Raw genomic sequence first — 576,716 nt, 5'->3', positions numbered from 1 at the left:
AGCACAAGAGGGGGTTAATTGTCCTGAAGTACCAATGGTGGCCTTCTCTTCTGTGATTTCAGACCAGATGCACTGTAGACTCTCCCTCTGTCAGCTTTCATAATAACAGTGCCAGACACACAGTTTTCAGGCCTTCAGGTAGCCTATCTGAGGCCACATGGCAGCAATTGTCAGGGGAGGCAGCACCTCTCCCCACTCTGGTGCAAACCTCTCCTTGGAAAGATCCAGAGCCCATGTGCTCCTCCAACATAAATAGAGGTACCCAGCATGCCTTGGGGCAACTCCCCTTCGTAATTGGCCTGGGCTGTATGAAGATTCATGCTCCTATCTGCATGGTTTCTATCTACTGTCCATCACTTTCCATAGTTGCTAGGACACAGTGCAACTCAAGACAGCATGAGCAGCACCAGAGCACACTAAGCAGTAGAGATTGACCGATATATCAGGGGCCGATATGCACTTTCCCTGATATATCGGAATCGGCCTTTTGATTTGCTGATATTGCCGATATTTAGGGAAAGTGCTTGTACCGGGGTGATGCCTGCAGCTAGAGGCATCAACCCAGTACCCAAAACAAGAAGAGAAAAGACCGGGCGCCGATCTAAGTGTAGCAATAAAACATTTAATAGCAATAGCAAGAGTACTACTCACAGGAGTACGTTAAAAACAGGCATCTCAATAGTGGGTGTGCAGAGTTCGTCCGGGGGGTCCTCCAGAAGTCCTGTTGGAACTGGTGCTGCGAGGGATAAGCTGCGGTCTCCTGGTGCGGGACGCGCTGATCTCTCTGTGTTGATCCGGCAGCGTGAGTCCGTAGGATGGAGGGCCGTGGTGTCACTTCCTGGTCGACTCTGCGTGCTTGAACGGCGACGCGTTGCGGAGCATGCGCTCCTTCTTCAGGCCGTGCAGGGGCCATATTGGATGTGGGCTTTTATGCCAGTAGTGTGGGGAGCTCGGGTACGGTGGCTCAATATGGCAAAAAGATACTAGCACTGCAGCAAAGCGCCTCGGGAACCAACCCCACCCAACCAATTTACATTATTCAAAGACCTCAATAGATTTATTCGGAACCTCACCCTCAAACGATACTACAACATCCAATCATCTAAAGAATTATCCCACCCCGCCTCCCTCCCTTCTCCCTCACCAACGACGGAGCATGACTCCTCGGCAGATGCACGAGCCCTAGAAATATTAGAAACATTATACATAGACCATGAGGATGGGGACCCCACACCATCCACCCCATACCTCCCCTCTTCCCCACCGGTACAACACTCATCCCTCAGGCCCAAATCAGTGTTTAATCCCACCCAGTCTAAAGGTCCTTACCTGCAGACTTTTTACCAAGTGGTGTATGCGGACATCCTCGAGATGTGCAAACACTCCAAAAATCCTACCCATGCCCAAGCTTCAAACCTTAACCCAGAAGAAAAACAAGCGCTCAAACACCTCATTGACAGCAAAGATCTCATTATCAAAACTGCCGACAAGGGTGGCGGTATAGTCATACAAAATAGGGACGACTACATCCAGGAGGCCCTTCGTCTCCTTTCTGACACCTCCACCTACCACCCCCTCCCACAAGATCCCCTTCCCAAATTCCAAGCTGAAGCACAGGCCCTCGCCAAAGATGCCAAAGCAAATGGCTGTATAAATAAACACGAATTTTCATTCTTCAACAAAGATTTCTTCTCCACCCCATACTTTTACCACATACCCAAAATCCACAAAAACAGCAGTAACCCCCCAGGTCGCCCCATCGTAGCCGCCATGGACAGCATCACAAGCACATTCTCTCAATACATTGATCAATTCCTTCAACCTTTAGCGCAAAGTCTCCCCTCCTACATCAGAGATGGGGTCTACCTGTTGGACCTCCTCAGCCATTACACGTGGGAACCCACTTACATGTGGGCATCCCTCGACGTCAACTCACTCTACACCTCCATTCCCCATCAGGTCGGACTCAGGGCCGTCTCACATTTTCTGTCTGCTGATCTTAACATCAACCCCACACAAGCACAATTCATCCTAGATGCCACCGAATTCTGCCTCACCCGAAATTATTTCGAATTCAATGAGGAATTCTATCTCCAAACCACTGGCACAGCTATGGGGGCAAAGTTTGCCCCTAGCTATGCCAACCTCACCATGGGGTACTGGGAAGCCAACCACATCTGGCAGAACAACCCCTTCTCCCCTAATATCATATTCTATGCCCGGTACATAGATGATATTATCGTGATTTGGGACGGACCCCAATCCACATTCACGCAGTTTGTTGAACATTGTAACCAAAATCCCTACAATCTGTCATTTACCTCAATATGCGATTCGGCTGAATTAACATTCTTAGATCTCACACTATTCCATCATGAAGGCAATATCTTAGCCAAAAACTACACAAAACCCACTGCAGGAAATTCCTTTCTACACTATGAGAGCTGCCACCACCCGAGGTGGGTATCCAACATCCCGAAAAGCCAGTTCTGTCGCCTCAAGCGAAACTGCACCACACAATTAGATTACCTCGAGCAGAGCGCTCTACTATCCCAAAAATTCCTGGACAAAGGCTACCCCCCACCCCTGGTCCAGCAAGCACATACACATTACCTCCAACAGTATTACACTACCACCCCCCAAAACTTGTCCAGCCCACGCAGCCCACCGCCCCAACCTCTACGGTTTACCACTCAATTCCACACAAAATACAGGAAAATGGAAAAAATCTTCCAAAAACATTGGTCCATCCTAATGGAGGACCCACACCTCAAAACCACCATCACCCCCACGCCAAAAGTTTCCTACCGCAAAACCACCAACATAAAGAACTTGATAGCCCCCAGTAAACTCAAATCCGTTTCCACCCGCCCAACCAACACCCTATGCCTCATCCCTCTGGTAGGGATGTTCCAATGCCGGAAAACTCTGTGCCTCACCTGTTCACACATCCAGCATGGCCAAAAAGAATTCACCAACAAAGGCAAAACATACCCACTAAAACAGTTCCACAACTGCTCATCAGAATATGTCGTCTATTGCCTTTCCTGCCCCTGTGGGCTACTGTACGTGGGACGCACAATCAGACCACTAAGGAAAAGGTTTGGCGAACATCGTCGCCTGGTTGAAAAAGGGAAGGACAAACACAGTGTCCCCAGACACTTCGCAGAAACCCATGACAAGTCCCCCACAGGTCTTAAGGTATGGGTGATCGAGTCCATCCCCAGCACACTACCCAGGATCGAGCGTTTCAAGCGTCTCTGCCAGAGAGAGACATACTGGATTTATTCCCTTGAGACGCTCTCTCCTGGGGGCCTCAATGAGGAGATAGAGATCAATGTGCTGCTGTAGCCCATCTCCCTTCCCCTACAGTGCATTTACCCCCAATTGGTCTTCTCATATTAACGTGAATATTTTCTGCCCAGGTTCATCATCTCTTCTTCCAGCGGTTTCTCTCATCCCATCATCCAACCATCTCCACCGACTACAACTCCCTTCCCAGTGCAACTTCCAAAGTAAGTACCCATATATAGGTCTTTAGAACTAAGAATACACACATATATATATATATATATACCACCTGAGACGTCCAAAGTGTTTATCCCTTGAACATGACCACATCCCATACCTTAACATCCAACTCCTTGCTGTTCATGCTTCCCCATGGCAATTCGCCAATCTCCTCAATTACTGTCATGGTTCCCGACAATAATTGCCACCACACCTGACAACAATGGTCACTACTTTTCGTCCCACATACAATGCATTACAATCTCATAACACTTTCCCACACTTCCCGCAAGAACCCCCCCCCCCTCTCATTACACCATGCATATTTATTTATAGTATAATAGAATATATAATATGTATGTGTATATGTTCCATTTTTTATATATATATATATATATACACATATTGTATTTTTTATATGTATATTTAACATGTGTGTATATATATTTCTTATACATACTCTTTATTTATACATACTCTTTATTTACACTATTTTCTAAATCCTTATATACATTCCACATAGGAATTTTTTTTTTTTTATATATACAGAATTTTTTATATATACATTTTTTATACATACATTTTTTACGCGTGGACATGTAAGCATGCGCATATATATGCGCATATATATGCAGATAGTGCATGTGTATGTGGCTGTACAGGTCCGTATTTCCTTACACCTGTGACATTCCTTTATATTTTTTATTTTTAATTTTTCATTTTATCTCCATTTTTTAAGTTCCAAACTTTAATTATGAATTATTATTTTTAATCCAAATTTCCAACTTCCACAAGTGATCCTGACCATCACCATCACCCCCAGTCCCATCGGCAATTGGCATCCCCTTTCCCAAATCTAATACAGACCGACACTGATGCCATATACTTTTGGGACCCTCCACAACATATGTTGCCAATCAAGGTTTAGCTACATACACTCTTCTTCATCCCGACTTTCCACACTGTTCCCTGCCTGTCACACATTCCCGAGGCGCTTTGCTGCAGTGCTAGTATCTTTTTGCCATATTGAGCCACCGTACCCGAGCTCCCCACACTACTGGCATAAAAGCCCACATCCAATATGGCCCCTGCACGGCCTGAAGAAGGAGCGCATGCTCCGCAACGCGTCGCCGTTCAAGCACGCAGAGTCGACCAGGAAGTGACACCACGGCCCTCCATCCTACGGACTCACGCTGCCGGATCAACACAGAGAGATCAGCTCGTCCCGCACCAGGAGACCGCAGCTTATCCCTCGCAGCACCAGTTCCAACAGGACTTCTGGAGGACCCCCCGGACGAACTCTGCACACCCACTATTGAGATGCCTGTTTTTAACGTACTCCTGTGAGTAGTACTCTTGCTATTGCTATTAAATGTTTTATTGCTACACTTAGATCGGCGCCCGGTCTTTTCTCTTCTTGTTTTGGGTCATACAGGGTTACTTCACCCTTCACTGGAGGCAGCCATCGAAGTGTTTAGCAAGCCACACCGGACTTTGTGTACCGAAGCCCACCTCGCCATACCTTGCTATATGCATAGAAACTGTATACAGTTCTGACCATCTGATTGCGCCAATCTCTCCTCTCCTCCATCACCCCAGTACCGATGTCCATAGCTGATGGTCGGCTGACTTATAATGACAACCGATACGGCTGAGAAGCCGCTCGGCTGTCATTACAAGGAGCGGGAGGGAACGTCCCCCCCCTCCCGCCGCTTTCCGCGGCTCGCCACGGCTCTCAAGTTCAACCGGGAGACCTGGGTATCCTACCTCCACTGTCGTCGCCCAAGAGAGGACCCGGGTCTCCAGAAGTGATGTCATGACATCACTTCCGGGTACTCGACGCAAAATTAAAAAAAACTGACAGCATTCAAAACAGCCAAACTTGGCGTTTTGAATGCTTTTCGGTGCTGAGGAGGGGGTTGGGGTCTTTTAGACCCCCAGATCCCTCCACAAGCAGTACCTGTAGAAAAAAAAAGAATAATGAAAGATTTTTTTACATGTGTGAAAATATCGGCGGATATCGGCCAATACCGATATCCGATGACCAAAATATCGGTATCGCCATTAAAAAATTGATATCGGTCGATCACTACTAAGCAGTAGGGATGATCGAACTTTTGAAAAGTTCGGTTCGACCAGAACACCCGAATTTCTTGAAAGTTCGGTTTGGATTCCAGAACCCCATTGAAATCAATGGGACCCGAATTTCTGGAATCAAAAAATACAATTTTGAAGCCCTAAAACCCAATAAATGCCCCTAAAAAGTGCCTAGGGTTCTGGGTCATGCCCCAGGGACTATTAATCACACAATAAAAGTTCTTAAAAATTGTCGTTTTTGATAGAGAGACAATTATTGAAAAAATTATTGATAAAAAAAAAAAAAAAAGAGATTTCTTTGGATTTAGTGTCTGGGGGGGGGGGGGGTCTAAAACGTGTACCTGTGAAGTTTCAGCTCTGTAGCATGTCCAGAACCAGAAAAAAAAAGATACATTTTCTTAGAATTTGGGCGTTTTTGTTTCAGGCGTTTATTGGGCGTTTTTTGGGCGTCCTGGGAGGCAGGCATGACATCTGAACTTCTGTATAGGGGTATATATATATATGTGTGTATATATATATATATATATATATATATATATATATATATGTATGTGTATATATATATATATATGTATATATACACACACTCACATATATATACACATACACACATATATTTATATACACACACATATATATATATATATATATATATACAGTATACACACACATATATATATATATATATATATATATACCCCTATACAGAAGTTCAGATGTCATGCCTGCCTCAAAAGACACCCAAAAAACGCCCAATAAACGCCTGAAACAAAAACGCCCAGGTGTGAAAGGAGGGTAACACCATCCCTGCGCTACTGAAATTCTAAGAAAAATGATATTTTTTTTCTGGTTCTGGACATGCTACAGAGCTGAAACTTCACAGGTACACTTTTTAGACCCCCCAGACACTAAATCCAAAGAAATCTCATTTTTTTTTTAATAATTTTTTCAATAATTGGTTCTCTATCAAAAACTACCATTTTTTAGAATTTTTTTGTGTGATTAATAGTCCCTGGGGCATGACCCAGAACCCTAGGCACTTTTTAGGGACATTTATTAGGTTTTAGGGCTTCAAAATGGTGTTTTTTGATTCCATAGTGGGGTCACCCTGGCATAGCAGAGTCAGTTCACCCTAAACTACATTACGGTCACCCTGACATGGAAGAGTTCGGTCACCCTGGCATAGCAGAGTCAGTTCACCCTAAACTACATTACGGTCACCCTGACATGGAAGGGTTCGGTCACCCTGGCATAGCAGAGTCAGTTCACCCTAAACTACACTACAGTCACCCTGACACTTAAAACTTTCACTACAAAAACTAGATTATTGAATCTAACTATAGTGGTATATAGTACCCTAACTACACTGCATATCCCTTTCCTCACACTAATAATTGCAAAATGACACTGGAGCAACACAAATGCTTCCACTCTCTTCCACAGCCCCTCTATTACAGTGCTACAGTTTTGGCGGGGCTATGTTATATACTCGGGGGCGTATGGGGGCGTATTCACACCTCATTGGGCTCTGGACCCCGTAGTCACTCCAATCACATTTTACTGATGTTTCTGGGCCAATCATGGGCTTTTAAAGCCCAGTTCCTGTCCCATTGCATTTTGGGCGGTTCTGCTGGCCGAATTCCGAACTTTTACCGCAATAAGTTCGGAATTCGGCCGAATTTTGAACAGACAATGTTCGGGTCGAACCGATGGTCGACCCAAACCGTTCGATCATCCCTACTAAGCAGGCTACAGCTCTCTGTTAAGCAGACAGCAATTCGATTTACCTAGCTGTTCTTCGGTTAAGCAGAGCAACCAAAACTATAATACACTAATAGTAGCATCTACCCTGGAGGGTGCTACACAACATCAAATACAAACTGAATAAAAAATAGTTGTGCTGTCCCTTTAAAAATATATCAAGTGACTCAAATAAACAAATTTATTAAAAAACACAGCAAATGTTTATCTAAGTTAGAAAAGTGCAACTCAAAAATAATTGTGCAAAACCATACACAAACTTGATAAATACAGTAAAAACCCCCGCTCCATCGCGGTTCAGTTTTTGCGGTCCCGGTATATTGTTGTTTTTTTTTGTAATGTTATTTTACTATATAAATCATTAGAAATGAAATATTTTTGTGTTTTCCATAGCTCTTGCTATGTCTCTTAGTATCTTTTATGTGTTTAAATGAGTTTCTATTGTTTTAAAAGTGTGTTTAAAGACCTTAAAATGCTTTTACACGTACAGTGACAGTAAAAAAAACATGCCTACAATGCATTTTAATAGGGTTTTTCTATTTCACGGATTTTCACTTTTCGCGGAAGGGTCAGGAACGTAACCCCCGCAATGGAGGGGGGTTTACTGTACACTATATTGTCAAAAGTATTGGGACGCCTGCCTTTACACACGCATGAACCTTAATGGCATCCCAGTGTTAGTCTGTATGGTTCAATATTGAGTTGGCCCACCCTTTGAAGCTATATCAGCTTCAACTCTTCTGCAGTGCCATCTTAAAGCGGAGTTCCACCCTCGTTATACATTTTTTTATAAAAATACCCCCGGGACAGTCAGGGCTAGCACATTCCACAATGGCTAGCCTCTGATCTGTCCCGGGTTGCACTTACCTTTCAGGAGAAATACTTACCTTGAAATTGTCTTGTCCAGCGCTGCCATCTCAGGTGTGGGCAGCTTGAAGCCAGCGCGATCCTCTTCCGCGTCCTCTTCGGTCCTCTTCCTTCTTCTTTGGTCCCACGATGCACTGCACCGGCCCCGACGTCACTTCCGGGTCTCGCGCGTCATCCCTCCACAGCTTCTGGGCATGCCCAGAAGCTGTTTAGAAGGGAATGACGCGCGCGCCCCGGAACTGACGTCGGGGCCGGTGCAGGCGCAATGATTCCTGGGAGCGATGACGTTCAGCTCCCAGGAATCATTGCAAAAGCCAGGAAGTGACGAATCGCCGTGGCCGCCGAGGGGAGGAAGAAGGAAGTAAGGTGAGTATATATTCTCTAAAAGGTAAGTGAAAAAAAAAAAAAATTGCGATTATCCATTTGTTTTTCAGGTGACCGGGAGCGAGAAGATGGAGGTAAGTATAAATTTCGGGTGGAACTCCGCTTTAAGAGCATTAAAGGGCCCCTGGCAATAAAGTGCACTGGGGTCCTGCCTACACAATCACCCACAAGAATAAAAATGCAAATTATCGAGAAGGCGATATTTATTGCTACAGCAGTGCCAGGCAAATGACAGCTTCCAAGTTCGGCAGCTGGGTCCGGTGAACACACACTAGGATGGGAGTCGGACTCGACTGTCCTGTGTGTGCCTGTTCCAGTGGAGGCGGACAAGCATTCGTGCAGTTGTGGACTCCCCCTCTATGGCCCAAGTGGCCTGACAGCAGCGCAGGGCCGACAGGTGCTTGCCACCTGCTAAGTTTGGTGGTGGGATGCACACAGGAATCGGGACTAATGCTTGGCTGGGTCTGGGTCGCTGGGCAGGTAAGACCCCCCGGGCAAGTGGGGTGCCCATTCGTAAAGATGGCCCTGCTCTTCTGGAAAGGCTGTTCACAAGGTTTAGGGGTGTGTCCTTGGGAATGTTTGACCATTCTTCCGGAAGCACATTTATGAGATCAGACACTGATGTTGGAGAAAAGGCCTGGCTCACAGTCTCATTCATCCCAAAGGTGTTCTGTCAGGTTGAGGTCAGGACTCTGTGCAGGCCAAACTCGCTCATCAAAGTCTTTATGGACCTTGCTTTGTGCACTGGTCCAAATCATTTGGTGGAGGGGGGATTATGATCTGGGGTTGTTTTTCAGGGGTTGGGCTTAGGTGTCAGCATACCAAGATGTCAGCATACCAAGACATTTTGGACGATTTCATGCTCTCTACTTTGTGGGAACAGTTTGGGGATGGCTCCTTTCTGTTCTGACATGACTGCGCACCGGTGCACTAACAAAGTCCATAAAGACATGGATGAGCGAGTTTGGGGTGAAGGAACTTGACTGGCCTGCACAGAGTTCTGACCTCAACATGATAGAACACCTTTGGGATAAATTAGAGTGCACTCTGTGAGCCAGGCCTTCTCGTCCAACATCAGTGCTTGACCTCACAAATGCGCTTCTGGAAGAATGGTCAAACATTCCCATAGACACATTACGAAACATTCCCAGAAGAGTTGAAGCTGTTATAGCTGCAAAGGGAGGGCCAACTCAATATTGAACCCTAGAGACTAATACTGGGATGCCATTAAAATGCATGTGCATGTAAAGGAAGGCCTACCAATACTTTTGACAATACAGTGTATATTAGATGCACAATCTTTTTGACTATATCAAATAATTCATATAAACAAATACTTTTGTGGTGAACAATACAACTGTGCATCAATTTATATAAAGTGCAACCATTATAGATACTGTAGTACAATAAAAAAAAAGTCCACGTCATGTGAATAAACTGTGATAACATTTAGTGAAAGTGATGTGTCCAATTTGTGTTCCACCACTTGATTGCACACAACTCCTTACCGGATTCAAAAGACTTCCCAAATATGAGGTCCTGAGTAGAGTTGAGCGGACACCTGGATGTCTGTGTTCGGCGGGTTCGGCCGAACTTGAAAAAAAAGTCCGGGTCCGTGACCCGGACTTTTTCCGAACTTTACCCAGACACCGAACCCCATTGAAGTCAATGGGGACCTGAACTTTCAGGCACTAAAATGGCTCTAAAAAAACAATGGAAAGGGCTAGAGTGCTGCAAATGGCAGCAAAATGTAGTTAAGAGCATGGCAAGTGCTCTTAAAAAAAATTCCCCTTTAACTTTGTAATTTTTAAATAGCAGATTAGAACAGCAATCTGTAGTAAAATATAGCTGAACGCTGCACACAACAGACTGATAAAAATATATTTTTTTCTCCCTCCTCCTCCTCAGTGGGCTCAAGTGAGGGCAAAAAGATCGTTCACTGCACCACCCCCCACACAGCAAAATCAATGTAGATCGCTAACGGACGATTGTTCTGTCCTGTGTCTCCTATCTGTCCCTGCCTAATCTCCCCAGCCTGTCCCTAAAATGCTCAAATATCTTTCCCTGCCTACACTCCGACCTGTCCCTGCATTCTTTTCGGGCACAATGTTTTTTTCCCTGTCTGTCCCTAATCAGCAGCAGCCAGCACCGTTGTGTGTGCTCTCTCCCTACACTAGAGCAGACTGACGCACAGCACGCTGTGTTTCTAGCTTATAAAGACCTGGGTCACATGCTTCAGCTGGCCAATCACAGCCATGCCATTAGTAGGCATGGCTGTGATGGCTTCTATGGCACACCAGTTAAACGCTTGTTGATTGGCTGTTGAAAGCCCGCCATTAAAACCGCGCCATTACATACAGGAAATAAAATTACCGAATACGGATTTTAAACCCGAACATACAGTAAAGTTTTCGGGTCCGTGTCCGGGTAACAAAAATCCAATTATCCGGTATGGACCCGAATAATACAGTCCGTGTTCGCTCAACACTAGTCCTTAGCGCTTGATAGAAAAATAAGCTTTGCCTCAAGGATGTCTCCTGGACCTTTATAACTTTTTTCTCCTCCTGTTAGAATTAAGCCACACGTATTTTTGATAACATTTTAGATACATTTTGTAATAAAAATTATATTTTAGGCCCAAGTGGGTAAGGTGCACGTGATTGGAGTGCATCACCTCCATCTATACTGTTAAAGTGGAGTTCCACCCTAAATTTACACTTACCTCCATCTTCTCGCTCCGGGTCACCTGAAAAACAAATGGATAATCGCAATTTTTTTTTTTTTTTTTTTTTTTACTTACCTTGTAGAGAAAATATACTTACCTTACTTCCTTCTTCCTCCCCTCGGCGGCCACGGCGATTCGTCACTTCCTGGCTTTTGCAATGATTCCTGGGAGCTGAACGTCATCGCTCCCAGGAATCAATGCGCATGCACCGGCCCCGACGTCAGTCCTGGCGCGCGCGCGTCATTCCCTTCTAAACAGCTTCTGGGCATGCCCAGAAGCTGTGGAGGGATGACGCGCGTGCACCGGAAGTGACGGTGGGGCCGGTGCAGTGCATCGTGGGACCGAAGAAGAAGGAAGAGGACGCCAAAGAGGATCGCGCTGGCTTCAAGCTGCCCACACCTGAGATGGCAGCACTGGAGAATACTTTTTCAAGATAAGTATTTCTCCAAAAAGGTAAGTGCAACCCGGGACAGATCAAAGGCTAGCCATTGTGGAATGTACTAACCCTGACTGTCCCGGGGGTGTTTTTATTAAAAAAAGTATCCCCTGGGTGGAACTCCGCTTTAAGTTCCTACACAGTGGCCACTTTAAAACTGATGGTAGATAATCAGGCTATTGTATTAGGATAAATATAGGTATTGAATAATTATTAACCTGAACATAATTGCAAAGTACATACAAGGGAACCATCAGGATGTATTCCAATGAATGTGTTTTATAATGACCTACTGTAGGTTTTATGATAGCACAATATTTGCAAATTTAGTAATCATCACATCATATAAATTATTTGAGTATGTCAACATCATAATGTTGAACTCCACTGCCTTTAAATAGAAGTATTGTTGTAATGGACTTCCTAAGAAACCAGAAGCTTTTGTTCCAGAGAAATGTTTTGTACACCAGACATTTACTGTACTTGAAATTATCATCTGCATAAACCAGTCATAACATGTAAATGCCATCTGTTCCCTTAAAATGCTGCTTGTTTACAACTTTGTATGTGACATATGTGACACAATATATATATATATATATATATATATACTGTATATACACTCACCGGCCACTTTATTAGGTATACCTTGCAAGTACCAGTTTGGACCCCCTTTTGCCTTCAGACATGCCTTAATTCAACAAGGTGTTGGAAACGTTCCTCAGAGATTTAGGTCCATATTGACATGATAGTATCCTGCACTTGCTGCAGATTTGTCGGCTGCACATCCATGATGGGAATCTTCAGTTCCACCACATCCCAAAGGTACTCTATTGGATTGAGATCTGATGACTGTGGAGGCCATTGGAGTACAGTGAACTCATTGTCATGTTCAAGAAACCAGTTTGAGATGATTTGAGCTGTGTGACATGGTGCATTATCCTGCTGGAAGTAGCCATTAGAAGATGGGTACACTGTAGTCATAAAGGGATGGACATGGTCAGCAACAATACTCAGGTAGGCTGTGGCATTTTATTGATGCTCAATTGGTACTAAGGGGCCCAAAGTGTGCCAAGAAAATATCCCCCACAACATTACACTACCAACCGTTGATACAAGGCAGGATGGATCCATGCTTTAATGTTGTTCATGCCAAATTATGACCCTACTGTCTGAATGTCACAGCTGAAATTGAGACTCATCAGACCAGTCAGCGTTTTTCCAATCTTCTATTGTCCAATTTTGGTGAGCCTGTGCGAATTGCAGCCTCAGTTTGCGTTGTGCATTCAAAGATGGTATTCTGCATACCTTGGTTGTAACGAGTGGTCATTTGAGTTACTGTTGCCTTTCCATAACCTCGAACCAGGCTACCCAGTCTCCTCTGATATCAACAAGGCATTTTCATCCACACAACTGCCGCTCACTGGATATTTTCTCTTTTTTGGACCATTCTCTGTAAACTCTAGAGATGGCTGTGCATGAAAATCCCAGTAAATCAGCAGTTTTTGAAATACTTAGACCAGCCCGTCTGGAACCAACAACCATGCCACGTTCAAAGTCACTTAAAGCAGAGTTCCACCCAAAAGTGGAGCTTCCGCTTTAAGCACTCCTCACCCCCCACATTTGGCATGTAATTTTTTTGTGGGGGGGAATGGGTACCTAGTTTTGACAGGTACCCACTCCCACTTCTGCTCCGATCACCTAGGTGGCTCGAGCAGAAGTTCGCCTCTCCCCCTCCCTCCCTGCAATCTGAAGAAGATTGCCGAGCCACTGAGGAAGCACAGCCTTGCTTGTGAGACCGGCCCCGGGGAGAGGCAAGAGGGAGGAGCGAGGCTTCAGGCAGCCGCATCGCTGGATCGTGGGACAGGTAAGTGTGTGTTTAATAAAAGTCAGCAGCTGCACTTTTTGTGTAATAAAAGCTAAAAACCTAAAAAGGACTTGAACTCTGCTTTAAATCCCCTGTCTTCCCCATTCTAATGCTCAGTTTGAACTTCAGCAAGTTGTCTTCACCAGATCTAGATGCCTAAATGCATTGAGTTGCTGTCATGTGATTGGCTGATTAGCAATTTGTGTTACCAAGCAATTGAACAGGTGAACCTAATAAAGTGGCCAGTGAGTGTATATTTATGCTACATTTTACGTGTAAGCTACATGTTTTTGAGTAAAGCCCCGTACACACGTACCGATTGTCGGCCGTAAATATTCGGCCGCCGACCGATTGTAGGCTTGTTAGTATGATGCTTCCAACAGCCGACATCGCATTTTCGGCTGAACAGAATCTGTCGTGCAGACTTTAAAATATTTGTTGGCCGTCACCAGAACGGCCGATTGTTCGCCAGTCAGTACAGATTTTCTGCCGACAGACAGCAGATTAGCAAGACTGGGCATGCTCAGAAAAGAAAAAAGACAAGGAAAGTTAACCATCACATGAGATCACTTCTGCAGTCGGCTGTTGTTGGCCGACAAAATTCGTGTGCAGTCTTTTGCAGTTTTCAACAGACGCGACAGCCCTGGACAAAAGACGGCCGATCGTTCGGCCGACGATCAGTACGTGTGTACGGGGCATTAGACTGTGAATACAGGAAGCATATGTACATTGCACTGAATCATATTTATTTACGCATGCAAGAATCAATGTGCAAAGTTAATAAACATAAAGCAACCAATGAAAAGTCACTTTTCTCATAAAATTAGAATATCATCAAAAAGTCTACTTAATTCAGTAATTCAATTCAAAAAGTGAGACTCAGAGTGGTAAATTTCAAGCAATTGTTTTCTTTTTATGGTGATGATTATGGCTTACAGCTAGGGAAAATCCACTTTTGGCAGTGTGGGCTGGTGCCAAGTCCTCCTGGAAAATAAAATCAGCATCTCCATAAAGTTGGTTAGCAGAGGGAAGCATAAAGTGCTCTAGAGTTTCCTGCGCTAACTTTGGACTTGATTAAAGACAGTGGACCAACACCAGTAGATGATATGGCTCCTCAAATCATCATGAACTGTAGAAAATGTTGCATTTCATTTGGAAATGATGGTCCCAGAGTCTGGAGGAAGAGTGGAGAGGCACAGAATCCAAGTTTGTGTGAGGTCCAGTGTGAAGTTTCCACAGGCAGTGATTGATTGCACCTGTAAGTGTTCAGGTCCTAAATGGCTCCCATATACTGTATACAACACATACAGATACTACTACTAAACTATTACTAAAATCTTGCTTATAAAAAAAAGGGGGTTCTTCGTTTGCAAATGTTGCAATACCTGTTCCAGCAAGCCCACTGCGTCAAAGTAATCCCTCTCTGGCCAGGTACTACTCTATTTTTCATATTTGACAATTATATTGGCACTATACTGCATGTTTAACCTTCAAGAGTACACTCTTTTAGCTAATAAGAGTTGGAAAATCTGTAAGGGGGTAGAAGGATAAAGATTAAATCCAGAATACAGGGCAAAGATATAGAAAAAAGTGAGATAGTATTATCTGACTTGTTACCAATAGGTCCACTTTACTGCTTTCTTTGTATCCAGTCTCTATTACCAACTGCAAAGTTTTTTGTCACTGCTATATCACTCACCTAAAAAATGACAGCATGGGAAACAAAAAAGTTCAAAGTATTACATAATCATTATATTCTATATATCACTGATAAAATCAACAAATTATAAAGTACCTAACTTTAAACAACTCTTTCTAGGATTAAAATATTCTTTAAGGCTCCGTTCACATCTAGGCGTTTTGGGGCGTTTTTGGGGCGTTTTTCTGCTCTAGGATCAGCTCTCAAAACGCCCAACAAGACAAATCCTATTCATTTCAATGGCCCCTGTTCACATCTGAGCGTTTTGACGCTGTATACAAAACGCCCAACGCTCAAAAAAGTACATGAGCTTCTTTTTGGGCAGATTACAGGCGTTTTCCATTGATCTCTATTCAATCTAAAAACGCCTGCACAAAAATCGCGGTAAAAATCGCGGTAAAATCGCGGTAAAAAACGCCGCAAAAATCGCTGTAAAATCGCGGTAAAAAACGCGCGAAAAACGCTACGCTCAGGTGTGAATGTAGCCTAAAGACTCTGTGCCTACAAACAAGCAAAGGAATACTTGCCTGTCTTTCTGCCTGTGCTACCAAACGCTGTTCTAATGATGCATGCTGCTGATGCTAAGCAGTCACCATCTAATGTTCCTTCCCAGACTGACAGAGAAGAGTCATGGTACCGTAGCCAGAACAGCTATCTTAAATAAAAGAGATCTGACAAAAAAAGACCCATGGGTATGATAGGCCGCGGCCATTTTATTAAATAATAATTAATACATATAGATTAAACCATTTAAATATATATAGATACACAGCGTTGTATAAAGTACTCGAAACCCATACTTGAGTAAAAGTACAAGTGCTCGATCAAAAAGTGACTTGAGTAGAAGTGGAAGTGCTCGATCAAAAAATGACTTGAGTAGAAGTACTAAAGTATTAAACATTTTTTGTACTTAAGTATTGAAAGTAGTTTTTTTTTTAAATTTTGCTACTCAAGTACTGAAAGTAAAAGTACCAGTAGTTTTGAAAAAAAAAAATTGCTACTCAAGTACTGAAAGTAAAAGTACAAGTACTGTGTTATGCAGTTATTAAAGAAAGAAGTCAAAAGTTTGAACATCATATTGTTTTTTATTATTTCAAATGCAGCTTTTATTTATACATACAGTAGCATTTATTTTCGTATGCGCTGATAATACACATGTTTTGAGCTTCATGAAACCTGCCATCTACTGTTCTAGCAGTGGTAATTTTTATAATTGTAACGAGTAACTATGCAGCACAAAAAAAAAATATTGGCGTAGAAGTATTGAAATCATGGAAAAAATGTAGTGAAGTAAAAGTGGAAGTAGGAGAAAAAAATTCTACTCTAGGAAAGTACAGATACCGCCTTTCGGTACTTAAGTACAGTAGTGAAGTAGTTCTACTTAGTTACTATACATGTCTGTAGATACACGTAGTTTAGCCATGCAGCTCAAACTACTACCAATTAAAACACACCCCTTTCTAATACGGGAAAGGAAAAAACAAAGAAAACAAAAGACCGCAACAAAATATAATAGGGCGGGAGGGTGGTATCGTGAACTCTTCCTCTGTTCTCCGCTGACCGACTGAATTTAACGGTTCTGTCTCCCCCTTTTTATATGCAGTGACTCGTGCCAACTGACCAGTTTCCAAGGAATTGTCCAATTACAGATAAGTAATTAATTAATTAATTTTATAGGTTTTAACCGCTGTCTTGCCACGGTCCCATATATGGAGGGCGGGTACATTTCATGACCCGCCCTCCATTTTCAATCCAACACAACACTCACTGGTTCTTCTTGTGGAGCTCCAAACAGTAAAGGATACAGTAGTGACCAGAAGGTGAGCAAGTGGAACCACTGAGCGCCATGGGTGTCGTAGATTGAAAATTGCAGGAAGGGTATGTCAAGGATGACATTTTAGCTGGGGATTGCTCAGGAGTAATGTTTGGTGGCACGAGAAGCAGGAGAGATACGTATTCCTTTGCTTCTTTGCAGGAAAAGACCTTTTGAAGAACCTTTCTGTAATAAGCAAAGTTACTTTAACAGTAACCATAATTGTAGCATTAGCCTCCAACCTCGCCAGTCCTATTAAATAGGACAAGGGGCAATATGAAAAGTGAAGTAATAAAAAAATTGTATAATCTTAAGCCTCGGTTCACATTACTGCGGCTGCGGCGTTCGCATGTAATGTCGGAGCGCACTGCTCCTTCATTACATGCGATCGGCTGTGCGGTGCGAATTTAGCCATACACTTTGTATGGCTATATTCGCACCGCACCCGCAGCAAACACGCACAGGACCCTTTTTGGCAGCCGCATCAGGATCGGATCGCACAGCGGTTCACACTTGTGCAATCCGATCCTGTGCGAACTGCAAGATCGCACTGCGATATGCGATGAAACTGGGGGTGTAGTTAAGATTACATTGACACCCCCAGCGTATCGCATATGGCAGTGTGAACTGTCGGGGGTGTGTTTGCGATGCGGGAACAGGCTGCGGATTCGCAGCCTTCCCGCATCGCATAAGTGTGAACCGGGGCTCAAAGTTAAATTTCACCTGAAGTCACAGAAATAATTATGCAGTAAGATAGACACTGTATTAACAACCTCCATTTTCTTAGTCTTAACTCCACTGCAGTAAGTCGAATTATGGCTGTGCGATCCACTAGGCACAAGAATTTGACTATGCTGCCCAGTGCATTCTGTAATCTAACACACCTTTACAAAGAAATACCTTCTCTTCACCCCAAAAAATCCTTTTCACTTTCTGAGTGCTCTTAAAAAAATACCTTCTCTTTCCCCAAAAAAAAAATACTTTTCACTTTCTGAGTGCTCTTAAAAAAATACCTTCTCTTTCCCCCAAATTTTTTTTTTTTTCACTTTCTAAGTGCTCGTAAAAAAATACCTTCTCTTTCCTCAAAAAAATCCTTTTCACTTTCTGAGTGCTCGCAATAAGAGGTAATACGAGGTGCAGCCATTACTCTTCAGAGAGCATTAAATGGGGAGGGCATAAAACACATTCTAACCATAAAAAAAAAAAAAAATATTTGGGGCATTTACAAGGGAAAATATGTTAAAAATCAAGACACAACACTGTCAAGAGAAAAAAAAGGTTTTGAGAAATCAATTGGGCTTTAACTAATCTATCTAATTTACTGCACAAGCAAGTGTATGATTGCTTGATTAATTATCTGCAACTCCTGTAATTTGTAAATTCTTCCAAATTTGCCTTTCACTAATTTATTTCTGTCTCTGTTTTGTCATTTTATCAAATCCATCTTCCTCATGTTAAGATTTGGTAAATACATTTATAGTATTGTGACAGTTTGTGCTGTCTTTTTATCTTTGGTATTGAGCTAATTGCTTAAAATAAATTCTGGCATTTATTTAATGTTGTTACTTGCAGTTTAGAGAAAAGGAAAAAAAAATGGAAAGCTCTGCAATCACTGACGGATCCTTAAATGTAAGTGAACATGCTCAGCCACTGAAGTGACATTTTTCATTCAAATTAACAGAATCAGCCAGTGAAGTGGCATTTTTCATTCAATCATACTTGGTAAATGTCTGGAATTTCAAAATAATCACAGTACTAAGGTTAAGCCTATTCATGTATAAATAATCCTTGTGACAGACAAAGAGCATAGAAACACAATTCCTTGTGACAACATACAGTAGTACTCCCTGCAGCACAAGCAACCACAGCTGGCCCATGTGACTGCAGCTCAATTTGGTTTCCTTAGAAACCATTAAATGTTTCATTTCATACAGTGTCTACAGCACATTTTTCATTAAGGTTTGGGGTCAGTTGTCCAAATGCCAACTCGCATTGATTTTGATGTTCACTCACAAATAAGCCAAGAGCAGTATTAGTTTGTATTGCACATCTCATTACCCAATCAATCTGATTTTCATCCTGCTCATCTCCCATCAGTGTTGAATAATATTCATGTTGATAGCTGTGCAATTCGTATATCTGAATGAAAGATAATCAGGTTTCAATGCTGCTTAATTCTTGAGCGCGAGAGCGGCCAATCGTGTGAATGCTTTTGTGGGCCAATTATTATTTGGACATTGAAAAAATAGTTGCTTTGTTTTTAAGCTCTTTAGAAGCAGTAATGCAAAATAGGCAGATTGTAATTTAGATTCATTTTTTAGGTAAATCTCAGCAATTTATGGTTTTGGAAATATATACATTATTACTTGAGGTTTGTAATGAATAGGTTGTTATTAAAAAAGAGATTGTAATCTATTAGTAAATCAAATGAGACATTTAGGGTAAACGTGTCCAACACTATCCAGATGCCAGTGGAGCTTGCAGAAGACGAAAGTACTGAGGTACATCTTGGACAGGCAGGGGTAGAAGCACACCATCTAAAGCAGAAGTGTGACACTTTTACTCCAGGAAAACCAGAGGCTGAAAAAAATATCAGACGCCCCCAGTTGAAGTCAGAAGTGACGAAATGCGTCGGGGCGTGGCCAGACGACGTACCCGGCAATACGAGTAAGGTGGAGGAGACTTCCGGAGCCATCTGTCCTGGCGTGGAGCCAGTCTTCAGTAGCAAAGGTCGTTTACCTCATCGCCGGTTTTTGTGATGTGCCTGTTTGTTTTCTACCAAAAGCGAGTGCAACTTGTATTGTGTTTTATGAACGAATAAAGTCCGTTTAAGACATATTGCACTAGTGGAGGCAATTTTTGTCCCTACATGTTTTGGTGATCCGGTGGAGGATTTATGGTGAAGTGGACAGCGAGTCAAATCAATTGGTCCATACATGATTTATGTTTTCCTGATGGTCCAGTGTAATGAATGCGATTCCTGCTCATTTATGAGAATAGATGAGCACTGGGGTCTGGTGAGTTGCCATAGTTACATAGTTACATAGTAGGTGAGGTTGAATAAAGACAATAGTCCATCCACTTCAACCTGTGTAGGTGTGTGTGGCTGTAATCAGCTAACATAGCCCTTAATGTCCTGATCCTTGAGATGTAAGTCTAAGAGTCTTTTGAAAGCCACCATACTACCCGCAGAAACCACCTCTTGTGGTAGACAATTCCACAATCTTGTAGCCCTAACAGTAAAGAACCCTCCTCATTGCCTGAGGTTAAAACACTTCTCCTCTAATCGTATTGTATGTCCTCGAGTCCTCATGCAATTCCTTCGAATGAACAGCTTTTTTTCTAAGCTGAGATCCCCATTAAGATATTTATAAATTGCTATCAAGTCCCCCCTCAGACGTCTCTTCTCCAGGGAGAATAAATCGAGCGATTGCAGACGCTCTTCATAGTTAAGGTCCTCCAATCCCCTAATCAGTTTAGTTGCTCCTCTCTGGACTCTCTCCAGCTCCAACACATCCCTCCTGAGGACTGGCGACCAGAACTGAACAGAATACTCCAGATGCGGTCGGACCAGAGTTTTATAAAGTGGAAGGATTATAGTCTTATCTCTGGAATACATCCCTTTCTTTATGCATGCTAATATTCTGAGCTGCTTTGGCCATTCCTTCTATTATCCCCGGCACTTGGTGGTGGAAACAGAGGTAATCCCTATAGATTGCACGATCAATTGGCTATCTATTGGACTATTTATTTATATGCTATATGCACTTTTGCCTGGAAGGACTGTGGGACATTTTTAGTGTTTTTAGTTAATTTTAGGTACTGTATTTATTATGTGTACATTATTCACTGGTGATCTCTACCTCTAGGCTTGTTTGAGACAATTTGACATTGTACTTGCGCTACTATTATTTATTTACATGAAAAAAATATCAGCTTCCCAGAGCCCCCCACGGCGCTTTAATCACATTGTAAGAAGAAGAGGTACTGGAAGAAGGGGTAGAAGAGGTGAAGGAGGGGAAGGAGGAGGAAGGGGTTACTTTAGCAAAGCTTGCCACCTACAGTCTCTATGTGACAGCACCTCTACCTCTTATTTTAGGCTTGCCTGTCTTTTTTTTTTATTGGCAATCCTTATTTGTATAAGGCCAGGCAGTGGCGTAGCATGGGTTGTCAGCACCCGGGGCAAGGCAAGTAATTTGCGCCCCCTAACCCGCGGGATTTTAGCACTCGAGTCTCTTCCACTAGATTAGTTAATCTTAGTTGCCTCGGACCCGCTTCCTGATTGGCCAGGAGGAGGATCCTTGTGACAATAGCGAATTTTCATTCGCTATTGTCACACAATGGGTGGGCTTGGGGCGCACTGCTCTGCGCCCCGGGTCCACCCTTTTTTAAAGCCTATTAGAGCCTCTGGCTCTAATCAGGTGATAAAAAAAAACACTCTGTGACAGCGCCAGGCTGCTGACACACTCGCTGCTAAACTGACTGAGCAATGAGGAGAGGCGGCATAGGCGGGGCTTGGCTTGCAACGCCACCCCACCCTACACCAATGAACAGGTGAGGCATATTCCAGCCCCGCCCTGACCCACCATTTTCAGTCATAGGGCGGCCGCGCTGGACATCTCCCAGCCTAAAGATGGAGGCAGCCGCAGACAGTGTGTGAACTGTGTATGTCAGAGTCAGACAGACAGAGTGACACTGCGGATGCGCCCCCCCACATGTTTTGCGCCTGGTGCGGCCGCCCCCCCTGCATCCCCCACGCTATGCCACTGAGGCCAGGCAGCATATGGTCGTAGGATTCTACATTTAATTTCTGCTGCGGCCTGCCCTTCTTCCTAGCTATATAATTTTCCCACTCTATTTGCTGCTTCCTGTCCTGCTCTTTATTGTGGAATAGTGTACAAGCCTATGGCCAAAGATTTCCATATGCAGCTATGCCTTCAGTACCATGACTACAGCGTAATATTTAAAATAAAAACATAAAATTGGATGGCTAGTAGGAGAAAGATGATGATGGCAAAACTAAAATGTAGATGAGTCTGGCTTATGCTATGTGCAGCCTAACCATTGCATCAATACCAAACAAATACAGAAAAAAATATATTTAAAAAAAATTACATAATAAAATATGTGGATGGGAACCTGCCACTCTGAGGCAACCTAGGCAAGGAAATTTCCACTAGGTTATGTAGGGAAGGAGTTGTAGTGTAAAGAGTTTGCACAAAGTGGGGCTCAGACTGCTGAAATTGGGGGTGAATATAGTGTAGCTTTTGTTTGCAGCTCCAGGTTGCAGTGAGTATCAATTGCACTGTCCAACCAACAAACAATATTTGTGGCTTTTTCTCTAATAATACATTTTAATTTCTATTTCAAGATAATACCTGTCTCATTGCTACCTCTTATATTACAGCACGACCAAACCTTTTTACATACTGTCCAATGTTTGTGGCCATTGCCTTTTAGATAATACCCTTTTTTCATTACAAAACCTGCCTTGGTGCTTTCTTTTTGTCCCGCCTATTCAATGCTTGCGTACTGTTATCACACTAGATATCTTCTAGCAAACACATACCTGAAGTTTATATTTAGAATATTTTGGAAATAATTGTGGTTATATAAATAGGAGGGATTTGTAGAATACGCAGAAACCCTTTTACTGCCATTGACATAAGGCACATGCCGGTGAAAGTGTCAAGTTTGACACACACTCCCTGCTGAAAAAATACAAATTACAACATAATATATTATTATAATTATTATTAATTCAGGTTCTTATATAGCGCTGTCAATTTACGCAGCGCTTTACATATACATTGCACATTCACATCAGTCCCTGCCCTCAAGGAGCTTACAACCTAAGGTCCCTAACTCACATTCATACATACATACATAGTAGGGCCAATTTTTATACAGGATCCAATTAACCTACCAGCATGTCTTTGGAGTGTGGGAGGAAACTGGAGTACCCAGAGGAAACCCACGCAGGCACAGGGAGAACATGCAAACTCCAGGCAGGTAGTGTCGTGGTTGAGATTCGAACCAGCGACCCTCTTGCTGCTAGGGGATAATATATCAAAGACAACAACCAGAAACATTACAGGCACATATTTAGGTGGTTTTACTAGGCTACAATGTAGGAGTAAGAAACAAGGCAGTTTTTTAATGAAATAAAAATTATGTATTATATCAGAGACAACAGCTAGAAATATTGCACAGACACACTGCCTATTATGCAAGTATTTTTAATAGGATGCAATGTAAAAGGAAGAGACAAGTTCAGCTATTGTAAATGTAGCAGATTTTCTAGGCATTGAGCCTGAGGTGGGTCTGCCATTGTTACCGGTTACCTCTCCAGCCCATGTGAGCTGTGGCCCTAGGTGTGAGAACTGAGTCAATGACAGTCCTGGCATCTTTGGTTTGTTGTTTTTATTGTATTTAGGGTATGGGAGAAGTTAATGAGTGGGATACTCCTTTGGCTCAACTAGGTACAACTTTGGGACTCTTTTAGCAAAAATGCCGGTTAGCGCTATCTTAACGCCAGCCGACGTCAGCCAACACTTCTTGACGTTTGAATATACTTTAATGCTGAAAACTGTGCTGGAACCTCGACTTTAGTCCAGAAGATCCAGGACTGAAGAATACTTGACTTCTGACACTGCTTTGCTTAAAACTCACTAAACAGCTCCCTACAGTCTTGCGCTAGTTTGGTGTAGCTCTCTGTAAATTCCTGTACTGCTGCAACTCTCAACTGATGCACTCTCACTGTGCACTGACTCTTCAGGGCCCAAACTGCAGGTGCCCCCTTTAACTCTTCAGGGTCCCCTGACTAGGTACCCCCTCTGTCACTTCAGGGTCCTCAACCTAGGTACCCCCTTTACAGCTAGCTGACACCTGGATCCTAAAACCTTCTCTGAAGTGGTCCCCACTGACACTAGGCAGACCCCTAGGGGCAATCCTCAGTATTCACAACCTGTGTAGGTTTTTCTGGGACTGGACCCCTCTCTCTCTCCGCTGGTTCTCGGCACACCGGATCCCCGCAGCTCAACTCAGCATCCTCTGGATTCTCAGGCAGCACCCGGAGACATTTCACTTCCTCAGACAGGAGGAGTGACAGCTGCCCTCTCCCTTCTGGGACTCTGCTTCCCATCAAAGATGCTGAGTCATGCACTCCCCTCAAACTTATACCCACTCCAAGAATCCTCTGTGGCAGATCTGTGGCAGATCTGCCGTCTGGGGTAGTTATAAGCCTGAATGTGTCCCTGATCGGATTTCCTCCACTGCCCTATGAGAAGCTTCTCACAGGGTCAATGGGGAGACTCTCCTCTCAGCAGACACACCTGGAAGCCATGACACCCTGGCAAAAAGAAATAATGGCCCTGCTGTTTGGCAGACAAGGCCTACCATGTATTTACCTAGCACCTACCTGTAGGGTGCTACATAAAATTAAAGCTGAAGTGTATTGTCTCAGAGACATTAGCCATAAGTATTGCACAGATACACTGCAAATAATGTATGCATTTGTATTAGGCCACACTGTAGGAGGGAAATACAGTACATAGCTTTTCTTGTTTTTTTTTTTCGTAAACTAAAAATTACAGTGCATTATGTCAGGGATGAGCTGACGGTTAGGTTCAAACTCAGGTTTGGGCTGAACTTTGGCTGTGCATCTTCCTTGTAATGGTGATAATGGTGTGCTCAAATTATATAGCCAACTCCCCAAAGACAATTGCTGGGGCAGGATTAGCAGTAGAAGAGGAGTGAAGAGTGGGCACATTTGCAGCTGCTAATGACACTATGTTACTCTGCACCTGGGAGAACAAGCTTGAAGAAGATGAAGACATGGTTATCCATGCCTTTTAAGTTTGCGGTCTGACCACTGCTTTGGCCTGCAGATATGTAGCAATCTATGTTTTTTTGTGACATCATAGGTCTGTTGAAAACTTGATATGTTGAAAACTCATGTGCCCTCCATTGATCCAGATCATCCTCCATTAGCTTTTTCCCCAGCGACAGCAGCCTGGGAAAGTGACAGCTGGACTTGAAATAGTGACATTTTACACATTGATTCTGGGTTCTTAGTAGACAAACATTTGCGGATCTCCCCCGTCTCTACCCTGTGGCACCTGCCAGTTCCTGGGTATGCCAAGATATGGCAAGGGGAGGGGTGGTGAATGTACTAAGAGTGCTTGGAAGACATTTATCTGATCAGCTAACATCTGACAGCTGACAGATTTACGCACATTCCTGGCTGCTGTATCAGCCAGGAGTGTGTGTAAAACTCTCCGCTCTTGCTGACGTATGACATAAGCTAGCAGCAATGAAAAGTGGTAATTAATTGTTGATTAAAAGGCAAACAAAGTCACTAGTTTGCCATTTACCCAAACTGTAAAAATGTAAAGTTTAGATCAAACTCTATGTCAACCTGAGCTAAAATATCATCCCTAACTGTTACACTAATGTAGTCAATTATTGTCGGGACCCAGATCTGAATCTGTAACCTCTGCTCCTCTGCTATGACTGGCAGTATCTCTTTCTGCTGAGCCACCTGAGACATTAGTCAACTCCCTGCCTGATTCCTTAGACAACCTTGCCTTGTGTCTTTTTTCTCTTCAACCTTAAACCCTTTGCTTCTCCCATGAACTTCCTATTTAAGTCCTGCATTTTCACTTCCTGTTTCCCAGAATATTGTGCTCTTTTCAGACGATATTTTGCTCTTGTCACTCCTGTCAACATCAGTCGTTTCTGACCTTTGTCTTGTTCCTCGACTACGCTTCCACTTGATCCCAGTCTGCAACCACTTGTTACTGACTTTTGGCTTGTTCTTCGACTGTGCTTCTGCTTGATCCCAACCTGTAACCACTTGTTACTGACCTTTGACTTGTTTTACTGAGTACACTTTTACTTGATCCCTACCTTCCCCAGCTTGCTCACCTCCTGGCGGGGAAATCATGGGGACCATGACCTGCTACTAACATGCAGCAAAACCCATCTCCACCATCAGGAGCTCTGGTGAATACCAGGAGGTGCTTAGACCCTGCACCTCAGATGAGCCCACATCAGCCAGGGTGACCTGCTTGTATACTTATCTTGCTGGTCAATGGGAACTGCTATAGCTATTGGTCCCTGAACCTGACCCCTGACCATGACAATTATGTTCTATATACTGTAGGTTAGATTATTGCTTTAGTCTGAATTGGCATTGATAGTATGTAAAAATACTTAAATACTGGTCTCCATCTAGCATTGATCTTGATATGTTAAAAAGTGTATACAATATTCTTGCATAAAAATGTTTAAAGAGTATGTATAGCTAAACATTTTTCTTTTAGTTATAAATAGGGTTAAAACCCTAACATTTTTTTTCTATCGGTGTCCTGGGGAGAGTTCCTTTTCCTTCCTGTCCAGGAGACAAAATAGGAAATTAAATCCCTTTAAAGTGAGGGAAATGCCTATCTTAGACTGTTGTCAGTGAAACATTTGTGCCTATTAGATAATTCACTCTTATCTCCTGTCCCGGTGACAATTAAAAGAAAAAGGCCTAATCTCTCAGCAAGGGTTCAGACAGCAACAAAAGCTTGACAGAGGGTCTAACCTTTATCACTCTGATCAAAACTAAAAAAATGTTTGCCTTTCCATATACTTTAAACCATTATTGTTCTTGCTGTTCTAGTTTCTGAAATCATTTGATATATCTTTTTTTCCTATGCTTTTATATACTGTATTTCTAACCTTCTTTTATATCTTGAACTGGTGTACCATGATACATACTCATGTATTATCTTTGTAAAGTTTTTATTTTTATCAGAAGCAAGTAATACTGTCTAGTGTGTTTTGATTAAATATAAAATATGTATCACCTATAGCCTGTCTAGTCATGTATTTCTTTCGCTGTGGGCAATGCATTTAGTAAACAAAACATACTCTTGAGGAAGCAAAGCTTTTCTAGTATATGCGTCTTGATAACTCTGCTAAGACACTAAACTAAATGTCAAAAAACCTGAGGCAGTGATACATTCTGGCTCACCACTTACTCAATTTACAGCAATAAAAGATTTTATGTAAAGTCCGCTGGCATTGTGACAGATCCCTTTTCAGCTTGGATAGGTCAGTATACTGAAAATACTTTCATAAATTCTGCCAGGACTGTAAGTGTCATGCCAATCTGTATACAACCAGATTTCTTGAGTTCCAACTGAGTATAAAATGTATATGTAAACTTCCAAATCAGGAAAAAATGCTATTTGTTACACTTTCTACATTATCTACAGTAAACATGCTCTCTATGTTTTAAAACTAAAATGAGATACATGTTAATAAACAAAGTTATTAAACATTTTTTGTGAAATTACAGGTTTGTCCAAAGTAGCAATTTTTAAAAGAACCAGAGATTTAAAAATATATATATATATTTTGAGAAAAGCATTTCCAAGCATTTTTGAAAGTCCTTTATTATTAAAGAGGTTGTAAACTCAGTTAATTTTTTTTTTTACGAGCTGAAAGAGAAACACATAATGAGCTAGTATGCATCGCATACTAGCTCATTATGAAATACGTACCTTAGAACGAGCCCCTGCCGTGCCGTCCGCTCACCTCTATGATGGGCGACATGTCCAGTCGCCCGTCTTCTGGGATCTCGGCATCCGGCCATCTGATTGGCCGGAGCCGCGGTGACGTCACTCCCGCGCACGCGCGCGGGAGCCGAAGGTCACGGCACGGGGATTTGAAGGAACGGCACCAGCGGCCGTTCCTTCAGAGCGCATGCGCCGGTGACGTCACTGGCTGCATGTAAGGTAAATATCTCCTGAATGGTACATGTTTAGGAGATATTTACAGTACCTATAGGTAAGCCTTATCATAGGCTTACCTATAGGTAAAAGTGTCAGAGGAGGGTTTACTTCCTCTTTAAGGCAATAGAAAATGTTGATAAAATGGGGGAAAGTTGACGTTCTGTTCCTTCCTAGATCTGTGTTACTCCCATAATTTGTATGTGTCTATGGAAATAGCTTTCCTCAATGGCAAGATACTCAATGAGTTTGAATTACCGTTGTTATTGCTTTTAACAGCAGCAGCTGATTTTGTTTTGCAGTATGGACACAGTAGGACCTACAGTATGTCAGCTGCTGGTCATGGAGATTTCCATAGTTTTTCAATGACAAGTGATGTTTGGATGTTATATTTGAATAAATCCATAAGTACATTATTGAACAGAGAGGGCTTCCAGAGGTTAAGAGAACCACCACAAAGAAGAACTGAAACCTCACTCAAAGTGCCGTATCAAGCGTAGTCAGTGTGTTAAGGCCCGTACACACGATAAGAAAATCTGTAGGGAATATTCGTCCGACGACCGATCTGCCGATTTTCGGATTGTTAGTATGGTGCTTTCGACAGCCAACTCCAACTTTTCGGCTGACAAAATCCTGATGTGCAGGCTATAACATTTTTGTTGTCCATAATACAACATCCGATTTTCATCTCATTAGTACAGCTTTCGACAGAAAAAAATCTTAAGAGCAAGACTAGGCATGCTCAGAGAGAAAGAACACATACAAAGCAATCCAACACATGACATCACTTCTGAAGTAGAATTCTGTCGTACGGGAAAATTGGTATGAAAATAACCTCTTCACTTTCCACATCAGACTAGTATGCCACAAAAAACGGACGACAGATCGTTCGATAATCTGATCGTGTGTACGGGGCTTTACTCCAGCCAGTTACTTGACATTAGTAGACCCAGGAAAAGTAAGGTTTTAGTAGTTTGCCAAGGTCTTCCTGTGCATTTCTGATAGCTACATCTAGAGGAGGGTAGCAAGCAAATAGGTAAAGGTTGGGTTCTTTTAACTTGATGGGGTACCTAAGTGTTTACAAGTAATATGTTTTACCTGGATTTGAATAACAGCTCCATGAAGCTGTTAAGTGTAATTCTTCAGCAAGAACAACTTCCATTCTATCAACAAGCAGTTTGTGTGTCACAACTACCGGCACGTCATATGTATATGACGTGTCATCCCAAGTATCTGTCACCATTTCTTCAGGTAATGTGGGCAATATGAAAGCATTTTAGGAGAACTTTGAAAGCAAAAAGAAATTAGATAGATGGCTGGTGGGTATATTGTAATTGTGTATTTGTTTTTCTTTATTATTGCTTCCTTTTAAAACAGTTACCTTTTCCTTTACATTAATAGTTTTTATTTAAAGTTTTGATTTAACTTTTTTTAATTTTCTTACATGTCATGTGAAATGAACAAGTAAATGTGTATCTTGCCATAAGGAGATACTGGGTATGAGTTTTTGTCTTGGCTGAAAGCTCTGATGAACCTGAACTGAGAAACAGATCTGCTATAATACATTAGGGATGTAAAAGCTTTGCAGTAACAAACAAGGTCTTGCAGGACTTACTAGATACTTCTCCTTTTCAGGATCTATCTATCTATCTATCTATCTATCTATCTATCTATCTATCTATCTATCTATCTATCTATCTATCTATCTATCTATCTATCTATCTATCTATCTATCTATCTATCTATCTATCTATCTATCTATCTATCTATCTATCTATCTATCTATCTATCTATCTATCTATCTATCTATCTATCTATCTATCTATCTATCTATCTATCTATCTATCTATCTATCTATCTATCTATCTATCTATCTATCTATCTATCTATCTATCTATCTATCTATCTATCTATCTATCTATCTATCTATCTATCTATCTATCTATCTATCATGCAGCCAACTACTAATCACACAATACACACCCATAGGTTCTTCCCCCATTATTCCAGGATATTGAGTTTTTACAGTTTGTTTACTGTAGGTTCCTATACCTGGAACCAAACTGTTAGCAGAGTAGCTTGTTATACTTTCCTGGTTCTTTCTAGGTACATAGTAAGGGACAGTTGATATGTCTCATTCAGTTTCTCTTCCCAACCTCAGAGAGCTATGTGTGGCTGTAACTGCTCTGTCTAAAATATCACTTTATGCAAATAATAAAGCACTTCCATTACAATAGTCCAAAACTGCTTAGCAACAGGCAACTGTTAAGACTATGAAAACTTTGGTCAGAAGTATGTTATTTACAATTTAGTGTACGAGGTGGTATCAAAAAGTTTTGAGACTATCTCTGTTAACAAGAAAGTACTTTAATTATCTACGTTTACACACTATCACCTTCAAAATAGTCCTCTTGCACAGTAATACAGTGCTCCCAGCTTAACTGCCACTTTTGGAATGTGTCCTGGATGTCTTCTTCTTGAAGCTTGTCAAGCACCTGTTACGATTTGCGCTGGATCTCTGCAATGGTGTCAAAACGTCGACCTGGATCCTTATCTTAAGAAGAGGGCAAGACAGCTGGAGTCAAATCTGGCAAGTAGGGTGGGTGTGAAAGTGAGATCATGATTTTTCCGATGAGAAACTCAGGTTTGTTCTAACTTGCTGTCCATGATAAAATAGCAGATGTGGTAATGCACATGGTCAGAATAGCACCAGTTGCACAGTTCCCGATGTACACAAGACAATGTCTTTTGGCACACTGATTTATGAAGGTGGGTGCTCCGTGCAGCCCTGTGTTGCCATCTGTTGGTGTGTTACAAAACTAGACTCAAAACATTTTGATACCACCTCGTATATAGTGCAAGTCTGTAAGGCACGGAGTGCAGGAGCCAGGTATGTGTAAAGCACAAAGCGCAGGGGGCAGGAAGACCTAATGCACAGTTTGCAGGGACCAGGAGTATGTAATACACTAAGTGCAGGGATCAAGAGTATATAGCACACAGAGTGCAGCAGTCAGTGTCGAGTTTAGGAGTACATACTGTACACAAAGTACAGTGTTCAGGATTACATGAAAGTACAGAGTGCACAGGTCAGGAGTATGTAATGCACAAAATACAGGTGTCAGGTGTGTGTTACAGGGCAGGATTGTTTAAAGTACAGAGACTAGGAGTGTGAAATGCACATGAATGTAGGTGTAAGGCATTGAAAACAGGGAGCAGAGAGTGTAAAATTACCAAAATGTATCCCACTACCCCCTCTAAGGATAAATCCCAGGTCCCAAAAAATCCAGTACCAGTTAAAGCCTAAGCCACCACCAAGCATAAATTCCCCCTGTAAATCAAAACTCTTCCCAAAAAATTCTTCCCTCTCCCCAGTGCAAATCTCCTCCTCTACTGACTCCCCCCTTCCCAACACAATATTATGTCCCCCCAGAACCCCCCAGTACAAATCTTTGTCCCACCTCCCAACATAAATCCCCCTTCCAGCACAACTCCTCTTCCCTTCCCCACAAAATCTCCCCTACTAGCACAAATTCTATTGTCCCTCAAAAATCCCACTCCCAACACAAATCCTCCACTCCCAAATCCCCCCTCTGAGCAAGCACAGAACATTCCCTTCTCCAAAATCTGCCCTCCCAGCACAAACCATATTCATTCTCACACCCAGAACAAATTCACCTCCCCGAAATCACAGCTCTCAGCACAAATCCTCTTCCCCCCTCCCCAAAATCCCCCCCCCCCCTACCTGTACAAATCCTATCCCCACAAAGAACATTGTTACCCCTTTAGGTTATTGTGTCCTCCGTACAATTCTCCCACCTTCGCTACAGCATGGCAGAATGCCAGGGGATGATATTTCTCTTAAGCTCTCACTTGGCTTGTGTCATGCGGCATATCAAAACTGAAGAGGAGACTAGGACAGCCTCTGCTGTCTATTGCTGTAACAGGTGGCCAGCGGAAGGAGATGCCAGATGTTGCGAAGGTGAATGATCTTGTTTTCTGGGCTCCAAGGCACCCCACAGGAGAGGCAGGGCATGTGCTCTGGGGGTCCAGTGCTAGCAACATCCCTACTGAGAAGTAGAATACAATGCAGTTTATTCCACTTTATTTCCCAGAGGTTGTATTGCTTGTGTAGTGAAAAGCCATTTCTCTATAAAGCTTCTTTACTCAGTGAGGGTGAAACAGAACCTCCTACTTGTAATTTGCTAAAGAAGTGCTGGCGTGGTGACTGAAGCACTTGGTCGTTACACACCCACAGCCACTGATTGGTAGCAATCATAATAGTTACTACAGTTTGCATAGCACTGCACTGGTGGCCCCAAGTTTAGCCCACATATACAGTATATTCAGAGTCATGTATTTCCCATTGAACCATGAGAAATGTAGTTCTTGGTCCCCTCATCGGATGTCTCCAGCACTGTTCTCCCCCGGTTATCGGGAACCGCACAGTTTCCACACAGAGATGATATACTAAAACGAAGGCATTAATTATAAAAATTTAATAAGAATTTTATTAAGCACGGAGAGCGATATAGGGTTAAAAAGTGGGCAGGATCCTGGAGTCCAGCTTTAAATACATAAATATACAAGCAATAAACAAATTTAACTGAAACTGTGGAACACGGTTTGTGCTTTTTGTTGCCATAATTAGCAGAAAGTGTATCTTTCCTTCTTGGTCCCGTAGACGTATTCAGGTTGTAATCAAGAAATAACTGGAAAAAGAAAAAACAAATACGTAACCCTCTAGCCATTGGAGTGTATTTCATTTGCTTTCATTATATTGTGATAGCAGGCTTTCCTGGAAGCCTGTTTGTGTAGGCGTTGTGGCTGACGCAAGCAGGACCTGCAAGGTATTCCTTGCATTTCCCACACAGATGCTGAACGTCACTGGGGATCTCCCTCATTTAGCTCAGTGTAGTTATTCATCTTTTGCAGGGGATAGATGAAAGATTGAATTATTTAAAGCTGGGGAAATTGAGCATGTATTGTGCTACGGATAAAAAATGATGTTTACGACAGAATCTAAGCATACAACGTAAATGATGAGCAATAACTAGTGGCCTCCTGTGTAGGTATACTGCAAAGCTTTCAGCTACAGAATTAAATAACAATAGAGACAGATATTTTCTGCATGACAGGGACATTAAGGTGTCCTTCAGAAAGAATTCAAAGCCTTTCACAAAGGTTCACAGTGAGTACATTTTAATAGACTGCACTGGAGATGTTATTATTAAGGACTCTGTGTTCTGATAACAATACCAACCTGGAGGGAAATAGAAAGTGGAAGAATAAGCTCTTATGCACCTCAATTTGTCACATTGTTTTTAATAGATTCATGTTACTAGAGAACTGCTTCACAGTACATTAGATCAAAGGGTTTTTATTTTATTTTATGAATTCACGCTGCCACAGAATAAATCCAACAGACTCTGTTTATCTTGATTAAACCTGCCTCCATGAAATTTTACAACATTTCACCTTACATTTTTCTCACATTTATTTAATTGGTGCAGGTATTTTTGATTAACTGGCTCTGCCAAATTATAATTAAAGAGATTTCTGATATATGTTTTATATTTATTGATTCAAATAATGTACAGGAAGGGAGGCGCGGTTGAGCACGGGAGAGGACACACATCTTAGTGCTCCTGCTGCCGATCGTGTTTGTGATCCTCTCCTAGGCCTCTACACAGCCCAAGTTGGCTTTAGTAGCTGCCTATGTGCCCCGTCGAGCCTGCTGTACCAGCCAATGTGCATTCTGCCTGCCTGCACACACAGGATGACCCACAAAAACAAGGAGGATGGTTAAGCTCTAGATCTCCAACATGGCACTGCTGCAGTACTGACACAGTGAGCTCCGTGTGGAACAGGGTAACAAAAGGACACTGTAAGCAGTAAAAACAAAACTTCTAAGTCAGAAGTGCATAATAAAACATGTCCCCTCTACCAGGGACATGTTTTATTATGCACAGAAGGTCCCGAACTCCCACTGTCAGTCCTCCTGCTCAGATATGGGAGCCTTACAGGAGATGCTGAATTCCCCCAGAAGGAGGAGAGGTATCGGACCCCAAGGCTATGTTAGTAGATCAGGATGATTTGTCACATGACAAGAAGGATGATTCTTCCACTGACCAGGAGCAAGTGAAATATTGTGGACAGTTGCACATGGCATCCGTGAACACCTTAAAAGACCACCTTGGGGGTTAAAAGAGGAGGATTCCCTGCTGAGGCAGGACCTCCAGAAAATCAGGGAGTGCACTGCAGCATTGGAGGGCTGTATCAGTGACCTACAGGACAAACTTCTGCCTCTTGCCCACCTCATGTTTCCTGGCCCCTTCATTATTCATACTTTACCACATGACCGCAGGGCCTGTAATTTCCTGAAACGTGTGAGTACACAATCTTTTGAAGAGGTCTATGATCACTTCCTGTATCCACACGTGCCACCCAGCCATCGATGGGCTACAAGAAACTCACCTCACCAAAGATACTGTGAACCGTTGGCACTATGCATGGGTGGGAAAGTTATTTCATTCCACACACCTTTTATTCCATAGATGTGAGTGTATTGATCCATTGCCTTTCAGGAGTTAAATTCTCTAATAGACGCTTAAGGCATATATGTCTTTCTATAGTGTAAGATTTATGCATTACAGTGTGTTTTAATTGTGGTTTATATCCCCCCGTCTTCTCTAGTGATGTTTTGCAGTCCTTGTTGGCCTACCTGGAGGGTAAACCTGACATTTGTCTACCCCCAGAGGTTGGTTGGATTAATTTTTGGCGTATTCACCACCCCACCACAAAGCAATATTCCTGCTTTTCAAAATCAAATATGTCATTATCACAAATACTGTATTTTTGCCTTGGAACTCCAACGTTGGCATTACTTATATCAGAAATTCAGTACACTCCTAGAGGGGTTTCTGTCTATTCTCCTTAATGCTATATTTGGATGCTAAGGCACCCTCTACCCTAGTGAAAGTTTCCTGGAAACTCAATGCTTTCTTGCTTCATCTTTTTCCCTCCTTCCATGACCCTATTGGCTCCTTAGGCTATTACCGAATTCATAACTATGTATTTCTACACCATAACACACCTCAAAGCTGGGAGGCATTTAAAGCATACCACCATGGTATTCTCATTTCTGAAATCCAGAAAGTTAAAAAAAACACAAGTGAGCTTGCCAGTTGGGTTGAACAACAGGTACGACAACTGGAACACACATACATTGCTAATCCCCCAGACACCACTAGGGGGCCTGGCTGTCTGTCTGGCAGAGTCCTCAGCAGACCGCAAAGGCTCTTTTCTAAGTTGGCATTTTACAAAGAGGGGGACAAGGCAGGTTTTTTGCTTGCAAGAATTGTTAGAGCATAACGGTTTCCAGCACTATTGGTGCCTTGTGCACTGGGGATGGTAAGCAAGTCAACTTCCCAGAACTTGTGATTACAGAATTAGTTGCCTATTATTCCTCTTTATATGTATCAAAACGTTCCAGTTTGTTGGACTCCTTGTTGACATATCTGGACAATATCCACCTGCAAACTTTGCCGTGCAGGATAAGAACATGTTAGACTCACCAATTACTGTGGAGGAGTTACAGACAGCAGCTGCTTTGTTCCCTCATTGCAAGGCACTGCGTGATGAGGGTCTGCCTAAAGAAGTCTACAAACATTATGGTAATTGTACTCCTCATTTTCTTCTGCACATCTTCAACGTTGTTTGTGAGCATTAATGCCTTCCCTATTCAATGATAAAGGCTAATGTTACATTTCTTTTGAAACCTGGTAAATATCCCACTGACCCAAGCTCGTACAGACCAATGTTGCTCCTCCAAAACAATATTAAGATTTTGGCTAAAGTCTTGGCCTTTCAACTTAACAAGGTGATCTCCTCCATCACACATCTGGATTAATCTAGTTTTATGCCTCAACAATCCACAGCCATGAATCTTTATAGGCTGTTAATATTCAGGCTTAGGCAGATAATAGGGGTGAAAGACCACTATTATTGTTGGATGCAGCCAAAGCATTCAACAGTCTAGAGTGGCAATACCTGTGGGCTGTCCTCTCTAAATTTGGTTTTGGGGCAATCTTTATATCATGGATCAAACTATTGTCCATAAGAGAGGCTGGAAGGTTGTCTCCCATTTTTTGTCAGGGCAGGGGCACCCATCAAGGCTGTCTGTTATCCCTACTACTGTTTGCCATGGCAACTGAGGCCTTAGCAGCATTGGTCAAACAGAATGCTGATATTACTGGCTTTCAATATGGCAAGCTTCTTGAAAAAAATCACACTTTTTCAGATTACACCATGCTATTTATTTGTGATACTTCCAGTTCCCTTTGGGAAACCATGCATACCATCACTCTGGGCTCACAATAATCTGGTCCAAATTTATATTGATGCTCTTAGATGGAGGAATATCCCAGCCTCTAACACCCAAATACCCAGTACCCATGTCAGGGAAATGGCCGTGGTGAGACTGGCACTTCCACCAGTACTTGTGATGGGCGCATCAGGCGCAAGGTGTACGCGCATGCACAATGGCACACGCATGACGTCTTGTTGCAATCACTTGCTGGCCTATATAAGACCTCTGCTCAGCCCATCAAATCACTGTATAGTCGTCAGCCTTCCTGTGTCTTTTGCATGTGCTAAACCTACCTTGGATTTCCTGTTGTGACCCGGCTTGTTCCTGACCAGTCTGCTCTCCTCTCCCGGCTCTGACCCTCTGGTAATTCTCACCTACATGGCTCCTGTTTGGCTCTACTGTGTTTGAGATGAAGCTACACACCAGCACAGCGAAATGCGTTGACGTCATTGGCGGACAGACGCCTCTTCCGCGATCCTCGTACAGGCAACGAGTGGGCGGCAAACAGCCGTACATACAGGAGAAGATGCTCTCACATCTCAAGCCACCCTGGATCTCTTTCCAGCACTGGGAATCCCTCTCTCCCTTCTTATTTCCCCATTATTTGAAGAGTGCACTGTTGGAGCAGTTTGTGGCAATATAAAAAGGATGGAATGACAGGATGTGTCCACTGTCCACAGAAGGATACTTTGAGCCTACATAGCTAAGTACTGTTCATCATTTAAGCATTGTGCATAGATATGCAACAGATTCCATAAATGAACATTGGATGAACTAACAGCTTGATTGACTCATATGTTTTTTGACACTTCCTCCTGCACTATATTGAGTTGCAAACTTTCAGTCACTATATACGTGCTTTGGGGTCTATATTGAATACCACAACCTTCTCATCCACCTCATAGCTAGTAGTGTCTTGGAAGGAACCGGATAATGAGACATTTATTCATACTATTTTACACGTCTTCACTTTGTATTATCTGAGAATCACAGGGATTGGCTTTGAGGGGGTTATCTGCACTCGAGGATTATGACTGTGGAGCTTTGCCCTTACTTTACGCAAGTTAACTCTGCACCTCTTTTTTGGATCCACATATTATGTGACATCATCAAGCAAAATTATTCACGCAGAATATTCAATTTTGAGCATGCATTTTTGCATGGACATTGCCCTCTCATCTTCCCTTATCCTGAGCCTTCCTCCCCTTCCTTCCACCCTCCCCCTTTCTATACCTACCACCAGTGCTTCTTCTCTCTCCCATTCCTTCCATTACCTTTTTTGCATGCCAGCTCGAGCCCCCAGGGGCTTGGCATATGAGGCATTCCCAATTTATCTTCCTGTTACAATTTATCATACAGCTGGTCGCTGTGGGAATTCTGCCGTTTATGCCAACAAGTACCTGGCGTCCAGATGCATAATTTCTGCATGTTTTTTATTTTATGTGTTGTTCTGTTATTTGTTGTCTATGTGAATTTTCCTTTTTCACCTTATGTCACTTACCAGCCAATTGGTTGTACCCAGACACCATTTTTATCATTGATTGCACATGTTGCACAATTAAAATTGATATTTTGGTAATCCCCCTATTGTATTTTTTTTTCATCCCCAAATGGCTTTCTTTTCCTGTGTTCTCTAGAGGATATTTTTTATGCATATGGTCTAGCCAAGGAGATGATCACCACACTGGTGTAGACAATAGGGGTAATATTTCATACCTTGACTAGCAGGCCTTGCATATATTTAGTTGTTTCTACTGTGTTTGACCTTGGCTTGGCCTACAGACTGCGACCTATCTGCCTGCTCTCCAGTGTATGACCTCGGCTTGTTCCACGGATCCTGCCATTGTCTTATCCCTGCCTTCCTGTTGTGACCTTGGTTATAGTTCCTGTTTTCCTTACCTGCCAGTGCCCTTGGACTGATTAACTGTGTTTGACCCTCAGCCTGCCTCTATACCTGTTTCCCGGCTGCACCTGTTGTCTAGTTCCACTGACTCTGTTGGCAAACCAGTGCTTCTTTGGGCTTACACCTCCTGTCCCAACCTCAGGGGTGTACCACACTCAGCCGCAAGGGGAGCCCTCTCTGCATTTCGGCCTTGGATCAGGTACTTGACAACCCATAACTACTACACACAAATTATCCTCGTGTCTGTGGACTTTTGCCATCGGAATATCTCACTGCTATTGATTAGCTTTTGAAATAAGATTAAGATCTGGAACAGTCTCTGGTTGGCTAACTTTAATAAAATGCTTTTTATGCCCCACTTGTTATAGTTTTCACTAAACATATTCTATGAGGTAAACTCCAATTTTTGATCATTACTATGACAACAAAAAGTTCCATAAGAGACTGCAGAGACCGAAGGATAATGAGGGCTTGGCAATGCCTAAGGCCGGCCATAAATAGATGTGACTGTACATATTCTACAGTATACTAGTAGAATAACAGATATCCCGCATGGATTGGAGGCCTAGGCCTTTACTAAATCTAACAGTCTATGGTCTTATCCAAAAAATCCAGAAGAAAACCAAACAAATTCAGCAGGTAACTGGTTTTACTCAGTATAGCCCATTTTTGCATAATGGCATGTATCCAGAGTTAACAAAGGTCCACCATTCCCCTAGATGGCAGACATTTGGTATTACCCACCTATATCTCATACACTATATTACCAAAAATATTGGGACACCTACCTTTACACGCACATGAACTTCAATGGCATCCAGGTCTTAGTCCATAAGGCTCAATATTGAGTTGGCCCACCCTATACAGCTATAACAGCTTCAACTCTTCTGGGAAGGCCATCCACAAGGTTCAGGAGTGTGTCTATGGGAATGTTTGACCATTCTTCCAGAAGCGCATTTGTGAGCTCAGGTACTGATGGGGAGGAAAAGGCCTGGCTCGCAGTTTCCACTCCAATTCACCCCAAAGGTGTTTTATCAGGTTGAGGTCAGGACTCTGTGCAGGCCAGTCAAGTTCCTCCACCCCAAACTCACTCATCTATGTCTTTAGGGACCTTGCTTTGTGCACTGGTGGGCAGTCATGTTGGAACAGGAAGTGGCCATCCCCAAATTGTTCCCACACAGTTGGGAGCAGGAAATTGTCCATAATGTCTCAGTATGTTGACGCCCTAAGATTTGTTCCTTCACCAAATCATTTGGACCAGTGAATTTGAAATGCATAAATATTGGGAAGGAATTGTACTTACTCTGAACACTGCATTAAAGGTCCATTCTATGTATTCACAAACATTGTTGGGAATTTTCGATCCTTTACAATTGTCTACTAATGCAAGGGAAGCGGTGGCTTAGGCACAATTCCAGGCACGTAGAAACTCTCTTAAGACAATAAAAGTCATCAGACCCCCCCCCTACCCCCAACCCAAGAGGAATGGCTGCAGTGAATGGGGGACACTATTCAAATGTAGAAATATATCTATCAACATAGGGGCTGCTCTCATAAGTTTGAGAACCTCTGGGTAAAATGGTTGAATACCCTGAGTATAAGTTCACCTGATCTGGAAATGGGAAGACTTCTCACTGAATAATGTACACCTCTGATACACATATGTTTACATCTATATTTGATCACTTAGCTGTGATTGAGGACAATCGATGGTTCACCCTCTGGCAGGCTAATTGTACAGTTCACTGCTGGTCCTGAATTTCTGTTGTACTATGGTATAACCAAATTTGTTGGAGAGATCAAATTAAAGTTCACTGATTTTAAAAAAATAGTATAGGGGGGCTACATATGTATTTTGGTATCCAAACACAAATGTAGGTTATATTTACTGTAAAGACAAGTTTGAGGTTGAAGAGACATGATAATGACTTTAGATGTACAGATATGAAAAAGACGATCAGTTTTCTGCACTATTGGTAGGAAAGGGGGACATCTTTAGCAAAAAAATACCTTTGTCACACCCCTGGTCTTTATATACGGTATGTTCTTTATATCTAGAAAATACATGCAAATCTCTATGCAAATTAAACAAACTTTTACAGAGACTTCGATTAGTATAAGAGAATGCTGATTAAAAGGCAAATGCAAACATAGTGAGTATGCATCACATATTGCTCCCTCTTGCCAGACCATAGGTGACTTGAATAGTCAAAAATATAAAAGCCCCAGTTGCTTCAAAATATTGTAGGATTGGCTTGCAAAGATATGTAACTGCCCTTACTAAAGCAGTCTATGGGGCAATTTATGAAACAAAATCTTATAGTAAATAATGTTGTTTCAAATTGCTAAAGAAATACCTGATCCCACAGGAGTTCTCTAGCTCTGTGATACTAGAATGTCTTTATTTCCCACCTAAAAGTGCTGGCATTAATTTTTCAACAGTATCGGCAGCATTGTAGAATAGTGTCCCATTTTGCCTCTTATATAAGTAACCCCTACTAACACTGATGATTATTTTAGCTGTCTGCAAGAGCGTTCATCACTTACACCCCCATTGTATGGGGGTGTCTTTTCGTCGGCCTAAAGGGGCCTTGAATTGCCAAAAATAAAAAAGCTCAGGTTGCTGGAACACAAATACCGTGCATCAGGAAAGTATTCACATCGCTTCACTTTTTACACATTTTGTTATGTTACACCCTTATTCTAAAATGGATTAAACTCATTATTTTCCTCAAAATTTTACAAACAATACCCCATAATAACAATGAGAAAGAAGTTTGTTTGAAATCTTTTTAATATTTTTTAAAAATAAATCCCAAAAAATTCATATGTACATAAGCATTCACAGCCTTTGCTCAATACTTTGTTGAAGCACCTTTTGGCACCAATTACATCCTCAAGTCTTTTTGAGTATGATGCTTCAAGTTATTAGTCGGGTTCAAGTCTGGGCTCTCGCTGGGCCACTCAAGGACATTCACAGATTTGCCCCATTGCCACTCCTTTGTTATCTTGGCTGTGTGTTTAGGGTCGTTGCCCTGTTAAAAGATGAACCTTCGCCCCAGTCTGAGGTCCAGAGTGCACTGGAGCAGGTTGTCATCAAGGATGTCTCTGTACATTGCTGCATTCATCTTTCCCTCAATCATGACTAGTCTCCGAGTTCCTGCCACTGAAAAGCATCGAAAACAGCAGGATGCTGCTTCCACCACCATGCTTCACTGTAAGGATGGTTTTGGCCAGGTGATGAGCGGTGCCTGGTTTTCACAGACATGACCCTTGCCATTCAGGCCAAAGAGTTCAATCTTTGTTTCATCAGACCACAGAATTTTGTTTCTCATGGCCTGAGAGTCCTTCAAGTGTCTTTTGGCAAACTCCAGGCAGGCTGTCATGTGCCTTTTACTGAGGAGTGGCTTCTGTCTGGCCACCCTATCATACAGGCCTTGATTGGTGGAGTGCTGCAGAGATGGTTGTTTTTCTGGAAGGATTCTTACAGAGCTGGAGCTCTGTAAGAATGACCACCTCCCTGACTAAGGCCCTTCTCTCCTGATCGCTCAGTTTGGCCAGGTGACCCGCTCTAGGAAGAGTCCTGGTGGTTCCAAACTTCTTCCATTTACGGGAGATGGAGGTCACTGTGCTCATTGTGCCCTTTCCAAGCTGCAGAAGTTTTTCTGTACTCCTCCCCAGATCTGTGCCTCCATGCAATCCTGTCACAGAGGTCTACAGACAATTTATTACACTTCATGGCTTGGTTTATGCTCTGACATGCATTGTTAATCATGGGACCTTATATAGACAGGTGTGTGCCTTTCCAATTCATGTCCAACCTACTGAATTTTTAACAGGTGGACTCTAATTAAGTTGTTGAAACATCTCAAGGATGATCAGTGGATGAGTGTCATGGCAAAGGCTGTGAATACTTATGTACATGTAATTTTTTTATTTTTTTATTTTTAAAAAAATATTTAAAAAATTTCAAACAAACTTTTTTCATGCTGTCATTATGAGGCATTGCTTGTAGAATTTTGAGGAAAACAATGAATTTAATCCATTTTGGAATAGGGCACATTACAAAATGTGGAAAAAGTGAAGTGCTGTGAATACTTCCGGAAGCACTGTATACTCCAGCACTGGCGTTCCTGACACAAAATTAAAATAGCCTTTTAGAAGGGAGTACAGATGCTATATCCGAGCTTAGGGTTTGTGCTCCGATCTAACCAGCAGACAACCTGTAAATGCCTTCTCCCTCTCTGCTTTATTGGACTGAAAAAAGCTATACTTATAAGTAAGGAAGGAACAGTGTAGTGCTCTCAAGTTATACCAATAGAGGCCCATCATAAATCTTTATTCTTAGATAGCTTGCGGGATCTCCTTGATCCTGAATCACAGATGGGAGTGGATTTGCCGGCTGTGTCAGTTATTGGTATTAGCTTCCCCAAGTGCCAAAGCTAAGGAGTTCCCTGTCTTCATGAAGTACCATAACAAGTAGATTTTAGATACGCTGAGCGGCGCTAAAAATTAGACATGTGCATGACGGAAATTTTTTTTTTAGTTTTGTTTCGTTTAGATTAGTTATCGTATATACTCGAATATAAGCCGAGTTTTTCAGCATGTTTTTTCATGCTGAAAATGCCCCCTCGGCTTATACTCGAGTCACTGGCTTCACTGTGTTTTTAAAAATGGCACCGCTCGGCGCCGACGTGTCACTGCGCATGTGCGGCATGCCCGGGAATAGCCGAACGTGTTCGGGTTTTCCCGAGCATCAGCGGCGCATTTGCCTGTACTTACTGTGCCATGCCTATACCTACTGTGCAATGCCTGTACATACTGTGCCATGCCTGTACATACTGTGCCATGCCTGTACATACTGTGCAATGCCTGTACATACTGTGACATGCCTGTACTTACTGTGCCATGCCTATACCATCACCTGTGCTATGCCTATACCATCACCTGTGCCATGCCTATACCATTATCTGTGCCATGCCTATACCATCTCCTGTACCATGACCTGTGCCATGCCTGTACCATGACCTGTGCCATGCCTGTACCATGACCTGTGACATGCCTGTACCATGATCTGTGACATGCCTGTACCATCACCTGTGCCCTGACCTGTGCCATACCCTTACCATGACCTGTGCAATGCCTATACTATGACCTGCGCCATCTCCTTTACCATGTCCGCAGCCCCTGTTTTGTGTCTTGTAGTGGTCCAGTTGGGTCCAGTAGCTGCTGCATTTCCCACCCTAGGCCTGTACTCGAGTCAATAAGTTTTCCCACTTTTTTTGTGGTAAAATTAGGGGTCTCGGCTTATATTTGGGTCGGCTTATACTCGAGTATATACGGTAATCTAATTAATTCGCTTAGGTAAATTCAGTTGATTCGTTCAATTCATATTTGGGATTCGTAATTGGTTTTATGTCTTTTTTGATTTTTTTTTTAGATTAGAATGTGGCAAAGTGAACAAACAAAAGAAAAATCGTTGAAAAAGGCAACTGATCGGAACTCTGCCTCCCGCCTCCCCAGCACATACAAATTCAGAACAGTGGCTACTGAAACTATTGTCAGTACAACTGCCCTCACACCGCACCATTATCGGGGGTGACCCCCAACACCCGGGACCCGGCCTCCGACACCGAGGAGCTCCCCCATCCTCCCCAGCACATATCAGGAACAGGTAAGTGAGACTCCTCCACTGCCGCACTGCCTGCCATTATGCGGGGCTGCAGGCATACTACAAGAGATGCAGTGCTGCAGGCATGGTACTCCTGTACCATGCCCGCAGCACTGCATCTCCTGTAGTATGCCCACAGCCCCGCATTCCCCTGTACCATGCCCGCAGCCCTGCATTCCCCTGTACCATGTCTGCAGCCCCGCATTCCCCTGTACCATGCCCACAGCCCCGCATTCCCCTGTACCATGCCCGCAGCCCCGCATTCCCCTGTACCATGCGCGCAGCCCCGCATTCCCCTGTACCATGCCCACAGCCCTGCATTCCCCTGTACCATGCGCGCAGCCCCGCATTCCCCTGTACCATGCCCGCAGCCCCGCATTCCCCTGTACCATGCCCGCAGCCCCGCATTCCCCTGTACCATGCCCACAGTCCCGCATTCCCCTGTACCTTGCCCGCAGCCCCGCATTCCCCTGTACCATGTCCGCAGCCCCGCATTCCCCTGTACCATGCCCGCAGCCCCGCATTCCCCTGTACCATGCGCACCCCCGCATTCCCCTGTACCATGCGTGCAGCCCTGCATTCCCCTGTACCATGCGCGCAGCCCCGCATTCTCCTGTACCATGCGCGCAGCCCCGCATTCTCCTGTACCATGCCCGCAGCCATTGCAAACTTATATTCTGAGGTTTTAATTACATTATTTTAATATAGTCAGTCGTGAACTAAAGTGGGCCGGTCTAAGGCATGAAACTCCAGGGCTGAAGTCGCACTACGGCCCTGCAGGAGAGTCTACACTCACCCGCATGCTGGAGCCGGGCAGGAGCACCCCGTCATGGGTCAGGAGAAGAGGCAGGCGCGGGGGGATCTGGATAGAGCCGCTAGAGGCCATTACTGGCCACACACACAATCCGCACACCGACCGACCGAACTCACTGACAGCTCCGAGTCCGGGCAAAGAGCAGCAAGACTACAACTACGGAGAGCGGCTGAAGACAAATCATCTCCGCCTGAGGAAACCACCGCCATCTACTGGCCAACTGTGAGTATTACAACTGGGAATTCACCTCACAGGGCTGAGGACAGAAATCACCTCATCATATATTGTAATATCCTACATACTATACACCCCAATATAATCACCTCATCATATACTATACACCCCAGTATCATCAGGATATCTGATGAGGTGATGATACTGGGGTGTATAGTATATGATGAGGTGATTATATTGGGGTGTATGTAGGATATCACAAGATGGTGGTGGTTTCCTCAGGCGGAGATGATTTGTCTCCGGTCGCTCTCCGTAGTTGTAGTCTTGCTGCTCTTTGCCCGGACTCGGAGCTGTCAGTGAGTTTGGTCGGTCGGTGTGCGGATTGTGTGTGTGGCCAGTCATGGCCTCTAGAGGCTCTATCCAGATCCCCCGGCGCCTGCCTCTTCTCCTGACCCATGACGGGGTGCTCCTGCCCGGCTCCAGCATGCGGGTGAGTGCAGACTCTCCGGGGGAATATGGATCTGGTCCGGAGCCGTCTGCTCAGAGGAACTTCCCTGAAGAGCACCATTATCGGGGTAACCCCCAACACCCGGGACCCAGCCTCCGACACCAAGGAGCTCCCCATCCTACACAGGTCAGTGTGACTTACTTCTGGGGCCCCTGACATGGTGCCCGCCCCCACTCCCAACGGCTGTCCGTGGGGCACATGCGCAGTAGCACAATCCCACAGACACAGGGACGGACGCAGAGACACTTGCATATTATTAATATAGAATAGATATCCTACATACACCCCAGTCGGACGGCCGGCCAAAACTCTTGAAGCTGCGGGTGTGCGCGGGCACGCGGTGGGTACGCGCTCGCATGCGAGAGCCGCTCGGTCAGCTCTGCGTGTGTCTCTGTTGCTAGGGCAAAAGGGACGCTATGTGCAGAGCTGGCTATGTCATGCGGCTCTCGTGTTGTTAGAAAAAAAAGAGATAAGCGAGAGCCGCTCAGTCAGCCATATGTTCTAGCGCCCGTTAATTTAACGGGCTTAATGTCTAGTGTGTATATATATATATATATATATATATATATATATATATACATATATAGTGTCAGTCTGTGAGGAAGGAGTGGTGGGGGGCATGGCCAGGTCTTTGGATGCACTCAGCCCAGCCCAGCCCAGAACTAAAGGCAAAACTTTTTTATTTTCATTTGAGATAGATTAAAGGAGGGTTATAACCCCTGTCAGTTTTTTTTTTTTGCCATCAGTGTATCATTAGGGAGATTCCCTTTCACTTCCTGTCCCATAACCAAAACAGAAAGGGTGTAAGCAGGGTCACCATAACCAGTACCCCCCGTGGACAGTAAACAGGACAAATGGAGAGGGCGCATCTTCCTAATGGGGCACAGAAAGTTATATGTAAAACTAAATGTAAAACTTTAATTTATATAGAAATACGAACATCAAGTAAAAAAAAAATACAAAAAAACCTTAAAATTCTACTTTATTGAAATAGGTTAAAAAAACACAACCAATGTAAAAAAAAAAAAAAAAAAGGCAACAAATTTTTTACCGATAATTCTACCTACAGGAAAACTTTTAAGCCTAAGTTTTGTTAAACAAAAATGTAAAGAACAAGCAATGTTATTTGTCCCTTGTGCTGTTGTGTTCTTCTTTCTCAGAAATCTTCCTGCCCCTAGGAGATATGGCGGTGAAGGTTAATAGAAATAAGAGACCTGTCACAGACACTCATCAAGAGCATCAAACTATACCTGCTTTCTCTGCCCAGGTCCTCTAATCATAGAAGTCATACTACAATATTTATAAATTAAAAACCATCTATGAATGGAGGGGGTGGACCTATCACTCCTCTGCTCATCCTCCATTCGCAGATCACATTGAAGTTATAGTACGACCTCTGTGGATGGAGGGGGTGGGCAGAAATGATGGGCATATTCGGGTTCACTTAATAAGTACCTGTGACAGCCCCCTTTATTCTATTAACACCCCACCCCACCCAAAGATTGCAGCAGCAGGCGTAGGGGGAATCAGAAGAGGAACATTTCATACAAAGAAGCACAAGAGACACATCTTACTAAAGGTAAATAACATGCCATGTGCTTATTTTTATATTTTTTTTTTAAGCAAATTTGGGCTTTAACTTTTACTGTATATGTTTGCGTTAAATATAAAAATGTAATTTTGTGTATTGTTTACCATAAATATATGATAAAAAAAACCAGATCTTCTAAGTGATTTTTAAACCTTGTTATGATATTTTCTGCATCCATTATCCATATACAAGTGAGAGACATTCAAGCGAATCTGGTAGATATTTCCTGTGTTATGGATTAAAGTCCTTGGACTTGTCTAGAGCAAGGCTGCCACCAATAAAATCCTATGGAGAAAATAAGGAAAACAATAACAAATGTTACATAATTTATTTAAAGAAGTTTTTTTTTTTATGTGTTTGATGTCATAGTGATGCAAGTGACAACCATGGCAACTTCTAATCATTGCTAGGAATGTTGTCTTCAAAAATGACAAACTGTTATTTTCACCTTGATCTGTACAATACTGTACAAGGTTAATGGCTTTCTTTCTGCTGTTAGTACGTAGATGAACAGTTATTAGCCTTACTTTAAATTTATATAATGCCAGTATTAATTTTCATAAACTAAAGTTCACTAGGCAACAATACATTTGAGATTTTTTCCTAATCTCAGACTACAGCAATAGTCAATATTCATACTGCAGGATTACTGTATAAAGTATTAATGTTCTTCTTATGTTTACTTCTTCTAAATGTATAGTGCATGTAGTATTGTAGATTGCCTGATCTTAAATTCTCTGCTAAACCAAATATTGAATTGTGATTTCACATGTGAGGGTCTGGAAATGCACTATGCATATTTAACAGCATCTGATGAAATTACCCTGTAATTGGATTTGGTTTGCAGTTGCATAAATTACAATTATTATAATCTCAGACAATCTGATAAAAATCCATCAAATACTACTGTCTGTCCACCTAAGCGCTTGCAGATCAGCCACTGTAGTTTTACTGTGGCTCTGTCCGTCGCTTCACGGGACCGCTAGTGGGGGGGCACGTGCCCATTCGCCACAGGGGAAGCTAATCAGTGGGTCCGGCGGAATGCGATTGCCACTGGGCACCCGCTATCGCTCCCCGTGGAGACAGAACAGCAGTCTGCCATTGTAAACACGGCAGACCGCTGTTCTGTCAGTAATAAACACAGGGATCCTGGGTTCCTCTTATTTAAGAACACAGGTCTCTGTGTTCATGCAGTAAGCCCACCCCCCCACAGTTATAAAGCACCCCTTAGGGACACATTTAACATTTTGATCGCCCCCCTGGTGTTAACCCCTTCCCTGCCAGTGTCAGTACAGTAACAGTGCATATTTTTTTTAGCACTGATTACTGTAATAATGTCACTGGTCCCCCCAAAAGTGTCAAAAATGTCAGTTAGATGTCCGATCTATCCCCGGCAATGTTGCAGTCCCGCTAAAAATTGCTGATCCCCGCCATTACAAGTAAAAAAAATAAATAAATAAATAAAAATGACAAATCTTTCCCCTAGGTTGTAGACGCGATAGCTTTTGCGTAAACCAATCAATATACACTTATTGGGATTTTTCTTACCAAAAATATGTAGCAGAACACATATTGGCCTAAAAGGAGGTAAAATTTTGATTTTTCATTTTTTTTTTATTGGGAATGTTACATAGCAGAAAGGAAAAAATATTGTTTTTTTTTTTTTTTTCAGAATTGTCTCTCTTTTTTTGTTTATAGTGCAAAAAATAAAAATCGCACAGGTGATCAAATACCACCAAAAGAAAGCTCCATTTGTGGGCGAAAAAAACCCATCAATTTTATTAGGGTACAGCGTTGCATGACCGCGCAATTGTTAGTTAAAATAACGCAGTGCTGTATCGCAAAAAATGGCCTGGTCATTAAGGGGTTAAATCCTTCCAGTCCAGAAGTGGTTAATCAGAATTATTCATTCTTTACTGCCATTTACATCTGGAGATTAGCATGCTAGTATTGCGCCACCAAGTTAAAAAACCAAGTTAAAAAACCTTAAAAAGACTTTACGACGTCATCATGCATCCACGCATGCAAGTTTATACTGTATATCTCCAGTAGGAGTGGCTCTTGCGAGGTAATGTATTTTCAGAATATGATGTGCCTTGATGAAAAATGAAATCATCATTCCCCTTTCTTTGTTCTAGAAAATGGCAAAGAGCTATAAAGTGGACATTTGAGATACATCCTCACAATATTTTGAGATTTTAAAATTTTGGAAACCTAGGGAGGTGCTAAGACTAATTTGAAAGACACCGACGATCCAATAAAATATACAGTACATTTATTTCTGCGGTTTTAGAATTTTCTCCCTGTCCTTACTTGCTACATTCTTGTTCAAGATAATTGCTAGTTGGTTGGCCACAATCCTGATCCACTAGTATTACTTTCTAAGTCATTGACTTGGAACGAGCTTGCAGAAATTGAAGTCAGACAGGTCAGGTGGTGGCGGGACATGCATGTGTCTGAAAAATGTATATCTTCTTAAAACAATAAGCACAAAAAATGCATATAGAAAATGATAAAGTATCTACTGTATGTGCACTTTTATCATGAAACGGGACAGACATACATATTCTAATCTAAAACATTGCCCTGAGCATTGGCCCGGTATGGGATAGCTCTTACTCAATGAATAAATTATATTTTTTAATTAACCACTTTAGGACTGGAAGATTTTCCCCTTTAATGACCGGGCCATTTTTTGCATTTTGGCCTTGCGTTACTGTAATGGACAATTGCACGGTTGCGCAACCCTGTACCCAAATAAAATTGATGTCCCTTTTTTTTCCCGAAAAAAAAGAGCTTTCCTTTGGTGGTATTTGATTACCTCTGATTTTTATTTTTTGCACTATAAACAAAAAAATGAGCGAAAATTCTGAAAAATAAAACAATATTTTTTACTTTCTGCTATAATAATAATATAATTTTAGGCCAATTTGTATTCTGCTACATATTTTTGTAAAAAAAAAAGGGTAGGAACATCTCCTCTAGTTTTGGGATTTTAAGGGCAATAAAAAAACATATAAAATATATAAAAATTAGTTATTATTTTTCATAGAGAAGAACACCACAGACAAACCAAGGACCTCAATTGTGTCCACATTACATAAAATGACATAACAGTCATCATAAATACAAAAATACAGTTATAGATCACCTAATTGGGCTGAAATCACCCTAAGATAACTGCAGATTGATAGCACCAGAAGGGTCCTCACAAAGGGGGAATGCCCAACGCGTTTCAAACACTTTGGAAAACGTTTAGTTATGTTCTTCTTCAGGGACCAAATCCCCACTTCTGCAATACAGTAGGCAATGGATAATTTGTAAATAACCAAGATGTATATCAATTGAACACATTCAAATCAATACACATAAGCAGCCCTACAAACCATGATCTAATAACAAGATCTTAATAAAATTCTATAAAGTTCATGTGAAAAAAAACTAAAATAGAGTGCATCACCAGTGCGGGAACAAATGCTGACACCTTTTCCCTTCACCTCACCACGTGCGCTTCTCCCAAAGGAAACACACTTACCAGATCCCACTGTAAATCGAGCCTGTAAAACAGAGTTTTCAGCCGAAGCTGCCGTACAGCGTCCCGTTGTCTAGGTGACCGGGCGGTGATTTGCGCGATCACCTAGACAATGGGACGCTGTACAAGGCAGACCGCTGTTCTGTCTGTAATGAACACAGGTATCCTGTGTTCCTCTTATTTAGGAACACAGGTCCATGTGTTCATGCAGAAAGCCCATCCTCCACACAGTTAGAAAACACCCTTTAGGGTCACATTTAACCTTTTGATCGCCCCTGGTGTTAACCCCTTCCCTGCCAGTGTCATTAGTACAGTAACAGTGCACATTTTTAGCACTGATTACTGTAGTAATGTTACTGGTCCCCCAAAAGTGTCAAAAATGTCAGTTAGATGTCCGATCTGTCCGCCGCAATGTCGCAGTCCCGCTAAAAATTGCTGATCGCCGCCATTACTAGTAAAAAATAAATAAAAATGACATAATCCTTTCCCCTACTTTGTAGATACAATAACGTTTGCGCAAACCAATCAATATACACTTATTGGAATTTTTTTTGTTACCAAAAAATATGTAGCAGAATACATATTGGTCTAAAATGATGAAAAAATTACATTTTAAATTTATTTTTTTGGGAATTTTATTTAGCAGAAAGTAAAAAATATTGTTTTTTTTTTCTCCAGGATTGTCACTCTTTTTTGTTTAAAAATCAAACACCACCAAAATAAAATCTAATTGTGGGGAAAGAAAGGACATCAATTTTGTACAGTGTCGCATAACTGCGCAATTGTCAGTTAAAGTAACGCAGTGCCGTATCGCAAAAAATGGCCTGGTTATTAAGGGGGTAAAACCTTCCGGTGCAGAAGTGGTTAAGTAACATGTTGTAGGAACTGCAATAGTGAGATTTTCCTAGAATTCCCTGTTCTCTCCAAACAACATGGCGATTGTACAGCAAAGATATGGATACACCTCTACTCTGACACGGGTAATGGGTACGGAGACACACATTATAGCAGAAAGAGTAAAGTGCGGCGGACTCAAGCAAATGAGTGATTCACTGAACACTCACAAAATGTCAGTTTTGAATGGAGTTATGCTTTAAGCTTGCAAAACTATACAGATTTCATTTAACAGACTCAGGTTAACACCTCCCTTAGAGGGAACCTGCTGAGAGTGCATCATACCCAGGATGGTTTATATATTGTATTATAGGTTAGTGTACTGTAATTATATGCTCACACTAAAACCAACAGTGACCAATTATAGACAGAATAAAAAAAAAAGAGAGAGCATGAGCTTATTAAGTAAAAATGCATGTCTGCTTTATGTCTGGAGTGTAATATCTCAGCTGTCTGAGTAGCATTTTCCTTCTAGGGAGTTGGAGGATTCCTGCCACAGCTATTCAAATATCATTTGTTGCAGGCAGCAGGTCTGAGAGTTTGAATGTATTATTCCACAGCGTCAGCCTGTCTTATTACCTTATGAAGAATTTATGCAATTCCAGCTTTTCCATAATGGTGCATTTCCAGAAACACTATATAATAAACTTGTCATAAAGGAAAAATGTGAAATATATACATCATCAAGGAATTTAAGAATTAATGCGATGCCAAAGACCAAGACTCATAGTCGTGTTTTCCTTTTGCATTTTTAAATGATATATTTTGTCCTTCACATATACAGTATTTTCAGGATTTGTATTAATACATTTGTAGATAAAACATGATTTGGTAACCTGTGGTAGCGAAACAGAAATCCGAGAGCTCAGATTTCCTCTTAACAAACCCATACATGGTAACAAATGTACAAATTTAGACCCATCGAAGATGGGTTTAGTAGAGGATCTGGTCACGGGGCTGGTTAGCACCAGTCCCTTTGAACTGTATTTGGCATGTTACCCAATACACTGCCAATGCAAAGACAAGGCAAAAAGCCTTTTCTTGGCATAGGGCCTGTGGCAGACATCACAAATAATTAGAATGCTCTGCAACATGTGGCATCATGGTACAGTGCATAGAATTAACACAATTGAAAAAATGAAACCCAAGTAAAAAAAGAATAGAAAGAAAACAAGCACTACAATGCATTCATAATAATAATAATTCAGTGCAGTTCTTGGCAGTACACTTTCAGACTCCAAATCATGGGACCACAATGATCACCGATATTAGTGATCACATAATTGAGAAGTCTTCCCCACCTCCCCCCATGCTATACAGCTTAGATGGACAAATCTGCAGTGCTGGCTATTGGGTATTCTGACAGCCAGCACCCATGGCTGGCGGAATACCCAAACAGTGTCTGTGCAGGCTCCTTTGACAAATATAGATTATAATATTGACTTTTGTCAAGCTGGGTAGTACTGACAGTGCCACACATGGAACGAATTTCATCCAATTCAGCAGAAGTCAGCCTGTGTTTGGGCAGCTTCATTCCCTATATCAGGCGTAGATAACCTCAGTGCTCCAGCTGTTTCAGAACTAGAAAACCCCATGAGGCAATGCAAGACTCTGACAACCACAGGCAGGGCTCCCAAAGGTTGAGGCATCGTGGCACTTGTAGTTTCAGCATGCTGCTCTATATTAACCAGATATTAAGTAACATGGGTGGGATTTTTTTGGGCACTCTTGTTTCCTCCCATGCTCCAAAGACACGTTGGTAGGTTAATTGGCTCCTGTCTAAATTGGCCCCCGATATGTATATGTATGAATGTGAGTTAGGGACCTTAGACTGTAAGCTCCTTTGGGGCAGGGACTGATGTGAATGTACAATACACACTGCTCAAAAAAATTAAAGGAATTATATCATGCTGGATATCTATACTGATATGGACTGGGTAATGTGTTAGGAATGAAAGGATGCCATATCATTTAATGGAAATGAAAATGATCAACCTGCAGAGGGCTGAATTCAAAGACAACCTGAGAATAAAAGTGAAAAAATGATGCAGCAGGCTAGTCCATTTTGCTAAAATGTAATTGCTGCAACTCAAAATGGTACTCAGGTCCCCTCGTGCTTGTATGCATGCATGACAATGACGCGGAATGCTCCTAATGAGATGACGGATGGTGTCCTGGGGTATTTTCTCCCAGATCTGGGCCAGGGCATCACTGAGATCCTGAACAGACTGTGGTGCAACTTGGTGGTGTTGGATGGACCGAAAACATAATGTCCCAGAGGTGTTCTATTGGATTTAGGTCAGGCAAGCGAGGGGGCCATTCAATGGTATCAATTCATTCATCCTCCAGGAACTGGGTGCATACTCTCTCCACATGAAGGCAGGCATTGTTGTACACCTGGAGGAACCCACTGCACCCGTGTATGATCTGACAATGGGTCCAACTATTTCATACGGATACATAATGGCAGTCAGGCTGCCATTGTCTAGTCTGTAAAAGTCTGTGTGTCCCTCCGTAAATATGCCTCCCCAGACCATCACTGACCCACCACCAAACTGGTCATGCTGAACGATGTTACAAGCAGCATAATGTTCTCTACGGCTTCTCCAGACACTTTCACGTCTGTCACATGTGCTTAGGGTGAATCTGCTCTTATCTGTGAAAAGCACAGGGTGCCAGTGGCGGACCTGCTAATTCTGGTGTTCAATGGCAAATGCCAGTTGAGCTCTACGGTACCGGGCAGTGAGCATAGGGTACACTAGAGGACATCGGGCCCTCAGGCCACCCTCATGAAGTCTGTTTCTGATTGTTTGGTCAGAGACATTCACACCAGTGGCCTGCTGGAGGTCATTTTGTAGCGCCCTGGCAGTGCTCATCCTGTTCCTAAAGTAACTTCCTGTCTTCTGGAATCTCCTCCATGCTCTTGAGACTGTGCTAGGAGACACAGAAAACCTTCTGGCAACGGCACGTATTGATGTTCCGGAGGAGTTGAAATGCCTGCGCAGCCTCTATAGGGCCCAGGTATCGCCTCCTGCTACCTCCTGCTACCTCCTGTCAGAAAAGATGAGTAGGAAAAAAAAATTCAGTGGTCTCTACCTGTAAAACCATTCCTATTTTGGAGGTTGTCTCATTGTTGCCCATAGTGCACCTGTTATTAATTTCATAAACACCAAAGCAGCTGAAACTGATTAACAACCCCCTCTACTACTTAACTGACCAGATCAATATCCCAGGAGTTTACTTGACTTGATGCTATACTCTGATTAAAAAGTGTTCCTTTAAGTTTTTTTGAGCAGTTTGTATTCAAAGCTGTGTGTAAACTGATGGCAATATATAAGTACCTGTAATTATTAAAATACGTAATAAATAACTAGATCTGTCAGATTTGGCTAAAAACATCAAGATCTGAAGGACTGACAGGGTCAAAGCTTTGTCCCTGACTTATATACTGGGATAATGCAGTAATCACCTTTCTAGGTAGTTTTAATGATCAAAATCAAAGGCATGAAAAGCCATTCTATGAGTTACTGAAGTCCCCTTTTTTTAATAAAATAATAGGAATCATTAGCTTGTTACAACATAATCAAACTTTGAATAAAAAAGAAAGTCCTCCTAATCTCAGGGACCGCCTAGCCCCCAACATCATTAACCTTCTTCAAAAATTCACCTTTTTCTTTTATAATAAAGGATTCAATCCCTGTATTAAATGTATTATTTGCACTGTAGACAGGAAAAAGAAATCTAAAATTTCCCCATTTCCCTCAATAACTATGGGCAGGAGTTATTAAATAAACATGTTTATGTCTTGTGAGACTGCACATATTGTCTATCTCCTGGAATGTCCTTGCGATAAACAGTATGTGGGCAGGACTACCAGGAGATTCAGAGACAGACTGGGGGAGCATGTTCATAATATTAAAAAGGGTTTCAAACACCACAGCCTTTCAGCCCATTTTAAGAACATGTCCTAATAGAAATCCAACGGGTTTGAAATGTACAGGTATTGACAAACTAATACCCTATTGTAGAGGTTGCCGTAAGACAAGGGAGGTGTCTAGGCTGGAAATGAAATGGGTCTATGACCTACAACCTTTCTCTCCCTTGGCCTAAATGTGGAGTGTGATGTTAATTGTTTTCTGGATACCAGTTAGGACATCCCTTATCTATAAATATTTATTGGACTTTAGTTTCACTCCAATAGGTTATATTTGTACCTATTTTTACTATATTATTGTGACTTTTCTTCATTGCTCAGCCTTCTTTGTTTTATACCCATCCATATGTGTATAGCTTAATATCTTATAGAGAGGACATCAACATCATTTACTATGTTGTAAAATCATGTGTGCTATATAGCCCAGCTATTTCACCTGTTAATTTGAATTCCTTTTTCTTGCCTGAGATTACGTTTTTTTTTTTTTAGGTTTTTTTTTCTCATTTATGTACACAATTGTATGCTGTGGGATCGCATTGTTCCTTTACAGATCATGTCCTCTTTGGGAGAATATTTTAGGTTGCTTCCCCTTTAAGAAGATGTTTCAGTTTGCTACACACCATTATTATGTTGCTACTTCTGTTCATGGTATTGCCCAACAATTAGCAGCACACCATATAAATGTCAGCCTTTATTGTGTGAGTCTCCTTTAAGACAATATATGTCTTAGCTGTATATGCTAATTTGTTTTTAATTTTTAACTTTATCATTTAGAATCACTATAGGATTCCTATAGTGATTTAATATCTTAATATTTAGGTTTTTCCTTTTATCTATTCACATTTTTCTTATTATTCCTATACTTATTATTAGGATGTTTGCCCTTCCTTTTTACCAAAAATATGTAGCAGAAAACAAATTGGCCTAAAATGTTAAAAAATTTTGATTTTTACATTTTTTTTTTTTTGGGAATGTTATATAGCAGAATGTGAAAAATATTGTTTTTTTTTCAAAATTGTCACTCATTTTTTGTTTATAGCGCAAAAATTAAAAATCGCACAGGTGATCAAATACCACCAAAAGAAAGCTCTATTTGTGGGAAAAAAGGACGTCAATTTTATTTGGGTACAGCGTCGCACGACCGCGCAATTGTCCGTTAAAGTAACGCAGTGCCGAATCGCAAAATAGGGCCTGGTCATTAAATTCTTCCAGTCTTAAAGTGGTTAAACCTGGTGTGTAGCTGAATGATATGTCATTTCTGGATTGTAATTTTATTTGTGGTATTTACTTATTTACCATAGGTGAGTCTCTATTTTAAGATGGCTGCCATCAATACACCAGGTCTCGTACATGTTTTTGCCGTCTTCCAAGATGGAGCTGGACCAAAAGTGACATTTTCCCGGACCGAAAGTGAGGTTCTGGCCCTCACATTGCTTTGTTTTTTGCCCTTTTGATCTTCATTAAGGGTTTCCCTTTTTGAAGATGGCGCCAAACCAGATATGACGTCATTCCTGGACCGGAGATGATGTTCCAGACCTGTCTTGGCCCCCGGAAATTGAATTTTTTTATGTACCTTGGCTATATAAATCAGTGCTTCCTTATACATGCAAAACTTTTGATACTCCTGATGATGCGTCTGTGCGCGAAACAGCTGTAGAGGTTTATTATTCTACAATGCCTAAGATCCTGCTTCAGATTGGCGCTGCTCTATGTAAGTGCAAGCTTGCTATTTATGCATGATGTTTTCCTTGGTTGGATTGGTAGCTTTTTATGTAATTGTTTTTATATGTTTGTGTGTTTATTTATACTGGTTCAACAATAAATATTATACCATGATATATCCTTTTTTTTTTTTTAGTTATTGGTGTCTCATTGCTTCGGATGGGATGCGCTGAGTTGTTTTTTCTATGAGAAAGAACATTTTCTGGTCACAATCCATATACCCTGATCCACTCTAAAAAAGGTCCCTTTGTTTGGATAGAGGCGGAAAGTGCGAGCTAAGGATGACCACATACCTCTGACGAACTGGATCCTGTTATATGTGATTTTTGCTGTTCCAATTCTTAGACAGCAACTACAGTTGGTGAGTGCGTTTTTCTAGCATTGGTGGAGGTTGCACTCAGTGACTGGAGTACTAGAGGAGGGAGATTATCTGCAGTTTAATTACTTTTATACTTTTTTTTTTACAAGACTTACTTTGAACTTGCTTTATGTTTGTTTTTTGAACATTTTTCAATTTTGACTCACTATCACAACACTTCAGTTGTTTTGAGTTCTCAAAAATTGTGATAAGCGCTGAAATTTTTCTTTGTTATGGAAACTTTTAATAATAAACCTTACATAAGCACTTACATTACAAGTATACACCCTTCTACTTCTGTGTTCTAAACAGAGCTTCCCAGAACTTCCTGTTGGAGAGAGCGCACAAATGTTGTCACCACTAGAATTCAGTAAGACTACAAATCCCATTATGCCTTGTGCCAGTGCGCATACCTGTCTTTTCTTTTTTAAAGTGCCATTATCTCTGGCTGCTGCTGGCTGTCTGGTAGCATCAGAGAGCCACCCTAGAACCAGAGAGCAGGCCAACATTTAAGGGAACAAGCTGTAGCAGAGGAATAGAAAACTTTACAAAATGAAGCAGCAGAGAACATGGTCCTCCTTTAGGCTGGGTTCACACTGGTGCAAATTAAATTCAGGTTTCCCCGCATCCAATTCACATATCAGGAGACTGTGACTGGCTCTCAATGGAGCTGTTTCACACAGCTCCGGGACATCTGCAGAGCGGTTTGCAGGAAATTTCTCTGTGTCTTCTGCTCCATTTCAGGTCCGAATTCAGCCAAAAATTCAGACTGAATTTGGACCTGAAATGATGGACGCACTGGACCACCTGCTGCAAGCCGCTCCGCAATTCAGTGTGAACCCAGCCTTAAGGCCCGTACACACGCGTCGAAATTCGGCCGGGAATTTTCGTCCGACAAACGATCTGCCGATTTTCGGCTTGTTAGTATGGTGCTCTCAACAACCGACTCCGACTTATCAGTCGAAAAAATTCTGGTGTGCAGGCTATAAAATTTTTGTCCACCGTCAAAACACGTCCGATTTTCGTGCAGTCAGTACAGATTTCGACAGGGAAAAATCTTATGAGCAAGACTGGGCATGCTCAGAGATGAAAGAACACAAAGAAAGCAATCCAACACATGACATCACTTCTGAAGTATAATTCTGTCGGACGACAAAATTTGTGTGCAGTCTAGAGCACATTCCAACCAACAGACACCACTCTGCACAAAAGACGAACGACCGGTCGGCGGAAATTCGTTGCGTGTGTACAAGGCTTTATAGTTGCCTTTAATATGACTTAAAGTAACTAATTAATGCTGATTTCTATTTTGGCACTTTGGGTTACCCCCGAGCACAATTGTAAATGTTTTATTTTAAAGTATAACTAAAGGCAAAACTTTTTTTTTTTTAGCTTTGGATAGAGTGAAGAGGAATTAGAACACCTGTCAGGTTTTTTTTCCTGTTGTCTGTGCCCGGATATCTCCCTCTCTATTTGTCCTGTTAACCATTATCATTGAAAGTGAAAGTAAAAGAAAATCCCACAATTTGGGTTGTCCCCAGAAAAGTAATAAAGAGGAAATCTTCCAAAGGGGGCACTAATTCTGGTGGCCTGGGGGGTCCGCAAGAAATTCCTTAATTTGCCAGGATTTTCTCTCACTTCCTGTTTGGCTAGGGGACAGGAGGTGAAGGAAAATCTCCAAAATGGGACACAGATGGAAACAAAAATCTGACAGGGGATATAACCCTCCGTTATTATCCAAAATTAAAAAAAAAAAAAATATATATATATATATATATATATATATATATATATATATATATATATATATATATATATATATATATATATATATATATTACAGTTCTACTTTAATAAAGAATCCCACCATACATGCTACACAGGTAAATTTGATTTCATTGGCTCATCAAGCAATTGTATGTCAGATAAAATAATCAATATGGCTGATAGATTTTCACAAGCTAATACGCTAGTCTGTCAAAGACAATAAATGTAATATAATTCAATAAACCACGATAACCTGCAGAGGGCTCTCCTAGCTCATTCAAATATGAGCATCATATAACTGTATTCCTTAACCTAGTTTCTCAGGGCACAGCTGGAGGTTGTATGAGGTCACAGAATTCCCTTCTTACTAAAATATAGATAGATAGATAGATAGATAGATAGATAGATAGATAGATAGATAGATAGATAGATAGATAGATAGATAGATAGATAGATAGATAGATAGATAGATAGATAGATAGATAGATAGATAGATAGATAGATAGATAGATAGATAGATAGATAGATAGATAGATAGATAAATAGATAGATAGATAGATAGATGATAAATATAGAAAGATTTACAATGGTTTGCATTTATTTGGCTTAGTTCTCCTGAGCGTGGTCTTTTTTCATATGGATTATAATAATACATGCAATTTCAAGGGCTCAGTAAGCAATTAGAACATTGTTATCCCATGATGTCATAGTGAAAGTGTTTCTGCGCTTTTGTTTAAACATTTCTCCTTAAATATCAGCATGTCTGGGCTTTTCAGAAAGTACGTCTTTATAATTTAAATCTTAAACATTTATATATATTAAAAAAAAACAACAAAAAAAAAAAAAACAGAAGACGTATCTAAGAACACACGGGAGGTGAAAACAAGCCTATTTCCTGTTTATTCAAATGGCCCTCCTCATCTATACATATTTTATAGCATCCAGCCCATCTGACATAAGTGAATGGATGGTTTCCATGGTTTCCACTATTCCAATTATAAGTGAGATCAGAAAGAACAGAGGGGGGAAGGGGAATCTCAGGGAAAAAAAAACACAATGTATAAGCTTTGGTCAGCTGTGCTTTTCAACACACAGAACTGTATACCGTCTGAGATTAATGACGTCAAAAAATATAGGAAATCACAGCTACGTAAACAAGAATAATAAATATATACTTGTCTTTTTAGTATATGTGATTCTTTTAATTATTATTATTAAAATAACAATCCTAATCGCTCAATATCATTATGAGTATTCCATAATAATGCCATTTCCAAAGCACATCTACCAAACATCATGCTAAGATCTTATACAGCGTGGTAAAATACTGAAATTCCCTTTACATTTTAAAGTCATGCTGCTATTGCTACTGTAGGCAATCAGCAGTGAAAAAAATAGCAGTTTGACAAAATGGAAATCTGTGACACTGCTGTGGAAAACTGAAAAGAAGCTGCATGGAGTCAGATCCTGTCTGCATCTATTCACACCTCTCTCCATCATAAACCTTTTCTGCTGTATTGAGAATAGCACACTCTTTGATTTCCTTTGTTTTTTTGTTTTTTTCTGGTTTTTACGTTACTGATTCTTATAGTCCTTAGGCTGCTGCCTTATTACCACTTTTATGTTTCAGTATTGCTGACATTCTGTGACACTCCCCCATCTCCAAAATGTTATCTTTTCTAAGGTATGTTGTCTTTGAACACTGTCTGCTCTGGATGAGCTCCCAATCACATAAATGTCATCTTAAATTTAATTAATATGCATGAGCCACCATTGTACTAATTTCTTTCCCTTTCCACTAAGCACCTCCCCTACAGCTCTTATTCTGCTATCTATATCCCTGGTGTATAATTAGCTTGTCCTCCTCTCTCCCCTCCTACTAATCTATGGCCAGCACCTTTTTTTCTTACTCTCTGGTCAGTAACTAGCTTAATCTTTACATCTTATGCCAGTAAAATTTGAACACTTGCCACCACCCAGAAAACTTCCAGTTGCCCCCTTTCCTCCTATTTCCTTAATGGTCCACGTTTTAGTTTATTCTTTGTACCCTGTCATCCTACTTTTTCTCCTCCCTCTGAGTCTTGATTGGCTCATACTGTGGCTTATTTGAGCCCCGGGCCTTCACCTAGCTTCTGTTCTGCCTTTCCTCCTTTCCATTCCATGGTCAGCTGCCACATCTCCCTATCTCCTTCAACTCCGACTATGACCATATTTTACTATGCTCTCTTTATGCAAAACAAGCAGTCCCTACTTGCCTCAGTGGGGATGTGACTGAAAACCAACCTCCTATGCATTGACTCTAAACCTCTAAATCCAGTGTCGCCCATGTTTGCCGGCGAGAGGATTTGATGGTTGCGCGTCCTGATTTGTGGCCCCTGTGAGCATAGCCGATAAGGTAAAGGCAATCCTCCCACATTGTTTTGTATAGTGTTGTTCATTTGTAAACTGACTACAGACTGTATAAGAATTCAAGATAGACTTATTGACCAAATGTCTTTTGTCATTTAGAATGAGCATTATCTACATACAGTAAATCCTCCTGATGAAGTGGTTTGCCACGAAACATGTTGAGGTTGAGGTAGATATACCTCGAGTTTTTGGAAATCCTTCCTGCTTGGATCGCCACTAACTTTACGCCCACATATCGCATATTGGCCCTAACAGAGTTTTTTGTAATTTGCAATTATTGTACTCTATGTCCTTTGTATGTTTGAATTGATTTGAATTTTGATATGTAATAAAGACATTTTATATTTTATATATTCTTTTGTTTACTGACTATATACTGTACCAGTAAAGTCCCACAAACTCCTTGCTTCCACTTCCCCTTCCCCCCATCTTCCCCTGAAAACCTACTGGGAGGTTGGTTTTCAGTCACATCCCCACTGAGACTAATTTTTAGGGATGTAGGTACCTCCAACCTTTGTATTAATTTATCCAGGCATTCAGTCATTTTAGTCCCTACTTGCCCCTTCTACCAACCCTAATCCCAAGTCCACAATAGGCTGCTTTCTACCACCTCTTTTATCCTCTCAGGGTTCCGCAGTCAGCTGATGATTTGCCTATGTCTCCAAATGGTCAATAAGCAGCTGCTGCTCCCTACCTTCCACAGGCCAGATTAGCTCCTTCTCTGCTTCCACCCACCCCCATCCCTCCCTGCCACAACTACCTTTTACTCTGCCTCTCCCTACAATCAGCCAAATGATTTATGTACAATGATTTACACGATGTAATAAAATATGCTTCCAGCTAAAATATTGTTTGATTATTCAGTAATGTTTATTAGTTGTAATGCGAATGCAGTAATGTGTGTTATGTTTTAAATCCCTTAGAGAGCAAAAACCATTTTGTCTAAATTAGATCTCTATACATTTGTAAGAATTAGAAAAAAACACATGAATGTAATTTAAAACCAATTGGATCACCATATCTCTACGACCCCCAGCTCAGTAGTGTTCCTACAAAAGAACTGCTCTTCATCTTGAACTCAACAACACAGTGTTCCTAGAAATTACCTTGTGATACCACATATTGCTCAACAGCATGTATTAATTTGAAATATGACTGTATCTATTTTAGACTCAGCCATGTAATGCTCCTGGAAATAACACAACTAAATATACTACTGTCTCTGCTTCCCCACTTTAGTAACCTGATGTTGCTGGAAATATTGCTCTTCCCATGCTTGGATTTTGGAATAGGGTAGTAGTAGGGATTGCTTAGAAAGGGAGGTACCTACCTACCACACAACCGGTAGCATTTTAAGCTTTAATGGGCACCAGAGAGAGTATTTAGTGTTGACAAAATTATAGAATCTGTTTTATTTTGGGAGAGTTTTCTGGTAACCAGGTTTTCCCAGATGTCTTACAGGATGAATCACATTAGGGCTGAGTCGATGCACTGATGTCACACTGCTACATACTCCCATCTGTAGCAGTTGGAGATGCAAGTGAGCAGCTTTACATTTGTAAGTGCTCCACAGGGGATTTTTTTTATCATTTTAGTAAATAATACATTTTACTGTACTATGATCAGTTTTAGTTTGCTCCTTGTGATTGCTTTAATCAGTACAGTTTGGAGTGGCATCCATTATTGGGTATTCAAGTTACCCAGGAAGAGGCACTAAACTGGAGCTTGCAGAGGGTGTCAATATCTTGGTTTCTGGTAAAGGCTTCCATCTTTCTCTTTTGACTGGGCCATCAGAGTAACTGTAAAGCCTCTATTATGGGGGCAACCATTGGATTCTCTTTCTATGTCTCTACCCAGTAATACTCTTCCAGTATATGGATGAGGTTAACCTGAGACCTATTCTTAGGACATCCTCCAGCCAAGTCAGGGACCTCCATCACTTCAGCTTCATCATCTACATATTGGTGAGGCCTGGCTAGTGGGAACTGTCACAGGTCATCTGCTGCCTGTTTGCTCTTTCCAGGGTGATAATGCAAGGATTTTGACTTTGCTCAACAATGCTCCAGAGTATCAAGGTTTGCTGTATGGTAGATGCACCAATGGATTATTATTCATGCAGACTTTGAACTTGGCTTCTGTCAGGTACTCAGCAAAGTGTTCAATAGCTGTCTGAACCAAAGCCAACAGCTTCAATCTGAAGGAGCTATAGTTCACAGGGTTCCTCTTAGTCACATGTAGGCTCTGATTGGCATATATGATGACCCTCTCCTGGCCACCCTTTACCTGTGAAAACATGGCCCCCAAGGCCTGAGTACTGGTGTTATTTCTATACCAGAATAAAAGGGGAAGTCACCAAATGTCAGCACAGGAGCCAACATCATCTGCCCAATTAAGAAGTCAAATGCAACCTGTTGTTCTGGTCACCATTCCTCTTTCTTGTGGACACCCCCTGGCCTGCCCTGAATCAGGGATGAGTGGTGTGCATAATGGTTGATAAATTCTGATAATATCCTGCCAGCCCCAGAAAAGCCATGACTTCAACTACAGTCGTTGCTGACTTCTATTCCTGTATGACCTTCACATTCCCCATATTTAGGAGTTTATCTTGACTGAAGATGACATGTCCTAGGAACTTGATCTCACACTTGAATAGATCCTACTTCTCGGATTTGAGCTTTAGCCCATACTGGTGCAACTGGACCAACACAGCACCTAAAAGTACAAAATTGCCTCAAAATGTTGCAGAAAACACCAGATAGATCAGGATACTATCCAGATTTATATATATTATGCATGATACTATAATTCTCTGGAATATGGAGTAAAGAAAGCTATTTTTAGCCAGTCTTCCTTTATGATAGGGTCTGCCAATACCCACTGGGGGGATCGTGTTTGAAGGAAAATTTAGCCTGTCTTAGGGTGGCAAAGAATTCCTTCATTCGTGAAAGGGGATAAGCTACCTCCATGGTGACAGCATTTAGATGCCTATAAGCCACATACAATCAGAGGCTGCAATCTTTACCAAGACAATTAGAGCGGCTCCTGGGCTCTTACTCTCCTCAATCACCCTTTTTTGCATCATCTGTTAGAGAAGCTGCTTGACTTCTTAGTAGAGGGGTGGAGGTATTCTTCCATATCTTTTCTAGAACAGAATGATTACTCCTGCTCTCATGTTCAATCCCATTGCTACAGCTTAGGTCATGGTCCCACCTTCGAACACTTATCCAATAGTTATGTTCTTCTAAATGGGTGGGTATCTGGTTCTCAGTGGTCAATTGGGGGAGTAGTAGTATTTGCCCTCCTGCCACGCTTGGTCATTTCTGCTGACCACCTAGTCATCTTAACGCTTGCTACACAACAATGATCATAAAACTCTTCAGAGCATTATGTGCTCTACCGTGGGAGCAATCCCATTCACAATTAGGGCCAGTTCTGCTACTGTTGTCTCAGGGAACAGGCATAGTGCCCACTCCCTAGAGCAAGGGCTCCACAGGGACAGTGAAGCCTTGCAATACATAGCACGATCCAGAATTTAAGGAGAGTATGAGCTTTTGATTGGGTGGTACCAAATAATTTATTGGTGTGAACATTAAGTTGTAGGTAAAGGAATAAATAAAATAATAAGTGTTCATGTTTTTGACATTCAAGGTTTCTCTATATGAGAAAACTATTTACACTAATAATATTTAAATCAAATGATCAGACAAAACAATGAGAGAAAAGTAACCCAGACAATTAAAATTATACTGTTCCCTCACATTGGAATGTAATGAAATGTGTCCCCTTACACTGCAGGTCAGTGACAAAGGCCCCCCTTAGATTGGTGGCTGGTGGGAGCAAGGCTCCCTTAAACCAGTAATCAGTGGGAGAAGGGTATTACTGCACTGGTGGCCAGTTGGAAGAATGTTTTGTCCCCTGCTGTATTAGTAAGGGGGTATAACTGCCTCCCTTACAGATAGCTAAAAAGATAATTAGTGTCAGTTGTTATCTATTCGAGAGGCAAAAATTGGTCATTGCCCAAGAAACCCCTAGCAATCTTTGAAGGATCTCTAAGGTTCCACAGAACCCTGGCTGATTTAGAGTTTAAAGTCATTCAAATTAATGATGAGCCAAAAATATCTGAGTTCAGTTTGGGGCAGGTTAGGCAAACATTATCAATTTGAACCCCACCAAAGTCAGTGGGAGCAGAATTTAAAAAAAACAAAAAAGTAACGGTCATTTTCTAGGCCAATATGCTAGGAATGGTCAAACAAATGGCATGGGGGTAAGCCGTGCCCTGGGGGACATGAACCAAAGCAAAAACAAAAAAAGTAAACATTCTGTTTGGCAGGGAGCAGCAATTTCAGTAATGCTTAAAATGAAACATTAAAAATGCAAAATTGCATTAAATAACATGCCTGTGGGATGGCTTGGCACTGCCTGTAAAGTGGCAATGTGTACAACCTGCTACAGCAAAACAGACCTTTACATAGAATAGGTGTGTGTAATTGCTGGCAAAATGCAGCCCCCAGCTGCTTTGTTCATTTTGTAAAAAAAAAGGGGCCAGGAATTCTCTTCATCTTCATGAGACCCTTATCCTAGATGTAGGTCTGAAATAGATGTTAATGGGCCCCCACCCCCCAAAAAAAGGCATGATCCCCCACAACCCCTCAATTCATACCAGGCCCTTCAGGTCTAGTAGAATTTTTTAAGGATGAGCCCTAAGCAAATAAAAAGCAAATAAAAAAAAAGTCACGAGGATCATGACCAGACCATCATCTTAGTGTCACAGTCTGGAGCCAGGCTTGGAGGCCAGTAGCTATTGCAGCAGAGCGGCACCCACTGACAAGCAGGAAAGATATTCACGCAGGTCACCCTGGCTGATGACAGGGTGTCACCTGAGTTGCAGAGTCTAAGTACTAACCGGTATTCACCAGAAGGTGGGGATGGGCTTTGCTGTGTGTTAGTACCAGGTCACGGTCCTGAGGATTGCCCCACCAGGAGATGAGCAAGCCGGGGTCCAGTAGCAGATATTGCAAGTAGGGATCAAGCAGAAGCGTAGTCGAGGAACAAACCAAAAGTCAGTAAGGAATAGTTGCAGGTTTGGATTCAGAGGAAGCTTAGTCGAGGAGCAAGCAAAAGGTCGGTAACGAATAGTAGCAAAGATATGGACGGTAGCAGGAGAGACAATCGAGATATTGGCTGAAAAAAGGCACAACATTCTGGCACCCAGGAAGTGCAGAGATATTGCTTAAATCAAGAAGTTCATGGGAGGAGCAAAGGGTTCAAGGTGCAAGGCAGGATCATTCAAGAATATGTCCAGGGAACTTCCAGGTGGCTCAGCAAGCAGAGTCATTGCCAGACTCAGCAAAGGTCCCAGGTTCAAGTCTGGGTCCTGACACTTAGCATGCAGCTGGAAGTCTAGTAGACTTCTTTAATAATAATGGGGTATCCAGATACCAGCCCCATTTATGTGTATGGGTAAACAGGATCTGTGTAACATCATTGACCGCATATGATCAATGATGTCAGCCAGAATAACTTGTCCCTTTGTTAATAACAGATGTCACCTGCCAGACCTGTCATTTAGTGGGAGTAAAGTGAAGAGAACAGATGGATGTCAGCAGGTAGATGTAACGTTCATGCGTTTTTGTTAGTGGATGGATTTACAGCTGCAGAATTATTACACTCAGTAGCCTTGTAGAGATTCTGTTGAACAAACATATCCAACTCTCAGGACTTCATCACCGTGCACAGCCTGTTTATGCAATATACATACACCCAATATGATGTTACTGGAGTAATAGAATATGAGAGAGTATATAGATGAGAGACAGGCTATGATATGGTGAGCACTTAGTAATAGTATCTAGGAGAGTGATAGGTGATGGTAGTATGCAGATGATAGGAATAGCTTAGATAGACATAGTCCTTGTATATGCAGATGACAGGAATAGCTTAGATAGAGATAGTCCTTGTATTTGCAGATGACAGAAAGTATAGGTTTAGTAAGGAATCCCCTGTGGGGTACTTATCACTAGATAGTTTAGCAGTAGCAAAGTCCAGTAGTAAGGAGTGATCCGGTAGCGAGATACGGGATCCGTAGCGAGGTTCCGGTTCAATACAGGCAAAAGGTAAAGCTGGAAGCTCCGGCAGCATAAGACAAGGTAAGGTGGACATCAAGGCATATAAGCATCAAAGCACATCTAGGCACACAGCAGGTTGAACGAACACATGTGAGTGAAAGCTGGTGATTTAAATAGCTGTTCAGTCCGGCGCCTCATGATGATGTCAGCACTCTTAAAGGGAAACACACCTATATGTGCTTCATCTATCTAGGTAGATGGAACGCACCCGGAAATGATGTGATAGGAGGCACTGAGAGTGCCAGAACCTTACAGTACTCCCCCCGTAAGGCCGGCTCCGGAAGGCCTCTAAGGCTGGTTGTCGATGTGAGAATTGGATAAGACTGGTTGCCGATACGAGAATCGGATAAGACTGGTTGCCGATGCGAGAATCGGATAAGACTGGTTGCCGATGCAAGAATCAGATAAGACTGGTTGCCGATATGAGAATCGGAAAAAAAAAAACTGGTTGCCGATATGAGAATCGGATAAGACTGGTTGCCGATACGAGAATCGGATAAGACTGGTTGCCGATGTGAAAATCGGAAAAAAAAACTGGTTGCCGATGCGAGAATCGGATAGGATTGGTTGCCGATATGAGAATCGGGAAAAACCAAACTGGTTGCCGATATGAGAATCGGGGAAAAAAAATTGGTTGCCGATGTGAGAATCGGATCACTTGTTGCCGATATGAGAATCGGATCAGGTTGGTAACCGATGTGAGAATCGGATCACTTGTTGTCGATACGAGAATCGGATCAGGTTGGTAACCGATGTGAGAATCGGATCACTTGTTGCCGATATGAGAATCGGATCAGGTTGGTAACCGATGTGAGAATCGGATCACTTGTTGCCGATATGAGAATCGGATCAGGTTGGTAACCGATGTGAGAATCGGATCACTTGTTGCCGATATGAGAATCGGATCAGGTTGGTAACCGATGTGAGAATCGGATCACTTGTTGCCGATATGAGAATCGGATCAGGTTGGTAACCGATGCGAGAATCGGATCACTTGTTGCCGATACGAGAATCGGATCAGGTTGGTAACCAATGTGAGAATCGGATCACTTGTTGCCGATATGAGAATCGGATCAGGTTGGTAACCGATGCGAGAATCGGATCACTTGTTGCCGATACGAGAATCAGATCAGGTTGGTAACCGATGTGAGAATCGGATCACTTGTTGCCGATATGAGAATCGGATCAGGTTGGTAACCGATGCGAGAATCGGATCACTTGTTGCCGATGCGAGAATCGGATCAGGTTGGTAACCGATGTGAGAATCGGATCACTTGTTACCGATATGAAAATCGGATCAGACTTGTTGTTAGGGTGTCTGCTACATGAACCCCTCACTAGAATCGGACGCATAACCATCCGAAATAGACATAGCAACCAATGCTTCTTCAAACATCCTCAGATCCCCCCTATGTACTACTGTGCCATTAGAAGCGCATACGCAGTCAGGTGCAAGAATCTCAATGTTTTCATTGGGAGCTATAAGTGTGCTTGCCAAAATAGGAGTATCCTCAGGAGGTGGTACAGGAGGTTTTTTAGAACGTGGTATCGAGTTCACTGGAGTTGAAGGAATATCTATTCCAATATTTGTCAAAGTCCGGGTGCCCTTTTTTGATATAGGACGGGGACAGGGCTGACAACAGCCTTGGTAATTTCCAGGCTGTTTTTCTGGGAAAACAGTCTGGATTCGCCTAGCCTCCATTGGGAGAGCTTTAGGCCTAGGGGGTTGGGTTGGGCAAGATGTAATGAAATGTCCCCCTTCTCCACAATAAAAACAAAGGCCACAGATTCTCCTGTGATCTTTTTTTTGTAAGGACAACTTAGTATGTACGGCACCAATCTCCATCGGCTCCTCATCCATTTCTGTAGGATCAGGGTTCAAATGAGATGTGTCAGAGTGACAAGGCTGACTGTTTAAGGCAGGCTTGGACCATGACCAGGCAGGATCACCATATTCATTTGGTTTCCTTTTTTCCCTAGGTAGCCGGGGTCTGCGGTTACCTGGAGCAGGTTTAGGAGTAGATTTTTGGGAGGGGAGACACTGGGAGTGCATCGCAATTGCAAATGATTCCCAATTGTCTAGGATCGGACTTTTTTCTTGCAGTTTCTGGTATGCCCACGTTTTCATTTTGCCAGAAAGCAAATTAATGGCAGCATGCACTTTAATAAAGTCATTATGATAGGTCCTAGGCTTAAGGATAAATAGGAGCTCACAATCCATACGAAAAAAAAGAAAAGAGGAACGGGAACCATCAAACCTGTCAGGTAGAAGGACAAGAGGTTCTGGGGGTTGAGCGGCAGTAGGCTGTGAATTACAGGCTATCTGCTGTCTCAATGTCCGATTTTCCTCTTTTACCTCAGTAAGAGCAAGTATTAATTCATTTATTTGTTGTGTTAACTGCAATACTTGAGTGGACAATTCTGCTGAATCCATATTTTTCTGGTTCGTTCAATCTGTAACGTTCATGCGTTTTTGTTAGTGGATGGATTTACAGCTGCAGAATTATTACACTCAGTAGCCTTGTAGAGATTCTGTTGAACAAACATATCCAACTCTCAGGACTTCATCCCCGTGCACAGCCTGTTTATGCAATATACATACACCCAATATGATGTTACTGGAGTAATAGAATATGAGAGAGTATATAGATGAGAGACAGGTTATGATATGGTGAGCACTTAGTAATAGTATCTAGGAGAGTGATAGGTGATGGTAGTATGCAGATGATAGGAATAGCTTAGATAGACATAGTCCTTGTATATGCAGATGACAGGAATAGTGTAAGAATCCTATAGGCTCACCTGAGTCAGAGGACTGCTGGCCAGAGGTAGGAGTGGAGCCCAGTGGCAAAGACCGCAGGCAGTTAGTAGGTGCTGGATACCAGATGGACACAGCGTAGTACTCTGATAAGGACACCGGTTCACCTGAGGTGCGGAAACTAAGTGCTAGCTGGTTTTCACTAGAGCCCCTGATGGTGGGGATAGACTGCGCTGCAAGCTAACACCAGGACGCGGTCCTCAGGATCACCCAGCCAGGCAGAGGGCTGGTTCGGTCCGAAGGCGGAGGAGCAGACAAGGGATAACCAGAGAGAAGTCAGACGAGCCAAAGGTCGGGGCGGGCAGCAGTAAGCGTGGTCAGACAATCCGGATCGGCAACAGAGGTAGCAGTTCAGTAGGTAGGGACAAAGCAGAAGAGTAGTCGGTAGTCAATTCCTGGTCAGCGTTGGATTTGTGGTAGTAGATAAGAGCAGCAGGTGAGGAGTAGCTTGATCAAGGTTCAGGAGCTCAATAATCAGCAATCTGGAGTGCAAGGGGCTGGACTTATATAGGGAAGTACCAGGTGTGGGGAATCAAGGGTGATGAGCAAGGCTTGGCAAGACTAAGGTTGAATTAATAGGCTTCAGGGAAGAATGTCCAGAGAGGACGGTAGCCTAGTAAGCAGGGCTACCGCCTGGGATGTGGCTGGTCACAGGTTCGAATCCCGACAGTACTCCCCCCCTTCCAAGGTGACCTCTGGGCACCGCAGGGGCAGGCTTATCGGGGTGCCGTTGGTGGAACTCTTTTACCAGTCTGGGGGCATGGACGTTTCCTTCTGGTTCCCAGGAGTTATCCTCGGGAGGGTAGCCCTCCCACCCAATTAGGTATTGTAGTCTTCCCCGGTGGATCCTGGAGTCGAGGATCTTTGCGACAGCGTATTCTTCTTCACCCTGTACCCTCACGGGTGGTGGAGGGGGTGAGTGGCGACCTGTGAAGGTGTTCTCCACGTATGGCTTGAGGAGGGAGCAATGGAAAACAGGGTGCACCCTAATGGAGTCTGGAAGATCGAGCCGGAACGTGACCTCATTAATTTGCGCGGAGATCTAGAATGGACCCATGTATTTTTGGGCCAACTTTTTGGAGGGGACCTTCAATCTGAGGTTCCTGGTGGACAGCCACACCTTGTCTCCCACATGGAAGCCCGGGGTGGGTCTGCGGCATCTGTCTGCTCCCTGTTTAAAGCGCCTCTGGGCGAGCTGGAGGTTGTTTACAATGTTCTTTTGTGCCTCCTGTAGGGTTGTTAGGCGTTCGGCCACTGCTGGGAGGGTGGAGGCGACGGGTAGGTGGGGAATGAATACTGGGTGCAAGCCTGTGTTAGCAAAGAAGGGGCTGTGCTTGGTTGAGCTGTGCTCCGCATTGTTGTAGGCAAACTCGGCTGTGGAGAGATGGTCAAGCCAGTCATCCTGCAGGTGGGAGCTAAAACAGCGTAGGTACTGCTCTAGAGTCTGGTTAGTTCTCTCCGTCTGCCCGTTTGACTGAGGGTGGAAGGCGGAGGACAGGTTCACTTTAACCCCGAGCGCCAGGCAAAAGTTCTTCCAGAACTTAGAGGCAAATTGTACACCTCGGTCGGAGACCACGTCGTCCGGGATCCCATGCAGCCTAAAGACCTCTCTGAAAATAAGATCGGCCGTCTGTTTGGCGGTGGGTAGGCCTTTGTAGGGGATGAAATGGGCCATCTTGGTGAGGCGGTCGACTACGACCAGGATGGTGTTCATCCCTTTTGAAGGAGGAAGGTCTACCACAAAGTCTATGGAGATCGAGCCCCAGGGGCGGGAGGGAATCGGGAGAGGTTGTAACAGACCCACGGGAGAGGAACGAGGAGTCTTATTGCGGGCACAGACTGTGCACGAGGAGATGTACCTCTTGATGTCCTCCTTGTATGTTGGCCACCAGAAGGAGCGGGAGAGAAGCTCCTGGGTCTTTCTTGTGCCTAGATGGCCGGCCAGCTTGGAGTCATGGTTGAGTCTGAGTACTTCGAGCCGTGCGATTTCTGGTACATATAACTGTAGGTCCTGATGAAACCAATGACCGTTCTTAAACGTAAGGCTGACATTCCTTGTGGGATGGGCAAGGAAGGGGTCATTTTCATATCCTTCTTTGATTGTGCCCAGGAGTTCTTTAGAGTAGGTGACCCCTACGACCCTTCTCTCGGGTAGGATGTTGTTTTGGCCCTTGTTACTCTGCGAGGGCTCGGAAAACATTCTGGAGAGGGCGTCAGCCTTACCATTCTTTGATCCGGGGCGATAGGTGATGAGAAAGTTAAAGCGGGAAAAGAATAGGCTCCATCTGGCCTGTCTGGCTGAGAGTCTCTTAGCGCTGCGGATGAACTCGAGGTTCTTGTGATCAGTTAGTACGATTATGGGGTTGGGTAATTGGTGCTATGATCTTGGAGAAGTTCCGGATAAACTTCCGATAGAAGTTGGCGAAGCCAATGAATCTTTGTATCTCCTTCTCGTTTCTCGGAATGGGCCAGTTCATCACGGCTTGGACCTTCCCCGGGTCCATACTTAGGCCCTCTGGGGAGATGATGTATCCGAGGAACTGAGTGGTGGTTCGCTCAAACTCACATTTCTCAAGCTTGATATAGAGAGAGTTCTGTCGGAGTCTCTGCAGTACCCTGCGGACGTGTTCGCGGTGCTGCTCGAGGTCTTCGGAGAAGATCAAGATGTCGTCCAGGTAAACGACTACAAACAGATCGAGCATGTCCCTGAGGACGTCGTTAATGAAGTGCTGGAAGGTGGCGGGAGCATTGCAGAGTCCGAAAGGCATGACTAGGTACTCGAAGTGACCATAACGTGTCCGAAAGGCGGTCTTCCATTCATCCCCAGGGCGGATTCGGACGAGGTTGTAGGCTCCTCGAAGGTCAAGTTTGGTGAAAATCTTCGCTGCCCGGAGTCTCTCGAGGAGTTCTGAAATCAGTGGGAGTGGATACCGGTTCTTTACGGTAATGTCGTTAAGCTTCCTGTAGTCAATGCAGGGACGCAGGGAGGAGTCTTTTTTCTCTACAAAGAAAAAGGGGGCTCCCGCAGGGGAGGTAGAGGGCCGGATGAACCCCTTCCTTTGGTCCTCGTCCAGGTACTCTTTCAAGGCCTTGAGTTCTGGCTCCGAGAGGGGGTAGATACTGCCAAAGGGTATTTCAGCCCCGGGCAACAGTTCTATAGGGCAATCGTAGGGTCGGTGTGGTGGCAGCTTGTCTGCGTTTTTCTTGTCGCAGACATCCTGGAACTCGCGGTATTGAGGGGGTAACAGATCCTTGACAGATAGTTCAGAGATGGTGGTGTCTTCGGGTGGAAGGACGGGTTTGTGGGAGCAATTTAGTGAGCAGAACTCGGACGGGAACCGTATGCAGCGGGTTTCCCAGTCCACCAAGGGGTTGTGGGTGGCCAACCATGGGATGCCCAAGATCACTGGGAACTTCGGGGAGGCGATCAGCGAGAAGTGGATCTTCTCGTGGTGATCGGGTTCTATAAGGAGTTGTAGTTCGATGGTCTCGTGAGTCGCCGGCCCCGAGGAGAGTGGGGATCCGTCCACGGTTTCCAGGTCAACAGGGGCTGCCTTGATTGTCAGTGGAATGTTCTTTTCGCGGGCGAAGGTTAGGTCCATGAAGTTGCCTCCTGCCCCGGAGTCTAACATCGCAGAACAGGGGAGTTGTCGCCCCTCGATGTCGATGAGGATGGGGATGATGAAGTGGGATCCATGAGCCGCTGTGTTGTTATCTTCAGTGGCTGCTGGCGGGGTTGGAGTCTGTGATTGCTCCTTTAGCTCCGTGACGGCAATAGTTCTTCGAATCTTATTGGGACATTTGATGGCAAAATGACCCGGCTCTCCACAGTAGAGGCAGAGGTTTTCAGCCAGCCGTCTCTCCTTCTCAGCTGTGGATAGAGACCTCCGTAGTGCGTCGACCTGCATAGGTTCAGGTGCTGACTGGGGGTCGCGCTGGGCGGTAGAGGAGAAGGAGTAAGTGGGTCTGTGGTCCGAGGACCAGAATCTTTCCCTCTTCCTCTCGGAGAGTCTTTGATCTATCCGGATGCATACTTGAATAAAGTCATCCAGATCGTCCGGGGCTTCAACTCTGGCGAGTTCGTCTTTTATTGCTTCGGACAGGCCTCGCCGGAATTGGCTCCTCTGTGCTGCTGGGTTCCAGGTGGTGTCCGTGACCCAACGGCGAAATTCGGCGGTATATTCGGCGACGGAGCGTCTCCCTTGTCGCAGACTATGTAGTCGCGCCTCGGCCGTCGCACAGCGGTTGGAGTCATCAAAGACTAGGCTCATGGCGGTGATGAAGTTGGTTAGGTTGTCCAGGAGCTGATTGTTAGACTCCACGTATGGTGACGCCCATGCTAATGCTTCATCCGACAAGAGATTGATCATGAATAGCACCTTCTTTTTATCGGTGGTGAAGGGGGCCGGGTTCATCTGAAAATAGATGCGACATTGGTTCAGAAATCCCCGATACTGGCGTCTGTCACCGCCGAATTTTGATGGGAGTGGCATGCGGGTGTCTGCGGCCGCGCCGCGGACGTCTAGGAGTTGCCTCTGTAGTTCAATAATCTCCTGCTGTTGGCTTTTGACTACTTCTTGGAGCTGGGCAAATTTCTCCTGATACGTAGTACCAAATTCTTGAAGTTCAGTGACCTGTCTACACAGAGTGGTCATTGCGGACTCCATAGTGTTGGCTGATTATTCTGTAAGAATCCTATAGGCTCACCTGAGTCAGAGGACTGCTGGCCAGAGGTAGGAGTGGAGCCCAGTGGCAAAGACCGCAGGCAGTTAGTAGGTGCTGGATACCAGATGGACACAGCGTAGTACTCTGATAAGGACACGGGTTCACCTGAGGTGCGGAAACTAAGTGCTAGCTGGTTTTCACTAGAGCCCCTGATGGTGGGGATAGACTGCGCTGCAAGCTAACACCAGGACGCGGTCCTCAGGATCACCCAGCCAGGCAGAGGGCTGGTTCGGTCCGAAGGCGGAGGAGCAGACAAGGGATAACCAGAGAGAAGTCAGACGAGCCAAAGGTCGGGGCGGGCAGCAGTAAGCGTGGTCAGACAATCCGGATCGGCAACAGAGGTAGCAGTTCAGTAGGTAGGGACAAAGCAGAAGAGTAGTCGGTAGTCAATTCCTGGTCAGCGTTGGATTTGTGGTAGTAGATAAGAGCAGCAGGTGAGGAGTAGCTTGATCAAGGTTCAGGAGCTCAATAATCAGCAATCTGGAGTGCAAGGGGCTGGACTTATATAGGGAAGTACCAGGTGTGGGGAATCAAGGGTGATGAGCAAGGCTTGGCAAGACTAAGGTTGAATTAATAGGCTTCGGGGAAGAATGTCCAGAGAGGACGGTAGCCTAGTAAGCAGGGCTACCGCCTGGGATGTGGCTGGTCACAGGTTCGAATCCCGACAAATAGCTTAGATAGAGATAGTCCTTGTATATGCAGATGACAGAAAGTATAGGTTTAGTAAGGAATCCCCTGTGGGGTACTTATCATTAGATAGTTTAGCAGTAGCAAAGTCCAGTAGTAAGGAGTGATCCGGTAGCGAGATACGGGATCCGTAGCGAGGTTCCGGTTCAATACAGGCAAAAGGTAAAGCTGGAAGCTCCGGCAGCATAAGACAAGGTAAGGTGGACATCAAGGCATATAAGCATCAAAGCACATCTAGGCACACAGCAGGTTGAACGAACACATGTGAGTGAAAGCTGGTGATTTAAATAGCTGTTCAGTCCGGCGCCTCATGATGATGTCAGCACTCTTAAAGGGAAACACACCTATATGTGCTTCATCTATCTAGGTAGATGGAACGCACCCGGAAATGATGTGATAGGAGGCACTGAGAGTGCCAGAACCTTACAGTAGGTGAGAATTGAGCATTGTGATTGAAATGGATTCACATGGCTGGACTACATGAATGGATGTATGGATGTACATTGTGGGACATTTTTGGGGGGCTTATTTTTATTAAAGCACTATTGTTCCCCTTACTCATTCAGATGGGGGAGCCGGTATCTGGGTGCCCCTAGTTGTTAAAGGGGACTTCCAGATTCCAGTAAGAACCCTGCCCACAGAATCCAACAACCACCAGGCCAAGTTTGTGTGGAAGAGGGGTATGTCCCCATCAACAAGGGAATGAGGTGCTTTGCCAGGGAGTCGCCCATCACTGGTAAGGCACCCCCCCCATGTTAAGGACACACTCTTCTCCCCCTTTCCTTGCTTGCCAGGCTGCATCTCCAGATAGTCTAGTTTAGATTTTTCTTTGGGGGTGAGGGACTTTATACTTTTTTATAAACATTTTTGCATGGGTCTCCACTTTTAATCTATGCTAGACCTCGGGGGGACTTCACGCTTTTTTTTTTTTTTTTGCATGGGGTTTCCCTTGTTAGTTAAACTAAAAAGGCCTGGCATGAAATATGGGGGAAAGGTCTTTTTTCTTTATCCCTGCTTCTTCACTTACATGGCTAGGGATTCCTGGCAACCACTGGCATCCTGAACAACTTGGGAAGCTAGCATGTATAATAGAGGTAGTAATATTTCCATTATAGATGACGGTCGGCTCCCACTGAACAGGTAAATGTTTGGGTGTTCATCCAAACGACCGAACAGCCAAGGTTCAGTCCAAACTTGCATTATGGTCTTTAACCTGTTAAAGAACCCCCCCCCCACCCAGCAGTTTTACTATGGCAAGGTGGCTTCACTGCGCAAATCGACGTACCTGTACGTCAGTCGCGCACGGGGGTAGGGGGCCCGCGCGCTTGTGCCTGTCATCCCCACACCGATCTGATTTGGTTCAGAACTGATCAGACATCAGGTCCAGGCCAATGATTTATGGCCTGAACCTGGTAATCAGTTTTGACCGATGGCAGAACCTCCTGTGCCTGTGTAATGTAAACACAGGTACAGGAAATGTTGCAATCCCCTCTCCTGGAGCGCTTTTCGGTTCCAGCGTGAGAGGAGAAAACATCAACTGTGAGTACACAACACCAGTACACATAGGCACATATTTAACCCCCTGATCCCTCCCCAGTTAACATTTTTACTCCCTGTCACAGTGTCATATACAGTTTACAGATAATTTACTGATCACTGTATTAGTGTCACTGGTGACGCCAGTTAGTGCAAGCGGCAGTTAGAGGAAGTTAGTGTCTGTCTCAGGTTTAGGGTACCCACCATATATCCCCAAATAAAGATTTAACCCCCTGATCACCCCCAGTTAATCCCTTTACTGCCCTGTCACAGTGTCAATATTATAGTGTACAGATCTTTTTTCTGATCACTGTATTAGTGTCACAGGTGGCGTCAGTTAGCATTAACGTTAGTTAGAATCAATCCAGGATAGCATCAGATTGCCTGCCACATATTTAGTAATTAATTTTAACCCTTTGATTATAAGTGACACAAACACACTAAACACACCTCCATTACTAGTATAGTGTCTGAACGGATCAATATCTTTGATCAGATCAGAACTATACTAGTGTCCCCAATAGTATAGTATAGTGTTCCCAAAACACAGCGTTAGCAGGATCAGCGCAGACACCTGCCAGCATCTGCATTTAGTCTCTCAACCCAGCCCCCAAGAAGTGCAGTATTAACAGATCACTGTCACTTCCAATACACAGCACACCAAACCGCAGCGTTAATAGAGTCAGGCCTGATCTCTGCTAATGCTAGCAGTTACATTTTTTGTAGCGGTTCAAACAGTCCTTGACAACCAGGTGCTTTTTTACCTGTGAGTCACACTAGGTACCTATAAATATATTGGCCAAAATGTCCAAACAGAGGTACACTAGTGAAGAGTGAATGCTGAGCATGACAAATGAGAGCGATGAGGAAGCCTCACTGTCAGAATCAGTCTCAGTATTCTAACCTATAGAGAGAAGCAGCAGTCTGACAGATAGCTCTGATGATGGAGTAGTGGTCCCTGCTAAGGTCAGGCTTACCCGACCCGTTCTTCTGTTGCTGAGGTGCAACAATTGCATAGTTCTCGTATGCAGCAGAGTGCCGATACTAGTGCCACTCAACCTTCTGGTGAACTGGAGAGCACCAGCGGCCTAGTACATCCTGGTCGTAGACAAACCAGCACTGCAGTAACACTTGGTGACGTGGCGAGTTCCATAAGTGCAGATCAAGCTGGTGTGGTGGCTAGCACAATCAGTGTCCCGCAGCCACCAAGAATTTGAAGACAGGCCCATAAAGCCAAGAGAGTCCTTCCTGTTGTGCTTGCAAATCCTAAATTGGGAGCCCACCACTTCTGCAGCGCCTGTACTTCCCCCATTCACTGGCTAACCTGGAATTCAGGTGGAAACAGCCGATTTTAATCCCTTTTGGTTTTTTGAGCTGTTTTTCACAGAAGATCTGTACAGATCTATTGTGGACCAAAGCAATTTATATGCCGATCAATTTATCGCCACAAATCCGAATTTGACCCTTGCCAGAGAATTTGCATGGAAATGTATCACTGTTTCTGGCTTTAGAATCTTTCTGTTCTTTAGCAATGTCATCATGGGTATTACTAAAAAGAATGAGTTGTGGTGATATTGGTCCACTGACCCAATTCATCATATGCCCGTGTTCTCTGCTGCCATGACCAGGACTAGATGAGAGCAAATCTTGTGGTTCATGCATTTCAATAACAATGAACTCTGTCGTCTTCGGGGTGACCCTGGATATGACCGACTCCACAAAATTTGGCCCCTCTTAAATCACTTCAACCAAAAATTTGCAGCCTTGTATACGCCCCAACAAGCTGTCTGCGTTGATGAGTCCCTGATTATATTTTCTAGCCGCCTTGTTTTCAAACAGTTTCTCTCCAGCAAGCATGCCAGATATTGGGGTCAAGATGTATAAACTCTGTGACAGGGTAACAGGCTATACATGTAGTTTCTGGATTTACGAGGAAAAAGATAGCAGTGTGGAGCCCCCTGACTGCCCACACTACATAGGGAGCAGCGGCAAGATTGTTTGGGACTTGGTGCCACCCTTATGCAGAAATGGGTACCATTTAAGAGTGGACAATTTTTATACAAGTGTGCCACTTTTTAGTCAACTTTTTGATTCTGGAATTGACGCATGTAGCACCGTGTGACCCTAATCGCCAGGGGTTCCCCCAATGGCTTGTAGATTCCTGACTTAGATGGGGGGAGAGAGTCTGCTTGTTTGCAGTAAAGTGGAGGAACACACGGAATGTTTTCGTTCTGTCTTCTATTCACGTAGATATGACTGTCCAAAATGCAACGGCGACTGGTGTTGTTGAGAAGCCCCTTTGTGTCCGCGAATACAACCTTAACATGGAATGGGTGGACCTCAACGACCAGATTAATGCGCCATGCCTAATTGCCCATAAGGCCGAACGCTGGTACAAAAAAGTGTCTGTATAATTATTCCAATTGGCTCTGCTGAACGTTTATGTGCTATACAAAGCATCAGGAAGAAGTGGATCCTTCCTAAAATTCCAGGAAGAGATCATCACAGACCTTCTGTATCTAGAAGGTGTTGTGGCCCAAATTCACAATCCAGATGCGCCGGCTGCATGAGAGGCAATTTCTGTATGTCTTCCCTGGTACCTCTATCCAAAGAGCACCCCAAAGAAGATGTTGTGCCTGTAGAAAACGCAGATATAGGCGTGACACCCACTATTGACCTAAATCCAATATAACACCTCTGGGACATTATGTTTCAGTCCATCCGACATCATTTTTTCACTTTGATTTCCAGGGTGTCTTTGAATTTAGCCCTCTGTAGGTTGATATTTTGTATTTCCATCAAACGATGTGGCATCCTTCAGTTCCTAACACGTTACGCAGTCCATATCAGTATAGGTATCCAGCATATTTTTCGCCATTAAGATCTGATGTGTTTTCAAAGCGTTCCTTTATTTTTTTGAGCAGTGTGTATATACAGTATATTTTAACGCAGAGAGAATCAGCGCTCAATTTCTTGGGAATGGTGGACCACACCACAAAAAATATAAAATATATAAATATAGCTGAATATGTAGGTAAAAGACAGGTGATAAAAAGCAGATGATGATTCAGCAATAAAAGCAAACCGATGAATAACACAGAATAATTGATATAATAGGTGAAGTAAATAAAAGATGAAGTGATCAGTGACCGATCATAAATCAATAATAAAAAGTGAATAAAAAGCTCATAAAAAGATAAACGATGAATAAAGTGATAAGTGCTAAAAGAATGCACACTGATGATGAGCAACAAGGTAAGAGTTGCTAAAACAGTGACGGTGATGCAACTTGTGCTTATCACCATATTTTGCACCTTTTTTGCACACTGAATATAACCCCACTTGCACTTATCCAGCACAAGTTGCATCACCGTCACTGTTTTAGCAACTCTTACCTTGTTGCTCATCATCAGTGTACATTCTTTTAGCACGTATCACTTTATTCATCGTTTATCTTTTTATGAGCTTTTTATTATTATTGATTTATGATCGGTCACTGATCACTTCATCTTTTATTTACTTCACCTATTATATCAATTGTTCTGTGTTATTCATCGGTTTGCTTTTATTGCTGCATCATCATCTGCTTTTTATCACCTGTCTTTTACCTACATATCCAGCTATATTTATATATTTTATATTTTTTGTGGTGTGGTCCACCATTCCCAAAAAATTGAGCGCTGATTCTCTCTGCGTTAAAATTACTTTAGTATGTGGTGACACTACTGAATTTGCTGCTAATTTCTGGTGTTCCACTACACATATCTTCCTTGCCATTTGTCTCTTATACCTTACTGGTAGCGCATAGGTTCACCCCCTCTTTTGATATATATATATATATATATATATATATAGAGAGAGGGAGAGAGATAGAGAGAGAGAGTACTGACTCGTACCATCACAAGGCCCTACTGACCAATAAGAACCAGCCCAAGCCTGGCGGTCTGCAACAACTCATCAGCGCCTTGTCTATCCCATCCTCCCAACAGTCTGGCCTGACAAAATCACAAATAAAAAACAAAACAAATTATTCAGAAGAAAAATATGTTGAAGAATGGAGAAATGAAATAACAAACTCCAAGAAACTAACCGTTTACCAGTCACTGCAGAGAGACTACAAACTGGCCCCATACCTGGAGGTGCTACAAGAGCCCAAAGACAGACAGACTCTGAGCCTGTACAGACTGAGCGCCCACAGCCTGGAAATGGAATTAGGACGGCACAGACAAATCTATAAGCCCAGGGAGAGAAGACTGTGCCAGCAGTGTGACCAGGGGGTCCTGGAGGACGAGGACCACTTCCTGCTACAGTGCCCTAAGTACTCATCAGTGAGGGACACGCACTTCCAGAAACTCTCCGCTTTCATCCCGGACTTCAATTCTATAGAAGGGAAGAGGTAACTCCAAATCCTACTGGGAGAAGAGGAGCCAATGGTGAGAATAGCTGCACAATATGTGACAGCATGTCACAGACTGAGAGGGACATGAAAAACGGAGGACTTAAAAATCCTTTACATGGACCCACCCCCCATTCCTCTTTATATTACCCATTACCCCCCCCCCCCCCAACTCAACTGCTTTGGCAATGCTAAAATGTATTTGGTCCTGCCAATAAAGCTTATTTGAATTGAATTGAAGAGAGAGAGAGAGAGACAGAGAGACAGAGAGAGACAGAGGTCCTATAACGATGTCCCACTGTAGACTTTTCCCCTTTTCCAGTAAAAGAGAGTATTAAGCTAAGGCTCTATAAAGAAAAAAAATGATTAAAGTGTATTCAATGGCTTCTTTGTAGGCAAAAGAAAAATAAATGATCGTGCAATGCCTCATTATCAAGAACAAGATTTCTTTAGAGCTCACTGTGATTTGTTAGACAAAATGTCTCCATGTTCAGTTTACACATCAATATACTAGTCACATTTAAGACTTAAGCACAGTTAGTGAAAAAAGAGAAATGGCCGAGATAACTGGGAATTATACTTCAAAATTATGTCACCATTACCTAAGAGTAAATGTGTCTGTGGTGTTTTGTTGCTAGCTAAATAGGTTTTTTGTACTGCCAGAGTTTAAGCCCTGCTGGAACTCAGTCAATTCCTGACACTGTTTTTTTATTCATGTGTAAGTAAGGAAACTCACAGCTGATTGTAAGGGCTCTCTGTTACCATCACAATAGAGTCCCTTTCTTTGGAAGAAAAGCTGAATTTCCGCTATGAGATCATCGGATTCAAGTAAAACAGTTTTTCTTTTTTTTTTTTTCTCCTCTTTCTTAAAATGAGACACTGGAGCAGGGAAATTTGGCTCCGATAAAAGATGTCAGTCACAGCAAGGCACAGGGAGAACTGCTGCTCAACAACTGCTGAGAACTGGATAGATTAGGCAGGAGGCGTTTTATCACAACCACTGAGGAAGCCACAGCTTTCCATAAGTTTCCTGAAAGTTTTTAATATGTTGAGAGTTCCAGAGAGTTACAGGACTACTAAAGGATAACTCTGCAGCAAAATGTTTAAGGGGGATGAGGTAAAGTAGTCTGTGCAGAGTACCTACATATCATGTCATCCCTTCCCTCTTTGCTGAGTATTGAGACACAATATAAATCGATGTAAAATCTTCCATAATCCAGAGGGTTAGCTCATATTTAACACTCTTCACTAAGTCAAAACTAATGAATGAAGGACTACAGTAAAACCTTGGTTTGAGAGTAACTTGGTTTGAGAGCGCTTTGAAAGACAAGCAAAATTTTTAAATAAATTATGACTTGATATACAAGCTATGTCTTGATATACAAGTAGCGTCATGTATAAAAAAAAAAAAAAAAAAGAGGAGCCTCTAAAGTGTAGCAATATGGTTACATTTAATGAAGGTTCAATATTTAGCAGCTCACATAGTTGATGTTTAAAAGAGGCACATCTAAGTATGCAGGCATCTGGGGTAAAGCTGTCCACATAGACCATCCTCTGCACAGCCATCTTCATCATCCCTTCCCCGCTGCACTCCACGAGTGATTCAAAGCCTCACTTTCAGATCACTCTACTGCAGGCTATTCTTCCCGGTCACGATTGCAGACTGACAGTGGTGAGAGCCGGTGGTTCAGAAGATGGTCTATGTGGACAGCTTTACCCCAGATGCTGGCATACTTAGGTATGCCTATTTTAATCATCAACCATGTGAGTTGCTAAATGTTGAACCTTCATTAAATGTAACCATATTGCTACACTTCGATGCGCCTCTCATCTCTCTTATATTCTGTAGCTCTGCTAGATTTTGCTTCTAATCCCCTTGGGAAGGCTGCATATTGTGGATGGACATTTTATGGTTCCACAACCTATCACATTGCTATAATCTTTGTATATAGACTATAAACTGAAGGACTTGTGGAACGAATCATCTGAGTTTCCATTATTTCTTATGGGGAAATTTGCTTTGATATAAGAGTGCTTTGGATTACAAGCATGTTTCCAGAACGAATTATGCTCGCAATCCAAGGTTTTACTGTATTTTAAAATTCATAAACCATACCTCAAAGGTTAATTACACATTGATATGACCTTCCTTGTAGATAGTGCTTGAATGGGGTCATACTATATCTCATCAAGAGATTACATATTATACAAAAAATTCAAGCAAAAGGGAACCAACTTCCTATAGAAAATAGTCATTTTTTTTCTGGAAAGATCAGACAACGAATCTTCTTTAACATTTTTATAGAACCACCAATTAAAAGGTTGAAATACTATAAGGTAGCCCAATAAGCCATAATTATGCAAAATTTAGCAATATACCAATTATTGTATACTAATTATATTCACCTTTTGTGGATCTGACTAAATAAACTCAAAGCTCGTAGGCTATTTTGGTATACTTTTTTTCTATTATTTTAATATTGTTTTTTGAGTTACTTGAAATGAATAAGCTATTATGTTATTTTTTTTCAAAGAATTTTTACTGTTTTTATGCAAAAGAGTACAACCGTAAAAAGAAGATTGGCAGGTATGTAAAAAATAAAGCAGAGTTATTATTCGTTCATATATATCAGTATTACGAACAGAAACATTAGTAATGTAACGGAACTCACAAGTGCTGAGAGCAAAACTAGAATCGGTTTATGAGGGGTAAGGGGTTCTCTTAACCCAACCCAAGAGAAAAAAGAAAAAGATAAATTGGGGAATTCACATATCAGTAACAAAAACTTGTCTGTATTTAGCAACACAGTGAACTCCAATTGTGTATTCCGAGGTGTGTGGGCAGACAGTAGTCGATATATTAGTGAGAATTTGAGGATCGGGTTCCATCAGGGCTTAAGGTCTAGTCTGGAACATGTAGAGCAAAAAAGAAAAAAAATCGATCAGCTCCTAGACTAGACAGAATTTAAATCTTAAGAACATGTTGTATCTGTAATATGCCTGAGCTTGTAAAGGTGTATAATGTGGGGGGTGGGTGGGGGGGGTGTGATGGTATAGTGGTGAGGTTCTAAGAGCATGAAGGGAGCAGTTGAGAGTTAGGGGTATTATGTTATTTTTGCTTTTAAATTTATATAACCATAAGTACATATGTAGTTTCAAAATTGTAATGCAATGTAAATGAAGATCTTTCATTATAATATTTTTGATCATGATTGGCTTTAATTCACTTTTTATATTAAAGCGGTATTAAAGGATAAGTTCATTAAAAAAATATATATATATAAAAAATGCACATTTTTTTGTAGGTAAAAAAATGTGCATGTATTATTTTTTTGTTGCAGGAGCCTGGAAAGCATTGCACCAGCAATCAGCAGATGGCTGATGCCATGCATCTTCTGCACACTGTCAGTGTATCAGCTTACCAGTACATCCCATACGGGTAAGTTGATATTCCTCGAAAGGCAGACTCAATGAACTACCCTAGCACTCCACAGCGCCATGGTAGTTCATTGAGAACTACAAGCCGACAGCCGCTAAGAGCTGTGTGTTTGAATAACACAGCCCTGTGGGCAGAGCCTCGCATGCCCGCGCTGTTTATAAACAGTGACAGCTAGTACAGGAAACTACTCCCCGTACTGCAGCCAAAAGGGAGGGGGGTGGGAGCGGGCAGCAGCTGCAGCACTGGGAACATGTCACATGTTCCACCCTAAAATTGGGTTGAACATGTAACATGGTCCCAAAGGTCAACTTTAAACCAAAAATGTAACCTATTGCAGCTTACCAATCATTAAATATGGATGAAGGAGCACAGGGGCACATCGTCCAGCAGTATTATCAGCCTTGGGGGAAAGGGAGTGTTAGCAGATTTAGATACACTAACAAACTGAAGCTAAATTCCAGCTCATACTGCAAAAACACAAGCAGCTACAGCAACAGTTTATAAGCACCCCTGTCAGTAGTAAATGGTTTGTCCCAACAGTAATAGCTGCTGCATCTGCAGGAGAGCTTGTACATTTGAAAAACAGACTTACAGGCCAATGACGATTAGTGTAGTCATAAAGATAGTGAAACTCCAAATCTTGACATCCGTGAATCACCATGTGTAAAAGAACATATTCATGTCAGGAATCCAATTTCACCATGTAATCCACCACCAGAAATAAGATGGACTCTATTACAGAGTCACATGCGCCTGAACAGACCACAAGATGCAGATGGGTCAAATCTCAGGAAATCACAGGTAATTCAGGTACATCTCAGATAGGTTTGATGAAACATGAAGTCACCGTATACATAAAGCAGGAAAAAAATCCACATAGTGAAAAAATGTAAAAGGATGTTTATTGATGCACAGAAGTTCAAAATACTCACATTTAATATGATTAAATAAAACAGCGCTGTATAAAATCAGTATCCACAATCAATACATGAAGGGGATCCAAATTGCATGTAGAGTACACAGATAAATGTGGCGATGTCACATAAGTTGGCTCCACCCTACGCATTTCATCAAAACTGAGGTCTTCTGGCTTTTTTCTTTGTTCAAACACTTATTGTATGTATTGTAATAGCGCTGCAATTTCTGTTTTTTATTGCACAGTATATCCGACTGTGTTTTTGCTTGCAGCTTTTTTTTTTTTTATTTCTGCCAGCGCAGTTTCTTGCTTTTACAGGCCAGATCACCAGATGAAAATAAAGGAAATAAAACCTTAAAAGGGAAACAAATGCAGTCCATTGCATCTAAGAATTGGTAACCTGCAATATATTAAATGTTTGCTTTTGGGTTTAATGCTGCTTTAATTATTCAAGTCAATTTACTACACCATCCGAGTGCATGTCAGCGGTTTGTTTGCCTCTATAAAGGTGGTATCCCTAACCATGAATCATGGATTATAGAGTGTAAAGATTAGTTCATACCTATTAACTTGCCAAGTCTTTAGGCGATGTTCAGGTTGAACTTTTAACCAATTTGTATAGTGAAATCAAAACAGAGATCACACAAGTCTTAACAATGTTTCTTAATTTATAAAAAAGGATTTGTTTCTGTATATAGATTGTAATTTTCTATGTTCATGAGTATTATCTATACCGATAAAAGGATAAGTGCACCTTTAAAAAAAAATTGCAAATTTTACCTTTTACTAGGAGACTGCAAAGCATCGCACCCGCGATCAGCAGAACGTGGGTGCATTGCAGGACTCCTGCAGACTGTCTGTGTAAGCTGGTTGCTCAAACCACACAAAAGCAGGCAAAAACACACTGACAGTGGCTGGACATACTGTCCAGCCACTGAACACATTTTGTGATTATTGTCTCTCAGATAACATGTCCTATTTTTTAATGCAAGATAAAAACCTTTATATGTACTGTATTTGTACCTTGTTATATGTTCCCTATGGCAGAGCCTAGCTCCCTGTGTCCTTATTTGAAATACCTTACCTACTAGTCTTGAAAATTGCAAGAATTCAGTATTAAGATTCCCTACTCCTTCCCGCGTATACTTTATTAGGGCTAGCTGCTAAATTCAGGTTTCACAGATTTCAAGCAGGATGAATCCACCGAAAATCAAACCCAGGCAAATTCACTCATGTTCCTGTTGAAAAAAATACACTTATAACAGTACTGATTGTTGGCTTGATACCATGTGACCTAGGCTGAAGAGCAAACATTTCTTCCTGTTCATCTCAAGAAAGAGATACTATTTTCTCCAAACACACAAATAGGACTTATCCAAGGTTATTTGAAATGTGGCTATCTGTCATGTGAAGTGTGAATTTCAATGATATTGTAATTTAAGATATTGCTGACATAGCTATAACAGTGCATTTCAGTTCTATGTGCCCAGAAAACACTAAATTGAGCCATCAAAACAAGGACACATAACCCAGGCATTCGTTGATATTATGACTTCAGCGTTAGTTGTTTCAACAATAGAATCAGACAGGAAACAAAACATGGAAATGTGTATTTTGCTCCTTTTGCTGTTTGCTGCCGGTCATATTTGGGTAATACTTCTTGGTCTTACCTTAATAGGATCTATCCTGTACTATATCCTTCCTGCTATTGTGATGCATATTCAAACAAACACTAAACCTAACTTGAACTGTGGGTGAGTAACTATCCTCATTCTTTGTCTTTATATTTACAAACAAGGCCCCCACATACACATGGAAATGTGTTTTTGTTTTCTGTCATAGTATTTGCAGGAATAGGTTTTTATTTGAATATGTTATATTATTATTATTATTATTATTATACAGTGCCAACAGTTTGCATAGCACTTTACAACAAGAGGGCAGTTACAATACAATTCAATACAGGAGGAAATAGAGGGCCCTGTTCCGTAGAGCTTACAATCTAAATGAGAGGGTCAAGTGACACAAAAGGTAATAACTGAGGGGTATACTGTAGGAATATGTTTTAACATGAGTAACAGTTTTGTCATGACCAGTGCTGCAGAACCATGTAGGTATAGTATATTATCTTCAGTGAACATTCTTTAACTTTCTTATAAGTGCTTATGTAGCACCCTCTAGTCTATTGTGTGCTAGAGTTTGTGTAGGTTTTTCTGTTAGTGTAGGTACATTTAGTTAGCTCAGGACTAAGCCTGAGCTATGGAATCTGGGTCAGGGTTCAGTGACTCAGGGCTGGATGACTCATCTGGCAGCTCTCTGGCACTTCCCCCTGGTCTGGAAGTTTGTAGAAACCTCCAGAACTAGAGTGTGGAAGTGAGGGGCCTGCCGTGCATATTTATGAGGCATCAGCCAATCCCCAGTAATGGGCTGGCAGGAGGAGGAGATGACCTCATAAATAGACATGAGCCATGCAAGCAGGGGCAGTCAGTTGGAAGATGGAGATGCAGTGCTAAGGAGACTGTTGGTGACCCTCAAGGGTACACCCTAGTCTGGGGGGGGGGGGCTCTGGTGCTGGAAGGATTCTTCTACAACACAAGGGAGGAGGCCCTTCCTGGAGGCATAGGAACAAGAGAGGACAGAGTGAGTAGCACTGTGGGGACATTTAGTCAGTCTCAATTGAACGCAGCGGTGTGCTTAAGTCTTCAATCTTTCCCTAAAGATCTCCTGAGAGTCAGCTGGGTGAGCTGGCGAAGAGTCAGCTGGGTGGGCTGGAGAAGAGTCAGTCGGGTAGACTGGTGTAAAGGGGCAAATGCAGCCAAGTGGGTTGGCATTGCCTGAAGATATGGTGCTGTGTGTGTAAGTGTAAGCTGTGTAAGTGTAAGCTGTGTCACTCCAACATGCTACTATCAAGACTGCGAGTTCCTGTCTGTAATGGGCTGTTGCTGAGCTGACATCAGCCCTGTAAGCTTCCCTTAAGGAGTGAGCCAGCAGAAACTGTGACTGTTCTCAGTCTCTGAAGTGCTGGTGAAGATTCAGTGTGCCTGGCTGTGCAGGAGTGGGGGATTCCTTCTATCTGCAGCTCCTACGTGCTGTGTGCTACACTTATTGGCCAGATTATCAAAATTGAATAATATGGTAATTCCCAAAAAGGGGCAGTATGATGTTCCTACCTCTGGCCTGTAGATGTTAATTATTACAGTTGCTACACGTGTAGCTCTCTTTTGGGGTGTTACGAGAAATGGCCCTCCCAAAACAAGATATCATGCTAAACCTGTAGGTAAATAAGAGCACCAGAACATTTGCTCAGAGGAGGAGTGAGATTGATAATAAAGATTGTCAGAGCCTCCATCCAAGACAGGGCCTCTGAGTACAGAGGGGATTCCCTTCCGTGTAAATAAGCCAGTATTCTAATCAAAGTTATTGGAAGAACTACTGCAACCAGCATATAACATTAACCATAAGCATATAGATGCATACCAGTATGGAAACAATACAAGCTTTATAAAAAAGGATTAATAATAGTACATACATTCAATGTACAGCCGTGGGCAAAGGTTTTAAGAATGACACAAATATTAACTTTCACAAAGTTTGCTGCTTTAGTGTTTTTAGATCTTTTTGTCAGATTTCACTATGGTATACTGAAGTATAATTACAAGCATTTCATAAGTGTCAAAGGCTTTTTCTGACAATTATAGTACGCTTATGCAAAGAGTCAATATTTGCAGTGTTGACCTTTCTTTTTCAAGACCTCTGCAATTTGCCCTGACATCCCGTCAACCAACTTCTGTGCCACATCCTGACTCATGGCAACCCATTCTTGCATAATCAATACTTGGAGTTTGTCAGAATTCGTTTTTTTTTTTTCTTCACCTGCCCCTGGAGTCTCCTGGCCATGGACCCACAATTTTAATGTTTTGTTCCCCAAGCCACTTAGTTATCGCTTTTGCCTTAAGGCATGGTGCTCCTTCATGCTGAAAAATGCATCGTTCATCACCAAACTGTTCATGGATGGTTGGCAGAAGTTGCTCCTGAAGGATGTTTTTGTACCATTCGTTATTTATAGCTGTGTTCTTGGGCAAGATTGTGAGTGAGCCCACTCCCTTGGCTGAGAAGCAACCCCGCACATGAATGATCTCTGGATGCTTTACTGTTGGCAGGGCTAATGGCAGTGCTCACCTTTTCTTCTCCGGACAAGGTTTTTTCTGGATGTCCCAAACAATCGGAAAGGGGATTCATCATAGAAAATTACTTTACCCCAGTCCTCAGCAATCCAATCCCTGTACCTTTTGCAGAATATCAGTCTGTCCCTGATGTTTTTTCCTGGAGAGAAGTGGCTTCTTTGCTACCCTTCTTGACACCGGGCCATCCTTCAAAAGTCTTCTCGCTGTGAGTGCAGATGCACTCACACCTGCCTGCTGCCATTCCTCAGCAAGCTCTGCACTGGTGGGGCCCCAATCCCGCAGCTGAATCAACTGTAGGAGATGGTCCTGGCACTTTCTGGACTTTCTTGGAAGCCTTCTTCACAAATGCAGTGGGAATTTTTTTATGGGACTAAGTTCATTTTCATGCCAAAGAGGGACTTTGCAAATAATTGCATTTTATTTGATCACTTTTAATAACATTCTGGAGTATATGCAAATTGCCATCATAAAAACTAAGGAAGCAGACTTTGTGAAAATTATTATTTGTGCCATTCTCAAAACCTTTGCCCGCTGCTGTACAAACAGGGCCAGAGTCCTGTGCACATATACCCTGGGTGTATATATAGTTATTTTTAGAGATACCTCCAATTGAAGCAAAACTCCTTAGCAGGCCCCCCTGAGGACAATGCAGAATCTGTGTTTGTGTCAGAGACCTGAAGACAAGGTCTGCAGTGATGAGGAGACCCTCCAGCTGTTACTCAACCATTCTGGCATTATTTGTCTCTTTTGATCTGGTATTAGTAGCATGGACAGGACATGTGCCTGAGACCTTCCCTTTCTCCACTTCCTTCTTCCAAAATCTTTTCCCAACAACCCCCAAGTAAAAAAGTGACATACATAATGTTACATTATAGAGTGATATTAGCAGCTAACATTAAAGGGAAGTGGATCCCTACATACTCCCCCTGGTAAAGTCTTTACAGTCTGTCAAAGGCAAAACAACATGCATAATCACCATCAATTTAAAACACAACATTGTCCTCTCCCCATTGCAATGACTTGCTGAAGAAAAACAACCCATTATTAGCAACACATGCCAGGTGAAGAGAAAACAGGCAACACATTGACTAAATTAGAGACTACTCCAACCCAAGCAAGGTATAAAAAGTGATAAACTTGGGGTCTCCCAAACTAACTTAGGTCAAAATGGGTAAATAATGTCACTACTCTTTTCACACTTTTCTCTGAGGTAATCCTGTGTTTTCAGGCACTGAACTAGGTATATGGAAAGGAATGGCACTGGCTGTGTAGAGAGACTGGGTTCTTGTCTGACTAGGTGTGCTAACTAATTATGGAACAAACTCTGGAGATTCAATGTATAATTGCTCTCTGGGATAAGAAGGTGTTCAGATAAAGACCTCTGAAATTACAGTCCAATCACTCTCATGGGCATCATGAAGATTAGATGAAAGATTTGCCTAAATCTGGGCTAAGTCAAGTCAAGAGTAATTTGAGCCATCTTTCTTACTGACTCGAGCAATAGGCAGCAAATGATTTCTATGCCAGGCTTTGATCTCTTTCTGCCATGTGTTGGCCACCCTATGCTTTGCAGATGCTCCCAAGTTCAAGACTTAGTCACCTGGTTTTAAATCTCTGTACTTCACATGGAGATCAAATTTTCTTTTGTTCCCTTCATATATTTTAGCTGTGTTTTCTCTGTCTAAGCAGTAAGCAGACTGGAGGGTATCTTTTAGACAAGCCACAAATTGATAATGAAATTCATAACTAACACCGTCAGTGGAGACTCCTAGCAGGAGGTTGATAGGCAATCTAGGCTCCATTACAACAGGTCCTGTCTTACACCTCGTTTGTTTTGAACACTGAAATCTTTGCTTCTCCTATAAACTTCCTGATTTAAACGATCTCTCTGCACTTCCTGGTTGCCAAACTATTGTGCTTTCTCAGTCAGTATCTTGCTCTTGTCTTCCCTGCTGCCATCCATACTCGTTACCGACCTTTTGGCTTGTTTACCGACTACGCTTCTGTTTGAACATTACCTGCCAAATCTGCTACTGGACCCTGGCTTGCTCACCTCCTGAGGACTGCGACCTGGTGCTAACATGCAGCAAAATCCTCCTCCACCATCAGGAGCTCTGGTGAACACCAATTAATACTTAGACACCACACCTCATGTAAACCCGTGTCATCTGCCAAGGTTGACCTGCCTGTGTTCCTATCCTGCTGGTTTCTGTGTGAGCTTCCTACTGCTAAATTAACCAGTCTTTGAGCCTGACCCCTTGATCGTGACACAGCCCCAATGTTCTTTGGTTCTGGTTTTTACTTCAGAGTGAATTGTTAATTGGATAAGGCAGCCAGCTAGCAATGTCTTATGGCATCCAGTTTGGCTGCGGTAGGACATATGTCAAAGAATTATTATCTGTTCTTACTTTAAACGTAGCTCCATATAGATAATCATGTAACTTATAAATGATTATTATTATTATACAGGATTTATATAGCGCCGACAGTTTGCGCATCGCTTTACAATATGAGGGAAGACAATACAGTTACAATACAATTCAATACAGGAGGATTTAGAGGGCTCTGCTCGTTGGAGCTTACAATCTAGAAGGGGGGTCAAGTGAAACAAAAGGCAATAGCTGTGGGGGATGAGCTGATGGAGAAAATGGAGGTACAGTTGTCAGGTGTGGGTAGGATAGGCTTCTCTGAAGAGGAGGGTTTTCAGAGATCGTCTAAAAGCTAATAGAGTAGGAGATAATCGGACAGATAAGGGTAAGGAGTTCCACAGGATTGGTGAGGCTCTGGTAAAGTCCTGGAGGTGAGCATGGGAGGAGGTGATGAGGGAGCTAGAGAGCAGGAGGTTTTGAGAGGAACGAATAGAGCGTTTCGGTTGGTGTTTTGAGACTAGGCTAGTGATGTAGCTGGGGGCTAAGTTGTGGATGGCTTTGTAAGATGTTGTTAGTATTTTGAATTTAATTTGTTGAGTGAGCGGAAGCCAGTGTAGGGCTTGACAGAGAGGAGCAGTGGACACTGAGCGATTGGTGAGGTGGATGAGCCTTGCGGCAGCAATGATGGCCTACTTAACCACCAGCAACTCCAACTTGTGGACTGGGTAGTTGTGCTCACTAGGAATGAGGCCTCAGCTAATAAAGGCTATTGGTTATAACCCAGCTGGATACTCTTGGTACAACACTCCATCCAATTCTTCGAAGCTAGCATTCCCATGGTGCAAATACAGTTTCTGGGCATCAGCATATGCTAAAACTGGTGCTTCTGTCAGCTTCTTCAGTTGAGCGAAAGCCTGTTCACATGCAGAAGTCCAGTGGTCTCCAAAGGAACTTTTGGAAGATATCTTTTTATTTCCTTGTCTGCACCCATCAGTCTAACAGGTCATTAAGAGCTTTGGCCACTTTTGAATAACCTTCTACAGATCTTTAGTAATGTCCACAAAAGCCAAGGAAAAAACATGTAATATTCTGAGGCTGAGGCCAGTTACCACTCCATTAACTTTGGGTCAATCAATGCCCTCTCCTTCTGCAGAGACAATGTGAACCCACATAGGTGACTAATAACCTGCAGAACTTGAACTTGTCTGCTGACAGCTTTGGTCCCTCTTCTTTCAGGCAATATAATAATGCCTACCTCTCTCAGGTATGTGTTATCACACAAACAGACCACAGCTCCCTAGCTGCCTGCTCCTCTCCATGATTCCCCTGTGAGCTCCAGATGATTGACAATCAGGCTCTCAGTAAAAGACAAAGTGCTACATAATGTAAAGTGTATAGTGCAAAAGTATACCTGCGCTGCTAACAAAACAAACTAATAAATAACTCTCAATAAATATTGTGTATAAATAATCTGTGTAAAGTGCTAGTGCTCAACTTGAAATACACATTCCTATATCATAAATACCAATCCATATATAAAAATTTTTTTTTACATAAATACAAATTTTATACACGTGAAAATAAAAAATGTGAATAAAATCCTTCAATTATATACGGTATATATAAAATATACCGTATTTTCCGGCGTATAAGACGACTGGGCGTATAAGACGACTCCCCTATTACATGATCTACCGGTAATACTTATACTTAGGTTACCTTGGAGATATTATACTCGGCGTATAAGACGACCTCCCATTTTTGGGGGATTTTTTTGAGGTTCAAAAGTAGTCTTATACGCCAGAAAATACAGTATATCATTATGATATACTGCAATTCCATAACTAGTACATTAAGAAACCCTTAAAATATACTTTACTCAAATCCTTCTATATGCCTAATTTTACTAAAAAGGCTAAAAAATGTACTAGTTATGGAATTGCAGTATATCATAATGATATATATTTTATATATATAGGTCCTCTCAGGGATACTTGATATAGGCTTATAAAACATTTATCTTGAATTTATGGAGTTATTTGTAAAGTGGTCATACAATAATGGATTTAATATATGTGGATGTATTGAGAGTTTTATGATTATTGACATTAGTTTTTATTCTTATTTTTATTTATATTTGTAAGGTACATTGCATGTAAAGGGGCACCGTAATTGGAATGCCTCCGTGTTTGAAGAGATTTGTCACTTGTTAATAAGAACAGTAAGGATTCTAAACATGAGCAGTAAGGAATATTAAGGCAGTGTACAGGATGTACATTAGTATTTGGAGTCCCAATATGGCGGCCGCTATGGTGTTTTACATGGTAATGAGTGTTTCAAGATGGCGGCGGGACTTCCGGTTCCGCCGCCGATTATTAACAATAGGTCACGGCGGATTTGGCTTACAATAAGGTAATAAGTGTGGAGCGGCCTCCTAGATAAACACATCTAGAGACAGGTCTGCACATTACATGAGCTGTATGAAGATCGGATCAGATTGGAACGAGGTACAGGAAGTGCGTCATCGGTTAACCTCGACATGGCGACATCACTTCCGGTTCCGGCATATGTGGAAGATGAGAGTCCCAATATGGCGGAGCCACTTCCGTTTCCGCCACCGGAATACTACGGTGCCCACACTAACTTATAACCCACAATTTAAAAAATATATAAAACCACACTACATGATATTAAAGCGGTCAATGAAAACTAAAGATGTGGGGACAATTGGTGCAGATATGAATGAGAGGGCATAGTAAGATGGTGATGAACAGGAAGTTCATCACCATAGGAATCACAAAATGGCGGCATTCCACTTCCGGTTCCTCTAAGGTGTCAGCAATTATGTAATTTTGTTACCTTATAAAAATAGTACGTATCCGGAGCGGACTTGCTTTTGATAACGCTCTGTGTGCGGAGCGAAACGCGTCAAGCCGTCTGTCCGAGTACGTACTACGCCCGACTACATCCACCTTTCGTTATACGGTAACACGGGGAGTGAGTACAGCTGTTTGGATTGGCAACCCGTGGGATGATTTTTAGGTGTTTGAACCTTTGCCATATTGTAAGTGTATCTTGTATTGTGTGCATCGAATAAAGTGGTTACTTACTTCACGATGCCAGCATCTCTTTCCCTTTTTTTGAGCAACACCTGGATGATGTGATCTACAGTAAAGCTGTTGAGTTGATGGTCCAATAAGGCTCGTCCTATCTAAGGATATTCTGAAAGCGGTGTATCATTTGGCTTCTGGTGAGTAGGGGTCCAGGAGGGGAGCACCTACCCATGTAGAGAGAGCACCGGCACTTGTTTTACGAGCACGCAGCACTTTGGACTTATGTTTTGCACAAAGACTGTCACCATTTAAGCACGTCTTTAACCACTTTACCACCGGAGGATTTTGCTGTCTTCCGTCCAGGCCACTTTTTGCGATTCGGCGCTGTGCGACTTTAACTGACAATTGCGCGGTCGTGTGACGCCGTACCCAAACGAAATGTACGTCCTTTTTTTCCCACAAACAGAGCTTTCTTTTGGTGGTATTTGATCACCTGTGCAATATTTACTTTTTGTGCTATAAACAAAAAAAGAGCGTAAATTTTTAAAAAATAACAATATTTTTCACATTTTTTTATATGAAATTCCCCCCCCCAAAAAAATGTGAAAATCAAATTTTTTTAAAATTTTTGGCCAATTTGTTTTATGCTACCTATGTTTAGTAAAAAAAATCGCAATAAGCGTATTTTGATTGGTTTGCGCAAAAGTTATTGCGTTTACTAACTAGGGGAAAGATTTCTGTCATTTTTGGTGTTTTTTTTTAACGCGTAATGGCGGTGATCTGCGATTTTTTTGCGGGACTGCGACATTGCGGCGGACAGATCGGACCCTTGACTGACATTTTTGACACTTTTGGGGGTACCAGTGACATTTCTACAGTAATCAGTGCTATATATATGCACTGTTACTGTAAAAATGACACTGGCAGGGAAGGGGTTAATTTTATTGGAGAGGGAGGGGTTAATGTATGCCTGGTGCTTACTGACGTGTGGGGGGGGGAGGTGACTGTGTGACAGAAGGACAGATCGGATGTCCAGCTATGCTGAACACTCCGATCTGTCAGTCCCTGTCACTATGGAGATCCGCCCGCTGTGTGTAAACAGACTCGATCGGGGCAGAGCAGCGGCAATCGCCGATGCTCCTCCCCTGGCCCGACTCCCGCTGTGAATGAACACAGCGGGAGCGAGCCTCCGGCGGCGCGCGAGCGCCGGCCACAAGGGGCGGAGTCCAGCGACGTAGGTCTACGTCGCTGGACGGGATCGCGGCACTTTGCCGCAGTAGCCTCCATGTGAGCGGGGCTAAAGTGGTTAATTGAAGAATTTTATTCACATTTATTATTTTCACGTGTATAAAATTTGTATTTATGTAAAAAAAATTTTTTATATATGGATTGGTATTTATGATATAGGAATGTGTATTTCAAGTTGAGCACTAGCACTTTACACAGATTATTTATACACAATATTTATTGAGAGTTATTTATTAGTTTGTTTTGTTAGCAGCGCAGGTATACTTTTGCACTATACACTTTATAAAGGTACACCACCTTTTATACCAGCAGCAGCCTATTTATACAGTGGTATCAGAATAATTGTAATCCTCAGTGCTAGCCTATAATCCTTAAATACATAATGTAAAGCCATGAAATATATTAAACATTTATTTAAAATGTTATCTACTTACATTAAAAACAAAATAGAGAAAGCTCATCTGTCTTGCACAAGTTGCTGTGTTTACCCTCACTTTAGCTTCTCCAGTTAAGAGCCGGTTCACACTGAGGCGACACGACTCCTTACTACTTCGGGGGCGACTTGTGCATTACCATGCACCATGACTTCGGAGCAACTTGCAGGGACTTCACATAATGGAAGTCTATGCAAGTCGCTCCGAGGTCGCCCCGAAGTAGTACAGGACCCTTTTTCTAAGTCGGAGCGGTCAATGGAGGGAGCGCGACTTGTCAGGCTGACAAGTTGCCTGACAAGTCGCGCTAGTGTGAACCGTCTCTTAGAATCTTGCACACAGGTGGGTGTGCATTTTATCATCACCATGACTTCTTCCGGGGGTCCCGCGAGGTCAGAAGGAGATCAGCTGTTGGTCAAATGCAACTGTCTATATTGTTGAATGATCCCAGAATCACCTCAAAATGACACCATTGACTCAAACCCAAATCTTCTTGACATTGACCCTAAAAGTGTCACGGATGTCCAGTAAAGTAACCATTATTGTCACCCCATTACAGTTCTCTTCAATATCCCTCTTTATAATCAAGGTAAGCAAAAGATAAAAGAAGAGGTAGAAGAGGTCTGTAGAGACAACCGTTATTCTGCTGGATGTCAGATATTTTGCTAGTTTACAATCAATCTGCAGCCACAATACAATGATTTTTAGCTAAGCTTTAACTGAGAACTGTGGGAACTAATCCTATAAGCGAAGATATAGGTTTTAGTAACTTTAGTAACAAATAATAAGTGGAATCTGGAAGCAATATAGCAAACACAAAACCTTGGGCAGTTGGCTCCAGCACAGGCTTATGTTCTTTTTGAACAAATAGTGTACATCTTCTCTGACCCGTATACCAGTATACACAGTTTAGTACAGACAATACTATTTTCCAGAGCTGTTTGTTGAATTCCCTGCAGTGTTAAGCAATGTGCTTGGTTTCATGATTGATATAGTTCTGGTCATTTTTGTAAGATTACTTTGATGGTTTCACTATGTTCCCTCATCTTTCAGATGTTCAGCCAAGCACAGACTGAGCACATGCTATGGTACAACAACAACACAGACATGAGTCCTATTTTAATTCTCAAGTATATGCTGAAACAGACCTAAGGCTACTGGGTAATTTGTGCTAAAAGATGACTCTATAACAGGTGTGTGTGGGTGTGTTTGGGTGGAACGAGGATGGAGTGCAGAGGTACAAATTGATTATCTTTGGACCTGTGTATGTTGAACGCTGAGCACAAAGAACCTATCACCAGGTACCAGGTTTTTCTCAGCATAGAGTTTGCAGTGCCCAAAACGTAAGGGAAAATTAACCCCTTCCCATCGACAGAATGCATATATGTGGCCCTACTGGACTGGGCTTTTTTATGTGGGGCCACATATATGCGTATAAACCCCCTGTGACAAAGTCGGAAGGGACAAAACGTGTCAGGGCGTGGCTACACGTCGACCAGAGGAAACACCGGGATGTACACCGGGCAGAGTCCATCAGTGGTGAGATAGGATATCACAGAAGTTGTCTATGTGATCCACATGTGTAAAAGCCTGAATTGTTTTTATAGAATGTGAGCAGCTCTTTTATCATTTTAAATAAATGTGAGGGTTTTTGGTTACTTTGCCATTGGAGGTTTCCCTTTTGTTTTCGCAAGACATTTGACCCACTACATTGTGCGGAGTGAGGACTGTGACATCTACCTTGGAGTTAATTAATTATAGCCGGTTTGCCAACCATGAGAGTGGAAGGCATTTGTAGCTGGTGAGTTTATATCCCTGGGGAGAGGGAGCACCTATTGCATGTGAAGCGGTGTTTGGAAGTGGACATTTTAAATAAGGAGGACTTCACTCCATGATTTATAGAGCTTTGGCACTCCATGATTTATAGAGCTTTGGCACAACATCAGCACGAAGAACAGCACTGGATGTTTAACACTATATGGGCTTTATTTTAATATCACAACAGTTTTAATGAATATAATTGTTGTTTTTATCACAACGCTACCTGTTAATACACTGTCATTTTTTCTTTGCTTATATTTATGGTGGCACCAATGAAAATTTGTTTATACACAGAGTGTTACACATTTAATTCTGTTTGGCAGGGTATATATATATATATATATATATATATATATATATATATATACACAGTGCCTTGCGAAAGTATTCGGCCCCCTTGAACTTTTCAACATTTTGCTACATTTCAGGTTTCAAACATAAAGATATAAAACTGTAATTTTCTGTGAAGAATCAACAACAAGTGGGACACAATCATGAAGAGGAACAAAATTTATTGGATATTTCAAACTTTGTTAACAAATAAAAAACTGAAAAATTAGGTGTGCAAAATTATTCAGCCCCTTTACTTTCAGTGGAGCAAACTCTCTCCAGAAGTTCAGTGAGGATCTCTGAATGATCCAATGTTGACCTAAATGACTAATGACGATAAATAGAATCCACCTGTGTGTAATCAAGTCTCCGTATAAATGCACCTGCACTGTGATAGTCTCAGAGGTCCATTTAAAGCGCAGAGAGAATCATGAAGAACAAGGAACACACCAGGCAGGTCCGAGATACTTTTGTGGAGAAGTTTAAAGCCGGATTTGCATACAAAAAAATTTCCCAAGCTTTAAACATCCCAAGAAGCACTGTGCAAGCGATAATATTGAAATGGAAGGAGTATCAGACCACTGCAAATCTACGAAGACCTGGCCGTCCCTCTAAGCTTTCAGCTCATACAAGGAGAAGACTGATCAGAGATGCAGCCAAGAGGCCCATGATCACTCTGCATGAACTGCAGAGATCTACAGCTGAGGTGGGAGACTCTGTCCATAGGACAACAATCAGTCGTATACTGCACAAATCTGGCCTTTATGGAAGAGTGGCAAGAAGAAAGCCATTCCTTAAAGATATCCATAAAAAGTGTTGTTTAAAGTTTGCCACATGCCACCTGGGAGATACACCAAACATGTGGAAGAAGATGCTCTGGTCAGATGAAACCAAAATCTAACTTTTTGGCAACAATTCAAAATGTTATGTTTGGCGTAAAAGCAACACAGCTCATCACCCTGAACACACCATCCCCACTGTCAAACATGGTGGTGGCAGCATCATGGTTTGGGCCTGCTTTTCTTCAGCAGGGACAGGGAAGATGGTTAAAATTGATGGACAGATGGATGGAGTCAAATACAGGACCATTCTGGAAGAAAACCTGATGGAGTCTGCAAAAGACCTGAGACTGGGACGGAGATTTGTCTTCCAACAAGACAATGATCCAAAACATAAAGCAAAATCTACAATGGAATGGTTCACAAATAAACATATCCAGGTATTAGAATGGCCAAGACAAAGTCCAGACCTGAATCCAATCAAGAATCTGGGGAAAGAACTGAAAACTGCTGTTCACAAACGCTCTCCATCCAACCTCACTGAGCTCAAGCTGTTTTGCAAGGAGGAATGGGCAAAAATTTCAGTCTCTCGATGTGGTAAACTGATAGAGACATACCCCAAGCGACTTACAGCTGTAATCGCAGCAAAAGGAGGTGCTACAAAGTATTAACTTAAGGGGACTGAATAATTTTGCACGCCCAATTTTTCAGTTTTTTATTTGTTAAAAAAGTTTGAAATATCCAATAAATTTCATTCCACTTCATGATTGTGTCCCACTTGTTGTTGATTCTTCACAGAAAATTACAGTTTTATATCTTTACGTTTGAAGCCTAAAATGTGGCAAAAGGTCGAAAAGTTCAAGGGGGCCGAATACTTCCGCAAGGCACTGTATATATATATATATACAGTATATATATATATATATATATATATATATATATATATAAACCCGATTCCAAAAAAGTTGGGACACTGTACAAATTGTGAATAAAAACAGAATGCAATGATGTGGAAGTTTCAAATTTCAATATTTTATTCAGAACATCTACAACATAGATGACATATCAAATGTTTAAACTGAGAAAACGTATCATTTTAAAGGAAAAATAAATTGATTTTACATTTTATGGCATCAACACATCTCAAAAAAGTTGGGACAAGGCCATGTTTACCACTGTGTGGCATCCCCTCTTCATTTTATAACAGTCTGCAAACGTCTGGGGACTGAGGAGACAAGTTGCCTAAGTTTAGGAATAGGAATGTTGTCCCATTCTTGAAAAGGGTTTAAATACCAGCGCTATGGAGTTTTCAGTACTTTTTGGACTAAAAAAATGGTGGTGTAAGCTGCCCCCAACCTACCACTGAGGTAGTAGAATGGTAAAAGGTGCAAGTGATGTTGGGACCGGCGCTACCACATAAATATTGTGTCTGTGCAATTCCATACACTGTGTAATTCATATAAAACATATAAAAGTGCATATAGTGCTTAAACCAAAGTGCTGCGTGCTGTAAACCTTTTATATATTCGCATGGGCTGTGCTCAGTGTACCATATAAACACATGTATACATATAAAGTGCTGAGTGCTATTGATAACCACGTGTGGTTATCACACGTGGTTACCGCTCCAGATGACGTCGTATGACGAAACGCGTAGGGCGTGGTTTGCGTACGTCAGTACGTCACTTCCGGGAACGGTGGTTTGAGCTGGTGGAACGCGGAAGCGACCCGGCGAACACCTCAAGCTGATAGTGAACTCCCTAAATGTGAGTGGATGCTACGTTGTTTTACCCTAACAAGGATATACTACGCAATGGAGGCTTGTTTTCTGTTCTAGTGACCAGGGAGTGCTGAGCCACCATCCTAAGAGTGCGGTAAGCAACGGTGCAATTGGTGGTACACCCACTGGCGCCAAACGTTGTCCCATTCTTGTCTAATACAGGTTTTTAGTTGCTCAACTGTCTTAGGTCTTCTTTGTTGCATCTTCCTCTTTATGATGCGCCAAATGTTTTCTACGGGTGAAAGATCTGTACTGCAGGCTGGCCATTTCAGTACCCGGATCCTTCTACGCAGTCATGATGTTGTAATTGATGCAGTATGTGGTCTGGCATTGTCATGTTGGAAAATGCAAGGTCTTCCCTGCAAGAGTCAACATCTAGATGGGAGCATATGTTGTTCTAAAACTTGGATATACCTTTCAGCATCGATGGTGCATTTCCAGATGTGTAAGCTGCCCATGCCACACGCACTCATGCAACCCCATACCATCAGATATGCAGGCTTCTGAACTGAGTGCTGATAACAACTTGGGTTGTCCTTGTCCTCTTTAGTCCGGATGACATGTCGTCCAAGTTTTCCAAAAAGAACTTCAATTTTGATTCGTCTGACCACAGAACAGTTTTCCACTTTGCCACAGTCCATTTTAAATGAGCCTTGGCCCAGAGAAAACGCCTGCGCTTCTTGATCATGTTTAGATTTGGCTTCTTTTTTGGCCTATAAAGTTTTAGGTGGCAACGGCAAATGGCACGGTGGATTGTGTTCACCAACAATGTTTTCTGGAAGTATTCCTGAGCCCATGTTGTGATTTCCATTACAGTAGCATTCCTTTATGTGATGCAGTGCCGTCTAAGGGCCCGAAGATCACGGGCATCCAGTATGGTTTTCCGACCTTGACCCTTATGCACAGAGATTGTTCCAGATTCTCTGAATCTTTGGATGATATTATGCACTGTAGATGATGATAACTTCAAACTCTTTGCAATTTTTCTCTGAGAAACTCCTTTCTGATATTGCTCCACTATTTTTCGCCGCAGCATTGGGGGAATTGATGATCCTCTGCCCATCTTGACTTCTGAGAGACACTGCCACTCTGAGAGGCTCTTTTTATACCCAATCATGTTGCCAATTGACCTAATAAGTTGCAAATTGGTCCTCTAGCTGTTCTTTATATGTACATTTAACTTTTCCGGCCTCTTATTGCTACCTGTCCCAACTTTTTTGGAATGTGTAGCTCTCATGAAATCCAAAATGAGCCAATATTTGTCTCACTTTCAACATTTGATATATTATCTATATTATATTGTGAATAAAATATACTTTTATGAGATTTGTAAATTAGTACATTCCTTTTTTACTCACAATTTGTGCAGTATCCCAACTTTTTTGGAATTGGGTTTGTATAAATTTTCATAGCACAGAGTTTTTTTTGCTTTTATGTATGTTTATCTCTCTTTGTGCTGGGAGAGCGTGGCACAGCATGTTCCCAGCACAGAGACAGGGGTCTCATCGGAAGCCCCGTGTCCCATACTAAAGATCGGAATCTGGGAACACCAGGTTTCAGGTCACCTGGCCGCTGTGATAGCCTCTGATTTGCTATCACAGTGATCAGTCACTGTGAAGCCTACCCCTGTGCTTTATTTCTCTCTGAATGGAGGGGAGATATACATTGTATCTCTCTTTTCAGGGAGTAAGAAATAAACAAAACTGTGTGTAAAAAAAAAACAAATAATAGTAATAATATTTAAAAAAAAAAAAAAAGAAAGAAAAAAAAGCTAGATCAATGTTTGATCTAGGTCAATGTCAGGGTTAGTGTTTGGTTCAAGTAAGGATCAAAGGTCAATGTCAGGGTCAAAGGTTATGGCCAGTATATTTTGGGCAGGATTTCTTTAAAAAAAAAAAATCTGTGTCAGCGCCAGTGTGTTTTAGATAAAAAAAAAAAGCAAAATGAGCAGTATTTTTTTTCTGGGCTTTACAAACAACAACTAACACACACATATGTGGTATCGCTGCAGTCGCCAGGAGCAGGAACATTTATTTTGGGTTGTTCTTTTGTGGTAGGTTATGGTAGTAGCAAGAAATATACAGCTAAATGTAAAAATAAAAATCAGGTGATATCTATTACCGAATACTACCAAATGAAAGCCCAATTTGTGCTGAGAAAAAAAAACCAAGGTATAATCCACCTGGATGCATAAAGTAGTTGTGATTATATGTAAAGTTTTACTAACACGTCAAAGTTGCAAAATTGTGCTTAGGCATTAACATTTGCTTTACCTTTAGGCGCAAAGGGGTTAAAATGACTCCCTACCTCCCCCGACCCCAAGATGTAACCTAATGCTTTTGCAGACCCTAATGCTTAAAGTGTTACTAAACCCAGGGCCCTGCATTCACTATATCTGGTCTCCCACAGTACACAGAACATAGTAAATATAAACTGTTAAATACCTTTTCTTATCAGCTGTATATAGCAGTCTTGGGATTTCTATCAGTGTCTGTCCGAGAACTGGTTAAAGCTTGTAGGAGGAGTTTTCATTCTCCTCTGACTGTCCTTTGAGGCTGTATGACTCCTGACCCTCTGTCTGGACAGTGCTGATTGGCCCTTGTATTGATCACATGCACCCTTCCCAAAAAAAAAAAAAAAACTCTCTAGCAATACACATAAAAATGAGCATGTGCAGAGTGCCCCAAAAGCTCTGTACTATCAGGGGATGGATTGGGGACTGTGGAAGAAGGGGAGGATCAGATAAGACAGGATCAAACAGCCTTTTTATACAATGTGCAGGATTAACCCATTAGGTTCCACAGTGAATTTAACAAGCATGCTTTACTGCATCTACAGACTGATTTTACTGTTCTGGGTTTAGTAATACTTTAAAAATGGCTTCACCCAACCCCTAAATTAACTCCTAATACTTAACCCTTAAAGCTGAGGTTTAAGTATGATAATATTTACATATTTCACATGCTGTTTCCAGGCGAAATCAGGCGCCACACTTCACAATCAAATCTCAAGTGCTGTCTCAAGATATAAGCAATCACTTATATCAGCAAGTGAATTGTTGCTGTTAGGAGAGGCCAAATGTTCCCAGGCGCATAGTTATGTGCAGGCAAAGATGATCTATTAGCCGGACTCATGCTAATGCACATGTGTGCGCGTCAGTCAACACGTCCATGCGCACAAGCTCCACTAGATTGGTGCCTCGTGGGCTATTTAAAAATCACTGATGCACTATTAGTTTGCCTCATGGTCTACAGCGTTCTGCTAACCATCTACCTGTTCCTGTGTCTGATCTTCTGATGCCGTCCTGATCTGTCTGGCCACGCTTGAACTCTGCCTGAACCGACCCCTGGATTGCCCTTTGACTATGCCTCTTCCTGACTCTTCTGCCTGTCTGCTTTACCATTGCCAACTCCAGTCTGAACCCAACTATTCTCTTGCCTACTTCTCTGTCCCTAGCTTGTACAAAGATACAATCGGTGCAAACAATCACAAACTAAAACGATCAAATTGCAAGCTGGACGTTAAAGGGTAAAGCACTTAGCCCAGTCTTCAAACATAAACAAACACAGTGCAGAGCAATATTTTAAACATAAAAAAAATATAAAACATCATAAGGACCAATAATAGTAAAGCCCAAAAGTCCCTTATTGAGCAAGTTCAGTTCCACACAGTCACTGAAGAAAAATAGAAAGATCCACTTAAGGTGGTAATACCTTCACCCACAGGAAAACATTGCGCTCACCTTACTCCAATGACCTCTGTGTTACCAGCAGGTCATAAACGTTTGTCCCAAATAAAGGGATACAGAGTAAGTGCAGCGGTGGTGACCTCTCGAACCCTAGCTCAATACCAGCCTCTTGCATAGAAATTCCCTGTGTAACCTCCTGTCCTCCTTAGTAGGATGTTACGTGTTACAAGAGGTACCAGGGACTCCTGGCCATCAGTTCAACCATGCACACAAATAAATGAAAGGATCTAAGTGCTCACTGTTGCTAAAATCATATACATGATTTTACACTTTGCTACAAAGTATTGAGTGTACAGCTTGTATAACAGTGTGCATTTGCCGTCCCCTATAAATAACTCAACACACAGCCATTAATGTCTAAACGTCTGGAAACAGAAGTAAGCACACCCCATAAGTGAAAATGTCCAAATTGGGCCCAATTAGCCATTTTCCCTCCCCAGTGTCATGTGACTCATTAGTGTTAGGTGCGAATGGGGAGCAGGTGTGTTACATTTGGTGTTATCGCTCTCATTTTCTCATACTGGTCACTGTAAGTTCAACATGGCACCTCATGGCAAAGAACTCTCTGAGGATCTGAAAAAAAAGAATTGTTGCTCTACATAAAGATGGCCTAGGCCAGTGATGGTGAACCTTGGCACCCCAGATGTTTTGGAACTACATTTCCCATGATGCTCAGCTACACTGCAGAGTGCATGAGCATCATGGGAAATGTAGTTCCAAAACATCTGGGGTGCCAATGTTTGCCATCACTGGCCTAGGCTATAATAAAAATTGCCAAGACCCTGAAACTGAGCTGCGGCATGGTGGCCAAGACCATACAGCAGTTTAAAATGAAAGGTTCCACTCAGAACAGGCCTCACCATGGCCGACCAAACAAGTTGAGTGCACCTGCTCAGTGTCAGATCTAGAGGTTGTCTTTTGGAAATAGATGTATGAGTGCTGCCAGCATTGCTGCAGAGGTTGAAGGGGTGGGGGGTCAGCCTGTCAGTGCTCACACCATACGCTGCACACTGAATCAAATTGGTCTGCATGACTGTCATCCCAGAAGGAAGCCTCTTCTAAAGATGATGCACAAGAAAACCCACAAACAGTTTGATGAAGACAAGCAAACTAAGGACATGGATTACTGGAACCATGTCCTGTGGTCTGATGAGACCAAGATAAACTTATTAGGTTCAGATGGTGTCAAGCTTGTGTGATGGCAACCAGGTGAGGAGTATAAAGACAAGTGTGTCTTGCCTAAAGTGAAGCATGGTGGAGGGAGTGTCATGGTCTGGGGCTGCATGAGTTCTGCTGGCACAGGGGAGCTACAGTTAATTAAGGGAACCATGAATGCCAACATGTACTGTGACATACTGAAGCAGAGCATGATCCCCTCTCTTCGAAGACTGGGCTGCAGGGAAGTATTCCAACATGATAAGGAGCCCAAACACACCTCCAAGATGAATAGTGCCTTGCTAAAGGCGCTGAGGGTAAAGGTGATGGACTGGCCAAGCAGGTCTCCAGACCTAAATCCTATTGAGCATCTATGGGGCATCCTCAAACAGAAGGTGGAGGAGCGTAAGGTCTCTAACATCCACCAGCTCCATGATGTCATCATGAGGGAGTGGAAAAAGACTCCATTGCCAATCTGGTAAGCTCTGGTGAACTCCATGCCCAACAGGGTTAAGGCAGTGCTGGAAAATAATGGTGGCCACACAAAATATTGACACTTTGGGCCCAATTTGGACATTTTCACTTAGGGGTGTACTCATTCTGTTGCCAGCGTTTAGACATTAATGGCTGTGTGTTGAGTTTTTTTGAGGGGACAGCAAATTTACACTGTTATACAAGTAACTTTACATTATAGCAAAGTGTCATTTCTTCAGTGTTGTCGCATAAAAAGACATAATAAAATATTTACAAAAAGGTGAGGGGTGTACTTACTTCTGAGAGATACTGTATATATGCGTTTATCTCTGTGCCATCTTTCCTTCACTTATCTCTATGCCTAGCCAAAGCCAGTACCAGGTGGGTTTCCAGGCTCAGCGATCGGTAAGGTAAGCCCGGGAAGTTGTGGGAGGAGGGGGGCACCCCTCCCACCGCTTCAAAAAGTGATCCCATGGTGAATCTGCCATGGGAATCACTAAGTCCAGCGCCTGAGGGGAAAGAAAATACTGGTGTTATGGCATCTAGCTGCTGTTATAACCCCAGTATTTACCGTCAAACAAATAATGTATTTTCACAGTTGGGCGGTCGGTAAGTGGTTTTAAAGATGGTTAGTAGGATGTAAATATTAAATATATTCTTAGTGGATCTCACCACCAAAAAAATGATATTGTGGGTGAAAACTGGTGGACATCCACTTTGGCTACTAATATTTCTAATAGTGAAATAGCAGACATTTGTTTCACCTGTCATCAGTCTAGCTGATACCTCGGGACACTGTTAATGGTTCATATATGATTGGGGTTGAATACCTGTGTTTTATCACAGGTAAATACATAAAAATGTACTTATGTAATATTAGTATTAATTATTCCTGTTACTTTTGAGGATGTACAATTTCACCTTTTTGTTTTTTCTCCTGCAGGGACTCCACACTGGCTGGGGGAAATTGCTGACGCAATGAAACCACATGCAAACTTTTAGTGTGGGGGGGGGGGGTTGTAGTTGTAAGTAAGGATTTTTGCGCAGTGTGTGTGCATATTGATGTATATTATACGGTTGTTCTGTGAAACACGTTGACACAACACATTTAGTTTTGTGATGCATAGCTCTATTTCTTGCATCAGAGATTGTTTATTTAAATCTAAGAGTTGGTGTGTTCTAGTATTTTAAAAGAGTATGGTATATACAAAAATGAATAACCATTTCTCTTTTCCTTTGTATGATTGGGTAATGACTGGTTTTCTGGGAGGGGGGCTTAAATAAAAGTCTTATTTGCTTTTCTATTGGTGTTTGTTTTACGATTTGGGATGATGCCTCAGTACATTATGATATAGATATATTCACTCTCCCACCCTTTTTAATTAAATGTTGTTTCTCTAATGATTAGATAGCCCCTATAAAACTATAGGTTCCCTCTCCATCATAGCTCCCTACTCCTCCAGCTGCAGAAGATAGAAAATAGAGTATAACTATTTTAGAAATCCAACCGGCAAAGGGATTGTCTATTGTAATGGCTGTAATAGGTTCCATCCAACTTTGTATTTGGCTTCTAATAAGGCTTCATGCACACTAGTGTTTTTTAAGTTCCTATAAGCAACAAGTAGCCTGACAAGTAGCTTCCAATGCTGTGCAATGGAACCGTTCTAATCAGAGCGACTCAAGTAGAAAAAGGTTCCTGAACTATTTTTGGGCAAAGTCGGAGCGACTTGCATTGACTTCTATTATGAGAAGTCGTTTGCAAGCCACGCTGAAGTCGCGCTGCACGGGCAACTTCAAAGTCGCTCGAAGCTGTGTGTTGAGTTATTTTGAGGGGAAAACAAATTTACACTGTTATACAAGCTGTACACTCACTACTTTACATTGTGACAAAGTGCCATTTTTTGAGCTTCAGTGTTTCTTGAAGTGTTTTTCCAGCAGAAATGCTCATAAACCCTCATAACCGCTACTAATAGTGTTTTTTGAGGAGTTTTTTTTCCTTTTTTTTTTGTTTAAGGAACTGCAAAAATGCTTAAAAAAATGCTAAAAAATGCTTGTAAATGCTCCTAAACGCTCCACAAAAACGCTACTACAAAAAACAATTACCAGTGTTTTTTATCCAGTTTTTTTTCATCTTAAAAAAAAAAAAAAAAATGCTAGTGTGCATTGAGCCTAAGGCTCAAAAAAATACAAAATTTAAGTTTCATTACTATTTTAATCTTTACGTTCTGTTTAGCTATAGCACCCGCTTGCCACAACAAAAGCATTTTTATTAAATATATCAGTCAGCTGACAGATTTTCGATGAAAAATGCTAGAAGCTAGCGTTAAACATCCTGTTTCTTGACCCCATCTGTTTCTTGTTGACAATAAAATCAATTTTCATAAAGAGTGGCGTCATAACTGTTATATTTAAAGGCATCTGTCAACATTTATAGAGGGAGGTCAGCTACTCGGAAAACAAACATTGCATGTATTTTCTATTTGATGCTTATAAACAGTCATATTTATATTTGATGAATTGTGTCAGAAATCTATTCTCCATTTCAGATTGATCACAGGGCTATTAACTTTTGGAAACAGGTAATTGCTCGTACTTATTTTTAAATAGGGAAGTATTGATTGAGCAGTTTTCACAACTAGAACAGGAAGCAGGAAGTTAAACATGTTCCATAGAAGAAAATAAAGTCCCAAAAGATACTGTCATTTCCTTGTTTACATCACATCATACAAATTAGGTTTTGTAGTATTTGTATATGGCTTGGAGCTGTGGCTCGTCAGCGCTAGTATAATTCACAGGATCTTGCAGGAGTTTCAGATTTAGATTTGAAAAGTGCACAATGCAATAGTATGGACAATTTTAGCACTATAGAAACAATAGAAACTCTAGAAAATGTAACTTTATCAAAAGTGAAGTAAAAATGTATCCTGCTCATTTTTTATATTAAAAACGACTTACTTTACTGGTTCAAATTAATCATTTACTGGGAGAAATATGACGGTTTGCCATTTCTGTTCTCCTACTGAGAATGTTATTCTCTTTGCAGACTTGGTGGTAACCTGCTTCTGCTTATTATGCAGGTGAGGAGAGGGGAGCCTTCTGTAGTCCAGGAGAGGAAAGCTAAGGCAAGGTTGACAACACTAGTTAGTATTTCAGTGAAGCGAAGGCAGAGTTGTCATCTCAAGGAGCCCCCTGGATTTCTGGCAGTGCTTTACACATATTGTGCATTAACATCAATCCCTGTCCACAAAGAGCCTATAATCTATAGCAGCGATAAGCAAACTGTGGCCCTCCAGCTGTTGCAAAACTACAAGTCCCATCATGCCTATGGCACTGGATGTCATGCTTGTGGCTGTCAGAGTTTTGCCTTGCCTCATGGGACTTGTAGTTCTGCAACATCTGGAGGGCCACAGTTTGCAAATTGCTGATCTAAGGTCTCCTCCACAAATATTAGAGACTATTTGGAAAGGGTCCAATCAGACAACCTGCATGTACTGGACTGTCTGGCGGAAACCCGCACAAGCACAAGAAGAACATGCAAACTCCATTCAGGTAATGTCCTGAGGGATTCAGTCCGATGATCCCTGTACTGCAAGGTAGGGGTGCTAACCGCTAAGCCCAGACATACACTTTAACCACTTTACGACTGCTCACAGTAATATTACTGCGGCAGAGTGGCTCGTTATCGTCTGACGACATAGTACTACGTCGTCAGACACTCCCCCTTCTGGGCGGCGCTTGCGCGCCGCCGGAGGCTCGCTCCCGCTGTTTTCATTCACAGCGGGAGTCGGGCCAGGGGAGGAGCAGCGGCGGTCGCCGCTGCTCTTACCCGATCGTCGGGGATCGAGTCTGGAGATCCGCCCGCTGTGTGTAAACACAGCGGGCGGATCTCCATAGTGACAGGGAGTGACAGATCGGAGTGTTCAGCATAGCTGGACATCCGATCTGTCCATGACTCACTCAGTCACCTCCCCCCCCCACACGTCAGTAAGCACCAGGCATACATTAACCCCTCCCTCTCCAATAAAATTAACCCCTTCCCTGCCAGTGTCATTTTTACAGTAACAGTGCATATATATAGCACTGATTACTGCAGTAATGTCACTGGTACCCCCAAAAGTGTCAAAAATGTCAGTCAAGGGTCCGATCTGTCCGCCGCAATGTCGCAGTCCCGCAAAAAAAATCGCAGATCGCCGCCATTACGCGTTAAAAAAAAAAACACCAAAAATGACAGAAATCTTTCCCTTTGTTAGTAAACGCAATAACTTTTGCGCAAACCAATCAAAATACGCTTATTGCGATTTTTTTATCAAACATAGGTAGCAGGAAACAAATTGGCCAAAAATTTAAAAAAAAAAATGGTTTTTACATCTTTTTTGGGGGGAATTTCATATAAAAAAATGTTAAAAATATTGTTATTTTTTTCAAAATAAACGCTCTTTTTTTGTTTATAGCGCAAAAAGTAAAAATCGCACAGGTGATCAAATACTACCAAAAGAAAGCTCTGTTTGTGGGAAAAAAAGGACGTAAATTTCGTTTGGGTACGGCATCGCACGACCGCGCAATTGTCAGTTGAAGTCGCACAGCGCCGAATCGCAAAAAGTGGCCTGGACGGAAGACAGCAAAATCCTCCGGTGGTTAAGTGGTTAAAGGAGAAGTGTGGGAAGTGAAAAAAGCAAAAATACATATTTATCTATATGGCTGCAGCATTGATCCTTGCTTAAGGTCAAGCTAAAAGAGCTTTGCCATGTCATATTCAGTGTGGACAGGGGCTCATCCAGCCCCACAGGTCTCGCCAAGGAGGCACAGAAAGTTACCAGTGAGCGTTGGCATTTCTCCTGCTCTAAATGCTAACAGCAGCAAAAAGTACTAGGTCTGTGGTGCTGACCAATTACCTGACTAACATGTCTGTGGATTTTGCCGCCAAGACCTCTCTAAGGAGAAAGGATGCTGTGAGCCAGCAAGTCATGGCCCTTCATGAGCAAGTAGTTAGTGTAGTTAGTCTTTAACTGGCTCCTCCAGCCACCTATGCCAGCAGACTCGAAGCACAATGTCAAGCCCTGCAGATCAGTTCAGGGCATCACAAGAAGCCCTTCTAACCAAGGGGACCCTGAACCCATTACAGCCATTTTTTTCCCAGCTCTGGGGGCACCTTTATCCAAGCCATTCACCCCTGCCTTACACCCGTCTGCACCAGAGGTAGATGAGGGTCGGTCATTCTCCTTTAAGAGGCTAAGCAGGTTTTGAGTGTTTCTTGGGTCCAGTCATTCATTAGGATGGTTAAGCAGGCCCTGAATGGGATGACCCAGATGAATGCCTTTGAAGCAAGAACAAACTTCATGTTTTCAAGACACGGCCTTCCATACTCCCCAATTAATGGAAAGGTGAAAAGGTTGATTTAAGAAGAGTGGCAATAGTGATATGAAGTTTTACTTTACTGATTCTCTGATAAAAAGAAAGGCACTGCATTGTGCTAACGCACTTAACATGTGTTGCAGTAACACACACTTTACAGCACTGAACCCTACTGCAAAGGTATAGTATGGACGCTACCATTATACATTTTGTCAGGAGTATTATTCTTCCCAGGGAAAATTCAGTTTTCGTTGACTGTGACCTCGATCAATGAATTGACTGATATCTCATAGATTCATGTCGAGGCAACGGGCGCTTGTAAGCCAGTGAATGCAGAACGTAATTGCAAAGGCTATACAGTTGGAACCTAGAATATCGAGGTCACCATTACCCATAAATTGCTGAAAGAGCAAATTATTAGTGCTCTTGGTGAGCTTAATTGCTTGTGGGTTTTGTGAATTAAGTAGCATTTGTTGCTATCAATGTTTCCCTAAGGTAGTGCTGCATTCAGTGACAATGAAAAGAGCTTTTAAACCAAGTCCTTGGTCAACAAACCTCTCCTCAGGCAAGGTGGTCATAAGTGCCTGTGTGATGAAAGTTTTTCCCTCTGACAAGAAGTTGTGAGTATTCCAAGAGACTCCACGCTGCTTAACCCTGGATGTCCTCAGTTTGCTGTGCAGATAGATGGTGCCCACAGTCGGCTCTTGATTGCTGTATACATTTCATAGAGAGGCACACATCCTTGGATTGTCAAACCTTCTTTATTGGTCAAGATTAAAATCACATTTACCTCCCAACACTAAGCACTATTCCAAGAGAAATCGGTGGTTAGTCTGGCCTTTCTCCTCATAGGAGTTCAAGGCTCCGGTGAATTCTCTCTGCTAATTTGGTCTACTCTACATTGTAGGACTCAAGATCCTTTTGCCAGAATGAAAAACTTCAAGAGCCAATAGAAGGGTGTGCAAGAGCACCTTTCTAAAGGATGGACAGCCATGGTCCTTTTCAATCTCTTTATCCCCTACAGGAGTCTTGTTGACTCCCCCCCCCCCCCCCCAGGCTTGTGTGGTGGGGGCTAGAGTGGCCGTTTGTGCACACGGATGGTAAGACCATATTTTGGAACATGTGGGTGCCTTCAACTGTAAAACTCTGTTACTTTTGCTGCTTCAGACATCACCCTCCAGAACATTTCTTCACCCTGACCAGAATAGCACATTTCGCTCAGGAGATGGATGTCCTCTCTGATTACATCAATATTATATGACTAAATAATCCCCAATAAAACTTGATATAAGAACTCACTTAAAATATACACATCAATAATAAATAACAAAAATGTGACATCAAAATAATAGTGATGTGATAAAGTGCATAAGTGCCAAAGGTGCATAAAAATGCATAAATATGTGAGAACAGACTCCAATAAATAGCAGCAAAAAGCTATAACCAATGATAGCGAGCAAATGTCACTATAAAGGAAAAAGTGACAGTGAATAAAAGTGCCAAGTGATGGTAGGCTGATCAAAGTCACCAATAAGATATGATCCAAAGTGAAATAATAAATGAATGCACAGTGAAGGAAAACGATATATTATTATATAATAAAAACTGTGACTGTATGAGATAATTATACCAAAACGTTATTTATTTTGTGCTTTTACCCTCACAATTTTTGAGTATTTGGGTTTTACCTATTGCCATTTTTTGGTATAATTATATCATACAGTTACAGTTTTTATTACACAGTCATATATTGTTTTCCTTCACTGTGCATTCATTCATTTATTATTTCACTTTGGATCATATCTTATTGGTGACTTTGATCAGTCTACCATCACTTGGCACTTTTATTCACTGTCACTTTTTCCTTTACAGTGACATTTGCTCGCTATCATTGGTTATAGCTTTTTGCTGCTATTTATTGGAGTCTGTTCTCACATATTTATGCATTTTTATGCACCTTTGGCACTTATGCACTTTATCACATCACTATTATTTTGATGTCACATTTTTGTTATTTATTATTGATGTGTATATTTTAAGTGAGTTCTTATATCAAGTTTTATTGGGGATCAATTGAGCGCCGATTTTATTGCCTTTTATTTATTTATGTATGTGGTGACACTATACAGAATTGGCTGCTAATTCCTTTAATTCCCTATTTTTACACTATATCTACCACTGATTTTTATCTATAACATCTGGTATATGGTCAAGCGCATTATATGACTGCTATGGGGAATGATTTTAAGTTTTACCTCAGGGAGATTTACAGGGTTTTATTCTCCTCTGTATCTTGTACAAAGAAGACCGTTGTTGAATTTAAAGAACCTCAGAGTCTCAGAGGGAGATGAACATTTTTAGTTCATGTGTCTTCCTTCAGGGCTCTCCACCTCACCAATGACCTTTTTGGAAGTCCTAATCTCTGTGTAGCCCCTCTGAGGAAATGGGGGTGCTTTAAATCTATCATTACTTGGATAGTATTCTACTGTTGGCTCCGAGTCCAGGTGCCCTACTAGTTCAAAGGGGATTCTTCTGGCTTGCCTAAAAAATTTTCGTTAGATAGTAGGTGTGAAGACAGGAGCAGACCTGACTAGTCATTGATACAGAAGCCCAGTTCAATGCTCAAGTGAAAACTTTTCTCCTCCTTCTTTAAATGGGCCAAGCAGTTGGCAGCTTCCCAATGCAGGTGTCTTATGGAAACAATGATGTTTTCATTCCTATGCTACCCGGACACACTGGATTCTCTGGACATTCCAAAGAATTTCATTTTTGCAATGCAGAAGGTAGCACTTGAGTTGATTCAAAGTGCTTCTCCTCAGATGCACAGTAGCCTTTGGTGATGGGTATGTCTTGGGATCCTCACTTAATCCGGTCCAGTTGATTCATTATCCTGGACCATTTTCACCAATGATGCCAGTACTTGGTTCCCAATAAATGGGTCTTTAATCAGAATATCTTGCTCATATCACTCAGTATGGGGCCACCCTCAGCTGAGTCTGTATGCATCAACATTCATTTACAAGGTGCCTCTCTTACTACCCTCACCCCTTGGTGGAGGAAGGCGATGCTCTCACTCTCCCAAGGAATAGTCACATAGCAGATGCCTTTCCTATACTCCCTTTTGGTCATGAAGTTCCAGGGAAGTTTGTTGTCTGAGGATCTAACTGTGATCGCAAGCATGCAGATTGGTCGGTAGCCCTTGGGTTCAACCCTAGTCATGGAATCTAGTCAGGACCAGGCACTTCAGCTACCAGTGTTTCCAAAACACCTGTCCCACAATGGACTGGAAATTGAGAAGGAAGAATTGGAGGACTTGGGCTGTCCTCTGGAAGTGGTTCAATCCTGGCAAGGTTCCAGAAAGGACATTAACAAAGGCTAGTATTTACTCTGAAGTCTGGAACAGGTTCACAGTCCTCACAGCTGAGCAGACTGTTAATTCTCAAGACCCAAAGGTTTCCCATTTGCTATCATCTCTTCACATTGATCTGGATTTGGGACTAAGCCTTGTTCCGTAAGGGCTCAAATTTCACCCATTTCAGCTTTCACTAGGGAAAATGGTTGCGTGAGCTGCTAGGGGGTCGCTTCAGGAGGTCAGTCCTGAGACTTTGCCATATAGAGGAATAATGTTCCTCAGTGGGTTTCTATTCTGATCCTGGTTTCTTTGCCAGGACTCTGTTTGCATCATCAGAAAGCAGTCCTCAGTGGGACATCACTTGAGAGGTAGTGTCCCTTGAGAGGTTCAGGCAATAACTTCAAGAGGCAGAGTATCAGATCTGCAAGCACTTGGGGCTACAGAGTCCTACATTTTATTCCTCATAGTAAGTTTGGACCTATGCCCCTCGAGCACCTTGTTCCGACCATGGCTTCTGTTTGCCTTTTAAAAACAAAGTGGTGGTTTCATCCTTTCCAGCAGAAACAGTACCTAACTTATATTGAAAACAAAATGAGTTGCGCAAGTCCACACACCAAAAAAAATGTGCACTCTTTGGTGCTATACACAAAATAAATATAATAACTAATTATATGAAAAACTAAATCATTTCATTGCCTTACCCCTCTAGGATACATACTAAAAATGTATATATACATACACCTGCCACTCCGTGAGGACGTTGCTTGTCAAGATGCCTAGGGCAGACCAGGACCTCTGACATCACCACGTATGCCGGTTCGTGCTTGTGGTCCGTGAACTGACCAGAGACGAACGCCACACAGCAGAGCGTGCTATCCCTAGTGTCGAGCGGACCTGATTCATGTGAGTGGACCTTTATTGGATATGTTAATAATGCCTGTTCATACGTTTTTACACGATGGAAGCCTCTTTCCTTCTTTTTATGGCATGTAAGATGATACTCTGATTGATATTACTAATAAGAAGAAAGCATTCAGGGATTTTTTTGGAGGATCTTTTTGGAGAAATTTTGTTGCCATATTTGCTGATGTTTGCATATTATTCAAGTTTTGCACTTTTTTTTTTTGCTTTTTCTAAGTCAGCACTTTTTTGTATGTATCCTAGAGACGTAAGGCAGGGAAATTATTTAGTTTTTCATATATTTGGTTATTATATTTATTTTGTGTATAGCACCAAAGAGTGCACATTTTTTTGGTGTGTGAACTTGCGCTACTCATTTTGTTTTCAATACCTGTTTTTATTGATTTTGATCAATAATTAGTGATCAGCAGTCAAACAGAACACATATAACACACCTGTCTGTGGCGCTGTTATTTTGATTCATTGTTGCAGTAACTTACACTGCATAGCAAAACCTTGTCATCTTGGAGAGTCAAGCTCATTGAGAAAACTTACAGTGCGGCCAGGCAAGAGCCTCCAGAAAAGATAGAAACTCAGCCTCCAGAAGTGAAAGAGACTCCGCCTCCAGAAGTGAAAGAGACTCCGCCTCCAGAAGTGAAAGAGACTCAGCCTCCAGAAGTGATAGAGGCTCATTCAGCTAGGTCCATTTTTATGTCTTTAAGTTTGGGCAGCGCATACAAAATGCCTATGGAGAATTCTGCAAAGCAGCAGGCTGGTTGGCGCAGTGCACCTGCCTCAGGTGCTACAGGGAAGATCCAGGGGCTCATACACCATTGGACTTCAATTGAATGATGGTCCAGGCTTCCATGTCTATTGTAATAAAGTTTGATTATACATTTTAGCCCTCCCTGTTTAGCTTGTTATTTATCACATGTATGCTACTATGTTGGCGTCAGGAAAATGGAAAATTGTAGTAAATACTTACTGTAATTTTCCTTTACTGACGCCAATCCATGGCAGCATATGAACCCTCCCTAACCTGATCTTGTTATTTTTACAGAGAATAGTGGAGGTTGCTCTAGCTTTCCTTTTATAGATTTTAAAAGGTCCTGTGGGTGGATTTAGGAGCAGAGCTATATCACATGTATGTGGGGAAAAGGGAGGTAATATGGCGCTGTCAGGCTAATAAATAGGAAATATAAATATATCTTAAAGTGCACTGGTGATAAAGTGAATAAAAATCAAGGTATATAAAACTTCATATGGTGAATCCTTAAAAAGTGTAAATATGTTTAAAGAATTTGATAAAAAATATGTATATATATATAATATCGTGATAAATGAATAAGAAAATTAAGATATAAGTGATAAATTATTGAAAATCAATTCAGTGTGTGATCTTAAAGGTGTATGTATGACTATATAAACAATAAATAAAGTGATGTTTTAAATATCCTCCATAAATAATTAAGGTGCTAATTAATCAGATATATATTGTGCTAGTGGGCCAAACAATAAATAGCTTTGTATAAATCTGTACACAATCAATTCATAAATAGTGTCCCAGCAATTTAAATAACATAAATAAATAAATAAATGTAAAGAGAATATATAGAAAAATTGTCCATATAAATAGCCAAATATTAAATGGTGCTGCAAATATAATTGAGTCCCAAGAAGGGTGATGAAGCAGGGATTTTAACAGGATAAAATGGATTACAAGACTTCCAGACTGATGGGGGTGCTCAATACAGGAATCAGTGCTCCCCTCCTATTACTCCCGCACTCACCAGATGGTGGTACCCCCACAGGGGTAATCAGCGTTTGGGGTGACTCTCAAAGGTCCCTCCGAAGGCTGGCTAGTAATCCACTTAATCCCGACTTCGTATGCCGTATCTTTCTCCAGGGGAAAATTGATGAGAAATCCCTCCTCTTAAAGTACTCCAATATATTTGAGAGATCTGCAGCTCCCACTCCTCCGCTCCTCACTTCCCATACATAAATATGTTTTTTATCAAATTCTTTAAACATATTTACACTTTTTAAGGATTCACCATATGAAGTTTTATATACCTTGATTTTTATTCACTTTATCACCAGTGCACTTTAAGATATATTTATATTTCCTATTTATTAGCCTGACAGCGCCATATTACCTCCCTTTTCCCCACATTTACTAAATATAGTTATCTATATTTTTGAGGTAGGCTGCAGTCATTTATTTACTTAATTTCCTCCAATAGCGCGGAAACTTTCCCCCTATATATCACATGTATGCTTCCATCGATTGGCATCAGGAAAGGAAAATCACCATAACTATTTGATACAATTTTTTTTTTCTGCTATGGAAAGAAAAGAACCACTGCACTAAATAAAACTGTATTTTTTGCTCTGTATTGGAGTACTATCTGACTGACATCTTTCATTTCCTTTCCTAAGGTATGTGATCACTCCCTGTGCACATTTTATTCAATTGTTGTAGAGAGAAGGCAAAATGTATGTTGTCAAGAGTCAGTATCTATGCAAATTTGGGTATAAGGTATGTCTAAAATAACTAGTGATGAGGCAGTGTATAGGCTACCTTTTTAGCTATGGAAATACCTGTCAGAACAATGCAGAATTGTTGGAAACATTTTGGGCAATTCTGTTTTTTCCTACAATGATAAGAGTTAGCATGGGTTCAAGGAACTTACACCATATGTATACCTGCAGGGTACAAGTTTGCATACCTATTGTATGTGAGTGTCAGGGTGGAAAACCAAGCCTTTTAGCAATCAAATTGTTCAGCGCCACCTTTGACCGCATTTAGCATCTTTGACGGTTGTTTTTTAACACCACATTCTGAGAATCCTTCAGGAAGAACTACTTTTGAACTTGCCCAAAAGTCTACCGATGTACTTGAACTGAAAGCCTGTTGACAGGAATAGAATAGTGGAAATAAAGTTGTTAAACACGGGAAAAACAATAGCATACCATCATGCAGACAGCTTCCTCACACTTCCTGTAATAAAATTATGCAATTCCCCAAATCCCCGAGGAGACAGATAAGGCAAACACTATTTTCATTAAAGCAGACAGAACAGAACACTTTTCCTGTTTTTCTGTAAAGAGGTCACCTGGAAAAAACACGTTAGGACATTCATGCATTTATTTTGCTATCATAATTGTTGTTAGAACAGGAACTGGAATGTGTAACACATAAATGAATAACATTAGGTAGGAAATATTATTCTAGTGACTAGAGACAATGAAAGAAACATAAAAACAGGCTGCACTTATGTACATGCACAGTAGACGAAATAAGTATGACACAACGAAGAATTTTATATGCACGAGGATCATACACATATATTTATAGTCTTCTACAACCATCATACCTGATATATACTGTGCACATCAGCTTTTAGGGGGAAAGGTGAGCGGAGACTGTGCACCTTAGCTTTGGATCAGATAAAATCTCATAGTAGGCCGCATGTGTCCTGAAATCCATAGCTTGGAGATCACTGTTTTGGAGTAACAGAAAAAGAATAATTGCAATCTTCCTTCTTACTTATTCATCAAACTTAGGAAAAACTCTTTAAGGCTGGGTTCACAAATACGCAGCTGTGGTTTCAGTGCACCAATCTGGAGCGGTTCTGTTCACTGGATCAGGTGTGATTCAGGTGCATGTTTTTACCTAAAATCGCACAGAAACCTTTCTAAAGCCTAGTACACACGCAACGAATTTCCGCCGACCGGTCGTCCGTCTTTTGTCCAGAGTAGTGTCTGTTGGTTGGAATATGCTCTAGACTGCACATGAATTTTCCCGCACGACAGAATTCTACTTCAGAAGTGACGTCATGTGTTGGTTTGCTTTCTTTGTGTTCTTTCTTCTCTGAGCATGCCTAGTCTTGCTCATAAGATTTTTCCCCATCTAAATCTGTACTGACTGCACGAAAATCGGACGTGTTTTGACGGAGGACAAAAATTTTATAGCCTGCACACCAGGATTTTTTCGGCCGAAAAGTCAGAGACGGTTGTCGAGAGCACCATACTAACAAGCCGAAAATCGGCAGATCGGTCGTCGGACGAAAATTCCCGGCCGAATTTTGACTCGTGTGTGCGGGGCTTAAAACTGCACCGCGGCCGCCCCGCACATGTGTGAACTGGCTCCATTGAAAGTCGGTCTGATTCACATGTTATGTGAAATGGATGCGGTTTAAAACGCATCCATTTCGCATATACTGTATATATATATATATATATATATATATATATATATATATATATATAAACCAAACCTTTTTTACAAACCTGGGGCCCAAAACTGCAAACTACTCCCTGTGCTTTTTCATATTTAGTCCAAGGGTGATAAAATATTTCAAAACCCATTTATGCTCTCTGTTGTAGGATTAGGGGTTGAAGGGAAACGGGACCAGCAGGTGAACAGAAAATTCTGTCAGCTGTCTTTAAAGTGTTTATTACCCAGCATTTCATATTCCTGATATGTGGCTGCTGTACCATGTGCTGTATGATGAAGTATCCTGTTTTCTTTGAATCGCTTCCTTTTTGTGAAAATCTCTGGTTTTCCTGCCAGTCCCTCCGATTTCCTATTACAAACTGACAACACTATGCAGGAGATAAAATATATATTACTACTGGCGCAAAAGAGGAAAAATACAGGACCCACGGGTTCCACACTAGGGACCTGAATAAAAGGATATCAATCAACAGAACAATCTATATGAGATAGCAATCAGTAGTCCATATGATAAAGTCCATATACAATCCATATATACTGCACTCTGAAGGTTGCTATGGTGGCAAGTAAGAAGAAGGGACTTGGAGACAGCTGTAAGGAGAACACAGGCGCCACTCTAAGTGTAGTATGGAAGATTTATTCAAATGAAAATCATATACATAGGTACCCACAAACGAGCATGTAATTGAGCATTGGGGGTGAAGATCCGTCTTTCCGGTGCTGTGATTCAGGATGGCTCAAGCGGTCACGGCTTCCAGAAGTGCCAGTAACCACCTGCAATTACTCTGGAAGCTGTGACCGCTTGAGCCCTCCTGTATCACAGCACCAGAAAGACGGATCTTCACATTTATGGATACCCCAATGCTCAATTACATGCTCATTTGTGAGTACCTATGTATTTGATTTTCATTTGAATAAATCTTCCATACTACACTTACAGTGGCGCCTGTGTTCTTCTTACACAGGAGAGCACACTGTGGTCAGTTCTCTAGCTGTGCTGGGAACTCGGCATTCTCTCCTCTAATGATTAGATGTGTCCTGACAACCCCCCCCCCTCCCTGCACAGAAACTCACTGGAAAGCTCACTGTGCTGTTGCTTCTCCTCCCACAGCTCTTATGCAGCTGAGAACAGAGGGAATGTGATCACTTATAAAAAAAAGGGGAAAAAGGTATCAAATACTTTGCCTTTCATTTCTATTTTAATCTGAATGTGTTGTTTTACAAGATGATCGTTTAAAATCCCTTTAAAGCTGGGTTCATACTTATGCGAATCAGATGCATGGCAGAAGAGTGTAACCGGCTCTCAATGGAGCCGGTTCACACACCTCCGGGGCGGCCGCGGTCCACACTGGAAAAGGGTTGGTCCTGTGCCTCTTCTGGTCCATTTCAGTCGCAAATTTATCCAAAACTTCAGGCCTGATTCGCACCTGAAATGGAGAACAAGGATGCACCTGACCCTGTCTTAATCTGTGTACTTTAAAATTACACTTCCACCAATATATAGTAGTACTCATCACAACAATTGCAGAAAGGGGCAGTAAATGATCACATTAGTAAACAATGTCTGCATTGTCCTATTTGTTGCATATACATATGTGCACAGAGAGAACATAACATTTTATATACTGAATGCTTCATTCATAGTTTTTTTTTTTTTGTGTCTCAAGCGAGGTAAAATATGTGTCTCATCCCATCTATCAAGGCCACCAACTCATTCAGCAGCTGGTATGTGTCCATAATTAGTGAAATTAATTAGCCTTAAAAACTAGGCCATGTGACCTGAACATGCACTATGTGCTAGTTGTCATGACAGCATCATTCTGAGCATTAAAGAACAGACGGATGCTTTTCGCAGCTAATAAAAATGAAGAAATATTGTATTTCTAAAGGAGAAACACACATATACAGTGCATCCGGAAAGTATTCACAGCGCTTCAGTTTTTCCCCATTTTTTTATGTTACAGACTTATTCCAAAATGGATTAAAGCCAATATTTTCCTCAAAATTCTACAAACAATACCCCATAATGACAACATGCAAGAAATTTGTTTGAAATCTTTACAAATCTATTAAAAATAAGAAAATTAAAAAAATAACATGTTCATGAGTATTCACAACCTTTGCTTAATACTTTTTTGAAGCACCTTTGGCACCAATTACAGCCTCAAGTCTTTTTGAGTATGATTTTACAAGCTTGGCACACCTACTGTATTTATGGGCAGCTCTCCCATTCTACTTTGCAGGCTTCAAGCTTCATCGGGTTGGATGGAGAGTGTCGGTGCACAGCCATTTTCAGATCTCTCCAGAGATGTTCAATCGGATTCAAGTGTGGGCTCTGGCTGGACCACTCAAGGACATTCACAGAGTTGTCCCATAGCCATTCCTTTGTTATCTTGGCTGTGTGCTTAGGGTTGTTGTCCTTTTGGAAGATAAACCTTTGCTCCAGTCCAGAGCGCTCTGGAGCAGGTTTTCATCAAGGATGTCTCCGTACATTGCTGCTTTCATCTTTCCCTGGATCCTAAATACTCTCCCAGTTCCTGCCACTGAAAAACATCCCCACAGTGTGATGCTGCCACCACCATGCTTGACTTTAGGGATGGTATTGGCCAAATGATGAGACTGGTTTTCTCCAGACATGATGCTTGCTATTCAGGCCAAAGAGTTCAATCTTTATTTCATTAGACCAGAGACTTGTTTTTCATGGCCTGAGAGTCTTTTGTATTTTTGCCTTTTGGCAAACTCCAGGAGGCTGTCATGTGCCTTTTACTGAGAAGTGGCTTCCGTTTGGCCATTCTACCATACAGGCCTAATTGGTTGAGTTCTGCAGAGATGGTTGTTGTTTTCGACTGTTCTCTCTCCACAGAGAAACGCTGGAGCTCTATCATAGTGAATATTGGGTTCTTGGTCACCTCCCTGACTGAGGCCCTTCTCCCCCGATTTCTCAGTTTGGTTGGACGGCCTGCTCTAGGAAGAGTCCTGGTGGTTCCAAACTTCTTCCATTTACAGATGATGGAGGCCACTGTGCCCATTGGGACCTTCAATGCGGCACAATTTGTTCTGTACCCTGCCCTTGATCCGTGACTCAATACAATGCTATCTCGGAGGTCTACAGACAGTTCCTTGGACTTCATGGCTTGGTTTATTCTCTGACATGCACTGTTAACTGTGTTAGCTTATATAGACAGATGTGTGCCTTTCTAAAGCCTCGTACACACGCGTCGAAAATCTGCAGGGAATTTAAGTCTGACGACCGATCTGCATATTTTCGGCTTGTTAGTATGATGCTTCTGACAACCGACTCCGACTTTTCGGCCGAAAAAAATCTGGTGTGCAGGCTATACATTTTTTGTCCTCCGTCAAAACACGGCCGATTTTCGTGCAGTCAGTACAGATTTCGATTTCGGGAAAAATCTAATGAGCAAGTCTGGGCATGCTCAGAGAAGAAAGAACACAAAGAAAGCAACCCAACACATGACATCACTTCTAAAGTAGAATTTTGTCGGGCGAGAAAATTCGTGTGCAGTCTAGGCACATTCCAACCAACAAAACACCACTCTGGACCAAAGACGGACAACCGGTCGGCCGACAATCGTTGCGTGTGTACTAGGCTTTAGTCATGTCCAATCAACAGAATTTACCACAAATGGACTTTAATCAAGTTGTAGGAACATCTTAAGGATGATCAGTGGAAACAGGATGCACCTGAGCTCAATTTTGAGTGTCATGGCAAAGGCTGTGTATACTTATGTACATGTGATTTTTTTGTTTTTTATTTTTTAAAAATTGGCAACGATTTAAAACAAACTTCTTTCACGTTGTCATTATGGGGTATTGTTTGTAGAATTTTGAAGAAAATGATGAATTTAATCCATTTTGGAATAAGGCTGTAACATAACAAAATGTGGAAAATGTGAAGCGGTGTGAACATTTTCTGGATGTACTGTATAATAAAAAATTACAGGTAGCTAGCTACTTATTCTCCAATTTTCTCTGAAAAAATACTTAACGTTGGTTCACACCATAGTCTCACAGGAATGTGGTGCAATAGTCTGCACTGTCATTTTCAGCCCATTCATTTGAATGGGCTAAAACCACACCGGATTGTACAAAAAGTAGTGCATGCACTTCTTTTTGAAAAAGGCAGTGCCACGCGATTTGATGCCCAACAACACATTGCGTTTACGATCTGTGTCTGGGGTTCCAGTAAAAATGTACTGGCAGCCATAGCAGATCGCAAAAGCGGTGCATTTTGAACGCGGCACCTCTCCTGCACTGCATTCTTGTGTGAACCAGCTCCAAAATAATTAGAACAAGTAAAACCATTAGTTGCTATAAAAGGTTTGTTTTATTTTGCATTGCTTATATTAAGAAACATCTGATGTAACTTCTAGTAATTGGTTTCACCTAAATAAAGTGCCGTTTAGCTGATTGTGTTCTAAGCATATAATTATTAGAGAGTTGGAGGGTTTACTGAGTAATAGGAGAGCAGGTGCACCATGACTTAGTGATGCATGTAATATGAGCAAATAAGATATTCCCACTCTACCCCCAGCTGGCCACAATCAACCCATGACACTCCTATGGCAATGCTTAAAAGAGCCCTCCTCTGCAAGGGCCTTAATGCAAGAAATGCAATCCTCTCGGGAATATTTATTACAACACCATAGGCATCACATTTAAGGAGCAAATCAGCCTGTGATCTGACCACTTTTACTATATTCACTATATTCACCAACAATGAAAACTCAGAGGCCCGTGAAGTTTCTTTATATGCAAAGGCTTTTTTTGACCTGCACTAACCCAGGATCAGTGGAATCATTAGATGTCTTCCTATGGATTGAACCAATGAGTTATTGTAATAGAAACAGAAAGTGAGGAGAAATTCCTCCAAAGTGGAGGAATCCCTGGTTTCCCGAGAACTGGTATCCTCATTGGAAGATTTCACCTCTATTTCTATTCTGGTGACAAACCAACATTTGGGGTTTACTTTCACTCTTGGTGATAACATAACAAATAGAGGGGATGAATCTTCATAACGGGGAAACTCCCTAACAAGGCTAACTCCTCCCCACTTTATCTAAGACTAAAAAAAAAAAAAAAAGTTTTGACTTTAGTTATACTATAAGAGAAATAATATTGGTGGCAGATTGAAGTAAAACATCTATTTTTTAAGAAGGGGTTCAGGGGATAAGGGATAAATCTATGTAATGGAGCTCCAATTTGTAATCATTCTCTACTCTACCCAAGCAAGTTTTGGCTGGACCTAGACTTTAATACCAACTCATGCACCCCTCAGCACTGTGTGGAAACCCAATAATTTAAAAGAGGTTTTCATCATCTAAAAATCTCTTTCATGTCCTTTGTGTTCCACGAATGTGATTGGAGAATATTTGTGTGCAACTTACCTGGGACATATTAATTTGTCCTTAACTGGCCTTAAACTGCCATGGTGAATTGCAACAACTTCAGTAAAATGACAACAATAAATACACTAAAAAGATAAAAAGGTCATGTAATTGTTGAAAGTGTTTATCTGCATGTCTATCAAGTTCAACCAACCAAGTGTACACTCCCTTTGCAGCTTAAATCGGTAGTAAATCATGGCAGTTTAACAGAAAAAAAAGAAAAAACACCTGTAAGTCAATTGCATAATTGTGCATACTAGCACATTATGAAATACTTACCTTAGAATGAAGCCCTGCAGTAGTTCGCTGTCACCGCTGAGAGGGCTGACATCTTTCCCCCGGTCTTTCTTCTAGGTTTGCGGGCTCCGGTGATGTCAGTGGCCTTAGACCATTCAAAATATGGATCATTTATCACTACTCTGATTGTGGTTTTTAGGCCAGTTTTTTATTCAGTTTCAGACTGAATTATCTACCCTATTTTCCGGTGTATAAGACGACTTTTTAACCATGGGAAATTTTCTCAAAAGTCGGGGGTCGTCTTATACGCCGGGTGTCGTCTTATAGGGCAGATGCTGAAACTGGAGAATATGCGGGGGGGCTCAAAAACGGCCGCGGTATGCCCGGGGTTGTATGCCTGCTTGGATTGGCTCTCCCTGCCTGCCCAGCCCTCCCTGTTTTAGAGACTATGGTATGCCTGGGGTATGTAAAAAAGAGAGGGAGCGGTGATGTGACCAGAAAAACACGCCTATTTCACCCGTCTGGCCCACCCTTGTATCCTATTACTGTACCTTCTTCTCTGCCTCTCAGATCTCGCACATGCGCGCCTGCACCGCTTTACTGCAGTCCTCAGGAGCGAGACACAGAGAAGAAGGTACTGTAATAGGATACAAGGGTGGGCCAGACGGGTGAAAGAGGCATGTTTTTCTGGTCACATCGCCGCTCTCTCTCTTTTTTCCATACCCCGGGCATACCATAGTCTCTGAGACAGGGAGGGCTGGGCAGGCAGGGAGAGCCAATCCAAACAGGCTTACAACCAGCCTATATAAACTCTATACCATATTTTAAATGGAAAAGTCGTGGGGTCATCTTATACGCCCAGTCGTCCTATATGCCGGAAAATACGGTAAGCTTACCGACCTTCACTTACACATTAGACATGTGTGGGGAACCATGCCAAATGCATTGGCAAGAGCCAAAAATACTATATCCACAGCCTCTCTGAATGTGCCCTGATTATTGGGTGTTTAGTGAGTTCAATTTCACTGCTAAATAAAATCGTTTTAGAGTTTTTCACTCTGTTACTGGACTCTTTTTCCTTCTAGCACCGATAACTATGGAATAAAGCATTATTAGATCATAGTTGGGGAAAATTTAGCAGAAAAAGAGGTACAGTGGTCCCATATTTGCAGTTTAATATCTTGGTTACTTGTAGTTACCACTTACCATCCACCTTTATTATTAAGGGTCCTTGGTATTACTATTGGCAATACGGATATTCTCAAGTTTTCCCCAATTCTAATTGGTAGAAAGGTTAAAACCCAACTCCAGGTTGGTAGAAAAGCACCCTTGCAGTGAGGCCCCCCTATTGCAACAGTTAAATACTTGTGAACTCTAGGTAGTAGAGGAAGTGGCTGTATTACTTACCATAGCCCTCTCTTCAGCAGGCTCAGCTTCCTGAAGCTGTGGGTGGTCCTTAAGCATCATCACATACAATGTGGAGCTATTAAGTCTTCATTGTATATGGGGAGACGTGCGCAACCACCCATGAGGATACTGCAGGAAATCATTTGCACCAATGTAGGGAGCCTGCCAGAACAAGGAATAGAATAAGTAGTACACCGAATTCCTCTAGCCCTAGTCAAAGACAAGCATTTAACCCTTGCAGAATGGGGAGCTCCCATTGCAAGGCTATTTTTTCCTTGTGCCCAGAGTTGGGTTTAAATGCTTGCTGCTCAGAGGCCATATATACATGGCATGGGCAGAAAACACATATACCAGGATCATGGCTGTATCCATGGTTCTGGTACTTTTTTTTAGAGCCAGCAATCGGCTTTCCAGCAAAAGTGATCCAAGTTGCTTTACAGCCTCCCATTTACAGCACTTGGAATGAGCCCTCCGTTGCAGCCCGCCATCTCTCTGTCTCTCCTGTTTCTTCGGGGAGCTCTAAATCCTTTAAAGGAGTCAAGTCAGCTGCCTGCAGAGGAGATGGAGAAACATCCGGTCCCAATCTCCTCTGTGCAGAATGAAGACAGAAACAATGAGGATTTATTTTGTAATTCCCGGTTTCAGTGCTGGTACAGTCAGGGAAGCATCTGATCAAATAGGATCTGTGCTTGATAAGATGCTTTGAAGGGCAGGGGAGATATCAGGGGTCTAATATACCTCTGATGTATCAATAGATATCCCTGTATACATGTAACTACTCGGATGTGCGGTTAAATATGTGAAGCCATGGCATCTGACAGACTGTCATTGATTTGTACAGGTTGCTAATCATGGTACCCATCAATCATGTACCCAACACCTGTAGTAAATAAGTTAGATTCTAGTGCTATACAGCCAAATCGATTCATGTATGTGAGCCATTATTTGGCTGCCAGGGAAGAAGAGTCTCAGGAATTTTAAAAGTCTACAAAAAGGGAGCTTTTACAGGTAAATAGCATGCTTACATTGCAGGGCCATCTTTAATTTTAATTGGACCCTGGGCAAACATTTTCTTAGGGCCCCACCCCATGCAATTTCGCCCCCTATCGTTACATAGGACCCCCTCCCCCATACTACCCCAATTATTACAAAGGACCCCTCCCCCATACTACCCCCATCATTACAAAGCCCACCCTCCCCTATACTACATCTTAGATGTGTAGCACTCTCCTAGGTAGGTGCTAGTGAGAGAGTATAGTTTTGAGCTCCGTCTGCTTACCAGAGGAGCTGCAGGTAAGTCTATATGACTCTCTGCAAATCAGGGAGCAGGATCTATTAGTGAGGTCTTCTCATTGTGCTCAGTATGCGATTCATTCAGTCTGGGAGGAAACCTGACGAATGGGTGCATAGGCTTTTGTTACATTCCTGGTGATTGGCAGAGGGCAGGTTGCCTCGGTGCATTCTGGGATACTGTATAAAAGCCAGGAGCACATGTGCTGGGGAGCGGGGCCCTGAAGGGAGGGAGGCAGCTGCCTCCTCCTCTGTAGAGGTGTCATGCGTTCGCAGGAGGTCATCCTGAGGACCAGAGGAGTGGGTGAGAGGAGCTGAACCATGAGGTCCAGGAAAGCTGACTGAGAGGGGAGACACTTGAGACCCTGGGACTACAGTTTCGTGAGTACAGGGACTCATGTCAAGGGGCCTGACCTGAGGGGGGCCACCCCTGCTTGTAGGATAGTCAGTGGATGGTTGTCAGCAGAGGAAGAGAAAGAGGATACTGGGGAGAATGCCCTGAAGATAATTGTCTGTTCACCGAGTCGTCTCGGGAAAAAGAGACTCAATTTAAAATGCATCCATAGTGGAAGGGTAAATCAACAGCCTGGCTGTATCAGAAGACAGGACTCCTCAACATTGTCTATAGTTAAACTGGAGTATCCCACTATTTCCTTCTCCTAGCCCCATTTTACAATAAACCACAAAACAACCAAATACCCCTGGACTGATTATAGGCGGGAGCTGAAGAGAAGAAATTAAGAACTTGTATTTGTCATAACTGTGTGCTGGTAACTCAGGAGAACCTGTACAGTGAATAACTGGCAGTCCTTACAGGGGCAGTGCTACAGATGCATTTCTTACTTTCTGCAGAACACCTCTAAAAAACAGAAATTGTAGTGAAAAGATATATAAAGCCACCATACACAGATCGATTTTGATCCATCTGTGGGCAGGTTGGTTCTGTCTCCTCGCTGACAGAACACAATAGCATTGCAGGAGGGATTTGGAAGGGTTGAAGGAAAGCAATTGCAAAATGTATGGCCTGCCTTACATTCATGGAATTCTGTTGAGAGCTTTCCATACTAAACACTTTCAATCTGTTTTTCTTTTTTTTTTTTAAGTACTTTAATATGACCAACCAACAATCGATAGCCAGGTGTGCAAAGACTAGTAAAAAACATTCCAAGCCACACAAAGCAGTAATGTGATATTAATCTGAGCTAATTTGTGCAGGAAATCACAATTACATAAAACTGCAATGCGTGCCGGAACGGCTGACACCATTTCCCGAAATTGCTTACTCATGCTGAGTATCTGTGGAAGGCAAGACACAGGTTTGTTGTGATCATATGTCAGTAATTACTACTGGCAACCCATTATCTTAATCAAACTCCTTGGAGACAAACACATGAGTCAGCGCCCCATGTGTGTGTGTGTTATTTGGTTAGCATAACAACATTGTACCTGCTCGGATTCCTACACACTCTTCCACCTCTCTCTCTCTCCTTCTCATTCCCTCTCGCTTTCCGTTTCTCTCTCTCCCTCTCCTCCCATTCCTTTCAGCAATTCCAATCTGTCATTTATTTTCAGAATAATGACCCCATTCTTTTGGTAGTAATATTATATAAAACTTCACTCATCTTTCTCACTATGATAGATTTGCTTATGTTATTAAAACTGCTTTAAATACACATTTTTTTAACTCACATGGCACAAAAAATATACAAATACGCAAACATGCACACTGTAGTTTTGAATAGAGTGGAGGGGCATTGGAACCCCTGGCATTCTTTTATTGCTGCCTGTGACTCCATTAGGGGATTCACCTTCTCTATTTCTTATGTTTACTTTTATCTCTGAGAGTGAAAGAAAATCCTAATTTTTTGGGATGTGCCCAGAACAAGAATATAGGGGAAATCTTCCAATCGGGGACATTAGCTCTGGTGACAACAAGGGATAGCCAAAACTCTCACTTCCCATTTTGGCTATGGGGCAGGAAGAAAAAGGAAGTCTCCCCAATGGGACACAAATGGCAAAAAAAAAAAAAAAAAAAACAGACAAAGGTAATAACTTTCCATTGCATGCAAAATTAAAAAAAAAGTTTTGCCTTCATTTCTACATTACCAATTTCCGCCCGTGCTATAGTAATGACAGCTACAGCATAGCTGGCATGTTCTGATGCCCTCCTGTGATCGTGCCCATTGCGGCACACTGTGTGAGTACTGTGTCTGCCAGACACAGCTGATCACAGATTGGGGTAAAGGTACCATGTGATCAGCTGTGTCAAATCCCAGCTGATCACGATGTAAACACAAGCCGGTTATCGGCATTCCTTTCCTCACGCTGACAGCGTGAGGAGAGGAGAAAAGAACCGATAAATGGCTTGTGTGAAAGGTGTAACGCTGAGCGCTCCGATCCCTGCTCCTGGACCGGAGCGCTTGCGGCGTTCGTCCCAGATCCACTCACCTGAGCCCACTTCGGCTCTCTCCTCCGCTCCCCGCTCACGTGGTTCCCGGCGTGCGCGTCCCTGCACCATAGGGTGCGCGCGCGCCGGCTGTTTGAAATATAAAGGGCCAGTGCACCAGTAATTGGTGCCTGGTCCAAACCTCCCTTCCTGTTTCCTGTTCTCTGTTTCCTGTTCTCTGTTTCCTGTTTCCTGTTTCATATATAAGTGACCTGCCCCTTCTTGCCCTTGTTGCCTTATTGCCTTAGTGAAAGCGTTACCTGTGTTATCCTTTGCCTGTTGCCGAACCCTTTGCTAACGACTACCACCTCTGAACCTGTGCTGCCTGCCCTGACCTTTGCTACGTCTGACTACGCCTCTGCCTGTCCCTCTTGTACTATGCCTATATCAGCAGTCGGTGAGGTTGAGCCGCTACCAGAGGACACGACCTGGTAGTTACCGCGCAGCAAGCCCATCCCGCCTTGCGGCGGGCTCTGGTGAAAACCAGTAACTACTTAGAACCGATCCTCTGGTACGGTCCACGCCAATCCCTCACTGACATAGCGGATCCACTCCCTGCACCGCTCCTGCTACCAGTCCGGACCCTGACAAAAGGGACATCTAACTGATAATAAAGCCACTGCTTATCAGTGTCCTGATTATCAGTGTAGTCCCAACAGTGCCCACCAGTGCTGCCTATCAGTGCCCACCAGTGCCTCCTCATCAGTGTCACCTATCAGTGCCCATAAGTGCTGCCTATCACTGCTGCCTATCAGTGCCCATCAGTGCCTCCTCATCAGTGCCCATCAGTGCAGCCTATCAGTGCCACCTCATCAGTGCCCATCAGTGCAGCCTCATCATCACACATCAGTGAAGGAGAAAAATTACCTGTTTGCAAAATTTTATAACAAACTATGAAAAATGTTGAGCTGGGCATCATATATAGAAGCAATATTTCTACCACTTCTATTCTAATGATTTTTATTAAAGATACGTTTTTGACACACAATAAGTTTCTTCATAACACAGGTACCAGTTCAACAACAGTATTGTAATAGTGGGTGTCAGATCAGTACATTTTGGTAGTTCCACAACTATACCATAACAAAGTTACTATCCACGACCGTCACTGTCCTGAGAATAAGGTGAAGATTTGTGAGATGCCTAGAACTCATCGATCGAGGAAGACCATTCACTGTGTGCATAACAATGTTACTATCAACACTTAGACTCAATTCACACATGAGAATATCGTTTTCAGGCGTTTTTTTGGAACATTTTCAGGTGTTTTTTTGCAGGTGTTTGGAGGAAGGCATTAACATCTAACAGAAACACTTGAAATCTGCCAAAAAAGAAGCTCATGTACTTTTTTGAGCTTCAGGCGACAAAACGCTCATATGTGAACAGGGGCCATCGAAATTAATTGATTTTGCTTATTGGGCGATTTGAGACTTCAGAAATGAGCGTTTTACGAGCTGAAAAACGCTCAGGTGTGAACAAGGCCTTATAGAATTTCAAAATTATTATAAATATGGGGCATTGTACTCTCCTGATCACACCCCCTAAAACAGAGAGGCAATGCATCTGGGTAGATTTTGGCTAACTTCGTAGGAATGAGGTACCATCATGACAATACCTTATAATTTGCCTCCAGCAGGGAAGTGTTCAGAATTCCCTTGTGCACCATGGTCGGACACTTGGACCAAATGTCCTTATCGATAGTCTCCCCCAGGTCTGCCTCCCAGGCTAATTGATAGGGGAGTTTAGAGCACTGATCTGCTAACACAGTATACAGCTCTGAGATACTACCGCAAGTCCCAGGACCGCGTGGGCATTTGTTTTCATAAAAGGTTCTGGTAGTGATGCCCCCCTGATCTAGGCATAGTGTCTTTAAAAAATGGGTAATTTGGCAGAGTCTAAACGACTCAGTCGGGGGCATTTCCAGAGTATCTCGAAAGTAAGAAGGCCTTCTAATATCCTTATGGTCTATAAAATGTGCTATCCTCCTGTATAGACCTTTAATAATCAACCATGTAAACTGTTGCAGATGTTGTCCTGGGGGGAAGTGCAGGTTCCCAATAATGGGGGCTACTGGGGTATGAGGTGACTTTATATTTCTACCACTTCTATATATGACAGCTTCCCACTGTCAATGCTTCCTAAGGAAGCAGCCCATGCTGGAACCTGCTATGTCCCTAGTAACTACTGCTGTCCCTTTGCACATTGCTTACACGATGTCACTAATGTGCTTGTCTCTTCCCTTGTATAGCTGATGACAGCTTGGAAAGTTGTCATTTTGCTTTAAATGTCCTCGGGATTGGTCGTATGTCTCAAGTCCGTTGGGCTTTAAATTTTGTTAGTCAGCTGGTTTGGACTGACAATAGATTTACAATAAGCCTTTTTGGTATTTTTATTTTGTTAAATGCATGTGGGCTGGATTTAGGTGCCCTTGTGGGGGACAAGTGGAACTGCACTCATTAATGCATGAACTCAGGCTAAGAGCTGCAGTCACACGACAATGCACATTAAGGCAGATCTCCTGAGCTTTGAAGTGAGCTGCAACTGGACTATTAACTTATTGTACTCTATTGCTGGCTCCATTGCACTGATGATAGTTAAACACTCTTACGCATAAAGGACACTGCTCCCAGGTGTGCAGAATTTTGAGGCAGGTACCGCTGAGCCTTTACTGGGCTCCACGAGTCCAGCAACACATGTCACCTCTCTCCCAGTGACCATCCGGCTGTTGTTATTGGATACAGAAAATGTTTTTTCTATACTCGCAATACTTGCTCTCTTACCCTAGGTACCTCAAAATTTTCTCCTTCCTGGGTGACTTCAGGCTGGCTCCCTAAGCTCTCTATGCCATGGATCCCCCTCCATTACCAGAGTAACCGTCATCTTTGCCAGTTATCTGTCTCCTTGAGGATTGGCTGTCTTGCATGTGACACAATTACTGTAGTCTTTAACAACAACACACTGGACAGTACTTTGTGTAAGACCCATAGGCATGCGCACAGGATGTGCCAGGTGTGCCTGGGCACACCCTAATCACCCTATGTAAAGCAGATTCCCCCTGTATAGACCCCTGATATTTCACCAAAGCCCCCTAATGGGGCTCCTAAAAAAAATGTAAAAAAATAATAAAAATAAAAAACTGTTGACACTGTTTACTGCCCTACTGACACCAATATCTGCCCTACTGAAACTGTTCATTGCTCTGTTGACATCATCAGTATACTGTAAATACACACGCACACACAGGCAAATAAGTTTGAGCTTTAGGGTGCACACCCTAATGCAATAGGCTGTGCACACCTATGGTTAGACCCATGTATTGCCCTCTAGCTCAGTCTCTTTGTTATGTTGCAAGCCATCTTTTGATACACTGTGCATGCACCCCTTTAAGAGACTTCAGACCAGGCAAAGAAACCAGACAAACAAAAATCCTTTACTGAGGTAGTTGTGAATAACAGTAAAGTTCTAAAGAAACAACTTTAACACAGTTCCCATAGAGTTCTTCTAACATCCCATAGATTGAGCATACCTTATACAGAAGGCATGTCCATAAAGCAATCCTTTTTAAGGCAATTAGGCAATATTCCACAATAGGTGGTTCAAGTCCTTAGAGTCCATGATTGGCAGTAATCCAAAAAGGCAGTAAGCCTACCATTAACAGCTAAGGTCCTCAGGCTTGGGACCCTCACCAGGGACCTTGATTAGGCTTCTGTCAACCCCACTCCCCATGGGGGTGATCATTCTAGCCGAGTATCCAGCTACATTTTGGCAGTATCTCCCCAAGAGCCGACTCAGGCGCTTGGAGGCAGCACCTCTTATGTTGGTTGACCTGTAGGAGAGAGCAACATGGCTGAAAATGGGGGGGGGGGGTGTTAACCCTTACAGCCTGGTTACCCCTAGCTCTCAGGTCAACCTGATGACACAGAAGGACAATGAGGAAATGAGCATCAACACCATGAGGACAAGGTGCTTTGCTGCATGCCCACTCCCCCCCCCCCCACCTTCCCTTTCCTGGCCAACCAGGCTACAAGTTCAGATTAAGGGATTGATGTTGAACATTTAGGGGACCTCACACATTTTTTGGGGGTTTTTGTGTGAGTTACCCCTTAACATCCATACCACGTTTAAAGAATCAAAATAATTGCAAGCTGCTTTGAAAAAAATGCACACAACCTTTCCAAAGGTACCACAAAATATTTGAGATTTGAAAAGAAAAGAAAAATAAAAGAAATACTAATATTAGCTTTTAAAGATATGCATGACCAAAGCTTTTTTTCAGCTGACATCACAGAGCTGCTCCAGACTCTGGAAGGATACCGACCTTATTGTCGGGATCCCACCAGTTGCTTGATGGACAGCTGGCTCTGTGTCTCAGCGTGCAGCTGAGAGCTGAAGCCAGCTATGCCTGCCAATCTCCTGCCCGGTGCATTAGTGACTGCTGGAGGAACAGAGCACATAGCGGTGACTGACAGTTATTGCTCTCCTCTCTAAGAAGACAGAGAACTGTGTATTCAGCATAGAGGTGAGTATGTATGATTGATTTTTTTAATAACCCTCAATCTCTTTTAAAGATAGGTAAATAATGCTAAGGACTGCTGGAACTGTTGGAAAGAATCAAGTCAGCAAGAAAATTATACATATACAGTATGAATGCACATAATAGAAATACTAGCTGTGTCTTCATAAGAAGTAAATGTGAGAATTACAATAAAGAACACTTTCTATGTGCTCTTCATAGTTATTAATAAATATATATATATATATATATATATATATATATATATATATATATATATATATATAGATATATATAGATATATATAGATATATATAGAGAGAGATTGTGATATTCATGTACACATACACTAGTGTGTTTTTCACAGTTTCTTAGTGCGGCTGTAAAAAGGCCGTGCTGTCCTGGTTGACTTTTCATCTGGAGTATCTCGACATTTTCTTTTCATTGAAGTACGCAGTGCAGAACAACTTAGCATTGGATCTATTTGTTATAGCTGTCAAAGAAATGAGTATCCTGTAATAGAATACAGTTTACAGGGCAGTATGACCACATAGGACGCTGGCAACTTTCCAGGGTTATACAAATATCAAGTGGGAAAGCATTTCATTAAAACGACACTATGCGAATAAAATCTAACATTATAATACACCATTGCACAATAACCACTTACAAGCTGTTACCCAGGATGTGATTAAACAAACACCTGATTGTTAATTCTTTAATTTTTAAAGGATCATTTAATATAGTATTGCCAAGTAACCCATAAAGTGGACAAAATCCTATTTTCTTCTGATTATATAATTGAAGAATGCCAGCTTTTTTTTTTTTCGTCTGTTTTGAATAGTTGGGTAAGGATTAGAATTTCTGTCAGGATTTTTTGTTGTCTGTGTTGGGGAGATTTCCCTTCACTAGGTGTTCTGGTGAACACTGTTGCTGGACAGACATTTAAACTAGAATTCCGTGTTTACGTGCTACTTTGAATAGTTTGTTTGAGCCAAACTGGCTCAAATAAACTCTTTGCATTACATAATAATCTGGATGCCTTTGGAACCACAACTGCCTATCCTAAAGTAAGTCCACACCAAGGATACAATAAACAAAATATGCAATAAAATACTTGTTTCAAATAAAACATTAAAGTATATCCTTATTAAATATAGATTGGACCAGACCTGGGACGGTGTCCCTCTCCTTCCTTGGCCCAAATAATACCACATGGATAGTAAGTGCTTACAAAGCATAAAATCCATGTAAAACTTAACACCATTCAAAATACTTATCAGTATCACATATTATATACCCTAGCAGCAGTGTCCACCTGATTCTTATGTGGAATATAAGGACTAGAAGCAAGGCCCAGGAGCAAAATGCCTTCACTAACAAGTATGTATTACATTATGTGACCAATATGAAATAAATGTTTCAATTGGTTTAACACAATATATACTTATCCTATTACCTACTATATCCACAGATATGGTTGACATAACCTCCTTGATAAAGGCATCATGCCGAAATGCGTAGGAAAACCTGAATACTCTCCCTATAGATCCGACGCCACACAAGAAGCGTGGACAGATAGAGAGATATACTATTGTCACCATACCACCATGTCACCTCTTCCTTACTTTTTTTCACTACCACCTATGGGTCTATAACCCATACACCTTATGTATTATACTTCTTGTTTTTTCATATATATCTATCATATTTGTATGTTATCAAACTTCTTAATAAATTTTATAAAAACCATATTTAATTTATGAACCAATGTGTTAGCCCACAAAGTCCCATACCTTGACCTGAGGCACCAATCCCCTTTCAAGCATATAACCCTTGCAGTGTGGGAAAACATTTTTACTTTTCCTGGAGTTCAGCTTTAAGGGATGTCAGGACAAGCCAAAACAGCAACTAAAGAATCTGAAACATAGTAAAAAAAATTACACCTACAAGTAAATAACCTTGCCAGCAAAAAGGAAGTTCAACCAATTACCATGCTTGGCGCTTGGTAAAAATATGCAAGCATGCTTGTAAGGTGCTTCCAAGAAAGTTCCAAAGGGTTAGAAGATATTTGCTACTGGGCTCATGCTCTAAGGTTACCAGGTTAACCATGTTGCAAACTATTACAATGTAGAAATGTTGCACTCAGGTTGACTTTCTGAGGTCAGAGTTTCTCAGCGGAGTCTAGAGCCCATTGATATCAATGAACCTTTAGATGCCAGTCACAAACGTATTGCCTTGTGAAACCATTTAGCAATTCATGGACTTTAAAGGATTGTTTGCAACCTCTTGTGGATTACTACTTATTATAAACTCTTACCATCTGCCTGAGGTACAGTCACTTCATGGGGCACTAAAGAGCTTTGTAAAGGAAACTGCACGGAAGATGTTTTTGGGAACTGTTACTTGTTACTTGCAACTACTTCTTATTTGTTCATCTGATTTGCTTGGTCAGAACTTTATAAACAGGTGCATGTATGGTCTATCAAAAGAGCAGGCTCATAACAGGGAACTGAAGTGCTGGAAGATACAGTACAGAAGTCTAACAAGAATAATTATGTCAAGAAGAAGCTTAAGTGCCATTACTAGTGTTGAGCGAACACGGACTGTATTATTCGTGTTCGTACCGAATAATTGGATTTTTGTTACCCAAACATGGACCCGAAAACTTTACTGTATGTTCGGGTTTAAAATCCGTGTTCGGTCATTTTATTTCCTGTTTTGTATGTAATGGCGTGCTTTTAATGACGGGCTTTCAACAGCCAATCAACAAGCGTTTAACTGGTGTGCGCCATCACAGCCATGCCTACTAATGTATTAGTAGCTGTGATTGGCCATCTGAAGCAAGTGACCATGTCTTTATAAGTCCGAGAGCCCCAGCGCGCCGCATCATTCTGCTGTAGTTTAGGGACAGAGCACACATCATACGTGCTGGCTGCTGATTAGGGACAGACAGTGATTCTGTGAATAATTGTGTCCGAAAAGAATGCAGGGACAGGTCGGAGTGCAGGCAGGGAAAGTTATTAGAACATTTTAGGGCGAGGCTGGAGATTAGGCAGGGTCAGTCTTCTACATCGATTTTGCTGTGTGGGGGGTGGTGCAGTGAACGATCTTATTGAGCATATTAGAGACAGGCTGGAGATTAGGCAGGGACAGTCTACATCGATTTTGCTGTGTGGGGGGTGGTGCAGTGAACAATCTTTTTGCCCTCACTTGAGCCCACTGAGGAGGAGGAGGAGGGAGAAAAAAATCTATTTTTATCAGTCTGTTGTGTGCAGCGTTCAGCTATATTTCACTACAGATTGCTGTTCTAATCTGCTATTAAAAAATAAATTTAAAGGGGAATTTTTTTAAGAGCACTTGCCATGCTCTTAACTACATTTTGCTGCCATTTGCAGCACTCTAGCCCTTTCCATTGGTGTTTTAGAGCCATTTTAGTGCCTGAAAGTTCGGGTCTCTTATGGCAGAGCAGGTCCGAGGGAGATCTTTCCCATCTCCTCACTGGCAAACAGAGCGATAATGCTAATGTGCCCTAGGTGATTAGGTTGTGCCCAGGCACACCCGGCACACCCTGTGCGCACGCCTATGACACCGACATCCACCACCACCTCAACCTCCCTCCTATTCCATATGGGCCTCGTCCTTCACAGATGAAGAACATTGTTTTATTTTTCTGTTTTTTTTTTGTTGTTTTAAGTTATTTCCCTATCCACATTTGTTTGCAGAGCACTTGCCATGCTCTTAACTAAGTTTTGCTGCTGCAGCACTCTAGCCCTTTCCATTGGTGTTTTAGAGCCATTTTAGTGCCTGAAAGTTCAGGTCCCCATTGACTTCAATGAGGTTCGGTGTCCGGAAAAAGTCCGGGACACGGACCCGGACTTTTTTTTCAAGTTCGGCTGAACCCGCCGAACACGGACATCCAGGTGTCCGCTCAACTCTAGCCATTACTAATGAATACTGTATTTGTGTCAATTGCTAAACCAGCCAACCAGCCAGGAAACGTGTGATACAGCAAAGGTGACGGATATTCTCGTAAAAAAGGAATGTTATGATTAGCCCCTTCACTAGCAACCAGTTCCCCACATACTGGAACTGAAACTGCTAAGGACCCAGCCTGGGGTCCAGGGCAAGAGAGAGATGCAGAGGGACCCCAGAAAGATGAACAATCATGGAACTATAGAGAAGCGTGTTTTCTGTGTCCAATAGCAACATACAGAATATTGTTTCTGGGAGTGACGTGATGGGACTGCTGAGTTGACGCACATCGGGAGAGCGAGGTGTTCTCTAACAGAAGTTGTGTCAGGGAATTTCCCACAAGAGAGCTGGATCTTCCGCCCACACTAATGCAGCGACGCCCAGTGGCCTATTTAAACCAGCCTGCTCCAGCCATTAGTTGCTGGATGATCTTCAGCTTCCGGTTTCCTGTTCCTGTTTACTTAGATTACCTGTTACCGACCCGGATTGTCTCACCTGTCTTGTCTCTCCTCCTGGCTCCGACCACCAGCTTGTTTACCTACTCTGCTCCAGTCTACTGTTCCCGTGTATGACCCCTGGCTTGCTCCTTTGGACTCCTCTACTGCTTGATGAACTGTGTTTGACCCCTTGGCTTGATCTTGACCTCGCTCTTGTCGCACGTCTGGCTACCTCCTCCAGTCACCTTCAAGGCAACCTGCATTTCAGCACGCACTACGTGTCTACTACCACAGCAGTCACCTCAACTGGCGACCCCTGTTCCTTTGGGCACAGCATTCCCTGTCTCCACCTCCAGGGGTGTCTTGCACTTAGTCACAAGGGAAGCCCTCTCAGCACCTCAGCCTGTGATCAGGTACGTGATAGTATCATCCAGCCACAATATGTCAGAGGCCGACAGAGGTGCTTCCCAGCTCGAGGCTCTGTGCCAGCAAGTCGCAGCCCTCACTCAAGCAGTGACCGACCTACAGGACGGGTACTTCCAGTTGGAGGGTCGTTTACAGAACTTGGCAGTATCCTCCGCAACTACAGCTCCTCCTTCTGCAGGTCTTGCCTCAGCCTCACTGACTCCGGAGCGCCACTCACCCACTCCTATGATGATGGCTCATCCTCCTGAACCCAGGTGCCCACTCCAGAGCGTTTTTCCAGCGATCGGAAGAAGTTCAGGGCCTTTAAGAATGCCTGTTCACTCTACCTAGCTCTGCAACCAAGGACCTTCTCCCTGGAAACAGTTAAAGTGGGATTTGTCATCTCTCTGCTCTCCGATGAACCGCAGTCCTGGGCTCATCACCTGTTGGAACAAAAAAGTCCTGTCATCAACTCTTTGGACACCTTTTTTGAAGCCATGGGCCAACTATATGATGACCCACAATGCAGGGCCACTGCAGAGGCCACTCTCCATAGCTTACAGCAGGGGAGGCGCCCTGCTGAAGACTACACTGTGAACTTCTGCAAATGGTCAGCGGATACTGAATGGAACGATGGCGCCCTCAGGTACCAGTACCGACTTGGCCTATCTGAGGCCCTCAAAGATGAGCTGGCACGAGTAGAATGCCCCACCAGTTTGGAGGGCCTCATTCAGCTTGCCATCCAACTGGACAGACGCCTGCGGGAGCGGCGATCTGAACGTGTTCAGTCCTTCCGGCCTTCCTGGATGCTGCCTAAGGTCCCAGTTGTCCCTGCACCTATTCCGGCCACACCAGCCTCCTCTGAAGGAGAACCTATGCAAATTGGCATGGTTCGTTCTGCCCTGACCTCTGATGAGAGACTCCGCCGCCGGCGGGCTAACCTCTGCCTCTACTGTGGGGAGGCCGGACACTTTCTCCGCAACTGCCCTGTGAGGCCCAGTAAGTCGTCCCCACACAACTCCATGTATCATCAAGTCTCTGGATCTTCCCTTACTCATCCTGTTCTGATCTCCATGTCTCCCTACAGGTAGCGAAAGGGGAGGTCCGACTCCCAGCAATAATTGACTCTGGGGCATGTAGTTGCTTCATGGATGTTACCCTTGCCAAGGACTTCCGTATTCCTATTCAGACTAAAGAACTTAAACTCAATGTCCAGGTGGCCAGCTCCCACGGACAAAAAGGGCATTCAGAGGTTCGTAGGGTTTGCGAATTTCTATTGGAGGTTCATCAAGGACTTTTCTGGCATTATCGCCCCGATTACCCAGCAAACCCGCCAACACTGCAGCTTCCAGTGGTCCCAAGAGGCTCAAGAGGCTTTTGATAAATTAAAGGCGTTATTCACTTCTGCCCCTGTCCTGCAGCATCCCGACCCCGCCCTGCCCTACGTACTGGAGGTTGATGCATCTGAAGTCATCACAGGGGCCATCCTATCTCAACGTCTGGGCCCCAAAGCACTATTGCATCCAGTGGCTTTCTTCTCCCGAAAGCTCTCTCAGCCGGAAAGGAACTATGATGTTGGGGATTGGGAACTGTTGGCCATCAAAGTCGCTCTGGAGGAGTGGAGCAAACTCCTGGAGTGTGCAGCGCACCCAATTATGATATTCACCGACCATAAGAACTTGGAGTATCTCAGATCTGCCAAACGCTTAAGACCCCGACAGGCCAGGTGGGCCTTGTTTTTCTCAAGGTTTAATTTTCAACTCACCTATCGCCCAGGATCCAAGAATGATAAAGTGGATGCTCTGTCACGAATGTTCCCTGAGACCCAAAATACTGCCACCCCCAGAACCATTCTGTCTCCCCAGAACTTTCTTCTTATCCAGCCTGATCTAAGGGCCACCCTGGAACAGGTTTCTGCCCGGTGCCCTGAGTCCGAAATCCCCACACTTAGAAGGCAGGAAGGTCTTTTGTGGCACGGGGATAAGATTTTTGTACCCGAGGGAGCCAGAGTCCAGGTTCTTAAAACGTTCCACGACCACCAGCTGGCAGGCCATTTTGGGGTCCGCAAGACATTAAAACTGATCCAACGTTCCTATTGGTGGCCCAACCTTAGACAGGACTGTAAAGACTATGTAAGTTCTTGTATGACCTGTACCCGAAGTAAAGGAAGTCTCACGCAGACTTGGGGCTTGCTAAGACCTCTGTCTGTTCCGGACCAACCTTGGAGGATGTTGTCTATGGACTTTATTGTAGAACTGCCCCCTTCTGAAGGTTTTTCCACTATCCTGGTAGTGGTAGACCGCTTATCAAAGATGGCACACTTCCTGCCTATGGTGGGCACTCCCTCAACCATGGACACAGCACATATCTTCATCAAGGAGATTGTAAGGCTACACGGCGTACCAAACAATATTGTCTCGGACAGGGGGGTACAATTCACCTCTCAATTCTGAAGGGCCCTCTGCAAGTCTTTGGATAGCAAGATTTGCCTATCTTCTGCCTATCACCCCCAGAGCAATGGCCAAACTCTATTCATGCCACCACCAACCAATCCCTATTCTGGGCCAATTACGGCTTTCACCCCTCTTTTTTACCCAACTCTGTACCAGAAGCAACGGTACCTGCGGTTCAGGATAGATTAACCTTTATCCAAGAGAACTACCTAACCCTCCAGGCAACCATGCGTAAAGCGCAGGAAGATTACAAGAGGTCATATGACAAGAAGAGAAAGGAGAATCCAGCCTTGAAAGTGGGGGATGAAGTTTGGCTCTCCACGGCAAACCTCAAACTACCCTGCCCATCACGGAAGTTTGGTCCAAGGTACATTGGCCCTTTCAAAATCAAGAAGGAAATCAACCCTCTAGCCTTCGAACTTTCCTTACCGGATAGTATCCTGAGAAGCAGGCCCAATTGGGCATCTGGAGGCTGCCCTTTGGGGGGGGGGGGCACTGTCAGCCTGCTCCAGCCATTAGTTGCTGGATGATCTTCAGCTTCCTGTTTCCTGCTTCCTGTGTTCCTGTTCCTGTTTACTTGGATTACCTGTTACCGACCCGGCTTGTCTCACCTGTCTTGTCTCTCCTCCTGGCTCCGACCACCGGCTTGTTTACCTACTCTGCTCCAGTCTGCTGTTCCCGTGTATGACCCCTGGCTTGCTCCTTCGGACTCCTCTACTGCTTGATGAACTGTGTTTGACCCCTTGGCTTGACCTTGACCTTGCTCTTGTCGCACACCTGGCTACCTCCTCCAGTCACCTTCAAGACAACCTGCATTTCAGCACGCACTACGTGTCTACTACCACAGCAGTCACCTCTTCACTGGAGCTTGCTGCAGCTGGCGACCCCTGTTCATTTGGGCACAGCATTCCCTGTCTCCACCTCCAGGGGTGCCTTGCACTTAGCCACAAGGGAAGCCCTCTCAGCACCTCGGCCTCTGATCAGGTACGTGATAAGTTGTGTCCACAGTGCTTAGTGTTAATAGTGTAAGAAACATGGTCACGGATTACAAGGAGCTACCTGTGCAGGTGTACTGGTTGCTTTTAAGTCTGGAGTCTTGCCTTAATGTTGACTCTACATGACCACAGCTCCTGCCTGTGATTCAGGCATTAGCAAGCACTTTTTCACAATGTCCCCGATAGGGTGCCTTAAGTTTGGTTGAGTTTGGTTGAGTATATCTAGGGGAACAAAATGCTTGAGGGCATAAAGAGAATGTTGATGCAGTGAGACTGGATCCAGAGGGGCGGGGGCAGGAAAACTGCAAGACTCAAGAAATGCACCAGAGGGGGGCAACAGAGCAGCATCTGCAGTAAATAGCAGCAAAGACTTTACAGCCAATTGTCCAGTGCCTAACCATGCCCCAAACAGCCAACCACAATGTAGGCAATCATTGTCTGCCTGGCTGGATGTATTCACTAACAATGGTGTATGTTTATGAAACGGAGAAGTTTTCTCTCAGTTAATTTTTAGGCAGAAAAGTATCTCCTCTGGCACCCTGTTTATGAAGGGGAGAACTTCAATTCTCAGAGGGGGAACAGAGAAGTTATTTCTCTGAAAACGGCTGAGATCAGTGTAAAAGTGGGTGGGCTGCCTGTAAGCTCACAAGATATTGTGAGATTACAGTGCTGCCCAGTTTAAAAAGTGGAACCGAAGAAAAAAAGAACATATAATGACATGTATAGACACATGATAACTAACTAAATAGCTATCTATCTATCTATCTATCTATCTATCTATCTATCTATCTATCTATCTATCTATCTATCTATCTATCTATCTATCTATCTATCTATCTATCTATCTATCTATCTATCTATCTATCTATCTATCTATCTATCTATCTATCTATCTATCTATCTATCTATCTATCTATCTATCTATCTATCTATCTATCTATCTACAGCATATATACACAGTATATACACTGCTCAAAAAAATGAAAGGAACACTTTATACTCAAGGGATATTGATCTGGTCAGTTAAGTAGCAGAGGGGGTTGTTAATCAGTTTCAGCAGCTTTGCTGTTAATTAAATTAACAACAGGTGCACTAGATGGACAACAATGGGAAAACCTCCAAAACAGGAACGGTTTTACAGGAGGAAGCCACTGAAATTTGTTTTGCCTTCTCATTTTTTCTGACAGTTTTGGCATTTGGCTAGGGTCAGTGTTACTACTGTTAGCATGAGGCGATACCTGGACCCTATAGAGGTTGCATAGGCAGTCCAACTCCTCCAGGATGCCACATCAGTACGTGCCATTGCCACAAGTTTTCCTGTGTCTCCCAGCACAATCTCAAGAGCATAGAGGGGATTCCAGGAGACAGGAAGTTACTGCAGGAGAGCTGGACGAGGCTGTTTATCTGCTCCTTTGTGCAAGGAGGAACAGGATAAGCACTGCTAGAGCCCTACAAAATGACCTCCAACAGGCCACTGATGTGAATGTCTCTGAACAAATAATCAGAAACAGACTTCATAAGGGTGGCCTGAGGGCCTGACGTCCTCCAGTGAGCCCTATGCTCAATGCCATGGAGCTTGATTGGCATTTGGACACCAGAATTGGCAGGTCCGCCACTGGTGCTTTTCACAGATGAGAGCAGGTTCACCCTGAGCACATGTGACAGACATGTAAGGGTCTGGAAAAGCTGTGGAGAATGTTATGCTGCCTGTAACATTGTTCAGCATGACCGGTTTGGTGGTGGGTCAGTGATGGTCGGGGGAGGCATATCCATAGAGGGACGCACAGACCTTTACGGGCTAGAAAATGGCACCCTGACTGCCATTAGAAATCAGAATGCAATCACTGGACCCATTGTCAGACCCTACGCTGATGCAGTGGGTCCTGGGTTCCTCCTGGTGCATTACAATGCCCAGCCTCATGTGACAAGAGTATGCAGCCAGTTCCTGGAGAATGAAGGGATTGATACCATTGAATGGCCCCCACGCTCGCCTGACCTAAATCCAATAGAACACCTCTGGGACATTATGCTTTGGTCCATCCGACACCGCCAGGTTGCACCTCAGTCTGTTCAGGAGCTCAGTGATGCCTCGGTCCAGATCTGGGAGGAAATACCCCAGGACACAATCCATCGTCTCATTAGGAGTATGTCCCAACATGCCCCAGGCATGAATACAAGCATGTGGGGGCCATACAAACTACTGAGTATCATTTTGAGCTGCTGCAATGAATTTTTAGCAAAATGGACTAGCCTGCTGCATGATTTTTTTACTTAGATTTTTAGGGGTGTCTTTGAATTCAGCCCTCTGAGGGTTGATCATTTTCATTTCCATCAAATGATGTGGCATCTTTTCATTCCTAACACATTACCCAGTCCATATCGGTATAGATGTCCAGCACGATATTTTTCCACATTGAGATCTGATGTGCTTCTATAATTTTTTGAGCAGCGTATATATATATATATATATATATATATATATATATATATATATAGTTTAGATAAATTTTAAACCCACTGGTGCTGATATATAGGAAGTAGGAAGACTTCCTCTATTTGCAACAGCTTCTCTCCCGGATTCTTCACCTCTGAGCTGGAGAATCTGGAGGGGAGATATTTCAGGGTCACGGGCCCACGGCCAGTGAGATCTTCAGATCTCACTTTCATAAACTGGAGCTTTGTGACAATACACTCGTGTACTGTGATGAGAAACCGAGAACATTTTCTCTGCTCCTCATCTCCGCTACATAAACCAGTACATACGAGAGATCAGCCATGATCCTGAGGATGACAGCTTTTCTCTGTTTTATAAACAAACACCTAGGTTCCTTTATTTCAGGCATCTATCTTTTTATATTCCTTTCCTTATTCTACTGAAACATTCTCCAATTTCAGCCCTTTGGGGGCATATAAATTGTAAAAAATCCTATATATTTCCACTTCCCCAACAGCCAGCTAGGGCTCAAAAATAGGATTGGTTCCCTTATCTCCATTTTCCTTCATATGTCAAATTTACTTCTAAAGCCCCGTACACACGCACACGCAACGATTATCGGCCGACCGATCGTCCGACTTTTGTCCAGAGTGTTTTTTTGTTGGTTGGAATTTGCCTAGACTGCACACGAATTTTCTCGCCCAACAAAAATCTACTTCAGAAGTGATGTCATGTGTTGGTTTGCCTTCTTTGTGTTTTTTCTTCTCTGAGAATGCCCAATCTTGCTCATCAGATTTTTCTCTGTCGAAATCTGTACTGACTGCAATCAGCCGTGTTTTGACGGCCAACAAAAATTTTATAGTCTGCACACCATATTTTTTTCGTCCGAAAAGTCGGAGTCGGTTGTCGGAAAGCATCATACTAAAAAGCTGAAAATCGGCAGATCGGACGTTGGCCAAAAATTCCCTGCCAATTTTCGATGCGTGTGTACGGGGCTTTAGAGAGGATCTTCAGTAAAATGTACCAAAATAAAACTCAGCAGCTACAAAAATTGTAGCTGCAGAATTTTATTAAACAGACACTTACCTGTCCACGGATCCAACACCTTCCTCCCCTGGATCAATTCTTCATCATTCTTTGGGTCCCTGGTGCTGGCATTTTAACTGTGGGCAGCCAGCTGTGACTGCTTATGGCTTCACAGCTGGCTGCCCACTGCACATACACTGTGCTTTGTAAATGGACTTTCAGCCTTCTGGGACCTATGACATGTTCCAGAAGGTTGCGGGCAGGGAAGGGGGGAGGAGGGAGGAGAGAGGAACTCCCCCTTTTGTGTGAGTTATAAAGAAAAAGCATTAAAAGTTTCTATGTTGTTGGTTGAGAAAGTGTTAACAACCAAGTTTGGGGACTTTTTATCACCAAAAGAAAAAAAAAAAAAAAAAAAAAAAGGATTTTTGTGAGATTAATCAGCCTTGCCAATACACTTGTACAACAATTAGCAAATTACATTGAGTTTCAAAGACTTAGGCCCATATAAAAGAATTATGGACAGAAACATCAAGCATCTGCAGAAATGCTTCTGTTAGCATTACTCTAAATATCCTTTGCAAGGAGAGACAGAGGTAATTCCGATATATTCCATCAATGATTTAGCATTCGCTTACATAGCAGGTCTGTAAACAAACCACTTTTGCTTTAGGGGATTGTAATGTATCAGGGTTCATGACATTTCTAAGTACCACACATTGTAAACAGATATTTGACCTTACACCTCTGATCTTAATAAAGAACATAATTACCCATGTTTCTGATAACCACAGAATTGCTCAATAATTAAGTTTCTGCATGCAGTGGGAATCCAGCAATTTACATATAGACAAGCTTTACAGTGCACATTGTGATCTGAATTACAATAAGCCTTGAAGAGCAATATGTAGGAAATTATCCTTAAACAGCAGCACTTATTGTGATGTTAGAAAAATATAGGTTTTCTTTATTAGTCATATGCACATGCATTGAATAAATACAAATCATCAGTAAATTAGTTGAACTCATTAAAGCGATACTAAAGGTAAAGTTGAAAAAAAAAAAAAAACCAAACATGTTATACCAACCTTCTCTATGCAAGCCACTTGCTATAGGGGCACTTGTGCATGCTCGCTCCTGAGCCCCACTCTGAGTGTCCATAAGAAACACAGAGTGTAGCTCAGCCCCAACCCCCCCTCCCCCCCTGGCTCCTTCCTCACTGGATTTGATTGACAGCATTGGGAGCCAATGGGTCCCGCTGATGTCTATGAGCCAATGAGGAGTGAGAGAGCCAGAAGAGCCACTGCTCTTGTGCACATCGCTGGACTGAGATCAGGCTCAGGTAAGTATGAGATGGGGCTGGAGGGGAGCTGTACCTTGAAGGTTTTTTACCTTCATGCTTAGAATGCACAAAGGTTAAAAACCTTCAGCCTTTAGAACTACTTTAAAGTGTTAACATTGCTTTTCTGGCAGTAATTCCTTTTAGAACTACCTGTGCCTAATTCAGGCAGGTATATGTGCCAGTTTTAGTAATATTACTAATATGGCCGACAAATTTAGGTAGATTTAACTATGGCCACTTTAAGAACCTATCACTATGGCAGTGTCAGATCCTTAAAGGGATAATTCACCTTTACTACAAAACTGCCTATGCAGATAAGCGGCATCTGTAGATAAAAACAAACTGTGCAACTCTGACTAGTTAAGTTAAATAAAGCCCTTGCTATAGGTGTAGGCCATTTACATGAATGAACCAAACCAAAAAAAAGTTAGTGCAAAGCACCCATCTCCTGCACTCTAAGAAGTAATCTTTCAACCACATCCAGCCACACCCCTGTGGCTATTGAAGAGCTTCTACTTGGCTGCTCTTGAATGCTTTGCCTTGCAGCCCCTTTCAAGGCCAGGGTAGTCTGAGACCACTAAAATAGAAAAACAAACACAAGGGCACCCTGGCCTGGTGCATTATCCTCCACAAAGATTTTTATTATTAAAAGGTGTAAAGATACTCACAAACAAATTCTTGCTACAAGCATATTAAATGAATGTGTTGCCGTCAGCATCAGAACCAAAGAGTGTAGCGTCCTCTGGAGCTTGAAGGCTTACGCGTTTCGAGGCTTAGCCTTTTCCTCAGAGCCTCAGAGGAAGAGGCTATGCCTCGAAACGCGTAAGTCTTCAAGCTCCAGAGGACGATACACCCTTTGGTTCTGATGCTGATGGCAACACATTTATTTGATATGCTTGTACCAAGAATTTGTTTGTGAGTATCTTTACACCTTTTAATAATAAAATCTTTGTGGAGGATAATGCACCAGGCCAGGGTGCCCTTGTGTTTGTTTTTCAATTTACATACCTTATGAAGCCTGACTGGAATACTCCCAAGACCTTGCTAAGTACTCACAGGAGTGAGCTCTCGAATGCTGAGCTCAGAGCTACTGCATTGGGGGAAAGAGAGAATATGTGAGAGGATTTGAGTCAGAGAAAGAGCTCACTCCTGTGATGATGGAGGTGATTAATAATGACTAGGCCTCACTTAGCAACATCCTGGGAGTATTCCAGTCAGGCTTCAAAATGTATGTAAATGGTCTACACCTATAGCAAGGGTATTATTCATCTTTAATCAGGACTGCACAGTTTGCTTTAATCTCCAAACATCCCTTACCTGCATAGGCAGTTTTTTGGAAAGGTGAACTATCCTTTTAATAAATTAGTGCCAGTTTGCAGATTAGGAAACTGACAGTAATTAAGACCAGCTCTGAGCTGGTGTAGGAAGGTACGCCAGCATTTAGAGCAGGACATGTCTGTACTGGGAAGCTGTCATTAATGTGATATCTTTCCGCACAGGGCTCAATTCATATCTCATTCAGATGAAAAATTCCCAGGTCGAATGCTAAATGTAATCAAAGAAACTGGGGATAGTGCTGAATGTCATCAACTATATATGGCAATGCCGTACTTGAAAAATATTTGTGTAACTGTGTGGACAAAGCCTGATGGGGAACTCATAGACTAGTTCCCCATAAGGTTCTCCTCGCTTCCAATTGACAGTACATGGCAGTGGGGATGTTCAAAAGTTGCTATTGGACTAAATAATGGATATGAATTTGCACACTGCCATTAACTAGTCTTTCTGTCCCACATAAGGCTTCACCCACCCCTACTACAAAACCGGAGAGGAAGGAAGTGCACTGAGGAAGAAATGTCCTGTACGGACCATCCAATCTCATCCAAACATCCAATCTCAGTGCCTGACATCGACAGATTCATATGCCTCTCCCTGACAGGTACATGAATTGGGATCATGTGTTGACAATTTGGACGGGCCTCCCTTATGGAATTCAACCCTTTATGCATCCCCCTAGCCTGCATTGTGTGTTTTATGTTGAGAAAATTGAAATGGTTTTAGGGTAATAATGGTGATCTTTAATCACAGCAGATTACTTGACAATTGTACACAATGGATGGCTTCCAATTAATGCCATTCATTGTGTAAATATGTGTATTGCTTGCTGTGATCTTGATCACATGGTACAGACAGGGCCAAACACAGCCCATTTATACCATGTGATTAGCTGTGGCTAATCACAATAGTAAACACTGAATGAATGTATTTCATTCAGAAAAATGGTTGCTAATAACAGTGTAATTCACTGTTATAAGCAATCATAGTGTGTAAGAAAATAAAAAAAAATCCTGATCACCTCCTCAGGACTGTATTGCTCTGGTCATATTATGTAAAAAAAAAAAATGTTTTAAAAAAGTAATAAAAAGAAAAAAAAAATATTTAAAAAAAATGTAATAAAAAATATTAAACATTTTTTTTTTTTTTTTTTTACATACTGTCACCAGTCAGTGTCACTGATCATCTCCACACCAGTTATATGATGACAACTTAAAAAAAAAACTTGCCATGCCTCTTACCAAATACCTTGGACTGTGTACTTTGCAAAAAGGAGTAATTTGGGGATATTTGTACTGTCCTGGCATTTTTGGGCCTCAAGAAATGAGACTAGCCAACAGTACATCAGAATTGGTCAATTTCCAGATATACAGTGCATGTATATATATATTGGGGATAGACCGATATGTTTTTTTCAGGGCCGATACCAATACCGATATTTTGGTCACAACGTATCAGTATCGGCCGATATGGGCCGATATTTTGTAAAAGTTTTGAAAAATAAAGACAATTTTTGACAAAAATCTGGTACTAAAAATTTTATTTTTGTTTAATGCTTAATGGCTGGCTTGATGGCACCCTGTGGAGGGTGGCTGGCTGGCACCCTGTAGTGGGTGGCTGGCTGGCTGGCACCCTGTGCTGAGTGGCTGGCTTGCTGGCACCCTTTGGTGGATGGCTGGCTGGCACCCTGTGGTGGATGGCTGGATGGCTGGCACCCTGTGGCTGGCTGTCTGTCACCCTGTGGTGGATGGCTAGCTGGCTGGCACCCTGTGGTGGGTGGCTGGCTGTCTGGCACCCTGTGGTGGGTGGCTGGCTGGCACTGTGTGTTAGGTGGGTGGCTGTCACAGGGGCTGTGGGTGGCTGGCTAGTACAGGGCCTGTGGGCGGCTGGCTGGTACAGTGCCCGTGGCTGGCTGGTACAGGGCCTGTGGGGGGCTGGCTGTCTGGCACCATGTCAGTGGATGACTTGCTGTCTGGCACCCTGTGGTGGGTGGCTGGCTTTATGGCACCCTGTGGTGGGTGGGTGGGTGTCTGGCTGGCTGGCACCCTGTGGTGGGTGGGTGGCTGGCATAGGGGCTGTGGGTGGCTGGCTGGTACAGGGCCTGTGGGTGGCTGGCTGGTACAGTGCCTGTGGGTGGCTGGCTGGCTGGTACAGTACCTGTGGCTGGCAGGTACAGGGCCTGTGGGTGGCTGGCTGGGAAAAGGGCCTATGGGTGGCTGGCTGGTACAGGGCCTGTGGGTGGCTGGCTGGCTCGCTGGTACAGTGCCTGTGGCTGGCTGGTACAGGGCCTGTGGATGTGGGTGGCTGGCTGGCCCCGGGCTGCTGTGGGTGGGTGCATGGCTGTGATACACTCCCACGAGACTAGCCCTGACTCCAGACGAGGCTGTCCAAGGCGAGGGAGGCGACCTAAGAAGGCAAAATAACTGCACAAAAATATCTGCAATATCGGCCAGTTCCGGGGCCGATACCGATATATATGGAGGAAAGTGCATATAGGCCCCCGATATATCGGCCTTGCCGATAATCGGTCTATCCCTAAAATATATATATATACCATAGTTTGTGGACTCTATAACTTTCCTACAGACTAAATAATAAACACCGATTTGGGTTATTTTTACAAAGGGATGCAGCAGAAAACATTTTGGCCTAAATGTATGAAGAAATATAATTTAATTTCAAACAAATAAAAAAGTGAAGGTTTTTTCCAAAAGTTTTAGGCTTTTTTCATTTATTTTGTAAACAAAATAAAAAACCCAACGGTGAATAAATACCACCAAAAAAAAAGCTATATTTATGTGAAAAAAATGATAAAAATGTCATAAGGGTACAGTGTTGCATGACCGTGTATTTGTCATTCAAAATGTGACAGCACTGAAAGCTGAAAATTGGCCTGGGCAGGAGGGGGTGAAAGTGCATGGTAATGAAGTGGTTAATGACAAAATAAATGAGTTGCTACGTATGGTCACACCGCTCTAGCATTTCATAATATATACTGTATATATTGTACAAAAATTTTTCAGTTAACAAAAAAGTACATCCCAAGGGTAGTTAAGCCTTGTAGGGGTAGTTCAGCAGATCTTTACCAAAATCCACATTCAGCCTTCTGGATTTCCTGATGCTTTGGCCTCAGCCTTAGAGCCCGTGTCTTTTCCTCCAGTTTTGCTGCCAATGCAGCACTTGCTCTCCAGTCCTGCTTAAAACCTAAAAATCCTGAAATTACTTGCTGTGTACATTGCAAAGATACTGTACATCCACATACCCACAAAACACGCCTTAAATCAAACTGAACTCTGAAATCTGAGCTCAAAATGGAAACCAGATGGTAAAGAACTAGTCACCAGTACTGTTTCTCCCTGTGGTGTTGGCCATCTCCGTAAAGGCAGGGTTTTGCTTCCTCATGTCAGAGCCTCCAGCAAGGAAAACTGTGAGCAGCACAGTGGTGACTTCACCACATCTCTTTCCAAATCTTGTGAGACTAGCAGTCACAGACAGCAGGGTCTTAAATTTCACACTACAAATATACACCTATGGAGGGTTAGTCACAGGAGTGCCTAAGCATCCCTTAAGTGGAATTGCACCAATATTTCTCATGAAGAATTTGAGACAAAATAATTTTCTAGAACGAATTTATAAAAAAAAAAAATAATTTTTTAGGGTACAACTTAAAATAAAAATTTCTACATGTTCATTATACCTTTGCAAATATTTACTTTTTTAGTTCAGGCCTACTTTGAATGCTGTGTTAAAGGCAAGACGGTAGAAAATATATACAGAAAAGTCTGAGCCTAGCTTAAAGACAATTTAAAATAGCGAGCAACTGCCGAAGTTATTGACACATTTTGTCAGGAGTATGTAACATACAACATAGCATACAGGGTACAGGGCAGGGGTATGTTCTGTAATGTACATGTAGCACTGGTAGGCTAGGCTAGATAGCTGTTTAATTGTGTTTTTGATATGCAAATGTAGTTGCCACGAGGTAGGGTGGCTGTGATTATGAGACAGGGAAAAACATACTCTGCTAAGTGTAATTGGTGAGGCTGCAATGTGTTAGTTAGGTCTGCTCAGAGTGCTCAGATGCTAGTTCAGCCTATGGCTTTGGATAGTGGATGTGAAGTTATGCTAATGGCAGTATGAATATGGATGTAGCCCTGGCCTATCCGAGAGAAGCAGGCTCTGAAGGCAGGCTGGGTACTGACTCTTTGGACATGCTGAGGTCTAGGTCTTGTCCCAGAGTGGAGGAGCCCAGCCTGGGGGAGGCACGCTGCCTCCCCAGGCACAAGCTACTGCGGGAGGCCTCGGGTGGATGGCCTGAAGGGACGAATGCAGAGACCCGGGTGTTCAGAAGAAGCTGGCCGAGGGGAGCTGTCTGCCATAGATCTGTCTGGTATCACTGGAGGGCATTGCTTGGAAGATTGGAAGGCGGCATCCATCTGTCCTTGGGCCTTGCAAGTACAAGTGACCTTGTGCTCTAGCTACCCCTCTGGTGAGTATTGTCAGCCGTGTCTATATAAAGGGGACATTGGCTAGAGGTCCGGAAGAGCTCTGTCTAGATATTGTCCATTAACAAAAGGGACTTTGCTCTACAAGTTCTTCTAATAGTCTTCAGTGTATATAGTTCTCTATCCTCATCCCTATCCAAGTTTTCCAGAAATAAAAACAACAAAAACAACATCCCCTAGACTGGTCATTGAAGAAATGAATTAAAGAGTTGTGTGCACCTGGCTGTGAAAAATACCGTGTGCCTGGCTACAGGGCTGAATTTCAGAAGATCTGGGCAAAATTCCCGCGGCTCCTACAGAAGTAGTACTACATACAAAAAAAAAACTTTAGGAGCACATTGATCAGGAATATGCAGTGTACAATGTAGTGCATAGAAAGCAGTGATTAGGAGTGTAAAATGTATAACATAGCATTTAGTGTGCAGGTATTGGAAGTATACAATGTACAATGTAGTGTACTAAAGGCATGCGGTCAATGGTATGCAATGTACAGCAAAGCATATAAAATGCAGTAACAAAGACTATGTAAGGTATTTGTTACATTGGTGGTTAGTAGGAGGAAAACATGCCCCTTACATTTGTTGCCAGGGAGAAGAAGAAATCTCACACTGGTAAAATAAATTAACCTCTTGTATTGGAGGCCACTACAAATGGGCTCGGGTGTGTTCAAGTTTGCATGTGCCCGATCCCGCCAGGAAGCCAACACTGCACTCCGCTAATCACAGGCAGTGCTGCTTGGGAAATGACTCACTGCCTGTGATTAGCGGAGTGCAATGTCGGCTTCCTGGCGGGATCCGGTACATGCAAACTCGGACACGCCCGAGCCCATCTCTACTTACCACCAAAATAGGAAGGACCTCTCCAGTGACCACCAACATAAGAGACATTTTTTTCTCCCACTCACCTCCAATTAAAAGGCCATTTTTCTTTACTGAATAGCAATGTAAAGGGTAATTTTGTCTCTCAGTGACCACCAATGTAATATGGCATTTCTCCCACTGACCACCAAAGTAAGAAGGCATGTTTACACTGTTGAAGCACACCCTCTTACATTGGTGTCAGTGATTACCTACCTGACATAAAGCTCAATTGCTCTGGCTGTTGAGTGGTGTCAGCATTGGAACCAATTGAAGGCACCGTCATGTAGAAGGTAACTGCTAGAATCTGTAAGTAGAGATGAGCTCGGGCGTGTTCAAGTTTGCATGTGCCCGATCCCGCCAGGAAGCCGACACTGCACTCCGCTAATCACAGGCAGTGAGACATTTCCCGGTCTGTGCAGCTGCTGATTGGGAAATGTCTCACACCCTCTTACATTGGTGTCAGTGATTACATACCTGACATAAAGCTCAATTGCTCTGGCTGTTGAGTGGTGTCAGCATTGGAACCAATTGAAGGCACCGTCGTGTAGAAGGTAACTGCTAGAATTTGTATGCAGACTTTGGAAAATCACTGGGGTTTTGCAAAAACCCTGCCATTAGATAGGGGACCCTACAGGATTGTGGCCCACCAGAGTATCCTTTGCTGGGACAGATTGACCTGGATTGCGTATATTTCCATTTGGGCAAAGTATGCTATATTGCAGTATATACTGTATTTGGTGTCAAAATAAGTTTTTTGTATAACATAATAATAAACACTTCCAAAACAGTCAGATTAAAAACAAAAAAAAACCACCCACATCATCTGGAAGCATTAATAGTCTAGCAGTCAAAGTTTGCATAATAAAGCAATGAAATGTTATATATGTTCTTTTTCATTTGCCTAGTAAATGGAATAGGTTGTGCTCAGTGTAGTGGAGACGGAACAGAAAGAACACAGTGTGAGAAGGCATATTAAGACGAGGACAGCTTGCTTTGATCTCTTTTCTTAGAATTAAGCAAAGAGCATTGTGACATTTTAGAAGAAGGCACAATGATTTAAAGGGAACAGTATAGTTACATGCTGTATCTAATAAAACATATTATAGCAACACTTGACTGTTTGTGATGGTGATATGTTCTAAGCATACTTGAATATGTTTGCTTTTGTTGCCCATTAAAAGAACAGCAGGACCTATGCTAATTTAACAACACACTGTTCATAGACATGATAAAATGCTGAACTTTTTGTATATTAAAGATAGATAGATAGATAGATAGATAGATAGATAGATAGATAGATAGATAGATAGATAGATAGATAGATAGATAGATAGATAGATAGATAGATAGATAGATAGATAGATAGATAGATAGATAGATAGATAGATAGATAGATAGATAGATAGATAGATAGATAGATAGATAGATAGATAGATAGATAGATAGATAGATAGATAGATAGATAGATAGATAGATAGATAGATAGATAGATAGATAGATAGATAGATAGATAGATAGATAGATAGATAGATAGATAGAGATGGAGGGAGACAATAGGAAGTAAGAGGAAATGTATCCCCTCAGGAAAGGAAATTCACCCCTGTAAGTGTCCATTCATACTGGTACGACTTGTCAGGCGACTTGGTCAGCCTGACAAGTTGTGCGTCGTGGTTCCCATAGTGTAGTACAGGAGCCGTTCTAATAGGAGCGACACAAGTCGCTCCGACTTAGAAAAAGGGTACTGTACTACTTCGGGGCAACCTGGAGGCGACTTGCATAGACATTCATGTTATGAAGTCCGTGCAAGTCGCGCCGAAGTCACGCTGCACGCGACTTCACAGGTCGCCCCCGAAGTCGGAGTGACCTAATGTGAACGGGGGCTTAGAGTTTTCATGGGAAAAGGTGTCTCCTCTCCACTAAAGCTTTATCAAATCATCACGGACTGTTGAAACTTCACACTCGACCTCATGCAACTTGGATTCTGTGCCTCTTCACTCTTCCTCCAGACTCTGGGACCTTGATTTCCAAATAAAAATGCAAAACTTTTCACAGTCCATAATGATTTGGGGAGCCATGTCATCTGCTGGTGTTGGTCCACTGTGTTTATCAGGTCCAAAGTCAGTGCAGCACTCTACCAAGAAATACTAGAGCACTTCATCCTTCCCTCTGCTGACCAGCTTTTTGGAGATGCTGATTTCATTTTACAGCAGGACTTGGCACCTGAAGTACTGAGTGCATACTATACTGGGCATAGACATACTTTTCATTAAGCCAACATTTCTGTATTAAAAACCTTTTTTTTTTTTGTTGGTCTTCTGTGAAATTTTCTGAGATACTGAATTTTGGGTTTTCACTAGTTGTAAGCCATAATCATCAAAATTAAATGAAAGAAATGCTCGAAGTATATCACTTTGTGTGTAACACATCTATATAAAATATATTCGTTTCACTTTTTGAATTGAACTACTGAAATAAATTAACTTTTTGATGACTTTCTCATTTTATGAGATGCCCCTGTAATATAGAATCAATCTAATATAGAGTTGGGACTTGAGATCTTCGCTCATCGCATAAATATGTGTAGCAGGTTTTCCAGGCCTGTGGCCTGATGTGGGTCTGCCATTGGTACTGGTTACCCCTCCAGCCCATGTGAGCTGCGACCCTGGGTGTGAGCACTGAGATATTGACAACTCCGGCATCTTTGTTTTGTTGTTTTATTGTACAGTATTTAAGGGGATGGGAGAAGGGAATGAGCGGGATACTCCTTTAGGCTCAACTAAATACAATTGTGGGACTTTTCTGGCAAAAATGCCTGTTACCGATGTCTTGACGCCAGCCGACGCTAGCCAACGCTTCCTGACGCTTAAACACTGTGTATCACTGAAAACTGTGCTGGATCCTCGACTTTAGTCCAGAAGATCCAGGACTGTAGAACTGCTTGACTTGTAACACTGCTATAGCTCAAAGTCACTGAATGGATGCCTCCAACACTGTACTGGCTGAGAAAACTCCTTGTAAGTTCCTGTACTGCTGCAACTCTCAACTGGCACACTTCACACTGTGCACTGGCACTTCAGGGCCCAAACCGCAGCTCTTCAGGGTCCACTGACTATGTACCCCCTCTGTCACTTCAAGGTCCTCAACCTAGGTACCCCCTTTCACCACTAGCTGGCACTGGATCCCCAAACCTCTTCTGGAGTGGTCCCCTCTAACTTCAGTCAGACCCCCAGGGGCAATCCTCAGTACTCACGAGCTGTGTAGGCTTTCCTGGGACTGGACTCCTCTGACTCTCCGCAGGTTCTCGGCACACCCGATCCCCTCAGCTTAGCTCAGCACTCTCTGGATCTTCAGGCCGCACCCCAAGATTCTCCTCCTCAGACAGGAGAAGAGACAGCCATTCTCTCCCTCCTGGGATTCATCTCCCGCCAAAGACATTGTGTCATGCGCCACCCCCAAACGTATTCCCACTCCCAGAATCCTTTGCAGCACAATCTGCCTTCTGGGGTAGTTACAAGCCTGGATGTGTCCCCTGATTGGGTTTCCTCCAACACCCTACGAGAAGCCTCTCACAGGAGCCAGTGGGGAGACTCCGCCTTCAGCAGGCACACCTGGAAACCATGACACCCTAACTAATAAATCACAGCCCTGCTGTTAGGCAGACAAGGCCCACTATACCTTTACCTAGCACCTACCTGTAGGGTGCTACACTCACCCCACACTAAATGAGTCAGGTCCCTCTGCCAACCAGTTTCTTGACACGCCGGGGTCCTCCTTTAACTTGGAAGAGCTGATCCCCACACACTAGCTATCTAGACAGAGTCCTCTTTGTTGAAGTGAAGAACAGCACCCTCTGCTGTCCCTCCAAGTACTTCAGTGAGGAAACAGGGCAGGTCACAGTCTCTCATGACCTACAGTCCTGTTGAGTCAGGGAACATCACAGGGGTCTAACAGGGCACTCCACACCATAGTTCCTGGACACTCTTGAACTTTGTAACAAAATCTTCTGGGCACATGGAAGCGTACCTACCTATGAACAGATAGCTGATACCATCCAACATTGTAAACTCCTCAACCCCACTGAGACCCATAAGGTGGTTCTTAAAGAACCTGTTCAAGTTTACGAGTCACAGACATCTGGGTCACCAGAGTTTCAGTGGTGGCTGTTGCTTTTTCATTATTATCTTTGAGATTTCCAGAAGAAGCCATGGATCTTGACAATATTGCGCAACCACAAGTCATCCAGCTCAGGCCCCTGCTCCCCCCTGCGGAGCCTTCTGATTCAACCTCTATTTCAGTGACTGAAGGTAGAGATGTGTTGCCTCTTGCCCCAAAAGATAGAATCCATGAGGTGCTCCCAGAGTCCTAACTTTTTTTTTAAATCAGAAAAGTTTTATTAAGAAAATAAAGTACAGTGCAGATCATGAAAACATTGCAAGTATACATAACAAGACAACAGGATTGTCAATAATCGTTTCTGTACAATGAGTAAGTAGAAGAACTTTAAAACAAGGAAAATAGTGCAAAATAGACCAGAATGCTCAAAATTGTAAACATTGGGCGATAGGACCCCGGGTCCAAGGGGTCCTTGCCGGGTTTCAAAAGGAGGATAACATTTGCTATAGTCATGGAATCAGGAAGGCTACCCCTTTCAAATGAAGCATTAAGAACCTCTAGCAGTTTGGGCAGAAAAGATCCCCCAAAGGTTGTATACACCTCCATGGGCAGCCCGTCCCCAACGGGAGCCTTACAGGTCGGGAAGGAACTGGCCGCCATCTGGAGCTCATCCAGAGTGATAGGCGCATCCAGGGCTCGACTAGCCCTCTGAGACAGGGTGGGCAGGGAAACTGTTTCCAGGTATGCACTCAACTCACCAGCAGGGTAATCATCCACATTTCTATACAAAGCAGAGTAGAAGGAAGCCAGTTCCGTAACAATCAATTTAGGGTCATTGGCCATACCCCATAGGGGTTCGGATGGTGCCAATTGCCGGAGATGACTGTTGTGCACCAGCAATTTTGGCCAATAATTGGCCCGTCTTCTCACCCTCCTCATAATATGCCATTTTAGTAAAAAAATGCTTGCGTCGCGTGGCGAAGGATGTCAACCGGTCAAGCGATGCCTGAGCAGATATCCATGCCTCCCTCGCAGAATCTGATGGGTCTACAACATACGATAATTCGTGCTGGCCTACCTGATCCTCAACTCACTCCAGAAGGAGAGATGATTTGTGTTTTACCTCATTTATCTCCAAAATGAATACTCCACGGAGGAAGGCCTTAAAGGCCTCCCACGGCAGCAGGACATCATCACAACGGTCATGGGAAAGAAAAATGTTCTCGATTTGAGAAACTATACAGTCGTGGGAGGGGAGCAGCTTGAGCCAGAAAGCCTTTCGTTTCCAGTGGGCTCTAGGTAAAGTGGAAGGAGGCAGAGTAGCCAGTTGAATGGATAAGAGGAGTGATCAGATATCCCCCTGGGGTGGTATTGTATCCCCAGGATATGTGGAACAGCCTGTGCCGAGCCCACACTGAGGTCAATGCGGGAGAGGGAGGCATGGTTTTTGGAAAAGCAGGAGAATTGACGAGTGGTGGGGTACCGGTGGCACCAAAGGTCCAACCAGCCCACTTCAGATAAAATGCGACTAAGAATGGTGCCCCTACCGTGAGGAGGGGAGGGGGGCGTGGGGTGTCGGTCCAGGCCATGATCTAGAGGACAATTGAAGTCTCTCATGAGAAGCACCGGGAGGTCAGGCTTGCCAGCTACGAACGACAGCAGTAATTGTAAAACTTCCCTAGAAAATGGAGGAGGAATATATACACATGCTATAATCAGGGTCAGAGTATGCAATTTACAGTGCAAAAAAATGTAACGACCACAAGGGTCCACCAATGAGTCCAGTTCCTGGTAGGCAATGGCCCTGTGAATCAAAATGTTTACCCCACGGGAGTACACAGAGTGAGTAGAGTAGTAGGCCACCCCGATCCAGGGTAGTGTAGGGAGGACGTCGTGTCCTGAGTCAGGTGGGTTTCCTGGAGACCGACAACTGCCGGGTGAAACTTTTTGAGGCAGGTGTCAATCATGGTACGCTTCAGTGCTTCACTCACCCCCTGAACATTCCAGGAAAGTAGTGTTGTCGCTGTCATGGAGTCGAACTACAGTCATCATCAAAGACAGGGCCGGGAGGCGGGGGCCAGCCAGAGGCGTACATCAGTAGCAAATATCTCGGTGGGAAGAGTGTAGTAGGAGATGTCAAAAAGTTCTCTTGAGAGCTTGATATAGGCCAGTAGATAGGCAACTTGCGCAACTGCACATTAGGAAAAGTCAAAAACTGGTGAAGGAGTATGGGAGGCTCGGTGGCAGCAACTGCAGTGCACCATATCTTCTTCCCCCCGGGCTGGGGGGACGGAAAACAGTAACATGAAGTGCAGGTGCCAACAGGGCACACAAGACTGATACGGGTAAAAAGTGAATCGGGCACTCTGTGCCGAGCCAACATGACCAAAGCCCAGCAGGAGGTGATATCCTGGGCACTGGAGTGTTAAATTAAAGCCGATGTGGTTCCTTACGCTGAGAGTAGGACGGGAGTAACAGTCCTCAAATGAAAACACATAGCCCATGCATGTAGCACCCACCAAACTGAAATAATACCAAATGCTTGTGTGAAGGAGGATTAATTCTGACCAGCGTCAGGCCGCCTGCATTGAAATTCCTGTTCATGCATATCCAGCCAGTCAGCAGCATCCGTAGCAGTTTCAAAGAAATGGGTCTGGCCCCCCGCAGAGACCCGCAGCTGGGCCGGGTACAGCATGATGTATTTAAGTTGAATCCGTTGCAGCCGTTTTTTAACATCAACATATTTGGATCTCTTTCTTTGCACCTCTGCAGAGAAATCAGGGAAGAAGGATATTTTTTTTTGCTATTGTAGGTCATCAATCCCCTTTCCCGTGCCAGATGCAGGATGATTTCTCTGTCTTTATAGTTAAGCAGTCAGGCCAGCATGGAGCGGGGAGGGCTGCCGGGGGGGGGGGGGGGGATGGGAGAGGCCGAGGTGGTGTACGGTGGGCTCTCTCAACCGTGTGAAGGGGTGTAAAGGCATCTTTCCCAAATATGTCCTGCAACCATTGTTCTGTAAAGTCAGTGGGGTCTTTGCCTTCTATTTTTTCAGGAAGCCCCACTATGCGTACAATATTGCAGCCTAGCCCGTTTTTAATATCATCCTCCCTGTTATTAACCTGTGATACTTGCTGTGCCGCCGTTCTGGCATCCCTGGCGAGGGGGGACAATTGGTCCTCCAGGTTGCTAATGCGACTCTCCACAGCAGTGGTGCTTTCCCTAATTTTTTGTATATCCTGGCGCAGGAGTGACACAGTCTCCCTTAAACTGACAAAACGTTCCTTAACCACTTGCCGACCACCACACGACTATTTACTGCGGCGGTCAGCCCCTCACAGGCAAAGCGACGTAGGTCTACGTCGCTAGCCTGTGAGGCTCTAGGGAGCGCGCGCGCTCCGCCAGAGGCGCACCCCCGCTCCAGCTCGGTCACGAACCCCCCCGCGTGTGTCCCCGATGGACCCGATGTCCGCTGGGCACTCATGATTATCCGTTACACCGGGAGAAAGGCATGCGGCTAATGTAAACAAAGCTGCCTGTCATTCTTCCCTGTGTAAGAATTGAGATCATACGGTTCTGCTATGTAGGACCGTTGATCTCTGTTCTTACACCAGTAGCCACATCCAATCACAGTTAGAAACACGCCCCTAGGGACACACTTAACCCCTCCCTCTCAAAAAAGTTAACCCCTTCACTGCCAGTGTCATTTTTACAGTAACAGTGCATATGTATAGCACTGATTACTGTAGTAATGTCACTGGTAACCCCAAAAGTGTCAAAAATGTCAGTCAAGGGTCCGATCTGTCCGCCGCAATGTCGCAGTCCCGCAAAAAAAATCGCAGATCGCCGCCATTACTCGTTAAAAAAATCAACAAAAATGACAAAAATCTTTCCCTTAGTTAGTAAACACAATAACTTTTGCGCAAACCAATCAAAATACGCTTTTTGCAATTTTTTTTTACCAAACATATGTAGCATAAAACAAATTGGCCTAAAATGTTAAAAAATTTAGATTTTTAAATTTTTTTGGGGGGGAATTTCATATAAAAAAATGGGAAAAATATTGTTATTTTTGCAAAATTGACGCTGTTTTTTTGTTTATAGCGCATGATCAAAAAATTGCACAGGTGATCAAATACCACCAAAAGAAAGCTCTGTTTGTGTGAAAAAAAGGACGTCAAATTTGTTTAGGTACAGTGTCGCACGACCGCGCAATTGTCCGTTAAAGTCACTCAGTGCCAAATCGCAAAATAGGCCCTGGTCAGGAAGGGAGTAAAATCTGGGGCTTAAGTGGTTAAGATCATTCACAGATGCTGAGCATTTATGAACAGCATGTAATATCTCACCCAAGGTAGGCTGCACCTCTTCATCAACAGGCATTTCAATTATATCCAGGGAAGAAGCGTGGGAGGCATTCAGAGGTACCGTGTCATCCAGGGAAGCAGGCTCCACCGGCCCAGGTAGACCTGGGACCAGGGCGCTATGCTGGGAGCCGTGCGGGGGAGGGCTGCTGGAGCTAGGTAGCCTTTGAGCATAGTAGAGCATGTCTCTGGGAGGTTCCCTGGCGGATGGTTTGGATCCCTTATGTGACTTACCCCCGGCGTCTTTTAGCGCATCTGTGCCTCGTGCTGGACGCGGAGGCAGGGGGGTGTTGTCGCCATCTTGGGAGGCCAGGGCTGCAGCGGAGGCTGGAGGTAGGTCCGGGCACTGCAGGGGGGCTCAGGGCAGCAGCGGTGGTTGGCGGAGAGCAAAGAATGAGGTGAGGAGAGGATCATAAGAGGAGGTACACCGGGAGCTCTGTGAAGTGCGACTACTCACATGCAGGTGCAGGCCACACCCCCCAGAGTCCTAACTTTAGGATAGGTTCCTCAGCTCCCTTCCTCAATAACTCATAAAGGCTGCACACGATGAATCAGAGGTAGTTGGAAAAGTGATCTGCAGGCAGATGTAGAGTCCTCCACTGTCAGAACTGGTGTATGTATAGCCAGACAGGTGCCTAATAGCTTGCAGCTTCTCTGATAGCTAACACTAAAGCTGTAAATAAAATTAAAAGCCCATTTTTTTATGTTATATTGGCTGTTCAGTCTGAATTATATGAGCAGTGAAAAAAGAAATGTGAATGCTAAATTGATAGCAATTCATATTATAACCATAAATGATGGTGAGCCAGTGCAATCTAGAATCTCTTGTGATGAGCACTATAAAAAAAAGGATTCACATAAAAGTAACTTTCTTACTAGAAGAGTTTAAATGAGGACTTCTCCACATATGAACTGAGCTGCAAGCTTTTCCTTCATGTTTCCTGTAGTGTGTCAGCTTGTATAGCTTATTGCGATTTAACAGTTATACTAACATGAATAAAAAGAAAACGATAAAGTCTTTCCTTTGACTATTTCTATATTTTTCATTATCATAAAGTTCATTTGAAAGTAATTAACTTTTTTTTACATTTATTTTTTGTTGTTCCATATTTTCACTATAATTACTGAACTACTAAGGAGAGCCCAGCATTTAAACCTAGTGATTGTATTTTCTTCAGTCAGACTGACTTGATAGATTGTGCTTAAAAGGAAGAGTCAAGCCCAATCACTTTGCAGCACAGTAAATACAGTATATATGTTCTAATAGGACTTTTCCACATAAAAATAGATTTGAAAAATAGTAACTGGTAAATATAGAATTGTTGGAAAAATAACTTCCGTTACCAATTTTAAGTAATCTTTACACAAATTCAGACACTGATTAGTAAGAGGATAGTTTAATGAGCCACCAAACCATAAAGTGCATTAGTTAACTCCAAAGTACCAATATTTGGTCAGAAAGTAGGATCTATGCATTATTAAGATTTCTGCATTAATAAGATTTCTGTATTTTCTACAGATGTAGTCTATTTATGTAAAAAATGTCCCACAATGTAAATCTACTGTCAAGCATGTTGTAAAAATAATGCAGATCCAATTCAATCATGATTACCAACAGCTTCCAACCTGCCAAAAAGAAATAAACCTGCCAAGTGACCACACAATACTGATGGCTGTTTGCCGTTGGATGTCAGCTAAGTATAAACAAAGGGTGGGATCTCTTGACGATGTCATTGACCAAATACACTGCTCAAAAAAAATATGGGAACACTTTTTAATCAGAGAATAGCATCAAGTCAAATCCTGGGATATTGATCTGGTCAGTTAAGTATCAGAGGAGCTTGTTAATCAGTTTCAGCTGTGTTGGTGTTAATGAAAATAACAACAGGTGCACTACATGGGCAACAATGAGACAACCTCCAAAACAGGAATGGTTTTATAGGTGGAAGCAACTGACCTTTTTGTTCCCTACTCATCTTTTTTGACAGTTTTTCACTAGTTTTGCATTTGGCTAGGGTCAGTGTCACTACCGGTAGCATGAGGCGATATCTGGACCCTATAGAGGTTGCACAGGCAGTCCAACTCCTCCAGGATGGCACATCAATTCATGCCTTTGACAGAAGGCTTGCTTTGTCTCCCAGCCCAGTATCAAGAGTATGGAGGAGATTCTAGGAGACAACAGTTACTCTAGAAGAGCTAAACAAGGCTGTAGAAGGTCCTTAACCCACCAACAGGACCGGTATCTGCTCCTTTGTGCAAGGAGAAACAGGATAATTACTGCCAGAGGCCAACAAAATTAACTCCAGCAGGCCACTTATGTGAATGTCTCTGACCAAACAATCAGAAACAGACTTCATGAGGGCCATGTGCTCACTGCCTGTCACTGTGGAGCTTGATTGGCATTTGCCATTGAACACCAGAATTGGCAGGTCTGCCACTGGTGCCCTCTGCTTTTACAGATAAGAGCACATGTGACAGGCGTGAAAGGCTCTGGAGAAGCCATGGAGACCATTATGCTGCCTGTGACATCATTCGGAATGACCGGTTTGGTGGTGGGTCAGTGATTGTCTGGGGAAGCATATCCATGGAGGGATGCACAGACCTCTACAGACTAGACAATGCTACCCTGACTGCCATTAGGTATCAGGCTGAACTCCTTGGACCCATTGTCAGACCCTACGTTTGTTCAGTGGGTCCTGGGTTCCTCCTGGTGCACTACAATGCCTGGCCTCATGTGGCGAGAGTATGCAGCCAGTTCCTGGAGGATGAAAGAATTGATACCATTGAATGGCTCTTGTGCTCTCCTGACCTAAATCCAATAGAACACCTCTGGGACAATTATGTTTCAGTTCATCCGACGCTGCCAGATTGCACCTCAGTCTGTTCAGGAACTCAGTGATGCCCTGGTCCATATCTGGAAGGAAATACCCCAGAACATCATTGGTCATCTCATTAGAAGCATTTCCCGACATTGTCAGGCATGCATACAACCACATGGGGGCCATACAAACTACCATTTTGAGTTGCTGCAATGAGATTTCAGCAAAATGGACTAGCCTGCTGCATCATGTTTTTCACTTTTTTCTGGGTGTCTTTGAAGTCAGCCCTCTGTAGGTTACTAATTTAATTTCCATCAAATGATGTGGCATCCTCTCGTTCCTAACACATTACCTATTCCATACCAGTATAGATGTCCAGCATGACATTTTTCCACATTGAGATCTGATGTGTTTTCAAAGTGTTCCTTTACTTTTTTTGAGCAGTGTATTTGATCAATGGTATCATGAAAATGAGGGTTTAGACCCACACTGTTTTCTGTGTTTGCTTTTTTAACACGGTTTCCCCCTAAAAATGTGGTATAAGTTATGGGGAACCGCACACTTATTTTTTTTGAGTGAGGTCCTAATTAAAATCTAAAGCAGACCCTTACCTAGGATAAGGGTCTGGTACAGATGAGGGGAAAACCCAGCTGTCTGATTCCAAAATGAATTAAAGTGTGAATTGCCAGCAATTTATACATTTTCTTCTTTGTAAAGTCAGTTTTGCTGTAGTAGGTTATATACATGAAACACATGCGCTACTTCACAGGCAGGTTAAGGGCATCCCCCGACATGGTATTTAAAGTATTGCATTTTTAATGTTTACTTCATGCATTATATTAAGTAGAACTAAAGGCAAACTTTTTTTTTAATTTTGGAGGATTATGGCCCCTGTCAGTTTTTCCTGTCTTATAGCCAAAAACAGGAAGTGAGAGGAAATCCCTGCAAAGTGAGGGAATCCCTGGTTGTCACCAGGGTCACCAAAACTAGTGTTCCCATTGGAAGATTTACCCTCTAATACTGTTCTGGAGATGGCCCAATATATAGGCTTTTCTTTTATTTTCATTTTCAATCATATTGATAAGCAGGATTCAACGGGACTCAGTGAATCATCCTAACAGGGGTATAAGCAGCAATAAAAACCTGACAGGTGTTATAATTCCTCTCCGCCCTGTTCAAAACTAAAACAAAATGCCTGTAGTTATGCTTTAATTCCTTGCTCCCCATCAAGCAATTTTTTTTTTTTTTGCTTTGGTACATGTTCCCCTGGGTAGTGAACAGCCCCCTATGTCATGCAATTGACAAATCTCTTGCCTATTGGCCAGAACTATTTTTTTTAACATTTAGCTCACTTTGAGGTCAATGGGGTTTGAATTTGGCACCCAAACTCCTGCCACAAACTGAACACAGGTACATTGAAGTAAGATCTCATACTGCTGAAACAATGGTTAAAGTTGAAAAAAACAACTGGCTACACTGCATCTCCACCTCTTCCCTGACAACGTATATCTTTGCAGTGTTGTACCCATTTACTCACCATGTTCAGATGCAGAAGCAGGTCATGTTAACTTCATTTCCCCCAACTCCTTGGGTTCCCAGGCATTCCAGAGTGTATAAAGTCCTAATTTCTCATCTCATTTTTGGAAATAAACAATTATTTTTACCTATATCCTTGTGACTTCTTTCATACTCATCTATTTGTCCTGCCTCTGTCCTGCCTTGGTCCCCATTCCAGTGCCACCATTTTAAAAATGTTGGGGAATGCTGTACATTTGTGACATGAAGCACATGACATCATGCACTTCACCTCGTGCATGTGATGCACAACTCTACCAGCCTCTGTTGGGGAAAAAACATCAAAAGGTTTTTATTTTGCAGTAAATGAATATAATTTTGTGTGGTGCATGTGTGAGATGAAGCTCATGACATCATGTGCTTCATCATGTACATCAGGGGTGGGGAACCTTTTTTCTGCCAAGGGCCATTTGGGTATTTATAAAATCATTCGGGGGCCATACAAAATTATCAACTTAAAAATGTGCCTGTTATATTTGGTCAAAAATTTAATTAGCTCACCCCCTAATTTGATAGCTGCAACTGCTTCTCTTTGGTGAGGTGTGTGATGTTAACTGGTATAGATGATGTTGCTACTTGCACCTGGTTTTCCAGGTTTGCGTCAGTCAGTCTGGAGAGCAGTCGACTTTGTGGTGGTAAGTTTTGAAAAGAACTGCTGGCGGGTAATGCTGGTGGGTATAGCTGGCTGGTACTGCTGGTGGGTACAGCTGGCTGGTACTGCTGGCTCAGGCTGGTACTGCTGGCTTGTACTGTGCTGTGGGAACTGCTGGCTCAGGCTGGTAATGCTGGCTTGTACTGATGGCTCAGGTTGGTACTGCTGTGGGTATTGCTGATTCAGGCTGGTACTGTGTTGTAGGTACTGCCTTGGGTACTGCTGGCTCAGGCTGGTACTGCTGGCTGGTACTGTGCTGTGGGTACTGCGGGCTGGTACTGCTGGCTCAGGCTGGTACTGCCGTGGGTACTGCTGGCTGGTATTGCTGTGGGTACTGCTGGCTGGTACTGTTGTTGGTACTGCTGACTCTGGTTGGTACTGCTGTGGGTACTACTGGCTCTGACTGGTTCTGCTGTGGGTACTGCTGGTTCTGCTGTGGGTACTGCTGGCTCTGGCTGGTACTGATGTGAGTACTGCTGGCTCTGGCTGGTACTGCTGTGTGTTGCTGGCGGGAAATGCTGGCTAGAAGTGGCGCCGCGCTTGAGGAAGAGGCGATGTTTCCTGTATTGGTCACAGGCAGAGTGCATTTGATATCAGTCCGCCTGTGACTCACTCAGACTGTCAGAATGGAGCCAGAACTATACAGGAAGCATTGGCTCCATTCTGACAGATCAGCTGAGAGACACAGACTCGGCTGCATGAGGGGCCGGACCAAATGACTTTGAGGGCCGCATACGGCCCCCGGGACATAGGTTCCCCACCCCTGATGTACATGAACAGTATAACAATACTGCAAAATCTTTTGAGTGCAGGCACGGGATTGCCCTGAAGATAACGGTGAAGTTGCCATCTTATGAAACATCTATTTGGTCACCAATGCCTTCAGGGAAATCTGGAAGTGCAAAAGGAAAAAGGTAAATACAGAAGAAAAAAAAAAACTCAGCAATTCCACTTCAGCATGCAGAGATGTATGCTGATGTGAAATGTAGGAAAAGGGGTGAAAGGTCCACCTTAAATCATAACTATTCTGGGGCTTGCAGCATATTATCAATGTTTTATAAAGCATCTTTAGGCATCACTCAATTCAAAAACTCCTACATAAGCCAAAGGTGGGGGGTCCACATAAAAGTGCAACATGGATCATTTCAACAGAATGCATTGGACTTCTTAAAGCAACAGCTAATGCTGGCTCCTGTGCTGGCCTTTGCTGACTTCTTCTGGCAAAGTTTGAATTCATTTTGCATATTCACCATGGAAGGAACAACATGGTGGCAGAAGCCCTAGCCAGGTTTCTCCCAGATGTAAATTAAGAAGCTGAAGATATAGAAATCTCTGACTTGACTGGAGGAAGGCCTCAGAGTACGCCTTAGGTGAACCTCAAACATGTGCTGGAAGAGTGTAACTGGGCAGAGACACAGAGAGAAGATTTTATGGTTTCCCACCTTATATATGGTTATATCCCATATGGAAGAAAATATATTTCCAATATATTTAGGGAACATTTTTTAGAAATATATTGAATATGGCCAAAATTGTAGCATTTCAAATATATTTCCAATATATTTAGGGGAAAAAAATGAATTTTTTTAAAATATATTTTAAATATATTTTTCTTCCATGTGGATGGTGCAATATGGTTACTATTGTGGCCAAGTCCCAGAAAAAGGTTAAAGCTATTAATATAAACCAACAAACTGGTCCCATCCGATGGGATGGTACATTGCCCTGCAGAATAATGTTACCCCATTATCATACAGGTAGTGTATGCATGTTCTTTTGCCATCTTGAACCTGTTTCCTATTATTGATCCTAGCTTTTCACCTGTTTAGTAAACAGCAAGTTACAGTGACTCCCTGTCTAATTATTTGACCAATTACTTTTTCTGTTAAATCTTCAGCCCTGGTCTGTAGCATATTGACTATACTGACAGCTCTCCTGCTACTGTCCTTGATTTAAGCAAATTTTATGTTGAGATTAGTGTCACAGTTGACACTGCCAGGTGCCACAGAGAGAGTCAACATGCCACTCCATCAAAATTTTGCTATGAGACCCAAAGGTCTTCACTTGTCCCTGCTGCCCAGATTTTATATTCTACCACATTATTTCCTGAGAGTACTAGTGCCCATTAATCCCTTATCTAAATCTCTTTATGAGTTAATAGGCTCAGCAATATATACGGTACATGACTATGTGGTTTGGCACATTTGGTACTTTAAAAATAATAGGTTATAAGCTGGAGTTCTCATTAAAAAGAGTGAGATGTACTGAAAGCCACATATTTAAAGAAGGCAGTAGAGAGATTATCTCATTGTTTATCTTTAACCTGCTGCAATTTCTTTGGGGAAAAATCTTTTTAGGCATGGTTCTGAAATGTACTCAAATCTGTTATGTAAGTGGTCCCAAAGAGCATATATACAAACTGAATTCAAATGTCTTTCGTTTGCTTCACACACTTTCTGCAGCTTAAAGCATAAAACTCAAGTTTGCTTTCCATTGTATAAATACAACTTTACAATGCAAACTTCTCACCAGCTGGTGCTTCAGAAAGGCAAGATCCCATGGGAAAATGAATCCTCTGCTGGCATAACAACCCTGGATAGTTTACCTAAGAAACCCATATTATTTACATGGAGGCAAACAGAAGAACAATTAGGTGTATCAGAAATATTGGCATAGCCCAATATTGGCATAGTCCTTTGAAGTCATATACTACTATAGTACTACTTGTGTTCATGTTAAAAATATTATTTATTATCAGTACTAGCTTTCTGATAATGAAACAGATAACTTTATTTATCTAATTAGTTTTGATTCATAGAATTTTAGTATTGAATTATAATAGGGTTTATAGGTAGTGTGCTAGTGCCTAAAGATGCACATAGATCCTAAAGTGGTTGTAAACCCTCACATATACCCAGTGAAGTGAACAGCCTCAGATGATACACAGAGATGAAACAAATCATCCTGCATAAGTTGCATTTGCCGTCTTCAGCTTTTTACCCTGTTTGTAATAGAAAACAGTGTTACGGTTTTTTTCTTCCTTGTCCAGCACTGGGTGTGGAGTCTTGTCTTACACTGTGTGACAGCTGACTGGAGGAAAGGCACCCCCCCCTTCCACATAGACGGAGGAAGGAAGAAACATGCAGAGCTGTCCTGTGAATAGACAAGCTCTCTGCTAATCTATCTCTATGCACCCACCCCAACACAAATTTCCAGCTGCTTTTATCTCCTGTGTCGGAAAACGTGTCAATCGTTATCATGCTGATAACAGAGGACTGGAGCAGCAGAAAGACATGGGGATTGGAGATATATGTGCTCAGGTCAAATTTCATGAATGGGGTTTACATCCACTTTAAATAGCAATTTGACCTTTAGAGGACAGGTGTACAGCCAGGGTGTAGTTGAAGATATCTGCATTCATCTAGGGCAGTGATGGCAAACCTTGGCACCCCAGATGTTTTGGAACTACATTTCCCATGATGTTCATGCACTCTGCAGTGTAGTTGAGCATCATGGGAAATGTAGTTACAAAATACAGTATCTGGGGTGCCAAGGTTCGCCATCACTGACTTAGGGGGTTTTCTGCTCTCTTGGGCAGGGAGGCTTGCCTGAGGAACTAATACAAATGAATAATCACTATATAATATGCATAATGTAAGGTTCAGGGGATCAAGTGCCTTGGGACCCCATGCAACAGCCAGTTTTCTTAAGCAAACAAAAATGTATTTCCAGCAGCCAAACAAAACTTCAGGAAATGCAACACAAAAGTCTGCTTATCTTCAGCACAACTCAAACTGTTAAACATGCAAAAGGCAAATAAGGGTTTTTACCCTATGGTTAGCAGCTTCCAGCTTCAGACATTTTGTAGCACAGAGCCAGGTCTCCTCTCAACCCCTAATCCACCTATCGACACTGGGCATTTCCTGCTTTATGTGCTGCTTCATAGAGGCTGCTTGACCCTGCCAGGGACCGGAGTCCCTGTGGTCAGGAGTGGAGGCTCTTTTCCCACCCGAATGTCACTCAGGGCCTCCAAAATTCCGGGTCCCAAATAAGTCAATACTAATACAGAGAGGACTACAAGTCAGTCCTCTCTTCTGTACAACTGTCCTGGAATCCCTCACTCTGTACAGGAGAGACCCCTGAGTACACCAACCCTTAAAGAGACCCATCCAAATGTCAGTGCCACATAGCACCTATCCGTAACCCACCCTTGGCATCCTGAGCAATACACATTCAGTGCCTTCCATAGTCATTTCATCAGTGGAAACATGCATGAAGCATCTTTTCTAATTAAACAAAAACAAGCTTTTTAAACCCATTTACCAATTTATTAACAATTGTTAAGAGATTGCATGTCTATATCAATGTATTTTGTGATTTTGTGAATAGCTGTGGACGGTTGGTGATGAAAAGAGGAATTCTGGCCATGTGTGTGCTCTGGGCAAGAGAAGACTCCATAGGAACATTGCCTGAACCATGCAGGAGTGCTTACAACTCTAAAGTTCTCGATTTAAGTTTAATCATTTTTCGAGTGGGTAAATTTATATTATTTTGTTAGCTACGTAAACCAGGGTATAGACCGTTCTGTTCCACTGTATGTGTGTTTGTAGATACAGTAGATCACTGTTTCTTTTTTTTACATAGATGTCAACTTATTTTTTTTATCTCTGATATCTTTAAATCTGTATGTGGCTGCTTTTTAGGAGATTGCTGAAAGAACTTGAAGGGATTGTAAAGGCAGGTTTTTTTTTATCTTAATACATTCTATGCATTAAAATAAAAAAAGGTTCTGTGTGCAGCAGCCCCCCTCAGCCCCTCTAATACTTATCTGAGCCCTTCTCTATCCAGCGATGTTGCAGCAGTGTCTCAGGTGCTCGGGACTCCCCTCCTAATTGGCTAAGACAGCAGCGCGGCACGATTGGCGGGGACGGGTCCTGGCTCCATGTCTGAATGGACACACAGAACTGTGACTTGGCTCGGGTGCCCCCACAGCAAGCTGCTCTCTGTGGGGACACCCAACAGGAGGGAGGGGCCAGGAGAACCTAAGAGAGACCCAATAAGAGAGGTAGATGCAGGCCATTCTGTGAGAAACCACTGCACAGAGTAGGTAAGCATGACAAAAAAAAAGAAACATTTCAATCACTTTAAAGTGGAGCTTTAGGGTCCTTTCACACGAGCGATCCAATCAGATCTGCCTGTCAGTTTTTTAGGTGGATCTGATCGGATCCTCCATGCATTCCTATGGGGCAGCGGATGTCAGCGGAGCAGCACGGATCCACCTACGGAGCAGCACGGGTCCACCTACGGAGACGGACCGTGTGAAAGAAGCCTAAGTCAGAAAATGAAGTACTGCTAGATCAGTTCAGACGAGCCCCTTTTGCAGGTATAGCTAAGCAAAACATTAAAAAAAGTGCTTATATTGTTCAATGACCAGGCCATATTTTGCGATTCAGCACTGCTTTACTTTAATGGACAATTGTGCGGTCATGCGATGCTGTACCCAAATAAAATTGATGTCCTTTTTTCCCACAAATAGAGCTTTCTTTTGGTGGTATTTGATCACCTGTGCGATTTTTATTTTTTGCGCTATAAACAAAAAAGGAGCAACAATTCTGAAGAAAAAAAAAATATATATTTTTCACATTCTGCTATATAACATTCCCAAAAAATAAATAAATGTAAAAAATCTAAATTTTTTAACATTTTAGGCCAATTTGTTTTCTGCTACATATTTTTGGTAAAAAAAATCGCAATAAGCGTATTTTGATTGGTTTGCGCAAAAGTTATCGTGTCTACTAACTACGGGAAAGATTTATGTAATTTTTATTGTTTTTTTTTTTTTTACTAGTGATGGCGGCAATCTGCGATTTTTTGGAGACTGCAACATTGCGGCGGAAAGATCGGACCCCTGACTGACATTTTTGACACTTTTGGGGGTACCAGTGACATTACTACAGTAATCAGTGCTAAAAATATGCACTGTACTGTAATAATGACACTGGCAGGGAAGGGGCTAACACAGTAAGTGATCTAGGGGTTAAATGTGTACCTAGGGGCGTGTTTCTAACTGTATGGGGGTGGGGCTTGTGTAATGATCACAGAGACCTGTGTTCCTATATAGAAGGATCACAGGGGCTCTATGATCATTCCAGAGCGAAGAACGGTCAGCTGTGTTTACAACAGCTACACAATGTTAACAGGCGCTTGATCACATATAGAACCAAAAGTCCATGGAGTTAAAAGTCATTAATGGCACAGGGGAGAAAAAGTCCACCATGTAGGGCAGCCATCCAGAAACCAAAAGCCAGGGGTTCCACAGAGCTAAAACAAAGTCAGACAGAGGCGCCTCTAAAGCCCCGTACACACGCACCGATTGTCGGCCGAACGATCTTTTGTCCGGTGCTGTTTTGTTGGTTGAAAAGTGCTCAAGACTGCACACGAATTTTGTCAGCCAACAACAACCAACTGCAGAAGTGATGTCATGTGCTGGTTTACTTTCTGTGTGTTTTTTCTTCTCTGAGCATGCCCAGTCTTGATCATCACATTTTTGTCGGCCGAAATCTGTACTGACTGACGAACAATCGGCCGTTCTTTGTTGGCCAACAAAAATTTTATAGCCTGCACACCAGATTTTGTTCGGCCGAAAAGTCGCAGTCGGTTGTCGGAAGCATCATACTAACAAGCCGACAATCGGCCGATCGGACGTTGGCCGACAATCGGTACGTGTGTACGGGCCATAAGTGTAGACTTTATGCAACAGGTTTAATGAATAAAATTATGCACTCACGTTAGTAAGCATATATTCATGCCCATAAAACAAGGTTTTATAAAACAAGCCGGCCACGGCGAAAGGATTTTGGCTCCAGCAGGACGGATGTCCATGACCGGATGATGTACACTTCTCCACACTGGAACCTTGTTTTATGGGCATGAATATATGCTTACTAACGTGAGTGCATAATTTTATTCATTAAAGCTGTTGCATAAAGTCTACACTTAGAGGCGCCTCTGTCTGTATGTGTTTACAACAGCTGACCGTTCATCTGTCTCAGCGGGGAGCGAACGCGGGTGTCAGGCGGCAATCTAGGCCACCTGCCCTGTGCATCGGAGTCCTCACTGATGAGTGGGGGCAGGAGCACGCCAGCGCGCTCGCCCCCTAGCTGCTGTATTTGTCACTTCTGGTTCTGTCCCTTTGATTACCTGGCCACCAGCAGCCAGAGAAGCAGCAGATCAGACCGATCTTGGTCCGTCCGGCTGTATGGGGGGCCAGTGGAGGCCCCATATCTCTCTATAAAGAGGACCAGGCACGGACCATGCTGTCACAAGGAATGTTGTTCATCTCTTGTGATAGCAATAAAGTTATTACAAAAAAAATAAAAAAAAGTGTAAAAGAAAAAAAACATTTTTTTTTCTTTATTCATGAATTGTGTTTTTTTTTTTTTTTTTTCAAAAAAATTGTGTTTGGAAAAAAAATACAGTGTGACATAATAAATTGCAACACACACCATTTTATTCTATAGGGTCTCTTCTAAAAAAAAAAAAAAATAAAAAAAAAAAATATATATATATATATATATATAATTATGTTTGAAGGTTCTAAGTAATTTTATCACCACAAGTGAAAGTAGTGATGTAGGGGCCAGTGATACATAACCAAGTGTCCAGTATGGGACCAGGCACCCAATACACCAGAAATTGTTTAAACACTAAAAAGTCTTCAGTAAAAGGCGAAAGATTTATTCGATCTGAAGAGAAACCAGAGTAGTATCGCTTCTCGGCCTTTTGGCTAAGATCAAGTGTAGTATCTGTTCTTATCAGTGTTGGAATGGAACCGGAAGGTTAGTATCGGTGGTGGCCGAAGTTAACCGGGGCGCTCTGGGCGTAACTGGAGGACCGGAGTAGGCCAAACCAGAGAAAGCCGGATGGTTCCAATGCCTTCCTGATTTGAATGGGTCCGCCCCTGTCAGTTTGAAGGGAGCGAGAAAGCCGGCGTGGTCAACCGGTTAGTACTGCTCCTGGATGTAATTGGTGGGAGTGCGGATGGTGAGGGGAAGGGCCCTTCCTCTTGGGTGAATTTGGCTAGAAGGGGGCCATTTTCCATACCTTCGAGGTTGGGCTCTCCCCGAGCTGTCTGCATTCCTGACTTCCTGACAGGAAGGGCTACACTGGGTCTGGCCAGGGGCTGAGACCGAAAAAGCCCATGGTGTACGTGCCCCTGGGGTGGCAGCCCAGGGGTGCCTCAATTTCACTGGTGAGGGGCAGCTCACCTGAGTTTTTGTGGCACCTTGGTCACTGCACCATCACACTTTTTCAAGCACCTGCCTCTTGGGGTGGGCCTTTTGGCCAACACCAGAGGAATTTTTTATTCCTGGCCGGGGGGCCTGCCAAGGTCTTGCACTTTGGCACTACCCTGCACTTCTCCACTTCCCTTTTCCCCACTCTGTTTTTCTTTGTTGTGTGTCACGTTTGTCCCTTTTGGTTGAGCACTTTGCATGACTTTGATGGCGTAGGTCCTCGGGCCTGCCCTGTAAGTCTTGGGAGGGGGTGGATATGGCCTTTTGGCTTAGTTCGCCCTCTCCCATGGGGTCTCCCTTCGGGGGAGCCCCACCTAGTACTCGGGGTGGGCTGTTTCGGCAGTCCCCCTGAAGAATGGGAATGGGGTCTGCCCGGCTTCGGCTGGGTGGACCAAAGTGAGTACCTCAGTCCCTGTCAGGAGCTTCGTGCCCCGGGGGATCAGGGTCAGGGCCCTTCCTCTTCGGAGGAGGGCCATGTGTGTACGCCTTGTGCACTTTTTGTGTGTCCACGTTTGCGTGTGTGCACTTTTTTATGCACCGGGTGTTAAGTCTTTTGAGTGTGTTTCACACACCACGAATAAAAAAAAAAAAAACTAAAAAGTCTTCAGTCACTAAAATGGACAGTAAAGATCAGACTCCCCCCAGAGAGGCAAGTATTAGGCCCCTTTCACACATACAGTCCCTTTGTCTGTTTTTCATCCATCCGTTGATGGATGAAAAAAGGACATCAATGCATCTCTATATAAAAATGGATGATTATCCGTTAACATCCGTTTTCATCTGCTTCCGTCAATGTCCGTTTTTTTTAAAGGGATGAATGCCCTATTTTTCATCTGTCAAAAAAAACGGATCAGACGAAAAACGGATGTAAACGGAAAAACGGTCTGTTTTTCATCCCTTTTTGCATTGATAGTGGATGTAAAAAAAACTGATGAAAAATGGATGAAAAACAGATGAAAAATGAATGAAAAACAGATGAAAATGGACGAAAAATGGATGAAAACAGATGAAAAATGGATGAAAAATGGATGGAAAATGGATGGAAAACTGATACATTTTGACGTGACTGAACTGATGAACTGAACGTATGTGTGAAAGTTATTTTTTGCTATTTGCTTTAAAACGTTCCCTTAACCCTACAGAGATACCTCCTAAGAGTCTTCTGGCTGTACAGTATTTTTGCTGCATCCATTTTCCTCCTTTTAAAAAAATATAATTGGAATTAAGGCTTAGGAAGCAAAATATCTAAAATCTATACAGTGAAGCTACTTCAGTGGAACTAAATGAATCTTAATAGCGATTTAAATATTATCTTTGGAATTCTGTCAGATTCTTATGAATGGTAACTGCACCATTTTTCTTTTAAAAAAATTTGATTATAAGCATGTGCAGCAAAATAAAAAACTCTGGAAATAGTACTTTTTCATTATATTGTTTTCCTAACACCTTCAGGTTAACACTTTGAATGGTAACATTTTGATAGGAACTATAGAAACAATGTTTTTGGGTATATAAGTGCAAAAGCAATGGATACTTCGAAAACTTATAACGCTTAAAAAAAATACAAGAGTAAGTACTACTATTTACAAAGTATATTGTTTAAAGCAAAACTAAACACACAGATGTATTGGTTTCCCAAAACAGTTACTTTCAAGGCATGCTTTGAATGATATTGATTATAGTGTGCCTTTATTAGCTATGAACTGATTTGCTATGCCATCAGATGGCTGGTGTCAAAGCTGATCACATTTTCAGCACCATGGCAACAGCAAAGCAAACTGAGGCTAGAGTGGCAGCTTCCTTGGCTGTAAAGGATGGTTGCTTGTAATATTAGGGTTTATTTATGCTTTAACTGCCCTGGTTTACAGAATCGAATATGTCACAAGGTTAGCTTTATCAAAATGTGATTTATTGTTGTGTATCCCCCAGTCTTAAACTCACCTGCCCTAAAGGCAGTGAGATATTCGTGATGAGGCCACATGTTGGCTTTCAAAATCTTCCCAATAGGCCTGCTAATGTGCTTGGCATTCCTATTCAAGTTTATACTCCAAAATTTTTATCAATAGGAACATATAAGAGTGTCGTGCACATGTGAGTGTATGACTCCAGAACCTACTAAAGTTTCCATTTTTTTCCCCAAGTATGACCGCTATTGCACTTTTGTCATACCTAAAGCTACAGAAACAGGAAAATGTGTACCTAGTAAACATTTGTTGTTAAGAAACTTGTTAGGTCTTTATTAGGAAAATATTGATTGCTATTTTTATTGATTTTTACTTTGGAAGGGTAAGTGTTAGCAGGTATATTCATCGTCTATGTTGCAGCTTCTGATATTATTGAAAATAACAGTTCATCCCTTGTAAGTCATTCAGGGTGAATCTGAAAGATTACTCTAGTTTGACAGTAAATGCAGTTTGCAGACGTATTGAAGAGCTGTCATTTTGTACTACATTTAACTCATGATAAAAAAGCATATAATGTTGTTTTCTCAGGCAAATTGTTTTTTTTCCCTTGCAAGATTAACACTGTGCACTTTGTTCGGTTTACAATAAATCTCCCTATATTTTCTTTTCTGTTTTAATAGGAACAACATTTTGTTATTTTTAATAATAGGTGCACTTTTATTGGGGCAACATCTACATTTTATAGGTAAAGTTGTGGTCTCTGTGTATTGCTGCAAAAGCTTTTCCAGGCTTCTCAGATTTGCAAACAAATACCTCTAGATGTCAGTTCTTGTTGGAAACCTAGAATTTTTAAAAAAAGTTTTCAGATTTGATTGAGTTTAGAGAAGATGACTCTCTTCTATTCTTTGGAAGTGAATTCCAGAGTTTTGGAGCATAGCAGAAGACCGCTCTGTCTCCTATCGAGTGTAGTAAGTAGAGAGACACACAGAAGACCGGAATTTAAGGAGCGGAGGTTACGAGGGGGGGGGGGGGGGGAGTTGATAACAGTGCAGACAAATAATGGGGTGCCAAGGCATAATGAGTTGTATAGTGAGCATAGTGAGCAAGAGGATCTTAAAGTCTATGCAAAACCTGACTAATAGCCAGTACAAGGAATCCAGGATAGGGGTAATATGATCACTTGTAACAGACCTAGTCAGGATTCTGGCTGCAGAATTTTGTACATATTTTAGTCGATTAATAGTGGATCTAGATACACCAGCAAGTACAGCATTGCAGTATTTGAGTCAGGTGATCACAAATGTATGGATCAGCTTTTCAGCTACAGTGTATGATAGCACAGCAGTGGAGAAAAGATGTTCTAGATGTTCTAACAACACTTTGTACATGTGGTTCAAAGGTTAAGCTAGCATCAATTATCACCCCTGGATTTTTCAATTTAGACTGCAGCTCAAGTACAGTGCCATCTATAGATATGCTATCAGGACTGGCCTTACATAATTGATGGGGGTGCCAAAAAGCATGACTTTGGTCTTGTCACAGTTTAATTGAAGGAAATTACGGGCCATCCACTTTTTTTTATCGTTTCAAAGTAGAATCTGGTTCATTGTGGATGTATATCTGAGTGTCATCAGCATAGAAGCGATAATTGAGCACATGAGATCTAAGCAGTTGGCCAAGTGGAAGGAAACATGTAAATGCTAAAAAGTAATGGACCCAGGATTGAGCCCTGAGGGACACCAAACTTGACTGGACCAACTACAGACTGGAATCTTCCAAGAGAAACAAAGTGACAGCGATCAGTAAGACAAAAGACCATTGGCAATGATAAGGTCCAGAGTGTGTCCTTTGATATGTGTGGGAATGCAAACAAACTGATTTATGTAAAAATGTAAAAACATTCCAGTGAAACCAAAAAATCTTTAGCTAAACTGGAAGACTCAGAGTCAGTGAGTTTATTAAATCCCAAAGTATAAGGATTCTCCTAAAACTAAGGCGTAAAAATGAAAGCAAATGAGCAAATTCACCTAAGAATGCTCTACAAGACTTGGGTGGTTGATAAACCGTAAAAATAACAGATGAGTGGGGTACATAGACCTTTAGTACAAGACATTCAAAGAAAGGGAAAGAGGGTACATTTACAGAGGATAAAGTGTACAGCAAGCTGTAAATAACTAATATACTTCCACCTTTGCCCAAGAGATGTGGGAGGTCAAGAAATCTGTACCCCGGAGGGATGAGATGGTTGAAAAGGATGCCATCATTTTGTTTGTGAAACCAAAAAGAAACAAATCACCGCTCTGAAAACAATCAGCTGAGCCAGATGGATCCCGAGCAGCTGTGGCAGTCCTGTAGGAATGGGTGCTCACCAAGGTCCGTGACCTGAGGAATCCATGTGAATGAAGAAGAAAGTGGCACTTCCAGACCCAGGAACTTGGAAACTTGAGTTTATTTCTTCAAATCATAGGTACAACATCAGACAAGACCACGAGACAGACTGGACAGCAGACGCGTTTCACACCTTGTGCTTATTCATTGCTGATTGCACACAGACAAGTGCCTCCTTGTCTGGAGGCACTTGTCTGTGTGCAATCAGCAATGAATAAGCACAAGGTGTGAAACGCGTCTGCTGTCCAGTCTGTCTTGTGGTCTTGTCTGATGTTGTACCTATGATTTGAAGAAATAAACAAGTTTCCAAGTTCCTGGGTCTGGAAGTGCCACTTTTTTCTTCATTCACAATCATTTTGTTTGTGCCAGGTTACAGTTAAGCATGGAAAATCCAACTTATTGTCTACAATAAAGTCAGAAATAAATAGTGTCTTGTTGTTAGCAGAGCAAATGTTCAGGACTGATCTGGCCTTCCTTGGAGGATCCATGTGAATCAGAGTGAGGTCAGGGCATGTCAGTGAAAGTGGGCATTTGAGGTTGGCACTAGTGTTGAGCGAACACGGACTGTATTATTCGTGTTCGTACCGAATAATTGGATTTTTTGTACCCGAACACGGACACGGACACTTTACTGTATGTTCGGGTAAAAATCCGTGTTCGGTCGTTTTATTTCCGGGTTTTGCATGCTTTGGCGCTCTTTTCATGGCGGGCTTTCAACAGCCAATCAACAATCGTTTAACTGGTGTGCCTTAAGCCATCCCAGCCATGCCTGCAAATGTCTCAGTAGCTGTGATTGGCCGTCTGAAGCATGTGACCAAGTCTTTATAAGTTCGAGGCAGCCGCAGCGGCGTCATTATGCTGCTTAGATTCAGGGACAGAGCACACATCAACGTGCTGGCTGCTGATTAGGGAAAGATAGGCAGGAAAAAACCATTTGTGTCCGGATAGAATTGAGGGACAGGTCGGAGTGTTTAGGCAGGGCGAGTTGTAGGCATTTTAGGGATAGAGTCTGCTGAATTATATAGGGTCAGTGTCTTCTACAAACTACAATCGATATTGCTGTGTGGGGGGTGGGGTCTGCACTCAATCCTGATCTACGATCTCTTCTCAATCCTGTTAGGGACAGAGTCTGCTGAATTTTAGGGAAACTGTGTTCTACAAACTACAATCGATATTGCTGTGTGGTGTGGGATTGGAGATAGGCAGGTGTCAGTGATCCACATCCATTTTTCTGTGTGTGAGCTGCAGTGAACACAATCTTTTTGGGCTGCAGTGAACACAATCTTTTTGGGCTGCAGTGAACACAATCTTTTTGGGCTGCAGTGAACACAATCTTTTTGGGCTGCAGTGAACACAATCTTTTTGGGGTGCAGTGAACAAAATCTTTTTGGGGTGCAGTGAACACAATCCTTTTTGGTGTGCAGTGAACACAATCTTTGTGGGGTGCAGTGAACAAAATCCTTTGTGGGGTGCAGTGAACACAATCTTTTTGGGGTGCAGTGAACAAAATCCTTTTTGGGGTGCAGTGAACAACATCCTTTTTGGGGTGCAGTGAACACAATCTTTTTGGGGTGCAGTGAACAAAATCCTTTGTGGGGTGCAGTGAACACAATCTTTTTGGGGTGCAGTGAACACAATCTTTTTGGGGTGGAGTGAACAACATCCTTTTTGGGGTGCAGTGAACAAAATCCTTTTTGGGGTGCAGTGAACAAAATCATTTTTGGGGTGCAGTGAACACAATCTTTTTGGGGTGCAGTGAACACAATCTTTGTGGGGTGCAGTGAACACAATCTTTTTGGGGTTGAGTGAACAACATCCTTTTTGGGGTGCAGTGAACAACATCCTTTTTGGGGTGCAGTGAACACAATCTTTTTGGGGTGCAGTGAACACAATCTTTGTGGGGTACAGTGAACAGAATCTTTGTGGGGTGCAGTGAACACAATCTTTGGGGGGTACAGTGAACACAATCTTTGTGAGGTGCAGAGAACACAATCTTTGTGGGGTGCAGTGAACACAATCATTGTGGGGTGCAGTGAACTCAATCTTTGTGGGGTACAGTGAACACAATCTCATACTGAAGGTTTGAGGGTGCTGCCTGTTCCATACTCCCCCTACTCCTCATCTAGCCTTTTAGGGGTACAAACAATAGTAATTGGGGCCTAGTGTGGTTGTGTACGTGTGATATACATACACTTTTTTGGGATCATATTTTCTATTCCGCTATTTAATCAAAAACCTTTGGGGATCAGTTAAATTGGGGGATAGTCTGTGTTGGTACGTGTGAGAGAGATCCACCTTTCCAAGTTGTTGGGGTTCATCTCATACTTCTGAAGGTTTGAGGGTGCTGCCTGTTCCATACTCCCCCTACTCCTAGCCTTTTAGGGGTACAAACAATAGTAATTGGGGCCTAGTGTGGTTGTGTACGTGTGATATACATACACTTTTTTGGGATCATATTTTCTATTCCGCTATTTAATCAAAAACCTTTGGGGATCAGTTAAATTGGGGGATAGTCTGTGTTGGTACGTGTGAGAGAGATCCACCTTTCCAAGTTGTTGGGGTTCATCTCATACTTCTGAAGGTTTGAGGGTGCTGCCTGTTCCATACTCCCCCTACTCCTAGCCTTTTAGGGGTACAAACAATAGTAATTGGGGCCTAGTGTGGTTGTGTACGTGTGATATACATACACTTTTTTGGGATCATATTTTCTATTCCGCTATTTAATCAAAAACCTTTGGGGATCAGTTAAATTGGGGGATAGTCTGTGTTGGTACGTGTGAGAGAGATCCACCTTTCCAAGTTGTTGGGGTTCATCTCATACTTCTGAAGGTTTGAGGGTGCTGCCTGTTCCATACTCCCCCTACTCCTAGCCTTTTAGGGGTACAAACAATAGTAATTGGGGCCTAGTGTGGTTGTGTACGTGTGATATACATACACTTTTTTGGGATCATATTTTCTATTCCGCTATTTAATCAAAAACCTTTGGGGATCAGTTAAATTGGGGGATAGTCTGTGTTGGTACGTGTGAGAGAGATCCACCTTTCCAAGTTGTTGGGGTTCATCTCATACTTCTGAAGGTTTGAGGGTGCTGCCTGTTCCATACTCCCCCTACTCCTAGCCTTTTAGGGGTACAAACAATAGTAATTGGGGCCTAGTGTGGTTGTGTACGTGTGATATACATACACTTTTTTGGGATCATATTTTCTATTCCGCTATTTAATCAAAAACCTTTGGGGATCAGTTAAATTGGGGGATAGTCTGTGTTGGTACGTGTGAGAGAGATCCACCTTTCCAAGTTGTTGGGGTTCATCTCATACTTCTGAAGGTTTGAGGGTGCTGCCTGTTCCATACTCCCCCTACTCCTAGCCTTTTAGGGGTACAAACAATAGTAATTGGGGCCTAGTGTGGTTGTGTACGTGTGATATACATACACTTTTTTGGGATCATATTTTCTATTCCGCTATTTAATCAAAAACCTTTGGGGATCAGTTAAATTGGGGGATAGTCTGTGTTGGTACGTGTGAGAGAGATCCACCTTTCCAAGTTGTTGAGGTTCATCTCATACTTCTGAAGGTTTGAGGGTGCTGCCTGTTCCATACTCCCCCTACTCCTAGCCTTTTAGGGGTACAAACAATAGTAATTGGGGCCTAGTGTGGTTGTGTACGTGTGATATACATACACTTTTTTGGGATCATATTTTCTATTCCGCTATTTAATCAAAAACCTTTGGGGATCAGTTAAATTGGGGGATAGTCTGTGTTGGTACGTGTGAGAGAGATCCACCTTTCCAAGTTGTTGGGGTTCATCTCATACTTCTGAAGGTTTGAGGGTGCTGCCTGTTCCATACTCCCCCTACTCCTAGCCTTTTAGGGGTACAAACAATAGTAATTGGGGCCTAGTGTGGTTGTGTACGTGTGATATACATACACTTTTTTGGGATCATATTTTCTATTCCGCTATTTAATCAAAAACCTTTGGGGATCAGTTAAATTGGGGGATAGTCTGTGTTGGTACGTGTGAGAGAGATCCACCTTTCCAAGTTGTTGAGGTTCATCTCATACTTCTGAAGGTTTGAGGGTGCTGCCTGTTCCATACTCCCCCTACTCCTAGCCTTTTAGGGGTACAAACAATAGTAATTGGGGCCTAGTGTGGTTGTGTACGTGTGATATACATACACTTTTTTGGGATCATATTTTCTATTCCGCTATTTAATCAAAAACCTTTGGGGATCAGTTAAATTGGGGGATAGTCTGTGTTGGTACGTGTGAGAGAGATCCACCTTTCCAAGTTGTTGGGGTTCATCTCATACTTCTGAAGGTTTGAGGGTGCTGCCTGTTCCATACTCCCCCTACTCCTAGCCTTTTAGGGGTACAAACAATAGTAATTGGGGCCTAGTGTGGTTGTGTACGTGTGATATACATACACTTTTTTGGGATCATATTTTCTATTCCGCTATTTAATCAAAAACCTTTGGGGATCAGTTAAATTGGGGGATAGTCTGTGTTGGTACGTGTGAGAGAGATCCACCTTTCCAAGTTGTTGGGGTTCATCTCATACTTCTGAAGGTTTGAGGGTGCTGCCTGTTCCATACTCCCCCTACTCCTAGCCTTTTAGGGGTACAAACAATAGTAATTGGGGCCTAGTGTGGTTGTGTACGTGTGATATACATACACTTTTTTGGGATCATATTTTCTATTCCGCTATTTAATCAAAAACCTTTGGGGATCAGTTAAATTGGGGGATAGTCTGTGTTGGTACGTGTGAGAGAGATCCACCTTTCCAAGTTGTTGGGGTTCATCTCATACTTCTGAAGGTTTGAGGGTGCTGCCTGTTCCATACTCCCCCTACTCCTAGCCTTTTAGGGGTACAAACAATAGTAATTGGGGCCTAGTGTGGTTGTGTACGTGTGATATACATACACTTTTTTGGGATCATATTTTCTATTCCGCTATTTAATCAAAAACCTTTGGGGATCAGTTAAATTGGGGGATAGTCTGTGTTGGTACGTGTGAGAGAGATCCACCTTTCCAAGTTGTTGGGGTTCATCTCATACTTCTGAAGGTTTGAGGGTGCTGCCTGTTCCATACTCCCCCTACTCCTAGCCTTTTAGGGGTACAAACAATAGTAATTGGGGCCTAGTGTGGTTGTGTACGTGTGATATACATACACTTTTTTGGGATCATATTTTCTATTCCGCTATTTAATCAAAAACCTTTGGGGATCAGTTAAATTGGGGGATAGTCTGTGTTGGTACGTGTGAGAGAGATCCACCTTTCCAAGTTGTTGAGGTTCATCTCATACTTCTGAAGGTTTGAGGGTGCTGCCTGTTCCATACTCCCCCTACTCCTAGCCTTTTAGGGGTACAAACAATAGTAATTGGGGCCTAGTGTGGTTGTGTACGTGTGATATACATACACTTTTTTGGGATCATATTTTCTATTCTGCTATTTAATCAAAAACCTTTGGGGATCAGTTAAATTGGGGGATAGTCTGTGTTGGTACGTGTGAGAGAGATCCACCTTTCCAAGTTGTTGGGGTTCATCTCATACTTCTGAAGGTTTGAGGGTGCTGCCTGTTCCATACTCCCCCTACTCCTAGCCTTTTAGGGGTACAAACAATAGTAATTGGGGCCTAGTGTGGTTGTGTACGTGTGATATACATACACTTTTTTGGGATCATATTTTCTATTCCGCTATTTAATCAAAAACCTTTGGGGATCAGTTAAATTGGGGGATAGTCTGTGTTGGTACGTGTGAGAGAGATCCACCTTTCCAAGTTGTTGGGGTTCATCTCATACTTCTGAAGGTTTGAGGGTGCTGCCTGTTCCATACTCCCCCTACTCCTAGCCTTTTAGGGGTACAAACAATAGTAATTGGGGCCTAGTGTGGTTGTGTACGTGTGATATACATACACTTTTTTGGGATCATATTTTCTATTCCGCTATTTAATCAAAAACCTTTGGGGATCAGTTAAATTGGGGGATAGTCTGTGTTGGTACGTGTGAGAGAGATCCACCTTTCCAAGTTGTTGGGGTTCATCTCATACTTCTGAAGGTTTGAGGGTGCTGCCTGTTCCATACTCCCCCTACTCCTAGCCTTTTAGGGGTACAAACAATAGTAATTGGGGCCTAGTGTGGTTGTGTACGTGTGATATACATACACTTTTTTGGGATCATATTTTCTATTCCGCTATTTAATCAAAAACCTTTGGGGATCAGTTAAATTGGGGGATAGTCTGTGTTGGTACGTGTGAGAGAGATCCACCTTTCCAAGTTGTTGGGGTTCATCTCATACTTCTGAAGGTTTGAGGGTGCTGCCTGTTCCATACTCCCCCTACTCCTAGCCTTTTAGGGGTACAAACAATAGTAATTGGGGCCTAGTGTGGTTGTGTACGTGTGATATACATACACTTTTTTGGGATCATATTTTCTATTCCGCTATTTAATCAAAAACCTTTGGGGATCAGTTAAATTGGGGGATAGTCTGTGTTGGTACGTGTGAGAGAGATCCACCTTTCCAAGTTGTTGGGGTTCATCTCATACTTCTGAAGGTTTGAGGGTGCTGCCTGTTCCATACTCCCCCTACTCCTAGCCTTTTAGGGGTACAAACAATAGTAATTGGGGCCTAGTGTGGTTGTGTACGTGTGATATACATACACTTTTTTGGGATCATATTTTCTATTCCGCTATTTAATCAAAAACCTTTGGGGATCAGTTAAATTGGGGGATAGTCTGTGTTGGTACGTGTGAGAGAGATCCACCTTTCCAAGTTGTTGGGGTTCATCTCATACTTCTGAAGGTTTGAGGGTGCTGCCTGTTCCATACTCCCCCTACTCCTAGCCTTTTAGGGGTACAAACAATAGTAATTGGGGCCTAGTGTGGTTGTGTACGTGTGATATACATACACTTTTTTGGGATCATATTTTCTATTCCGCTATTTAATCAAAAACCTTTGGGGATCAGTTAAATTGGGGGATAGTCTGTGTTGGTACGTGTGAGAGAGATCCACCTTTCCAAGTTGTTGAGGTTCATCTCATACTTCTGAAGGTTTGAGGGTGCTGCCTGTTCCATACTCCCCCTACTCCTAGCCTTTTAGGGGTACAAACAATAGTAATTGGGGCCTAGTGTGGTTGTGTACGTGTGATATACATACACTTTTTTGGGATCATATTTTCTATTCCGCTATTTAATCAAAAACCTTTGGGGATCAGTTAAATTGGGGGATAGTCTGTGTTGGTACGTGTGAGAGAGATCCACCTTTCCAAGTTGTTGGGGTTCATCTCATACTTCTGAAGGTTTGAGGGTGCTGCCTGTTCCATACTCCCCCTACTCCTAGCCTTTTAGGGGTACAAACAATAGTAATTGGGGCCTAGTGTGGTTGTGTACGTGTGATATACATACACTTTTTTGGGATCATATTTTCTATTCCGCTATTTAATCAAAAACCTTTGGGGATCAGTTAAATTGGGGGATAGTCTGTGTTGGTACGTGTGAGAGAGATCCACCTTTCCAAGTTGTTGAGGTTCATCTCATACTTCTGAAGGTTTGAGGGTGCTGCCTGTTCCATACTCCCCCTACTCCTAGCCTTTTAGGGGTACAAACAATAGTAATTGGGGCCTAGTGTGGTTGTGTACGTGTGATATACATACACTTTTTTGGGATCATATTTTCTATTCCGCTATTTAATCAAAAACCTTTGGGGATCAGTTAAATTGGGGGATAGTCTGTGTTGGTACGTGTGAGAGAGATCCACCTTTCCAAGTTGTTGGGGTTCATCTCATACTTCTGAAGGTTTGAGGGTGCTGCCTGTTCCATACTCCCCCTACTCCTAGCCTTTTAGGGGTACAAACAATAGTAATTGGGGCCTAGTGTGGTTGTGTACGTGTGATATACATACACTTTTTTGGGATCATATTTTCTATTCCGCTATTTAATCAAAAACCTTTGGGGATCAGTTAAATTGGGGGATAGTCTGTGTTGGTACGTGTGAGAGAGATCCACCTTTCCAAGTTGTTGGGGTTCATCTCATACTTCTGAAGGTTTGAGGGTGCTGCCTGTTCCATACTCCCCCTACTCCTAGCCTTTTAGGGGTACAAACAATAGTAATTGGGGCCTAGTGTGGTTGTGTACGTGTGATATACATACACTTTTTTGGGATCATATTTTCTATTCCGCTATTTAATCAAAAACCTTTGGGGATCAGTTAAATTGGGGGATAGTCTGTGTTGGTACGTGTGAGAGAGATCCACCTTTCCAAGTTGTTGGGGTTCATCTCATACTTCTGAAGGTTTGAGGGTGCTGCCTGTTCCATACTCCCCCTACTCCTAGCCTTTTAGGGGTACAAACAATAGTAATTGGGGCCTAGTGTGGTTGTGTACGTGTGATATACATACACTTTTTTGGGATCATATTTTCTATTCCGCTATTTAATCAAAAACCTTTGGGGATCAGTTAAATTGGGGGATAGTCTGTGTTGGTACGTGTGAGAGAGATCCACCTTTCCAAGTTGTTGGGGTTCATCTCATACTTCTGAAGGTTTGAGGGTGCTGCCTGTTCCATACTCCCCCTACTCCTAGCCTTTTAGGGGTACAAACAATAGTAATTGGGGCCTAGTGTGGTTGTGTACGTGTGATATACATACACTTTTTTGGGATCATATTTTCTATTCCGCTATTTAATCAAAAACCTTTGGGGATCAGTTAAATTGGGGGATAGTCTGTGTTGGTACGTGTGAGAGAGATCCACCTTTCCAAGTTGTTGAGGTTCATCTCATACTTCTGAAGGTTTGAGGGTGCTGCCTGTTCCATACTCCCCCTACTCCTAGCCTTTTAGGGGTACAAACAATAGTAATTGGGGCCTAGTGTGGTTGTGTACGTGTGATATACATACACTTTTTTGGGATCATATTTTCTATTCTGCTATTTAATCAAAAACCTTTGGGGATCAGTTAAATTGGGGGATAGTCTGTGTTGGTACGTGTGAGAGAGATCCACCTTTCCAAGTTGTTGGGGTTCATCTCATACTTCTGAAGGTTTGAGGGTGCTGCCTGTTCCATACTCCCCCTACTCCTAGCCTTTTAGGGGTACAAACAATAGTAATTGGGGCCTAGTGTGGTTGTGTACGTGTGATATACATACACTTTTTTGGGATCATATTTTCTATTCCGCTATTTAATCAAAAACCTTTGGGGATCAGTTAAATTGGGGGATAGTCTGTGTTGGTACGTGTGAGAGAGATCCACCTTTCCAAGTTGTTGAGGTTCATCTCATACTTCTGAAGGTTTGAGGGTGCTGCCTGTTCCATACTCCCCCTACTCCTAGCCTTTTAGGGGTACAAACAATAGTAATTGGGGCCTAGTGTGGTTGTGTACGTGTGATATACATACACTTTTTTGGGATCATATTTTCTATTCCGCTATTTAATCAAAAACCTTTGGGGATCAGTTAAATTGGGGGATAGTCTGTGTTGGTACGTGTGAGAGAGATCCACCTTTCCAAGTTGTTGGGGTTCATCTCATACTTCTGAAGGTTTGAGGGTGCTGCCTGTTCCATACTCCCCCTACTCCTAGCCTTTTAGGGGTACAAACAATAGTAATTGGGGCCTAGTGTGGTTGTGTACGTGTGATATACATACACTTTTTTGGGATCATATTTTCTATTCCGCTATTTAATCAAAAACCTTTGGGGATCAGTTAAATTGGGGGATAGTCTGTGTTGGTACGTGTGAGAGAGATCCACCTTTCCAAGTTGTTGAGGTTCATCTCATACTTCTGAAGGTTTGAGGGTGCTGCCTGTTCCATACTCCCCCTACTCCTAGCCTTTTAGGGGTACAAACAATAGTAATTGGGGCCTAGTGTGGTTGTGTACGTGTGATATACATACACTTTTTTGGGATCATATTTTCTATTCCGCTATTTAATCAAAAACCTTTGGGGATCAGTTAAATTGGGGGATAGTCTGTGTTGGTACGTGTGAGAGAGATCCACCTTTCCAAGTTGTTGGGGTTCATCTCATACTTCTGAAGGTTTGAGGGTGCTGCCTGTTCCATACTCCCCCTACTCCTAGCCTTTTAGGGGTACAAACAATAGTAATTGGGGCCTAGTGTGGTTGTGTACGTGTGATATACATACACTTTTTTGGGATCATATTTTCTATTCCGCTATTTAATCAAAAACCTTTGGGGATCAGTTAAATTGGGGGATAGTCTGTGTTGGTACGTGTGAGAGAGATCCACCTTTCCAAGTTGTTGGGGTTCATCTCATACTTCTGAAGGTTTGAGGGTGCTGCCTGTTCCATACTCCCCCTACTCCTAGCCTTTTAGGGGTACAAACAATAGTAATTGGGGCCTAGTGTGGTTGTGTACGTGTGATATACATACACTTTTTTGGGATCATATTTTCTATTCCGCTATTTAATCAAAAACCTTTGGGGATCAGTTAAATTGGGGGATAGTCTGTGTTGGTACGTGTGAGAGAGATCCACCTTTCCAAGTTGTTGGGGTTCATCTCATACTTCTGAAGGTTTGAGGGTGCTGCCTGTTCCATACTCCCCCTACTCCTAGCCTTTTAGGGGTACAAACAATAGTAATTGGGGCCTAGTGTGGTTGTGTACGTGTGATATACATACACTTTTTTGGGATCATATTTTCTATTCCGCTATTTAATCAAAAACCTTTGGGGATCAGTTAAATTGGGGGATAGTCTGTGTTGGTACGTGTGAGAGAGATCCACCTTTCCAAGTTGTTGGGGTTCATCTCATACTTCTGAAGGTTTGAGGGTGCTGCCTGTTCCATACTCCCCCTACTCCTAGCCTTTTAGGGGTACAAACAATAGTAATTGGGGCCTAGTGTGGTTGTGTACGTGTGATATACATACACTTTTTTGGGATCATATTTTCTATTCCGCTATTTAATCAAAAACCTTTGGGGATCAGTTAAATTGGGGGATAGTCTGTGTTGGTACGTGTGAGAGAGATCCACCTTTCCAAGTTGTTGAGGTTCATCTCATACTTCTGAAGGTTTGAGGGTGCTGCCTGTTCCATACTCCCCCTACTCCTAGCCTTTTAGGGGTACAAACAATAGTAATTGGGGCCTAGTGTGGTTGTGTACGTGTGATATACATACACTTTTTTGGGATCATATTTTCTATTCCGCTATTTAATCAAAAACCTTTGGGGATCAGTTAAATTGGGGGATAGTCTGTGTTGGTACGTGTGAGAGAGATCCACCTTTCCAAGTTGTTGGGGTTCATCTCATACTTCTGAAGGTTTGAGGGTGCTGCCTGTTCCATACTCCCCCTACTCCTAGCCTTTTAGGGGTACAAACAATAGTAATTGGGGCCTAGTGTGGTTGTGTACGTGCGAGATACATACACTTTTTTTGATCATATTTCCTATTCCGCTATTCAATAAAAACCTTTGAGGATCAATTGAATTGCGGGATAGTCTGTGTCGGTACGTGTGAGAGAGATCCACCTTTCCAAGTTGTTGGGGTTCATCTCATACTTCTGAAGGTTTGAGGGTGCTGCCTGTTCCATACCCCCCCTACTCCTCATCTAGCCTTTTAGGGGTACAAACAATAGTAATTGGGGCCTAGTGTGGTTGTGTACGTGCGAGATACATACACTTTTTTTGATCATATTTCCTATTCCGCTATTCAATAAAAACCTTTGAGGATCAATTGAATTGCGGGATAGTCTGTGTCGGTACGTGTGAGAGAGATCCACCTTTCCAAGTTGTTGGGGTTCATCTCATACTTCTGAAGGTTTGAGGGTGCTGCCTGTTCCATACCCCCCCTACTCCTCATCTAGCCTTTTAGGGGTACAAACAATAGTAATTGGGGCCTAGTGTGGTTGTGTACGTGCGAGATACATACACTTTTTTTGATCATATTTCCTATTCCGCTATTCAATAAAAACCTTTGAGGATCAATTGAATTGCGGGATAGTCTGTGTCGGTACGTGTGAGAGAGATCCACCTTTCCAAGTTGTTGGGGTTCATCTCATACTTCTGAAGGTTTGAGGGTGCTGCCTGTTCCATACCCCCCCTACTCCTCATCTAGCCTTTTAGGGGTACAAACAATAGTAATTGGGGCCTAGTGTGGTTGTGTACGTGCGAGATACATACACTTTTTTTGATCATATTTCCTATTCCGCTATTCAATAAAAACCTTTGAGGATCAATTGAATTGCGGGATAGTCTGTGTCGGTACGTGTGAGAGAGATCCACCTTTCCAAGTTGTTGGGGTTCATCTCATACTTCTGAAGGTTTGAGGGTGCTGCCTGTTCCATACCCCCCCTACTCCTCATCTAGCCTTTTAGGGGTACAAACAATAGTAATTGGGGCCTAGTGTGGTTGTGTACGTGCGAGATACATACACTTTTTTTGATCATATTTCCTATTCCGCTATTCAATAAAAACCTTTGAGGATCAATTGAATTGCGGGATAGTCTGTGTCGGTACGTGTGAGAGAGATCCACCTTTCCAAGTTGTTGGGGTTCATCTCATACTTCTGAAGGTTTGAGGGTGCTGCCTGTTCCATACCCCCCCTACTCCTCATCTAGCCTTTTAGGGGTACAAACAATAGTAATTGGGGCCTAGTGTGGTTGTGTACGTGCGAGATACATACACTTTTTTTGATCATATTTCCTATTCCGCTATTCAATAAAAACCTTTGAGGATCAATTGAATTGCGGGATAGTCTGTGTCGGTACGTGTGAGAGAGATCCACCTTTCCAAGTTGTTGGGGTTCATCTCATACTTCTGAAGGTTTGAGGGTGCTGCCTGTTCCATACCCCCCCTACTCCTCATCTAGCCTTTTAGGGGTACAAACAATAGTAATTGGGGCCTAGTGTGGTTGTGTACGTGCGAGATACATACACTTTTTTTGATCATATTTCCTATTCCGCTATTCAATAAAAACCTTTGAGGATCAATTGAATTGCGGGATAGTCTGTGTCGGTACGTGTGAGAGAGATCCACCTTTCCAAGTTGTTGGGGTTCATCTCATACTTCTGAAGGTTTGAGGGTGCTGCCTGTTCCATACCCCCCCTACTCCTCATCTAGCCTTTTAGGGGTACAAACAATAGTAATTGGGGCCTAGTGTGGTTGTGTACGTGCGAGATACATACACTTTTTTTGATCATATTTCCTATTCCGCTATTCAATAAAAACCTTTGAGGATCAATTGAATTGCGGGATAGTCTGTGTCGGTACGTGTGAGAGAGATCCACCTTTCCAAGTTGTTGGGGTTCATCTCATACTTCTGAAGGTTTGAGGGTGCTGCCTGTTCCATACCCCCCCTACTCCTCATCTAGCCTTTTAGGGGTACAAACAATAGTAATTGGGGCCTAGTGTGGTTGTGTACGTGCGAGATACATACACTTTTTTTGATCATATTTCCTATTCCGCTATTCAATAAAAACCTTTGAGGATCAATTGAATTGCGGGATAGTCTGTGTCGGTACGTGTGAGAGAGATCCACCTTTCCAAGTTGTTGGGGTTCATCTCATACTTCTGAAGGTTTGAGGGTGCTGCCTGTTCCATACCCCCCCTACTCCTCATCTAGCCTTTTAGGGGTACAAACAATAGTAATTGGGGCCTAGTGTGGTTGTGTACGTGCGAGATACATACACTTTTTTTGATCATATTTCCTATTCCGCTATTCAATAAAAACCTTTGAGGATCAATTGAATTGCGGGATAGTCTGTGTCGGTACGTGTGAGAGAGATCCACCTTTCCAAGTTGTTGGGGTTCATCTCATACTTCTGAAGGTTTGAGGGTGCTGCCTGTTCCATACCCCCCCTACTCCTCATCTAGCCTTTTAGGGGTACAAACAATAGTAATTGGGGCCTAGTGTGGTTGTGTACGTGCGAGATACATACACTTTTTTTGATCATATTTCCTATTCCGCTATTCAATAAAAACCTTTGAGGATCAATTGAATTGCGGGATAGTCTGTGTCGGTACGTGTGAGAGAGATCCACCTTTCCAAGTTGTTGGGGTTCATCTCATACTTCTGAAGGTTTGAGGGTGCTGCCTGTTCCATACCCCCCCTACTCCTCATCTAGCCTTTTAGGGGTACAAACAATAGTAATTGGGGCCTAGTGTGGTTGTGTACGTGCGAGATACATACACTTTTTTTGATCATATTTCCTATTCCGCTATTCAATAAAAACCTTTGAGGATCAATTGAATTGCGGGATAGTCTGTGTCGGTACGTGTGAGAGAGATCCACCTTTCCAAGTTGTTGGGGTTCATCTCATACTTCTGAAGGTTTGAGGGTGCTGCCTGTTCCATACCCCCCCTACTCCTCATCTAGCCTTTTAGGGGTACAAACAATAGTAATTGGGGCCTAGTGTGGTTGTGTACGTGCGAGATACATACACTTTTTTTGATCATATTTCCTATTCCGCTATTCAATAAAAACCTTTGAGGATCAATTGAATTGCGGGATAGTCTGTGTCGGTACGTGTGAGAGAGATCCACCTTTCCAAGTTGTTGGGGTTCATCTCATACTTCTGAAGGTTTGAGGGTGCTGCCTGTTCCATACTCCCCCTACTCCTCATCTAGCCTTTTAGGGGTACAAACAATAGTAATTGGGGCCTAGTGTGGTTGTGTACGTGTGATATACATACACTTTTTTTGGATCATATTTTCTATTCCGCTATTCAATAAAAACCTTTCTAGGGCAAGATCTTAAATTACAGAAATATGAGGAGACCGTCAAATAAGGGCCGTGGCCTGGGTCGTGGTGCTGCTGGTAGAGCTCCTGTTGCAAGGAGAGGACATGGTCGATCTGTGCCAGCTACACGCACAAGTGAAACACCTTCCTCAAGTGTGAGTAGGCGACAGAACCTGCATCAGTATTTGGTAGGGCATCAAACGCCCCTAGAAGTGATGAGGCCAGAACAAGTTGAGGCGATAGTAGATTGGTTTGCTGCTGACAGTGCCTCCAGTTCCTTCACATTGTCTCCCACCCAGTCTACTGCAGAAAGGTCAGAGTTGGCACCTGCAGCCAATGTCCAACCGTCTTTCACCTCACCCCCTTGCAAATCAGGCCAGCAGTCTGAGCCCCAAGCCATACAGCAGTCTCTTATTCTTTTTGAGGACTCTGTCAGCAGGGTTTCCCAGGGCCATCCACCTAGCCCTGCCCCAGAAGTGGAAGAGATTGAGTGCAGCGATGCCCAACCACTTATTTCTCAAGATGAGTACATGCAAGGATCATCGCAGCACGTCTCCGATGATGACGAAACGCAGGTGCCAACTGCTGCGGCGTTCAGCATTGTGGAGACCGACAAGGAGGGCAGGGGTGAAGACTGGGTGGAAGATGATGTGGAGGACGATGAGGTCCTCGACCCCACATGGAATGAACGTCATGCAGGTGAACTGAGTAGTTTGGAGGAAGAGGCGGTGGTCGCACAGAGCCACCAGCACAGCAGAAGAGGGAGCAGGGTGCAGAAGCGGAGCGGCCGTGCCCTAGACACTACGCCCGCTACTGCCCAACGCAGCAAGGGAACGAGCGCACCAAAGTCAGCTCAAAGGAGTTCTCTAGCGTGGAAGTTCTTTAGAAAATGTGCTGATGACAGGACACGAGTGGTTTGCACCCTGTGCAATCAGAGCTTGAAGCGAGGCATGAACCTTCTCAACCTGAGCACAACCTGCATGATCAGGCATCTAAGTGCAAAGCACGAGCTGCAGTGGAGTACACACCTTCAAAACCAAGAAACGTCTCTGGCTCATCCTGCTTCCTCTTCTGCTGCAGTCTCGGCCGCTCCAGCCACATCTGTAGTGATACCGGCACCTGCCACCCCGCAAACAGACGATCTGTCAGCAACACCACCACCTGGGTCACCAACAACCATCTCCACAATGTCCCGTGGAAGCGTTCAGCTTTCCATCTCCCAAACACTTGAGAGGAAGAGGAAGTACCCCCCTACCCACCCGCGATCCCTGGCCCTGAATGCCAGCATTTCAAAATTATTGGCCTTTGAAATGCTGTCATTCCGTCTGGTGGAGACGCACAGTTTTAAAAACCTTATGTCGGTGGCTGTCCCACAGTACGTCGTGCCCAGCCGCCACTACTTTTCCAGGCAAGCCATCCCTTCCCTGCACAACCAAGTGGGGGAAAAAATCAGGTGTGCACTGCGCAACGCCATCTGTGCCAAGGTCCACCTAACTACGGATACGTGGACCAGTAAGCACGGTCAGGGGCGTTATATCTCCCTAACGGCACACTGGGTAAATGCAGTGGCGGATGGGCCTGAGGCGGATAGCAATTTGGCGCATGTCCTTCCACCACCGAGGATTGCAGGGCGCTTCAGTTTGCCTCCTGTTCCTAACTCCTCCTACTCCGCTTCCTCATCCTCTACCGCCTCCTCATCCGGACAGCGTAACACCTTCACCACCAACTTCAGCACGGCCAGGGGTAAACGACAGCAGGCAGTTTTACAACTTGCCTGTTTGGGGGACAAACCACACACCGCGCAGGAGTTGTGGAGGAGCATGGAACAGCAGACAAATGAGTGGTTGCTGCCAGCGAGCCTCAAGCCCGGCCTGGTGGTGTGCGATAACGGGCGAAATCTCATAGCAGCTCTGGGCCTAGCCGGTTTGACGCACATCCCTTGCCTGGCGCATGTGCTGAATTTGGTGGTGCAGAGGTTCCTTAAAAACTACCCCGATATGTCAGAGCTGCTGCAGAAAGTGCGGGCCGTTTGTGCGCACTTTCGGCGTTCTCACCCTGCTGCTGCTCGCCTGGCAGCGCTGCAGCGTAACTTCGGCCTTCCCGCTCACCGCCTCATATGTGACGTGCCCACAAGGTGGAACTCCACCTTGCACATGCTGGAAAGACTGTGCGAGCAGCAGCAGGCCATAGTGGAGTTTCAGCTGCAGCACGCACGCGTGAGTCGCTCTGCGGAACAGCACCACTTCACCACCAATAACTGGGCCTCCATGCGAGACCTGTGTGCCTTGTTGCGCTGTTTTGAGTACTCCACCAACATGGCCAGTGGCAATGACGCCGTTCTCAGCTTAACTATCCCACTTCTATGCCTCCTTGAAAAAACAATTCGGGCGATGATGGAAGAGGATGTGGCACAGGATGAGGAGGAGGAGGAGGATGAAGAGGTAACATTTCCAAGGCTTTCAGGGGCAGTCATTCGCAAGGGGCTCCGAGGGTGGGTTCCTGCACACGCAAACGCCAGGGACGCAATTGTCCAGCAGGGGCACAGTTCTGGAGGATGAGGAGGATGAGGAGGAGGAGGAGCTGGAGGAGGAGATGGAACCATGTTCACAGCAGGGTGGCACCCAGGCCAGCTCATGGCCATCACTGGTGCGTGGCTGGGGGGATACAGAGGACACGGACCATACACCTCCCACAGAGGACAGCCTTTCGTTGCCTCTGGGCAGCCTGGCACACATGAGCGATTACATGCTGCAGTGTCTCCACAACGACCGCCGAGTTGCCCACATTCTAATTTGTGCTGATTACTGGGTGGCCACGCTGCTGGATCCCCGTTACAAGGACAACGTACCGTCCTTAATTCACTCACTGGAGCGCGATCGCAAGATGCGCGAGTACAAGCGCACGCTGGTAGACGCCATGCTGCTGGCATTCCCATCTGACAGCGGGGCCACAGTGGAAGCACAAGGCAGAGGAGGAGGAGGAGGAGGTCGCCAACGCAACCAGGGCACCGCCAGCACCTCAGAAGGCAGGGTTAGCATGGCCGAAATGTGGAAAAGCTTTGTCAGCACGCCACAACAAACAGCAGCACCAGCAGCTCAGATGGAACGTCTTAGCAGGAGGCAGCATTTTACCAACATGGTGGAGCAGTATGTGTGCACACGCCTACATGTAGTGAATGACGGGTCTGCCCCCTTCAACTTCTGGGTCTCCAAATTGGGCACATGGCCTGAGCTTGCCCTTTACGCCTTGGAGGTGCTGGCGTGCCCTGCAGCCAGTGTATTATCTGAACGGGTATTTAGCACGGCTGGGGGCGTTATAACAGACAAGCGCAGCCGCCTGTCCAGAGACAATGTGGACAAGCTCACGTTCATTAAAATGAACCAGGCATGGATCCCACGGGACTTTTCCGTACCTTATGCAGAATAGCAATGGATACCGACCTTACCCACCCATTGTTCCATTTTTGCTCTTTCTCACTCTTTTGGGGTGTACCCTCATTTAAAATTTGTGAAAAGAAGCAGTGTTGGCTACCTCGTCCTCCTCCTCAGGGCCAGATTAATGTAGGGGCTATTGGAGCTGCAGCTCCAGGCCCCTACCTTTTATATAGGCCCCGGGTTGGCCATATTCACTGTTACCGCTCTTCTGTCACTTGTAAACACAGAAGTCTGGCTTCTATGCTCGCTTCCCCAGGCAGCACCCTCAGAACCTCCCCACACAGCGTGAAGGCCGGACAAGGAGGGACAGTTGGCGATGCATGGATGTGTTTATGGGCTTCAGAGACAGCATCCCATGTTGAATTAGGCATGCATGGCTGCACCCTTCCTCCTCTGGGTGCATGGCAAGGCACGGCCCTAAGGCCCTTCAAAATCCTCAGCACCAAGCCCATGATGCTGTTAATCCGGCCCTGGTCCTCCTCCACCGCCGCTTCCACCTACACCGCCCATAGGTGTGCGCAGCCTATTGCATTAAGGTGTGCACCCCAAAGTTGAAATACACATGCATGTGTTTGCCAGCAGGGAGAGTAATGTATCGGGGCCATGTACCTGTAGGCAAGGAGAAATAGAGCAGAGCAGGTCCCAGGGAGATCTTTCCCATCTCCTCACTGGCAATGCTATGTGCCCTAGGTGATTAGGGTGTGCCCAGGCACACCCAGCACACCCTGTGCGCACGCCTATGTCACCGCCACATCCACCACCACCTCAACCTCCCTCCTACTCCATATGGGCCTCGTCCTTCAGAGATGAAGAAGAACATTGTTTTATTTTTCTGTTTTTTTTTGTTGTTTTAAGTTATTTCCCTATCCACATTTGTTTGCAGAGCACTTGCCATGCTCTTAATTACGTTTTGCTGCCATTTGCAGCACTCTAGCCCTTTCCTTTGGTGTTTTAGAGCCATTTTAGTGCCTTAAAGTTCGGGTCCCCATTGACTTCAATGGGGTTCGGTGTCCGGGAAAAGTTCGGTAAAAGTCCGGGACACGGACCCGGACTTTTTTTTAAAGTTCGGCCGAACCCGTCGAACACGGACATCTAGGTGTCCGCTCAACCCTAGTTGGCACTAGTGCGGGATTGTCTTGCAGCCTTATGCTGATAAGGAGATGGCGTCCATAGCCACAATATTGGTATCTCTTTGGTCGTAAAATCCCAATATTCTGGCAGAGATCATATGTGCCTTTAGCTAAAAAAATAGTTCTGTTTTATTTAAGTTACAGTGTAGTGTACCTGAGCAGCACGACTGAGAGGTCTGGGGACAGAAGGGGGAAACATGTCTGGTTGTTTAAAGTGCAGTGCAAGGAAATAGGTCCAGTGCAGGGCAAGGCAGGAGATCCAGTGATCCAGGGAAGATTCAAAGGTGAGTCAGCAGCAAGCTAGGGCAGGTTGTGATACAAGGAGCAGTCACTGTTAGTTTGTATGTACAGTATTTTTGTTTAGTACAAGCACATTACTACACTACAGAGGTCTAAGTTTCCTTGCATCTAAAGCAAAGTGACCTTAATAGACACAAAGCAAAACAATTGGAGCTGGTCTGGGATTTGAACTAAAGTTCAACTGAAGCAGACCTATTTTCTATAGTGTTTTCTGTTGCTTCTGCTAAGGAAAATGCTGCACACTGTTTAGGAAAAGCAAAGGTTCAGAGGCTTTTGGTGTCTTGGAGGAGCTATGCAACCTGCCTACCTGGGCCAGATTTTAATCTTTACATTTTTGGGTTTAGTAAGGGAGAAATGCGGGCAGTAGCTGTGTTTGCTTTGTACTTCCTACATGTTCTACATACTGAATCTGAAAGAGGAAAAAGGCAAGGTAGAATGAGATTTACTTAAAGAGCAGCTTGCAGTGGCGACAGAGTGTTCGAAAGTCACTGCAGGCAAAGAAAGAGATTTGTAAAGTAGGGCATTCAAGTGTGTTCAAACCACTTTAGGCAAAGCTGAAGATTTGAATGAGCAGTGTGCAGCCATCATAAATAAGTCTAAGGATACCTTAACAGAGGACAAAGGCCAAAAGCCTGTAGGTAGGACATGTGGCACTGTTATTTTCCATAAGCGGTAAACTGAATTTGATCAACTAAAATAGTGATGGCTGGATTAAACCAAACAATAAAGAAGGCAAGGTTTATGATCTCCAGGAGATAAATGTGGACTGATCTACTTAACGTGTGGGTCCCTAGAGAGGAAATAGATGAGATTCCTGTGCAATCTTTTGTGAAAAAATAGGTTGCAGCGCTAAAACATAAAATTAGTGAACATATAGTGCATATGATCAAAAATAATGAACTCAGTCCATAAAACTACAAAAAAAATCCATATGGATAATCAGTGTCAGTGTAAACAAGGTCAATCCTCCACCAGTGGTCCTTCACCCAAAAACAGAAATGCGCACTCACCAGACCATGTTGCTGTCTTATTAGGACAGCTAATGCGTTTTTGTATCTTATACAGCAGGTCTTGAGCCAGAAAGCAAATCAGAAGAGATGATGACACCGGAAAAAATTCCTTCAAGTACTCCAACCAGCAGGAAGTTATATCAATAGATATGCAAGAGAGAAAATGTTTTCCATAGTGTAGTATTTATTAAAAACAACTAAAAACAAGAAAAAGCCAAATACAAAGGTCCAATCTTCAGAACATCACTTACATGAAAAGCCACCAGAACCCACAATAGCACTGGTGGCTAGGACCTCTGGCATGTAATACTGCTCTACGGCCGTTTCGCGTGAAAACGCTTCCTCAGGAGGTAGAAGTAATTGGATGGGAATGGTAGGTTCAGTCACTTTAGGTGTTTTTGATGTCGTGGGGTATATTGCTAAAGAGCGCCGTGCTTTGAAGACTGGACAACAGCAGGCCAGTATTCCCAGGACAGCATGAAGAGAGATGCAGGTTTATTCTTTCTACTGCCTTTCTGTAATAATGTTACAAAGCACTAGTGGACACCCTTCTTTAGTTTAGAAGTTAGAAATGGGCAGATAGAGAAATGTGAGCAGTGAGCTATGTTTTTTGGCATAGTTGGAACAAACATACAATCTGCTTTGACGTTTACTCTTTTATGGTAATGATGATCATTGAGAGATGGTGGCAAAGCAGATGACCAAGCTGGATAAGACGAGGCAGACCAGAAGAAGCGAGGAGAGCATGGGGAAGAGTCACATGATTTTCTGATGATGGCTGAATTGGGTTGACTTTCATCTGAGTGTTTCCTTATTGCCTGGAGGACAACAGACTTTCATCTGGAACTTTCCTTCCATCTATGTTGCACAAACTTCAAAAGACACACCTGTTGAAAGGAATATTGCAGCTTGTCCAAGGACAAAAGTCTGATTGCCCAGAACATACAAGGGTCAAAAGGGAATTTTTGTCCTCCTATTTACAATACGGGGTTTTTTTTCATCCTTTTCTGAACAGTTTGGTGATTTTTATAGCATAAATATGTTGAAAAATATTTTAGTTACATGTGTTGTTTTTGGAAGCTAGGCTTGTTTCTGAAGCAAAGCACCTTAGAAGATGCAAAATCAAAACATGGATAGTGCAAAATCCAGGAGGATGGGAAATTGATATATCTACATAGTTGCTAGATAAGGGGAAGAGGTAGGAGGAGAAGGGGTGTGTAGGGAGTAAAAAGTAGAGGTCCTTGTCCTAGAACTGCATGCAGTCCAAAATAAATAACGAGAGGAGTAGAGGATATTTTGGGGATCCCTGCTATGTAAACCCTGAATCTAGTTACAGGAAAGATCTTTATACTGAAGTGAACAGGAAAGTGCAAATCTTCTAACGGGCACTAGATTAAAAGAAGGGGGCAGTTGAACAAAATTATCAAAATCTCTTCTGCAACCTGGTTATCACATGACCAAGATCATGTAGAAGGGGGTCAGTTATTCCTTGGCAGGTGGTCATTCTCATAGCACTTCTGCCCTTTCTCTTTTTGTTTTTTTATACCTTATCAAATACAGCATTACTGACCAGAGACTGAGGCACACACACACACACACTACTGTGTGTCACCATGTATTTATGTACTGTAGGTGGTGGTACACATGTTTTTAGACATATATTTGTATATTGTATGTACTGTATGCATCTTTCCGAAATCTTAGAGCCAGCAACAATGAGGCTTTAATCTAAAGTATGCAGTTCTCATTCCCCTCTGGCAATGTATAGAAACATATTTTATTTAACCTGTCAAGGGGATCACAGGACTTTATCAACAAGCCTTGTGATCACCATGTCAGCATTTACATAGTATTATATTACTTTTTTCATAAACAAAGCAAATTTCCTCTAGTAGTGCCACATGGTAAAATAAGGTGCTAATTTTGACAAAATTAGCAAAATTAGCCACTTGTTATCTAATGGCAATTTATGAAGACTTGGTTCTCTACCCAGTGGAAGGTTACTACTTTTTCTTACCAAGAGTAGCTACGCATTGTCATTGCGGGTTATATAAACAATCTTGTTCAGTAAAGCACTGAAAAGAATACAGTGCTAAGTGCAAAATGTAGCGGTACCATCTTCTGTTTGTCTAAATACACACTTTTCTAATAAGACCATTTACTGAATAAGCCCATTAGGCTGTGCACCAATAAGATTTAGGGTAGTTTTCGATATACTTCAATGGAGAAACGCAGCATTCTTTTCACATCAGTTTGAGATGCTTCTGACATCATTCAACATTATTGGCAGGTGTACTTAACCTGCATTTGACCTGCTTCAAGCTGCTTTTGCATTCTTATTTATTTGCATGGGCAGGGAGGTAGTTCTGGAGTGAACAAAAGTAATCATGTTTCTTTTTATGTTAAAAAAATGATCCTACATACATAACAGATGTTTCCATTTATTAACTACAGTTATTAGCATTTTTTGGCATAATACAAACTACGTATACCAACATTTTAGGGTTTTACTTTATGATTTGGCATTTGATTATAAACCCATTCTGTTTCAATACAATTCCAGGCAATACTGATAAAGCAGCACAACAATTACAACTTAAGGTTCGGTTCACATTGGGGTGACTTGTCAGGCGACTTAGCCGCCTGACAAGTCGCACTCCACTCAGTGCAATGGAGTAGTTCTAATCGGAGCGACTCAATTTGCTCTGACTTAGAAAAAGGTTCCTGCACTACTTGGGGGTGACTTCGGAGTGGCTTGCATTGACGTCAGCTAAATGAGTAGTTTGCAAGCCGCGCTGAAGTTGCGCTGTACGGGCAGCTTCAGAGTCGAGCGACTTTGAAGCCGCGAAGACTGGGTTTGTTTTGATATTATGGATTATACAGGAGGTTGTTCCTGCTTCAGACAAGCAATTTGCCTATCCCCAGACCTTACTCTGTATTTCTCAGCAGACAAACAAAAAGGTCAAAAAATATTACAGGATCTGACTGGCTTCTCTACTTGAGAAGCCACTGAATGAAGTTAGCAGGGGGACCTGCATGTTTGCCTGCTGGTATAGGCATATTCTTTCTGGCTACAACTCTGAAAAGCTCCCAAGATTTAAGGAGTTTCTAGACCTACTGTAGGTGGATAGGCGAGTGGGAGTCACCATGGACAGCTCACTGGCAAGTGATTTGAGATAGAATGATTGTATTACCACTGCAGGATCATTTAGAACAGTACTGTAATAGTGCCAGCACCGTAGCTGTACCTACTTGATCCTGTAGCTATGATAGGTTACTTCTGTGCTTCCCCATCACCACACAATCAGATGCATTTACAGCATTTTCTGAAGAATTAAAGGCAACACCAGTGCTGTAGTCCAGAACACTATAGGGGTATGTTCCTGACAGTCATTCTGCTGAGAAAGGGACTGCATGATTCTGGATATTGTGCAGCCAAGAAGTTACCCAGTGGACATGGACTATTGAAGTTTTGGATGTGTTCTGTGTAGAGAACAAAGAGAATTTATATACACCAAGAAGTAGTGAGGTTGGAGTTTAACTTTAACTTTGGCTTCTGGCAAATCATGCACATACACATAAATATTATCAGCAAAAAAAAAAAATGTTAGATTAAAATTGGGTTATTTCATTGTTTACTTTTCTGTTAGGCTGATGCTTTCTGAACAAGGATGACATTATAATACATGTACGCGAAAACCCTTTTTCAGCAAAGATATTAATTATGCATAGTGTAGAGTTCATGCAAGGACTTTTCTTGTAAACAGATTTATAACAGAACTTTAAATGTATATCGAGTACAAGAACAATTGAGTGGAATTAATGGCAGTAAAATTACAACATTAAATTGTTAATTTGATGTATGCAGATGGAGTCTTTCTAATAAGTAAATAATTTTAACAATAATTTGCACTCCTAGGTTACATTTATAAATATTATTACCCTGCTCACATCCTTTCTAAAATTCATATGTCATCAGCTAATCTAAAATATTATGGAGGAAAGTAAATACATACCTAAAATCCTAATGAGTAATTTATGTATAATTGGGCTCTTTTTAGGAGGCATGGGCGTATTAGATATCTAGGAACCCTCTGAACAAAATACAATTTAACTTCTCTTCTTTTTCACTATAAAGATGAATTTGCATTTCAGGCTCTTGTCTCAGAACAAAACAACATGGTTAGAATGTTAAGCACCACACCAGAAAAATATTTATAGCAGCTAATCAGCTTGCAGTTGTAGCTTTTCCAAAAAATAGAAGATAACACCCAACTGACTGCTGAGGTTTCACCTTAAAGTGATTGTAAAGCCACGTATCAGAATTCCTGCCAGTCCCTCAGTAATACTAAGGTATACTTTAAAGTGTCAGTGTTTTCAGAAAATTTGGCAGCTACATACCTTTTTTCACATCACAAATGTGACCTCCCGCCGCTCCCATCCCCGGATTTAAAGACTACAGTGGGAAGGGCTGAGATTTCCCTCTGACATCAGCTAGGCGGTCACGTGACCGCACATCAGCAATGTGAAAAAGGTATGTAGCTGCCCAATTTTCTAAAAACGCAGACACTGTGAAGTATAACTTAGTATTACAGAGGGGCTGGCAGAAATCTTGATTAGTAAATTTACTGCTGGCAGGAGGGGAGGGGCGGGGTGGGTTTTTTTTTCAGCTCACACACAGGAGGTGACAGGCAGGGGGAGAGGGGGGAGAGAGGAGAAACTGCGGGATGACGGAGGCACGTAAACTGACCAGCAGCCAATTGGGAAACCTGGTTGATCCTGCCAGCTCGTGTGAGGGGGAAACACGAGCTGGCAGGATCAACCAGGTTTTTTAAATCATACAAAGGGAAGAATACCACGGCACAAGCACAGTGTAAATTAACATGCATTAAAGGTTCAGGGTCTTTTTTTTTTTACTTTTTTTTTTACCTTAACTTTAATTTTTTTTTTCTATTTTTAAACCCTAGACAACTGTCTTTTAAACTGAAAAATGTCTGTATCTAATAGAGTGAACAGTAATGGGAAGAAATGAAAAGAGAAGAAGAGAGAGAAAATATAGAAGAAATGAAAAGAAGCAAAAATGATATAAACAGAAGAAAAGGGAGGTAAATAAAGAGGTTGGTGAAAGTTAAGCGAAGATAAGGTAATGGAAAAGAAAGGAAAAATTGAAAAGGGAAATAGATACAAAAAAAAAATAAATAAATTACTATTAACAAAACAAACATTGCATTAAATATTAAAAATCACTGTCCCTGTACTCTGAAATATAATTTAGGTCATTATGATGCTGTTAAAATCTTAATACTTACCCATCTCTGTTCCTGTGCTGCACACTGGAGGCTCCTGCCTTCTTTTCATTCCAGCTTTTTCCCAGTGCTGTGTAGCATCAGTTGCTGAGCATGTTGATGGGGGCAAGGGCCTCTTCCGGACAACCCTGGGCTGTGGTTGTCGGGGTCTACGGGTAGGGGGCTTATAGGAATCTGGAAGCCCCTTTTAACAAGGGGGCCCCCATATCCAAGGCCCCCCCCCATGTGAATGGGTATCGGTTGCATACAGTGCCTTGTGAAAGTATTCGACCCCCTTGAACTTTGCGACCTTTTGCCACATTTCAGGCTTCAAACATAAAGATATAAAACTGTAACTTTTTGTGAAGAATCAACAACAAGTGGGACACAATCATGAAGTGGAACGAAATTTATTGGATATTTCAAACTTTGTTAACAAATAAAAAAAGGAAAAATTGGGCGTGCAAAATTATTCAGCCCCTTTACTTTCAGTGCAGCAAACTCTCTCCAGAAGTTCAGTGAGGATCTCTGAATGATCCAATGTTGACCTAAATGACTAATGATGATAAATAGAATCCACCTGTGTGTAATCAAGTATCCGTATAAATGCACCTGCACTGTGATAGTCTCAGAGGTCTGTTTAAAGCGCAGAGAGCATCATGAAGAACAAGGAACACACCAGGCAGGTCCGAGATACTGTTGTGGAGAAGTTTAAAGCCGGATTTGGATACAAAAACATTTCCCAAGCTTTAAACATCCCAAGGAGCACTGTGCAAGCGATAATATTGAAATGGAAGGAGTATCAGACCACTGCAAATCTACGAAGACCTGCCCGTCCCTCTAAACTTTCAGCTCATACAAGGAGAAGACTGATCAGAGATGCAGCCAAGAGGCCCATGATCACTCTGGATGAACTGCAGAGATCTACAGCTGAGGTGGGAGACTGTCCATAGGACAACAATCAGTCGTATACTGGACAAATCTGGCCTTTATGGAAGAGTGGCTATTTTTTATGGAAGATATCCATAAAAAGTGTTATTTAAAGTTTGCCACAAGCCACCTGGGAAACACACCAAACATGTGGAAGAATCTGATCTGACTATGGTCAGATGAAACCAAAATCAAACTTTTTTGCAACAATGCAAAACGTTATGATTGGAGTAAAAGTAACACAGCTCATCAACCTGAACACACCATCCCCACTGTCAAACATGGAGGTGGCAGCATCATGGTTTGGGCCTGCTTTTCTTCAGCAGGGACAGGGAAGATGGTTAAAATTGATGGGAAGATGGATGGAGCCAAATACAGGACCATTCTGGAAGAAAACCTGATGGAGTCTGCAAAAGACCTGAGACTGGGACAGAGATTTGTCTTCCAACAAGACAATGATCCAAAACATAAAGCAAAATCTACAATGGAATGGTTCACAAATAAACATATCCAGGTGTTAGAATGGCCAAGTCAAAGTCCAGACCTGAATCCAATCGAGAATCTGTGGAAAGAACTGAAAACTGCTGTTCACAAACGCTCTCCATCCAACATCACTGAGCTCGAGCTGTTTTGCAAGGAAGAATGGGCAAAATTTTCAGTCTCTCGATGTGCAAAACTGATAGAGACATACCCCAAGCAACTTACAGCTGTAATCGCAGCAAAAGGTGGCGCTACAAAGTATTAACTTAAGGGGGCTGAATAATTTTGCACGCCCAATTTTTCAGTTTTTTATTTGTTGAAAAAGTTTGAAATATCCAATAAATTTCGTTCCACTTCATGATTGTGTCCCACTTGTTGATTCTTCACAAAAAATTACAGTTTTATATCTTTATGTTTGAAGCCTGAAATGTGGCAAAAGGTCGCAAAGTTCAAGGGGGGCGAATACTTTCGCAAGGCACTGTAGTACCCCTACTATTCACTAAAAAAAGTGTCAAAATGTAAGAACCACAGGAGACAGTTTTTGACAATTTCTTTATTAAAAAATAAATAAAAATAGTGTCCCTCGATGTAAATTCATCAAATTACATTTAAATTACGTTTAAATTCCTTTTTTTCCTTTAGAAATATCAGTATTGCTGCAGCAGGCTCCATACCTTGTACACATGCGCAGCCTTACAGTAGTGATCGACCGATATCTTTTTTTAAAGCTGATACAGATATTTTGGCCATTGAATATCAGTATTGGCCAATATTGGCTGATATTTTTGTACATTTAAAAATGTATTTAGTTTTTTTTATTTCTTGACAGGTACTGTTGTGGAGGGATCTTGGGGTCTAAAATACCCCATACCCCTCCTTTGCACTTAAAAGCATTCAAAACGCAAAGTTTGACTGTTTTGAATGCTGTCATTTTTTTTTAATTTAGCGCCGAGTACCCGGAAGTGATGTCATGACATCACTTTCGGGTTTTTACACGCATTTGTCTCTGATCGGGTCTTTTCTTTGGTGGCCGTGCAGGCTGGTGGCCCGGGTCTCCTGGTGGGACAGGAGACCCAGGTGAGCCGCAGAAGGCGACGGGAGGGGGGACATCCCCTCCCGCTCCTTGTAATGACAGCGGAGCGGCTTCTCAGCCACATTGGTTGTCATTACAAAACAGCCGACCATCGGCTATGGATGCCGATACCGGCGTGATGCCTCTAGCTGCAGGCATCACCCCGATACAAGCACTTTCCCGAAATATTGGCAATATCGGTAACCTTAGGGGCCGATTCCGATATATCGGGGAAAGTGCATATCGGCCCTCAATATATCGGCATTGCTGATAATCGGTCGATCTCTACTTTACAGGCACATTGAGGGGACCCCCAGGCTCAATATTAAAAGGAATTTTTAGTTTTTATTGTTTCACTTTAACCACCTCCCACCTGACCACTGTACATATATAGCCGGGTGGGAATCTCGTCCTTCTGATCAGACGTTCCCGAACGTCCTGCAGAAGGAGCGAGATCGCGCCGCCGCGGGCACACGCAGCGGCGCAATCTTGATGTGCCTGTGTCCCTTGGACACATAGCAACAAGTTTGGCAGGAGGGCCCTGTGATTGGCCCTCCTGATCACATGACGGTTGTGTCCAATCACAGCCATCATGTAATGTAAATACAGCTGTTGTAACGGCTTTGATCTCTTCTTCTCCTCACACAGATCCTGTCAGTGAGGAGAAAAAGAGACAATCTGTGCTGCAGCCAGGGGATCAGTGAGTTTGAAGCATTTTTTTTGCTAATTACTCACTGATCACAGGGGGGGGGGGGGGGGGTCTGTGCTGGTAATCAGAACATTGATTACCAGTGCAGAACCTGGGGGGGGGGGGGGTGGCACTAGGGATGCCCACCCATGACCACCAGGGATGCCCACCATGGCCACCAGGGATGGCAATCAGGGCTCAGGGAGCCTGCAAGTGGTGCCCTCCCTATCAGTGCTGCCCACCATTGCCATCTATCAGTACTGCCCACCAGTGCCTGCCAATCATTGCCATCTATTAGTGCTGCCCACCAGTGCCCATTATTGCCCACCAGTGCTGCCTATCAGTGCCCATCAGTGCTACCCGTTAGTGCCGATCAGTACCGCACATCGGTGCCCATCAGTGCCACCTATCAGTGCCCATAAGTGCCACCTATCAGTGCCCATCAGTGCTGCCTATCAGTGCCCATCAGTGCTGCCTATCAGTGCCCACCAATGCTGCATATCTCTGCTACCTATCAGTGCCACATATCAGTGCTCATCAGTGCTGCATATCAGTGCTCATCAGTGCTGCATATCAGTGCCACCTCATCAGTGTCACCCCATCAGTGCCACCCCATCAGTGCCTCCTCCTCAGTGCCTGTCAGTGCGGCCTCATCAGTGCTCATCAGTGCAGGAAAAAATCAATTTACAAAATTTTATAACATAAACAAAAAAACTTTTTTTTTTCAAACTTTTTGGTCTTTTTTTATTTGTGTACCAAAAAAGAAAAAAACCTTGCGGTGATCAAATACCACCAAAAGAAAGCTCTATTTGTGGGGGGAAAATGACATAAATTTGGTTGTATGACTGCGCAATTGTCATTCAAAATGCAACAGCACTAAAAGCTGAAAATTGGCCTGGGCAGGAAGGGGGTGTACCTGTCCTGTATGGAAGTGGTTAAGCATAATTAAAATCACTGCCCCTTTAAAAAGGATTGTTTTTTTTTAAATATTTGCATTGATACATGTCCCCAGTGAAGTACCCAGGTCCCCATACACTTTTTATGGAAATAACTTGGATATAAGCCTTAAAAATTAGGACTTTCGATTTTTCATGTTTGTGTCCCATAGACTTTAATAGAGTTCACACGTTCGCTTTTCCCCTGTTCGAGATGTTCTGGTGCAAACCGAACAGGGGGGTGTTCGGCCCATCTCTACTGGGTATATGTAAGGGTTTACATACACTTTAATTGAGAAAGCTGATGTTAGGAGCTGATTACTAGAGATGTACCGAACTGTTCGCCGGCAGACAGTTCCCAGCGAACTTAGCATGTTCGCGTTCGCCGCTGCGGGCGAACATATGCGATGTTCGGTCCGCCCCCTATAATACATCATTGAGGCAAACTTTGACCCTGAACTTCACAGTCAGCAGGCACATTTCCAGCCAATCAGCATACCTCCCTCCCACACCCTCCCACCTCCTATAAATAAGCAAGGGCAGCATCCATCTTAGATCATTCTGAAGCAGTGTGTTAGTGAGAGCAGGGAGAGTGTTGCTGCTGCTGCTGCTGTTAATAGCTAGGGACAGTTGTTAGTCAGTGTTCCTGGTCTTGCTAGTCAGTGTTCTTGGTCCACTACTGCTGTAAGGACAGCATCCTGACAGCACCCCAAAAAGCCATTCTAAGGGCTGGTATTTGTGTAATTTTTTATTTATATATATATATATATATATATATATATATATATATATATATATATATATATATATATCTAGTGTCCCCAAAAGCCCTTTTAAGGGCTGGTAATTGAGTATTTTTTTTTATTTATATATATATATATATATAGTGTCCCCAAAAGCCCTTTTTAGGGCTAATTGAGTATTTTTCACACATATATATATATATATATATATATATATATATATATATATATATATATATATATATATATATATCTATTGTACACTGCAGTTGCCTGCCCGCTGTGTGTGAGAGGCCACAGACCCACCAGAGACTGTACTGTGTGCACACCACACTCATTTCGGGTGGCACAGGCACAGTACCTTGCATTTTAAAAAATATTTTTTTTTTTCCTCTGTCATAATTGCAGTGAGTGCTTTGTCAGGTCCACAGAGTGCACTGTACCCACTGCAGTGCACTGCCCACCACTGATATATATACGGTGGCACAGCATCTTGTTACAAATTGAAAAAAAAAAATATTTTTTATTATTGCAGTTGCCTGGGCTGCCAGTGACTGTCAGGTCCACAGAGTGTACTGTGCCCACTGTAGTGCCACTGCGTGCCCATCCACCACTGATATATATACGGTGGCACAGCAGCTTGCAAAGTAAAAATATATATATTTTTTTTATAATTGCAGTTGCCTGGGTGCCAGTGACTGTCAGGTCCACAGAGTGTACTGTGCCCACTGCAGTGCCACTGCCCACCCACCACTGATATATACGGTGGCAGGCATGACTTTTTTGGATTAGTGTCTGGGGGGGGGTCTAAAAAGCGTACCTGTGAAGTTGCAGCTCTGTAGCATGTCCAGAACCAGAAAAAAAAGATCATATAGGTGTAAAAGGGGTTCCCACCATCCCTGCTCTACTGAAAAATGATATTTTTTTCTGGTTCCGGACATGCTACAGAGCTGAAACTTCACAGGTACACTTTTTAGACCCCCTAGACACTAAATCACACAAAAAAGTTCTTAAAAATTGTCATTTTTGATAGAGAGCCAATTATTGGAAAAATTAAAAAAAAAAAAAAACTTAAAAAAAATGTCTTTGTATTGATTGTCTGGGGGGTCTAAAAAGCGTACCTGTGAAGTTTCAGCTCTGTAGCATGTCCAGAACCAGAAAAAAAGATCATATAGGTGTAAAAGGGGTTCCCACCATCCCTGCTCTACTGAAAAATTATCTTTTTTTCTGGTTCTGGACATGCTACAGAGCTGAAACTTCACAGGTACACTTTTTAGACCCCCTAGACACTAAATCACACAAAAAAAATTCTTAAAAATTGTCATTTTTGATAGAGAGACAATTATTGGAAAACTTAGGGTTAGATTTAGGGTTAGGGTTATTTTTATGGCTAGGCTTAGAGGGTTAGGGTTAAGGTTAGAGGGTTAGGGTTATGGTTAGAGGGTTAGGGTTAGGTTTAGTCTTAGGGGCTAGGGTTAGGGTTACGGTGAGATACTTAGGGTTAGAGTTAGTAGCCCTACCCCTACCCCTCTAACTCTAACCCTCTAACATTAAGCACTAAAAATAAGCCTAACCTTAGCCCTGACCCTAACCCTAGCCCTAAGCCTAACCCTAGCCCTAACCCTAATTCATATTTTTTTCTGGTTCCGGACATGCTACAGAGCTGAAACTTCACAGGTACACTTTTTAGACCCCCCAGATGCTAAATCCAAAGAAATTTTTTATTTTTATTTTTTTTAATTTTTCCAATAATTGGCTCTCTATCAAAAAATTACAATTTTTAAGAACTTTTTTTGTGTGATTCGGTGTCTGGAGGTCTAAAAGGTGTACCTGTGAATTTTCAGCTCTGTAGCATGTCCAGAACCAGAAAAAAAATTAGAATTAGGGTTAGGGCTAGGGTTAGGGTTAGGGCTAGGGTTAGGGTTATTTTTAGTGCTTAGGGTTAGACGGTTAGGGTTAGAGGCGTAGGGGTAGGGTTACTAACTCTAACCCTAAGTATCTCACCGTAACCCTAACCCTAGCCCCTAACACTAAACCTAACCCTAACCCTTAAAGCCCAGTTCCTGTCCCATTTTGGTCGGTTCTGGTCTGTTTGCGGTTGTTTGCGGTGCGTTAAACGGGGAGTTTGGTCTGTCACTGTGAAGCTGGCGTAACCCTTACACTACATGATCGATACAACATCATACCTGATCGTATACACACACTGGATGTTTTAAAGCACGTTATTCCAAACAATTTAGGAATGTTAGGGGATTTATGCCCTTTATGGAATAAAACCTGACTCTGCGTCAACTACGTAATTTTCCATGGGAGTTTTGCCATGGATCCCCCTCCGGCATGCCACAGTCAGGTGTTTGTCCCCTTGAAACAACTTTTCCATTACTATTGTGGCCAGAAAGAGTCCCTGTGGGTTTTAAAATTCGCCTGCCTATTAAAGTCTATGGCGGTTCGCAATGTTCGCCGGTTCGCGAACATTCGCCGATGTTCGCGTTCGCCGTTCGCGAACGGCGAATTTTATGTTCGCGACATCACTACTGATTACCTACCATGCACCGCTGAACCAGATTTTGCACTCTCCAGTTTTAGTAAATCAACCCCTTTGTTTTCTTTATTATTAAAAGTTGGCTAACAGGCCCTTAACTATAGTCCCTGTCTGCCGTGGACTCACTGTACAAATGTACCTTCTAGGAGAGCTAAACACTCCCACATCACAATAGGTATACCTTGCTTTTACCTTGTTTGTTTTGTGTCTTTATCATTTTGTAATAAAACGTATTGTGTTAATTAGGAAGTTGGTTGCATAGGAGTTATATACACGGCCGGTCTGGCCTATCGGGATACCGGGAAATTTTCCGGTAGGCCGGCAATTTCCCTGCCCTGGGGCTGGCTGTACATTTATGGCACCTGTAAAAAAAATGGCTGTGGCCGGCCTGACATATACACTGTGCATGTGCCACCGCCGCTCGTGAAAGCCCATACACGCTCGGCTATTCTCGGTCAGACGGCACATGCGCAGTGACGTAATGGCACCAGGCGGCGCCAGTTTTAAATGTAAGTCGCCTCACCAAAGAGAAAGTGAGACTCCTCCACAGAGATTTTCCTGTACCATGCCCACAGCCCTGCATCACCTGAACAATGCCCTCAACACTGCATCTTCTGCACCACGTCCGCAGCCCTGCATCTCTTGTACCATGCCCGCAGCCCTGCATCCTCTGCACCATGCCCGCAGCACTGCATCTTCTGTACCATTTCCGCAGCCCTACATCTCCTGCACCATGCCCGCAACACTGCATCTTCTGTACCATGTCCGCAGCCCTGCATCTTCTGCACCATGTCCGCAGCCCTGCATCTCTTGTACCATGCCCGTAGCCCTGCATCCTCTGCACCATGCCCGCAGCACTGCACCTTCTGTACCATATTCGCAGCCCTGCATCTCCTGTACCATGCCCACAGCACTGCATCTCCTGTACCACGTCTGCAGCCCCTGCATCTCCTGTTCAATGTCCGCAGCCCCTGCATCTCCTGTACCATGCCCGCCGCCCTGCATCTCCTGTACCATGTCCAGAGCCCCTGCATCTCCTGTACAATGCCTGCAGCCCCTGCGTCTCCTGTACCATGCCTGCAGCCTCTGACATGTCCTCCTGTACCATGTCTGCAGCCTCTGACATCTCCTGTACCATGCCCACACAACCTATGACCACCTCCTGTACCACATCCGCACTTTTACTACTTTTAACCAAAATTATACATATATATATATATATACATATGCAGCCAACTGAAATGTAAGACACTTAGCTGAGGGTACAGGAGGAACTACCTAAATCTTAGCAAGGAAACTCTTAGATTGTACGCTCTACCGAACAGGGCCCTCTGATTCCTTTTGTACCAAGTGTATTGTAACTGTAATGTCTGCCTTCATTTTGTTAAGCCCGGCGCAAACTGTTGGCGCTATATAAATCCTGTATAATAATAATAAATGTTCCCAGAATTCATAAATAGCTACTTAGTGTTGGTTGAATTTCATGAATGTTTTTTAACCTGAATAATTAAATACCGGTAGCTATGTAACTTAGGTTGAGTCTATAAAAAATAAATAAACTTGGGCAGCATTTTTACATTAGACTACTTTATGATGATGAGCAGCAACAGACATTAAGCAGGAGAAGATCTGCCAGAGGTGAATTTATTTTTCAGTGCCCTATCTAGTGAAGTTGGTGAACTGTGTGCTGAACACTGGGTTATATGTAAATACTGTCACAAAAGGACAATTCTGTGCTTATTTTCTGTGCAAGACTAAAAAAGACTATATAACTTGTATGGATTCTAACAAGTGATCACATTTTGCTTAGCTCTACCTCAGAAGGAGCTGCTTAGTAGTTTGAGTCCTCTGTTTTTTTGCCTCAACTCTATGATAAACCTCAGCCTCTCTGACACACCAGGTTAAGTGGATAACAGCTGCTGTGCCTCAAAAAGCATAGGGATAGGTACTCAACACACGATTACACCTTTGAATCTAAAGAGAAACACCAGGCTGGTAAGGAGTAAAGAAAATATGTTAAATTGATAGTGAGTTGTAAAAAGTGGCAATATACAAATATAGAGACAGGTAGACAGTACATCTACTCTCTAGTTAAGCACATACACACGATAAGAAATTCGGAAGGGAAATTTCGTCCGACGACCGATCTAACGATTTTCGGATTGTTAGTATGGTGCTTCCGACAGCCGACTCCGACTTTTCGGCCGAAAAAATCCTGGTGTGCAGGCTATAAAATTTTTGTCCTCCGTAATACAACGTCTGATTTTCGTCTCATTAGTACAGATTTCGATGGAAAAAATCTTAAGAGCAAGACTAGGCATGCTCAGAGATGAAAGAAGACATAGAAAGCAATCCAACACATGACATCACTTCTGAAGTAGAATTCTGTCGTATGGGAAAATTCGTATGAAAATAACCTCTTCACTTTCCACATCAGACTAGAATGCCACAAAAAACGGACGACAGATCGTTCGATAATCTGATCGTGTGTACGGGGCTTTAGATGTACTGCTGTATCTGTGTGGTAATAGTTTAACGCAATTCCCACAGTAGTTAGATAACTACACAGCTGGTAAACTGAAAATCAGTGTTAGACAGAAGTACAAACCACAACAACAGTAATGGTAATTAGCATTAGCATAACATTCCTGCTACCGGTATGCTTTATTCCTAGAGTGCACTCTGGGGGTGACTAGACTATAACTCAGATCTAGCGCAGCAGTGCCACTACTTCTACTGTGTGGGTAATGACAAGAGTCCTTGAATGGGTGGCTTATCTAAAGAGACAGTTCTATACCCTAAATCAGGGATGTCCAACCTGCGGCCCAAGATGGCTATGAATGTGGCCCAACACCAAACTGTAAACCTACTGGAAAATGTTGATTTTTATTTTTTTACAAAAGATCATTTACACCTAACACATGCAGCAAAAGACAAATCTGTCTCTTTACTAGACTTTTATAAGTTTTATCTTCCCAAAGAAAATATTCCACTCTTCACAATCACACCTTATTCATGTCATCAGTTTTCAGCAGCAACTATATTTGTGAGCAACTATTTTCAAGGATGAAGAACACAAAGGGCAAAATTAGAACCAAAATATCTGATGAGTACCTTAAGAATTCATTGAAAATTGCTACTACATTTATCAAACCAGGTACTGATGTGTTAGTTTATAAAAATCAGTGTCAAATATCACACTAGTTTTATAAAAAATACAAAAAAATTAAGTTTTTTTACTCAGATAGGTAAATTATCCATATCAGTAATTGTTAACTTGTGATCTGCCCAACTTATTCTGCTCATCAGCTATTCTTATTACTGTATTTTATATGTGTTCCAGGACAATTTATCTTCTCCATTGTCGCCAAGGAAGGTCAAAAGGTTGGACACCCCTGTCCTAGATCTTAAGCCGAGTTATTAGTGGGGCCCACTCTGATTCTAGTGCACATGAATATAGTACCAGTGGAAATCTGCATGTAGTGATATGAGCTGTTGTTTAAGTGTCTAATACCTAGAAGCTTGGTCTTTGATGGCAGCAAACAGATTATGACCGCATGGCCCTCTCACCTATCCAGTGATACAGCAGCTAAAGTCCCGCTGTGCAGGTGACCACTGGTTGGGCCCAGTGTGACCATTTTCCCTCTCACTTTTTGGCTTCCAGATGTGTGAGGCCTTGATTTCCACTCAGGCCACTGGCTTGAGTGTTCGGGTTCAATCCCTGACAGGGAGATGTGCTCGCTCTGGTTCCCCACAGTAAAAGACAGCACTATTCAAACTGCAGTCTGGGAAGTACAGCTATTTTCCCGTTCCTTGTTACTACCTCCACCTAGGAATTTTAGTCCAATGATCAATAGAAGTCCACAGTATGGCTCCCTTACTGAACTTTAATTCCCACATTTCATTGTGGCCAGCATAGAAGTCTATTGAGCTCCTCGACTTTCCAGCTCTCATTGCTGGCGGGAGTCAGACGGTAAGAGGAATCCAACATATCAGTTTAGTGAACAGCCACTGTAAACTGTCATTAGCTAACTTTTTTAACCACTTCTGGACCGGAAGAATTTACCCCCTTAATGACCAGAACATTTTTTGTGATACTGCACTGTGTTATTTTAACTGACTATTGCGCGGTCGTGTGATGCTTTGCCCTAATAAAATTGATGTCCTTTTTTCCCACAAATAGAGCTTTCTTGGTGGTATTTGATCACCTGTGCAATTTTTATTTTTTGTGCTATAAACAAAAAAAGAGCGCCAATTCTAAAAAAAAAAAAACAATAATTTTTAATTTCTGCTATAAAACATTCCCAATAAAAAAAATTAAAAATCAAATTTTTTCATAATTTTAGGCCAATTTGTATTTTGGTACATATTTTTGATAAAAAAATCCCAATAAGCGTATATTGATTGGTTTGCGCAAAAGTTATTGCGTCTACAAACTAGGGGAAAGATTTATGTATTTTTTATTATTTTTTTACTAGTAATGGCGGCGATCAGCGATTTTTAGCGAGACTGCAACATTGCAGTGGACAGATTTGACACCTAACTGACATTTTTTACACTTTTGGGGGGGACCAGTGACATTACTACAGTAATCAGTGCTAAAAATATGCACTGTTACTGTACTAATGACACTGGCAGGGAAGGGGTTAACACCAGGGGTGATCACAGGGTTAAATGTGTCCCTAAGGGGTGCTTTGTAACTGTGGGGGGATGGACTTGCTGCATGAACACAGAGACCTGTGTTCCTAAATAAGAGGAACTGTCTTTATAACGGCAGACCGCAGTTCTGTTTCCATGGGGAGCGATCGCGGGTGCCCAGGGGCAATCACGGCTGATGGACCTTGTGATTAACCCCCCCCCCCCCGCTAGCGGTCCCGCGAAGTGATGTACAAGTACGTCGTTTTGCGGGACAGAGCCGCCCTGCCGCAGTAAAACTACGGCGACTGGTCGGCAAGCGGTTAAAACTTTATAAATCATTTGCTAAGCTTTCAACCAGCTTTCATAAGACCTGTTAAAGCCTTTTATGCAAACATCAACTCCAGTTTGGGGTTGTTATACAAAGATTTTGGTGGGGTGCTGGTTTACACCTTATACAAGCGGCAAGTTTTAAGTAGCCCTGAAGTTGGAGATAAGGGTTACTATAGAGCAGGGGTCTCCAAAATTTTAAAAGAAAAAGCCGTTTTACTTTCCTTCAGACTTTGGGGGGCCACACCAGTAGAAGTAGAAAATGTCCTGGCAACAGTAGCAAGTAAATATTGCCTTAGGCTCTGTGGTCAGTGGGAGTAAATAACTGCATAGAGCCTGTAGTTAGTAGGAAGATGAATAGTTCTCAATTGTTGGTATCAGTGGGAGGAATATTGCCCCATCCTGGGTGTCAGTGGGAGGAATAGTGCCCCATTGTTGGTGTCAGTGGGAGGAATAGGGCCCCACTATTGGTACCAGTGGGAGGAATAGTGTCCTATTATTGGTATCAGTAAGAAGAACAGTGTCCCATCATTGGTATCAGTTGGAAGAATAGTGATATTGATATTAGTGAAAGGAACAGTGCCTAAATTAGTGATATCAGTAGGAGAAATAGTGCCCTATTATTGATATCAGTAGGAAGAATATTTCTCTGTCGTTGGTATCAGTGGGAAGAATAGTGCCCTATCATTTGTATAAGTAGGAAGAATGGTGCCCCATCATTGGTATCAGTGGGATGAATAGTGCCCACTCCTTAGTATAAGTGGGAGGAATAGTGTTTCATCATTGGTATCAGTAGGAGGAATAGTGCCCCATCCTCTATATCAGTAGGAGGACTAGTGTCTCAAATCAGTGGGAGTAACTTGTGTCCCAAGGGCCAGGTGAAGGCAAGTAAAGGACCGCATTTGGCCCGCAGTCCACAGTTTGGAGACTACTGCTTTAGAGGCTTCAACAAAAGCTGCTTGAAGCTGGTAGCAGATGCTTTCTAACTGCATGCTGTATGTACTGCTTTGAAGCAAGTGTGTGTAAAGCAACAAACGTTCCAGAAAGAATCTAAACTGCCTGAAAGTATTGTAAAATAGCTTCCTATAACCACCAGAGCCCAAAAGCAGGTAGTAATTATGAATATTTGTCTATGATGTTATTTTTTTCTGAAATAGCAGCTTGTGGGTAAGGGGGGAGGGGGGTGCATATCACTTAATATAATGCACTTGCAACATACTTTAACCCCTAATGCCAGCATTAAAATAAATCAACATTCAAAAGAAGTAACTAGTGTAATTGATCAAAAATCACAATGCGAAACAGGGACTAACGGCTCTTTTGAAAGCAGCTTCATGTGGCATTAAGTGCTGGGTGATCTGGAGGTATGACAAAAGGCACTTCTAGAGACAGAGGCTTTGGGTTAGAATTTTTCTAGAATATATTGTAAAGAAAAATGTACCGCCCCAGGCCAAGACCCACAGGGAAAGCACTATTGTCTGAGCAAGCTAAATCCTTAAACCCTTGGTCAGGAGTGCCATCTCCAGCAAGGAAAACTGAGGAAGTAGGAGGATGCTGAGAGCACTGACTGCTAGGGTTTTCCAATAAAGTTGTCAGGGGCCAGTGAGATGGAAAAAAAGAACCAGTCCTTCACCGTGGTCACCAAGGTCTCAGTTAAACTGCAACTGCTATCTCAGCCAAATGTTGCTAGAAGACCTGTGTCACAGCTTATACTGCATGATACCTTGGAGTAGCTGGATTGTCTCAGTAGGAATTGGGGTATTTATACTGGAGTGAAATGTAATAATGTGCATGCATACACATTTCCTTCCTGCACAGTACACTGTGAAGACCACTATTTTTTAAGACAAAAAAAGCTATATTATTTTTTAGAAATATTTTATGGATTATTCAAATTCATGCCAGGGCTTGTCTTCATTTGAAACCACCAATCCAACACATAGATATTCAGCTATCCCTTGGGCTGCTGGGAAACTACTGTATCCTGAGAGGTCATACATTTACAGTATGTACAATCCAAGTCAGCTACGTATGTAAAGCTAGGTTTTATCATTTTTTTTTTCTTCACTTACGTAATTTATATAGTTCTAACATTGTACTTTCAATTGCATCTTACAGAGTAAATAAACCATTGTTTTTTATAGCATATAAATGTGCATTGTTTTAGTATGTGATTTTACTGTATAGTACCCTGCATCCTATTTAAGAAATATGATCTTATTACATAAGCCAATAATTATTAGACACAAATAAAGGTAGAAGCTTTTTTTTTTTTTCATGAATTATTTAACTGTGATTAACACAACCACTAATCTATAGCAATGAAAGTGCAGCAATAACAAAGCCAAATGAAGAATGTATTACAGCTATTGACTCACGTTTAGGTATACTTTGCTTAATATCACTCAGTAATAGCTATTTTTAATGTTTGTAGTTTATAAATAAATATCACGAAGAAGTCTGCATTTTCTTTTAGAAACTGTTAAAATGGCAAGATATTAACAAACATCCCACTTCTGTTCAATGAAAAGCCTTAGAACTATGTTACAGCTTATTGTAAGTATACAGATTGATGGGAAATCAAGGCACAATTTACTGTAATAAAAGCAATATGATCATGAGTCAAGCAAGTCTTGATAGTAAAAATTTATAGTGCTTACAGTTACAATAATAATTATAGATCTCTGCTTTCATGGGAAGTCTGATCTAATTGCATTGGAGGCATACAAAATCAATGCTGATTATCAAAACTGCAGAGTGGTAAGTGCAATTTTGCAAAACATGTCTCCCGTGAATTTTACAGTACATGAAGTGTGGGAGTACTATCCTAACAATGGCAGAATGGGATATATATTTCTTTGTATCAGTACAAAGAAACCAAAATAGTATAAAAAATATAGCAGCTAACAAGAAGTTGTAACATTAATGATAAGGGAAATTGCAGGTGGCTTTAAAAATGTGAATAAATGTCCTATCTGTAGTGTTGAGAGAACACGGACTGTATTATTCGTGTTCGTACCGAATAATTGGATTTTTGTTACCCGAACGCGAACACGGACACTTTACTGTATATTCGGGTAAAAATCTGTGTTCGGTCGTTTTATTTCCGGGTTTTGCATGCTTTGGCGCTCTTTTCATGGCGGGCTTTCAACAGCCAATCAACAATCGTTTAACTGGTGTGCCTTAAGCCATCCCAGCCATGCCTGCAAATGTCTCAGTAGCTGTGATTGGCCGTCTGAAGCATGTAACCAAGTCTTTATAAGTTCGAGGCAGCCGCAGCGGCGTCATTATGCTGCTTAGATCAGGGACAGAGCACACATCAACGTGCTGGCTGCTGATTAGGGAAAGATAGGCAGGAAAAAACCATTTGTGTCCGGATAGAATTGATGGACAGGTCGGAGTGTTTAGGCAGGGCGAGTTGTAGGCATTTTAGGGATAGAGTCTGCTGAATTATAGGGTCAGTGTGTTCTACAAACTACAATCGATATTGCTGTGTGGGGTGGGGTCTGCACTTAGTTCTCCTGATCTACGATCTCTTCTCAATCCTGTTAGGGACAGAGTCTGCTGAATTTTAGGGAAAGTGTGTTCTACAAACTACAATCGATATTGCTGTGTGATGTGGGATAGGAGATAGGCGGGTGTCAGTGATCCACATCCATTTTTCTGTGTGTGGGCTGCAGTGAACACAATCTTTTTGGGGTGCAGTGAACACAATCCTTTTGGAGTGCAGTGAACAAAATCTTTGTGGGGTGCAGTGAACAAAACCTTTGTGCGGGTACAGTAAACACAATCTTTGTGGGGTGCAGTGAAGACAATCCTTGTGGGGTGCAGTGAAGACAATCCTTGTGGGGTGCAGTGAACAAAATCTTTGGGGGGTACAGTGAACACAATCTTTGTGGGGTGCAGAGAAGACAATCCTTGTGGGGTGCAGTGAACAAAATCTTTGGGGGGGTACAGTGAACACAATCTTTGTGGGGTGCAGTGAACAAAACCTTTGTGGGGTGCAGTGAACACAATCTTTGTGGGGTGCAATGAAGACAATCCTTGTGGGGTGCAGTGAAGACAATCCTTGTGGGGTGCAGTGAAGACAATCCTTGTGGGGTGCAGTGAACAAAATCTTTGGGGGGTACAGTGAACACAATCTTTGTGGGGTGCAGTGAACAAAACCTTTGTGGGGTACAGTGAACACAATCTTTGTGGGGTGCAGTGAACAAAACCTTTGTGGGGTACAGTGAACACAATCTTTGTGGGGTGCAGTGAAGACAATCCTTTTGGAGTGCAGTGAACACAATCTTTGTGGGGTACAGTGAACACAATCTTTGTGGGGTGCAGTGAACAAAACCTTTGTGGGGTACAGTGAACACAATCTTTGTGGGGTGCAGTGAACACAATCTTTGTGGGGTGCAGTGAACAAAACCTTTGTGGGGTGCAGTGAACACAACCTTTGTGGGGTACAGTGAACACAATCTTTGTGGGGTGCAGTGAACAAAACCTTTGTGGGGTACAGTGAACACAATCTTTGTGGGGTACAGTGAACACAATCTTTGTGGGGTGCAGTGAACAAAACCTTTGTGGGGTACAGTGAACACAATCTTTGTGGGGTGCAGTGAACAAAACCTTTGTGGGGTACAGTGAACACAATCTTTGTGGGGTGCAGTGAAGACAATCCTTTTGGAGTGCAGTGAACAAAATCTTTGTGGGGTACAGTGAACACAATCTTTGTGGGGTGCAGTGAACAAAATCTTTGTGGGGTACAGTGAACACAATCTTTGTGGGGTGCAGTGAAGACAATCCTTGTGGGGTGCAGTGAAGACAATCCTTGTGGGGTGCAGTGAACAAAATCTTTGTGGGGTACAGTGAACACAATCTTTGTGGGGTGCAGTGAACAAAACCTTTGTGGGGTACAGTGAACACAATCTTTGTGGGGTGCAGTGAACAAAACCTTTGTGGGGTACAGTGAACACAATCTTTGTGGGGTGCAGTGAAGACAATCCTTTTGGAGTGCAGTGAACACAATCTTTGTGGGGTACAGTGAACACAATCTTTGTGGGGTGCAGTGAACAAAACCTTTGTGGGGTACAGTGAACACAATCTTTGTGGGGTGCAGTGAACACAATCTTTGTGGGGTGCAGTGAACAAAACCTTTGTGGGGTGCAGTGAACACAACCTTTGTGGGGTACAGTGAACACAATCTTTGTGGGGTGCAGTGAACAAAACCTTTGTGGGGTACAGTGAACACAATCTTTGTGGGGTACAGTGAACACAATCTTTGTGGGGTGCAGTGAACAAAACCTTTGTGGGGTACAGTGAACACAATCTTTGTGGGGTGCAGTGAACAAAACCTTTGTGGGGTACAGTGAACACAATCTTTGTGGGGTGCAGTGAAGACAATCCTTTTGGAGTGCAGTGAACAAAATCTTTGTGGGGTACAGTGAACACAATCTTTGTGGGGTGCAGTGAACAAAATCTTTGTGGGGTACAGTGAACACAATCTTTGTGGGGTGCAGTGAAGACAATCCTTGTGGGGTGCAGTGAAGACAATCCTTGTGGGGTGCAGTGAAGACAATCCTTGTGGGGTGCAGTGAACAAAATCTTTGGGGGGTACAGTGAACACAATCTTTGTAGGGTGCAGTGAACACAATCTTTGTGGGGTGCAGTGAACACAATCTTTGTGGGGTGCAGTGAAGACAATCCTTTTGGAGTGCAGTGAACACAATCTTTGTGGGGTACAGTGAACACAATCTTTGTGGGGTGCAGTGAAGACAATCCTTGTGGGGTGCAGTGAAGACAATCCTTGTGGGGTGCAGTGAACAAAATCTTTGGGGGGTACAGTGAACACAATCTTTGTGGGGTGCAGTGAACAAAACCTTTGTGGGGTACAGTGAACACAATCTTTGTGGGGTGCAGTGAACAAAACCTTTGTGGGGTACAGTGAACACAATCTTTGTGGGGTGCAGTGAAGACAATCCTTTTGGAGTGCAGTGAACACAATCTTTGTGGGGTACAGTGAACAAAACCTTTGTGGGGTACAGTGAACACAATCTTTGTGGGGTGCAGAGAAGACAATCCTTTTGGGGTGCAGTGAACACAATCTTTGTGGGGTACAGTGAACACAATCTTTGTGGGGTGCAGTGAACACAACCTTTGTGGGGTACAGTGAACACAATCTTTGTGGGGTGCAGTGAACAAAACCTTTGTGGGGTACAGTGAACACAATCTTTGTGGGGTACAGTGAACACAATCTTTGTGGGGTACAGTGAACACAATCTCATACTTCTGAAGCTTTGAGGGTGCTGCCTGTTCTATACTCCTCCTCCTCCTCCTCATCCATCCTTTTAGGTGTACAAACAATAGTAATTGGGGCCTAGTGTGCTTCTGTACGTGTGAAAAACATACACTTTTTTTGATCATATTTCCTATTCCGTTATTCAATAAAAACCTTTGGGGCTCAATTAAATTGCGGAATAGTCTGTGTCGGTACGTGTGAGATCCACCTTTCCAAGTTTTTGGGGTTCATCTCATACTTCTGAAGCTTTGAGGGTGCTGCCTGTTCTATACTCCTCCTCCTCCTCTTCCTCATCCATCCTTTTAGGTGTACAAACAATAGTAATTGGGGCCTAGTGTGCTTCTGTACGTGTGAAAAACATATACTTTTTTTTGATCATATTTCCTATTCCGCTATTCAATAAAAACCTTTGGGGCTCAATTAAATTGCGGAATAGTCTGTGTCGGTACGTGTGAGATCCACCTTTCCAAGTTTTTGGGGTTCATCTCATACTTCTGAAGCTTTGAGGGTGCTGCCTGTTCTATACTCCTCCTCCTCCTCCTCCTCATCCATCCTTTTAGGTGTACAAACAATAGTAATTGGGGCCTAGTGTGCTTCTGTACGTGTGAAAAACATACACTTTTTTTTGATCATATTTCCTATTCCGCTATTCAATAAAAACCTTTGGGGCTCAATTAAATTGCGGAATAGTCTGTGTCGGTACGTGTGAGATCCACCTTTCCAAGTTTTTGGGGTTCATCTCATACTTCTGAAGCTTTGAGGGTGCTGCCTGTTCTATACTCCTCCTCCTCCTCCTCCTCATCCATCCTTTTAGGTGTACAAACAATAGTAATTGGGGCCTAGTGTGCTTCTGTACGTGTGAAAAACATACACTTTTTTTTGATCATATTTCCTATTCCGCTATTCAATAAAAACCTTTGGGGCTCAATTAAATTGCGGAATAGTCTGTGTCTGTACGTGTGAGATCCACCTTTCCAAGTTTTTGGGGTTCATCTCATACTTCTGAAGCTTTGAGGGTGCTGCCTGTTCTATACTCCTCCTCCCCCTCATCCATCCTTTTAGGTGTACAAACAATAGTAATTGGGGCCTAGTGTGCTTCTGTACGTGTGAAAAACATACACTTTTTTTTGATCATATTTCCTATTCCGCTATTCAATAAAAACCTTTGGGGCTCAATTAAATTGCGGAATAGTCTGTGTCGGTACGTGTGAGATCCACCTTTCCAAGTTTTTGGGGTTCATCTCATACTTCTGAAGCTTTGAGGGTGCTGCCTGTTCTATACTCCTCCTCCTCCTCTTCCTCATCCATCCTTTTAGGTGTACAAACAATAGTAATTGGGGCCTAGTGTGCTTCTGTACGTGTGAAAAACATACACTTTTTTTTGATCATATTTCCTATTCCGCTATTCAATAAAAACCTTTGGGGCTCAATTAAATTGCGGAATAGTCTGTGTCGGTACGTGTGAGATCCACCTTTCCAAGTTTTTGGGGTTCATCTCATACTTCTGAAGCTTTGAGGGTGCTGCCTGTTCTATACTCCTCCTCCTCATCCATCATTTTAGGTGTACAAACAATAGTAATTGGGGCCTAGTGTGCTTCTGTACGTGTGAAAAACATACACTTTTTTTGATCATATTTCCTATTCCGTTATTCAATAAAAACCTTTGGGGCTCAATTAAATTGCGGAATAGTCTGTGTCGGTACGTGTGAGATCCAACTTTCCAAGTTTTTGGGGTTCATCTCATACTTCTGAAGCTTTGAGGGTGCTGCCTGTTCTATACTCCTCCTCCTCCTCTTCCTCATCCATCCTTTTAGGTGTACAAACAATAGTAATTGGGGCCTAGTGTGCTTCTGTACGTGTGAAAAACATACACTTTTTTTTGATCATATTTCCTATTCCGCTATTCAATAAAAACCTTTGGGGCTCAATTAAATTGCGGAATAGTCTGTGTCGGTACGTGTGAGATCCACCTTTCCAAGTTTTTGGGGTTCATCTCATACTTCTGAAGCTTTGAGGGTGCTGCCTGTTCTATACTCCTCCTCCTCCTCCTCCTCATCCATCCTTTTAGGTGTACAAACAATAGTAATTGGGGCCTAGTGTGCTTCTGTACGTGTGAAAAACATACACTTTTTTTGATCATATTTCCCATTCCGCTATTCAATAAAAACCTTTGTGGCTCAATTAAATTGCGGAATAGTCTGTGTCGGTACGTGTGAGATCCACCTTTCCAAGTTTTTGGGGTTCATCTCATACTTCTGAAGATTTGAGGGTGCTGCCTGTTCCATACTCCTCTTCCTCATCCTCCCTTTAGGGTAGGAAAAAATTTAATCGGGCCTAGTCTGAGTTTGTACGTGTGAGATACACAGTTTTTTATCCTATTCCGCTATTCAATACACACCCTTTTGGTGTAAAAAACATTAAATTGCGGCATAGTTTGCATATTTGACTGTGAGATACACCCGTGCGATACTGTTGTTCTTTTGTTCCGCTATTCAATAAAGACCTTTCTAGGGCAAGATCTTAAATTTCAGAAATATGAGGAGAGCGTCAAATAGGGGCCGTGGCCTGGGTCGTGGTGGTGCTGCTGCTAGAGCTCCTGTTGCAAGGAGAGGACGTGGTCGATCTGTGCCAGCTACACGCACAAGTGAAACACCTTCCTCAAGTGTGAGTAGGCGACAGAACCTGCATCAGTATTTGGTAGGGCATCATACGCCCCTAGAAGTGATGAGGCCAGAACAAGTGGAGGCGATAGTAGATTGGTTTGCTGCTGACAGTGCCTCCAGTTCCTTCACATTGTCTCCCACCCAGTCTACTGCAGAAAGGTCACAGTTGGCACCTGCAGCCGATGTCCAACCGTCTTTCACCTCACCCCCTTGCAAATCAGGCAAGCAGTCTGAGCCCCAAGCCATACAGCAGTCTCTTCTTCTTTTTGATGACTCTGTCAGCAGGGTTTCCCAGGGCCATCCACCTAGCCCTGCCCCAGAAGTGGAAGAGATTGAGTGCAGCGATGCCCAACCACTTATTTCTCAAGATGAGTACATGCAAGGATCATCGCAGCACGTCTCCGATGATGACGAAACGCAGGTGCCAACTGCTGCGGCGTTCAGCATTGTGGAGACCGACAAGGAGGGCAGGGGTGAAGACTGGGTGGAAGATGATGTGGAGGACGATGAGGTCCTCGACCCCACATGGAATGAACGTCATGCAGGTGACCTGAGTAGTTTGGAGGAAGAGGCGGTGGTCGCACAGAGCCACCAGCACAGCAGAAGAGGGAGCAGGGTGCAGAAGCGGAGCGGCCGTGCCCTAGACACTACGCCCGCTACTGCCCAACGCAGCAAGGGAACGAGCGCACCAAAGTCAGCTCAAAGGAGTTCTCTAGCGTGGAAGTTCTTTAGAAAATGTGCTGATGATAGGACACGAGTGGTTTGCACCCTGTGCAATCAGAGCTTGAAGCGAGGCATAAACCTTCTCAACCTGAGCACAACCTGCATGATCAGGCATCTAAGTGCAAAGCACGAGCTGCAGTGGAGTACACACCTTCAAAACCAAGAAACGTCTCTGGCTCATCCTGCTTCCTCTTCTGCTGCAGTCTCGGCCGCTCCAGCCACATCTGTAGTGATACCGGCACCTGCCACCCCGGAAACAGACGATCTGTCAGCAACACCACCACCTGGGTCACCAACAACCATCTCCACAATGTCCCGTGGAAGCGTTCAGCTTTCCATCTCCCAAACACTTGAGAGGAAGAGGAAGTACCCCCCTACCCACCCGCGATCCCTGGCCCTGAATGCCAGCATTTCAAAATTATTGGCCTTTGAAATGCTGTCATTCCGTCTGGTGGAGACGCACAGTTTTAAAAACCTTATGTCGGTGGCTGTCCCACAGTACGTCGTGCCCAGCCGCCACTACTTTTCCAGGCAAGCCATCCCTTCCCTGCACAACCAAGTGGGGGAAAAAATCAGGTGTGCACTGCGCAACGCCATCTGTGCCAAGGTCCACCTAACTACCGATACGTGGACCAGTAAGCACGGTCAGGGGCGTTATATCTCCCTAACGGCACACTGGGTAAATGCAGTGGCGGATGGGCCTGAGGCGGATAGCAATTTGGCGCATGTCCTTCCACCACCGAGGATTGCAGGGCGCTTCAGTTTGCCTCCTGTTCCTAACTCCTCCTACTCCGCTTCCTCATCCTCTACCGCCTCCTCATCCGGACAGCGTAACACCTTCACCACCAACTTCAGCACGGCCAGGGGTAAACGACAGCAGGCAGTTTTACAACTTGCCTGTTTGGGGGACAAACCACACAACGCGCAGGAGTTGTGGAGGAGCATGGAACAGCAGACAAATGAGTGGTTGCTGCCAGCGAGCCTCAAGCCCGGCCTGGTGGTGTGCGATAACGGGAGAAATCTCATAGCAGCTCTGGGCCTAGCCGGTTTGACGCACATCCCTTGCCTGGCGCATGTGCTGAATTTGGTGGTGCAGAGGTTCCTTAAAAACTACCCCGATATGTCAGAGCTGCTGCAGAAAGTGCGGGCCGTTTGTGCGCACTTTCGGCGTTCTCACCCTGCTGCTGCTCGCCTGGCAGCGCTGCAGCGTAACTTCGGCCTTCCCGCTCACCGCCTCATATGTGACGTGCCCACAAGGTGGAACTCCACCTTGCACATGCTGGAAAGACTGTGCGAGCAGCAGCAGGCCATAGTGGAGTTTCAGCTGCAGCACGCACGCGTGAGTCGCTCTGCGGAACAGCACCACTTCACCACCAATAACTGGGCCTCCATGCGAGACCTGTGTGCCTTGTTGCGCTGTTTTGAGTACTCCACCAACATGGCCAGTGGCAATGACGCCGTTCTCAGCTTAACTATCCCACTTCTATGCCTCCTTGAAAAAACAATTCGGGCGATGATGGAAGAGGATGTGGCACAGGATGAGGAGGAGGAGGAGGATGAAGAGGTAACATTTCCAACGCTTTCAGGGCAGTAATTCGCAAGGGGCTCCGAGGGTGGGTTCCTGCACACACAAACGCCAGGGACACAATTGTCCAGCAGGGGCACAGTTCTGGAGGATGAGGAGGAGGAGGAGCTGGAGGAGGAGATGGAACCATGTTCACAGCAGGGTGGCACCCAGGCCAGCTCATGGCCATCACTGGTGCGTGGCTGGGGGGATACAGAGGACACGGACGATACACCTCCCACAGAGGACAGCCTTTCGTCGCCTCTGGGCAGCCTGGCACACATGAGCGATTACATGCTGCAGTGTCTCCACAACGACCGCCGAGTTGCCCACATTCTAACTTGTGCTGATTACTGGGTGGCCACGCTGCTGGATCCCCGTTACAAGGACAACGTACGGTCCTTAATTCACTCACTGGAGCGCGATCGCAAGATGCGCGAGTACAAGCGCACGCTGGTAGACGCGATGCTGCTGGCATTCCCATCTGACAGCGGGGCCACAGTGGAAGCACAAGGCAGAGGAGGAGGAGGAGGAGGTCGCCAACTCAACCAGGGCACAGCCAGCACCTCAGAAGGCAGGGTTAGCATGGCCGAAATGTGGAAAAGCTTTGTCAGCACGCCACAACAAACAGCAGCACCAGCAGCTCAGATGGAACGTCTTAGCAGGAGGCAGCATTTTACCAACATGGTGGAGCAGTATGTGTGCACACGCCTACATGTAGTGAATGAGGGGTCTGCCCCCTTCAACTTCTGGGTCTCCAAATTGGGCACATGGCCTGAGCTTGCCCTTTACGCCTTGGAGGTGCTGGCGTGCCCTGCAGCCAGTGTATTATCTGAACGGGTATTTAGCACGGCTGGGGGTGTTATAACAGACAAGCGCAGCCGCCTGTCCAGAGACAATGTGGACAAGCTCACGTTCATTAAAATGAACCAGGCATGGATCCCACGGGACTTTTCCGTACCTTGTGCAGAATAACAATGGATACCGACCTTACCCAGCCATTGTTCCATTTTTGCTCTTTCTCACTCTTTTGGGGTGTACCCTCATTTAAAATTTGTGAAAAGAAGCAGTGTTGGCTACCTCGTCCTCCTCCTCAGGGCCAGATTAACGTAGGGGCTATTGGAGCTGCAGCTCCATGCAGGCCCCTACCTTTTATATAGGCCCCGGGTTGGCCATATTCACTCTTACCGCTCTTCTGTCACTTGTAAACACAGAAGTCTGGCTTCTATGCTCGCTTCCCCAGGCAGCACCCTCAGAACCTCCCCACACAGCGCGAAGGCCGGACAAGGAGGGACAGTTGCCGATGCATGGATGTGTTTATGGGCTTCAGAGACAGCATCCCATGTTGAATTAGGCATGCATGGCTGCACCGTTCCTCCTCTGGGTGCATGCCAAGGCACGGCCCTTAAGGCCCTTCAAAATCCTCAGCACCAAGACCATGATGCTCTTAATCCGGCCCTGGTCCTCCTCCACCGCCGCTTCCACCTACACCGCCCATAGGTGTGCGCAGCCTATTGCATTAGGGTGTGCACCCCAAAGTTGAAATACACATGCATGTGTTTGCCTACATGTACATGGCCCCGATACATTACTCTCCCTGCTGGCAAAGAGAAATAGAGCAGAGCAGGTGCGAGGGAGATCTTTCCCATCTCCTCACTGGCAAACAGAGCGATAATGCTATGTGCCCTAGGTGATTAGGGTGTGCCCAGGTACACCAGGCACACCCTGTGCGCACGCCTATGACACCGCCACATCCACCACCACCTCAACCTCCCTCCTACTCCAAATGGGCCTCGTCCTTCAGAGATGAAGAACATTGTTTTATTTTTCTGTTTTTTTTTTTGTTGTTTTAAGTTATTTCCCTATCCACATTTGTTTTCAGAGCACTTGCCATGCTCTTAACTACGTTTTGCTGCCATTTGCAGCACTCTAGCCCTTTCCATTGGTGTTTTAGAGCCATTTTAGTGCCTTAAAGTTCGGGTCCCCATTGACTTCAATGGGGTTCGGTGTCCGGGAAAAGTTCGGTAAAAGTCCGGGACACGGACCCGGACTTTTTTTTAAAGTTCGGCCGAACCCGTCGAACACGGACATCTAGGTGTCCGCTCAACCCTACCTATCTGTACTAATCCTGATCCCTGGTCAATGTGCATGACCCTTTACATTTTTATTCTGCAGCCAGTATTCACGAAAAATCAAGTGCTATGTCTCAGGAGTACTAGTCACTATAGACTAACATAGTGGCACTTTAATAAAATGGCATTGGTGTCTTTTCACCTTTCCGTTCACCCATAGAATATGAGTAAAAGTGTAGTGCTCCCATATGCTTGTTTGCACACAAAAACTGTGCTATGTGAATACATAATTTGTTATCAGTTTGAACCTCTGCAGCAACTCCTTCTCTCAGGCTGCATCTTTTTAAACACAGTAGATGATTTTACAAGACAATTTAGAGCCCATTCACGCTGCCGCGACTTGTCAGGCGACTTGTCAGCCTGACAAGTCGCGGTCAGTCATGGTCCATTGAGTAGTACAGGACCCATTCTAATAGGAGCGACACAAGTCGCTCCGACTTAGAAAAAGGGTCCTGTACTACTTTGGGGCGACCTCGGAGCGACTTGCATAGACTTCCATTATGTGAAGTCCCTGCAAGTCGCGCCGAAGTCGTGGTGCACAGCGGTGCACGCGACTTCACAGGTCGCCCCCCGAAGTCGTGTCGCCTCTTAAAGAGCATCTGAAATCAAAAAGTAAAAAATTCCTTTCTTATAATTAAAATCTAGAACAAATAGCAGATTCTGGCATGTGGCTGTGCCAAAGCATGCTTATGCATATGAACTCATAGCTGTATATCTGCTGTGTGGGAGACAACTAAACCTGCGACTGTTAGGCTCCATTCACACCTGGGCGTTTTTGAGCATTTTTCAGCTCCAAAAACGCTAAAAAAACGTTCCAAAACGCCCAACAAGTAAAACCCCATTCATTTAAATGGCCCCTGTTCACATATGAGCGTTTTAACGCCTGAAGCAAAACGCCTGTAGCTGAAAAAAGTTCATGAGCTTCTTTTTGGGCTGATTACCAGCGTTTGATTGATGTCAATGCCTGCCTCCAAAAATGCCTGAAAAAAACACCTGAAAATTGCGGTAAAATCGCTGTAAAAATCGCTGTAAAAACCGCGCGAAAACGCTACGCTCAAGTGTGAATGCAGCCTTTGTCTAATGCGATTTTGAGTGAAACTTGTGTAAAGAACTGCTGCCCTCTACTGTCTGTATTTGTAAATAGCTGTTCTGCTTATCAGAATAATGTATAGCACTTCCTGTCTCTGGGCTGTTGGTTTGAAAGCTTCAGGAGGAGAAATTGAGGAGAGGGAGATAGTCTGAGACTACATATTTTGTCAATGGCAGAGGTGCTGCTGAATTCAGGCCAGAAGTGGGGATTATGATGCAAGTATTTCCATGTTAATGACTAGTGACAGAAGCATATACTATATGTCCCCTTGTTGTTATTGTACATGCACTAGATAACTAAGTCTGTGATATGGTGGCCATGTGTAATGGCCCCCATGCTGTATGTTGCAACCTGAACCTGTCTATTGCCATAGAGTTTATATTCAGTTGTTAATTTAGGTAACCCTGTCGCTCCTGTTCTGGGATTCTATAGCTAGTTTTAACTCAGGGTTCAATAATCTGCGTGGGTTAGAGCCAGGTTAGGCATCCAATGGCCACTTAGTTAGTTAGAGGACTGGATGCATGGATTACAAGCTACTAGGGACTAAAGCCTCGTACACACGCACCGATTGTTGGCCGACCAATCGGCCGTCTTTTGTCCAGTGTTGTTTTGTTGGTTGAAATGTGCTCTAGACTGCACACAAATTTTGTCAGCCAACAACAACCAACTGCAGAAGTGATGTCATGTTCTGGTCTACTTTTCGTGTGTTTTTTCTTCTCTGAGCATGCCCAGTCTTGCTCATCTGACTTTTGTCGGCCGAAATCTGTACTGACTAACGAACAATTGGCTGTTCTGGTGACGGCCAACAAAAATTTTATAGCATGCACACCAGATTTTGTTCGGCCGAAAAGTCGCAGTTGGTTGTCGGAAGCATCATACTAACAAGCCGACAATCGGCCGATCAGATGTTGGCCGAAAATTTACGGCCAACAATCGGTGCGTGTGTACGGGGCTTAAGATGCAGACTAGATAGGCTGACTCTGAGTTCCAGTGCCAAACCACAGTTTCTAATGATGAGAAGCTGCGTTCTAGGGTGGTTGGACAATAACTGAATGTTCTCCCCCACACCACTGATCTTGTCTTTGGGTCTCTGACAACTAAATTGAGGCTGCATTGTGATCCTCCTCAGGAGCTCCTGCAACTGAACTTTGCTGCAAATGTGGTATCTTTATAAATAAATACGGTATATATGCCCAGGTATATATGCACCTTTCCACCAGGACTCTTGTTGAGCTCTTTGATGACATTACCTGTTTGAACGTATGTACTATTATTAATCCATTATTATATAAGGCTCATATTATTGTCATGCTGGTGTATATATATATTATGGTTAATGTTATATAATGGCTGCAGTAATTTCATTACTTCCAACTACTTTGACTATATTACTGGGTTTTTTTTTTTCCAGGAAGGGAATCGGTCTGATCACAAAGACCCTGTCCTGGGTGGAGGTACTGACAACTTTATTATCCAACCCACTCTTCCAGTTAGCAAAGGTTTTGGTTCTCTAATTTAAGTTAAGTGTAATATCCTGTTTGGGGAGGGCCATTTCTCATAACTTCCCCAAAAGAGAGCTACACTCGGTAATGTCACTACTATTGTACCTAAAGTGGGAGTAAACTCCCATCTCTGACTTTTGACTATAGGTAAGCCTATAATAAGGCTTACCTATAGGTAGTGTAAATATCTCCTAAACTTGCACCGTTTAGGAGATATTTACTGTACATGCAGCCTGTGGCGTCGCTGGCGCATTCGCTCTGAAGGAACAGACGCATGTGCGGGAGTGGCATCATCGTGACTCTGCCTACTCACAAAGCCGGAGTCTTGGAACCCGGAAAGGAAGACCAGGTGAAGATAGAAGCTGGCTTATGGGTGACAGGATGCCTTGGTTTTCAGATAAATTTCACATAATTTGCTATAAGGCGATGCATACTAGCACATTATGGCCTTACCCTGCAGGCTGCAAAAAATAAAAAAAAAAACACACAGCAGTTTACTACTGCTTTAAGGATGTGCATTTAATTTATCGCCCTGCTTCTGTTTCATCCATTCTGTAATTCCTCCAGTCATCCTGTTGCTCCTTGAACATTACCCCACCACCAGACAGCTTGGACATGATGAAGCAAAGACCTGTTCCTTTACCAAAATTGCTACCTCCACACAGAGATAGTATGAAATTAGTCATGGTAAGTCAATAATGACCTCTTGCTTTAGCTTGTCCCTCTTTAAGCTCTCCTGTTGCTGGTCACAAATTGGAAGCAAAACCCAGTTCAAATCCCAAACTGCCAAAAAACCCAAACTATTCCACCTTGTTTCCCACATAAGAAAGCATGATACATATTGTCCCCAACCACCTCGCCTTTCATTATATATATAAATTATTTATAAAGCCTGCCTAAAGCCTTACCTCAAAAAAGCAAGGGAATTTCCAGTCACTACTTACCAACCAGCTAGCGACCAACCAAATTAACCTGTCTAACAGTATGCGTTAAAAACAAGGGTTAAGTTGCACACATTTGCAAATACATGCGTAATCTGCAGGCCACGCCAAGGCACCCTGATATCTGCAGTCCCTAACTCTACCTTTAACCACTTGCCGACTGCCGCACGACTATTTACGTCGGCAGTCAGCCCCTCACAGGCAAAGTGACGTAGATCTACGTCGCTAGCCTGTGAGGGTCTAGGGAGCGAGCGCGCGCCCCCGGAGGCACGCTCCCACTCCCGCGTGGTCACGGACCCCCCCGTGCGTGTGACCGGCGGACCCGATGTCCGCCGGTCACTCAGGCGATCGTCGCTGCAGAGACAGAAAGTCAGGCGGCTGATGTAAACAAACCGCCTGTCATTCTCCCCTGTGTAGAAACAGTGATCATACGGTTCTACTATGTAGGACCGTTGATCACTGTTCCTACAGCTCAAGCCACAGCCAATCACAGTTAGAATCACGCCCCTAGGGACACACACCACCCCTCACTCTCAAAAAAAGTTAACCCCTTCACTGCCAGTGTAATTTTACAGTAACAGTGCATATGTATAGCACTGATTACTGTAGAAATGTCACTGGTAACCCCAAAAGTGTCAAAAATATCAGTCAAGGGTCCGATCTGTCCGCCGCAATTTCGCAGTACCGCAAAAAAAATCGCAGATCGCCGCCATTACGCGTTAAAAAATAAAACAACAAAAATGACAAAAATCTTCTCTACCTTTTGCGCAAACCAATCAAAATACGCTTTTTGCGATTTTTTTTACCAAACATATGTAGCATAAAACAAATTGGCCGAAAAGGTTAAAAAATTTTGATTTTTACATTTTTTTTTGGTAATTTCATATAAAAAAATGTGAAAAATATTGCTATTTTTGCAAAATTGACGCTATTTTTTTGTTTATAGCGCATGATCAAAAAATCGCACAGGTGATCAAATACTGCCAAAAGAAAGCTCTGTTTGTGGGAAAAAAAGGACGTCAAATTCGTTTAGGTACAGCGTCGCACGACCACGCAATTGTCCGTTAAAGTCACGCAGTGCCGAATCGCAAAATAGGCCCTGGTCAGGAAGGGGGTAAAATCTTCCGGGGCTTAAGTGGTTAAAGAGTCTCCACAGTGAGAGCACATGTATTCTGATGGATAGATGGAGGACAGGTGACTGGAGGGAGCCCACCCCCTCCTTACAGGCGCAGGGTCACGCTGAACACCCAGCACATTGCACAATGGCAGCAAAGGTGTCAGTGCGTTGCCTGACCAATATAAACGATATTGCAAAAAGTGGTCACCTTCCCCACCTATAACTGGTCTTAACAGTAAGGAGCACTGGAAGGGTAAACATAGATCAAAAAAGCAAAGGGATTTATAGTCACTACTTACCAACCAGCCAGCGATCAACCGAATTAACCTGTCTTACACTGTCTATGCATTAAAAACAGCCCGTTTTTTGATCTGTGTTTGCCCTTCGAGTGCTCCTTAATGTTAAGACCAGTTATAGGTGGGGAAGGTGACCACTTTTTGCACTTAAGCCTTACCTTCCTGCCTGATCTTCTTTACTTAAATCCATTCCCTTTCCCTCTCTTGCTCCCATTACCCCCTTAACTCCCCCCTCCCCTGAAATCTATTTCCCCTACCCCCTTCTTTTACCCCTCCCCTTTTCTTTTCCTCTCTTTTCTAATACTTCCTCTACCATACTTACCCCCACAGCTTTCTATGAACAATTTCCTTTATTTTTTTTGTATATAGTTAACCCCTGTTGTCTTTTTTACCATATGTTGTCGGTGGTTCCTGAGCTTCCCTGTAGAATGCTCTCCAAATCTGATTTAATAGATTTTAATATCCTTGTTTTAATTCATACTGAAATTGTGCCTCTTCATATTACTATTATCTCTGCTGTCATCCTTACATGTGAATGTTTTACTCTTAAAATATATTCATCAATATCTGTTCCTAATATAAACCAGTAAAAAATAATAAAATTATATTGAACGAAATTGTACTGCAATTTACTTTTTATACAACAACTCATATGTAATAAATGCCATATAACATTTTAAAAAAGTCAAAGATAACATGCTGCTGAGAAGCCTTGTAATAGTAACATTATTGTTAGATTTCTTGTATTTGGAATCCCTCTCCCCTTCATAAATCCTGCACATGTCCCTGCTCTGACTCAAATACAGTGATACTTTGGAGCATTTGACTGAAATAAGTATACTGAGTTCACTGAAATCACAATTTGATCTTCTGCTAAATTCAGAATGTTGGACCAAAAAAGAGCATTAAGACACAGTCTTTGGTTTTATCAGAACTGACAGGGCAGAAAGCGTCTTTGTTGACTGAATAAAAAGAAAGCATAATGATGAAGCTGCTAATAAAAATTGACATTTGAATTTAGGATGTTATTCTTACCAACGGTATGTTGATCTACTGATTTGCAGGCTAAAACAATGATGAATGTCAAGCTTTGTATCCATTGTGCTCTCACCCTCAATGCCCCCACTATCTCCACTTTATGTATCTTCTTTTACTGATGTAGAATGTCAAAAAGAAGCTTTATTAAAGAAACTCTGGTGGATTTGATAACAAAAAACTACTGTGTCTTACATTTATTCCCATCTCAACATGTGTGATGTGTTCAGCTAATATTTTAATGTGATTCATTTTAGGGCACATTTAGACACACCGATAAATATAAAATATATTCCAGCAATTATTCCATTTATAATTTTATATATATATATACTGTATATATATATATATATATATATATTTATATGTATGTATATATATATATATATATATATATATATATATATATATCTTAAGTGAATATATGCACTTTGAGTATTTTGGTAATCATAACTCATCATTCAAATAGTTTTCTCTACTCCCTTACCACCCTAACGTATATTTGTATATTTTGAGAACTTTAAGTATTTTGTGCATGGTAGCAAATTCATATAGGTCCATAAACATTAATTCAAGTTTCTATACTCCCCTCCCATTTTGATGAATGTGGTGTAACTGTGGCACTGTCCCCTTGAGGACTCCTGGATATTACACTTTTGGGTTCCCCTGGGTCACCGTTAGCAATACTGGCATTCACAATTTAACACTTTACTTCTTAGCTCAGTCATAGATCAGTCCACGGGTATGTAGTTGTTTTTTTTTTTGGTGTTTTTTTTTTTTAAATAGGGATGGGAGAAGGGAATAGTGGGATACTCCAAATTAACTATTCACAAGATGGAGGACTTTTAATTCTCGATACAGCCAGGCTGTTGATTCTTCTTTCCACTTAGCTGAATTTGGGGTTAAGTCTTTATCCAGATGACTTGATGAACTAGATTCTCTTCGGGACACTTTCCTAGCATCCTCTTTCTCGACCACTGACACCCGTCCTCTGACTATTTTACGCCGGGGTGGCCCCTTGACACGATACCCTGTACTCACGATACTGTTTTTCTAGGGTCTCCAGTGTCTCTCCCTCAGTCAGCTTTCCTGGACCTCTGGGTTCAGCTCTGCTCCTCTCATCCTCTGGCCCTCAGGACGACCTCCTGATGCCATGTGCCACTGCTACAGAGGAGGCAGCCACCACCCTCCCTCCGGGACTCTGCTCACCAGCCAAAGACCCCGCAGCACATGTGCTCCTGTCTTTTATACAGTATCCCAAAATGCACTGAGACAGCCAGTCTCCGCCATTCTCCAGGGCTGTATCAAATCCTATGTACCCATTGGTCAGATTTCCTCTCATTGTCCAACATGCCTCCCAATTGGACCAGTTTGAAACACTCTCTGGACCCAATGAATTACACACTTAGCACACTGAGCAGACCTAACTTACAGATCCTGCTCTCTGGTAGGCAGAAAGCAATATAGATTTGCCTGCTGCTCCTCCGATAGGCAGACAGAGCCAAAAACTATACTCTCTCACTAGCACCTACCTAGGAGGGTGCTACATAAGTTATCTGTCCTCCATTTGACAGTGCCCAGGCCTGATGATTGGCCACCCAGGAACCAAGTGCTGCATTGTGGGGAGGCAGGAGGATCATCATACAATTCTGTATATTTGAAACTACTGGTTATTTCTATGTACCTTGGCAGCAGAATTGTGATGGCAGGGGAGTTCAAAGAATGTAAATAAATGTTAAGGGACTGTGTCTCTTTGCCCAGTCCTGACAAAGTATGGGTTCACTTTAAATGATAAACTGTTATTAAGAGAGTTTTTAAAGTTTGATCATAGTATAAGTACTTTCTTGCCAACTAATGATATCACTGATCATTACATTTTATGGAAATTCTCATAATTAGCCTAATAGTGCCAGAATTTTACAAATCCGGTTGTCAATATATTTTTAAAAATATTAGGTTCTCATTTACCCATGTTTTTAGTCCCAAGATGTTTATAATAAGAAATCCAAAAATACAGTATCACTCCCACCTATCTCCATAACATGGTAGAACCCCTGTAGATACCACTGTCCCTAGTTTAACAACTCTGCACCATAGCCCCTGTAGCTCTAACACTTTGCAATCCCTAACTCGATAGAACAGCGTCCATGGAAATATCAGTCATGTCATTGAATTATTTCTGTAGAGAATATAACCTACATCCCCCATTCATTGTGACAGTGTCCATTTTACTATACAATTTACATGGAAATCTATCCCCCTTAATCCTTTTTTCATAGTCATAAATTTAGTTCTCATCTGTTTTTATACTGAAACTCAGGAAAATCACTTTATAATATCAATTTAGTTGTAAATTTCTGCACCCTTTCAAGTTTCAGGATGTCCTTTTTCAACTGGTTCGTTAATGGGATTGGAGAGAATGTGTAACATACATCTATAAGCAATAATTAGCTCATAGTGCCATGTGCTCACATATGAGAAAGTTAGAGTGGCCATATATTCAACACAATCCCATAAAGTGTGCCACTTCCAGGACTTAAGTAATTGTAAACCTTCAGCGTGCAGATCTTAGGGATTATTCTATAATAGGAACCCAGCTGGATTAAGGAAGATCTGTCAGTCCCAATTTAAGTCCTTTTAACATATGTGTCCATAGATAATGAACTCTGCTGACAGTAGGCTGCAATTTTCTTAGCAGTCTACCATCCCCATCTAACAAGATAAGTTCTTACAACCTATTTATTTTTATTTGGAAGTACAGCAGTGCAAGTATAATACAGCATTCACACTATTTATGATTATCAGAAAAATGTCTCATTCAATGCCGTTACACAAATTATTAAAATACTGTACATTTATAATGCTGGCAATGCAAACCATTTTCAGGCAATTTTAGTTTTCAACAATTGAACAGATTAAAGAAATATACCAAGGGACAGCTCATATTGTTACTGTGTGTGTCTAGCGTCAGGCTTTTTTCAGAATTTCCTCAATAAGTCTAGTTATACTAGTATACATGGCTTATATAACTTTAGCAACACTGCACATATTGTTACAGTTTTATCCACAACCTCTTGATACAATTAGAGAGAAAGTTAGAGAAAAAATTGTTAAAGGCACTATGTAGGTATATAGAGCAGGATACAAGGGACCTCTATGATTTGTTATTTATGCTCATACTATTTGTAAGATAAATTGGCATTTTAGTTACTTGACCTCCACTAACTACACTGTAGATACACTGTGGCAATGTAAATGGAATGATAGCTGCTGTGGCATCAATTACACAAACTAGAACTCTGTGGTTCACTGTTGTTTAATTTCCTGAAATGTTTTTGTGCACCTACCAGGAGGCACCATGGCTGGTTTCCAGCATGCAGATTTTCAACAATTTAGGTGACCAAGGGGGCAGTGTGTTGAGAGTAGGGTCTGTCACCATGGGGTTTATTTACTAAAACCAGACAGTGCAAAATCTGGTGCAGCTGTGCATGGTAGCCAATCAGCTTCTAACTTCAGCTTATTCGATTAAGCTTTGACAAAAAAAAACTGGAAGCTGATTGCTTTCTATGCAGAGCTGCACCAGCTTTTTGCTTTCTCCACATTTTGTAAATCAACCCCACCGTCTCATATGAGATTCCACTTGGAGAAATGGCTATTGCCAGAACTAGAGCACAGGGCAATAGTTAGCACCAGTGTACCAACTTCAGAGGTGAGAAATGCCTTCACATGCTAAGTCAACACTAATGGGCCATACACACTATAAGATTTTCTGAAGACTTTTTCCTTTAGATTTACCAAAACCAGATAATATGAGGTCAAACCTAAACACTTTCAATTTGTATGCAATCTGGAAGGCCCTTGCACTACATAGAAAAGGTAAATCTGAAGGAAAAAGTCTTCAGAAAATCTTATAGTGTGTATGGCCCTTAAGCATTTGCGTCTGGACAAGAAAAAGCGAGAGAGAAAGTAGTGACAAATGAGCAAATGAGGCTAAAAGTAGGCAGAGAGAGCCAAAGTGAGACTGCAGTGAGATAGCACAGGCAAAAATAGGTCCTTAATAAAGAAAAATAAAGAAAAAGTCTACCAAAAAGAAAAAGATTGGATAAGACTGTTGGCATGACACTTGAAACTTAGTTATTGGAAATAACATTTCACTGGGTGCATTTAGTAACACAGAGTCCATTTGGTTTAGGGAAAATCAATTTAAATTTAAAAATGTTCTGTAAACCCCAAATAGTGAAAAAAAATCCAAAGCTATATTTTTTTTTGCCAGAAGGTAATATTATTTCTGTCAACCAAAAACATTATAGGCACTAAGATCTAGGATTTGTCACACAACACAACAAAAAAAAATTCCCCGATGTTGAGAAGATAGTTTCAGAACAAAGGTTACCAACAACATGTAGGAGAGGATCGAGTCAGTAGAGAGAAAGGATGCTTCAATTGACTAGCTCTTCGTGTACAGTATATTGATTGGACAGTTAATGGTACCTGTTTACATTACATGTCCAATATCTGTTATTCCATTAGGTATGGATGATGACTGGACTGTACAAATATCACAAACCACCAGAGCACTACTATCACACAGAGTAAACAGTACAATGGATTGAAAAAGGGACTTGACTAACACCACATCCCAAAACTGACATGAAAAAGTGACTGATTGAAAAACAGTCAACGAAAGCTACTAGGGGACTTAAATGGTGGAGGGAAAAATAACATATGCAAGTTAAAAACCAACATTCTAACTAACATTGGATCCAGGTATTACACACTACTAAAAAAAGCAGGCCTTAATAGGGTGCTAAGTTATAAGCCTTTTCTCTGTAACCTGATTAGTTCACTTTTCCTATTTTATTCTGTAAGTCATGGACCTATTCCACTTGCGGAATCTTTGGATCCAATTAAGCCCTATCTATTTGGTATTTATGTTTTTATTGGGTTATGTATTTACAGAATATTTCGGTTATATTTGTATGTATGTATTATTTTAGGTTATTGTATAGTGTTTGTGGTCATATCTATATGTCTAATATGTTGGGCTTACATTTAGGTACAGTGACTTTTCCTGACTAAGCATCCCATTTTGAGTTTATTTAGGCTTGAGACTAATTAGAGATTGCCGCAATTTGAAACCAAATACTTAAGGAGTTAGTTAAGGACTCTGTCACTCCTACTGGGGGACCATTTGGCCCACTAGGTCTGTTTTTGTTTATACATTTACACAAATATATATATAAGGAGAAGCTATACAGCAAGACTGTGGTTTATTAATCAGGCAAATGCGCGGTGAGCTTTTCTGTATCATTCATAGCCCAGTGAGCAGAAGCTGGGAGATGACAGAAGAAGCTGGAGAAATGCTGGTTATCACCCTCTTGTTGTATAGGGTGGAAAAACATGTGGAAATCACAAGAGTGGATTAACAGATTTACAAGTGTTCTGTGATTTTCACATATAGTGCCTTGCGAAAGTATTCGGCCCCCTTGAACTTTGCGACCTTTTGCCACATTTCAGGCTTCAAACATAAAGATATAAAACTGTAAATTTTTGTGAAGAATCAACAACAAGTGGGACACAATCATGAAGTGGAACGAAATTTATTGGATATTTCAAACTTTTTTAACAAATAAAAAACTGAAAAATTGGGGGTGCAAAATTATTCAGCCCCCTTAAGTTAATACTTTGTAGCGCCACCTTTTGCTGCGATTACAGCTGTAAGTCGCTTGGGGTATGTCTCTATCAGTTTTGCACATCGAGAGACTGAAATTTTTGCCCATTCCTCCTTGCAAAACAGCTCGAGCTCAGTGAGGTTGGATGGAGAGCGTTTGTGAACAGCACTTTTCAGTTCTTTCCACAGATTCTCGATTGGATTCAGGTCTGGACTTTGACTTGGCCATTCTAACACCTGGATATGTTTATTTGTGAACCATTCCATTGTAGATTTTGCTTTATGTTTTGGATCATTGTCTTGTTGGAAGACAAATCTCCGTCCCAGTCTCAGGTCTTTTGCAGACTCATCAGGTTTTCTTCCAGAATGGTCCTGTATTTGGCTCAATCCATCTTCCCATCAATTTTAACCATCTTCCCTGTCCCTGCTGAAGAAAAGCAGGCCCAAACTATGATGCTGCCACCACCATGTTTGACAGTGGGGATGGTGTGTTCAGGGTGATGAGCTGTGTTGCTTTTACGCCAAACATAATGTTTTGCATTGTTGCCAAAAAGTTCGATTTAGGTTTCATCTGACCAGAGCACCTTCTTCCACATGTTTTGTGTGTCTCCCAGGTGGCTTTTGGCAAACTTTAAACGACACTTTTTATGGATATCTTTAAGAAATGGCTTTCTTCTTGACACTCTTCCATAAAGGCCAGATTTGTGCAGTATACGACTGATTGTTGTCCTATGGACAGAGTCTCCCACCTCAGCTGTAGATCTCTGCAGTTCATCCAGAGTGATCATGGGCCTCTTGGCTGCATCTCTGATCAGTCTTCTCCTTGTATGAGCTGAAAGTTTAGAGGAACGGCCAGGTCTTCGTAGATTTGCAGTGGTCTGATACTCCTTCCATTTCAATATTATCACTTGCACAGTGCTCCTTGGGATGTTTAAAGCTTGGGAAATCTTTTTGTATCCAAATCCGGCTTTAAACTTCTCCACAACAGTATCTCGGACCTGCCTGGTGTGTTCCTTGTTCTTCATGATGCTCTCTGCGCTTTAAACGGACCTCTGAGACTATCACAGTGCAGGTGCATTTATACGGAGACTTGATTACGCACAGGTGGATTCTATTTATCAGCATTAGTCATTTAGGTCAACATTGGATCATTCAGAGATCCTCACTGAACTTCTGGAGAGAGTTTGCTGCACTGAAAGTAAAGGGGCTGAATAATTTTGCACGCCCCATATTTTCAGTTTTTATTTGTTAAAAAAAGTTTGAAATATCCAATACATTTTGCTCCACTTTATGATTGTGTCCCACTTGTTGTTGATTCTTCACAAAAAATTACAGTTTTATATCTTTACGTTTGAAGCCTGAAATGTGGCAAAAGGTCGCAAAGTTCAAGCGGGCCGAATACTTTCGCAAGGCACTGTATCTGTATTTACCTGTATATTTTACTGTTTGAACAAAAAACAAAAATAAATAAGTTGAACGTCATTGCATATCTCTTTCTGGATATGTTAGTTGTCTGTCTGTCATCCTTATCTCCTTCAATACTTTCTGAGTCACTGAACTGCATCAGTAGTACTGTTTTAATGAAGGATCACTAGATCTTGAAACAAGGGTTGTATTTATATATAAATATGGATACACATACATTTTAGTTACAAATAGGGAATTTATCATTGATTCCCTTACAACTTGGCTTTATCCAGACTTCAGACACACCCCCAGTTGGGTGTTGGTTTTGAGCCATCATTGCAGATACATTGTACCAGAAGTCACAAAAGTTAATTCCTGTCCCAAGCTCAAAGCTGAATTTTTGAGCAGATGATTCCACAGAATGTCCACATGATTCACCCACCCCAAGAAGCATGCTGTCATACTGGTTAGGTGTGGGGGTAGTGAATACCCTCAGCGGTCCTTCTGGCCAAATCTAACAATCTGATGCATTCACCTAGTCCTCTTTTTTTGTTGGCTGGCAGTGCAATCTTCATCTGGTTTAATACAAATTCATTTGCATCTTGTTTCTGGAGAAGACATAGTTCATGTCCAAGTGGCAATGTTATCAATCTTTATCCATTTTAACATCTCCCTAATTATTTCAGTTCAGTGAATCAGAAAGTATTGGGGTTGATTTACTTAAGACAGATAGACCATTTGCAAGGGAAGCTGCACTTTGCAAGAAAAATTCTCCCTTAACTTAGTAACTTAGGCAAAGCTCTGCTGACTTAATATGTACATGTAATGTGCAAGCACACATGTTTTTCTTTTTAGTTTTCATGCACATAATTGGGAATTCTTTGCAAAGTGAAACTTTACCACATTCACTAAGCTCAAGGGCAAATTCCCTAGCAAAGCAAACAACCTATTTGACTTTAGTAAATCAACCACATTGCATTGATCTTCACAACATTGTTATTGTTGTACAATTGGTGATTGATATGCTTTTGGTGTATGATACGTTTTCATAAAAAAAGAATATATGGGGCTTTGGGGCAAATTCTTTTGTAAAATGCAATTTCTCCTGCAAAGCAAACAGCCTATTTGCCTTTAGTTAATCAGCCCCATTAAGTCAAAGCATTAACATCAATTGAAAACTAGCATTTTCAGAAGGAAGCCAGCAGAACAGCAGTCTAGGTATTTGTTTCAAGATGTTTTTTTTTTAAAGTGATAATAAGCCCCCGTTCACATAGGGGCGACGCTACTTCGCACCGCGACCTCGGAGGTCGCGGTGCGAGCAGCGCGCCGCGACCTCGGAGCGGCAACCATGGACTTCATAACATTGAAGTCTATGGTGGTCGCCTCCTGGTTGCCCCAAAGAAGCTCCGGACCCTTTTTCTAAGTCGGAGCGACTTGTGTCGCTCCTATTAGAACGGGTCCGCAGCTTTCCTATGGGAGGCGACCTACGGCGACCTGTGAGCCGACCAGGTCGCCTCACAGGTCGCCTTAGTGTGAACGGGGGCTAAAGGTTCTGTTTTAAAAAAAATAAAAATAAAAATAACAAACATGACATGCTTAACTGCCCTATGCAATGGTTTTGCAAAGAGCAGCTTCGATCCTCTTGGGTCCCCTGCTGGCGCTCCTGGCTCCTCAATCTTGACCAGTGTCCCCAATAGCAAGCCACCTGCACTGGTGTGTGCTTGCTCCCAAGCCCCGTTCTATTCATCAATAAGACACATAGAGCTGTGGCTCAGCTCCGCCCATTCTCTCTCCCCATTGGCTCACTGGGTGTGATGCCAATGGTTTCCGCTGCTGTGTCAGCCCATGAGGAGAGAGACCTGGCATAGTGTTGGATGGAGAGGGGGCTCAGGTGAGTATTGGGGGGAGCACCACACAAAAGGTGTGCATGAAGGTAAAAAACCTTCAGCCTTTACAACCACTTTAAGAAACGCAAAAATGTTCCTTTACTCTTATTCTTCAAATCTAAAAACTTATGAGAAGTTCAGCATGCTTTGAATTTTGTTATATATTTTTTAAACATGTAAATGTATGATTAAATTTGGATGGAAAAAAATCATATATTGTTTAAGAAAAGCTGTTAAATGTATTCATGCACTACAAAATGGTACCATTATTTACACTATATTCAGCAGTATTTCCTATCATTTAAATATCTATGCAAATATATTCCCAAATCAGATTTACATGTCTCTATCCTCAGTTGAACTCTGCAGCAGCAGAAGCAGCCCAGGGAAGTTTGTGGTTGCCGGGGAAACAAGGTTCCTGTAGTAAATGCTGCTAAAAAAAGAAATTGGTAACAGCTCAGCACTCATGGTAGGTCAGACATGAAGAATAAATACAGAAACTAATTATTTTCCCTCCCTAATGCAAACACCCATTAGGGTCACTTGTCAGAAATGACTGTCCAAAAGTTAATGAACTATCTCTTTATCTGTAATTACAGTTTCAAACATTATCATTTATTATTTATAAAAAAACAAGTTATTTGAGGTAACAGATGCTCGAATAACCCATGAATTCACCAGCGCTTAAATTATACTCTTAAGGAGATAGGGATAAATACAAATCAGAATTTATCCAAAATGCAGCTAAATAGAATCTCATGTGTATGATAAGTATGTAAACCTATAGTAGAGGATGCCCCGGCCCTTACCGCCAAGGCAGACATACATGGCCAAGTTTCCATGAGTCGACGTAACTGATTAAAGATTTATAAGAAAGAGAACAAGGTTATCTTCGCAAGTATTTTTAAACATGAATAACAAACCAAATCATTTTTAAATAAAGTTATGATGTGGTCTTTATTCACCAATGCAGTTATTAAACCAAGCATGGGCAGATTCATGGGATCCCTGTTTTAGACACCAGGCTTGCAGCACTAGAGTCCTCAGTTTGAAACCCAACCTGGACACTAGAGTATCTGCATTGAGTTTGCATGCTCTCCTTGTGTTTGCATGGGTTTCCACCTAGTACTCGGCTTTCTTCCCACACAGACAAATTAATTTGCTCCTGTCTAAATTGGCCTTAGTATGTGTATTTATGAGATAAGGACCTCAGATTGTAAGCTCCTTGAGTGCAGGGACTGATGTGAATATGAAAAGTGGTGCATAAATTGTTGGCACAAAATGAATACAGACAAAAAAACTAAATAGAGGCGCCTCTAAGTGTAGACTGCAAACAAAATTTATTGAACATAAACGAATGCACTCACATCTGTATGCATATTCATGCGATAAAAACCATTCCGGTAGTCAAGGTGAGTAAGTGGATAGACGTTATCCCCGGTCTGTGTAGCTGTTCCGCTGGCGTGCAGACCTCTTAGATGTACACAGACAATGCAGCGAAGCCGAGCTGTGCTGACACTGAAGAGGAAGAGGATCGCCGTGCGCCAGTGGGAACAGCGTCGGATGTCGATGACGTCATGGAGGTGCGATGCGTTTCCGAGCGTGCGTACTGCTGGGGGGAGAGACGGCAGTCGCGCTCCTTCTTCAAAGCAGGGGGAAGGGACCAGTACAGCAAGGAAGTCCGTTTTAAAGACCAAAACAAGGGGGAGGGGATATCCAAATGAGTCGACTGGCAGCATGAGGATAATTAGAATGCATAGCAGCAGTATGTTTGCTCCGGAACTTAACAACAACATTAAAAATGACCGACTCTACTTACTAGTCACAGATAATCCATAGCCATAGTAAATTATAATGGTATAATAAAATAATAATCTAATGTGTATTATAAGGGATATATATAATAACAAGCTATGGCTGTATGTTACTAAAATTGATATTATCCATCAGTTTATATCAATAGGGACAATAAAGGGGATACATTAGGAAAAAAGAAAAAGAAGAAAAAAATTTAAGAAAAAGAAGAAAAAAATAGAGAAGAAAAACAGAAAAAAAGGGGGGGAAGGGGAGAGGCGGGAGGGGGGGGGGAGAGAAAAAAAGGGGGGAGGAGAGAAAAAAGGGGGGGAGGGGATGGAGGGGGGAAATAAATAATATATATATATATATTTTATTTATTTCCCCCCCTTTTTTTTTCTCCCCCCCCCTTTTTTCTCCCCCCCCCCTTTTTTCAGTTTTTCTTCTCTATTTTTTCTTCTTTTTCTTAAATTTTTTTCTTCTTTTTCTTTTTTCCTAATGTATCCCCTTTATTGTCCCTATTGATATAAACTGATGGATAATATAAATTTTAGTAACATACAGCCATAGCTTGTTATTATATATATATCCCTTATAATACACATTAGATTATTATTTTATTATACCATTATAATTTACTATGGCTATGGATTATCTGTGACTAGTAAGTAGAGTCGGTCATTTTTAGTTTTGTTGTTAAGTTCCGGAGCAAACGTACTGCTGCTATGCATTCTAATTATCCTCATGCTGCCAGTCGACTCATTTGGATATCCCCTCCCCCTTGTATTGGTCTTTAAAACGGACTTCCTTGCTGTACTGGTCCCTTCCCCCTGCTTTGAAGAAGGAGCGCGACTGCCGTCTCTCCCCCCGGCAGTACGCACGCTCGGAAACGCGACGCACCTCCATGACGTCATCGACATCCGACGCTGTACCAAGCCTCGTTCCCACTGACGCACGGCAATCCTCTTCCTCTTCAGTGTCAGCACAGCTCGGCTTCGCTGCATTGTCGGTGTACATCTAAGAGGTCTGCACGCCAGCGGAACAGCTACACAGACCGGGGATAACGTCTATCCACTTACTCATCTTGACTACCGGAATGGTTTTTTTCGCATGAATATGCATACAGATGTGAGTGCATTCGTTTATGTTCAATAAATTTTGTTTGCAGTCTACACTTAGAGGCGCCTCTATTTTGTTTTTTTGTCTGTAGTTTGTGGAACTTTTGGCTTTGGTTCCTTGAAGGCTGCCCTGATCAGTGGACTGTTCCCCCATCCGTACCCCTATCCAGTGACTGACGATCTATATGGACTCGGGCTTATGGTATGACGTATGCGCCTATATTTATGTTATGACAAAATGAATACCATTAGTGATGGACGAACATCTGCCGGAACAGTTCGTGAACGCGATCGGCGAACTCGCTCAAATGATCGCGAGTCGCAGGTTCGTGGCGGACCCCATTCATTTTTATGGCAGGCGAACATGAAAAACCTCCAGGTCGTATTTGCAAGCACAAAATACTTGTCAGTGTCCCACAACATGGACACTGATATACCAGAAGTATTGCTATTGAAAAAGTTGCCATTAAAATATTTTTTATTTTTTCTAAATCAGCCAGAACTGACAGCAGCCGGTAAATACATGTCAAATACATATAGGGTCCATTCACACATCTGTAAAATGGGTCCGCATCCGTTCCACAATTTAGCGGAACTTCTACAGACCCATTGATTATCAATAGGGATGATCGAAGTTTTCAAAAGTTCGGTTCGACCAGAACACCAGAACTTTCAGAAAGTTCGGCCCGGATTTCAGAACCCCATTGAAATCAATGGGACCCGAACTTCGGTAATCAAAAAAACCCCATTTTGAAGCCCTAAAACCCAATAAATGCCCCTAAAAAGTGCCCAGGGTTCTGGGTCATGCCCCAGAGACTATTAATCACACAAAAAAAAAGTTCTTAAAATTTGTAATTTTTGATAGAGAGCCAATTATTGAAAAAATTATTGAAAAAAAAATGAGATTTTTTGATTTTGACTTTGGATTTAGTGTCTGGGGGTCTAAAAAGTGTACCTGTGAAGTTTCAGCTCTGTAGCATGTCCAGAACCAGAAAAAAAAAGATAGTTTCTATTAGGTCACTTACAGAACAGGGATATGGCTCCACTATTTTCACACCTTGCCGGTTTTGTAGCAAGTGTTTTTTTGGGCATTTTTTGGGGGTTATTGGAGGCAGGCATAACATCAGAAGTTCTGTGTAGGGGTATATATACACACACACTTATATGCATATATACACATACACATATATAGGTGTGAAAGTAGCAGAACACTATACTTGCGCTAATAAAATAATTAACACCCATATGGCTCCGCTCCTTTCACACCTAGATGTGTGTAGGAGTATATATACATACATGTGTGTGTATATATACCCCTATACACAAGTTCAGATGTTTTGCTTGACTCCAAAGACCCACAAAAAATGCCCAAAAAAACGCCTGCGCCAAAAAAAAAAAACGCCCATTTGTGTTATTGCAGGCTTTTTTTGGGGAATTTTTTTGGGGTCTTTGGAGTCAGGCAAAACATCTGAACTTGTGTATAGGGGTATATATACACACACATGTATGTATATATACACCTACACACATATAGGTGTGAAAGGAGCGGAGCCATATGGGTGTTAATTATTTTATTAACGCAAGCATAGTGTTCTGCTATTTTCACACCTATATATGTGTAGGTGTATATAGAGTATGTAAAAAGAGGCGTATATATACATACATGTGTGTGTATATATACCCCTATACACAAGTTCAGATGTCATGCCTGACTCCAAACTTGTCCTCAAAAAAGCCCTATAAAGGCCTGCAGCAAAAAGCAGGCTGACCGGAGAGAAGCTATATCGCTGCTCTGAAAGTCACATAAGAGATAACGATCTTTTCTCTATAGTGGTCACCCTGAAATGGAAGGGTTTGGTCACCCTGCCATAGCAGTCAGTGTCAGTTCACCCTACACTACACTACGGTCACCCTGGCACTTAACACTTTCCCTACAGAAACTTGATTTTTGAAGCTAACTAAAGTGGAAAATAGCACCCTGCTAGCTAGATGTCCCTTTCCTCACACTAATAATTGCTAAATGACACTTTGACGCAGAAGTAACAGAACTGCTTCCACTCTCTTCCATGTCCCTGTATTAAAATGGTAGAAATTTGGCTGGGGCTATCTTATATACTGGGGGACGTATTCACTAATGATTGGCCTCTGGACCCCCTTGTCACTCCAATCACATTCCTAGCATTCTCCTGCCCCCTCAATTGGCTTTTACCAATGGTTCTGGTCCAATCACAGGCTTTTAAAGCCCATTTCCTGGCCCATTGCATTTTGGTCGGTTCTGGTTGCCGAATTCCAAACTTTTTCAGCAAAAAGTTCTAAATTCGGCCGAACCTCGAACAGTCAATGTTCGGGTCGAACCAATGGTCGACCCGAACCGTTCGATCATCCCTAATTATCAATTCCAGTCTGGAAAAATTAGGCATTCACAGGATAAAGAAGTAAGTGTCGGCCAGTACAGGCCCCAAAAATTAGCCCACATGCGTTTACCCGACAGCAAAGAACTTTGTATTCTGTGGCTGGAGGTACATTAGGCATACACAGGATACAGAAGTAAGTGTCGGCCAGTACAGGCCCCAAAAATTAGCCAACAGGCATTCACCTGACAGCAAACAACTTTGTAGTCTGTAGCTGGAGGTACATTAGGCATTCACAGGATACAGAAGTAAGTGTCGGCCAGTACAGGTCCCAAAAATTAACCAAAAGGTGTACACCTGACAGCAAAGAACTTTGTATTCTGTGGCTGGAGGTTGCTGTGTGGAACAGGGACAGAGAGTTAGTGACACAAATCGCTAGCTAATAGGTCCACAAAAGTCGTTTGTCAGTGTAGGGAGAGGTTGCTGTGTGGAGCAGGGACAGACTGTAGCAATTAGGCATTCAATAGACATAAAAGTCCTGTTATGCCGCTGTATTTACCTAAGACAGGGACCATGAATTGTTATGGGTGGTGGTGGATATTTGTGGCCTGTTATGAGGAATTTGAATCAAACATGGTCTACTGGTCACATGCGTTGATTTCCTCCGAGATCCGTGCCTCATTTATCTTTAGAAATGTGAGGTAGTCAACACTGTCATGAGCTAGGCGAGTGCGCTTATCAGTCACGATCACCCCTGCTGCACTGAACGTCCTTTCGGACAGGACACTTTTGGACGAGGGGCAAGCTAACAGTTCCATTGCAAATTGTGCAAGCTCTGGCCAGAGGTCAAGCCTGCCCCACCCAGTAGTCCAGGGGTTCATCACTTCTCAGAGCGTCCACATCGGCCGTTAAACCGATGTAGTCGGACATGTGGGTGCCCACAAGAGAGGAAGAGGAGGGGAGTTCAGAGGGAGAGATGGACCAGCAAATAGGGAGGAGAAGCAGGCCGAACTTTCATTGCACAGGAGGGACAAACCAGACTGCTAATGTATCAGGAGTGAGCCATCAACCATGTACGGTCACATCTGGCGCTACCAGGACGCCGTCACGTGGCTCCGCAGTGTGGGCTTTTTTTAACCTGTCCGCTGCTGACAATAGTGTTGTCATCTGCAGCCTTTGCAGTCAACGCACAAGTCGCGGTAAGCCCAACACTCACCTAGGGACGACCACCTTAAGAAGGCAACCTGGACTCCCATCACACAGCCCAGTGGGAGCAACACCGTCAGAACCCACAAAGCCACACTCCAGGCTCTCACCGTCCAGCCTCTTATCCTTCTCCTCTCTCCTCACAATTGTCCTCCACTCCACCTTCCATCATGCCATCCTCAAGTTTTTCTGGAAAAAGGCAGGCTTCCGTGGCCCAAATGTTCAAGCGTAAAAAAAATGATGACGCCAGATAACCCTCTTGCACAACGGTTGGGCGCTGGCTTGTTGGAACTGATAGCCTGCCAACTACTGCCATATGAACTCACTGGTGGACTCGGAGGCCTTTTGTAAATTTGTGGCCATTGGAACACCACAATGGAAGGTCCCAGGCAGGAAATATTTCTCACAGAAGGGCATTCCAGAGCTGTATGGCCATGTTCAGCGGCAAGTGAATATATCTCTGCCACACAGTGTTGGGGCCAAGATACATCTGACCACAGACACATGGTCTAGCAAACACAGGCAGGGAAGGTATATCACTTTTACTGCCCACTGGGTGAACCTTCTGACGGCTGTCAAGCATGTAACCCGTGGCACCCATGTAGATTTGGTTTTACCGCCACGGATTGCATGCAGGCCTGCCTGTTCTTCTCCTCCTCCATCCTGCCTCTACTCCTCTGCTGACTCCTCCTTTTCCGCTGCTACCGTCTCTTCCGCTGCACCACCCAGATCCTATTCGACATGCCAGGTGAGAAGTTGCCATGCTGTGCTGCGTCTGTTGTGCCTGGAAGCCAAGAGTCACACTGGTCCTGCACTCCTTTCAGCTTTGCGTTCACAGGCAGATCAGTGGCTAACACCACTCAATTTTACAGTTGGTAAAGTGGTGTGCGACAATGGTGCCGATCTGCTGAGCGCGCAGAAACAGGGCAAAATTACACACGTGCCATGCATGGCACACGTCCTAAACTTGGTCATGCATCGATTCGTTGTCAAATACCCTGGGGTTCAGGACATCTTGCGGCAGGCCAGGAAAATCTCAGCCCATTTCAGAAGATCTTACACAGCCATGGCTTGCCTTGCTGACATTCAGCGGCGACACAACCTGCCCGTCAGACGTCTTATTTGTGACTGCCCGATGCAATGGAACTCAACCTTGTATATATGCTTGATAGGCTGCTCCAGCAGAAACGTGCAGTTAACGACTACCTGTACGAACTCTGCGGCAGGACAGGTTCTGGGGAGCTTGTTTTTTTTCACCGCGCTAGTGGCTGCTCATGCAAGACGCATGCAGACTTCTTCGGCCATTCGATGAGATCACCAAACTGGTCAGCCACAGCCAGGGCGCCATCAGTGACATTGTACCTTACGCCTTCTTTCTGGAGCGTGCATTGCGTCGTGTCATTGATCAAGCCATCGAGGAGCAGGAAGATGAGGAAGTCGCAATGCTGGATGAATATAGAAAGCATATTATAGTGGATTTGTATTGTGCAGCATTGTGACTGGTGAGCAGTTTTGCAGCGATACTACAACTACAAAGAGTGACAAACGCAATTAGAAAAAAGTATTATGACTGGTGTGATAGACCAGTGGCCCCCCAAAAGGACAGATTGAAGAAGGGTGTTATATAACAATATACTTTCATAATAGTGTATTTGGATACTGCAGAAATTTTGCCTCTGCATCATCGACGTCACCTTCCCCACCACTAACATTAGAGATCTTGGAGTAAGCAGCAACAGCGGGGACCAACCTCCTTGGGCTGATCTGGGTACTGTCGTCAGACTGCTGAGTGGCGGCTGTTGCTACCTCCTCTTCCTGATCTGATGCCAAGAATGGCTGCACATCGTAAATGTCTTGTGATGGATCTGAAAATAATTCCTGTGACTCAAGCGGAGGTGGTGGTGGTGTTGGTGGTGGTGTCTTTGGGGGTGCACACAGCAGAGAGTGAAGAGGGTGCAGATAAAGAGGATGAGGAGGGTGCAGAAGAGGAAGGCTAAGTGAGCAACTCAACCAAGTCTGGTGCGTCCTTTGACATAATCGAACGCACCTTCTGCAACTTCCCACTTTGTCTCCGGCCTGGTGCTCCTGCCCTACCCCTACCACCCCTGTGGAAGGGCCTGCCTCTTCCTCTGCCTGTCATTTTTTAAATGACCCCGTGACAAAAGTCTCTAGAGAAGCGCAGTATATGTGGAAGAAGGTATATAACACCCCGCTTCAATCTGTCGTTTTGGGGGGGGGGGGGGGGCACTGGTCTATCACACCAGTTCTAAAAAAAAATTCTCAGTAACTTATGTCACTGTGTGTAGCAGAGTTAATGCAGCGAAAGAGGCAAAATTTCTGCAGTACCCAAATACACTATTATGAAAGTATATTGTTATATAACACACCGCTTCAATCTGTTGTTTTGGGGGGCCACTGGTATATCACACCAGTTATAATACTTTTTTTCCCCAGTAACGTTTGTCACTGTGTGTAGCAGAGGTAACGCAGCGAAAGAGGCAAAATTTCTGCAGTACCCAAATACACTATTATGAAAGTATATTGTTATATAACACCCCGCTTCAAATCCACTATAATATGCTTTCTATATTAGAAAGTATATTATAAGTGTATTAAACCCCTAAATTCTGCACACCAAACAATAGTACACCTATACCAGTCCTTAAAAGGACTTTTGTGGACCAATTACCTAGCGATTTGTGTCACTGACAGTCTGTCCCTGCTCCACACAGCAACCTCTCACCAGTCACAATGCTGCACAATACAAATCCACTATAATATGCTTTCTATATTAGAAAGTATATTATAAGTGTATTACACCCCTATATACTGCACACTAAACAATAGTACACCTATACCAGTCCTTAAAAGGACTTTTGTGGACCTATTACTTAGCGATTTGTGCCACAGTCTGTCCCTGCTCCACACAGCAACCTCTCCCTACACTGACAAAAGACAGAATATAGGCCAAACAATAGTACACCTATACCAGTCTTTAAAATGACATTTGTGGATCTATTAGTTAGCGATTTGTGTCACTGACAGTCTGTCCCTGCTTCACACAGCAACCTCTCCCTACACTGACAAAAGACAGAATATAGGCCAAACAATAGTACACCAATACCAGTCCAAAGGATTTTTGTGGACCTATTACCTAGCGATTTGTGTCACTGCTCCACACAGCAACCTCTCCCTACACTGACAAAAGACAGAATATAGGCCAAACAATAGTACACCTATACCAGTCCTTAAAATGACTTTTGTGGACCTATTAGCTAGCGATTTGTGTCACTGACAGTCTGTCCCTGCTTCACACAGCAACCTCTCTCTACACTGACAAGAGACAGAATATAGGCCAAACAATAGTACACTAATACCAGTCCAAAGGATTTTTGTGGACCTATTACCTAGCGATTTGTGTCACTGACAGTCTGTCCCTGCTCCACACAGCAACCTCTCACCAGTCACAATGCTGCACAATACAAATCCACTATAATATGCTTTCTATATTATAAAGTATACTATAAGTGTATTACACTCCTATATACTGCACACCAAACAATAGTACCCCTATACCAGTCCTTAAAAGGACTTTTGTGGACCTATTACTTAGCGATTTGTGTCACTAACAGTCTGTCCCTGCTCCACACAGCAACCTCTCCCTACACTGACAAAAGGCAGAATATAGGCCAAACAATAGTACACCTATACCTGTCCTTAAAAGGACTTTTGTGGACTTATTACTTAGCGATTTGTGCCACAGTCTGTCCCTGCTCCACACAGCAACCTCTCCCTACACTGACAAAAGACAGAATATAGGCCAAACAATAGTACACCAATCCCAGTCCAAAGGATTTTTGTGGACCTATTACCTAGCGATTTGTGTCACTGACAGTCTGTCCCTGCTCCACACAGCAACCTCTCAATACACTGACAAAAGCACCTATACCAGTCCTTAAAAGGACTTTTGTGGACCTATTTGCTAGCGATTTGTGTCACTGACAATCTGTCCCTGCTCCGCACAGCAAACCTCTCCCTACACTGACAAAAGGCAGAATGTAAAATGGCAGCCAGATGAGGTCTATTTATAAGGTAGGGGGTATGTCCATGTGCTGAAATGTCTCAATTGGCTGTCCTGTACCAGCTGATGGATGTGTCATGGTTCAAAGTTCTTCACAATGTAAAAGAATATGGCGGCTGCAAACATCGCCATATGTCCGCATGATCAGCGAACAGCGAACAAGCAAAATTTGCCGCGAACTAACCGCTGGGCTAACCGCAAGGCCATCTCTAAATACCATTAATAAGTAAATAAATTATGGAAAACAGTTGCATAAAAGGTATCCAAACACAGACGGCCAGTGTTAGACAAAGAGAACCACCAAAGGTTTTGTGAGTACCTCTTCATGAATAGAAGAGAGCAAGATTCAAAACCTTATGTTTGATTGTTTTTTGTGCCTGCGGGATCCCAGTGACTCCAGATTCCAGATTTAGTTATGGAGCAACAAGGAACCTTGGAGACCTCCCTGTCTTGATCCTAGCTGTCTATAATATTATCAGTGTGAGGAAAAAGACAACCATGTTATCACTAAGTGTAATCGTTGAATTGCAAATTGTAGAATAATTTCTAATTTAAGTCTTTATCTCAGAGGTCTAGATCATGGCATAAATGCAAGATTCCAAACACTGAAACCATCAAGGCGCTCTTTATTGGGTACTCTACACTGCTGGGAAAGAACCATACATCATACTCTCATCTCCTATTGGGCACATCAAAAGAAGTCACCTTCAATACTGCAATCATAGCTGTGCCCACATTTTGAAGAATGTCCCAGAAAACAAGTTGAAATGCACATAAGCAGTTGGCCTACACAGACATTTTTCCAGGAATCATGGCAATTGTGCACAATGCCCAGAGCACACTGTATTGTGCACCCCCATACTTTCAGAACACTTAGACTTCCACCACAAGACACAACACCATATAGCACAATACTATTAAAAAAGAATAGTGCGCAAATGCAAAAGAAATAACTACCAAATCTGAAGACAATCCATAAATAAAAATGGGGGTTTGGTCCCACCATATGGCCATATCGTGCTCAAGCCCACTACTGCGTCAAAGTACCCCATTATCAGTGGGTCCTACACTATCCATGAAAAAGAGATGAATCCAGCCATTCTAACCCTTGGAGATAATACTCCTTGCTGGGAAGGATGTGCAAATGCACTACAGGGGACTCCTCCTATATCCAATTGATGGTGGACACTGATTGAGTACAGGTGTGTGTGGGGGGGTGGGGAGGGTTGCTCAACCTCGATAGTCTGGTCAGACCGAATACATAATAAACAGGCAAAAAATTTGGGGGAGCATACCCATGTATTTCTAAAGCTGCTGCAGCTATGAACCAAAAGACATGTATATTAAAAAAGAATAGTGCGCAAATGCAAAAGAAATAACTACCAAATCTGAAGACAATCCATAAATAAAAATGGGGGTTTGGTCCCACCATATGGCCATATCGTGCTCAAGCCCACTACTGCGTCAAAGTACCCCATTATCAGTGGGTCCTACACTATCCATGAAAAAGAGATGAATCCAGCCATTCTAACCCTTGGAGATAATACTCCTTGCTGGGAAGGATGTGCAAATGCACTACAGGGGACTCCTCCTATATCCAATTGATGGTGGACACTGATTGAGTACAGGTGTGTGTGGGGGGGTGGGGAGGGTTGCTCAACCTCGATAGTCTGGTCAGACCGAATACATAATAAACAGGCAAAAAATTTGGGGGAGCATACCCATGTATTTCTAAAGCTGCTGCAGGTATGAACCAAAAGACATGTATATTAAAAAAGAATAGTGCGCAAATGCAAAAGAAATAACTACCAAATCTGAAGACAATCCATAAATAAAAATGGGGGTTTGGTCCCACCATATGGCCATATCGTGCTCAAGCCCACTACTGCGTCAAAGTACCCCATTATCAGTGGGTCCTACACTATCCATGAAAAAGAGATGAATCCAGCCATTCTAACCCTTGGAGATAATACTCCATGTACACTGCAGCGTAGAACTAAATAAACTCAACACCACAAATTTTAAATACGCTTCACACATGAACTCATTAGATATCATAGCCCCCTCAGGACTCCCATCAGTAGATGAGCAGGCTTTGACTTGTTGGACATCAACAATACCACAGTCTTCTATGTTTATGGACAGACATGCACCTAGGACACTAGTCTTACCTACGCTACCATTGCTAATAGCCTCTTGTCGCAGTTGTGCTGACCAAACATACATGTTTCTCTCAGGAAAGTATCATTGACAGCCCAGTTGTCTATTATTGACAAACTGTCAACCCATGGTATGTACAATATGTGAGCCACTCAGACTGTTAGGAAATATAGTCCTGTGCCTGCTGCTGTGAGTGCTGGCCGGGAAGAGGCCTGCCCATGCTCCAGACAATGACTGGTAAGAGCTGAAGATCCCAGGAGCCGCACATCAGAACCAGATCTGCTGTGTGTAGACAAGTGGCAGGGGTCCAGGCTGAGACTGCCACATAGCAGGTCTTGTTCTGATGTGAGGCTCCCAGGATCTTCTGCTCTTATCCATCATTGACAAACTGTTCACAGAAAGCACTGGCTGGAATTTATGTCACACCAGAAGTGGCATGCTATGATGGCACTTTCAGTCTCATGGTGCGTCAGATGGCAGACCCATGGTGTATAGAGGGTTGTAGGAAATACCATGAGTCCCTCTAAAGAAAGGGGTATTATATACTACAAAATGTAGACTTTATAAAAAGTGTACCTTTTGAATGTATAGGCACCCAGTACTGCTTTTTTTTGCTACGCATTTTTGCCTGAGCTATTGTATTTTGTCAAATTTTTGGACATATAAAGGGAATATTGTATCACTGCTGTTCTCAGTTCTTACTGTTAGATTGTTTGATATTGCAGTACGATGAGTTCCGCCACACTTCATGCTGATGATAGCTTTGTGTATTCTTAGGAAGAATAACAGTAGCAGTATCAGTACATTATGTTCTAGAAATTCTCAGTATATACTGAACAAGAGTTCAGATTCATAGTGGCCTTTTATAATTAACCATGTGGGCTCCTTGTTATTAGTATATGACATCCACAGACTGAATATGTTGGTTACGTATAGCTGTGATTTTGGGGTACCCACAACTGCAGTGGACACCCTTCATATAAAGGTTTAGCCAATAGCTTATTGTCTCTCACTTATAAGATCAGCATTGAGAAAATCTGCTATTCAAAAGAATCTGCACACTTGCATGACTCGAGTAAATTAATATTAGCAGGAAATATTAATCTAAGAACAATATAACTGATCTTTTTTGGGTTCCTGACATACAGCCTTATGGAGGTATGTAGATGGCCCATTTATTTTCTATTATTTTTAAGAGATGCAACCAGTTTGAGTATCTCCTGCAATAATTTTACTAAACAATATTGAGAAGCGGCAATATATGGAAGCCATTCAAACTGCATATAGCGATCAATTGTTTAGTGCTTTTTTTTCACAGAAATGCGATTCCTATGATCGTTTAACAAACATTCTCTTCTCTTTACAGACAAGTATTTCCTATGATTTTTTTATTGGGCATTCCCTTTTTTTTAAAGAAAGTAACTTATGATTGTTTATTGAGTATTCCCTTTTCTTTTTAGAAAACACATTTCTATAACTGTTAAATGACCATTCCTGTTTTTTTTTTTTACAGGAAAGTCACAAATGGATGAGTGGAATAGAGAGTTTTCATTTTCCAGATATTTTGCAGAATAACTGGAAATTTCAATAAAATGGGGTTGGTAGAATTCAGGGAAGGTGGAATTCTAAAAAAATAAATAAATAATACAAATGCAAAGAACACTACATTGCATACATACATACACTGAGCTACTCTAAATCCAAACTCCACGAAAAAAGTGCACTCTCTAAATAAAGTAGATTTTCTTCAACACATTTCGCCTAAGTTGAGCTGCTACTTAAATGGTAATGACGGTGAAATTGAATTCACTAAAATCATTGGCCATTTCTAGTCATTTGCACATGCCCTGTAACTGACATTATTCTGGGGGAAAATCTTTGATGAGTTTTAAATGAGTTGCAATGTGAACAATGCTGGCCTTTTTTTTGTCCTATAGTTCATCAGTCTTGGTGAGGGATCTGTTCATATATGCACACTCTTTGTGAAGCCCTTCAGACAGAAATCAATAATTAGGCTTAACTTGACAGCAATACCAATCACAGGTTAGAAAATCGATGTAACTTGCCTTCAGTTGTTTTGCTTTGCCTCAAGGGAGGAAGCCACCAATCATCTGGTGGTGAGGTGATATCAACAACAACTAGAAGATATCATTCTGCCACTCATTGTTAATGAGAGACATGTGCTTAAAGCGGAGTTCCACCCTATTTTTGAACTTTGCAATTTCCGTTAGATGAAAACATCCTGAAAAAGAATTGAATAGTTATTATTTTTTTTTTGTTTTACTTACCTGATTTTTTCTTAAAATTAACTTACCTTCCTTCCACTTCCTCCCTCTGCGGCTGTGGCCCCGACGTCACTTCCTTCTTTGCATTGACTCCTGGGAGATAACCGTCATCAATCCTAGGAGTCAATGCGCCTGCACCGTTGTCCCTTGTCACTTCTGGTGCAGGTGCGTCATTCTCTGCCGATGGTTTAGAACAGCTTCTGGGCATGCGCAGAACCGGCTGCGGGATGACACGTCTGCACCGGAAGTGAGGAGCAGGGCATTCTGGGACTCCGACATCACGGAAGAGGACACAAAGAGGGACGCTCCGGCTTCAGCTGCCCACACCTGAGATGGCAGCGCTGGACAAGACATTTTCAAGGTAACTTTTTCTTCTTACAGGTAAGCTAAACAGGGGACAGGTCATAGGCTATTGTTGCTTAAATGCACTAGCCCTGACTGTCCTAGGAGTATTTTTTTTTTTAGGGTGGAACTCCGCTTTAAAGCAAACCTGTGCTTTGCTCATGCAAGATGAAGCAAAATGCTCACATTTATGTACCGCTCCTCCCCAGGAGGAACATATTCAAAATTGCTTTACTTCTCTACTGCTCCATTCAGCTGTGGGTGAAAAATATTCAATACATCCAAGTATGAAGGAGCATGTGACTCACGCTTCCTTCTATCATGTGACAGTGCTCGTGCTTGGGGATTGGCTGAGCACTGTCACATATTATTGGACAGAGAAGCCACAGCCCTGTGTAAACTCAAACTAGATGAGTGTGTGCTGCTGGGGATACTAACGTAAACTTGTTTTTATGCATGTGATTGTTTTATAATGTCAAAAGTCAGGTTTTGTTGAGAAGAAGCACTGCTTCTCAGGTCAGCTATATGCAATGCAAGTATTTTAACAAACATTGGGATGAATATTCTGGGAAGTCTCCTTTACATCCAGAATATTGTTGCCATGACTGCAAACAAAGAAATGCGAACTATTGTTTTTATTGTTTGTAATGATGGCTGACTGCAAACTGAAATATAGCAGTTTTTTTCAACAATTTTAAATAAAAAAAAAAAAAGCTGGTACAGAAATTTGTATATAATTGTTCTTTAAACAACGCTAAATTTGTGCTCTAGTTTTGATTTTTAAAGGACATGTCAGGTCACTTTACCTATAAAGTAAAAATAAGTAAAATAATCTCTAACTGTGGATATTTAGTCTTATCTCTGGTACACAAATTTCTAATAACATACTATAATGCAGAAATAATAACTGTTACAGCAAATAATAATAACCTTACTATTCTAAAAAATGCCATAACCAAATTTAGCACTTTTATTACAGTCTTCCTAACAGAGGTGTAACTAAAACCATCAGGGTCCCAGTGCAAGAAACCATGAAGTGCCCCCGGACCCCTGGCTGGAGCCCTTCCCTTCAAGCCTGGCGCTCTTCCCACTAATACTGGGGCCCTTTACTCTCATTGCGGGGCCCTTTACTATGGTCCCACAACTGGACCCTTTCACAAGTTCTGCAGTGGGCCCCCTTCCTGCCATCTTGTGGCCTCCCCACGGTGGTGGAATGCCAGGGCCGGTCGCAAGTGTTACCTTTGCGAACCTGGATGTTCACCCACTGGTGTCAGTAGTTTTTATTTTTTTAGGTACTTTAATTGTATTATTTTTTATCATTTTATTTTATTATTTTACAATTACTATGACTCTGTCCATTCAGAAAAGGAAAGAGCTGGTAAATTACATATTTACTGACCCTTCCTGGTTTTCTATTGTGACACATCCACTGCAGCAACTGGCAGGAGAGGGAAGGTAGCACAGTGGGGGGGGGGGGGCAGCACAGTTGGGGGGGGGGCGACCAGGGGAACACACAGGGGCCCAGAGACAGCAGAACACAAGTGAACTGGATAGGTGGTGTGGCGGGGGCAGCATACAGAGGAACCAATATTTTCCATTTTCCTCCTGCAGTTACAGGAGGAAGGAGGACAGTGATTTCTCTACATGCTGCCCCCGCCGCCCCTCCTATCCAGGTGTACAGGGGAGCCGCACAGGCCCCCTGGAGCATGGGGCACAGTTGCAATTGCAACCCCGGTAGTTACACCCCTGCTTCCTAATCTATCTTCACATGACTTCTGTGGCAACTGTATTCTAAAACGAAGTGCACAAAATCCTATTATTATCAATGTTTCATAACTGTCTTTCATATATTTTTCATTTCATCTACTAACTTGCATCAAATGATTGTATCTGTAGATATAATATGATCATGGCTTAATCCAGCTAGTTGGTCTATTGGTGTTTGGCAACCTCTGCAAACTGGCTGACGGATCTTGGAAAACAAATGGGTCAGCTAGGATCTGTTTTCCTTTGGCAATCAGATCTTCTGATTAGCATCTTGGATATTAAGGCATCTTGCCCTTAGACATCATTCACCTACTTTCTGTATCAGGCTGAGTGAGAGAAAAAAAAATATGGTACTTGATTGCTTGGAGAAATGAATATTTACTTGGTAGCTACTGTAATTGGTGGATGCTGTAAAAATAATCTAATAATAGAATTGCACTTGTTCAGGCAAAGTTACGGTTAATGAAGAGCAAATACTCTACAAAAAATGCCTATAATAATTTTTTTTCCATGTCTGTTTCTCTGAACACTGGTAAATAATGTTTGGATTATGGTGTGTTGTAGTAACCTTTCAATGATCCTGCAATCACTTCTGGATGAATGCTTTCTTTCAACCAATAACAGGGAACTAACTAACTATATTGCAGTTTATATAAGTCTCTGCAATTCTTTCAACATATTTACATACATAACTTCAGGCTTACATCTTTGGCTGGTAGGCCAGTACTCCAGAAAACTACAGTAGGATATTCTGTCACAGTCATTGTTGTGTAGTCTCTGGTTAGAAAGCATTCTTAGTACTCTTATACTTGTGTAGCACTCCTCCCACCTGAGTCATATAGGATGACCCCCCACCTGGGTCATATAGGATGACCCCCCCAAAGCCTTGAGGAATGCTAGCATTTAACAACTCAGCGTGGGTCCTTTGTTTACTGTGGGCCAAAAACAAACAGGCGCTAAAGTTTCTGCTCATGACCCTTCACTCCAAGCCATGGCAATAGCCAGCTTTACTGAAAAAAGCTTCAGTCCATTTGCATCTGTGGTTGCCTTGGAAAGCCAAAAACAGTGGTCCCAAGTGCTGGAAAACATGCACTATATTACCAAAAATATTGGGACACCTGCCTTTACATGCACATGAACTTTAATGGCACCCCAGTTTTAGTCCTTAGGGTTCAGTATTGAGTTGGTCCACCCTTTGCAGCTATAACAGCTTCAACTCTTCTGGGAAGGCTGTCCGCAAGGTTTAGGATTGCGTCTATGGGAATTTTTGACCATTCTTCCAGAAGTGCATTTGTGAGGTCAGTCACTAATGTGGACAAGAAGTCCTGGCTTGCAGTCCCTGCTCTAATTCATCCCAAAGGTGTTTTATTGGGTTGAGGTCAGGACTCTGCAGGCCAATCAAGTTCCCCCAACCCAAACTCACTCATCCATGTCTTTATGGACCTTGTTTGTGGACTGGTGCGCAGTCATGTTGGAAGCATGAAATTAGCAAAAATGTCTTGGTATTCTGATGCCCTAAGAGTTCCCGTAACTGGAACTAGGAGGCCAAGCCAAGCCCCTTAAAAACAACCCTACACCATTATCCCCTCTCCGCCAAATGATTTGGACCAGTGCACAAAGCAAAGTCCATAAAGACATGGATGAACAGGTTTAGGGTGGAGGAACTTGACTGGCCTTCACAGAGCCCTGACCTCAACCCGATAGAACACCTTTGGGATGAATTAGAGCGGAGAGCGGAGACTGCGAGCCAGGCCTTCTTCTCCACATGAGTGCCTGACTTCACAAATGCACTTCTGGAAGAATGGTCAAACATTTCCATAGACACACTCCTAAACCCTGTGGACAGCCTTCTCAGAAGAGTTGAAGCTGTTATAGCTGTAAAGGGTGGGCCTACGGACTAAGATTGGAATGCCATTAGAGTTCATCTGCGTGTAAAGGTAGGTGTCCAAATACTTTTGGTAATATAGTGTATGTGTTCCATGCAGGGTCAGTGCTAGAATATTTTGCGCCCTAGGCAACACTATTTACTTGTGCCCCCCCCCCCCCCAAGAACAAAAAAATAGAAAATAATTCTCTTACTGTCACACAAGACTGCTGCTATTGTATATATATTATATTTACAAATGATATATAATATTGGGAAATGAGCTGGGCTGGGGATCACACAAGACTGCTGCTTATATTACAATTTACTGCTGATATATTATATTGGGGATCACACAAGCCTGCTGCTTTTGTATATATATTTTATCTACTGCTGATATGTAATGTTGGGGATCACACAAGCCTGCTGCGTTTGTATATATACTATATTTACTGCTGATATATAATATTGGGGATCAGATCACACAAGACTGCTGCTTTTGTATATATTATATTTACTGCTGATATTATATTAGCAGTAAATATAATATATACCAAAGCAGCAGTCTTGTGTTATCTGATCCCCAATATTATATATCAGCAGTAAATAATATATATATATATATACAAAAGCAGCTGGCTTGTGGGATCCCCAATATTATATATCAACAGTAAATTGTAATATAAGCAGCAGTCCTGTGTGATCCCCAGCCCAGGTCATTTCCCAATATTATATATCAGCAGTAAATATAATAAATACAAAAGCAGCAGTCTTGTTTTATCTGATCCCCAATATTGCTGTGCCCAGCAATGCAGCCTGACCAGTGCCCAGCAATACAACCTGACCAGTGTCCATCCAATGCAGCCTGACGAGTGTCCCCATCCAATGCAACCTGACCAGTGCCCCATCCCATGCAGAGTGACCAGTGCCCCATCCCATGCAGAGTGACCAGTGCCCCCATCCAATGCAGAGTGACCAGTGCCCCCATCCAATGCAGAGTGACCAGTGCCCCCATCCAATGCAGAGTGACCAGTACCCCATTCAATGCAGAGTGACCAGTGCCCCCATCCAATGCAGAGTGATTAGTGCCCCATCCAACTCAGAGTGACCAGTGCCCCATCAATGCAGAGTGGCCAGTGACCAGTGCCCCCATCAATGCAGAGTGACCAGTGACCAGTGCCCCGATCAATGCAGAGTGACCAGTGACCAGTGCCCCGATCAATGCAGAGTGACCAGTGCCCCATCAATGCAGAGTGACCAGTGCCCCATCCAATGCAGAGTGACCAGTGCCCTAGTCCAATGCAGAGTGACCAGTGACCAGTGCCCCCATCAGTGCAGAGTGACCAGTCCCCCCCATCCAATGCAGAGTGACCAGTGCCCCATCCAATGCAGAGTGACCAGTGCCCCATCCAATGCAGTGACTAGTGCCCCATCAATGCAGAATGACCAGTGACCAGTGCCCCCATCAATGCAGAGTGACCAGTGCCCCATCAATGCAGAGTGACCAGTGCCCCCATCAATGCAGAGTGACCAGTGCCCCCATCAATGCAGAGTGACCAGTGCCCCCATCAATGCAGAGTGACCAGTGCCCCCATCAATGCAGAGTGACCAGTGCCCCCATCAATGCAGAGTGACCAGTGACCACTGCCCCCAACAATGTAGAGTGACCAGTGCCCCATCAATGCAGAGTGACCAGTGCCCCCATCAATGCAGAGTATCCAGTGACCCCATCAATGCAGAGTGACCAGTGCATAGGAATAAGAGCGCCGCCTGATTAAACAGAGCAGGGTTCTTCTGCTTACCCGGCGCGGCCGCTGTAATGTGAAGTCCTACTTCCTTCTCCAGCTCCTATGATAGACGTCATCAGTGTGCTGTCTATCATAGGTTGGCGGTGGTCCAGGAGGCTGAACTTCACATTACAGTGGCCGCTCCAAGTAAGCAGAAGAACCCTGCTCTTTTTAATCAGACAGCACTCTCCCTCACCCCCCTTTCCTTCCAGAGACAGCCCAATAGGCTCAGCATGACCTATGGCAGGGCTGGCCCTGGGCTTTCCCCTCTGCCCCAGCTCATGGTGTACCTGCCCAGGATCAGCCTTACAAAGAAGGGACAAAACCGGGGACAGATTTGACCAAGCGACCAGTGCCCCCATCCAATGCATAATGACCAGTGACCAGTGCCCCCATCAATGCAGAGTGACCAGTGCCCCCATCCAATGCAGAGTGACCAGTGCCCCCATCCAATGCCGAGTGACCAGTGCCCCCATCCAATGCACAGTGACCAGTGCCCCATCCAATGCAGAGTGACAAGTGCCCCCATCAATGCAGAGTGACCAGTGACCAGTGCCCCGATCAATGCAGAGGGACCAGTGACCAGTGCCCCATCAATGCAGAGTGACCAGTGCCCAATCAATGCAGAGTGACCAGTGCCCCATCAATGCAGAGTGACCAGTGCCCCATCAATGCAGAGTGACCAGTGACCAGTGCCCCATCAATGCAGAGTGACCAGTGCCCCATCAATGCAGAGTGACCAGTAACCACAGCCCCCATCAATGTAGAGTGACCAGTATCCCATCAATGCAGAGTGACCAGTGCCCAATCAATGCAGAGTGACCAGTGACCAGTGCCCCATCAATGCAGAGTGACCAGTGCCCCATCAATGCAGAGTGACCAGTGCCCCATCAATGCAGAGTGACCAGTGCCCCATCAATGCAGAGTGACCAGTGCCCCATCAATGCAGAGTGACCAGTGACCACAGCCCCCATCAATGTAGAGTGACCAGTATCCCTTCAATGCAGAGTGACCAGTGCCCCATCAATGCAGAGTGACCAGTGCCCCATCCAATGCAGAGTGACCAGTGCCCCAGTCCAATGCAGAGTGACCAGTGACCAGTGCCCCCATCAATGCAGTGACCAGTCCCCCCCCCATCCAATGCAGAGTGACCAGTGCTCCCATCAATGCAGAGTGACCAGTGCCCCATCCAATGCAGTGACCAGTGCCCCATCAATGCAGAATGACCAGTGACCAGTGCCCCCATCAATGCAGAGTGACCAGTGACCAGTGCCCCATCAATGCAGAGTGACCAGTGCCCCCATCAATGCAGAGTGACCAGTGCCCCCCTCAATGTGGAGTGACCAGTGACCAGTGCCCCCATCAATGTAGAGTGACCAGTGACCAGTGCCCCCATCAATGCAGAGTGACCAGTGCCCCCATCAATGCAGAGTGACCAGTGCCCCCATCAATGCGGAGTGACCAGTGACCAGTGCCCCCATCAATGTAGAGTGATCAGTGCCCCATCAATGCAGAGTGACCAGTGACCAGTGCCCCATCAATGCAGAGTGACCAGTGCCCCATCAATGCAGAGTGACCAGTGACCACAGCCCCCATCAATGTAGAGTGACCAGTATCCCATCAATGCAGAGTGACCAGTGCCCAATCAATGCAGAGTGACCAGTGACCAGTGCCCCATCAATGCAGAGTGACCAGTGCCCCATCAATGCAGAGTGACCAGTGACCAGTGCCCCATCAATGCAGAGTGACCAGTGCCCCATCAATGCAGAGTGACCAGTGCCCCATCAATGCAGAGTGACCAGTGACCACAGCCCCCATCAATGTAGAGTGACCAGTATCCCATCAATGCAGAGTGACCAGTGCCCCATCAATGCAGAGTGACCAGTGCCCCATCCAATGCAGAGTGACCAGTGCCCCAGTCCAATGCAGAGTGACCAGTGACCAGTGCCCCCATCAATGCAGAGTGACCAGTCCCCCCCATCCAATGCAGAGTGACCAGTGCCCCCATCAATGCAGAGTGACCAATGCCCCATCCAATGCAGTGACCAGTGCCCCATCAATGCAGAATGACCAGTGACCAGTGCCCCCATCAATGCAGAGTGACCAGTGACCAGTGCCCCATCAATGCAGAGTGACCAGTGCCCCCATCAATGCAGAGTGACCAGTGCCCCCATCAATGCAGAGTGACCAGTGCCCCCATCAATGCGGAGTGACCAGTGACCAGTGCCCCCATCAATGTAGAGTGACCAGTGACCAGTGCCCCCATCAATGCAGAGTGACCAGTGCCCCCATCAATGCAGAGTGACCAGTGCCCCCATCAATGCGGAGTGACCAGTGACCAGTGCCCCCATCAATGTAGAGTGACCAGTGACCAGTGCCCCATCAATGCAGAGTGACCAGTGACCAGTGCCCCCATCAATGCAGAGTGTCCAGTGACCAGTGCCCCCATCAATGCAGAGTGACCAGTGCATAGGAATAAGAGCGCCGCCTGATTAAACAGAGCAGGGTTCTTCTGCTTACCCGGCGCGGCCGCTGTAATGTGAAGTCCTACTTCCTTGACCAGCTCCTATAATAGACGTCATCAGTGTGCTGTCTATCATAGGTTGGCGGTAGTCCAGGAGGCGGAACTTCACATTACAGTGGCCGCTCCAAGTAAGCAACCCTGCTCTTTTTAATCAGACAGCACTCTCCCTCACCCCCCCTTTCCTTCTGGAGACAGCCCAATACGCTCAGCATGACCTATGGCAGGGCTGGCCCTGGGCACGCCCCTCTGCCCCAGCTCATGGTGTACCCGCCCAGGATCGGCCTTACAAAGAAGGGACAAAACAGGGGACAGATTGGACCAAGCGACCAGTGCCCCCATCCAATGCATAATGACCAGTGACCATTGCCCCCATCAATGCAGAGTGACCAGTGCCCCCATCCAATGCAGAGTGACCAGTGCCCCCATCCAATGCACAGTGACCAGTGCCCCATGCAATGCAGAGTGACAAGTGCCCCCATCAATGCAGAGTGACCAGTGCCTCGATCAATGCAGAGGGACCAGTGCCCCATCAATGCAGAGTGACCAGTGCCCAATCAATGCAGAGTGACCAGTGACCAGTGCCCCATCAATGCAGAGTGACCAGTGCCCCATCAATGCAGAGTGACCAGTGACCAGTGCCCCATCAATGCAGAGTGACCAGTGCCCCATCAATGCAGAGTGACCAGTGACCACAGCCCCCATCAATGTAGAGTGACCAGTATCCCATCAATGCAGAGTGACCAGTGCCCCATCAATGCAGAGTGACCAGTGACCAGTTCCCCTATCAATGCAGAGTGACCAGTGACCAGTGCCCCCATCAATACAGAGTGACCAGTGCCCCATGAATGCAGAGTGACAAGTGACCAGTGCCCCATCAATGCAGAGTGACCAGTGCCCCATTAATGCAGAGTGACCAGTGACCACAGCCCCCATCAATGTAGAGTGACCAGTGTCCCATCAATGCAGAGTGACCAGTGCCCCATCAATGCAGAGTGACCAGTGACCAGTTCCCCTATCAATGCAGAGTGACCAGTGACCAATGCCCCCATCAATACAGAGTGACCAGTGACCAGTGCCCCATCAATGCAGAGTGACCAGTGACCAGTGCCCCATCAATGCAGAGTGACCAGTGACCAATCAATGCAGAGTGACCAGTGCCCCCATCAATGCAGAGTGACCAGTGACCAGTGCTCCCATCAATCCAGAGTGACCGGTGCATAGGGATAAGAGTGCCGTCTGATTAAACAGAGCAGGGTTCTTCTGCTTACATGGCGTGGCTGCTGTAATGTGAAGTCCTGCTTCCTTGACCAGCTCCTATGATAGACGTCACCAGTGTGCTGTCTATCATAGGTTGGCAGCGGTCCAGGAGGCGGGACTTCACATTACAGCGGCTGCTCCGAGTAAGCATAAGAACCTTGCTCTGTTTAATCAGGCGGCACTCTCCCTCGCCCCCCCCTCCCTTCCGAAGGCAGCCCAATAGGCTCAGCGGGACCTATGGCATGGTTGGCCCTGGGCGCCCCCCTGCCCTGGCTCACGGTGTACCCACCCAGGATCGGCCCTACAAAGCGGGGACGAAACCGGGGACAGATTCGGGTCGGGGACAGTGTCCTCAGTCCGGGGACTGTCCTTGGTCATCCTACCCTAGGCAACAGTGCGCCCCTAGGCGGCTGCCTAGTTTGCCTAGTGGGAGCGCTGGCCCTGGTTCCATGTGCTTAACAGAAAGGGAGCCTCACAGTTTCCTAGAAGCATACCATTAATGCAGCTGGCAGCCAGCTTGCGGGCCCCTGCGGCCACTCTGCATGAAAACGTGAAATTGTGATTGAATTTGCAATTAAACTTTTATCTGAAACTGTGATCTACGTGTCAATAGGGTAGGGAAAATACCAAACTATGCCTGCAAGTCCACCCATGGATAACAGAGAATATTCCATATTTCTAGTGGAAAATATAGGTTATTCTTTTTGGTCTGTCATACATATAAATATGCAGAAATTTGAAGTATGGCTCACCAAAACCCAGTATGCAGGTACAGTAATCAACAGAAAAGGAAAAAACACATTCATCCCTTACCTTTAGTAAACTGTTACTTTTTATTATATACAATGTATAATATTAACTTGGTCTATCATTATTATTATTATTATTAGTATTAGTATTATTATTATTATTCAAAAAAAATGTAGGTTTTGTAAAACACATTACTATATAGATGAGTAAGGTTTGCAGATTTTATGCACATGCAATTTTAGTATATATCTTAGAGGAGTAGTAAAGATGAATTTTCAATACAGCAAAAGAAAAGAACCAGATCAGTGTGCCTAGTTAGGATATAATGGTGAATAGTTCAATTGCATAAGATGCTTATACTCTGTGATGTTGTTAAGCATATTTCATGCTTAATCCATACTGCAGTATTGAAAATCCAAGTACACTAACCCTCTTCTAATGCTCTTGCATATTGCCCTATTATCTTTGAATAGCTTGTTCTATATGATAGAATAAAAATATAAATGTTTCCATTTAGCTTTTAGGCTCAGTTCGCAAAGCTTTAACATAACAATAAAAATCCTAACGATCCTAATGGTCTAAAAAGTTATATGGAGTTTTGCACAGACTAGAAAAATGTAGGCATTTCAAAACTGGAGTGGCTAATTAGTAATGGACTAGCCTGTGCCACAAAAGAGTACATAAATGTCCTGACAAAACAAGTAAAGCATGGTTATTGAATTTAACATTTCAACAAGGTTAGTTTTCAGACAACAGACTTGGCATAATATACAAAATACAAAGCATAAAGCAGACAGACGGATATGCTAGTTTAAAAAATGTTTGTCCTGGTTTAACATTTTTACTTACTGTTTTAAAAGGAGATCATGCCCCTGCATTTAAGAAAATCATTGCTACTGTTCAATTACTTTCTGCTAGATTATCAACCAGAGAAAATAATGCAAACAGCTAGTAGGGAACTACAATAATAGGTTAAAACAGCAGCACTGCTGGATCGTTTAGAATGTTCACTAGGGATGAATAGCAATGGGTGTGAATTGGCTGGTGGAAGTAGCAGCCACAACAGATCTAAAAGTTTTGGAAAAGTTTACTCTCCCTCACTTCATAAAGAATGGCCAGTGGCAAAACCCTTTATTAGTATAGGTTCTTAAAAGTCCTCAAAGTTTTAAAAGTTTAATAAAATGTCAAAGAAGAGTGTACAAGAACACTTTAGAACCACAACCTTACATTACCTGAACTACCTCTCATCCCTATATCCACAATTATTCTCAAAATGTTAAAAATATAGACTTCAGGCTGGGCTGGACTGGCTTGACTGGGAAAAGGGAGATGCTCTATTTCTGATGCCAAGACAAAGTCAACATACACCAACTAGGATTTAACACCACACCTCCCAACTTTTTGAGTGCATTTTATATACAACTATATAGATCAGAACAAAATGAGGGACAAATGAGGAGGAAAGAGGGACATTGTTCCAAATCAGGGACAATCCCTAGAAATCAGCAGCTGGGAGCTATGTGTAACACAGTAACGTATTCCAGCAGCACTGCCCCATTCCTGATTCCATTTCTAGGCCTTCAAAAGTGGACACAGTTTATTATAGGGTCCTTAAATAGTGTCAAAAACATATTCATGTCTGAAAGCTTAGTTAGATTAAGGCTATGTTCACACTAATCTGACACTAAAGCCGCATGACCTTCGATCCAACTTTACCCTGCAACTTCATACCCAACTTCCATGCATCTGACTTTGATCCAACTTTGAGATGATTGTGAACTTGTCCTTTGACCAATCAAAACGATTCCTTTGATTCTGGTATGGAGGAAACCTCATGCCAAATTTATAAAAAAAAAAAAGAAAAATGGCGTGGGGTCCTCCCCAGATACATACCAGGCCCTTTAAGTCTGGTATAGATCTTTAAGGCAAAACCCCATGCCAAAATGTTAAAAATAAGCAGAGTGGGGTCCCCCCCAAAATCCATACCAGACTTATCCATGCATGCAGCTCGGCAGGTCAGGAAAGGGTTAAGGGTCGAGCAAGCACCCCCCCCCTTCCTTGACCATACCTGGTCACATGCTCTCAGAATGGGGGTTGGGTGCTTTGGGGCAGGGGGGCTCTGCGCCTTCCACCCTAAAGCACCTTATCCCCATGTTGATGGGGACAAGGGCCTCTTCCCAACACCCCTTGGTGGTGGTTGTGGTGGTCTGCTTACAGGGGGGTAATCGATCCCGCCCCCCCATGTGAATGAGTACCCATTCACCAAAAAAAAAGAAGTGTAGTGTTACAAAAACAAGTGTTAAAAATAAAGAATGACCCCCGTCGCAGCTCCAATGTGTCTTCTTTCTCCGGTTCTGCCATCAATGTCTTCTTCCTCCAGTCTTCTCTCTCTGCTAATGTCTTCTCCCTCCGGTCCTCTACCTCCTCTGATGTCTACTTTCTCTGGTCTTCTCCCTCCACTGATGTCTTCTTCCTCCAGTCTTCTACCGTTGCCATTCGCTAAAAATAACAAAACCTGGTCCTCCACCTCCGCTGGCTCCCACGGTTGTTTCAGCCCCCTTGTCTGCCAGTTCTTTTGTAGCTATGGGGCATGGCCACCCGGTGACCTCACCACAAGTCCCCGCCCTCTTGTGATGTCACTGATGGGGTTGACTGGAGACAGCACAAATCTTGTTGTGTACTTGTCAACAATATGCTTGTATTTTGAACCGTGAATTTTAATGTCATATCTACATATATATTTTTCATATTTCATATTTTGAATCTTCTTTAAATATGCCGATGTAGCGCCACCCCCGTAGGAGCCGCTTGGTGATTTTGGGTTCTCTGATCTCCGCCTCAACTCCAACAATGACCTCAACCCCTCTAAAACACCTGGTTAAATAAAATTACTGCAAACACATTTAAGTACACAATTTGAAAATATTACCCTGGCTGTGGATTGTCATAAAAAGAACAGACACCTCGTAGTGATAAACAAGTTGAAGATATTATCATGGTTTAAAACATATGCAAACTTACAGCATTGTTAAATCTTGCTGCCGAGAACCGATAGAAGAGAAAGGACAACCTGCAATATTTAGCAGCTGTAAGTACAGTGAGGGAAAAAAGTATTTGATCCCCTGCTGGTTTTGTACGTTTGCCCAATGACAAAGAAATGACCAGTCTATATTTTAATGGTAGGTTTGTTTTAACAGTGGGAGACAGAATAACAACAAAATAAATCCAGAAAACCGAATCTGAAAAAAGTTATAAATTGATTTTCATTTTAATGAGTGAAATGGGTATTTGACCCCTTTCGCAAAACATGACTTAGTACTTGGTGGCAAAACCCTTGTTGACAATCACAGAGGTCAGACATTTCTTGAAGTTGGCAACCAGGTTTTCACACATCTCGGAAGAGATTTTGTCCCACTTCTTTTTGCAGATCCTCTCCAAATTATTAAGCTATCGAGGCTGATGTTTGGTAACTTGAACCTTCAGCTCCCTCTACATATTTTGTATGGGATTAAGGTCTGGAGACTGGCTAGGTCACTCCAGGACTTTGATGTGCTTCTTCTTGAGCCATTCTTTTGTTGCTTTGGCCGTGTGTTTTGGGTCATTATTATGCTGGAATACCCATCCACCACCCATTTTCAATGCCCTGGCTGAGGGAAGGAGGTTCCAACCCAAGATTTGATGGTGCATGGCCACGTCCATTGTCCATTTAATGCGGTGAAGTTCTCCTATCCCCTTAGCAGGAAAACACCCCCAAAGCATAATGTTTCTACCTCCATGTTTGACGATGGGGATGGTGTTCTTGGGGTCATAAGCAGGTCTCCTCCTCCAAACACAGCGAGTTGAGTTGCTCCCTTCCCCAAATCAGATGATGAGACTACGGTGTCTGGATTTACTTGTCCTAACAGCATTCAAGCCCACAGTTTCAACGGCGAGGTCTTAACATTTTGGACGCTGACAGGGATCTTCCCACGACTCCGTTGCAGAACCCTAGTTAATATCACTTCTGGGATTACCTCCAATCCCATGTCCTCCCCCTGCAGGGCCGTCGCGTCAAGGCAGGCAAACGAAGCAATTGCTTGGGGCCCCGAGCTGGCCTGGGGCCCCAAGACCCGACACAGACGACTGACATTATCATCAGGGCCGGCTGCAGCCCCGGCCCCCGCTGTGCTCCAATGACAGTGATGGATCTTTCCTGCTTCGTCAGCCGCTATGAGCGGCATGACGTCACATCCGGCGGGAGCGGCTGCGCGGCGGTTGTTCATTCATCTGACTGGCTGCAACTCCGCAAGACGGTCACGGCGCGTCGGCGCCGATCCCTCCCACAGCACGCAGAAGCCAGCAGCAGCAGCAGCATGATCGATTCGCAGGAGTCTGTCTGACTGAGACTGACTGAAGCCTTCAGTCTGAAGGAGCGGAGGCGGAGCGGAGCAGAGCAGAGCCTGAGACAGCCAGCTGAGCCAGGTAAGAGTTAATGGGCTGGGGCCTGGGGGACCTGGACCTCTTGCATTTGGGGGATCAGCATATTTTAGGGCCCCTACTAGTACTACAATGCTAACCCCCCTCCCCCTAATACAATGCTGACCCGCCCCCCCTCATACAATGCTTATCTGCCAATGCCATCCCCCCCTGGGGCCCCCTCCCCCTAATACAATGCTGATCCCCCCCCCCAAATTTTAGGGGGAGGGAGGGGAAACAGCATTGTATTAGGGGGAGGGGGGTTAGCACTGTATTAGGAGGAGGGGAGCAGCATTGTATTAAGAGGAGGGGGGATCAGCATTGTATTAGGGCCCCTGATAATTCTGGCATCTCCTGTACCATGTCCACACGACCTCTGGCATTTCCTGTACCATGTCCGCACAGCCCCTGACATTTCCTGTACCATGTCCGCACAGCCCCTGACATTTCCTGTACCATGTCCGCAGCCTCTGACATCTCCTGTACCATGTCCGCACAGCCTCTGACATCTCCTGTACCATGTCCGCACAGCCCCTGACATGTCCTGTACCATGTCCGCACAGCCCCTGACATGTCCTGTACCATGTCCGCACAGCCCCTGACATCTCCTGTACTATGTCCGCACAGCCCCTGACATCTCCTGTACTATGTCCGCACAGCCCCTGACATCTCCTGTACTATGTCCGCACAGCCCCTGACATCTCCTGTACCATGTACGCACAGTCTCTGACATCTCCTGTACCATGTCCCCAGCCTCTGACATCTCCTGTACTATGTCTGCACAACCTCTGACATCTCTTGTACCATGTCCGCACAGCCCCTGACATGTCCTGTACCATGTCCGCACAGCCTCTGACATCTCCTGTACCATGTCCGCATAGCCTCTGACATCTCCTGTACCATGTCCGCACAGCCCCTGACATTTCCTGTACCATGTCCGCACAGCCCCTGACATTTCCTGTACCATGTCCGCACAGCCCCTGACATTTCCTGTACCATGTCCACACGGCCTCTGGCATTTCCTGTACCATGTCCGCACAGCCCCTGACATTTCCTGTACCATGTCCGCACAGCCCCTGACATTTCCTGTACCATGTCCGCACAGCCTATGACATTTCCTGTACCATGTCCGCAGCCTCTGACATCTCCTGTACCATGTCCGCACAGCCTCTGATATGTCCTGTACCATGTCCCCACAGCCCCTGACATGTCCTGTACCATGTCCGCACAGCCCCTGACATTTCCTGTACCATGTCCGCACAGCACCTGACATCTCCTGTACCATGTCCGCACAGCCTCTGACATGTCCTGTACCATGTCCGCACAGCCTCTGACATGTCCTGTACCATGTCTGCACAGCCTCTGACATGTCCTGTACCATGTCCGCACAGCCACTGACATGTCCTGTACCATGTCCGCACAGCCTCTGACATGTCCTGTACCATGTCCGCACAGCCTCTGACATCTGATGTACCATGTCCGCACAGCCTCTGACATCTCCTGTACCATGTCCGCACAGCCCCTAACATCTCCTGTACCATGTCCGCACAGCCTCTGACTGGCTTTGCGTGTGTGCGGGGGGGCCTCCATGTCCATTTTGCTTGGGGCCCCCAAATTCCTTCAAACGGCCCTGTCCCCCTGTTAGTTATCTTAAGGACAAACAATAAATGGAAGATAGCTGCGCTCAGTACACAAACATATGTATAGGCTGCCAGTACAAAAGGTGTTATCAAACCAAAAAGCAATGTATATTCAAGTACAGCGCCACATTTATAGATGACAATGAAAAGACAGTGAATAAACAGAGTCCTTAAAGTCTGTGAAACCAGATGCTGAAGTGCAGAAATGAATGCAAAAGAATTCCAACACCATGAGTGAAGACACAATCCTGACGATCACCACGTGCACAGATAAGGTAATTCCCTTACCAGAAAACAAGTGAGGCTCACATAGTGAAGTACGTACATTTATTGAAGTAAAAACAAAAGTAGAACACTCACATGACATCTGTTTGATTCAGGCATGTAATAAAATAGGCCACGGCTGGATAAATGTACGTACTTCACTATGTGAGCCTCACTTGTTTTTTGGAGGGATACCAACATTCAACACTTGTGGCTTTTTGAGCATATGAGGATGTATTGTCTATAATGAAAGTTCCGTGGTGGACCTGGTGCTGAATTTTGGAGTGGACCCTGCCCTGATGGTTGCTTTCATTCTTTACGCTTGGTGGACCTTCCGTAACAGGGGGTCTAAAGTTCTGGTAGGGGAATTACCTTATCTGTGCACGTGGTGATCGTCAGGATTGTGTCTTCACTCATGGTGTTGGAATTCTTTTGCATTCATTTCTGCACTTCAGCATCTGGTTTCACGGACTTTATGGACTCTGTTTATTCACTGTCTTTTCATTGTCATCTATAAATGTGGCGCTGTACTTGAATATACATATCTTAAGGACAACTAATGGGCTCAGTTGTTCCCAATTGAGCTTGACTGAAGCTTGTAGACACACCACCTCTCCACTAAATCTTCCCCACTCCTTCAGCTGGGGCTCTCTGTTCTTTGACTAGGTGTTGGTATACTTGTCTCTGCATAGGGTGTATGCCCTTAGTTGGGGTATCAGACTTCGATACAAGAGGAGCAAGCAACCTTCTGACAAGGTCAATGTTAGTTCCTATTATCAGAGAACTCTTTATGGCTCCTGATGGGGGAGGGCATACAACGGCTAGGGTATCAAATGTTTCTGTTTGTCTGGCCACAGAGGGGTCAAAAATTAACTTGCAAAAAACAGTATCTCTCCTGCGCTCAAGTGGTGTGCGGAATGGTAAATGATCTAGGTGTTTTTTTAATCACAAATGCAAATAGGATAAATTTCCCCTGTTGGTGGGACTTTGTAGGCACTCGTACAATATAGCTACACGTAACAATATTAATTTATATAAAAAATAACATTTTATTGAAGAAAAATACAGAAAAATGTATAAAATATAGGCAAGCTTAGTATGTTACAACCTATCAGCAGACAAATAGTGACCACATGACCCCAGGGTGCAAACCCAACGCATTTTGGAGTGCCAGTTATTGCTCCTTCTTCAGGGGTGACCCTGGATAGTGGTCTGCAGATAATTAAGTAGACAAAGAAGTCAGGTTACAAAAGTAACATGGTATACTAGAAAAATATTCATAAATTTCAACAGTTTATAGAAAAAAATGTATTTTTGGTCATCAAGACACAACTTACATATTCTGCTGTATTGATTTGACACTATGCGCCTGCCAGCATTATGTTAAAACCAGGTAGTCAGACTGCTCAAGCCGATCACCGAAACTACTGTTCAGAAAACTCAGGAAGGATTCTTTCCATTGCATATGATTCCAAATGATAAGGACTTAATGTTGTGTGCTGACCAGCTTTGTAAAGGCTAAGAGGGGACAGCTGAAACCCAAAGTTGGGCGATTCTGCCGGATAGAGACCAAGGATAGAAATCAGGTATTTCCTATCAATAGACAATCCACTGGTAAAATGAGTATATAATCCCTCTAATCATCCATGTATTGAGTCAGGAGAGTCAAAGAAAGAGACCTCCCTTCAATAGAGGAGGTGGGGACAGACCAACTATTGTGGTGGCTTATTTGGATAAAGTTTATATCTTATATCAACTTAATAAAGGAGACTGACTTTGCAAGGCATATGAATATTTTATAGCCCTGTCATTTCAAAGAATGAAAGGACTACACAGATTCTAAACAATTGTATTCATTATAATAGCAACTAATCTGGGTGTTAGTATTAGTCTCCCAGAGTAGGTTTAAAATCTCATTTGTATTATGCAATGCATTGAATGTTGTCTAAGGGGTTGTTGTATTGTAGGTGTTCAAAAACCCTGAAATGATTTACAAAGCAGGTGCATGCCGCATTGCTTTAACATCTCAGGGATTAAGAAAGCTGCCACAAACTTTAAAGCCAAATAGGTTCAGAGTCTCTTTATAATACATGCTGCAGTGGAAATTGTCTGAAGAGTTGTTACCTTGAAGTATTGGAAGACACGAAGAGATGGAAGACTTCCTGTGTTTCCGGCAAGCGAGCAATGAAGTTCACTGCCAGGATATTAGTGTTTATATTTGCTGGATAATTAATGGCTAGCAGCCGTGTATACTTATCTAATCCTTGATGTCCAACAGCTGGTCGCCCGAAGGGTTTCCTGGAGCGGAGGGGCCGGCCGCATCTCCATACCACGTATGCACCAGGGCCTGACGCGGCGGAAGTGCGACCGGCTCCTGCGTTCCACCGGCACGGCTTAACTCCGTCAGCGTGGAACGCAGGCAGAGTCAGAGTGAGTGTGCGTAATAGATCTCGTAGGAGATCTAGATGGAATTGGCACCTACTCAAACAGCGGACAGACACTAGGTGGCGTCCGCATCCCGTGCCGGGCTATCCCCAATAGCATTTTTATGGGCACCACATATCTCCCTTGGTAAAAATTCCAAAAGGGAGGTATCTAGATAGCCCATCTTGAAATAAATTAAACATAATATAATAAAGAAGTCCTCAGAGGGAATAGAAGTGGTAATGTAAAATAGACTGAAGATCGATTTCAAACAATACAACAGATCTAGAATATGTCCACTTTATAACCGAACAGCTATTTATAATTCTCACAGTATTAAGTTTCGGTGAATTGGCGAGAGCGTACTGATGACCTGTATAGAAGACAGTGTAAGAATAAGAGAAATTTAATATCCTAGATACTTTTGCCATTAGTTCAATATGTAACACAATGTATGGATATCACATAAAAGTGGAAAAAATTACGATTCAGGATATAACAAACACCCAACTACTGTACAATTTTTACAATCGTCAAACAAAAAATAAAAAACAAGAAATAGGGGGATAAAAAAAGGGGGATATAAGAGGAAAGAAGGGAAAAGGGGAAAATGCAAGGGAAACAATGAAAAAAGATTGAGGGTGATATACTATTGTTCCATGCCTCCAGATGTGAATCCTTCCAAAAAGGGCTTAAAAGATACCATTTCATTAAGCCCAGGAGGTTCGTGGCCTTTAAGGAATAGATCCACTGCAGCTCCATCTGCAGGAGGATTTTATTCCAGTCCCTGCCTCTGGAGCTGGGATGGATCCTATCCAAAATGAGAAATTTGATTTTTGGGAACCTTCCAAGGTGAACAAGACTTGTATGGCGCCCGAGGGGGAGATCGGGATCGCAAGTCTTTATGCTTTTAATATGTCTGTTAGCTCGTTTGGAAAAATCCAATTTAGTCTTGCCAACATAAAAGCAGCTGCACTCACAGAGGAGTAAATATACCACTCCGTGAGTGCGGCAGTTGGCAAAATGTTTGGGTTTAAATGTCTGTCCGTTAGGCAGTATAGAGTTCTTAGAAGTGAGCATGAAGCCGCAATAACTGCAGCTTCCACACATGTAGGTTCCCTTATATTTACATGGGTCTTTTCTCTTCTGTGTTTTAAATTTGCTTTGTACCAGTTTGTCTTTCAGTGCTGGTACCTTTTTAAACGTAAAGTGAGGATGTTGGGGAACATATTTGCCTAGGACAGGATCCAAAGTGAGCATGTGCCAGTATTTTGAGACTATTTTTCTGATATCTGGATGTTGTTCAGAATATCTGGTTCAGAATATCAGAATGTTCAGAATATCTAGCCCAGCTCTGGCCATTCTACACTTAGGTATTGACAACCTCCCCCTAATATATAGACCGTGGACCTTGCACGTCCTGCTAGCCACTAGAACACTCATATTGAGGAAGTGGAAGTCCACCAATACACCTAACATGTCAGAAGTGATTTCATTACTGCGTATGAACTATCAATTTGAAAAGTCTCTGGCGACCAATAGCGCGCAGCTACAGAAATTTTCTAAGTTCTGGGACTTCTGGTCCATTGATTGATTGATTGAGTGTTATGTTATGTAACACAACTGTATCTCAATGTATACGCTTGTTCACAGTGATTGCCATGTACTTGCTATATCGAATGATATTTGCTTTCCTTTCTGTTTGTTTTTGCATTTACCTCAATAAAAATTATTTACAAAAAAAAAATTTGGCAGATGGGGTCTAGCTGTGGAAACATTGTTTGGTACTTTTACAGTGAAAAATAAGAATAGGCCAGAAAAGATGTCAGAAGCTGGTAATGTTGGCAGGCACCTCTTTGTGAGGGGGGGGGGGGGGGTCAAATGACTATGAAAAGTTTGTTCTGTAGCATCAGCAGCAGGGGTTTTGTAGCCATTACTAAAACAAGACTGATTTACAGGAACATCCTGCCAGCCACCAGACTAATGCATGTGTGCCGACGCCTGCACATGTTTAGGAGCATAGAAGCCTAACTACACTTTCATTGTTTGGCACAAGTATGTGCAGAAGAACGCACGGACACATGGAAACGTGCACTGCCACTAAACGGGCAACTTAAACATTAGCCCTGCACAAAATCATTGCTGAACGGTCTTCAGTCTTGTTCCTATGTTCCTGATCCAGATTTATATACCAACTCTGTTACTGACCCAGTCTCTACCTGTCTTGTTTTTAGATTACTCATGTCTGCTTATGGTTGCTGTCTATATCTGCTACCAACCTTACTCTGGACCTCTGACCAAGATTCTGCCCTTCAACTTTATACCTCACTGCCTGCATGTTGCTGTTCTCTGCTTTATCCTGACTCCGATTCTACAAACATCAAAAAGTGATGGCAGAAAAAAGACCAAGGTCCATCCAGGCTGCCTTATATATACAGTATATAGGATCGACCATGTTCCCTTCTGATGTTCCCAGCAGCACATGCATAGTATTTCAAAAATTCACTCCTCTACATAGAATAGGGAATGATCATGATCTGCCTGAAGGCATTTTTCCCAGCAGAATGCATGAGGTGCTTACTATCACTTTCTAGCACAGAAGAAACAACCCAATAGGCCTAGGTAATCATTTTAACTGATCTCTTTTGGCCAGCCAAAAATTTCTTAAAAGATCTGTGTTCAAATATCAAGTCATGATCTCCGCGTGGAAGCAGTGAACCATCATTGGACCATCATTTTTCTCTGCACTGTTTTTATGAGTGTGCTAGTATTTGTTAGAATAACACATATTTTCTTTTCCTGTTCCTCATTTTTTAGCACGCATGACTAAACTAATGAGTAATGACAAATATTTTATGTTTCGTGACTAAAGATATCCACATAACTAAGGTGATAATAAACCTGCCGTTTGAACTTATTATTATTATGGTAGATTAATAACTATTTAGTGGCTTTACTTTATTGAGAAAGCAATTATTCCCAGAAATGTGAAGGTTGTCAACTTGAATTAATGTTTATCTAAGGTAAAACATTCCAGTAACTTATAGAGATGAATGATTTTACAGGCCATGCACATTTGACATTACCAAATAGCAATATCTGTCAGTATACAACAATTTAAGGCCTAGTCACATTTTTTAATCTATATATATTGCAGGCATCTTCTCAGTGTGAGGGTTCAGCACAATGTTAGCACTTATTATAATCTTCAGTTTACCCAGTGAAGTAAGTGTCAGGTCTTTTTTGCCCTCTTTTATTTAAAGTGTTACTGAACCCAGGACCAGGAGCCTGCATTCACTATATACGGTCTTCTACAGTACACCGGACATGGAAATGCAATTATTTTAGTAAATATAAACTGCTAGCAGTCTTGTGACTTCTATCAGTGTCTGGTTAAAGCTTGTAGGAGGAGTTTTCATTCTATTCTGACTGTTATATGAGGCTGCAGGACCCCCATTCACAAAACAGACCTAAAAATTACCCTTCTAGTTGTTTTTTTGGAGCAGGTTTATACATAGAACTCTATAAGCTGCTTGTTTTGTTTAGAATAACTTTCAATGTGCAAAAGGTGAACAAATTTCACTTGTGATATACTACACATGTCTTGAGATCTTCAACCTTTTGTTAGGTAGAAGAGTGTGCACATCTACAGTATATTACAAATGATAATGAATATCTGCAAGCTCACTTCAGACCGGGTTAAATATGGTAAACATAATTCCCCAGCCCCCTCCCTTACATTACATAGCAGGTAGGTAGCATTTTTCAGCAAGTAAAAGGGTAAGTAGTAAGTAATTATGCCATATGAATTGGAACATGTAACAAATATAAAGTAGGGACATGGCGGTGTGAGGACGCTTCTACACGGTGCTCCCGCTCCTTGTCCTCCCTTCTCGGCAAATGTACTACACCTCTAGCTAATATGAGCGTCCACAGAAAGAAGAAGACCAAATTTGCTTCCGCAGCAGCCTCAAAGCCGACCTCGGTCACCCCGATCCGCTCCTTCTTCCCGGAATCTGCGAGTCCGTCACCCGCGGCCTTGTCCCTGACTCCACGTGGCGGCCTGGGATCCACAACCACCCCCCTGCCGGGACAAAGCTCCTCTCCTTTGCCTCCCGTTTGCGCCATGGCTGCTGCTGAAGCGTTACAAATATAAAGTAGGTGATATCCTAATTTAGCTTCTTCATGCCCCCCCCCTCCCCTCTTCTTTTCTATTATTGCCACTTGTTTGGTGGGGGGTGCAGGTATCTCTTTTTAACAGGTACCTGCTCCGACTTCTGTTCGGATTGCTACAGCGATCCACTGGAAATTCCCCCCCATCCGCAACCTTCAGGGACATGTCACAGGTCCCAGAAGGCTGCTGGACCATTCACGAAGCACAGCAAGGCTCGTACATGTGCAGTGAACAGCTGTCTGTGAGGATGCAATGAATCACAGGCATCTGCCCATTGTAAACATGCCTGCGCTGGGCATAGAAGCTGTTTGGGTCAGGAAAGCACTGGAACCCTAGACAGGTAAGTGTCCTATTATTAGAAAGTCTGCAGCTACAGTATTTGTAGCTGCTGACGTTTCATTTTTTTTTCCCAAAAGGCTGAAGAACTGCTTTAAGCGGAAACAGACTTTAGGTGCAGTTTATCAACAGGACTATAAAGTGTGGTCCAGTTTTGCTCTGAGCGGGAAAAAAATTGTTCCCCATCCAAAAGACATTCAGATACCTCAGTAGATCAACGTTACCCTCTCCATTGACAGCCAAAGACTCTGCACACCCAACCTTAATTTATGACCCATAGGCAGCTTTATTTTCTGCACATGTTGTGGGTGACAAAAAGAGAAATGAAATGGACCTATACTTGGACCTGAGATTATTAGGGTTAGGTTGGCAGATTCCCTACTGTGTTCCCCTGCAAAAAGGCCTAAATGATCTGGATTTATTGCATCTGGTCAACCTGCAGATATGCAGAAAAGTATAACAATTTTTTTATATTTTTTTTGCAAGAAAAAAAATTATCAAGAAAACTATCATGTTTACAAGAAACAGACCAGTAAATAAAGAAAAAGTAGAGTATAGCATTGGGTTGTGCAATACAAATTAAATAATATGAGACATATCAAAGACATTGATATCTATAAAATCAACACTATCTATCAGGATCGTATACACTTGGGGGGGGGGGGGGGGGGAGCTACTTCAAAAACAGTATAAAGCATTATTGTCAGGAATATGAAGATAGCATTGTTAAACAAATGAGCCCAAAATAAACAGAGCAGTTAGTACACACCATTAAGCATAAAAAGTATACAGTTTGTAGTTACTGCAGGGTAAAGTTCCCATCAGAAGAGATGGATTGTATATATAGTAGGCCATAAGGTGAGCTATCCCAGTAGTACCGTATTTGGTCAAAATTAGCTATTAGATCCTTTACTTTTGCTGTATGATGTTTTAATCATCTAATGTCTGGTATACTATTTAACAGTTGGGTATGAAATGGAATCAAGGTCGTTCTCAAATACAGTTGAATAAGTTGTCTGGCTGTATTTGGATATGTGGACAAACCCTGGAAAGGTAGTCTTAGGAGGCAGTGAATAGGGTCCAATGGTAGAGATACATATAATACCTGCTTCAATATCTGAATCCAAAAAGGAATGTGTACGGGGGGCACTGCCAGAAAATATGATATAGGGTTCCTGGCCATTCTTTAGGTATTGTAGGGTCATAAGCATACAAGACCTCAGGGGTCCTGTATCAGACATTCAGGATCTTATAAATGTTTTCTTTGTATTTCACACATAGTAAAGACTTGGCTGCCACTGCCCAAATTTTGTCTCAACATGCTAAGGAGATAGAGCGTTGAAGGGCTTTTTCCCATTTAGTGATATCAATTAATAACAATTTGAGCATATCATAAAACACATGGCAATAAAAAAAAAAAAAGTGCCATGTTTGTAATGCTATTGCAAATTAAATATCAATTTATTTAGAATAAAACTTAAAAATATTATTTCTAAAATACAATATAATTATTAAAACTGATCAGACACTGCAGTAAATTATGAAGTATAGAGAGGGAGCTCTGGCTAAGTTTTTCATATGATCACTGAGTCCTCAGGCACAGTTCCAAGTGAAACTGCTGGTGCACAATGTTCACATTACATTATTCCCTGATAATGGATATAAATACATCAGTAGAATAATTATAGCATGCAATGTACTTCTGTGAACCCACAGGAGAATCACATAATGTGCACATTCTCAGCAAGCTTTAAAAGTCCTACAGCATCACTGTACAGTAAGAAAGTCACTGAAGTAGTATTGCATTTTATTTTATAAACACTTTCCTTCACAGTAATATAAAAGTATATATATGTGAAAATATATAAATATATACAGTGCCTTGCGAAAGTATTCGGCCCCCTTGAACTTTGCGACCTTTTGCCACATTTCAGGCTTCAAACATAAAGATCTAAAACTGTAATTTTTTGTGAAGAATCTTGTGAAGAATCAACAACAAGTGGGACACAATCATGAAGTGGAATGAAATTTATTGGATATTTCAAACTTTTTTAACAAATAAAAAACTGAAAAATTGGGCGTGCAAAATTATTCAGCCCCCTTAATTTAATACTTTGTAGTGCCACCCTTTGCTGCGATTACAGCTGTATGTCGCTTGGGGTATGTCTCTATCAGTTTTGCACATAGAGAGACTGAAATTTTTGCCCATTCCTCCTTGCAAAACAGCTCGAGCTCAGTGAGGTTGGATGGAGAGCATTTGTGAACAGCAGTTTTCAGTTCTTTCCACAGATTCTCGATTGGATTCAGGTCTGGACTTTGACTTGGCCATTCTAACACCTGGATATGTTTATTTGTGAACCATTCCATTGTAGATGTTGCTTTATGTTTTGGATCATTGTCTTGTTGGAAGACAAATCTCCGTCCCAGTCTCAGGTCTTTTGCAGACTCCATCAGGTTTTCTTCCAGAATGGTCCTGTATTTGGCTCCATCCATCTTTCCATCAATTTTAACCATCTTCCCAGTCCCTGCTGAAGAAAAGCAGGCCCAAACCATGGTGCTGCCACCACCATGTTTGACAGTGTGGATGATGTGTTCAGGGTGATGAGCTGTGTTGCTTTTATGCCAAACATAACATTTTGCATTGTTGCCAAAAGGTTTGATTTTGGTTTCATCTGACCGGAGCACCTTCTTCCACATGTTTGGTGTGTCTCCCAGGTGGCTTGTGGCAAACTTTAAATTACACTTTTTATGGATATCTTTAAAAAATGGCTTTCTTCTTGCCCCTCTTCCATAAAGGCCAGATTTGTGCAGTATCCGACTGATTGTTGTCCTATGGACAGAGTCTCCCACCTCAGCTGTAGATCTCTGCAGTTCATCCAGAGTGATCATGGGCCTCTTGGCTGCATCTCTGATCACGGCCAGGTCTTCGTAGATGTGCAGTGGTCTGATACTCCTTCCATTTCAATATTATCACTTGCACAGTGCTCCTTGGGATGTTTAAAGCTTGGGAAATCTTTTTGTATCCAAATCCAGCTTTAAACTTCTCCACAACAGTATCTCAGACCTGCCTGGTGTGTTTCTTGTTCTTCATGATGCTCTCTGTGCTTTAAACAGACCTCTGAGACTATCACAGTGCAGGTGCATTTATACGGAGACTTGATTACACACAGGTGGATTCTATTTATCATCATTAGTCATTTAGGTCAACATTGAATCATTCAGAGATCCTCACTGAACTTCTGGAGAGAGTTTGCTGCACTGAAAGTAAAGGGGCTGAATAATTTTGCACGCCCAATTTTTCAGTTTTTTATTTGTTAACAAAGTTTGAAATATCCAATAAATTTTGTTCCACTTCATGATTGTGTCCCACTTGTTGTTGATTCTTCACAAAAAATTACAGTTTTATATCTTAATGTTTGAAGCCTGAAATGTGGCAAAAGGACGCAAAGTTCAAGGGGGCCGAATACTTTCGCAAGGCACTGTATATATATATATATATATATACACTGCTCAAAAAATTAAAGGAACACTTTGAAAACACATCAGATCTCAATGGGGAAAAATCATGATGGATATCTATACTGATATGGACTGGGAAATGTGTTAGGAATGAAAGGATGCCACATATATGTAAATTAAAATAATCAACCTACAGAGGACTGAAGTCAAAGACACCCCTAAAAATCAAAGTGAAAAAATGATGCAACAGGCTAGCCCATTTTTCTGAAATTTCATCTTTTCTGAATGATTTTCACTAGTTTTGCATTTGGCTAGGGTCAGTGTCACTACTGGTAGCATGAGACAATTCCTGGAACCTATAGAGTTTGCACAGGCAATCAAACTCCTCCAGGATGGCACATCAATGTGTGGCATTAGCAGAAGGTTTGCTGTGTCTCCCAGCACAGTCTCAAGAGCATGGAGGAGATTCCAGGAGACAGGCAGTTTATTTAGGAGAGCTGGACAGTGCCGTAGAAGATCCTTAACCCATCAGCAGGACCGATATCTGCTCCTTGCTTTGTACAAGGAGGAACAGGATGAGTATTGCCAGAACTCTACAAAATGACCTCCAGCAGGTCATTGGTGTGAATGTCTCTGACCAAACAATAAGAATCAGACTTCATGAGGGTGGCCTGAGGACCTGACGTCTTCTAGTGGGCCCTGTGCTCACCGCCCGGCACCATGGAGTTTGATTGGCATTTGCCATTGAACATCAAAACTGGCAGGTCCGCCACTGGCGCCCTGTGCTTTTCACAGATGAGAGCAGGTTCACCCTGAGCACATGTGAGAGATGTGAAAAGGTCTGGAGAAGCCATGGAGAACATTATGCTGCCTGTAACACTGTTCAGCATGACTGATTTGGTTGTGGGTCAGTGATGGTCTGGGAAGGCATATCCATGGAGGGATGCACAGACCTTTACAGGCTAGACAATGTCACTCTGACTGCCATTAGGTATCAGGTTGAAATCATTGGACCCATTGTCAGACCCTACGCTGGTGCAGTGGGTCCTGGGTTCCTCCCAGTGCACGACAGTTCCCGGCCTCATGTGGTAAAAGTATGCAGCCAGTCCTAGAGGATCAAGGAATTGATACCATTGAATTGCCCCCAGGCTCTCCTGACCTAAATCCAATAGAACACCTCTGGGACATTATGTTTCAGTCCATTTGACGTCACCAGGTTGCACCTCAGTCTGTTCAGGAGCTCAGTGATGCCCTGGTCCAGATCTGGGAGGAAATACCCCTGGACACCATCCTTCGTCTCATTAGGAGCATGCCCCAATGTTGTTAGGCATGCATGCAAGCACATGGGGGCAATACAAACTACTGAGTACCATTTTGAGTTGCTGCAATGAGATTTCAAAATAGTGTACTAGCCTGCTGCATCATTTTTTACTTTGATTTTTAGGGATGTCTTTGAATTCAGCCCTCTGTAGGTTGAATTTTCATTTACATCAAACGATGTGGCATCCTTTTGTTCCTAACACATTACCCAGTCTATATCAGTATAGATATCCAGCATGATATTTTTCCCCATTGAGATCTGATGTGTTTTCCAAGTGTTCCTTTAATCATCTTGAGGAGTGTATATACGTGGGTGGGTGTTTGTGTATGCTTCTTTAGGTTCACTGGTGTAAACACATAACATCAAAAAACTGACAATATGTTCTTGAATGCTGTAAACAATGTGTGGAATTGTCTTTGTTATAGTTCAGATCTATGACAAAAAAATGTATTAGGGCTCTTTCACACGGGCTTTCCGTGTGAAAGGTCCGCTGCGGGACTTTTTTTTTTTTTTTTTTCACGGAGCGGATGACATTTCTGTCATCCGCTCCGTAGGTCCGCATATCATCCCATCCGTTTGCGGATGATATGCGGACCTAATGTAAGTCTATGGGGGGTTGCGGATGTCAGCGGATGACACAGCTGACATCCGATTTTCCTTCCTTTCCGTTTTTTGAACGGAACAAAAATAGGATTTTTTCAGTTCCAAAAAACGGAACAGAACTGACAGGAGGAAAATCGGATGTCAGCGGATGGTATTCCGCTGACATCTGCAATGCCATAGACTTACATTATGTCCGCAAATCATCCGTAAAAAAATAGGATGATTTGCGGACATACGGAGCGCCCGTGTGAAAGGGCCCTTACTTCTGTATTAATTTATTAATAAAAGTGAAAATGTGCATCAAAAATAGCAACAAAAAGTGATAGTAGGTAGAACAAATGGAGAAATAAAAAGAAAAGTTGGATACAGGGACAGTACATCATCTTCATAAATTCCAGTGGCCACCAGGATAAAAACAGCATACAACTTGCTAAAATATGTAGCCAGGTAAATAGTTGCTGCTGGCATTTGCTTTCCCTACTGTTGTTGCTACATTGTTCTTCTTTAGAATTGCCAGATTTAAGTTGAACAGTTGTTTGTGTGCAAATGCACAACCACCTTTAAGAAGACCATTAGCTGAACAATCAATTATATAGAAATGCGACCGCTATCTTTAAGGAGACCACTGTGGGAAGCCATTTTGGCAGTTCCAGGTTCCATCTAAAAGAGGAAGTGGAGAAGCTTGATGGGGCAGAGGAGCAAGGGAACATGTGGTGAGTGTTTGGAGAAGTGTTAGGGGACAGGACTACCATTTGGCATGGCATACTATGGCTGGAGATCACCCATCAAGGTTGCTAGAAAATCCACTGATGGAGATGGTAACTGGGTGTGCCGAGGACTTGTACGTGTAACATTTTTTCTTACAACTTTCTTTCTCATGGGGGGGGGTGCGGGGAATAGGGGGTGAGTCTTGGTTCTTCAGTTGCATGTTGGAGCTTATCACTTATTAAGTGGTCACATATTTGCAGCATTCATTAAGCTGGCCATACATGGTTCAAAACTCAACTGGTTCCACAGAGACCAGAAGAATTTTGATCCATGTGTTGACACTGTGGTTGAACAGAAGTTGGTCTAAAGGCCCGTACACACGTACCGATTGTCGGCCGTAAATATTCGGCCGACGACCGATCGGCCGATTGTAGGCTTGTTAGTATGATGCTTCCGACAGCCGACAGCGCACTTTCGGCTGAAAAGAATCTGATGTGCATGCTTTAAAATTTTTGTAGGCCAACACCAGAACGGCTGATTGTTCGCCAGTCAGTACAGAATTCGGCCGACAATCAGCAGATTAGCAAGACTGGGCATGCTCAGAAAAGACAAAACACACGGAAAGTTAACCATCACATGACATCACTTCTGCAGTCGGCTGCTGTTGGCCGACAAAATTCATGTGCAGTCTTTTGCATTTTTCAACAGACACGACAGCCCTGGACAAAAGACGGCCGATCGTTCGGCCGACGATCGGTACGTGTGTACGGGGCACTACAATCGACTAATGTTCAAACGCCCTGTTATTTTTTTTTTTTTGCTTGATCAGCGATACAGACTATAGATTGCCTGATCTGTGTATTCTGATGGTGGGGAAGTCTCCTCACTGTCAAAATGCAATAACACAGTGGGAAGGATTCCCACATCCACATTGAGTGTGTGGATGGGGCAATCTGGTCAATTTTTTACATTTAAGTCACTGATTGAAAAAAAACTGACCCATGTATGGCCAGCTTAGGATTCTACCTGTGGTCAGGCTATGGACATCAAAAAGGTTACATTTTATTTATAAGCAGTAAATGCACCCTAATACAGGGCCCAAATGACCTTTGTAGCTGCAAGCACAGAGGATCACTAGCAATATGACATGAGAAAGGGAGCAAAAAAAATCTTTAAATATCCTCAAATTCCAGGTATTATTAGATGGCAAAGACAGAGGAATGGCATGGTTTACATTAACGACTTGCCGACTGCCCCATAGCACATTTACTGCTACAGGGCAGCTGTGCTGTGAAGAATAAGCATGTATATGCGATTCTGCACTTCCAGGTAGAGAGTGGGCGCACATGCCTCCAGCGCACCGCTTCTTCTGGTATTTGTCACAGTAGAAGCCAATCAGCAGGCCCCACTGATCGTTCTAAAATCCATCGCTTCTCTGAGTAAAAGCAGCACACATAATACACACAAACACTGGCTAGGCACACATTTAACCCATTGATTGCCCTAGCTGTTTAACCCCTTGCCAGTCAGTGTCATTAGTACAGTGACAGTGCACATTTTTAGCACTGATCCCTGCATTAGTGTCTCTGGTTCCAACAAAGTGTCAAAAGTGTCAGTTAGTGTCAGAATTTCCACCGCAATAGCGCAGTCCCACTATAAGTCGCTAACTGTCTCCATTACTAGTACAAAAATATATAAATAAATCAAGTATATAACCCATTGTTTGTAGACGCTATAACTTTTGCGCAAACCAATCAATATACTTATTGCTATTTTTTTTAACAAGAATTTGCAGCAGAATTCATATTGACCTAAATGTATGTAAGAAGTTAGATTTTTTTTTTTTAAACAAATTATTAGATATGTTTTATAGCAGAAAGTAAAAAATATTGTTTTTTTTTTTTTTTTCAAAAATGTTTTTTTTTTGGTTTTTAGTGCAAAAAAATGAAAAATGCAGTGGTGATCAAATACCACCAAAATAAATCTCTATTTGTGGGAATTGCATGACTGCGCAATTGTCAGTGAAGGTAACGCAGTGATGTATTGCAAAAAAAGCTCTGGTCATGAAGGGGAGAAAATCATTTGAAGGTCAAGTGCTTAAAGGAAATTAATAAAGCAGATTGCATACTGAATATATACCTAGTCTATTATACATACCACCTAATGTAAATATATGTTACAAAAAAATCAATAACCCATGAATCATATATATACTTAATTAAGAAAAAAAATATAAGAAAACAAAATTTAGTCTATGTGTTTTCTTTTTAAAGTAATAATGCAGTCTTTAATAGTGCTGTGCTCTGATACAGTGCAAATTAGCAATCCTGTGATCCCCCTCACTCTCCGACCAATGTGGACTCTTAGTTGATTATAAGAGTCATGCACACTTGATGATCCTGGTATGCTGGGTGGTCCTCCACTTGTGGCTGTATCCTATGTTCTGTCTCCAGAGATAGTATCACAGGGAAATACAGTATCTCACAAAAGTGAGTACACCCCTCACATTTTTGTAAATATTTTATTTTATCTTTTCATGTGACAACACAAGAAATTACACTTTGCTACAATGTAAAGTAGTGAGTGTACAGCTTGTATAACAGTGTACATTTGCTGTCCCCTCAAAATAACTCAACACACAGCCATTAATGTCTAAACCGCTGGCAACAAAAGTGAGTACACTCCTAACTGAATATGTCCAAATTGGGCCCAATTAGCCATTTTTCCTCCCCGTCATGTGACCTGCACCATATTTAACCACTTGCCGCCCGCCCGCCGTCAATTGACGGCGGAGCGGTGCGACCATTATCCTGGGAAGACGTCATATGACGTGATCCCAGGAATGCAGGGCAGGCGCGCGATCGCGTGCGCGCCGCCCTGCACTGCCGGTGTCGGGGTGTCCCCGGGACACCCCCCGTCACCGGCAGGGGGGAAACAGCCAATGGGCGTGGCTGTTTCCCACGTGATCAGCTGTGTTCCAATGACACAGCCGATCACAATGGAGGCGCCCGGGAGATGACCGCGCATGCGCGATCGGGAGTGCGCAGCGCGGTCATGTCGGTGGCACTGTGTTCCGTAGGAACACAGCTGTCACCGGCGGTAGTAAACAGTCACTGACAGTGACTGTTTACTATGTGATCGACTGTGAATCCATTCACAGCCGATCACAAAATGTAAACAAAGAGCAGTAACTCACTGTTACTAGCTCTTCTCCCCTCATACAGTTTCCAGTGTGAGGGGAGAAGAGCTAGAAATAGTGAGTTACTGCTCTGTGTACCTGTAAAAGTAAAATCACAGTAAAATCACACTAATAAAGGTCCCCACACAGTCCTCAGCCCCCCCCCCCCAATGTCACCTGTCACCCAACAGTCACCTCATCAGGGCCCAGAAATTGACACCCATAAGGCTATGTTCACATTTGAGCGCAGCGATCGCGGGCAGAATCACCGCGATTCTGCCCGCGATCCGGAAATCATTGCAAATTGGGGACGCCTGTGCGTTGCCCGTTTTTTGCAATAGCACCCCAAACGCTGTGCGATGTTGCCGCCATTTCCGCCTGCCGAATTGCGGTAACGTCGCGCAAACATCGCATGACGCCCAAAAAAGGTACAAGAGCTTCTTTGGGGCGTCATGAGTTGTTTGCGCGATGTTACCCCGATTCTGCAGGCGCAACAGAATTGCAGCTATTGCAAATCAGGGGCAACGCACAGGCGTCCCGCGATTTGCAATGATTTCTGGATCACGGGCAGAATCGCAGTGATTCTGCCCGCGATCGCTACGCTCACATGTGAACGTAGCCTAAAGTTCACCGGTCACCAGAGACTGCCATCAGTACCGCCGTGCACCATCGCCCGTCACCTGTCACCCATCAGTGACCATCACCCGTCACCTGTCACCCCATCAATCACCGTCACCTGTCACCCCATCAGTGATCGTCACCTGTCACCCCATCAATCATCGTCACTTGTCACCCCGTCAGTGATTGTCATCTGTCACCCCATCAATCATCGTCACTTGTCACCTCATCAATCATCGTCACCTGTCACCTCATCAATCATCATCACCTGTCACCTCATCAATTATCGTCACCTGTCACCCCATCAGTCATCGTCACCTGTCACCCCATCAGTCATCGTCACCTGTCACCCCATCAGTCATTGTCACCTGTCACCCCATCAGTCATCGTCACCTGTTTGCCATATACATGCAATCACTTACTGACCGCCTAACGACTATATGCGTCGGCCATTAAAAGCTAAATACTGGGGTTATGGCAGCAGATAGCCCCCATAACCCCGGTATTTTTTGAAACGGCGGGCGGTCAGCTTTCAGATAAGGGTGGTCCCAGTGGCAGATTCGCCGCAGAATTACCCTTACGGTGCAGGGGAAGCGGTGCCCCCCCCTCCTGCCGCGTCCCGGACATTTTCCCAGCTTATCGGACCCGCCGGCAGCGGGGAAAACTATCCGGTCCCGGATCCTCAGAGACAGGAAGTCGAGTGAGGGCAAGATGGCACTCACTCGACTCTATGGTCTTGGAGGACCGGAGCTACGTCAAAAGACGTTGCCTAGCAACCGGTTTAAAGGGCCGCTTTTTTTTTCTTTTTTTTTTTCCTCTTTCAACAATTTTTTTTTTTTTTCTTTTTTAGTGTAGTTGTGAGGTGTGAGGTCTTTTTGACCCCAGATCTCACAATAAAGAGGACCTGTCATGCCTATTTCTATTACAAGGGATGTTTACATTCCTTGTAATAGGAATAAAAATGATCAAAACATTTTTTTTTTTAAACTGTTAAAAAATAAAAAAATAATAAATAAAATAAATAGGAAAAAAAAAAAAATTAACGCGCCCTGTCCCCGTTAGCTCGCGCGCAGAAGCAAACGCATACGCAAGTCCCGCCCACATATGTAAACGGTGTTCAAACCATACATGTGAGGTATCGCCGCGATCGTTAGAGCGAGAGCAATAATTTGAGCCCTAGACCTCCTCTGTAACTCTAAGCTAGTTACCTGCAGAAATTTTTAAAATGTTGCCTATGGGGATTTTTAAGTACCAATGTTTGGCGCCATTCTGTGAGCATGCACAATTTTGAAGCATGACATGTTGGGTATCTAATTACTCGGCGTAACATTATCTTTCACATTATGGGAAAAAATTGGGCTAAATTTGCTGTTTTCTTATTTTTTAGTTCAAAAAAGTGAATTTTTTTCAAAAGAATCGCATTTGGAAGACTGCTGCGCAAATATGGTGTGATAAAAAATATTGCAATGATCTCCATTTTATTCTCTAGGGTCTCTGCTAAAAAAAAATATATAATGTTTGGGGGTTCCAAGTAGTTTTCTAGCAAAAAAAATGATTTTAGCTTGTAAACACCAAGTGTCAAAAATAGGCCTAGTCTTAAAGTGAATAAATGGACAACTTTGTGTAAAGCGCTACTATGGCGTCTGTATGTGGCTAGGCTGTGTAAAAGTGTTACACATGTGGTATCGCCATACTCAGGAGGAATAGCAGAATGTATTTTGGGGTGCAATTTTTGCTATGTACATGCTATGTGTTAGAAATATTGCATAAATGGACAGCTTTGTGTAAAAAAAATGTGTTTTCATTTTCTTTCCACATTTTCCAAAAACTTGTGGAAAAAAATGACATATTCAAAAGACTCATTATGCCTCAAAAATTATACGTTGGGCTGTTTGCTTTCCAAAATGGGGTCATTTTATGGGGGTTTCCATTGTCCTGGTGCTCCAGGGCCTTCAAAAGTGCGATAGGTTGTCAGGAAATTATATGTGTAATTTATGCTCCTAGAATGCCGGACTCTGCTACTTGGATGTTAGGCCTCTGTATGTGGCCAGACTGTGAAAAAGTCTCACACATGTGGTATCACCATACTCAGGAGGAGTAGTAGAATGTGTTTTGGGGTGTAGTTGCAAGTATACATATGCTGTGTGAGAGAAATAACCTGTTAATACGGCAATTTGTAAAAAAAAAAAAAAAAAATCTTCATTTTGCAAAGCATTGTGGGAAAAAATTACAACTTCAAAAAACTTCAAAAAACTCACCATGCCCCTTATTAAATACCTTGGAATGTCTACTTTCCAAAAAGGGGTCATTTGGGGGGTATTTGTACTTTCCTGACTTTTTAGTGTCTCAAGGTAATGAGATAGGCCTTCAGTACATCAGGTGTGATCAAGTGTGATCAATTTTCAATGATTCGCACCATAGCTTGTGGACTCTATAACTTTCACAAAGACCAAATAATATACACTTATTTGGGGTTTTTTTTACCAAAGATAAGTAGCAGTATAAATTTTGGCCAAAATTTGTGAAGAAAAATGACTAATTTGCAAAATTTTATGACAGAAACAAAGAAAAATGCGTTTTTTCACGGTATTTTCAGTGTTTTTTTATTTATAGCACAAAAAATAAAAAACCCAGTATTGATCAAATACCATCAAAAGAAAGCTCTATTTGTGTGAAAAAAGGACACAATTTTTGTATGGGTACAGTGTTGCATGACTGAGTAATTCTCAGTCAAAGTGTCAGAGCCAGGGGCGTAACTACAGGGGTTGCAGGGGTTGCGATTGCAACCGGGCCCAATGCTCCAGGGGGCCCAGCATTGGATAGGAGGGGAGGCAGGGGCAGCATGTAGAGAAATCACTGTCCTCCTTTTTCCTCCTGTAGCTGCAGAAAGAAAATGGAGGAGATTGGATCCTCTGTATGCTACCCCCGCCACTCCTCCTATCCAGTTCACTTGTGTTCTGCTGTCTGGGCCCCTGTGTGCTCCCCTGGTCCCCCCCCCCCCCACTGTGATCCCTCCCCTTTCCTGCCGGCTGCTGCAGGGGATGTGTAACAATAGAGAACCAGGAAGGGGTCGGTAAATATGTAATTTACCAGCTCCTTGCTTCTCTAAATGGGCAGAGTCATAGTCAGTGACATTGTAAAAAAATTAAATAAAATGATAAAAAATAATACAATTAAAATACCAAAAAATAAAAACTACTGACACCAGTGGGTGAACTTTCAGGATCGCAAAGGTCACACTTGCAACCGGGCCCTGGCATTCCACCACCGTGGGGAGGCCCCAAGATGGCAGGAAGGGGGGCCCACTGCAAAACTTGTGAAAGGGACGCGCTGTGGGACCACAATAAAGGGCCCCGCAAGCGGAGTAAAGGGCCCCAGGATCAGTGGGAAGAGCCCGGGGCTTGAAGGGAAGGGCCCCGGCCAGGGGTCCGGGGGGGCCCTTCATGGTTTCTTGCACCGGGGCCCTGAAGGTTCTAGTTACGCCTCTGGTCAGAGCGCTGAAAGCTGAAAATCGGTCTGGGCAGGAAGGGGGTGAAAGTGCACTGTAGGCAAGTGGTTAAGGAATAGAGCACGGCACTATTAAAGATTACATTATAATTTATCACATTAAGAAGAAAACACATTAACATGGACTGCATTTTTTTTTTTGTTATCATTTTTTCTTAATTGAGTCTATATATGATTCATGGTTTATTGATTTTTTTGTAATATATATTTATTAGGTGGTATGTGTAAAGGACTAGATAGCGCTCTTTATTGTCAGGTTTAGTTTTTAAGGATTTGTACCTTATTAGAGCAGCAGCCGGTCACAAAGTTCACACACTTATTAATAATCAAATAATCTATTTATACATATAGATTTAATCATAAGGACATCACATAATAAGAGGAATTGCTTTAATTTTCACTGTTTATTTATATAATTCAGCAACAGCACACATTATCCTAGCACGGGTATAAATGAATAGTTGATGTTAATAATACTATTGTAAATTAATCATAAACATATCAAAAAGAAAAACTTGAGAAATATGATTACTAAAATACAGAATAGCTCTCTGCCTTCTCCAAATTTCTAAATAGAATGAAGTGGCTGGGACCTGTCATTTTGTTTCAGCAATATTTTCTTCATAAATGTCAGTTTTGCTGCAGTAGGTTGTATACATTCCACAGATGCTCCCCTTCACAGACAGGGTTTGTCCATCCCTCAGGCAGGTTATTCAATGGAATTTAGCATTTTTGCATTTTTAATGTTTCAGTTTAAGCATTACTAAAATTGCTGCTCTCGGAAAACTGAATAAAAATAAAAGGCTTTGATATATGACCGGCAAGGCAGTGCTTAGAGCACTCCCTGCCTTTGTTTGACAATTCCTTGCTTATTACCGTGTTACCAACCATTACATTACATTACACTACATTACAGTTTTTAACATGTGGCTCCCATTGACTTTGATAGAATTTGGCATTTGAAATTTAGTAATGTTCACTAAACCTGCCCCAAACCGAATCCAGGTACGTTTGGTTCACTAGCTAGTAACAGAGTTTGAAATTACAGTTTGGAATTATAGCAGGTAGATTTTGTTGTTGAAGCATCCAAGGCCCAGCTCAAACTCAAAAAAAAATTTTTTTTTGGGTTGACAGAACCTTTTCACTAGTATTTCAAGACATTTTTTAAACTGAGTATCCTTTAGAAAAAAAAATGTGCTTTCTATGTATCCAGTCAGGTATTCTAAAATATACCTTACAATGGGCAAATGTAGCGGCTGTAACCCCTAAGCCTGCATACATTTTCTCAAGTTTTTTAACCGTTTGTAGCCCATGCATAGTAGTTGTACTGCGGGTGAGCTGCAGCTACAGGCTGTGTGACATACTGTTACGTTGCGGCCATTGCTTTTTTTTTTTTTTCCATATGCGGCCATTGCTACGAGTTTCGGGCACGATTGCGCACATCTCCCACCAACCTGTGCTGTGATTGGATACAGCATGGGTTTGGCAGCTGATATCAGCTAATGATTTTGTCTGAAGTCTGCTGATCGGCTGTGGCCAATCACACACAGAGCTCTGTGTTTACAAAAATACAAAACTTTACTGTGTACTGTGAATATTGTGTACTCTGTGTACTCCCTGCAAAGCACGGAGAAAAAGCAGCCATATTAAGTAAAAGCAGCACATATTACATACAATATACGTTGTTACACAGTTAACCCTTTGCCCCCTAGATGTTAACGCCTTTCCAGCCAGTGTCATTAGTACTGTGACAGGGTTTTAATATACAGTAATCACTGATAGCTGTATTAGTTTCACTATTGATGTCAGTGTCAGTTAGCGTACCTCCCAGCCAGTGTCAGCTAGTGCCAGATTGCCTGCCAAACTATCACAGTCCCACTATAAATCGCTGATCACTGTCATTTCTAGTGTAGCATCATAGCTGCATAAATTGCAGTGTATATAAAATATAGTGCCTTGAAAAAGGATTCATACCCCTTGAAATTTTCCACATGTTTCATGTTACAACCAAAAACGTAAATGTATTTAATTGGGATTTTATGTGATAGACCAACACAAAATGGCACATAATTGTGAAGTGGAAAGAAAATGATAAATGGTTTCAACATTTTTAACAAATAAATATTTGAAAAGTGTGGCGTGCATTTGTATTCAGCCCCCCTTTCTCTTCTGATACCCCTAACTAAAATCTAGTGGAAGCAATCGCCTTTAGTAGTCACCTAATTAGTAAATAGAGTCCACCAGTATTTAATTTAATATCAGTATAAATAGAGCTGTTCTGTGAAGCCCCCAGAGGTTTGTTAGAGAACCTTAGTGAACAAACAGGATCATGAAGGCCAAGGAACACACCAAACAAGTCAGGGATAAAGTTGTGGAGACGTTTAAAGCAGGGTTAGGTTATAAATAAATATCCCAAGCTTTAAACGTCTCACAGAGCACTGTTCAATCCATCATCCGAAAATGGAAAGAGTATGGCACAACTGTAAGCCTACCAAGACATGGCCGTCCACCTAAACTGACAGGCTGGGCAAGGGGAGCATTAATCAGAGAAGCAGCCAAGAGGCCCATGGTAACTCTAGAGGAGCTGCAGAGATTCACAGCTCAGATGAGAGCATCTGTCCACAGGACAACTATTAGTCATGCACTCCACAAATCTGGTCTTTATGGGAGAGTGGCAAGAAGAAATCCATTGTTCAAACAAAGCCATAAGAAGTCCCGTTTGCAGTTTGCAAGAAGGTAAATGGGGGGACACAGCAAACATGTGGAAGAAGGTGCTCTGGTCAGATGAGACCAAAATTGAATTTTTTTGGCCTAAAGGCAAAACGTTATGTGTAGCGGAAAAATAAGGGGTATGAATACTTTTCAAGGCACTGTAGTTTGTAGACATTTTAAACTTCATACAAAGCAATTAATAAACACCTATTGATTATTTTTTTTTGTGGCAAGATTCCCAGCTGTTTTGCTGGATATGGGTCTGCCAGGGTTACCGCTAGCAACAGTAGCAAAATTAGGTATATTCTCCAAGTGTGAGCACTGAGACAAGAATCAGTCCAGTATCTTTGGGTTTTTAGGTTTATTGAGAACTTGGATGGGATGAGTGGGATACTCTTCTGGCTCAACTATGCACAATTCTAGGGGGACAACTGAGAAAATGCCTGCTGACGCTGACTTGACGCTGGCTGAATACCGGTCAACGTCGGTTGGCGCTAATGAATGCTGACTTGTGGTCTGTTAGCACTGAACTGACTCCTGTCACTTTCTTGTGGCACAAAGTCCTTGTAGAAGCTCCCTTAACACTTTCCTGTGAGGCAGCTACTTGTACATCTGCTGCAACGCTTAACACTTCAGGGCCTACACTGGCACCCTCTTTACACATACACTTCTCTTCAGGGATTAGACTCAGGCACCCCCTTTCTAAGCTTCCTCCTGGTTAGATGGCTCCTGGATTCCTCTGACCTTCTGGAGCGGTCCCCTATGCTAGGCAGACCCCTTGGCAGTTTACAGTACTCAGGACACTGCTTTCCTGGAAACTACTGCACCGGCAGCTCCACTCGGTTCACAGCACACTGGATCCCTCTCTGCAGCTCAGCTCCACCTTCTGTCCTCTAGGCCGACTGCCAAGGACACCTTTCCTGATGCTGACAGGAGGAGAGACAGCCGTCACCCTCCTTCTGGGACTCTGTTTCCCGCCAAAGAAGCCCTGTCATGTGCTCCCCTCAGACTTATATCCCCTCCCAGGATGCACTGTGGCAGATCCTGCCTTCTGGGGTAGATACAAGCACTGGTGTGCTATTGGTCAGGTTTCCTCCACTGTCCAATGAGAGCCCTCATTGGACACAGTGGGGAGACTCCCCAAGCTCAACAGGCACACCTGGGAACACGACAGCCTAGCTGAACAATCAGGTCCCCCTAATAAGCTGACAGGGCCTCCCTTATGGTTTTCCTAGCACCTACCTAGGAGGGTGCTACAACATGTAGCAGAGACCATTTTGGTATACATTTATGAACAAATTAGAATTTTAGATTTTTTTTATTAGATATGATTTATAACAGAAAATAGAACATTTTTATCATTTTTATCACAAAAAAAAATAAAAAACCCAGTGGTGACTAAATAACACCAAAAGAAAGAAAAAAATGTCAATTTTATTTGTGTCCAGTGCTGCATGACCACGTAATTGCCAGTTAAATAGTACATTGCTGAATAGCAAAAAAATGCTCTGGTTATGAAGGGGGTAAAACCTTCCCGGAGCTCAAGTGGTTAATAAGGTAAACTACTGCACTTATATGTGGCTTTTACAATATATATTAATACATGACTTAATAAAAATTGAGATATCATTAATTTTGAATGTTCCTTTGTTTTGAATGACACCTCAACACACCATATCAGACCTGTGTTTTAGCACACCAGAATGCACAGATGGTAACCATCTGTGCATTGTGGTTTGCAAAATATAAAAGGTGCAGGCGCATTAAAATGTGCATCAAAATGAATAGGTTCCTTTCTGCAACATGTTAACCTGTGACATAATGCACCACACTCAAAGCTTCCACTACAGCTGACCATGGATGGATCTAAATTTGGCCCGTTGATCTCAAAACTGACTGCTCTCGAATGGGAATGTTGGAAATTTTTCACTTGATCAGTTTTGCGGCCAATCAGATGCAGCACTAATCAGTGGGTCCTGATTGTGGGGGAATCCCAGCTGTCAGAATACAATAGCGCAGCGGCAGGGGTTCCCTCATCCACAACAAATGTGTAGACAAGGTGAATTGGTTCATTTTTTATTATCAGCCAGCTGGCTGAACAAAAACAACAGACCCATCTATGGCCTAGGCTATAAGAAGATTGCCAAGACCCTGAAACTGAGCTGCAGCACAGTGGCCAAGACCATACAGCAGTTTAACAGGGCAGGTTCCACTCAGAACAGGCCTCACCATTGTCGACCAAAGAAGTTGAGTGCACATGCTCATCATCATATTCAGAGGTTGTCTTTGGGAAATAGACGTATGAGTGCTGCCAACATTGCTGCAGAGGTTGAAGGGGTGGGGGGTCAGCCAGTCAGTGCTCAGACCATATGCCGCACACTGCATCAAATTGGTCTGCATGGCTGTCATCCCAGAAGGAAGCCTCTTCTAAAGATAATGCACAAGAAAGCCCGCAAACAGTTCGCTGAAGACAAGCAGACTAAGGACATGAATTACTGGAACCATGTCCTGTGGTCTGATGAGACCAAGATAAACTTATTTGGTCCAGATGATGTCAAGCGTGTGTGGCGGCAACCAGGTGATTAGTACAAAGACAAGCGTGTCTTCTCTACAGTCAAGCCTGGTGGTGGGAGTGTTATGGTCTGGAGCTGCATGAGTGCTGCCAGCACTAGGGAGCTACAGTTCATTGAGGGAACCATGAACGCCAACATGTACTGTGACATACTGAAGCAGAGCATGATCCCCTCCCTTCGGAGACTGGGCCGCAGGGCAGTATTCCAACATGATAACGACCTCAAACACACCTTCAAGGCGATCACTGATTGCAGAGTGCCCACAGCATTGTACCCCAATAAATGCAGAGTGCCCACAGCATTGTCCCCCAATCAATGCAGAGACCAGCGTCCGTGCTCCCTTCAATTTAATGCACTTACCTGGTGGCGGTGGCGGGTTCTTCCCTCCTCGATCCAGTCCGTCCTCTCTGCGGCGGCGGCGGCGGGAAGGTGAGCGGCTTCTCCCTCGTCCTCCGAGCGGCGGTGACGGTGAGTGACTGACTCACGCACCGGCACCGCCCCCATTGTGACGTCAGGGATCGGATGTCCTGGATGATGATTGGTCCAGGCTGGAGACTGGACCAATCACAGCCAGGATATCAGAAATTGGGGGTGTCCAATCGCAAAGACTTGCGCTCGGGTTACGCCCCCAGAAGGCTGCCAATCGGCGCCTCTTCTGGGATGTAACCCCACCCCCCCCCCCTAGCCACCACTTCCATTACAGAGGCCGGCGAACCCAATTTTTTTTTGTAAAACTTTATTTGTTCGCTTTGTCATTTTTTTTTCCTTTTTTTTCTTTTCTTTTTTTTAGGGGTAGGGGGGCGGCGCCCTGGCGCCCTGGCGCCCCCTATGCACGGGCCGCCACTGCTGCCTTGATAAAGAAGCTGAGGGTAATGGTGATGGACTGGCCAAGCATGTCTCCAGACCTAAACCCTATTGAGCATCTGTGGGGCATCCTCAAATGGAAGGTAGAGGAGCGCAAGGTCTCTAAGATCGAACCAGCTCCGTGATGTCGCCATGGAGGAGTGGAAGAGGACTCCAGTGGCAACCTGTGAAGCTCTGGTGAATTCCATGCCCAAGAGGGTTAAGGCAGTGCTGGAAAATAATGGTGGCCACACAAAATATTGACACGTTGGGCCCAATTAGGACATTTTCACTTAGGGGTGTACTCACTTTTGTTGCCAGCGGTTTAGACATTAATGGCTGTGTGTTGAGTTATTTTGAGGGAACAGCAAATTTACACTGTTATACAAGCTGTACACTCACTACTTTATATTGTAGCAAAGTGTCATTTCTTCAGTGTTGTCACATGAAAAGATATAATAAAATATTTACCAAAATGTGACGGGTGTACTCACTTTTGTGAGATACTATATATGCTCACTTTATTGCTAAAATTACTCTGAAATGAAAGACATAGCTGGGTGCAGTAAGATATCCGCATGGTTGTTCTATCAGATTACCGCTACTCGTCATTGTGTATGTGCAGTAAGTGTTTTTTGGTCTGAACGTCACTTCCACTGCACAATCTGATGGGTAGCGGCATTCTGATAGAACAAGGGCTGCTTTGCAAAACCCTTGCACAGAGCAGGTAAGTATAACATGTTTGTTATTTTTATATGTAGCACCCTACAAGGTAGGTGCTAGGCAAAGTATAGTGGGCCTTAGCTGCCTAACAGCAGGGCCATGATATTCAGCTGGGCTTTCATGTCTCCCAGGTGTAGCTGTTGAGACTGGGGAGTCTCCCCACTGTGCTCCATGAGAGGGTTCTTATAGGGCAGTGGAGGAAACCCAGCCAATGGCACACTCAGGCCTGTATCTACCCCAGAAAGCACATTCTGCCGCACAGGATTCTGGGAGTGGGTATAAGTTTGAGGGGAGCACATGACGCAGCATCTTTGGTGGAAAGCTGAGTCCCAGGAGGAGAGAGTACGGCCGTCTCTCCTCCTGTCAGCAGGATCGGGTGTCACGGGCGGCTTGCTGAGGTGACGGAGTGAGCCCTAGTGTAACACCATTTATTTGAAGTTAATAGAAGCCATAAAAACAGGTACTCACCAACAGATAGGAAGTCATGCATGGAAATAAATATCCCCCGATGATGTTTACAGGGCTCTCTCCTCCTAGCCTTGGCGGCTCAGCTGTTCGTCCTGCACTAGTCAGTGAGTATCGTACCGCTAAGCCAACCGCCTCGGATTACTCAAGGAGACTCGATGTGGTGAGCCTGTGCACGGTCCAGCCGCCGCCGCAACCCTCCAAGAGCCGGATGCTATAGCCGCTCAGAGAAACTGACAATGCGGTTAAGCAGAGGGAGACTCCAGGATCGGGACCCAGAGCATGACTTTCATGGGGTTGCTAAGGACAACGTTTCGGAGGCGTAGCCTCCTTCTTCAGATCTCAACACCCCAGAGATCCTTTGCCCTCATTTATATAACAATATAGCGGCTCCTCCCCTTACTATTTCTTAAAGGGACATGACAATAGAGAGCCTGTAATCAGGGGCAATAATATCCAAACATTCATATATATCCATGAATTGTACATATCTAATAAAAATTTTATAAAAGTGAATAAGTTCCAATAAAAACTTTAAAAAACTTAAAAAAAAAAATGTATATATATATATATATATATATATATATATATAAAATATACATATATAAACCTACATGACACTGTGGAGACTAGACTAACAAAACAAGATAAACACCATATATGTGCGCATATGTATCTCAAAATATTCCCGTATACTGATACTGGGTGCGTATAAAGGAACACACATGCCAACATATATGTACACTGACATAGAAGACCATAAGAGATGAGGAAGATGTAAATATATGCTGACAACATGTAAAATATATAGACTGGTACATACATAAAAACAAAGTTTTAAATCAAAGTGCCAACCTCCAATTCCTCATTCAAGCCATCGGGGGACATAGAGTTAAGCGTAAATATCCAATACGTTTCGCGCATACATAGACGCGAAAATCTTTCACCTTCTGATAATGTCATAGGGATGGCTTCAATACCAAATAACTCTAACCCCTCAGTGCTGCCCCCATGTACTTGGCAAAAATGGCGGGGAACACTATGTTTGTCTTTCTTTTGTTCGATGAACCGGCGATGTTCACTAAATCTGGTTCTCATATCCATGTACAATTCATGGATATATATGAATGTTTGGATATTATTGCCCCTGATTACAGGCTCTCTATTGTCATGTCCCTTTAAGAAATAGTGAGGGGAGGAGCCGCTATATTGTTATATAAATGAGGGCAAAGGATCTCTGTGGTGTTGAGATCTGAAGAAGGAGGCTACGCCTCCAAAACGTTGTCCTTAGCAACCCCATGCAAGTCATGCTCTGGGTCCCGATCGTGGTTAACCGCATTGTCAGTTTCTCTGAGCGGCTATAGCATCCGGCTCTTGGAGGGTTGCGGGGGCTGGACCATGCGCAGGCTCACCACATCGAGTCTCCTTGAGTAATCCGAGGCGGTTGGCTTAGCCGTACGATACTCACTGATCAGTGCAGGACGAACAGCTGAGCCACCGAGGCTAGGAGGAGAGAGCCCTGTAAACATCATCGGGGGATATTTATTTCCATGCATGACTTCCTATCTGTTTGTGAGTACCTGTTTTTATGGCTTCTACTAACTTCAAATAAATGGTGTTACACTAGGGCGGTGTGCGCTCTGTTCCTTTATTTTTTGTACAAACACTTTAATGCAGGACTTCCCAAACTTTTTTGGGTCGAGACCCACTTCTGAATACAGTTATTTTTCGGGACCCACTTGCAGCCATTTTCACATTATTGTGCTCCTTTACACATCGCCGCGTCCCATTACACTGTAGCCATTTTCACGTCATAGTGCCCCTTTACACATCACAGTGTTACACTAGTGCGGTATGACTTAACTGGTTCCCGACCACCCGTCGCAGTTTTTATTTGTAAATTACTATTGCTTTAGGCCTGGTTCACATGTATGCGGGTTGGTGGCCCACATTTGCACAGGCATAGTAGTCCATTGATTCAAATGGGCTGCTATGCCCTAATTTTCTGCAGAAAAAAAGGTGCATGCAGCATTTTAAAAAAAATGCAGTGGCTGTGAAATCCATCCTGCTTTTGCACCATGCGACTTACCTGCAGTTCCTGCACTGGCAAGCTTTCTGCGTTTTTATATATGTGGGCCCAGCCTTTAAAAACACAGTTTGCTCGTGCAGGAACTGCAGGTAAGTCGCATGGTGCAAAAGCAGAATGGATTTCACAGCCACTGCATTTTTAAATTAATTAATTAATTAAATTTAAATTTAAATTCTGCATGCACCTTTTTTCAGCGGAAAACACAGGCATAGCAGCCCATTTGAATCAATGGGCTGCTATGCCTGTGCAAATGTGGGCCGCCAACCAGGCCTAAAATAAGCCATCAAGCAGTGCCTGGACTCTGGCCTACCTGGTGACTGGTCCTGGCGCTCAGCTCCGATGCAATGCACTGCACTCTGATAACTGCTCCACTCAGTCAGACTCCTATCCCAAGGCGTCGCCTCCCGTACAGAACTGCACACACGGCAAGGGGCGGAGTCATAGTGTCAGTGGAGCTGCCCCGCCTGCCTGCTCGTAACACAGTGCACCGCCTCCTGTACAGAACAGCGCGCACAGCAAGGGGCGGAGTCAGAGTGTCAGTGGAGCTGCCCCGCCTGCCTGCTCGTAACACAGTGCACTGCCGATGCCTGGGCAGCTCTGGCTCAAAATCCGCCGGCGAACCCACTGAAATGCAGCTCGTGACCCACCAGTGGGTCGCAAACCACAGTTTGGGAACTCCTGCTTTAATGTATTCAATGCTTGTGCAATATTGTTATCCTACACACAGAGTGTAATGTTTTTTTTTTTTTTTTCTTGTCTAAGTGCCATAAAAAATATAAACATAATAAATGTTCTCTTTTACAATGCAGAAGCTCCTCGTGTCCCTCGTGAGAACAATAGTAAGTGATAAAAGGAAGTTGTTTTAAATACAAACACATTACAGGAAATTTTTAACAGGTTTTGAATTGTATTTGCAGTGACTAATCACAGAAATATGTAAAATTTACCCAAGGTGTAGTTCCTGATAAACCAGTTGTGACATCTTAAAGCTTGATTTGTACAAAGGAATGAAAGACTTCCACTAAGCTTTCTCTTAAGAATGATACTATGCACTGCACACAAATCTCTGCCCACCTACACACAAATACAACAATCTCCACCACCCTCCCCTAAAGCAAAGATTCTCTTCTGTTCTCACTGCAGAGGCAAAAACTTCAGTGAAACTTCAAAAGATGAATCATTTCCTTTGCTATGCATGTGCTGATACAAAAAAACATACATTAGAGTATTAACGCTGCTTACCAATCTCAGACAATATGAATAGATTAAAGCAACCTGGAGATTAAAAAATTCCAGGAAAAAGATTTATAGAATATTAAGCACAATTCATAAAGCTTTCAAGAACTTAACATGAATATTTGATATCCCTGGGATGCGACTGTGGGTAAACACTCAAACAGCATGCATAAGCAGGTTATCCCCATAAAAAAATCAAATGTTAGACAATTGGGACAGTGTAGCAGTGTGCAGCTCTCCTATGCATTAAATTGCACCATTACAATGGAACTGCAAAGAGTCTTAAACAGTAAAGTCTCATACACACTAGTAGTTTTTTTTATTCAAGCCTGCAGGAGGAGGAGCCGCTGTACTAACTACCCAATGTTAGTACAGCGATTTCCCCTGCTGTGCTATTGTGTTCTGCCCCTCCGCCAGAACACTTTGGTCAGCACTTTCAGCCATTGGCTGAGAGCGCTGATCACTAGCCAATCGGCAGACCTTTTTCCATCATGCCCCATCTACAGAAGTCGGCCTGAACAGCTGTGAGACCAGCTACCGTACACCCAACATTAGGCTTAGGGTCCTTTACTTGCCTGTCAGTTTTTAGGCGGACCTGATCGGATCCTCCATGCATCCCTATGGGGCAGCGGATGTCAGCGGGGACATCTCCGCTGACCATAGGTGTGAGCACAGGGTGTGCCAGGTGTGCCCAGGCACACCCTAATCACCCTGTGCAGCACAGATTACTCCTAGTGCCCTGGATCCCCTCCCCCTTACCCCCACAGCTCTTCCGGCTTCCCTCCTCTCCAGTCGACCATTGCTGTGGGGATGTTTTAGGATGAGTGGGGAAAGGGACCAGTAAATATATAATTTGCCGGCCCCCTTCCTTTCTGAATAAACATTGTGAGTAATCGGTAGTGTGTCTTGACAAAGCTACATTGTAGCGAAACATGTAGTTGTGGCAACGGGAGGCTCCAGAGAAGCGAGCACATCATTTCCTCCGCTCGCCCCGGCTTTCGGGTTGTCTCTTCGGCTGACTCTCAGCGGACTTCCGGCTCCCTTTGGTGACGTCATCTGCGTGCGGCTCCCGGTGCTCACGGCGGGCACTGCGGGAGCACAACGCATCTGCTCCGGTTCAGGGACGAGGCCGCACACTGGACCGTGCGAGCCTCCACCACTGAGGACCATTTTTTTCAACCTGAGAGCACTACCTCCCTTCCATCGGTCACAAAGGTACCAGGTTCCCATGACACACATCAGGGATCCCTGCAGTATAGCCAGGAGACACAGAGGCTTCAAGGATCGGTAGGATTACATGCTAAATTGTTTTAACCAATTATGGACATACCTATTAAACTTTCATAAGATTGTACATTTGAGCTTCCATTGGGGTTATTTACCATAATGATGCACACTAGAGTGCCATCCTATTTTTTATTCCTATCCTGGCAATTTAGGCCCGCGCTGTAGCCGTCTTTCAGCGCGGGCAGGAAGAACCAAAAATAAATACCAAAATAAATAAACATAGAATCATTCAATGGGAAGTGGGAGCGGGTACCCGCTTACCCCCCAAAAAAAATTACTTGCCAAATGTGGCAGGGGGAGGAGTGCTTAAAGTGGAACCTCCCCTTTTGGGTGGAGCTACGCTTTAATGAGTGTAGAACACACTTGTATATTGTATATCTTACACAGTTCAGCGGTGAACATGTTTTAGGTATAAAGGAAGACTCCCCTCAGGTATGTGTTCTAAGCACAACAACATTGTGATGCCCAAACCTGAATGTTTTTAAAAGTCTCATGATTTACTCATCTCATCAATAATTTGTACCCATAACTGGTTTGGATAGAGTGGTAAAGGATTCAATTCCATTGCACATTTTATTTTTGTTGTCTGCGTCCCTTCATTTCTTGTTACAGAAATTCAGAATGAAGTGAGAGCAAATCAATCCAAAATGAATGGAATTACCCCCTCCCTTGTACGGCTGTCATTGCAACAGCATTGCTTACCATTGGATGGTGTACCTTTCCCTCTTGTAATGATGACAACTCAAAATGTTTGGATTTTCCCACAATTTCTCAGTGGTCTTTAGAACAAATAAACGGGCATATCTCCACCATAGGAACAGAGACAGCAATAAAACATGACATAGGGGCTAACCATTTCCTATTATATCCAAAAGCTGCTTAGAGATCACGCAGGTTTATCACTAGTCAGATATTTGTGGCATTCTCCTGTGCTTCAGACTTGTGCGGAATGTCCCAAATAACCTATGCATTCCACATTCCTCAACTAAAGGGTAGGGCTTCTCCTACATCTCACATGTTTGTACATTGTAAAGGGCAGAACAAGCTACTAACTCATATAGTGAATACCGAAAGAAAAGTTTAATGTTCTTAGGATGATCCCCAGTAAGTAGATTATTAATATTATTATTATCAAGGATTTATATGGCGTCAACAGTTTGCACAGCGCTTTATAACGTGAGGGCAGACAGTGCAGGGCCCTGCTACTTAGAGCTTACAATCTAGGATTATGCTTAGGAATATACCTGTACATTTTCTACAGAATAGTTACATTTACTGAACTCAAACCGAATGAAGGAAATGGATAATAGCTGAAATACCTGCCACAAGATTTAATATCTATGGATCACTCTTTGCCAACAGTCTCCTTAGGAGTTGGCAAGTATGTCTAAAGCAGGGATAGGCAACCTTAACAACTTGCCGACCGCCTGCCACAGATATACTGCGGCAGGCTGGCTCGGCTGCGCGAATCGCCGTACCTGTTTGGTGATCCATAGGAGCAATCCTGGGGGTACACACGCGCCGCTGGAGGCGCCCGCGCGCCCCCATTAGTCAGCGGGGAAGCTGGTTCATGGGACCAGCGGCTGCGATTGGCGCCGGGCACCCGCGATCACTCCCCGTGGAGAGAGAACAGCGGTCTGTTCTCTCAGGAATCAGCACAGACGCCTTTAATCCTCCTATTTAGGATCACAGGTCTCTTTGTTGATTCCACAAGCCCATCACAGTTAGAAAACACCCAGTAGGCATACATTTAACCCTTTGATCACCCCTGAGTTAACCCCTTCCCTGCCAGTGGCATTATTACAGTAACAGTGCATATTTTTAGTACTGATTGCTGTATTAATATCACTGGTCCCCCCAAAAGTGTAAAAAGTGTCCGCTAGGGGTAAGATCTGTCCGTTGCAATGTCGCCGCCATTACTAGTAAAAAAAATAAAACATAAATAAAAATGACATAAATATTTTCCCTAGTTTATAGACGCGATAACTTTTGTGCAAACCAATCAAAATACGCTTATTGGGTTTTTTTTTTTTTTTTTTTTTTACCAAAATTATGAAGCAGAATACAAATTGGCCTAAAATAATGAAAAAAAGATAATTTTTTTTTGGGAATGTTATCTGGCAAAATTTGAAAAATATTGTTTTTTTTTTTTCAGAAAAATAAAAATCACACCGATGACCAAATACCACCAAAAGAAAGCTCTATTTGTGGGGAAAAAAAGACATCAATTTTTTTTGGGTACAGCATCGCACGACTGCGCAATTTTCCACTAATATAACGTAGTGCCGAATCGTAAAAAATGGCCTGGTCATTAAGGGGGTAAAACCTTCCGGCCCAGAAGTGGTTAAAGAGGTGGAGATCTACCTGAACAACATGGGAGAATTCAAAGATCCCCGGCCACAGTGTCACCTCCTCACATATGATTTAAACATCTAATTGCCACGCTACCGTGTCCCAATCATGTGCATTGCATGGCAATCATGGGTTTAAATCAGGTGGTGAGGAGGCAACATATTGCCTCCTCACCACTTGTCAAACGCACTTGGATCACTTTTCAGAGAAGCAACAGTGCCTGCGGCACGTGTGAATGAGCCTTTAGTTGCATTCAGCAGCGGCAACCTCAGGGCTCGTAAAGTTGGGGGGGGGGGGGTAAAACTCTGTGGTTGAGTTAACTGCCCCCAGTCCCTACCCCTTTATCGGCTAAAGCAGCAGCCAAAGGTGTACAAATGCTGCAGCAGGAATTAAACCCCCTGTTGCTTTTGGTGGGTGCTACTGCCTGCCAATCACAACCCATTCAAGTAAACAGGGCCATTTTGCAAGCCCCCCACAACTGTGTGCTTCTGCGGGGTCTAATGGGTTGAAGCAGGTACTGAGAAAGCAACACAATGCTGCCTGCTTTAACCCCTTGCTTACTATACTGCACAAGCTTGCAGGGCACTTGCAGAACAGCCTTATTCACTTAAATGGTTCATGCTTGGCAGGTGCTACATCCACCAACCATGACAGGGTGTATAACTCCTGCTGTGGCTGCAACATGTGCAACATTGGAGCAGGAATGGTTAAAACCCCCCCAAACTACAAATGTAAACAGGGAGCGACCTATAAGGCTGTTTTCACACTGATGTGGTGTGGTTTGCCTGTACCGCGAGTGCAGTACAGTGCATTAGCGACTTTCCTGGGTTAGCTGCGCTTTGCCATAGGCTTCTATTATATCATGCAGGTGAGGTGCACTTTCTGAAAGCACACCAAAACTCGCTTTCACTAAGTGCACCAAACCCACAGGATATATTAGAGGTCTATGGCTCAGTGCAGCAAACCCGCAGGAACTGCACTGCACTCGCAGTGTGGGTAAACCGCTGCACATGAGTGTGAAAGCAGCCCTATACTATTATGCCCAGTGTATTGCTTTACTCTGACCTGAAGATCTCTTCTTTCCTGCTGCTTGCACCACTCTGGAGACTGCTAGTAGGGATAAGAGGTGGAGTGCAGTCGGTATCACTCCGCATGTGAAAGTAGCCAGCACAAGTAGTCCCTCTGCATTGCTCTTTGTTTGATGCTCTGGGATGGCAGGTCACCAAGCCCAGACCGCAATCTACTAGTAGATCCAGATCTACAAGTTACGGACCCCCTGTCTAGGGAGACCCACAGGATTCTCAGTTTGGAAAAAAGGAGCATTTTTCCATGACTTTAACCTGCCAGTAGAGTCAATGCCCTATAGGAAATAGCAGTACTCAATAGAAGCGTGTTTGATTGGCAGTGGCAGGGACTTTACCCCGCCCCTCAGCTATGGTGCCCATGCAAACACTAAAATTGATTTTAAAAATGCAGTCCAGGCAGCTAAAATATGCTAGTCTGTAGTTTTTGTATGGTCAATATCTGATAAGCCTCATAAAATGATTCTGGTTTGGAGTGGCACTGAACAAGGGGGGAAGAATAAACAGAGCCAAATAACTTCTGGCAGAAACCAAGCAACTGGTAAAAACCAACAATTGGTAAAAAGGCCATCCCCTATAGCCAGTGCCATCTTAAGAGCATTAAAGGGCCCCGGGCAATGCAGTGCACTGGGGCCCTGCCCACACAATCACCCACGAGAATAAAAATGCAAATTATCAATAAGGCGATATTTATTGGTACAGCAGTGCAAGGCTAATGACAGCTTCCAAATTTGGTGGCTGGGTCTGTTGAAAACACACAGAGTCAGACTCGACTGTCCTGTGTGTGGGCCTGTTCCCATGGAGGCGGACAGGCATTCCTGCAGTTCTGGGCTCCCCCTCCACGGCCCAAGTGGACTGACAGCAGCGCAGGGCCGACAGGCACTTGCCACCTGCTTAGTTTGGCTGTGGGATGCACACGGGAATAGGGAATAATGCTTGGCTGGGGCTGGGCAGGTGGGGCCCCCCGGGCAAGTGGGGCCCCCAGGCAACTGCCCAGCGTGCCCATTCGATAAGATGGCCCTGCCTATAGCTACTATTCTGCTTACCGTATCTCTTTCAGACCCCAATAACAAGGTCTTATAGGCCTTCAGATTGAGTTACGATTGAGAGGAGATCACAAACTACAGTATGAGGTCATGTCTCTCAATCACTGTCCATTACTTAACACCAAGAATTTCACAAAAAGTTCCTTCATGGCAGAACATTGTTGAAGATACACATTGGGATTGTTTTTGAATGCAAATTATTCAAATACAGTATTTTTATTATCAGAGAACTTCTGTGGCATTACAGATCATTTTAGATTACGCTAGAGCAGAGCCATCTATCAGTTTGAAGTCCTTCAATTTCCATCTTAAAGGCTTGGTTAGGCCAATCACAATGTAGTGTAGGACCCACTGATAATGGGGTACTTTGACGTAGTGGTGGGCTTGAGCACGATATGGCCATATGGTGGGACCAAATCCCCATTTTTATTTATGGATTGTCTTCATATTTGATAGTCATTTCTTTTGCATGTGTGCGCTATTCTTTTTTAATATACATGTCACTTGGTTCATAGCTGCACCAGCTTTAGAAATACATGTTCAGGGTTTGCTCCCCCAACTTTTTGCTTGTTTAATCACAATGTAGTGGCTTCACCTCTTGATGGTTTTAGAGTATGTCAAAATCCAAGAATATAAATGTATACATTTCTTGAAATTCTTTAGATTAGTGATGGACAAACATTGGCCGGGGCGGTTCGCGAACGCCAGCCGCAAATTTTCTCAAAGGTCCGCGAACCGCGAGTCCGCGGCGGGCCCCATTGACTTTAATGGGAGGCGAACTTTAAAAACCTTTAGGTCATATTTGCAGCCACAAAAGACGTACTAGCTGTGCACAAATAGTCCCAGCACATGGACAATGTCATAACAGAAGTATTGCAATTGAAAAAGTTGCCCTAAATTTATTTTTTTTTTTTTTTACAGCAAAAAATATATTTTTTTTTTCATAAATCAGCCAGAACTGACAGCAGCCGGTAAATGCATTGTCTAATACATATAGGGTCCATTCACACATCTGTAAAATGGGTTCGCATCCATTCCACAATTTGGCGGAACCTTTACAGACCCATTGTTTTGCATTTCCAGTCTAAAAAATTAGGCAATCACAGGATAAAGAAGTAAGTGTCGGCCATTCCAGGCCCCAAAAATTAGCCCACATGCGTTTACCTGACAGCTAAGAACGTAGTATTCTGTGGCTGAAGGTACATTAGGCATTCACAGGTAACGCCAGTATTGGCCCCAAAAATTAGCCCACATGGGTTTACCTGACAGCTAAGAATGTAGTATTCTGTGGCTGAAGGTACATTAGGCATTCACAGGATACAGAAGTAAGTGTTGGCCTGTATAGGCCCCAAAAATTAGCCCACATGGGTTTACCTGACAGCTAAGTACGTAGTATTCTGTGGCTGAAAGTACATTAGGCATTCACACAGTATACAGAAGTAAGTGCCGGCCTGTATAGGCTGCAAATATTAGCTCACATGGGTTGAACTGAGAGCAAAGAATGTAGTATATGATGGCTAGAGGTACAGTAGGCGTTCACAGTATACAGGAGTAAGTGGCGGCCTGTATAGGCTGCAAAAATCAGCTCACATGGGTTGAACTGACAGCAAAGAACTTTGTTTTTGATGGCTAGAGGTACAGTAGGCGTTCACAGTACATAGAACGGTAAGTGTCGGCCTGTATAGGCTCCAAAAATTAGCTCACATGGTTTGAACTGACATCCAAAAACGTAGTTTTTGATGGCTAGCGGTACAGTAGGCGTTCACAGTACACAGAACGGTAAGTGTCGCCTGTATAGGCTCCAAAAATTAGCTCACATGGTTTGAACTGACAGCAAAGAACTTACTATTTAGTGGCTGGAGGTACATTAGGCATTCACAGAAAAAATAATTGTCGGCCCTGAAAGGCCCCAAAAATTTGCCATTCAATGGACATGAAATGCCTTTTATGCCGCTGTATGTAGCGAAGCCAAGGACCAGGAATTGTTGTGGGTGGAGGAATTTTGATGAAACCTGGTCTAATGGTCACATGTGTTGAATTCCTCAGAGATCCATGCCTCATTCATTTTTATAAATGTGAGGTAGTCTACACTGTCAACAGTCTACACTCTGGCCAGAGGTCAAGCCTGCCCACCCAGTAGTCCAGGGGTTCATCACTCCTCAGAGCGTCCACATCGGCCATTAACCCGATGTAGTCGGTCACCTGTCGGTCTAGGCGTTCCCTCATGCTGGATCCGGAGTACAGCTGTCGATGGTTCGGCTGAAAGAAGGATCTCATATCTGAAGTGACCAAGACATCTTCCAACCGCCCTCTTCTTGCAGGCGCTGTTGGATTGCTACCCGCAACTTACTCTCTGTGACTGGAAATTCCTCTGCCAGCGCACGGAAAATCAGACTGCAGCATTTCCCGCAGCAAGGCCTTTTCCGCCATTTTATGTTTGTACCGGGGGTCTAAGTACGTTGCCACCCAGTACTGGTCCTTGGCCTTTATTCGTTTTATACGGGGGTCCCCCTTAAAACACTGCAGCATGTAGGCCCCCATTCCCACTAAACTGGAAGCGGTATAGTGGTCTGCTTCCAGCTCATCATCCAGGATAATGTCACCCTCGTTCTCCTCCCCCATCCACTGATAACACCAGGGATCCCAGAAAGGTTTAAAGCATGCTCTTCTCGCTCCTCCTCATCCCCCCCCCATTACCATCCTCCTCCTCTGACTCCTCTTCAGACTCCTGCTGTTGATTAGTCTCAGATGGAGTAGCACCCCCTGGGAATTCATCCAACATTGCGACTTCCTGATCTTCCTGCTCCTGCTCCTCGATGGCTTGATCAATGACACGATGCAATGCACGCTCCAGAAAGAAGGCATAAGGTATGATGTCACTTATGGTGCCCTGGCCGTTACTGACCAGTTTGGTGATCTCATCGAATGGCCGCAGAAGTCTGCATGCGTCCCGCATGAGCAGCCACTGGCGAGGTGAAAAAAAACCCAAGCTCCCCAGAACCTGTCCTGCCGCCGAGTTCAAACAGGTAGTCATTAACTGCACGTTTCTGCTGGAGCAGCCTATCGAGCATATGCAACATTGAGTTCCATTGCGTCGGGCAGTCACAAATAAGACTGAAAACAAAAAGAAAAGAAAAGGGCGCACCGACCTAGCGCATTATCCTCAATATAGGCTTTATTAGTTGAAATAAGAAATGGCTACTCACAAACGTAGGTCAAAGTCAATCACATCAAACTCATGCATTTGAGTATCAGAAGTAGTCCATACAGATGTCCATAGTCTCATTAGGATGACGGCTGACGCATTTCAAGGCATAAGCCTCTTCCTCAGAGCCACTGTGCCATGGTCTACTCACAGGTTTAAATACCACAGGTATTTATAGAGTCCAGTCGGAAAAGCCTTGTTACTCTGAGCGCAGGAGAAAGGTGGTTCATTCACCATTTTTTTGGAGCAGTCACAAATAAGACGCCTGAGGGGCAGGTTGTGTCATCGCTGAATCTCAGCAAGGCGAGCCATGGCTGTGTAAGATCTTCGGAAATGGCCTGAGATTTTCCTGGCCTGCCGCAAGATGTCCTGGACCTCAGGGTATTTGCCAACAAATCGCTGCACCACCAAGTTCAGGACGTGTGCCATGCATGGTACGTGTGTTATTTTGCCCTGTTTCAGCGTGCTCAGCAGATTGGCACCGTTGTCGCACACCACTTTACCAACTGACAAATTCAGCGGTCTCAGCCACTGATCTGCCTGTGAACGCAAAGCTGAAAGGAGTGCAGGACCAGTGTGGCTCTTGGCTTCCAGGCACAACAGACCCAGCACACATGGCAACGTCTCACCTGGCATGTGAAATAGGTTCTGGGGATCTTGGGCGGCGCAGGAGAAGAGACGGGAGCAGCGGAAGAGGAGGAGTCAGCCGAGGAGAAGAGGGAGGATGGAGGAGAAGAAGAGGCAGACCTGCTTGCAATCCGTGGGGGTACAACTAAATCTACACGGGTGCCACGGGTTACTTGCTTAACGGCCGTCAGAAGATTCACCCAGTGGGCAGTAAAAGTGATATACCTTCCCTGCCCGTGTTTGCTAGACCATGTGTCTGTGGTCAGATGTATCTTGGCACCAACACTGTGTGCCAGAGATATATTCACTTGCCGCTTAACATGGTCATAGAAATATTTCCTGCCTGGGACCTTCCATTGTGGTGTTCCAATGGCCACAAATTTACGAAAGGCCTCCGAGTCCACCAGTTGATATGGCAGTAGTTGGCGGGCTACAGAGATGTATAGTAACTAAGTAGAACTACTTCACTACTGTACTTAAGTACCGAAAGGCGGTATCTGTACTTTCCTGGAGTATAATTTTTTTCTCCTACTTCCACTTTTACTTCACTACATTTTTTCGATGATTTCAATACTTCTACTCTGATATTTTTTTTTTTGTGCTGCATAGTTACTCATTACAATTATAAAAATTACCACTGCCAGAACAGTAGATGGCAGGTTTCATGAAGTTCAAAAAAATGTGTATAATGTAATGTGTAAATCAGCGCATACGAAAATAAATGCTACTGTATGTATAAATAAAATGGTCTACATATCTGCTGTTAAGGGGAAAGAGAACCTCCCCCAACCAAGGAGAGTCACAAGCGTACATAGACCCTTTTTCTGATAAGAGGCTGATTTTGCTTTTTTCACTGGAAGTTGAGAGCACAGGTTTTGCAGTTTTGCTTCACTGGAAGAGTCTATGTGGATATTATTTTGCACTTACCTTCATTCGCCGGGTAAGAGGGAAATCCACAAGGTGGTGGGAGTCTGCACCTATTTTTTGGAATAGCACCTGTTTGATTCCTGCACCTTTGAAAATATATTCATCTTGTTTTGTCACATATATATGGTACTATGGCATTATGGCATTATATATATAGCCTTTTTATTGACTTTGATTTCATACACTCTTCCTTTATTTCATTATTGAAATATATTGTTGTATATCACATTGGTTTATATATGATTTTGCGCACCAATAAGCTGTGGAGAAAAAAAAAACATGCAGGGAAGAGAAGGAGGGATGCTGTAAAGGGGGAAGGGAGGGACATACTTTATCTGTTTTTGTTTACAAAAAGTTACAGCCAAAGTAATTGTGATTGTCCTTTAGGTTAATCATTTGAAATAATAAAAAACAATATGATGTTCAAACTTTTGACTTCTTTCTTTAATAACTACATAGCACAGTACTTGTACTTTTACTTTCAGTACTTGAGTAGCATTTTTTTTTTAAAAACTACTGGTACTTTTACTTTCAGTACTTGAGTAGCAAAATTTTAAAAAAAAAACTACTTGCAATACTTCAAAAAATGTTGAATACTTTAGTACTTCTACTCAAGTCACTTTTTGATAGAGTACTTCCACTTCTACTCAAGTCACTTTTTGATCGAGCACTTGTACTTTTACTCAAGTATGGGTTTTGAGTACTTTATACAAGTGTGGTGGGCTATCAGTTCCGACAAGCCAGCAGTCAAACGTTGGGCAAGAGGGTTATCCAGCGTCATCATTTTTTTCCGCTCCAACATTTGGACCACAGAAGCCTGCCTTTTTCCAGAACAGCGTGACAACGGCATCATGGAAGGTGGAGTGGAGGGCAAATGTGAGGAGAGAGGAGAAGGAGAAGCAGAAGGAGAAGGGGCTGGATGGTGAGAGCCTAGAGTGTGGCTTTTTGGGTTCTGACGGTGTTGCTCCCACTGGGCTCGGTGATGGGAGTTTAGGTGCCTTCTTAAGGCGGTTGTCCCTAGGTGAGTGTTGGGCTTACCGTAACTTATGCGTTGACTGCAAAGGCTGCAGATGGCAACACTGTTAGTCAGCAACGGACACATTAAAAAAAGCCCACACTGCGGAGCCATGTTCTGGGAGCTCCAGATGTGACTGTACATGGTTGATGGCTCGCTCCTGATACATTTGCAGTCTGCTTTCTACCTCTTGTGCAATGCAAGTTCTGCCTGCCTCTCCTCCCTATCTGCCGTTCCGTCTCTCCCTCTGAACTCCCTTCCACTTCCTCTCTTGTGGACACCCACGTGACGTCCATAGACTCGTCATCATCGACGTCATCTTCCCCACCACTTACATTAGAGATCTCGGAGTAGGCAGCAACAGCGGGGACCAACCTCCTTGGGCTGATCTGGGTACTGTCATCAGAATGCTGAGTGGCGGCTGTTGCTACTTCCTCTTCCTGATCCAATTCCAACAATGGCTGTGCATCGCAAACTTCTTGTGATGGACCAGAAAATAACTCCAGTGACTCAAGTGGAGGGTATGTGGTGGTGGTGTCTTTGGGGGTGCACACAGCAGAGCGTGAAGAGGGTGCAGATAGAGAGGATGAGGAGGGTGCAGAAGAGGAAGGCTAAGTGACCCACTCAACCAAGTCTGGTGCGTCCTTTGTCGTAATTGCACGTGGCTTTTGAAATTTCACGGTTAGGCTCCAGCCTACCGCTCCTGTCCTACTCCTACCACCCCTGCGTACGTCTCTGCCTCTTCCTCTGCATGTCATGTTTTTTTTTTTTTTTTTCCATTAAAGATTTTTATTAAATATTGAGGCAATACAAGCATAATAACATCCAGCATTTAAAAGGGAAATACAAAGACTTCAGAGTAACACGGACAATAATTGCATCATTATACACAGATGTACATTCACGACCTGATACGCTGCAAGCAGGAGAGGAGCCAATTGACACAATCATAGTCTTCAAGGAAGGGGGGGGGGAAAGAAGGGGGGGGCAGGGGAGGTGGGCAGAGGAGGAGGAAGAGGGGTGGGGGGTGGGGAAAAATTGGGGGGGGGGGGGGAAGGAGACGGGTGGGGGGGGGTAAGGAGGAGGTGTGGGGAAGGGGAGGGGGAGGAGGGAGGAGGTAGATAGGGGAGGTAGAAATGGGAGAGGGGGGGGGGGCTCAGAGGAGAGGGACGAGACAGGAGGAGGGTAGGGGGGGAAAGGAGCAGGGGAGGAAGAAGACGTGAAGGAGGGGAAGGGGGGAGGGAAGGAGGAGGGAGGGAGGGGGGGGGGAGGGAAAACAGGAGGGGGAGTAAGGGGGAGGGAAGAGGGGAAGGAAGGAGTACCTGAATTGGGGTAGCATGAAGGGGGGGAGATAGGGCATAGTGAACGTGTTGGAGGGGGTGGGAAGCATGTCAATAGCCATCTCCAGTATTACCAAAACGAAGGAGTAATGGAAATTGGAATAGAAGGTATAACAACTAACAACTTAACAACATAACAACAGAACAACAGCTGGTCAGCTGAATTATCAACACATCAATTTCAAAGTACTCAATATTGGGGTTACTCAATGTTAGATTTTACCCTTGAGCCAGGAGGACCATTTAGACCATTCCCTATTGAATCTGGCACTGCGACCGGCCTTATAGGCAAGTAGGCGTTCATATTCAAATGTAGTTTTGACTCTATCAATAACGTCCGAGACTTGGGGCACAATATTAGATTTCCACTTCTGAGCCACCAGGCTGCGAGCAGCCAATAGAATGTGGGTAACTATGGTGCTGCTATCGGAAGGGAACCTCTCGACCCCCACATTCAAGATCGCCAATGCTGGAGAGGGCAGGGTAGGGAGCCCAGAGATATCCGATATCATGGAGAAGAGTGCATTCCATATATTAGTAAGGTGTCGGCAAGACCAGAAGACGTGTAGGAGGTGGGCCACCTCGCCACATCCCCTCCAGCATAATGGCGAATGATCAGGAATAAATTTGGACAATCTATAGGGAGTAAGGTACCAACGCAAATTGATCTTCTGGGACAATTCCCAGTGATTGGTGCAGGAGGAGGACTGTTTGATGGAGCGGAAGGCTATTTTCCACTGGGCAGTTGTAAACAATTCCCCTAGATCCGCCTCCCATTTTGTGAAAGGAGCGGATGCGCTAAAATCCATTTTGGCTTGAAACAGGTTGTAGAATAGGGATGTGCCCTTAACCGAGCGTAGATTGCCCAACATGAACAACCAACCTCTCGAAGGCAAGTGGATATGCGGGGACGTCAATGATCGGAAAAGATGTGCCACTTGTATGTATCTATAGTGTTCAGAGGCCGGGAGTTTAGACTCCCTCTGCAGATCCTCAAAGGATTTGAGAGTGTCGCCTGACAGGATATGGTCAACATTGTTAATACCCTTGTTTCTCCACACCCCAAAGGACGAGTGGGGTATGGCCATTTCCAGCACCCCCAGCGGCACGGGAACCCGCGCCTTCAGGGGGGCCGGAATGTCCTGTTTTACGAACGCCCTCCATGCCAACAATGAGGCCCTGACCGAAATAGGCAGTCCCTCCAGTGGCACGGGGTTCCATACATCTGCCAAGAGCATCGTCCGCAGAGGATGGGAAGGACAGACATCCGCCTCCATGGCGCTCCAAATTGCATGGGATCCGGGATCTACCCAATGGCGCAGTTGGGTCAGATGAGAGGCAAGGAGATAATCCCTGATGTCGGTCATACCCATCCCCCCCGCGGACCAGTGTTTGATAAGGAACGAATGTGCACTCCTTGGTCTCTTCCCCCTCCAAACCAACCCCCTCAGTGCCCTTTGCAAGGAGTTGAGAATGCCACGAGAAACTGGGACTACCAAGGACCGAAAGATGTAGAGAATTTGGGGCAGGAGAACCATCTTGAACGAGGCAAGGCGTCCCGACCATGTGAGCTCGGTTTTTGCTATTCGTTGGCATTCCTGCGAGATCTTGGTAATCAAAGGGGGGTAGTTAGTTATAGCCAACTGATCCACTTTAGGGGTCAATAGGATACTCAGATAGGGTATATAGTCCCTTTTCCAGGTATAGGGGTATTTCTGTTGCAATTTACGACAAAGCGGCTGGGGAAGGCCCAAAGGCAGGATCAGGGACTTTGTAAAGTTCACCTTGTAATAGGAAATCAGACTGAATCTCTGCAGTAGTGAGTGTGTGGCGGCCAGTGACTTCTCTGGGTCCGTCATGAAGATGATTACATCATCAGCAAAAAGATTAATTACATGGGAGCCCGAGGCGGTCACAAGGCCTTTTATGTGGGGTGAAGATCTAACTGCCGCCGCCAGTGGCTCAATAAGCAAATTAAAGATAGATGGGGATAGTGGACAGCCCTGCCTCGTTCCGTTGGTTATGTCAAATGCTGTCGATAACATGTTAGAGGTGTAAACCTTCGCTGATGGGTTAGAGTACAACGCTAGAATTGCGTTCAAAATGGGACCATGAAAGCCAAACCGCCGCAGCACTGCCGTCATGTAGGTCCAGTGAACCCGGTCGAATGCCTTCTCCGCATCCAACGAGAGCAGCAGAGAAGGCACCCGACCAGATCCCGCCCTGTCTATAAGCCCTATAACCCTTCTAGTCGCGTCAGAAGTCTGGCGACCACGTACAAATCCGGATTGGTCCGGATCAATAAGAGCAGGCAATATGGGATGAAGTCTAAGAGCCAAGACCTTGGCATACAACTTTGCATCGGTATTTAACAAGGATATCGGTCTAAAGTTGGGAGGGGATACCGGCTCTTTCCCTGGTTTGGGTAGCGTTACTACATGTGCTTGAAGAATTTCCCTAGGTAGAGAGGCAGAGGACACCGCAGCCGCATACATCGAGGCTAAATGGGGGCTGAGTATTTGTGCGAATCTCTTATAATACAGATTGGGTAGACCATCTGGTCCAGGGGACCTACCAGAAGGGAGTGTTTGTATAGCTCGTTCTACTTCAGCCTGTGTTATCGGGGCGTTCAAAGCTTGCAGTTGGGGAAGGGAAAGCGCAGGCAGGTCAATAGAAGCTAAGAAATCGGAGATAAGCTGTTCCGTCGGTTGGGGGGTGGACGCGTCATCTTTTAAATTGTACAAGGATTCGTAATAGCTAGCAAACGTGTTTGCTATATCTTGAGGGTTTAGAATTTTCGCCTTGGTCACAGGATCTAGTAGATAGGCTATCCTATCCTTGATCCGCCTAGCCTTGAGCTTGGAGGCCAGTAGCTTCCCGGCTTTATTACCCGCTGAGTAGTGGGAGAGTTTAAGGGCCCTAAAATATTTGTCCTGTTGCGCTATCAACATACTGCGCAGGTCAGATCTGAGTTTGGTCAATTGAAGGGACAAAGTAGGGTTTGGGGTGGTCTTATTTATAGGTTCCAATCTGCGAATCTCAGCCAAGATATGGTCCAGCTGCCGCGTCCTCTGCCTCTTAAGCCGTGCACACAATTTAATAAAAATTCCACGGATAAAGGCCTTATGGGCACACCATACTACCGTTGGGTCAGAAACTGAACCCGCATTATGTGAGAAATATTCCACAAGGTGCCTCTCCAGGTGAGAGGCATATTGAGGAGTGTCCAGGACCTGAGTGTTTGCTCTCCAAATGTAGGCCATGCCTGGAGAACGAGCCTCCTGTATCGTTATGGACACAGGGGCATGGTCCGACCAGGCAATGTCATGGATGGAAGACTTCCCAGTCATTTGCAGCAAATGTTTGTCAACCAAGATCATGTCAATACGGGAGTACATATTGTATCTGGAGGAGTGGAAAGAGTAGTCACGTTCCCCCGGGTGATGACATCTCCAGACATCAAACATCTCCACCTCGTGCAACATGGATTTAAGGGCAGGAGGGCGACGTTTAGGCGAGGAGGAGATGTCCAAGGACGGATCAGCTGTCATATTGAAGTCCCCACACACAACCGTGGATCCATATCTATGTTTGTCCAGCAAGCGGAACATTTTCCTCCAGAACCGCGGCTGGTGTGAGTTGGGGGCATAGGCGGACAAAATTGTAAAGGGGGCATTATTGATATCACATTGCAGCAAAAGGTAGCGACCGTTGGGGTCAGGAACTTCTGTACGCAGTGAAAAGGCCACTGTGTCTTTGACTGCTATGAGGACTCCTTTGCGTTTGCAATCAGCTGAAGCCATGAATATGTGCAGGAAACTCTTGTGAGACAGTGTAGGGGTTGCAGAACGATGAAAGTGGGTTTCCTGTATACAGAGGACATCACTTTTGAGGGTTAAGGCCTCACGCCACATTGACGCCCGCTTGGCGGGGTGATTCAGGCCATGCACGTTCAGGGATGTAACAGTTACAGTCATGGTAGGAAAGTAGAAGAATAGAGAATGTTGCCTGGGCCATTACATCTAAAGAGCGGTGACAGGGACTCCCATTCAAGGTTGCGGGCTCCGGCTGCAGGTAGGGTATGTTGATGTGTGCAAAACCAGGCATATTTCGGCTGACCAGAAAAACAAAATAACAAGGTGAAAACAAAGAATATTAAAACGAAAGAGCTCATTGGAGTAGCTCTATTAACGGGTGAGAAACTGAAACAAGTCTCGTGAGCAGGTATACTGCACAAAATCATGGGGGGAGAAAAGTATGCGAGCTCCGTGGCCAGACTCAGGGAGAGGAATTATGCGAAGCAGCCTGGGTGGGCTGTCCCTTGGCCTTTTTCTTCCCTTTTTTGCCTTGTGTGATCGTTTGCCATTCCTCAGACAGCGGAGATATGCGATCAGAGGGCTCCCGCGGGGCGGGGTCCTGATCAGGGAGGATACCCCATGTCCGGAGCAAATCCAGGCCCTCCTGCATGGAGGAGACATTGTGGGTCTTATTGTTGTAGGTTACTGCAAGTTTAACAGGGAACCCCCACCTGTAAACTATGGAATGATTTCTGAGGATTTTTGTCAGCGGGTGCAGGGCTCTCCTCTTTTGCAATGTATATTGCGATAGGTCCGCAAACAATTGGATCCTGGAGTATGTCTCCGGGATGGGGGTCTTCCTCCGGAACACTGACATAAGATTGTCTTTCACATGGTAGAAATGCACCCTCATAATGACATCCCGGGGAATCTCATCAGGGAGAAAGGATGGCTTAGGCAGGCGGTGGATCCTATCAATAACCAACTCAGATATAGGGGTTTGCGGGAGGACTGCCAGGATAAAGGCACGTGCATAGCTATCCAGGTCACCGGGGAGTACAGACTCCGGGACCCCCCTGATTTTAACATTGTTCCGCCTGGAGCGGTCCTCCATATCCGCTATTTTGGCCTGGAGCTTTTCGATCTCATCCTCATGGGAGTAATGGGCATCTATTAGCTCGTTGTGGGATGCTGCAAATTCCCCCATCTTAGCTTCAACTCTGTCCATGCGACCCCCCAGGGCTCTGGCCTCCACTTTAAATGCGCTGACACATTCCATGACGTCTGCGTGCATGGATGCCCGCAGGGATGTCATCATGTCTTTAAGCCTAGCCTCAGAAACCGGTCTGTCACTAGCAGGAAAGGAGTCGAAGTTAGGGGGAAGCTCCCTGGTGGAGTCCATAGAGGACAGATCCCCCTGGCTTACCTCCGCCGGTGCCCCCTCCGACAGTCTGGGCTTGCTCTTGACCGGGCTCCTGGACATCGGGGTTGATGCTGCTGGTGATCGAGGTTGGCCCGCTTTCTGTGCTGAGATCTGTGGAGGACTGAGCGAGAAATGGGACGTCCCGCTAGTCGAGGCCGGAGATCCGCCACCGCCGCCATCTTGGCCGCGCGGCCTGTCCTGGGGCATGAAAAAGTGCTGGAGCTGCCTCGGGTGGCCAGTCTCCTTCTTCTTTCTGGCCATCAGGCAGGAAGGCTGGGGTGTGTAGCAGTCGATCGGGGACGGTCTGGCTGAGAAACGAAGCCTTAGGGCGCCGATGGATGCCGATATTCTCCCTGGTCCGGCGGAGCTACACACTCAGACGTCCATGCAGTCTCGCTGCGGCCACGCCCCCCCATGTCATGTTTTTTTAATTACCCTGTGACAACAGTCTCTAGAGAATCACAGTTTATCTGGAAAAAGGTAGATAACACCCCACTTCAATCTGTGGTATTGGGGGGCCACAGGTTTATCACACCAGTTCTACAAATAATTGGCCAGTATCTGTTGTCACTGTGTGTAGCACAGTTAACAAAGCAAAAGAGGCCAAATTTTTGCAGGACTAAAATACAATCTTAGAAAAGTATACTGTTAAATAACACCCCGCTTCAATATGTGCTATTGGGGGGCCATTGGTCTATCACACCAGTTCTACTGAAAATTGGCCAGTGAGTTTGGCACTGTGTGTATCAGACTTCACACAGCAAAAGAGGCAATATTGTTGCAGGACACAAATACACTTGTAAAAGTATACTCTGATAACACCCCACTTCAATATGTGCTATTGGGGGGCCACTGGTCTAGCACACCAGTTCTACAAATAATTGGCCAGTAACTGTTGTCACTGTGTGTAGCACAGTCAACACAGCAAGAGAGGCCACATTTTTGCAGGACTAAAATACACTCTTAGAAAAGTATACTGTTAAATAACACCCCGCTTCAATATGTGCTATTGGGGGGCCACTGGTCTATCACACCAGTTCTACAAAACAATGGCCAGTGAGTTTGGCACTGTGTGTATCAGACTTCACACAGCAAAAGAGGCAATATTGTTGCAGGACACAAATACACTTGTAAAAGTATACTCTGATAACACCCCACTTCAATATGTGCTATTGGGGGGCCACTGGTCTATCACACCAGTTCTACAAATAATTGGCCTGGGAGTTTGTCAATGTGTGTAGTGTTGCTGCAGAAACGCTCAGTCTCACCACCACACCTATCACAATGCTGCACAGTGCACAATAATACTACTAATCCACTATAATATGCTTTCTACAAAGTATATTATACTGTGGATTAACCCCCCCCCCTTTTTAGTGCACTGCACAGCAATACCAAAATATTTGCAGTCCTTCAAATGACTTTTGTGGACATTGACAGAGCGATTTGTGTGTGACTGCAGCCGATCTCTAACTGCGCCTAAAGAAACCACTGGATACCTCTCCCTATAGTAAAGAGACTGTAATAGACCCTAGAACGACATTGGAGCACTTTAAATGACTTTTGTGGACATTGACAGAGCGATTTGTGTGTGACTGCAGCCGATCTCTAACTGCCCCTAAAGCAACCACAGGATACCTCTCCCTAAGCTCCAAAGATACTAGACCTATACCGAAAAATACCAGCCCTGAAAAGGACTTTTGTGGATCTTCACAGCGCTATATGTGTCTAGCAAACTCTCCCTGATGAACACAGCAGACCTCTCCCTACATTGGCAGAAAGCGGAATGTGAAATGGCCGCCAGATCGGGTCTATTTATAGGGTAGGGGGACTGTCCATGTGCTGGAATGTTTCAATTGGCTGTCCCGTTCCACCTGACTGCTGTGTCACGGGTCAAAGTTCTCCCCAATGTAAACAAATATGGCCGCCGTGAGCGACGCCATGTGTCCGAAAATTTGGCGGGTAGCGACCAAGCAAAATATGCCGCGAACCGACCACCGGGCGAACCACAAGGCCATCTCTATTCTTGAACCTTCCTTTGTATTGAACTGAAATCCCAAAAATTTAACTTTCCAAGCTATCCTCTGTAAACTACACAACCCATCGTCCCTATAAAATGGAAATTTTGAAAGGGTGACAATGCTGCTCCACCATAGATACAATACAGTGGGTGAATGATGTGACCCTGGGACAGGAGGTGTGTTGGCAGGATTACCAGGGTTAAATGGAGAGAAAAATCCGGAATAATGGAGAGGAATGCAGCCACCAAATCTGGTAACTGCTCTGCGCTTTGTTACATTTTTGTTTTTGGGTATAGATACCCTTTAATCAGCTTTCACAAGAACAATTGGGGGAGACCCTGTGTTGCTAAGCTCACATCACAACTACAATTTCTTGCTCAAACTCACCGCTGTCATTTTAGATGTTCCACTTCCTAGCCACTCTCCTTAGAGAGCTGCATTCCCCCCATAAATAAATAGATAGATCCTTCTCACTACAATAAATTGTAACCTTATTTTACAGGCCCTTTACAGTATCACTGCCAAATCAGCACAATATTGAATGGCAAGTACAAAATGTGTATAATTTGAATTTTATTTTAACTTTTTAAGTAATTGTTGTAGCTGAGGCTGAATAAGCCTCATGAGCTAAAACTCATCACCACCTTCTATGGCAAATAAGAAATCCTGGCATCAAACCCAAAATAATGCATGTACTGTACATCTATTTTTCTAGTCTTACTGGCCCCAAAAACCTTCAATTTAACTTAACTTTATACTGTACATTCCAGGTGCATCAAAACTAAAGGTGTTCAATGTCTTGGGGACACATTGATCTCTTTTCAAAGGTTCAACACCCAGCTTCTAAACTAGAGCTTTTCAATCAGTGGAGAGCACAAGCTTACTAATTGCCGAGTTAGAACTCTCAGTAGGGGCATGATGTCTTCTGCAGGGACAGCACTGTTTCCACATAGAGAAACTGGGGTTGATTTACTAAAACTGGAGAGTGCAAAATCTGGTGCAACTGTGCATGGTAGAAAATCAGCTTCTAACTTCTGCTTGTTCAATTAAGCTTTGACAAAAAAAAAAAACTTGGATTCTGACACATGAAGAATGTGATTAACACTTTTAAACTGGGAGTTCAGTTGGCTTTAGCACTCTCACTGACACTGACTTAAAGTGTTTGTAACCCACTTCTGCCCTACCCTTGTAAACTGACCACGTTTTATCATGGCTGCTGAGCCCTGACAATGTGGTCATTTTACGTGCCTTTGTCATCCACACCTCTCCTCTGTCCTCCTCCCCCTCCCCTCCCTGCTATTCAGCTCTGATCATCTCCCCAGGCCTCCCTTCTTGCTGCTGTCATAACCGAGTGTTCATGCTACAATCTCCTCTGTTTATTAAATGATGTGCCCAGTGTATGTGTTTTTTAAAAAATAAGCGGCTATAGACCTTATTTTATAGCGCTCACGTGACCAGTTGCCTCTCTCCTCCTCCTGGCTGACATCAGCCGGGATTCTCAGCCCCACCCACTGTAGCTGTCAAATCGAGAGAGGAGAGAGGCGGACGGTCACGTGAACGCCAAGCGGAGTTAAAAAATAAGGTATATAGCGGCTTATTTTTTAAAAAACACATAAATTGGGGTGCAACATTTACTATAACAGAGGAGATTGCAGCATGAACACTCGGTTATGATAGCAGCAGGAAGGGAGGGCTGGGGAGCAGATCGGAGCTGACAGGCAAGGAGGGGGAGGGAGAGAAAGACAGAGGAGATCTGTAGATGACGGAGGCTCTGTGACTTAACAACCACTTTAAAGTGTTGTAAAGGCAGAAGGTTTTTTTTATCTTAATACATTCTATGTATAAGATAAAAAAACCTTCTGCAGCAGCCCCCTTCAGCCCCCCTAATACCTACCTGAGTCCCCTCTCTATCCAGCGATATTTCATGAGAGACTCGGCTGCCCAGAACTCTCCTCCTCATTAGCTGAGACAGCAGCAGGGCATACTTGGCTCCTGCTGCTGTCAATCAAAGTCAGTGAGCCAATGAGGAGAGAGAGGGGGTGGAGCCTAGCCAGGGCTCCATGCCTGAAATTTGAACTAGGCACATACTGTATATCTGTAGTGTTTATTTATCTCTCTCCAAAGCCCTAAGTCCTGTGTCTTTCTGCTGCTCTGTTCCTCTGTTATCAGCATTATAACTTCTGACAAGCTCTCCGACAGAGGAGATAAAAGCAGCTAGAAACTTGTGTCGGGGTGGGTGCATAGAGATAGATAGATAGATCAGCAGAGAGCTGATCTATTCACAGTACAGCTCTGCATGTTTCTTCTTTCCTCTGCCTATGTGGGGGGGGGGGGGGTCAGGGGGTGTGGCTTTCCTCCAATCAGCTGTTACACAGTGTATGCCAAAACTCCACACCCAGTGCTGGAACAGGAAGAACAAATTCTAACACAAGCTTCACTTTCTAAACAGCGAAGAACGCTAAAGATAGCAGATATACAAGTAAAACATTTGTAGGAAGATTTGTTTCATCTCTGTGTATCATCTGAGGCTGTTCACTTCACTGGGTATATGTGAGGGTTTACATCCAGTTTAACTTTAATGTCTTCTAAAGCATCACCTATGGACGATTTTGGGTACTGTAAATTGTCACCATAAACATGCTTGCTTTCTATTTACTCAATGCAACTTCATCTTTTATATTGTACTTAAAAACTGGGAAATATATTGTGTTGTGTGCACTAAAATTACCTTTGTTTATTAAAAATATTGGTTTGTGCTGCTATTGTGTATATAAAAAAAAAAAAAATGCAACTGTCAATGCAACTACTGTACCAGATATCTAATGTTTGCTAATATGGGCAAATTGGCAGGAAAAAAAAATGAAATGTAAAATTGTAGAGAAATTGTAAAATTGTAGAAAAATTTTCTCGGGCCGCATATAAAATATATACTATAGTTACGGTAGATAAGCAATAAAATGCCACCGTGCCCTTCCCGCGCCGCCACGCCCCCCCCCCTCAGCACTAATTTAACACAACTAGAGGACGATGAAATGAAATGGAATCAGTATACAGAGGTTTACTTCTTCTGAGAGATATTAAAGGAACACTCTAACCACCATGACCACTTAGGAGTCAGAAACACTGCACATGCTGGGATATTTACAGTTATGTGCTGGGGGCTAGTTGCACTCCTAGCACATATGACTTAGACAGCCAGAAAATCTCATGTCCTTATTTATACATGTATGAACAAGGACATGACATATGACAAAACACAACTAGTTATTAAAAAACCTATTGCAACAATTTACACACGCTAATGCACATACCTTTTCTGCTTATTTTGTAGACGGCTCGCGGGGACTGCTGGCGGGTACTGCTGGTCATGCGGGTACTGCTGGAGGAAGCAGCGGCTGCAGTAGAGAGCAGAGCCGCTGCTTCCTGTATGGCTCCTGTCACAGGCGGAATGCATTTCATATCACTCCGCCTGTGACAGAGCCGGAACTATACAGGAAGCAGCGGCTCTGTCACTGACTGCAGACATCCTAAGTCTCCCGCAGCAGCCGGGACATTGCACAGCACTTGCGGCCCAGTGCATGCCCATCCAATGCAGCCTAAACAGTGCCCATCCAATGCAGCCTTACCAGTGCATGTCCATTAAATGCAGCCAGATTAGTGCCCATCCAATGTAGCCTCACCAGTGCAAGCCCATCCAATGCAGTCTGCAATGAAGAAAGAGGAGAACCGCTGGATGACACAGAACTGGGAACTCCTGCTTACCCGGCGACCACTGTCATACAAAGTCCTGCCTCCAGGACTGGCTCCTATGATAGATGTCACCAAAGTGCTGTCTATCACAGAAGCCAGTCCAGGAGGCGGGGCTTCATATGGCAGCGGCCGCCGGATAAGCAGGAGATCCCCCCTCTGTTTGTAATCCGGTGGGGCTCGCCCCCCCCCCCCTCCCCTCCCCTCCAAGGTGGCCTCTGTCTACAGTTAGTTGGAAACCGCTGTGGCCGTGCCCCTAACTCAACTTCCTTCCTCCCCAGCAAAAAAAAAAAAAAATTGTCAGGGGGCAGTGGGCCACATTGCCTGCGGTTCTGGGCCGGAGGTTGGACATGCCTGGACTGGAGCCTACTCCATAATATAGGCATAGTAATGTTTTATTAAACCTGCAAAGTAGTGGACCTTTACACATCCCAGTCCTATACCATGTATAAAGCTCTCAGGGTAGAGCTGGTTTATTAACACTTGGGACTTCTCTTCTCTGGCTGAGAAGAGAAGTGAATAGAATATGGAGTGAATGGCCACGATTTCTAGTGTAAATGAGACGTGTGTCCATGTTCTTACAAGTAGGGTTGAGCGAACACCTAGATGTCCGTGTTCGACGGGTTCGGCCGAACTTTAAAAAAAAGTCCGGGTCCGTGTCCCGGACTTTTACCGAACTTTTCCCGGACACCGAACCCCATTGAAGTCAATGGGGACCCGAACTTTAAGGCACTAAAATGGCTCTAAAACACCAAAGGAAAGGGCTAGAGTGCTGCAAATGGCAGCAAAACGTAATTAAGAGCATGGCAAGTGCTCTGCAAACAAATGTGGATAGGGAAATAACTTAAAACAACAAAAAAAAAACAGAAAAATAAAACAATGTTCTTCTTCATCTCTGAAGGACGAGGCCCATATGGAGTAGGAGGGAGGTTGAGGTGGTGGTGGATGTGGCGGTGACATAGGCGTGCGCACAGGGTGTGCTGGGTGTGCCTGGGCACACCCTAATCACCTAGGGCACATAGCATTGCCAGTGAGGAGATGGGAAAGATCTCCCTGGGACCTGCTCTGCTCTATTTCTCCTTGCCTACAGGTACATGGCCCCGATACATTACTCTCCCTGCTGGCAAACACATGCATGTGTATTTCAACTTTGGGGTGCACACCTTAATGCAATAGGCTGCGCACACCTATGGGCGGTGTAGGTGGAAGCGGCGGTGGAGGAGGACCAGGGCCGGATTAACAGCATCATGGGCTTGGTGCTGAGGATTTTGAAGGGCCTTAAGGGCCGTGCCTTGCCATGCACCCAGAGGAGGAAGGGTGCAGCCATGCATGCCTAATTCAACATGGGATGCTGTCTCTGAAGCCCATAAACACATCCATGCATCGCCAACTGTCCCTCCTTGTCCGGCCTTCACGCTGTGTGGGGAGGTTCTGAGGGTGCTGCCTGGGGAAGCGAGCATAGAAGCCAGACTTCTGTGTTTACAAGTGACAGAAGAGCGGTAACAGTGAATATGGCCAACCCGGGGCCTATATAAAAGGTAGGGGCCTGGAGCTGCAGCTCCAATAGCCCCTACATTAATCTGGCCCTGAGGAGGAGGACGAGGTAGCCAACACTGCTTCTTTTCAAAAATTTTAAATGAGGGTACACCCCAAAAGAGTGAGAAAGAGCAAAAATGGAACAATGGGTGGGTAAGGTCGGTATCCATTGCTATTCTGCATAAGGTACGGAAAAGTCCCGTGGGATCCATGCCTGGTTCATTTTAATGAACGTGAGCTTGTCCACATTGTCTCTGGACAGGCGGCTGCGCTTGTCTGTTATAACGCCCCCAGCCGTGCTAAATACCCGTTCAGATAATACACTGGCTGCAGGGCACGCCAGCACCTCCAAGGCGTAAAGGGCAAGCTCAGGCCATGTGCCCAATTTGGAGACCCAGAAGTTGAAGGGGGCAGACCCGTCATTCACTACATGTAGGCGTGTGCACACATACTGCTCCACCATGTTGGTAAAATGCTGCCTCCTGCTAAGACGTTCCATCTGAGCTGCTGGTGCTGCTGTTTGTTGTGGCGTGCTGACAAAGCTTTTCCACATTTCGGCCATGCTAACCCTGCCTTCTGAGGTGCTGGCGGTGCCCTGGTTGCGTTGGCGACCTCCTCCTCCTCCTCCTCTGCCTTGTGCTTCCACTGTGGCCCCGCTGTCAGATGGGAATGCCAGCAGCATGGCGTCTACCAGCGTGCGCTTGTACTCGCGCATCTTGCGATCGCGCTCCAGTGAGTGAATTAAGGACGGTACGTTGTCCTTGTAACGGGGATCCAGCAGCGTGGCCACCCAGTAATCAGCACAAGTTAGAATGTGGGCAACTCGGCGGTCGTTGTGGAGACACTGCAGCATGTAATCGCTCATGTGTGCCAGGCTGCCCAGAGGCGACGAAAGGCTGTCCTCTGTGGGAGGTGTATCGTCCGTGTCCTCTGTATCCCCCCAGCCACGCACCAGTGATGGCCATGAGCTGGCCTGGGTGCCACCCTGCTGTGAACATGGTTCCATCTCCTCCTCCAGCTCCTCCTCCTCCTCATCCTCCTCATCCTCCAGAACTGTGCCCCTGCTGGACAATTGCGTCCCTGGCGTTTGCGTGTGCAGGAACCCACCCTCGGAGCCCCTTGCGAATGACTGCCCTGAAAGCCTTGGAAATGTTACCTCTTCATCCTCCTCCTCCTCCTCATCCTGTGCCACATCCTCTTCCATCATCGCCCGAATTGTTTTTTCAAGGAGGCATAGAAGTGGGATAGTTAAGCTGAGAACGGCGTCATTGCCACTGGCCATGTTGGTGGAGTACTCAAAACAGCGCAACAAGGCACACAGGTCTCGCATGGAGGCCCAGTTATTGGTGGTGAAGTGGTGCTGTTCCGCAGAGCGACTCACGCGTGCGTGCTGCAGCTGAAACTCCACTATGGCCTGCTGCTGCTCGCACAGTCTTTCCAGCATGTGCAAGGTGGAGTTCCACCTTGTGGGCACGTCACATATGAGGCGGTGAGCGGGAAGGCCGAAGTTACGCTGCAGCGCTGCCAGGCGAGCAGCAGCAGGGTGAGAACGCCGAAAGTGCGCACAAACGGCCCGCACTTTCTGCAGCAGCTCTGACATATCGGGGTAGTTTTTAAGGAACCTCTGCACCACCAAATTCAGCACATGCGCCAGGCAAGGGATGTGCGTCAAACCGGCTAGGCCCAGAGCTGCTATGAGATTTCGCCCGTTATCACACACCACCAGGCCGGGCTTGAGGCTCGCTGGCAGCAACCACTCATTTGTCTGCTGTTCCATGCTCCTCCACAACTCCTGCGCGGTGTGTGGTTTGTCCCCCAAACAGGCAAGTTGTAAAACTGCCTGCTGTCGTTTACCCCTGGCCGTGCTGAAGTTGGTGGTGAAGGTGTTACGCTGTCCGGATGAGGAGGCGGTAGAGGATGAGGAAGCGGAGTAGGAGGAGTTACGAACAGGAGGCAAACTGAAGCGCCCTGCAATCCTCGGTGGTGGAAGGACATGCGCCAAATTGCTATCCGCCTCAGGCCCATCCGCCACTGCATTTACCCAGTGTGCCGTTAGGGAGATATAACGCCCCTGACCGTGCTTACTGGTCCACGTATCCGTAGTTAGGTGGACCTTGGCACAGATGGCGTTGCGCAGTGCACACCTGATATTTTCCCCCACTTGGTTGTGCAGGGAAGGGATGGCTTGCCTGGAAAAGTAGTGGCGGCTGGGCACGACGTACTGTGGGACAGCCACCGACATAAGGTTTTTAAAACTGTGCGTCTCCACCAGACGGAATGACAGCATTTCAAAGGCCAATAATTTTGAAATGCTGGCATTCAGGGCCAGGGATCGCGGGTGGGTAGGGGGGTACTTCCTCTTCCTCTCAAGTGTTTGGGAGATGGAAAGCTGAACGCTTCCACGGGACATTGTGGAGATGGTTGTTGGTGACCCAGGTGGTGGTGTTGCTGACAGATCGTCTGTTTGCGGGGTGGCAGGTGCCGGTATCACTACAGATGTGGCTGGAGCGGCCGAGACTGCAGCAGAAGAGGAAGCAGGATGAGCCAGAGACGTTTCTTGGTTTTGAAGGTGTGTACTCCACTGCAGCTCGTGCTTTGCACTTAGATGCCTGATCATGCAGGTTGTGCTCAGGTTGAGAAGGTTCATGCCTCGCTTCAAGCTCTGATTGCACAGGGTGCAAACCACTCGTGTCCTGTCATCAGCACATTTTCTAAAGAACTTCCACGCTAGAGAACTCCTTTGAGCTGACTTTGGTGCGCTCGTTCCCTTGCTGCGTTGGGCAGTAGCGGGCGTAGTGTCTAGGGCACGGCCGCTCCGCTTCTGCACCCTGCTCCCTCTTCTGCTGTGCTGGTGGCTCTGTGCGACCACCGCCTCTTCCTCCAAACTACTCAGGTCACCTGCATGACGTTCATTCCATGTGGGGTCGAGGACCTCATCGTCCTCCACATCATCTTCCACCCAGTCTTCACCCCTGCCCTCCTTGTCGGTCTCCACAATGCTGAACGCCGCAGCAGTTGGCACCTGCGTTTCGTCATCATCGGAGACGTGCTGCGATGATCCTTGCATGTACTCATCTTGAGAAATAAGTGGTTGGGCATCGCTGCACTCAATCTCTTCCACTTCTGGGGCAGGGCTAGGTGGATGGCCCTGGGAAACCCTGCTGACAGAGTCCTCAAAAAGAATAAGAGACTGCTGTATGGCTTGGGGCTCAGACTGCTGGCCTGATTTGCAAGGGGGTGAGGTGAAAGACGGTTGGACATTGGCTGCAGGTGCCAACTCTGACCTTTCTGCAGTAGACTGGGTGGGAGACAATGTGAAGGAACTGGAGGCACTGTCAGCAGCAAACCAATCTACTATCGCCTCAACTTGTTCTGGCCTCATCACTTCTAGGGGCGTTTGATGCCCTACCAAATACTGATGCAGGTTCTGTCGCCTACTCACACTTGAGGAAGGTGTTTCACTTGTGCGTGTAGCTGGCACAGATCGACCATGTCCTCTCCTTGCAACAGGAGCTCTACCAGCAGCACCACGACCCAGGCCACGGCCCTTATTTGACGGTCTCCTCATATTTCTGTAATTTAAGATCTTGCCCTAGAAAGGTTTTTATTGAATAGCGGAATAGAAAATATGATCCAAAAAAAGTGTATGTATATCACACGTACACAACCACACTAGGCCCCAATTACTATTGTTTGTACCCCTAAAAGGCTAGATGAGGAGTAGGGGGAGTATGGAACAGGCAGCACCCTCAAACCTTCAGAAGTATGAGATGAACCCCAACAACTTGGAAAGGTGGATCTCTCTCACACGTACCGACACAGACTATCCCGCAATTCAATTGATCCTCAAAGGTTTTTATTGAATAGCGGAATAGGAAATATGATCAAAAAAAGTGTATGTATCTCGCACGTACACAACCACACTAGGCCCCAATTACTATTGTTTGTACCCCTAAAAGGCTAGATGAGGAGTAGGGGGGGTATGGAACAGGCAGCACCCTCAAACCTTCAGAAGTATGAGATGAACCCCAACAACTTGGAAAGGTGGATCTCTCTCACACGTACCGACACAGACTATCCCGCAATTCAATTGATCCTCAAAGGTTTTTATTGAATAGCGGAATAGGAAATATGATCAAAAAAAGTGTATGTATCTCGCACGTACACAACCACACTAGGCCCCAATTACTATTGTTTGTACCCCTAAAAGGCTAGATGAGGAGTAGGGGGGGTATGGAACAGGCAGCACCCTCAAACCTTCAGAAGTATGAGATGAACCCCAACAACTTGGAAAGGTGGATCTCTCTCACACGTACCAACACAGACTATCCCCCAATTTAACTGATCCCCAAAGGTTTTTGATTAAATAGCGGAATAGAAAATATGATCCAAAAAAAGTGTATGTATATCACACGTACACAACCACACTAGGCCCCAATTACTATTGTTTGTACCCCTAAAAGGCTAGATGAGGAGTAGGGGGAGTATGGAACAGGCAGCACCCTCAAACCTTCAGAAGTATGAGATGAACCCCAACAACTTGGAAAGGTGGATCTCTCTCACACGTACCGACACAGACTATCCCGCAATTCAATTGATCCTCAAAGGTTTTTATTGAATAGCGGAATAGGAAATATGATCAAAAAAAGTGTATGTATCTCGCACGTACACAACCACACTAGGCCCCAATTACTATTGTTTGTACCCCTAAAAGGCTAGATGAGGAGTAGGGGGAGTATGGAACAGGCAGCACCCTCAAACCTTCAGAAGTATGAGATGAACCCCAACAACTTGGAAAGGTGGATCTCTCTCACACGTACCAACACAGACTATCCCCCAATTTAACTGATCCCCAAAGGTTTTTGATTAAATAGCGGAATAGAAAATATGATCCCAAAAAAGTGTATGTATATCACACGTACACAACCACACTAGGCCCCAATTACTATTGTTTGTACCCCTAAAAGGCTAGGAGTAGGGGGAGTATGGAACAGGCAGCACCCTCAAACCTTCAGAAGTATGAGATGAACCCCAACAACTTGGAAAGGTGGATCTCTCTCACACGTACCAACACAGACTATCCCCCAATTTAACTGATCCCCAGAGGTTTTTGATTAAATAGCGGAATAGAAAATATGATCCCAAAAAAGTGTATGTATATCACACGTACACAACCACACTAGGCCCCAATTACTATTGTTTGTACCCCTAAAAGGCTAGGAGTAGGGGGAGTATGGAACAGGCAGCACCCTCAAACCTTCAGAAGTATGAGATGAACCCCAACAACTTGGAAAGGTGGATCTCTCTCACACGTACCAACACAGACTATCCCCCAATTTAACTGATCCCCAAAGGTTTTTGATTAAATAGCGGAATAGAAAATATGATCCCAAAAAAGTGTATGTATATCACACGTACACAACCACACTAGGCCCCAATTACTATTGTTTGTACCCCTAAAAGGCTAGGAGTAGGGGGAGTATGGAACAGGCAGCACCCTCAAACCTTCAGAAGTATGAGATGAACCCCAACAACTTGGAAAGGTGGATCTCTCTCACACGTACCAACACAGACTATCCCCCAATTTAACTGATCCCCAAAGGTTTTTGATTAAATAGCGGAATAGAAAATATGATCCCAAAAAAGTGTATGTATATCACACGTACACAACCACACTAGGCCCCAATTACTATTGTTTGTACCCCTAAAAGGCTAGGAGTAGGGGGAGTATGGAACAGGCAGCACCCTCAAACCTTCAGAAGTATGAGATGAACCCCAACAACTTGGAAAGGTGGATCTCTCTCACACGTACCAACACAGACTATCCCCCAATTTAACTGATCCCCAAAGGTTTTTGATTAAATAGCGGAATAGAAAATATGATCCCAAAAAAGTGTATGTATATCACACGTACACAACCACACTAGGCCCCAATTACTATTGTTTGTACCCCTAAAAGGCTAGGAGTAGGGGGAGTATGGAACAGGCAGCACCCTCAAACCTTCAGAAGTATGAGATGAACCCCAACAACTTGGAAAGGTGGATCTCTCTCACACGTACCAACACAGACTATCCCCCAATTTAACTGATCCCCAAAGGTTTTTGATTAAATAGCGGAATAGAAAATATGATCCCAAAAAAGTGTATGTATATCACACGTACACAACCACACTAGGCCCCAATTACTATTGTTTGTACCCCTAAAAGGCTAGGAGTTGGGGGAGTATGGAACAGGCAGCACCCTCAAACCTTCAGAAGTATGAGATGAACCCCAACAACTTGGAAAGGTGGATCTCTCTCACACGTACCAACACAGACTATCCCCCAATTTAACTGATCCCCAGAGGTTTTTGATTAAATAGCGGAATAGAAAATATGATCCCAAAAAAGTGTATGTATATCACACGTACACAACCACACTAGGCCCCAATTACTATTGTTTGTACCCCTAAAAGGCTAGGAGTAGGGGGAGTATGGAACAGGCAGCACCCTCAAACCTTCAGAAGTATGAGATGAACCCCAACAACTTGGAAAGGTGGATCTCTCTCACACGTACCAACACAGACTATCCCCCAATTTAACTGATCCCCAAAGGTTTTTGATTAAATAGCGGAATAGAAAATATGATCCCAAAAAAGTGTATGTATATCACACGTACACAACCACACTAGGCCCCAATTACTATTGTTTGTACCCCTAAAAGGCTAGGAGTAGGGGGAGTATGGAACAGGCAGCACCCTCAAACCTTCAGAAGTATGAGATGAACCCCAACAACTTGGAAAGGTGGATCTCTCTCACACGTACCAACACAGACTATCCCCCAATTTAACTGATCCCCAAAGGTTTTTGATTAAATAGCGGAATAGAAAATATGATCCCAAAAAAGTGTATGTATATCACACGTACACAACCACACTAGGCCCCAATTACTATTGTTTGTACCCCTAAAAGGCTAGGAGTAGGGGGAGTATGGAACAGGCAGCACCCTCAAACCTTCAGAAGTATGAGATGAACCCCAACAACTTGGAAAGGTGGATCTCTCTCACACGTACCAACACAGACTATCCCCCAATTTAACTGATCCCCAAAGGTTTTTGATTAAATAGCGGAATAGAAAATATGATCCCAAAAAAGTGTATGTATATCACACGTACACAACCACACTAGGCCCCAATTACTATTGTTTGTACCCCTAAAAGGCTAGGAGTAGGGGGAGTATGGAACAGGCAGCACCCTCAAACCTTCAGAAGTATGAGATGAACCCCAACAACTTGGAAAGGTGGATCTCTCTCACACGTACCAACACAGACTATCCCCCAATTTAACTGATCCCCAAAGGTTTTTGATTAAATAGCGGAATAGAAAATATGATCCCAAAAAAGTGTATGTATATCACACGTACACAACCACACTAGGCCCCAATTACTATTGTTTGTACCCCTAAAAGGCTAGGAGTAGGGGGAGTATGGAACAGGCAGCACCCTCAAACCTTCAGAAGTATGAGATGAACCCCAACAACTTGGAAAGGTGGATCTCTCTCACACGTACCAACACAGACTATCCCCCAATTTAACTGATCCCCAAAGGTTTTTGATTAAATAGCGGAATAGAAAATATGATCCCAAAAAAGTGTATGTATATCACACGTACACAACCACACTAGGCCCCAATTACTATTGTTTGTACCCCTAAAAGGCTAGGAGTAGGGGGAGTATGGAACAGGCAGCACCCTCAAACCTTCAGAAGTATGAGATGAACCCCAACAACTTGGAAAGGTGGATCTCTCTCACACGTACCAACACAGACTATCCCCCAATTTAACTGATCCCCAAAGGTTTTTGATTAAATAGCGGAATAGAAAATATGATCCCAAAAAAGTGTATGTATATCACACGTACACAACCACACTAGGCCCCAATTACTATTGTTTGTACCCCTAAAAGGCTAGGAGTAGGGGGAGTATGGAACAGGCAGCACCCTCAAACCTTCAGAAGTATGAGATGAACCCCAACAACTTGGAAAGGTGGATCTCTCTCACACGTACCAACACAGACTATCCCCCAATTTAACTGATCCCCAAAGGTTTTTGATTAAATAGCGGAATAGAAAATATGATCCCAAAAAAGTGTATGTATATCACACGTACACAACCACACTAGGCCCCAATTACTATTGTTTGTACCCCTAAAAGGCTAGGAGTAGGGGGAGTATGGAACAGGCAGCACCCTCAAACCTTCAGAAGTATGAGATGAACCCCAACAACTTGGAAAGGTGGATCTCTCTCACACGTACCAACACAGACTATCCCCCAATTTAACTGATCCCCAGAGGTTTTTGATTAAATAGCGGAATAGAAAATATGATCCCAAAAAAGTGTATGTATATCACACGTACACAACCACACTAGGCCCCAATTACTATTGTTTGTACCCCTAAAAGGCTAGGAGTAGGGGGAGTATGGAACAGGCAGCACCCTCAAACCTTCAGAAGTATGAGATGAACCCCAACAACTTGGAAAGGTGGATCTCTCTCACACGTACCAACACAGACTATCCCCCAATTTAACTGATCCCCAGAGGTTTTTGATTAAATAGCGGAATAGAAAATATGATCCCAAAAAAGTGTATGTATATCACACGTACACAACCACACTAGGCCCCAATTACTATTGTTTGTACCCCTAAAAGGCTAGGAGTAGGGGGAGTATGGAACAGGCAGCACCCTCAAACCTTCAGAAGTATGAGATGAACCCCAACAACTTGGAAAGGTGGATCTCTCTCACACGTACCAACACAGACTATCCCCCAATTTAACTGATCCCCAAAGGTTTTTGATTAAATAGCGGAATAGAAAATATGATCCCAAAAAAGTGTATGTATATCACACGTACACAACCACACTAGGCCCCAATTACTATTGTTTGTACCCCTAAAAGGCTAGGAGTAGGGGGAGTATGGAACAGGCAGCACCCTCAAACCTTCAGAAGTATGAGATGAACCCCAACAACTTGGAAAGGTGGATCTCTCTCACACGTACCAACACAGACTATCCCCCAATTTAACTGATCCCCAAAGGTTTTTGATTAAATAGCGGAATAGAAAATATGATCCCAAAAAAGTGTATGTATATCACACGTACACAACCACACTAGGCCCCAATTACTATTGTTTGTACCCCTAAAAGGCTAGGAGTAGGGGGAGTATGGAACAGGCAGCACCCTCAAACCTTCAGAAGTATGAGATGAACCCCAACAACTTGGAAAGGTGGATCTCTCTCACACGTACCAACACAGACTATCCCCCAATTTAACTGATCCCCAAAGGTTTTTGATTAAATAGCGGAATAGAAAATATGATCCCAAAAAAGTGTATGTATATCACACGTACACAACCACACTAGGCCCCAATTACTATTGTTTGTACCCCTAAAAGGCTAGGAGTAGGGGGAGTATGGAACAGGCAGCACCCTCAAACCTTCAGAAGTATGAGATGAACCCCAACAACTTGGAAAGGTGGATCTCTCTCACACGTACCAACACAGACTATCCCCCAATTTAACTGATCCCCAAAGGTTTTTGATTAAATAGCGGAATAGAAAATATGATCCCAAAAAAGTGTATGTATATCACACGTACACAACCACACTAGGCCCCAATTACTATTGTTTGTACCCCTAAAAGGCTAGGAGTAGGGGGAGTATGGAACAGGCAGCACCCTCAAACCTTCAGAAGTATGAGATGAACCCCAACAACTTGGAAAGGTGGATCTCTCTCACACGTACCAACACAGACTATCCCCCAATTTAACTGATCCCCAAAGGTTTTTGATTAAATAGCGGAATAGAAAATATGATCCCAAAAAAGTGTATGTATATCACACGTACACAACCACACTAGGCCCCAATTACTATTGTTTGTACCCCTAAAAGGCTAGATGAGGAGTAGGGGGAGTATGGAACAGGCAGCACCCTCAAACCTTCAGAAGTATGAGATTGTGTTCACTGTACCCCACAAAGATTGAGTTCACTGCACCCCACAATGATTGTGTTCACTGCACCCCACAAAGATTGTGTTCACTGCACCTCACAAAGATTGTGTTCACTGTACCCCCCAAAGATTGTGTTCACTGCACCCCACAAAGATTCTGTTCACTGTACCCCACAAAGATTGTGTTCACTGCACCCCAAAAAGATTGTGTTCACTGCACCCCAAAAAGGATGTTGTTCACTGCACCCCAAAAAGGATGTTGTTCACTCCACCCCAAAAAGATTGTGTTCACTGCACCCCACAAAGATTGTGTTCACTGCACCCCAAAAAGATTGTGTTCACTGCACCCCAAAAAGGATTTTGTTCACTGCACCCCAAAAAGGATGTTGTTCACTCCACCCCAAAAAGATTGTGTTCACTGCACCCCAAAAAGATTGTGTTCACTGCACCCCACAAAGGATTTTGTTCACTGCACCCCAAAAAGATTGTGTTCACTGCACCCCAAAAAGGATGTTGTTCACTGCACCCCAAAAAGGATTTTGTTCACTGCACCCCAAAAAGATTGTGTTCACTGCACCCCACAAAGGATTTTGTTCACTGCACCCCACAAAGATTGTGTTCACTGCACACCAAAAAGGATTGTGTTCACTGCACCCCAAAAAGATTTTGTTCACTGCACCCCAAAAAGATTGTGTTCACTGCAGCCCAAAAAGATTGTGTTCACTGCAGCCCAAAAAGATTGTGTTCACTGCAGCCCAAAAAGATTGTGTTCACTGCAGCCCAAAAAGATTGTGTTCACTGCAGCCCAAAAAGATTGTGTTCACTGCAGCTCACACACAGAAAAATGGATGTGGATCACTGACACCTGCCTATCTCCAATCCCACACCACACAGCAATATCGATTGTAGTTTGTAGAACACAGTTTCCCTAAAATTCAGCAGACTCTGTCCCTAACAGGATTGAGAAGAGATCGTAGATCAGGATTGAGTGCAGACCCCACCCCCCACACAGCAATATCGATTGTAGTTTGTAGAAGACACTGACCCTATAATTCAGCAGACTCTATCCCTAAAATGCCTACAACTCGCCCTGCCTAAACACTCCGACCTGTCCCTCAATTCTATCCGGACACAAATGGTTTTTTCCTGCCTATCTTTCCCTAATCAGCAGCCAGCACGTTGATGTGTGCTCTGTCCCTGAATCTAAGCAGCATAATGACGCCGCTGCGGCTGCCTCGAACTTATAAAGACTTGGTCACATGCTTCAGACGGCCAATCACAGCTACTGAGACATTTGCAGGCATGGCTGGGATGGCTTAAGGCACACCAGTTAAACGATTGTTGATTGGCTGTTGAAAGCCCGCCATGAAAAGAGCGCCAAAGCATGCAAAACCCGGAAATAAAACGACCGAACACGGATTTTTACCCGAACATACAGTAAAGTGTCCGTGTCCGTGTTCGGGTACAAAAAATCCAATTATTCGGTACGAACACGAATAATACAGTCCGTGTTCGCTCAACACTACTTACAAGATCATGGACAGAAATATTACCCAATGAAAAGTAAAAGGAAAAACTTGTCAAAAGAATAAAAAAATAGAAAATAAAGTTAATAAAAGACCTGGTCATAGCCATGAACACACTTTGTTGGTTCCTCTTACATAGGCCTTTTTAATTTTATATTAACAGGAATATATTGGGTTCTGGTGTTGAAATACACACTATGGCCTCCTAAGCATTAGGGTATTTTTAGGGATTAATGGTCCCCACCTATTAGAGGCTATGGGGGGCCTGGCCCTGTATAGACATGTGTGTGTGTGTGTGTGTACATATTTATACTGTGTACATATCTATGTATATAACCTGCTACATTTACAAGAGCTGCCAAACAGAGACAGAGGAAGCTTAAGACATGATTCCTCACATCGCTGCCATTTCTCTCTTCTTTCCCTGCTATTGTTATCTCTGGTGAAGAAGCAAGGTGCGAGATAAATGACACAAATGGCCAGTCAGGTGCTTACATCACACTTTATCTCAGATTAATAAACGTACACCTTAATTAGACTGGGAAATGTTTCTTTCCATTCTTTGATTGACAGTATTTTTCTGATTTCCAGAATATGAGGAAGTTTCTATAGTTATCACTAAGTTTATAATATGGGTTTCAGATAGTGTATATTTATTACTTGAACTATGGGAAAAAAACTTTTCTCTTTTTTAACATTTTCAGTTGATATAAAAGTCTTCAGAAAACCTTGTGTTTAAGGCACAAACAACGTGATTATGGCATACAAAATGTTGACAAACACATATTGCCCTGGGATTTTTGGTACTGTATGTGGGCTGAATTGTAAAATGTACAGAAACATACCCATGTGTAATGAAATCCAGGAACAACATTATACCTTCAAGATACGTGAAAGCAGGCCAGAAGCAGAAGAGTAATTATTTGTCCACAGAATAATTATTTGTCCATAGGATCAACCAGTTAGCCATCTTCAGTACTGGAGTTATCAGATGATGAGGCCCTAATTGTTTATCTTTTTTTCCTGGACCTGTTGAACAGAGAACAATATACATGTTAGTATATGTATGTTTAAAAATATGGATCGGTCAGCCATAACCGTAAGATTTCTCACAGGTATAGTGAATAACATTGATTATCTCATTACAATGGCATCTGAAAGTTGGTGGGATATATTTGGTAAAGTAAACACGAAGTTGATGTGTTGAAAGCTGAAAAAATGGGCATCACAATTTGTTGTGTATGGGGACCATGCTGACCCTCGTCCACAGGCAAAAGTAACTACAATGGGCATGTGAGCATAAGAACTGGACCACGGAGCAATAGAAGAATGTGGACTGGTATGATGAATCACTTTTTCCTTTATATCATGTTAATGGCCAAGTCTGTGGGAACCTGGGGAGAAGATGGCACCAGGATGCAGCATGGGAAGGAGGCAAACTGGCGGAGGCAGTGTGATGTTTTGGGCAATGTTCTGCTGGGATACCTTGGTCCTGCCATTAGTGTGGATGTTACTTTGACAGGTACCACCCCCCTAAACATTGTTGCTGACCAAGTACGCCCCTTTATGGAAACAATATTCCCTGATAACAGTGGCCTATTTCAGCAGAATTGAGCCCTGCTACACTGAAAAAATGGTTTGAGGAACACAACAATGAGCTTGAGGCATTGACTTGACCTCCAAATTCTCAAAGTCTCAATCCACTGTGGGATGTGCTGGAAAAGAGTGCTTATCTATGGAAGTCCCACCTGGCAACTTACAGAACTTAAGCAATAATAAAGCCATGATTTTTTTTTTTAAATAACAAACATGTTATATTTACCTGCTCTGTGCAGTGATTTTGCACAGAGCAGCCTGAATCCTCCTCTTCTTGGGTCCCACGCCGGTGCTTCTGGCTCCTCCCTCCTTCCAGGTGACCCCACAGCAAACAGCTTGCTGTGGGGGCACCCAAGCAGGCACGCTCCCGACCCGCTGCTCTGTGTGTTCTTTCACACATGGACCCGGGTTTCGGTTCTGCCCCTTCCATCTCCTGATTGGCTCACTGGCTGTGATTGACAGCAGCGGGAACCAATGCTGCCAACAGCCAATCAGGAATGTGAGTCCCCAGGAGGCTAAATCGTTACGGACATAGCTGGATGGACCCCCCCTCCTAAATATTCACTTGAGGCCTAATCTCAATCTACCATTGCACAGAACTGCTAAGTATAACATGTTTGTTATTTTATTGAAGAAGAAAAAAAGTACAGCTTTACCATCACTTTAACCACTTTAAGAACGGAAACATTTGCCCCCTTCATGACCAGGCCACTTTTTTTAACTTGGCACTGCGTGACTTTAACTGACAATTGCACGATCGTGCGAGGCTGTACCCAAAAGATATGTACATTCTTTCTTTTGGAAAGAAATGTACATTCTTTCTTTTGGTGGCATTTGATCACCTGTGTGATTTTAATTTTTTGTGCCATAGACAAAAAAATAGCGACAATTCTGAAAAAAATCAATATTTTTCACATTCTGCTATACAACATTGTGTAGAAAAGAAATCAGGTGCGCTAAAATTCCCTAGTGTCACTAGTGAATTTTAGCGCACCTGATTTCTTTTCTACACAATTTTATCACCATTTGGTTCGAAGGTTGCAGCTATTCACACTATTGATCCTGCGCACTTATTTAATTTTTTTCATTGCTATACAACATTCCCAAAAAAAAAAAATTTAAATTCTAAATTTTTTAACATTTAAGGCCAATTTGTTTTCCGCTAAATATTTTTGGTAAAAAAAAAAATCACAATAAGCGTATTTTGATTGGCTTGCTCAAAAGCTATTGCGTCTACAAACTACGGGAATGATTTATGTCATTTTTATTGTGTTTTTTTTTTTTTTTTTACTAGTAATGGCGGTGATCTGCGATTTTTTTGTGGGACTGCGACATTGCAGCGGTCAGATCGGACCCCTGACTGACATTTTTGACACTTTTGGGGGACCAGTGACATTACTACAGTATGCAGTGCCAAAAATATGCTCTGTTACTGTAATAATGACACTGGCAGGGAAGGGGTTAACATTGTGGGTCATCAAGGGGTTAAATGTGAGCCTAGGGGAGGGATTCTGGCTGTGGGAGGGTGTGGCTTGTGAAATGACCATAGAGACCTGTTTTCCTATATAGAAGGATCACATGGGCTCTATGATCATTCCAGGGAGAAGAACAGTCAGCTGTGTTTACAACAGCTGACCGTTCTTCTCTCTCAGCGGGGAACGATCGCGGGTGTCAGTTGGCAATTGGAGCTGCCTGCCCACTGCATCGGCTTCCCTGCTGACAAGCAGGGGCAGGAGCGCGCCGATGGGGGTGCATGCACGCCCCCTAGCCTCCTGCTCACGACCGACGTACAGTTAGGGCGGTTCACGCAGGAGCGGCTGCCTGCTGCAGTAGATCTGCGCCGGGCAGTCGTAAAGAGGTTAAAGGATAAACCTTCAGAGTTCCACTGGTGTCCATGCCATGATGGGTCAGAGCTGTTTTGGTGACAAAAGAAGGCCTACCTAATATTAGGTGAGACATCATAAAGGTTTGGCTGATCTGTGCATTCAATATATTACAGACATAGAAGGTTACACACAGTAAGTTATCTTTGGAGCATTTGCCCATAAAATGGTGAGCATGTGTAGGAAAGGAAAAATCACAAAGTGCTACAAAAATAGCATCAGAGTCAAATTCCTAAGTTTTACAGGCGATAAAATATACTAGACTTACTTCAATTGCATACCTTAGATGGCTTTATACTTTATTATTACCATGTGATCTGTCAAGGTTATTCTCAATGCTTACCATATTACTCAATGTTACTGTAAATAAATATTAAACACAAGCAGGCATCAAATCTTTTTATGATGACATTTTCCAAAGATAATTTATCATGCTTCTGTAACTGAAATCTAGAGTCATTATAAAATGGATTTTCAGTGCAAACAGAAACCATTTCATGCAGGAAGAGTGAACAGCGTGTGAACAATAGAAGCAGTTGAGGTATTTATAACTGAGAAGCGGGATGCCAAGGCGGGCTTGTCATTCACATTCCAAACATTTTATGAGTTGCTTCTTCTTCATTCTGACTGCAAATGGATAACTTGCAGTGAGAAAGTCTCATTTTATTAAGTTCAAAAACCTTGCTCCCTTTTTAAAGATGTGTGATTTTTTTTATTACAGGAAGAAAGGATCTTAGTGCACAGTTCAGTTTGCATTTGCAGCATTAAGGTGACATAATTAAGAAGGATAGGTTGGAAAGCAGTGGTAAGTAAATTGACTTTCAATCCAGGAGAATAAACAGATTTGGTTTTCCCTGAATATATAAATTCAGGTTAGTCCAATCTGTAGGGAATTATATTGTAATTATTTAGAATTGCCTGGATTGAACAGTTCCACTTGCAAATATTATTATTATACAGGATTTATATAGCGCCAACAGTTTGCGAAGCGCTTTACAATATGAGGGAAGACAATACAGTTACAATACAATTCAATGCAGGAGGGATTGGAGAGCCCTGCTCGTTAGAGCTTACAATCTAGAAGGGAATTCCAAAAAATTGTGAATCGGCTATTCTCCTGATCTTGACATTGCTATTGGAAAGGTTTAGCAGAAAGGTCTGACAAATATAGATTAACAGCATGAATACAGTAAATTTTATAAATTCTTTAGAGACATAAGCATTGAGCAAAATGCACTAATATATCATAACAAGAAAGTACTCATTACTTAATTTTTTTTAAGTATACCAAATTGATGGAGGTGAAATATATCTACTTGCTACCAGGTGCACTTTGCCTTAATAAACAAGCCTTATAATTGTTGAAGTACATCTGTATTTATGAGAAAAAAAAAACATCCTGTGAAAGATTTGGGTTTTAAATGTTTGCCTCTGTACATGTGGGTAGGACTGGCAGTCTTTTCTCCATGCTGGGATGTAACCTAAGCAGTGACTGAGGAAGGGTCGAATTTATAGGTGAAAACCAGAGACATAGATGGGCACAACAGAGGAGAAATCTTGGAGCTGCTATCAAAGTAGGCATAAGGAGGTGGCTCTGTATAAGAAGTGAGTCAGATTTACCATTAAGCAAAGCAGGCCTGCGCTTTTTTGAACCAGATGCAAAGGGGAAGCTTTCCCATGCATAGTCATCAGGCTTGCATATTTTCCCATTGTAAATAGAAATGCAGTCCTGTAAGCCTAGGGTTGATTTACTAAAGGCAAATAGGCTGTTGACTTTTGCAAAAAAAAGTTACACTTTGCAAGGAAATTTTCCCTAGAACTTAGTGAATTTGGTGAAATTTCCATTTGCAAAACATACCCAAACATGTGCAAGTTAAAAATGCACCTCATTCACTAAGCTCTGGGAAAAATTCCCTTGCAAAGTAAACAGTTTATCTGACTTTTGTATGTCTTACATCAACCCTAATATTACATTATTCTAGGCATGTTTAGGGACTGAAAACAAAGAAATGTTCTTTGTAAAGAGGGATTTCAAGCAGAATTCTATTGCTTTGGGTGCCAAAGCCTTTGCGCCTAGAATCGGATTTGCTTTGAAAGGCAGGTCTTTACTGCACAGAAAATTTGCTATGAATATCATTTACCAAGTAGAGATATTGCTCATCCCAAGGAAGCTGATAGATCCCTTATAATGTAAGCAGAAATGTGTTAGACCAGCCATACACGGAGGTTGCAGGAAAGAAATTTACTTGATTCCCCCATCAACACAGACAGTGTTGACGCGGGGATCTCTCCTGCTGGGCCATTGTCTTTTCCCAGCGGGGGCAGGCAGGGGAGACTGTTCCCCCCGGGAGAAGACAGTTATTATCACTATCGGCTATAGCAGATGCTAGCAATAATCGCAAAAGAATCCGGTAGGCTGGTTGTACCATAGTTGATCGATTGATCAACTTGATACATTCAGCCTGCCCAATAATGGTTTGACTCTCGGCCAGTTCCTGCTGAACCAGCCGATATTCGAACAGTATCTGGCCGGACTTACTTATACTTACTACTATTGACTTGTCCAGTAGCAGGGGTTCTCTTTCTAAAATTTCCTCGAAGGTAAGATCGATGGAGACAGGCTCTCTCTGTGGAGTTGTGGAGACTAAGAATTAGACTATGCCACATATAGTCACAGTTTCTTACTGCTTCCCTGAGCATTAGAGAGCTGTAATTAAAATGTGGATGAAGTCACTCCATTGCTGCCAAATCTAGTTGACAAATACTACTAAAGGTTGATGTACAGTACAACTGGCTAGACACCAAATGTTATCTCTTCAGTGTGCAAGAATATCTAAATTGTGGGGAATCACTGGATCTACCCAATATATGATTAGGTACAAGTTTCCATCAAGTAGGCATGTTAAACAACATGTCTAGACAACCCTAGTGTCTAGACAGTTAGCTGCCCATAAACATAGGATTGTTTCCCGATCCAGCCATAACAGATTAACAAATCAGATATTGATTGTCCCTGGTGTATAGTACATTTATTAAAAAAAAAAAAAAAAAACTTAAAGTGATTGTAAACCCTTACATATAGCCAGTGAATTGATTGGCCTCAGGTGATACACAGAGATGAAACAACATAGGTTGTATCTGTCTATCTCCAGTCTTCTCTTGTTTACATCCATTCAAAGTGCTGAATTTCTAAGCTTTGAGAGTTAAAAAAAAAAGGGATTGGAGAGCTGAAGTTATACTGCAGAGCTCTGTGATGAGAGCTCTGAGAGGTGATTGGAGGGAAGGGACACCCCCCCCCCCCCACAGACACACAGGAACAGAGCTGAGGCTGTCAACCAGCTGCAGATACCTCCTCTGTCACCATTTTTTCTTGGTATCAGGAAAACTTGTCAGAAGTGATTCATGCTAAAAGCAGAAGAAGGAAGCAGCAGACAGAAATTACACTTAGTGCTCTTAATTGAGACAGGTATGCTCTATAGTGGGATATGCTTTGTTCATATTTCATGTCTGAGGTTTATAACCACTTTAAATTGCAAAGCAAGATCAGACTGTCAAAAGAAATGAGAACTGATTCAGTTAAAAATCTATTTTTTGTATTGGAGAATATACAGCAATTTTAAATTAAGAAAGGTGGATTCACTCAGCAATATACTCTACTCACAATAAAAAGCAGAAGTACAACAAGGGTGTTGCTGAGTTACTCCCTTAAAAGCTTGCTCTTACGTGCTGCAAGCGATTTGTTGAGATTATAACTTTAATCTGTTAGTTTAGTAGTAAAAGGGCAAGCCTAAACCAATGCCAGAAAAAAATGCCATATCTTTTTTCTGTTTGCAAATCTTAGTTTGATTTATCTGCCTTGTAGTAAAATAAGTCTTAATGGTACACAAAAACTTGCACTCAAATAAACTTCTGATCATGTCGACAAGACGGGAACTGGCGCATAACTGGGGTTGATTTGCTAAAGGCAAAAGGTTGTTCACTTTGTCAAAGATCATTTATGTGTGCCCTGATCTCAGAATATAATTGGTTGCTGGATAGAATCAAGTAAGCAATGGAATTGTTCTACAACAGATAAATAAGATGATGTCACAGCTATAAAAGCCTAATTGTTGTCATTCAACATTGTATATGTAATGCAACAATAGAATTCCTGCTTGTTCAAAAGGAGACCTTAGGCAGTTTTAATGTAAATATGCATCTCCATAGACTGAGGAATATTGTTTTTGTGTGTTTGGAATCATAGAAGTTAAGGTACTCACATACTAAAGATGACGATTAACCAATACAGCCATTTTTGAGCAGTCGTCATGTTTTTGAACACCCCCAAACACTGCTGATTGACCAGTTTTGGGGTAAATGATTGGACAGGTTTGAAAACAGTATCTAGCCACAGATCTTTCCCCCAAGATAAGCTGGTCCTCAATACTTCATTCACCTGAACAGGTGCAATCAGATTGAAGCCTTATGTAACAGGCAGCTAAGGAACAATCTTTGTATGGTCAGATTGTGCCAGTATGTATGACCCGAATATCTCCAGGAAATTTGTAGTGCTCTGGCATCTAAAAATTACCATGGTGCTTGGTAATTATTTCTGGTGAAAACACAGGTAAATTACAATAGAATAGGGCTCTAGGCAAAGTGACAGCTTTGCCCCTATACATTTGATTGACATTAATAGGGATTATTATAGACATGGAGAAGCTGCTTCATTTTCATTGTCAATACAAGAATAGATCGCCCATTAGACACCAACTACCTACAAGTGCTTCCTCCATTTGTGAAATGACAGGCACCTGATCAACTTTGGACAGTTGTTACATCTATCATAAATCATGAGTGCAGTGCTAAAATGATATAAGTAAAACATACATGCAGTGTAATACAAAACAAAGAATACAAAAATCAATGTGCATCACCATGGGGTTAATTTACTAGAGAGTGCAAAATCTGGTGCAGCTGCACATGGTAGCCAATCAGCCTGCTCCCATCTATGACTGGTCTAAATGTATTATAGCTGTAATTGGCTGTGTTGTAACAATGGGGTGCAAACTGAAATTGACTAGCTGAGAAGCACTCACCTCCGTCCCTTGGAACGTAGCAGGTTGGGGGAGGATTGGACAACCTCCAGTTCCACCTGTTTCCCATCCATCCATTAGCAACCATGTGCTTCTACTATGGAGACACTCAGATTCATTAGTGTTAGGACTGCAAGTTACACAGGGTGCTGTGAAGGGGCCTTGCAGCTTACACATGCGTTTGCAAATGCGTGTCAACTAAACCCCTGTTTTTAACCTACATTGTTAGACAGCTTCATTTGGTTTATTGGCAGACTGGAGGGTGAGTACATCAAACTGGGGGCTGGCTGTTTTCCATTCACCTCTTTTAGTCCCCACTATCCTCAGTTTTTTCATATGCAGGGATGGAGACACAAAGCATTACCTGCTGGTGCCTCATTTAAAGTCCAAAACTTTCTATCATTTTTATGTAATCAGGGATGGAGACGCTGTGCATTACAGGCTGGTGCCTCATTTAAAGTTCCATCATGTTTTTTGTACATGTTTTTGGTAGATGCAGTCCACTTTATCTTCAGTTTTTTTCATATACAGAGATGGAGATGCAAAGCATGACCTGCCTGTGCCTCATTTAATGTCCCAAACTGTTTATATTGCAATCAGGTATGGAGACGCTGTGTCTTACAGGCTGGTGCCTCATTTAAAGTCCCATTGTGTGTGGTTTTACTGCATCTACCAAGGGATGGAGGTGTGTACTTCTCAGCTACTCAATTTCAGTTTGCACCCCATTGTTACAACACAGCCAATTACAGCTATGATACATTTAGACCAGTCATAGATGGGAGCAGGTTGGGGGAGGATTGGACAACCTCCAGTCCCATCTGTTTCCCATCCATTCATTAGCAACCATGTGCTTCAACTATGGAGACACTCAGATTCATTAGTGGTAGGACTGCAATTTACACAGGGTGCCATGAAGGGGCCCTGCAGCTTACACATGGGTTTGCAAATGCGTGTCAACGAAACCCCTGTTTTTAACCTACATTTTTAGACAGGTTCATTTGGTTTATTGGCAGACTGGAGGGTGAGTACATCAAACTGGGGGCTGGCTGTTTTCCATGCACCTCTTTTAGTCCCCTCTATCCTCAGTTTTTTCATATATACCTGGTTTACTGCTGGACCACCTTTACACCCACCAAATCTAGGTTTCCATGTGGACGATCTGGGTCTGGGTTCGTAAGTAACTAATTTGGCGCAATTTATACAATCGGTACATAAGTGACACTAGGCTACCCAGTATTCTGAACCCAAACCCCATATGATAACATGTTTAGATACTTTTTAAAATAGCATTCAATATGTGGCCAAGTACACAGACCCATCCATACACAAGACAGCAGAATCCGTAAAGTACGTTTATTTGTTTATGCTGTTGCAGAAGGCTTTTGTTTTTAGATTTCTGATATGCTGCAATATATATGGTATTTGTATATGCAGAAGGAAACTCATGACTACATAATATTATGATCACACCATGACTCAACTGTGGGTCAAGCCTACATAGTGGAATGTCAAATATGTAAGGAGCTTGTTTGTAGCAGACCAAACACAAGAATCCATAGGAACTGATTGACTGCTTTTTTCCTCTAGGAGTTTTAGGAGGAAGTATGTAGTGTGGTATTTTCCCTAAGTCACAGATACAAATAAAATATATTATTAGATTTATGAAGACTTAATAGACTAAATGAACAGTTACAATTTTGTGAAAACATTTCTGCCAGAAAGGCAGGTCAGCTTATGTGAGGATACTGTCAGAGTAATCCGTTTTTTCAAAACATTGCAACCTAATATAAGTATACACATTTTGATAACTGCAGATTGCCCCAACTAATCACATAATTTCTCTTGGGCCAATAACAGGAGATGCTGTATTCCTAGCCTGGCGTTGGATGTTATATTCTGAGCTGCCATTAGAAATTAATGGACAGTTCAAGACAAAAGTAGGTCAAACTGGCAGCTGACAAAAGATATGCCCAGCTGCATTCAAAGCAAAACCATTTTGTCATGAGCGTACTATTTTACCTACTAAGCCCAGACCATTCCTGCTGGCAAATATAAATGTATTCAATTATTACATTATTACATACTTTTTTATTTTGCTTTAATCTGCTCTTTTCAGTATGCAACTTAAAGGCTTTAAAAATGCAAAATGATCAATGATATGAAATAGATTGCTATGGGGAAACAGATCAGCATGTATGCTCCATCATCAACTTTGACACAAAAGATTATGTAGTGATATACTAAAAAAGCACATATATATACATGCTCGTATTTCTCATTTTAGCTAGTAACTAAATTGGCTAAACTAGGGCAGTTACATTTGCAATTGAATCCACCAATTAAACAACCAAGCACATATATATACATATATATATATATATATATATATATATATATATATATATATATATATATATATTTTGTTATCATGCAAAAATGTAACTTTAGAGCATCAAAAGTTCTCATTATAATGAGTTATCAGCAAATCAGTTTACATGAACCTGAAATCTCAGTAAATCAGGCTAATTTTTGGCAATCAGATGTGGACCACCAAGCCAAACCACTTATAACCTAATAAAGGGGTTCTCTGGACAATCTTTGTCATCAATATAAAATATGCTTGCTTATTGGCCTAGTGTGTGGTTTAGATGTGGATGAAAACAAGGTTAGTAGATTTTTCCCTGGTACTGACTGAGTCTCAATTTCTGCTCAAAGTGAAGTGGGAGACTGGGCAAACCAGCCTTTGAGATGGGCTAACACGGTAGCTAAGTAGTAATCTTTTATTACTACGTGTCCAAGACCACCCACTTTTCTATGTTTAATGAGTTGGCCAAATGCACACCTGTCTCTTTTTTCCCACCAGAGACATTGGTTTAGTAAAGATTGCAGATTTGCAAAGTAATAATTAGGTACCGGTATAGGCATTGTCCTAAAGAGGTGCAGAAGTTTGGACAGTATTAGCATTTTAAATGGCACCAATTCAAATGACCAGGAACCACTTATGGTTAGATAAGGATGATAAGCTAGAGCGTATTTTCTAAATAAAAGGTGGATCGCTTTCTCTAAACAATAAGTCCCTTATTGGCCTACTGATTCATTCAGTGGATGGGCAGGTGAGCTGCACCCATCCGATGTATGATTGGGCAGGGTACGTGAACACTGAAACTAAGCCCAAGGTACAGAAACCTCCAGATAAGTGGTCAAAGAATCATGCAGATAATATAAACTGAGCAGTAATTTGATGGCTTAGCCTTGTGGAGGCACTGGTGGATGAAATCCAAGTCAGTTCTCTGATCACTACTTTACGCAACGGTTGGCAGTCATTGTTTAACAACCTTTTATTTATTTTTTTTTACATCTTGGAGAAAATAACTAGCTATTTACTACATGGCCACCATTCACTTTAGTCAAGTTGGAGATAAAAAATTGTTTAGGGTCCCAGGACTGTGTGGAATCGAACAAGTAAGGGCTGATCTCTAACTTTTCATAGTTACCAGTGAGAGACCTTACACTGTGAAGGGCTTTTACCAGCTTGCATGGACTAACTTCTCTGTCTGTAAAGAGATTGAGCAGACTGTTTTAATAGGTGAGCACTTCTTTACAAGAAGAAAAGCCAAATAGCCAAATTGAATAATTTTGGCTCTTTAGTGCAGTGGCTTTTAACATTAAAACTGAGCTTGTTAATTGTGTTTTGATGTGTCATTTTCCGGTTATAGCCATTTGGCGGAGTTTAGTTTAAGTTTCAGCTCATCAGACTGTGGTCAACACCTTGTACCATCCTGAAGATAAGATCATTAAAAATGAATGTTGATGTTGCAGAAGATTTTGTTTAGTGAGAAATCCAATGTTACTTTATGGATAAGACAGTTTGATAAAGTGTAATAATTTACCTCTAATATCTAGAATCAATCCCCAAAATGGTAAGGAATACTGATTTGCCTTAATTGCCAAGCCTTAATTCCCTTAATTACCATCCCTATTGATGTGATATTACTAGAAAAGAACCTAGCAACTGTCACTAGTCATAGTGGGGTTGATTTACTAAACTTAAAGAGTGCAAAATCTGGTGCAGCTCTGCACAGAAACCAACCATCTTCCAGGATTTATTGTCAAAGCCTACCATGCACAGCTGCACCAGATTTTTGCACTCTCCAGTTTTATTAACTCAACCAGTGAGCCAGTGATATAGTGACTTACTGTAAATACTCTAAATTGCAAAAAAAACAAAAAATAAAATAAAAATAAAAAATACTATAGACAATAAAAAAATCGAAATAGTGTGTAGCTCTTGGCTGAGTCTGTCTAATGGACAATACATAAAAGGAATGCAAGATGATACCCAGTACTTAACACTAAGGAATTCTACACACGTAAGTGTCCCAGATAGTAAACAAGTACACAGATTCATTCTGAAAACGTACTGCATCATGTGGGTTTGCTTAGACAGGAGCTGCTATAGCTACAAAGTGATGTGACAAAAACTGTTCATTGTTCATTTATGCTTACAGGACACAGTTACCAACCACTACATCACAAAACAAATTCATGTTTACCAGTTTGCTACAAAAGCATTATGGTAATATCTGGATAATAAATAGTTAGCAATCATGCAATTAGGCCATGTAAATACAAAAAACACAAAAGGAAAAGCTCTCCCCAAATCTATTTTGTTCTTGGCTTGCTTTAAAGCCCTACTCCAGACAAATCAAAAAAGAGAGGAGAAACAGTTTTACTTACCTGATCCTCCACTCCCCTGGCACGCAGCTCTGTTCCATGATCTGGTGGTGGGCTGTCCCTTGATGTCCTCACATTCAGTGAAGGGCTATGGACCCTGTTCTGGTCTTGATAACGTTAGCCTGGGGGCGCAGGGACTGGTCTAGCTGCGGGGAGGAATGGTGGATCAGGTAAATAAATCTCTTGGAATAGTTCCCCTAGATAGAATCAATTAATTAACCCTTGCAGTGGGTTTTGAGCCTCAATGCAAGGGATAATTGATTTATTTGCCCAGAGTTGGGGTTTAAAACCTTATTGGACTCCTGCTATTTATTACTGTAATACAAATAGTCATTAATAAAAATAGATCTCTTTTACTTTTTTAACTGTTAAGTGCTGCAGCAAAGTTAATATTCACACACAAAGCAGTGGCCCAGCTATCCAGTATTTCTGTCTTAGGTCTCCAGAATCTCACGTGATGCAGTGACCTGGCCCCTCAATTCCCCCCAAACATCAGCCTAAGCTCAATGAAGGGTAAAACAAAAGACACTTTATTCAACAACTCACTTTCAATGTATACATGCTCATGTGTTTGATTTCATTATCATATGCAAATGAAATTGCATACTGAACATAGTCAACATACCTTGGTCATCTGGAAAGAGACAATAGGTGAATGAGACTGCAACATTATCATAATTAACTCAACAAACAACAAGCCCCCATCTTGGGGTGACATGGATTTGAGTCCAAAGCAACACTACTCCCATGGTCCTCCAGCATATACACAGAGGTGCACTCCCCTACAGGCCAGGGCCCATAGTCCGTGGGCAGGAGTCTGGCATCCACACACCTCCAGTAGCCCGTGGCGAACGAACCAGCAAATGGGCGTTAGTCACAAACTGTATTTATATAATTAAAAAAAGAGATCTAAAGCCGGCCACAAAAGGTTAGAATCACGTATGGGCAAGCTGATTGAACCCAAGTCGATCCATCGATCAACTTGGGTACAACCAGCATGTTATATTTTTAGGATGCGATTATTGATAGCAGCTATAGCAGCTAGCAATAATTACTGTTTTTTCCAAGCAGGGATGGCTCCCTGTGGCCCCCTGCTGGGAGAACACAATAGCTTCGCAAGAGGGGTTCCCCATCAAGACTGACTGTGCAACCCGTGGTTGCAGGAAAGAAAATCATATAATCCATGGCCTTCCTTAGTTTTATGTTATGGCCAGTTTAGGGTTAACAATGCCTTTTTAGTGGTTCAGGTCGAAGTGATAATTTGTTGCAGTTGTATTAGGAGGAGAATTGTGCAGCATAATAAATGCACAATTTATGTACAAAAGGACAGATGTTTCGAAATGCACATCTAGTGGCCAACCAAACCAATGTAAAAAAAACAGTACATATAGAGATTTAGGACGTTTCTTTTAGGATCCTGGAATCGTGGCGTATTAGTTAGGTGCAAGCAGAAAGTGGATCAGCTGCTGTTGGTAATCCGGCTCTCTAGTTAGTAGGTCTAGCTGTTGCATATTGAGGGAGAGACTTGCTATCTGAAGCAGGCACACACGGCAGGGGAATCCAAGATGCATAAGCTGAGAAAGCTATAACTGTATTTTTTAAAAATAAGGCTGCTGTTTAAATTCAAATGGGTACTAGTTCACTGCAACAGCGAGCATTTTATTTACCCTTCCTATTATTTTCATTTGAAGGAATTGCATTAATGTTATTATTTCTTTTTCAGTTTCGGTCTTACCTCTAGGTTTTTTTTTTTTCCGTATTGTTATGTTCATTTATACATATATATATTCATTTATTGTCTTTCTTTTCTCTTTTTATTACTTGAGGATTAATTGTTGGCATGCATTTCTTTTTTTTTTTTTTGTATTCCATATTGTTGGCATGTATACACAGTACCTATAGAGTTCACAAATATATATATGAATATTTCTGTTTGTGCTTACCACGGTAATCTGTTAATTTTCAAACATTGCTAAAACCTGTAAAAATCACAGCCAAAATGCTTTCATGTTTAGCAATTGAATGTTTGATTCTACTTTCCCTTTTTTACGTAAAACAAATTCATTTTCTGGGCCTTCCAGTAGAGGTCAGGCTGCTGTCACCCTTGGGTGCCTTAGTTTCACACTTTAATGTTTCCTAGTGTTTTAAGTTTATAGGATAAGCTCTGTAGTTTATGGTTCTAAACATAGAATATTGCTGTTTTGGTTATTGCTCATAAGAAATCTGGCTTTTGCTTGTGACAAATACATCAAAGAAGTGGAAATAAAATACCAAAAGCTTAACTATGTATTTCTGACATATATTATAATGCTGTAATGCAGTAGGTAGTTAGGTAAGGTAGTTAAGGCCCGTACACACGTACCGATCGTCGGCATACAAACGTCGGCGGACGAAAGATCTGCCGATTGTACGCTTGTTAGTATGGTGCCTCCGACAGCTGTCTGCGCACATTCTGCGGACAAGAGTCTTTCTTGCAAACATAAAAATTTTTGTATACCGACACCAGAACGGACGATTGTTCGCCAGTCAGTACAGAAATCAGCCGACAGACCGCAGATTTGCAAGACTGGGCATGCTCAGAAAAGAAAAAACACAGGGAAAGTTAACCATTACATGACATCACTTCTGCAGTCAGCTGAAGTCGGCGGACATAATTCTTGAGCTGCCTTTGCACTTTTCAACAGACATCGACATCCCGGGGAGAAAAGACGAACGTTTGTATGACGACGATCGGTACGTGTGTACGGGCCTTTACTCTCAAATGTTGCTTCCTCCACTTTAACACAGCGCTGTTCAAGCGCATGCATTGAAGCACACAAATGCAGCTGCATTTGGCATGCTTTGCCTACAGTGTAAACACATCTCATTAGAACCTGCTGTATCCAAAGAAACATAACCAATCCCAGCTTATCAGCATGCTAATTCAATTTTTAAATATATCTTTTCTGTTTTCATTATTTATCTTATTTTATACCCAGTGATATAATCACTGGGTCCTTGTGATTCTCTTTGCAACATAGGCAGAACATCACTGATGTGAGGGGCAGGCAAGTTGCTTTACAAAACTTAAATAAAATATTAAATCACTTCACATCATAGCGGTTCCTTCAAAAGTGTAGGGGTGCCCCTACTGGCAGGCTGTTAAGCCACCTCTGCTGTTTATTAAGCCAGAATAGCTCAGCTCTGAGCATTTCCGGTTTCAGAGCTGCCAACCCCAGCTGTTGTAGCTGAAGAAGCAGCTAATTAAGCAGGATATGTGTTTGATTAGCTGCAGTAGAGGGCAGGGAGGACATCATGGTCATAAAGCAGAAGAAAGAAGCTGTCAAAAATGTTTACTATATATGATGTTCAGCTTCTGCCAAACAGGCTGAAAGTCCAGCATCTAAACGAATGCCTAAACAAGCAATGTTCAGTCTGAATCTGAGTTGGGATCAAACTGGAAGCTGATCGCTACAGAGGCAGTTGCTAAACTTTTCTCTGATGCCCACCTAATCACCTGCCCTCTGGACACCATCCCTACATAACTACTTTGGTCACTCTCTTGCTCTATGCTGTTCTCTCACTCACATCTTCAAGTTCTCACTTTCAACTGGTATCCTCCCCTTCCCTCTAAAACCTGCACTGGTCATCCCCATACCTAAAAAGCCCTAACTGGACCCACCTGTCTGAACAGTTTAAGACCTATCTATTTGCTCCCAATTTCTTCCAAACGTCTGGAACACCTGGTCTAGAACTATATGAACTGCTGCCTCACCGATAACAATTTTATTGACCTCTTATAGTCTGGCTTCTGCCCACAAAGCTCCACACTCTTCTAAAATTCACTAATGATTTAGTAACTTCTGAAACTAATGGGCAAATCTTTCTGCTTCCTTTGATATAGTTGACCACCAGTGTTGGGGTAGTTACTCAAAAAATTTAACTAGTTACTAGTTACTTCTGTAAATGGTAATGAGATTACTTTACTAGTTACTGCATTTGAAAAGTAACTTCACTACTTATTACTTTACTTTGGAAAAAAAAATATGAACAAATTCCAATGCGCATATTTATTTGTAGAATAATGAATAATAATTATAGAATAATTTATTTGCACAAAAAAAAATACAATATTTATTGTTTTATTCATATATATATGACCACAGCGTGCCTCCTTTCAATGCCAGAGTGACCGCAGCGTGCCTTCTTTCAATGCCAGAGTGACCACAGCGTGCCCCCTTTCAATGCCAGAGTGACCACAGTGTGCCCCTTTCAATGCCAGACTGACCACAGCGTGCCCCCTTTCAATGCCAGAGTGACCACAGCGTGCCCCCTCTCAATGCCAGACTGACCACAGCGTGCCCCCTTTCAATGCCAGAGTGACCACAGCATGCCTCCTTTCAATGCAGACTGACCATCATGCCCCCTTTCAATGCCAGAGTGACCACAGCGTGCCCCCAGATTGACCACAGCGTGCCCCCAGATTGACCACAGCGTGCCCCCAGATTGACCAAAGCGTGCCCCCAGATTGACCACAGTGGGCCCCCTTTCAATGCCAGAGTGCAATAATGATCATCCTTGTTTAATGATCACAGCACAGCAGGTGCTCTTTGGCTCTGTCACAGTGTCATGTGGCTGTTGGGTACTGACTTTGTTATGGCTGTACTAGGTGCTTCAGAATCAGACTAACACTGTACGTCCATAACAAAGTCACCTAGTACCCAACAGCCACGTGACACTGACACAGACCCATACCATAAGGGACCTGCTGTGCTGTGATTATTAATAATGTCAATTTTAGCACACAGTGGGGACAGAGTCTGCGGACTTTACCTTCCTTTCAGTTGTCTGTCACTGACTGCCGCTTGCCTGTGCACCGTCCGCCACCGCTGCCTCTGGGATTGCTGATCTGTGCCCTCTCAGACACGAGCCACCTCACAGAAACTTCTCCCTCACTCCGGCACCTGAGGAGGGAGCCGAGAATCACTCCGCCGACTGAGGAGGGCAGAGCATAGGCAGTGGGCGGCCGGCGCCCGGCCAGAACTATAATGTGAAGCGGTGCATGCGACCGCACTTCATATACCTACGCGCGCCCGAAAATGGAAAAAAAGTCCCTGCTCTGCTACAGCCTCCTGGCCTGTATCTGTATGGCATGGCTTGCGTAATGCCGGAAAGCGCGTTCCTCAAGCCAAGTAAAGTAATTTAGTTACCGATGTTACGAATGTAGCGCTTTACTTTACTACGTTACCAAAAAAGTAATATATATACACACACACACACATATATATCACACACATATATATATAATATATAACACATGAATTATAATCTAATCAATAATATAATTTTATTATATATATTATATATTATATAATAAAATTATATTATTGATTTGATTATAATTCATGCATTTGTGTTTCAAATTTATCACATCTGGGATGTCTACTAGACTCTTGTTTTGGTCAGGTTTAAGTCAGTAATTACTAAGAATTGTAGGCCTATAATACATAACGCCAAATTTCCATGAAAAAAATTGTACCGCTTTTGGTATATAATTCCTGACATAATCATACCGCCAGGGAGGTTAAAAAGTAAATCACCTGGCCTAAACTCAACTCTTTCCTGGTTCTCCTCCTATCTATCTGTAGCACAGTCCTGGGTAGGTGCTAGAAGAGAGAATATCGTTTTGGATCTTTCTTCTTACTAGAGAGATTTCCAGTTAAATTTATATTGCTCTCTGCCTATCAGAGAGCAGGATCTGCTAGTGAGGTCTGCTCATGGTGCTTAGGTGCAGCTTAATTTGTCTGAAGTGATTCACACTGGTTCAATACGGAGGCATATTGGACAGTGAGAGGAAACCTGACAAATGAGTGTACTGGCATTTAGTACAGCCCTGGTGATTGGCAGAGGAAAGTGCCTCAGTGCATGCTGGGATACTGTATAAAAGCCAAGGGCACATGTGCTCGGGGTCTTTCAGCAGGAGAGCAGGGTCCCAGAAGGAGGGGCTGCCTCACCTCTGTAGGAGCTGCCATGTGGCCTAAGGTGGTTGACCAGAGGGCCGGAGAGTCAGAGAGGAGCTGAACCCAGATGTCCTGTGCAGAACTGACTGGAAGGGAGACATTGAAGAGGATATCATTCTGCCTACAGTGAGTACAGATCTGTGTCATGGGGCCTGTTCTGGGATGGGCCACCCCTCCTGTGGAAGAGTCAGTGGACAGGTGTCAGTCAGGGGAATGCTAGAAAGTGTCCTGAAGATAAAGTAGTTGCAACAAGTCTGCTGCTAGAGAGAGCAAAAAGACTTAATTCTTCCATACAAGTGTCAGTATGGTTAAAGCAGTGTGTCTGCTTCCCCAAATAACCTGGTGAGGTCAAGTGAGAGTTGTCTTTATCAACTATAAATAGTTCACATTAGAGTATCCCACTATTCCCTTCTCCCATCCAAGTTCCACAATAAATATAAAACCAAAAACCCCTGGACTGTTTATTGAGTAACAAGCAACTGGGAGTAAGGATGGAAGTGACTTTCTGCAGGTAATTAGAGGAGGCCAAAGAAGTCAACAAACACCAAGCACTACGGGGACAGTGCTACATATCTAAATGCTCCTTCGGTTTCCCCTACAACTCCATATTCTCCTCTTCTCTTCCTCTTTCTGTCAAAGTACACAATGCCTCTGTCCTTGATCCTTTCTATTTTCTGTCTATACGTTCTCCCATGGTCAGTTGCCTCCCATGGCTTCCAATATCATCTCTATGCTAACAACACCCAAATGTATCTTTCAGTCTCTCACCTTGCACCTTCAGTTTCCTCTTAGCATTACTAATTTATTAACAGCATATCATTACTGATGTCACAATACTCTCTCAAACTCAATCATTCCAAAAATTAATTCATAATGTTTCCTCCCCCCCATGCTCCCTGTCCCATCTTTTCCAACAAAATAAATAGCATAAGTATCAATCCTTCCCAGTGGCGGAACTAACCACAGCAGTCACACTTGCAACTGGCCCCGGAGTTCAGCCAATGTGGGAGGGGGCATGTTCCGCCACTGTGAAGGGGAGTTGCCCACCAATGGGCCGTCTGCCTGTCTGCCGCTTTTAGTTAGAGGCATTAGGTCAGGAGATAGTACACTGAGCACTCACTGTCACTGACCGCCTATCCCCTCCTCCGATTGCTGCAGAGTCCAGTCAGATGTCATTTTGGGAGGGGTAAACTGAAGGAGAAAGTCAGCTGACAGCCAGTAAAGTGAAAGGGTAAGAGCTCGCCGCTCTGCCTGAAGATCCTATGTCAGGAGAAGCATCACTGGAAGCACGCAGACAGAGACATACTGACCAAAGAGAAGGAGGGGAAATCGACTGACACTGAGAGCAGGTGAGTGCCCCTGTCACTGATCCCACCCTCTCCCCCACCATCACCACCACTGCTGCTTCTAACTGTTACCATCACCCCATTAGGCAGTGGTGATGGTGGGGATAGGGATGACATCAGTGGTAGTTGGCTGATGTTATCCCTATCCCACCTCTGCCACTGATGTAATCCCTATCCCTGCCACTGAAGTCATACCTATCCCTGCAACTGATGTCATCCCTATCTCCGCCACTGATGTCTCATCACTATCCCCTCCATTGATGTCATCCCTATTCCCTCTACTGATGTCATCTCTATCCCGCCACTGATGTCATCCCTATCCCCCCCCCAATGATGTCACCCCTATCCCTTCCATTGATGTCATCCCTAGCCCCGCCACTGATGTTATCCTTATCCCCTCCACTGATGTCATCCCTATTTCCTCCACTAATATCATCCCTATTTCCTCCACTGCTGTCATCCCCATCCCTTCCACTGATGTCATCCCTATCCGTTCCACTGATGTCATTCCTATCTCCACCACTGATGTCATCCCTATCCCCTCCACTGATGTCATCCCTATCTCCGCCACTGATGTCATCCCTATCCCATCCACTGATGTCATCCCAATCCCTGCCACTGATGTCATCCCTATTTCCTTCTCTTTTGTCATCCCTATTTCCTCCACTGCTGTCATCCCCATTCCTTCCACAGATGTCATCCCTATCCATTCCACTGATGTCATCCCTTTCCCCACCACTGATGTCATCCCTATCCTCACCTCTGCCCCTGATGTCATTCCTATCCCATTCCTATCCCACCACTGCCACTGATGTCATAACTATCCCCTCCACTGATTTCATCCCTATCACTGCCACTGATGTCATCCCTATCCCCTCCACTGATGTCATCCCTATCCTGGCCACTGATGTCAGCCCTATCCCCTCCACTGATGTCAGCCCTATCCCCTCCACAGATGTCATCCCTATTCCACCACTGCCCCCGATGTCATCCCTACCCCCACCGCTGCCCCCAATGTCATCCCTATTTCCACCCCTGCCCCTCTATGTCATCCCTATCCCCACCACTGCCCCTGGTGTCATCCTCATCCCCACCACTGCCCCCGATGTCAACCCTATCTCCACTACTGCCACTCTTGTCATTCTTATCCCACAACTGCCACTGATTCCCTGAATATAGTTCCTGTTTCCTGTCTGCAGTTAAGCAGCAAAGCACTTGTGGACTGCACACTGTCTATAGGGTTATATACAGATTTTCTAACATTAATTCCTGAGCAAAAGGTCATTATTGGGTGGAATAACCCTTTAAAATGCAAAGTCATGAATTAGTAATGGCAAAAAAATGTTGCTGTTTTTTTTTTTTGTTTTACCCAATCTGACATAAAAACAGAACTCCAGGCAAGAATAACAAGATGCCAATTAATAGCCTATTAAAAGGTACAATACCCAGCTTTTGTTGCAATAATTCACCTTCAATCTAAAGATTTTCTCTGCAGCACTTTTTTTTTCTGCTGCTAATGATACTTTAATGATAATTTATAAAGTAAATGTGAAAATTGCCTTGAGAAGTTCAGGATTTCCTTCTACAATAACTTATGATTATCAGAAGGAAAATCCTTTCAAACTGTTTAAGAAAAAATTCATAGCTGAATATCTGCCACATCATCAGAAAAAGAAATCTGTCTGCATCTGGTAAATTCATTTTTGTGAATGCTCTGGCTGCACATGTTCAGCCAGAACCAGTAGCTGTTAGACACTGTATTATTTGCATGTCTCAGTAGATTTAAAGCCACTGCAGCGAAGACAATAAACATTAATTGGCTAAATGGAACTAATGTTGCAGATTCTAGCAGGGCACACATCACAATTAGGTCTACATTTAGTGCTTTAAAGGGAGACTGTAACAGTTTGGATTAATATTGTGTTTATAATTTTAAAGAGATTTATATTTTATATTTTTTTACATTTATATTTTAGATCCTCTTTTTAATTATATACCAGTTTCTTTTTTAAATACATATTTTATACAGAGTGTAGCCATGGTATCACAGAACATTGTGGGTTTTCTAAGGAAAGAGTGGGCTTATCATTCTGATGTCTGTGGCTAATAAACATGTATTCCATGCCAGATACAACTGATGATTTGTGTTTTTTGTAAAGGTACCATATTCGCCAAGGAAGGAAGTGTTGCTGTTGTACCAAACTTATCCCTGACCTAACAACTGTAAATAATGGGGAGTCAGTGTCATTTTTCAGTGCAATGGTTAATGTTTTTCTTTTTCGGGTGATATCAAAGAGATGATGGATGCTGATTTGGTGCATCCACAACATTTGTGCAGACTATGCAGCTGTACAAGAACCCCTTCAGGACCTTGGGACCTATTTATAACAGATACGTGTCAAGCAGGTGCTGGTACCCCTACCACTGTCACATTGACCTCAAATTATTATTTTCTCTTGGCCAGTAGTTGATTTTTTTTATCTTGAGTGGTGTTCTCTGTTAGAATCCACCTAACTGTTAGGTAGCAACATATACAACAACAAAAACTGGGGCCCCTAAAAAAATGCAGACTCCAAATAATGGATACTACACTAATTTCCCTGTATTGTGCCTAGTAGGAATGAGCTCATTTGCCCCGGGTTGGGTTCAAGCAGAAATGGGAGCTGAATCTGTCATATTAAAAATGCAAATTTTCTGGGTTAGCAGGCAAAGGGGTGTTAGAAATAGCATATTAGGGGGAGGGGGGGGGGCAGGAGCAGGGAATTTATAAATGTTAAACATTAAACATGCTCAGTTCCTTTAAATAATATGCCTAAAGGGTAGCCCAATCCTGCCTGTGAATGGGGTGCTTTTCTGTGATGTATAGAAAGAGCTTACAATGCTCCCCCCAAAAAGCCATACCAGACCCTTAATTCGAGCATGCGGCCTAGTTGGTCAGGGAAGAGGGAGGATGAGAGTGTGTCCTGCCCTCCTGAATCATACCAGGCCACATGCCCTCAACATATGGGGTTATCTTACCAGAAGGGATCTTCCCCACAACCCCAGTCGGTGGTTAGTGGTGTCTGTGGGCAGAAGACTTTTTGAAATTTGGAAGCCACTTAAAATAAAGTGGCTTCTAGATACCACTTTCCCCGACATGAATGAATGGCTAAGAGGTACATTCTACCCCTACCTATTCACAAAAAATAGATGTCTCCTGGAAATAAAGACATCCAAAAGTTTGACAAGTCCATTATTATTATTAGAAAACAAAACTCCCCCAAAATTGTCCTGCATCGCCAATCATGATCCTGCCACCGCTGACTTGAGGGGAAAAAAAACTGATGACCCTGGCCCACCTGACTGACCCGATGCTACCCATAGCCAAATGACAACTCCCTGAGCTGTCATCAGCTACATAAGAGAAGAGGTAGGGATAGTGGTGGCATCATTGCTCAAATATGATCAAGTGGCCCCATTTAGGCAGTGATGTAACTCCTCTGATCCTCCCCCATTTGCTTACATTCCTGAGGATTCACAGCCATATATGTGAATGGGCAAGGTAACATCAGTGTTTGGTAAAGACGTGGTGGGTGTCAGCACCTTAGCAAACATTGAGGGCCATGAGCTGTCATGTTTGTCAGTACCAAACACCCTAAACATTCGAACTCATCCCTTGTGCCCAGAAACCTCAGAGTGATAGGATGTTCTGGCAAAGAGACACCGTCACTAATTTAAAAAAACTGGTAAAAGCACAGAAAATCTGGCATTTTAAATGTTTGTTTGTAGGGTTTTTTTCTTTTCATAAATTATGTTTTATTTCCTTTGAACTTGCTAGAAATGGGAATACTACAGGACATTAAATTAATTGTTTGCTTTCAGGGTTTTTTAATATTTTTTTTATTACTTGCAATGTTCCTTTGAACTTGCTAGAAATGAGACTACTACAGGGCTGTGAATTATCTAGCACAGCCACATCCCTCCTTGCATGTCATAGCCTTCTCCACTTTGGGGAGTGTCTATTTACTCCCTGTGTTAACCAAGCATCTCTGCTCTTACCCTCACCTCCCTACAAAACTGTTTATGTAGCTGCTCTGGGAATAACAAAAATGGGAATATTACTGATTGTCACTTGTGGTTGAGCTGTGAGTCTGCTGACATCGCATCCAAGATGGCAGAGCCGAGCAGAAGTCTTAGGGCTTTTAAATGTTTACAAAAGGGAGTCTTTTACAAGAAAATAACATGCACAATAAATAAAATAAAATTCACATTCATTCACAGGTATGTGCTGCTGGGGAGGGATAAGTTAAAGTGAAATTATTTTTATTTACCAACTGTCTCAGTTTTGTCTTCTTATTCAGGTGTCTCTCGAAGAGTGTATCCAGGGCTATGTCCCAGGATTACAGCGTTAAAGCACACTGCATCAATCCATCATTATTTCTGCCCAGCAGCCCTACCCCTGTTATACTGTGCCTACTACTCATTTAGACAGATCATGTAGATGCTCTTTTATATGCAAATCCAGAAGCAGCTCCTGCATATGCAAATTGTTATCTCATGCCATAGCAATTAAGCACATTGCTAAGTTTCTGCTTTCGTTTGGCATGGAGGCAGGTGGTCAAGAAACTGGTCCTGGTCTGGCACTGTATGAAAGAGAGGGGAGTTTGGGACTTTGAATGAGGCACATGGGGGAAACATGTACCTCCATCCCTATTCGAGAAATAATTAAGAAAGGTTGGGACTTTGAGTGAGGTGTGCTACTGCAACCAGGGTAAGGTGTGATAGTTCAAGGCAACAGAAATTGTAAATGATACAAACAAATGTTTATTGAATCATTATCACAATGGTATAAAACTACTTAAATAACATGAACAATTACAAGATGAAAGAAATGCATCACAATAAATGAAGTCATAACATGAGTACATGGACAGCAGAACTGAAATAGCTGAGAGCTGGTTGGTGCAAGAACAGATAAAAAATATGGCAGATAATAACAATACATGCCAACATGTGTTGGAGGTAGCATCCTATTTCTCAACGCGTTTCATGGAACATTTTCCACTTCTTCGAGAGCAGATGCATAAAATGGTCTGTAACAAGTAAAAAAGAATATTACGAATAAAAAAGTAGGCTTGAAATACATGGTTGGAAACTAGTATGGAAAATGGGAGGGGGGGGGGAGAGAGGAGATCCAGACAGGAAAAACCCAACCGGATCAATCTGGACCCTTCCTAAAGATAATACCTTGCAATGCCAGCTCAAAGTAATATGTAAGATGTTGAAGGTTTCAACATGTCTAAAAGCATCCAAGCCTGTCCAACCGGGAACTGAGGAAGCAGTATCAGTGAATATGTACATGTCCGTGGATCACATCATTAGTAATATGAATCTTCGTAAATGGGGATCAGGATGACAGAATTAATGGTGTAATAGGAATTCTAGGATTGAAGAACAGGAAAAGTAATGGTAGTATAAATGTATAATTGTGTAAAATTAAATCGAATGCCAAGAAGGCATATGATGAGTGACTGGAGGTTAAATACCCCAAACCAAAGGGGGAAAGTGAATAGGAGAATAGTGGCGGGGCAACTGTGATCCTCATTGAAACTGAGGCATATATAGAAGAACATAGAAAGATATATGGTGACACTAGGTGACCATGAACCAATGTGAATGGGATGTGATAAAATAACAGGAAAGTGAAAAGTGTAAGAGAAAACAGATATCTAGAAAAAACCCATATAGGTGAGGGAAGAAGAAAAAGAAAAGGGAGAAGTGGTGGAATAAGTGAATATATTCACCATCAAAGATGTTACCTATATCCAAACAGTATATAGGTAGTCCTAGATATGTCAAACAAGGGCAGAAGGAATTGGCAGATGGGGTCCTAGAGAGGAGGGTGCGTGTGTGTATATTCCCCCCCTTCCACATGACATTCCTCGATGGCTCCCAGCGTGACTCTGTCATTCATATATGAGGGGATGCGTCTTCAACCTAGCGGCAGACGCCGCTCAGGTGTATAGTGTCAAAACTCCCTCACATAGTAGAATGTCAGATGGAGGACTCCATGCCGACGTGTTGGCACCTAGAAGGTGGCGTCACATGTGCGGCACGTGAAGTGTGGCGCCAATGCGCTGTGAGCAGGACCAACCGGCTCCCCCTAGAGAGGGAAAGGGAAGGTGCCCAGAGCGGATTGCAGTTCCCAGAAGTGTACAGCGGATGCGGCAATGCTAGATGTAGAAGAGTTGTCTCATTGGATGATGCCAGAGATGTATGGCCATAAAACATGCATAAATATACAGTATATATATATATACATATTAAATTGTTGCCTGAAAAAATGATGAAATGAGTATACCATGAATATATAAATGCCCCCAAGGGGATCAAAGGGGGCATTAACCTATAAATGCTGATAAGCAATATACAGGGGTGCCCTGGGTGGTGAAAGTACCTCCATCCTTATGAAACTGTATGAAGGAGAGGGGAGTTTGGGTCTTTGAATGAGGCACTGCGTGACTTTAACGGACAATTGTGCGGTCGTGCGACTCTGTACCTAAACTAATTTGACGTCCTTTTTTTCCCACAAACAGAGCTTTCTTTTGGTGGTATTTGATCACCTGTGCGATTTTTTGATCATACGCTATAAACAAAAAAAGAGCATAAATTTTGCAAAAATAACAATATTTTTCAATTTTTTTATATGAAATTCCCCCCCAAAAAAATGTAAAAATCAGAATTTTTTTAACATTTTAGGCCAATTTGTTTTATGCTACATATGTTTGGTAAAAAAAAAAAAATCACAAAAAGCGTATTTTGATTGGTTTGCGCAAAAGTTATTGCGTTTACTAACTAAGGGAAAGATTTTGTAATTTTTGTTGTTTTTTTTTTAACGAGTAATGGCGGCGATCTGCGATTTTTTTGCGGGACTGCGACATTGCGGCGGACAGATTGGACCCTTGACTGACATTTTTGACACTTTTGGGGTTACCAGTGACATTACTACAGTAATCAGTGCTATACATATGCACTGTTACTGTAAAAATGACACTGGCAGGGAAGGGGTTAACTTTATTTGAGACGGAGGGGTTAAGTGTGTCCCTAGGGTCGTGCTTCTAACTGTGATTGGATGTGGCTTGTGGGGTAAGAACAGAGATCTATGATTCTGCATAGCAGGACCGTATGATCTCTATTCTTACACAGGGGATAATGACAGGCGGCTTTGTTTACATTAGCCGCCTACTTTTCTCCCGCTGTAACGTACAATCGCAAGTGCCCGCCGGGCACACGCGCTGGGGGGTCCGTGAACGAGCGGGGGCGGAAGCGTGCCTCCAGCATTAGCGACGTAATACTACGTCGCTTTGCCTGTGAGGGGCTGAATGCCGCAGTAAATATACTGTGGGCGGTCGGCAAGTGGCTAATGAACAATACCTTCTTGGTTGTGTTTCTGTCCTTTTTAGGATAAACCTATATATAAACCTGTATATACTTTTTTTAAAAGTTAAATTGTTCAAGAGCCTAACAATCAGTCCCTTTTAGAACCACACTTACATTAAATGAATGCCCCACCCCTAATTAAAGAACATTCTCAGCCTACAATGGTGGCTCCCCATCATTGTCTGTTAAGGTTGGCATCTATGCTGTTGGTTTGTGTGAGCCAAGCACAAGTTCACTATAAATCTGCACTTCAGGCAAACAGCTAAATGCACAATTGAAATCTCTTGTGAACTGTTTATGCTGCCAACAAATTTGTAAATCTGTTTTAGGCAGCCTTGGGACTCAAATACCACTTCCACACTAAGTAGCCAGGCAGATGATGCCAAATTTTTATGTACAGTAAGCTTTACAGTTTTGTGTGTCACCTACTTGCTAAATGGGTATAATGTTATCCTTGAAGGGGCCACTGAGAATATGACAGGTCTTTACAGATAGTACCAAGGCTGCCAGTCACACAAGCACGGTCCCATATGCATCCACAAGGCTCAATCTAGTGGATGTTTTTTTAGGATTTATTACTGACGAACTTAAAGGTACACCAAAAACCATCAGCAACAGCAATAAAAGAATGAGCTTAAACCCCCAATAGCAGCTTCTCTGGAGGTAGCTAAGGGCATTGGTACAAGTTCCCATGGCTATAAACCAGTGGTCCTCAACTCCGGTCCTCAGGGCCCACTAACAGGCCAGATTTTAAGTATTACCTTGGGGAGATGCAGACTAGAGTACTGCAATCACTGAGCAGCAAATGATATCACCTGGGATGTATTTCAGTTATCTTGCATCTGTTAGTGGGCCCTGTAGGCCAGGGTTGAGGACCACTGCTATAAACCATAGGACAATCGTTAACAACTCTCTCTGCCTCTGTGCAACTATCAGTCACTAGTAAGATCTTTATTCACAGTATCCCTGGAGCTGTCTGCCACCCAATCTCCACAGGTAGGTCCTTAATAACAGAAATGGCAAAGTCCTCTTCCAGACCTGGGCTCTGAAACTGTGTCCTACAGCAGGTACCCCCTTTTCAGCTGTCCTCCTCAGGCCTTTTACACAGCAAATTCTGAGGCCCAAATGGTAGTCCCTTGTTTTGCTGATACTTCTCCTCGGGAGGATAGCCCGAGGAGTATCTGCTCAGGCTTGCAGTCTATTTATCACCTCCACAGTCCCCTTCTTGATGCCTTCAAGGATTGGCTTTGGTATGAAAAATATTTATCTGATCATTTGAATCTCTTCCGTATGCTCTAGAAGCTTCGACCAGGGGAAGCAATCAAACTCTGAAATCAGGAACCTTGAGCAGACCAAAATAATCAATAACTACTCCACTCACTACAGTGGAGCCAAAACTTAAATTGATCCAATAGTCTAACTTGGAGGGCGCTACACCGGTAATGAATCTGCAGTGTGAGGGAACTGATTTACTGTAGTGAGTTGACATAATAGGCTGTATAAAATTCAAGATCTTATGATAGGTAAGATATATGTATTTCCATTATGTATTTGGCTGGTTTACCTGGAGTTCCGGTTATAGACAACACTATTGTGAAACTCTACTAATGATCTGAGAGATGCAAAGCTTATTATTACACAAAGTACATGACCATCTTCCTGAAGAGCAGCTGAGCTCCACTCTAAGCTCTGTAACTGTGAATGAGCCCTTCAGTTTAGAAAATGATCTCAGGACCCATTTGTTGAAGTTAATTTTAGATGTACTCATAATAATGCCAGGGTAATTAAATTAAATGTCAGCTGGAAACTACCCTACTATTTATTGTGCATGACACGAATGAGGAGCAAGGCTTTATGTGTATAATGTGTAATATCATTCCATAACCATTACAAATGCCATCCTAAATCTGTTATAAGTTTTGTGCACCCACATGCTTGCCATATAACATATTTACACCACTGGTGGACAATACATAGGAGGGTACACCTCACACATTTACCCATTGCAAAGTGATAGCTGTTTTAAATAACCGTTTTTAACTGTTTATTTTACTCTTCTTGATTTTTTACCTTTTAGGCTTCATGCAGGTTGTGCTCCTTTGGACACCTTTTCTCCTTTTTAGGAGAGTAGTAGCTTAAAACAAAAACACAGTAAAAGCTGCATTTTTCACCACTGTTTATGTATGTTCATGCCTTCGGTGTTAATGCATTCTATTTTCCAGAATATTATTCTTTTCTTTTTGCTATCAATTAGAGTTAATTTACAGTTTTTGCTATTATCTTTTTTCAGGCTATTAGAATCTATTAATGTGTGAATGAGCCTACAAGCGACTTGCGTTTATGTGCATTTATGTGTATTTGAGCATGTTTTCTGCTCCTCGCTTGCAGCGTGCAAGTGATGTTTTTTTTTTTCTGCCTCTAAATGCTCCTACCTCTATGTTCATTGATACATAGGCTAATATGAAGGGGTGTTTAGAGGCAGAAAAAAAAATTTCAAACACCTGTAAAACAGGCGTGTTTTAACTGCAGTTTGCATGAGACCTTATTGCCTTTATTAGTAGACAAAACTTACACTTCATTGTTCCATAAATTTCTTTATGCCAAACCACATTCACTGGAATTCACTTAAAATAAAAGTAAACATTACATTTCAAAAACAGTAACACACAACTACTGCTTAGCACCACTTGGCTGCTATAAACAAACACTTAAGTTTCTTTTGATCCCAGTTTCAGATTTAGCTTTGGGACTCAAGTTTTTTATTTTAAGCAACCTAAACTATCCAGAGTTGAAAATGCTTCTCACAGCTTTCCAAGTTCACAAAATGCCCTATAAATAGGTCTCTATGTCTTCCTGTCAAAGGGAAACTTACACAATATAAATAAAATTCTAAACATAGTTCATATGCAAATTAACAAGTTAAGTGCTGAAAATCACATATCAATATAATTCGTAGATCAAAAAATCGAATTACCAATTATTTGAAAATATTGAATATCCTGTAAAAAAGATAGCTTGGGTTGTTTGTCCTATGTCCCAAGCTTCCATACTGGTTATTAAGGCTGCCCCATGCTATTAGAGAACTAATAGGAAGACTTAGAGGCAGAGACAATTTTGACTTTGATAAGAAAAGTCAGAGGAATCCAGGCATATTCCAGTTCCAAAATTTACTTACACTGACCACTGTGATCTGGGGGATCATTAGCTCCTGTGGTAGATACATTTATAGTGAGCTTTGCGTGAGTCCGAACTTGTTTTTAAGGTCATGGTAGCGAACTTTTATTGAAATCTAAATCCATAAACAAAGATGCCCATGAAGAGGCTCTTCAACATCCAATAAAAACATGAACTTAGGAAAAGTTAGCCCACCTGACTACGCTTCCACAGCACCACTTCTATGAATACTGGTCTCTCAGACCACTGGCTTTTCAGGTTTGCTCAGCCTTGCAGATTGCAGCAACTACGAAAACAAACCAATCTCCTGTGCATAACTGTGTAGCCTGGTTCAAGTGCTAATGTGGGCTCCACTTCACAGGAATATCACTCCAAGCCTTGCTGCCCCCTAGGATTAGGGATGTCCTGTAGCCACTACAAGAAACAAACAAAAGAGGGTGCACCGGCCTAGTGCATTATCCCACAATGTTTATTAAAATTGAAACAAAATAAAATATACTTACAAGCACGTGAAATAAAATTGCTCATTAAACTATTCGTCTACAGTCCAAAAAGTACTGGACTTGGCAGGCTCCTCAGATGAGGGGGACCTCACCAGGATCTGGAGCTGATAGAATGCAGTTAACTTGACTCTGATGAAGAAGGTATATCCTTCGAAACACGTCAGACAGTTAGGGCTCTCCAATTCCCATGCTTGCTCACTCTTACAGAGAATTCTGGACTCCCTCCAGCCAATTGGACTCAAAAGCCGCCTCAGCTTTTTCAGCCCCCCAGACCCTCTATTGGTCTCCCAGAACCACGTAGCTGTCCCAGCTTTCACAGTCCAGTGACAAAGCGTCTCTCAGGAACACACATCTCTCCTGACAGGGCTCTTCACACAAATGGCAGCAACTACCCTAGGCTCTCATTAGGCCTGGCTTATAAAGGGTGTGTGCACCTGGATACCCACACAACCTGCAGACTTCTAGTAAGAACTGGACACTGGATTAAAGATACTGTTCCACCCAAGGTACTTCGGAACCTTGAAAATCCAGGCCCCAGTCCCGGACTACAAAACCCAGAGAAGGCCTAAAGCGGAGCCTTCTCTGCTCATAACAAACACGCCTGAGCTTCTTAAACTGGAACCTTGAGAACCCTGTGTCATTTCTCTGCATATATACTAAACTCACATCATGCCAGGGCCTTGCACTGTCACACCAAATACTACATTTACTCCTGTTGTTCACACTTCAATGGGTAAATACAACTGAGCTTTCTTGACAGAATATTTACATACTATGCAAAATGTGCTGTTAATGTGGATTTAAACAATTATTGGTAGAGGTCTCTAAATTAATTTCTAAATTAATGGCAATCATAGCTGCAAATCAGTAGTCTTTAACAGTGACTGTCTTGGAGATTCATAATGGCAATATTATGATGAGTGTAAATGACACCTACATTTTGCATAGAAGAATGAGAAAATCCAGATGTTGCTGATCATCAATTAAGGTCTCCTTACTAAGCAAATGTGGGAGTATATCTGACTGCTTAATGTGCAACAAGAAATGTACTGCTTTATCAATATGCCCTTTAAGTTTCATAACCTCACCCACTGAAAGTAAAGCTGGCCATATAGACATAGGTTTTTTCCTAGTGCTGATGGACATATCTTCTGCTGTAGCTTTGTTCTGACAGCTGGTGGAACTTGCTGCCAAAATACCCAAAATAGTGCCTGATTCTATTTGATTGGATGCAGGTGTTGGTTTGGCTGACAATTGTTCTTCAATTTTTCAGTCGAAGGATATCAGGCATAGGGGTGCTGACAAGGCCTCCTCTGGAGGGAACTTTAGCTGGTTCATCTGGAAATGACTGAAATTTGCTCCTTGCATGGCCACCACAAGTTTATCAATGTAAAAGCAATAAAAAAGGGCCACTGTTTAATGGAACTACATAGTTACATAGTTAGTCTGGTTGAAAAAAGACCAAAGTCCATCTTGTTCAACCAATAAGAAGGAAAAAAAAAACATACAATCCTATATACACAAGCCTATACCCACAGTTGATCCAGAGGAAGGAAAAACCCCCATAAAAGTATGATCCAATTTGCTTTAGCAGGGGAAAAAGTTCCTTCATGATCCCCCAAGAGGCAATTAGATATTCCCTGGATCAACTTTACCTATAAGTGTTAGTATCCAGTTATAATATGCACATTTAGGGAAGAATCCAGGCCTTTTTTAAAGCAACCCACTGAGCTGGCCAGAACCCCTTCTGAAGGGAGGCTATTCCACATGTTCACAGCTCTTACTGTGAAGAAACCCTTCCATATTTGGAAATTAAATCTCTTTCCTCTAGAAATAAAGAGTGCCCCCTTGTCCTCTGTGATGACCTTAAAGTGAATAAGTCAACCCCAAGTTCACTATATGGACCACTTATGTATTTATATATGTTGATCCTCTCCCCCATTAATCTCCTCTTCTCAAGAGAGAATAAATTCAATTCCGCTAATCTTTCCTCTATGCCTCTTATCAGTTTGGTTGCCCTTCTCTGCACTTTCTCCAGTTCCCCGGTATTCTTTTTATGAACTAGTGCCCAAAACTTAACTGCAAATTCCAGATGAGGTCTTACTTTTGATTTGTACAGGGGCAAAATGATATCTCTCTTTGGAGTCTATACCTCTCGTTTTGGAAACCGCAGCAGCTTGGCATTGCCTGCTATTATTTTTTTTTAAATAGATCTTTATTAAAAGTAAGTAAAAGTATTACAGCTATTATTAAGCTTATCTACCAAAACATCCAGATCCTTCTTCACCATTGATATCACCCTGTCCCACTACACAGTTGTACTCCCCCTAGTATGTATGATGCATGCATATTCTTAGCCCCCAAGTGCATAACTTTACATTTATCAACATTAAACCTCATCTGCAACAATACCGTGTTTCCCCGAAAATAAGCCCTACCCCGAATATTAGCTCTAGTTAAAGTCCTTGTAAAAACATCTAATTTGTTTTGTAAAAAGATTATATAATGTGCAGAGTGTTTCCTTGTGTAACTTTATTGTGGAAAATACCTTATTTACAGCACCGCTGGGCACTCACGTGACCCGCCGGAGATCTTCTTCTCTCCTCCTGGCTGACGCCAGTGACCCCTCCCTCTACAGTGCTCAAAGTGGTGCTGCCATTAGCAAGGATCTCGGCCTCTCCCTCTGCAGTATTCAGAGTGGGGAAGAAGAACTCCAACAGGTCACGTGAGCGCCCAGTGGTGCTGTAAATTGGGTATTTTCCACAATACACAAGGAGACACACTGCACATTATATAATCTTCTTACAGAATGGATTACATAATTTTACAAGGACTTTAACCAAGGTTTTAAGATTACAGAATTTCATAATGCTGACTCCTGAGCTGACAGAGGGAGAGATGAAGAGAAGACAGGGGACACAGGAACTTTTTGAAAAACATTTTATGGTTTTATTCCAGGTTTTTTGGAACATAGTGAGGGGTAAATGACACAGCACAAGCTTTAAAGGATCAGGAGATGTATATATATATATATATATATATATATATATATATATATATATATATATATATATATTTTCCAGAAGAAGATGACATGAGTGTATTTGAAAAATTATAGATTATTGTACATACCGCAAATAAATAAGACATCCTATGAAAATAAGCCCTGTGTTTTTTGTAGCCAAAACTAATATAAGACTCTGTCTTATTTTTTCAGGGAAACACGGTAGTTGCCCAATTCACCAGTGCATTGAGGTCGACATTGCATTATCCACAACTGTTGGTGTACTGTACACGAGTTATTAAAAAAGACTGTCTTTATTACCTATTACCTAGGTTTTATTACCTATTGTATCTTTTCTCCAAACTGTGCCTCGAAAAACAGAAAGAGACATCCTTTATCCATTTACACATTCATTGCTGGATTGTGCACTTTGCCTGGAATGCTCTTTATAGGAAGTGCCACTACTGGCAAAGCATACTAGACTTGGACCCTGTCATGGGAGAAGGATGTACACCGGTATACAATCACACAGTTCTTTCACTTTCCCAAACAGACACCTGCTTAAAATGAAATGAACTTCCTTAAATAGAACCACAAAACTCATGTTTAGCAATATTAACACTCACCTGCCAACATTCATTAGAGTCAAGCCTAATAACTATTGTTTAATTGACTGTTCCTTGTTAAAGGTCATGACTGTTTCGAATGTGTATTTTCCACCTTGAATAGTGCCAGTTTCCTTCAGGTGGTTTCATTGACGTAAGCATGCTCTCCACTGGTGGAACTCTTATTTGTTTGCAAACAAACCATTTGAATGTGAGCGTCAGACTAGCATTTGCCTACGTTGTCATCACAACAATGTTTGTAAATACCATGCAGAACAAATTAATGTAAGCTGTAGAGTCAAAAGTTCAAGTGTAAATGGATCCGGTTGTGCCTGTCATTTACGACTGCTAGGGTTTATCTGGAAAATGAACCACAGCAGTGTCATATCCTATTTGTAGACAGCAGACGCGTTAAGTGATCAGGGAAACAGAGCTGCATATAATTCTGAATAACGTAGACAGCCAGGTAACAACAAATGACATCTGCTTCAGCGTCTGTAAAGACAAGCACATGATGTGCGGCTTTTATAAATTTAATGCTTTGTGTTGTACTTCATGATAGCCAGTTCTTCGAGACTGCACTAGAAAAACTGTCATGTAAATGACATTACTTACATGCAAGGGTAGAACTTAATGGGTTAGTCCAGAATTTTTCAACCAGGGTGCCTTCAGGTTTCTCCAGAGGTGCCTTGGAAAAAATGCCTGAACATTGCCCCAAAATTGTATACAAGCCAGCTGATGGATCAGGTCTTTCTTTTAGTTGCACAAAGTCATAGGTTTTCATTAGCTGAGTGAGGGAGAGAAACATTGCAGTACTAGTCACAACCAGTATGCAGTAGGTGTCTTTACTTTGGAAGAATAAATCACTTCTAACATTGGGTGTCCTACGTGTGTGGTTGTTGCTGCATTATGTAGAACTATTACTTTTGTTTTTTGTTTAATTTAAGAACTTGAGATTTTGCATAATTTTAAAGAGGTTGTAAACTCTCTCAGATAAATTTTCCCCATTAAAATCAGTAAAACACACTGTACAAATTGCTGTGTATAAATCAACTCTAACCTGCTCAGTTCAGCTGTAATCTGCACTTTTCATTTTCATGACGTCACCGACGCATGCGCACATTTCGCTCGATTCACGGCACGCTCATTCCATTCATCTAAATGCAACTCCTTTCTATGGCACTGCTCTGAGATCCTGCGAGATCCCAGTGCTGTTCACAAGTTCATGAAACACCCCATGTGACTTGCAACGTCACAGGGGGTGTAAACATCAGCACATTGCAGGGAACACAGGAGCAGCTGCATCATGTAGATTGTGTCAAAAACACATTAAACAATCAATAAATATGATTTGAAATGCCTTCTTACCTCTCTATGCTTAAATATGTGGGAAATGATTGCTGTAGTAATCTGGAATGAAAACGAGGCTTGGCTACAACATTACTGAGCATGTGCGGAGTTACAGCAGGGACAAACAGAAAAACAGAAAGGGCGGAAGTAAACTGCTCTTCAGACTCGGAAGATAGCAGCTAAGATGGCGCTGTCTGCTGCCAGGAAGCAGGAATTTCAAATACACTGGGAAAAACGTAAGAAAAATCCTTAGGGGGGAAAGAATATTTCAGAATGTTATGGAGAGCTTTATCAGACTGGATTTTGTAAGAAGGAGCATTTGAGGGGGAGAGTTTACTTCCTCTTTAAAAGGGTGCCTTGACTGAAAAAAGGTTGAGATACACTGGGTTAGTCCACTAAAACCGATATTGAAAGCAGTGCTCTAAATCACCAACTGCCTTCTTAAACCTTTAAGTGACTCCTCCCTAAAGATACCTCACACCCCTAAAGTTCCTTTCCCACCCTTCTACCACCACCATGGAGTCTAAATTATACTGCCGCATTTTCTATCATGTAAAAACAAAAGAAAAATAACAGGAGATTTAGACCCTTTTGTAAAGGGCATAAGCAATGGGTGAAGAGAAAGTGGCCACACACCAAACGATGACTTGATAGTAGCAAAGATTTATTGTACAAAAGGTACAACAGAATGGAAAGGGTAGACGCGTTTCACACGACCAACAGCGTGCGTATTAAGTCATTGTTTGGTGTGCAGCCACTTTCTCTTCATGTTCTTGTTACCCGGTGGCGATCCGATGTCCAGCACCCATGGTGGATGGTGAATATAGATCCACCAGAGCGGTGTACATCTACTTTCCAGTATATGAGCAATGAGTGAGACTGGAATACCCAAAGTTTCCCAAGACAGAATTCAGGGCCACCAAGACCATCTACTTGTTAAGGAAAACTCTTTAAAAATGTACTTAATAATCTGCCCATATTGTATAATAGAAGGATACAGCTGTATATACTTCATATCTCTTTAAAAGATTTGTTTGAAAGAATATGATTCTACAGTCCTTTTTTGCAACCTATTGTGATGAACTAATTTGGCACTTCTGTCCATTTTTTTTCTAACCTAAAATATTTGAACTGCCCAGTGAAAGTAATTTGCCCAGGCCCATAGGTTCACAGCATAAGTGGTTGCCCTCTCTTGGTGTCCTTTGCAAATTTGCAATTAGTCAATGGTAGGTATTTAAATAGTTGTTGCATAGGCCGTAGTTCGTTGACTTTAGTGCATAGTTGACTGTATATTGCCCAATGAGAAGTGTACTTAATGGCTATGGTATTTTTGCCCAAAGGAAAGTTCAGTTACAGTCAGTTGGATTGTTAAAAAATAGTATTCTACTCAGGCCCTGATGCCCAACAGACACTGTATTGCCCAATCCCTTTTGCCCAGTTTATTGTACTATTTTCTAATGTTCAATGTAAACTCATCTCCTTGATGCACAATGCATGTACTATATGTTTTATGTAGTATAGACATTTATTACATATAATACAGTATAAATAAAATGTATTCTGTTATGAAGTTATAAGTAAAGCAAAGCTTTTTCACATACAAAAATGCAGAGAAATATCTAAAAATGATTTTTTTTACACATGACTGGATAGGAGGAGTTGCGGGGCAGCATACAGAGGAACCAATCTCCTCCATTTTTCTCCTGCAGCTACAGGATCACATGACTGGTGTTCTTTAGTTAGGCGCTTTCAGAAGCAATCATTTATCACAACAAAAATACTCATCATGGGCTTTTCTCCAACTGTAATGATATTCTAGATTCTTTGCAAGAATCTCCCCTATTTCTTGTGGAATGCATTCTTCAGCAGATGTTACAACAAAAGATGAAACAAATGCCCTAAATACACAATTTAATAGCAGAAAACAAGAAATGTTGTCAGCAGTTCACTGTCTGCAGCTGTCTAAATAATCGTTTTCTTGCTGTAATGACTATCAGTTTAATTATTGTAGTGCAACAAATAGCTTTATTTCACTTAAGTTATCTATTAAGTGGAAATCAGCCCCTGTGATTAAGTAGTTTATAGCCTTTTGTTTTAGAATATTATTTCTTTGTCATAAAAACTCTGCTTAGCTGATATCCAAGGTACAGAGAAAACATTACTTGTATTATTTGAAAATAGCCAAATGTTGGGTTTTATTAGCACACTTAAATAAGATACTGGAAATTAACATATCCAAGCTTTCATTTGTCTAGATTGTCAGCTAATATAGTAAAATGTCTGCTCACCTCATTGCTTGCTCTTACCAGGAGGGCACATCCTCAGTTGCTGTATACCAATACAGTACAATTAAGCAGTAGAGTGAGGATAAATGATACCCAGTTATTAAAGGGGTTGCCCAGGTTCTTGACATAGGCTTTGCAGTTTGTGGCAATTTGGAGCAGAAATGCTTCTGATCAGAGGCGTAACTAGAACCTTCAGGGCCCCAGTGCAAGAAACCATGAAGGGCCCCTCCCTTCAAGCCTGGGGCTCTTCCCACTGATCCTGGGGCCCCTTACTCTCATTGCGGGGCCCATTATTATGGTCCCACAGCGGGAACCTTTCACAAGTTCTGCAGTGGGACCCCTTCCTGCCACCTTGGGGCCTCCAGGGCCTGGTTGCAAGTGTGACCTTTGCTATCCTGAAGTTCACCCACTGGTGTCAGTAGTTTTTATTTTTTGGTATTTTAATTGTATTATTTTTTATCATTTTATTTTATTTTGCTACAATGTCACTGACTATGACTCTGTCCATTCAGAAAAGGAAGGAGCTGGTAAATTAGATATTTACCAACCCCTTCCTGGTTCTCTATTGGGACACATCCCCTGCAGCAGCCGGCAGGAGAGGGGGGCAGCACACAGGGGCCCAGAGAAGCAGAACACAAGTGAACAGGATAGGAGGAGTTGCGGGGCAGCATACAGAGGAACCAATCTCCTCCATTTTTCTCCTGCAGCTACAGGATCAAAAAGGAGGACAGTGATTTCTCTACATGCTGCCCCCACCACCCCTCCAATCCAGGTGTACAGGGGAGCTACACAGGCCCCCTGGAGCATGGGGCCCGGCTGCAACCCCTGTAGTTATGCCCCTGCTTCTGATGAAAATGTGACCAGACGTGGCATGTGCACAGGCCAATGGACAGCTGTAGTAAGTAGCCAGTGTAGCTGGGGTGGCAAGTTCTACATGTGGGGAAGTAGTGTGCTATGCTCATCTGCTGTAAGGATTTTGATGTGTTGATCCTTTTTTGCTGAAAAATTATCTCCATTTGCACCTGTTTAAGAACTGCACTTTATTGCAGCCAAGCGTTTGTACTTAAATGTTGGTTCTACAAGAATGAGTAAACATTCATTTATTCTGTTTCAAACTGTTTCCTGTGCCTCAATTCACTACTGGACGCCTTAGTGCACTTACACAGATAAATAGACTGCACAGATAAGTTATAGAAATATAATACAATAAAAAAAAAAATGAACAAGAGCTTTCATTCAACTGCTTCACCTTTATTGTTAATTATACAAAACATCAAGAGATACAATAAACATATTGTCAGGACATAGAGAATAAAATGCTTTCAGCCATATTCAGGAACTTAAGTGGAAAATGTAAAAGGCCACAAAGTGCTCTGAAAGAGCACCTTTCACAGGTTTGACCTGATATCCAAAGCCTGGGAGGTCGTCTAGGATAAAGCATAAAATGTTTCAGCTTTGGTGTCCTATGAATATACCAAATGTCTCGTTTTAGCAGGAACCTGTTCCCCAGTCCCCAGAATCTGCTTCAAAAGCCCTCTGGAGATCTTCTCTCTATTATGTGGAACAGAGTCCTTTTCCCAAGTAACTTTCTGCCACTTTTCCCCTGGCTGATAATCAATCAACAATGAAACCTTCTGCACATGAGGCATGAGATAACACCTGACCATATTAAAGCAATTTATTAGCTCCAAAAGTGACAGAAGAGGTAGGGCAAACTATCACCAAAAGTTTTGATATGTTTGTACGCTCCCTTCAACGGCCCCTCCTCCACAGAGCAAAAAATGCTTTCTGAGGAAAGCAAGCATAGAAAGTGCGGAGAACGGCGGAAGCATGAACATCAGTGGAGGGAACCCAGGAGTGCTCCTCAGGACCATAATCCTTCCAGTGCACAAAGTATTGAACTTGACCTCAGAACAGATGGGAATCCAAGATGCTGCTAACCTCATACTGCTCATGAATGGGACGAGGGTGAGGGAGTGAAGAAGTCTAGCGATTGCAAACCAGTGGCTTCGAAAGTGACACGTGAAAGACATTGGAGAAACGCATGCCAGGAGGAGGATCAAGGGCATAGGCCACTGGGTTCACCTTACAGAGGATGCAACAAAAGGGGGTGCCAGTTTAGGAGTGGGTACCCTGAGGTTGAGATTATGGGTCGACAACCACACCCTCTCCCTGACCTGGTATGAAGGCGCAGTTCCGAGACCCATAAAGCCTCTTAAATCTGCACCCAAGAGGAATAGAGGACACAGAGATGATCCTCCACAGCCGGGATATCCTGTAGTGAGAACGCTCAGGCAACACAACGGGTTGGAACCCATAATTGGCTATGAATGGAGACATTCCAGAAGACGTGTTGATGGCAGAGTTCCTGGCAAACTCTGCCCAGGGCAGCAGATCAACCCAATTGTCCTGATGGTCAGAGATATAGCAGCAAAGAAATTGCTTCAGAGCTTGGTTGGAAAGCTCAGCGGCACCATTGTGCTGCGGATGGTAGGCCGAGGAGAAGTAAAGTCGAGTACCCAACTGGGAGCAAAAGGCACGCCAGAACCTGAAGACAAACTGCCTCCCATGGTCTGAGACAATCTCCTTAGGCAACCCATGTAAGCAGAAAACATCCCTAGCAAACACAGAGGTAAGCTCCTGAGCGGTAGGCAGCCATTTAAATGGAACACAGTGGCAAATTTTGGAGAACCGGTCGACAACCATGAAGATAACCGTGTAACCTCGAGACGCTGGAAGTTCCACAATAAAATCCATGGCCAGGTGAGACCAGGGACGATTCCCACTGGGAATGGGATACAGTAGGCCCAATGGAAAATGCTGCGGAGATTTGTTCTGGGCACAGACTGAACAAGCAGCCACATACACAGCAACATCAGTGTGGAAAGATGGCCACCAGAACTGATGGGAAATAGCCCAGGACATCTGGTTCTTACCAGGATGACGGCAGTCTTGAAATTGTGGTACGTGCGCAACAGTCTGATGCACAACCCCTCAGGTACAAAACATTTGCCAGCAGATCTCTCTGTGGGAGCATCAGGTTGGGAAGCCAAGCTCTGTTTCCCAAGAGGAGAGGTTAAGTTGGTGCAGATGGCAGCCAGGATATGATCCGAAGGTATAACCGGTGTTGGCACGAACTCCTCCCTGGACAACTCAGAATACTGGCGAGACAAGGCATCAGTTTTAATATTCTTGGAGCCAGGCAAATAGGAGATCACATAGTTAAAACGAGACAAGAATAAGGCCCTTCTGGCTTGACAGGGTGTGAACCTCTTGGCCTCTGAGAGATATGTCAGATTTATATGATCGGTGAGAATGAGAACTGGAACCACAGAACCTTCAAGCAAGTGTCTCCACTCCTTGACAGCCAGGATAATAGCCAAGAGCTCTCTGTCTCCAATCTCGTAATTGCATTCAGTTGGTGACAGCCTCTTGAAGTAGAACTCACAAGGAAGTAAGGGTCCATCAGGTGTTCAACGCTGAGACAGGGGGCACCTACTCCCATCTCAGGACGCATCCACCTCTAGGACAAAGGGCAAACCAGGATTGGGATGGGACAGAATGGGAGCCGAAGCGAAAGCAAACTTGAGGGCCTTGAAAGCTTGGATGGCAGCAGGCGTCCAATTGAGGGGACAGCTGCCCTTCTTGGTCAGATCTGAGAAAGGTTTGGCCAAAGAGGAAAAGTTCCTGATAAATTTCGGATAGTGGTTAGCAAGCCCAAGGAAACGCTGAATGGAACAGAGAACACTAGGGCGAGACCATTATAGAACAGCCGAAAACCTTTTGAGGGTCCATAGAGAACCCTTCAGCAGAAATGATGTAGCCCAAGATGGCAAGCTGAGACAGATGGAATTCACATTTCTCAAGCCTACAGAAAAGCCCATTCTCACGTAACCATTGCAGCACCCGTCTGACATCCAGGTAGTGTGATTCAATGGAGTCCAAGTAAATCAAGATGTCGTCCAAATAGACTACCACGCATTGCTGCAACATATCACGAAAGACATCATTGATGAACTCCTGGAAGACAGCGGGAGCATTGCACAAGCCAAAGGGCATCATTAGATATTCGGAATGACTGGTTCTGGTATTAAATGCGGTCTTCCACTCATCGCCCTCCTTGATCCTTACGAGGTTATACATGGCCCTTAGGTCAAGCTTGGTAAAGACCGTTGCTCCCTTGAGGTGATTGAACAATTCAGTAATCAACATTATCTGGTATGCATTATTGACCGTGATGTGATTGAGGCCCCTATAATCAATGCAAGGTCTCAATTCACTCCCCTTCTTCTTTACAATGAAAAAAAACGGCACCCGCTGGAGAAGTGGACTTGCGAATGTGCCCCCGGTCAAGCGCACCCGCCACATACTCCTCTATGGCCTTATTCTCCACAACCGAGAGAGGATAAATCCTGCCACGAGGGGGAATGGCACCTTTCTATGATTATGCGCTTCTGGAAGAATGGTCAAACATTCCCATAAACACACTCATAATCCTTGCGGACAGCCTTCCCAGAACAGTTGAAGCTGTTATAGCTGCAAAGCATGGACCAACTCAATATTGAACCCTACTGACTAAGACTAAGACTGCCATTAAAGTTCATGTGCATGTAAAGGCAGGCGTCCAAATACTTTTGGTAATATAGTGTACATACCAGACCTGTGGGATCCCTCTGGAAATCAGTGTAGCAGACACAGCTACTCCAGTGATCGCCATTTGTTTCTGGATCCTGTGTCAAGCAGCTGCCCTGCTGCATTGTGAACACAGGGGGTTAAATGCTCCGCATGGGTGCCATTCATAGAATTTATTTTATTTTCACTAAGAATGTAAAATGTTCTCTGACTGGAAAAGGTAGAGAGGCAGGGCAGTGACATCGTGCTCTCCACTTTGTCCAATCAGAGAATGCTCTGCATTAAATGAGAAAATGCAAAGCAGTCTCCAAATGGCACCCATGCCAAGCAGCTGACATCCTGTGTTGCAAATGCAGCAAGGCAGCTGCTCAGCACAGGACACAGAAGCTAGTGGGGATCTCGTGAGTAGTAATCTCTACTACAGGGAATTACAGCTTCTAGTGGAATCCCAAAGTATGGTATATGCATAGTTACTGGACCACCGTATCTATGTAAAAAATGCCATACCTGAATTTCTTCTTTAATGTAATTAAAATGCCTTATTTTAAATAAATAAATGCCCTGTTTAATAATTACCAAGGTTAAATTAGGTATCAGGCTTGCTTATGTTCAAAGCAAATCTCTAAATATTCGAGCACCACCATACCAATAATGAAGTTAATGCCTAAATGTAAAATAAATATTGCAATAATGACACAATACTGTTAATTGGTGGGAGAAATTAGATTTATGTAGCTAATAATTCATCATAATCCAGCAGCGTATTATTTATAAAATAAATAAATATTTCAATGTGACAAAAATACAGTTGCATTTCCAAACGGGGTCTCAGTGACATAGACAAACACCAAATCTGGAAAAAATAAAATGATCTTCTCTTTAAAAATGTGTGTTTCATTTGAAATAAATTCTCTTTAACAAGACATTAACAATTTATTGACATGAACAGAACACTGGAAGCTTCATTTAGATAATTAGGCTTGGAACATTCAAAAATAAGGGGTAAAACCAGTAAACCATCTGTCCACCTAAGAGGATGTTTTCAAATAGCATACTTATTAGCCCTTAATGGCACCAGTAACCAAGAAGAAAGGTCAAATCATGTGTATGAACCATATTTCCAAAGAGCTCTTAATTCATTTCACTTTGTAGCACAGCCAATAGATTATTACTTAAAAGCATTAGTCTCAGTTGCAGGAGGCGTGCAACTACTATCAGTGTTCCATGACGAGTGTTTGAGGAAAGAAGTCTATCCTGGAAAAACGGTTCTGCTATGAAATGCAAACAGTACTTGAACGCAGTTAACCTCGCAGGTAATGTATTTCTTCAGATGGAGGGAGGTGCTCAAACGAGACTGAATTATGATATTGACATTGTACTAGAAGTGGAAATGCATCTGCAACAGCAATAACACACGTTATATGGTATTTGCAAGGCTCTTCAAAGTTCCACATGTTTAATAAATGACAGCCACATATGTTGCTAACATAAGCTGATAAGCTACACAAGTATTTACTTGTGATTCTGACTTAGCTGGAAGCTATGCAAGAAGCTAATGTGAGATTCTACCTTTCAGCTTTGTGCCTTACTTTGTTGATCGACAAAAGAAAACAATTTAAAAATCGAAAAATATTAGAGCAAATTGTATATCTTCTGCTTGTTTTCAGTAAAAAAAAAAAAAACAAGACCTACATGTATTCATTCAATGACATAGATATTATCGTTACATAACGTATTTACTTAACATAGGCATATGCTAAGACAGAGCAGTTGAGCAGCCTGCGAAATGGATCAGACCAAGAGCACTTTGTGAACTGATTACTAATGGGCCATACACACTATAAGATTTTCAGAAGACTTTTTCCTTTAGATTTACCAAAACCATATAATATGAGGTCAAACCTAAACACTTTCAATTTGTATGCAATCTGGCAGGCCCTTGCACTACATAGAAAAGGTAAATCTGAAGGAAAATGTCTTCAGAAAATATTATAGTGTGTATGGCCCTTTATATGCCTTGCCTAATACGAACATGACTGTGTTTTCAATGCACAGAATCCAGACTGTGGTACTATTACCACATAGGTACCAATAGAAAATCACCCTCTTCCCATTCAGAGAGCATTTTACATGAAGGCCAATGCTTGGCTTTTTATACAGGCAACTGTCTGTGTAACTGCTATCCAGCAGTGAGAAGAACGTTCCACTGCAGTTTCCAATTCAGCTACTTCTGCATGTCAAGCACAAAGTCCTAGACTATTCTTTTTCCTTTTCTTTGATATCTTTGTATGCCTACCTATACAGGGATCCAGCGCTGTCCTCACCTGAGTCAGTTCGATACCAGTAATAATAATAATATTATAGTTCAGAGCAGTGACTCACTCCCTCATCCATCTTCCTTCTGCAATCTATTTAAAAAAACATAACACTTTGGAAATGCTGTGTCATGAGAGCACTCTATCTCAAATATTTATTAGTAAAAAAAGGATTTTTTAAAGTGCAAAACAGATATAAAAATCAATTCAAATATGTATCAACTTAAAAAAATGTAACCCCAAACAATTATTGTTTCCCTCTAGATTTCCCCCACTTCTATGAGCTAATGAGATGGAAAAACATTTCCCCTGTGAAGGGCATATAAACTGGGAAAGGCAGTCTCAGGCACACAATCCTGGTGTTGGAGTGGATATACAAAGACCAGTGTTAAGGCCCGTACACACGTACCGATTGTCCGCCGTAAATATTCGGCCAACGTCCGATGGGCCGATTGTCGGCTTGTTAGTATGATGCTTTCGACAACCGACTGCGACTTTTCGGCCGAACAAAATCTGGTGTGCAGGCTATAAAATTTTTGTAGGCCAACAAAGAACGGCCAATTGTTTGTCAGTCAGTACAGATTTTGGCCGACAAAAAGCAGATGAGAAAGACTGGGCATGCTCAGAGAAGAAAAAACACACGGAAAGTTAACCATCACATGACATCACTTCTGCAGTCGGTTGTTGTTGGCCGACAAAATTTGTGTGCAGTCTTTAGCACTTTTCAACCTGCACGACAGCACCGGACAAAAGACGGCCGAACGGTCGGCCGGCAATCGGTGCGTTTGTATGGGGCTTAAAGATGCAATGTGCCTTCAACAGGACCTGATCCCGGATTCCATGTGTATGGACTGATAATCGGAGAGAGAATTTCCTAAACCATGGTATGGTAAGCAGCACAGGGGGGGGTGGGGCAGAGTGCAGCCAGTTGTAGCACAGTGAAATGAGAAGAGACTATTTTATGTCTGAGGGTGTTATGTTATTCATTGTAAACTACCTCAGCGTGTAAAGCAATTTATACAGTAGACACAGTTCTTAAGAAAGATGTTTCCTTGTCTGAATTCAGACTTGTATAAAGTACTCGAAATTTCTACTTGAGTAAAAGTACAAGTGCTCGATCAAAAAATTACTTGAGTAGAAGTGGAAGTGCTCGCAGAAAAAGTTACTTAAGTAGAAGTACTAAAGTATTCAACATTTTTTTTACTTAAGTATTGCAAGTAGTTTTTTCAAAAAATTTGCTACTTAAGTACTAAAAGTAAAAAGTACCAGTAGTTTTGAAAAAAAATTTCTACTCAAGTACTGAAAGTAGAAGTACAAGTACTGTGTTATGTAGTTATTAAAGAAATAAGTCAAAAGTTTGAACATCATATTGTTTTTTATTATTTCAAATGATTTATTCAAATGATTAACCTGTGTTTGTTAGTATTTTCTTGATGCACTTTAAGCGCTGTAGCACCATTTATTTGTTTGTTTCATATTTTCTTTTTATTGGAAAGATTTGGTATAGCAGCTTTTATTATACACAGCCTTTATTTTCGTATGCGCTGATTTACAAATGACATTATACACATTTTTTTGAGCTTTATGCAACCTGCCATCTACTGTTCTGGCAGTGGTAATTTTTTTAAAAGTAACGAGTAACTATGCAGCACAAAAAAAAAATACTTGAGTAGAAGTATCAAAATCATCGAAAAAATGTAGTGAAGTAAAAGTAGAAGTAGGAGAAAAAAATTCTACTCTAGGAAAGTACAGATACCGCATTTCGGTACTTAAGTACAGTACTTAAGTAGTTCTACTTAGTTACTATACATCTCTGTCTGAATTACTTACGAAGTGAAATAAATGTATTTCTAGTAAGTGCATTCATAAGAACTTGGATTTGGGAGCAAGCCTTGTTTAACCCTCTGGGATAAGAAGAAGGGAAACTATGCAGTAACCATTATAACCAAGCTAACCCTTGTGGTTATGTATCTACAAGTGAACATTCTTGTCAACCTTTATGTTGAGAAGGATAGGTTTGTAACAAGAAGGAGAAGCAGCCAGTCAACAAATGAAGTGGTGACAGTGACAAGAGATTCTGGTAGTTATGGTGTAGCTTAGTACTTCATGCACCTCATTGAATGGGAGGATCTCCATAATGGAGCCCACTGCGGTAAAGGATCTCCTTAGGGACTGAGCCTGGAGTCATGATGTACAGGGCCTAGTGAAATGAAGTATATGGGCTTCAATGTGTGCCTACGGGTCAAGGTAAAGACACAGTGTGAAAAAAATAGGCTGGTGGAGTAGTGTGTTCTTCTTGCCACTTTCTCAAAATTACTTTGTAGTCTGGTGTTGGGGCAGATAGGAGCAGACCTAGCTACCAGCTACAGAGGAGACACAGTCTATCTGTAAGGTGTGTGGTGCTCTAAGTTTAGAGTGGCCTCTGGCCTGAAAGTATTAATGCCCACACAAAGTAAGTAACTAAGTGTACAACTGAATTGGCTTGAAGTTCCTCCAATCAATTGAGCCTCCTGACAGGTGGCTTTAGGTAACCAATCATATGAATCATGGGGGGAAATCTAGACTGGAAAAACAGATGAATAACAATCAGGATAAGAACACCTAAACTGGCAAGGCCTGAAATTTTAGTTCATGGACTGAACTGGTGGTCTGAAAATAATTTTATACATGACCTTGTAACATCACATTTAAAATGGTTATCCATTGCCAGGATTGGGTCATCAAAATGAAGCACTTGGAGTCAGATTGCTGAGGATAGTAGTGTTCTTGTCGACACAGAGGATTCTGTTCTTTTGCTGCAGGAAATCTGAGGCTAATGGGGTCTTTTATTCTGAATTTACTGCACATGCACAAGGACCCCAGGAATCAGGATCAATGAGAGGGACCACTATTGGGTGGGCACCCCATTAGATCCCTGATAAAAGGGTAAAAAAGATGATCTACTGCTACTATCCTAGAGGGAGCCCAAAATGAAACACTTTGAGGAGGTGCTGCGTAAAAACATTTTTCCTGTATTTCCTGTTAGTGGCAGGATCTCCTCAGATTAGCTATATGCCTGCAATACTCTGGTCGGATCCCTGATAGGAGTTTTATTATACTTTAGGCTCCATTCACACCTCAGCGTTTTGTAGCTTGAAGCGCCAAAACGCTGGAGGAGAAAAAAATCAATTCTCTGTGGAGATGATTCACATCTCCACTCCAAATCGCCTGAAGCTCAAACAAGTTCTGGAGCTTTTTTTGTTGCTCAAATTGGACATAATTGCGCATTTTAGGCTAATTTTTTATCTCATAGAAATGAATAGAAATGCATTTTTGCACGTTTCTGCGCGCCTTTTGAGCATTTTTCTGCTTAAAGAGGAAGTAAACCCTCCTCTGCAAGTTGTACCTATAGGTAAGCCTATGATAAGGCTTACCTATAGGTACTGTAAATATCTCCTAAACATGTACCGTTTAGGAGATATTTACCTTACATGCAGCCAGTGATGTCACTGGCGCATGCGCTCTGAAGGAACGGCCGCTGGTGCCATTCCTTCAGAGCCCTGTGCCGTGACCGTCGGCTCCCGCGCACGTGCGCGACATCAGATGGCCTGATTCCGCGATCCTGGAAGATGGGCGACTGAACATGTCGCCCGTCATAGAGGTAAGCGGGCGACATGGCGGGGGCTCGTTCTAAGGTAAGTATTTCATAATGAGCTAGTATGCGATGCATACTAGCTCATTAGGTGTTTCTCTTTCAGGGTGAGAAAAAAAAATTGGGTTTACATCCTCTTTAAGTGAATTATATTTCTATAAAGGAAATTAGAAAACAATATGCAGGAAATGCACAGATCTCCATTTTTGTTTGTTTTGTTTTAGCAGCCATGGGAAGCAACATGGATGAGGCAGTATGTTTATTACAGCCAAATAATTTTATTCGGATGGTAAAGCACCGCCCCACCTCTATGATTCAAAAGATCCATCCTACAAGTCCCAAGCACGCAAGAGGAGGGCATGGGAACAGATTGATAACCAAGTGTTCCCAAACTGGGCAGACCTGAATGGCACTGTGAAGGATGATAAAGGTAAGTTATTCCCATGTAAACCCAACCCACCCACCAAAGTGAGGTGATATGCCTTTTTTATTTAGTTATTTATTTAATTATCTATACATGTAAAAAAATAAATTACTTACTAGACCCACCCACCATCCCTCTCCTCCTCTTTTTCCCTGCATGTAAGGTGAACCAGATTCCTAGCAATAGAAAACCAGTACGAGCTTATGCTCATATTCCTATGCATTGCTCACGTGCTCATACTTATGAGCAAAGAGGCAATAGATGTGCCATTCCAGTTCATCATGGCCACATTCCTGCACACATGCACACGAACAAGTTACTGAGTCATTACTGACTGCTGCAAGTCTCCTGGTCCTGCTTCTGTATTCTGCCCCGGTGCCAGGCTGCTACCCACCTATAGAGTGGACATTGCCAGCCAGCTACTCTGGCACTCGTGCCACTCCAGGCACTTGATAATGCAGCAGCTGCAAGCAGAAGGGATAACAAGGCTACATGGGGACACACTTGTAGATAGGTGTCAGCATGTCACAAATACATTAGGGCACTCTCTGACCCCTAGTAGTGGTATTCTGCCACATATTTTTGGTAAAAAAAATCCCAATAAGTGTATATTAATTGGTTTGCGCAAAAGTTATCGCGTCTACAAACTAGGGGAAAGATTAATGTAATTTTATTTCATTTTTTTAACTAGTAATGGTGGTGATCTTTCCTTTTTTAGCGAGACTGTGACATTGTAGCATACAGATCCGACACCTAACTGACCTTTTTGACACTTTTGGGGGGACCAGTGACATTACTACATCAGTACTAAAAATATGCACTGTTACTGTACTAATGACACTGGCAGGGAAGGGGTTAACACCAGGGGTGATCAAAGGGTTAAATGTGTCCCTAGGGGGTGCTTTCTAACTGTGTGGGGGATGGGCTTTCTGCATGAACACAGAGACCTGGGTTCCTAAATAAGAGGAACACAGGATCCCTGTGTTCATTACTAAAAGAACAGTGGTCTGCCTTGTTTACAACGGCAGACCACCATTCTGTATCCATGGGGAGTGATCGCAGGTGCGGAGGCAATCGTGGCCTCTGGACCCGCTGATCAGCTTCCCCTGTGGTGAACGGGCGCATGCACGCGCCGCCGCTAGCAGTCCCGCGTACGTCATTTTGTGGGACAGACAGGGCCGGTGCTTCCACTAGGCAAACTAGGCAGCCGCCTAGGGCGCATTGCAACCTAGGGGCACAGCCATGAGTTGGCATTCTCTGTCCATCATGAATGATCCTTGTGAGCTGGGGGGAGGGGGCAGCAGTGGGGGAGGAAGCATGGACAGAGGAAGATGCCAGGTGTCTGGGGCAGTGGCTGAACTACCAGGCCCTGGCTTTCCACCACTGTTGGGGGGGGGCAAAAGGCAGGAAGAGAGCCCACAGGAGTGCTGCCTGCATGATGATCCTCTTTGGCTGGAGCTGAGTGGTGTAAACCCTGGGCAGGAAGTGACTCTCTGCACTGAGCTGGTGGGCAGCCGTTCATTTCCCTGGGTCGGTATTAAGCAGGGAGCGGAGGAGAGCTGAACCTGACCCCAAGCTTGGCACTGGAGGGCGGCACCTTTACTGGAGCAGAAACGACGAGGCAACGGAATGATCTGAGGAGGTTGGGGATTAGGGACGTGCAGAGTTCTCTGACTGCTGCTTCTCCCTTCACCAGGAGACGGTTGGAGCTTTGGTGAGCACTGTGGTCCAGAAGAGGAGCATCCTAGGAGAAGGAATCAGCAGGATCATGGTGAAGGTGGGCAGAGTGCGGGCCACTCTCTTCATACCGCCCAGTGAGTGTCCCCAGAACAGGGGATCAGGGTCCCTGGGTGTGACATGGAGGTTCACTGGTGTGAAAGGGAATCAGGGTCACCAGGTGTGCCATGGGGGACAGGGGTCACCGGGTGTAACAGGGTTTCGGGGTCACCAGGTGTGCCATGAGGAATTGGGGTCCCTGGGTATGCCATGGGGACTGAGGTCCCCAGGTGTGCAATGGAGGAACATCAGGGTCCCCAGGTGTGACATGGAAAAACATCAGGGTCTCTAGGTATGACATGGAGGAACATCAGGTGCCCCTGGTGTGACATGGAGGATCTTCGGGGTCCCTTGGTGTGGCATAGAGGGACATTAGGGTCCCCAGGTGTGACATGGAGGAATATGGGGGTCACTGTATGACAGCATAACATAGAGGAGCCATCAGATCAGGGTCACTGGGTATGACATAGAGGAGTTTTTAACCCCTTCCCTTTTTTCTTTTATTTTTTTGGGGGCGGGGGAGGGGGGGGGCGCAAGTAGCTGATCTTGCCTAGGGCGTAAAATAGTCTAGCACCGGCCCTGGGGACAGAGCCAACTTGCCGCCGTAAAACTATGTCGGCTGGTCCGCAAGTGGTTAAGGACAGAGTACAACAGCATACAACTGTGTTTAATTCAACTATTATAAATAACAGTTAAGTGCTAAAATTGGAAACGCTAAATGTCATAATACATGAAAACAGTTTGCTTTCCATTAAATTACAAAATGAATGTCTTCTAAAAATACCTGGAGCGTACAGTTCCTGAAGGTGTCATATATACATTTGACATTTTGCTTTATTTTTAGTGTTATTGTTTGTCTTCAGTACTGCTAAAATAAAGAACCAGGCAGTTTTTCACCTTGCCCTTAACAATATTATGTAGAATCAATAACAATAAGCATTCAGTTGTACAGATAATAAGATGTGCCTGCTATTCATCAGCAAAATGGTTTAAATAATGAAGAAGCATGGTTGTGTTCTGTACACATTCCTTCCCGTGGTGAGCAAGAATATGTGTGTAAAATGTCATCTATTTTAAAAGCAATGTGACATTCTGATAGAAAGGGGCTGATTTGCTAAAGGAAAACATTTAACACATGGTAAGGTGGAACTAATCATGTTCAGAAGGATTTTAAAGTGAGCTTGTGACCTTGCTCTATTTTGTAACGTATCCTTGGGTCAATAAAGCTTGTTTCAATTATCTAGAGAGGGATCCCCAAAGCTTCCTGGTCTATAAAAATATTCCCTATTCTCCTATACACAATTCAGATTCACTTTAAAAGACTCTTAAAGTATAAGTTCACCTTTTCACACAAAATGAAAAGGTCAAGTTCCTCCAAATATGCTGGCCACCCCTCCAGACCCTGCTGCACATAACAGCTGGTGTAGTGGTCTGTACTCTGTAATACAAAGCCCTGTATCCATCATAATACTCACAATAACAAGTGGTCATTTCACTGCCATCTTAAGAACATTAAAGGGCCCCGGGCAATGCAGTACACTTGGGCGCTGCCTACACAATCACCCACGAGAATAAAAATGCAAATTATCGATAAGGCTATATTTATTGGTACAGCAGTGACAGGCTAATGACAGCTTCCCAGTTCAGCGGCTGGGTCTGGTGAAAACACACACGGACGGGAGTCAGACTCAACTGTCCACAGATGCTCAATAGGGTTTAGGTCTGGAGACATGCTTGGCCAGTCCATCACTTTTACCCTCATCTTTTTTAGCAAGGCAGTGGTCGTCTTGGAGGTGTGTTTGGGCTCGTTATCATGTTGGAATACTGCCCTGCCGCCCAGTCTCCTAAGGGAGGAGATCATGCTCTGCTTCAGTATGTCGCAATACATGTTGGCATTCGTGGTTCCCTCAATGAACTGTAGCTCCCCAGTGCCAGCAGCACTCATGTAGCCCCAAATCATGACACTCCCACCACCATGCTTGACTGTAGGCAAAACACACTTGTCTTTGTACACCTCACCTGGTTGCCGCCACATATGCTTGACACCATCTGAACCAATTAAGTTTATCTTGGTCTCATCAGACCACAGGACATGGTTCCAGTAATCCATGTCCTTAGTCTGCTTGTCTTCAGCAAACTGTTTGCAGGCTTTCTTGTGCATCCTCTTTAGAAGAGGATCCTTCTGGGACGACAACCATTCAGACCAATTTCATGCAGTGTGTGGCATATGGTCTGAGCACTGACAGGCTGACCTCCCACCCCTTTAACCTCTGCAGCAATGCTGGCAGCACTCATACGTCTATTTCCCAAAGGCAACCTCTGGATATGACACCGAGCACATGCACTCAACTTTGTTGCCTTATGAGGAGTTTATGTGTAATCTCTATTAGCAACTTATTTTGTTGACCATGGCGAAGCCTGTTCTGAGTGGAACCTGTCCTGTTAAACCGCTGTATGGTCTTGGTCTTGGTGCTCAAGTTTCAGGGTCTTGACAATCTTTTTATAGTCTAGGCCATCTTTCATATAGGGCAACAATTCTTTTTTTCAGGTCCTCAGAGAGTTCTTTGCCATGAGGTGCTATGTTAAACTTCCAGTGACCAGTATGAGACAGTAAAAGTGATAACACCAAATTTAACACACCTGCTCCCCATTCACACCTGAGACCTTGTAACACTAACGAATCACATGACACTGGGGAGGGAAAAAGGCTAAGTGGGCCCAATTTGGACTTTTTCACTTAGTGGTGTACTTACTTTTGTTGCCAGTGGTTTAGACATTAATGGCCGTGTGTTAGGTTTTTTTTGAGGGGACAGCAAATTTACACTGTTATACAAGCTGTACACTCACTACTTTACATTGTAGCAAAGTGCAATTTCTTCAGTGTTGTCACATGAAAAGATATAATAAAATATTTACAAAAATGTGAGGGGTGTACTTTGTGAGATACTGTATAATGTTTGGGGGTTCTAGGTAATTTTCTAGCAAAAAATCCTGATTTTAACTTGTAAACAACAAATGTCAGAAATAGGCCGGGTCCTTAAGTGATAAAATATCCTGTGGCGGGTTAAAAAGATAAACATATATGCATCGGAGCTGTGCAATTAGCTTTTTGCCTGGAGTTCCAGTTTAAGTGTATGATCATCAAATACTCCTAGATCCTTCTGCCTTGCCTAATAAGGGGAATTATATGCTTTAAAAACATATTGGTTTGTCTCTCCATTACATTCTTTTGGAACATATGAATACATTTTTAAATGTAAATGTATTATTTTTTTTTTTTTTTAGACACGCTATATAAATTGTGTCTGCCCTGTAAAACTGGAGGGTAAAAGATACTCCCAGTAGTTTTCCAAAATCACCTAAGGTTCTACAATGCAATTAAATTTTATTGTTTTACAGCGGCCAAGTATATATATATTTATAAATAGGCCTCCATTTATTTAAATAGTAAACTTTTGTCCTTAAAGGTTACATTTATTTAAACAGAGACTACAGCTAATCCAGATATCCTTTGGGTGTTCCCTTGTAGCACAAATTATATTGCTAATGTTTGTCCTTCCTTGAATGCTTCGTTAACCATACCTGTCTTATACTCACTAGTATATTGTGAAATGAATCAATATGAAATGATAATTTTATATGCAGTACAGGTAAAAAGATGATATATTTTAATAAAACTATAGCAGGACATTTTTTTGTTTTCTATACGGTATGCACACCTAAAAATGGTAACGGGGGTTAAAGAGACCCGAAAACATAGACAAATCAGATTTGTATTTATTTTTTCTAGCATATATTGAGACTCCTGTTAAATTCTGAAATATTTTCTACGTGTGGCATCAAGGTGCAATCATATGCATTATCCATTAGTAAATCAGGCCCAATGAGTGAGGGAAAAAATTATGGTAGCAAGCATACAGCTATACATAATATACTCTTCATTAGTGATGGATGAACATCGGCCGGGAAGGTTCGCGAACGCCAGCCGCAAATTTTCTCAAAAGTCCGCGAGTTCGCAGAGGGCCCCATTGACTTTAATGGGAGGCGAACTTTAAAAACCTTTAGGTCATATTTGCAGCCACAAAAGACGTACTAGCTGTGCACAAATAGTCCCAGCACATGGACAATGTCATAACAGAAGTATTGCAATTGAAAAAGTTGCCCTAAAAATTGGGTTGAACTGACAGCAAAGAACGTAGTATATGATGGCTAGAGGTACAGTAGGTGTTCACAGTATACACAAGTTGGTGGCGGGCTGTTTAGGCCGCAAACATGAGCTCACATGGGTTGAACTGACACCTTTTTTTACGCTCCAACATTTGAGCCACAGAAGCCTGCCTTTTTCCAGAAAAACGTGACGACGGCATCATGGAAGGTGGAGTGTTGGACAACTGTGAGGAGACAGGAGAAGGAGAAGGGGGAGGAGAAGGAGAAGAGGCTGGACGGTGAGAGCATGGAGTGTGGCTTTGTGGGTTCTGACAGTTTTGCTCCCACTGGGCTTGGTGATGGGATTTCAGGTGCCTTCTTAAGGCGGTTGTCCCTAGGTGAGTTTTGGGCTTACCACGACTTATGCGTTGACTGCAAAGGCTGCAGATGGCAACACTGGTGTCAGCAACGGACACATTAATAAAAGCCCACACTGTGCAGCCATGTTCCGGTGTCCTGGGAGCGCCAGATGTGACTGTACATGGTTGATGGCTCGCTCCTGATACATTTACAGTCTGCTTTCTACCTCTTCTGCAATGCAAATTCTGCCTGCCTCTCCTCCCTATCTGCCGGTCCGTCAGTCCGCCAGTTCTACAAATAATTTGCCAGTAACTGTTGTCACTGTGTGTAGCAGAGTTAACACAGCAAAAGAGGCCAAATGTTTGCAGGACTAAAATACAATCTTAGAAAAGTATACTGTTAAATAACACCCCACTTCAATATGTAGCATTGGGGGGGGGGCACAGGTTTATTACACCAGTTCTACAAATAATTGGCCAGTAACTGTTGTCACTGTGTGTAGCACTGTTTACACAGCGAGAGGCAAAATTTTTGCAGGACTAAAATGCACTCTTAGAAATTTATACTGTTAAATAACTCCCCATTTCAATATGTGGCATTGGTGTAGCACACCAGTTCAAAAAATTGGCCAGTGAGTTTGGCGCTGTGTGTAACAGACTTCACTCAGCAAACTAGGCAATATTGTTGCATGACACAAATACACTTGAAAAAGTTCACTCAGATAACACCCCACTTCAATATGTGGCATTGGGGGGGGGGGGGCAATTGGTCTATCACAGCAGTTATAATACATTATAAGTGCTTTTGTCACTGTGTGTAGTGTTGCTGCAGAAACGCTCAGTCTCACCACCACACGTGTCACAATGCTGCACAGTGCACAATAATAGTACTAATCCACTATAATATGCTTTCTACAAAGTATATATTATGCTGTGGATTACCAATCCCCCCCCCCCTTTTTAGTACACTGCACAGCAATACCAAAACATTTGCAACCCTTTAAATGACTTTTGTGGACATTAACAGAGCAATTTGTGTGTGACTGCAGTCGATCTCTAACTGCCCATAAAGCAACCACAGGATACCTGGTCCTATAGTAAAGAGACTGTAATAGACCCTAGAACAACATTGGAGCTTTTTAAATGACTTTTGTGGACATTGACAAAGTGATTTCTGTGTGACTGCAGCCGATCTCTAACTGCCCCTACAGCAAACACAGGATACCTGGCCCTATAGTAAAGAGACTGTAATAGACCCTAAAACGACATTGGAGCATTTGAAATTACTTTGGTGGACATTGACAAAGCGATTTGTGTGTGACTGCAGCCGAACTCTAACTGACCCTACAGCCACCACAGGATACCTGGCCCTATAGTAAAGAGACTGTAATAGACCCTAAAACGACATTGGAGCATTTTAAATGACTTTTGTGGACATTGACAAAGCGATTTCTGTGTGACTGCAGCCGATCTCTAACTGCCCCTAAAGCAACCACAGGATACTTTTCCCTAAGCTCAAAAGATACTATTGATTTATAAAGTGCTAGTGACACAAAAAAGTACTTGTGCAAAGCAAAAGTATAATTTTGCTTTGCACAAGTACACTTTTGTGTCACTAGCACTTTATAAATCAATAGTGATTTTTTATATGATTAGCGGTTGTATATTTTGAACCTATATAATTTTTTCATCACACTTGATATAAGAGCTAGTATTTATAATATATTTTTTGCCACTGATGCACAGTAGAAATTGCACCCTATCATTGCATTAAAGAATAACACTCAGGGTTACCAGCGCCTTTTTACCATTTTTTATCCAGCTTTATTATTGTATTTTACAATTAAAAGGGCAGCAGGTTACAGTACCATTAAACCCTTAAGAACCAGGCACCTTCATAATTAATCCTATCAAAAGATACTAGACCTACAGTATACCGAAATACCAGCCCTGGAAAGGACTTTTGTGGACATTGACAGAGCGATTTTGACTGCAGCCGATCTCTAACTGCCCCTAAAGCAACCACTGGATACCTGCCCTAAGCTCAAAAGATACTAGTAGGCCTTTACCGAAAAATACCGGCCCTGGAAAGGACTTTTGTGGATCTTCACAGCGCTATATGTGTCTAGCAAACTCTCCCTGACGAGCACAGCAGACCTCTCCCTACACTGGCAGAAAGCGGAATGTGAAATGGCCGCCAGATCGGGTCTATTTATAGGGTAGGGGGACTGTCCATGTGCTGGAATGTTTCAATTGGCTGTTCTGTTCCACCTGATGGCTGTGTCGTGGGTCAAAGTTCTCCCCGATGTAAACTAATATGGCCGCCGCAACCGACGCCATATGTTCGCAAATTTGGCGGGTAACGAACAAGCAAAATTCGCCGCAAACCGACCGCCGGGCGAACCACAAGGCCATCTCTAATGAAGACTATAATTTTTCATCCAATAAACTCATCCTCAAAAATAAATCAAATTACTATAACACAAATGTGAAACGTGTTGATATTTTATATCACAGGGCTGCATAAATTAGGCTCTAATAAACTAAAGCTAGACAGGTTACAAAGTTAAAATCAGTATTTTTTTGCTAGAAAATTACTTAGAACCCCCAAACAATATATATATGTGTATATTTTTTTAGCAGAGACCCTAGAGAGACCCTAGAGAATAAAATGGCGATCCTTGCAATATTTTATGTCAAACGGTAATTGCGCAGCGGTCTTATGAATGCAATTTTTTTGGAAGAAATACATTTTCATGAACTAAAAAAAAAAAAAACACAAAAGTTAGCCCAATTTTTTTGTATAATGTGAAAAATGAGGTTACACAGAGTAAATGGATAACTAACATGTCATGCTTTACAGCTACGTACACTCATGTAATGGTGACAAACTAGGCTAATTAAAAATCTCCATAGATTTTAACGGTTATTGGTAATTATTGCTCTCGCTGTAACAATCGCAGTGATACCTCACATGTGTGGTTTGAACACCGTTTACATTTGCGGGCATGACTTACGTATGCATTTGCTTCAAGCATGGAGGAATCGGGCACTTTAAATTTTTTGTTTTCCAATTTTAATTTTATTGTATTTTTTTATTTTTACACTGTACCTTTAATTTTTTTTTTTTTTGATTACTTTTATTGCTGTCACAAGCATACATTGCTTGTGACAGTAATAGACAGTGACAGGTACTCTTTATGGAGGGATCTGGGTTCTATAAGACCCCAAATCCCTCGTTTGCACTTAAAAGCATTCAAAATGCCAAGTTTGGCTGTTTTAAATAGTCATTTTTAAAATCTGACACCTTTAAGGGTCCAGTTACTATTTCCAAGACCCAATTCAGGTTTGTTCGTGTCTCCGGCAAGCTGGTCGACATGCCAGCTGTTCGCTCGAGTCTCCCAGTGGGACAGGAGACCTGGGCGGAGCATCGGAAGGTTGGCAGGAGGGGGGACGTCCCCTCCCATTGCTTGTGATAACGGCCGAGTGGCTGTTTAGCCGTGTCAGTTGTTATCACAAGAAAGCCGACCGTTGGCTCTCAAAAAAGATACTATGGTGATGTGTGCAGCTGCGGGCATCACCCCAGTACAAGCCCTTGAAGCCGAAGGACGCATAATTGTGTTACATTGGTGTTAAGTGGTTTTAATCATCCACAGCCTTCAAGCACGAGCTTCCAGCTAGAAAGGTCTCTGGCACCCTCTAATCTTCAAACAATGCTCCCGTGCAACGGCTATAATCAAATGCTCTTTATTAACCACTTGCCGACCGCCGCACGACTATCTACGGCGGCGGTCAGCCCCTCACAGGCAAAGTGACGTAGGTCTACGTCGCTCGCCTGTGAGGGTTTAGGGAGCGAGCGCGCGCCGCCGGAGGCGAGCTCCCGCGTGGTCACGGACCCCCCCGCGCGCGTGACCGGCGGACCCGATCGCCGCCGGCCACTCTGCGATCGGCGGGGGAGAGGGAGATAGTCAGGCAGCTTGTGTAAACAAGCTGCCTGTCATTCTCCTCTCTGTATGAGAGCTGATCACATGGATCTACTATGTAGATCCATTGATCACTCTGCATACAGTTGAAGCCACAGCCAATCACAGTTAGAATCACGCCCCTAGGGACACACACAGCCCCTCCATCTCAAATAAAGTTAACCCCTTCACTACCAGTGCATTTTTACAGTAACAGTGCATATGTATAGCACTGATTACTGTAGAAATGTCACTGGTAACCCCAAAAGTGTCAAAAATGTCAGTCAAGGGTCCGATCTGTCCGCCGCAATGTCGCAGTACCGCAAAAAAAATCGCAGATCGCCGCCATTACGCGTTAAAAAAAAAAACAACAAAAATGACAAAAATCTTTCCCTTTGTTAGTAAACGCAATAACTTTTGCGCAAACCAATCAAAATACGCTTTTTGCGATTTTTTTTACCAAACATAGGTAGCATAAAACAAATTGGCCGAAAATATTAAAAAATTTTGATTTTTACATTTTTTTTTGGGGGAATTTCATATAAAAAAAAGGGAAAAATATTGCTATTTTTGCAAAATTTACGCTCTTTTTTTGTTTATAGCGCGTGATCAAAAAATCGCACAGGTGATCAAATACCACCAAAAGAAAGCTCTGTTTGTGGGAAAAAAAGGACGCCAAATTCGTTTCGGTACAGCGTCGCACGACCGCGCAATTGTCCGTTAAAGTCACGCAGTGCCGAATCGCAAAATGCCCTCTGGTCGTTTAGCAGCCAAATCCTCCGGGGCTTAAGTGGTTAAAGTCCATGTCCCTGACGGACGAAAAGCGTTGGCTTCCTATGGCTATACTACATGGGCTTTAACCACTTGACCTCCATTTATTCCCCTTAATCACCAGGCCATTTTACGGCACTGCGTTACTTTAACCACTTAAGCCCCGGAGGATTTGGCTGCTAAAAGACCAGGGGTTTTTTTGCGATTTTTTACTGCGTGAATTTAACGGACAATTGCGCGGTTGTGCGACGCTGTACCTAAACGAATTTGACGTCCTTTTTTTCCCACAAACAGAGCTTTCTTTTGGTGGTATTTGATCACCTGTGCGATTTTTTGATCATGCGCTATAAACAAAAAAAACGCGTAAATTTTGCAAAAATAACAATATTTTTCACATTTTTTTATATGAAATTCCCCCCAAAAAAAATGTAAAAATCAAAATTTTTTAACATTTTCAGCCAATTTGTTTTATGCTACATATGTTTGGTAAAAAAATCGCAAAAAGCGTATTTTGATTGGTTTGCTCAAAAGTTATCGCGTTTACTAACAAAGGGAAAGATTTTTGTCATTTTTGGTGTTTTTTTTTTAACGCGTAATGGCGGCGATCTGCGATTTTTTTTCGGTACTGCGACATTGCGGCGGACAGATCGGACCCTTGACTGACATTTTTGACACTTTTGGGGGTACCAGTGACATTACTGCAGTAATCAGTGCTATACATATGCACTGTTACTGCAAAAATGACACTGGCAGGGAAGGGGTTAACTTTATTGGACAGGGAGGGGTTAAGTGTGTCCTAGGGGCGTGATTCTAACTGTGCAGGGACATTGCTATTGGTGTAAAAACAAAGATCAACGGTCCTACATAGTAGAACCGTCTGATCTTCATTTTTACACAGGGGAGAATGACGGGCGGTTTACATAAGCCGCTCCGCCTTTCTCCCTTCACCGGAGCGATCGTAGTGTGACCGGCGGACATCGAGTCCACCGGTCACACGCACTGACTTGTCTGTGAACGAGCCGCGGCGGGCGCACGCCCGCCCGCAATTGGCTCGCAAGTCAGTGACAGGCGAGTGACGTATCCATGGATACGTCACTCTGCCTGGCCGGGGCTGACCGCCACAGTATATAGTCGTGCGGCGGTCGGCAACCGGTTAACTGACAATTGCGCGCTCGTGCAACGCTGTACACAAACACAATTTATGTCATTTTTTTCCCCACAAATAGATCTTTCTTTTGGTGGTATGCGATCACCACTGTGTTTTTTTTTGGTTTTTTTTTTGCACTCTAAACAAAAAAAAAACGATTTTGAAAAAAAAAAAAAACAATATTTTTTCTTTCTGCTATAAAACACATCCAATAAAAAAAATCAAATTTCTTCATCAATGTAGGCCAATTTGTATTCTGCTACATGTTTTTGGTTAAAAATAGGCTTATATTGATTGGTTTACGCAAACTTTATAGCATAGTTCATATTTATGGAATTCTTATTTTTTTGTTATACTGGTAATGGCGGCAATCAGCGGGAGTGTGATTTTGTGGCAGACAGTCGGACACTGACACTTTTTCAGGAACTAGTGATCCTAATACAGTGATCAGTGCTAAAAATATGCACTGTCACTGTACTAATAACACTGGCTGGGAAGTGATTACACATCAAGGCAATCAAAGGGTTAACTATGTGCCTAGCCAGTGTTTTTGTGTAATGTATGTGCTGCATTTACTAGGGGAAGAGATGGATTTTATTCAGGGACACAAAATCCACCCCTTCCTCCCTGTCAGAACGGAGATCTGCCTTGTTTACATAGGAAGAGCTCCATTCTGTGTGTTTTACCGACGATTGACATCCAGGACCTGGCACCCGCGGATCAGCTTCTGTTGTGATTATTCACAGCAGAAGAGGCCTGATGTCGGCTTGTGCGTGCGCTCCCTAGATGGAAGGCTGCCCTGTAGCAGTATTTCTGCTATAGGATGGTCCGGAAGTGGTTAGAGATGGCTGCTGCACTTCTGCATTATTGAATATTCAGTTTAATCCTGTCCACACTGCAGAAGGATAATACAGCAGCTTCCACTTGTCAGCATCCTCCTCCTCCACCTGGGTTTTTGCTTTTTTATCAGGACTGCTTTAGTAGCAGCAGCCACTGCTGCCATAACCACCGGCAAAGAATGATGATACATGTGCAAACACTCAAACACACAATACTCCACGCTCCACACTTTACGGTGCTCACTACAAACTACACTAAAACCAGGAAGAGAACAGGAAGGTATTACAGCTATTTATACATCAGCATACACACTGGGTTCTATTGGCCAGACATAAAATCGCAACCGTAACCCCTCCCAAATTCACAACCAATTCACAATGATTTGCATTAGATTTGCACCAACACAGGAAGATTTCACACTTTTCACATTGGAAAATGCACTGAGAATTCGCACCTCAGTCGGATTAAATATGCACTATATTTGCAATGCAGTAGTGTGAGCTGGCCCTTAAAGAGCATTTGATTATAGCCGTTGCACTGGACAGCCAACTCTCTATATACAGTACTAATTAACTAAACAATATTTATATTTACATAAAAAATGTATTTATATGGCCCTAAAGCAACAAACACATACATAGTTATATAGTTACATAGTTAGCGAGGTTGAAAAAAGACATCAGTCCATCCAACTCAACCTATGATGAGTGTGTGTGTTTAATGTCAATAGTACATCGTATACCCCTGTATGTTGTGGTCGTTAAGGTGACTATCTAATAGTTTTTTGAAACTATCGATACTCCCTGCTGATACCACTGCTTGTGGAAGAGAATTCCACATCCTTACCACTCGGATGGTTTAGAACCCTTTACGCATACACATGACCAAATTTTAAAAAATAACCATGCATTGTCACAATCCCCAAAGAAAAAAATTACTAATTTTCATTATTGTAATAGCTATGATTTCAGAGAGATCAAAATCATTACAAATTGTTCAATGTCATTTTACTCCCCAGGGAACTAAGCATTCCTTCATTTTTTTTAGCAGTGTGAGTGATAACGATTGGTCAAAGCACGTCACCGTTTTCACCAATCAGAATCACTCTAAAGAAAACAAATTGGCCTAAAATGTCAGCTAAAAATATACCTGTATTTACACTGTTTTCAAGGATGTTACTAAACTGGCTTCAGCTTTGTCAGGATAAGTATGGAATATATAGGTATATATTTTAGGACACACTTACTGGAGCGTGTGTAGGTGTGTGTCATTGACCTGAAGGAAAAAAAAAGAAGAGAATGCCCGGTGGGACTTTAACCACTTTACCACCGGAGGATTTTCCTGCTTTACGTCCAGACCACTTTTTGCGATTCGGCACTGTGCGAATTTAACTGAAAATTGCAACGCCATACCCAAACGAAATTTACGTCCTTTTTTTTCCCACAAACTTTTGGTGGTATTTGATCACCTCTGCACTTTTAATTTTTTGCGATATTAATAAAAAAATGCGACAATTTTGAAAAAATAACAATATTTTTCTACTTTGACAGTTAAAAAATATCCAATATATTAAATGTTTTCATATATTTAGGCCAAAATGTATTTAGCTACATGTCTTTGACAAAAAAATTCTCAATGAGTGTATTTATGAGTATGAGTAATAACCGCTTTAAGACCAGAAGATTTTACCCCATTCCTGACCAGGCCACATTTTGCGATAAGGCACTGCGTTATTTTAACGGACAATTGCGCGGTCTAGCGATGCTGTACCCAAATTAAATGTATGTCCTTTTTTTCCCCACAAATAGAGCTTTCTTTTGGTGGTATTTGATCACCTGTGCGATTTTTACTTTTTGCGCTATAAACAAAAAAAGAGCGACAATTTTGAAAAAATAACAATATTTTTCACATTTTTTTATATGAAATTCCCCCCAAAAAAATTTAAAAATCAAAATTTTTTAACATTTTAGGCCAATTTGTTTTCTGCTACATATTTTTGGTAAAAAAAATTGCAATAAGCGTATTTTGATTGGTTTGCGCAAAAGTTATCGCAGCTACTAACTACGGGAAATGTATGTAATTTTTATTGTTTTTTTTTTAACTAGTAATGGCGGCGATCTGGCGGCAATCTGGCGGCAATCTGCGATTTTTTTTGCGGGACTGCGACATTGCGGTGGACAGATCGGACCCTTGACTGACATTTTTGACACTTTTGGGGGTACCAGTGACATTACTATGCTATAAATATGCACTGTTACTGTAAAAATGACATTGGCAGGGAAGGGGTTAACTTTTATTGGTGATCAAGGGGTTAATGTACGCCTGGTGCTTACTGACGTGTGTGGGGGGAGGGGACTGTGTGACACAGGCACAGATCGCAGGCTCAGCTATGCTGAATCCTGCAATCTGTCTCTGCCTGTCACTTAGGAGATCCGCCCGCTTTGTTTACACAAACGGGCGGATCTCCACACTCGATCCCCGACGATCGGGGAAGAGCGGCGGTGATCACAACCGCTCCTCCCCTGGCCCGACTCCCGCTGTGACTGAATACAGCGGGAGCGAGCCTCCGGCGGCGCGCGCCGCCCACAAGGGGAGGAGTCCAGCGACGTAGGTCTACGTCGATGGACGATAACAAACCACTTTGCCACAGTAGGCTCAATGTGAGCGGTCGGCAAGTGGTTAAAATGAGGAGGACTCAATAAGTCATTAAAATGCAATGCGTCTGGTTTATTAACAAAACCGGATTGTGTAAAATTGTAACCATAAAAATACATATCTGAGTAGTACATCATTACATGGGCATACTAATGCAAATTATCAATAAAACATGACATGGCAGTAACAGTATGCACATAAATATAACTTAAACGTTAAACTCGAAGCGTTTCATGGGTCGCATTGCCCACTTATCAGGAGTATGTGTATAAGGGCATATCTGAAAATATAGTAAATGTTGTTAGTCGATGCACACACAGGGGAGCGTCTCTCTCTCCCCCGCTGACTCCTCCTGGTACGCCGGGCGGGGCAACCTGTGTCATCGGCGTCATGTTCCCACAGCACATGCACCACCTGTGGTGATATGCTTTGCGATGTGATTTACTTCCGGAGGTATGGATGCCGGCGCTTCCAGCCAGTGTCCTCAGCCAGCGTTGCTGTGCTGTTTGGCGGCTCATATCCGCCTCGTTAACACCCAGACATGACGCTAGGGGCGGGACCCGTTTTGCTCTACAGGGGACTCCTCCTATATCCACTTGATGGTGGACACTGATTGAGTAAAGGTGTGTGTGGGGGGGTGGGGAGGGTTGCTCAACCTCGATAGTCTGGTCAGACCGAATACATAATAAACAGGCAAAAAATTTTTGGGGGAGCATACCCATGTATTTCTAAAGCTGCTGCAGCTATGAACCAAAAGACATGTATATTAAAAAAGAATAGCGCGCAAATGCAAAAGAAATAACTACCAAATCTGAAGACAATCCATAAATAAAAATATATTTAATTTTATTTCAGAGACTTGTTATTTTGAGATATTCAAACACTTTCTACATATTATGGTACATCCTCATCCCTGGTCTGGTGTAGCATTCTTTTAGGCCCATGCTCCTTCAGCTCCCTTTTTAGACACATTGCCTGCTGCTGTGTGGCAGTGCTGTTTTCAAACAAGTAGACATGACTTTATATGTGAGTATGGTATCTCCCCACTTGGGTTTCACGTTTACTGAGTATCCATGCCCTATCAGTCATCCATTCTGCATGTCAACTAACTACATTTACTATATTTTCAGATAAGCCCTTATACACATACTCCTGATGAGTGGGCAATGCGACCCATGAAACGCGTCGAGTTCAACGTTTAAGATGTATTTATGTGCATACTGTTACTGCCATGTCATGTTTTATAGATAATTTGCATTAGTATGCCCATGTAATGATGTACTACTCAGATATGTATTTATATGGTTACAATTTTACACTTTACGGTTTTGTTAATAAACCAGACGCACTGCATTTTAATGACCTATTGAGTCCTCCTCATTTAAAGTCCCACCGGGCATTCTCTTCTTTTTTGTACAAATAATTGGGATGGAGGTGTACTCAATTCACAGTGTGGGTCCAATATGTCCTGTTCCTCATTGACATGAGGGACGCAAACAAGATGAGAATTTGGACTTTCTTTTTTTTTAGGAAAACTTGTACAGTTTGTGTTCCTGAAATTACACAATGGTTAGATAATGAGGTATAGCTGACTAATTGCTAATCCCAATTAACATGCTAATTAAATCATTCCACTTAAGCAAGCCTGGAAGTCCAGACTGCCGGCACCAAAGCTAAAACAAGATACAATACACATATAAACACAAAGTAAGTCAGCATATTTCAATGATGTCTGGAAGACAGGTGTTTGAGCTGATGACATGCATCTGTTACCAACTGAAGCAGTCCAAACCATCAATTTATCTGTCACATCGTTTTTTTCAGTCTCAGTGATGGTGTGTACCATCACAATTGCCCTTTAGTTGTTCTCACTCTGATTTTCTCTGTAATACCTCAAATGTGGCTCAGTTGCTGTTTACCTACATGTGCAGGCCCTACATATGTGTGTATGCACGGGGGGATGCTTTTATATTATTTTTATTTTAGGTACATAGGAGATATTGAGATGTGACTCAGTAACATGTGGCACCACATCCAATTGATAAGTATAAGAAAAAGAAATAGAAGAGTGTGTAGGACTTTAAAAGTAGCCACCAATAATCCCATAAGGAAAGACCAGTACTCAAAATTATAAAAATAGAACATTTATTACAACATGATAAAAATGGTTAAAACCACTACATGAAAAATAATGTGGTAAGTGCTGTGTGCCATCTCCCTAAAGCACAAGAACCTGTTACATGCCCATTACGTGCCAGGAACTGGTATGTAGGGGAACACAGAATCAGCAACGGTATCAAGTGTCCGGACCGAACAGGAATAAAAAGAAAAGGGGACGAATGGCCTCTTTTATTTATGGGGAAGTGGCAGGTGAGGATAGCTTAGAGTAAGGAATAGGCAGAGCTAGTTGTCAGGCAGTTTAGAGCCTGTCAGATGTCATGTAAGCTGATTGGCTATGGGGTGATAGCTAGTTTACCCGAGTATCCAGGGAGAATAAGCCCCTCACCTGTTTGAGCCGGTTTCTCCCGCCTGAAAGGTTTGAAGGTGATTGGCCGAAAGAGTTCAAGAGGTCCTATTTAAGGGTCCCCTCACAGATGAGTCGTCACGTCGCCGGTCAAGAGGAGAAGAAAGAAGTCAGCCCAGCGGTTCTCCTGCCAGAAGAAGCGGACGGTGCAGCGGCGTTCGAGAAGGGTCATCGTCGGTCGGCAGCGGCTTTCCTCCTTCGAAGCAGTACTAGCCCAGCGGTTTCGGGTGGAAGACGGCGGCTTCCGGAGCGGTTCCTGGCTGAAGACAGAAGAAGAGGAGACAGGCGGTTCCGCTTACCTCAGGAGAGATGAGCCTCATGAGAAGACTGATCGAGCGGGCGGGTGAAGCTGGCGGTGAAGATTGGATCCGGCGGTGTCTCGAGCTGCCGCTCGTCGCGGAATCCGGTGGAGCGGCGGGCGAAGATGGAGCGGGATCGGCATCAAGGGCGGCCGCCGGAAGTGAAGTCGGACGGGGAACGGGTGACGTGACGGTCCCGGACGGAAGAGCGTCATCATCGGCGACGACGGGCGGAGAAGATGTCACGGGAAGCGGTGTGAGCAGGCGCGTCACACCCGGAAGAGACGGCCAGGGGATCGGGCCGGTGAGGAGGCGGCGCAATCCGCGCAATCGTTTCTCCCCTCCGGCGGATGTCCGGCGCGCCGGGAGGGGCAGCGGAGAATCGCCACGGAGCGGCCAAGCTAGAAGACCTGCTCCGGGTAACGGAGCGAGGGCCCAGTCGGCGGCGGCAAGATCGGTCGGCGGGACGAGGAGTCAGGAGGGGATCGCGCCGGCGAGATCAGGTGAGGAGATCTTCGTAGATATCGTGCTAGCCCCCTCCCTGGTTGCTAGGCCCCCCAGGACACAGCAGCTAGGACCAGACCACACCACCAGGGGCACTGTTGCTCAGGACAGTGTACCCCTGCCAGCCATGTCAGGGTTACTCCAGAACTTCCTGAAGGACTTTAAGTCCTTATTGGAAACCAGCACAGATGCTGGGTTGTGTACCCCCGCAACTGTGCTACCATCCCCTGCTGCCATATCGGTTCCCCCTGCTACTATATCGGGCGACATGGTGGCTCCTCAGCCTGCCCCTTCACCTCGGGATGTATGGGTTCCTCCCATGGGCAATTTGGAGGTTGAACCTCATAGGCCCCAGAGCTTGCATTCTGATATGTCGGCTTCTTATCTCCTGGCTCAATCACAGAATTTGCCGGAGACTTCCCTTAGGGAGACTCTCACCTGTGAAATGTCCCCGTTAGGATTCCACTTATCTGAGTCCGTCAAGGAGAGGATCTGGCAGGGACATTTTATAGATATGTTGTCACTGTTGCCTTCAGCCAGGGATTTTGTTGCTAGAGGGGATAAGAAGGACGATGATGAGCGGAGGCGCCCTATTTCCAAATCTTTCAACAACTGGTTGCAGGGCTTTTTTATTTTTTCATCGGTTATGTGTGAACGTTTCCCTGCAAAAAGCATCGGGTTATTTCAACACGCCGATATTATACTCGAAGCGTACAAAAATTTTGGTGGGACCTCCTGGTTTCAGTACGACGTGGCTTTTCGCCAAAAGCTGGCGGTGCAGCCTGCTATGAAATGGGGGGTAAAGGATGTCAGCCTTTGGCTGGACCTTTTTCTCCCACAAAGGTCAATGTTTCCCAGGCAGCCCTTTCCGAGCCAGCAGCCTCAAGCCTCCTCCTCGGGTTTTCAATTTAGAAAAGGAGTGTGCTTTAACTTCAATGAATCCGTCTGTAAGTGGCCGGGTTCATGCAAGTACAGGCACGAATGCGCCTTTTGCTCTGGGGCCCACCCCATTGCAAAGTGCTTCAAGAGGCAGGGGGGTCAGGCCACGGGGGTTCTGCAAAAAGGCGGTAACCCCAGTGAGCCTCACCGCCATGCTCCCGTGGCTTCAGCGTTACCCAGACAGGGCGAAGGCCACCCTCCTAACTGAGGGTTTTACGGATGGATTTCCCCTGCCCAAATTTTATGGTCAGGGTTGTAGGTTGGTGGAGAATCTTAAGTCCGTTGAGGGTTTGGAATCAGTCGTGGCGGAAAAGGTGAGTAAAGAAATTGAACTGGGTAGATTCGCCGGCCCTTTCTCAGTCCCCCCCTTTAGGAATTTTAGGATCTCCCCTTTGGGCATTGTCCAAAAGAAGGAGCCTAATACTTACAGGCTTATTCATCATTTATCGTTTCCTTTCGGGGATTCTTTAAATGACGAGATAAGCGAGGATTTAGCTACGGTCCAATATTCCTCATTTGACGATGCCCTGGTTAAATTAAGGGGTCTAGGGAGGGGGGTTTTGATGGCCAAGGCAGACATTAAATCGGCTTTTCGGCTGCTGCCAGTACACCCGGACGCATTTAATTCCCTGGGTTTTTTCTTTTCGGGTAACTTTTATTTTGACAGGTGTCTCCCTATGGGATGTTCACTGTCATGTTTTTATTTCGAATGTTTCGCAACTTTTTTGGAATGGGTCGTTTCGACATTTTGTGATTCGACAGACATCGTCCACTATTTGGACGATTTTTTGTTCTTGGGACAGGCGGGATCTACAGACTGCTTGTGCTTACTGAATGGTTTTGTCCAGTTGTGCGAGCTTTTTGGGATCCCGTTGGCTCATGAGAAAACGGCTCTGCCGTCTACCTGCATTCAATTTTTAGGTATCACAATCGACTCCGAGGTGATGGAGTTTAGGCTCCCGCAAGAGAAAGTGTCTAGACTCAAGCGTTGTCTATTGTCTTTGATCCGGAGGCGTAAGGTACGTCTTAAGGAGATGCAGTCCTTGCTTGGTTTGCTGGCATTTGCTTCCAGGGTCATTCCCCTGGGTAAGCTATTTTCCAGAAAACTGTATGCGACGATTGCGGGTCTCAAGTCGCCCAATTCTCATGTGAGGTTATCTCAGGAGGTCAGGGAGGATATGTTGGTGTGGTTCCAGTTTTTGACGGATTTTAATGGCAAAAGTGTTTGGCAGGAGGAATTTATCCTGGACAAGGACTTTTGTCTTTTCACTGATTCAGCGGGTTCGGTCGGCTTCGCCGCCATTTGGCGCTCACATTGGTGCCCCGATCGCTGGTGTCAGAGATGGGTTCAGTTGGGATTCACACGCAACAGCGTTCTTCTGGAGCTCTTTCCCATTGTGGTGGCCCTAGAGGTTTGGGGCCATCACTTTCGGAACAGGAGACTGATGGTTAGGACCGATAACAGGGGGGTGATGTTTGCTATCAATTGTTTGTCGTCAAAGTCCCCTCCTGTTATAGCCTTACTGCGTTACCTTGTGACTAAATGCTTGTCCTTTAATATTTGGATTAAGGCAACTTTCGTCCCGGGCAAAGATAATGGTTTGGCGGGTGCTTTGTCTCGCTTACAGATGGAGCGCTTTTTTACGCTGTTTCCGGAAGCGGACGAGCTGAGCTGTCATTACCCGAGCCACTTATGGTACATAGACTTGGTAGCAAGGAATGTATTGCGTTCTTTGGCTCCGTCGACCATGGCTGGATACCAATCTGCATGGTCCCTATGGGTGTCGCATCTTCAGTCATCGGGTGTATCCCCGGATAGTTTTTCGGAAAATTTGGTTCTGTCATTTTTAAATTCGTTGTTCCATAAGGGGTATGCGTGGTCTCACGTGAACAAAATTTTGGCCGGAGTATCGTTTTTCGTTAAGTTAAAGAATTTCCCTTCCTGCGCTTCCTTTTTTACGGTACGTCAAGCCCTGAAGGGATACCGGAAAGCGACTTTTTTGCCCGATTCTAGGAAGCCCGTTACTGTCTCACTTTTGGTGAATTTGTGTTCAATGGGGAAGTGGCAGGTGAGGATAGCTTAGAGTAAGGAATAGGCAGAGCTAGTTGTCAGGCAGTTTAGAGCCTGTCAGATGTCATGTAAGCTGATTGGCTATGGGGTGATAGCTAGTTTACCCGAGTATCCAGGGAGAATAAGCCCCTCACCTGTTTGAGCCGGTTTCTCCCGCCTGAAAGGTTTGAAGGTGATTGGCCGAAAGAGTTCAAGAGGTCCTATTTAAGGGTCCCCTCACAGATGAGTCGTCACGTCGCCGGTCAAGAGGAGAAGAAAGAAGTCAGCCCAGCGGTTCCCCTCCCACCCCCCCCCCTTTTTCTTGTTTGTCGCGGTCAGTTTGTTATTTTAGGGTCACCTTCGGTCACAGCGAAGGGGGACGTTTTTGTTTTATTTGAGTTGGATGTTTCGATGTATTTATTTGTTAATGGCAACCTGGGTCGTTGGGACCGGGTTGTTTTCTATACTGCTGTTTTATTCAAGTTTAAAAAGATTTATCGATCTTTAATGTGTGAAATAATAAACGGCCGCGGCCTCTTTTATTCCAAAGTTAAGTCTGAAGGTGTCTTATTTAATAGTTTAAGTTAAGGTTAAAGAAATCCTGCCTACTGCCCCATCTCATGCGTCATAAGTCAATGGATCACTACAGGTTTCGCTTACAGCTTCCTCAGGAGATCCTATTGGTGCCAAACCTAGAAGGTGGACATAGAGCACCCAAATCAGCAGGGTGGGATGGAGGGAGGTCACCCGCAAAAGCCTTTCTGAGAGGGATGCACACCAGGCACTATACAGCCATAACATGCAGGTCATACTCAGGGTCCAAACAAACTTGAGATAGTAGCTACAAATAACCAGGTATCTTTCAACTTTCTGTGCAAGAAAAGGATGAAAATAACAAGGTGGTCCCTCCAACTCAAGGGGTCCACCATGTAGCGACTTCTTTCTTTATAATAAGGAGCCTTGGCTCTTCTCTGTGCTGATCCTCTTGGTGAGGTGCCCCTCCAGAAGGGAAATTCAGGAGATGTCTGCTCCTTTTATTTTATTTTACTTTATAGTTATTACAAAAGTTAAAGTATGGGTAGGTGACAGATCCTTTTATGGAGACATCAGGTGTCTCTTAGACCTCCAATGTCTCCACTGCCCTCCACTGCAGCTAGTCAGGCACATAATATGCTTGATTAGTTGCTTACCAAACTACAATAGCCAGGGAATGACAGTTATGAACAGGGAAGTGATGTCATGCTCATCACTTTGGAGCTCATTCATCGCAGAGGACATCAGGGAATGAATGCTTCCTGGGCTCCTTATGCATAACATTCTAAAGTGTCTTATTACTGTCCTGGGCTCCCTGGAGGAAAAGGAGGGGCCCTTGGCAGGCAGTGTTAGTGTTGAGGGTGTGGTGGGGGGGCTTTACCTTCTCTCTACAGCCACCGCATCATTTTTACATGCCAATCACCGACTGAAAAAAAAAAAAAACACTACCAAATTTTTGGCTGCAGCTTCTTTTAGGCTACATTCACACCTGAGCATAGCGTTTTTGCGCATTTTTTACTGCAATTTTACCGTGATTTTTACCGTGATTTACAGGCGTTTTTTGTGCAGGCGTTTTTAGATTGAATAGTGACCAATGGAAAACGCCTGTAATCTGCCCAAAAAGAAGCTCATATACTTTTTTGAGCGTTGGGCGTTTTGTTCACAGCGTCAAAACACTCAGATGTGAACAGGGGCCATTGAAATTAATAGGATTTGTCTTGTTGGGCGTTTTGAGAGCTGATCCTAGAGCAAAAAAACTCCCCAAAAACGCCCCAAAACGCCTACATGTGAACGGAGCCTTAACAACTTGAAAATCAGAATGTTTATAAACCAGGTGGAGTGAATTGGTATTTACTGTGTGGCCCCACCTGGTGTTGCATAGCCTTTTCTCTGAAGAATGTCCTGCTGGCTCTTCCTATTAGTGCACATGGGCACTGTGGCCTTATTCTTTCAATTGGAAGAGCTGTACTTATTGAGGCTACAAATGGTACAGTCATACTTTAAGGCCCTTCATATCCCACTGCAAACATGATTCTTTCCTATAATTTTATATCTGCTTTTGCCACTTTTGTTTTATGTGCAGTAAGGGCTTGTTTAGACAGGCAGAAGCCCTTGTCGCCCCTCTGTAATGTTATCTGTGGTGGATCAGTTTTCTTAAGGCGGTTGACAGGTGCCTGGGAGGTGATATGTTACCTTATCACCAGAGGTGTAACTGGAGCCTTTAGGGCCCCAGTGCAAGAAACCATGAAAGACCCCTCTGACCCCCCCGCCCCTTCTATTCAAGCCCCGGGCTTCCAGTTCTTGGAGGGCATCCATGGACATCCTCCCAGAACCCTGCCTCCTGTGTGCCCCCTGAGGCACTCTGTGACTGCTGATACAGCTGATCACAGATCACAGTGGCCCTTTACTATGTGATCAGCTGATCACATGTAAACAGACTTGCTGATCATTGGCAGTCCTTTCCTCCCACTATGCGTCTGTGTAAGGAAAGGAGAGCTGTTAACCAGCAAGACTGTCAGTAAAATGCTTACACTGATAATCAGGGCACTAATCATCCCTGATTATTAGTGCAGCCTCATCAGTGCCCATTTGTGGCACCTATCAGTGTCGCCTCTAAGTATTCATCAATGCCACCTATCAGTGCTCATCAGTGCCGCCTATCACTGCTGCCTATCAATGCTCATCAATGCTGTCTATCAGTGCCCACCGGCGCCGCCTATCAGTGCCAGTGCTTCCTCATCAGTGCCTCCTCTGCAGGACTCTGAGCTGAGAACATCTCTCTCATAGAGACCAGAGCCTGCATTGACAGTTCCCCCTCCCTTACATGGATAGGAGTGGAGAGAGCCAATCTGCTCCTTCTCCTCTCACCCCTCTCCTCCTGTGTGTGCACCATGGGAAGTGTGAAGCCTAGCAACTGAATGATCAAATTCAGCTGCTTAGCTCTCCCCCTGACAGTGGCGGAATGTCAGGGCCCGTCGCAAATACGACTTTTGTGACCCTGGTAGTTCCGCCGCTGCTTCTCACTGCCAGTTTTAACCATGAAAAGGCCAGACCACAGGTCCACAACTGTACTTGAATTGGTCATGTTTATCTGAGGTACTGTCTGCCAAACACAACAGGGGTTTAATTTTTGCTGCAGCCACAAAGAAAATCACCGCCATTGCAACATGTGTTCAGCCCTCAGAGGCTGCATATCCCTTTTTAGGTAAGCAGTCAGGGGGGTCGGTAAACTGCAGCTCAGTCACCTGCTTTTACTCCCCCCCGACCACCTTTGTGAACAAGACGTAACTGTAAAATATTACAAATTATAGAATTTTCAACAACAATACAAATTAAGTCACACCTACTATAACTCCCCAATGTACAGCTGGTAATAATTAATGCTATGTTGGCAAATCAGGAGCAGACTAGAGGTATGTTTATTCATGGGTTTTGAAACAAGCTGTATGGATGTCATATCAAAACATATGTCGGAAAAAATACGACGTTTGTTCAAATATGGATGTACTGCAATTAAGTTGAAGCTTTACTTAGCTGACAGGTGTCAAAATTAAAATCAGTAGGAATCAAACAAAAACAAGGGAGAGGACAGCATTAATTGAACATACCTGCAGATTAGACACTTCTTTTTGCAGTAAATAACAACCTGTCCTTTGAGAGTGTGCGCATATTATTTTCCAATATTCTTTCCTTTGAAGTTTTAGCTTGTCATTACAGATGATACTCCTCTTAAGCATAAAATCCTCTCAACAATCCAAGGAACACAGTATGAAAAGGTTCTGTGTTTTCTTTTAACATTTCATCTTTCATCTAATGTCTTGAATTAAAACAAACACAAAAATGCTTGGGTAGACCCTACTGCATTATACTAGTTTTCTTGTTCAAATGTAAGAAAAATGACAGTTAAAGTAAATAAATCCAATCCTTACATTTTTTTATATAAGTTTTAGCAGTAAAATTAAATTCAAAAGTTATTTTTAATGTACGTGTAGCACCCTCCTTTAGTTAGGATGTTAGGCTAAGTTTTGTTTTTGGCCTCCACCGTATTTGGCAGAGCAGTGATCTAGTCTTTCTGTCTGCTCGTGGCTTCCTAGGCTGGTGGCAGGCTGGACTTCCTAGGCAGTCCTCAGTACCCAATGCTTCCAGTTACTCAGTCCTCTGTACCCAATTGATGTTCCTGTATAGTTTTTTTGTCCCTGGAAGCTTCTGTGCATACGCAAATAGCAACATCCCCTACTTTGCTCAATTCAAAGTGCGTGCTAACTCACCTACAGAAACATGGACACATTATTTGTATGTGCCTGGAGGTTCGTGGGATGTTCAGCAGACCATTTTGGTCCAGTAAATCAGGCTACAAAGCATTAGGTAATACCTGTGTATTACCCGTTTCCTGACCAGCCCATTATTTGTGAAATGGCAGTGCATTGCTTTAACTGACAGTTGCGCAGTGACACTTTACCCAAATAAAATTGTTGTCCTTTTTTTCCCCACAAATAGAGCTTTTTTTGGGTGGTATTTGATCACCTCTGCTATTTTTTTTTTTGCGTTATAAACAAAAAAAAGACTGACAATTTTGAACAAAAAAAATAAAATTTTTTACTTTCTGCTATAAAACACATTTAATAAAAAAATGCAAAAAATCAAATGTATTCATCAATTTAGGCCAATAAGTATTCCGCTACCTATTTTTGTAAAAAAAAATTCCAATAAGCGTATATTGATTGGTTTGGGCAAAAGTTATCGCGCCTACAAACTATGGGATAGATTTATGTTTTTTTTTTTTTTTTTTTGTTTTTACTATTAATGGCGGCGATCAGCACTTTTTAGCGGGACTGCGACATTGTGGTGGACAAATCTGAAACGATGTTCCACTTTTTTGGGGACCAGTGACACCAATACAGTGATCAGTGCTAAAAAAATGCACTGTCACTGTATAAATAACACTGGCAGAGAAGGGGTTACCATCAGGGCAATAAAAGGGTTAAGTGTACTTCTAGGGAGTGCTTCTGTGGGAGGAGTGGATGCACTAGAGGAAAACAGAGATCCATGTTTCTGCTTAGCAGAAAAACAAGATCTCTATTTTCCTCTGTGACTGAACGGCGGTCTGCCTTGTTTACCCGCTCATTGGCTCCCGCTGCGTCTAATCACAGCGGGAGCGGGGCCCCCGAAGTGCACCCACACGCCCCAGATCTGGTGCACACAATAACGTACCTGTACGTGATTTTGCGCATCTGGGCTGCCCTGCCACAGTATATATGCGACAGGTGGTCCGAAAGTGGTAAAAAAATGTATAAATAGATCAGAAACATCTACAAATGTTAGCAATGCCATTATTCCTCTGCTGTCTGAGTTTAAATTTACTTTTGTTTATATCAGCCAGAGGAATATTGAACATATTTTTCTTTGAGGCCTATTACATCCTGAAATAATATACGCTTATGCTGAAAATTTTCGTTTTTAGGTATTGGATTAATAGGGGCTGATTCAAAGAGTTGCAGTATGGCCAGGGCCATAATGGTGCTTTCCAAAAAATAAAACATAAATAAAATAGCGTACATATTATAAAGCACAAGGATGTGTTTCATAGATATGCTTAGCACTCCAACATCTTTTGGATAGAGTATTTTTAAATGGATGGATATAGCAAATAATAAAAAAGAAACACCTGGGAAATACCCCAGTCATGTGACCTGCCAAATTTACATGACCCACTCTCTTCTAATCATGGATTTTTTTAGCATAGCAGGGAGAACTTCGTAGGATACCACAGTCTGCATACTGTGGCCCATATTTTATGAATGGGTAGGCCATGGTATGCAGTAGTACAAAGTGGTTTGACAGTGAGTGCCACTCTTTAGAATAAAAAAGACTGCTATCCATCAAGTGTAACCTTTCACAATTCCTGTACCCAGTCCAGAGAAAACCAGCTGTTGCCCATGTTGCCCTACAGGACAAAATATAATCCTTTATGACACTCTCAAGCTCAGTCAGCTCAATTCCCTGGAGCAGTATATTTCTGTCTTTGCCTTTAGTAATCCTAACTCTCACTATAATTAGTTCCATACAAATGACCTCGTCTTTTTTTATTGATTTTCATCACTTCCTAAACCTTTACTAACTGAAGAAATATTAGTGTCTCCATGAAAAACTGATGTTCTCTTGTCCATGTTGAAAAAAAAAAAAAAAAGATTAATATCCACATTTTTATTCTGACCAAATATTAACCACTTCTGGACCAGAAGGATTTACCCCCTTAATGACCAGGCCATATTTTTCGATTCGGCACTGCATTAATTTAACGGACAATTGCACGGTTGTGTAACGCTGTACTTAAATAAAATTGATGTCCTTTTTGTTCCCACAAACAGAGCTTTCTTTTGGTGGTATTTGATCACCTGTGCGATTTTTACTTTTTGCGCTATAAACAAAAAAAGAGCAACAATTCTGAAAAAAAAAACAACATTTTTAACATTCTGCTATATAACATCCTCAAAAATCTAAATTTTTTAACATTTCAGGACAATTGTTTTTCTGCTACATATTTTTGGTAAAAAAAAAAAAAAATCGCAATAAGCGTATTTTGATTGGTTTGCGCAAATGTTATCGCGTCTACTAACCACGGGAACTATTTCTGTCATTTTTATTGTTTATTTACTAGTAATGGCGGCGATCTGCGATTTTGTGCAGGACTGCGACATTGTGGCGGACAGATCAGATCCCTAACTGACATTTTTGGGGGGACCAGTGACATTACTACAGTATTCAGTGCTAAAAATATGCACTGTAATAATGACACTGCCAGGGAAGGGGTAAACCATGTGGGTGATCAAGGGGTTAAATGTGAGCCTAGGGAAGTGATTCTAGCTGTATGGGGGTGTGGCTTCTGAAATGACCATAGAGACCTGTGATCCTATACAGAAGGATCACATGAGCTCTGTGATCATTTCAGGGAGAAGAACACAGCTGACCGTTCTTCTCTCTCAGCGGGGAAAGATCGCGGGTGTCAGGCGGCAATCGGAGCCGCTTGACCTATGCATCGGCTTCCCCGCTGCCGACTGGCCCCCTAGCTCCTAGCTCGCGACCGACGTAGCCCTACATCGGTTTGCCTGGGGGAGCCACACTGCCGCAGTAAATACACAGCATGTGGTCGGCAACCGGTTATACTTACTAAGTGTGTGATCATTTTGAATAACTTCCAGGTACACTGAAAAAAGTACACTTTATTATATAAGTTTCAAATTAGATATTGTGAGTTTAAATTCAGGGATCATTCATCTTTTTTGAAGCATCCAGTTGCTCCTATGGTTCAGTTTTCCTCCTTTTCTTTCATGAAAGCAGTGCTATTTTTTTTATTTTTTTTTTTTTTTACTGAAAATGATGAGTTATAGTTGCCCTTAGAGATACCAGTCTAGCACACCAAGCATATTAGCATGCAGTATGTACTTCAGCAATGGGTGCTTTAAGAGTGCGGATATCTCAAAGTACCAACCCAGTAACCCCAGGAAATATTTTAGAAAATAAGGGCCAAATGTGAGGCTTTCCCGCAAGGGATTCCTTTCCTGTTCATACAACACAGAAGTTAACTAAGATTTACACGCAGGATTTAACATTCACCTAAAGTTCTTATCACCATTTTATGTCTAATGAATACAATGCAAATTAGAATCTATTCTATCTTGCCAGTCTAGTCCTAGGTTTTCTATTCAATCAAAAACTTGGTTAAGGGGTTCAATTAGAGAGAGCACCACTTCCCACTGCTGTACTTTTGAACTTTGAGTTCCGCAATGGTCATTCTAATAGAAAAAAAAGTATGAAAACATGACAGGGGTTTTGCAGAAGATTCCCATATTCTCTTTAAAAGTGATATTAAACCCTTTGAGCAGCAGATTCACTTATTGAGTATGCAGATTTTGTATCTTTTAATCCTTGTCTATGTTTCAGTTAAAGCTAGTGCCCCAGATTTCCTGTTGGGGTGGGTCTTTTGGAGTTACCCTTGCAAGTAGGAACTAGAGTTTGTTTCTCCTTACACTGTGTATCTCAATAGAAACACACAGACCTTTAGCCTAGGTTAGCAAGACACTCCTCTCCTCCATCTTCCTTAGGGATGCACCACTAAGAGAGCATGACCCTGCGGCATTGAAAGTTGTAAACCAAGGGTGTCAAACTCAATTTCATCACGGCCCTATCAGTATTATGGTTGCCCTCAAGGAGCCAGTTGTATCTGTAGTACTAGATTTCCAGAGCACCCCACTCCCCCTTACATCAGATGTCAAGAGCCCCTCCACCATCAGAAGTCAAGAGTCCCCCAGCCTCCCTTACATTAGAGTGCACCTCCCTTAGCTTGTGCTAATGCAAAGTTGGGAAGCAGAAAGTGCAGGGTCTGGAGGAGAACCAGAGGAGGGCTGGAGTAAGTTGCTGGAGTCTGCTGAATGCTGAGATTAGGGAAGGTGGAGATGAAGGGTTGCTTCGGCTTCACTGAGAGGCACAGGATCTGTAGGAGGAATTCTGCCCGCCTCTCTGCTGCTGAGAAGGGGAGGAGGCCAAGACAAGCCTCTCCGTGTCTGCAGGGAGAAGCGCAAGATCTGGTAGAGGAGTTCTGTTCTTTCTGCAGCTGACTGCTGAGACGGGGGGGGGACAAAGGGGGTGCCGCAGCTGCAGGATAGATGTGATGGCCACATAAAATGGCCAGGAGGGCCGGATCTGCCCTACGGGCCTTGTATTTGGCACATGTGTTGTAAACTGTTAGTGCTGGAATAGGAATTTTAACAAATAATTTACTGGGAAATGTTTCTAATGTACTTAATGTGTAAAGCTAAAATGCTGCAGGTTTAATACTACTTCAAACATAAATTGGTGTCCCTGTAATTTTTTTATTGCATCCACAATCTTCTCACAATCACCAAAACTCCTAAACCTGGTAGTGCTGGCAGGGTGTCAATGATTAACCACTTCCCTACCGGCGTATAGACAAATGACGCCAGCAGGAAGTCTTTACCAATCCCGGGGCCACGCAGCGCGACGATTGGGGGTGAGGCTCGTCCCTCGGACTGAGCCCAGCCCCGATCCAAGGTAAATAGCCAATGAAATTGGCTGTTTACCACGTGATCGGCTGTGTCAATCACAGCCGATCACATGAGCGGCTCCAGCGCGAGCCGCTCATTCCCTCTTCAATGCGTGCCCCCCGGGATTTGCTTTCCAAAATGGGGTCATTTTTTGGACTTTTCCATTGTATTGGTGCTCTAGGGCCTTTAAAAGTGTGATAGGTAGTAAGAAAGTTTTATGTGTATTTATGCTCCTAGAACGCCTGAAGGTGCTACTTGGATGTGGAGTCTCTTTTTGTGGCCAGGCTGTGTAAAAGTCTCACACATGTGGTATCACCATACTCAGAAGGAGTAGCAGAATGTATTTTGGGGTGTCATTTTTGCTGTGTACATGCTATGTGTTAGAAATAGCTTATAAATTGACAACTTTGTGGGGAAAAAAAGAAAAAAAATGTTTTTCTTCATTTTCCCAAGAATTGTGGGAGAAAATTATAACTTCAAAAAACTCACCATGCCTCTTACTAAATACCTTGGACAGTCTACTTTACAAAAAGGGGTCATTTGGAGGGTATTTGTACTGTTCTGACATTTCAGGGCCTCAAGAAAGGAGATAGGCTGTCAGTACATCTGGTGTGATCAATTTTCAGTAATTGGTACCATAGCTTCTAGACTCAATAACTTTCACAGACTAAATAATATACACTAATTTGGGTTAATTTTACCAGAGATATGTAGCAGTATAAATTTTGGCCCAAATGTATGAAGAAAAATTTATTTTTTGCAAAGTTTTATAATAGTAACTAAAAAAAAGTGTTTTTTTTTTTTCAAAATGTTTGCTCTTTTTTTGCTTGTATCACGAAAAAAAAAACCCAATTGTGATCAAATACCACCAAAAGAAAGCTCTATATGTGTGAAAAAAATGATAAAAATGTTGTTTGGTTACAGTGTAGCATGACTGAGCAATTGTCATTCAAAGTGTGAGAGTGCTGAAAGCTGAAAATTGGTCTGGGCAGGAAGGGGGTCTAACTGCTCTGTATGCAAGTGGTTAAAAAAAAAAAAAAAAAAAAAATCTTACATATAAAAATGGGGATTTTAACATTGTCCAATAGGGCTCCATATCTAAAAGATTTCAGGAACAAGGTTGCAAACTAGTTACATGGTGGTACCGGATACTCTGGATAAGCAGTTTCCCTAGGTTGGAAGTATGTGTTGGAGATGCTAGTCTGAGTTGGGATCTCAAGCCCACATTTTTTGGGACTGTCCCTTATTGCGCCCGTTCTTGTCAAAGATACGTAAGCTGACCTTCCAACTTATCTCGGTGGATCTAAGGTTGAGCCCCATCAGCTACATTCTTCATATTAATGCGATGCCACTGAACCAGTACAAAATATCACTCTACTTTCTTAATGGGACCTTATACATTCACAGCACTGTAGAAACGAACATCTTCCACCATGATCTGCATTTGGGTCTCCAAGGAGGCCCTGCCTCGAGTGCACTGATCCTATTCTTTTCACCCTCTCCTCCTGTTCTGCCCTTTCGGCTACTTTTCCCATGTCTTTCTTTTTGTCCCTATCTTTCCATCTCATTTTGTTGGTATTTATGACCACGTTGGATCACCTGTTCATATCATGATGTTATTTACTGTATGTAAGTTCAAACATCTCATGTATGTGACTGTATACTGTAGCTCTGTTACAATGCTTCATCCCACTGTTCATTATTGGGTTTCCCTGCCATGTGCAAAATGGAGTCCCTTTTTACGTATTTCTGGATATGATGTGATCACCATATTAGTTGCCACATTTGTTATTGACAAAGGTGTAAGTGAACTGTAATGCGTATCATTAAACTCAAACATTTTATTGGTTTTATCTTTAAAATAGCAGAGTGAGAAATGCTTGACTATAATACATTTCTATAAAATAATTAAAATCTGGTTGATCCTGCTTGCTTTCAGTGTCCCCACTGTTGCATCCGATGTTATGGCTCTAGCATTGCCATTCATCTCCTCTCTTCTCCCACACTAGCTTACTAAGTCATCACCTTTATGGGAGGCTCCAGATGGATGGTTAACTGCTTCTGCTCCTCCTCCATACTCCATGAATCTGATACACACTAAACTAAAGGGGGGGTAGTTATTATTGAGATTTGCAACATCTTCTCCACACTCCTCCATATTGCACGTCATTGGATTCTTGCATGCTCCTCCTCCAGCTTGGTCCTTGTGGCTGGAAACAGACATGTGCAATTACATGACCACTGTATAAGGAGGCCAAATACATGTACTTTGGAGATTTGTTGAGAATGCTAAATATTAGGATTGTTAAATACATGAGTACTTAGGATGGTAAATGCAATTTTGTCTTTGCAAGTTTAGTGTCACTTTAAATAAAGTGTTAAAAAATGTTTTTTTTTTTTTTTCTTTCTAAAACATTTGATTTAATCATGCCAGGAATTTATATTCATATGATTTGCAAATACATTTTTACGTTTATTTTACAAAGGACCACAACCTCCTGATTTTTCCTTAATGGATTCTTTCTCCACACAGCATTGAAATCCCAAGAAGTGACACCAGCACAGTCCAGTTCTCGTTTTTTGGAATACCCCACCATACAGGGATGAGGTGAGGGATTCTCTGTAGTGCTAACACACTTCCGTTTCAGGAAGACAACCCTGGTCCTCCAAGTATAGTGAGTCATAATTGTCACCTTTGGAAAGGAGGTGTGTTACTAGCAAAATCATCAGGTGAAAATAAATGAAAACCCTTGGGAAAAAATATAGTATATTTCATTTTGATTGTCTCCTAGGTCCTAGGTTCATGGTAATCTATAAATGATGTTTGGAATTGTGTTGAATTATTGTGATATGTAATTTGTTATCATGCGATAAATATACAATTATGTTTACCATTGTGATTTGTAAAGTCCCATGACCAATGTATCCTCTATTGTGATCTATAAATGAATCATATACAATATTCTTCCATCATTATTAAAAAAAGAATTAAATAAATAAACAAAAACCACATCCTTAGTCTATGAAATATACCCCAACTAGTTACAGATTTTACCCACACTGGATATACCCTATAAATTATAGACCAGAAGCTATAATGGCTATAGGCTATAATGCTTCCAGATTATGTTCCGCAGTGCTTCTGGTATGGGCACTATCTAAGCAAGAGCAGTGTATGAAATAATTGGTAATGTGTAGGGTTTTAGTAGTGTATTAAAAAAAAAAAACAGACAAATTTAGGACCATTGCTTACTGTGAGGAATAAGCTGACTCAGTGCAGTAATCCTTCTGTTAATCAGATATAGAGCTCTCCTCCACTCAACAAAGCTCACACACCTTGTTAATTTTGAGTGCTATAGCTCTTACTAACTGGGGGGAGGGGGCATATCAGCTTGTTACATGAAGGCTTTTTCTTCCACACAGAGAGCAATCGTTCTTCTTTGTGTACAGGCTATTACAACGCATCTTGAAAATATTCACAGTGCTTCGCCATATTGCAAAATGGATTGAATTCATAATTTTCCTCAAAATTCTACAAACAATACCCCATAATGATTATAAATATATTGTAAATAATGTAAAATATATATAAAATGTGAACCAGCAATAAATCACAATAAAAATACATTTTTTAAAGTGCAAGGTGATCAATATAAATAATGTAAAAAATATGAGCCAGCAATAAATCACAATGAATCACAATAAATATTCCTGAAGTAGTCCTTAAATCTTGATGTGATCAAATAAAGTGCTCAGGTGCAAAAACCGTCCGATCAAGCAGTGCTCAAGTGAGTGGCCCAACCCTCCAGGTCCCCTACTCACCACAGGTATGTATCACAAACGCTTGATAGGATCATGTATGGCTTAGGCAACCAGATTTTCAGTATGGATTGTTTCAGGAAAAGGAATGCCTTATTATAGGATCGCTCCAAAGGTCAGAGCCCTATCTTCATCCAGCCATGTGCATTCATGTATTCCCAGTCCTGGGGCTAATAGTGATATCCAAATACAGGTTATAAACAGAAAAATGACATATAGTAAACCATAATAAAGTGACAATAATGACTCAATGTGAGGTGGCTGCGTTACAATACTACAATTTCAAATGCTTAAATAAACTGAATACGTCTCTATGCGTATCGTCACGGTCACGTGACTTCTTCAGGAAATCTCCTGAAGAAGTCACGTGACCGTGATGATACGCGTAGAGACGTATAGGCTGAATGCGGAGGTGCAGCATCACGGACCGCTCGTCTCCCTAATACCTGGCATTGGATACTGTAACTTGTTTAGGATATTGTGACCCCCCCCCACTGGAAGGTGCAAGGATTGCAAGGGACCCCGGCTATCAGCCACATTTTCTGCAGCTGTAAAGGATACCTGTAAAGGATACCTATGTGAGCCATACCAGCTCCCCCCCCCCCTCCCCTGGATGAACATAGAAGTATTGGAAAATACATCTCTCAATGCTGTAACCTTACAGCAGTAATGTAAGGGTGTAGCACACCCAGAAGTCTTACTTATCAGATATTTCACCGTTTACTATTTGGTGTTATCAATCACCCACCTGATCCCATCACCTGATTTCACGCCACCGTCACCTTATGATGTTTTTGATGCTGCTATTTACCATTGAATGAACTTTCTAGGGCCAGATCCCACTTGATGGCTCTTTATTCCGTTTATTGATGCATTTGAAATTATAGTATTGTAACACAGCCACCTCACATTGAGTCACTATTGTCACTTTATTATGATTTACTATATGTCATTTATCTGTTTATAACCTGTATTTGGATATCACTATAAGCCCCAGGACTGGGAATACAGTCCTGGCTATATACAAATCTATTCTTGCACCTTATTTGCACTTATAGCACTTTACACTGATACTTTGTTCACAACAGAAGAGTCACATTTATTTACGGATCTTTTTATCTTACTGTGTATGTGATAACTTATCCTTGCACTCTTTTGCACCAACAGCACTTTATAATTTATTGTCTTATGCAGCATACTAGTTAAGACTGTGCTATCTATTTTTGATTGCAATGCATCATGTGATTGAGATTTATGTATTACGGATAAGCGCAGCTTCAATATTGTACCTATAATTCAGTTGGGCTTTATTTGGCTTTTCAAATACAAGAACTTGATGGAATATTTTTTTTATTAATGAACAGTGCAATATGCAATGTATGAAGTGCAGTAATCCAAATCCATAGTACAAGATGGTTTACTTCTTTCACTCTTTATGGTAGAAGAAGATATAGAATGTATTTTTGTGTTATATAAACAACTCCTAAGTTCATGGTTTATCTTGAGTTTTTTTTACTTATTTAATTTTTGTCAACAGCTGTTGGTTATGGTATTGGTCAAGTTAAAATAGCAGTCCTCCATTAATTCAATGGAAAGTTAAATAATGGAAATTATCTTAAAGAACAGACGAGCTACAGGTGGAGAAAATCTCATGCGAAAGACCAAACATGGAAAATGTCACTTCTGCCAAACTATTTTTTGTATAACTATGATTAGAAAAAAAAATAATAATCAGCACAATATCAAAGGCAAAGTAGATAAAAGTATTTCAATGAGAAAGTAATAGCACTGTACATATAGACACAGAGAAGTGTAAATACAACCACATCTACTTTAAAAGAGAAAGATATTAAGCGATTATAAACTATATTAAGGGATTATACTGCTAAAACAAGAATAATCAGTGATTTGCACTACAAACTGTATCTATTATCTGTTGCTCATACTAGGCACATCAAATTGTAATTGTTGCTCCATTTGTTTTATATTATATCATAATGTATCATAAAGAAAAACGAGTTCTTCGTTGTCTGTTTCATTGAAAGAGGAGCTCCAGGGTCCCCCAAAAACGTACCTGTCCAGGGATCCAGCGATGTCCTCACCCGAACTGATTGTTCAATTGGCTTCACAGCTGGTTTCCTACTGTCGATGCATGAGCCACGCTGTGCCTTGTGAATGATCCCATAGTCTTCTGTGTCCCAGAAGACTGCGGGGGAAAGGAGGGGAGCTGAACTTCCAGCACAGATAGCCATTGCGATCTGAGCCAGATATGGGAGAGAGAACTTGTCAAAACCAGGTACCTTTCTCCCTCCCAAAATGTGCCAAATGTGGCAGTGGAGGGAGGGTGCAAACAAGTGGAACTTCTCCTTTTGAGTGGAGTTCCACTTTAACAATTAAAATCATTATAACAAGGCCATGTGTCAACATGACTTTGGCATCTGTTTGACATTCACACTGTCTTGTAGGTAATAAATAAAGAAAGCAAAATGTTATCTCAAACTGACTTCAAAGAGCACCTGTAAGGTTAAAATATGGATGCTGCCTCATTTGAAGGCATGTATTCTGATCCTGGGCTCACTGCAAGTAAGCCAAAAACCTAGAACAAACAAAGAGCATGGAAATTGAGATTTTTTCTTTCCTTTATGGTGGCATGCTTCCTTCAGGTCAGTGACATTCTAAGTAGTGAAGTCAAGATCAGAAAGGAATCCTGGGACCCAAAACTTTAAAGAATAACTTCACCCTTTAAGGAAAAAAAAATAAACATATTTATGCAGAACAAACAATGTGCATTTAATATTTTTCCCTAAGGAGCCTGGAAAGCATTGCACCCATGATTAGTGGATCAGGGGTGCAATGGCAGACTCCTTCAAACAAGCCCTACAGCTTTCAGCCCATATCTGCATATGGGCAAACTGTTTACAAGCTGAAACCTTGCAGTCTGTTCAGAACTACAAGTCGTCAGCCACAAAGATGGTACTTGCAGTTCAAGTCATTGACAGGAAACTGTGAATGAATGAATGACATGGCCATATTATTTTCAGATAGTGACAGCGGATGAGAAGAGAAGATCCCCCCTCGCTGTCACTATGAGGGAGGAGGCTGCAAGGCTGCACCTGCTGGAATATGTTACATGTTCCCACCCAAACATGGGCGGAACATGTAATGCTTCAAAAGGTGAACTTTTTCTTTAAGATAAAAAGGAGCCAATCCAGCACCCTCCAGGCTCAATTTAACCGATCTCAAAAGCCTGTGTGAGTATCATTTAGGTCCAGAGTGAAGACAGTGGGGGAGATTTCAATAACTTAGAATTGGTAATAAAGAAGACTCACATGTCAATCAAATTCAAATAAGTAAAAATAGAAAAAAAAAAACGTATGTAATTAATTTATATAATAAGGGGTACATTTTGCTGGAGTTTAGTCATTTGCCTCAAATAGTACCCACCAACTGGAAAAGTGGCACCAGATTTATTTTCTCTACTCTGGTGGCAAAATACTTGTAGGCAAAATTTCTGTCATACTTTTTTTTCTTTATGAATGCTATGAGCTCCAAATGAATTAAAAAACATACATTACTTACAGTACTTACAGTGCCTTGCGAAAGTATTCGGCCCCCTTGAACTTTTCAACCTTTTTCCACATTTCAAGCTTCAAACATAAAGATATAAAACTGTAATTTTTTGTGAAGAATCAACAACAAGTGGGACACAATCATGAAGTGGAACAAAATTTATTGGATATTTCAAACTTTGTTAACAAATAAAAAACTGAAAAATTGGGCGTGCAAAATTATTCAGCCCCTTTACTTTCAGTGCAGCAAACTCTCTCCAGAAGTTCAGTGAGGATCTCTGAAGGATCCAATGTTGACCTAAATGACTAATGATGATAAATAGAATCCACCTGTGTGTAATCAAGTCTCCGTATAAATGCACCTGCACTCTGATAGTCTCAGAGGTCAGTTTAAAGCGCAGAGAGCATCATGAAGAACAAGGAACACACCAGGCAGGTCCGAGATACTGTTGTGGAGAAGTTTAAAGCCGGATTTGGATACAAAAAGATTTCCCAAGCTTTAAACATCCCAAGGAGCACTGTGCAAGCGATAATATTGAAATGGAAGGAGTATCAGACCACTGCAAATCTACGAAGACCTGGCCGTCCCTCTAAACTTTCAGCTCATACAAGGAGAAGACTGATCAGAGATGCAGCCAAGAGGCCCATGATCACTCTGGATGAACTGCAGAGATCTACAGCTGAGGTGGGAGACTCTGTCCATAGGACAACAATCAGTCGTATACTGTACAAATCTGGCCTTTATGGAAGAGTGGCAAGAAGAAAGCCATTTCTTAAAGATATCCATAAAAAGTGTCGTTTAAAGTTTGCCACAAGCCGCCTGGGAGACACACCAAACATGTGGAAGAAGGTGCTCTGGTCAGATGAAAACAAAATCGAACTTTTTGGCAACAATGCAAAACGTTATGTTTGGTGTAAAAGCAACACAGCTCATCACCCTGAACACACCATCCCCACTGTCAAACATGGTGGTGGCAGCATCATGGTTTGGGCCTGCTTTTCTTCAGCAGGGACAGGGAAGATGGTTAAAATTGATGGGAAGATGGATGGAGCCAAATACAGGACCATTCTGGAAGAAAACCTGATGGAGTCTGCAAAAGACCTGAGACTGGGACGGAGATTTGTCTTCCAACAAGACAATGATCCAAAACATAAAGCAAAATCTACAATGGAATGGTTCACAAATAAACATATCCAGGTGTTAGAATGGCCAAGTCAAAGTCCAGACCTGAATCCAATTGAGAATCTGTGGAAAGAACTGAAAACTGCTGTTCACAAGCGCTCTCCATCCAACCTCACTGAGCTCGAGCTATTTTGCAAAGAGGAATGGGCAAAGATTTCAGTCTCTCGATGTGCAAAACTGATAGAGACATACCCCAAGCGACTTACAGCGGTAATCGCAGCAAAAGGTGGCTACAAAGTATTAACTTAAGGGGGCTGAATAATTTTTCACGCCCAATTTTTTAGTTTTTTATTTGTTAAAAAAGTTTGAAATATCCAATAGATTTCGTTCCACTTCATGATTGTGTCCCACTTGTTGTTGATTCTTCACAAAAAATTACAGTTTTATATCTTTATGTTTGAAGCCTGAAATGTGGCAAAAGGTTGAAAAGTTCAAGGGGGCCGAATACTTTCGCAAGGCACTGTAAATACAATACCTGTTTGTAATAAATTAAAATATTACCTTTTATTTCTTTTCTTTTTGAAGAGGAGGGGGGGAGTGGCAATTTTACTGTTTGCTTCAGGCAGCAAAAAAGTCTACAATGATTCTTGTTTATCGTCATCCCCCATTACTTCTCGTAGTAGTATAGTAGTAAAAGCTAATGCTGTGGAAAATTTAGACTGATGCAAGTTCTCAGTGATCAAGTATATACATTTTTTTTTCTTGTGTTAGTCTTCATATGGACAAAACTGGTACAGACATCTATAAATAGTTAAAACATTTGATAGAGTGATCTGCTTCCTTTACTGGTAAAGACAACATTTTTCAGATCTTTATACCAAGAGTTGCTATTATAGACCCTTGAATATTAAAGCAAGCATATCATGTGAATTTCACTTGACATACTATTATTAGTTAGATTGTTGGTGCTGCAAATGATGCCCCAAAGTATTCTGAATTAGAAAACATACACATCATATCTATTTTTGCATCAACAAAAGGAAATGAAGAATGGAGTTGATTTTTTTTTTTTTTTTATTCATTCAAAATTATTTGAGATACTGAGGTGAAAGCATGACTAGTTTTGATCAAGATGAATCTTTGACCTTACCAATGTACTTGTTAGAATTGGTGTAAATTTGCCCAGACAGTATGCCTCAGAAATAGGAAGATAGTAGTGCTTTTTTAGGGGGTGAAGGTACCCAAGTAGAGGTCACAGAAGCAAGCCATAAATGGCTAAATTTGTTATGACCACCCAGCAAGCAGTAAATACATAGGTAGATGATTGTTCTATAGATGAGTAACCAGTAAGTGGACAATTAATAGACAAGAAACCAGTAGGTGGACAACCTTTGGGCAGCTACCCATACAAACAAGAAATTATCAGACATAGATTATCAAGTACCTGATCAGAGGCCGAGGTGCTGAGAGGGCTTCCCTTGTGGCTAAGTGCAAGGCACCCCTGGAGGTGGAGAAAGGGAATGCTGTGCCCAAAGGAACAGGGGTCGCCAGCTGCGGCAAGCTCCAGTGAAGAGGTGACTGCTGTGGTAGTAGACACGTAGTGCGTGCTGAAATGCAGGTTGCCTTGAAGGTGACTGGAGGAGGTAGCCAGGCGTGCGACAAGAGTGAGGTCAAGGTCAAGCCAAGGGGTCAAACACAGTTCATCAAGCAGTAGAGGAGTCCGAAGGAGCAAGCCAGGGGTCATACACGGGAACAGCAGACTGGAGCAGAGTAGGTAAACAAGCCGGTGGTCGGAGCCAGGAGGAGAGACAAGACAGGTGAGACAAGCCGGGTCGGTAACAGGTAATCCAAGTAAACAGGAACAGGAACACAGGAAGCAGGAAACAGGAAGCTGAAGATCATCCAGCAACTAATGGCTGGAGCAGGCTGGTTTAAATAGGCCACTGGGCGTCGCTGCATTAGTGTGGGCGGAAGATCCAGCTCTCTTGTGGGAAGTTCCCTGACATAGATATAGCTTTGTTAATATAACACAACTGTATCCTTGCAAACTTCATATTTGAATTCTAGCAAATTAGAAACAAAGGGGTCATGGGATTAGTATTATCCTTAAAACTGCTGTGTGGTCATAGTTGGAATAAGTGTACTGGTGATAATGCCTATTGCTGCTTTCAGCATAACTGAGACATACACATAAAACTTAATACATTATCACCAGCACAGAGCAAAATAAGACAACATTCAGTGTAAGATATCTGCTACCAATTCTCTTAGCCTTTGTTGGCTAAATACACATCCTCTTTTAGCCCATAAGTTCCCATAAATAAAGGAAAGGTACATTTTAATAAAAACACAAGGAATATGGTACACACTGCATGAGCACAATTTTAATACATTTATAAAAAGCCTCATTTGATAAAACACTTACCTCATACAGCTTTTAATGACAAAAAATATATATATATTTTTTTATTTATTCTCAGTTAAAAAGAAAGACTATTTTACATACTGCATAGGCAGTTTTGCATCAATCTATTTTAGGCCACAATATGAAAAATGAGAGACTGCATGCAGTTTTGCAGACCAAAAATCCACATTTAAGAAATATTTTAATACCTCTATGGATAGTTTTTAAGCAGTTTTGGTTGGCTGCACTCTGAACAGGACAGACAACAATTTTTAATGAACAAATTAGGTTTACAGTGTATTTATTCCCCAGCCAAATATTGAACTGACTCCCTAGACCTTATTAAATGAATTGTCCCATTTTGTACAGGGGATACACTAGGCAGTTTTGTAATCAAAACATCAACATTAGATTACATAATTCCACCAAAATAAAAGTCATCTAAACATTTTACAAACTCAATGCACATTACGTAAACAGTTTTACCAGGCTGCAGTTTATTTTGGAGAAAAGAGATAATTACCTTCCTTGTTCCTGCACCACCAGCTTTCCTCTCTCCCAGGCCACAGGACTTTCAGATTTCTCATTTGTGAACATCTCTTAAAAGGTTTCAGTCTATTTAAATGAACCCAGGCCCAGCTTGAGCAATGCTCCTGTATGCCCTTGTGATTCCCCTTCTTGCATGCTATCTTTTTTGGATTGATCTGCCATGTACTGCCTTTGGCTTTCATTTGTCTGCCATCCACCCTGACCCTTGGTCTGTTTCCTGGATCCTCTTCATTATCGTTGTCTGTTTCAGACCCCCACCTACACTCCTGCATCACTTCACATGAGCAATATTTCTGTTTGCCTTGAGCTCCCACTTGTGACTCGCCTTCCTGTCTACTGTATTCTTGCTTTGATTTCCCTTATACCAACCTCAGCTGTCTCTCTTTCTCACTGATTTGTTTGTTAACCATCCCTGCCCTGATCCTGTTTCTTGGATTATCCTTATTGTCAGTGCCTGTTTCAGATGCCATCTGCACTCCTGCAATGCTTCCACAGGTTTGTCTTCACAGTTAAGCAGAGTGAACCTGGGAGTCAAGGTTCTTGCACCAGCAAACAGCGACATCCATCTACACCATCAGCAAGCATTGGTAAAAACCGGCTGATGCTTAGACTTAATGGTCCTAGGGATCTCACGCTATCTGTTCACATGTGAGCTCACATCCTGCGGCCTTTTGACATTAGGCAGGTTTTAATGAAATAAAAAAAAAACACTGTTAGGCTATACAATTTAGAGAGACATATAAATCCAAAGCTGGTAGAGTGGCACTCACGGATCTTGCAGAGGAGATAGCCCAAAACAGTATTTACAGCAGGAACGCCTTGACAGTGCACTGGACTAGAGCAGTAGGGGCACCATGAAATGTTGATGCTGGCAGATCTGCAACAATGATAGGAGAAATGGTGCCAGACCAGCAGCAGTGGAAAGAGATAGCAATGCTGTATGGTAAAAAAAAAAAAAAAAAATTGGGGGGGGGGGGGGCGTTCTGATTTAAAGAAAAAATGTAATTTTACTATGCAGGTTTTCAATCTCTAATGTACAAATAGGGCAAGTTAACTGTGAAAATGACTTGAACGTTTCATGTTTCATTTCAGCGCTTCAGCAGTGAATTTTGAAGTATTACATCTTAGCTATCCAGCTATAAAGACCAATGAAAGCTTGTTTGCAAACTCATTTACTGATTTTAATGAATATGCAAAATTCTTAATGGCCAGGCCAGAATTTAGCCTGCCCGGGTTCACATTAAAGAGAAGTACTGGTTTTGATATCTCTGTTACATATAGGATATAGGACAGTGATGGCAAACCTTGGCAACCCAGATGTTTTGGAACTACATTTCCCATTATGCTCATGCACTCTGCAGTGTAGTTGAGAATCATGGGAAATGTAGTTCCAAAACATCTGGGGTGCCAAGGTTCGCCATCACTGATATAGGATATTGGACATTTTCCAGCTAGTGCTCCTTTACTTGTATACAAATTACTTTCCATTATCTTCTTAAAGTGTAACTCCAACTTGCCTATAAATATGGAATTGAATTTTCTGACCTGAATCGGTCTGCATTCGAACCCACACCTGTATTCTAACTCAAGTCTGACTTCAAAAGTTTTACGGTCTTCCAGCTAAACTCATATTATCAGTCCCAGTGTTGAAAAGAGAGAATTTTCTGGAAACAGCTGTGAGCCAATCACAAAAGAAGGAAATTACATCCATGGGGGAGTTCTGTACAACAACAGCATGCAGATTGCTGCCATATAAGGACATTTTTAATATTTTGCCAGTTTTAGAAACTCATAGCTAGCTGCAAATTCAACTAGAAATTTATTTTTTTATTTAGTTACAAGAAGTCTAGTGCAGCAAATACTGTATATATACAGTATATTTACAAGTTATATTATTTTTTGCAAATGTGGACTTACCTCAGTATAAAAACAGTAATTTAGAAGAATGTTAAAAATAGGTAAATGCTCCCCCAAAATATGTTCTGCTTTACCTAATAAATTAATCAAGAGGGTTAATTGTTTTTTTATCCCCTTGTGCTACTAAATCACTTGTCAACGGTTTTCCCTTGGCTTTACAAAAAAGATTAAGTAGAAAGCTAGTGTGATAAGAGAATTCTTTGAAAAAAAAAAAATCTATGTAATATTTAGGTACTTTGTGCAATCATTCACTGCCAAACACATGATAAACAGTCAGTTAAAAATATACCTTCAAAGAATTTCAACTTATCTTTTGCTAAGTAGCAAACAAGGTAGAGTGACCATGAACACAACACTTGTTGTTTCTAACATTGGATCTAGTAATCCAATGAACATGTTTTGTAATAAGCACAACCTGCTAACACAGTATGAAGTGATTGTTTTTTCGGTACTGTGAATTTTGTTATGTGCCATTTATGATAAACAGAAACTCTGGGATGTATTGTCTAAATACAAGAGGCATTTGTATTCTGACTTCTATATTGGTGTACTTTGTATTTTTTTTTTTTAGATCCCTGCAGTAATTCAGTGTAAAACCTTTCCTTGTACAGGAGCTGGATACTGCTTTTTCCAGGTTATTACAGTAGGATTCTAGTTCTGCCTTCAACTTCTGTCTGACCTTTTTGTTTAGTCCCCTGTACTGAATGCTTCATACATTTGTGCTTATCCATCAGATCCAAGCGCTTGTATGAAATTCATGACTGTGTCCGATGGCAGATGGGTGGACATAGAGGGAGAGCACATTCCAAGATGGACTCCAATATCTGTTTTGTTTCTGCACTGACATCATCAGATGGTTTGAGTGCTACAAATTTATTGGATAGGGCAAATTAAAATTCTTGCCTTGTTTGCTACTTTGCAAATGTGTTTCCATTGCCATATTGTTTGATGCAGCAAAGGACAGCAGACGCAACCCATTGTCATTGATCTTGTCATGGCCAAAACTGCCCAGAATTTCTTCCCATCTGGTCCTGTCCACACGGATGTGAGCATTAAAATAGCCTGCCAGAATATCAACTCTGTCTGCAGGATTGAATCCAAGGTGTGTTGGAGCTTTGTGTAAAAGTCATGTTTGACTACATCTGGGCTGTTTTCTGTTGCGGTTTAAGTGGAAATATTATGGGTCTTGACTGTGACGCTGATGGTGAGTAGAGTTAATCGAACGGTTCGGGTCGACCATCGGTTCGACCCGAACATTGGCTGTTAAAAATTCGGCCGAATTCCAAACTTTTTGCGGTAAAAGTTCGGAATTTGGCCACCAGAACCGCCCAAAATGCAATGGGACAGGAACTGGGCTTTAAAAGCCCGTGATTGGCCCAGAAACATCAGTAAAAGCCAATTGGAGTGACTAGGGGGTCCAGAGGCCAATCAGGAGTGAATACGCCCCCCATACGCCCCCAGTATATAACATAGCCCCGCCAAACCTCTAGCACTGTAATAGAAAGGCTTTGGAAAAGAGTGGAAGCATTTCTGTTACTCCTGCTGCTCCAGTGTCATTTTGCAATTATTAGTGTGAGGAAAGGGATATGCAGTGTAGTTATGGTACTATATACCACTATAGTTAGATTCAATAATCTAGTTTTTGTAGGGAAAGTTTTAAGTGTCAGGGTGACCGTAGTGTAGTTTAGGGTGAACTGACTCTGCTATGCTAGGGTGACCAAACTCTTCCATGTCAGGGTGACCGTAGTGTAGTATGTAGTTTAGGGTGAACTGACTCTGCTATGCCAGGGTGACTCCACTATGCAGATTCTGGGTTAGGGGTATACATATATATATATATATATATATATATATATATGTGTATATATATATGTATATGTATATATACACACACACACATATATATATATACATATATATATATATATATATATATATATACCCCTATACAGAAGTTAAAAAAAAACGCCCAATAAACTCCTGAAACAAAAACGCCCAGGTGTGAAAGGAGGGTAACACCATCCCTGCGCTACTGAAATTCTAAGAAAAATAATCATTTTTTTTTCTGGTTCTGGACATGCTACAGAGCTGAAACTTCAGAGGTACACTTTTTAGACCCCCCAGACACTAAATCCAAAGAAATCTCTTTTTTTTTTTCAAAAATTTTTTCAATAATTGGCTCTCTATCAAAAACAACAATTTTTAAGAACTTTTTTTGTGTGATTCCTAGTCCCTGGGGCATTACCCAGAACCCTAGGCACTTTTTAGGGGCATTTATTGGGTTTTAGGGCTTCAAAATGGTGTTTTTTGATTCCAGAAGTTCGGGTCCCATTGATTTCAATGGGGTTCTGGAATCCGAACCAAACTTTTGGGAAATTCGGGTGTTCTGGCCAAACCGAACTTTTCAAAAGTTCAATCATCCCTAATGGTGAGAGCTGCTAGATATTCTATTGTTGGTTGAAAGGCAATTACATTTCTGGCAACCCATCTTTCAACTATAAAGTCAACAACAGCTTTTCATTTTTCAGTGCTGGAGAAGAAAAGTTTTCTTTGATTGTTGGAAGTTGGATGGTCAGTATCCCAGATCCAAAATTCAGGTTATGCAGTGATGGAGATTTTACATTTCAGCAGTTCCGTGTTATTGGTTTCCTTTTGTCAAACATAATGTCCAGTGTGAACATTCTGCCCAATGATGCAAATTTCTAGTTTCGGTGTCAGACATTTGATTTTTTGACCAGTAGCACACTTCTCATCAGCATCCTGGGTCCCCAATGTGGGCGCATCAGCTGCCCCAAATGCATTCGCGCAAGCGAATGCATTTGTTTAAATATACATATGGATTCTAGCCTGCTTTATCTGGTTTCCCAGTTCTGGTCACCATAGCAGAGTGACCACCCTTCTCCTTTTGCAGCCAGGCTTGGGATCATCTCTGGAGGACCAAAGCCAGTATGTAATACAAAGTCCTGGAGTGCAAGTATAATCAATGTTCCCAAAAATATGAAGTATGAGAGCTATCAGATTTAACTAAATAGATTTTGTAAGAATAGCCCACCAATTCTGTTGAAATGGTCATTCAAAATGTGTCGGGTTATGAACAGCTTTAGAGTGGTGTTTGTACAAAAAATATTGCATTGCAGGGGAATAAGAGAATCAACACTGTAGATTATGAACATGGTGGCACAGCAGGGGTTACAGAGATTTGTAACAGACACGCTAAATGAAAGAGCTTGAGAATCTATATTTAACATTATCCAGCATTTAGATTTCTTATTTTTTTCAGCCCTAGCAATTAGCAGAAATTGCAGTGTCTCCCACACCCATGTGCCAAGACAATATTTATTGATCTTTTTTTTGCCACGGGCTGATGATACAGGGAAAATGAAAGTTCCAGTGAGCCAAGATTAACCTCTGGACTAGCTACAGCTTAGGAAGCATTCTGCTGCAGGGAAGCTTACAGCACTGGCACATTGTTGAAAAAGCATACATTTTGTGTTGCTACTAGAATGCTGCAGACATATTTTAGATAAAGCAAGCAAACTGTAAAGCTTCTGCCTTTATACAAAGCAGTTTATGTACTGTACTGATTAGAGTAAACAATCATTTTTATGACATCGTTATGCAGAAATATCAGACTTGTAGTAATAATGCGCCAGCCTAATTTTTGTGACCTTGTGCCAGCCCAAGGAGAGATGACAAGAATAAAACATAGGGCCGGACTGGCAGAGAGCTGATAAGGGGTAGCAGAGACTCTAGGAAAAAAAAAAACACAACTTATGTAAATTTAGGAGAGGTGCCTATGGAGTTTCTCTAATATACTCAGTAAATCCATGACGAATTGGGGTCTATGTTTAAAAATTATTCTCTTTGCAAATATCTCAGTTTTCACACAAAGGTCATGGATAATACCCATATTGTTTGTAATATGTGTGAAATGTCAGTTTATAATTGTTATCTTTTGGTGGGCAAATGTAACATTTGGCTAATGTATAGGCTAAGAACATTTGACCATAAGAGCAAATAATATGAAGAAATCCTCTGTACTGTGTACGTGTGTATGGAGACTTCAGTGTGAATGGGTGAGTGAATATATTTCTTGCCGCAATAACCTTCAAATGCAGGAGGAAGTGATACATTTAGCAGCGGTGTTCTGCTCAGGAGTTCTGGTTGTTAGAAAGCTGGCACCCATTGGCATCCTAGCAACCCATGACTCATTCCTATCTGACACACTCAACTGAAAGCAGGGGATTCCTGGCTGACAGATGAATGTGAACAAAGGGGCGGGGAAAGTGTTAAAAGAAAAAAAAAAAAAAAACAACAACATAGATTATCGTTCAAAATTTATACTAGTCCCTATAGCCCTGGTATAGATTTTAAGGGGGAATCAATGAAAAAAAACAAGAAAAAAAATCAGGAGGTCCCCCTCAAAATGATTAGCTATACCCTTACCCGAGCAAGTAGCCTGGCTGGGTAGAAAAAAAGGGGAACAAGTATGTGAGAAATACTAACCCACATAAGTGGGTTAGTATTAAGTGCGTTTTCCCTACAACCCTAGCCCAGTGGTTGTGGGGGTCTGTGGGCGGGGGCCTGGTATCAATTTTTTGAGGGACCAGCTGTTGTTTTTTTTAAACTATCTCCACCCCTTGTTTCCAATTACTTATCAGCCTGGATTCCCCAGCTGACACCTGAATGTGCTGGTCTGGGGTGAATTGCTGGTTGTTAGGATACTGGCGAGTGCTGACTCCCTAACAACTCGGATTCCTGAGCAGGATTTGTCAGCCTGGATTCCCCAGCTGACAGTTGAATGTACACAGTGCAGAGGTCTTTCTCATAATATTTTATCTTATGGTCCAATGTTTTTAGCCTACAGAGTTAGCTTACGTTCTTTATTGGTCAAAAGTTTTTTAACTCTTCTGGTCAACGGTTCTTATTGCTATTTTCTCTTGAAATCGAATGTTAGGGAATGCTGCATTCACCAAGGGAAAGGCAACAAATTTAAACTTACATTACACATTTATTACAAACTTGGACAGTAAGAGCAAAGAAAAGATAGGGATGAAGTGACCTTCTCATATCCCTCCCAACACAATTGGACTTTAAAGGATGTGGGGCCATCACATATAGATGAGAACTTCAACGAGTATTAATTTTGATATAAAATCAAATTAACTCAATATGCAAAGTTAAAAATTCTCATAAAGATGTACATAAATAGAAAAAGCAAAAGTTATATCAACTCCAATATAATCTATGATTGCACATTTGTTGAGAAACCTTTTTAGGCGGCCAATGCGTTTCACGAAACATATTGTTTATAGATTACTTCCTCAGGGACCATCAATGTTGACTAAATTATTTCTACAAGCACTTTAATCCATAAAAAAAACATTAATCTATTAAGCATGGACAGCAAACGGATAAAATCACAAAATCAACGACCATATATACACGCGACAGCATGGATGATAACAGCAGGGGTGGGTTTGATATACACCGGACCGTGCCTATGACACTTGGGCAGGTAGGTATCAACTTCACTTGGAGTAGACAAGGGACTGTAGTTGTTCCCCCTAGGATGTATACCAATCAGTGGAGCATCGGATCTTGTCCTTTTCCAGTGGGTGACCTTCATCCATGCCTTGCATGTCCGTAACATCTTTATGAGAAGTTTTACCTTTGTATATTGAATAAATTTGATTTTATATCAAAATGAATACTCGTTGAAGTGCTCATCTATATATGACGGCCCCACATCCTTTAAAGTCCAATTTTGTTGGGAGGGATATGGAAAGGTCACTTCCTCCCTATCTTTTCTTTGCTCTTACTGTCCATTATTGAATTTATGGATGTGGATGTGGGCAGCTGTCCCTAGAACTGATATACGTATTTAACTTCATGTACACATATTACAACATTAGAGACATTATTTGTAAGTTTTTCACAAATGCTGAGACTTTTTTTAAATATAGAACCCTTAGTGTTACATTGATCATGTTCACAATCATTGGTCAGTTCAGTCTCCTAGTTTATGATTTAATTACTAAATCTAAAGTTGGACATGGACTTCAGGTGAACATTGTCTAAGCAAAAAGGAGACACTGCCACCTTAACCTACCCCAGAGATCATTATGGATCAAATATCTGGAGATGTTCGCACCAGCAGTGTGTCCTCCCTGCTGCAACCTTGCTCATTTAACCTCATAGTCTATGTTTATACCTGTGTCCAACATCCATCATGCTCTATGGCCTGTTCATGCTGATTTAAAAAGAAATCCACAAATGATCCTTGTTACATTATAAAAATGATACTACATATTATTTTTGTTTCCATAACTGCAATCAAACATTTAAAAAATGTGAGATTCCTGTCCTGTGGGGCCCATAAATTTCCTAACTGCTCTGGGTCTTCACTTTATTTTACCATAAAAGGGAACAAATTGCATTAAAAGCAGACTATATCTTTATTGTGTACTTTTTACTACCCAGTGAACAAGTTACACTGCAGGTAAGCTTCACTGAACAGTAGTAACCAATACTTGTTCTAAACTGAAATATGATTTTTGATTGTGGTTTTCTGCAATTTGCATTCTATCACTGAACTTTTTACTGCTTTACTAAAGAAAAAGCTTGCAATGAGAAGTATCTTTAGCCTAATACTAAAAGGGACATCCTCCCATGGCAAAAGGACACATACTATTACTTTTAATGCCAAAACTCTATAAACCCTTCCAAACATGCTAAAAATGGTCAGTGTGAAAACATTTAGTTGGTTAAGATAGGTTATTGCTCTCAATAATTAGTTGGTGGAGAACTCTTTTCTGCACCAGAGCCATGTCCAGTGGCATTGATTTTAAGACCCATATCACCTAAATAAATAATCCCTGTTTGGTAGCCCAAAGCAAACAGCATGGTTAGCTTTTGTTATAGAACTCTTGTTGGATGGATTGCAAGTTCTAATGTTACTATTAGACAGTTCAAATTTAATCAGGCAAAAGAGCATCTCATAGACCACCTACTTTTACCTCTCTTTCTGAAAATGAGAGATGATTTGCTTTGAATTTACAAATATCAAAATAAGTATTTTTGACTTTTCTCCAACATCCCTGATCTTCATACTAGCATTTTCAAAGGAAGGTCAGCATTGGAAACCCTTGTATTATGGTGCCATAGGAGGAACAACAACAATTTTACCCTTATTACTCTAAAATGTATAAATAATTTACTAGGACTCACAGACTTGCATTGGTAAATGGCCGAGGCCTTTTATTATAACTTTTACAAAATAACATAGTTCAGCCATGGAGCTCGAACTAGACTGATAACACACATTTTCACTCAAATACGTAACTTAGCCATGAAGCCCAAGTTATCCATAAATATTTAATATATAATTAAAAAACAACCTCAACAACAAAGTTGTCACCCAGAAAACAATTCAAAAGAAAAGAAAATTGACATAGGGGCCAGGTGGGAGGGACAAAGTCTTGGTCTGCTCCCGCTAACTGATGCTGTTAACAGATTTGCCTTGTTTTTTATAGGGAACTGTTTAGGATTCAAGGTTCCACATTTTCATTTTTTAACCAATCCCTTATAAGATTAAACTAACTGTCCAATTGTCTAAATCTATTTAACTGACCTATCAGCATACCGTGCTTAACTGGCCAATCACCAATTACCCTTATTGTTGTCCTGCCATGGCACCATACATGCATGACAAGTATTTCAACTAGCCCTGCATTTTCATTCTTATGTTAGATTTGATAAAGGACAAATCAGAAAGAGGAGTTCAATATCCAAACAAAGAAGAACTCGCTGCTCCAGGTGAGAACAGGAAGCCTAATGATATCACGGGTGCCTGCCTCGGCTCGCCTCTGCATCCAATCAATATAGAAGAAATGGCCGCACTCCAAGATCCATCAAAATTCGTGTTTAACCACTTGCCGACTGCTCACAGTATATTTACTGCGGCAGTCAGCCCCTCACAGGCAGAGCGACGTAGGTCTACGACGCTAGCCTGTGAGGCTCTGGCGAGCGAGCGTGCGCCGCCGGAGGCACGCTCCCGCTCGGTCACGGACCCCCCCGCGCGTGTGACCGGCGGACCCGATGTCCGCCGGTCACTCGGCAATCGGCGGGGGAGAGGGAGAAAGGCAGGCGGCTAATGTAAACAAGCCGCCTGTCATTCTCCCCGGTGTAGAAACGATGATCACACGGTTCTACTATGTAGGACCGTTGATCATTGTTCCTACACCTCAAGCCACAGCCAATCACAGTTAGAATCACGCCCCTAGGGACACACACAGCCCCTCCCTCTCAAATAAAGTTAACCCCTTCACTGCCAGTGTATTTTTACAGTAACAGTGCATATGTATAGCACTGATTACTGTAGAAATGTCACTGGTAACCCCAAAAGTGTCAAAAATGTCAGTCAAGGGTCCAATCTGTCTGCCGCAATGTCGCAGTACCGCAAAAAAAAATGCAGATCGCCGCCATTACGCGTTAAAAAAAAACAACAAAAATGACAGAAATCTTTCCCTTTGTTAGTAAACGCAATAACTTTTGCGCAAACCAATCAAAATACGTTTTTTGCGATTTTTTTTACCAAACATATGTAGCATAAAACAAATTGGCCGAAAATGTTAAAAAATTTTAATTTTTACATTTTTTGGGGGGGGGGGAATTTCATATAAAAAAAATGTTAAAAATATTGTTATTTTTTCAAGATAAACGCTTTTTTTTGTTTATAGCGCAAAAAGTAAAAATCGCACAGGTGATCAAATACCACCAAAAGAAAGCTCTGTTTGTGGGAAAAAAAGGACGTAAATTTCGTTTGGGTACGGCCGCGCAATTGTCAGTTAAAGCCGCACAGCGCCGAATCGCAAAAAGTGGCCCAGACGTAAGACAGCAAAATCCTCCGGTGGTAAAGTGGTTAATGAACGAACATCCCAAGTGTACAAACAGCGCAAAGGTAGATGCGTTTCACACACTAACAGGTGCGCTTAATCATTATCATTAAGCGCACCTGTTAGTGTGTGAAACGCATCTACCTTTGCGCTGTTTGTATACTTGGAATGTTCGTTCATTAAACACGAATTTTGATGGATCTTGGAGTGCAGCCATATCTTCTATATTGATCAGAAAGAGGAGTGTTTTTTTACTTTTGACTAAAAGTGCAAAATGCCATTACCAATATTTTAAAGGCAAAGTCTTCATCTCCTTACCATTCCATTCATTTCTCTTTTGAATTTCTTTGTCATTTTTCATTTCCTGCCATATGACTGAGCCTTTTATACAGGGAGAAAAAAATAATTACAATTTCATATTAAAACAGTGCTCATATTATGCAAAACAACCCGCACCTCTATCTAAAATGTCTGCAACCCAGATTTTTACAAATATAATAAATCTTCTCATAAATTATTTTCCATTTTGAATAATGGAAATTGCTATTATTTAATGTAAGATTTCCTCTCTATCAGCATAAATAGATTACTCATGTTATACATCACTGTCATCTGAGGATATATGAATATATCTTTGCAGAATTGGTGAGGATCATATTGTTCTTACAGACATATCCAGAAACAATTACAAGTGGTCTGGAAGTCGGATAATTTGATTACAATAGCAGATGGCAGTCTGCTATTTGCAACTATCTGTGCTGCACAGTGGAAGTTCAGATGAAACATTGCTCTTATAAAGATGCTTTTAATCTTTTGAAAATATTTACTGGCTTAAGTGCTGTTATACAGAACAAATACTCTGCTACTACTTTGCCAGGCAAGAATACACTTGTCCTTTAGTTACCTCAGTAAGAAAAGAATGAATCTGATTTATATCTTTACTAACTTCTATGTGACTTATATTGAGATAAGTGAACTTATAGATACAGTATCAAGCAGGGATAAATTAAAGCTAACCATACACTAGTAGATTTTCTAAACAAACGCTCCTACAAACATTCTTCTCAACATTTGTATAAAAATTCTTACAGTACATTTGATGACTTGAGGAATGTCAATTGCAATTATTTCAAAATATATGTTTTAACATTTTAACATTTGACTTTGTAATTAGTGTAATTTCCCCAATGAAAACCACATCTTCTGTTAAAAATTCACTCATTCTGAAAAAAATTTCCAAACTGCTCCTTTCTGGTCACTTCAGTCAAAAACAAATGTTGATTTTACATCGCTAATAATCAAAAAAATGAATGAAAGGTCCTAAAACAAAAGTTTTTCAAATAATTCTTCTAGTGTATGGCTAGCTAAAAGTGATTGTAAAGTCTCGTGTTTTAAAAAATAAATAAATAACATACACATTATACTTACCTGCTCTGTGCAGTTGGTTTTGCATAGGGCAGCCTGGATCCTCCTCTTCTCGGGTCCCTCTTCGCTGCTCCTGGCCTCTCCCTCCTGTAGAGTGCCCCCACTGCAAGTAGCTAGCTATGGGGGTACCCGAGGCAAGCTGCAGCTCTGTGTGTCCATTCAGACACAGAGCTGCCATTCGTCCCCGCCCCCCCCTCTCTCTCCTGATTGGCTAACTGAGTTTGATTGACAGCAGCAGGAGCCAATAGCACCACTGCTGTGTCTCAGCCAATCAGGAGGGAGACGACCAAGGGACTCATGGACTTCGCTGGATAGAGATGGGGCTCAGGTTAGTAGGAAGCTGCTACACACAGAAAGCTTTTTATCTTAATGCATGGAATGCATTAAGATAAAAAAACCTTCTGCCTGTACAACTCCTTTACCCACTTCAGCCCAAAAGGTTTTACCCCCTTAATGACCAGGCCATTTTTTGTGGTACGGCACTGCGATGCTTTAACTGAAAATTGCGTAGTCGTGGGATGCTGTACCCAAATAAAATTGATATTTTTTTTGCACAAATATAGCTTTCTTTTGTTGGTATTTGATCACCTCTGTGGTTCTTATTTTTTGCGCTATAAAGAAAAAAGAACCACAATTTTGATAAAGCAACTATATTTTTTACTTTATGCTATAAAACATTCCCAATAAAAAAAATTTAAAAATCACATTTTTTCATAAATTTAGGCCAATATGTATTCTGCTACATATGTTTCATAAAAAAAAAATCCTAATAAGTGTATATTGATTGTAGACGCTATAACTTTTGCGCAAACCCAACTATGGGATACATTTATGGACTTTTTATTTTTTTATTGTTTTTACTAGTAATGGTGGCGATCAGTGATTTTTAGCGGGACTGCGACATTGCGGTGGACAAATTTGACATCCAGTGACACTTTTTGGGGATCAGTGACATAATTACAGTGAATAGTGCTAAAAAAAAAAAATGCACTGTTACCGTATAAATGACACTGGCAGGGAAGGGATTAACACCAGGGGCAATCAAGGGGTTAAGTGCTTTCTAACTATGGGGGGAGTGGATGCACTTGAGGAAAATAGAGATCTGTGTTTCAGCTTAGCTGAAACACAAAATCTCTAGTTTCCTCCCTGACAGAGCAGTGGTCTGCCTTGTTTACATAGGCAGACCGGCATTCTTTTATTTCGCCAAACGATCGGCGGGTCCCGGCGGATACCGGACCCCCTGTGTCCAATCACAGTAGGAGTGGTGCTGCAGCGGCGCTTGTGCGCACCCAAAATCTCATGCATAAAATCACGTACATGTACGTGATTTTGTGCAGCCAGGCTGCCTTGCCACAGTATATATGTGGTTGGTGGTCCGGAAGTGGTTAAGGCAGAATAGGGCCTTGGGCAAGATAGGCAAGATAGAAGCTACCTCTCTCCACTCATCCCTTTGGTTCACATGGATAAGGATTACACTAGGCACAGAGCATGGCCTACCACATCAGGCAAATCCAACCTCCCTGAACCAACAGGCAGTGGCAGGCAGATTTGAACAGTTGCAGTATGTCCCTAATTTATTGCAGAAGAATAGAGGTTGTGTCTGGGCTCCTTGAGGTTTCGTCAGGTCCTAGGTTCCTGTTCAGATTGCTCTGAGAACTTGACTCTGAAATTAAATAGTTAGACTCATAAATATAGATGGGCTTCAGGGTCAGGTTGAACATGAGTTTTACCTGAACCCAGCTTGTTTTCAGAACAAGCTGCCCATACTTGGCCAATCTGTCATCACAAATCCCAGACTATTTGCAAACTGGTTGGGATTTTGCCCTTTTGCAGCACTAAAAAGTGACCAGTACACTGGCACAATTTCTTTACTGTTGTTCAGACAGGGATTTTTCATTTTGTAATTAGCATTACCACCGCTAAATGATAGATCCCTGGCTGCCTTTGGTTTGTAACAAGCCACCCAGGGGAGCTGAGGGACATCCTTGAGCAAATAAGGTCATGTTCATGTAGCACCCTACAGGTAGGTGCTAGGTAAAAGTATAATGGGCCTTGGCTGCCTAACAGCAGGGCCATGATTTCAGCTGAACTGTCAGGTCTCCCAGGTGTGGTTACTGTCAGGTCTCCCCACTGGCTCTGTGGGAGGATTCTCATTGGGCAGTAAAATTCATTGGGAGGAAATCCAATCAGTGGCCCATTATACCCACTCCCAGAAGGCAGATTCCGCTGCAGAGGATTCTGGGAGTGTGTATACGTTTGAGGGGAATGCATGACGCAGCGTCTTTGGTGGGAAGCAAAGTCATGGAGGGAGATTACGGCTGTCTCTCCTCCTGTCAGAAGGATCGGGTGTCTTGGGTGGCTGCCTGAGTATCCAGAAGAGAGAGCTGAGCTGCAGAGAGGATCCTGTGTGCCGAGGACCAGTGGAGAAAGAGGGGTTCAGTTCCAGGAAAGCCTTCCAAGGTCGTGAGTACTGTGAACTGCCCCTGGGGTCTGCCTAGTGTAGAGGGGACCACTCAGATGAAGGTCCCAGGGATCCTAGAGCCTGCAAGTGTAAAGGGGTTGCCTAGTGAAAAGCCCCTGAAGTGTAAAGGGGGTTGCCTAGTGAAAGGACCCTGATGTGTAAAGGGGGTTTGCCTAGTGAAAAAACCCTGGAAGTGTAGAGGGGGCGCCAGCGTTTGGGCCCTGAAGAGATAGGTGTGCAGTGTTAAGAATTGCAGCAGTACAAGCAGTTACAAGGAGCTACCTCAGTCAGTGAAGGGCTGGAGGGAGAAATACACAGGACTTTTGAGCTATACAGAGTGTCAAGAGTCAAGGATCATTACAGTCCTGGATCTTCTTAACCAAGGAGTTAAAACTGAAGTTTCAGCACTTTCAGCAGAACAGTATTTAAAGCGACAGGAAGCGTTGGTTGGCATTCAGCTAGCGTCAGGACAGCGTTAATAAGCATTTTTCTACAAAGTGTCCCAGTTGAACCTAGTTGAGCCAGAGGAGTATCCCACTCATTCCCTTCTCCCATCCCCATTATAAAATAAACAACACAAACCAAAGATGCCGGACTGGTCATTGTCTCAGTTCTCACACTTGGGTTTTCAACTTAAATGTGTTGAAAGTGTCTCCGGTAACAATGGCAGACCCACCTCAGGTCCAATGCCTGGAAATATTGCTAAATTCATATTTAGTTAAAGCAGCAGGGGAACATTATGAGGCTGGACCCTCTTGAAAGGTCCCCCTCATACTGTTAAAAGTATGTAAATTGTACGATTCACATGCAGCTTTAAACCATATATTTCTTTTTTTTTTTTATATTTGTTACCTTTTAGATGTTTCTCAGGAGGAGTTGTCATGGATGCCTGTAAGATTTTTCGAATAATGTTAGAGTGAACCTGTCCCAAGTCTGTCCTCATGAACATACAACACAAGAAGCCCAGCCTCTATAGCTTTAACCCTTTGTTAGGACAGAGAGTGTTCAAATTACAATACAGACAATAACTAACAATAACTATGGCAAATACAATGGCCCAGCCTCATCATAACCCCCCCCCCCCCAAAAAAAAAAAAAAACCTCAAAATAGAGCATCTAAAAAGGGTAAGCTGCAAATTTTTTTCTTTTTTTTTAGATATGCTATATGAATAGGGACATGTAACAAATATAAAGGGGGCGTGACTTCCGCATGGAACAGTGAGGACGCACTGCTTGAGAGCTCTGCCGGAGGCTTCTTTTTAAGTGTCTCAAACTTCCCTTCACGCTCATCGCTGTCTTCCATCAACCATGGGAAAAGATTCAATACGCTCCCTGCCTGCTAAGGGTTTGTCTTCCGGTTCCATAAAACATTTCTTGGCCCCAGAACCAGAGGATTCTTTGGACGCTGGTGATGTGCTTCATTCACAGCATGGCGGCGGCTCCGTGGACACAACACACTCAACGCTGTAGCATCCCGGAACTAGAGTGAGCTCTCCTATCCCTCTCATTTGTGCTATTTGATTTGTATATGCGCTTGGCAAGTTGATTACATGTACGGGCATTTTAAGTTGTTTTGCTTATCCAATAAAGTGGTTTAATGGTATTGCACCAGCGGGGCTCCTCTTTTGTACGTTTTTTCCACATGGTTTGGAGCTGAGGAAAATTCCCCATTCATCTGGTCTTTACGAGGGCTGCTGTCTGGATTGCCAAGTTGGATTACTATATACTACCATATACAGCGATATTTGCCTCATCCACGAGAGTGGTAGGCAACAAATGAGGGTAAGTTGCTAATTTGAGGGGTGTGGATCACATCGATGGTGGATCTCTTTTTGGGTGTCACCTTATCCTATTAGCACTGGAATCTCACAAAGATCATCTGGTCTATCACTACCACAGCAGTTTTTTTGGACTCATTTTCACCATTACTATAATATTGAGTTTGGACTTCTTGTTTTTTCACTTTTATATTATGGTTTTTGGATTTTTTTGATATATCATGGACTATATCTCTGATCATTCGGACACAGTCATATTGATTTATCACTTATAACACATTTCTAACATATAGGTACAATCACGCGTTCAGTGATTGTTTGTTGTGCGCAACTAGTGTTGTTTTTCTTTCACTAATTTCCATTTTGTTTATTTAAGTTGCGGCACATTTATTCACATTTACACACACTGTTTTATTTGATTTCCTTCACATAGGATGTGATCATTTAAAGCGCAAGATTCTTCTTTAATATGTCCAACTTGCTGCAGATGTTTTCACTACTGTTTGGCATTTCACTGCGCTGGGAAGTTCTATCTCACCACAGCGATGCCTCCGGCGGGCTCTTGTTCCACCTACCAAGAGTCCTTTCAGGCCTGTTTAACCTGTCTTCAGGATATGGCTTGCTCATCTCTACTATGGGATCGCTGGGGGTTGGGATGCGGGATGCGGGCAGACCCACATTTGTGGCGCTAGGCTGCAGCGGGTCCCCTTGGCGCCCGTTGCCACCGGGCGCGTTGTTTGTTTTCTTTCTGGCTTTCTTCTTCTACTTCCTTTTACTCTCTTTCCCCCTCCACTCTCTTTCCTTTTCCTCCACCCTGGCCGTCAATGTATTGTATTCATTTTTTTTGCTCAATTGTCAAGTGATCACCCATGGCGACCCTTAACCTGATCTCCCTCAATGTGAGGGGCCTCCACACTCCCAGGGAATGGCACTCCCTGTATAGGGAACTTAAATGACTTCAGGGAGACGTGATTTTCCTTCAGGAAACCCACCTCTCCCATTACTCCAACACCCGCATTTCCTCCCCCGACTACCCACTTTGGTATTACAGTCTCACTGATGTCCGCAAAGTAAAAGGGGTCGCTATTGGTTTTCACAAAAACACACCGTTTGTTCTTGAATCGATGGAGGCAGATGTGTATGGCAGGTATCTATTCTTGAGGGGCACCCTGGGCAATGATACATGCCTATTATCCTCTGTTTATGCACCTAATCACTCACAAATTACATTCCTCTCCTCCACTCTCAATAAACTCACGAGTTTTGCTTGTGGCACTATTGTATTCATGGGAGATTTCAATGCTCTCCTTGAGCCATCCTTAGACACCTCCCTGGGCACCTCTGAAACGCTGATCTCAGTTACATAGGAAGTTACACGACCTTCAACTTATTGATACCTGGTGCATTTTACATCCCACTGAGAAAGATTTCTCTCATTACTCCCACCTAAATCAATCGTATGCTCGAATTGATTATGTCATGCTGGATCATCACCACTTACATCTTCTCAAACAGGCTTCAATCGAAACATCAATAATTTCGGACCACTCCCCTATATGCATTAAGATTGCCTCCCCTTCACTCCCCCCCAAGCCTTCAAATTGGAAACCTAATGATAACCTCATCACTGATGTGGTTGACATTAAATACCTGACCACGGAACTGTGTCTCTTCTTTTCTGAAAACACGACTCCTGACTAGTGTTGAGCGAACACGGACTGTATTATTCGTGTTCGTACCGAATAATTGGATTATTTGACTGAACACGGATTTTTACCCGAACATACAGTAAAGTGTCCGTGTCCGTGTTCGGGTAAAAATCCGTGTTCAGTCGTTTTATTTCCGGGTTTTGCATGCTTTGGCGCTCTTTTCATGGCGGGCTTTCAACAGCCAATCAACAATCGTTTAACTGGTGTGCCTTAAGCCATCCCAGCCATGCCTGCAAATGTCTCAGTAGCTGTGATTGGCCGTCTGAAGCATGTGACCAAGTCTTTATAAGTTCCAGGCAGCCGCAGCGTCTTCATTCTGCTGCTTAGATCAGGGACAGAGCACACATCAACGTGCTGGCTGCTGATTAGGGAAAGACAGGCAGGAAAAAACCATTTGTGTCCGGATAGAATTGAGGGACAGGTCGGAGTGTTTAGGCAGGGCGAGTTGTAGGCATTTTAGGGATAGAGTCTGCTGAATTATAGGGTCAGTGTCTTCTACAAACTACAATCGATATTGCTGTGTGGGGGGTGGGGTCTGCACTCAATCCTGATCTACGATCTCTTCTCAATCCTGTTAGGGAGAGGCTGCTGCTGAATTTTAGGGTCAGAGTGTTCTACAAACTACAATCGATATTGCTGTGTGGGGTCTGCACTTAGTCCCGATCTACGATCTCTTCTCAATCCTGTTAGGGAGAGGCTGCTGCTGAATTTTAGGGAAACTGTGTTCTACAAACTACAATCGATATTGCTGTGTGGTGTGGGATAGGAGAAAGGCAGGTGTCAGTGATCCACATCCATTTTTCTGTGTGTGAGCTGCAGTGAACACAATCTGTTTGGGCTGCAGTGAACACAATCTTTTTGGGGTGCAGTGAACAACGTCCTTTTTGGGGTGCAGTGAACAAAATCTTTTTGGGGTGCAGTGAACAAAATCCTTTTTGGGGTGCAGTGAACAACATCCTTTTTGGGGTGCAGTGAACACAATCTTTTTTGGGGTGCAGTGAACACAATCTTTTTGGGGTGCAGTGAACAAAATCCTTTGTGGGGTGCAGTGAACACAATCTTTTTGGGGTGCAGTGAACAAAATCCTTTTTGGGGTGCAGTGAACACAATCTTTGTGGGGTGCAGTGAACACAATCTTTTTGGGGTGGAGTGAACAAAATCCTTTTTGGGGTGCAGTGAACAACATCCTTTTTGGGGTGCAGTGAACAAAATCCTTTTTGGGGTGCAGTGAACACAATCTTTTTGGGGTGCAGTGAACAAAATCCTTTGTGGGGTGCAGTGAACACAATCTTTGTGGGGTGCAGTGAACACAATCTTTTTGGGGTGCAGTGAACAAAATCCTTTTTGGGGTGCAGTGAACAACATCCTTTTTGGGGTGGAGTGAACAAAATCCTTTTTGGGGTGCAGTGAACAAAATCCTTTGTGGGGTGCAGTGAACACAATCTTTGGGGGGTACAGTGAACACAATCTTTTTGGGGTGCAGTGAACAAAATCCTTTGTGGGGTGCAGTGAACACAATCTTTTTGGGGTGCAGTGAACAAAATCCTTTTTGGGGTGCAGTGAACAACATCCTTTTTGGGGTGCAGTGAACACAATCTTTTTGGAGTGCAGTGAACAAAATCCTTTGTGGGGTGCAGTGAACACAATCTTTGTGGGGTACAGTGAACAGAATCTTTGTGGGGTGCAGTGAACACAATCCTTTGTGGGGTGCAGTGAAAACAATCTTTGGGGGGTACAGTGAACACAATCTTTTTGGGGTGCAGTGAACAAAATCCTTTTTGGGGTGCAGTGAACAACATCCTTTTTGGGGTGGAGTGAACAAAATCCTTTTTGGGGTGCAGTGAACAAAATCCTTTGTGGGGTGCAGTGAACACAATCTTTGGGGGGTACAGTGAACACAATCTTTTTGGGGTGCAGTGAACAAAATCCTTTGTGGGGTGCAGTGAACACAATCTTTTTGGGGTGCAGTGAACAAAATCCTTTTTGGGGTGCAGTGAACAACATCCTTTTTGGGGTGCAGTGAACACAATCTTTTTGGAGTGCAGTGAACAAAATCCTTTGTGGGGTGCAGTGAACACAATCTTTGTGGGGTACAGTGAACAGAATCTTTGTGGGGTGCAGTGAACACAATCTTTGGGGGGTACAGTGAACACAATCTTTTTGGGGTGCAGTGAACAAAATCCTTTGTGGGGTGCAGTGAAAACAATCTTTGGGGGGTACAGTGAACACAATCTTTTTGGGGTGCAGTGAACAAAATCCTTTGTGTGGTGCAGTGAACACAATCTTTGTGGGGTGCAGTGAACACAATCTTTTTGGGGTGCAGTGAACAAAATCCTTTTTGGGGTGCAGTGAACAACATCCTTTTTGGGGTGCAGTGAACACAATCTTTTTGGGGTGCAGTGAACAAAATCCTTTGTGGGGTGCAGTGAACACAATCTTTGTGGGGTACAGGGAACAGAATCTTTGTGGGGTGCAGTGAACACAATCTTTGGGGGGTACAGTGAACACAATCTTTTTGGGGTGCAGTGAACAAAATCCTTTTAGGGTGCAGTGAACACAATCTTTGTGGGGTGCAGTGAACAAAATCCTTTTTGAGGTGCAGTGAACACAATCTTTGTGGGGTGCAGTGAACACAATCTTTGTGGGGTACAGTGAACACAATCTCATACTTCTGAAGATTTGAGGGTGCTGCCTGTTCCATACTCCTCCTCCTACTGCTCAACCATCCTTTTAGGGGTACAAACAATAGTAATTGGGGCCTAGTGTGGTGGTGTACGTGTGAGATACATACACTTTCTTTTTGATCATATTTTCTATTCCGCTATTCAATTAAAACCTTTGGGGATCAATTAAATTGCGTGATAGTCTGTGTCGGTACGTGTGAGATCCACCTTTCCAAGTTTTTGGGGTTCATCTCATACTTCTGAAGATTTGAGGGTGCTGCCTGTTCCATACTCCTCCTCCTACTGCTCAACCATCCTTTTAGGGGTACAAACAATAGTAATTGGGGCCTAGTGTGGTGGTGTACGTGTGAAATACATACACTTTCTTTTTGATCATATTTTCTATTCCGCTATTCAATTAAAACCTTTGGGGATCAATTAAATTGCGTGATAGTCTGTGTCGGTACGTGTGAGATCCACCTTTCCAAGTTTTTGGGGTTCATCTCATACTTCTGAAGATTTGAGGGTGCTGCCTGTTCCATACTCCTCCTCCTACTGCTCAACCATCCTTTTAGGGGTACAAACAATAGTAATTGGGGCCTAGTGTGGTGGTGTACGTGTGAGATACATACACTTTCTTTTTGATCATATTTTCTATTCCGCTATTCAATTAAAACCTTTGGGGATCAATTCAATTGCGTGATAGTCTGTGTCGGTACGTGTGAGATCCACCTTTCCAAGTTTTTGGGGTTCATCTCATACTTCTGAAGATTTGAGGGTGCTGCCTGTTCCATACTCCTCCTCCTACTGCTCAACCATCCTTTTAGGGGTACAAACAATAGTAATTGGGGCCTAGTGTGGTGGTGTACGTGTGAGATACATACACTTTCTTTTTGATCATATTTTCTATTCCGCTATTCAATTAAAACCTTTGGGGATCAATTAAATTGCGTGATAGTCTGTGTCGGTACGTGTGAGATCCACCTTTCCAAGTTTTTGGGGTTCATCTCATACTTCTGAAGATTTGAGGGTGCTGCCTGTTCCATACTCCTCCTCCTACTGCTCAACCATCCTTTTAGGGGTACAAACAATAGTAATTGGGGCCTAGTGTGGTGGTGTACGTGTGAGATACATACACTTTCTTTTTGATCATATTTTCTATTCCGCTATTCAATTAAAACCTTTGGGGATCAATTAAATTGCGTGATAGTCTGTGTTGGTACGTGTGAGTTCCACCTTTCCAAGTTTTTGGGGTTCATCTCATACTTCTGAAGATTTGAGGGTGCTGCCTGTTCCATACTCCTCCATCTACTCCTCAACCATCCTTTTAGGGGTACAAACAATAGTAATTGGGGCCTAGTGTGGTGGTGTACGTGTGAGATACATACACTTTCTTTTTGATCATATTTTCTATTCCGCTATTCAATTAAAACCTTTGGGGATCAATTAAATTGCGTGATAGTCTGTGTCGGTACGTGTGAGATCCACCTTTCCAAGTTTTTGGGGTTCATCTCATACTTCTGAAGATTTGAGGGTGCTGCCTGTTCCATACTCCTCCTCCTACTGCTCAACCATCCTTTTAGGGGTACAAACAATAGTAATTGGGGCCTAGTGTGGTGGTGTACGTGTGAGATACATACACTTTCTTTTTGATCATATTTTCTATTCCGCTATTCAATTAAAATCTTTGGGGATCAATTAAATTGCGTGATAGTCTGTGTCGGTACGTGTGAGATCCACCTTTCCAAGTTTTTGGGGTTCATCTCATACTTCTGAAGATTTGAGGGTGCTGCCTGTTCCATACTCCTCCTCCTACTCCTCAACCATCCTTTTAGGGGTACAAACAATAGTAATTGGGGCCTAGTGTGGTGGTGTACGTGTGAGATACATACACTTTCTTTTTGATCATATTTTCTATTCCGCTATTCAATTAAAACCTTTGGGGATCAATTAAATTGCGTGATAGTCTGTGTCGGTACGTGTGAGATCCACCTTTCCAAGTTTTTGGGGTTCATCTCATACTTCTGAAGATTTGAGGGTGCTGCCTGTTCCATACTCCTCCTCCTACTCCTCAACCATCCTTTTAGGGGTACAAACAATAGTAATTGGGGCCTAGTGTGGTGGTGTACGTGTGAGATACATACACTTTCTTTTTGATCATATTTTCTATTCCGCTATTCAATTAAAACCTTTGGGGATCAATTAAATTGCGTGATAGTCTGTGTCGGTACGTGTGAGATCCACCTTTCCAAGTTTTTGGGGTTCATCTCATACTTCTGAAGATTTGAGGGTGCTGCCTGTTCCATACTCCTCCTCCTACTCCTCAACCATCCTTTTAGGGGTACACACAATAGTAATTGGGGCCTAGTGTGGTGGTGTACGTGTGAGATACATACACTTTCTTTTGATCATATTTTCTATTCTGCTATTCAATTAAAACCTTTGGGGATCAATTAAATTGCGTGATAGTCTGTGTCGGTACGTGTGAGATCCACCTTTCCAAGTTTTTGGGGTTCATCTCATGCTTCTGAAGATTTGAGGGTGCTGCCTGTTCCATACTCCTCCTCCTACTGCTCAACCATCCTTTTAGGGGTACAAACAATAGTTATTGGGGCCTAGTGTGGGGGTGTACGTGTGAGATACATACACTTTCTTTTTGATCATATTTTCTATTCCGCTATTCAATTAAAACCTTTGGGGATCAATTAAATTGCGTGATAGTCTGTGTCGGTACGTGTGAGATCCACCTTTCCAAGTTTTTGGGGTTCATCTCATACTTCTGAAGATTTGAGGGTGCTGCCTGTTCCATACTCCTCCTCCTACTGCTCAACCATCCTTTTAGGGGTACAAACAATAGTAATTGGGGCCTAGTGTGGTGGTGTACGTGCGAGATACATACACTTTTTTTGATCATATTTCCTATTCCGCTATTCAATAAAAACCTTTGAGGATCAATTGAATTGCGGGATAGTCTGTGTCGGTACGTGTGAGATCCACCTTTCCAAGTTTTTGGGGTTCATCTCATACTTCTGAAGATTTGAGGGTGCTGCCTGTTCCATACTCCTCCTCCTACTGCTCAACCATCCTTTTAGGGGTACAAACAATAGTAATTGGGGCCTAGTGTGGTGGTGTACGTGTGAGATACATACACTTTCTTTTTGATCATATTTTCTATTCCGCTATTCAATTAAAACCTTTGGAGATCAATTAAATTGCGTGATAGTCTGTGTCGGTACGTGTGAGATCCACCTTTCCAAGTTTTTGGGGTTCATCTCATACTTCTGAAGATTTGAGGGTGCTGCCTGTTCCATACTCCTCCTCCTACTCCTCAACCATCCTTTTAGGGGTACAAACAATAGTAATTGGGGCCTAGTGTGGTGGTGTACGTGTGAGATACATACACTTTCTTTTTGATCATATTTTCTATTCCGCTATTCAATTAAAACCTTTGGGGATCAATTAAATTGCGTGATAGTCTGTGTCGGTACGTGTGAGATCCACCTTTCCAAGTTTTTGGGGTTCATCTCATACTTCTGAAGATTTGAGGGTGCTGCCTGTTCCATACTCCTCCTCCTACTCCTCAACCATCCTTTTAGGGGTACAAACAATAGTAATTGGGGCCTAGTGTGGTGGTGTACGTGTGAGATACATACACTTTCTTTTGATCATATTTTCTATTCTGCTATTCAATTAAAACCTTTGGGGATCAATTAAATTGCGTGATAGTCTGTGTCGGTACGTGTGAGATCCACCTTTCCAAGTTTTTGGGGTTCATCTCATACTTCTGAAGATTTGAGGGTGCTGCCTGTTCCATACTCCTCCTCCTACTGCTCAACCATCCTTTTAGGGGTACAAACAATAGTAATTGGGGCCTAGTGTGGTGGTGTACGTGTGAGATACATACACTTTCTTTTTGATCATATTTTCTATTCCGCTATTCAATAAAAACCTTTGAGGATCAATTGAATTGCGGGATAGTCTGTGTCGGTACGTGTGAGATCCACCTTTCCAAGTTTTTGGGGTTCATCTCATACTTCTGAAGATTTGAGGGTGCTGCCTGTTCCATACTCCTCCTCCTACTGCTCAACCATCCTTTTAGGGGTACAAACAATAGTAATTGGGGCCTAGTGTGGTGGTGTACGTGTGAGATACATACACTTTCTTTTTGATCATATTTTCTATTCCGCTATTCAATTAAAACCTTTGGGGATCAATTAAATTGCGTGATAGTCTGTGTCGGTACGTGTGAGATCCACCTTTCCAAGTTTTTGGGGTTCATCTCATACTTCTGAAGATTTGAGGGTGCTGCCTGTTCCATACTCCTCCTCCTACTGCTCAACCATCCTTTTAGGGGTACAAACAATAGTAATTGGGGCCTAGTGTGGTGGTGTACGTGCGAGATACATACACTTTTTTTGATCATATTTCCTATTCCGCTATTCAATAAAAACCTTTGAGGATCAATTGAATTGCGGGATAGTCTGTGTCGGTACGTGTGAGATCCACCTTTCCAAGTTTTTGAGGTTCATCTCATACTTCTGAAGATTTGAGGGTGCTGTCTGTTCCATACTCCTCCTACTCCTCATCCATCCTTTTAGGGGTAGAAACAATAGTAATTGGGGCCTAGTGTGGTTTTGTACGTGCGAGATACATACACTTTTTTGGATCATATTTCCTATTCCGCTATTCAATAAAAACCTTTCTAGGGCAAGATCTTAAATTACAGAAATATGAGGAGACCGTCAAATAAGGGCCGTGGCCTGGGTCGTGGTGCTGCTGGTAGAGCTCCTGTTGCAAGGAGAGGACGTGGTTGATCTGTGCCAGCTACACGCACAAGTGAAACACCTTCCTCAAGTGTGAGTAGGCGACAGAACCTGCATCAGTATTTGGTAGGGCATCATACGCCCCTAGAAGTGATGAGGCCAGAACAAGTGGAGGCGATAGTAGATTGGTTTGCTGCTGACAGTGCCTCCAGTTCCTTCACATTGTCTCCCACCCAGTCTACTGCAGAAAGGTCACAGTTGGCACCTGCAGCCGATGTCCAACCGTCTTTCACCTCACCCCCTTGCAAATCAGGCAAGCAGTCTGAGCCCCAAGCCATACAGCAGTCTCTTCTTCTTTTTGATGACTCTGTCAGCAGGGTTTCCCAGGGCCATCCACCTAGCCCTGCCCCAGAAGTGGAAGAGATTGAGTGCAGCGATGCCCAACCACTTATTTCTCAAGATGAGTACATGCAAGGATCATCGCAGCACGTCTCCGATGATGACGAAACGCAGGTGCCAACTGCTGCGGCGTTCAGCATTGTGGAGACCAACAAGGAGGGCAGGGGTGAAGACTGGGTGGAAGATAATGTGGAGGACGATGAGGTCCTCGACCCCACATGGAATGAACGTCATGCAGGTGACCTGAGTAGTTTGGAGGAAGAGGCGGTGGTCGCACAGAGCCACCAGCACAGCAGAAGAGGGAGCAGGGTGCAGAAGCGGAGCGGCCGTGCCCTAGACACTACGCCCGCTACTGCCCAACGCAGCAAGGGAACGAGCGCATCAAAGTCAGCTCAAAGGAGTTCTCTAGCTTGGAAGTTCTTTAGAAAATGTGCTGATGACAGGACACGAGTGGTTTGCACCCTGTGCAATCAGAGCTTGAAGCGAGGCATAAACCTTCTCAACCTGAGCACAACCTGCATGATCAGGCATCTAAGTGCAAAGCACGAGCTGCAGTGGAGTACACACCTTCAAAACCAAGAAACGTCTCTGGCTCATCCTGCTTCCTCTTCTGCTGCAGTCTCGGCCGCTCCAGCCACATCTGTAGTGATACCGGCACCTGCCACCCCACAAACAGACGATCTGTCAGCAACACCACCACCTGGGTCACCAACAACCATCTCCACAATGTCCCGTGGAAGCGTTCAGCTTTCCATCTCCCAAACACTTGAGAGGAAGAGGAAGTACCCCCCTACCCACCCGCGATCCCTGGCCCTGAATGCCAGCATTTCAAAATTATTGGCCTTTGAAATGCTGTCATTCCGTCTGGTGGAGACGCACAGTTTTAAAAACCTTATGTCGGTGGCTGTCCCACAGTACATCGTGCCCAGCCGCCACTACTTTTCCAGGCAAGCCATCCCTTCCCTGCACAACCAAGTGGGGGAAAAAATCAGGTGTGCACTGCGCAACGCCATCTGTGCCAAGGTCCACCTAACTACTGATACGTGGACCAGTAAGCACGGTCAGGGGCGTTATATCTCCCTAACGGCACACTGGGTAAATGCAGTGGCGGATGGGCCTGAGGCGGATAGCAATTTGGCGCATGTCCTTCCACCACCGAGGATTGCAGGGCGCTTCAGTTTGCCTCCTGTTCCTAACTCCTCCTACTCTGCTTCCTCATCCTCTACCGCCTCCTCATCCGGACAGCGTAACACCTTCACCACCAACTTCAGCACGGCCAGGGGTAAACGACAGCAGGCAGTTTTACAACTTGCCTGTTTGGGGGACAAACCACACACCGCGCAGGAGTTGTGGAGGAGCATGGAACAGCAGACAAATGAGTGGTTGCTGCCAGCGAGCCTCAAGCCCGGCCTGGTGGTGTGCGATAACGGGCGAAATCTCATAGCAGCTCTGGGCCTAGCCGGTTTGACGCACATCCCTTGCCTGGCGCATGTGCTGAATTTGGTGGTGCAGAGGTTCCTTAAAAACTACCCCGATATGTCAGAGCTGCTGCAGAAAGTGCGGGCCGTTTGTGCGCACTTTCGGCGTTCTCACCCTGCTGCTGCTCGCCTGGCAGCGCTGCAGCGTAACTTCGGCCTTCCCGCTCACCGCCTCATATGTGACGTGCCCACAAGGTGGAACTCCACCTTGCACATGCTGGAAAGACTGTGCGAGCAGCAGCAGGCCATAGTGGAGTTTCAGCTGCAGCACGAACGCGTGAGTCGCTCTGCGGAACAGCACCACTTCACCACCAATAACTGGGCCTCCATGCGAGACCTGTGTGCCTTGTTGCGCTGTTTTGAGTACTCCACCAACATGGCCAGTGGCAATGACGCCGTTCTCAGCTTAACTATCCCACTTCTATGCCTCCTTGAAAAAACAATTTGGGCGATGATGGAAGAGGATGTGGCACAGGATGAGGAGGAGGAGGAGGATGAAGAGGTAACATTTCCAAGGCTTTCAGGGCAGTCATTCGCAAGGGGCTCCGAGGGTGGGTTCCTGCACACACAAACGCCAGGGACACAATTGTCCAGCAGGGGCACAGTTCTGGAGGATGAGGAGGATGAGGAGGAGGAGGAGCTGGAGGAGGAGATGGAACCATGTTCACAGCAGGGTGGCACCCAGGCCAGCTCATGGCCATCACTGGTGCGTGGCTGGGGGGATACAGAGGACACGGACGATACACCTCCCACAGAGGACAGCCTTTCGTTGCCTCTGGGCAGCCTGGCACACATGAGCGATTACATGCTGCAGTGTCTCCACAACGACCGCCGAGTTGCCCACATTCTAACTTGTGCTGATTACTGGGTGGCCACGCTGCTGGATCCCCATTACAAGGACAACGTACCGTCCTTAATTCACTCACTGGAGCGCGATCGCAAGATGCGCGAGTACAAGCGCACGCTGGTAGACGCCATGCTGCTGGCATTCCCATCTGACAGCGGGGCCGCAGTGGAAGCACAAGGCAGAGGAGGAGGAGGAGGAGGAGGTCGCCAACACAACCAGGGCACCGCCAGCACCTCAGAAGGCAGGGTTAGCATGGCCGAAATGTGGAAAAGCTTTGTCAGCACGCCACAACAAACAGCAGCACCAGCAGCTCAGATGGAACGTCTTAGCAGGAGGCAGCATTTTACCAACATGGTGGAGCAGTATGTGTGCACACGCCTACATGTAGTGAATGAGGGGTCTGCCCCCTTCAACTTCTGGGTCTCCAAATTGGGCACATGGCCTGAGCTTGCCCTTTACGCCTTGGAGGTGCTGGCGTGCCCTGCAGCCAGTGTATTATCTGAACGGGTATTTAGCACGGCTGGGGGTGTTATAACAGACAAGCGCAGCCGCCTGTCCAGAGACAATGTGGACAAGCTCACGTTCATTAAAATGAACCAGGCATGGATCCCACGGGACTTTTCCGTACCTTGTGCAGAATAGCAATGGATACCGACCTTACCCAGCCATTGTTCCATTTTTGCTCTTTCTCACTCTTTTGGGGTGTACCCTCATTTAAAATTTGTGAAAAGAAGCAGTGTTGGCTACCTCGTCCTCCTCCTCAGGGCCAGATTAACGTAGGGGCTATTGGAGCTGCAGCTCCATGCAGGCCCCTACCTTTTATATAGGCCCCCGGGTTGGCCATATTCACTGTGACCGCTCTTCTGTCACTTGTAAACACAGAAGTCTGGCTTCTATGCTCGCTTCCCCAGGCAGCACCCTCAGAACCTCCCCACACAGCGCGAAGGCCGGACAAGGAGGGACAGTTGCCGATGCATGGATGTGTTTATGGGCTTCAGAGACAGCATCCCATGTTGAATTAGGCATGCATGGCTGCACCCTTCCTCCTCTGGGTGCATGGCAAGGCACGGCCCTTAAGGCCCTTCAAAATCCTCAGCACCAAGCCCATGATGCTCTTAATCCGGCCCTGGTCCTCCTCCACCGCCGCTTCCACCTACACCGCCCATAGGTGTGCGCAGCCTATTGCATTAAGGTGTGCACCCCAAAGTTGAAATACACATGCATGTGTTTGCCAGCAGGGAGAGTAATGTATCGGGGCCATGTACCTGTAGGCAAAGAGAAATAGAGCAGAGCAGGTCCGAGGGAGATCTTTCCCATCTCCTCACTGGCAATGCTATGTGCCCTAGGTGATTAGGGTGTGCCCAGGCACACCCGGCACACCCTGTGCGCATGCCTATGTCACCGCCACATCCACCACCACCTCAACCTCCCTCCTACTCCATATGGGCCTCGTCCTTCAGAGATGAAGAAGAACATTGTTTTATTTTTCTGTTTTTTTTTTTGTTGTTTTAAGTTATTTCCCTATCCACATTTGTTTGCAGAGCACTTGCCATGCTCTTAATTACGTTTTGCTGCCATTTGCAGCACTCTAGCCCTTTCCTTTGGTGTTTTAGAGCCATTTTAGTGCCTTAAAGTTCGGGTCCCCATTGACTTCAATGGGGTTCGGTGTCCGGGAAAAGTTCGGTAAAAGTCCGGGACACTGACCCGGACTTTTTTTTAAAGTTTGGCCGAACCCGTCGAACACGGACATCTAGGTGTCCGCTCAACCCTACTCCTGACATTGATCCCAGTGTTTTGTGGGAATCCCATAAGGTCCACATCAGGGGCAAACTTATTAAGCTGGGTACACACGAGAGAGAACGCCTGTCCCAACATGACTCCCTTTTGAAAGACATACAGACCTTAGAGAGCTCCCATAAATGTTCTTCCTCTAAAACCCTACTCCATCAACTCTCACAAAAGAGAGAGGCATTAAAACAACTATACCACACTGACTGCAAACGCTCCTTTCGAGTAATATCACAAAAGTTGTATGAGTGTGGGAATAAACCCAGCAAACTCCTGGCCAGCCTTCTTAAACAGCGGAAAATAGCTTCCTTTATATCTAAAATCAAATCTCCTTCTGCCACATTGGTTCACGAAACTAAGGCCATTGCTGGGATTTTTCGCTCATTCTATCAACAACTTTACCATGTTAACCGAGACTCTACCCATCCGCCTGATACACACACACTGATCCAAGACTACCTGACTAAAGCCAACCTCCCAAGACTCCCTGATTCCACTCTTTCCGCTCTGGAAGCGGTACTCACTCCTGCAGAACTGACCAAAGCTCTTGCCTCTATGACTCCTGGTAAGGCCCCCGGGACCGGATGGCCTGTCGGTTGCTTATTATAAGGCGTTTCAGGATGTTCTTATACCTCGCCTCACCTCCTACGCTAACTCTCTCAGGCTCGGTGGTCCTATCTGCCCCGAGACGCTTCAAGCCCACATAACAATTTTACCCAAACCCGGTAAAGACCCTATTATTTGTGGCAGATACCGCCCTATTTCCCTATTGAACATAGACGCCAAGATTTACACGAAGGCCCTAGCAAATAGGCTGCTCCCCCTGATCCCACAATGGATTGCCAATGACCAAACCAGTTTCTTTCCTGGACGGGAGGCGAGGGACAATTCCCTGCGCACCCTGTCCCTGGTCTCCTAGATGCGTAAGACTTCCCAGCCCATCCTCTTGTTATCCACGGATGCCGAAAAGGCGTTTGATAGGGTGGACTGGGAATTCCTTCTGGCTACACTTCACTCTTTGGGTCTAGGCCCACGCATGATGAACCTGATTAACGCCCTCTATACCAACCCGACCGCCCAACTTCGCGTCAACGGCACCTTAAGTGACTCTTTCACACTCTACAACGGTACACGACAGGGCTGTCCATTATCTCCCCTCCTTTTTGCTATCTCCCTTGATCCCTTCTTAGCTATTGTCAAACAAAAGCCCAACATCCATGGCATTCAGATCGCTGGCCGAGAACATAAATATGCTGTTTATGCGGACGATATTTTATTCTATATCCAACAACCCCGAATTTCGTTCCCCAACCTAATGTCCGAATTTGACACCTTCCAGTCCCTGTCCAACTTTAAAATGAACATGTCCAAATCAGAAATACTTAATATCTTGATACCACCTCCTACCGCCTCCGCATTAAAAGCTACATTCCCCTTTGAATGCCAACGCCATTCCCTCAAATACTTAGGAGTTATGATATCCCCGGATATTTCTTCTCTATTCAAATTTAACTTCCTCCCCCTCCTCAATTCCCTTAGGAGAGACTTACACCAATGGAGACACCTGGCCACTTCCTGGCTAGGTTGTATAAATGTAGTGAAGATGAATGTTTTGCCCAGGGTGCTCTTCTTATTTCAAATGCTGCCATACAGATTGCCACCTATCGTTTTCCAAACTCTGTCATCTCTGATTGGTAAATATGTCTGGTCTGGTAAACATCCTAGGATATCTCGCTCAATCCTTCACAAACGGAAGGCCCAAGGGGGTCTGGCTTTACCTGATTTCGGCATGTACTTTCAAGCAATGGCTCTCCAGAGGGCCTTGGATTGGAAGCATCATGAACATTCCAAACAGTGGGTGCAGTTGGAGAAAGCCATGACCGGCTCTGATCCCTACCTCCATTTGTGGATCCCGCCTGTGGACAGACATGTTGAACAGCTGCAATCACCATTTACCTCCTCCACTATCCATGTTTGGGATTGTTTATGCAGGAAATACTCTTGGTTACCAAATTCTCCGTTGATGCCTTTACAAGGCCACTCCTATTTCCTCCCAGGGAAACTGGACCCTTCTTTCTTTCAATAGCTTTGTTTTCCACGGCCTCTCTTGCACCAAGTTCTTCATCGACAAGACATATCCTCTCTGGATGCACTCTCCACTTCATCCTCACCGTCTTTTCTAGATATTTGGAGACACTCTCAGCTGTCACACTTTATAAAACATCTACCTAAACCACTACACTCTATGGCTGATCTTACACCAATCGAACAGGTCTTTGCTCATAACGACCCACCTCATAGGTCTCTCTCGCAGTTTTACATGGCCCATCCGACACCCCCCCATTTTCTTCTTGCATAAATTAAAAACAAAGGACGGAAGGTATGTAGAAGAGAATAAAGGGCTAGCCGACTGCCTTAACCACTTTACCACTGCTCACAGTAATATTACTGCGGCAGAGTGGCTCGTTATCGTCTGACGACGTAGTACTACGTCGTCAGACACTCCCCCTTCTGGGCGGCGCTTGCGCGCCGCCGGAGGCTCGCTCCCGCTGTTTTCATTCACAGCGGGAGTCGGGCCAGGGGAGGAGCAGCGGCGATCGCCGCTGCTCTTACCCGATCGTCGGGGATCGAGTCTGGAGATCCACCCGCTGTGTGTAAACACAGCGGGCGGATCTCCATAGTGACAGGGAGTGACAGATCGGACTGTTCAGCATAGCTGGACATCCGATCTGTCCATGACTCACTCAGTCACCTCCCCCCCTACACGTCAGTAAGCACCAGGCATACATTAACCCCTCCCTCTCCAATAAAATTAACCCCTTCCCTGCCAGTGTCATTTTTACAGTAACAGTGCATATATATAGCACTGATTACTGCAGTAATGTCACTGGTACCCCCAAAAGTGTCAAAAATGTCAGTCAAGGGTCCGATCTGTCCACCGCAATGTCGCAGTCCCGCAAAAAAAATCGCAGATCACCGCCATTACGCGTTAAAAAAAAAACACCAAAAATGACAGAAATCTTTCCCTTTGTTAGTAAACGCAATAACTTTTGCGCAAACCAATCAAAATACGCTTATTGCGATTTTTTTTACCAAACATAGGTAGCAGAAAACAAATTGGCCAAAAATTTTTAAAAAAATTGGTTTTTACATCTTTTTTGGGGGGAATTTCATATAAAAAAATGTTAAAAATATTGTTATTTTTTCAAAATAAACGCTCTTTTTTTGTTTATAGCGCAAAAAGTAAAAATCGCACAGGTGATTAAATACCACCAAAAGAAAGCTCTGTTTGTGGGAAAAAAAGGACGTAAATTTCGTTTGGGTACGGCGTCGCACGACCGCGCAATTGTCAGTTGAAGTCGCACAGCGCCGAATCGCAAAAAGTGGCCTGGACGGAAGACAGCAAAATCCTCCGGTGGTAAAGTGGTTAATGAATACTTCTGTTCAGTTTTTACAGAAGAAAAAGAAGGAGAAGGACCTCCACTTGAAAGGATGACTAATGAATCGTTTGATGCATGTGTCTTTACAGAGGAAGACGTTCTAAGATTGCTGTCTAAAGTGAAGACAAATAAGTCACAGGGTCCTGATGAGATACACCCAAAATTATGAAAAGAGCTTAGTGGTGAGCTGGCAAAACCATTAACAGATTTATTTAACCAATCATTAGTAACAGGAGTCGTCCCGGAAGATTGGAAATTGGCAAATGTCGTGCCCATTCACAAGAAAGGTAGTAGGGAGGAATCGAGCAACTATAGACCAGTGAGTCTGACATCAATAGTATTCAAATTAATGGAAACCCTATTAAAGGATAGGATTGGGGAACATCTTAAATCCCATAGATGGCAAGATGAAAAACAACATGGGTTTACTTCAGGGAGATCATGTCAAACAAATCTTATACATTTTTTTGACTGGGTGACTAAAATAATAGACGGTGGAGGTGCAGTAGACATTGCCTATCTAGATTTTAGTAAGGCTTTTGACACTGTCCCACATAGAAGACTTATCAATAAACTGCAGTCATTGAGCATGGACTCCCATATTGTTGAGTGGATTAGGCAGTGGCTGAGTGACAGACAACAGAGGGTTGTAGTCAATGGAGAACATTCAGAACAAGGTCATGTTACCAGTGGGGTACCTCAGGGATCTGTACTGGGACCAATTTTGTTTAATATCTTCATAAGTGATATTGCAAAAGGCCTCGATGGTAAGGTTTGTCTTTTTGCTGATGACACAAATATATGTAACAGGGTTGATGTTCCTGGAGGGAAACACCAAATGGAAAAGGATTTAGGAAAACTAGAAGAATGGTCAGAACTCTGGCAACTGAAATTTAATGTGGATAAGTGCAAGATAATGCACCTGGGGCGTAAAAACCCAAGGGCAGAATATAGAATATTTGACACAGTCCTGACCTCAGTATCTGAGGAAAGGGATTTAGGAGTAATTATTTCAGAAGACTTAAAGGTGGGAAGACAATGTAATAGAGCAGCACGAAATGCCAGCAGAATGCTTGGATGTATAGGGAGAGGTATAAGCAGTAGAAAGAGAGAAGTGCTTATGCCGCTGTACAGAACACTGGTGAGACCTCACTTGGAGTATTGTGCGCAGTACTGGAGGCCATATCTCCAGAAGGATATAGATACTCTAGAGAGAGTTCAGAGAAGAGCTACTAAACTAGTACATGGATTGCAGGAAAAAACTTACCAGGAAAGGTTAAAGGACCTTAACATGTATAGCTTGGAAGAAAGACGAGACAGAGGGGATATGATAGAAACTTTTAAATACATAAAGGGAATCAACTCGGTAAAGGAGGAGAGCATATTTAGAGAGAGTAGTGGATGCATGGAATAACCTTCCTGCAGAAGTGGTAGCTGCAAATTCAGTGAAGGAGTTTAAGCATGCATGGGATAGGCATAAGGCTATCCTTCATATAAGATAGGGCCAGGGACTATTCATAGGATTCAGATATATTGGGCAGACTAGATGGGCCAAATGGTTCCTATCTGCCGACACATTCTATGTTTCTATGGGAAAAAGATCTTAATAGCTCTCTATCCGCCTCTCAAAGGAACACCATCCTCAAACTCACTCATGTTTCTTCTGCCTACTCTAGAACAGCTGAAATGAACTATAAACTTCTTACACGGTGGCACCTTACTCCCTTATCTCTACATCGCTTTTGTCCATCACTATCCGACAAGTGTTGGAGAGGTTGCGGGGATATTGATTCTCATGCTCACATCTGGTGGCATTGCCTCAAAATTCAAGCCTTCTGGCAAGAGGGGATATACTGGTCCCGAAAAAATTCAAGGCAGTCCACTCAGTGTGGACCCTTGGTTGATTCTCTTTCATTGCACTGAGGAACCGACTCATCACTATAAGCGATCCATCACGCCTCACCTTTTAAATACGGTCAAATCTCTCATCCCTCTATATTGGTCTCAATCCACAGTGCCCTCTATCCAACGTTGGCTACACAATGTGGATCATATATACCATACGGAAGACCTCACCCTATCTCACCACGGTCTGTCGAACCTTATCAAAAAAGGTGTGGGCCTGTTGGATCGCTTTTACCTACTCCCCTGATTATGCGCAAATAATGTACCCTACTATTGTTACTTGAGGTATCTATGCATACCCATGGCCAGGGTGTTCATATTTCCTTCCTCCCCCACCCCCCTCATTACCTTTCTCTCTGACACTATAATCTCTGTTCTCCCCTCCTCTCTCTCTACTTGTTATTATATTGGAATACTACCCTGCAGCTCAGTCTCCCAAAGGAGGGGATCATGCTCTGCTTCAGTATGTCACAGTACATGTTGGCATTCATGGTTCCCTCAATGAACGGTAGCTCCCCAGTGCCAGCAGCACTCATGCAGCCCCAGACCATGACACTCCCACCAACATGCTTGACTGTAGGCAAGACACACTTGTCTTTGTACTCCTCACCTGGTTGCCGCCACACACTCTTGACACCATGTGAACGAAACACGTTTTTCTTGGTCTCATCAGATCACAGGGCATGGTTCCAGTAATTCATGTCCTTAGTCTGATTGTCTTCAGCAAACTGTTTGCGGGCTTTCTTGTGCATCATCTTTAGAAGAGGCTTCCTTCTGGGATGACAGCCATGCAGACCAATTTTAAGCAGTGTGCGGCGTATGGTCTGAGCACTGACAGGCTAACCCCCCACCCCTTCAACCTCTGCAGCAATGCCGGAAGCACTCAAACATTTATTTCCCAAAGACAGCCTCTGAATATGACGCTGAGCATGTGCACTCAACTTCTTTGGTCGACAATGGCGAGGTTTGTTCTTAGTGGAACCTGTCATGTTAAACCGCTGTATGGTCTTGGCCACCATCCTGCAGCTCAGTTTCAGGGTCTTGGCAATCTTCTTATAGCCTAGACCATCTTTATGTAGAGCAACAATTCTTTTTTTCAGATCCTCAGAGAGTTCTTTGCCATGAGGTGCCATGTTGAACTTCCAGTGACCAGTATGAGAGAGTGAGAGCGATAACACCAAATTTAACACACCTGCTCCCCATTCACACCTGAGACCTTGTAACACTAACAAGTCACATGACACCGGGAAGGAAAATTGGCTAAATGGGCCCAATTTGGACATTTTCACTTAGGGTTTAAACAGCGGTGTAGACATTAATGGCTGTGTGTTGAGTTATTTAGAGGGGACAGAAAATGTACACTGTTATACAAGCTGTACACCCACTGCTTTACATTGTAGCAAAGTGTAATTTCTTCAGTGTTGTTACATCAAAAGATATAATAAAATATTTACAAAAATGTGAGGGGTGTGCTCACTTTTGTGAGATACTGTATATGTTTTTACTATGACATATGCTTTTGTAAGTAAACTGCATGGCGGTATGTGTGTTTTAATGAGTTATGTAATGTTACATAACCTGTGTGCTCAAAAAAGTTGCATCCCTATAAAGTTACAGGATCTGAATTAATAAAATGTTTTTAATTGTAGAGAAAGTTAAGCAGACAAGCTTTTTAATTGAAGCAACCACCCATAACTTGAAGAACTAGCTGGCAATTTAAAAAAAAGTATTAGTCATCTTGAATTGGCAAGGGAGTGGCATTGACATCTATATCCTGGGAAACCTGTGAACAGTTTGAAGTTCAGGTTAGTTTTCATTCATTTCAATCCATGTGACATCGCCAGTGTAGCAAACAAAACGCACTTCACTTCAACTGAATGGAAAAAAACTGTTTTGCACGTCACACAATGTTTGTTAGCAAGGTTCAAGTATATTGTACACATACAGACATATGGTGTATACACGTGTGAGTCTCCACTGAACATTTTATGTGGCTTGCCTTACTGTTTGGGAACATACGGGAAAGAAGCTGTAGGTTCCTTACTCCTTTAACTATATTAACAAACCAATAGCAGCAGAGCCCAAATCCAGAAAGCTATATGTAATGCAATATTTTTGTTTATGGGCGGCTAATGTAATCTCATACAGTATGTAATCCCATACAGTACTTCAAGTGTTTGTTGTAGAAGTCTTGAGTAAGCAAAGTGACCCGAGTTAAGAAGAACTCTTGTGTACATCTCTTCCACTAGCACGGGCACCACAGGGGAAGGGCCTATTAACTTGTTAGGGACTCTAAAAGCATCAACTGATGTAGCAGGTCTAGTCAACTGGACTTGGTTCCTTCTTCCATGGTACCCTAAATGATGCATCTGATGACATATGGGAGACACCTCTCTCTTAAACAGTGTTACTTGTTACAGGAACAAGCTTCTCCTGTTGTCTTTTGGAGTATCAGGAGGGCATCTCTTAAATCCAAATAAAATCAGTATTTGGTGCGACCACCCTTTGCCTTCAAAACAGCATCAAGTCTTCTAGGTAAACTTGCACACAGTTTTTTTAGGGAACTCAACAGGTAGGTTGTTCCAAAAATCTTGGAGAACTAACCACAGATCTTCTGTGGATATAGGCTGCCTCCGATCCTTCAGTCTCTTCATGTAATCCCATACGGACTCAATATTGAGATCAGGGCTCTGTGAGGTCCAAACTATTACTTCTAAGCTGAAGATAGTTCTTAATGACATCAGCTGTATGTTTGTATGTATGTATGTTTGGAGTTGTTGCCCTGCTGCAGAATAATTCCGGGGCCAATCTTACTCTTTTCTGATGATATGGTATGATGGATAAGTATCTGCCTATATTTCTCAGCATTAAGGGCATCAGCGATCCTGACCAAATTTCCAACTCTATTTCCAGAAATATAGCCCCAGACGTGCAAGAAACCTCCACCATGATTCACTGTTGCCTGCAGACACTCATTATTGCAACGCTTTTCAGGCCTTCGGGAAACAAACTGCATCCTGCTACAGCCAAATATGTGAACATTTTGACTCATCAGCCCAGAGCACCTGCTGACATTTTTCTGCACCCCAGTTCTTATGTTTTCGTGCATAGTTCAGTCGCTTAGCCTTGTTAACACATTGGAGATATGGATTTGTGTCCACAAATTTTCCATCAAGACCACTTCTGGCCAGACTTCTCCAAGACAGTAGATTGGTGTACCCAGGTCCCACTGGTTTCTGCCAGTTCTATGCTGATAGCACATCTTCTGATGTCGAACGGAAGTGGGCATGTCTTTTATTTGCTGCTTTAAATTTCCTTGGTTGAGCACTGCGTCTATGGTCCTCAACATTGCTTGTTTCTTTGTGTGTCCTCAAAAGAGCTTGAATAGCACATCTTGAAACCCCAGTGTACACTGAAATTTTTGCCTGGGAGAGACTTCGCTGATGCAATAAAACTATTGTGTGTCTTGTTGCTGTGCTCAGTTTTTCCATGGTGTATGACCTGTGACATGAAACTGCCTACCACAACCTCACCTTTGTAGCAGAGTTTAGTTGTGCTTAACCCAGTTTTAAGTCTCTTACACAGCTGTTTCTGTTTCAGTTAATGACTGTGTTTCAACCTACTTTTGTAATTGATGATCATTAGCACCTACTTGGTATAACTAGTTTATCATACAAACGACTCTAATCACACGAAATCCCTGACTTTGTGCAAGTGTACAAATTGTGCAAATGCAAGAACTAATGCTGGTTTGAAGCCAAAAGGTAGTCACACCAAATATTGATTCAATTTAGGCTTTTCTTCTGTTCAGTAATTCTACATGTTGTAAATTGAAAATAATAAACAAATAAAAGATATATTTTTGAAAGCATTATTACTTTACAGTGTTTCTTCACACCTGCCTAAAGTGTTTGTACAGTACTGTATGGCCTGAACATATGTGGTCAGTGATGTTGCCAAGGATGTCCACATGGTTGTTTTTAATGCATGGAGGTGGCAGAAAACCTATCATCATTTAGTGGAGGCAGTGAAACTGCCATAAAATTAATCACTTCTGGTTACAGCAGCTGGAGCTGCAATTGGGCAGATGAACTGGCTAAATCTGGCCATTTAGTTTGTCTGTTTAGCAAATTTTGAACAGCTTTGGTTTGGTTGATCTTAAGTTAACCCAAAGCTCATCCCTACATGAAGACAGGGGAGTGGATTTACTAATAGGCAAATGGCAAATAGACTATGCACTCTGCGAATTCAGTTGCTCCCGAGCTTAGTAAATGAGATGAAACTTCACTTTGCAAAGAATACCCAAACACATGAAAGGAAAATAAAAAAACAGAAATTTTGCTTGCACATGATTGGATGATGGAACTTAGCAGAGCTTCCCTTAACCTCCTAGGCGGTAATCCCGAGCGTGACTCGGGGTTGATTTTTCATTGCAGGATCGGTAACCCCGAGTCACGCTCGGGGTGGATTGCAGAGAGCGCAGCGGTGTTCTCTTACCTTATCCTGGCGATCCAGCGATGATCTCTCATTGCTGAGATCGCCAGCCGAGAGTCCCGCCGCTCCTCCGTCCCTCCGTCGGTCTGATCACTTCCTAGTTCCGTCCCCTGCAGCAGCAATGCTGCATGGGAGCGGAACTAGGGAGGGAAATTCAAAAAAAAAAAAAAAAAAAGGTTGCACAAAACACAAAACACATTTTATATTATATATATATATATATATATATATATATATATATATATATATATATATATATATATGCATATATATATATATATATATATATATATATATATATATATATGCATATATATATATATATATATATATATATATATGTATATATATATATATAAACACACGCACATATATATATATATAAAATTATATTATTGATTCAATTATAATTAATGCGTTATATATTATATATATATATATATATATATATATATTAGTGCTGTCAAAATTAGCGCGTTAATAACGCATTAACTCAGATTCATTTTAACGGCGATAATTTTTTTAACGCGCGATTAATGCAGCGCGCATCACCTGTTTGCTGTTTGACCCGTGGCCTACGACGTCCAGACGAAGCTACGCAAGTTAGCCTGGCGGCACACCCCCTCATCGCTCCAAGCAAGCATCGGACGCCAGGAACCACGAGGAAGAGCGGAGACTGATGACAGCACGAGAGCGGACAGCGGAAGCAGACGCACTGACCTACAGATCGGCAGAAAGGTACATAATAAAGCATTCACCACACAGGGGTGAAGAAATGGCTTTTAGCCATCGGAGCACTGTTTCCACTTATATGCGGTACTGAACCGACGTTTATATAATAACGGCAATACAGCCGTATTCTGCTGTCCCAACCAAGGAAATCTTGAGCCGTAGTTCTTACAGCCCTGCTTTCAATACTTAGATAAAACCACCCCTAAACGATTTCCTCGGAGCAACTCAATAAGAACAACTGCCCATACACAGTCACCAATTAAAATCGACGACCGATTGCCCAAAAGGAGCCCCTTCAAGAACATTTACGGCTATTAAAGCATGTTGTGATTAATATATGTATATCACTTGAAGTATATGCCGGCCGGTTATCTGTCACTCCCATGTTGATTAATGTATTCAAAACTTGAAAAGTATTAATTTAAGGTACATTTAGAACTGATACAAATGTGCGATTAATCGCGAGTTAACTCATGACAATCATGCGATTAATCGCGATTAAATATTTTAATCGATTGACAGCCCTAATATATATATATATATACACACATATATCTATATATAATATATAATGCATGAATTATAATCCAATCAATAATATAATTTTATTATATATATTATATATTAAATAATAAAATAATATTATTGATTCGATTATAATTTATCACATCTGGGATGTCTACTAGAGTCTTGTTTTGGTCAGGTTTAAGTCAGTAATTACTAAGAATTGTAGGCCTATAATACATAACGCCAAATTTCCATGAAAACAATTGTATCGCTTTTGGTATGTAATTCCTGACATAATCATACCGCCAGGGAGGTTAATCAGTTCCTGCACAGCCTATGGCAAGATGAAGCTGGCGGGAACCTCTTGTCGATCCGGGTCGATGTCATATGACATCCTCCTGGATCGCACCCCATGCGTCAGCCGCACAATCTGTCACCGGCTGCTTTCACTGGACACAGTTGATGATTGATCACTGTACTGACCCGCTGCCGTTACCATGTGACCACTGCAACCAATCACAGCAGGTCACATAACAGTTGTACACAATGGATGGCTTCCTTTTAAGCTATCCATTGTATACAATTGTGTTGCCAGCACAATGAGATGTGATTGGTCAGTGTAAACACATAGTACAGACTGGGCCAATCACAGCCCATGTCTACAATGTGATTAGCTCTGACCAATCACAGCTTATCACAACAAAACAAACTGAATGAATGAATGAAATTCATTGCTATATGCAAACATCATGAGTAAAAAAAAACAAAACAAATACTGATCACTTCCCCAGAGTAGTACAATGTTACTATGATAACATTATATTGCTCTGGTCAAAGTGTGTTAAAAAAATTGTAAAAAAAAAAAATATATATATATATATATATATAAAATATATATATAGATATATATATGTATCTATATATATATATATATATAGATATATATATATATCTATATATATGTATAGATATATATATATATATATATATATATATATATATATATATATATACACACACACACATATATATATATATATATATATATATATATATACACACACGCATACACACACACATATATGTGTATATATATATATATATATATATATATATATATATATATATATATATATATAAAATCTCTAAATTTTTCCAAAAACTTATGACAAATTACAACTTCAAAAAACTCGCCATGCCTCTTACTAAATACCTTGGACTATCTACTTTCTAAAAAAGGGGTAATTTTGGATATCTGTACTGTCCTGACATTTTGACATTTTTGTGCCTCAAGAAATGAGATTGTGCCGAGAGATGAGTGCAATCAGTACATCAGGATTGATCAATTTTAAGATATATATACCATCGTTTGTGGACTCTATAACTTTCCTACAGACAAAATAAACACCAATTTGTTGTTTTTTTTCCACCAAAGAAATGTAGCAGAATACATTTTGGCCTAAATTCATGAAGAAATATCATTCATTTGAAAAATTTTATAACAGAAACAAAGAAAAATGTAATTTTTTTTTTCAAAATTGTCTTTTTTTATTTATAAAAAAAAAAAAAAAAAAAAATAGTGGTGATTAAATACAAACAAAAAAAAAGCTCTATTTGTGTGAACAAAATGATAAAAATTTAGTTTGGGTACAGTGTTACATGACCGCGCAATTATCAAAGTGTGACAGCGCTAAAAGTTGAAAACTGGCCTGGAAGGGGGTAAAAATGCCCTGTGTTGAATTGGTAATTTACTAATCTCTGAAAAAACTGAACTTGCATTGTGCAACTGTATTTGTAATGTGCACAGTCTATTTGCCTTTAGTAAATCCTCCCCCAGTATGTTTTACCTTTCTTAAACATCCCCATTAAACCTTTACATGAATGCTATGCTATAGATTTTTCCTCTAATATATAAAAAATGAAAATGATTATTAAAGTGATAACTAAAGCTTTAAAACAATGCATGTCATTAGTGTTGTTTTATTTGAATAGTGTTTTATTGCTGGGGTTTTGACTACTGTTATTTATCTAGCTATGCCGTGCCAAGTTTTTATTTCACTGTCCGTGAATATGAAGATTGCAGAGGAAGCTTTGGCAACACAGTGCTTAATCATATTTGTAAAAATGCAGAACTGGATAGATGGAATAAAATGTGTTGCTTCAGCAGAATGAAGATGAATTTAATTTACTCTTTGTCATGTCTCACTAGCTTCCTACGTCTCTAGCATGTTATCTCCAGTGAGCTGTGTCTGTCATTCCATATTTCCTCTCACAGCTCTCTTTTGTGATCTCTACATTCATAGTGGAAAATCAGACATAGATAGGGAAGGGTCAAATTGATATTTAAAAAAAAAAAAAAACTTTAAAGAAGAACTCCGATCCCAAAGAAATGCATGCTGTTTCAAAATTGTAAACTGATAAATCAATTATTAGAAACATTTAAACCCTTAAAGGAGAAGTGCAGGAAACATTAAAAAAAATACATATTTACCTACTCTATATTGTCAAAAGTATTGGGACGCCTGCCTTACACGCACATGAACTTTAAGGCTGCATTCACATGTCAGCGTATGGATCGCGGGCAGAATCGCTGCGATTCTGCCCGCGATCTGGAGATCATTGCAAATCGCGGGACGCCTGTGCGTTGCCCGTGATTTGCAATAGCACCCTAAACGCTGAGCGATGTTGCCGCGATTTCCGCCTGCCGAATCGCGGTAACATCGCGCAAAAAAAAATCGTGGGACGCATTACGCCCAAAAAAGTACAAGAGCTTCTTTGGAGCGTATTGCGTCCCGCAATTTTTTTAGCGCGATGCTACTGCGATTCAGCAGGCGGAAATCGCGGCAACATCGCTCAGCGTTTAGGGTGCTATTGCAAATCACGGGCAATGCACAGGCGTCCCGCGATTTGCAATGATCTCCGGATCGCGGGCGGAATCGCGGCGATTCTGCCCGCGATCCATACGCTGACACTTGAATGCAGCCTAATGGCATCCCAGTCTTAGTTCATAGGGTTCAATATTGAGCTGGCCCACCCTTTGCAGCTATAACAGCTTCAACTCTGTTGGGAAGGCTGTCCACAAGGTTTAGGAGTGTGTCTATAGGAATGTTTGACCATTCTGCCAGAAATGTATTTGTGAGGTCAGGTGCTGATATTAGACGAGAAGGCCTGGCTCTCAGTTTCTAATCTAATTCATCCCAAAGATGTTCTATCGAGTTGAGGTCAGGACTCTGTGCAGGCCAGTCAAGTTCCTCCACCCCAAACTCATTAATCCATGTCTTTATGGACCTTGCTTTGTGCACTGGTGCGAAGTTATGTTGGAACAGGAAGGTGACCAACCCCAAACTGTTCCCACAAAGTTGGGAGCAAGAAAATGTCCAAAATGTCTTGGTATGCTGACGTCTTAAGAGTTCCCTTCAATGGTACTAAGGGGCCAGCCCAACCCCTGAAAAGCAACCCCACACCATAATCTCCCCTCCACCAAATGATTTGGGCCAGTGCACAGCAGAGTCCTGATCACAACCCGATAGAACACCTTTGGGATTGATTAGAGCACAGACTATGAGCCAGACCTTCTCGTCCAACATCAGTGTCTGACCTCACAAATGTGGTTCTGGAAGAATGGTCAAACATTCCCATAGACACACTCCTAAACCTTGTGGACAGCCTTCCCAGAAGAGTTGAAGCTGTTATAGCTGCAAAGGGTTGGCCAGTTCAGTATTGATTCCTATGGACTAAAGCTGGATACACACTATACAACTTTTGTTGTCAGATTTTCTTTAGATTTACCTTTTCTATGTAGTTCAAGGGCCTGCCTGATTGCATACACATTGATAGTGTTTAGGTTTGACCTCATATTATATGGTTTTGGTAAGTCTGAAGGAAAAAATCTAAAGAAAATCGTATAGCGTGTATGGCCCTTTAGACTGGGATGCCATTAAAGTTCATGTGCTTGTAAAGGCGGGTAACCAAATACTTTTGACAATATAGTGTATATGATTGCAGCATCAGTGTGATGCTGCAGCTGTCCCATGCCAGTTCTAAACCCAAGAACTGAGCAACCATGTGACCACTGATTGCTCATTTCTGGGTCCGCTCTGAGCACAGAGAAGTGCTGGAGTGCCAGGCTGTGGAGGGGGCGGAAGTGGCTGGATCAGGCTCTCAGCCAGGCATCTTGGTGGATCCCATCATATTGTCAGGATACATCTAGAGGCAGGAGCAGCTTTAAAAAAACAAAAAAAACTGTACACAATAAAGATAATAGACATACTTACTTTACTCTTGGCTTCTGTACCACAGGATGTGACTTCACACTCCTTTGATTCTGGAGAATGCTGAATATCTCAATTCTTGTGAGATAATGCTCCACATCATAGTGCAGGAGCATCTTTTTCTAAGCTTTGGGCTACTTCACATTTTGGGATTTTGCTGAAGAGGTCTTGACATCACCCTTGCCTATCAGTCATGGTTGGAAGATGACAGTAAGGTAAGTATATTTAATAAACATTTGATTTGTTTTTTTGGTAAATTATTGCAGTATTTTGGCATAATAAACGAAAGTAAATAAGTGGAACTTCAAAAATGGACTTATTGTTTCAGCAATAGCTTTATAATTGCTTAAGATAAAGTGATACAGATATTATTTTTTTTCTTTGTTTTTTTTTTTTTTTTGGGGGGGGGGGGGTGACAAATAAGGTTTTCTTTTGGAAATATTGTTTTGTATAAATTATTTATATATATACAGTGGGTACGGAAAGTATTCAGACCCCCTTAAATTTTTCACTCTTTGTTATATTGCAGCCATTTGCTAAAATCATTTAAGTTCATTCTTCTTCCTCATGAATGTACACATAGCACCCCATACTGACAGAAAAACACAGAATTGTTGACATTGTTGCAGATTTATTAAAAAAGAAAAACTGAAATATCACATGGTCCTAAGTATTCAGACCCTTTGCTCAGTATTTAGTAGAAGCCCCCTTTTGATCTAATACAGCCAGGAGTCTTTTTGGGAAAGATGCAACAAGTCTTTCACACCTGGATTTGGGGATCCTCTGCCATTCCTCCTTGCAGATCCTCTCCAGTTCTGTCAGGTTGGATGGTAAACGTTGGTGGACAGCCATTTTTAGGTCTCTCCAGAGATGCTCAATTGGGTTTAAGTCAGGGCTCTGGCTGGGCCATTCAAGAACAGTCACGGAGTTGTTGTGAAGCCACTCCTTCGTTATTTTAGCTGTGTGCTTAGGGTCATTGTCTTGTTGGAAGGTAAACCTTCGGCCCAGTCTGAGGTCCAGAGCACTCTGGAGAAGGTTTTTGTCCAGGATATCCCTGTACTTGGCCGCATTCATCTTTCCCTCGATTGCAAACAGTCGTCCTGTCCCTGCAGCTGAAAAACACCCCCACAGCATGATGCTGCCACCGCCATGCTTCACTGTTGGGACTGTATTGGACAGGTGATGAGCAGTGCCTGATTTTCTCCACACATACCGCTTAGAATTAAGGCCAAAAAGTTCTATTTTGGTCTCATCAGACCAGAGAATCTTATTTCTCACCATCTTGGAGTCCTTCAGGTGTTTTTTAGCAAACTCCATGCGGGCTTTCATGTGTCTTACACTGAGGAGAGGCTTCCGTCGGGCCACTCTGCCATAAAGCCCCGACTGGTGGAGGGCTGCAGTGATGGTTGACTTTCTATAACTTTCTCCCATCTCCTGACTGCATCTCTGGAGCTCAGCCACAGTGATCTTTGGGTTCTTCTTTACCTCTCTCACCAAGGCTCTTCTCCCCCGATAGCTCAGTTTGGCCGGACGGCCAGCTCTAGGAAGGGTTCTGGTAGTCCCAAACGTCTTCCATTTGAGGATTATGGAGGCCACTGTGCTCTTAGGAACCTTAAGTGCAGCAGAAATCTTTTTGTAACCTTGGCCAGATCTGTGCCTTGCCACAATTCTGTCTCTGAGCTCTTCAGGCAGTTCCTTTGACCTCATGACTCTCATTTGCTCTGACATGCATTGTGATCTGCAAGGTCTTATATAGACAGGTGTGTGGCTTTCCTAATCAAGTCCAATCAGTATAATCAAACACAGCTGGACTCAAATAAAGGTGTAGAACCATCTCAAGGATGATCAGAAGAAATGGAAAGCACCTGAGTTAAATATATGAGTGTCACAGCAAAGGGTCTGAATACTTAGGACCATGTGATATTTCAGTTTTTCTTTTTTAATAAATCTGCAACAATGTCAACAATTCTGTGTTTTTCCGTCAATATGGGGAGCTGTGTGTACATTCATGAGGAAGAAGAATGAACTTAAATGATTTTAGCAAATGGCTGCAATATAACAAAGAGTGAAAAATGTAAGGGGGTCTGAATACTTTCCGTACCCACTGTATATATATATATATATATTCTAAAAGCAAATCAAAAACAAAACAGCTTGACCAGTGTTAGTTTTAGAGCAAGTAGTACTTTGATAGACTAAAAGTAAAGAAATCTATTCTGTGATTTGTCACAGTTTATATTGACACCCTATTTCATTCTTGATGCAAGACAACTCAAAGGTATTTACACATGAAATGAAAGTTTTTTCAATTGTGAAGTTTGCGAGAATTGACTTTATATACTTACATAGTATTTGTTACATACAGATCAAAGGAGTGTACTGAAGGATCACCCAACTTTTACCCAAGATTTGCAGATATTTCCAATGAAATCCATTGGTTGAAACATTGATAAAGGGACCTTGAAAAGTACAGTTGCACTAGGACATGCCTATTTTGTCCTAGAGTCTTTCCGTGTCAGCTGCTCACCTGTAGGTGTAGCTATCAGTACCTGCTGACAGTTTGACAGCTGAGGCTCTGCTCTGTGTAAGGGCCTATTCACACTGATGTTCAGCCCAAACCACAGCTGCCCACTCAGCAGTGGGCAGTGTGATATGAGTTTTATCGCATCACATTGCTCTTTTTTCTTTTAACAAACTTTATTTGAAGTGTACATGTCACACTTCATTCATATCCCTGCATAGAAGCCTGGGGTGCTGCATTTCTCTGCAGTGACATGCAGGACCAAGCAAATGTTGTCCAATATCACTCTGCTCTTGAATGCAGTGTAACACTGTGTTCTGGTCTGAACATGATACATAGAAAACTATTGTTTTCTATGTATCATCGCAGTTACCTGAAAATTTTCTGCATGGCCTGTCTAAGAGTTAGTTTACCAAATTTCAACTTGATCTGCAAGCAACTGGTACAGAGGTACTTCTCTGCCCCAATGCTCTGAACATCTAAGTCTCCCAACTTTTGTAGGGGTATGTACTTCAAGTGTTTGTTGTAGAAGTCTTGAGTAAGCAAAGTCACCCGAGTTGAGAAGAACTCTTGTGTACATCTCTTCCACTGGCACGGGCACCACAGGGGAAGGGCCTATTAACTTGTTAGGGGCTCTAAAAGCATCAACTGATGTAGCAGGTCTAGTCAACTGGACTTGTTTCCTTCTTCCATGGTACCCTAAATGATGCATCTGATGACATATGGGAGACACCTCTCTCTTAAACAGTGTTACTTGTTACAGGAACAAGCTTCTCCTGTTGTCTTTTGGGGTATCAGGAGGGCATCTATTAAAGGCACAGCCTTTTCCTTTTTCTTGCATCACAGCTTCATCAGAATCTGGCTGAGATAATCAGACACCTGGCCACCTCTCAGGAATTTCTCTGTGGCCTTTGTTGGTGCTTCTCTCCCTTTAACAGACTTGGGCATTCACGTTTTTAGTGGCCTACATCTCCACAATTGTGGTAGATCACTGAATCTGCAGACTGCTCAGGAGGAGTGGGCTTCCCAAGCTGCTCCCTGATTCTACCTGCTAGCAGGGTCACAATTTCCTATAATAGGGACACTTCCATTTTCAGTGCAGCTATTTCTGAGTTAATCTCCACCGAAGTAGCCATCCTGACTCCCACGGCAGGCTCTAATCTTTGACTTTTCAGGCTGTGCTTGAAATATAGTCTTTTCTCATTTTCATGCTCTAAGAAGTGCTTTCTCTCCTGAGCAGGGCAAGGTAGAGCTTCCTCTTTCTTGAGCATTTGCTTCAACCTGGTGTTTGAATCTTGATTTTTCTCCTCCATCAAAGTCTATTCTTCTCTGACTTTCCTCAACAACACTGGAGAGTTAGGAGTGTTTCTAAAGCCCTTCAGAAGAAATGTTAGGACGATCGGTTGGTTTGGACAGTCTACCTGTAGCATTTGGTTAAGCCAAACTTTGTCAGCATTCTGTGGCTCTATCCCTATCAGATGATCTAATGCAGAATCTTATCCATTAGGGCACACAAAGATACCAGATCCCTGCACAAGTGCTGCCCTCTGTCACGCCCAGCAGCAGGTCTGCACTGTCCTGTTCCCCATGCTGATCTGCCGCAATCTCTAGTTATTAGTCTGGAAAAAAACTGTATCTCTCCTCCTCTGTATGTAGGGAATCTTGGTCCTTGTAGTTTATGGCTCCATAAGCCCCAATTGTACAGTTTCCTGTAAGAATTACATATTATATGATTCACTGCTGCCTACCAAGCCTTCTCCCTGATGCTCCAGTTGGTTCAAGCTCTCTTGTCATTGGCTCAAGTCCACTTCCAGGAGCTGGGTGGTTGCTGTGAAGGTTGCAGAAGCGATCTGGTAGATTTCATAGGGGGGGTGCTCATGTCAGCTGCAGTGAGAAAGGGGAGAGGAGCTGGCTGCATTCTTCTCCCTTCGAATTGCCGATCAGCACCACACAGCCACACAAAATTTTAGTACCATGATAAAATTGACAAATGGCAAGACAAAGTTAGTATTTTATATCCCAAGCAACACTAATTTTTGTAACATGACCACTGATTAAACTATAAAAGCTTTTTTTCTTAAATATTTATTACATAAAATAAGCCCATACCAAGTGTTGAACTGCGGGTATCTGAGGCCCTTCAATGCCAGTTCTAAAGACAGCCCAACTGTTGTGGTGACAACTTTCAAAAGAAAAGGGTGTTGGGCGCTTCTGACCAAGCCAGAGAGGAGAAACAGGGGGATTCACCGTTGTAAGAGGGATGCAGGGGATGTCTCCAAGGTCTAGTAGGGAATCGTCACAGTAGGCTGAGTACTAGGCTGCGCTGGCGGGAGAAACTCCGAGGAATCCGCTAGTAAACATGAAGAGAAAAACAGGCGCCATGTAATCAACCATATATTTATTGCACAACAATTAACATAGTATCTTACACTGAGGTAAGCTTCAGTCCGTGTCTCAGCAAGTCCAGCCGCACAATCCGGCCGTCCACCGGCCCGGAGGTGACGTCACAGGAAGCTGGTCCGGAGGGATGGTTACAGCGGAAGCCACGATGGAACGCAAGCTCCCGGAAATGACGCAACGCGTTTCGGAGCATGCGCACTCAGCTCCTTTCTGCAATAAATATATGGTTGATTACATGGCGCCTGTTTTTCTCTTCATGTTGTGGTGACAACTGGGTGTAAGGAGATGTGGTTAATTGGGCATGCTTAAACAGCAGTACTTTATTCTAAATCACTACAAATAAGTAGCAGAAAATGTTTTTGATTCAATAATAGCATTATTATAGAAACTGACAGAGACTGCTCACATAGAACAAAACTGTCAGAGACTGCTTGCATGAAACAGAAGGAGAGAGACACTGCTTGCATGTAACAGCAGACTGTGAAAAACTACTTGCATGTTAATGAACACCATTGTTCTCCTGCTGACATAGAAGCTATACTGTGGTCAGTCTGAGCCACATTAATTTACACAAATCAATCTCATATCAATTGCACTATTCCAAAGTTTTAACCACACATAACTAAGTTTGTTAAACGCTATTAGCAGAGGAAATGATAACGTATGACACCAATAATTATATTGATTACGATTACTTTGCTGTATTTAATAAGATGCCCTAATATGTGCTCTAGTGGAATGTCTTGGTGTTTTTTTAATTCCAATGGGTCATGGCATTTGACAGTTCAGTTCATACCTACAGTATAACAAACCAACCAGCAGTCATTTTCCATTTTGACTGTTCTAAACCAACAGAAGGTGGAATCTACTTGGCTGCTGCTGGTTACTGCATACCATAGGTTTTTGAAATACCTCAATAAAATTCTAGAGAAAGCTAGTTTCTCTATTGTGTGATTGTGTGAGTGTATACAGTATATACGTACTGTATAGAAAAATATATTTTTAAAAATATAATATCATTTTTTGAGATATATATATATATTTTTTTACACCTTCTCACATTTTGAGTAGTAAATGTGGAAATTGTTTAAAAATATTACGCATTACGCATTTACTGTATAATTAGACCCACAAAATGGTGAACCTAATTTCTGTTTTTAGACACCGTATTCCTGCTAATTCTATGTGATGCAGTGAGAGTAAAAATAACTCTCATTCATCTTATATTCCATTGTAAAACTCTGAATGAAAATTTCCACATTCAAGGTTAACATTACTTATTTCTGTTACAATAAACCCTTTTGCCTCTTCAAGGATAATTCTCTATTTTCTGATATTGCATAATAATTTTCCATCAAGTTCAGCATATTGCATCCATGCATTTTTTTTCCGGTTAATGACCAAAGGAAAGAACTTACAGTAATGCAGGCAACTGACGGCAACTAATACAAAAATAAAAATATGTAATACCTAAAATCGCATTCACTATAAATGATTTGTTATGCTATACTCACCATTATTTTACCTTTATAATCTCTCTTTCTGTCACCCTGCTGATGACTAAAGGGTAACAATTTAACATTTTCCTCACCATCATTATACCACAAACTAATGGAACCTGCAAGAAATGTCCACAATAACAAATTGAATGAGAAATAGAAGAGGGGACAGAGCCAAACCATGAAAAAAATAAATGGCTACTATATCAATCTGTATTGCTTAAAGTATAACTAAAGTCAAAACTTTTTTTAGCTTTAGATAGAGTGGAGAGAGATTACACCTGTCCATTTTATTGGTGTTTATGCTCCCATTAGGGAGATTCACCCTGTCTGTGTGTCCTGTTTACCATTAGCATTGAAAGTGAAAGTAAAAGAAAACCCCAAATTTGGTTGTCCCCAGAAAAGTAAAAGAAAGGAAATTTTTCCAAAGGGGACACTAATTTTGGTGATCTTAGGGTCCCCAAGAAATTCCCATTATTTGTAATGATTTTCCCTCACTTCCTGTTTTGGACAAGGGACAGGAAGTGAAAGAAAATCTTCTCAGTGAGAAGATGGCAAAAAATTAACTAACAAGGATTATAACCCTCCCTAACACTATCCAAAATGAAAAAAGAAAAGTTTTGCTGATAGTTCTACAATAATGCAAATAACCAACTGGCTGCCCTACAATATGTCACTGAGGGATCTGATGTAGGAGTAAAGCAGCTTCACAATATCTAGCAACTTATGGAGCTATCCTAATCTGCAGAGTTTTATATATATTCCACTTCTTGCCACCAGATGTAGATCTTTAGATTCCTGGCAATTACCCAGTACGTCCAGATCATCCAGATCTTTTTCCTAAGAATTAGATTACCACCCTGCTTAAAAGTCACTGCTTTCACAGCATGACTGGTACAGTCCAGGTCCTAAGGCATCGGGGCCTTTCTGATTTGGTAATTCCTATACTCCTAAAAGTTAGCAAGTCCATGTCAAATAAAGTCTACCATCACACTTGAAAGCATTCTTTTCTTTGTTAGTGCAAGGAAATTTTCGTCCTGGGAAATATTCCATGGAAAGCAACCTAATGGGCTGCAAACAGAAAGAGCTCTGCAGTGTGAGCCTTTTTTAATGTGTCTGCTGCCAACAGCATCATTTTTTTGTCTGCAAGTCCTGTCTGCAGTCTATCAACTGTGGTAAAACTAGCAGTCTTAATGGTGCCAAATACATGAGGAAACACATAACCCTGCACAACAGGTATCTCCAAAGTTAATGGACCGCAAATGACCCTGTGGAAAGGAGAACCACATCAAAAGAAAAGGAACGGAAACTCTGAAATCCACAGGTAAAAGGGATTTTGAATGTGCAAACCAGTGAGAAAGAGAAAAAATTCAAATATGTAAAAACATATGTTTTTTGTATCACATTAAAACAGAGTGCCATCTAATTAAAACCACAAAGTAAGAAACAATTGATATATTTAGGTAAATGATAATAAATGATACAAGCAGTAAAATCAACACGTTTTGCTGTATTAGATTCCTCAGGATTTACATTTGAAGATGGCAACTGAAAAAAATAAAAAGAAACTTAACAGGACTAAGAAAACATTATAAACAAAAAACAAAATTCCTATTCTATATTAATACATACTGTTCATCATCTTAAACAAGGAGGACAATACAAGAAGAAGAAAAAAACGAGGGGGGGGGGGATTGGAGGATGAGGGAAAAAAGGAAAATGAGAGAGGAAAGTGAAATAAAGTGTCATGGCTTACCTTGGATGGAGTCTGTAGCGCAGAAATGCACGCTCACCCTTGCAGATATCCACAGTCCAAGGTGACCAGGTAAGGAAGCCACCTGGGCTGTGAATCTGTGCACTGGGGCTTGGCAGGAAAAGTGCTCCAATTAGTGGTACCGGCAGGAATACAAATGGAAGGATAGTCCAGGAATAACCATAGTCAATGGATGCAATGGATAAACACGGAGCGGAGGTAAAGTCAGAAGCCGGAGACAGTCTAGAAAACAAGCTCAGGAGACAAGAACACAGGAACTAAATCTGTCGACCAGGAACAATGAACTGAAATTGCTCTCAGGGAGAGGCAGTGTTTTATACCTTGCTTAAATTAGCAATTAGCTTCAGGTGGACAATGAGAGACAGGAGCATACTCAGGTAAAGTCCAGCCCCCTAGTGCTGCAGGCAATGACAGATTAACAAGACTGGTTTCATGTGAGCTGAAGTGTGGCTCAGAGGCAGGATAACAGGACAGAGCTTCAAAGTACCCAGGTTCAAATCCCATTAGGTACTTATCAGCGGCCATGCCTGGCCGTCTGTATGGCATGGCGAGAGCCGTGACATAAAGGCAAAAATGGGAGGACAGTCAAAAGCACAGGGGACCCCAACTATTCATCCAGCATTATATGTTCACAAAATACACTGCTTCCCATGCTGACAAGAAATCTGCACAATCTAATATCAGGCCCCCAAAACAATCAGCACGAATGCTACTATAAACCATCCACATTCGCAGGTTAGAAAATATGTACCAAGAAACACCGTACCAACCATATTCACGATAACAGATACTTCCAAATAAAGCAGGTTCCTATTAATTAGATGCAAAGGGGAAAAGAGGCATAGAAGATAGATATCTCCCCAGTATGGAAAGTTCACAACAGCATGCTAAATAAACAGCACACACATAAATTAGATATGTATCAAATGCTAAAGGGTTTCCGAAACATGGGGATGTTAGATCTCTTAACATACCATATTGAAGTTCATCTGCCATAGACCCAGTCTGCCTCACCAGTCTGTAAGGCTTGAGGTTGATAGACTTCCCTAAATACTCTCCCTGAGTAGGGTAGACTGGCTGCATCCCCTTGTCCATCACAACCCACCATAAGAGGGTTCACTACCCCGCGTCTGCTTCTCCACGCGTGGACCCCCTTGTGGCGGGACACAGGGGACTAGGGGGCTGTGACCAGTCTACCCTAATCAAGATGAATATATATGACAAGCACTTAGGGCCAACTCCTATAAGGCTTATAGAAAGGCTAGTCCAAAGAGTTAATTTTTTAAAAAACAAATCCATAAAAAGTCCAATAACATGTTTGAATAAAGGTCAGTAGGTAAGACCAGAGGGCAGGCGCTCCTCTCAAGAGTAAAAGTCGACTCTGTAGCTAGTGCATAAGGAAACAGAAAAGCACCTCTAAATGTAGCATTTATTAAACATAAGGTAGCAAAGATGACAATAAAACACTCACTAGATGGATGTGATAAAAAGACTCATCTGTGGAAGGAAGCGTCTCGATGGAAGAGATGAATAGCACGCCACTCCAGGTAGACAGAGACGGCAGTCTGACAGGAAGGGAAGACGGAAAAATCTAAGCCATTCTGGGTATGTGAGATGGATAGCAGCATGGAATGCAGCGCTGTGGATGGTGTGTGACATCACTGGGAGGCTTGGAACACAACGCATTTCAGAGCATGCTCCTTTCTTGAACCTGCACTTTTGCTATATCTCCTATTTCCTAAATAAATAATGTTATAGGAAATATAGCAAAAGCGCAGGGTCAATAAAGGAGCATGCTCTGAAACGCGTTGTGTTCCAAGGCTCCCGGTGATGTCACATGCCATCCACAACGCTGCGTTCCACGCTGCTATCCATCTCACATACCGGAACGACACAGATATTTCTGGCTTCCCTTCCTGTCAGACCGCAGTCTCTGTCTACCTGGAGTGGCGTGCTATCCATCTCTTCCATTGGGACGCTTCCTTTCACAGGTGAGCCTTTTTATCACATCCATCTAGTGAGTGTTTTATAGTCATCCTTGCTACCTCAAGCTTAATAAATGTTACACTTAGAGGTGCTTTTCTGTTTCCTTATAGTCCACCCTATTCAGGAAGAGTTTTTAGGGAGGTCCATCTGCCTCAGTCCTCACACACTGGCATCTGTCAAACAGCTCTCTACTCTTTTCATACAAGTAGTCATCATGCTTCATGGCATTCCATTGCCTATTCCTCAAATCACCACCAATCAAGTAAATGAGGCATACTAATCAGTCCCTAGAAGGCTTCCTCTGCTGATTAATTTGTGAAAGGAAAACTGAATGGGAATTTTTTTCTCCTGTGGGCAAAGTTTGCCAAACAAGCTTGTGGACCATTTTTTCTGCCAATCTGTGTATACCAACCTTGAGCAAGCTTCTGCAGATAACTGGCATTCAGCTAACCACTCCTTTAAGGTTGATGATTTGGTGTGGCTATCCGTCCTCAATATCCTTGTCTACTCCACTGTCAGAATCTAGCACCAGGTTTGATTGGACCTTTCAAAATCATCAGTCAAATCACCCTGGTTGTTTCTCTCTAAGGACACCCAAAGGAAACCATTTGAGTAGAACAAATTTAAAGCTGAATTTTATGTTTACTTGTTGCAAACAGTGAACCTGGTTACCATCTACTTTTGTTAACTTCCAGTTGCAACCAGTTGTCCGCAGGAGTTTGAGGTAAATCAAATCTTAGACTCCAGGAAGATTCAGAACTCATGTCAATGCTCCGAAGTGCATCTCTACCCAATAGTATTTATCAAAAATCCTTATTAAAAAAAATAACAGTTATTTTTAGCTGAGTCCAATGAGATTTAAAAATGACTGTCACATGGGTGAAAATAAAGATTAGTGGTAAAGCTTTTCTAAATTGAGCCTATTAATACTGTTGGTACCCAATGTAATTAGTACTGCATTGATGGACTCTGCCAAAAATCAAGATCCCTGTTCCACTGCATATCTTCCATGGCTTAATAAATACAGAAGTTCAGAAATAAATCAAGAACACATCAAATTACTATTTTTAAGCAGTATTTCCATAGCAATATCCACAGAAAAAAAGTTCTTTATTTGAAGGAAAACGTGTGTTGAGCATGCAAAAGGGTTAAAATCTGAATGTAAGCAATTTCTTATTTCAAGCTAGTATTTGTGCAAGAAATTAAAAAAATTTCATAATAAATCCATGAATAATTCATTAAGCTGACAGAAGGAGATCTCTTTTTTTACGTTTTCTGCATAGGGACTGGGTGTGTTAGTTACTTGGATTGGGATGTGTTAGATGTTAAATATACCATATGTTTAGTGCACAACTATTTAACTAGCATGGCACAATAAAACCATTAAAACCATTTGAGTAGAACAAATTTTAAAGCTGAAGTTAAGTGAATTAAAGAAAAAAGAGCATCAGAAACGAGCACTTACCATGGATGACGTATGTTTTGCATGTTGGTGAATAGAGATGGGCTTTATATTTGAGTCGAACACGAACATCCAGGGCGCTCGCAGTGCATTAATTGCTGGTGATTGGCCAAAGCATGCACCTGACCTGTATGCTTTGACCAATCACAGCACAATGTCCTGTCAGAGCCATGATTGGCCAAAGGCAGTGTGCCTTTGGCCAATAATGGCTCAGGGGCTAAGTCCACACCCCACACTATATAAGGCTGCTGCTTACATGGCAGCCGTGTATAGTGTGTAACAATAGAGATTGGGCAGGTAGCTAGTGGATAGTGAGTTCAGTCAGTTTAGTGCAGTCAGTGTCATATAAAACATATAAATAAATAAACAATATCATAAATAAACTACCAATTAGATAAAAAACAGTTGAGGTCAAATTCTACATTCAATCCATTGGGCTGCATCGTTTTTAAAAGATAAATCCACTTCCCCTCATTTTGTGGGATCTATCACTATATACAATTGTATTATCACGTTCAACACTTGATGATACCCTAACTAGGGGTACCATATCTGCTAATTTTTGCACATGGTCTGCACGCTGCACTTTATGATTACCTATTATTAGTTGATGTGATTATTTAATATTTATTGTTTTATCACAAACCTTTCTGCGCTGTATTTTGGCATTTTATTTTAAAAGTGTAGTGGTGCCACTGAAGTTTTGGTGTAAACAACACGTCTGTGTCACCCCACTGATCCCATTTTTTTCATTAATATTTATTTTTTTCTTTTAACTTTTTTTTTTGCAGCATCTGGTTCTGTTACTGCATTATTAGTACTCCCCCATTTGTGTCGCAGGTGCTATTCTTTCTGCGTCAGCAGAGATTTTATTTTATTTTTTTTTTTGTTGAGCAGCAGCACTAATAATAATTAGGTCATAACTGCTGTTTCCTCTTCTGCGTCGCAGGTGCTATTTCTTCTGCTGTCCCCCCTTCTGCGTCAGCAGTGGTTTTCTTTTTTTCTTTTAACTTTTTTTTTTGCAGCATCTGGTTCTGTTACTGCATTATTAGTACTCCCCCATTTGTGTCGCAGGTGCTATTCTTTCTGCGTCAGCAGAGATTTTATTTTATTTTTTTTTTTTGTTGAGCAGCAGCACTAATAATAATTAGGTCATAACTGCTGTCCCCCCTTCTGCGTCACAGGTGCTATTCCTTCTGCGTCAGCAGTGGGGTTTTTTGTGGCGCAGCAGCAGTTATAATATTTAGGGCATAATTGCTGTCCCCCCTTCCTCTTTCTGCATTAGTAGTGGTTTCCTTTTTTTTTCCGCAGCATTCAGCAGCACTGAAAATATTTAGAGTATAATTGCTGTTCTTCCATTCTGCATTGGAGGCATTGCACCTCTGCGTCAGCAGCGGTTCCCATTCTTTTTTTTTTTTTTGCTTTATTAATTTTATTTAAAAAAAAAAAAGAACTATAATAAAATGGTTTATAGTGCACCAAGCAAAAAAGCATTGCACCCAAGCACCATATTCCGTTCCCACACTCTATACTAAAAAGTTATAAACCCCCCCCCCCCCAAAAAAAATAAAAAACAATAATAAAACAGTTTATAGTGCACAAGAACAAAAGTATTGCACCCAAGCACCATATTTCCATCCCACACTCTATAACAAAAAGTTATAAAAATCCCCCCCAAAAAATCCCCATCATGGCCGAAAGGCCAACAAGGAGAGGCAGACGCTCACAGGCCACTAAAAGATGGCAAGCAGCCTCTGTGTCCACAGTGAAAAGTGGTTGTCACGCACATCCTCTGCAGGCAGGGCACGCTTGTCCTTTTTTTCTGGTGTTGGCCATGTTATTGAGCCACAACATGCAAAAGAGTTGGTGGAGTGGATAACTAAGCCGTCCTCATCCTCCTCATCCTCTGTCACCCAGGCTCACACTAGCTTGCCTTCCACCGCAGCTGCCAAAGCGGCCTATTGCACAGGCTCCTTGTCCACAGCCCCACCATCCTGCATAGAGGAGTCACCTAAATGATTCAATCATAGTATCAATCATAGTAGATGCTGCTGGAGGATGCGCAGCAATTTGAATGCTCCGATGTTGGTTCCCAGGTTGAGGAAGGGAGTAAGGTGAGCAATGACTGACAAGAAACTAGCAGTCATGTTCCCCCAGCTGCAGCATACTGCCAAGTTTGCTCCAGTGACGAGGAGGAAGGGGATGATGAGTTCACTAACTGTACTTGGGTGCCAGAGAGAACCGAGGAAGAAAGCGAGGAGGTGACACAACTCCAATGAGGCAGGATGTCCTAGCTTGGCCAAATTGCTAGCACTACAACTGCTGCCTTTTCACCTGGTAAACTCTGCCCCCTTTTGTGTATTAGCGGAATGTGCTGTATTACAGTAGCAGGTTCCAAAAATAAATGTATTTTCACGTAAGGCCATTCCAGCTCTGTACCATTATGTGGAGGCAATGTTTTGGCCTCGTTGGACAGAACAGTCAGCAGCAAGGTTCACATTATTGCTGACTCGTGGTTCAGCAGGCACGGTCAGGGAAGCTACTTTTCCTTTATGGCGCACTGGGTAACTCTGCTGGCAGCTGGGAAGGATGCAGGACAGGGTTGAATGCTGGAGCTACTTCAATTACCACGCCTCCAAAAATATTGAGATGATTCTGCTACATCTGTCTGCTCCACCACCCTCCTCTTCTTCTTCCTCTATTGCCTCTTCTGCTGAATTGTCCTCTGAACCAGCAGTTCTCCCTAAGCGCTCAAGCAGCTAAGCAAGTAATCAGACTCACAGCAAATTGAGCCAGTAATGGTTGTATGCGACAATGGCACCAATCTTCTCTTCGCCCTCTGACAGGGACACTTGACACATGTTCCATGCTTGGCACATGTCCTGAATTTGGTGGTGCAGCGTTTCTTGAACAGGTATCCAGGCTTACAAGATCTTCTGAGGCAGGCCAGAAAAGTATGTGGCTATTTCCTGCGGTCATACAATGCAAGTGCTCGGGTGGATGATATTCAACAGAAATTGAACCTGCCCACCACCCCCCTCATTAGTAACACGCCCACCAGGTGGAACTCAACATTGGCAATGCTGCAGCTGCTGCAAACGCAGCAAAGGGCCATCATCGAGTACCTGTGTTAGTATGGCACAAGAACAGGCTCAGTGGCTGCTGATAAAGGTTGTATGCACTGTCCTGTCACCATTTAAGGAGGCCACAAGGATGGTGAGCTGTGACAATGCATGCATCAGTGACACTATTCCTCTAGTCTTCCTGCTGGAGCACAAGCTTCATGGAATCATGGACAGGGCACTTGAGGCAGAACAGTGGTAGCAAGAGGAGGGCTTCCTTTCCTCACAAGGCCCCCTTTATGCAGATACCATTCCTGTGGGGCTGCAAAACACACAGGAGGAAGAGGAGGACTGCGGCAGCATGGATGTAGAGGATAACACACAGCAGTCTTCAAGGGATGGTTTTCATTCCCCAGAAACCCCAGGAGTTTTATGTGGCTGGGGAGAGGTCATTCCTGACAATGTCATCCTTAGTGACATTACTGGTTGGCAACCCTTCTTGATCCAGGTTACAAGGGTAAAGTTGAAGAGCTCATCCTGCCTTCGCAGAGGGAGCAGAGGATAAAAGATCTTCAGGGCACTTTGAAGAAAAATTTGTGTAACACCTTTTCCAGACACTGGCAGGTTACCGTTTCCTGGACAACGCGTTTCTGAGGCTTCGTTCGGTCAAAGGAAGAGCGGTGGAGAAGGCAGCCGGCTGACCAATGTCTTTAAAACAATTCTTTAGTCCTCAGCACCCAAGGTTGTTAGGTTTAAGCAACCATCGGCAGCGTCTGCATCATATGGTGCAGGATTATCTAGGGGCAAAAGCAGACTTGGAGACCTTTCCAACTGAGCATCCATTGGGTTACTGTTTTTTGAGGATGGACCACTGGCCAGAACTTGCTCAATATGCAATTAAGCTACTGGCCCGTCCTGCTTCTCGAGATGTTCTGGTGCGAGGGGGGTGTTCAGCCCATCCCTATTGTTGAATGCTGTGTTTGGTTGAAATCCAAAGTCCTCTGCACCCAGATACCCCATGCAGTGATCATCTTCCCATGCTTCAGAGTTAATATGAGTGGTTGCATCTGTGACGGGCACTCATCAAGTGTCAACTATGCCCACTGTTTCCACTCTCATGCTCCATTTAATCAGTTCCTACAATGAAAAGCGCTATATGAATGTTTTTCCTTGTGGGAATTAATAGTACAATTTTTTTTTATTGAGCATAGGGGCGGAGTAGGGGGTTATAGCTGACACTTGACGTGTCCCTGGGGTTAATTTATTAAAGGCAAAAAGACTGTGCACGTTGCAAAGTGCAGTTGCCCTCTGCAAGTGCAGTCGCTCCAGACCTTAGTAAATGAGTATCCAATCACAAGCAAGGAAAATAAAAAAAAACATTATTTTTGCCTGCGCATGATTGGATGATGGAAGTCAGCAAAGCTTCTGCTCATTAACTAAGCTCTGAAGCAAGTGCTCCTGCAGAGTGCAACTGCACTTTGCAAAGTGCACAGTCTATTTGCCTTTAGTTAATCCACCCCTCTGTGTCACATATACTGTATAATCTTTTATCGGGAATTAGTCATTTTGGAATGTTAGCTGTATGTAGAGTAACATGTGAGATAGGCATGTTTCTCTTATTCAGTGTAATTCTTTTATTGCTCTATCTATAATAGCTGATATTGGCAAAAATAATAATAATAATAATAATATATAAATGAACGACCATTTTTAATAATGAGTCTAAACAAAAACAGAAACTATATGTAGATGACCTATCTTTGTGATATATTCAAGATATATTTAGGAAAAAGAATATATAGAAGTTCACAATTTACATCGATTTACTGTTTTAACTGGGTTACATAGATCTACATGACCACAATACCACAACCAAGATTAATGAAGCCATACAATAAAGGTTTTTTAAGTCTACCCTTATACCACATTTACTTTCATGATATGATAAGAAAAGGTACTCTTTTAATTAAATCTTTAATAAAAAGTAAAGGATTGAAGTCAGCGTTATAAACACAGAATGTTCTAATGTTTAATCTAAACAAATGAAAATAGTATTTGTGAAAATTGTCCACCTAATAGTATAGATCAAGGGTGTGGAGCCTATTTCAAATAGTGTAAAATGACTCACCATTAAAAAGGCAAAGTGAACTGCAAATACATTTCTCCATGAGTCAGGCTGTAATATAAGATACTGTGCAACTCATTTGTGACCATCTTTTATAAACATTTATGGGCAAAGCATAAAATACTGAAAAAAGTAGTTTACTTTTAAACCATATCTTTCTGTTACAGTTTTCTATGTTGCTAACTGTGACAATTTAAGTCAAATTGCAAAGCAATAAAAGCCTTAAGATTCCTTTTTGCTATATTTTTACCTCTAAGTAGCTAAGACAAAGATAAATTCACGGTTTACTCAACTTGTGATAGGGTCCTCCACCTATCATGTATTCAGTTATTGGCTCCTACATGAATCACGGGGCATAGATCAAATCCAGCTCCTCCCAGTGCTGAATCTGACTGCAGGGAAGCAAGAAACCATTTGGTTTAGAAGGCCATGGTGACAATAATGACATCCATCTTCCTGAATCCTGATGATGGAATACCTTATATAGCCTGTTTAGGCATCCCTGCATTACATTCACCACCATTACATTGGTTGCTCTTCCAGCTATAAGGAAAGCAGGGGAACTCCTAAAGTTGACATGTCTGGATTTGCACCCTTATATTTTCATTCAAATTAGCAAACTCCTTTGAGTGCTCAAAATTTCATCTAGCTATTTCATCCTACTTGATCATCATGAGACCTTTCATTACCTAATACATCTATTCCACTAACTACCTTCTTAGAGAGCATGATAATTCAATCTGTGTTACATTTGGCTTGTCCAGGTCTCTAATGTAAGCTTGATGATAGGCAACTTCCTCACATCTACTGGAACTTTTGCTGCAGCTTTGCATACATGTGGCATAGTGTTCACTAAACAAAATATCAAATCTTACTGAAGCACAGTATCCCAGTTACAATTTATTCAGATTGCTAAGAGGTTACTTACAGTTAAGTCACTGCTGTTGTTTATAACTCTTATTATTTTTGACTCCTGTTTTTTTATCCCCTTATTTGTTACAACCCCTCAATTCTCAAGCCACAGTTCATGGCAAGCTCAGTATGACTCTCATACTTTATATGAAAAGAACTGCCCTCTCAACCCCTTCCCTTTAAGAGACCCAATCTGGTAAAAAAAAAAAGAAATTCCAGATATCCTTGTAAGAGAAAAGAGTGATTACCTCTCTTTCGTCCTGCTTTGTTAAAGAGAAATCTCTCTCTGGACGACACTTCTGGGAGTGTCAATTTTCTGTGTTCTCCACTGCGCTTAATGGTTCCTTCCACAGGCCATAGTACAATTTCTATTAGGCAGTGGGAGAAGTTTTTGCTTTCTAATTTTTGTTAACAGTGAATTTCATTAAACAAAACAAATTGTATAGGTACATGTTATAAAAGACTAAGATCTGCAAGTACACCAAAATAAGTGTATATGAACATGTAACATTGTTGCAACTGAGTAAATGGTATACAAATTCAGTTTTTTTAGAGATTGTACATAAGTTGAAAAGAACATAAACAATGAAGAACTGCTGTTGTTGCGGCTGTAAAACCTGCTTTATATCAAATACCTATTGATAAGGGAAGGCCACTTTAACCACTTTACCCCCGGAGGATTTTGCTGTCTTACGTCCAGGCCACTTTTTGCGATTCGGCACTGTGCGACTTTAACTGACAATTGCGCGGTCATGCAACGCCGTACCCAAACGAAATGTACGTCCTTTTTTCCCATAAACAGAGCTTTCTTTTGGTTGTATTTGATCACCTGTGCGATTTTTACTTTTTGCGCTATATACAAAAGAAGAGCGACGATTTTGAAAAAATAACATTTTCACATTTTTTTATATGAAATTCCCCTGGCCTGACTCCCGCTGTAACTGAATACAGCAGAAGCGAGCCTCCGGTGGCAAGGTGACAAGGGGAGGAGTCCAGCGACGTAGGTCTACGTCGCTGGACGATAACGAGCCACATTGCCGCAGTAGCAGCAATGTGAGCGGTCGTAAAGTGGTTAACTGATCATTATGAGTGTCATTTTTTTAGTTTAGATCCATGGAGGTGGGTATGGTATGAGCTTGCATAAACATATTGAGGTCATTTAATTAAATGTAACAACATCAGATAGAAGTTTGATTTTCACAGAAGTTTGCACAGGAAACGCATTCACCCTAAAAGTTTTTTATTGGAATATACTCTAGCCAAGTAAAATTAGCCTCTAAAAGAGTTTAGTTTTAGAGATTTCAGTGTTCATCCAGTTTAGCACTATGGTGTTTCTTTCATGAAAAACAACACACGAGATTACATACACTGGGGATTGAACAGTGGTGAGAGATAAATTCAATAACACATGACCAAAGTTGTTATTTGGGTACTTCACTAACCAGTTGCTTCCAAATGTTAATATTTAAGATCTTGGCGTTCGTCATATTTAGCACTATGGTTTTTCTTTACATAAAATAGCACCACACAAGATTACACATATTGGGGATTGCAAAGATGGGAGAGATTCTTTTGGTTCATCCCCAGACTATATGAAAAATATCCTGGTCAGCAAGTATCTTGTTTACCCATTTTAAATATTTGAGCAGGATTGAAGTAACCTCTATAGGTATCATAATTTATTGTGTATATCCAGTGGCAGATATAACAGTGCTAAAGTAGGAACTGGAGAGTTTTTTACAGGCCTGCTAAATTATGCCAGGAATACCTTTATTTTACTGCTTACCAAGTTTGAGATAATCTGGAGTTTCTTCTGAAGGACAATACAAGATATTCTTCAAATCAGCAGCGAATGAAAGATTAAACACTACATCCTGCAGCCCAAACTGGGTCTTAGTCAAATGCCTACGTTGGAGGTATATAGTGTCAGATATCTTTAGTTCCTAGATCAATGCAGAAAGGATTTGAAGGAACCCTGAGAGTATAACTGGTGCACACATTTTAGTTCTACCTTGGTCCAAAGAGGACCATTTGGAACAGTCAGAAAATATTCAAGATCTGGATTATACTAGATGGGGTTGTTAGGGAAGATGAACTGGGATGATTGTGTGGTTGATCTGGAAACATTTTGTTTTATAAAGACATTGTTGGAGAAAGCAGTATGAAGAGCCCTCCTGTGTACAAGGTATGAGAGGCTATCATTTATTATCTACTATTACAGGGATATATTTCTAAACAATTGTATTTACAAGACAGGGTGTCATGGCCTGGATTGAACCTGGGACCTTTGCTGTGTCTGGCAATGACTCTTCTCGCTGAGCTACCGGAGATGCTTTACAACACCCTGCCCAATCCATTGGACAACCCTGCTTTGTGCCTTGATTTCTGCTGAACCTTGAACTCTTTGCTCCTCCCATGAACTTCCTGATTTAAGCCATGTTTCTGCCATTCCTGTTTGCCAGATTATTGTGCTTCACACATTATCCTGCCCGCTGCTTCGAGCTACCTCAATTGCTACTTGGAATTGACCTTGGTTTGTGACCTCTAACTATGAAACTCTTCTCCTGCACCAACCTTGGCTTGTGACTCCCGACTAAAAAACTCTTATCCTGCATCGACCTTGGCTTGTGACCCTTGGCTACGAAACTCTGCTCCTGCACCGACCTTGGCTTGTGACCTCATCGGTCTAGCGGTTCAGACAATTCATCCTCTTAAGAACTAAGAACTGTGCTTAGCTCAATGTTTTCAGGCATTGGTCTCCACTTACTCCTAACACAGGGTCACTCAAGGAAAACTGTATTCAAAGAAATATTTTAACTGCTAAAACTGCTAGGTGCATGACTTTCCCATTCTTCAGGACTGACCCAGTGCAGATTGAGATCGTCAAAGTAACAGAAAGATTTGAAAGGAGAAAATTCTTATTAAAGTAGAACTATGGGGACATTTTTTTTTTCATTTTGGATAGAGTAAGGGAGGGTTTTAACCTCTGTCAGATTTTTTTTTTTTGCCATCTGTGTCCAATTCCCATTGTGGAGAGTTCCCTTTACTTCCTGTCACTTAGCCAAATAGGAAGTAAGAAGAAATCCTTGCAAATTAAGGAAATTCCTTGGGGAACCCATGGTCACAAGAACTGATGTCCCCTTTGGAAGATTTCCCCTCTATTACTCTTCTGGGGACAACTTTCAATGATAATAGTAAACAGAACATATAGAGAGAGTGAATCTCCTTAACAGGGGCACTGTTAAAAAAAACTGAACAAGTGTTCTAATCCCTCTCCACTCTATACAAAACTTAAAAAAAGTTTTGTCTTTAGTTATACTTTAAATCTAGATGAACAGGCAGTTAGAGAGATAGATGTATTTGGCAGTGAGCGGTTTCAGGATGATCAGGTAGCAAACTACGTCCCTGAAGCTAGATGAGAGCCAAGGGGTCTCAAAAGATTTTCTGCAACCTGATGACTAAAGTTTATATTTGAATATTCTTCTATACTCTCTGCTTTTGTTTTGTTGTGTTACTGTTAATATTAGCATTCACCTTAAAATATACTGTATTGTATGTGTAACAAATTAATTTTGTATAACTTGTAAGATTAATGTTATTTTGACATTAACAAATTCCTTAGTCTACAAATACAGCTTTTTCTAAGTCCAGGACAGCTGTTCCTATGCAATAGCAGATGGTGTTTAACCACTGTGTTTATATGTCTTGTGTGTCTGGAAATTTAAGGAAAACCTCTTGATTTTTGGGCAGTCCCAGAGTTCTGCTAAAATGTTTCTTTTTGAGAAATTATGCACCTAATATAAATACTGATATTTTTTTCATTGCTATTGCCTTTGTAGTTTAAACTACTTCAGACTTTCTAGGAAAGGTTTATTTTAAAACATCTGTTTTTGGGTAAACAAAGATTTTGGTGGTATGCATGAAAAATAATGCACATTACTTTGCAACATTGTGTATGATATCCGTTCTCTCTTGGTTTCAAAATGACAATGGTTTTGCATTATAGAAACTCAACTGAATTTATCATCGAAACACAAGATTAATCTCTGTATAGATAGCCACTAGCTAAATATCTTATCTTAACCGATTGTTGAAATATTAATTATATGATATGCCTGGACATATGTCATTCACATACATACCTAAATTCTTCACTATATGATCCTTACATATTTTTGCATTTTTATTTTTTCAAATGTATTTAAAGTTTACGTGTATCCAGTTGTCACTTTAACCACTTCAGCTCCGGAAAGTTTTACCCCCTTTCTGACTAGGCCATTTTTTTGTGAAACGGTACTGCGTTACTTTAACTGACAATTGCAGGGTCGTGAGACACTGTACACAAATAAAACAATAAACAAATTGATGTTTTTTTTTTTTTCCCACAAATAGAGCTTTCTTTTGGTGGTATTTGATCACCTCTGTGGTTTTTATTTTTTGCCCTATAAACAAAAAAAGACCAACAATTTTGAAAAAAATATATATATATATTTTTTTTTACTTTCTGCTATAAAACACATCCAATAAAAAAATGTAAAAAATCGAATTTCTTCATTAATTCAGGTCAATATGTATTCAATTTTTTGGTAAACAAAAATCCCAATAAGTGTATGATTGGTTTGCACAAAAGTTATCGCGTCTACAAAATATGGGATAGATTTATGGACTTTTTATTTTTTTTATTGTTTGTACTATTAATGACGGCAATCAGCAATTTTTAGTGGGACTGCGACATTGTGGCGGACAAATCTGATACCCCGTGACACTTTTTGGGGAGCAGTGACACCAACACAGTGATCAGTGCTAAAACAAATTAACTGTCACTGTATAAATGACAAAGAGTTAAGTGTGCTCCTAGGGAGTGATTTCTAACTGCGGGGGGAGTGGATGCACTAGAGGAAAACAGAGATCCGTGTTTCTGCTGAGCAGAAACACAAGATCTCCATTTTTCTTTGTGACAGAATGGCTGTCTGCCTTGTATACATAGGCAGACTGCCGTTCTGCTTCTCCTCAGAAGGATCAGCGGGTCCTGGTGGCCATTGACCTGCTGATTGGCTGCCACTGTGCCCATGCGTGCCTCAGATCTCGTAGCACAAAATCACACACAGGTAAGTAATTTTGCACAGCCGGGCCACCCAGTATATATGTGGCAGGTGGTCCGGAAGTGGTTATCAGGCCTTAAAAGTAAATAGACTTACATTCATACATGCATATAATGGCAATTTCAACAACAGGAAGGGGCTCCATTTATGTGTAGTAGGGATGGGGTTTAGATTCAGTGCTATAATGGGTGTGAGGTGAACCCTGCAGGTCCGAGATATGCAAACCTAGGTACTGTAACTTATATGCAAATTTGCCCAGGAAAAAAGTTTGTAAACCATAATGTATCACCCTTTACATATGGCCAGTGGGCTTAAAGTGTTATTAAACCCAGGACCTCGCATTCACTATTTCTGGTCTCCCACAGTACACAGAACATGGAAACGCAATTTTTAGTAAATATAAACTGCTAAATACCTGTTCTCATCAGCAGTATATAGCAGTCTTGTGACTTCTATCAGTGCCTGGTTAACGCTTGTAGGTAGGAGGAGTTTTCGTACAGCACTGGCCATACTATCAGGATGCAGTACCCCGATTCTCTGTCTGGACAGTGCTGATTGGCTCTGTGCTGATCACATGCACCCTACCAAAAAAACAAAAACTCTCTAGCAATACACACCAAACTGAGCATGTGCAGCTTGACTCCAGTAACTCTGTCTTATCCAGACATGTTATGGGGACAATACAAGAAGAGGAGGATCTGTGCATACAGGATCAAGCAGCCTTTTTACACAATGCAGAGGATTAACCCCTTAGGTTCCACAGTGAGTATAACAAGCATGCTTTACTGCATATACAGACTGATTTTACTGTTGGGGGTTTAGAAACACTTTAAAAAGGAACTTTTGGATAAGCCAGCTCCCTCACTATAAAATGAAGGGGGGCGCACAGTACAACCTTGAAAGCTGCTGAAGAAGATCATCATACAACATAGTCTTAAAAAACATCTTTATTGAGTTTATCAAATAGAAGATAAAAACAAGATATATATAAAAAATGGTTTTACATCCATAGTTGATAGTTGAAATACAACTGCCATGTCCATAAGTAGAGATACAGTACTGGTAGGTCCAATTGGACCTACCAGTACTGTATCTCTACTTATGGACATGGCAGTTGTATTTCGATGACAACTTCACAGCCTTTAAAATCCCATCCTTAAGAAAAGGTATGTGTGTCAACTCCCCCATCTCATTGGGGTTGAGTTTTCTGGCATTTATTCCTCTTTCTTGTCCTTTTTATTAAAAGTTAGACATACATTGGTTAGGCATATTATTCCTGATTAAAACTGTCCTGCTGTTGCTGGCCAATTTTACACTGCTGTATTTTTTTGCAGAATCTTAATTCTTGTAGTAAAGCCCCTACTTGTGCACTTTGGTGTTGATTTAGTAAAGGCAAAAAAACTGTGCACTTTTCAAAGTGCAGCTGCACTCTGAAAGTGCATGTGCTTCAGAGCTTAGTAAATGAGCAGAAGCTCTCCTGACTTCCAATCATGTGCAAGCAAAAATACAGTTTTTTTTTACTTTCCTTGCACTTGATTGGCTACTCTTTGCAAAGTGAAGCCTTACCTCATTTTCTAAGCTATGGAGCAACTGCACTTTGCAAAGTGCACAGTCTATTTGCCAATAGTAAATAATCCTCTTTGTCTCTATTAAATTAGGGTCTAGCCTTGCTATCCAAAATTTTCCTGCTGCTGAACAATTTTATACTGCTGTGTCATCTGCAGTCTTGTAATTCTCGATGTAAATCACTTGCCTGTACTCTTTTATTTGGTCTTCTTCATTCAAAATATCCTGCTGTTAGTCAATTTTACACTGCTGTATTATTGAGGTCCTTTTTTCCTAATGAGAGTTTGATTACCATAAGCAGGATAGTTTTGCATCAGTGAGAAAAGCAGCAGATTTAGTGAACTACAGGCCAATTTTTATCTACTGGTCAAAGTAGGGCTTATGGAAAAGCATATATTGCTGCTGTCTACAAAACTATCTGAAAAAATAACCTTTTTTCAAACTGAAATGGATCAGATTAGGGTACTGCTGCTGTATGTAAACTAAGCTAATTATAAAAAAAAAAAAAAAAAAAAGTCTTAGCCGAATACTGGTTGTTAGTATACACTGTTGCCGAAACTGTCTAAAAAAAGTATACTGTTTTGTAACAGCATTAAGGCATTTCCCATGCATGTTATTTAAAGGACTTGTGTATTTTTATAGTTGCCCTTGAAGCACAAGGTCCTTCCCCAGCGAGCTGGTATTTTACAAAACATTTGTTGCATTTGTACATGTACCTAAAGGCATGTTTCAGCTTCCCATGGCTTTTTTGACAGTAATGTGCCTAAAAGTAGCCAGAATTTAATAGGACTTTAATGGCATTCACCATGTTAGGTTCATTGAATTTTAAACTGGATTTACTGAAACTATCCCTAGTGGGCAGTCCACACCACCCATAACACAGGGGAAAGATACAGCATAATACAACAAAGTGAAGAATCATGAAAAGAGGCAGACATACTGTAGGTAACTGGATTTAAAGTGGAGTTCCACCCTAAAATTATACATACCTCCATCTTCTCGCTCCGGGTCACCTGAAAAACAAACGGATAATCACAATTTTCTTTTTTTTTTTTACTTACCTCGTTTAGAAGAAAATATACTTACCTTACTTCCTCTTCCTCCCCTCGGCAGCCACAAGCGATTCGTCACTTCCTGGCATGCAATGATTCCTGGGAACGTCATTGCTCCCAGGAATGAATGCGCCTGCACTGGCCCCGACATCAGTTCCGGTGCAGGTGCCATCATACCTTGCAAAACAGCTTCTGGGCATGCCCAGAAGCTGTGCAGGGATGACGCTGCGACACCGGAAGTGACGGCGGGGGCGGTGCAGTGCATCGTGGGACCAAAGAAGACGGAAGAGGACACAGAAGAGGATCGCGCTGGCTTCAAGCTGCCCACACCCGAGATGGCAGCGCTGGAGAATACATTTTCAAGGTAAGTATTTCTTCTAAAAGGTAAGTGCAACCCGGGACAGATCAGAGGCTAGCCATTGTGGAATGCACTAGCCCTGACTGTCCCGGGGGTATTTTTATTACAAAAAACGTTCACTGGGTGGAACTCCGCTTTAAGTTAAAAAAAAATTATAAATGCATGGCAAATATTCTATGAAAAGAAAATGATACAAAGATAAAACATACCTATTTAGTAATTTATACTGCAGATAAAAGGTCCCAATTGCCTTTCTGTTAAACAAAGTACTGGGACAATACTTAAATTGCTTCTCTGAAATAATAATGAAAGAAAATTCCTAGAAATGCCTGTTTTCCATCATGCATTTCCTAGGAAACTACCCGCTGCTTTACATATACTTTAGATCTCGTACATATTAAACACACTGATTTCCCTTTGCATTTATCCATACCAAAATATGTCAATATATATTTGCATACAATTGCTGATTTTATTAAAGGCATACAAAAATGGCCATCAATTTTTCCCTCATACCACAATAATATACATGACAATATACAATTAAAGCTGAAAACTAGGCAGATAAATAAACACCAATTAATTCAGCTCTGTATTCATTCGAACATCATTAAATTGTCTTTTTGCAAGCAGTGTATGTTCCTGAATCTGATCCGCCATTAGCAGATATGCCCAGGAGAATTTTATTTAAAACCACATTGCATTGCATGGTCTTTGAAATATGGCCATCAGGCTCAAAAGGGACAATCAGAGGCTTTTGAATAAGATTGCCCTCTCACTATAAGAGGGGGGAGGGGGGGGGGTTTAGGGCAGCCATTGTGTCAATGTATTGGAAGCTGCTGTAGGGAAAACAGAGAAAGCTTACAAACAGCACAGGGAGAAATTAGTATCAGTTAGGGAACATTTTATTCTGATTGCTAGCTATTTGGACAATTGACCCCTCTGCTGTGTTTTTTTTCTATTTATTAGGAGCTTTTTTGAATTTCGATTCATTTTATGGTTTATGTGCCAACAAGCAACAAACTGAACAGAAAAGAGAACAGAGTGAGTGACAGTCAGGCTAAGCTCACACTTGAAAAAAAATTAAAATGGCTAAACAAATTTTTGTTAAAACTTTTTAAATTTTCTCACACAAACCACTGCACTTGTAGAGTTAACGTATGTTTTTGTCGAGTTTAGGGCACATCGAAAAACGCACCCCAGTTGCCCTCCAAGTCATTTTTGGGGAATTGTTTTTTTCTCCACCTCACTGATATTTGATAAATGCTTCTCAAACGCAATGTAAACATGCCATAGATGTGTTGTAAACGCTACAGGCACATTTACAACACGTTACTACGTATAGAATTGAATGGAAGGCTTTAACTGCTCCCTGACTCAACAGGTAGCTTCATTTTTGCCATACAGTGAGATGAAGCCATGCAACCACTATATGTTTTTTTAAAATGTGAACAGGTTTGTCTGCTCTCCATATTAGCTATTATAGGCTGCTGTGTTAGGCGTTTGTGGAGCAGCGAAAATGAGCTCCAAATTCCTCTGTCTAATGCCAGTGTGAAAAAGGCCTTAGTCCGCAGTTTCTGCTTTCACTCCACCAAGTACCAAGTCATGTTTTGCTTGGGGATCAAATACTTATTTTACTCACTGAACTGCAACTCAATTTATAACATTTGTATCATGTGTTTTCTGGATTTTTGGTTGATATTCTGTCTTTATCATTTAAAATACACCTATGATAAAAATTACGAACCCTTCATTTCTTTGTAAGTGGGCAAACTTACAAAATCTGCAGGGGATCAAATAATTATTTTCCCCACTGTATCCACTGGCAACTCTAAACAACCTACTGGCTCTTATATCAGATTGAAAAACTCCTTAATCCTTCAATAACGCTGCTACTACTGCCTATGATGGTATAATAAAATATAGCATTTAAGATCCAATCAGTAAATGTTATGGAGCCAATGGTCAATGGCCACTTCTTAGGAGAAACGAAACATTGGTATATAATAAAGGCTCTCAAAAGTTAGGCCTCCAGATATAATTATTGGGAGTATATGCTGTATTAACTGGGTGATTGGATATGCCCATCCCTATGCTTTATCATGCTACTTTAACAGACTTTTATTTGAGCCACACTTCTTACCTAAATAGGTACATAGTTAGTCTGGTTGTAAAAAGACACAAGTCCATCTAGTTCAACCAACAAAAGGGAAAAAATGATATAATCCTATACCCACAGTTGATCCAGAGGAAGAAAAAAAAAACCCCAGCAAAGCATGATCTAATTTGCTCCAGCAGGGGAAAAATTCCTTCCTGATCCCCCGAGAGGCAATCGGATATTTTCTGGATCAACTTTACCTATGAATGTTAGTATCCAGTTATATTATGTGCATTTTTTTAAAAGCAATCTACTGAGCTGGACAGAACCAGGAGTCTATTCCACATCTTCGTATTTGGAGATTCCATTTCTTTTCCCTACAGATGTAAAGAGTCCCACCTTGTCCCTTTATGTGACCTTAAAGTAATTAACTCAACACCAAGTTCACTATATGGGCCACTTATATATTTATACATGTTGATAATATCCCCCCTTAATCCCCTCTTCTCAAGACAGTGTATATAAATATATATATATATATACTGTATATAAATATATATATATATATATATACTGTATATAAATATATATATATAATGTTTAGCAGTAACACCGAAATGTCACAGAGGAAAGAAAAAGGTTAGCACACCATCAAACTATAAAAACATAAGCCTTTGAACACATTAGGTCTTTGATTTATTTGTAGTGACTGAAACCTTATGTCACGATCAAGGGTCAGGCTCGAAGACCAGTTGCTGTAACAGTAGCAGAACTACCACCGACCAGCAGTATAGGTACATAGGTAGTCACCCTGGTAAATGATACTGGCTCACCTGAGGTGCGGAGTCTAATTACTAACTGGTGTTCACCAGAGCTCCTGATGGTGCAGATGGATTTTGCTGCATGTTAGTACCAGGTAGCGGTCCTCAGGAACGCCTCACCAGGAGATGAGCAACCTGGGGTCCAGTAGCAGATAGACAGGTAGGGATCAAACAGAAGCATAATCAGTAAACAAGCCAAAGGGTCAGTAATGAATAGTTGCAGGTTGGGATCAGGTAGAAGCGTAGTCGAGTAACAAGCCAAGGGTCGATAACGAGTGGTAGCAAAATATGGGTGGCAGCAGGGAAGACAGGAGTGAGATACTTGCTGGAGAGAGCACAATAATCTGGCAAGCAGGAAGTGCAAAGACATGACTTAAATCAGGAAGCTCATGGGAGGAGCAAAGAGTTGGGGCTCAAGACAAACAAGGTTCAAGACAGGATCAATCAAGGAATTGTCCAGCATTCCAGGTAACATAGCAAGAAGAGACATTGCCTGACACAGCAGAGGTCCTGGGTTCAAATTCAAGCCCTGACACCTTACATCAAATTATTCACTATATGGTATGACTTTATCTCCACCCCAAATGTAAACTATATACATAGTTACATAGTTAGTGAGGTTGAAAAAAGACATCAGTCCATCCAGTTCAACCTATGATGTGTGTGTGTGTTTGCTTTTAACCGTACATTGCATACCCCTGTATGTTGTGGTCTCTAAGGTGCCCATCTAATAGTTTTTTTTAAACTATCAATGCTCCCTGCTGATAAGACTGCTTATGGAAGAGAATTCCACATCCTTACCGCTCTTAAAGTAAAGAACCCCTTACAAACTTTAAGGTTAAACCGCCTTTCCTCTAGTTTTAGTGAGTGGCCACGTGTCTTTTTGTATCTCCTTTCTCTGAATAGTTTGTTCCTTATGCTAGGGTCACCAGTACAGTATTTGTACATTGATATCATATCCCCCCTCAATCGTCTCTTCTCCAGAGAGAATAGGTTCAGTATATCAGATGGTTTACTAGGATAGACAATGTCCTTATTCCTTTTTTCAAACTCACTGCACACTGTTTTGCAGGCATTCTTTAAGTTTGCCCTGACTGGCTTCCTCATCCCTAGCTTGTCATTTGTTACTAGGCACCACCACATTGTCTGTGAAATCTCTATAATAAATTCTGTTTTGGATGACTGCTGAGGGGGCTCTTTCGCGGGCCTGTTCCCAAGCTGGGCTGTGCACCCTGCTCCCTCCTCACAGGATTTGACTAACAGCAGCAGGAACAAATGGTGTTTTCAGATATGTGGGGATGCCATTAAGATGAATGGCATACCTGTGCTTCTGAAAAAGAGCAGCTCATTTTGATTTTGGGTTCTTGCAGATGCAGGAACACATGCGGTTTACACACTGTCCAGCAACAGCAACCACTCGTGAAACCCATGTGAACCTAGCCTAAAGCATTAGTATCATACAGTGTTTAGAAGACAATTTTATTTATTTTTTTTAAACCATTTTTTTTTTTTTTTTAGTAATATCTTGCTTCTCCCTTTGTTCCAAAGCATACAGTGCCTGGCTTGTATATTTTTCTGCACTCAAGTCTGGAGAAACTTTTTTTTTTTTTTTAATCTCCTCATTGTTGGTTGATCCTTGAGCCTTGTTCTAAGGGCTGGAAAGTTTATGGACTTATGCAGCTCTGACATTTACTTTTATTTGTGCTGCAAATTATAAAAGTATATTTAAACAGGATATGTACAGTCACTTAATATTTGCCTGTACACTAGAGACACGGTGACTAACTCTTCTTGCTTACCGGGTTGACTACTTATTGCCTAAATTAAAATAAAATTTTCTTTACAGTTGTACCAAATAAATCACATTCGGCAGACATAGAAATAATTATGATATAAGATATTTTAACGATATTTAGAACGTAACAAACTCTCATATCAAAACAGCAGTGTTTGGTCAAATACAACCTGTTTCTTGAGGGAAGAATAAATGAGATTACTGAACCTACAAAAATATGGTACAGCATTGCCAGTACATAAATAACAAAGATTCTGCAGGGTATGTGCAAAAGCATCCCATTGGAAAAGAAACATAATGCAATATGACATTGTTTCTTTCATTTTGTTTGCTGGTCTGCCAATAGCAGAGTGCTTCTCATAGATGATTAAAGTGGTATTAACCTTCCTAGCGGTATTCCCGAGCGTGGCTCGGGGTTAAATTTCAGAGCCAAAAGCGGTAACCCCAAACCACACTCGGGGTACCGCTAGGAAGATCGCTGGATCCTGAAAGCGGGGTTACTTACCTCGTCACCGGGATCCAGCGATGTATCTCGGCGGTGTCTGGCGGCGGATCTTCCTCCCGATCCTCTCCGTGGCCCGGCTTCCGTCTCCTGCGACGTGACGTTCGCAGGGGGGTTTTACTGTACTTTTTATGTATATATATATATATATATATATATATACGTATGTGTATATATATATATATATGTATATATATATACATATATATACATATATATATATATATATATATATATATATATATGTATATATACAGTATATATATATATATATATATATATATATATATGTATACACACATACATACTTTAACTTATTTATAGTTTTTTATTATATTATAATTTATGATTTTGTGTTTCAAACTTTATCATACCCGAGATGTTATAAAGAAGAACGCACAGTTAAAAAAAAAATCGTGTAAATAGTTGGTTTGGGATGCTCATTCTTAAGAATTACATGCAAAATAATGGTACCGGTAATGGTATCGGTAATCCGAAAAAGAATCATACCGCCAGGGAGGTTAAACCGAAAAAATACAAGTATAATATATTGTAGCTTACCAATTTATAGATGTGGTGGCTCTATTAGTTTTCTTTTTTTGAGGGGGCTTTTTTCATCTTTATTTCACCTGGTGGTCCAGCCAGTATAAAACCTCCTGTCTTAGGGTGTCTGCATTCTGGATGAACGTAGACACCTTTGGACAGCAGCATTGTCAGTCTGGGGTGAAGGGTATTGTTAGACAAGCAGATTTAAATGGACTTGACTGGCAAATTGAACCTAAACTCTAGCTAACACTTAGGGCCCCTTCACACTGCTCTGTGTTTCAGATGCTCTGTGTTTCTTGAGCTTTTCTGGTGCTTTTTGAGTTGTCTGCACCTGTGATAAAATGGACACGTGACTCAAAAACGGGCCAAAAATGGGAAGCTGCGTTTTTGGTGTGGTTTTGAAAATGAAAGATGCAACATGCAGGACTTTTCAAACTGCACCGACCCTGTAATGCAGTGATGTGAAGAATCCCATTAAATTTAAAGGGAACATTTTTTCTTGCGTTTTTCTTGCAAGGTAAAAACATAGGAAAAACATATCATTGTGAAAGGGCACTTAAGCAGTTACAGCAACAGTTTTTTTCTTTTTGGGATAAAGGTTTTACGTAAATAAAAAAATTAAGAAAATAAATACATAAAAGTTGACCTTTTAGCACCCCTGTCAGTGTTAAATGGTTCATCTCAACTCTCTAACTGTTACTTTGTCTGGACAACATGGTCTGTTAAAGTATTATTTCACCATTACAGAAATAATGTAAAGGTGAGCTAAGACTGGACAACCTCCCCACCCCTCAGTCCCTGCTGTACTTACCTCTGGGGATACTGAGCTGCCAGTGCCCACCCAGCCGATTTGAAATTTCAAATCTCCCACTTTTCTCCCTTTTCTTTGTGCAGCACTTTTGGGAAGGATCAGAGCGATTTTGATTGCATTGCTCTGATCTGTCCTGGAAGCACTGAGCAGAGAATAGTGAGAAGAGCGGGAATTTAAAATCCCCGGACCATTGTACTAGCAGCATGGGCACTGACAGCTCAACAGCCCCGGTGGTAAGTACAGCAGGGACTGGGGGTGGGGATAGTGTATGGCGTTAGTTGTCTTTTATATGGTTTTTGTAATAATGAACCAACACTTTAAAGTAATTTAAAAAAAAAAGACTTACTAGCTGGATCGTGAGGTGAAAATAAGGATAAAAGGTCTAAAAACTAGAAAATTAATGCAGCCCCCACATCTAAAAATGAATAAGCTGCAATTTAATACATTCTTAGTTTTGGGCTTAATACTGCTTTAAAGTTAAGCTCTTTCTGATTAATTATCTTTCCCAATAAAGTGTTTGTAAAGGTATGAGGTTTTTTTTTATCTTAATGCATCCTATGCATTAAGATAAAAAGCCTTCTGTGAGCAGCAGCCCCGCGCAGCCCCCCTAATACTAACCTAAGCCCCATCTCGGTCCAGCTATGTCCAGAAATGCCTCGGTCCTCCAGGACTCTCCCTCCTGATTGGCTGAGACATGGCAGCGGGAGCCAATGGCTCCCACTGCTGTCAATCTAACTCAGTTAGTCAATAAGGAGAGAGAGAGGGTGGGACCGAAACGCGGCTCCCTGTCTGAATGGACACACAGATCTGCGGCTCGGCTCAGGTGCCCTCATAGGCTGCTTGCTGTGGGGGAACATAACAGGAGGGAGAAACCAGGAGATCCTGCCAGGGACCTGAGAAGAGGAGGATCTGGGCTGCCCTGTGGAAAACCACTGAACAGAGGAGGTAAGTATACCATGTTTGTTATTTTAATAGAAAAAAAAAAAAAACAGGTAGAGTCTGTTTAGCTTAGATACTCAAGATTGCATTCTCCATGCCATAATTGGGGGTTCACATGTTGTTGACATCCTCTGGGGCTCTGTATGCAGTCACCAAGGGTGGACATGGGGTAAGCATGTACTACTAAAGGAAGACAGGAGCTGGCTATTATTTACTATTAGCGCATCTTCTATAAATTCTTATTTTTGAGTGAGAGACCCATCCCTTTACACTATCATAAATGCATTAGGATACACTGTGCAAGCCCAGCTGGCAGTTGCAAAATGCATATCTTCTCATAACACATTTAAACATTTATATTTAGCATGTTACAGAATATTGAATGCCTTTTGCAGCTGCATATTTTTACATAACTCCAGTTATCCTTTAATATTAGATCATGTGAAGAGTAAGCACTACAGGTGTGTATGAAACAAATGGTTTATGTAAGGTTACAGCAGCTCTACCATAAACCATACTGACTTACTGACAAAATCTTTGCTCAGTATTTCAAATACACTATATGTTAGTTCAGGATTTACAAGCAAATATAACCTACTCATGCATGACATTAAGGCAGATACATAACAGAAATTGTTTTACACAGTTGACCGCAAATAAGATTTTAGGCGATTAGATCCTTGAAAATTATATAACATATTTATTGGTAAAGTATATTAGTATCCAAAACAAAGATCAATAAGTATGGTACAACCTTAAAGTGATTCTAAAGAATTTTTAAAATAATAAACATATTATACTTAACTGCTTTGTGACTTGGTTTTACACAGAGCAGCCCAAATCTTTTACTTCTGGGGTCCCCCCCGCTGGTGCTCCCCGCTCCTCCCCCCCAAAGTGCCCCAATAGAGAGCCGCTTGCTAATGGGGCACTTATGCAGGCTTACTTCCATGCCCTGTTCTGTGTGTCTATTTGTAAATTGACAAAATGCAGTCTGCCCCTCCCCCCCCCCACACACACACACACACACTCTTTCCTCACTGGCTGTGATTGACAGCAGGAGCCATATGATACCACTGCCCGATCTCCAAAAAGGAGATACAGAGCCTAGAAAGCTTCTGTTCAGCACAGAGCTTAATTAAGATTGGGTTTAGGTAAGTATAAGGGTATAAGGTATAGTATAAGGTAAGTATAAGGGGATCAGAGAATGCATTAAGGTAAAAAAAAAAAAAAACTCTACCTTTAGAACCACTTTAATGCATTCCCTGCATTAAGGTAAAAAATGCTTAGGTATTAGTATCGCCCCCCTCACCATTACTTATACTTACGAGTCTTCACTCGAGCCAGCGCGGTGCTCATCTCTTGAGGCTCTGTCTTCTCTCCCTGCTCTTACAGGCCTTGCTGAGGAAATGGGAGTCATTGGCTCCTGCTGCAATCAGTCAAACCCTGTGAGGAGGAAGCAGGGGGTGGGGCCGAGCATTGCTGTCTGTGTCTATTGGCAGAAACAGCGCAGCTCGGGATCAAGCCCACTGGTGTGCCACCATAGGAAGCAGCTGCCTATGGTGGCGCACCGAAAGGAGAATGAGCAAAGAGCACCAGCAGGGGACCCAAGTAGAGGAGGATCGGGCCGCTCTGTGCAATTCTGTTGCACAGAGCAGGTATCTATAACATGTTTATTATTTAAAATATATATATACTTTACAACCACTTTATGTGTTTATACAGTACATGGGTTTGATCAATCAGATGTTTTCATGCAATGCCATTGTTGTCAATAGGTCCTTGATAAACTGTAGTACATCAAAAAATATACAACCCATGTCAACACATTATACAGATGTGAACTATCACCATTTAAAACAGTGACTAAACTGTGCATATGCATTGGAGCTTATATGTGATTGGCCTTTATAAAACCAAAATCTTAATATTGCTAAAAAAGATTATTAAAATAAGTAGCTGAAGAATGACCAGACATCATGTACATGTAAGTGCATGAGTTATACACTGTTCTATTGTCCAATCTGAGTTGCTATACACAATATGCATTTGAAATGATGGTTCACATGTTCATAATATTAATTTATAAATTATTTCTGTGATATGACTGCCCACTATTCTATAAACCTGTTGAGCTTATTGAAAAGTTAAAAATCCTGTCATAATACTCTATTATATGCTTACCTTTTTTTTTTTTTTTTTTTTTTTTTAGCAAAATGCTTAGTAATGCCAATCAAGCTCCTAAATTAAAAAGTATATGCAAGAGTTAATAATCCACATAAATCCTCTGAGACATTTTCATAAGTCTTCACGATTCCTTAGAGATTAATTTTGTTCTCAGGCAACAGCTATGAGTAGGTTTTAAATATTGCTTGACAAATCCCAGGCCTATCTACATGACAAGTATTAATGTGAATGTGTCAGAGAGGGCAGGTTCTTTCACCATGAACCATTATATAGGCCTTACATAATGAACTCAGCAGAAGCAAAATTTATGTAGGACACCACTTCATATGTCTTATTTAGGCCTAATGTGTGGTGGCTAGCTCTCCCGTAACTCATACTGATTAAAAGTTCATATGGCTGCTGTTACTTTTAGCACCAACTTTTGAGGGTTTGTCAAAATTCATTTATATTTGTAAAAAGACATACTTAATAGAATATATATATATATATATATATATATATATATATATATATATATATATATATTACAATTTTTAAGATGCTTACATTAAAAAAAGAGGGTTTTTCAAAATGTATTTTTATTTGTGAAAATAACAAACTCTTTGTCAAAAGTATTTGGACGCCTGCCTTTACACGCACATGAATTTTAATGGCATCCCAGTCTTAGTCCGAAGGTGTCAATATTGAGTTGGCCCACCCTTTGCAGCTATAACAGCTTCAATTCTTCTGGGAGGTTGTCCACAAGGTTTAGGAGTGTGTCTATGGGAATGTTTTGACCATTCTTCCCGAAGCGTATTTGTGAGGCCAGGCACTAATTTTGGACTAGAAGGCCTGGCTCGCAGTCTCCGCTCTAATTCATCCCAAAGGCTGAGGTCAGGATAATATGCACGCCAGTCAAGTTCCCCAACCTCAAACTCGCTCATCCATGTGTTTATGGGTACAATCAGCCTGCACATAGATGGATCAAGTCTCGGCTTGTCCCTGCTGAACCGGCGAGATTCAAACCATCTATAGGGCTTATTCAAACTTGTCTGCTCTGGAGAATTATGTTAATGCATGTTACGTCTTGCGTTATCTTATGTTGCATTCATTTGAATGGGCTGCCAATGTACCAACATCTGACATGCCTCATTTATTCTTACACAGCACACCATAATGCACCGTAGTACATTACTATGTTGGAGGTGTGTTGCCTTGGGTACATTAGTGCATTTGGGTACCAATGAAAATTAATTGCACAGCAACATTCTAGTGAATGCAATGCCAATATGAAACCTGTGTCAACCCAAACGGTGCCAATTGTTTTACGTTCACAGTATAAAGCCCTGCAATGCAAGATACTCAATTATATATGCAAATTAAATACAATTTAATCTACCGTGTACTGTAGTGACACTGAGACTGGAGGGTGGAACCACCTCTAACTGTGTCAGATGTCAGAAGTTTTTCAGCCAATGTAGCTCATAAAAACAGCAACACAAAATTCATACCTATTTACAAATCAATCAAAAAAGTAACATTTCTGTCCAAAATGGAGCTTAAACACACTCACACGCACATATATATATATATATATATATAGTTATTTCGGTTGGGGTTTTTTTGCAAATAATGAATTTTGCGAAGTAATGTGCAACATTACTTCAAAACACAAATATATGCATATTTAGCATTTTGAAATGGAAGATATGTTACCTTCTTCCTTTTCTTTTTGTTCTACAATAACTGCTGCCCCTATTTGCACACACACAGTGATATCTGTTCCATATTGTAAATGTGAAACTTTGAAATCATATAGCTGATTATTACACTGTTTGACAAATGAGGCTTCCTATGTGGTAATATGGTGAACTAGGACTATAATGATAATCCATCACAACAAGCACAGTTCCCCAAACAACCTCTTCCAGACCCCCTCATCTCGCTGCTATATATGCTATATATGCTGTGGTAGGCATACTGCAAAAAGTACTAATAACCAATTAAGCATCACAATGCTTCCCCTATGGGCTCAGGAATAGAACTTTGACCCTGAGCTTGGGCAAGCAAGTAAATTTACAGACTGTGTTAAATGCCAAATTGCCCATAATTTAAACTTGCCTCTTTTACTGCTGTTTACTAACTAGTTAGGAAGGGGTTCAGAGCCCGTCCTTAGAGTGCTTTAAATTTCTGGAATAATGTACCAGCTTAACACCTATGTGTTGTTGTAACTCACCACAATTCGAAACAACAAACGTATCATGGTGCATTGAGATGCTATCAATTTTAAATGGCATGAAAATTCATTAGTCTGGTGCACATTCAATGCAGCTGTGTTGTAGTACACAACAATGCATGGTAACACATTACCATGAATTGCAGTGTGCTGCAAGGGAAAGAATAGTGCATGCCCAATTTTAGCTGCTTTGGCAGCCCGTTCAAATGAATGAAGTCCCTTACTACAACTTAATGTTCTGGCAACACAGCACAGAAGGGACATATAAATGGGCCCTGAGTTTCTCTATACATGAAGATTCCCATTGCCAAACACTTGTATTTTTAACTGATTCTGATATCAGGTGGTGTAAATACAACAGATATTTAGATTGATGAAAAAGTCACACCATGGTGCTCCACACCCTTTAACTAGATCCAGACCTGGAAAGGAAAATGAGAGAAAAAAACTTGCAGTTGATTAGTAGCCATAGAACAATAATACATTTCATATAAAAGATGCTTAGATGGTGGTCAGGAGGGGGCGTGGCTACCGGCGCGGAAGATGGCAGCACTCTGAGCCAGCTCCGCACAGCCATCCTGGCCAAGCGCCGCAACTAGGGCACCTACGACACCTGGAGACCCGCCTTCAGCTCTGCGAACTCCAGCAGACAGCACCGACATGATCAGCAAGAAAAAAGAAACCGAACAGCTGAACAAGCTGTCCGGCTTTCTCATCTCACAGAGCCCTGGTTTTCACCAAAATGGCGGCAGAGGCCCGGGAAAAACACAGCGAGACAAGCTGGGAGGCAATGCACTTACCAAGCTGCATCCACTGCCATCTGCTCCACCGATGCATCGCATGATAGGAAACCCAGACAGTGGTCATTCCTCTGGGTACCCATCACCCCCATCTCCTTCATCTAGAAGTCCAGCAAAGAACAAACAAAGGAGGGAGTCACCACCACGCTCGCAGGAGGGTGCAGGTATGGAAGTCACTTATCCCCACACGACATCCATACCCCAGCCACCTACTCCAGCAGACCCATTTGCTTCATACCCCATGGGGGGGAACCCCATCTCTGAATCTGCCATGAAAGATATGCTTTTACTCATTGCGGGCTTCCATACAAACTGACATGCGTCTTCAGACACAGCAAATTACTGCAGAGATCTCCTCGTTAGGCTCCAGAATTGACACTGTTGAGCAGATTGTGGGAACGCATGCTACATCTATCAACTCCATCATAGATAGATTGAATACCCAAACAGATGAAATTTCTTGGCTGAAAAACAAAGTGGCAGATAAGGAGGATCGCTCCAGACGTAACAACATCAAATTGAGGGGGATCCCAGAGTCGGTATCCTCTAACCAACTCTTGACACATGTCACCTCCATGTTCAAGGCCCTGGTCCCCTCTCTACCTCATTCAGAGCTCCTCATAGACAGGATCCACAGGCTGCCCAAACCCGCATTACTGGCGGGGATGTGCCTAGAGATGTCTTATTGCGGGTGCACTTTTACCACGCAAAAGAACAAATTATGCTGTCCTCCAGACAAGCTGCAAACCTGCCAGAATCCTACGGCAATGTTCAACTACTACCTGACTTGTCTAGGCATACGCTGCAGGCCAGACGTAACCTTTCTACCATCACCAAGGCCTTGAAGAACCACCAAGTGCCGCATAAATGGAAATATCCTGCGACTCTCTCGGTCACGTATGGGGGAACCACAGTGAACGTTAGAACATTGGAGGAAGGTCTCAACATGCTAAGGCAGTGGAATATTCTCCCACTGGCACAACCTACCTCATCTAACTCCCCTCCTCTGGAAGGAGACTGGCAGGTGGTGTCTCGCAAGAGGCCTCCAAGGCCCGCATCTTCTCAAGATAGCCCCAACAACTTCTGAAGAACTACGAACTATGTCCATGACCTCTGAAAGAAGCTCTTTCTCCTGGCCCTCCACCAGTCCTTTAACGGATTTCTCTGTTCGTGGACCGCCGAGATGGTCCTTTTTTTATTGTTTCTTATAGCTCTTATTTTTTTTTCTATTTTTTTTTCTCAACACTATCCGCTTCGGCACTATGTTCTACAGCAAACAGCACTTGTTCCAGTCCATACCACCTTGTAGCCCTCCCTTACCTCCCGTACTAAGCATCACAAATTGAAGCTCGTTGGTCATGACCATTAAACTCCTCTCAATAAATGCTAATGGCCTGAATCATCCTGCAAAACGCCGGTCTTTATGGAAGAAAGCGACTACGTGCAAGGCAGACGTGCTCGCCGTTCAGGAAACCCACTTCCAGGAAGGCAATCATCCCCAGTGTACCCACAAAAACTTTACACAAGTCCTGTTCACGTCAAGTACCGAGAAGAAGAGAGGCGTCATGTTAGGGTTCAGAGACTCTCTCACGGTGCGGCCTACTAGAACTGTTTTGGACCAGGAAGGCAGATTTACTATAGCCGTGTGCAAAATCAACGATCTTCCGCTGACCATAGTGAATATCTATGCACCGAACTCTCCCCCAAATCAGGTTTCTCCGCAGGCTTCTCAAGCAAGTATCTGATATTAAGTGTGGTCACTTGCTGCTGTGTGGGGATTTTAATGCTGTTGTCGATTCCAGGTTGGATTCCTCGGCGTCCCCCCGGTGCCGACAACAGAAGCTGGGAGCTCTTTTGCACTCCGAAAAACTCTATGACGTGTGGAGATGCCAACATGCCACAGAAAGGGACTATTCCTTTTTCTCCTCTAGGCATCATTCATATTCCAGATGGTGGTCAGGAAACATTTATAAAATACAATCTCCATCAGCTGTACTGAAGGTGTTATACTTGATTATCAGCTGCGCATTCGCAGTTTGGTTTTCTATTCTTTTGATATAATTATATAGTACATTATGTTTACACCCAAAACATGCACAGCTGTCTTTGAACCCTTTATCCCACCTTAACCTTAACCTATCCTTTAAAAAAAACACCTAACTAACCTAACTGTATCTTAACTCCTAAAGAGAACCTGTAAGGTGAGACAAATGAAAGCTATCATTGATGACCCTGGACAAAAAACACTAGCTCTACACATCATTCCACTGGAACAGAATATACAGGGTCCAATATGTACAGGATGTGCACATGTGATTGTTTACTGTTATGCAAATAGCTATAATTCCTTTTATGGTATATTTGGAAAGTTTAATGTCATCCTACAAAGTTGTAGCTGTTTCAAAATGATTTCACATGATGATCGTGTTCTTCTTGTATTGGTATAGTTACTCAATATAAAATGACTCTAAACCATTTATTCCTAAAAATGCAGCACATCTTCAGCAGAGTTTGCATTAAAAAGCCATTAAACTTAAATAACCTTTGCAGTTATTCACTTGTACAATACATCACTTAAACTGCACAGATGGAAAATGTAATCCCATATCCTATCATAATTATTATAGTTCTTTTGGAAAATACTGTGACAGAATTGTAATCATCCATTTAATGCCCAACCTGTAAAACCACCAGTGAAGGTGGTACAGTAAGGGACAATTTAGCATTCATTTGTATAATAAGCAGCTGATAACATACGGAATATTTGTATGCATGAACTATTCATACTATGAAATTACAAAATTTATAACTGCAAGTGGTATTCTAGGCAAATATAAAATGGTACCCTTTAGCCCAGTTATATATGCAATGCATGAACTACATTGGTAATTATTTTTTTGACATTATCTTCCCTTAAATTCCCAAAGTTAGGCACTCATGCTTAAGTGCATTGCACAATTATGTGGATCTAACATGTTTTTAGATAATGAGACCCAGAGGGTCTATTGGTGTTTAGTCAGTTTACGGAGGAGTCTCAGAGAAATGCCAGAATACAACATGGCTGCAATCAGAAAAATACCAAGATCAACATGGTTGCAGTCAGGGAAACGCCAGAATTCAATAGGGCTTCAGTCAGGGAGACATCAGGATCCAGCATGGCCGAAGGCTGATTTGTTGTTCAATGCCACCTGAGCCCAGGGCTATGTGGTCTTTAGCCATTTCTGGAACTTAACCTGACTTGCTTGTGCTCAACTGAGCTGGTTGCTGTTACTGATCCTACAGCTGTCTCCTTCTTGGTTGCCTGCCTTTGTTTTTTTTACCCTGCCCATGCTGCTGCTCCTTCTTTGTGTTCTAGACCTCATTGCTTACTCCTATCTGATTCTGCTTACTAGGTATTTTTTTCATAGATACATGTCCCCCAGGGCAGTACCAGGACCCCCATAAGCATTGTATGCCCAATTACTTGCATATAAGCCTTCAAAATTGGCACTTTTGATTTTTCCAGTTTGGGTCCCATAGACTTCAATAGGGTTTGTTATTCGGTTCCGAACTTCACACTTGTATCCTTCATGGGACTTCTGCTGCCTGCCTGTGGATGACCTAGGGCTGTTTTATGATAATAGTGTGCTGCCTATAACCAATACTAGGGAAACATGGACTACAGTGCCAAGAAGAACTGACCTGTTGTCTCAGACTCCATCAAGATTCATGGCATGGAGGAGAGAAGAAACATTCACTAGAGTGACAACTTTCTGACTACACATTGTGACAAGGGTGTGTACATCATAGAACTGGCCTAATAGATTTACAAGCAAACCCTAGAAGAGAGATAACTAGGGGATGAGGGTGGGGGCTCTTCACTGCTGGTCTTTCTTCAAACATGCCAGGTGCTTGATTGTCTGGCTTCCATTTAATTTGCCAGCCCAAATTATCCTTAGTCCACAAGAGTGACAGATATGCACTTGTGTATGAAAAAGTTAATACTGTTTGTATAATATTGCCACTGTATTTATCTAACGATCTAAGCATTAATTCTTTAAAACACATATGAAAAATCTTCAGCAAACCCACCTTTGTTTTTAAATGTTCCATGGCCCATGAAGATAGCAAATTGCATTTTTTTTTTGGTGCTATTATAAACCTGGGATATGTTTACTTTTGCAGGATTGTGGGTACCTATATGATGTTATCTACTGTATAACAAAACCAAAACTACAGTACATATGCAATCCTGATGCAACATTAAATCACATGAGGCAATAAATTGGAAATCATTCCAATCTACTACCTATTGCATTGTGATTACTAGACAATTGCATACTGACACAATACATGGAATGCAGCATTTTGCAATTTTTTTTGTAAAAAAATGATGATCACAGCAAACAAGATTCCCTGGTAATCACAACAGATATCAAACGAGAGCACAATGGGGTGACAGGGGTTAATTATTAAAGGCAAACAGGCTGTTCACTTCAGAGCTTAGTGAATGTGGTGAAATTTTCCTTTAAATAAAATACCCAATCACGTGGTAGGAAGTTTAAAAAAGAGCATTTTTTCTTCCACATGATTGAATAATGGAAGTCAGCAGAATTTTACATCATTCATTAAGCTCTGGGGAAAATGTCCTTGCAAAGTACAATCCTGGTACCTGTACAGTTACTGGTTGTGTGCACAAATGTCTGACACAGACTAGCAGCCTCTCACTATATGACTTACTACCAGGGCTTTTTTTCAGCAGGAACAAGGTGGAATGCAGTTCCAGCACTGAATGTATCTAATGGCATTGAGCACTGGAATGTGCTAGAGGGTCTATTGATGCTGGCTGCTGGAGGATCCATTCTTATTGGGGAGGTCTACTGTTGCTGGTGGTGGATCTATTATTGCTGGAGGGGTCAATTGTTGCTGGAGGGGACCTACTATTGAAGGAGGGGTCTATAGTTGCTGAATGCTGGAGGGTCTATTGACAATGGCTTTTGGGAGATCTATTGTTGCTGGTGGGGGTTGAATGTTGCTGGGGGGTATTTTGTTGCGGAAGGGCTATTATTGCTGGAGGGGCCTGTTATTGGTGGGGGGTCTATTATTGTTTGCTGCAGGGATCTATTTTACTGCTTTTCTGGTTATCATTTCCAAATTACATACAAATTACTTAGCACCAAGTTATAGTTCTCTATTCTCTAAAGGGGGTGGTATTGGGAGGTTGGTAGGGGGCGGAGACAAGGGGTGACTCAGAAGGGGGGAGAACCTGCACCTAGTCTGATTGCTGCAGACTGATGGCATTATCTCAACCTAGGTGAAATCATTTGACTGGAGCTTAAGGTCTGCCTTTAAATGATAAAGGTAACAGCTTTTTTAATAAAAAGTTTACTGTGAATGTGTATAGTGAGTGTGACAGGTCAGAAATGTTTTCTTAACCACTTGCCGACCACCCCCCGCAGATTTACTGCGGCAGGGCGGCTCGGCTGTGCATAATCACGTAGATCTACATGTGGTCTTAGCAGCTAGACACAGTGGGAGCCAGACACAGCGGGAGCCAGACCGTGGGAGGAGTGGGCGCAATCACCGCCGGCCTCACGCGATCTTCAGGAAAACTGACAGGAGAGCCATCTGCCTATGTAAACAAGGCAGACGGCTCTCCTGTCAGACAGGCACAATGAGATTGTGTGTCTCAGCTAAGCTGAAACATCGATCTCTGTGTACCCTTCACAGAATGCCCCCCCCCCCCCACAGTTAGTAAGCACAATTTAGGAGCATACTTAACCCCTTGATCACCCCCAGTATTAACCCTTTCCCTGCCAGTGTCATTTATACAGTAACAGTGCATATTATTTAGCACTGATCAATGTATTGTTGTCACTGGTCCCCAAAAAGTGTCACTTGGTGTCAGATTTGTCCACTGGAATGTTGCAGACCCGCTAAAAATCACTAATCCCTGGTATTACTAATAGAAAACAACAAAATAAATAAAAAGTCCAAAAATCTATCCCAAACTTTGTAAACACTATACCTTTTGCACAAACCAATTAATATACGCTTTTGGGGATTTTGTTTCACCAAAATTATGTAGCAGAATACAAATTGGCCTAAACTGATAAAAAAAAAAAAAATTTAAAACATTTTTATTGGGAATATTTAATAGCAGAAAGTAAGAAATGTTGTTGTGTTTTTTTTTTTTCAAAATTGTCGCTATTTTATTTTGTTTATTGCACAAAATCAAAAAACAGAGGTGATCAAATACCACCAAAAGAAAGCTCTATTTGTGGGGAAAAAGGACATCAATTGTATTTGGGTACAGCGTCGCATGACCATGCAATTGTTAGTTAAAACAACGCAGTGTTGAATCGCAAAAAATGGCCTGGTCATTAAGGGGGTAAAACCTTCCAGGGCTGAAGTGGTTAAAGGCAGCTAACTTTTCCCATTACCTACACTACACAACCATAATTAAAAAAAAAACATTTATGTTATAGGGTTATCCACTTTAATACAGGGCACTTCCCTCCCTTCCCGCCCAGGCCAATTTTCCCCTTTTAGCGCTGTTGCATTTTGAATGACAATTGCGCGGTCATGCAACACTGTAACTACACCAAATTTATGTCATTTTCCCCCCACAAATAGAGCTTTATTTTTGTGGTATTTGATCACCTCTGGGTTTTTTCCTTTTTGCTAAACAAATAAAAAAAGACCGAAAAGTTTGAAAAAAAAAAAAAGTTTTTTTGTTTATGTTATACAATTTTGTAAATAAATAAGTTTTTTCCTGCACTGATGAGCACTGATGAGACTGCACTGACAGGCACTGATGGAGTGGCACTGATGGGGTGGCACTGATGGGGTGGCACTGATAGGCGGCACTGATATGCGGCACTGATAGGCACTGATATGTGGCACTGATAGGTAGCACTGATATGCAGCATTGGTGGGCACTGATAGGCGACACTGATGGGCACTGATAGGCGGCATTGATGGACACTGATAGGTGGCACTGACGGGCACTGATAGGTGGCACTGACGGGCACTAATGGGCACTGATAGGCGGCACTGGTGGGCACTGATGGGCGGCACTGATCGGCACTGACAGGCGGCACTGATGGGCACTAATGGGCACTGATAGGCGGCACCGGTGGGCAATAATGGGCACTGGTGGGCGACACTAAAGGATGGCAATGATGGGCACTTGTGGGCAGCACTGATAGGGAGGGCACTGGTGGGCAGCACTGATGGGGAGGGCAATGGGGGGCTCCCTGAGCCCTGATTGCCATCCCTGGGGGCCATAGTGGGCATCCCTGGGTCATAGTGGGCATCCCTGGGGTCATAGTGGGCATCCCTGGTGGAAATAGTGGCATCCCCCCCCCCGAGGGTCTGCACTGGCAATCAATGATCTGATTACCAGTGCCGACCCCCCCCCCCTGTCAGGGGAGCCGCCGATCGGCGCTCCTTTACTCGTGCCTGTCAGGCACGAACTAAGGAAAGCCGATCAACGGCTGTTCCTATTTACTATGTGACCAGCCGTGATTGGACACGGCTGATCACATGGTAAAGAGCCTCCGTCAGAGGCTCTTTACCGAGATTGGAGATGCAGGGTGTCAGACTGACACCTCGCATCACCAATCGCCGCTCTGCGCGCCCCCGGGGGGGCGCCCAGAGCTGTGTTATCCTGCCGCCGTCATATGACGTCCGGTCAGGATAACACAACCACATTCCCGCCGTCAATTTGTAATAGGGCGGGTGGGAAGTGGTTAAAGATGGAAAAGCAAGAAAATGTGCAAGATGAAGAAGGTTTTGGCCAGAGAGGCAAATTTGCAAAGTAATAAAGGATTTATATTAAGGGTTTTCTCTACACCCAGGGTGCTGGAGCCTGTAGATATGCAAACTTTATTGCCCATTTCAACATTCCTTGCTAGTACTGGTCCTAACTTGCCTAGGCTAACCTGATAATGTTTAAGCAAGCTCATATTGGACATTTGTAATTCTACTGATGATGCGAAAGCATGTTTAATTTTTAATATACAGGGAAAAACCTCTTTACCTACGACACCTACAGGCACAAGCCTAATGTGCGTAATGGCAAATCCAGACCTGTGTGTAACCATTGTCTTCAAAACTACTTTTAATTCGAGAACTCAATAATGTTATTATGTTAGAAGCAGTTGCTCAGGAAAAAATATAATGTTCAAAAATATAGGTACCCACATCCTAAATTTTGTAAACAAAGAACTTGAGGTAATGGGGCAGTAGGATTTTTTGGTACCGTCAAAAGTATATAACAAAGTTTTGTTAAAATCAATCAGTTTTTTTTTTAAAAACCATTCAGTTTAGGTAAATGTATAGTGGGCCTTGACTGCCTAACAGCAGGGCTGTGATTTTCTAGCTAGGGTGTCATGACTTCCAGATGTGCCTGCTGAGGGGAGAAGTCTCCCCACTGGCTCCTGTGAGAGGCTTCTCATTGGGCAGTGTGGGAAGCCCAATCAGGGGGACACATCCCAGCTTGTAACTACCCCAGAAGGCAGATTATGCTGCAAAGGATTCTGGGAGTGGGTATAAGTATGGAGGGAAGTGCGTGGCACGGTGTCTTTGGCGGGAGCAGAGTCCCACGAAGGAGAGTGCGGCTGTCTCTCCTCCTGTCTGAGGAAAGTGGATATCTCGGGGTGTCGCCTGAGTGTCCAGAGAGAGAGCTGAGTTGAGCTGCGGGGATCCGGTGTGCTGAGAGCCTGCGGAGAGCGAGAGGGTTCCAGTCCCAGGAAAGCCTACACAGGTGGTGAGTACTGCGGATTGCCCCTGGGGGTCTGCCTGAAGTTAGAGGGGACCACTCTGGAAGAGGTTCTGGGATCCAGTGTCAGCTAGCTGTAAAGGGGGTACATAGTCAGTGGACCCTGAAGAGTTCAAGTTTAAAGGGGGCACCTGTAGTTGGGCCTTGAAGTGTACAGAGTGTGTCAGTTAAAGCTACAGCCATACAGGATTCTACATCATACTATCTCAAGCCAGGCCGGGCGGAGGAAAGTATTCAGTGACTTTTACAGTACAACAGAGGTTCTACAGTTCTCAGTCCTGGATCTTCTGGACTACAAGTCGAGGATTCAGCACTTTTATTGTTCTACAGTGTGTTCTCCGAGTTAGTGAGCGTTGGCTGGCACTGGCTGGTGTCAAGGAGGCGCCAATGGGCATTTTTCAGAAGCAAAGTCCCAAGGGTAATTAGATGGAGTCTAAAGGAGTATCCCACTAATTCCCTTCTCCCATCCCTTTAAATTCAATAAAAACCACAAACAAAGATGCCGGAGTTGTCGCTGCTTCAGTTCTCACACCCAGGGTCGCACCTCACATGGGCTGGAGAGGTTACCGGTACTGATGGCAGACCCACATCAGGCCATAGGCCTGGAAAACTTGCTACATATGTAAAGAACTTGTTATAAAAATATATGAGGACAAAAAGAATACAAATTAAACAAATTCAACCCTCTATGTCCCTTTCATGATTGCTGACTGGCTGTACCTGATCTTGGTGTGAGTAACCCCACAGTATTTTGGAAGGTATATTTTTTTTTGGAAGAACTATGTAATTATCATATATACTCATTATGATGACTTTGTATACATACTTATGTTATCTATTTATTTTTAGTATCCCATTCCTAATTTTCCTGAAAAAGTAGGTAACTGCAAAACATGTCAAGCCTGACGGCCTTCACAAATACATCTTCTCTGGAGGTAGAAGTGAACCCAATGGCGGGGGTGTACAAACTGTCAGAAGGGTTGAATTTGTTTAATTTGTATTCTTTTGGTCCTAATGGATTTTTATAATATGTTCTGTACATAAATAAATCTGATTGTTTTTAACAAAACTTTGTAATGTCCTTTTGATGGTACCAAAAAAAAATCCTGCTGCCCCATTCCTTCCAGTTCATTGTTTTTGTGTTGGTATAAGAGAGTAGGAATTATTTATAAGTATCACTTCATTTTGTTCTCTAAAGTGTTTAAGGAAACTTCTTAGGCCCCGTTCACACTGGGGCGACGCTACTTCCCGGGGCTCGCACCGCGACCTCGGAGCGGCCGGCACGGACTTCATAACATTGAAGTCAATGCAGGTCGCTCCAGGTCGCCCCAAAGAAGCTCCGGACCCTTTTTCTAAGTCGGAGCGACTTGTGTCGCTCCTATTAGAACGGGTCCACAGCTTCTCTGTGGAAGGTGACCTACGGCGACCTGTCAGGCGACCAGGTCGCCTGACAGGTCGCCCCAGTGTGAACGGGGGCTAAATCTTATGCTTTGAGTACATCATTTTATTATCAACGCAGGCAGCCTTTAAAATAATTATTTATTAAAAGTTCTTTATTATTACTTGCCATCACATGAGTCTTTATTGCATATTGAGTATTTATTGCATATTGTTAGTTTAACTCATCTTTTATCTAAGAGGAACTGTTGTAAAAAACACTCGTTCAAGCTAGAATGGATTTTACCCCTCACAACTTCCTGCTTGAGAACTGAACTAATCATTGTTTGCTTTAAATTCTATAATTACAGTGGGAAAATCCTTACAACGTGAATAGCGTGGAATTCTCTAAGGCTATGTACACATCTAGGCATTGCTATTTTTTCAGGTGTTTTTTTAGGGTGTTTTAGGGGCTTTTTTGAAGCCTTTTTTGTGCAGGCGTTTTTAGGTTGAAAGGTGACCAAAAAAAATGCCTGTAATCTACCAAAAAAGAGGCTCATGTAATTTTTTGACCAACGGGCATTTTGTTTAAGGCGACAGTACGGTCAGATGTGAACAGGAGCCATTGAAATTAATAGGATTTGTCTTGTTGGGCATTTTTAGAGCTTAGGCAGAAAATCGCCCAAAAACGACTAGATGTGAATGGAGCCTTACAGAACAAAACATAATGTGTTTCAAGTAGGGTTGCCACCTCATCCCTTTAAACCAGAACCAGGTTCTGTGGCTAATTAAGGTGGTAATTAAACTCACTTAGTGCCTTATGTGTGTTATATTAGCCTCAGAACATGTGTAATTAATATGTGTCCTAGTTTAAAGGGATGAGGTGGCAACCCTAGTTTCAAGCCAAATAAACATTCAAAGGAAGTTATTGTCTTAGTTTGCCAGGATGTGGATGCAAAAAATATTATTTAAAAGATATATATTAAATAACATGACAGCTACACCTTCAGACACCTTCAAATTAATTAGTTTCATTTAATGTATATCTTGGGACAGGTGTGCTCTCCTTATTCTCTTCAGGAGCATGTCATAGAGCTGGGAAGAGATTTAAAGGACCCCTTCTTGAGTTCACTTCCAGTAGTATACAAGAAAATACTTTAAAAATTGCCAGTGAGCAGACAGTATTGATCATCTAAATTAAATTGCAGGCCAGATATATTAGCCCACCAAAAATGGATTTCTGCAAATTTTCTCATCCTTATCTACAAACTAGGGATAGACTGATTATCGGCAAGGCTGATATATCGAGGGCTCATATGCACTTTCGGTATCGACCCTGGAACTGGCCGATATTGCCGATATTCTTTGTGACGTTATTCTGCGTTCTTAGGCTGCCTCCCTCGCCTTGGACAGCCTCGTCTGTAGTCAGGACTAGTCTTGTGGGAGTGTATCACAGCCATACACCCACCCACAGAAGCCTGTTGTCAGCCAGCAACCCACATCCACAGGCCCTGTACCAGCCAGCCAGCCACAGGCACTGTACCAGCGAGCCAACAACCCACAGGCCATGTACCAGCCAGCCACAGGCACTGTACCAGCCAGCCGCCCACAGGCCCTGTACCAGCCAGCCACCCACAGCCCATGTGCCAGCCACCCACCTACCACAGGGTGCCAGCCAGCCAGACACCCACCACAGGGTGCCAGCCAGCCACCCACCACAGGGTGCCAGCCAGCCAGCCATCCACCACAGGGTGCCAGCCAGCAAGCCACCCACCACAGGGTGCCAGCCATCCACCACAGGGTGCCAGCCAGCCAGCCATCCACCACAGGGTGCCAGGTAGCCAGCGACCCACCACAGGGTGCCAGCCAGCCAGCCACCCACCACAGGGTGCCAGCCAGCCACCCACCACAGGGTGCCAGCCAGCCAGTCACCTACCACAGGGTGCCAGCAATCCAGCTATTAAGCATTAAACAAAAATTAACATGTTCAGTACCAAATTTGTGTAAAAAATTGGCTTTATTTTTCAAAACTTTAAACGTACAAAATTTTGGCCCATATTGGCCGATAGCGATACGTTGTGGCCAAAATATCAGTATCGGTATCGGCCCTGAAAAAAACATATCGGTCTATCCCTACTACAAACATTAGAAAAATACACTTTTAATCACCAACAGATATAGGAAACTGATTTTTCAAAGGACTACATTGGAAGTAAGGGAAAATATATTTAATAGTGGGACAAACAGCTAAAAAATCTGAGCAGGGTTCTCTGCTGTGATCACAAGTACAGGCCAAACTATCAAGGATAACTTGCATTTAGTGGAAGTTAACTGAAGGAGAGTATACAGCACTTACAGTTCCAACAGAAAAAATTGTACATGGCTCCTGTAAAATGCGCAGAAAACACACCGAAAGACCAAGTTACAGTACCTCACAAAAGTGAGTACACCCCTCACATTTTTGAAAATATTTTATTATATATTTTCATGTGACAGCACTGAAGAAATTACACTTTGCTACAATGTAAAGTAGTGAGTGTACAGCTTGTAAAACAGTGTACATTTGCTGCCCCATCAAAATAACTCAACACACAGCCATTAATGTTTAAACCGCTGGCAACAAAAGTGAGTACACCCCTAAGTAAAAATGTCCAAATTAGGCCCAAAGTGTCAATATTTTGTGTGGCCACCTTTATTTTCCAGCACTGCCTTAACCCTGTTGGGCATAGAGTTCACCAGAGCTTCACAGGTTGCCACTGGAGTCCTCTTCCACTCCTCCATGATTACATCACAGGGCTGGTGGATGTTAGAGACCTTGCGCTCCTCCACCTTCCGTATGAGGATGCCCCACAGATGTTCAATAGGGTTTAGGTCTGGAGACATGCTTGGCCAGTCCATCACCTTTAACCTCAGCTTCTTTAGCAAGGCAGTGGTCATCTTGGAGGTGTGTTTGGGGTCATTATCATGTTGGAATACTGCACTGCGGCTCAGTCTTCGAAGGGGAGGGGATCATGCTCTGCCTAAGTATGTCACAGTACATGTTGGCAATCATGGTTTCTTTAATGAACTGTAACTCCCCAGTGCCGGCAGCACTCATGCAGCCCCAGACCATGACACTCCCACTACCATGCTTGACTGTAGAAAAGACATACTTGTCTTGATTTTAGTGTTAGGCTGGACTTCTCCTTTAACAAAATTAGACAAGAAGAAATTACAGTTCTGATAAAGTTTTGTTAAGAGCTAACAAACTGTGATGGCCAAAATTCCCATTTATGCAAGATCACTTTTGACTATAAAATAGATACACTGAAATGAGTGGCTTACAAAATCTGTGCAGCTGCTGGCCTCCGGTCTCTTTATAACTGGGGAATTCCTTTTCTAACCTGCCAATACAGTAATTCAGTTGCCATAGAAACTGGGGTTCTGAATGATATGAACATTCTTCCCAGTAATTACTACAGCTGATGAGTGCTGTAATTATCACTACTTCCTAAGACAAACTTAAAATAGAATAGACATGTTACAGTGATAGAATGCATAATCTTTTTGCTGATAAAGTTCAAATTTTGCTTATTTATTTAGTATTTTTTAAGCTATTTCAGCAATATTCTTCTAGACAGATTACAGCTTCCAGGGTTTTTCATGATTTGTCTTATGTGTATTTATTTCAGAATAAGAAGCTTTATTTCCAGGAGAGCTGTCACATAGTCACTGGAATGCCATGACCAGCAGCATATAAAATTGGAATTTTCTGTGCACATGTGAGCTTAGTAAGATGGAACATTTAGAATGGCATAGTGCATTTCACAGCACTAGAAAGCAGAGCAACAAAAATAAATACTGCTAACATCAACCCCTATATGCTTGAATGAGAATTTATCATGAAGTAGGAACAGAAAGCACAGAAATATATTATTAAGCTATTGACCCTGTAAAATCTGCTAAATTCCGAATACAAAGGTTGTCTTTTGACTTTATGGCACCTATCTGTGCCTAAGTGAAGGCCTGCAATAGATGTACTCACAATTATCCAGGCTCCTGTCTTGCTTATGGACACCAAGAGCTTCTGTCATGCTTTAACCACTTAAGCCCCGGAAGATTTTACCCCCTTCCTGACCAGGGCCTGTTTTGCGATTTGGCACTGTGTGACTTTAACGGACAATTGCGCGGTCGTGCAACGCTGTACCTAAACGAATTTGACGTCCTTTTTTTTCCCACAAACAGAGCTTTCTTTTGGTGGTATTTGATCACCTGTGCGATTTTTTGATCATGCGCTATAAACAAAAAAAGAGCGTCAATTTTGCAAAAATAACAATATTTTTCACATTTTTTTATATGAAATTAAAAATGAAAAAAAAATGTAAAAATCAAAATTTTTTAACATTTTCGGCCAATTTGTTTTATGCTACATATGTTTGGTAAAAAAAATTGCAAAAAGCGTATTTTGATTGGTTTGAGCAAAAGTTATCGCGTTTACTAACAAAGGGAAAGATTTTTGTCATTTTTGTTGTTTATTTTTTTAACGCGTAATGGCGGCGATCTGCGATTTTTTTTGCGGTACTGCGAAATTGCGGCGGGCAGATCGTACCCTTAACTGATATTTTTGACACTTTAGGGGTTACCAGTTACATTTCTACAGTAATCAGTGCTATACATATGCACTGTTACTGTAAAATGACACTGGCAGTGAAGGGGTTAACTTTTTTGAGAGGGAGGGGTTGTGTGTGTCCCTAGGGGCGTGTTTCTAACTGTGATTGGCTGTGGCTTGAGGTGTAGCAACAGTGATCAACGCTCCTACATAGTAGAACCGTATGATCACTATTCTTACACAGGGGAGAATGACAGGTGGATTTGTTTACATCAGCCACCTGCCTTTCTCCCGCTCTAACGGACGATCGCGAGTGCCCGGCGCGCTCGCTCCCCAGAGCCTCACAGGCTAGTGACGTACCGGTACGTCACTTTGCCTGTGAGGGGCTGACCGCCGCAGTATGTGTACTTGCAGCGGTCGGCAAGTGGTTAATAGGCATTGTGCAAAATATTTAAACACATTATAAAAATAAAAATCATTGTTCTGATCTCTTAGCCCCCGTTCACACTGAGGTGACCTGTCAGGCGACCTGGTCGCCTGACAGGTCGCCTTAGGTCGCCTTCCATAGAGAAGCTGCGGACCCGTTCTAATAGGAGCGACACAAGTCGCTCCGACTTAGAAAAAGGGTCCGGAGCTTCTTTGGGGCGACCCGGAGCGACCTGCATAGACTTCAATGTTATGAAGTCCGTGCCGGCCGCTCCGAGGTCGCGGGGCGAGCAGCGCGCCGCGACCTTTGGAGGTCGCCCCGGGAAGTAGCTTAGCTGCAATGTGAACGGGGCCTTATTCATTATGTGTACTTTTTATCATAATTTGTACAATTTTATAACTGTTTTGTATTTTCATTTAACTTTTAGTGTACATACATGTACTAGAGTAAACTAAAAAAAAAAAATTTGAATTTAGTGATTTATTATATTATTAAAATAATACATATTTGAATAGAATTTTCTTTTTAAACCAGAGTTTAGTGTCATTTTAATACAACAGAATATGATATCACAACAAAAACTGAACCACCCCCATCCAACAATGACCCAGTAATATACTAAAAACATTAAATGACAATGCTGTCACAACCAAGTCACATACACTGTAGCATTCATCAAACACACAGGGAAAGCTAAAAGCAACTCTTCTGGGAAGGCTGTATTCAAGGTTTAGGAGTGTGTCTATGGCAATGTTTGACCATTCTTCCAGTAGCTCATTTGTGAGATCAGGTGCTGATGTTGAATGAGAAGGCCTGGCTCACAGTCTCCGCTCTAAATGATCCCAAAGGTGTTTTATCAGACTGAGATCAGGACTGGTGTGCAGTCATGTTGGAACAGGAAGGGGCCATCCCAAGTTGGGATCATGAAATCAACTGTTCCCAAGTTGGGTTTATGAAATTGTCCAAAATGTCTTGGTATGCTAATGCCTTAAGAGTTCCCTTCACTGGAACCTAGAGGCCAAGCCCAACCCCTGAAAAACAACCCCCCACCATAATCCCCCCTCCACCAAATGATTTGGACCAGAGCACAAGCAAGGTCCATAAAGACATGGATGAGCGGGTTTCAGGTGGAGGAACTTGACTGGCCTGCACACCTTCAGGATGAATTAGAGCCCAGACTGCAAGCCAGGCATTCTCGTCCACATCAGTGCCTGACCTCACAAATGCGCTTCCGGAAGAATGTTAAAACATTCCCCTAGACACACTCCTAAACCTTGTGTGCAGCCTTCCCAGAAGAGTTGAAGCTGTTGTAGCTGCAAAGGGTGGGACAACTAGAATGCCATTAAAGTTCATGTGCGTGTAAAGGTAGGCATCCCAATACCCTTACCAAAATAGTGTTTATAGATTAGGGTTGTGATCGGAGCACAGTGGGGGAAAAATTATGGTGATTTTCTTATTACCCGCATAAGCACTTTGTAAACCAGTTCATTGGTACAGGTACTTCCCTTGTGTTTAATGAATGCTGGAGTGTACACTACTTGGTTAGTGACAATGTTGTTGTTGTTTGGTTTTTAGTATATTCATAGTAGGATTGTTGGGTGGGGGTTGTTCATTTGTGTTGTGATACATTTAAATTGTGATTAAGGGCAATTGTATGTGCTTACAGCAATCCTCCATTTCGTTTTTTGGGTTTGCTTTTGCTACCACTCCCTTACAAATTAATCACAAGAGTAGCAAATGCTCCACACCAGAGGATCCTTTTATTATATATTTTTTTTTGAGTTATAAAAGACACAAACGCCTGTGTACACGTCAAGAGATGCATATATGGGCACGCCAGTGTACATGCACGCATGCATGCCCAGGTACTTGTGCAGGGATTCAGCTATTCCTGACAGAAGCATCAATGACATATGTATTTATTTTGCTTGCAATTAGAAGCTAAGCTTCTTCAAGTGTTTCATTCTGACATCTAATAACCTCTGCCTTGAGAAATCATAATGTACTTTTGGATTTGTTCCCATTATTGTGCACATCAAAAGCACACGTTCAAATGTTTACCTTAATATTATAGCAGGTAATAAGGAAGGAGCACTTCCGTCTTATAAAATTTCCCTATTTTGACATGAACGGTGAAGATTATGACTTCCTCCATCTGTGTTCTATTTGGGTACATCAGGAAACAAGAGCCGAGAAAAGATGACAGCTTTAGTGCTTGGGTACACACGTACTCACGTTTTTCTCATGCAATCCAGAACCATGTTAAAAGAAGAACAAAAATGACCTGTACAGACATAGATTCTCAAACTCCACTAATATTAGGGTGAACAATGAGCAGAGAAGCTGCTTTGACAATTTTTTGATCCCCCTCAGCCAAATATAAGTGTAAATAAAAAAAATCCATGTCTGCATATTATTGCATATTGTATGGCTCTAAACGAAATGTAAGGACAGTTTATCCCCTGACTTTAGCAAGAAATGTGACAAAAGAGGGACAACCCATACAACCTCTTTGTTCCTAGAATCACTTTGGGTTGGTACATAAAGGGAGGCCCGGAGCAAAATATATGTGCAATAGACGACAGGGATTAAAGGGGCTTGGGTATAGTTAGGGGAAGTTTGGCTATTTAAAAGTAAGCAAGGGAAGTTTAGCTAATTGGGTCAAGGTCAGAGATGGGTGGAGCTGTGAGGGGTTTGTCTGGTAGCTGAGTGGGGTGGTCTTCAGTTGGAGGTGAGCAAGAAGGGGAAAACTTCCCATCCTCCTGCCCTGCATTTGTAAGTTTTTAGGTTTTGGGTATTTTGGTTGTTGTGGGTAACTTGGTTTGGGACTGGAGGGGTGCAAGGTCCATATAGTTTATATATGGCACAAAAAAGAAAAGATGTAGGGACCCATCTGAGGTACGGCTCCCAGTTGTTGAGATTTGTATCTGTGAGTTGTCTCCAAGTTGGGGGCTTTAGCGGCTGGAAGCCTGAGTAAGTGATACAAAGTGTAAGGGAACCACTGACCCACACTGTACTTCTGGTCTTCCGTCAGTATACGGCTTCCTTGCAGTCATGAAGATAGATATCAAATACTAGCCGCCCCCATACAAAGCTAGCCCACAACTTAGCTTGTACAAGTTTTGGAACCTTCTCCTTTATTGAACAGTTTCACACTCAATTTATACACACATGAGCATATTCCCCTCCTGATCAAAATACCACACACAGGTCAGGGGTTGCCAGATTACATTATCATATGCAGATGAAATTTTATACAGAAACAGAATTAACATATCGAAAGAACAACCAACACAAACGGTATATTTCCACTCAGCAACTAATAGATGACAGTGATTCAATCAACCTGAGCCAATTAAGTAGCAGGCGGCCATCCTCGAGCTCCTGCAATACAATACACAAACAATAGGTGTAAATACAGAACCTATTGTAGATAACAGGTGAGCAATCAGCATATTCAATGATGTCTGGAAGACAGATGGTTGAGTTGATGATATTAGCATATTGTCTGTCTTTCATTCCCAGTGACAGTGGGTACTGTCACACACAGGTACTGTCTTCGTTTTGATGCCTAATAGGACCTTGGGGCCTTTATTCTTTTATGCACAGTGTGTTTATGTTATTTATTTGTTATTTATGTTTGGTTAATAAAAGGCTGCTATGGCCATTAACTCCAATCTGTGTTGCGTGGTTATTATAATGGAGGGTGCAGCGTTTTGGTTAGCAGAGTCTTAGCAGTTTAAGACAAGCCAGATTTAATACCCTAGTCATGGAATTTCCCACTTCTATTAATTATACACAAAATATCTTAAAAGGGGTCCATGTCCGCTATTTTAACAACACATGCTGTTTACAACACCACAGATGCAAAAACTCAAAGTAAACAGTGTTTTTTCCACAACACAAAATCCATGTACACTGTTTGTCAAGCCAGTATGTGCACTGTTTGTCAAGCCAGAGCCCTGTGCCCTGAACATCATTATGGCTCCAGCCAGTCACAGAGCCATGTAAGCAGCAGCCTTATATAGTGTGGGGCGTGGACTTAGCCCCTGAGCCATGATTGGCTAAAGGTACCCTGCCTTTGGCCAATCATGGCTCTAACAGGACATTGTGCTGTGATTGGCCAAAGCATACAGGTCAGGTGCATGCTTTGGCCAATCATCAGCAATTAATGCCATGCAACAGCGCAGTGCATTATGGGGCGCTCATCGGCGGGTGAACTTCTCGCCGAGCGCCCCATTTGTTTGTGTGTTCAGCGATGTTCAAGTCAAACTTACAATCGACTCGAACACAGAGCCAACCCTAATTCAGCATGACCCGTTTGGTGGTGGGTCAGTGATGGTCTGGGGAGGCATATCCATGGAGGGATGCACGGACCTCTACAGGCTGGACAATGGCACCCTGACTGCCTTTAGGTATCAGGATGAAATCCTTGGACCCATTGTCAGACCCTACACTGGTGCAGTGGGTCCTGGGTTCCTCCTGGTGCATTACAATGCCCAGCCTTACGTGGTGTGGATATGCAGCCAAATCATGGAGGATGAAGCAATTAATGCTATTGAATGGCCCCTATGTTCACCTGATCTAAATCCAATAGAACACCTCTGGGACATTATGTTTCAGTTCATCCGATGTTGGTTAAATCTCTGTTCAGGAGCTCAGTGATGCCCTGGTCTAGATATGGGAGGAAATACCCCAGGAAACCATCCGTCGTCTCATTAGGAGCATGGCCCAATGTTATCAGCCATGCATATAAGCACAAGGGGGGCCATAAAAACTACTTAGTACCATTTTGTGTTGCTGCAATGAAATATCAGCAAAATAGACTAGTCTGCTGCATCAATTTTCACTTTGATTTTTGGGGTGTCTTTAAATTCAGCCCTCTGTAGGGTGATAACATTTATTTCCATCAAACAATGTGGCATCCTTTTGTTCCTAACACATTACCCAGTCCATATCAGTATAGATATCAAGCATGAGAATTTTCCCCATTGAGATCTGATGTGTTTTCAAAGTGTTCCTTTAATTTTTTTGAGCAGTGTTTACAGTATACAGTATATTTACTGAATACCCATACACACACACTTTTATAAATAAATGTAAAAAGACACTTTAAAATGTATTAAAAATGTTTTAATTAAATAAACACATATTGTGTATGCACAATTAGTGTTGTTTTTTGCTAGTGCAAGGAGAGGAGGGGAAACTAGGAGCACTGTGGGAGAGAAGGGGGCCAGGGGAACACACGGGGGGCCCTGGTAGCAGAAATAGGAGCAGGGACAAGAGGGGTGGAGGGGTGGCATGAACTGGTACTGATCCCCTGTATTTTCCTCCTATGGCAGCTGAATGTTGGTGGGAGGGAGAGGAGGAGGAGAAGCTTGCCTTTAGCTGCTGAGGAGGAAAATACAGATCGCTTTCAGTAAATGTTGCCCTCACCACCCCTCCTGTCCAGGTTCCAGGGGTCGGCAAGGAAGGAATGTGGTCTACCCCTCACCTGCCCGCAATCGACAGGTTGCTGACCCTCGGATTAGGTTGTGCTCAGGCACACCTGGAACACCCCATGCACACGCCTGAAATAAGTTGTAACTTTTATTGCCAGTATAAGATTCACATACAAACATTGATGATACTTGTGAAAAAAATAAACGCTGGTATCCTTGTTATGAGCAAGAAGGGTGCTTTGAAAAAAAAATCTGAAGTTTATGAAGAGACACCTGGCATATGCAACGATCCTCATCATCTATTATCTGGCAAATCTTGTGTTCTATCCTCTCAAAAGGTCATATCTCACATATTTACTTAATATGTGCCAAGAAATGTCTCTAGGACTTACATGCCCCTGGGACAGTAGTGTACTGTATTATTTCTTGTGTTCTGACTATATTTGCACAGAGCCATGTGTATATATCCTCTGGGGGTTTGGCCTTTAAAGGAGAACTATCATGAAATGAGTTTAAAAAAATAACCCTGTATATGCAGTTGCTGTTTGGGCACTAACAGGGTGTATATTTCTATTTTTCCCTTGTTAGTAACATTACTTTCATTACTTCTTACCTCAATACATGCATGTCTATCTCCCCAGCACTACTCTTCAAAGATTACCATCCCTAAGCTAGCTGGTCTCTAGTATCTTTGTCTCTAGTAATTATCCTAAATGGCACTCAGTTTGGTTTGTCTTGATTTTGTGCACTGAAAATTTTTTGGTGACCAATCTAATAGTAGGCATCTCTCTGCCGCTGTCAAAATGCTGAAAACACAGTGTACAATATATTGCTGTATCATGCAAAGCCAAGACCCGGTGCCTTGGGTGCTGTGGTATCATGTGAGGTGAGGGGGCACAGTGTGAAAAGTACCTGCCACTACAGCAGCATTACTACTCCTGTTAGTTTAGTGCGGGAAGTGACAAGCTGATTTGGGAGAGCAAAAGAGAGCTGGGAGGAGGTGCAGTCTGTCCTCTCTCTTCACTCTAGGTCCTTCTCCTGCCAGTGCAGCGCTCCTGCATCAGGACTGTCAGATCAGGACTGTGCAGTATTTTCTTACTCGCTCTTATCTCCTCATCTAGAAGTAATGTGGGTAGTGGCCACTAAGCAAACTCTGTAAAGTCCTAATCTAACAATCAGTGGTGTCTCCAAGCTGCGATCCATTACCCCCAGTGCTGTATCTTGGTCTAGGCCAACAAGGCCCAGGCCTAGGACGGCACTTTGCAGGGGGGGCAGCAAAAAAGCTGCACCCTGCACAAAGCTCCTCCTGGCTCCTGCATTAACCACCTCCCACCCGGGCCATTGTACATATACGGCCGGGTGGGAGTCTCGTCCCTTTGATCGGACGTTCCGGAACGTCCTTCAGAAGGAGAGAGATCGCGCCGCCGCGGGCACGTGCAGCGGCGCGATCTCAATGTGCCTGTGTCCCTAAGACACAGAGCAACAAGACTCGGCAGGAGGGCCCTGTGATTGGCCCTCCTGATCACATGAAGGCTGTGTCCAATCACAGCCGTCATGTAATGTCAATACAGCCGTTGTAACGGCTTCGATCTCTTCTCCTCCTGACAGATCCTGTCAGTGAGGAGAAGAGGAGAGGATCGATTCTGCAGCCGGGGTGATCAGTGAGTATTTCTAATTACTCACTGATCACAGGGGGGGTCTGTGCTGGTAATCAGATGATTGATTACCAGTGCAGCCCTGGGGGGAGGGGGTGCCACTAGAGCCACCAGGGATGCCCACCCATGACCACCAGGGATGGCAAACAGGGCTCAGAGAGCCTGCCAGTGGTGCCCCCCTATCAGTGCTGCCCACCAATGCCATCTATCAGTGCTGCCCACCAGTGCCCGTTATTGCCATCTATCAGTGCTGCCCACCAGTGCCCATTATTGCCCACCAATGCTGCCTATCAGTGCCCATCAGTGCCCCCCATCAGTGCCGATCAGTGCCGCCCATCAGTGCCACCTATCAGTGCCCATCAGTGCCGCCTATCAGTGCCCATCAGTGCCCATCAGTGCCGCCGATCAGTCCCCATCAGTGCTGCCTATCAGTGCCCATCAGCGCTGCCTATCAGTGCCCACCAATGCTGCATATCAGTGCTATCTATCAGTGCCACATATCAGTGCCCATCAGTGCTGCATATCAGTGCTACCTATCAGTGCCCATCAGTGCTTCATATCAGTGCCACCCCATCAGTGCCACCCCATCAGTGCCACCCCATCAGTGTCTCCTCATCAGTGCCTGTCAGTGCGGCATCATCAGTGCTCATCAGTGCAGGAAAAAACTTATCTATTTACAAAATTTTATAACCTAAACAAAAAAACTTTTTTTTTTTTTCAAACTTTTCGGTCTTTTTTTTATTTGTGCACCAAAAAAGAAAAAACCTGGCGGTGATCAAATACCACCAAAAGAAAGCTCTATTTGTGGGGAAAAAATGACATAAATTTGGTTTAGGTACAGTGTTGCATGACCGCGCAATTGTCATTCAAAATGCAACAGCGCTAAAAGCTGAAAATTGGTCTGGGAAGGAAGGGGGTTTAAGTGCCCAGTATTGAGGTAGTTAAAAAGGTGCCCGCCAGCTTGCGCTACACTTTTAGCATAGTGCCAGTCTTATGGGGTGAATTAGGCCAAAGGGCAGGGTCCGGGAGTCAAATCAGTCTGGCACCCTCATAAAGCAGTCACACTGCTACCTGGCGGTATTATAATACCAGCGGGTGAGTACATTCGGACAGACCGCAGGCCGCCGACCACACTTAAAACAACTGGCTTGACGGTCTCCAATGCTAATAAGTGTGGCACTGCAGCCTTATGCTCTGCCTACCCTCCTCCACCCCCAGGTATGACAGGCATCATGTCAATAATATAATTTAATTTCTTTAACCACTTCCCGACTGCCGTCAGTATATTTACTGCGGCAGTAAGCCCCTCACAGACAAAGCGACGTAAGGCTACGTCGCTAGTCTGTGAGGGTCTAGGGAGCGAGCGCGCGCCGCCGGAGGCGCACTCCCACTCCCGCGTGGTCACGGACCCCCCCGCGCATGTGCCCGGCGGACCCGATGTCCGCTGGTCACTCGCGATTGTCCGTTAGAGCGGGAGAAAGGCAGGCGGCTAATGTAAACAAGCCGCCTGTCATTCTCCCCTGTGTATGAATAGTGATCATACGGTTCTACTATGCAGGACCGTTGATCACTGTTCCTACAACTCAAGCCACAGTCAATCACAGTTAGAATCACGCCCCTAGGGACACACATAACCCCTCCCTCTCAAAAAAAGTTAACCCCTTCACTGCCAGTGCCATTTTACAGTAACAGTGCATATGTATAGCACTGATTAATGTAGTAATGTCACTGGTAACCCCAAAAGTGTCAAAAATGTCAGTCAAGGGTCCGATCTGTCCGCCGCAATGTCACAGTACCGCCAAAAAAATTGCAGATTGCCGCCATTACGCGTTAAAAAAAAAACAACAAAAATGACAAAATCTTTCCCTTAGTTAGTAAACGCGATAACTTTTGTGCAAACCAATCAAAATACGCTTTTTGCGATTTTTTTACCAAACATATGTAGCATAAAACAAATTGGCCTAAAATGTTAAAAAATTTAGATTTTTACTTTTTTTTGGGAATTTCATATAAAAAAAATTGAAAAATATTATTATTTTTGCAAAATTGACGCTTTTTTTGTTTATAGCGCAAAAAATAAAAATCGCACAGGTGATCAAATACCACCAAAAGAAAGCTCTGTTTGTGGGAAAAAAAAGGACGTCAAATTCGTTTAGGTAAAGCATCGCACGACCGCGCAATTGTCCGTTAAAGTCATGCAGTGCCGAATCGCAAAATAGGCCCTGGTCAGGAAGGGGGTAAAATCTTCCGGGGCTTAAGTGATTAAACATTCTTGTCCTTGAACAAGCATATCGGTTTGCATCATATACAGTTAAGACTTTTAATTGTATATGATGGCAATAATAATTTGGACCTGCTTACCTCATACGTGCTATCGCAATATGTGACTGGATTAGTAAGATTACTCAAATCTTATATTTGGACTTGTCTTTGCTGCCACTGATTTTTTCACTTATTTGTATAATGACTATGGACGTCATAGTCATTATACAAATAAGTGAAATATTCCCAAAATTACAATCAGTGGCAGCAAACGCAAGTCCAAATATCTTAGACTGCACTAATGGACACTGATAGGCTGCACTGGTGGCCACTGATGAGGCTGAACTTATGGGAACTGATGAGGCTACACTGATGGGCACTGATACACTGTGGTTGTGGTTTACAGATGACAGGGCGGGTCATAAACAGGAAGGGGTGTGGCCTTTACAGGAAGGGGTCGGTCATATTTAAATTAGGGGGTGCACAAGTTTAGTCAGGCGTAGGGCAGCACAAAAACCTAAATACACCACTGATTACCCCTGCCACAAAATAATCTCTCTCCCTCCCAGCTGCCTGGCAAAACTGTAAGAAGTCATCTTGCCCTGTGCTCCTCATCATCTCTGACCTGTTAAGATGAAGAAAAGCCTAGGAGAAAGGACAGCACACAGCTACCCTACATCTGAGGTCTGTGTGTTGGAGGGAGGGGAGAATTGCGCTGGGGACATGGGGGGGGAGGGGTAGAGTAAAATGCATTTGTGCTGGGGATGAGAATGTGATGGGGGGGAGAGCATCAGTGGTAGTTGGGGGGGGATTGGGGAGGAATATGTGCTAGGAGGGGGATATCAGGGGATGGGTTAGGAAGGGAATATTTTTAGGGGAAAGATTTGTCCTAGAAGGGGGAATTTGTACTTGAGGGGAGAATTTGTGCTTGTAATGAAATTTGAGGGGGGGGGGGGTTATGTCATGGGGAAATACTATATGGTGTGGAGGATTTGTGCTAGGAGGTGGGATTTGGGCTTGAGGGGAGGATGTGTGCTCGCGGGGAAATTTGGGGGGGGGGGGGGGGTTGTGCTAGGAGGGAGGATTTGGAGGGTTTTTTGCTCAGGAGGGAAATTTGTGGGGGGGGGGGGGTTGTGCTAGTAGGGGGGATTTGTGCTTGGGAAGAAAAAGTGCTTATGAGTAATTTGGGGGAGAAGGATTTGTGCTAGTAGAGATGCATGAGGGAATTTCTGCTAGAGGGAGAACATTGGAGGGGGATTTGTGCTAGGAGGGGGAATTTGTGCTGGAGGGGAGGATTTGTGCTAAAAAGGAAAATTTGGGTGGGGGGGGGGCTGTGCTAGTAGGGATGATTGGGGAGGATTGTGTGACATAAAAAATTGCAACAACTATTTTATTCTCCGGGGCCTCTAATAAAACATATACATGTATAATATTTTAGGGGTTCTAAATAATTTTCTACTAATAAAAAATGCTGATTTTTGCATATATGTGAAAAATGACAGAATGTGAAGTAATTTGGAAGACCACTTTCCAATGCTCATCTCCGGTATGTCTCCAGTGCAGGGGGGCAGCCATTTTGGCTGGATTTGATTTGTGGAGGTGATTGGCTGATGCAACAAAGCAATGAGAAATGGTCTGCAGGCTGAAAGGAAAGAAGAGGGTGGTCCTGAAGCAAACAGGTGTGTGGAAAAGACTGATCTGCTGCGGCTGACTGTACAGAGCTCTGCCATAACTGACTACAGTCAGAAGGAAGACCTTCAGGGAACTGCAACTAATTAAACTGAACCCTGCCATAGCTGACTGCAATCAGGGGAGAGACCTCACAGAAGACTGCTCATTGCACAGTGTGAGGTGAGATTTGGATGCCTGGTGACATCAGATTGTGCTAGAGAGCACCAATGCAAACAGTGGAGGAGATTTACTAAAACTGGTGTACCCGGAATATGGTGCGGCTGTGCATACTAACCAATCAGCTTTTAACTTCAGCTTGTTCAAATAGGCTTTGACAATTAAAACCTAGAAGCTGATTGGTTACTATGCACAGCTGTACCAGATTCTGTGTGCATCAGTTTTAGTAAATCTCCCCATGTCCCCACATGCTGGATCCCCCCAAAGCCAGCCAGTTCACATCACTTCTGTGAATATTTTACCAATTAATATCCAAATCTACAGCTACAACTCAACTACTCAACCTAACTTCCTCTTTTGACCTAACCCAATGGACACACACTTTTACTCACTCCAATGGTAATACCCTCAACCTTATATTCTCCCATCTCTGCTCTGCTGGCAACCTCACCAACACCCCCTTTCCTCTCTCTGATAACAACCTCATCAGTTTCACTGTATCCTTGCCTCAAATCACCCAACCCCCCAAGCAGCAAACAATTACTTGTAGGAACCTTCGTTACTTTAACCCCTCTCTCCAATATTCTGCTACTGACCACCTACATGACATAATCTCTCCCCTGTCCTGTCCTGACCTGGCCACCTCTGTTTACAACAGTTCACTCTCGTCATCACTTGATGCACTTGCTCCTCTAACTACACGCAGAATCAGGCCCCGACCATTGCAACCCTGGCAAACTGATAACGGTAGAAATCTCAAGAGACACTGCCGTGCTCTTGAACGACGATGGTGTAAAACCAAATGCTTGCAGGACTTCACCCTATATATATCTTGCCTCCAAACATACAATTCATGCCTCCATGCTGCCAAACAAGCCTACTTTTTCTCTCTTATCACTACCCTGTCATCCAGTCCCCACCGACTCTTCTCAACTTTTAACTCTCTACTTCGTCCCCCACCCCCTCTACTCACTAACTCAATCACTGCCCAAGAGATTGCCAATCACTTCAAAGACAAGGTTGATGCAATACGTGAGGACACCTCCACTGCGTGCACATCTTCCCCACTCAACATACCTTGCCTAACAGCACAGTCAACACTCTCCTCCTTTGAACTGGCTACTACTGAAGAGGTTAAAAAACTGTTTTCAGATGCCCACCTAACCACCTGTTCCCTGGATCCTGTTCCCTCACAACTACTACGGACACCCTCTTACTCTATCCTATGCTCCCTTACTCACATCTTCAATCTCTCCCTTTCTAGTGGCACCTTCCCCTCCCCTCTAAAACATGCGCAGATCACTCCCATACTTAAAAAGCTCTCACTAGACCCCACCAACCTGAACAACTTAAGACCCATTTCACTGCTTCCATTCACTTCTAAACTTCTAGAACGCTTAGTCTACAACCATCTCAGCTCCTACCTCAGTGAAAATAACCTACTTGATCCCTTACAGTCTGGCTTTCGCTCACAGCACTCTAGAGAAACTGCCTTACTAAAACTCACAAATGATCTACTAACTGCTAAAACCAATGGCCACTACTCCATACTTCTATTACTTGACCTTTCTGCGGACTTTGATACTGTTGACCACCCGCTCCTTCTTAATAAACTCTGTTCCCTTGGCCTCCAAGATTCTGCTCTATCGTGGTTCTCCTCCTACCTATCACAGCGCTTCTTCAGTGTTACCCACAACTCAACCTCCTCCTCCCCATTGCCCCTTTCTGTGGGGGTTCCCCAAGGCTCTGTTCTTGGACCCCTCCTCTTCTCCATCTACACCACCTCCCTTGGTCACTTGATAACCGCCCACGGCTTCCAATACCATCTATACGCCGATGACACTCAAATCCATCTGTCTCCTTCTCGCCTCACTCCTTCAGTCTCCTCTCGCATTGCTAACTTACTTACTGACATATCAACATGGATGTTGCACCACTTCCTCAAACTAAATATCTCTAAAACTGAGCTGGTAATATTCCCTTCCGCCCGTGCCCCCCTCCATGACTTTTCTATCAAAATTAGTTATGCAACCATCAATCCCTCCCCTCATGCCAGGGTACTAGGTGTAATTCTGGACTCTGACCTGTCCTTTCATCCCCAAATCCAATCATTGTCAAAAGCTTGTAGACTTCACCTCCACAACATCTTTAAAATTCACCCCTTTTTAACAACTGAAACCACCAAGCTACTCATTCACTCCCTTGTTATTTCTCGCCTCGACTATTGCAACTCCCTTCTCATAGGCCTACCACTTCATAGGCTATTCCCTCTTCAGTCTATCATGAACGCTGCTGCCAGGCTTATCCACCTTACCAACCACTCAGCGTCTGCCTCCCCTCTCTGCTAATCCCTACACTGGCTCCCGATTGCCCAGCGAATTAAATTCAAAATACTAACCACAACATACAAAGCCATTCACAACTCTGCCCTGAGCTACATCACCAATCTTGTCTCCAAATACCACCCAAACTGTCCTCTCCGCTCCGCTCCTCTCAAGACCTTCTACTCTCAAGCTCCCTTGTCTCCTCCTCTCATGCTCGTCTCCAGGATTTCTCCAGGGCCTCTCCCATCCTCTGGAACGCTCTACCTCAACCTGTACGGCTATCTCCTACTCTAGCTGCTTTCAGGTGATCCCTGAAAACTCATCTCTTCAGGGAATCACCGACAACTAATCTGCCATCAGTTCATTCCCTACTCTTACAACCTCCTGTAACACCTGCCCCCCCTCCGCCCCAAATGACCCTAATGATTCAGATAGATCCTTAATATCTTCTTTTTCCTCTGCACAGGTCATGAACAGAAAAATTAGGTTCCCAAAAAGGTAAAAACGAGGGATCGGGACCCCCAACGTCTGTATCGTATATGACAAGCCCCCCAAACTCCTCACCCTTTTACTTACCATTCTGTTTGCGTGTTAACCACCTCTGCTCCTAGAGGAGATGAGGCTTCTGATTCTTCTATTTCTTCCTCAGCACCCACACCTATCCCTTTTCGGAAGGCAAGTTCAGCCAGTTCGGGGGACTTACGCACAGTGCCTATTTTCTGATCACAACCAACACTAGATCCCAAAAAGCTCTTCAATGTAAAGACCACCAATTCCAAAAACGTGAATAAGATAAACTCAAAGTAATTAATCTTTCATTGAGCCTGGGTCTGACCTTCTGTCTGACTCAGAACATATATAGTTTTGAAATAATTAAGGATGTGCACCTGTTCACTAGGCGACTAATGTACAGTATCCCACAAAAGTGAGTACACCCCCTCACATTTTTGTAAATATTTTATTATATCTTTTCATGTGACAACACTGAAGAAATTACACTTTGCTACAATGTAAAGTAGTGAGTGTATAGCTTGTATAACAGTGGGAATTTGCTGTCCCCTCAAAATAACTCAATACACAGCCATTACTGTCTAACCGCTGGCAAAAAAGTGAGTACACCCCTAAGTAAAAATTTCCAAATTGTGCCCAAAGTGTCAATATTTTGTGTGGCCATCATTATTTTCTAGCACTGCCTTAACCTTCTTGAGCATGGAGTTTACCAGAGCTTTACAGATTGTCATTGGAGTCCTCTTCCACTCCTCCATAATGACATCCCCCCACTGCCCCACTGATGTTCAATAGGGTTTAGGTCTGGAGACATGCCTGGCCAGTCCATCATCTTTACCCTCAGTTTCTTTAGCAAGGCAGTGGTCGCCTTGGAGGTGTGTTTGGGGTTGTTATCATGTTGGACTACTGCCCTGCAGCTCAGTCTCCGAAGGGAGGGGTTCTTGCTCTGCTTCAGTATGTCACAGTACATGTTGGCATTCATGGTGCTCCCCAGTGCCGGCAGCACTCATGCAGCCCAAGACCATGACACTCCCACCACCATGATTGTCTGTAGGCAAGACACACTTGTCTTTGTACTCCTCACCTGGTTGCCGCGCACACGTTTGACACCATCTGAACCAAATACGTTTATCATGGCCTCATAAGATCACAGGACATGGTTCCAGTAATCCATGTCCTTAGTCTGCTTGTCTTCAGCAAACTGTTTGCGGGCTTTCTTGTGCATCATCTCTAGAAGAGGCTTCCTTATGGGACGACGCCCATGCAGACCAATTTGATGCAGTGTGTGGTGTATGGTCTGAGCACTGACAGGATGACCCCCCCCCACCCCTTCAACCTCTGCAGCAATGCTGGCAGCATTCATACATCTATTTCCCAAAGACAACCTCTGGATATGAGGCTGAGCACATGCACTCAACTTCTTTGGTCGACCATGGCGAGGCCTGTCCTGAGTGGAACCTTTCCTGTTAAACCGTTGTATGGTCTTGGCCACCTTGCTGCAGCTCAGTTTCAGGGTCTTGGCAACAATGTTTTTTTTCTTTTAGATCCTCAGAGAGTTCTTTGCCATGAGGTGCCATTTTGAACTTCCAGGGACCAGTATAAGAGAGTGAGAGCGATAACACCAAATTACACACCTGCTCCCAATTCACACCTGAGACCTTGTAACACTAAAGAGTCGCATGGCACCGGGGAGGGAAAATATCTAATTGGGCCCAATTTGGACATTTTCACTTAGAGGTGTACTCACTTTTGTTGCCAGCGGTTTAGACATTAATGGCTGTGTGTTGAGTTATTTTGAGGGGACAGCAAATTTACACTGTTATACAAGATGTACACTCACTACGTTACATTGTAGCAAACTGTAATTTCTTCAGTGTTGTCACATGAAAATATATAATTAAATATTTACAAAAATGTGAGGGGTGTACTCATTTTTGTGAGAGACTGTATAAGGTAATTTATGAGAAAGAATACCAAGCCTCCAGATTGCAATCCTCTAACCATGAGCTCTGGAAGGATTGCATTAAATTATATTAAAGCTCTTAGTGATCTGATGAAACTTTGGGAGGAGAGCAATGCTTTCGAGGAGCTCCCGTCTGACTTTACTGGCGGGGACTCCTCTGATTCCTCCCCTTCTGGTACCATCCCTCCAGTTAGATGTTTTCCACCCCCCCCCCCCACACTATGCAAACCCAAACCTAAAGCGTTTCCATTTTTACAAGCCAATCCGAACATTTGGGCTTTCACCCAAGTCACTTAAGAAGATAAATTTGAATTGTAGACCCATATCCAATTTAACCCCTGCTCAAAAACAGGCCCTATTAGAACTTAAGAACAATAGTGAAATAATTATAAAGCCAGTTGATAAAGGTGACTATTTAGTGGTAATGGACAAAACAAAATACAAAGCTATGATCATGGATTCATGTCATTCCTTCCCCTGTGATCTCTGTGTGCCCGAGAGCGAGCCGAGCCTGCCCGACACACACAGATCCATTGGGACCGCTGGGAACCTGGAGAGGGATTAGGGAGCCAGCCCACCCGCAGCAGCCCAGACATCAGGCCCTAGTGGGACGCTAAGCAGGATTGGAGAGGAGCCCCCTGGATAATGTTTAAGGCCTTTTTCTTTAGACCTTTAGGTGAGCAGTTAGCACACGTAGAGGGGTTTAGGAGAAGCACCCCACCACCTTGAGCACGGTGTTAGGTGAAGGAGTATCACCTGTGGAATCCCCCCACCTGAACACAAATACAATTTTTTTGGACTGTCTTTCACCCATATTGGTGTATTGCTGTGGAGCACAGAGGACACTCTAATTATTTATAATTTATTTACACATCAGTGTATGTACTCAAGCACTTTACCTGTCACCTATTGCATTGTGAGCACTTTAAGCGGTGTTATTTATATTTTCCTATATATTTATTTATCCATTTATTATATTTAGATTGCTGTGTGAGTATTTTAGCACTTTGACATTATTTGCTTATATGTGTTTTTAGGACAGATTATTTTTCACTTAATGTATATATTACCTATCGTACCGCTTGTACACGTTCTAGTTCACCCCACCCACAGTGATAGACACTTTTAATTGAGCACAGTTCATCCACAATTATCCCAGAAGCGCAGTACCCCCTATGGTTACCAGTATTGGTACTTGCAGCATCTGGGAATAACATCTTTACCCCTTTGAGCAGCACATTCCCCAGACAGCGCAGGACTCACCACACATATTTCCTTAAAATTCAATGTCTTGTCACAAAATAACTTTTCTTGGAAGTTTCTTGGGTATTCAGATCTTCATAAATCCTGATGGTAGCATAGGTTCTTCCTTGTTCAGAAATTCTTCTGCAGGGAATACAATCCTTCATGCTGTTAGTTCTCATCCGACCTAATAACGAGTATACCCTATAGTCAAGACTTACAGCTAAAGAGGAATTGCAGTTGCCAATAGGATTTTGAAATGGAGGCCAAGGCTCTGCAGAGTCGCTTCTGGTTCGAGGCTATAGTCAATCTTTCCTTTAAAAAAGCCTATCGCAGCGCTAATGATCAAAATAGAGACACGTTTTTGCGTACCACAAAATTTTGAAATTCAAAAGGAAATGTAAGATTGATCACCAGATATTCTGGCCATCATAAACAGGTATGACAAGTCTTGGACAAGTATTGGCATCTTTTGGTGACTGATGAAACCGTTTCAAAGTATGTCAATGCACAGCCCCAAATTTTTTTAGAAGATCCTCAGCTAGTCAAAAGTCACCATTCAAACAAAAAGTCACTTTAGTTACCAAAATTACTCGAACCAAACCATGCAGAAGATGCAATTTCTGCAGCTTTGTAATGAACACCCATGAGGTAACTTTACCCAGTGGTCATGTGTATAGAATCAATTTTCAGGCAGATTGCCCAACTATCCTTGTTGTTTATTATATGGCTTGTAAATGTCGCGTTTTCTATATTGGAAAAACTAAGAGGCCTTTCTTTCATAGAATTAGGGACCACGTGTCTCTGAATCATAAAATAAAGATGGAAACCCCTATTAGCAGACACATTGATCTTTATCATAATTTTGACTCATCTAAGATCAGAATTTTTGCTCTTCAACACATACCTAAACATGAAAGAGGGAGGGACATTGATAAACTTCTAACTTTCTAGATTGTAAGCTCTAATGAGCAGGGCCCTCTAGTTCCTCCTGTTTTGAATTGTATTGTAACTGTATTGTCTTCCCTCACATTTTAAAGCACTATTGGCGCTATATAAATCCTGTATAATAATAATAACTGCAGCGTGAATCCAAATTGATATACACTTTATCCGGTACTAAATTTCCCAGATTAAACAAACCTTTTTATGGCTTTTTACAATTTACCATCTTGATCTAATTGCATACACTGACAGTTTGTTTGATAATCTTATCTTGATATTCTATATAAAACAGTGCAGTTGTCATTTATGTTTTACCTTTCACCACTTTGTAACAAAGATTCCAGAGCAGTTATCAGCTACAGTCCAGGTTAGAAAAGATTTCTGGCAAAGAATATTTGCATATTTTTCTGCCTAAAAACTACTTTTTTACAGCTGGAATTTAGTTCCAATTTAGAAAAACATTTTAGACAGAATTTAGCCTAATGTGCAACCAAATTGTCTATGTTATGCTATGATTTATTTTTTTTGTAATGTTATCTGGACTACTGTTTTAAAGAGTTTAGTTGTCCTCCGGCAAAATGAAACATTTTGTAAACAAGTGTTTTTGCTTCTATCGATTTTTGCACATCTTGTACATTCATATTATTAAGAACAAATAATCAAGCCGGGGTCTGGACTTAACAGCACAAGCAGTATCTCCCCATGATATCTCTAAGAGCTCTGTCCAAAACAAGATACATCTGTTATTGACTCATATGTAAACATAGCTACTTGGCAGCTGCAGGATAATACGCTACGAACAACTGTATCAATAATTCTGAGGTAGAATGAAAAGGAAAAAACACTCAACAATAATATACGCTATTCAATATGGTAATTAATTTGATTCTCATTAAAATAAGAGCAGGTCTCTTCAAATCATGGTTCAAGTATTTCGTTTTTATTTCAGGTATTATGTTTACTACAATTACAAGCTAACAGCAATTAGATGAAATGTTTGTGAAATCAATGACAGGAATAAATTATAGCTGTCATGAAACATTACTTACTATTATAATTTACTACAAGTTCTGTTTAAAGCGCTTGTTACCCCAACATTTCATATTCCTGATATGTGCCGGCTCTACCATGTACTTGTATGAGAACGTATCCTGTTCTATTTGTTGTATCAGTTGTGGATTTTTTACAAATGTTCCCATCCATGTGTAAAAAATTTCTCTCACCCACAGGTAGTTTTAAAATGGCTGCCGCATATTTAATGAACCATGTGCTTGTAGGGGGGAGGTGCAGCCATGTGTGGATGACCTCACTCAAAGTGACCTAGGATGTGGTCAAAAGATATGACTACATCCTGTGGGAGGTCTTTCTGTGTACAGGATTATAAAAGGGTCAATTTGCATGAGAAAAGCCCTGTTTCTACCTCACCTTTTGGCCCTTAAACATCCAGGATGCAGCCTGGCTTGTTTGTTCGTTTGTAGTTGGAGAAAACATGCGGCGAGGACCTCTTTGTCCTGTTGCTGCAGACATCTATTGGAATCTGCTGAGCCCACCACCAGAGCTATAATTACAAGTATTTATTCAATATTCTTGGGACAAGGGTTGTATGTTTAAGTATTTCTGCTGTTTACAGACCATAGGCTGTTCATGTGTTAGGCATTGTTATATCTGCCAGTCTTGTGATATTTTCCTAATATTGTAATAGTTTGTATGTACAGCATGCTTTTGTTTAGTAAAAGTACATTTATACCCTGCAGAGGTCTGAGCTTCCTTGGTTATACCGCAAAGTAACCTTACTAGATAAGCCAAAGCAAAACATTTGTATTGCTTCCTTTTGTGTAAAATCTTTGGCGATCCTGCCAGTTCCTCTGCTTTAATATTAAAAAGTGACCACACTAAGCTGGAGAGTACACAGTGGTCAATTCTCTAGCTCTGCTGGGAACTCAGTGTACTCTCCTCCATTGATCAGACTTGACCTGATACACCCCCCCACAGCCTTTCACTGTGCTGCTGTTTCTCAGTGTGCTGCTGTTTCTCCTCTCCCAGCTCTTATGAAGCTGAGAAAAGAGGGAATGTGATCACTTATAAGAAAGGGGAAAAAGGTATTTCTTTTTTTTTAACAGAAACATTTTTATTGATTTCCAAACAAGGTTACAGTGCAGTGCTCACAACGAGCAAACACACAATTAAAATTCAGGGTACAAAGCAACAGGACAGTGCATGAATTACAACTACAAAAACATCAAGAAGGCAACCAGCAAAGAAATTGACAAACAATTGCCAGTGCGTGATCCCAGCTACAGAAAGAGTGTAAGGCACAGTAGCCGTCTAAGGCCATGATCAGAACACGAGAAAGCTCAGAGAAGGAGGAGCCAAAGGAAAGAAGCAAAAGAGAGAGGCAGTGGGGGACATCATCAGTAAGGGGTCAGGAAGGTGGGAGGCAGAGAGGACTAAAAAAGAAAAGAGCAGAAGAAGACAGGGAATTATCCTGTTTCCCGCGAGCCCACCCACAGGCCCCAAACCTTGTCAAATTTCTGGGGGTAACCTCTACTCATATAGGTAAGTTTGTATAATGGTAAAACCGAATCAACCAGGGTTTTCCAACGGGAAAGCAGAGGGGGATCAGCTGACTTCCAGTGTAGCAGTATAGTTTTCCTGGCATAAAACCTAAGGTAGAACACAAATAATTGCATATGGACCCTAGGGGAGACCAAGTCACACAGACCCAACAACGTAACTCGGGGGTCAGAGACCATAGAGGGGACACCCATTCCCTCAATTTCAGTGAGGAAAAAGGTATTTATAATGATTTTTATATCCATACACAGATGTTTTGCCTTTCAATTCCTATTTTAAACTGAATGGGTTGTTTTACAAGGTGATCGTTTACAATCACTAAGGTCAGGCTGGATTTATATTTCAGGAGCGTATAGGTAAAGAGGACCTACAGGGTGAAAATGGGCTTTTCTGCCCTTTCACTGAAATTCACATCAGCATGCAGCTCTGTGAAATCATTGAACATTTGTTCCTTTAGGCCTAATGCACACTGGACGTTAAAAAAACGCCGGTAGCTTTAGCTGTAGAATGCTTCTTTAAAGCCGTCAGTTTTTTTGCGTTTTGCAGCGTTTTTGCATTAGCGTTTTTAGGCGCTTTTTTAGCGTTTGCGTTATTTAGCTTTTTTAAGCAAAACTATACTCCGATAAAAGCTTATTGCTCAAAAACACAGAATAGTTGCATTTTTCAGCTTTTTTTTTAGCATTTTTCAGAGTTAGGGCATTTTTACAGCTGAAAAACTCCTCTCCAAACCCACTAAAACTATGATTTTTTTCCAGCCAGAAAAGTTCACTGCCAAAAACCACTGATAAAAGCCTATGTGTGCATGGACACTAAAATCAAAATTGCTTTTACTTACCTTCCCACGTTATGGTTCTTCTGAGGCACTGGTGATGCAGCCAGGATCTCACAGATTTCCCCTGGGAAGGTAACATCACCAGTAAAGAAATATACCTCTTACCGAACCAGTGTTATCTAGTGCCAAAAAAGAAAAAAAAATACTAAAGTGTTAAAGTGAGTGTAAAGGTATATTTTTAGAAAAAAATAATAACAAACATGTCTATACATAGTGCCCGCGAATCTCCTTTTTACGGGTCCCCCGCTGGTGCTCGTGGCCCCCTCCCTCTGTCTAGTGCCAGGTGTGTGCTTGCACCCAAGCCCCGCTGCTGCGTCTATTGACACAGACAGCGGGACTTGACCCCGCCCCCCTGCTCCCTTGTCACTGGCTTCTATTGACAGCACTAGGAGCCAATGGCTAATGGTGCCCCAGCAAAGCCAGCGAGACCTGGAAGTGAGGGGAGAGAAGAGCTGAAGATGTGCAGCGCACTGGGTCGAAGGAGGACTTAGATAAGTAAAAGGGAGGGGGGGGGTAAGGGGGAATGCTGGTGCCTGAACATTTTTTACCTTAATGCAAGGAATGCATTAGGATAAAAAATGTTTAGGCTTCACAACCACTGTAACATCACCAGTGCCTTCCAGGTAGATTGTTTTCCTAAGCTGCAAGATCTCGTGAGATCGTGGAGGAAAAAGGCTTTTGTTTTTTTATTTACAGGTGGGTGTATTGTTGTACTGCTCATGAGACACATGACTTTATGAGCTGATTGATATGGGATCAAAGACAGTACCAATTTTAACCATGCAATACCACACTTCAATAATAATAAATACTAATCATAAAAACACTATACAACTATTTTAATGGATCAAAATTGGCCATTTTAGCTGTCAGTCTGCGGTCAGCAACATGAAAAAGAAGCCCCCCCCCCATTTGCTGCTGTCATTAAGTGGCATCCGTCCATTCTGTGAAAGTGGACAGTTCTGGTTTAATGGTTATAACTCAAGCTTTAATGGCTGAGATATTGATATATAGTTTAGTTATATGTGTGTAAAGATATAATAATATTTGGTTATGAGTGAAATTTTTGGTAAAGAAGAAAAAAATGGTTATGTGTAATAAATTGGATTATAAAGATCAAATAATTAATTTTATTTCAATAATAAAGGGCCGTGGCCAATTTTGATCCATTAAAATAGTTGTATAGTGTTTTTATGATTAGTATTTATTATTATTGAAGTGTGGTATTACATGGTTAAAATTGGTACGGTCTTTGATCCCATATCAATCAGCTCATAAAGTCATGTGTCTCATGAGCAGTACAACAATACACCCACCTGTAAATAAAAAAACAAAAGCCTTTTTCCTCCACGATCTCACGAGATCTTGCAGCTTAGGAAAACAATCTACCTGGAAGGCACTGGTGATGTTACAGTGGTTGTGAAGCCTAAACATTTTTTATCCTAATGCATTCCTTGCATTAAGGTAAAAAATGTTCAGGCACCAGCATTCCCCCTTACCCCCCCCCCCCCTCCCTTTTACTTATCTAAGTCCTCCTTTTTCAAAGAAGAAAAAAAAAAAAAGAGCCTCCTGCAAATGCCTGTCAGTCTTCCAGTTAAGTAAACACAATGAATACAATGTATCTTTTCGTTCCGTCTGCCGGAGGAGGGAAGGTAAATGCACAATTGTTATAAGGTATCTGCCGATACCGATACCGATCCGGAAGTATTATTTTGTTATAAGCTCACAAAACAGTACTTCCGGATCGGACTGGGGATCGGCGATTTCACAAAGCAAAAGATCGGCATCGGGATCGGGACCAAAAAAGTCGGATCGGTGCATCCCTATCCAGGACCCCTGACTTTCTGTCTGGAGCGTGCTGTGCTGATCACATGCACTCTCCCAAGAAAAAAAAAAGAAAAACCTCTCTAGCAATACACACCAAACTGAGCATGTGCAGACTGACTCCAAAGGCTCTGTTTTATCCAGACCTGTTTTGGAGTCAGTGGAAAAAGAAGAGGATCTCTGCATACAGGATAAAGCAGCCTTTTTACACAATGCAGAGGATTAACCCCTTAGGTGTTACAGTTAGTATAACAAGCATGCTTTACTGTATATACAGACTGATTTAACTGTTGTGGGTTTAGTAACACTTAGTATGATATGTTTATTATTCTAATTATTTAAAAAAACAGTTCTTACAACTGCTTTAAACAGGGGTGGGGTGAGGGGGTCCACTTTAATCTTTGCTCATCAAACTGTCACACCCTACACCACATTCCTAACATTCATATTTAACATAAACCTGTGCCTATATCATAAATACTAAAATATTTACATACTCTGCGGAAGCAGTAAAAACTTTAAAGAAAGTCCTCATTCACCTTTTTATCCTCCAGGTATAGGCATTGTTAATAAATTAACATTAAATTAAAATTGAGTTAATAAATTAACTGCATTGAGGTGAGCAGGAACCATTGAAAACAATGTGATTTCTATTACCATGCGTCACATCTGAAATTGCAGTAGTGTAAAACAGGCCTTACGACTTGTTAAGAATGTGTACTGTAAATAGTGTGACAGGAAGTCAGGTAAATCTGTGGGTGTTGTCACAGACGGGAGATACATTTCTGCCTTGTTTAGACAATTCACCAATTACTATCAGGTGTCGGCTGCAGAGATAGACAGAAAGGTTTAAGGACGTTGGAAAGCTTCAGCTATTCAGAATGAGGCAATTAAGGCCTCTATAATTTATCCAGAGGATGACTACTGATTGCTGCATCCTGAGGCTTTGTGCGTTAAGGAGAGCAGTGAGCTGAGAGACTTCTGAAGGTGAGGTGGTTATGACTTTTTCTGTGTGAAAAGAAAACAAATAGACTATTGGTCTTCTGCTGTATGACCAGCAGTGTCTGCCCAGCAGTAGGTTGGGACAGACACCATAGGTAGGTTCCTGTGTTGTGAAGGTAGACACCCCAAGTGGCCAGGGTTTATTTTATGTTTGTTTGATTTATGCTGTTTGGATGCTACACTTGTTTCCAGCAAATTGGAAGAATAAACCATAGACTGTTGTTTTCAACCACTCCTCGGCTGTCTCTCCGTGTAACGAACCCACCCAAGGGGTCACCCACACCTGCTACCGAGCTAACCCCTTACAATAGCTAAATGCCCATAGTTTGGACACAAAGGCACGTGAAAAACAAAACAAAAGTTTATCTGAAAAAAAAAAAAATTATACAAAATATTGCATTTTACCATTTCCAAGATGTTGTAGCTGCATTACTTTTCTTTTCATATACTTTTTACTTTATTTTTACCTAGTGATCCAGCAATAGCACACTTCCTGTACTGGGGTGGCTCATTCATCTACTGTATGTATGAAGAAGCATTGCAGCCGGTGAAGAGGGTAGTGTTAGATGGACTAGTTGATTTAGATTTACACTATTTACAGTAAGTGACTAACAAATTAAAGCCTAACTTCTGCTAAGATTGTTTAAGCAGTTAGAGAAATAGTTTTTCTTTATCGTCTTTTGAGGGACACAGTAAAATATTAAAGTATTCAATGACAAGTGGGTTATGATGCACCCTTCAGGAGGTTTGGATGAAAAACCATTAAGCCAGTCCATGAAAACCACCTTCAACCATCAGGGCCTACCTGGATTGTGACCCAAAGTCATTGAGCTCTGCCATTGGAGCTTTCCAGACTATTGTGTTTTGTTTTAATTAACCACAGAGCGCACTCCAGGTCCTGAGCTGTGGCACTATGTGATCTGAACAGTCTCTGAACATTTTGTGAGTAAAAACTTTGGTCCTGGCAAGATTAACCAACTACATCATCTTCAGGCACTGGGCTCTGACAAATGTCAGAGTTAGTCGTTAGCTGTAGAGCATAGTCTCCAAGTCCACGTCTGTGACCTTCCTTCACTCCATCGCTCTGTATCATAGTACTATCCACACCTTGGTGTACTGTGTGTGTACTCGGTGTACAAGACACTCTCCTATTCTAGAGCTTTGGCACAATACACATTGTGACCCCCTATCTATGACACAATTCTAATTTATGTAAACCGTTTGGCCTTTACCATGCATGTTTTTCCCTTTGTCTTGTCTAAGTTGGTTTACAAGCATTTTTTCCTGATCCAGAGCATGGAACAGACTGTGGTATGCCTAGTATCTAACATTTCCCCTTGTATGTGAACCTGAGCAAATGATATGTTGCAAATTTCTTCACAGATCATGCAATTGTACACTTTATTCATAGTTTCTCACCATTTTTTCCATGTCATAGTGATACGGTAGCGGTAACTGAGTGCTGACGCATAGTTTCTCAGGCCTTTGCCACCTAGAAGAAGTACTGCTCTGTTAATATTCCTGCTTTGCCTGCACTTTGGAATCTTCAGTTCTTTGGCCTGGTTCCAATGCCTGTCTGTTGTGATTTGATCACCTCTGGCCACCTGCCATCTCCATGTCAATTGTTTGGATTTGTTAATGCATGAAGCTTTGGGCCTAATTGCCCTCTGCTTTCGGTGCAACATTTTTTCACATCTCTTTGGGGATCCTTATCTTGAGTATGTGTCCTCCTTAGAAAGGCAACATCATCACTGAATTTGCTGTCCCTGCCGGAAGGTCAACAAATCAGATTCCCTATTCTCCCATGATCCTTTTCCTTGGTGGGATGTCATACACTAGTGAATTTATTGGTATCTGGTTCTTGGTGGTTCTTTGAGAGATTCCTGACCCTGGCTGCATCACTTCTGGTTGTGTTCCAGGGCAGAATGTTCTGTTTTTTCCATCTCTAGGCCTGGCAGATGTGGCGGGGGGAGGGACCTCTCTCCACTGTGAAGATGTCTTTGGCATTGTGCATTTGGTGGAAAGAGTCTGCCATTTCTATGTGAGGGGGTAGTATTTGGGAATAACTGGGGAATATTTAAAGATAGGTGGAGACTTTGGGGTTGAAATTTTGATATACTTGTCTAGTGTTGGAGCGTGTCACTCATACCCATGTGGTGGGTTGACAATGGTGAGAAGTTGTTTTCTTTATGCACCGTCATGCCTCTGATGTGGAAACAAGGCAAAGCTACTAAACTATGTATGAAAACCTAGGAAATGTGGTGAAGAAAAATGGGAGCAGGTGCTCTTGACTGATAAAGTATTGGAGGCAGCCTACATCCACAGATCTGTGGTTAGTTCTCCAAGATGTTTGGAACAACCTACCTGCCAAGTTCCTTCAAAAGGTGTGCCAGTCTACCTAGAAGTATTGATGCTGTTTTGAAGGCAAAGGGTGGTCCCACTAAATGTTGATTTGATTTTGATCTCTTGTCTGTTTACTTTCCGTTTTGTTAATTGACAGAAATAAACTATTAACCTTTCTGAAAGCATTCTTAAATTACAGATTTTTTTACACCTGCCTACAAATTTTGCTCAGATATATATATATTGTACATACAAACATACTGTATATCCATTTTTTTCTGAGCTATCTTTAATTGATGAGTGAATATTGGAGCGTCAATCATCTCCCTATTAATTAGTCCTTTTACTTTGAGCTATATATTTTTTCAGCTGTTTATTTATTATATTTTTTTCTTTTTTATACTTATTATGTTTATCCCCAGGCTGTAAGGGTTCTGGTTGCATTCTTTCAGTGATGCATCATGCATGTGTTGTGGGTTTAGCAATAAGTAAGAGTGGGATTGTGTTGAGATAAGGTTTCTTTTTGTAAGAAAAAATATGAACTTTAAAATAATATTTCTACGATCAGTTTTACTTTCCTGGGCAGCATATTTAAAGCCCCTATTTTCTATTCAGCCTTTTAGATTTTTTTATTTTCTGAATGGTACCCATGCTAACTTGCTGACCTCCTGTGTCCAGAATGCAGCAGGACAGCTGTTCGGGTTGGGTGCATCAGCCAAATAAGGAGGCATGGTATGCCTCACATCAGAACAGCGCTGGGCATTGCAGAGCTGAGGGAAGTCCTTACTCTACCAGGCACCTCTACATGAGGTCTGGTGAGTGAATTTTACAGAGGGAGGGGGAGTTTGTGCTGTGGGAAATTTTACATTAAGTGAAGAGATGTTTGCACTGGAAGGGGGTTGCTCGTGGGGAGGAAATGTGTGTTAGTTACTTCTGAACACTGCACTGTATGTTAGTTACTACTGATCTCTGAACTCTGTTTTACTTACTACTGACCCCTGTGCTCTAAGTTACTTGCTAATGACCTCTAAACTACAGTACACCTAACTCACTACTGACCTCTAGACTCCGCATTACCTATTGATGACCTCTGAACTCTTAGTTACCTACTCCTGACCCCTCAACTCTGCATTACATACTACTAACCTCTGAAATCTGTGTTACCTACTCCTTACCCAAGCACTCTGCATTCCTGCTATTGACTCATAAACCCTACGTTATTACTACTGACCCCGGAACTCTTGAAACCTTTCTGATTTTTTAATGGGACCTTGCAAGGTTATTTCATTAAACTGCTAAACTCCTTGAACTTTACTTACTACTGAACTCTGCACTACTTGCTACTGACCTCTAAAATCTAAGTTACATTCTGCAGAACTCTGTGTTACCCACTACTGATATCTGAACTCTGCATTACATACTACTGGCCCCTGAACCGGTCAGCAGAATTCCTTAATTTTTTTTCCATTTTTTTTGTGGGGCTTAGCTAGGTTACCTCCTTAAAAAAAGCATGCTGCACTCTGGTGATGTGTGATTTCTTCTATGTTGTTAAGGCAGATGTCCACCTCTCCATGGTTGTCTAGCCCTGATGTGTCATCACGCAAGTCATTTTTTGTAATAATAATGATTTGGTGGCATATGTGTGCATTTTCCGACATTATAGCCTACTTTTACACTCTTTTCTGTAGTCTTTGGCATTCATAGATGTTGTGCCTAAAAATGTTTAAATTATAATTAAAATTTAGGAATTAAAATGCAGTCATCTCAATATGGTGGTAATCTGTGCAGAGTAGAGACCATTAAATAAATTTAGCAAAACTGTACAGTGTTATAGCTTTTGTTTTTGCTCTGCATCTTTATCTAAAACAAGACCAAAACTTCTTACACAAACTAAATAGTAGACATAATCTGCGCTTTGTAAAAAAAAAAAAAAAAAAAATCTGCTTCAAAAACGAATAAAATATATAAAGAAGCAAACATTTTCTAAATATGAAAGTCTCTTTGATACTAACAACTAGTAAATCCTAGGTACCTTACTGATTTTATGTTTGCACAAAATGAAGTGTCAGCATTTACCATGAATTTCTGTTTTTCAATAAATTAAAAAAAAAAAAAAAAGATTAGAATTATATGTGTTAGGATAATTATTGCATCTTCTGTGACAAATAGGATGAAACCTCTGAAAACTATCTACTGTAATCCACATATCAAAAAGTAATTTATATAGAAGAATTACATACATATTTAAACATGTGGAAAATATCTGAGATTTACTTTCCCACAGTCCTAATAAATCAAAAGTTACAGTGCTATACTTGTTTGTAATTTGACACTAAACAATCTTGACACATACATTAATGCTTATAATACATAGTAGTGATAAATATCTGAGAATTCAATCACTTCAAGCTTTCAATGTTGTTTTCATGTTGTCTGAAAATTCGACTGCATAAGAATTAGGTGCAGTGATGTGTTTTAAAAAGTTAATCATCTTTTGTTTCTGTTACATCTACATTAAATCAAATTTTGAAAAAAAAAATAACAATATTAAAAATATTCAGCTAAAGTGTATGTAAACCTTAACCTTGTAAAATAACTTATTCAGTTTAAAATATAAATGAAATATAAATTTTTCCTCTTTTTTTTGTAAGTGATCACATTCCCCCTGTTCTCAGCTGCATAACAGCTAGGGGGTAGAAGCAGCAGCACACTGAGCTTCCCAGTAAAAGGTTGTGCAAGGAGGGAGGCAATTCAAGGCGACGAGGATACTTTCTCATACAAGTACACGGTACAGCGTGCACATATCAGGTATATGAAACGTTGGGTTTACATATTTTTTTATAGTTAATTTCTGATCACATCGACAAGATCCACACAACATCACTTGGCAGAACAATTCCAGTAGGTTAATTTAGCCTAATACTGAAAAATAATTGTTGGTTGAATACTAGTTTGGTAATTGGTAATTGGTAAACTGTGCACTTAGTTTACCAATTAACAGGAGGTCTGATGAATTTTAGAAAAGTCAAGAAAATGGGGGGGGGGGGGTCATATTGAACAAAGTGCACCCTCATTTCTCCAAAGTGCACAATTCAGCGACAAACAAAAAAATCATAGAACCCCTCACTGGCACATACCCACACACCAAGCTCTAAAAATGAAGCACCTTGTTTCCATGTTGATGGGGACAAAGGCCTCTTCCTGACAACTCTGGGTTGTGGTTGTGGGCGTCTGCGGGTGGGGGGCTTATCTGAATCGGGAAGCCCCCTTTAACAAGCCCCCCCCCAGATCCTGCCCCCCCCCATGTGAATGGGTATCGGGTTTATAGTACCCATACCCATTCACCAAAATGGTGTAAAAAAGTAAAAACAACAGAACGCAGAATGAGTGTCCCTCAATGTAAATCCATTGTCAATTATGACGCCCGCCATCCCGGAAAAATAGAAAAAGAATTAAAAAACACTTCTCCTCTTACGAGGCTACCCGCCGTCTGCCCGATCTTCAGCTTTGACAGCTCTTATATAGGCAATTGGCGGGCCCACCCGATTACGTCACCCGGTGGCACCGCCCCTGTCTGATGTCAAATGATGTCACGTGACATCAGAAGGGGGCAGTGACATAGTCGGGTGGCCCGCCCCGCCCCTGGCCTATAAAAGAACTGTCAAAGCTGAAGATCTGGCCAACGGCGGATAGCCTTAAAATCTGTACCAAAGGGCCTGGTATAGATTTTGGGGGGGGACCCCAATCCGTTTTATTTTTTAATTCTGTCATAGGGTTCCCCTTAACCACTTAAATACAGGGCACTTTCACAACCTTCCTGCCCAGACCAATTTTCAGCTTTTAGTGCTCATTGGAGTCTACGAGAAATATTGGTCAGCTTGACATAGCACAGCTCCCTGTCTTTAACATTGGCGTCTATGGGAAATATTGGTTAGCTTGACATGGCACTGCTCCCGAACTATGTGACAGGGACACCAAACTTGGGGAGCATCGAGAGGGGAACTAGGACTACAACATATTCATACATTTTAAAAGTGTGCTTCTACACTACACTGACTGCACTAAACTGACTGAACCCACTATCCACTAACTACCTGCCCAATCTCTATTGTCATACACTATACACGGCTGCCATGTAAGCAGCAGCCTTTTATAGTGTGGGGCATGGACTTAGCCCCTGAGCCATGATTGGCTACAGGCACCCTGCCTTTGGTCAATCATGGCTCTGACAGGACATTGTGCTGTGATTGGCCAAAGCATACAGGTCAGGTTCATGCTTTCATCAGCAATCAATGCACTGCAACAGCCCAGTGCATTACGGGGCGCTCATCGGCAGACGAACTTCTCGCCCAGCGCCCCATTTGTTCGTGTGTTCATCAACTTGAACACAGAGACCATCCCTATTGTGGAACAAATAAATAAAATGTTTAAATTCCGTTATGCAGATAGCAGCCCTTTTAACAAGCTTACAGTACAATATTAAAAATGAAAAATTTCTTTAATGTGTTACTAAACCCACAACAGTTTTTAACGTGACAACAGGGTCAATTTGGTTGCTTTGCAGGCTGGCTGGTAAGTGTCTTTTGTCCCTGGTTCCACTGTCCCACCTGCAGGCCTGAGATTGAAGCGGGAGCTCAGCAAACATCCCCTTGCTGATCCTCCCTGTTGTGGATGAACCCAGGAAGGGATGTGTATTACATCACTTCCTGGTTCAGAGCTGTCATTCTGGCAGCACTGGCCAGGGATAAGCTGATCAAGCACCGTTTGTGCTTGATTAGCCTAACTGGGGTCCCTAGGATGACACCTGGGGTCTAATAGCTGTGGCTACATAAGACAAATTGTGCTACCTAAGACAAATTGTTCTACCCATGATAAATTGTTCTACCCATGATAAATTGTTCTACCCATGATAAATTGTGCTACCCATGATACATATCACTCTGAAAGTGAGAGCAATAATTCTGGGGATATCATTCAGGGGTAAATCCAAACTGATGGCCCGTAAAGGCATTTAAAGCATTGCCTATGGGCATCTTTGGGCAGCAGAGTTTGTCACTATTTGACAGAAGCACAAATTTTTAAGGCTTGACATGTGGGTATCTAGTTATGTGATGAAAACTCCTCTTTAATATTTTACCAAAAACTGTGTAATATATTGTGTTTGTGTGCTTTAAAATAATTTTTTACAGTAAATTTCAGAAAAGATATAATTATGGTTGATTTTAACTATTCGCCGGGCCTAACACATATGAAAGGGAAAGGGTAAATAACATACTTGAGGTGCATGTATACAATGTACTGCAACAAAGTGACACTTACAAAGAACAAAAATACCATTCAAGCTGCCTGTAAATTACATTTTCCAGCTCCTTCATTCTGTTTGTTAACAAAAGCAGGTGTGGATCCCCTTTTTTTTATCAGACCGTTACCCTAAATCAGGGGTGGGGAACCTACGTCCCGGGGGCCGTATGCGGCCCTCAAAGTCATTTGGTCCGCCCCCCCCCCCCGTAGGGCTGAGACTGTGTCTCTCAGCTGATCTGTCAGAACTGAGCCAATGCTTCCTGTATAGTTCCGGCTCCATTCTGACAGTCTGAGTGAGTCACAGGCGGAGTGATATCAAATGCACTCTGCCTGTGACCAATACAGGAAACATTGCCTCTTCCTCCAGCGCGGCGCCGCTGCTAGCCAGCATTTCCTGCCAGCAGCACACACAGCAGTGCCAGCCAGAGCCAGCAGTACCAGCCAGAGCCAGCAGTACTCACAGCAGTACCAGCCAGAGCCAGCAGTACTCACAGCAGTACCAGCCAGAACCAGCAGCACCTCACCAAAGAGAAGCAGTTGCAGCCATCACATTAGGGGTGATGTAATTAAATTGTTGACCAAATATAACAGGCACATTTTTAAGTTGATAATTTTGTACGGCCACCAAATGATTTTATAAATACCCAAATTGCCCTTGGCAGAAAAAAGGTTCCCCGCCCCTGCCCTAAATGAAGGTCTGCTAAAGATTTTAGTCAGGGATGCCACACACAAAAAACACCCCTAAAGAGGGTCTGGTATAAATGTCAAGGGGTACCCCTCACACAAAACAAATGACATACCTTCTGCCCCCTCATTGCTCAGCCAGCAAGCCAGACTGCATATTTGGATATGGCATGGATTTTGGAGATGGCCCGTTGACATTTCTTTTAGAAAAAAATGAAATTGCTGCTGAATTTCAAACAAAAGCATGTATTTGCGAGCAACATCAAAACCATACCCTTATCCTAGATGAGGGTATGCTATGGATTTTATAGGGGACCCCACATAAAAATGTGAGAATTCTGGGTAAAAATTGGGTGAATATTGTTGGAAGACTATAAATAGACCATTACAATATATATATATATATATATATATATATATATATATATTATTTAATATTTTATATTATTTTAATAATATTTATATTATTTATTATTTTATATTATTTTAATAATATTTATATTATTTATTATTTTATATTATTTTTTATTTATATAATATAGACCATTATAGACCAATATATATAGGAGTCATTATGCTGGCCCCTGAAACCCATTTAATTTTTGACACTTGGAAAGGAGTACTCACATTTGACGCTTGTTAAAATAATGTAATGAAATCTTAGCAACATAAAATACAAAAATATCTAAAGCTTTACAATTATATAATTTTTGTATCTTCTTTGATCATCCTTTTTACCTGTCGCTTTACAGTAAAACAAGCTAGCCCAGCTACAATATTAGACAAGGTTTCAAATAAAGTTAGGGAAGAACATTTGACATGTCAAAAAAAGCTGTATCCAGACACAACATTTTGCAGTTCCCAGCCAGAACTGCCAGTACATTTCATTCATAATAAAAGAAAGTTCAACCTAACGTTGCAGATTTGTCATGCCACATTTGGAGCAACATCAGTGATGCCCTGCCCTCAAGTTAAATTGGATTTCAGAGGTAGAACGAAGAAAACTTCTGATGTGGGTAACTTGTGATTTCGAAAAAAAAATAATGCATTTATTAACCTCTTTCCTTCTGCACAAAATACTAATAGTAATTTCTATTTATTAATCTGTTTATGAACTGCAGATTTTGTTTTATACAACACATTCCATCATATTAACAACTAAGCTCAAAGGAATAAAGCAAATGAACGTGCAGGACAAGTTAAGTATTCTTATACCTTGAAATCCCTAAAATTATTATTAGTGAAAAAACTACACAGGGATCTCAGGTTTACAGAGAGCAACAGAGGGTTGAATAAGGCCATTGGAGTTGTTACAATGTAACATGATGTAATGTCTAAACATAAAAGCTTGCATTTGTTTTCAAACAGAATGTGTGCAGTCATTCAGATAGTAAGTATTTAATCTACATTTTTGAGAGTGTGTAGATGGTAGCAAATACAACAGAACACACTGCATTTGCAAACCAGTTCTATATTGATTCACCATGAAATTAAACTTCAGGGAACACACTCTAACCTAGATAAAAAGGTAATAAAACATAAATAGCATTCAAGTCACCTGAAAAACCTACACCCCAAATTAGATAAGCATAGCCACAGAAAGTATTAATCTTATTTTCAATTTCAAATATACTCTCTACCAGTCTTTAGGATGTAACTAATTCCAGAGAACAGAAAATTATATTTTTTACACTACATATGCATAATTTTCCAAAGTTTCCATTGCTCATCTATTTTGCTTAATGCACCTTTCACCAATGCATCTGGTATAAACAAGTGCAGTAGAAATATGCAGATTATTTTAATGTTTTATGCTGAGAGGAAATACATGGAAAAAATGAATTACTTCTAAATAAGCCATTGACTACTTTTGTGTAGCTACATTTTAAAGTTAGTAAAAACTTTAAAAAATAGCTTAAACTTTATTATATCAAGTACTAAAAATATTTATTATTATAATTTTTTTATATTTTAAACTTTGCAATGAATGTTTCAAAATAAAAAAAAAATTCCAGATAAAATAGCAAACATAAGAGAAGCAGGGGGTGAGTAACATAGTTACCTCTCCCAACCACCACTACCCATACTCTGCTTGGCTCCTTGCAGAGTTACAACAAGCAAATATGTGAAGAAACAGCTACTGTTGTTTTCTTTTGAAACCCCTTAATGTTCTGTGTATTCTGTGTCATAAGTACATCCTGTACTAATTAATAATTTATAAATAATGTATAAGGGCTCTTTCACACGGGCGATCCGATCAGATCCGCCTGTTAGTTTTTTAGGGCTCTTTCACACGGTCCGCCTCCGTAGGCGGATCCGTGTTGCTCAGCGGGGATCGATCCGCGATCCCCGCTGAGCCGGCGGATGACAGCTCCGTCTCCGCTTGCAGAGCGGAGAGGGAGGTGTCTCAGCACCCGCTGCCCTCTATGGGGGATCGGATGAGAGCGGACCGCTTGTCCGCTCTCATCAGATCCGCTCCGCTCCGATTACTGAACGGATGGAAAAATAGGGTTTACATCCGTCCAGATTTCACGCGCAGGATCGGATGCAGATGATGGCAGCGGGTGTCAGCGGAGGTGCCCCATAGAGCTGCATGGGGGATCCGATCAGATTTGCCTAAGGGCTCTTTCACACGGGCGATCCGATCAGATCCGCCTGTCAGTTTTTTAGGCGGATCTGATCGGATCCTCCATGCAGCTCTATGGGGCAGCGGATGTCAGCGGAGACACCTCCGCTGACACCCGCATCCGATCCTGTGCGTGAAATCTGGACGGATGGAAACCCTATTTTTCCATCCGTTCAGTAATTGGAGCAGAGCGGATCTGATGAGAGCGGACAAGCGGTCCGCTCTCATCCGATCCCCCAATATATATATTGATTTTGCAAAAAATGTTTTTCATGTTTCAGTAATAATTTCAGTAATAATTTTTGCAGCATAACTGTTAAAAAACACATATGCAACCTAAGAAAAAATATTTGCTTTTCTGTGATTTCTAAAAGAAACAAAGAATGTAAAAAAAAAAGCATCAAAAAACAAAAAAGGTATTAAAATAACAAAAATATTGTGGAACTTATATGAAGCTGGCTCTAGAGCTTAACCGGTTAATAAATTCTTATAAAGCAATTTAAACTTTTCCCACATAAAACAATTATATATATATATTATATATATATATATATATATATATATATAATATTTATACATATAAAGCAATTCATATACAGTATATGTGTGTACAAATATATCAAAACAGATAACAAAGCAAAAAAGGACAAATAAAACAGTAAACCAATATTATACAAAGTGGAAACATATACATTTATACATATACCTTTATTAGGACATCCCAGGGAAACCACATTTTATTAAGATGCTCCACATTATTTTGTAGCTTAGCTGTCACCTATTCTAAAGTTCTTGCATATTTAAGCTTTAATTAACATTCCGAAATTCCATATGTGGTTTCAATGAGGTTTCAGTTAGCTTTGTAAGACAAATTGTGCTTTATGAAGTCTTGGAATACCATACCTCATAAAAAAATGATGCCTATCAAGATATGTGACTAGGGCAGGAAAATATCAGTTGCAGTACAACATTATTTGTTAATTTTTGTAACCTCTGTACCACTTTTCATACTCCTTTGTAGAATTGTACAGTCTG

This window comes from Pelophylax lessonae (assembly GCF_965119305.1).
Source record: "Pelophylax lessonae genome assembly, chromosome: 4".
Lineage (NCBI taxonomy): Eukaryota > Metazoa > Chordata > Amphibia > Anura > Ranidae > Pelophylax > Pelophylax lessonae.
The sequence above is the reverse complement of the archived record's forward strand: the minus strand, read 5'-3'. Positions refer to the sequence as shown.